Here is a 421,025-nt window from a genome sequence, read left to right as displayed (position 1 = left end):
TATCACATAAAATCCTAATAAAATACAATTAGGTTTTTGGTTGTAACATGACAAAATGTGGAAAATTTCAAGGGGTATAAATACTTTTTCAAGGCACTGTAAATGTAATGGCTATAATTACCCATAAAAAAAAATTCCAGGCCACTTTATATGTTGATGTACACGCATTGGTGCATCCTGCACTCATATTAAAGCAGAACTACTTTGCATCTGAGCACCACAAACCAAAACTGCTATTTGATGCATTTTTAAAATCCAAAGCAATTTCATCCATGTCTTCATGCTTTATTTTGCGGAGACATCACTTTGAAAAACACCCTCTATCTAGAATCTCTGGCCGTGTCCATCTTGAGTAAATGCAGATTCATGTAGAATTTACTTCCTGAAATCCATCTGCCCTTAGCCATACCTCCCAACTTTTTGAGATAGGTGTTCTTCATTCCCATTAGCTAAAATATGTAGGCATAGGGCACACCCCCCCCCCCCCTTTAACCAGTCAGTTCACAACCACCCACCACACATGTACTGGGGCAGGGTGGCCGCTCTGCGCCGGACAACGTACTTAGTACATAATCCGACATATTCGGGTCTGGGGTGCACATGCATGCCGCTGGCGACCAACTCGCGCTGTAATTAGAGACATCAGGAGCTGATCTGTGGGTACCACAGACTCATCAATGTCGATCATTAGGCAAAGAGCCAGAACGGCGATTGCCCTAGATGTTAACACCTTCCCAGCCACCCAGTGTCATTAGTGCAGTGACAGCACATATTTTTAGCACTGATCGCTGTTAGTGTCACTGGTCCCAAAAAGTGTCAGTTATTGTCCCAACTGTCCGCCACAATATCAAAGTCCCGCTATTTGTCACTGATCGCCACAATCACTAGTAAAATTTAAAAAAATCCAATAGCTGGTAGACACTATAACTTTTGTGCAAACCAATCAATATACAGTTATTGGGATTTTTTTTACCAAAAATATGTAGCAGAATACATATTGGCCTAAATTGATGAAGACATTTATTTTTTTTATTGTATATGTTTTATAGCAGACAGTAAAAAAAATATATATTTTTTTTTTCAAAATTGTCTTTTTATTAATAGCGCAAAAAAATTTAATCTGCAGTGGTGATCAAATACCACCAAAAGACAGCTCTATTTGTGGGGGGGGGGGGGACGACATACATTTTATTTGGGTACAGCGTTGCACGCCCACGCAATTGTTAGTTAAAAATAACGCAGTGCCGTATCGCAAAAAAAAATGGCCTGGTAATGAAGGGGTTAAAGAAGAATTACCGTGTACACTCGAGTATAAGCTGAGTTTTTTAGCACATTTTTTTGTCCTGAAAAAGCCCCCCCCCGGCTTATACTCAGGTCTCCCTGCCTCACTGTGCCCATCTGCAGCCTCATGCACCTGATCTCCCAGCGCTGTGACATGCAGTCTAGTCAGCGGCCATCCAGTGTAGCAAAGTCCTGCCTTCTCCTCGTCCATGATAGGTGGAACACTGACTCAGTGTTCTGTCATGGATGAGGAGAAGGCAGGACTTTATTACACTGGATGGCCGCCGACTAGACTGCATGTCACAGCGCCGGGAGATCAGGTACATGAGGCTGCAGATGGACAGTTAGGCATGCAGATGGGCACAGTGAGGCTGCAGATGGACACAGTGAGGCTGCAGATGGACACAGTGAGGCCTGCAGATGGACACAGTGATGCTGCAGATGGACACAGTGAGGCTGCAGATGGACACAGTTAGGCATGAAGATGGACACAGTGAGGCTGCAGATGGACACAGTTAGGCATGAAGATGGGCACAGTGAGGCTGCAGATGGACACAGTTAGGCATGAAGATGGGCACAGTAAGGCATGCAGATGGACACAGTTAGGCATGAAGATGGGCACAGTAAGGCATGCAGATGGGCACAGTGAGGCTGCAGATGGGCACAGTGAGGCTGCAGATGGACACAGTGAGGCTGCAGATGGGCACAGTGAGGCTGCAGATGGGCACTTTCAGTAGCTGCTGCATTTCTCACCCTAGGCTTATATATGAGTCAATAAGTTTTCCCAATTTTTTTGGGGGGGGGGCAAAATTAAGTGCCTCGGCTTATATTCGGATCGGCTTATACTCGCGTATACACAGTATACAAAAAAAAATATTAAAGTAAACCCACTAGTAATTATCACTACTATTCCTTTATTTTGGCTTTTGAAATTTACAAATGCAGCAATTTAGAATTTGGATGAAAAAAGTTTAGCACTGTGAAACACAATTTCAAAGATAAATAGTGCATTTTACATACAACTATATAGATCAGATCAAAACAGGGGACTAATGAGGTGGAAAGAGGAACAGATAAACTTTGTTCCAAATCAGGGACAGGCCCTCAAAATCAGGGACAGTTGGGAGCTGTGCCTTAGCTCAGGCATGCAGGAGAGTGTGCTTGAGGCTCGGTTCACACTGGGGCGACTTGTCAGGCGACCTAGTCGCCTGACAAGTCGCCTCCCGTTCTGTGCTATGGAACCGTTCTAATCGGAGCGACGCAAGTCGCTCCGACTTAGAAAAAGGTTCCTGTATTACTTTGGGGGCGACTTGGGGCGACTTGCATAGACTTCTATGCAGAAGTCGTCTCGCAAGTCGCCCCGGCAGTCGTTTGCAGGTCGCCTCGCTGAGGCGACCTGCAAGTCGTGCCGCCGATGTGTGAACCGAGCCTAACTGAGAAAGCCCCTCCCCCCTCCTGGGCTGTATGACATTTGCCAAGGGCTGACAATGTAGAAAAAAAAAAAAGTTTAAAACAAATAAATATGGTATACTTTCCTATCTACTAATGCTAGCATCATAGGGATTAAAAATAGTCAATGTTGGTTGAAAGAGTGAGGTTCCGCTTTAAAATTACAGTGTTTGGCTCTGATTTTAAAATGGAAGAGCTATACCTTGGAATGTATAGCCATCTTTAGTATACAAAAACCTGATATTATTAAACTCCGGGTGCTTTTAGCTTTAAATATTTGAGAGCCCTTGCACACTGGGGCGGGGGGCGGCGTCGGCGGTAAAACGCCGCTATTATTAGCGGCGTTTTACCGTCGGTATGCGGCCGCTAGCGGGGCGGTTTTACCCCCCGCTAGCGGCCGAGAAAGGGTTAAATATCACCGCAAAGTGCCTCTGCAGAGGCGCTTTGCCGGCGGTATAGCCGCGCCGTCCCATTGATTTCAATGGGCAGGAGCGGTAAAGGAGCGGTATACACACCGCTTCTTCACCGCTCCGAAGATGCTGCTAGCAGGACTTTTTTTACCGTCCTGCCAGCGCATCACTCCAGTGTGCAAGCCCTCGGGGCTTGCACACTGGAATGAAAGTAGCGGCACTTTTGGGGCGGTTTGCAGGTGCTATTATTAGCGCAATAGCGCCTGCAAACTGCCCCAGTGTGCAAGGGCTCTTATGGTTGTCTTTATTTTCAAAGCTCCATCCTCAGCAGAAGAGTCTGTGCCTGCCTAGAAGCCACGGCTAAAGATTGCCTTTCTCTGTATGATAGCAGCTGTCTCTGTACAGAGGTCTGACACGGCCTGCTTTGCAGGGCCGGATTAACATAGGGGCTGGTGGAGCTGCAGCTCCAGGCCCCTCCCTCAATATAGGCCCATGGCAGTGGCTTATCGATATCTGTGTGCCTGAAGGAAGAAGAGCCCTCCGTGCACACATGGAGGAGACAAGTGTCAGTGCAGCCAAGTCCTGTCTCTGTCCATGCCTGTCTCCTATCACAGGATCTGTTCACTCACACAGATCCTCAGTGTCTGGGAGCTGTCTGGGGGAGGGGCGCTGATGTTCTCCTAACCAGCAGAAGCCCGGGAGGAAGGACATCTCCCATGCTGTTATGATAAGGTCAGTACATTTGTTAGGAAGATGTTGTGTAATTATTGTGCTAGGGGACAGACTGCTGCTCCCCCATGTAATGTGCTCTCTTGTGCCCACCATGTAATGTGCTGTCCCATGCAGTGCCCCCTATGTAATGTGCTGTGTCCAGTATGTCATGTGCTGTACATTGCAGTGCTCACTATGTAATGTGCAGTGCCCACCATGTGCATTGCATTGCCCTTCATGTGATGTGCAGTGCCCCCTATGTCGTACTGTGCCTTGCAGTGCCCACCATGTAATGTGCAGTGCCCACCATGTCATGTGATGTGCCGTGCAGTGCCCATCATGTCATGCACTGTGCCCGCCATGTAATGTGCAGTGCCCACCATGTCATGTGCAATGCCCACCATGTCATGGGCTGTGCCATTCAGTGCCCCCCATGTAATGTGCAGTGCCCACCATGTCATGTGCTGTGCCTTGCAGTGATCCCACCATGTAATGTGCAGTGCCCACCATGTAATGCGCTGTGCCATGCAGTGCCCACCATGTCATGTGCAGTTCCCACCATGTCATGTGCTGTGCCCACCCTGCCATGTGTTGTGCCCAGCATGCAGTGTGTTGTGCCCACTGTGTAATGTACTGTGCTGTTCAGCAGTGCCCACCATGTCATGTGCAGTTTCTAACATGTAATGTGCAGTTGCATTGCCCACCATGAAATCTGCTATGCCATGCAGTGCCCACCATGTAATGTGTTGTGCCCACCATGTAATGTGCTGTCCCATGCAGTGCCCCCCATGTAATGTGCTGTGTCCAGTATGTCATATTCTGTACATTGCAGTGCCCTCCATGTAATTTGAAGTGCCCACCATGTCATGTGATGTGCCATGCAGTGCCCACCATGTCATGCACTGTGCCCGCCATGTAATGTGCAGTGCCCACCATGTCATGTGATGTACCATCCAGTGCCCACCATGTCATGTGCAATGCCCACCATGTCATGGGCTGTGCCATTCAGTGCCCCCCCATGTAATGTGCAGTGCCCACCATGTCATGTGCTGTGCATTGCAATGCCCGCTATGTAATTTGCAGTGTCCACCATGTCATGTGCTGTGCCATGCAGTGATCCCACCATGTAATGTGCAGTGCCCACCATGTAATGCGCTGTGCCATGCAGTGCCCACCATGTCATGTGCAGTTCCCACCATGCCATGTGCTGTGCCCACCCTGCCATGTGTTGTGCCCAGCATGCAGTGTGTTGTGCCCACTGTGTAATGTACTGTGCTGTTCAGCAGTGCCCACCATGTCATGTGCAGTTCCTAACATGTAATGTGCAGTTGCATTGCCCACCATGAAATCTGCTATGCCATGCAGTGCCCACCATGTAATGTGCTGTCCCATGCAGTGCCCCCCATGTAATGTGCTGTGTCCAGTATGTCATATGCTGTACATTGCAGTGCCCTCCATGTAATGTGCAGTTCCCACCATGTCATGTGCTGTACATTGCAGTGCTCACTATGTAATGTGCAGTGCCCACCATGTCATGTGCTGTGCATTGCATTGCCCTTCATGTGATGTGCAGTGCCCCCTATGTCGTGCTGTGCCTTGCAGTGCCCACCATGTAATTTGAAGTGCCCACCATGTCATGTGATGTGCTATGCAGTGCCCACCATGTCATGCACTGTGCCCGCCATGTAATGTGCAGTGCCCACCATGTCATGTGATGTGCCATCCAGTGCCCACCATGTCATGTGCAATGCCCACCATGTCATGGGCTGTGCCATTCAGTGCCCCCTATGTAATGTGCAGTGCCCACCATGTCATGTGCTGTGCCTTGCAATGCCCGCTATGTAATTTGCAGTGTCCACAATGTCATGTGCTGTGCCATGCAGTGATCCCACCATGTAATGTGCAGTGCCCACCATGTAATGCGCTGTGCCATGCAGTGCCCACCATGTCATGTGCAGTTCCCACCATGTCATGTGCTGTGCCCACCCTGCCATGTGTTGTGCCCAGCATGTAGTGTGTTGTGTCCACTGTGTAATGTACTGTGCTGTTCAGCAGTGCCCACTATGTCATGTGCAGTTCCTAACATGTAATGTGCAGTTGCATTGCCCACCATGAAATCTGCTATGCCATGCAGTGCCCACCATGTAATGTGCTGTGCCCACCATGTAATGCGCTGTGCCCACCACGTCATGTGCTGTGCCATGCAGTGCCCACCATGTAATGCGCTGTACCCACCATGTAATGTACTGTGCCATGCAGTGCCCACCATGTAATGCGCTGTACCCACCATGTAATGTGCTGTGCCATGCAGTGCCCACCATGTCATGTGCAGTGCCCACCATGTAAATTGCTGTGCAGTGTCCACCATGTCATGTGCTGTGTTGTGCCCACTATGTCATGTGCTGTGTTATGCCCACCATGTCATGTGCTGCACCATGCAGTGCCTACCATCTAATGTGCTGTACTCACCATGTAATGTGCTGTACATTGTCCACCATGGCATGTGCCGTGCAGTACCCACAATGGAATGGGTTGTGTGGGGCTCACCATGTCATGTGCTGTGTCCACTATTTAATGGGCTGTGCTCACAATGTAATGTGCTGTGTCATGCAGTGCCCAATGGAATGTGGTGTGCAGGGCTCACCATGTCATGTGTGGTGTCCACCATTTAATGTGCTGTGCTCCCAATGTAATGTGCTGTGCTGTGTCGTGCAGTGCCCACCATGTCATGTGGTGTCATGCAGTACCCACCTTGTCATGTGCTGTGCAGTGCCCACCATGCCATGTGCAGTGCCCACCATATAATATGCTGTGTGCCCACCATATAATGTGCTGTTCAGTGCCCACTTGTAATGTGCAGTGCCCACCATGTAATGTGCTCAGCTGTGCCCGCGATGTCATGTGCTGTGCCCATCATATAAGGTCCTGTGCCCACCGTGTGCATGTGCTGTGTTGTGCCCACCATGCAATGTTCTGTGTTGTGCAGTACCAACCATGTCATGTGCTGTGCCCACCAATAATGAACTGTGCCTACCTTGTAATGTGCTGTATTAGGCAGTGCCAACTGTGTAATGTGCTGTGCCCACCATGTAATGTACTGTGCTTTGCTTACCATTAAATGTGCTGGATCCATGTATCCACCATGTAATGTGTTGTGCCAACCATGTAATGTACTGTGCTATTCCCCCCCCCCCGTGTTATGTACTATGCTGTGCCTTCCACAGACTCACCCCCTCACTCTCACCCCCCTCTCTCTTTCACCCCCCTCACCCCCTCTCTCTCTCATCCCCTCTCTTTCACCCTGTTCTCTCTCTCACCCCCTTCACCCCTTACCACCCTCTCTCTCTTTCACCCTCTCTCTATTCCCCTTTTTCTCACCCCCTCTCTCGTCCCCTCTCTCTCTCACCCCCTCTCTCTCGTCCCCTCTCTCTCTCACCCCCTCTCTCTTGTCCCCTCTCTCTCTCACCCCCTTTCTCTCTCTTTCCCCCTCCCTCTCATCCCCTCTCTTTCAACCCCCCATCTCGCTATCACCCCCCCTCTCTCTCTCTCTCTCTCTCTCTCTCTCTCTCAACCACTCTCTCACACCCCAATCTCTCTTTTTAATTTAAATTTAACAAAAATTGTTTGCGTTTTCATTTTATTTATTTCCATAAAAAGGCCCACCAAAATCCTTAGCACCAGGCCCATGTTGCACTTAATCTGGCCCTGCTGCTTTGTCATAACTACATCATTGCAATGAGCAAACAAACTGAACATTGCTTTTTCTTCCTATGTGAGAAGGCATTCAATCTTCCAAGGGTCATAGACTTATTACACAGTATATAATTGCAGTGGACTTTCACACAATATTTTTCAATAAGTGTGGTGGACTTAAACGTATATTGAGATTCTGTTTAGATGTTGCACTTAATTTCATTGAAATTGAATTATTCTTAAACTGATAGAACTACACATTTATTTATGTATACATGTTTGTAGCATCTGTTTGTAGATACTAGTGGAAGTAGCTATCTTTACCGTGATATTGGTTACACACTTTTTTTGGGTTTATACAACTTTTTTTTTTTTTGGGCTTATTCATACTTTTGATATTCCTTGTTGATTACATTTGTGAAGTCACTAGGGTTTATCGTAGATTTGGTTTTTAATTTTTTTTTGCATGCAGAAATTTGTACTTTGTGGATCTGATATTTCTGGTTATGAATACAATCTAGGGTAACTCAAAGTTGATCTACACCGACAGTTTTTTTTTTTTTTTTTTTTTTCTTTGGTAGAGAAGTTTTTTGTCCCACTAGGGAGGATTTCCCTTCACTTCCTGTCTCAGAGACAGGAGGGGAAATCCTCTTAGACAAGAAAAGTGTCCCCGATTTTTCCTCTTTTCCTAATCCTGTAACAATCCACATGGTAACCAGGACAAATGGAGAGGGTTATTTACTTCAAGGACACAGAAATAAAAACCTCATACTGTAAGGGTTCAAACCCCTCACTACGCCATCCAAAACTAAAAGGATAGTTTTGGTTTTATACACACTTTAACCTAATCCCTTTTCAGTAACTTTACCTTTGACAGAGAGATATTTTTTTCAATATGGATCATACCTAAGCAAGAATAACCATCAATTTTTAACAAGCATGTTTACCTACACACACTTCCTGCATAAAATTATAGCACACAGTTATCAAAAATCTTGTGTAGTTTTGCTTTTTATTTATTTATTTTATTATTCCTTGTATCATTCAAGTTTTTTTTTTTCAGAACTTAGTTACTTTGAAGCAGTCTTTGCGTAAAGTTTCTGCAAAAGGGACAATTATAATATTTTTTTTAAAACACAAAAATTACAAACTGTGATTCCAGATATTTACTTTATTACAAGAATTCTCCCAGCAAATTAGATTATTGTGGTCACATTACTCTGTTTAAACAGATTTACTTTACACCACAAACCATTCTTACTTGAACGGACATAATTATAGTTTGCTAGACTTTGCCCTTTCAGAAATAATGCAAAATAAAATGCTTTTAGAAAAAAACAAAAACAAAAAAAAAACAAAAAAAGCAAAAAAAACAAGAAAAAAACATTACAAAAATAAAATCAAGCAGCTTTTAGAAACGGCCTGCGTTCCTCAGTACAATATTCTTGCCTGGAACTACTTAACTGCTCAATGCCACATCTCTTTCACAAAGACACTTTCTTGCCAACATTCTCTTGGCTAATAACAAATTTGCAAAAAAATTATTCTGCCTTGATCTAATCCAAAATTGCCAGTTAACCTGGCTGAGCCACAGCATGGCCATTTTAAAAAAACACTGAAGAAAAAAAAAGTTGAAATGACACCAACTAAACTTAGAAGCTATGGGCAACACTTTCCCTTATTTTCAACAGTCTTTATAAACTTAGAACTGGTGTTCACCAGAAGGGAGCCTTGATGTGCTCTTTGGATCCTGTCTTCAGATTTCAGGCCTCGCCACGTTATTTGTCATAAAGCTAATATCATGGGAATTTTCGTTCATGGTGTACATATTTGTGCGCATGTATTTTAAGTGAATTAAAAAAGGTGCTATGAAGGCATGTTAAAAATCAAGGCCAGCAATATCATTCAATAAATAAAATGGAAAGTAAAATGGTAGAATTGATCCCTTAACATGTGAAATATTTTCTTTCATATTATGTGCATAATATTAAGACACTTTTCGCAGTCACTTTTCATCAGGTTCCGTGAATAAGTCATTTGGTCAAGTGTGCTCTACCACAACATGAAGGCTTAGACCTAAAATATGAACATTTATAGCAAAGCTGTTTAACCACGTGTTCAGTTCCTGCAGCCCCGCACACCAAACGGCTTGGAGTAGTCAAGAGATTTGTTCAGGACACTATTGCATTCTGGGAAAACATGGATTCTTCAGTGCAAACATGAATGTCATATTGTTTTAAGTTCAGTAATAAAAAAATCAAATGCAAGTCTTTGATGAAAATTCATGGACCATTTTCTTGCTTTTTCTGGATCTTCTCCTTTTGACCTTATGTAACAACATCTCCAGTAGCGCACAGCATCATTTATTTATTTAAAGGTCCACACTTCTACGTCCTGTACAACAAAGTCTTCCTTTTTGGATAAGATGTCATTGTTAAATGTGCCGCAAGAGTTACTCCGTCCATGATATAAATCCGAATCAAGCCATAATCCAAATCCACTGCTGTAAAGAATTACAATAAAATAAACAATTTAAGCTGCAATAAAAAACCTAAAACGTAAATGAAAAGGCATATGTTAAGTTTCAAAAATTAAAGTGATTGTAAGGGTTTTTTTTTTTAATTTTAATTTAAAATAACAAACATATCATACTTACCTCCACTGTGCAGCTCGTTTTGCACAGAGTGGCCCCAAACCTGCTCTTCTGGGGTCCCCCGACGGCTCCTCCCCACATCAGATAACCCCCTCGGGGAAGTGCTTCCCCAAGGGGGTTACCTTGCAGGCGTGCTCCCAAGTCCAGCATTCGGCATCCATAGCCGCCTAATGTATGACTCGGCCCCACCCCCGGCACCCACGTCATTGGATTTGATTGACAGCAGCGGGAGCCAATGGCTGCGCTACTATCAATATATCCAATCAGGACACTAGACCCCGGCCGGAGCTGGTGTGCTTGTTCCCATTGCGCAAATTTCGGGGCTCAGGTAAGTATAAGGGGGGCTCGGGGGCACTGCTGCATTGAAAAATGTTTTTCACCTTAATGCATAGAAAGCATTAAGGTGAAAAATGGCGAGGGTTTACAACCCCTTTAACTATGGTGGAAGTTGTTAAGATTTTGTTTAGCTTTTCCAACTAGGGCTAGTTGCCAGGGTCCCAAGTACTGTATGGAGGGCAATCTAAACTGTGCTTCCATATGTTTTCCCGTTGCCTACGGTTTACTTTAAAGCTTTCACTGCCAGAGCAGTTTTTCCATTTTTTTCAGATTTTGTTTTAGGTCTGAAGATTACTTAAAATTGCCAAACATTATATGTTTTCTGAAGGCATAGACCAGTAGTTCCAATTCCTTATGGCACAATATTTGCGCAATGGTTTACCGAAGGCAAATTTTCAGTAAAAAAATACTATGTACAAGATGGATCCTGGATGGTAAATATGTATCACCATTTATGGGTTGTGGTCCCTTTAAGGGGGAAGATTGAACCCACCTGCCAGAGAGGAGCATAAATTAGCCAGCAGGTCCATGAGGTGCAGTCTGGGACAAGGCACAGTGCAGTTGATTTCGCAAAACTGGAGTGTGCAAAATCTGGTGCAGCTCTGCATAGAAACCAAACCGCTTCCAGGTTTTTGTCAAAGCTTAATTGAACAAGCTGAAGTTAGACACTGATTAGCTACCACCAGGGCTGGCCCAAGACATTGTGCTGCCTGGGTCCAAAAAAAAAAAAATTAAAAAAATATCACGCCCACCAAAAGGCATGGGGAGAAGCCGAAGAACCTACCTGCCAGAAGCTCACTGCACATATGATCAGCGCTCCAGGGATCTCAGTGCTGCCTCTCCCACTCCGAAACCCCTGCAGCTTCCCCTTTCTCCTGACCATACATCAGAGCGGGGTCTGAGTCAGCGGCGCTCCCTGCCCCGTCACCTCCCCTGCTCCCTGTGGACTAATACAGCTGGCTGCCTCAGTACTAGTGGCATCATGGGCAGTGGCTTCACTAGGGTTGGTGTAACCCGGTGCGGAAAAACTTGGCATCACCCCCCCTCTCCACCAACTATAGTCCCCCCTCAGTACAGACCCCCCCCTCTCAGTATAGACCCTTCCTTAGAATAGCCCCCCCCTGCATTGGTATAGACCTCCCCCATCAGTATAGCCCTTCCCCCTCAGTACAGACCCCCCTCTTCCTCAGTACAGACACTCCATCAGTATACACCCCTCCATCAGTGCAGACTCCCCTCCCTCCAGACACCCCTATCCCTCAGTACAGACCCCCCTTCCTCAGTACAGACACTCCATTAGTATACACCCCCCTCAGTACAGACAACCCCTTCATCAGTATAGACCCTCCCTCAGCGCAAACATCCCCTCCCCCTCAGTGCAGACACCCCCTCCTTCAGTGCAGACACACCCCCTCCATCAGTATAGACCTCCTCCTCAGTACAGACCCCCCCTCCTCAGTACACACCTCCTCCATCAGTATAGACCCCCCTCGGTGCAGACCCCCTCCATCAGTATAGATCCCCCCTCAGTGCAGATCCCCCCCTCCCTCAGTGCAGACACCCCCCAGTGCAGACACCCCCTCTCCTCCCATAGCACCCCCCTTGCACATGTCCATCTATGTTACAATACAGTGTCCCTCCTCAGACTCCCTCCTCCTGTGCACATGTAAACAGAGAGGGGGAGGTGGCTTCGGTCCGCTGCGCTGAGGGACACAGCCAGCAAGACAGAGCAGAGTAGGGGTGCGGTGGTAGCGGTGCCCCGCTGCCCACAGGTGTCACCCATCTGGCGGGTGTCACCCTGGTGCGGCCCGCACCCCCCCACCGCCCCCCCTAGTGATGCCACTAATTGTGGGGCGGCCCCCAATGTGCAGGAGGCAGCGCAAGCAGCATGACACTGCACACTGCAGGGAGGGAGACTTGGGCAGTCTGCCCATATTGTCGCCCCTCTTAAACGGCTGCCTGGGTCCCATGGTCCCACCGGGACCCATGGTAGGGCTGGCCCTGGCTACCATGCACAGCTGTGCCAGATTTTGCACTCTCCAGATTTAGTAAATCAACCCAGTGTGAATGAGCTGTAGGCTGTTTGGCTGCTAAGCAATTTGTGACCTTGTCTGGACCTCTGGAGCAAGCAGGGACTTTAAAACTTGTTGTGGGACAAGTTCATATTGCAGTGAGCTGAAAGTTTGTTTTATATCAGAGTGTATGGACTGTTTTGTTAGCAAAATGCTAAAGATAAGCTGATTTGTTTACTGTTTTTTTTGAGAAATAAAAGGTTTGTTTTAGCACTGCAGAATATCACAACACTAAATTTCATTTTAGGGTACACGAGCACAATATTATCCATTTTTTTGATAAAATATAAATGATGGGGTTGCATAGAGTAAATAGATCCCCAATATACCTTTTAACTTCAATATCCCATAGATTACACTTTAAAAGCCCCTACAGGTCATCACTTTGGAGTTAAAGCAGAACTAAACCAGATTCAACAGTTTCAATAAACCGTTAGCTTTCCTGGCATGCTGGGAATGTAACTATCACATTTGTTTGGGCCCTCAACCAAACTGTCAAACCACCAAAGGGCTGGTGTCAAAACTGATCACATGTACAGCACCATGGCAGTTGCAGATCGAACAGGCTAAGATGGTTCCTTGGCTGAAAAGGATGGGAGGGTTTAGTTCCTCTTGTGAATTCTATGTAGCGCAAGCAAGATGTATAAACATAGGTGCCCCTACATATTTATGTACAAATATGTTGGGGGGGGGGGTAGGGCGGGCTCAACATTTTTTTGGGGGGAGGAGTTTAAGTGCTTGGGTGTAAACTTTTTGACTTTTCACTAAAGCTGTATTTATATAACCCAGGAGACAAAGTCCCCTAGGTGATATAATTTCTTTGTGACAAGTTCTCCGTATTGAGACAATTTTTGTTTGTTTTGGAAAGAGTGGGGGGGGGGGGGAACCTTTGTTTTTGGGAGATTTCCTTCTACTTCCTGTCTTAGGGATACAACAGGAAGTGGGAAGAATTCTAGATTTTTAGATCTCATGACAAACCTATATTTAAATCTGGAGACTGGGCATATAAATGAATGTGTTTCAGTGTAGCTACACGAATAACATACTGCATCTTAATCTGGAGTTGTTTCTTACTGTATATGTTGTTTATGCTGGTAATAAGAGGAAAAAGCAGGGCTGAAAATAGCAGTAAGGCACTACCTGTTATGGTGACCAGTCACCCCAGTAGGCGGCCTGTGTGTGGCCAAATGCATCACTGCCTCTAAAGCAGGGATATGCAATTAGCGGACCTCCAGCTGTTACAAAACTACAAGTCCCATCATGCCTCTGCGTGTCATGCCTGTGGCTGTCAGAGTCTTGCAATGCCTCATGGGACTTGTAGTTCTGCAACAGCTGCAGGTCCACTAATTGCATATCTCTGCTCTAAAGGTTCTGTGCAAGCAATGCAACATCATCATTGCCTAAACTAGGGGGTTTACAGTTTTTGTTACAATTTCAGTTGTGTGGTTAGTTGCTTTGCAAGAGGGCAATTCTGTTCAGCCAGTCTTGTGAATCAAACATCTAACACAACCAGGCAAATAACATTATTTCTCATTTCAGCTTCCTTTATCTGCTAACTGGAAAGTTTATCAGCAGAGGGCACTATACTATATCCTTATGATCACACATATCCACTACTTATGGCCATGTAATCAATTTTTTTAATTAATACTGTTTTTTTTTTTTTGCTTTCTTGTAATGTTTTCTGAGAGCTACTGAACCCCTTCATTCCCTGCTCACTTTCATCTGTTTGTAATGAGCAGTGCACATTAGTTGCAGTCATGTTCATTTGCTCTATGCACACTACAAATCCCATAGGCCATAATCCCTAGTTCATCTCAGAGTGCGCTTATGGAGATTTGGAGGAAACTGAGAATAGCAGAAGGTACTTTTTGAGTTAACACACACACACACACACACACACACACACACGTATATTTGTACATATTTTTTTTTAATACCAGACTTTTAATGCTATCCTAATGGCCAATAAATAGGTTGTAGGCATAATGGTGGCAATTAAAGCTGTCCACTTACATGTAATTTTAACTTTGCTGTTTACCTGAAGTTCCACTAAATTGGAAAGAATTTTAAGTGGCATTACCTCTTATTCTTAATTATAGAACGTACTTGAAATAAAATAGAAATAGATATGACTCAATTTATGTTTTTATGCTGAGAAATGTTTTGATGCAAAAACCAAAAGCTTAAGAAAGTATGTGAATACTAACCCTCCACCTCCCAGCGCCAAAGAAGCTGTGTCTCCATTAATAAAATACGAATTTCCTCCACTCCACTTGAATGCCTGCAATGCAATAGATGAGAAATACATGTAACATCATTCTGGAAAACTGGATGTCAGCTGAGCACAAGACTGCTGAAAAATAGTGCAGAAAAAGACATTATTTTCAATAAAGAGTTGTTAAGTAACTGAAGCAACAGCCAGAATCTATTCGGCTAAAGTAGAACCAGTACAAGATGGCTCCAAACAATAGGTTGTAAGGTCAGGTCATACATGCCTCTAACAACTCACTGGGTCATGTTGCTAATTCTCTAAAAGACAAGATGCATAAAGGAATACTAAAGTATATGTTTAATAAATTGCACCTGCAAAATTGGAGACTTACTCAACTTGTTGACGCTGCTTCTTCAGTCGATCCCCCCCAGTGCCGGCTAGATATTGGGATTCAGGGAGTCACCTTTCCCTGAAGGGCACTATAGAAACACCTTTGCATATGACAAGGACTAGTGCTGAATGGACATGCGTCTATTCAAACACACAGCCAGAGCAAGCCATTCCCCTTCCAAGCTGGTTAACTGCTGGTGCCTGGGCTGTTCCCTTTGACCCAAAAGGTTGCACTGAGGCACCCAGAGCCCACGGCAGTGAATAGGGATTATGTAAGTGTTTGTGCGCACGTTTATTGAGGGATGTTTACCACACTGCTTAGCTTGCATGGATAAAAAAAAAAAAAAAAAAAACATTTAGTGTGGCTTTACTGGAAAGGAACAAAATTTTTACATAAACCACTTATGGGTTTATGTATGGATGGGAATGAGGAACACACATTAGCAAAAGCATTTAGGCATCACACACACCCTGCCACACACCCTTACGGGAGAATTATACAAATTATTAGTTAAACCCAAAAGTGCTTTTTTTACCACTACTATTCTTTTATACTGGCTTTTGAAATTTAAAAATGAAGCAATTTAGAAATTGGGTGAAAGGTTTAGCACTGGGAAACGCTTTTTGATAGATAAATAGTGCATTTTATATACAACTATTATAGATCGGACCAAAATGAGGGACGAAAGAGGGACAGAGGGACTTTGTTCCGAATGAGGGATAGTCCCTCGAAATCAGGGACAGTTGGGAGCTATGCACTTACCTACTGCCATATAACAGTGAGGTGGTGGACATATTTCTGCCATGCAAAAGGAACTAGAGAAATCTATCCTGGTCACCTTGGTTCACACTGCGTACAGAGACAATCGGAGTGGCTCTGTACCATATTATCACAGCAATCCCCAATGCAAACAGTGCAGCGTTTACACTGGTAGGTCTGCCCCCTCCCCTTACAACAGAGGAAGAGGGAACTAAAGATTGAATCATTCATTAGTACCTGTTCAGGACAGCAGTTGTTGGTTTTTTTTTAAGCTCTTTCATGACCCTCCTTTTCTCCATATCTAATCTCTATTCTGTCTCTGCAGTAAGCTGTATATTAACCACTTCACCTCCCTTATCCTACACATGTACATTAACCCCCTCATCTCCATGCTCACTGTATGCGACCTGTACATTAATGCCTTCACCTCATCCTCCTGTGTATGACCTGGACATTTAATAACTCTAGTGCACAATTATCAAGCTCCATGTAATGACCCCTCAACACCAGCATGTTTATTCATTGCCAAGACATTTTGGCAAAAAGCGAGATCAACTTGGTGTGTCTACTTTCCAAAAAGGGGTTATTTAGAGGGTTTTTGTACTATAATTTTAATAGTATATGTGTTATGACAAAGTAAGGAAAACATTTTCTTCAGAAATATTGATTCTTTTTCTTTTTGTGTAATAAAAAAAACGGAAAACTCAGTTATTACATACCACCAAAAGAAAATCCAGTCTCGCTAAAAACTGAAAAAAAAAAATGGCCTGCTAATGAAGGGCTATTGCAACATACTAATAACAGTTGTAAGTATATCTCAATTTTGTAATGATAATAACATTCTATTTATTTCAAATAGATCTAAATCAGAACAAAGTTATTTCCAAAGCTATAGTCTGAAACTGATGAAAGCAAGAAATACAGCTGTCATTCAGCTGTATCAAAATGCGAACAGAAATCTTTAATCATTCTGCTTTAAAAAAAAGTGGTTTTCAAAAAGGCCACTAGGTGTCACCAAATGGGTATACATTTAGATTCAGCATCCATACAGGCAAAAGCAGCAGGATCACAAAGTGAAAGTCTAGTTATATCCCAACAATCCGTAAACCTGCTCCCACCCCGATTCTAAGCCTATTCTAACTACTCTGTAAAGGAAATATGTCTATACCTATTCTCAGGGCGCTCTGGTCCAGTCACATGATCAGCTCCCAGAGCCAGCTTTGGTGTAGAGAAGGGACAGCCAGCAACGGATGCCCCATAGTGAGCCTATGGGTGACATCACCCAGGCTCTGCAACCATCGTCAGTGGTCTCTCCTCTCCCCTGAAGCCAGCCACTGGAGAGATCTTGTGACCAGACCGGAGTGACCTAAGCATAGATAAGAATCGACATCATTCCTTTACAGGGCAATTCAGTGGTTGTAAAGGCTGAAGGTTTTTTACCGTAATGCATTCTATGCATTAAAGTGGAAGTTCAGCTACCACTAAACCTACTCTCAGCCACATTCTAAGCCTAATCCATCTAAACCTGTAAAGAAGAGATCGCTATACTTACCTGTTCTTCAGGTGCTCAGCTCCGGTCCCACGCTGAGCTTGTCAGCAGCTACTTCAGTGTGTGCAGGAGAGGCAGCCAACTGTAGCCCCATAGTAACCCTATGGGCGACGTAACTTCCCAGGCATTTCACAGCAGCCCTTGCTGGAGACTAAACTGGATCGGTCTCAGAAAATGTAGGTATAGTGTTTTTTTTTTTTTTTTACAAGGTTAGATAGATTAGGCGTAGAATGTAGCTGGGAGTAGGTTTAGCAATAGATAAGCATTGCCTGAGCTTGACCAGGCCATTTTTTGCAATACGGCACTGTGTCGCTTTAACTGACAATTGCGCGGTCGTGCGATGCTGTACATAAACAAAAATTGACATCCTTTTTCCCCACAAATAAAGCATTGTTTTGGTGGTCATTGATCATCTCTGAGGTTTTTATTTTTTGCGCTATAAACAAAAAAAAAAAAAAGAAGAGCAACAATTTTGAAAAAAAAAGCACAATATTTTGTACTTTTTGCTGTAATAAATAGCCCCAATTTTTTCCTCAGTTTAGGCCGATATGTAGTATTCTACATATTTTTGGTAATAAAAAAAAAAAAAAAATATTGCAAAAAGCGTATATTGATTGGTTTGCGCAAAAGTTATACAAAATAGGGGATAGATTTATGTCATTTTTATAAATTTTTTTTTAAATTAGAAATGGCGGCAATCTGCGATTTTTATCGTGACTGCAGCGAACAGATTGGACACTTTTGATACTATATTGGGACCATTGGCATTTATACAGCGATCACTGCCATAAAAATGCACGGATTACTGTGTAAATGTCACTGGCAGGGAGGGGGTTAAACACTAGAGGGCGATCAAGGCGTTAACTGTGTTCCCTCAGCATGTTCTAACTGTAGGGGGGATGGGCTCACTAGAACATGGCAGAGATCACTGCTTCTGATTACTGGGAGCAGTAGATCCCTGTCATGTTGCTAGGCAGAACAGGGAAATGCCTTGTTTACCATGATCGCTGACCACCAGCAGACATCAAGTCCAAGGGACCCACGGGCACGCTCCCGCATCGGGCATGCGTGCACCTGCCAGCCGCGGATGACGCAGCGACATACGGGTACGTTGTTTTGCGCACCCGAGCCACTTTGCCAACATATATCACCGTGAGCCAGTCGGCAAGTGGTTAAGGTCATTAGACAACTAAACAAAATATCCAGAATGTTTCTTGGCAACAGAATTATTTCTATAAAAATCTAATTTTCTATCAAATTCAAAGACGCATAACACGAGAATAAAATAGAAAAAAATAGGATTTTCCCTACAGCTTACCTGTAAAATCCTTTTCTTGGATTACATCACAGGACACAGAGCAGCGATAGTAATTACTACGTGGGTTATACGCCACCTATATGTAAATGGACACTGGCACACCCAAAAGACAGGAAATCCGCCCTCTATATAACCCCTCCTATACAGGAAGTACCTCCGTTTTGTAGCAAGCAATTCCCAAAAGAGGGGAGGGGCCTCTGTGTCCCGTGATGTACTCCAAGAAAAGGATTTTACAGGTAAGCTGTAGGAAAAATCCTATTTTCTTTATCGTACATCACCGGACACAGAGCAGCTATAGTAATTACTATCTGGGATGTCCCAAAGCAATGCCCCTGAGGGGAGGGAGACCTCATCATAGAAACTGCCACCAAAGAAGGACCTACTCTGCTATTTGTAATACGCTGAGGCCAAAGGCAGTATCTTCTACGTGATTGACATTGACCTGGTAAAAACCCCGTAGATGTATAAAAAAAAGACCAAATAGTGGTCTTGTACACCTGGGCCACTGACACCCGATGATGGATGGCCCAAGATACTCCCACACCTGGTAGAGAATCTCTCTCAAAAAAAAAATGTATTTTTTTGCCATTTAAACTATAGGCATCTTTGATAAACTGGAAGATCCACTGCTAAATATTCAACCTGGATGCCGCGCCTGCCCTTCCTGGGCTCTTCTAGCAGCACAAATCGGGAATCCTGACTTGTGCCGACAACTCAAGTAGACTCTGAGCGTCGGAAAAGTGGCCTCTGCAAGGACAGTCGAGATCAATTCAAGTCCCAAGGACACAAGAATGGCCTGACAGGCAGAGCTGTCCAAGTTACATGCTGTATGAGGTATGAAACAAGGAGTGAGAAACTGCCCCTGGATAGGATATATGGATAGGGACGAACTCTGACCCTTAATGGTACTTAAGGCCGAACTCCTTTCCTCTACCGATTGGAGAAAGAAAAAGAAAATCTCCCACCCACATATTTCTGTGGGTGCCATTTCCTGGCTTCACCCCAGGCAAAAAAATAATAATTTTTTTTTATAATTTATATATATACACATATATATATATATACACATACATACATATATATATATATATATATATATATATATACATATATATATATATATATATATATATATATATATATATACACACACACACACACACACACACACATATACACACATACACACACACACACATATACACAGTGGAGATCGAAAGTTTGGGCACCCCAGGTAAAAATGTGTATTACTGTGCATAACGAAGCCAAGGAAAAATGGAAAAATCTCCAAATGGCATCAAATTACAGATTAGACATTCTTATAATATGTCAAAAAAACAAAAAAAAATAGATTTTATTTCCATCATTTACACTTTCAAAATTACAGAAAACAAAAAAAATGGCGTCTGCAAAAGTTTGGGCACCCTGCAGAATTTATAGCATGCACTGCCCCCTTTGCAAAGCTGAGACCTGCCAGTGTCATGGATTGTTCTCAATCATCGTCTGGGAAGACCAGGTGATGTCAATCTCAAAGGTTTTAAATGGCCAGACTCATCTGACCTTGCCCCAACAATCAGCACCATGGGTTCTTCTAAGCAGTTGTCTAGAAAACTGAAACTGAAAATAGCTGACGCTCACAAAGCTGGAGAAGGCTATAAGAAGATAGCAAAGCGTTTTCAGATGTCAATATCCTGTGTTCGGAATGTAATTAAGAAATGACAGTCATCAGGAACAGTGGAAGTTAAAGCAAGATCTGGAAGACCAAGAAAAACATCAGACAGAACAGCTCGCAGGATTGTGAGAAAAGCAATTCAGAACCCACGTTTGACTGCATGATCCCTCCAGAAAGATCTGGCAGATACTGGAGTTGTGGTACACTATTCCACTATAAAGAGATACTTGTACAAATATGGTCTTCATGGAAGAGTCATCAGAAGAAAACCTCTTCTACGTCCTCACCACAAAAATCAGCATTTGAACTTTGCAAATGAACATATAGACAAGCCTGAGGCATTTTGGAAACAAGTTCTGTGGACCGATGAGGTTAAAATAGAACTTTTTGGCTGGAATGAGCAAAGGTACGTTTGGAGAAGAAAGGGCACAGAATTTAATGAAAAGAACCTCTGTCCAACTGTTAAGCAAGGGGGTGGATCAATCATGCTTTGGGGTTGTATTGCAGGCAGTGGCACAGGGAACATTTCACGAGTAGAAGGAAAAATGGATTCAATAAAATTTCAGCAAATTTTGGATGGTAACTTGATGCCATCTGTGAAAAAGCTGAAGTTAAAGAGAGGATGGCTTCTACAAATGGATAATGATCCTAAAAACACACCTCAAAATCCATGGGGGATTACATCAAGAGGCGTAAACTGAAGGTTTTGCCATGGCCTTCACAATCTCCTGACCTCAACATTATTGAAAATCTATGGATAGACCTTAAAAGAGCAGTGCGTGACAGACAGCCCAGAGATCTCAAAGAACTGGAAGACTTTTGTAAGGAAGAATGGGCAAAGATACCTCAAACAAGAATTGAAAGACTCTTGGCTGGCTACAAAAAGCGTTTACAAGCTGTGATACTTGCCAAAGGGGGCAGTGCAAGATATTAACTCTGCAGGGTGCCCAAACTTTTGCAGACGCCATTTTTTTGTTTTCTGTAATTTTGAAAGTGTAAATGATGGAAATAAAATCTAACTTTTTTTGACATATTATAAGAATGTCTAATCTGTAATTTGATGCCATTTGGAGATTTTTTCCATCTTTCCTTGGCTTCGTTATGCACATTAATACACATTTTTACCTGGGATGCCCAAACTTTCGATCCCCACTAATATATATATATATATATATGTAATGTATTTTTTTTTTTTTTTTTCATTCAGGTCCTGTAATTGAAGTTCCCCGAAGCTGGCTTCCAGAAGCTCAACAGTGCTGAGATACAGGACTCAAGACCATCAAGTCCCGCTGGACTGGGAGTGTCCAAAGGAGCAACCCCCGGTAAGACTATGCCTGTGTACCAAGCCCCCTTGGGCTAATTCGGCCAACACTAATATCAGTGTTACTACCTTACGGATTCTTAGCAAAAGATGTGGCAGAATCCGAAACGGGGGGGAAAAAAAAAAAAAAAAAAAAACGTCAAATAAGGGAGAACCAGACCATAAGCGGTTACCAGTACATGTACCCTTATTGGCAGTGGGACTCTTGTCCCGGACACACCTGCCCCAAACTGTTGTAGAACTTGGAATCTAGTAGATTCCATTCTGAGATTCTGCAGAGTTCCCCTTGCCACTATCCTATACCTGGAATATGTATTGGCGATAGAAACAGCACCTGTACTGTCCCAGACAGAATGTGGTACACCTCCCTGAGTCGCATGACGCCTGGTGCCGTATATATATATATATATATATATATATATATATATATATATATATACACACACACACACACATAATATATATATATATATATATATATATATATATATATATATATATATATATATATATATATATATATATATATATATATATATATATATATATAACTGCAGAGGCATTTCCAGATTGAACCTACATACTGGCCAAAAATTCCAAGCTGTTGGACAGTATTCTCTCCTGTGGAGACCAAGCCCACTGAACTGTAGCCAGCCCCAAGTCAACTTAGAGAGACTGGCATAAGTGGTTATTTTCCAAATGCCTGAAAAGGAAGAATATCAAGCACCAATTTTTGCTCTGCAACACCCCAGAAACAGAGCCTTTCAGCAATGCAATGCCTGGATCTTCAAGTTCCAGACAGAGAATGAACCTCTACCAAGACCTGGAGCAGGGCTGTATGTAGAGAATGTGCTTTGACCTAAACACAGCTTCCTCCTGTAGAAATATATAGAAGGAACCCCTAGAATTGACTGCTTCCTTAGCAAAGATTATTAAGTTAAAGAGTATTGAGGTGTCTTCAGCAAGCCCAGCACTGGGGCTAGATCAGGGGCGGATCCAGGGGGGGGGCAACAGGGCAATTGCCCCCCCCCGAAGCACACACTCACTGACACTCTGAATGTTATTGTATATATCCTGCCGCAGCGCCGCTCCGGCCGCTGTGCCGGGCCGAGTCTCTCTCTCTCTCTCATGAGAGAGACTCGCGTGTGGTACGGGCGGCGGCGGTCAATAACACTGAAGGAAGGAGGTGGGTGGAGCCTCTTCCCCCTGCACTCGTTGCTAGACGCCAGGCGGCCCTGGCGTTAGCAACGAGTGACGTCATCAGCGTCAGTCACACTCTCAGCCGAGCCGACCGGCGGCCGGTGTGAGTGTGACTGTGACACAGCCTGGAGCGGCGCCTCCAGGCTCCTACATTACATAAAGCAGACTGAGCAGAGTGAGTCTCAGAGAGAGCAGACAGCAGCCTAACTCAGTGAGTGTGGCTGAGTCTGTCTGTGACACAGGCAGCCTGGAGCAGCGCCTCCGAGGAGTCTCTAACAACAAGTCAAGTGCACTGCAGCAGCAGCACACAGCACACTGGCAGGCAACGTGGCAATCCGCAAGGTGTGGCAGGTGACGTGGCAAGTGCAATCTGCAAGGTGTGGCAGGTGAGGTGGCACGTGGCAATCTGCAAGGTGTGGCAGGTGACGTGGCAAGTGGCAATCCGCAAGGTGTGGCAGGTGAAGTGGCAATCCGCAACGTGTGGCAGGTGAAGTGGCAAGTGGCAATCCGCAAGGTGTGGCAGGTGACGTGGCAGGCAAGCGACAATCCGCAAGGTGTGGCAGGTGACGTGGCAAGTGGCAATCCGCAAGGTGTGGCAGGTGATGTGGCAAGTGGCAATCCGCAAGGTGTGGCAGGTGACGTGGCAAGTGGCAATCTGCATCTGGTGGCAGGCAAGTGACAATCCGCAACGTGTAGCAGGTAACGTGGCAAGAGACACACTCAGGTCTCCCACTGATTCTGCATTATGGTGAGTTGAACTATTTCATTTTATATTACAATGTAATTATAGAAAAAATGCGCTTCAATCATCCTGACACTGGTGCCGGGATGACTGAAGCGCAAACATCAGCCGTTTCCCCAATAAATTGCCCACAATGAAAACGCATTTTCTGGCAGTGCCCCTCCCGAGACTAGACTCTGGATCCGCCCCTGGGCTAGATGCTTTGAGAACCCTCCAGAGCTGGGGCTAACCCAAAGAGAAGATTCACAAAAAAAAACTGCTTTCCACTTCAATTACAGAAATCTTTGATTTGCCTGGAAACAAACCGCCACATGAAGATGTGCATTTACAGATGATTATGGACCCCGAAATCTACCTCTTGCAGAGAGGTCATCACTGAACAGTCTAGCCTATCTGAAACAGAAGGATGTTCAGCGGCTTGAGATCTTAAGTTAGACCTCATATCCCTATTTGGCTTAGGAACTGCTATCATTTAATTGTCTCAAAATAATGAGCCCATTACGTCTGCTCCAAGAGCAAATGCAAGGCAAAAGACTGACAACTCTGTGACAGACCCAGACAGTTCCAAGAGGTGCACTTAACCTACCGGTTTCTGCCGGCTAAAGATAGAACAAACCACCTCAGAGACTGCCCTAAGATTTTCTGGCTTGAGATACTCTCAAAATCCAGCAGCCTCAGATGCCTCCCCACCCAGGTGGGGAAAGCTTACAGGATCTGGTATTCTCAGGCAGTCTCCCATCTATATACTAACCAGACTTTATCCTGCTTAGGCTTCGATCAACCGAGATCAGGCATGATCAAGGTGATGCGGCCGCAGTCTGACGAAAAATGATTGTGCCAGGAAACACTGCAATGCCAAGCACCACAGTGGCTCAGATGCACCCGACACCACGGTCTATTGGGAGATGGACACCGCCAGATCCCTGAACCTGAGAGCGGTGCCCCTTCTTCCCCCGGCTGCCTCTCTTTTCTGGAACCATTTAACTGGTATAACAGGTAAATAATGCAGCAACTATATTATCCAACCAAATATACAGTCCCCCCAGGATGCAGGCCTAAAACAATGTTGGTTTACCTCTATGCAACCCCTTAGGTATGCAAGTACCTAGGTATGCAAATATGCAGGTATACAAGTATTCTTGCCATTCACGCATTTATGTATGCAGTACAAGGTCAATAAGCACACACGCATGTACCCCCAGGCAAACAAGCACACAGGCAAATAAATCCATATGCATGTAGTCCTATGCAAATAAGCACATATGTATGTAGTCCCATATGTAGTACATATGTATACAGCTTAATGTAAATAAACATATGTATGCAGTACAAATGAAAACAAGCCAGCGTGTGTTTAAGCAATATGCATTGATGGAAGCATGCGTTTATGGAAGCATGTGCTTATGCAACCATGCATTTAGGTAAAATATGAAAGCGTGCGCTATACACACCCATTCATGCAACATGTGCCCATGGAAACAAGCATTTTCGCAATAAGCAAGCATGCGTTTATGAAACGTGTTTATGCAACACGTATCTATGCAGACAAGTATAAACATGCATCTTTAAGCTACCATGTATCTTCATGCGACCATGTATCCTTATGCGATCTTGTATAACCATGTATATTTAAGCAAACATGTATAAACATGCATCTTTATGCAACCATGCATCCTTATGCGATCATGTATCTTTATGCGACCATGTATAACCATGTATATTTAATCAAACATGTATAAACATGCATCTTTATCCGATCAAGTATCTTTATGCGACCATGTAAAAGTCGCAAGCACATATGCACTATACTGGAGATACAACTCCTTAAAATGCACCAAGCTCATGTTTTTCCAAACATGTATATTTAAACATGCATTTAAGCAACAAGTTTGCAAGCATGTATACTACGCTCCACCTGCCTACAGAGCAGTCAACAACACTTTAAAGTGAACTGCTAACCATCCAGGGGTGTATCAACTTACAGTTGTACAGTCCCCCTGAATAAGCAGTAAATATGCAGCATATAATCAGGACTTGTCTGTCACACAGTTCTCCCATAGTAAGTACTCACACTATGTTAGTATCCATGGGCTGCTGCTATGTCTCCAGAGGCCTACTGAACCTGTTGCCACATGGCATGGCCACCCTTCCTGCCTATATAAAAATTGGCCATACTGAGCGAGCCTGTGCCCTATAGTGGCTGGAGGAGAAACAGCAGCCCACCTGAGTTAGAGTACACAGCATGATTAAACAGCACACTGCTCCCAGTGGCCACCGGGAGAACAGACAGTCAGAACTCGCTTTTTTTTTTAAAAAAGAGAAACTGCAAACAAATGCAGACTTACCATTCCTGCTGCAGGACTCTGAACACAAAAGGAGTCCAATCTTCACCCATCACAGCGAGCTTTGTCATAAAAGACCTTCAGAGACTGGGTCCCCCCTTAATCTGGGGTCCACTTCCCTGGACCTGTGTAACACCGTGCAGGAAAGCACCTTGGCCAGAACAAACACTGCACAGGGTTCCATTACGCAGGGTCCAGTGTCGTAAGGCTGCATTACAGGCAAACCTCGAGGAATCTTCTCTCCTTCCAATGAGGCTCGGGTACCATCCATTTTGGCGGACAGCTTTTTCGAATGGATCCGACTGAAGTCCATGATTCTTAATAGAACCGTCCAGACCTCCAAGTATGCTCCAAGAGCACATGTACCACATCAGCGACCACCACCTTACAGACACTGGCGAAAAAAACTGAGGTACTTCCTGTATAGGAGGGGTTATATAGAGGGGGGACTTCCTGTCTTTTGGGTGTGCCAGTGTCCATTCACCTATAGGTGGTGTATAACCCAGATAGTATTTACTATAGCTGCTCTGTGTCCTGTGTTTTACGATAAAGAAATTTTATATTTGAGTGCAGTAATTTCCTCATCTATAAGCTTGTTTACATCAGTATAAATGAGTATATTACAACACTGGCAATGAAGAAGAATTTTACTCATCTTTGCACTGTCACACATTTACACACCAAACCTCAACAATTCTCAGGTCTACACACAGTAAGTTTTTACGCAGGGACTTTCTCAACAAGTTCCTGAGTAAACATCAGTAAATTATGACACCTGTGTACAAGAGGTCTTAGATTTCTCTTGCTCAGCCTATGGGACAGATGGATCTCTTCCTTTGTCATTAACAAGAGAAAATCAATAGATTTCTCTGTCCACGTTAATCAGCCTGGATAGAGGAATCAGAACTTTGGACTATGGTATTTAAAGCGGAGTTCCACCTAAACACTATGGCAAGTGAATTCCTCCCCCCCTCCTCTCTCCCCTTCTGCTGGGTCAGTGGGAAAACACAGCGCGCTTCGCGCATGCGCAGTAGGGACCCGACCGTGACGCAGAAAGACTACACTGTTGGGTTCCCTTACCAGCAATGGCAGCGGCAGCACCCGACCAGCCGATGTAAACATTGGCTGCGGTGCCGACATCGCTAGACTCCAGGATAGGTAAGTGTCCTAATGTTAAAAGTCAGCAGCTACATTGTGTGTAGCTGATGACTCTTAATTTTTAAAGGGCGGGCTTTACTCCTCTTAAAGCAGCCCCAGTCCCGCAGCTATTTGAATACTTAAGAGGAGTCACTGTTCACCTACAATTTTCCACCAAGCTCAGTTGATTTTTAAGCCCTCATTCACATTGGAGTGACTTGTCATGCGATTTGACAGGTCAAATCGCATGACAAGTCGCACCCTACTGTGGGCAATCGGTGCAACGCCAACTTTGCGATTGAAAAAGTAGTTCCTGCACTACTTTTGGCGATTGCAGGTGCGACTTGCATAGTCATCTGTGCATGAAGCCGCACAGATGTCTTCAAAGTCGCACTGACACGCGACTTTGAAATTGTGCGATTTCAGATAAAGTCACATGATTTCAAAGCCGCATTCAATGTGAATGAGGGCTAGATCAACTTTTGTTGAGCCAGATGATGCCAACATGGTCATCCATGACTCAAATTCCTGGCAAACCAACCAAATTCAAGTCATTTATGGCTAGTTAAAGCCTCTATTATGCCTCTGACTGATAAGAGAGGCCCCAGTTTTATCCAGCACTAAGGCCCCCTGGCAGTTAGTTACATTTCTGACTACTGGAATGGTTGCCTGTACTTTAGATTTGCAGTTCAGTATTATGTCTACATTTCACAGACAGACACACGATACAATATTTATGTAAAAGATTTACCTTGAAATCAGGACTAAATGCGAAGAGGAATGTCTCGCCTGTGCCATAGTAATGGTCGCTGACTCTGAATGGATGTGTTGCATAAGCTCCAAATACCTGAAAAAAAAAAAAAAAAAAAAAAAAAAAAAAAAGAAGGACAGCAATCTTAAGGGCTGCTTCACTTGTTTGCAGTTTAGGTGTGGTGCAAGCAGGATCTTTTACCGCACTGCACCCAACACAACACAACACAGGTTGTCAACGAACACAAAGTGCCATTCTACAGTTTTTATCACACGGAAAGAAACTGTGCTAAACAAGGAATTACAGAAAATCTACTAGAAAGTCTAGGGGAAAAGTGAATTAAATATACCGTTTGCATGTTAAGTACACATATGGCAAAAAATGCATTTGCGGAACTCGTCTCTATTAAATGCTCTAATAGATACCAGCACTCCACCTGACAGTGCCTTCATCTTTCTCATAGTTACATAGTAGGTGAGGCTGAAAAAGGACACAAGTCCAACCTATGTCAGTATTATATTGTATATCCCTGTATGTTGTGGTCGTTCAGGTGCTTATATAATAGTTTCTTGAAACTATCGATGCCCCCTGCTGAAACCACCGCCTGTGGAAGGGAATTCCACATCCTTGCCACTCTTACAGTAAAGAGCCCTCTACGTAGTTTAAGGTTAAACCTCTTTTCTTCTAATTTTAACGAGTGGCCACGTGTCTTATTAAACTCCCTTCCGCGGAAAAGTTTTATCCGTATTGCGGGGTCACCAGTATGGTATTTGTATATTGAAATCATATCCCCTCTCAAGTGTCTCTTCTCCAGAAAGAATAAGTTCAGTGCTCGCAACCTTTCTTCATAACCAATATCCTCCAGACCCTTTATTAGCTTTGTTGCCCTCTTTGTACTCACTCCATTTCCAGTACATCCTTCCTGAGGACTGGTGCCCAGAACTGGACAGCATACTCTAGGTGCGGCCGGACCAGAGTCTTGTAGAGTGGGAGAATTATCGTTTTATCTCTGGAGTTGATCCCCTTTTTAAGGCATGCCAATATTCTGTTTGCTTTGTTAGCAGCAGCTTGGCATTGCATGCCATTGCTGAGCCTATCATCTACTAGGACCCCCAAATCCTTTTCCATCCTTCTCCCCCCAACCTCCATAGAGCAGAAACCTACGCTTTATCTAGGGCAGTGTTAATTTTGTTGACTAAACTAATACTATTTTAGTTGACTAAAATACAACTAAAACTGCACTACCACGTACGAATTAGTAGGGGGCATCTACTAAGCTGCTGAAAGAAAAATAAAATAAAAAAAAAAAAAAAAGGAAGGAAGAAAAAGAAGGCTCCTCTTATTTTTTTTCTTTATATTTATTGTTGTTAATACATTATTATTATTATACATGATTTATATAGCACCAACAGTTTACGCAGCGCTTTACAATGTAGAGGGGGGACAGCACTGTAGAGCTTACATTTTAAAGGGAGGGGGTGGTGGTACAAAAGGTAATAGTAGGCAGGGAATGATTTGATGGGGGGTAGCTCGGGGATAGTTGTTATGTGGGTGTGGGATAGGCTTCCCTGAATAAGTGAGTTTTCAGGGATCTCCTAAAGTTGGACAGGTTAGGGGCTCATTGGATATATTGGGGCAGGGAACTCCAGAGGATGGGAGAGGTTCTGGCGAAGTCCTGAAGGCGAGCATGAGAGGATGTGCAATGGCATTACAGTCATTAGGGTTTACAGTTTTTGTTTTTTTGTTTTTAATATTTTTAAGTTGTACTTCTGTTTGTCAAAAAGCAATATTTTTGTTTATGAAACTTGGTTTTATTTATAAAGATGTAATATAACAGCTAAATCTGTGTCTGTAGTGCATGTTCAAATCTTAATACCATAAATAATAAACAGGTTATTTGTTTTTACTTCAGGAGTATATAATGTTTGGCAATTCTAAAGAAATAATGCATTCAAATTTAATTAAATCCATTCGATTTTAGTAGACTAAAATATACTGTGAGAATTCAGTCGACTAAAACAAACACAATTCGGATGACGAAAATACGACTAAAACTAAAATGGCATTTTAGTCAAAAGACCATAACTAAAACGAAATTCGAAATATGATGTCAAAATTATATACTGATCTAGGGTCAGTTTCTATGCTCTGGACTAGGATACTGGTCCAGGAACGACATGTCATAATCCTCAATGCCTGTACAGTAGTCTGTATGTTTTTGTCTATATGTGCACATACCGTCATACAGCTCAATCCCCATGAGGTTTCTTTTACCTTGTGACCAGGCCAGGACCGATCCCAGGCGGGTGCATGGGGTGCAGTGCACCCAGGCGCCAGAGAGGTGGGGCCGCTGAAGAGCCAGAGTGCTCCCCTCCCTCCTCCTCCTCCCCTCCGTGTGCAGAAGTAGCTCTGTCCGCAGCAGGTCACCGCCGCGGTGCGGCCGCGCTGCTGTGCTTTACACTGCTAGAGCCCGTCCCCCCTCCCTCCTCCTCCTGTCAGAGGAGAGCAGCCGCCGGAGATCGGAGCGGCTGGTCTCTGTGTTGAGAGAGACCAGCCGCGCAGTGACTTTGCTGGGGAGGGGGGGGGGGCGGCCCGTGCCTGCAGCCTGACACAGGTTCTCTCCACTCTCCTCTGTCTGTCTAAGCTGCTGCCTGGCTGTCTCGATCTGCTCTTCACCCGGCGGCGCGGCTGCACACTGTCCTCTCTAGCTGCCGCCCGGGTGTTAATGTGTCTGTACTGATAGAGGGAGGTTTATCCCTGCGGGTCTGTACTAATGGGGGGGGGTTGTCCTGGGGGGGGTCTGTACTAATGGGGGGGGGTTGTCCTGGGGGGTCTGTACTGATAGAGGGAGGTTTGTCCCTGGGGGTCTGTACTAATGGGGGGGTTGTCCTGGGGGGTCTGTACTAATGGAGGGGGAGTTGTCCTAGGGGGTCTGTACTAATGGAGGGGAGGGGTTTGTCCTGGGGGGTCTGTACTAATGGAGGGATTTGTCCTGGGTGTCTGTACTAATGGAGGGGGGTTGTCCTGGGGGGGTCTGTACTAATGAAGGGGGGTTGTCCTGGGGGGTCTGTACTAATGAATGGGGGATTTATCCTGGGGGGTCTGTACTAATGGAGGGGGGTTTCTCCTGGGGGGGTCTGTACTAATGGAGAGGGGATTTGTCCTGGGGGGGTCTGTACTAATGGAGGGGGGGATTTGTCCTGGGGGGGTCTGTACTAATGGAGGGGGGGATTTGTCCTGGGGGGGGTCTGTACTAAAGGAGGGGGGGTGTTTGTCCGGGGGGGTCTGTACTAATGGAGGGGGGTTGTCCTGGGGGTCTGTACTAATGAAGGGGGGGTTTGTCCTGTGGGGGGTCTGTACTAATGGAGGGGGCTTTGTCCTGGGGGGATCTGTACTAATGGAGGGGAGGTTGTCCTGGTGGGGGTCTACTAATGGAGGGGGGGTGGTTTGTCCTGGGGGGTCTATACTGATGAAGGGGGGGTCTGGACTGAGAGAGGGGTTTATACTTAGTGGGGGGCCTGCACTGACGAAGGGGGGTCTATACTTAGTGGAGGGGGGTCTGTACTAAGGGGCGACTAAAGTTGGTGGAAGGGGGGTGACACCATGTTATACCACACCTGGTGACACCAACCCTAGTGACGTCACTGCAGCTGCGGGCTCTTCTTTCGCCCCTTCCCCTCCCTCTCCCTCTCCTCCGTGCACTGCTATATTAGTGAGCGGCGCTGGCCAGCACAGCCTCTTACTATGTTTCTTCCCCCGCCTTCATATCAGCCAGGGAAAAAAATAGAATAGAAAAAGGAGTAGAGAAGAAGATTGTGGGACATGAAGTCCCGAGGACTGGCAGCCCCACTGTAACATGGAAACTGCAGCCCACACAGCAGGCTCAGCTGAATGGGAGAGAGAGAGAGATACAGGAGCCTGGGAAAGCTTTCAGGGAAGTACCAGAGGGAGACGGCAGTGCTGAGGGAACACCATCAGAGAGGAAACCTCACTGGCCTGCGCCACCAGAGGGAAAGACACACAGCCTAGCGCCATCCCTGGCGGAGAAAGGAATGGAGTCACTGCCAGAATACAGATCTGGGTGCTACCCAGCGGAGTCGCCACGGGCAATTCAGAGTGAGCTGACTCCTGATCAGAGGAACCATCGCTGGGTCAGGTGAGAGGGCCGATCAGCCATTATCTACTAACGTCCATAGGAACTGCAGTCTCTGACCATCTCCTGTATTATATCTGCAGTCTCTGACCATCTCTTGTATCATATCTGCAGTCTCTGACTATCTCTTGTATCATATCTGCAGTCTCTGACCATCTCTTGTATCATGTCTGCAATCTCTGACCATCTCTTGTATCATGTCTGCAATCTCTGACCATCTCTTGTATCATGTCTGCAATCTCTGACCAGCTTCTGTATCATGTCTGCAGTGTCTGACTGTGTCTTGTATCATGTCTACAGTCTCTGACCATCTATTCTATCTTGTCTGTAGTCTCTGACCGTCTCCTGTACTATGTCTGCAGTCTCTGACTGTCTCTTGTATCGTGCCTACAGTCTCTGACCATCTCCTGTACCATGTCTGCAGTCTCTGATCATCTCCTGTACTATGTCTGCAGTCTCTGATCATCTCCTGTACCATGTCTGCAGTATCTGACCATCTCCTGTACTATGCAGTCTGACTGTCTCTTCTATCATGTCTACAGTCTCTGATCATCTCCTGTACTATCTCTGCAGTCTCTGATCATCTCCTGTACCATGTCTGCAGTATCTGACCATCTCCTGTACTATGCAGTCTGACTGTCTCTTGTATCATGTCTACAGTCTCTGATCATCTCCTGTACTACTATCTCTGCAGTCTCTGATCATCTCCTGTACTATCTCTGCAGTCTCTGATCATCTCCTGTACTATCTCTGCAGTCTCTGACCATCTCTTGTATTATGTCTGCAATCTCTGACCAGCTTCTGTACCATGTCTGCAGTGTCTGACTGTGTCTTGTATCATGTCTGCAGTCTCTGACCATCTATTCTATCTTGTCTGCAGTCTCTGACCATCTCTTGTATCATGTCTTCAGTCTTTGACCATCTCTTGTATCATGTCTGCAGTCTTTGACCATATCCTGTATTATGTCTGGGGACTCTTTCTAACAGAAGCCCTCTCTGTGTGCATCAGAGAGACTCCCCTCCAGGTCTCATTAGTGTTCTCTCTTCCGGTATTTTCTTTATTGTTAAGAGATCATGGGAGGATTTCAGGGTAACAAAGACTTCTTAGGGGAGCAGCTCTGTATTTGAGTCGTTGCCATAGAATCATTTGTAAAGGGGAGGAGTTGGTAAGATGACCACACCCATGTGGGGGCACCAGAAATATTTCTGCACCCAGGCGTCTATGACCCTAGGATCGGCCCTGGACCAGACAAAAAGCTGCAAGGTTACAACAGTCCCAGTGAGTTATCACAATGGGGGAGTAGAGAGAGAAAAAGGATTTTCCTTCCTGGAGCAGATTCATGACATTCTCCCAAGTTGTACCTGTCAGCCGAGGTACAGTCACTTGACTGGAGCTAAAGGATTACTTTTTAATCACACCAGATGCAGTTATTTTATTTAATTTTTTAACAGATTATATTGCTGTAATTTGAGACTTAAGAGGAAATAATCCTTGCAGTCTGTTAAATTACTGATAGGTCTCCCGTAGACCAAAATATATGCTTCAGGAATGACTAGAACAAGGCATAGGATGAAAATTATTTTTTCATTACCTATATTGAGCAGAGTTTTTTAAAAAAAATGACATGCCTGTATTTAGAAAAAAAATTATATGCCTCCTTTAATGCATGTTAAATGCATGTTTTACAAGACCTACCATACATTTCTATGAAACAAGCATTTCAATACACAATGCACTTCAAACAAAGGCTACCAACACAATTTTTCCACATGACACCACAATTAAATTATGAAAATTAGGTGGTTTCTATTTATAAGAATGGTACTGGTCATGCATTTTACATTAAGAAGCATGAAAAACCACATAAGTGTAAATGCACCCATGATGTTCTTTCCATATGCAGGTACTTCAGCATCTTTCATCAATTTAAATAAAATGTTTAGGCTGGGTTTACACTTATGCGAATTGGATGAGAGTTTCTCCGCATTCAATTCGCATGACAGGAGACTGTGACCGGCTCATAATGGAGTCGGTTTACACACCTCCAGGGCAGTCACGGACTGCATTTAAAAAGGGTCCAGTGCGTCTTTGGTTCCGGTTCAGGTGCAATTTCAGGCAAAAATTTGGAAGAGAATCACATTTGACTCAGTGAACAGGGATGCACTGGTCCCCAGCTGTGAGCTGCAGCATGTGTGACCCCAGCTTTACCGAATACAAAGTTATTAGGAGATATGGTTGTGGGTGCCTTTAGAAGCAGGGATTTGACAAAATTATTATGAAATATGTTGGCATTATATGTGTAATTAGAGTGGAATTCCAGCATAACCCGAACTACTCTCACAACTTTCCCCTCCTAACACCTATGCTTACTAAACAAAGAAAGATAGTCACTTCCAGCGCTAAGGGGTTTTCTAAAGTGAAGGGCAACAGGGACATTGGTATCTCAGGACTGGGTGGATGCTGCCTTCCTAAGATGGGGTAATCTGATTGATACTACAAAAAAAAAAAAAAAAAGACAAAAAATTGGAAGGCGCGCATACCTAGTGCATTACCAATGACATTTAATAAATAATACATTTAATAAAAGGTGGGTACTCAAACAATTGAATTGAGCAATAAAAACACACAGTATGGAACCATGTGCCATATACTATCACAAGGTATAACTAACGCGTTTCGGGGGGTGCAGCCCCCTCTGGGAGTAGCCCAGCTCTGAGGAAGGGGGTGCGCCCCCGAAACACATTAGCTTATACCTTGTGATGGTATATAGCACATCGTTCCATACTGTGTGTTTTTATGGCTCAATATGGTTGCTGTTTGTGAGTATCCACCTTTTATGAACGTTATTATTTATTAAATGTCATTGGTAATGCACTAGGTGTGCACGCCTTCCATTTTTTGTCTTTTTTTAATACCTATGCTTACTAACCTGTGTAAGACAGATGTATATACCTAACTATTTTCAGGTCGCTCCACTCTGGTCATGTGATCTTCCCTGTGTCAGCCAGCGCAGCTTCAGGGGAGAAGAGGAAGCACAGGCAAAGAATGGGCCATTGAAGCCCATGGATGATGTCACTTCTTCAGGCTTTACAAGCCATTGTCAGAGCGATCTGCAGCACCACTAGCTGACACAGGGCAGATTATGTGACCAGACCACAGTGCCCTGAAAATAGACAAGTGTATACATCTCTCACACAGGTTAGTAAGCATAGGTGTTAGGAGAGGGGAGGGAACTGTTTTAAGAGTAGTTAGGGCCAAGATGAAATTCTGCTTTCAGCTAAACTGTAATCTAGGCTAGATTTTAATTATGTGAAGCAGTTGTGTTGTCTGGCCTGCACATAATTATTATAGAAGGGTAGATGTTTGATATACAGGTAAACCTGGTGCAAGCCCTGCGTGGTCTGACCACACATTAAGCCTGGATCCGAGCGAAAACTTAGATCTATGTGACACTTCCATTAATCAGCCTAAAACAGAATTATGGCTTCCATTAAAAAAAAATGGATGTGCTGCGTTACTTAATTTTAAGTTTTCTATGCTTATAATTTTCTCTAAGTCCCACAAATACCTGTTGATCTTGCCAGTGAACTCCACCTAATGTATCCTCCTGTGATGGTGTGGCAACAATGCTGCACTGATCCGGCATTAAGAGAAAAGTTGCCACTCTTATGTAGGCTTGTCTGCTTGCCCCATATTGGGAATAAAAAATGTTGCAAGGCGGTGAGGTCATCAGCTTTGTAACTGCAGACACAAGCCTTTTGCTTATAATTCAGCTTCAAGTCACACTAACCCTACACACTTCTTTGTAGACTGCACTGCATCGGTCGCTGAAACTCTCCCACTGTGAGCTGCAGCGTCTGGGATAGAGAGCGTGCAGAGCACAAATGAATAAGGATTTAAACAGACGGGGCTTATGAAGCTTATGTATCACATAGAAACTGGATTTGGTACCTGTATAGACTGTCATATAGGAGCCTTTAGTTGTACTTTAAACACTTAAAAAAAAAAAAAACTACAAAAAGATGAATCCTGGGAATGGCATTTGAACTGGTGCATATACTCCATCTCAGGGGAGATGCTTCCAAAATACCAACATACCATTACACCACAAAAGGAAACTGCACCTTCCAAGGCTACCAATTAAAAACTTCACTTTAACCACTTGCCTACAGAACACTTTCACCCCCTTCCTGCCCAGGGCAATTTTCAGCTTTCAGTGCTGTCGCACTTTGAATGACAATTGCACGATCATGCAACCCTGTACCCAAACGACATTTTTATCATTTCTTTTGGTGGTATTTAAACACCACTGGGTTTTTTTTTTTAAGTTTTTGCTAAACAATCGAAAAAAGACCAAAAATTTAAAAAAGGAAAAAGGTTTTTCTTTGCTTCCGCTATAAAATTTTGTAAATAATTTTTCTCCTTCACTGATTTACGCTGATAAGGCTGCACTGAGGGACACTGATGAGGCCGCACTGATAGGGGGCACTGATGGACACTGATAGGCGGTACAGATAGGTGGCATTGATGGGCACCGATAGAGGGCACTGATGAGAAGGCACTGGTGGGCACCACTGGTTGGCACTGACAGGCATCATTGGTGGGCACTGACAGGCACCATTGGTGGGCACTGTTGGGGCTGCACTGATAATCAGGACATTGATAAGTGCCCCAATTGTCACTCAGTGCAGATGTCCCTGCTGAGGAATGCCGCTTACCTTCTCTCCTCACATGCAGTCAGCGTGAGGAGAGGAATGCCGATAATCGGCATTTCCTGCTTACAATGTGAGCAGCTGTGATTGGGCGCAGTTGATTACATGGTAAAGAGCCTACATCATAGGCTCTTTTCTGGGATTAGTAATGCGTTGTGTCCCAGGGCGAGCATGGGAGGACATCATATGACGTTCTCCCAGAATGAGAGTGCTCCCGCCTGTCCGTCATTTCACCATATGGCGAGCAGGAAGCAGTTAAAGCCAATGTTTAGGTAGGTCTCTTTTTACATAGTTCCATTGGTCTAGCTTGTACTAATCCAAGTATGTATGTGCCACACCTGTGGGATCCCTGTGGAAGCTGGAAATCACTGTAATAGACTCTACTACAGTAATTGCCACTGACTTCTGTGCCAAACGGCTGCCCTGTTGCTTACTGAACACACTAACTCGCTTGTTCTGCATGAGTGCCATTCAAGGAACAGCTTTTAAATGAATGCAATTAAAACTAGCCAAAAATGGTCACAAGAGGAGACTTTCAACAAGTCTATCAGTGCAAAATCCATTGCTTACTGTAAGCAGCAACCTGTTTTTCCACTTTTCTATTCATACAAGGGCATGTAATAACAGATATAGTAAACCCTGAGATATTCATGTTTTCTGCATTCCAGAATTCTGCACTGTACAACACAAACTTCATAAACTGTGCATATAAAATTTTATACTGTATAGTCTCTTTTTTTTAATTGTGGAGGTGCATGTGGCACACACCTAGATGGTTTTAACCTTTTTCTTTAGTAGGAGGAACAAAAAGATAGGCTCAAGCTAAGCAACTTTAGCTTCCTGTATTTCTGGATCTGCCAATCATTTGACATGCAATTTCCCTGAAAGTAACTTCTGTATATTTTTCATCATATGCTTATTCTAAAATAAAAAGAGGGTTCCTGTTAATGCGTTTTTAGAATAACTAATCCAAGCTCTACTAAGGAAACTTGCAGCCTAATTAAGCATGCTCATGAACATTTAAACAGAATAATATTTTAATTAAGGTAAATCTTCTTGTTGCATAGTGGGCAAGGTTTCTGAATAGCATCTAGATTTTAGAAAAAGATTGCCAACTTGTCTAGCTACTGTATTCCCCGAGACTGGTTTATGTGGGGCTAAAGATGTACTGTAGACTTTAGAATACCGGCTTAGCAGACTGTCACCAATTTGACTACCTATGCTTCCCCACATTCAACAACTAGATTTGCACCTGTTGTGAAAGTTTCATTCGGACTGGTATCTGCAGAGAAGTAACTCCAGTTCTTAGAATACTTTAGGGCTCCACGACAGCCAAAGAATACAAACTTCACAGACCTGGTACATAAAAGATATTTCATCCCTTACCTGGTTATCCATATCTTTAACTACCAAGAGAACTGGGCTGTCCAGAGAACCAAGGTTCCTGTACAAAGTCTTCAGGCTGGCTCCATGTGCCTGCATGCTGTACACCAGATGCCAAGGATATCCCTGAACCCGGGCAGGAAGACGTTGGCCCAGCTGCACAAAGATAAGCAGAGAAAGTCAGACCCTAATTTATGATCAGTTGCACTTTTAGGAAAACCACACTTATTCAAACTCCAAAAGCTCCTTACATTTCTTGCATAGTTTTTCACTGTTCACTGCCAGTGACAGAGGACATTTCTGCATTACTGATAATACACTAGATGAGGAAACCAGAAATATTTTGTGGTGTTTTTTTTTTTTTTTTCAAGTATATATTTAAGACAGGGAACATGTCAAATAAATAAAGAAGGGCAAACAGAGAAAGTTAATGTGGTTGTCTTCAGCAATGAATTTATTTGACCTTTCATAACCTGCCATAAGTCAGAGCTGATTTTTGTTAGTCTAGTTTTTAAAAATGAGCTTTGGTATTGCTTAGGCTGCAATTACAAGCAGCGGGATGGGAACTCTCTCGGCTCTCCTGTCCCACCAGCTGGTATGTTCGGCTGGCCGGAGACCCATACAAAGCCTGAATTGGCTTTGATCGGGTCTCCGCTATGGTTTACCTGGCTGCCATTGATGGCATTTTTTGGAAATCAAAACCCTCCATAAAGAGCATCTGTCATGTCCCTATTGCTGTTACATTCTTTGTGACAGCAATAAAAGTGATAAAAAAAAAAATATATATATACACCACATACCTCATCAACATGCTATTAAAACTTTTCAGCAGATTCCCTATTTTAGGCCAAGTGACATCACCACTGGGTCTCTGTCCTATGCAATACAGGCAGATCATAGCTCAACCCTAATGCAAGCAGTGGACTGGCTCTTGAAGGGAGTTAAAAATGCCTTGATGTGTGGATGTCAGTCTAGAGGAGTTGGCATTCTTAGGCAGAATGCATGTGCTTATAGACCTCCTTAGGCAATGCCTGTATGTAATGCCGGGTCTCCATGACTGAAAGAAAACATTCAAGTAATAAAAAGGGGCAGACCAGGGACAGTAAGGCTGGAAAAAAAGAAAAAAGTTATATGATGCTGGGCATCCTCTAGCAGAGAACCGAGGCAAGCTCTGACTTGCTGCAGCTTCTTATCCACAGTGGAGCCTCTACAACTGGGCAAGACTGAGGGCTCGTTCACACCAGGAGCTGTGCTGAAAGCTTTGTCGCTTGTGTGTCCTGAGAGCACAGCACCACAATGCAGTGGTGTAAACTTAACAGAAAACAAGTCATGGTCTTTGTGTCAGGATTGCACTGGGCAAGGCCACCCAGCACATCCTAATGTAAATGGTGTGACCCTACTGTAAAAAGGTAATGTCGGAGGTCAGCGTTAACCTATACATAGAACAAGGTTAAATATTTAAAAAAAAAATTTTCTACCACTGTATACCTACAAAGTGTTATAGCTAAATTTTTTTTTTTATTATTATCCAAATCAATATTAAAAAAGGGAAGAAGACTTAGGTAAATAATTTACATTAAGCACTTGAACTTCACCACTCTTCAAACAGCTATAGACCTAGTAATACCTTTGTTATTACTTGTTGATGCTAAAACAATTTTTTTTTCTTGGAAAAGATCCTCTTTTGGCAATACAGTCTTGCAAAACATTTTCCCATTTACTGTATTCTAAAGCCTTCACCTTTTTCTTATGCTTAAAAACAATGGCAAAGTTACACTTTGGACAGGCGTCACATCATATAGACAAATCAGAGATATATATATATATAAATCATATAGAAGGAAAATGCATGGGAACACCAGCTATGAACTAATTTTATTTCCAAACGTGTTGATGTATACTGGTGCCTACAAACCCAAACTACCACAATATTTGTTTAAATCCAGGGGCTTATCAAATCATGCAATACAGTCTTTGCATCTTAATGTCAAGGAGATGATGGTAAGCCTAGCAGGAGCATGTTTGCTAATCTTTGTAATGATGCCAAAAGATGCAAACTTAATAAACGAAACTAGAAAGAATGAATGACTGAAACTAGAAGATACTGAAGCATAACATGTAGCCTTTGCATTTGCTTAAATTTAGGAGGCAAAACACACGATGTAAAAATAAGCCTTTACTGATGTGGACTGTGATATCACACATGGTACATAGATTCAGAGCTGCCTCATCTTTTTTTTTTACTATTTTCCTACATTAAAAAATAATCTTATAGAAAAGATTGTTCTAAAATACATACACTTTGTGATATGTCTATCTCTCTCTCTATATATAATGTATATCTCTCTCTTTATATATAATGTATCTCTCTCTCTCTATAATATATATATATATATATATATATATATATATATATATATATATATATATATATATATCTCTCTATATATAATGTATATACATCTCTCTCTCTCTATATATATAATGTATATCTCTCTATATATAATGTATATCCATCTCTCTCTCTCTCTATATCTATATATATATATATATATATATATATATATATATATATATATATATATATATATATATATATATATATATATATATAAAATGTATATCCATCTCTCTCCATCCATCTATCTCTATATCAATCAATATATCTCTCATTATATACATATACATATATATATATATATATATATATATATATATATATATATATATATATATATATATATATATATATATATATATATATATATAGACCTCTCTCTCTCTATATATATATTATATAATATCTCCCTCATTTATATTTATATGCCACCAACTTTCTTACCCTACCCCCTGAAATTCAAATCCTTGACAAATTGTCAGTCAAGCATTGCCCTTCACCATGAAGAAGATTTACTAAATAAAATAACTAAGAACAGTAAAGTAAACTGCAAGGGGGTGACCGGACCATCTGTTTGCATATTTGAGTAAACGGGTGCAAACATTCACTCATGGGTATGGCAGCAATCAAAGAACCCCTCCTAGTTATCATACATTGATATTCAATGCATACAGTGCTCTCCTAGTTTGCCATGTGTCTTAAACATACAAATGATCTTGCTTCATAGCATACAGTTTCTAAAAGGCAAACCACAGAAGATGCACACCAAATATTTTTGATACGTCAGGTTTAAAAGGCATATGCAAAGAAAAAAAACCCCGTATGCTTTGCTGTCATATGCAAAAATCGGAGTATTTTCCACTGAAACCTGTATTTCATATATCAGTGAATAAAATCTTGTGCGCTGACTAGTGTTTGATTATTTGGCATAGACACAAAGATTTGCACATGCAGAATACAATACATTGTATGAATTGCTGAGGCTTTTAGAAAAAAAAAAAAAAACTTTTTTTTTTTTTAGTCTCCTTTAACAGATGCACCCTTGATTCGGTGTATGTTATGTGCATTTAAGAATACCAGCAGCATTTGTTTATGTTTTATACTATGCAGTCTGTGCATGAAAATTCACACACATTGTGGGTAAATTGTGCACTCATGTATCAGGCCAAGTGAACCCTGTCAATTTGCAAACTTTTAAAAGCTCTGGGTTGCTGACCTTTTACTAAAAAATCTGCTTGTAGTTTTACCAATTTTTGAGTAACTGACCTGGAAAAGAAATGTGGCATGCAAGTTAAAATATCATCAGAACTCTAGATCAATAATACCAAAAGGACAGCAAGGCTACATATTACTTTTAGTTCAGTCAAAGGAAAAAAGTACCCCCCCAATACTATGGGACTTTAAGGGGGAACTCTTGTTGACAATGTGTTTAAAACATAGAAAATGTATTGTTTAAAGGTTAAAAAATGTAATGGTGTGAAACAGCACCATACATAAGACAGTACATAATATACATATAGTATGAGAGAAACACTTCTCCTATAGACCAGCGCGTTTTGGGAATATCTCATCTTCAGGGTCATGAAGGAGATGAAGGTGGTTGAAGGTACTCTGGAAGAGAAAAACAGAGTCTACAGTTCGAGAACATAAACAGAGCAAACTTTGCATCAACATATGGAACATAACAGCCAAAAACGTGCACATACCAATACTGTGTCATAAGATCCAATATTTCTAAAAAAAAGTAAAGATGAACCTTAACAGGTAGAGAGACACATATCCAAGTGGAAAAATGACCACGTAGGTGGAAAATCCTCTAGGCTCAAAAAGTCCCTCACAAGGATCCCCAAAACAAGACTCCGCTGCAGACTTAAAAAGCCCAACGTAAAGCTGGACCTGTAGGAATGTTAGTCCTACAAGAGAAGAAAAATTTTCACATAGTAATAAACGCATATGGAAAGGAAACCTAGATGTTAGATAATATTGTTTAACATGAAACCCTTAGTATATCAAGTTAAAAATCATGTAGTGAAACTGAAGAGTATGTAACAAATTTTAATTTTATCTAGATTGTATAGGGTAAGGCCACATAAATGGGGATACTATATATGAAAGGTATAGAAACTGGTTAGTATGGCAATTATTCACTCTAAAAATGACCAGTGAAAGAAGGGATAGAGAGCCCTCTATCCTTCAAACAGTAATTTAACTAGGGGAATTAATACCCATAGCGAAATACATGAAGTACATGTCAAAGCATACAACTCTACCTTGATGACATGCGTCGGTGATAATCACCAAGGAGAAACCCAGAACAGCAGCATCCGCACGGAGCAGATGTGCCGTCCGGAGTTATAAGGAGACGCAGCCGCATACGCAATGCTCTCGTTAAGAGCACCGTGATGTCACGCACTGCTCTGAGAGCTTTGCGATGTTCCGTGTAAGCGGCATCATTCCGTTATAGAACACGATGTTGCTGGGCATGGTAACACCCCGCGGAACATCGCAACGCTCTCGGAGCAGCACGTGACGTCAAGGTGCTCCTAACGAGAGCATTGCGCATGCGCCGTCGTCTCCTTATAACTCCAGACGGCGCGTCTGCTCCATGCAGATGCTGCTGTTCTGAGGCCCTCCTTGGAGATTAACACCGACGCATATCATCAAGGTAGAGTTGTATGCTTTGACATGTACTTCATGTATTTCACTATGGGTATTAATTCCCCTAGTTAAATTACTATTTGAAGGATAGGATTTAGGGCTCTCTATCCCTTCCTTCACTGATTATTTTTAGAGTGAACAACTGCCATACTAACCAGTTAGTATACCTTTATATACAGTATCCATATGCATGTGGCCTCACCCTATACAAGCTAGATAAAATTTAGATTGGTAATGTACTCTTTAGTTTCACTACATGATTTTTAACTTTATATACTAAGGGTTTCATGTTGAACAATATTATCTAACATCTAGGGTTCCTTTCCATATGCGTTTATGTGAAAATTTTTGTTCTCTTGTAGGACTAACATTCCTACAGTTCCAGCTTTACGTTGGGCTTTTTAAGTCGGCAGCGGAGACTTGTTTTGGGGATCCTTGTGAGGGACTTTTTGAGCCTAGAGTGGTCATTTTTCCACCTGGATATGTGTCTCTCTACCTGTTCAGCTTCATCTTTACTTTTTTTTTTTTAGAAATATTGGATCTTATGACACAGTACTGGTATGTGTATGTTTTTGGCTGTTATGTTCCATATGTTGACGCAATGTTTGTTCTGTTTATGTTTTCGAACTGTAGACTCTGTTTTTTTTGTTCCAGAGTACCTTCACCACCTTCATCTCCTTCATGTCCCTGAAGGGGGGATATACTTCAGGATTCCAAAAACGCGTCAGACTATAGGAGAAGTGTTTTTCTCATACTATATATGTATATTATGTACTGTCTTATATATGCTGCTGTTTCACACCATTACATTTTTTAACCTTTAAACAATATATTTTCTATGTTTTAAACACATTGTTTACAAGAGTTCGCCCTTAAAGTCCCATAGTACCGGGGGTACTTTTTTCCTTTGACTATACAAAATATTGGGATGTTGGCAACAAAAAATTGAGTTCTCTCATTCTCCACAGTGGTTCTTCCTCCATAACTTCCTGTTGCATCCCTGAGACTAAGGGAAATTTCCACAGTGGTAAGCAAAACAGCAAAAAAAATAACCTGGCAGGGATTTTAACTTTTCCTCATGCTACCCAAATTGAAAGAAAAGTTTTGGCTATACATTCACTTTAAAGTGGTTGTAAACCTAGTTACACCACTTGTACCTGCAGGTAAGCCTATAATAAGGCTTACCTGTAGGTACTGTAAATATCTCCTAAACCTGCACGGTTTAGGAGATATTTACCATATACGCTTGCACTGGCGTCATCACAGCATGCGCACTGAAGAAACGGCTCGCTCGTCTCGTTTCTTCAGCAGCCGTGCTGTGACCAGCAGCTCCCGCGCCCATACGTGAGAGTAACGTCATCGCGGCTTCAGCCAATCACAGCGCTGGAGCCCGCGAACCCAGAAATAACTCCGGTACACATGTCGCCGGTCACACCGCCAGTGTGTGGGGACCTCTGCAACAGCTTAGATCTACGGTAAGTATTTCATATTGAGCTAGTATGCGATGCATACTAGCTCATTATGTCTTTGTCTTACAGGGTTTGTTTGTTTTCAGGTTTACAACCACTTTAATGACATATTACTGCCATTATACTCCTTTGTTCTTGAAGATAGATCTATCAAAAAAGTGGCAATTTACTATTTTCCATTACACTTTTTGCAATTTTCTGGATGAGAATAAGAAAAAAAAATTCTATTAATGTAGCAACATCCTATGAAAAAAAAAAAAAAAAAAAAAAAAAGAAGAATGAATACAATTTTTTTTCCCTTCTTAGAGATATGAATTGTTTGTTTAATAGTTGTATACCTTTGTCTTCAAAAGGTTTAATACCACAAAGAGAGGAATCATTTTCCAGTATGTACGGTTTATCATAACCAGCAATAACTGCCCCCATATTATTCTGGATTGCAAATACCAGCATGATTAGAATGTAATTTTTTTTTTTAGTTAGAGTTATAATTAACCACTACAGCCCCGGACCATTTGGCTGCCCAAAGACCAGAGGGTTTTTTGCGATTCGGCACTGCGTCGCTTTAGCTGACAATTGCATGGTCGTGCGACATGGCTCCCAAACAAAATTGACATCCTTTCTTCCCCACAAATAGAGCTTTCTTTTGGTGGTATTTGATCACCTCTGCGGTTTTTAGTTTTTGCGCTATAAACAAGAAAAAGAGCGGCAAAAAAAAAAAAAAAAAAAAAACGCAATATTTTTTACTTTCTGCTATATTAAATATCCCCCAAAAAATATATTAAAAAAAACATTTTCCTCAGTTTAGGCCAATACATATTCTTCTACATATTTTTGTTAAAAACAAAAAACGCAATAAGCGTTTATTGATTGGTTTGCGCAAAAGTTATAGCGTCTGCAAAATAGGGGATAGTTTTATGGCATTTTTATTAATTTTTTTTTTTTTTAATTGTAATAGCGGCGATCTGCAATTTTTATTGTGACTGCGACATTATGGCGGACAGATCGGACACTTTTGGCACTATTTTGGGACCTTTCACATTTATACAGCAATTAGTGCGATTAAAAATGCATTGATTACTGTGTGAATGTGACCGGCAGTGAAGGGGTTAACCACTAGGGGGTGCTGCAGGGATTAAGTGTGTCCTAGGGAGTGATTCCAACTGTGGGGGGCTGGGCTACATGTGACACGACACTGATCACCACTCCCGATTACAGGGAGCTGTGATCAGTGTCAGTGTCTCTAGGCAGAATGGGGAAATGCTTGTTTACGTCAGCGTTTCCCCATTCTTCCTCGCCGTGAGACGATCGCGGGTGTCCCCGCTGACATTGAGTCCACGGGATCCGTGATCACACTCACGGAGCTCACGGCGCACACACGCGCCCACAATGCCGCGTCTTAAAGGGCAACGTACAGGTACATTAATATGGCTGTACATGCCCTTCTGTCGACGTATATCGGCGTGAGCCGGACGGCAAGGGGTTAACATATCTATAATATGTGTAAAAATGTAGGACATTGGTCTCATAATAATTCATATTCAATAGAAATTTGATATACTACACACATAATTAAATGCCTGCATAGAGTAAAATATTGAATGATTCAATATTTTTCTCTATGCAGGTATTTAATTATGTGTGTAGTACATAAAATTTTCTATCGAATATGAATTATTATGAGACAAATGTCCTACTTTTTTACAACATTATAGATATGTTAATTATAACTCCACACAACATTTGACCCTCCACGTACTTCATTCAAAGTCCCGCTTCCTTGTTCTCCTTCGTACCTGTGCAAAATAATGGAAAGCCTGAAAACATGACCTGTTGGGGCGCCTTGAGGACTGGAGTTGAGAAAATACTGCTGTTGTAGACAAGCAGATTAACTCCCAATTCAGGTAAAAAAAAAAAAAAGGGTCAGCTTGGGAAATAATGATACCGATTTTAAACTACAAAACCTTCTCAGGTTTACCAGACTTGTAAAAGGAATGTGTAAAGGTTTTACCTTCTTAATATGCATGTCTTCCAGCAGAAGGCTTTTCTCTTTCAAATCAGGTAGAAACTCCTCGATAGCTGCCTCCTCCTCTTCCTCATCATCATCTTCATAACTGCCCGTACTTTTTCGACGGTTTGCCTCGTTTACATTGATGATCTGTGAAAACAAAGTATTCAAATTAGCATAAAAACACGCAAGAACGGCAGGCAGAACGAGCAAGTTGCAGCATAAATCTATTGAAATATACAATTCTTCAAAACCAAAATCACTAGTATTTTCCCTGAGACACAATCTGGATTTCTGGACATGACATTTTTACAGCTCTTTATATATTAAAATATAGCTTAGGATATTCCCAAAGTGAATTAGCAGCTAATCTGTACCCACACAAAGAATAAGCCCTCAAGCTATAGTACAACTATGTTGATAGTTGTACTGTTATGTAAGCTATGATGATAGAGATCAAATTCAAATGTAGGAACTAAAAACAGATTCACAACATAAATCAGCAATTAAAAATGACATTTTCCTTTGCTAAACTTCTGTAAAGATGTCTTTTTTTTTTTGTATTCCAAATTAAAAAAGCATTAAATTATATAAAACATATATGAATCTTCTAGGGTACGTGTATTGGTTAGAGGTAAAATAATCGTTACAGATAACCTCTGTTGCCAAATGAATAAAAAAAATAAAAATAGATTTGGGAAATTTGACCAGTTTACCATGGTCTATGCTGATTAAAACTGTAATTTACAATGTATCATTAAAACTGCATTAGGTAACAGTGATCTGAAGGTCAAAAGAATAAAAGATTTTTGGGTCTAATCTGCTCCGACTTGGCGATATTTGCTCAAGTAAATGAATCCAAATTATTTGGTTAAACAAAAAAAAAAAAAAAAATTTAAATCTAAATAGTAAAGGATCTACCTGGACATAAGGTTCCTGGGCACCGCTAGCAATATAGAGGATTTTGACATTCATTGGTTTTTGCTTATTCTTCATTGTAGCTGTTCAAAGCACCTCACTTCTGTAGACATGTGGTTTCTAAATCAGAATAACACAGCTCCTCCAACAGAAAGTTTCACTTTGCCTACTACAATTTCTACTTTCCATTTCCTGAATGGAAGGAGGAGTTTAGTGCGTGAAACAACTTGCCTGGCACTCTGTTCAATTCTGTTTCTACTGCTGCTCTGGCCAACCTCCAAATAAATATCTGATACAAGAGTGGAAGAAAAAAAGGAAAAAAAAAACACCAAACACACGCTTCCAGTAAGAAAATATAACCTTAATCTATTTTTTTCTGTACTCCTTGTCTATTTTTTTTGCCATGGTCTGCATTTTTATCCATATGCATTGAAATATTTATATTGATGAATTCATGATCATTTCTTTTCAGCGAGGCTGCAGTCATAATGCAGTCACTATTTGCCATGTATCATATAGATCTAGTGCCAACACATAAGGGCTGACAAAACAGGGTTGCCAGAGTATAAATGCCAGACTTTCATCTTAATAAAACTTTTCACCCACATATTAACCTCTCATATTTACCATCTTGAAAGAAGTTTACTCTGCCTTATAAATGTGTTTTTATTCCTGCATTGAAAAAGACCTAGACTTTTTTTTTTGTTCTCTATTATTATTATTATACAGGATTTATATCACGCCAACAGTTTGCACAGTGCTTAATATAAAACGGGGATAGTAGAAATTACAACACCGTTCAATACTTAAAGAATAGGAGGGCCCTGCTCATGGAGTGAGAATCCCCCCCCCCCCATTTTTCCATTTGAGTGAACACACAAAAAAAAAAAAACACAACTCATAGCAATCCACTATCAGAACATCTGTTTTAGACAGTTCATTCCTTTGTGTTTAGTCTGTTACAGAGCACTTGCAAATGTACATATAACCAAAGTTTCACCCAAATACACAGTGGAAAGAAAAATACCCCAACTAAGATGAAGGTATGTTATCTAAAAGCCGCATAAACAAGGCAATGAAATGTAAAAAAGGGGTGCATTAAATGTACATTTAAAGTGATTCTAGAGGCTCAGTGTTTTACCTTAAAGGGGTTGTAAATCCTAGGTTTGTTTTTTTTAACAACAAACACATCATACTTACCTCCACTGTGCAGTTCGTTTTGCACAGTGTAGCCCCAATTCTCGTCTTCTGGGGTCCCCTGGCGGTGCTGGCAGCTCCTCCTCACATTGGTAAATCCCCTGGGAGAAGCACTCTCTCTGGGGGCTACCTTGCAGGCGCGTTCCCGAGTACAGCATTTGTGTGCATAGACACAGAATGCCGGACTCGGGCCCCGCCCCCCATCGCCCGTGTCATTGGATTTGATTGACAGCAGCGGGAGCCAATGGCTGTGCTGCTATCAATCTATCCAATCAAGAGCCAAGAACCCCCGGGCAGAGAGGTAGAGCACATCTACAACGAGGGAACAGACAGGCTGAGGTGAGAAAAATGGAGGGGGCTAGGGGGCCGGTCAGTGTCAGACGTTTTTTCACCTTAATGCATAGGACGCATTAAGGTGAAAAAACATGAGGGTTTACAACCCCTTTAATATATTCTATGCATCAGGGTAAAAAAGCTTCTGGGTGCTCTCTCCCCCCAGCTCCCCTTTATACTTACCTGAGCCTCATCTTGATCCAGCGATGTGCATGAAAGCAGCGGCTCTCCAAGGTCTCTCTCTGCTCACTGGCTCACACGGCCTATTACTTTAACTTGGGAGGTGGAGGGGGGGGTGGCATTACTGGCTGGTGACCCTACTGACCACAAGCAATTCCTTCACTTTGGGGGAACTTCCTCTAACTCTTCTGTCTATGGGACAGGGAGAGAAGGGAAATCGTTCTAATAGGACACAAGAGGACAAAATAAAACTGGTCAGGGGTTAAACTTCCCTTACTATATCCAAAAAAAAATTGCCTTTAGTTTTACTTTAGTTCAGGGGTGCAAAGCTAGGCATAGTATTTTTTATTTATTTTATTCATTTCAGGTACTTATATAGCGCCGTCAATTTACGCAGCGCTTTACATATACATTGTACATTCACATCAGTCCCTACCCTCAAGGAGTTTACAATCTAAGGGTCCCTAACTCACATTCATACATACTAGGGACAATTTAGACAGGATCCAATTAACCTACCAGCATGTCTTTGGAGTGTGGGAGGAAACCAGAGTACCCGGAGGAAACCCACGCAGGCACAGGGAGAACATGCAAATTCCAGGCAGGTAGTGTCGTGGTTGGGATTCGAACCAGTGACCCTTCTTACTGCTAGGCGAGAGTGCTACCCACTACACCACTGTGCCGCCCGTATGGCAGACAGCTTCCTTAGCATCCAGTCAGAAGCTACAAAACACTGATCAGTGGATGGTGGTTCAGAGGGGCAGAGCAAGGTGGAGAGCTGCAAAGTAAAGCTGGCATAGGTGGCAAAGTTCTTTTTGCGCCCATCATCATGTCAGTACTTCCAAATTAGAACCGTGTACATAATCATCAAAAGCTAAATTTCATCCTATATGAATTCTTGGTGTACTTCTGGATAAATGTTACAGTTTTGCAAGTCATAAAAAACAAATTTAGGGATCATTTATACTTGTGTCGCCGTCTAAAGAGCGATCCGCAGTGAAATGCTTTTCAGAGGGAGTTTGACAGGCATCCTGTTTTAAGCCTGGAAAGCACACACCGTCGTGCTGCAATCGTGGGCATTATATGTGGTTGCAAGAAAGTGGTGGTGCTGCCCTACTCACTTTAATGGGTCATGTTCAACTGTGGTACTGCTTGTCAAAATAAGGGGTACAATTTTTAAAATGTGAGAAGAGGTCGGAGGTGTAAAACTGCTCCTCCACCAACCCTAGTGACCACAAGTGTAAACTAGGCCTATCGCCATTGTCTCAGTAGAAAACAAACAAACATTTACAATGCATCGACCTGTGCATCCAATGAGGAAAACAGTAGAAACCATTGTTAAATCAGTTTGTCCATTGCAGATAGTGTCACTGTAAAATGTACAAAACATGAATTACAAAAAAAAAAGATCCTTATAGTACATACAACTCAAGAACAACATTTAATATAGTGCAGTTCATCAGTGGCTGCATTAGTTTGCTTTTTTTACCACCTCAAGATCCTGCCAGCTATACATTTTCTATCCTAGAGTGACTACACTGGCTTGTGGTATTGCATCTACGGAGCAGCAGCATTGTCACATTAGGACTGGACTACAGAACACCACCTCCTCATCTCCATAACATAACACACAGAGAAAGGGAGACTTTTTGAGTTAACACTGCAGATTGTACATTAGCTTGCTGAATTTCTAGCAGGATCAATTGCTACTTTTTTTGCACTTATTGAACAGGTATACAAAAATGCTGGAAAGTATATTTAACACATGAAAAGGAAGCAAATACAAGAAGCTGTTTGTGATTTTATTTATCCTTATTACAGGTACTTAGTGTTTAGATACACTTTCATTTATGAAGAGCACACCACTGCCACTTCAAGGTTCGCAGGACAAATATATGAAGAGATAAAAACACGGGTGTGCACTAACTAGATTTAGGTTGAATCAGCTGATGAGGAAGTTGCTGTGAGAGGTCCCCCCAGGGACAGCTCGAATTCAAACATTGCCTGAAATGGGTGGAAAATGATGGGCTGAACAGTGATGGCATCCTTTCAGATGACGTCACTTTTCCGTGGTGCCACTGTAGTTTGGCAGTTGCATGAGATGTTTATTTCCACAATTCGTGTAAACAGACATAAAAAAAAATCAATCCCTCTTACTTTAGATTGGTTTCTACTGAAAACGGTGAATTATCATACTAAAGCCATTCATAACAACAAATATTGTCTAGAAATCACAAAAGAAATCTATACGGAGTAGGAAGGGGACTTAAGTCGGCCATAGATGGAGCGATTTTCGCTTGGTTCCCCACAGTCAGTGTTGATGGGGGAATCCCTCCCGTGGGGCTATTATGTTCAGTGTATATAATAGCCACTAGCAATAATCGCATGTAAAATCTGACAGGTTGGTTGTACCAAAGTTGATCCATCTATCAACTTGGGTACATTCAGCCTGGCCATACATGGTTCAAATCTTGGCCGGTCCCTGCTGAACGGGTCAGGATTCGAATCATCTATCACCGGCTTTATTGTGGCATTGGTCATACAACTGCAAATCACCTTACAACGACTCATGCAGCTTTAGGTTTGTGAACAAAAATATCAAAATTTATAATAAAGTCATGCTTCTAAATCCACCATCTAGTCCAGGGGTGTCCAACATTTTGAACTTCCTGGGCCACATTGGAAGAAGAGGAATTCTTCTGGGCTGCACGTAAAATTAACAATAAGGACTGCTGAAGAGCAGAAAAAGTCAGGCAGATCACTGATATAGATAATGTACCGGAGTAGTAAAATCTAATTTTTTGTAATATTTTTTATTATAAAAGTAAGAGGGCAAGATAAAACTAGTGCAATATTGGACACTGCTTTTGATAAACGAATGCATCGATATCTGGTTGGACGGATTTAGTAGCAATTCTCAATGAAGTCTCAAGGAGCTCATCAGATATTTTAGTTCTAATTTTGCCCTTCGTGTGCATCATCCTTGAAAATAGTTGCTTAAAAATATAGGTGCTGCTGAAAACTGGTGACATGAATAAGGCATGATTGTAGAGTGGGATATTTTTCTTTGGGAAGCTAAAACTTAAAAAATTCCAGTAGAGAGACACTGTCAAATTTTTCTTCAGCCACATGTGTTCTCTAAGTGTAAAAGCATTTTTACAAATCCACATTTTTAAGTAAGTTTATGACTTTGTGTTGGGCCACAGGTTGGACCTACCTGATCTGGTCGGTTTTTCTCATCTCCTGTCTAGAAGTTAAAAAAGAGGCCTTGGTTAAGAATTGTTACCTAAAACTCTTAATTCGTGCAGTGTGCAAAGTGACGTAGGCCATTTATACTAAGGCTACGTTTTTACTAGTGCAACTTGCCATGCAAGTTTGGACACATTGATTTCAATGGCATTACTTTGATGCGACTTTGATCCAGAGAGTGTAAAGTCGCATCAGAGTCGCACTCCACTCTAAATTGCGCAACTTTGGGGTTGCAATAGTGGAAACATAGCCTTACCTTTACTTGACCAGGTGAAGATCCCAAACTGATAAGCTGCGTTGGTGACTACTTCCTTTCTCCGCATCCAATTCGCATGTCAGGAGTTTGTGACCAGCTCTCAATAGAATCGGTTCACACATCTCCAGAGCGAATTGCACAGGAGTCCTGTGCATCTTCTGGTCCATTTAAGGTCCAAATTCAGCCAAACATTTGAATCAAAAATCTCATCTGAAACATTGAACAGGGATGCACCGCACCCCTGCTGTAAGCCGCTCTGTACGGCAGTGTGAACCCAGCCTGAAAAGAGAAATATGGGGTTACATTATTTTCCAGAATCATACTTACCTAGCTAGATGCAGCATCGGTCTGATGCTACATCTGTCCCCGTCACCTCCAAGAATGAGAACTGAGTGATCTAACACTGCAGATCGCTTGGGTCTCACAGCTCCCTAAGCAGAGAGCTGGTGAGCCCCCTGCACTCACTGAAGTGCTGGGCTGTGGAGGAGGCGGGAGCGGCCAGCTCAAGCTCTCAGCTGTAGGCTGAGCCGGGTGCCAGTCCAGACATGTGGGCGGATCCTGACTCCATTGTCGCGTTCTTGCCCGAGCCTAGATCCGCTCTGTGTCATCAGCAGACTTCAGGCTGCTGTACACGGGTCACAGGAGTGTAGAAGGAACTGCACTTCAGTGATCCACAGAAGAAGTACAGCCAAACAAACTTGGACTGTACAACTCTTTAAGGTAACACTGTGACTGTCAGTTTGGTAGGAGCCCACCAACCTCATTGGGGTATCCAATGACAGACAAGAATTACATCTTTGCTAGCAATGACAACTGTTTGTGGCTTTTAGGTTTGTGATAAATATATGTGGCCTAATTACACCAAGCCTTTCATTTTATTCAGCCTGCAACTCCCTAGTATACTTTCCCTGCTCTGCCCAATCATTGTATTATATGTCTATCAGCACTACATTGTACTATTTCTTTATACAGTATTTACCAGACTCAACAATGCAATTCACTGCCTCTGCACCAAGAGCATTACATTTGAAGGCACAAAAAAAAATGCACAGATTAATGCAGCTCTGTGGTAATGAATTAATCAATTAATGTATTTTTTTAAATATCAGCAGAGTAAGTGTCTGAATTTGACCTGATACCATACACTTGCAGGGTTGGAGCATGAAAGGAAGATTATGCAGTACAAAGAAAAAACAAATAGGGTGTTTTGGTACACGAAGATGGAGCCACCCAGGTATACAATGAATAAAAGCCACGTGTAATTAAAAAATCCTTAAAGTCCAATAAATATATTATATATATATATAAAATATGAATGGACGTGAAAAAGAGAGGGATTTTGACGGTGCAAGTAAACTGTGCATACGGAAAAGCTATGTATCTTTTCTCTTTTTAAAAAAAACAGTTTATTGTTTATACAATATATATGTTCCATTTTAATTGAATGTAAAGTAACAAACATATTTCTTTTTACAACAATATAAAAACAAGGTGGTCAAATAGGGAAATGAAAAAGAAAAAGTGTACACTACAAATTCACAGATGGTAATTATTGCATACTAGCCCGACATGTTTCGCATTGTCGCTTTTTCAAGGGATATACAACTGTATAATAAGTCATCCGAAACTTTTAGTAATTCTACGAAAATAGAGAAAAGAAGAAAAGTTTTTGTATACAAACATAGATAGTGTTCAGTGTTAATACAACATCGAATGCATGAAAAAACACGTGTTGTCACTCCGAAATGTCCGTAATGGCTTACCCCTGAAGTTGACCCTACATAACCTCGTCAGAACCGGCGTGTACAGACCCAACCAAGCGGGACAGCAGGGGGGGCTTTTATTGCAACCACAGGGAGCAGAAAAGATGAAGCTGTTATATGAATGGTAAATATTCAGTGTCAACAAGATTGTATACAAAGGGTTAATTGGGTTAAAAGGCCAATGAATTGACACTTACACCGATAGTTAATTCGGGCTCTAGCCAGGGATACAGATGGTCATCGGTATCAGTGAAATGGTGGTTACAAGGGATATTTGGATGGTAAGTATATAAAGCTAGAGAATTAAATAAAAACAAAGGATATTGTTACTACACAGAAAAATGCTGAGCTAAATAATTTAGATTGATAGAATGTCTATGGATGAGTAATGAGAGTTTACAAATGTATCATAGTGGTATAATTAAACTCCAATCACAAGGACACAATGTCTCAAAATCTTCTAGCTGTGACAGCAAAGGGTACACATACAGTTAAGAATCCATGGGGGTTCAATAGATAGGGAAGAAGATAGACATGTAAATGTAGAGCAGGCTGTGGTGTGCACACCAGTCACTCACACTGCTGCAGTCTTGGCTTGCATCTTCTGGCGCTGGCAGACATGGCTGTCAGATGTGCCGGTTTAAATACTACTCCCCATCGAGCCGGCTAGAAGATTTTGAGACATTGTGTCCTTGTGATTGGAGTTTAATTATACCACTATGATACATTTGTAAACTCTCATTACTCATCCATAGACATTCTATCAATCTAAATTATTTAGCTCAGCATTTTTCTGTGTAGTAACAATATCCTTTGTTTTTATTTAATTCTCTAGCTTTATATACTTACCATCCAAATATCCCTTGTAACCACCATTTCACCGATGACCATCTGTATCCCTGGCTAGAGCCCGAATTAACTATCGGTGTAAGTGTCAATTCATTGGCCTTTTAACCCAATTAACCCTTTGTATACAATCTTGTTGACACTGAATATTTATCATTCATATAACAGCTTCATCTTGTCTGCTCCCTGTGGTTGCAATAAAAGCCCCCCCTGCTGTCCCGCTTGGTTGGGTCTGTACACGCCGGTTCTGACGAGGTTATGTAGGGTCAACTTCAGGGGTAAGCCATTACGGACATTTCGGAGTGACAACACGTGTTTTTTCATGCATTCGATGTTGTATTAACACTGAACACTATCTATGTTTGTATACAAAAACTTTTCTTCTTTTTTCTATTTTCGTAGAATTACTAAAAGTGTCGGATGACTTATTATACAGTTGCATATCCCTTGAAAAAGCGACAATGCGAAACATGTTGGGCTAGTATGCAATAATTACCATCTGTGAATTTGTAGTGTACACTTTTTCTTTTTCATTTCCCTATTTGACCACCTTGTTTTTATATTGTTGTAAAAAGAAATATGTTTGTTACTTTATACAATATATATGTTCCATTTTAATTGAATGTAAACAATAAACTGTTTTTTTAAAAAGAGAAAAGATACATAGCTTTTCCGTATGCACAGTTTACTTGCACCGTCAAAATCCCTCTCTTTTTCACGTCCATTCAAATCCTTGCTCAGGGATGTGGTGCCTATCTATGAGGGTGTTTTCCCCATATTCGGAACCAAAACCATAAACAATATATAAAATATATTTATTGGACTTTAAGGATTTTTTAATTACACGTGGCTTTTATTCATTGTGTGTATATATATATATATATATATATATATATATATATATATATATATATATATATATATATATACACACATATATACACACACACACTTATATATACTCCATCCACAATTAAGCAACACACAAGAAACAGCAAGAAGAGTGCTCATCTAGCTACAAGCACCACTGTCTGGTTCCTGTACGATCACGCTGACTGTAGATTCCTGTAGGGCTGTTCCAGGTTGAGCTGGTGGCTCACAGCACTTCATGGTTGGCGTGGGTCCACTGGGTGGGTGGAGAGGACGTCACAACTTCCCACCACTTCCTGTTACATCATCTCCGCCCACCCAGTGGACCCAAGTTCACCAGGAAGTAATGGTTTGGTTTTTTTGTGCTACACTTGGATTGTGCAGTTTCCCTGTTTATATTTTGCATGCTGTACAAGGAAACAATTACGTCATGTTCTGGCAAGAAACATGCTGATATTAAAAGAAAGAGATAAAGAGATGAGTTCATTGTTCTGCTTCTGATTTCTCTGTCCACTCATAGGCTGGGGTGGGTGTATGATGATCTGGGCTCAAAGGAAGAAAGTTAAATGATGCTGGCCATTAGAGGACATCAAGTAGCAGAAAAAGTAGGCGTAGAAAGTTCAGGTTTCACTTGTGCCTATCCTGCCCACTCCAGTGTAGGAAAGCTTATACTTTTGACACCCCTACCTCCCTGTTTCTTGATGGCTAGCGTTGTGCACTAGCTTCTCCTAATGCAGTGAATAGGTCTACATCCTAAACTGCAATGTGTACTTTGCCTTCTTTCCAGTCCATGAAAGTGACTTAAAGTGATACTAAACACACTGTTTAATTTACATTGTCCCTTCTCTTTCTGTATGTGGATGATGGGACTGTAATTAATTTTAATTAGATAGAACATCTTTACCTTTTTCCTGATCATATACAGCTGTCATATGACTCAGCTCTTTCCCAGCCTGTCCGCAGGGAAACATAAGCAGGAGGAGCTTCTAGTCCCCTGCTACTGGTCACGTGTTCAAAACAAAACCAAAAACAAAAAAACAGCCTTTGAAATACAGAGTAAAAATAAATATCAATTATCTGTGTTAAATTGCCATACAAATATAGATTTGAAATGAATTTTTTTTTATTTTTTTGCAACATCATGATGTGGGCTGATTACTGCCAAACACAAACTGTCACGCCCCTCCAGTCTGGGTCTTAGAATAAGAGGGAAGTGAAGCCTCCATCAATCAAGATGTAATATCCCACCCTCATTGTGTTTAGCTGGTAAGTGGGCATGGAGAGGAGGAGGGAGTGGGCTGTCATTTACCAATGTGTATACACTCACATGTGTGACTCTATAGTCACATGGGCTGCTCAGATGTGATGGGGAGGAAATGCTCAGCATAGAAACTCACTGAAAACTGAGCATGTGCAAAGCTGCCAACACTGTTCTGCAAAATCCCTAGCTGAATTGGGGACATGGACAGAAGGGGGAGATAGAGTACAACAGGATCAACCAGGTTTTTTGTAGAATACAGAAAATGAATCTGACCGAGTAAGAACAGCATGTAATACAGCATTTGATAGTTTTTTATGATGCAGGTTTAGTGCAAAGAATACACTCAAAATAGACAAATCTCAAAGAATAAAACACCTTCCTAAGAGCAGATACCACAACATGTCTGCGGTTATATTTATTAGCTATAATAAAAAAAGCTGTTCAAAGCACCTCTTTGAATTTGCATCATATCCAAGTATACCCTGGAGAACCTATTCTTATTTTTTAAGATGAACTCACCTCCCAGCTTTTGGTAGAGGGATCACTAAAAAAGTTGTCAATCATATCCAGTTCCTCTTTGTCTACCACCACAAAGCCTTGGTCTTTTGCATCTTTCCCATACACCTCTGGAGAACATTGGAGAAAAAACACGTACAGGTCATCCACCCTGTGGAAGAGAAGCGTACTCTATAAGTATTACAAAATAAAATAAATGAGAGACAATTTAAAAACAAACAACCAAGCGATTGTTTTTCTTGTAAACATTAAATACTGCAGGAAGTGAGGGGAAATCTTTTGAAGATTTACAATTTGAATTTTTCACCCCACCAGGGCAGGCACAGATCGCAATAACCAAGATCAAAGAAACATTTCAACCCTTCCTCATTCTGCTAAAAAGGTTTATGGCCCCCTTGGAGAGATTTATTTTTCCTTTTTGGGCCTCATGCACATTGGACATTTTTACAGCTGCTATGTTTGGCTTCAGATTTTTTTCTGCAGCCAATAAACTCCCAGGCATGTTACCCTATTTATCCATGCACACATTGGCTGTTATCAGCGTTTTTGGGAGGGGTGTTTTCTAGCTGGAAAAAAAACAAAACTAGTGGTTTTAAGAGTAGTTTTTCAGCTGGAAAAATGCTCTAACTCTGAAAAAAGCTGAAAAAAAAAGCTTAAAACGCCCAAAAACGCTGAAAAACCTGGCTATTCTGCGTTTATCAGCATTTTTGATCCATAAGCTTTCATGAGAGTATAGTTTTACTTAAAAAAAGCTCAAATATGCTACAGCTAAAAAAAACGCTGAAAAACACTACTACAAAAACACAGAAACTCACTCTACAGCTTTCTACAGCGAACGTTACTGGCTTTTTAAAAAAAAACAAACAAAAAAAAAAAAAAAACAAATAAAAAGTCCAGTGTGCATGAGGTCTTAACCTCGGTTCACACCAGAGGCGGCACGACTTGCAAGTCGCCTCGCACGACTGCCGGGGCGACTTGCAAAACGACTTCTGTATAGAAGTCTATGCAAGTCGCCCCAAGTCGCCCCCAAAGTCGTACAGGAACCTTTTTCTAAGTCGGAGCGACTTGCGTCGCTCTGATTAGAATGGTTCCATTGTACTGAACGGGACGCTACTTGTCAGGCGACCTAGGTCGCCTGACAAGTCGTCCCAGTGTGAACCGAGGCTTAAGGTGTCTGTTTAGTTATTTTGCATACAGATACAAAGTACAAAAAGGACAGTAGAACTTGGGAGCTCAGGACAACACACAAAAAGGGGAATATAAAGCAATGGCAGAGGCACAAAGTACCCAAAATTATACATTTAAGTGTTGATCAAGTAAAATGAAAAGTTACATGCAAAAGAGAAAGAAGAAAGAAAAAGGGACAAATCTGTACACAACCATACACACGTGCTCCCCTTCCCCTCCAAACCAATGTTTTGAATAAAGAAGCACAGAGAGGAACTCTAGGAAATAACATTTAGGGAGGGCACATCTGAATAAGAGGCCATGGACAATTCCAGCCAAATTTTATGGAATATTTTAGGACATGCCCCTTTGGAGAGATTTCCCATCACTTCCTGTCATGGCTGGAAATAAAGGAATAGCTCCCTAATGGGTATACAGACTGCAAGTGAGAGGAAATTTTCTGAGTATGGACACAAAACAAAATAAAAAGTTGTGTCTGGAGTTGGGCTTCATCAAACTCAAAATCTGCAGCGTATTATCATAGCCTTATCTGAATATGCACAGCAAGCATTTAAAGTGAAATATACTTTCTACTGAGGCCTCACAAATCCACGTGAGTTAATCTCACGATTAGTGCCTTCTGCACCTGACAGATCTTTCAAACATTTCCGATGGTTGGAACTAACAAATTAATAGTTCTAATGTGTTTTGTTCAAATACAACAATTTACATAAACAAAACAAGAAAAAAAAAAACAAAAGACAAAACAAAAGAAAAAAAAGCAAAAACTAGTAGCAAATTTTTTTCTTTAGTTATATGTTGGCATACATCATGGACATGTATCTGTACATTACACTTGCAAACCTTTGTACATAAATATAATTTTGGATAATTAATGCAATCGCTGACCAAACAAGCATTACAGCTGCTGACACAATCCATTATAAATACCGACATGGGGGCAGAGCCGGCACGCAGGCAAGATGGCCACATAAAGCAGAAGTTCGGCACATGCTGAGATGGCTGGAGTGACCTATATCATTAGGCACCGTATTCTATCAGCCTCAGAAGCGCTATACCCCCTGACTCTATCCCGACATGTCCCGCAAGCGGAAAGACAGTGGGAGACCCAGGAGGATTGTGGATTTCCTCTCCACTCCGAGCAGACCAGATGGCCAAGATGGTGCCGGCCGCGGCTCCCCAAGCTTTTCACACAGTGCCACAACTAGAGCCAGGGGATCACAGTAGAATGGAACAGTGATCCGGTCCAGCTACAATCACCACTTGGGAACCTCTTCAAGAGCCTCTTCCATATACTCAACCCTGCTAAGACCAAGCAAAATATGTCACAGCATGCAGCCAATGGAGCAGAGGTCACTGATGCTAATCTATCCCTGAATGACACTAGAGAGCTGCAAGATTCCATATCAGAATTTCCCACTAACAATTCACAGGTGCTTGCTACCACCCTTAACCGGTTCCCGCCCGGCCTATGGCAGAATGACGCCGGGGCTGGCCCCTCGTCCCTCTGAATGGACATCATATGACGTCCTCCCGGTCATGCCGCTCGCGTGTGCCCATCGGTGATGAGCAGTGTCCCTCGGACATAGAGCATCACCGATCAGGGTTAAGAGCCAATAAAATGGTCTCTTTACCACGTGATCGGCTGTATCCAATCACAGCCAGTCACAAACTTAAACAAATAGCAGTAACTCGCTGTTACCGGTTTCTCATCCTCACATGGGAACAGTGCGTTACCACTTAACCCTTTACTGTACTGTACCCTAATTGCCCCAGAAATAAAAAGAGTACCTGTTGTGCAGCCCATCAGTGCCTGTGGGTTGTGGAGGCCATCAGTACCTGTTGGCTCCCATTCCCCACCCGGCCTATGGCAGAATGACACCATGGCCACCTCTCATCCCTCCAGGTAGATGTCATATGAAGTCCTACCAGGTCAATTCCACTCGTGCGTGGCCCCAGGGACGTGCAGCGTGGCGATGAGTCCATCGGACTGGTTTTGACTGTAAATATTTTACATTGTTCACAAGGTCAACAGGGTCATGTATATGCCTAACTGGCTAACTGATAGCATTTTTCAATGTGTAATTTATGCTCCTAGAACACCAGGAGGTGCTACTTGGATGTTGGGCCTCTGTATGTGGCCAGGCTGTGTAAAAGTCTCACACATGTGGTATCGCCATAATCAGGAGGAGTAGCAGAATGTAATTTGGGGTGTAATTTTTGGCATGTACATGCTATGTGTTAGAAATATCTTATAAATTGACAATTTTGTGTAAAAAAAAAAAAAAAATAATAATTTTCATTTTCTTTCTGTATTTTCACAAAATTTGTGGAAAAAAAAAAAATGACATGACTCATTATGCCTCATAGAATATATATTGGGGCATTTGCTTTGCAAAATGGGTAATTTCACTGTCCTGATGCTCCCAGGGCCTTCAAAAATGTGATAGGTAGCCAGGAAATTAGATGTGTAATTTATGTCCCTAGAATGCCTGGAGGTGTTACTTGGATGTTGGGCCTCTGTATGAGGACAGGCTGTGAAAAACACTCACACATGTGGTATCGCCAAACTTAGGAGGAGTAGAAAAATGTGTTTTGGGGGTGTATGCTGCGTGTGAAATAACTTAATATGACAATTTTGTGTAAAAAAAAAAAAAAAAAGATACATTTTCAATTATACAGTATGTAGCATAGCTTATAGAAAAATTACTCATGTGCAAAATTTTATAAAATAGAAATTAATAAGTGTTTCCCCCCCTCCCAAAAAAATGACACTTTTTTCACTTATATTGCAAAAAAAACAGTGGTGATTAAATACCACAAAAAGAAAGCTCTAGTTGTGCGAAAAAAAAAAAAAATGATAAAAATTTTATTTGGGTACAGTGTAGCATGCAAATATCATGCAAAGTGTGAAAGCGCTGAAAACTGAAAATTAGTCTGGTGGGCAGGAAGGGGATAAACGTGCCCTGTATTGAAGTGGTTAAAGACATGTTGGCGTTTCTGAGGAGTTCCATACATGCAGACATATCTTTAGTGCACCAGTTTAAGATTGACATTCAGGAAGTGGGTGACAGTGTTACTCATATTGAGAACAAGATGGGAGCGTGTGCAGCCATGTTTAATGAGCTAGTGGACGCACATAATGACAGGGAGGATGACATGACCTAGATTAAAACTAAACTAGCAGACCGCTCACGATGAAACAATATAAAAATAAGGGGCATTCCGGAGTCCTAAACTCTCTGAATTAAAGGAATTCCTTCTTAAAACGTTCTGTGAGGCCCTTCCTGACAAAACCGTCAAAGGAATAAACTTATTGACTGTATACATAGAATTCCTAAGCCCTCTCACCTTCCGCAATAACTCCCAGGACATACTATTGTTTGCATACATTTCTATCACATGAAGGAAAGGTTGATGGTGCTCACAAGAAACTCAGATAGGATTCCTCTTTGCCCTCTGGGACTTTCACTTTATTCTGACCTGTCTGCCTAGACCGTACAAAAGAGGAAGAATCTGGCAACAATCACCAAATCACCACACCAAATCACTTCTCAACCACCACATCCCGTACAAGTGGGGTTTTCCCAAGTTGCTAGTTACTCAGGGCAACAAAATTATTCGCCATCATGTCAGTTAAGGAAGGCCTCTGCTTACCGAAAGAATGGTGTATCCTGGAGATACCACTAATTCTCCCTATCACTCCCAAAAAACCTCTCCTCCTCATAGTGATGAGGAGGGTTAACGTGAACAAGCTCAGTAAAATATCTACAAATTTGGATTTCTGATGGATACCCTGGAACCTCCTTCTACAAATTTTAAGCGCTTATGGAGTTAGTGAAATCAATGTTATATTGCAAAATAAAATACGTATTAAAATAGTCAATTTAAGGACACAGAGAGCTCCTGCCATATAAAAATTACTCAAGGTAAGAAAACTAAAAATCATAAAAAAAAAAAACACAAGACAATAATCCGTGTAGGCAGCGCTACATAAATCAACACTATCAACCGATGTGCTGACATAAACCGTATTGAAATATACCATAATTAATTGCAACAATGAAATGACTTAGCCATCAAAAAAATGTTTCAAAGTTCACTTTCTATGTGCAATGTAATGTATTGTATTGTATTGTATTGTATTGTTTAGGCAGTGTATCTCAGATTCTGACTGGGTCTTCTGCCTGTCTTTGGATGTGCTACCCTGGCTCTCTTGCTATGCTGTGTACTTCTCCGGACACTAGGAGCCCCCTGGACCACCGGATAACAGATACTCTTATGTCCATTTTATGTCTTTTCATCTAGCCGAAGACCGAACCGCCTGTTAGCAGCTGTCCCTGTGTCGATTATCCTGAGGAGAGATCTGAAATCACAAACTAACCACCTTTACATGCCTGTTACCCAGCATTGTCTGGCAAGAATTGATTTTATAGGGTGATTTATTTCAGATTTTAAGGATTGTACGGGTGGAAGGAACAGAAAATATTTCAAATGTTACTTTTTTGCTCTCAGGAATATAACCACGGCTCAATTTGCATTGTGGACTGAATCCAATACAATACATTGCACATAGAAAGTGAACTTTGATGGTCAAGTCATTTAATTGTTGCAATTAATTAGGGGATATTTCAATACGGTTTATGTCAGCACAAAGTTTGTTAGTGTTGATTTATGTAGCGCTGTGTACACGGATTATTGTCTTGTGTTTTTTTCTGAGAAAAAAAAAAAATATATAATATAATATAATATAATATATATATATATATATATATATATATATATATATATATATATATATATATATATATATATATATATATACACACATACATACATACACACACACACATACATTTATACACACACACATACATCACAGGTACAATATGCTCAAATGTAATTGAACAAATGAATATAAAGTCATAAATAAATGTTCATTTTTAATATTTTGTTGAGAATCTTTTACTAGCATTTACCGCCTGAAGTCTGGAACCCATGGACATTACCAAAGACCGGGTTTCCTCCTTTCTGATGCTTTGTCAGGCTCGAACTGCAACAGTCTTCAGTTCTTTCTTTGTGGGTTTTTCTGCCTTTAGTTTTGCCTTCAGCAAGTGAAGTGCATGCTCAATTGGGTTGAGATCAGCTGATTGACTCGGCCATTGTAGAATATTCCACTTTTCCTTCAAAAGCTCCTGGGTTGCTTTTGCAGTATGTTTTGGATCATTGTCCATCTGTACTGTGAAGTGCCGTCCAATCAACTTTACTGCATTTAGCTGAATCTGGGCTGACAGTAGATCTTTAAACATTGCAGAATTCATCCAGCTGCTTCTGTCACATCATCAATAAACACCAATGATCCAGTGCCACTGGAAGCCATGCATGCCCATGCCATCACACTGCCTCCACCAAGTTTTACAGATGACGTTGTGTGCTTTGGATCATAAGCTGTTCCAAGCCTTCTCCACACTTTTTTTCTTCCTGTCATTCTGGTACAGATTAATCTTAAATTCATCTGTCCAAAGAATGCTTTTCCAATACTGGTTTGGCTTTCATAGATTTTTTTTGGCAAAGTCTAATCTAGCTTTTCTATTCTTCGGGCTTAGGAATGGTTTGCACCTTGTGGTGAACCCTCTGTATTTGCTCTTGTGAAGTCTTCTCTTGATTGTAGACTTTGACAATGATACGCCTACCTCCTGGAGTGTGTCCTTCACTTGTCTGGATGTTGTGAATGGGTTTTTCTTTACCATAGAGAGGATCGCGTGATCATCCACCACTGTTGTCTTCCATGGACGTCGAGGCTTTTTTATGTTGCTGAGCTCACCAGTACATTCTTCTTTCCTCAGAACGTACCAAACGAATGTTGCTGCTATCTCTCTGATGGATTTGTTTTGTTTTTGAAGCCTTACAATGGCCGGTTTCACTTGCATGGACAGCTCCTTTGAACGCATGATGTAGGTTCACAGCAATAGATTCCAATTGTAAATACCACACATAGAATCAACTCCAGACCTTTTACCTGATTAATGAAGAAATAACAAAGGAGTAGCCCACACCTGGTCATGAAACAGCTTTTAAATCAATTGTCCAATTACTTTTGGCCCCTTGAAAAGGGCATCCCCAGTCTTATGAGCTGTAATTCCTAAACCCTTCTTCCGATTTTGATGTACATACTCTCAAATTAAACCTGAGATTGTGCACTTTCAGCCCATATCCATTTTATAACTATAGCTTGAATATGCTTCTGTAAATGCCTGAAAAAAAATCTAAAATTGTGCCTGTGTCCAATATATGGACCCAACTCTATAAGGCAATTCTGGATTTTACATCTGTCTCTTAGTGCTCCATCATTAGACTGGGGCACATATTTATCTCATAACAAGGTGCAATTTGATATTTTATCATTCAGCATCAACGATCTGAACAGTCCGGCCAAGAGAAGCATGGATTGGAGGAAAGCGCGTAACTTTAAAGCTGATGTTCTATGCTTGCACTTTTGCATTAAGAATGCTCCTAAATTTTGCAAAGGGGAATTCCTATACATCTACCAATCTAACGGCCCAATGAAAAAATGTAATTTAAGCTCCTTTCTATAATGACTGACAACTTGGGCCTCTATATTGCCCTGATGTGCGAAATCAATAACAAAGGAGTAAACACTGATCAACATGCATCTTCCCAATTCCAAACCTCTATTTTTCTTTAATAAGCTTTGGAAAAAAAAAAGATTTGCCCAAGACATGTTAATCTCTGTGGAGACTTTAAAACTGTGACGGATGAATTCCTTGATACATCAGATCCTTCCCACAGCAAATCTTCTAGGTCAACCGTGACTTTGTTTCTTCCCAAGGCACAGCTTTATGATGTATGGAAAGGTCAACATTCCAAAAGAAAAGGACCTTACATTTTTCCCACATGTACACCGTATTTATTCTAGAATTCACTTTTTTTTTTAGTCAACAAATTTCTTTTGCAAAACATCTCTAATCAGAGATTTAAATGATCACCTGGTTGGACCATGCTCCCATCTCAATCCAAGTAGGAGGGGGGGGGTCACACTGAGACCAGGGCAAACAGGTGGCGAAATGATGTTTTTCTAATGTACACACCTGAAAACAAAACCAAGATATCCTCATATATAGAATTTTTTGCTCCCAATAAGGACTCGGTTAGTGACCCCTTAATACTTTGGAATTCACACAAGGCTTATGTCAGGGGTCTTCTTATTAAACTGAATGCAAATGAAAGGAAAAAATGGTTGCAGAAACTCGACATTCAATTGTTTACCATTAAGTCATTGGAAGAAAAAAAATAAAAAATATCCTTCCCATCTCCTTAGTTCTAAATTGGCCCAAGCGAGGCATGTACTTCACTCTCTGCCAATGTTTGAACACAATAGGAGGTTAAGAAAATTAAAAGCCAGACAGTACTATTGTGGCAATAAAGTGGGTGAACTTTTAGTCTCAGATTAAAGGAAAAAACATTTAAAAACAAAAAATCCCAATTCTAATACATCTGCCCACGGGGGAAAGAACTTATAATCCTTAAGATATAGCTTAGGTCTTTAGCCTAGATTACAGCAAACTATATAACCTCCATGATGATACCACTACTTCCCAGCCTACTCTGGAGATGATTGTAGACTTTTTAGATTCAATTTCCTGCCTACAATTCACAAAGACGACTTGATCCTATTGAATGCTTCGTTTTAGGTGACTGAAATTGGCAAGGTGAAATCCTCTTTGCCACATAATAAATCTCTGGGCCAGGACTGGCATTATTTGGAATACTACAAGCACTTTTCAGCTCATTTGATTCCTTACCTAGAGAGAGTGTATGATAGACTGCTGTGACCTCTGCTTCATTTCCTAGGAAAATGCTCCAAGCTACGGTGATCTACGCTACGCTTTCTGAACCAGCGAAACCAACTACAAAAGAATTCCTCTAATGGGACTTTGTGGGGGCAGTGACTCCTTAGTAATCAAACAGTATTTGAAAAAGTATTCATTTTTTTTTTGAAAAGTTAAAAACAAAATGGGTAGAACATAATGATATAATCACATGGATGCATATACAGATATAAGTGCAATTTCACATGACATACAAACGACCACTGGACTTTGATATGCAAATACGTCAGAGGGTGACCAACGCGTTTCAAATTTATGACGGTAATCCTCTTCTTCTAAACCAGGGAAAGTACCAGTGGCTCCTCAAAATTTTATAGACCAAAATCCCTACTAAATGTCGATCTAAAGATCTATGCAAAATGGATAGCAAATAGATTGGCCAACCTACTGCATTAATTTGGTCAGCCTACTGCATTTATTAATTAAACTAGATCGAGCGGGATTCATTCCAGGCAGACAAGCCCTGGATGCTACAAGGTGCTTTCTGAACCGGATATAAAGGGCTGAGTCATCAGGGGAACCTTCTCTGCTTCTCACGTTAGTTGCAGAGAAGGCCTGCGACAGGATTCACTAGGGCGATTTATCTCAGGTTTTGAACAAACTTGGTTTATACGTTAATATCCACCCAGCAATGTCTGCCCTGTATACTACACCATCTTCTCATATATCTGTTGAAGGGATGTTTTCTAACAGCTTGTGGGAAAGAGATCTTAAAACATCCTTTACAGATGTGACGTCATAAGGGGGCAGGGTCTCCAGATGACATCTCCAAATGGTCATGCCCCATGGCTATATATGTAATGGCACGCGCCGCAGGTAACATTTACAGTGGGAGCTAGCGTCGGGAGAAGATCGGAGGAAGAACCGGCAGAGGAAGAAGACAGCGGAGAAAAGAACAACCGAAGGAACGGAGAAAGAACTGGCAGAAGAAGAAGACATCAACACTGCGAGAAGAACCAGAGGAAGAAGACATCAGTGCAGCAAGAAGAACCGAAGGATGAAGACATCACTGGAGGGAAAAGAAATCAGAGGGAGAAGAGAACTGGAGCTGCTTTAAAAAAAAAAAAAAAAAAAGGACTTTATCAAAAACCTGAATGCTGGTTTTATTTCGTTGACACTTTTTTGGGTGAATGTGTAGGCATACACATTCACATAGGGTGGGGGGCCCCCTTGTTAAAGGGAGCTTTCAGATTTTGATAAGCCCCCTGCAACCACCACCCAGGGTTATCGGGAAGAGGCCCTTTTCTCCATGTGGCCTGATACGGTCCAGGAGGGGGGGTGTCGCTCGCTCATCCCCTCCCCCCGCCTTCCTGACCTGCTGGGTTTCATGCTCAGATAAGGGACTGGTATGGATTTTTGGGGGTACCCCACACCATTTTTTTTTTTTTGGTGTGGGGATTCCCCTTAAAATCCACACCAGACCGAAGGGTATTATCTCGGGGGGGGGGAACCCTACATAGTTTTTTTTATTTTTACAAAGGGTTCCACCTCAAAATTCATACCAGACTCAAAGAGCCTGGTATCATCAGGATCAAAGTTGGATCCCGTTGATTGAAGTCGGACATAAAGTTGCAGGGCAAAGTTGGATCCACAGTCATATATGACTGTCGTGTCGTACCAGCGTGAACCCGGCCTCATTGACAAAGCTTAATTTAGGCCGAGTTCACAGCATTGTGAATTGGATGCGACTTTCCCGCATCCAATTCGCAATAGCGGGTGATTTTGAAGGTTCACATATTTCCACTGCGGCTCCGGTGCGAATTTGCACAGCAGCCCTGTGCGTCTTTTGGTCCATTTTAGGTCTGAATTCAGCCAAAAATTTGGGCTGAAATCAGACCTGAAACGGTGAACCAGGACGCACAGGGCCGCTGCTGGGAGCTGCATGCAGCGGGGGTGTGAACCCAGCCAAAAAGTGATGTTAGAAGCTGACTGCTTATTATGCACAACTGCACCAGTTTGAGTAAATCTCCCCCCATATAATTCAATTTACTCTACAGCATAGCCAAATGCTCAAGGCGAATGGACTTACTGAAAAATCATAACATGAATTTATACATGTCTACAAATGTTCTGTAAGTGCATATAATGTAGATTTGCCAGTGTAAATGAAGCACAACAGTATGATGTAGACACAGCTCATCATCCACTGTCCTTTAAAGTATGCAGTCAACCCATTCATCTGCAGCGCAATAAATGCAGTGACGTGCATCCCTGTTATTAATGATGTTCACTGCAGCCTTGAACTGTGCTGTATGTTCATGATGACCCCATTCCTCAAAAAGTAGCTGGGTACAGGTGAATAAATCACCCATGCCCAGCTAGTGTTTTCGTAACGTTCAATAGTGATTTAAAAAAAGTGCAAGCATCTATGGTAGCCATCCAGACCCGGCACCTCTTTTTTGGGGTGAACTAATAAAGAAGTACATTTTTCATGTAGCTAGACAAAGCTATGTTCACATTAAACACCCGATCATCCGCAGCGCAAACAAAAGAGAGGATCAGAAGAGATGATTGAAGAGAAAAATACTTTCCTGTTCTATGTGAGGGAATGAATCCTATTTAGTGAGATCAAATCATGATGTGCAATGTACAGGAATGCACCGAGCTTGCTTTACTATAGTCAAATCATTATTTCTTTGAGGACAGGAATATTTTGCAGACATACAAGAGACAACGTAAAACCATTTGGTAGCGCCTGTGCACAGTACTCACTCGTACACTGTAGGATACACCCATACTAAAGGAGCATGAAAAATGATGGCACAGAGAAATCCAATAAAATGAAGCCATGGCAGCCTCTTATACAGGGATAGGTCTGCACACAAGGTAGTTAATGATTACAGCTTTTAGCCAGGAATAAAAGCTGCTGTTGTCTCTCTCCAAAATGTCTATGAACTACAAAACCGCAAAACAGATAAGTATAAATATAGGTCAATTGCAGTCGCCGCTGAATCGGCCTACGCCTAACTAAAAGGAAAATTAAATGTCAGCTTTCTGTGGGCTGAGGTTGTGCTCCTGTGGTAAATCATTGTGCTGTGCAGGGAGGTCATCTAACCCACAGGTGAGTAATTACAGGTGCTACACATTTCCCCAACAAATGTGGCCTTTGGCTTTGCACATATGGGCATTAATAAGTGAAACTGCAATTGAGAATTTAAGAATAAGTGAACTTAAAAATATATATCTCTCACTTTGCACTTTTTTTGCAGGTAAAAAAAAAATGTGCATTCACTAATTTTTTTTTTTTTTTTTTTTATGAGCTGGGAAAGCATTGCACCAGCAATCACCAGATCGCTGATGCCATGCAGGTTTCCTGCAAACTGTCAATGTGAGCTGTCTGCCCCAGTTTCACACCCACAGAAAGACTCAATGAACTACCACGGTGCTCAATAGGGGCATGGTAGTTCATGGAGAGCTACAAGCCAACAACCGCAAAGGATGTCGGGACTTGCATTTCAGCTTGTACTTCTCAATAATATACCAGGGTGCAGTTGAACTCTCTAGGTAGTTCATTCATGTATCCTGTAAGAGTTCGAGGTATAAGCAGACCACTTACACTGACAGTCTGCAGGAGACCTGCATTGCACCCATGACCTGCTAAAACGTGGGTGCAATGGGTTACAGACTCCCAATAAAAAAATAAATAAATGCACATTTTTTTACTTGAAAAAGGATGTGCATTTATTTTTTGATTTTTTATTGTGTTATTTTTTTTTTTCTTTTTTAAGAGGTGAACCTACCCTTTAACCACTTGCCGACCAGCCGCCGTCATTATACTGCGGCAGGTCGGCACGATCCCACGAACCGTCGTAGCTATACGTCGGCTTGTGGGATCGATATAGCAGGCGCACCTGCCCGCTGCACAGCGGGGGGTGCCGATGCTCAAGGCCGACGGTCGTCATGGCCGCCGGCCACGAGCGATCGCGAGCACGAGGGACAAAACATGGAAGTGTGTGTGTAAATACACAAATCCGTGTTTTGTTCTGAGAGGAATGACAGATCGTGTGTTCCTATTAGCTAGGAATCACGATCTATCACTTCCTCTAGTCAGTCCACTCCCTCTTCAGTTAGAATCACCTCCCAGGGAATACAGTTAACCCCTTCACTGCCCCCTAGTGTTAGCCCCTTCACTGCCAGTGACTTTTTTACAGTAATCAATGCATTTTTATAGTACTGATCGCTGTATTAATGCCAATGGTCCCAAAAATGTGTCAAAATTGTCTGATGTGTCCTCCATAATGTCGCAGTTACAATAAAAAAAATCGCAGACCGCTGCCATTACTAGTAAAAAAAATAATAAAAATGCTATAAATCTTTTTTTATTTATTTTAAACCAATCAATATACGCTTATTGAAATTATTTTTACCAAAAATATGTAGAAGAACACATATCGGCCTAAACTGAGGAAAAATTTGCTTTTTTAAAAAAATTTTTTTTAAAATGGGGATATTTATTACAGCAAAAAGTACTTGATTTGATTGTAGCCGTATTAGTGCAATTGTGACAGAGAAAATTGAGTACTGTCCGTGATACTTTTTTTATTTGCACTAACATACAATTTTTCAGGACAAGCTTTCGGGGTATGTCCCCTTCTTCAAGAGTACTGCTTGGACCTTGAAGAAGGGGACATACCCCGAAAGCTTGTCCTGAAAAATTGTATGTTAGTGCAAATAAAAAAAGTATCACGGACAGTACTCAATTTTCTCCAGCAAAAAGTACAAAATAGTGGTTTTTTTTTTCAAAATTTTCCCTCTTTTTTTTGTTTATAGAGCAAAAAATTTAAACCGCAGAGCTGATCAAATACCACCAAAAGAAAGCTCTATTTGTGGGAAAAAAAGGACGTCAATTTTGTTTGGGTGCAACGTCGCCCGACCGCGCAAATGTCAGTTAAAGAAACGCAGTGCCGAATCGCAAAAAGTGCTCTGGTCAGGATGGGGGTAAATTCTTCTGAGGCTGAAGTGGTTAATGAAACATAAGCACCACTTTTCTGGTGCTGTGGCCCTTTTAAAAGGTCCTGTGCCAGATTCAGAAAAAAACTTTTGGTGATTTTATAAAGCAATGTTATTACTGCACCAAATGCAAAAATATATGCCTGAAGAGAACTAAACTAAAGGAAATTAAGACCAACTCATGTTTGCTGCCACTACCCCCTACCCTCCCAACGGGTCACTGGTTGTTAAAGACACGGTCAGCTTCAGAGATTAAAGCCTCGTAGTGATGTGGACAGTGGTTGGAGCCTGACGGGAAAACTGATACAGCAGTTTTCCCATCAGGCTAGCCCTCCCTTTGTAATTGACAGCAGGCAGTGGGCATATTCTAAAGCCAATACCAGGCTGTCTATTGGCAAGGGATCTACACACTGCCTGCTGTCAATCGCAAGGAGAGAATGGACCTGATGGGAAAACGAATGTCTCTGAATCCCCATCAGGCTCCATTTACCCAGCTTTAAAAAACCTCGGCTGCTGCGCTGTCTGTGTGACAGCTGCAGAGGCGGGAGTAAGCACAGCTGAGCCAAGGATGGAATGTCCGTACTGGACTCAAATTCATGTACCTGTTTCCAACAGATCCCCGCGCAGACAGGCGGAAGCACGACAGAATGCTAAAGTATCAGAGTGTCATAGACACGGTTTATAAATTCTCATGAATGGGCAACAGCAAGTTTTAACCACTTCAATATCAGGCACTTAGACACCTTCCCGCCCAGACCAATTTTCAGCTTTCAGCGCTGTCGCAATTTGAATGACAATTGCGCGGTCATACAACACTGTACCCAAACAATTTTTTTTATAATTTTGTTCCCACAAATATAGCTTTCTTTTGGGGGTATTTGATCACCTCTGCGGTTTTTATTTTTTGCGCAACAAATAAAAAAAGACCGAAAATTTTGAAAAAAAAACAAGGTTTTTCTTTGTTTCTGTCAAAAATTTTTGGAAATAAGTACGTTTTCTTCTTCAATGATGGGCACTGATATGGCTGCACTGATGGGCACCGATGAGGTGGCACCAATGAGGTGGCACTGATGATGAGCACTGATAGGCAGCACTGGTATGCGGCACCGATGGGCACTCATAGGCAGCACTGATGGGCATTTGTAGGTGGCATTGATGGGTACTTATGGGTGGCACTGATGGGTACATATTGGTGGCACTGATTGGTGGCACCGATGGACACTGACTGATGGCACTGATGCCCCTAAGGGTGGCATTGCTGGGCATCAGTGCTGTATAATGGTGCCAGTGCCCATTTGTGAGCACAGATTGGGCATTGACTGGGCACATTGGGCACATGTGGATGGCCATGGGGTACATACCTGGCCATCCACATGTTGCCCCTCTCCCTGGTGGACCTAGTGGCGATCCCTGGTGGTCCAGTGTGCTGATCTGAGGGGGGGCTGAGCTGATAAACAATCAGCACAGACCCCCCCTGTCAGGAGAGCCGCCGATCAGCTCTCCTCTACTCGCGTCTGTCAGACGCGAGTGAGGAAAAGCCGATCAACGGCTCTTCCTATTGACATTGTGATCAGCCGTGATTGGACACGGCTGATCACGTGGTAAAGAGCCTCCACCGGAGGTTCTTTACCAAGATCGGTGTAGCGGTGTGTCAGACTGACACATCGATCCACCGATCGCCGCGACGCCCAGTCAGGATAACTGAACCACCGCCCGGCCGTCATCTGCTATGGGCCGAGTGGGAAGTGGTTAAAGCATACAGTAGCTAAAAAGGCAAAACTTTTTTTTTTTTGTAGTTTTGGATATAGTGCAGAGGGACTACAACCCCTGTCAGGTTTTAATCATTGTCTGTGCCACCGTTAAGGGGATTCACCCTTTCTCCCCCCTCTCCATTTGTCCTGTTTACTCTTATTATTAAATGTGAAAGAAAGTCCCACATTTTGGGTTGTTACCAGAACAGGAATAAAAGGGAAATAATAATAAAAATAAAAGTAATGGGGGGACAGGGGGCGGAGCCTAGCGGAGCAGACATGCATTGTTAGAGCTCCACACCGCTGAGGAGAGAAGAGAAGGACAAAGCGGAGCCTGCAGGCTCAAAAGGTATCCATTTGAACCTTTTTGCCCCAGGGAACAAACTGTGAAAGTTTGGGCAGGAAATATGGTACTGGGAGGAAGCCGTGGCAGAAATAAAAATCACCTCACAAAGAGCTCACAGGCACTCACTGCAACTAAAGCAGCTCCAGTCACCTCACAATATACAGCATCAGGGCGCTCTCACAGACAGAAAATGTCACAGCAAGACTCTCCATTTGAGTCAGATACAGAACAAATCCTCTCACAAACTTCTCCACAAGCCTCCTCAGCATCCCCAGTAATATTATTACAATTTGAAAAGATGCTTCATAAGGCTTTAAAACAAACCTCAGACCAAATAACAAACAGCCTAACCAAAGAAATAAGAGAGCTGGGAAACCGTACCGCAGCCTTAGAAATAAAAATTGATGAAATTGAAATTACAACCCAAGAAAATATAACAGAATTGGAACAATTAAAAGAAGAGAATTTAATACTTCAAACTAAGCTCGAAGATTACGAAAATAGAGCCAGACGTTCAAACTTGCGCATAAGGGGAATACCTGAAACTGTGACAGACCTGCAATCTACTATTACTGCTCTATTACAAGAACTAAAGCCAGATATCCCTATTGAACGTTTAGAACTGGACAGAGTACACAGAGCCCTCACAGCCAAAAAGAAAGACGGACCCCCACGTGATATAATCACAAAATTTAATTATTACAGAACGAAAGAACAAATACTAATTGCTGCAAGAAAAAAAAAGGAACTTAATTTTCAAGGACACAATTATCAAATTTTTGCTGACCTATCCCAACTTACTATTACTAAAAGACGATCCATGAAACCCCAACTAATGGAACTGCAACGCCACAACATTATGTATCAATGGGGCTTCCCCTTTTCAGTCAGATTTAACTACCAAGGTACAATTTACAGAAGCAGATCAGCAGATGAACTACAACAAACCCTTTTAAAATTAAATCTGACAGAACCCACAAGCAGCAACACCCCCACACGCAGAAGAATGGCATCATCTTCACCTTCAGGCAGCACTCAGAAAATTTCAGAACAAAATGGGAATCATCATTCTCACAAAAGAGGCCGTTATGCCACATCATCCATGGACCAAGAAGATTCAATGGACTGACATCCTAATTCCTGATATCTCTTCATTTATTATACTAAGAGATGGTTCTCTATAAAAAACCTATATTTATAACTGAATGTGACTGCATTCTGATAGTCACACACTGTGAGGGATCATGTTACATTCCAGTTATATTTCTTATTACTTCTGATTCATATAGCCTTAGAATATATAAGTGAAATAAGGAAATTCTTGTTCAGTTATATATTTTCAGGTAATAACAATAGATTTATTACTTTTTAGGACAAATATGTTCAATAATCCAGAAGTAATGGAAGCTTTTTCTTTCTTTTCTTAAAACAAATATATTAGTACCTAACTAGTTCCTAGAACTATGTTTTTGTTTATTCTAATCTGAAGCAATACAACCTCAATTTTATGAGTTAATATATCTAAACAGTTACATATGAATAAAATATGTAATTGTTTACTCTAAAAGGGTTAAAATCCCCAAATAATTCAAACTATCTTCATCAATACCAAAGTTATTAACAGTACCTTTCTAACTGAATTATTTAGCCTAGGGCAAGACTAACCATATACAACCACCCTGGAATAAATAATTTCAACAAAACCTATATTCTGCACTCCAATTAATGAAACATCATTTTGATGTCTTTTGACATAGCACTTCTCTCCTGTAAGCGGAAGATCCGTGTACCCCCATTAGCCCTCCTCATTCTCCCAACCATATTATGTGGGAGTGTGACGAAGGCACTTATTCCCCTGAGAGAGATATTTATTCTCTTTCACGGGTAAATTGTGATTACTTGCAAAAAATAATTTATACAATGTATCATCTAATCTCATATGTTTTTTGTTTACTCTTTACTCCAGAATTCACTGGTTTCTTTTCTATCTTTTCATCTCTTCAGTCCACACAGGTTGATCTGCGCAGTCAGCTCTGCATAACAAAAAGTCAAAACTATTTGATCTGTTGCCATGGCACCACTGAATATACTTTCCCTGAATGTTCAGGGAATAAATGTCCCTCAAAAAAGGACCAAAGCCTTCCGTACTTTCCATAACAAGAAGGCTCACATAGTATGCCTCCAAGAAACACACTTCACCAAAGATTCTACTCCAAAATATATTTCTCCTTTTTATCAACAAATTTACACGGCTTCTGCCTGTACCAAACAAAGGGGTACTCTAATTGCATTTCACCGATCCACACCATTCACCTTATCATCAGAAATTAAAGACCCAGAAGGTAGATACCTGATACTCATGGGTTATATAATGGATACAGCAATCATGGTGATTTCCTACTACGCTCCTAACAAACAACCTACACCATTCCTCTCACATATATTACAAGTGATTAATACACACAAAATAGGAACAGTGATAATGTGCGGGGATTCGAACCAGGTCCTCCTCCCATTTCTAGATAAATCACCTTTTACACCATCCAAAATAACCTCTAGATTACCTTTTTCTCAACTTCTTTCCAAATACAATCTGGTAGATTCGTGGAGAGAAAGTAATCCAATGAAAAAGAAATTCACTTATTTCTCGCACCCTCATCAAACCTTCACCAGAATAGATCATATTTTTCTAACAATAGGAATGATACCAGAAATTATTGCATCAGATATAATTCCGATTCTGTGGTCTGACCATAATGCAGTATACACTACTATAGGCTCAGCCATACCAAAAGCGCATGACCCAACGTGGTACTTACCGGACATAATGCTCAAACACCCACTACATCAGATGGCCATTGAACAAGCTTTAAAGGAATACATATCAATTAATAATACAACAGACATTTCCCCAATAACACTGTGGGAAGCTCATAAGCCTGTCTTGCGTGGTACAATACAAAGACAAATGGCACTATTTAAACGGGAACGCAAAAATCTAGCAAAAAAACTAGAACTCAATTTTAATGCAGCCTACATATCATTCCAAGATAATCCATCTCAGAGTACAAAATCTCATCTGGAAAAATCTAGATTGGAATACGATCTATTTCTCACTGAGTCAGTTGATAAATCCCTCAAACGCTCCAAACACAATTTCTACATGAATACAAACAAACCAGGTACATATTTGGCTCGGGCATTAAATTCAACTAACAAATCTTTCAAACCAATACGTTTGAAATTATCAAAAAATGTTTATACTTGTAATCCAGTTAAAATAGTCCATAAATTTCACTCACATCTCGCAACTTTATACAAGACAAACAATGAATTTAATCCTACAGAGGCTGAATCCTTCTTCTCAAAAATAACCTTACCTGAGTTGTCTCAGAATCAAAAAAGCAGTTTGGATGAGCCTATAACTATAGATGAAGTTGCTAACGCCATAAAAGACCTAAAACTTAACAAAAGACCAGGCCCAGACGGCTACTCGGCTTTATACTATAAAACATTCTCAGAAATACTCTCTCCCATTCTCACTGAAACTTTTAACAAACTTCTAGAAGGACATTCTTTTCGGCAAGAAACACTAATGGCAATTGTTTGTATGATCCCAAAACCCCTTTCTGATGATACTTCCTGTGTGAATTATTGGCCTATCTCTCTGTTAAACCTTGATATTAAATTATTAGCAAAAATAATAGCAAAACGCCTCAATAGCATTATAGGAAAATTAATACATAGAGATCAAGTAGGCTTCATGCCAAATAGACAGGCAGGCGATAATATACGCAGGGCAGTGTTATTGGCACATATTGCTAAAAAACGGAAAATCCCTTTATGTTTTCTATCTCTCGATATTAAGAGGGCATTTGACACAGTATCCTGGCAATATATGCAATATTCATTACAAAAATGGGGTTTTGGACCCCACTTTTTAACATGGATCAAAGCATTATATAATAAACCCAAAGCCTATATAAAATACGCTGGATACAAATCTGATGCCTTTAATATTGAAAGAGGTACCCGACAGGGTCGCCCATTATCTCCCTTATTATTTGCCCTTATACTCTAACCCATGGCCCAATACATCAGAACAAACCAAACTATAACTGGCATTGAAGTAGGAGGTATTACACACAAATGATGTATATTTGCAGACGATATATTACTTTTTCTATCATCACCACAGGTCTCTGGTCCTAACTTAATACCAGCTCTTGATGGATTTGCAGCCCTATCCGGCCTTATGATTAATCCTAAGAAATGCCTAGTGCTTAATATTTCACTCACAAACATGGAATTGATCCCGGCTAGGGCTGCACTCCCATTCACATGGGCAGAAAAATCAATCCCATATCTTGGAATTCATTTAACAGCATCTCATTCTGACTTATTCTCAACCAATTATCCTCCTGTATTAAGACAGATCACAAATCTAATAAAACAATGGTCGCAACTTCCTTTATCCTGGATAGGGAAGATTAATGCAATCAAAAATGACTATTCTACCCAAATTGCTTTATCTATTCAGAGTCCTCCCTATTACAATTCCTTCCCATTTTTTGAGAATAGTACAAAAAAGAGCAACTTCGTTTATATGGGGCTCTTCTAAACCACGTATACCTATACACACACTACATCTTCCCAAAAATAAAGGAGGCCTGGGATACCCTAATTTTACTAACTACTACAGAGCAGCACATTTGGCCAGTCTGTCCAAATACCATGCAAAACAGGAAATCCCATTATGGGTATTTATAGAGGCTTCAGAAAATGACCCTCTATTAATATCAAACTTGTTATGGCTTGATCCTAAAGACCGCTTTAAAATTCATAATCCCATAACTAAACACTTCTTATCTCTCTGGGATAAACTAAAAACCAAATATCAGTTACAATCTCCACACAATCCTCTCCTCTCTTTTATCAAAAATCCGGCCTTTTATCCGACATGGATCTACCCAAATTCTTTTAAAGCTTGGACAACATCAGGCATTCAGACACTAAATGACTTCATAGCATCTAAATCATTCCTTTCATTCCCATCGCTTAGAGAAAAATATGATCTACCAAACTCAGAGATATTTAGATATCTCCAAATCAAAAATTTCTATACACCATTCCTAAAGGGGGATACACCATTATCCCAATTATCCATTTTTGAATCAATCTGTACAAAAGATCCATTTGCTAAAGGTACAATTTCATCACTTTATAATCAATTATATGGAGTAGTAAATCTTAATAGACCCTCTTACGTTCAGAGGTGGGAGGAGGACCTGGGACGAACTTTAGAAGACACGGACTGGTCTAACATATGGCTCACATCTAAGTCATCTTCACCCAACATCTTAGCACTGGAGACAAATTATAAAGTCCTAACTCGCTGGTACCTTGTACCCGCTAGAGTGGCAAAATATTCACCTAATACCTCAGCTCTTTGTTTTCGAGGATGCCCAGAAATAGGCACACATTTACACATATGGTGGACGTGCCCAGTAATCCAAACCTTCTGGAAGGAAGTCTTCGTGATTGCATCTAAAATATTTAAAAAAATAATACAACCAGATCCATATATAACTTTACTTAATCTAAAACCGGAATGGTTAACACTCTCTCAATTCAAACTTATGATCCAACTAATAACGGCTGCAAAACAAACAGTGGCCAAGGCATGGAAATCTCCTACGTTGGTACTAGCAGAAACAATTCACAGAATGAATAATACAATGTCCCATGCTAAGATGGTAGCCATCGATCAAAATCAAATTCCAAAATTTGAAAAACTTTGGCATCCTTGGATAAAACAACAGTTCCTGTCAAATTTCAATGACTCTGTCCTGTTGCCATGGTAACAGATTAAATGACTTACAGAGACACCCATTCTAAGGCTTCAAAGAGAACTAAAAAGAATAATAAACTGACGAGCGGGACAACCTTGTGGACCATACCTCTGCCTTTCTACCCTTTTTCTTCTTTCTCTTTCCTTTTCTCCACCTTACGATTAAAGCTCATTATCAGAATTTATTTGACCTATATACACTCTACCTGTAAACAATATATATAGTAGGTATAAATCATTTAAATACCTACAAAAGTAACTAAGGAAATGATATACATCTTTAATTTAGGTTTACGTGAACCCAATGTTTAATATTTGAAATTTCATGATATTTACCTATATAATCCCTACTGTAAAACAATGAGCTTACTTTATAGATCCTTGTAAACTTACTTTATGTATCTTTATAATATTGTATACTCAATAAACTTCTTTTGACAAGGAAAAATAAAAGTAATAATAAAAGTTTTGCCTTTAGTTCAATTTTAACAAAGTATTTGCAAAGCTTTCAGTGAGCACCAAGGAGCATTGTTGAACCCTTAACAAACAAACATCAGATTCAGGCTCGATTCACACTGGTGCGATGCGGGAAACCCTGCGATTCCTGTGCAGATTCCCGCATCACACCTGAATTGCAGACGGTTCACACTGACATCTGCAAACCGATGCGGGTGTCAATGTAAAGTTAATGACTACCCCAGATTGGTTCGCAGAACGCAGTGCGAACTGTAAAAATTGGTACAGGGATCAAAATCGCATGGGTGTGAACCAAAAAAAGGGTCCTGCACCATTTTAATGCGAATGCGATTTCAACCAAACGGTTTGCATGGCTGAATTTGCATTGCACAGACATCGCATGTGATATGCACAGCAATGCTGTGCATATCACATGCAATGTCTGGCATCGCACTAGTGTGAACCCAGCCTCAAACTTAACAAGCTTCACAAAGTGCTGAAGGTTACTGAAGCCTGCTAGCAGCTTGTTTAAAGTGACAATTAGCACTTCCATTTAGGCCTCATGCCCAATGAGCATTAAGCCTCAGTGCACAAGACTCTGGCGTTTAATTGCAGGCAGAAGGCACTGGCGCACTGTCAAACCCACTGAAGGAAGCCTGTAAAACTCTTTATGAAAGGCTGACAAGTTGCTGCGGCTGGACAGTGCACCAAGCAATACTTACATTAAGACCCCTTTCACACCGAGGGTGTTTTGCAGGCGCTATAGCGTTAAAAATAGCGCCTGCAATCCGCCCTCAAACAGCTGCAGCATTGTCTCCAGTGTGAAAGCCCGAGGGCTTTCACACCAGAGCGCTGCGCTGGCAGGACGGGAAAAAAGAGTCCTGCCAGCAGCTTCTTTGGAGCGGTGAAGGAGTGGTGTGTTTACCGCTCCTCCACCGCTGCTCCCCATTGAAATCAATGGGGCAGCGCTGGGATACCGCCGGCAAAACGCCGCTATTGCGACGCATTGCGGGCAGCTTTAACCCTTTCTCGGCCGCTAGCGGGGGGGTAAAAGCGCAAATGCGCCGCAAATCCAACGGTAAAACGCCGCTATGGGCAGCCCGGTGTGAAAGGGCTCTTAGGGCGGTATGTGCCCAGGTGCGAATGCCTGTTACGCATACTGTTTGCATTCGCCCCTGGGCCCATACTGCCCTAACCATCAGTACCACTTGGTGCACCATCCAGCACCAGCAGCTTTCAGCACCTCAGAGTTTTACAGGCTGCCAGCCACTGCTCCTAAACAATGGAGTCCCATTAACCGCATGCTAAAAACCAGGTGTGCATGAGGCCTAAAGCTCGTCTCCAGGTAAATTGAACCTCTCACCTCTGTCTACTAGGCCTTGTTTACGCTGGTGGTTAGGGAGCAGTAAAAATGTGCAGTTCTTTTTGATCCATGTTTTTACCACTCTTCCAATCACTCCCCCTTAAGCTGCAAAGTGGTGGCACCGCTTATCAAACTCGGCCATTAAGATCAATGGGGCCGTAATTCAACGGTGAGCCAAAAAAACTTGGCTCCTAGCTGCAATGTGATCCTGCGATGGAAAAAAAAATGGCACTCGACAATTAAAAATAAAACCGGGAAAAAAACAGCTGTCAGGAGATGGCATAAGCGCCTGCTGAATGCCTGCGATTCATGGCAAATCACATTTCAGAGGGTGGTAATCATTGCTGCCAGTGTAAAAGAGCCCTTAAAAAGTTGAGATTTTACTTGCAGTTTATAAGACTATTCAGCTGATCTGAATTAATATTGTCAGAGGTAAAATGTGAAATTTATTTTCACTCAATTTTTTTTTATTTTCTATTTGAAATTAAGTGGTTTATATTTACGGTATATTCTTTTTTCTTCTAACTGGCAATATACAGGGGTCTTATGTTTACATAGATATATTTTTATTTTATTATTTATGCTACTGATATGTCTGATTATTACTTTTTAATTGTAATAACGGTTGTAACATTATTATGGCTAATGAACAGGTGATGGAGGTGGTGTAGTTATAGGCTCCTCCTTCCCCTTACGTTCTACACCCCTTATAACCCAGTGTCTAAGATTATGGTCACAAGACTTGAAAAAGAGCATATGCACGAAACGCGTTCTCACACCAACACTCCAGAATACCCGTGCGTTCCACTACATTCCATGGTCATGTGGCTCTTCCCCAGCTTCCCTGGCATCTGGTGCAGCTTGCATGACATCTTTGGCTTGCTAGTTCTGGCCAGAGTGGCTCAAGTCTGAGGATACTAGGAGCTTCCTGCTGTCAATCCCCCACATGGGTTAAAACTCTAGATTATCTCCTGTCGGCTGAAGGCATTTTACACCATCACGGCTGGTCTGAAGTAGATGTAAATGCTACCACCATGGCACTGATCCTAACAAGGGGCTTGCTTATTTTTTGTATGGAATGACTTACCCAATTGCATCTTTTAGTCCGTGGATGTTATTATAATTCTTCTACATCTATGTGCTTATGTTTTTTTATGCTTTTTTTGGCATTCAATAAATCTTGCTTTTGGTTATCACCAATATAAATCTTCAGTGAACTCATACAACTTCTATATGGTTCTGTATATAGTGGATAATTCAAGAGCCAGTCCTGTGACATATGAAAAGTCCTAAGCACTTGTACAGAGATAATATTTGGTTGTGTTTTCATCAGATTGTTTGTAGCTCAGTTGTGCCAATTTCTAGACTCGTAAGCTGGGAAGTGCTAGTTGATTAACAAGCCAACATTTCTGCTGGCCTCAAAATGTCAGACAAACGGTTCATTGCATTCACTGCTTAACTGTCATTTCACTGTGCACTCTAAAGCCCTGCTAAAAAGGAAAAAATTACAACTTGTATTTAATTATACACAAAAAGAAAAATATCTGAGATACATTACTAAAATGACAAAAATCTTCCAGAGCCTCCAGCTTTAAGTTGCTGCTATGCAGAAGAGTTGAATATGTGAATATTCTACACATAGGAATTGCCCCTCACAGTAAACATGCGAGTCAAAAGCTTTGTGCAATGCGGGCCCTCAGCATTTACCAAGAGATCGCACTTCGAGAATTACAAAGGCTGCCCACCTTCCGAGAATACTAGCTGCTGAGCAATCTTGCTGGTCTAATAGCATCAATCATTTCAGTTACTGGCCTGAAACAAGCATGCAGATCGGAAGAGCGAGAACTCCAAGGCCAAGTTCACACTGGCATTAAAAGCAGGAGGTTGTTTTTGTGGGAACACACTCACTTTCCTGGTTGATCTCAGTATAGCCGGTACCTATATGAGCTGGATTATCCTAACTCTTCGTGGTACGGCTCTTGAGTTCCCACCCCATAAGATTTTCACAGGTTTCACAGGTTCCCCCTAAGGGGGGAGTTTATTTACATAATTGTAACTTTTATTGTTCTCGGTTTTACCTGGATTTTGAATCGGTTATAGCTTAATGAAAATGTATTACCGCAAAGTGAAACTTCCTCCTTCCTCTTCTCGGCCGCCTAGGCAACTCCTCCTCTCGCCACTCCCTGCCAGCAAACTTCTGGGACATGTCACACTCCTGGCCAATAGAGCGCAGTGCAACTCGCAGATGCCCAGTGCCGGCTTACGGCCGTCAGTTGCTATGATGGGGCCGCAGGGAGGGGGGGGGGAGCAAGGCTCCGGGCGCCCGCATCGCTAGACCGTGGGACAGGCAAGTGTGTTTATTAAAAGTCAGCAGCTTCACTTTTTGCAATAAACTAAAAAACGGGTGGAACTACGCTTTAATGAGAAGGTTCTCCTTCTGTCTATGGCTCTACTCAGGAGGGATCTGGGAGAAGGGCACAGGGGCGGACCGACCATTCGGGCACTGCCCGAGGGCCCCATGCCACTAAGGGGCCACATCAGGGTTGCCAGCCTCAATAAAACCAGGGACAGTATGTAAAAATCTGTGTTTTTTTAAAAATCCCAAGATTAGAGCTTCCCCGCCTCTCCAGTACCTTTTCAGTGTGTGTATGTGTATTCTGTGTGTGTATACTGTGTGTGTATATTGTGTGTCTGTGTGTGTATACTGTGTGGCCCCATAATCTCCTACTGCCTGGGGGGGGCATATAATCTCCTATTGCCTGGGGGCCCCATAATCTTCTCCTTTTGCCCGGGGGCCCCATAATCTTCTCCTTTTGCCCGGGGGCCCCATAATCTTCTCCTTTTGCCCGGGGGCCCCATAATCTTTTCCTATTGCCCGGGGGCCCCATAGTCTTTTCCTATTGCCCGGGGGCCCCATAGTCTTTTCCTATTGCCCGGGGGCCCCATAATCTTTTCCTATTGCCCGGGGGCCCCATGAGTTGTCAGTCCGCCCCTGGAAGGGCATGAGGTAGTCGGATATTTGTAAGGCACACTCGAGATCCCCCAACAAAACACTGTGAATGGGCTCTCATGCCCACCTCTCAGATCTTCTATATGCCTTTTGTCTTAGTGGTTAGAGTAACCAATACTGGACTTGTATAGTCCCTGAGCAATATGAGAGATCTCTCATTGTCGGCTGCGCATGCTGATATAATATTTTATGATTCAATGCATGTATCCTGGTAAAAATAAAGATTTTTTTTGTTCAGTCTCTGTTGGTACAGGCTCTAGAAATGTTTCTACATTGTTACCTTGTTATTATGCATCTTTTGATAATTTTCAATACAAATCTATTGAAAGTAAAAGGAGGATTTTGAGAGGCATTAAAAACACCTATGCAAATGATACAATCAAAAGCACATAGTGCTGTTCACACTATCAGAACATGAAGTGCTAGCGTTGCATCAAAACTGAAGCCTCATGTCGAGTCAGGAGGCGTTTGAAGCCTTTCAACGCCTCCCATTCAAGTCTATGGTAATGTTTTCAAATGCTCTGGCAGGCAGTTGCGGTGCGTTAAGATTTGTTTATTAACTGTAATGGAATAGGCATTTGTGGAGTGGTTTTAACTTGCCTTAATGCTCATCAAAACGCTCCAAAACTGCCCATAGGGCTTTTGGAGAGCATTTTTAACTCATCATTAACGCTTGTAAAACGCCAGTCTAACGCCAATACTAAAGCTCATTAACACGAGTCTAACACCCATACTAACACTATAGGAGTGTTTGTTAAGCATTCAAAATTTTAGTCGATTGTGAACAAGCCCTTAAAGCGGCGTTCCACCTGCAAAAAAAAAAAAAAAAAAAATTAAAAGCCTGCAGCTACAAATACTGCAGCTGCTGACTTTCAAAATAAGGGCACTTATCTGTCCAGGGCGCCTGCGATGTCCTCACCCAAAGCCGACCCATCCCTCGGCTCGAGGGGGAGGCGCCGGCATCTTCAGTAGGAGAATCAGGAAGTGAAGCCTTGTCTTCTGAAACCTGTGTGTCTCCTAGAAGACAGCGGTGGTGATGGAGGAGGGGCCAGACATGGTGTAGTTCACTGCGGATTCTGCGGCGCTCTTTCGCCGGAAGAGGGAGCAAGTGCCTGGATTAGACAGATATTTGCTCCCCCCTCCCTCCCCTAAAGGTGTCAAATGTGACACCGAAGGGGGGGGGGCCGGATCAGCAGAAGTTCCATTTCTGGGTGGAACTCTGCTTTAAGCTATCTACACACAATACAACTTCCCCCAGATTTACCAAAACCATATAAGATGAGGTTAAGCCTAAAAACTTTCAAATTGTCAGGTGGGCCTTTGTACTACATAGTTGAAGGCAAATTCAAAAGAACATTGAACAACAAAAATTTCATAATAATAGCTATACAGCTTAAGAGCCCATTCACACCACTGCTGTGCGAGTTATGGTCTGTATAATTTGCGCTGGTCTGCATTGTGACGGGGCAGTGCAAAGATCTGTTACAATGCACCAGTGTTGATTTTTTAAACCGTATTGAAATATCACAAAATAAACTCATCAACTCTATGCACAATAGCATATTGATTTTGATGTGCGGTGGTGTTTTGATATGCGTATCTATGCATTGTACCCAATGCACAGCAATGAATATATATGTTGGGAACAGTGGACATAGCAAATTATTGTTTTCTATGTGTCCTTACGCTTAGCCTGCATTAATCAACACAGTTTAGCGCAGCTCAATGTACCCTGTGTGAATGAACACAAAAGATGCATGTTGTTCCAGATCAGGGACTCAGAAAACATTGTAATTAAAGGTAAACTTCAGGCAAATATAACATTCACAAATGATTGCAGCTCTGTAATTCTCAATACATACTTAAAGAAAAAAAAAAACATTTTAAAACGCAAGCAGTGTATGTACCTCAATTTGACCTGGTAACAGGCTGATCTTTTAACACCTACCTAATGAAAGCAAGCTCTCATCAGGTAGATTTCTGTTACATTATTAGTGAAAAGTCATATGGCGTTTTATCAGCACATCGTACATTTCATTTCAGTTAGAGATATTAGCGCTAAAAAGGGAAAGGCGTGATATTTTGTTGTTGCGCTCAGTGATAAGGAATCCCATTGGGGCAGCCACTCCTTAGCTAAAAGAAAAATAATAAGGTCAAATCCACTCAGCAGTTATGTTCCAGAACTTTATGATTATCTGTGGGTTGGGAAAAATAGATTGGATTTATAAATTCCATCAGTCCCTCCATCCCCCTTTCCACATTTACGCACAAATGCACCCCAAAACTATGGATGGTAATAAAAAAAAGAAGATTCTCTTAAAGCGGGGGTCCACCTATCTATCGTTTTTTTTTTTTTGAGTTCATTCACAAACTTTTCTTCTCAGCATTACATACTCACATATTGTGTGTAATATGTCCACCTGTGTCAGATTTCGTCGGAAAGAATAACTTATATTATTCACTGCAGGCGGTTTCCATCTTCATTGTGGGCATTTGAAGCCCACAAGCATTTATTTCTTGGATGTGGTGAATGCTGTGCTCCCAGCATTCACCGCTCGTTCCCGCACATGCTCAGTGGCATCCTGGGAAGCCTGAGACTAGCTCCCAGGAGTCTGGGAGAGGCTAGAAACACGCCTACTCCCACGGGAGGAGAACCAGGAAGTGCAAAGAAGAATAGAAAAATAAAAGGTAATTACGGCGATTTAAATTTTTTTAAACGGCATGTCAGCATCTAGGCAAGGAAGAGAATACATACAGATATTGTTCAAAATTTGGGTGGAACCCCGCTTTAAGTTCTGGACACAGATGCTCTGTCAGGCTTTGACTGCGATCCGTATGCACATTCAGAAGATTTTCCAACCAAGACAAGAAAAGGAATGGTACCATCTAGGACAGAAAAAAAAAAAAAACACCACAGGATTCTAACCCTACCCAGTCTGTCCAAATACTACTACTTAAACGTATTTTACACCACTTAAGATCCACCCTGTGAAGTACGACATTCTATTGTTTTTTTTTTTCCTGGTCTGAAAGGCAAGACCAGGACCTGTAACAGATCAACCCGCTGCTCAAAACTTAAAAGGTACCAAGTGAAAAAAAATTCCCATGGGAAATACAAATTTAGAAGTTTTAACTACCTTAAAAAGGAGAATTAGTCAGCCTTTTCAAACTTCAAGTGAAACTTTAGTCAAAATTAAGTCCTACTAGACAACTTCAGACTGGCCCCTTTTGCAGGTATAGCTATGTAAAACATTAAAAATAAGTGTCTATACTGTTTAAAATCCAGTAATCCACTGTCTCACCCTGTTCTGCACATGCTCAGTTGCTCTCCATTTTTAGGCACAGCTGAATTTGTAGAGGCCGATCTGCTGACAGTCTTAAAGTGCAAATAAACCCTCCTATCCTTTACAGCCAAGGAAGCTGCTTCTGTTTATTCTGCAACTGCCATGGTGCTGCGCATCTGATTAGATATGACACCAGCCATTGGATGGTATGACAGTTTGGTTGAGGTTTTTGAAACCGTATATGGATTTAGCTCCGCTTTAGGATTTACTGCTGTTCAGAGGTTCTGGGCTTCAGCAAAATGGCAGCCTCCAGCAAGAAGAAACGGGAGCAATGCTGGATGCAATTTAAAGCACACACTAATTTTAGTATCATAATTATGATTGTGGAATGTATGTTCCTTGCTAAAGAACATTATTTTTTATCGAGTTCTTATGGGTAAAAATTCGGCTTTAAACATGAGCTGACAGATTGTGGCCAGATCGGGAGATGGATCTCATGTATGTGAGAGGCACCTAAATTGGCCGGTTAATTTTGGAAGAACTGATGATAGCTCCTCTTCTGGTAAACTAGTGTTGGCTTCTACTTCAGCTCTCTTGCACATTTGAAAGTGCTTGTAAACTTAGATGAGCTGCAGCTCTCTTCTGATAGCACTCCTTGACAATGGTCAGACTGTGTCGGTACAATGGACACACTTATGAAGACTATGGCCAGTTTAGAAAAGAAATGACAAAACTTTTAAAGAAGAAACCTCTCCTGTACACACCTCTACTCATTGATGCACTCTTTTACAAGGGTCCCATTTTCCCTAAATTTAGGGTTAAGCACTTCCGCCTATCCAATGAGAGAACCTTAGTGGCCATTATTATCAAGGTATCTAAAAGTAAAGGTTGTGGCTGCTCTACAACAATCAGACTTTAGAACAGTGATTCTTAAACTGTGTGCTGCGTGAGATTTGCAGGTGTGCTGTGGGAATATTTAAAATTGCTAGCATTTTGAAACCTTGAACACATCGAAAAATTAAGTGGTAAATCAATGTCTCAAAAGTTAAAAATATATATAGGAGGGAATTGGGACTTTATATGAGGCACAATTAAGTGCCTCCATCCCGGTATTTGGTACAATAGAAAAGGGAAGTTGGGACTTTAAAATGAAGCATTTGGGTAGTGAAGGTAAAATAAACCGTATTTAAAATGCAATATAAAATGTTTATTGATTGTACAGAGTAACAGACAATAAAAGGAGTATTCATTTCATATGCAGTAAACCATTCATTGTATAAATGTATAGGAAAGGTACAAATAGCATAGGCATAGTAAAAATTATATACACATAGCAGCACATGATCTAGTATAAATAAGAAAGGTAGTAGAGCATAATAATGTTAGCAACAATATGCCTGATGGCGACACATGCACCCACATAGTAAATATGCATTTAGTAAGTAGGAAACAATGTATTAATTTACGATGTATAAAGGGGGAACAGATGGCGCAGATGACTGTGGTTCCATGTAAGATAGCTGAAGCATCAAAAAACAGAGCTCGACGCGTTTCGTGGGTATTCCCCACTCATCAGGAGCTGATGCAAATGTGTTTCCTACGGGATGTATATATAAAAAGTATAATGAACCACATAGTCCATATAGAGAAATAAAAAATAAAAAATAATAGTAGATGAACATAAAGTATATATAGTTGTTTTTGCCGAACACACTCACCAACTCAGGCAGCAAGTGCAAATGCGCAGAGATGGGCGTACGGTAGGCCACGGATGTAAACTCTCCACGGGAGCCGAGGCGGCATACATAATGATGCGACATCGGACAGGATGAAAGGGATGGAATGAGGCAGAGTGTGTTCATGAAAAAGAGTGTATTATCATGGGAACAAACGAATCTGGGAACAGAATGGTAGTATTATGTTAGATATATAGAGTATATAGTAAGTGTTTTATTCATTAAATAGTGAGCCCAGTGAGTTCCGAAGTTGGTGATGGTCTGAGTAAATAGATGTGTAAGAGAATCTATGCCTAAAGAAAGGCGACATAGGGGTAAATATAAGGATAAACCAAATGGGTGAATATAGGAATAGACCAAATGGGTGGGAGTGTGATAGTAACCAGTGCATGGAAAATTGCAAGGGTAAGATTGTAGGAGAGTATGAGGAAGAGAAGTTCACCAAAAAAGTATGCCTAAACCAAGGAGAAAGACAATAGGTGAAGAAAAGGAACGAAAAGGGGGGAAGAAGAGAACCTACCCGTATGAAGCATCAAAAGGCACTGGCAGCCGAACGAGGGTAGGGCTGGTGTGCAGAGACCCCAAAGAGAGACTGGTCGTGTGAACAGCCAGCTCTGAGTGGGGGATATAAGTATACCGCCAACGCCACGTGGGTGACGTAGATGCCATGAAACGCGTCGAGCTCTGTTTTTTGATGCTTCAGCTATCTTACATGGAACCACAGTCATCTGCACCATCTGTTCCCCCTTTATACATCGTAAATTAATACATTGTTTCCTACTTACTAAATGCATATTTACTATGTGGGTGCATGTGTCGCCATCAGGCATATTGTTGCTAACATTATTATGCTCTACTACCTTTCTTATTTATACTAGATCATGTGCTGCTATGTGTATATAATTTTTACTATGCCTATGCTATTTGTACCTTTCCTATACATTTATACAATGAATGGTTTACTGCATATGAAATGAATACTCCTTTTATTGTCTGTTACTCTGTACAATCAATAAACATTTTATATTGCATTTTAAATACGGTTTATTTTACCTCCACTACCCAAAAGTTAAAAAAGTAACATATATAAATACGCAATCTCTGTCAGTCATTGGTTCCTTTCGTAACGCGAGACTTGTGCGAGATCTCGGGAGAACTCGATCGCTCTAATTATATTACATTAGAATAATAAAGACAGTTCAATTCCAAAATTGATGCTTATAAATAAAGTTTGTTCATTGTTTAGCAATGGAGAAATACTTAATCAAGTGTGGAACTCTGAAAGAGAAACATTTTGTTTTGCAGCACACCAAAAAGATCTAAAAATTTTCACGGCACACCTGAAAAGATTTAAGAATTTTTGTGGTGAAGAACTTATTTATTTTTACATATATAAATAAATAAGTTCTTCACCACAAAAATTATTAAATTTTTTCAGGTGTGCCGTGAAAATTTTTAGATCTTTTTGGTGTGCTGCAAAACAAAAAATGTTTGAGAAACACTGCTCTAGAAGATATTATTTTTCCAGTCTTGATTTGAGTTTAAAAGAAAAAAAAAAAAAAAAAATAGATGTCTTTGTTACTCCACAGCAACCAAACACCTTGCTAAATAAAGCCCACATATACAACCACATTGTTTTCACTTTTATCATAACAATATCATATCAATGATATTAATAATAATAAAAGTTGTTAGAATCCCCCCCCAGCAGCACTAGGGTTGTCTGTTCAAATCTTAACCAGTTTTCATGTTCTCCCTGTGTAGGTTTCCTCCGGCTACTCCGGTTTCCTCCGACACTCCAAAGACATGCTGGTAGGTTAATTGGCTCCTGTCTGAATTGGTCCTAGTATATGTATGAATGCGAGTTAGGGACCTTAGATTGTAAGCTCTTTGAGGTCAGGGACTGATGTGAATGTAAATATATGTAAAAAGTCGTGGAAATTGTCTGCACTATATATACACCTGTAATAAATAAATAAGGAGAGAATAACCAAAAGTGAAATATAGAAATTGGTGCTCTTAATCCCCCCACTTGCAACTTTATTTAGCAGTTATTACTAGTATTATTAAATTTAGTTTCAAGCAATCAAACCAGCCCAACTTCTTGGGACTTCAAACAGCAACCTGTATAAAAGTTATCAAATGATAAACCAGAATAAAATTGCACGAATAAGCATTTATCTGCTGTTCAAAACTGCTTTTGCTGCATATATATGAGCTCCATTGCTGAGACTGCACTACTGACTTTTTCCAAGTCCAAAACACAAAATCATACAGGTCAGAGTCTCCCTACACAGGCGAGTCCTTATCTTTGCATGTGAAGTTCTGTGTTAACATTCGCCTGCTATCAGATGTCTGTGTATTTATTATAATGTCAGTGGTAAGTGGGGTTTGTGTAGAACACCTTAGAAAATCAGTGGACATCCATACATCACCAAACACAAAATGGGCAAAGCTGCCTTTTGTGTCCAACCTGCACTGACAGCTGATGTGTCCTGGACATCATTTTTTATGAAGACCTCAAATTTGCAACCTCACACCAATAATCAGTGAGCTATAGATGTAATAATTATTGGCAGGAGTTGATTGAAACCAGAAAGTTGTTTCAAGCATTCCTCAATGTTAAAAACGGAGAAAAACAAAAGACTTTGCATCAAACTGCGGCATACTAAAAAAAAAAAAAAAAAAAAAAAAAAAAATGTAAAAAGCATACTTACCCTCTGCATCTGCATTGGAAAGGGTGCAGCAAAGTTCAGAATCAGAAGAGATTGTGAATGTCCCATTTGCCTAGCCATTTTAGACGGAAGCAGGGGGGGAAGTAAGCGTCTAACTACTTAAGTGTTTAAACAATTTAAGGCTGAGTTCACACATGTCCGGCTGCGATTTGCAGTGCGGTGTATTTCTGTTCACTGGTTCAGGTACGATATAGGTGCAAATGTTTGCGTGAATTCGCACCTGAACCAGACCCAAAAACGCATTGGACCCTTTTCAAAACCACACCGTGGCCACCCTGGACATGTGTGAACTGGCTCTATTAAAAGCCGGTCACATTCACATGTTATGTGGTTAAAAATGCATCCAATTCGCATATAAATTTGAACCCTGCCTTATACATCGATTTAGTATGGAGCGGATGGCCCTTAGGCAATTAGTGCAATGCCTGCTTTATTGGAATTTTTTTTTTTTTTGGTATGCAGTAATTAAAATAACAAAAATAAATGCTGTCAGTTGAAATAGGTATATCCCTTACACACAAAGAAGTCAACTTCTACTAACCTCTCTTGCGGGACTGCAAACCAATATTCAAGTTGCTTTCTTTTCCAGTCATGTTGCACCGTAGCTGACGTTTGTGCGGCAAAAGATTTCCTCATTGGTTTGCCTACTTTAACGCACAGAAACATAGGTGGGTTTTTGCTCTTTTCTTCTTTGGAGGGCAGCATATCTAGGTCAGCAAGAAAACATGTATTTTTACAATAGAGAACCTTTCTTTTTTATTACTTATTTAAAAAAGTTCACAAAGCAGATTAAAAAAAAAAAAAAAATGAATTTTGCCCATGCAGAGCAAAGCAAAAGCCTCCCCAACGGTATATAATTGCCTTACGTTCTCTTTCCTGCTGCTGCTCCATTTAGCCAGCAGGAACAAGGAAGAGCGGTGCTCTATTCTGAGCTTACACAGGGCAAAGGGCTCTTCCCATGCCATATGTGACAGTGCGGGGTCAATCACCAAGTACAAAAACTATCACATGAAGAGGAACACCACATATTCCTTCTTATCCATATAGCTTTGCTGATATTGTGATCATGTGATTGCATAGGGATCACGTGATCACTGGGCCCTGAGCATTGGGATCTGCAATCAGCACAGGAGTTGCAGGGGGGGGGGGGGGGGCGACTACACACACTCTCCCAAAGACGGTGCAGGCACATGATGTACACGATTGTGTCTGCATGTGCCGCCCTGCTGCAGTACATGTACTGTGGCGGGACTGCAAATGGTTAAACCAGGGAAGCGAATGCCTGGGATCGGCAACCTGTTAGTTAATCATGCTCTGGGATTGCCGAACCACCATCCCAGAGCATCAGATCAGTAAGACAGCGCCAACAGCGGATGGCGCAGGAACTGCATAAACCACTGCTTTCTCTGTAGTACTGCCAAGTGATACAAAGTGCACTCTTCCTCTAATCCTTTCCAGCAGCATGAAGAGTGATGCCAGCAGCAGCTGCAAGAGGAAAAGAAGGTCATTGGGTTTAACACACTGGCTATAATAGCTTTTGCAATGGTTATATTAGCACTTATAGAATGGTTAACAACTATTAGGCTGCTTTTACATGAATCTGTGGGTGCAGGGCAGAGCGCCTGTGGCTTTCCTGCAAGATAGCCATAGAGTTATTTTATATCCTGCAGGTTTGTTGCGCTTTCTGAAAAAGTGCACCACACCCACAAGATGCAATAGTGGGTAAACATCCAACGGTGATTGGTCCCATGGAAAACGATGAGCCCGATTGTTTAATTTCAAATCTTCATTATGCTTTTCAAGATAGAAAATGTGAAATTCTCAACCATTTCATTTCACTGTGGCCCACGACAGGTTACCAAATCACTTAAGTGGCCCTCGCTCTTCAAAAGGTTGAGTACCCCTGATTTAGACCGTACAAGAAATATTAAGGTAATTTTAAAAAGGACAGAAAAATGTTGGTTTTTCCCGAGGTCGATACTGATGTCACCAACACCACTTTGGCAGAAACGGACACAGATTCATCTTTGTTATCTGGACAAGGGATAGTTATAAACATATCAGTGACCAGAACGACAAAAAAGAAGAATAATGCCCCGTACACACGGTCGGACATTGATCGGACATTCCGACAACAAAGTCCTAGGATTTTTTCTGACGGATGTTGGCTCAAACTTGTCTTGCATACACACGGTCACACAAAGTTGTCGGAAAATCCGATCATTCTGAACGTGGTGACGTAAAACACGTACGTCGGGACTATAAACGGTGCAGTAGCCAATAGCTTTCATCTCTTTATTTATTCTGAGCATGCGTGGCACTTCGGATCGGATTTGTGTACACACGATCGGAAATTCCAACAACGGATTTTGTTGTCGGAAAATTTTATAGCAAGCTCTCAAACTTTGTGTGTCGGGAAAATCCGATGGAGCCTACACACGGTCGGAATTTCCGACAACAAGGTCCTATCACACATTTTCCGTCGGAAAATCCGACCGTGTGCACGGGGCATAAAAAGTGGAAACAAAAATGGAGGAGGACAATAGGGAAGAAAATGTAGGAAGAGGCATGCGGACAGTATCGAAAACAAAATTTGAAGTCCTGAGCCTGCCCTCAAGGCAAGTTATTAGCAGATGAAATGTGCCTATTGTCCAGGGGTTTGAATTTTAATTCGGTCAGACACTTTGTTACCGTATTTTTCGGACCACAAGACGCACTTTTTTCCCCCAGAAATATGGGGAAAATGTCTCTGCGTCTTATGGTGCGAAAATATGACAGGCACCGCCCCCCATCCCCGCCCCCTCCGGAAGAGAGGCAGGAAAGCCCCCCGTCTCCCCCAACCCCTCGTGGGCAGGCGATCCCCCTGCTCTGCCAGACACAGTAAACATAGCATTCGGCTGCTCTGTCTGCGGATGGGATAACATCAGGTAAGGCTGTGTTTGTGGCAATGATCACTCTGCATTATTGGTCACTCTGCATTATTGGCAATGGTCAGTCTGCGTTTATGGCACTGGTCAGGCTGCATTTCTTTGGCACTGGAAAATATTTTAGTACACGATTTGGTTCAGAATATCTTTTCTCGTTTTCCTCCTGTAAAACCTAGGTGCCTCTTATGGTCCCAAAAATACGGTACTTTAGAAGTCAACACATTTGCAAGAAGTTTAACTTTATGGTACAGAGGACAATAATGAGAAAAGGAGGTGGCAATATATACTCTATGGATTAAAAGGATTCATGGTTTTTGATTTTCAAGATGTGTAAAGCAGTCTTTTTCAACCACGGTGCCTTCAGGTTTATTCAGGAGTGCCTTGGCAAAAATGCCTAAAAATTCCCCAAAAATTGTATACAATCCAGCGTGTGGATCAAGACTTAGTTACACAAAGCCATAAGTTTTCATTGTGCACCATTAAAACCTTCTAGCTGCCAGTGTCCTAACAACCAATGACATGATCGGTTAATAAGGAGGATGTTGGGCCCCTGCACAGTATCCGTGTTTGCCCCTCTACTGCCCTATCTCTGTCAGCACTGGGGTCAGATTAGCTGAGTGAGGGACAGAAACAGAGAGAAGAAAAAAGTTACAATTATTATTCAGTGCCAACGTGCAAAGGTTTATTTGCTTTGGAAGAATAAAAAAGTTTGTTTCATTTTTTACATTTTAGAATGGAGTGCCTTGACATTATGCAGAATTTTAAAGTGTGCATTGGCGAAGAAAACACTGGTGAAAAAGTACTTGATTTGGAAGAACTGGAACTGGAGATTGATCCATTACCTTAAGAATCAAGTGGACAAATTATAAGGAGATGTGGTATAACAATTAAATTAAGAAATGTAAATTGTCCTAACAAAATTAATGGGAAATTAGATAGGTGCGTTAAATTTCACAAAAAAAAAAAAAAAAAAAAAAAAAAAAAAAAGAAGAAGGAGAGAAATGTTAGTACCAGTTTATCCCCAGTGCCCATTTTCCACCATGAGGGGGTGAAATTCCATTGTATAAGGAATCAGACCCTTGAATAAATGAGTGGCTTGATCTTTAATTACAGCCTCTTGTTATACAGCTGCCTATTAATCTATGAGACATGAAGCTATTGAAAAATATGGGTTTCTGAAAAAAAAAAAAAATTATATATACTAACCTAGGTGGGTGCAGCATCTGTCCTGCACTGCTTCTAAGACTGAGAACCGAGCGATTAAAGACCGCTGATCACTCAGTTCTCAACCTTCACTGAGCAGAGAGCCAGTGATGGTCACTGGAGCGCCGGACTGTGGTGGGCATGAGAGCGGCTGGCTCAGCCTCTCAGTGTCTCACTGAGAGGCTGAGCCAGCTGCCGGTCCAGACATCTGGGTGGATCCCAACAATGAAGTCGGGATCTTTCCCAAGCCTGGACTGGCTGATTGACATCAGCCAATGAACTGCACTCCTGTGACCTACAGGAGGAGTATAGCCAAAATAGATTTGGGCAAACTTCTTGAAAAAAATTAAAGAATTTTTATAGGAATTAAGTTGAGTTGGATCACTTGTGGTGGTATGCGGGGCCACGATGGGAATAAAAGTTTTCTCCCTATCTAGCCAGTTTTTATATGGCAGCAATCTGTTTATATGACAGTTTTGTATATGCTACAATGATTTATTTGCATGGGATCAATAAATGATTTATCTGCTTTTATAGCTTCTTTGAATTCTAAAATAAATGTGATCTCTAATGGGCAGCTGGATAGGGAGGACATTTCATTTATGTATGTTAGTCACAATGGGGGGGTCACTGATCCTGAAAGATTAGGAGATTGAGACAATTCAATCTTTAAAAGGGGAGGTAGAGATATCTTTTTACAGCCATACAAAGATACAAAAGTAGAGGTTTCCTGGATTTGAACCGGTTTAAAAGATGGGATGTTACATAATGTTATAAATAGAATACCTAATGGAGTATTAAATGACTCTTTTTTGCATGTTTATACCCAACACTATTTTTCAATGTGTGTAGATATCAAGAGATATACTAATGAGTTCTAAAGCAGTTTTTACCTAAATGCATTCCCTGTATTAAAGGTAAAAAAAAGTAAAAAATAAAAAACCACACATTTTGCTACTCGCTGTGCCCCCCCCAGACACTTACCCAAGTCTTGTATTGATCCAACGTTGTGCCCGTCTGAAGCTCTTCTCCCCAGTCTCTCCCTTCACACAGGAGGACCAGGCATCATTTTGGTACTCATATGCTTTATTGTGTCCGGTGATTTCTCTCCTATTATCAGTATTTTATATGATGTTACATTATGTCGGTAATTGTTACCATACAAGATCCCCAATGGCTATTGTTTCTAGGTTTATAGATTACTTGAATTGAACAGTATAGGAGATTGCGGCTCCTTGATTACTAGCAAGTGACAGGTGTGTATATAGTTTGTGCTGCGGAGGTAGAATTGTTAGTAAGCAAAATAATGATTTCAAGGTAGCTTTCCCATAATGCACAGTTTTACAGGCTCTTCTCCTGTCATGAAATTGCTTACTCTGATTTTACTGCACACTGTGAGCCACTTTAGAAGCTGCAGCATGTCAGATACAGCCTGACTCATTTACTCACTGGAGAACACTCAGCATCATCTAGCTCTTTCCTTCCCTAGCAAACTGCCTCTGGCCCTCCCCTTTCATTCATTGGGTTTCAGTTTTTTTTTTAATGATGGAAGTTCAGCATCACATGTGGGCATTACCACCTCTTCCTATTTATCCTTGCCGGCTCCTCCCATCAATCATGACCTGTCTGTATAGAGAAGCACAGAGACCTAGTGATGATGTCACTAGGTCTAAAATAACGTATGTAATGAAGACAGAAAAAAAATTTAATAAGACCATTTAGCATGTTGATGGGGTGGGGCAAGGAAGACACGATAAAAGCAAAAGTAAATGTCAGCTTTAAAGCTAAAAATTTTAGATATGACAATTTTTATAGTGTTAGATGTAAGTATGCATGTGCCATACCTGTGTGGGCACCTCTACTATAGTGTTTGCCACTAGCTTCTAGATACCATGCTTGAAGTGGTTTTAAACCTTGAACTTGAAATATGAACAAAGCATATCCCTCTATAGTGTGTACTTGTCTTAATCAAGAGAACTAAGTGTAATTTCTGTCCGCTGCCTCATTCCTCTGCTATCAGTTTGAGTCACTTGTGACACGTTTTCCTGATACAAAGAGAACAATGGTAACAGGGGAGGGAACTCCAGCTGATTGACAGCCTCAGCTCTGTTCCGTTGTGCTGTGTGAAGACGGGTCTGTCCCTTCCCTCCAATAAGCTCTCAGACCTCTTCTCCTCACTGATATAACTTCAGCTCTCCACCCCATGCTTTTCTAAACAGAGATCCTGTGTAAATTCTGCACTTTGAATAGGGGAAAAACAGCTGTAGATAAACATGCACAACTTATGTAGGAGGATTTGGTTCATCTCGGTGTATCACCTGAGGCCAGTCACTTCACTGGGTATATGTAAGGCTTTACAACCACTTTAAGCTTTAATGTCTTTACCCAAATAAATGGTAAAATAAATCTCACCTTCTATTGGCCCTTGCATTCTCTTCTGTAACCACATCTTTAACTCAGATTCGCTGTCCATCTGGGTCGCTTTCTTGCTGTGGTCTTCAGGTGAACAAGGTGACAAGGAATCTGGAGATTCATCTGAGGCATGGCTTAACTTAGACTGGGCCTTCTCTATATTTAAACTAGCAGCAGTGGATTTGTCAGTCTTATCAGAGTTTGAGTTGGTACAGATAGATGCTTCACTTTGTGACACATTGATAATAGCTTCACAGGACTTTAAGTTTACGCAATCTGTCGGGTTCGAGTTTTTCTCTTTAGTAGGACTTAGACAAAGTTCTATATTTTTGGTATCTATTACGTTTTTGTGTTCAGGCAATGGCTCGTGTATGGCATCTTTGATAGTGATTCTATCTACAGAGTCTGTGGTCTCATTAAAGTTCAGATCTTCCTGGGTAAAAGCAGAGTTTGATATTCTGGAATCTGCAATCCCTGATGACACTACTGTTCCATCTGACTGGTCACAAATTTGATTGCCATTCTGCTGCACTAAAGTTTCAACCAATTCAATAAAATCATCTTCTGTGGGTGACTGGTCAGATTTTTTGGGGTTAGAGCTCAGAATTATTTCATTGGACCTTTCAGTATCTTTTATGTCAGCATCAGTTACATTTAGTTGGACAGTGGGTGTATTGTCAAGATGTTTATTTGTATCTGGTTCAGTGGCTGCATCTGCTTCCATCATCTTCCGGTCCTCCACACCAGTAACCCCATTCTTCCTTTTCCCTTTATTCATGGACTTAAACTTGCTGAATGGATTGATGTCCTTTTCTGAGGAGAGGTCCTCCCATTCCCCAGGCCTGTACAGAGGACAAAGATCCTTTGGTCTATCGCTGTTAAGGGGAAAAGTGATGGATGGGTGTGGAATGTTAAAAATGGAAAAAAAATAAAATAAAAAAGAACCAAAAAATTTAAATAAAAACAAAGAAAAAAAATTCTCAAATATAAATGGAAAAACAAAAAACAAAACAAACGGCATCAAAGAAAGAATAGAATACTGAAAAACGAAAGTTCAAAAAAACAACGGTATGGCAAAAAAACTCATAAGTAACACAAATAAGCGGATGTTTTGTGAATGACGTGATTGGTGGTTTTAATCAAAGTACAACTGATAATTGTAACAAAGGAACTGCAAAGGTCACCTCTCGTGTCCCAACTACCACAGGTACTGCAAAGGAAACTATGGTAACCTGAAATATGCCCACAAAATTACAGAAGTATTTCAGTTCACCTTTCACAGTGGTATGACCTACTTATAGAAATATAGCCAAATGGAAAATATAGTTTCACTATTACTGGGATCTCTGCATGCAAGTTCTAGATATGCATGCCTGCTGTGGTCAATATTAATGGGGCTCACTTTTTTCCAATTTTAAAAGAATAATGCAACAGTGGAGGCTAGAAAAGGAAAAGTTGGACAGAATTATGGAGGAAGATCTGGATGCTAAAAGTATCCAAAACATAGAAGAAGCCAGGAGATAACGCAATTCACCAGACTCTACCTGTAACTATAAATGTTCACTTTTTTATGGAATGACCCTTTATTATGTACAAATATATAAAATAATATTTTTATCTATATGCAGTTATGGGTTTTTTTTCTGCCAAATATTTCTACCATAGCAGCAAGTGTTTGGGAGATGGGATTTGCAAAAATCCTCACCTCTGCTTAGGTAGTTGGATCACTGCTTCCTTCAAATGTCTGTACAGAGCTTGGAGGTCAATTTAAAAAAAGTAGCAGGTTGCATTAATAGGACATCCCCAGCAAAGGACTCTAGGTTTAATCCAAGAGAAAAATGAAATATCTAAAGCGCCCAGCCATTCTCAACCAGGGTTCCGTGGAGCCATAGGGTTTCTTGAGCTGTGGCAACTTGACCTCCTATTTGATGGTGTCTGCATAGTGCCAAGGCCAATGCCACTTGGCAGAGCCAGCAGCATGACTCCAATGATCTTTTTTAGCTGTCTGTAAGGGTGGCATTCTAACCATCACCGTGAGGGGGGCATTTTTCCAACTAGCCACCAATATTTGGGGCATTTTCCCACCGATTCCAAATGAACTGGTTTTATCAGGGGTTTCCTGATAAATTAGGATTTCTTCAAAGGCTCCTCTGGGTCCAAAAGAGAAAGTGGTCTAAAAGAGATACCAAGTGAGCAATATTTACCATTACAACACTAGACCTGATTAATGAGATTATAACAAATGGTAGAATCTACCACACTGCCCCACTTTGAAGATCATAACTGAAAAAAGCCTTGTATGTATACATAATATCAGCCAACCTGCAAGGGGCTTCCATTTTTCATTCAAGCACAAGTGTACTGAACCATGCAACTATTCCCAACGCACACGTTCCTGTAGAAATGGCTTTGAATAAAGAGCAGCGACCACTGGCTGGAACTGTATATACTCAGAGTGAGAGAATGTTACCAGCACACAATGGATCGCCAGAGTTGGTCCAAAGCTTTATTCAGCGATTACAACGTTACAGAAAATAGCAATGTTTCAAGCTTCACAGGACCCCTTCATCAGGCATGTGTAATGATGTGCTCGCTGAATAAAGCTTTGGACCCGCTCTGGAGATCCATGGTGTGCTGGTAAAATTCTCTATGTGAAAAAGCAGGACACATATACCCAGCTGTACCTACTGTAAGATTCTTGCCATATCTCACAGAGATGGAAAAAGAAGGTGCACAAAACAAAACATTTGGGTACATATTCTGGCCTGCTAAATTATCATTTATTTAAAAATACTTTTGATGAAACCAAATTTTTAATTTTTAAATTTCCTGCTTTTCAACTTTTCTGGCTACTGTATAAGCAGACATAAAAATACTCCTTCTAGTGGTAGTGTGGGCAGTAAGGTGCACAATCGTTACAGACTTTCTAGTAGGAAAGTAAGAATCTTTTATTGCAGAAGAGGCAGACAGTAAAAGGTCTTTTTGCTTGTAATTAGTTAATAAAAAGTGTAGCACTGGAAATAAAATGAACAAAAAACAAGTGGGGGCAAGGAGGCCATCTAAAATATATAAAAAGCTAATCCCTCATGTTAGAAAATGTTAAAACGTCTATCTATACATAACGAGTAACATATAAAAGTGAAAAGAAGCGTCATGCGACATTAAGTCGCAAAATAAACGCATCTAAAATCAAGATAAAAATAAACACAGGTGGTGTAGGTGAAAAATACAGTGCACCTTGATGTGCAAAACAGTATATAAATACAATTAGATAGAGAGCCTCAACATATGATAGAGGTGACTCAAAGTGAACACACAGTAATATGCATACAAATAAAGGATCCCTGATGGATCTTGTGTAGGTCAAAGACACTGTAACAGCTGAAAACAAAAAATATAAAATAGTCGATAAATGAATGCAAGTCGCAAAAGTGGTATTGAAAAAGTACAACTAGTGCAATTATCTGACAGTCTCTGGAGCGAATATATTAAATGGTGGATGTACACCCGGGAGTGCCTTCACCATCGAGGGGGGGAGAAGAGAAAAGAGTACTCTTACCAAGGGTGGTGGACCCAACTCACCGTACGGTGGTGGGTCTATCAGGCATGGAAACGGAGACGTGAAGTCAGGCTCCCAAAGTGAGCTGCACGGTAACCACCTCTATAGGCAAATGGAAATCCAAGGCGCCAATTTTAATGGAGATGGGTGGAACACTCCAATACGATGCAGGTATCAGCTCACTAAAAACTTCTCCTCCGGATAAGGTGTATGGTATTTAAGGCATATAAGAGAGAAAAAAATCTGCACAGGTCAGTCAATCTGGAAATACAATCTGCCAGATTGTACTTCCAGATTGACTGACCTGTGCAGATTTTTTTCTCTCTAATATGCCTGAAATACCATACACCTTATCCGGAGGAGAAGTTTTTAGTGAGCTGATACCTGCATCGTATTGGAGTGTTCCACCCATCTCCATTAAAATTGGCGCCTTGGATTTCCATTTGCCTATAAAAGGAGGTTACCGTGCAGCTCACTTTGGGAGCTTGACTTCACGTCTCCGTTTCCATGCCTGATAGACCCACCACCGTACGGTGAATTGGGTCCACCACTCTTGCTAAGAGTAACCTTTTCTCTTCTCCCCACCTCGATGGTGAAGGCACTTCCGGGTGTACATCCGCCATTGAATATATTCGCTCCAGAGACTGTCAGATAATTGCACTTTTTCAATACCACTTTTGCGACTTGCATTCATTTATCGACTATTTTATATTTTTTGTTTTCAGCTGTTACAGCACTGTGTCTTTGACCTACACAAGATCCATCAGGGATCCTTTATTTGTATGCATATTACTGTGTCTTCACTTTATGAGTCACCTCCATCATATGTTGAGGCTAATTGTATTTATATACTGTTTTGCACATCAAGGTGCACTGTATTTTTCAGCTACACCACCTGTGTTTATTTTTATCTTGATTTTAGATGCGTTTTTTTGCAACTTAATGTCGTATGACGCTTCTTTTCACTTTTATATGTTGTTACTCATTATGTTTACGTTTTCTAACATGAGAGATTAGCTTTTTATATATTTTAGATAGCCTCTTTGCCCCCACTTGTTTTTTGTTCATTTATTTCCAGCGCTACACTTTTTATTTACATTCTGTTCACAATTGGTCTGATTGTTTTGTTGGCTGCTTACACTTCACAGGTTGGCACAGTATTTTACTTATCTTTTCACTTGTAATTAGTTATAAAAAAAAAAAAAAAAGAAGAGGTTCCACTTTATGCCCAACTGAACTTACAGTTTAAATCAGCTAAATAAAGTGCATGTGCGTCAAAACAAAAAAGTATTAAAAGTCTTACTGTTTGCTTTAAAAAAAAAACAGCCACATCATGAGTAGAAAACTCTATCCTCTGCCAGCAGCTGCTGAAAAGAACCTTTGAACTCAGTATGGAACCAGTGGTCTCTCTGCAGAGTTCCAATACACCTCCATTGCTGAGAGTTCATGCTCCCTGGTAACTGGAGAGCTGTAGCTCTGATTGCAGCTTTTGGTCTAACTCAGCAGCCAGTGTGTCAGACCTCTGCAGAGAAAATTTGAACTAAAAGGTTCAACTGAGTTGCAAACCAGGCACATTGGAATAAACCAATTCCAGTTGTTTTGCAGCCTGACTAATCAGCTGCTTTGTGGCAATAAAAAACAAAAAAACAAACACACACACACCCCCCTATTTAGGTGCGATGCAGCTATGGCCCCAAAAGCCACCATAGGCAAAGTTTGACATCAGAGCACCAAATGGAGGTGTTATTTTCTACTTTGATAGTTACTTACGATGGCAGTGCATCTTTTAGCTTCATGTGTGAGATGTCACTGTAAAGTGCAATGGACACTACTTCTGCCATTGGACAGATATGACCATACTCCTCGCAGCCATTCTCAATGACTAGTGGATCAGATTTATGGGGATCAAACATCACATTGTTTGGCGTGACTATCATTACTCCACCAACAACACCCTGGAGAAACATAAAAAGCAGATTATTTCCTTTACATTTGTAATCCGATTAAGAAATTAAATAAAAGCGATTTGATAAACTATTTTAAAAGTTCAGTAACTACATGCAAAGTAAAATAAGTGCAAGTGCAACAATCCCCTTCCCCCAATTTAGCTACTGTAAACTTACATCTGTTTAATTCTATGGCTTAATTTCTTATGCACAATTTTTTTGAACTTTACATTGCCTTACATTGTATGTTAAATTTTCAGTATATCTAAAGCAATGGGTCTTTAAAATAGTTGGGTGACACAGATTTGCATTATAGGAAGTAGCAGTAAAACACGTCCTATCTTTACAAAGAAACAACATTTAATCAACACACATTGATCAACTCTATACCAGGGGGTTCCAAACTGCGGACCCCATGCTGGATGTGGCTCTTTGCTTGCCTTTAACTTGCCCTTGGGGCACTATTCCCTTAACTGGTATCAGATGCTATTCCTACCACTGCCACCAACAATGTGGCACTATTCCTACCTCCGACACCAACAATGTGGCACTATTCCTACCACTGACACCAACAATGTGGCACTATCCCTACCACTGACACCAGAGATGGAGAAAGATTCCTCCCACTGACACCAATGATGCAATTTTTTTTTACCAATGACCACCAAGCCTATGGCATTGTTTACTCCCACAGGACATTTTCTCCTCCTATTTGCTACAATCGGGCCCCTCCAAAGCTTGAATGGCAGTAAACTGGCCCTTTGTTTTTTCAGAAGTTTGGAGACCCCTGCGCTATACCAAGCCAATAAGCACCCCATATTTGTGATCAGCATTAAGCATCTGGGGGCTTGTTTAATCCTCTTTTCTGTAGGGCAGCCTCTCCATGTCAGTAGTCGTCTCCCATGCATGCAGAGATGATGCTGGGAACACATCCCAACATCATCCTACCCTTGAGGCCTCAATCACATGAGTCAGATCCGTTTAACGAAGTCTGCTCACTGAGCGGGGAGGGGCCTGTCAGAGCCCCGCTGATCCCTATGGAGAGATCGGACGAAAAACAGACAGCATGTCCGTTTTCATCAGATCTCATCCGATCCAAACATATCGCCATACGTCTGTTTTTAGCAGATCGGATGGCAGACGGGTATCAGCGGACACATCTCTGCTGACATCTGTTTCCCCATTCGAGTTAATGGACGGCCCGCTCAGATCCACCTGAAAAACGGACAGGCGGATCCGAGCGGGCTTATCGTGTGAAAAGGGGCCCAAGTCATACTAAATGTTTGCCTAAGGCAGTCCATAAATGATTGAGATTTCTTCGTTCAACCAGCAGGTTAAGCGCAAAAAAAAAAAAAAAAAAAAAAGGAAGACTGTTCATTCATGGACTTGAATACAATAGCTCAGCAGGGAGGATTCACCCATCCACCTCAAATTTGTGGATGGGGGAATCCTCCCTGCTGAGCTATTGCGTTTTGACAGCATGGTGATTTTTCCGCTGTCAGACTACACTGATCAAGTGGAAGTTTTCCAACAGGGTGGTTGTACAGTCGATCTGTACAACCACCCTGCCCATACATGGACCAAAATTTGTCTGGTCCCTGCTAAACTGGTCAAATTTCAAACCATGTATGGACCGCATTACTCTCTCCTGCCCTGTGAAATATTCAGCTGGTGGCAGAGGCAGAAAAAGCAGTGCTGCCTGCTCAGCAGGAAAAAAATAAAGATAGGCCAAATCCTAGTGCGCTAGCTGTAAAATCTGCTTTCAACAAAACTTGAATTATATAAAAAAAAAAAAAAAAGTATATATATATAGATTTATAAGATTTTAGTTTGTATTGTCAAAATTTGCAGCAGAAACACTGAAATCTGCCTAAGACAGCTCAGCTTCTCCTGCCCCTTTTTTCAGCAGTGAATTAGCAGCTGAGCTCCCTCTGTTCACTCCTGTTATATATTATTTCAGAATACTTAGAATATACTGCTGTAAACAGACAGCTTTGTATGCCTTCTAACAGAAGTAAAGCCAAGCTATAGTTGCATAAAACTTTTAGATATGATCCACTTGAAACCTATAGGATATACATTATACATATAAATATAGGATAACATTTTGTATTGAATACATGTTAAAAGTGTACATAAACACAAACATTATCCTTCGTATTTGCTCCCTTTTTTAGGCCAATAAGTGTACAATAGCAGCTGTTGATCCTGCTAGAAATCATGTGTAAAGTCCTTGGCTGTTTTACCTTCTCCTATGGTATGGAGAAGAGGATAGGGGGAGATGTTCTGTAGTCCTAGCACTTCCTGCCCTAGGGTGGAAATGTTGCTCACCCATAAACAGTATGGTGAGCGAGTGTTATCACGCTGGGAGAGGAAGTGCAGAATTCCCAGATGGAAAAAAAAGAAAAAAAAAAGAAGAAGGAAATCTAAGGCGACCACCACCTCTAAGAAATGGGAGGCATTTCTACCTGTCCTATCTTACCTTTCCATCTGTGATGTATCTACAATTCATTTTCAGAAACCTTACTTCTGAGGCCTCCTCTTCTTCTGAGGTTGAAGAGAAGACTCTTTCTATAGGTTTTGAGGCTTTTCTTGCCATGTCCGCATCCTTGAAATAAAAATAAAGAGGTGTCATGAAAATTATAAAAAGGAAAAAAAAAAAAAAAAAAAAAAAAAAAAAAGGTATAGTGTACTTTCAGGGAGCACATTATTTGAGTTATTACTGCAGTTTCATGCACACGGACTATAACAGGTATTTTTATGCCTAGTGTAAAGCCAGCTAATACATGGCCAGTTCAGCAGGGACCTCCTGAATTTAGATCCACGTACAGGCAAGCCGATTGGTTCAACACCAGCCCGACGGATTTTTCTACATGTGATTACTGTCAGAGGCCATAGATTACTGTCAGAGGCCATAGCCGCTAGTGGTAATCATTGTATTATGCCTGCCAGAATGGCTCCCATCACTGGCAGAGTACAATAGCACTGTGGGAGGCACTGACTGTATTGATGGGGGAATTGAGCAACTTTCTTTCCTTCCACCCGTGGGGAAAAAAAAAAAAAGAAGATTAATCTATGGCTTGCTTTAATCTCCCAGCACTTTCCCACGCCTGGGAAGATGCACATGCCATGAACAGCCGGCCACACAAGCAAATGGCTGTACACGGCCATACTTGTGCAGAAAAAGCATCAGCGTTTACCCATGCATGCATGTCCAATATATTTTCCCCATAAGTAACTCCCACAGACATGCATCTGTGGGAAAATGCTGATGCAATGAAACATTGCGCAATACAGCCGTGTATAGCCATTCAATTGTAAAAGGTGGGCTAAACGCAGCAGAGCCCCAGATACAGAACACACTTCATTAATTAGGGTCGATTTATTTTTATAATATACGTCAAAATATTGTTTTAGGTCAGAGTACAGCTTTAAAGTGAACTTTTTTAACCATGTCAACTTTTAAATGTAAAAAAACATGAATCAAGTATGAAACCAATTTTATTTTCTTGTTAGGGGTTTGATGTCTCCATGTTCACCAAAGCTTTGATATTTGCCTTCTACTGCCTGATCATAATGCCGCAGTGGCCAGTAGCGGCACTATTTATTGGGCAAAGGAATGGCAGGAACTTAGTCGTCCTCAGGTGAGGAAAACCAGGCTCCAGTAACAGCATGAAACTACTTTGAGAGGCACACGCAAAAAAAAAAAAAAAAAAAAGGGCTTTGTGGATCAAATAAGGTATAAGAGACTTCTTGTGGGGTCTTCTTCATGGCAAGTGCATTTACTTCATTTATATGTTCCAAATAGCAGACAGGTTTTCTTTAAGTAACAATCTGTAGTTAGTCTGATAAACCATTCTAAATACTTGGGGCATTAACTAACCTTATCAAATCAACGTGCTTCTGATTACATCACATCGCAACTGAGTACTGTCCTTACTATGGTCGAAACCTTTTCATCATTTCAAAGTTTTCTGTTTTAAACCCTTAAGTGGAGCATTTCATGTGGAAATTCCATTACTCACCAGAAGTTTATCATACTCTGCATCTGAGGACACAGGAGAAACGAGAACACCAAAATTGTTTTCTTTTACACTGGAAGGAGGTTCATAGAATGGCACATACAGTACCTGGAAGAAAACAGAAGATTAGTACTTACTACTCCTATTACTAGTTTCAGACACAAAGAAGATTGAAAAGCTGCTCCTGGTATGAACGGAAAAGAAAAAAAAAAAAAAATTAAAAAATAAATAAATAAAAGACCCACCACAAACCACTACACTATAAAAAACACACTCAGAGGCACAATAGCATTATTATGGTACACCTAGGGGTTTATTTATAGGTTTCACACACCTTTTACCTAAGATTCAAATATTTTTCTAATTGGAGTCCACTGGAAAAAACATTTGTGGATCTTTAATACAGCCTTTGTTAACCATACTAAAACCAATAAATCAGGGATCAATGGGAAAAGAAAACAGAGTTAGGTACCTGGTAACTCCTTTTTCTAATAAGTCTTCCAGGGCAGGATCTGAGAGATAGGCTCCTCCTTCCAGCAACAGGAAACCTAATAGTCCGCCATTAAAAATGTGTTATGCCGCGTACACATGAGCAGACTGTCCGGCAAAAAAAGGGCCGATGAACGACTCCGTCGGACATTCCGTGTGTGGGTTTCATCGGACCTTTTCTGACGAAAATTCAGACGGACCTAGAAACAGAACACGTTTCAAATCTTTCCGACGGACTTGAGTCCGATCGAAAAATCCATTTGTCTGTATGCTAGCCCGACGGACAAAAAAGGACGCAAGGGCAGCTATTGGCTATGAACTTCCTTATTCTAGTCCGGTCATACGTCATCACGTTGGAAACGATTGGACTTTGGTGTGATCGTGTGTAGGCAAGTCCGTTTTGTCCGAACTCCGTCGAAAAGTCCTCCGGAGTTCAGGCGGACAAGAAGTCCGCTCGTGTGTACGCAGCATTAGTCTTACCTGTGTGCCTCAGTATTTATTAAAGCACCGAAGGAACTCTCATTAAGCCAATGTGTCCCAACAACACCTGGTATTATTGCTTAGGCTGGGAACTAGTGCTGCTTAGAGAGAAAAAAAAAAAAAAAAGTTACCGGATACCTAACTGTTTTCTCCAATTGTCTTCCAGGGCAGCATCGGAAAGGATTTATCAAGCAATACTTACTAGGGTGGGGAGAAGGTCTGGAGCACCTTGCAACCAAAATGTCTGGTCTTGACTGGACAGCTGGTCGATACGGTAGTGCCCTGCAAAAGGTACTAAAGCTCGACCATATCGCTGCCCTGCAGATCTCTCCAGTGTTGCCCCCGCTTTCTCTGCGCCGAGGTTGCCCAGGCTCTGGTCAATTGAGCTTTGGGGGGGGGGGGGGGGGGGGGCACAAGGTTTTGCACCTCATAGGCTGTCTGTATGGCAAGTTTTAACCATCTGCTTATCATGTTTTTCAATGCCTGCTTTCCCTTATTGACTCCTGCATAGAGGAATAATAAGGTGGTTCTTCGCCAGTCCTTTGTTCTCTCGAGATAAGCTATAAGTATTTTTCTTACAACTAGCTTGTTGTAGGTGTCTCTTTTCTTGCTATCCATTGATTTTGGAAGGGATGGGATAACCACATTCTGCGTCCTGTGGGAGGTTGAAGAGACTTGTTAGAAAAGCTGGGTCTAGCGAGAAGACTATTTTGTCTGTCTGGATTAGGCAGTATGGTTCCATCATGAAAAAAAGCTTGTATTTCACTCACCCTTCTGGCCGATACTAGGGCCACTAAGGAGCGTGGTTTTTAGAGTAAGATTCTTATCTAAACTCTCCTCCAGTGGTTCGAATGGGGGAGAGAGAAATCCTCCGAGCACCGTGGAGAGGTCCCATGTCGGAGTTGTCGACTTTCGTGGGTCTGGCTCTATTTAACGAGATCAGGAATCTCTCATGAGCGTGTCCTCTGCTAATCTCGTGTCCAGAGAGGAGGAGAGTGCTGCCACTTGTAACTTTGGCGTGCTCTGAGAGATGTTTTTGTCTGCTCTCTCCTGCAGAAAATCCAGAATCGCCGGGATGATTTCTCTTTTGGAATCCTGTTTGTTCCCGTACCAGAAGACAGACTTCCTTCTTACTTTCTCATAAATGGCTTCAGTTATGGGTTTTCTGCTTAGCTAGAACGGTGTCAATCACTCTGTCCGACAGTCTTTTCTTTTGCAGAGTCGGACCTTGAAGCCGCTCCCGTACAGTCCAATCAGCTGATTAATTTTGTGCTAGAGGTTGGATTACTGGCAAAGGACATTCCTGAGAACTGAGATATATATATAGATATATATAGATATATATATATATATATATATATATATATATATATATATATATATATATATATATATATATATATATATAGATATATAGAGAGAGAGAGATATATATATATATATATATATATATATATATATATATATATATATATATATACACACACACACACATACATACATACACACACATACATACATACATAACGAATATAACAAAATGAAATTATGTATTTTATGAATGAAAACTAAACAAAACTAAAACTAAATTTTCCGTTGTGCACAAGAACTTTGGCAGTTTCGGGTTTGCCTTTGGAGGCGAACAGATCTACCTCGGGCATCCCCCATGTTTGCATGATCCACAAGAAGGTTGCTTTTTTTTTTTTTTTAGTAACCACTATCCGTTTTATGGTCTATCGACTTAGAAAATCTGCCAGTGTATTGTCTGTCCCTTTCAGGTGGATGTCCGAGATCGATCTGATATTTATCTCAGCCCATGACAGAATCGTTTCCGTCAGGTTCATTTATCATTGTGATTTTGTCCCTCCTTGCCTGTTCGGGTATGCCACCATCGTGGGGTTGTCTGGACTGAATCCTGATATCTCTGCCCTGTATAGTATACTACTCTCTGGCTTGGTGTCAGCTGCAATTTTTATGTATTTACTATCCACCTCAGGTTTTGTTGATAGGACATGCTTGTGCCAAGATTGTCTTCTAGGATTTCCGATGAATCCGCAAACTGTAGATCGTCCAGGTATGGTATCACACCTATGCCTTGCTGTCTCGGGTCCTTTAGATCTTCTGCCATTAACTTCGAAAAGATCCTGGGTGCAGAAGAGATGCTGAAAGGCAAACATGTGTATTGCAGATGCAGGGTAGACGCCAGTCCCTGGATCGCAAACCTTAGGAATCTTTGATGACTTTTCTTAATGGGGCACATGTAGGTATGTGTCTTGCAAGTCTATTGTGGCCATGAATACCCCTGCTGGTTGGATATTCCTGACTGAATAGATGGACTCCATCCAGAATCTCTTGTATCTTATCCTTCTGTTGAGCAGCTTGAGGTTCAGTATGAGCCTTAGCTTGCCTGGTGGCTTCTTTCTTGCAAATATATACGAGTAGAACACCGTTTTCTCGTCTTCTTGTGGGACTTGACAAATCACTTTCTGGGTCAACAGGGTTTACAGGAACTCTAGAAAAGCCTTTGCCCGGTTCCTTGGAAGTGTGGTTTCTAGGTACTTGGTTTGGGGGCAGGCAGAAAACTATTGCGTAGCCCTCCGCTATGGTGCGGCAGACAAATTTGTTTCTAGTAGCTTTCCTCCACTGGTGGGCAAAGGCTGCCAGTCTGCGTTGGGGGGGGGGGGGGGATTGAGGATAAAGTCTCCCTTGCCTTTCTTGTTTTGCTGTCCCCTGCGCTTTCTTGCTCCTGCCTTATTGAATTTTCTGTATTGACGAAAGGGTGCTTTCCCCTGCTTCTTTTTAGCCTGGGGGAACCCTTTGTTCTGCGCTGCGGTCCTGTCCAGGACAGTTTCTGGATCAGACCTGTACAGCAAATCTCCTGTGAATGGGATTCTGCACAACCTGTTTTTGGAGGCGATGTCCCCTTCCCATGACTTCAGCCACAGGGCTCTTCTGGCTGAATTCACTAAGTCCGTGGCCCTTGAAGATATTCTTACTGTTTCGGCCAAGGCATCTGCTAGGAAAGCTGCCACTCTAGTTAGTGCGGGAAGGGTCCTCACTAACTCTTCCCTTGGCGTGTCTCCTTCCAGTAACTCTTGCAGTTGTGTCAGCCAGATTACTAGGGTGGGGCTGTACAGGTGGAAGCCATCGCTGGATTCAAATTTGCTGCCCCAGCTTCCCAGGCCCTTTTCAATAGCGCCTCTATTTTAACAATGGGATAGTTTAAGGTACCTGCATCGTCAAAGGCCAAGTCGGATTTGTTTGCGACTCTTGCGAGGGAGGCATCCACTTTGGGGCACTTCGCCAAAGTCTTGGTATCTTCCTCTGCAAATGGATACCTGCGTTTGACCACAGCTGGTATGAAGAGCATCTTTTCTGACTCTTCCCACTTCCTTTTAACTACGTTTTTAAGAGTTTAATGCACTGGAAACGTTCTGGCTTTCCTGGGCTGCAGCCCTTTGTACATTTTGTCGTGCTCTTTGATACCCAGTGTGTCGGCTATAGCAGTCAGAAGATTATCCGTATCTTCTGAGGGGAATAGGGTGCCCTCAAATGCTGGATCATCCTCCTCAGAGTCTGAGCATAAGCTGTCCTCTGACTTTTGTTCAGATTCATCTGAATCGATCTCCTGTTCTTGCTGATCCGCCTCTTCACCGCTACAGTAGGGGATACATTCCCTACTGGCAGAGAGGGTACTGGATTGGCTGTAGCTTACTAGCAGCTCTAGTTTTTCAATTACTGAGCGTAGTGGCTCTTTAAAAAAGAAATAAAGGAATTGAGCATGCCTTTGAGGAAGCCTTGCGACTCCTTAGCCCCCATTTGGTTTATGCATTTTTGGCATAGTGGACTTATCCAATCTGGGGGAAACCGGTGACCGCAAGAGGTGCATGCCTTGCTGCTGGTCTTATCCCTTCTTTCCTCTGGGGTCTTTGCAGATGCACCGAAGTGTAAAGTTTGTAGGGAGGTGATTCCAGAGTGCTCTGGCTTACCATGGAGCTGTCCTGGCATGCAGAATCTGCAGGGCAGGGTGGAGAAGCGTCTGACATGGTCAGCCACTGGGATCCCCTGCTTAGAGGGCCCTTTTTAACTGCTACCTGCATCAGTTCCAGCCATACACCCAGCTGACCCCGTACAGGTTGGTGGACATGCCACTTCACGCTGGCGTCCTCCTTCCTGGCATTCCATTAGGGAGGGAGACCTTTGAGTGATGTCCCCGGAAGTGAACCACTCCAGCGTTTGCCCAGAAAGCTTCCAGCCTTCACCAAGATGGCCACTGACTGGAACCGCGTGAACGTAAATGACGTTTCCAGCATCTTGGCGCCATTTTGGTACACCTCCCGGGGAGCCATACATGCACGACCGGGGGGGGATGCAGCGGGCGGAATACTGTGCACTGTGGGAAGCTCTCTGTGGAATATGGCCAGGTGGGCGGCCCTCCACTGGTGTAGCAGTGGCATCAGGGGGAAAGTGCCAGCAGCATGTGATGCAGCTTGGGGGGGGAAGTTGCATACCCCTCTGTAGTGGCGAAACTTCAGGCAGAGCCCCAGGCTCAGGTTGCTGCCCCTGGCCGCCCTCCCAAGGCCCGCTGGGTTGAATGGGATGCTGGTCAGGGAGTCCCCTGCAGAAAGCACAGAGACTGGGAAAAATAAAATGTTTGCAGCTCCTGTGGGTCTGGAGGAAACACAAAACAAGTGAGGCACACAGGTAAGACTAACAAATTTATAATGGTTGCAGGAAGGAGGAGCCTCTCTCTCGGATGCTGCCCTGGAAAATGATTGGAGAAAACCCCTCCAGTGGTCAGTAGGAAAGATGCTGCCTATACAGTGATGGTCAAAATGCCATTGTTACAGACATCTAAAAAGATGATTGGTGACAGTTTGTTGGCTATGCCAAGTGTCATTAACCATGGAACTACGTAGACACCATCAAATGGAAGGTCAATCAGCCACCACTTAAGGAACCCCCAGCAACCTCTGGAGAAACCCAAGTGTTCCATGGAACCCTGGTTGAGAATGACTGCTTTTGCAGCAGTGGTTTGGTGTGATTACTTGAGCCCGGGTTCACACCTATGCGAATTAGATGTGCGGAAAAGATGTGCGTTTCCGCACATCTAATTCGCATAGCAGGAGAATGTGACTGGCTCCCTATGGAGCCGGTTTACATATCTCCGGGGCGGCTGCGGTGCGCACTGCACAAAAACGCTGTGCGTCTTTGGCTGCGTTTTTCGTGATTCGTCCCTGAAACAGTGAACAGGGACGCACAGCGCTCCTGTGCGGTCCGCAGCGCATTATGGTGTGAACCCGGGCTGAATGTTCTAGAACAGTGCCCGCCAATCTTTTGAACCTCATGGACCACTAAACTCACAATTTTGAATCCCATGAACCACCAACATGAATTTGATGTGCTTTGTACACAAAATGCTCCAGCTCTATGCCCCCCTTCCCCTGGATCACATTGCTGCCCTACATACATATACACACACACAATGCTCTGGCTTTTTGCCCCCCTCCCCAGCACTCTGTATCACACTGCTGCCTTACCCAGACTGATCATTAGATCTCACCCCCTTTATAAGCCATATGTTCGAGCTCCATGCTCCCTCTCACAATCTGATCAGCGCTGCCATTGGAAGTCCCCTATTTCTTCATCTCCGGCTCTCTGTACTACTCCCTCTGAGTTCACAGGAGCCGGAACTACAGAGGAGGCATTGGGTATCAACAAAATTGACTTTATTTTTTCGATATTCTGTTCTTCCTTGGCCTAATTGATTATTAACCAATTTGGCCATTGTAAGACTGAATATGGCCTTGTGTAGGGGATTTTTGAAGACTGGAGCAGACAGAATTTAAGGCAGCTGTGCAGGGCATGACTTGGAACCAACATCTCACTGACTACTACTGCCTGGTAAAGTATATGGACTGAGAATGTAAAAAGTTTAAATCAGCTGGATTTGCTGGACATTCAAATGATACATAAAAACAGGAGAATTTACATTTACTAGATGGAGAAGTATTCTGCACATATGAATGCAAACAGTGCAACGTTAGCAAGAATCGAACGTTTTACCTGTCCTGGCAAAATCATGTGACTGAATAGCTTGTTAATTTCCACAAGCTTATTGGGAGTGATGTTAAATGCCAGTGCAATGCTGTTTAGGGTATCTTTACTTGTCGCCTAGAAGAAAATAAATACATTTTGATATGTAAAAAAAGAAAATTACACATACACATACAGTTGTGCTTATAAGTTTGCATACCCTGACAGAATTTATGATTTCTTTGCCATTTTTCAGAGAATATGAATGATGACACAAAAACCTCTCTTTCACTCATGGTTAGTGTTTGGCTGAAGCCATTTATTATCAATCAACTGTGTTTACTCTCTTTTTAAATCATAATGACAACAGAAACTACCCAAATGACCCTGAACAAAAGTTTACATACCCTGTTATGTTTGGCCTTGGTGCAGACACAGAAGGTGGCACACACAGGTTAAAATGGCAATAAAAAGGTTAATTTTCACATTTGTGGGTTTTTAAATCACAATTAGTATCTGTGTATAAATAGTCAATGAGTTTGTTAGCTCTCACATGAATGCACCAAGCAGAATAGACACTGTGCCATGAGGAGGTAGAAAAGAACAGTCAAAAGACCTGTCTAACAAGGTAATGAAACTTTACAAAGATGAAAAAGGATATTAAAAGATATCCAAAGCCTTGAATATGCCAGTCAGTACTGTTTAATCACTTATTAAGAAGTGGAAAATTAGGGGCTCTTTTGATACCAAGCCAAGGTCAGGTAGATCAAGAAAGATTTCAGCCAACTGCCACAGGAACTGTTTGGGATATAAAGACAAACCCACAGGTAACCTCAAGGGAAATGCAGGCTACTCTGGAAAAAGATGGTGTGGTTGTTTTTAAGGAGCACAATACGATACTTGAACAAAAAAGAGCTGCATGGTCAAGTTGCCAGAAAGAAGCCTTTACTGTACAAGTTCCACCAAAAAAAGCCTGGTTACAATATGCCCAACACCACCTTGACATGCCTCATTGACTTTTTTGTGGCATTGGCACAGTAAAGGCTACCTTCTGGCAGCTCAACCATGCAGCTGTTTTTTGTTCAAGTATTGTTGAATTGTGCTCCTTAAAAACAACCGTATCGTCTTTTTGGAGAGCAGCCTGTATTTCTCCTGCGGTTACCTGTGGGGTTTACCAATTCTTCTGCCAGTTGTGCCTGCAATCTGTCTTGGTCTACCTGACCTTGGCTTGGTATCAAAAGAGCCCCTAATTTTCCACTTCTTAATAAGTGATTAAACAGTACGGACTGGCATATTCAAGGCTTTGGATATCTTTTTATATCCTTTGCCATCTTTGTAAAGTTTCATTACCTTGTTACGCAGGTCTTTTGACTGTTCTTTTCTACCTCCTCATGGCTTAGTGTCTAACCTGCTTAGTGCATCCGTGTGAGAGCTAACAAACTCATTGACTATTTATACACAGACACTAATTGTGATTTAAAAACCCACAAATGTGAAAAATTAACCTTTAATTGAAATTTTAACCTGTGTGTGCCACCTTCTGTGTCTGTACCAAGGCCAAACATTCCAGGGTATGTAAACCTATGAACAGGGTCATTTGGGTAGTTTCTGTTGTCATTATGATTTAAAGAGAGAGTAAACACAGTTGACTGATAATAAATGGCTTCAGCCAAACACTAACCATGAGTGAAAGAAATGTTTTTGTGTCATCATTCATATTCTCTGAAAAATCGCCAAGAAATCATAAATTCTGCCAGGGTATAGAAACTTATGAGCATAACTGTATATATTTTACACACACACACACACACACACACACACACGTTGTCAACCGTCAGTATTTTTACTGGCAGCCAGTAAAAAAAATTGACACTTTTCTACTGCCAGTAGAAAAAGTTGCCAGTAAAAAGCATGGCTGTGATGCTTGGCTCAGAACTGGTTTGGAGCCCACCAAGATCATCCCAGTGCCTGCTACAGTGTGTTTGGGAGGTGTCAGTGGGGGGCGGGTCTGGCGGAGGTGGTGCCTGATTGTGTTGTGTGATGTCATGGTGCAAGGAAGCCGAGCAGAGCGGCCAAAGTCTCGTGTGCGGGTCTGTGGGACGGGAGCAAGGTAAGTCGGGAGCGGGACTGTCAGTGCCGTTTGGACTGGAGTGGACTGAAGGGATCTGGCGTGGAGGGAGACTGTCACTGACTCAGGAGGGGATGTGCAGTGTCGGTGAGGTGTCATCTGTGCTGCTGCACACTGTTTTCAGTGTCACTGAGAATTAATTTCATGTGTGCGCCTGCCCATTCTAATTTCTTGCCCTCCTGTGTCCTGTCCATGAGCCACTTACTATATCGAAAATAAATAGGAAATATGCTTTTTGCCTTAACCACTTAAGGACTGAGCCTCTTTCTGAGATTTGTTGTTTACACGTTAAAACTGTTTTTATTTTTTGCTAGAAAATTAGTTAGAAAAAAAATGTATAAAGTTTGGGAGTTCTAACACCCTAGAGAATAAAATGGCGGTCATTGCAATACTTTGTCACCAGTCACCACGTATTTGCACAGCGGTCTTACAAGCGAACTTTTTTTTAAAAAATACACTAATTAAAAAAATAAGACAACAGCAAAGTTAGCGCAATTTTTTTTATATTGTGAAAGATAATTTTACGCCGAATAAATTGATACCCAACGTGTCAGGCTTCAATATTGCGCCCGCTCGTGGAATGGCGACAAACTTTTACCCTTAAAAATCTCCATAGGCAACGTTTAAAAAAATTCTACAGGTTGCATGTTTTGAGTTACAGAGGAGGTCTAACGATCGTGGCGATACCTCACACGTGTGGTTTGAACACCGTTTTCATATGCGGGTGCTACTCACGTATGCGTTCGATTCTGCACGCAAGCTCAACGGGACGGGGCACTTTTTAAAATTTTTTTCATTTATTTTACCTTTTTATTTTACCTTTTAGCCGCTGCCATAACAAAGATATCCCTCTTCAAAGTTAGGACGTATATCAGCATGCGGCGGTCCGGAAGCGGTTAATCTACCTGCAATCATATTGTACTTGTTTGTAGCCCAAGTACTGAAATTTGCACTTCAAACTGTAATTTTGTAAGTTTTGTAAATGGCAGTAAAAACTTGGCTGTGTCAGTAAATTTCAATCTGGTAGGTTGGCAACACTGATACACACCTCCACACATATATAAAAAAAAAAAAAAAAAACACTCAGCCATGCTGTACAATACATAAAATATGGGTTTTTGACAAAATTCACATTTTCAAATGTATATCTTTCAAAAGATAGAGAAAAAAAAAAACGTAAGCATAACTAGAAGGCAAAACTTTTTTTTAGTTTTGGATGGAGTGGAGAGAGATTAGATCATCTCTATTTGTCCTGTTCACTATTATCATTGAAAGAGAAAGTAAAAGAAATTATCAACGGTTTGCCCTCCACTGGAAGGGATTCCTCTGTCAAAACTCTCAGTATCGATGTGGGAATTGAGCGAATTTCTTTCCTACAACCCATGTTTCGTTCAGCCAGTGGGCTGAATGAAAAAAAAAAAATAGATTCGTACATCCCCACAAGCGAGTTGGAGGAATCTCCCCTGCTGAGATATTTTATTCTGGACAGCGACATCTGCTGCTGTCAACAGGACCGGTGCTACCACTAGGTAAACCAGGCATCCACCTAGGGCACACTGCTGCCTAGGGCGCCCGTCCGCTGGTGTTCCTACTCTCTTCTCTGCAGCAAGCAACTAAGTCTCAGCATTAGCAGGCAGCCGCCGTTTCGTTCGCACATAGTGTCAGAGGTACAGCGGCGGCGGAGGACTGTGTCTGTGTCCCGAATGAATGGAAGCAAGCAAACATTCATTGACGGGGGCGCTGGTGAGGCTGCATTTGATGGGCACTGGTGAGGCTGCATTTGATGGGTGCTTCATTAAAAAGGTGGGGTATATAAGGGCAGGGCAGAGGGCGGAGCCAAGGGGGGGGGCAAAATGAGGTTTCGCCTAGGGTGTCAAAAATCCTTGCACTAGTCCTGGCTGTCAGAATACATGGATCAGCAGCTCCAGCCCAGAGCAATAACATTTTTCCAAAATGTTCCTTTGATAGTCGATCAAAAAAGATTTTTGTCAAGCAGTGATGGCCACACACTGATCGAAATTCAGCCAGTCCATACTGTGTATAGCCAGCTTTATATAAAAGCTGCACATTGTTTCCTGGATAGTTTGGTTCAGCCAAAAATTCTGACTAAATTTCGACCTGAAACGGTGAACAGGGACACACTGGACTCCTGCTGTGAGCCGCTCCGTATGGCAGTGTGAACCCAGCTATAGGGAGGTACAAAATGCCAATCCTAAGCCTTTTTTACATCAGGATACATTCAGAAGCAGCTTTGGCCTTATTTGAACACATTCTTTAATAAAGAGCTTAGAGAATGTTTTAGATTTTACTGATTAGAAAGCTGTTGCTGTTTTAAGATTTAGCACAGAAAGATTATATTAAACCCTTAGTTACCAGCCAAAAGGAAAATACGCTGCCAGGGAAACCAACTGCTAAAAAACTTTTCTTTTTTTGGGGGGGGGGGGGGGTAAAAGAGAGGTGGTATTTAGTTTCCTTTAATAAAATCATGAAAGCAGAATTAGGTGTATGCAGGTTGTAACCAAACTACCAAGTTAAAAAGACATGCATAGGGCACATACACCTTGAAAAAGTATTCATAAAACGTGTATATCCGTGAGAATTAGTGACTAATCAAACCACCACCATGAGTAGAGGAGGCTTACCAGAATGTTTGAACACTCCAGGGCATACGCTCTGCGTGTCAAACAGGCTTGTATTGCGGTGGATGGATCGAGGTGGTGCTGGTTTCTGTAGGCTGGAGATACCCTGTTCACACTCTAATGAGGACGCGTGGAGAATGATTTCTCAGACATCCATAGGGGCAAGAGTGGCAAAGGAGAAAGTAGAAAAGAACCACATAGCGTAATTCCGTGATATACAGTCTCCAAGGACCCCCAGACGATGTCCTTGGAGACGAAACGCGTCGGTAGGTCCCCACTGCTGCCTATTGACTTTGTACAAGCGCTTTTTTTATCCAGTATCATGTGAGTGTTTTTCTATTTTAATTCCGTGATATACAGTAAAATTTATTTAAAATAGAAAAACACTCACATGATACTGGATAAAAAAGCGCTTGTACAAAGTCAATAGGCAGCAGTGGGGACCTTCCGACGCGTTTCGTCTCCAAGGACATCGTCTGGGGGTCCTTGGAGACTGTATATCACGGAATTACGCTATGTGGTTCTTTTCTACTTTCTCCTTTGCCACTCTTTCCCCTATGGATGTCTGAGAAATCATTCTCCACACATCCTCAGAGTGTGAACAGGGTATCTCCAGCCTACAGAAACCAGCACCACCTCGATCCATCCACTGCAATACAAGCCTGTTTGACACGCAGAGTGTATGCCCTAGAGTGTTCAAACATTCTGGTAAGCCTCCTCTACTCATGGTGGTGGTTTGATTACAGTCACTAATTCTCACGGATATACACGTTTTCCGTTTGGAACTTTCTGGTGCTAGATTCCACTATCTTATTTCCACAGACTTGGATTTCATTCAACTGGAGTTTTTTGTTACGTGATTTCACATTTATCACTTATATATGGACACTACTTTTTAGATCCATTCACTGTGTTAGTTTGCAATAATTTCATTCATACGCGATATCATCTTTAATTACTTCACTTGTATCTTTTATACATGGACACTACTTTTTATATTTACTCACTGTGTTAGTTCGCAATAATTTTATTTTTCATTGATGTTTTTGGGTTTTTGAACCCACCTTTATATAGCGCTACACTTTTATTTGTATGTTTTTTTGCCATTTATCCAATTTGGTGTGTTAGCTGCTGAGTATTTAGAGTAGCGCAAAATTACTTTCTTTAATTTTTGGATTTTGTGTGATAGACCAGTGATGGCGAACCTTGGCACCCCAGATGTTTTGGAACTACATTTCCCATAATGCTCACACACTCTGCAGTGTAGTTGAGCATCATGGGAAATGTAGTTCCAAAACATCTGGGGTGCCAAGGTTTGCCATCATTGTAATAGACCAACACAAAGTGGCACGTACTTGTAAAGTGGATCAAAAATGATAAATGGTTTTCAATTTTTTTTACCAATATCTGACAAGTGTGGCATGCATTTGTATTCAACTCCCTCTGATACCCCTAACTAAAATCTAGTGGAACCAATTGCCTTCAGAAGTCACCTAATTAGTAAATATAGTCCACCTGTATGTAATTTAATCTCAGTATAAATACAGCTGTTCTGTGACGCCCTCAGAGGTTTGTTAGAGAACCTTAGTGAACAAAACAGCATCATGTAGGCCAATGAACCCAACAGACAGGTCAGGGATTAAGTTGTGGAGAAGCTTAAAGCAGGTAATAAAAATATATCCCAAGCTTTGAATATCTCATGGAGCACTGTGCAATTTATCATCCGAAATTGGAAAGAGTATGGCACAACTGCAAACCTACCAAGACATGGCCATCCACCTAAACTGACAGGCCGGGCAAGGAAAGCATTAATCAGAGAAGCAGCCAAGAGGCCCATGGTAACTCTGGAGGAGCTGCAGAGATCCACAGCTCAGGTGGGAGAATCTGTCCACAGGACAACTATTAGCCGTGCACTTTACGAATCTGGCCTTTATGGAAGAGTGGCAAGAAGAAAGCCATAAGAAGTCCCATTTGCAGTTTGTAAGAAGCCATGTGGGGGACACAGCAAACATGTGGAAGAAGGTACTCTAGTCAGATGAGACCCAAATTTAACTTTTTGGCCTAAAAGCAAATGCAAAATGCTATGTGTGGTGGAAAACTAACACTGCACATTAGCCTGAACACACCATCCCCACCGTGAAACACCGTGAACACACCATCCCCACCGTGAAACATTATGGGCGGATGATTTTCTTCAGCAGGGACAGGGAAGCTGGTTAGAGTTGATGGGAAGATAAATGGAGCCAGACAAAATATTTTTTCCCATATAAGCCCTACGTCATGGAAAACAAAAGGTCTAGAGATGCCGTTGGCAGATCATTCATTTCAACAACCGAATTCTCTTTATATATGCATTAAACGCCTTCCTTGTATAGACATCCAAAGGCCCCAAGACATCTGCTGGGTGTTGCCATCTTGGGTGTGATGTCAGCAGCTCCAATAGACCTAAAGCTGTCACTATAGTAATTCCCTTTGCTCCTCCTTTTGCTGCTATATCAAAGGTTAAGTAGGCATTCAAGGGGAGGGGTGGAGGGGCTAGGCCAGCACAGACAAAAATTGAACTCACAGAAGAGAAGAGGGCTATAACATGCAAGAAGGGAGAGGGTGATGCTAAGAAATTGACATTCCTGAAGGAGTCAATTTGCAAGCAAGTTCAAAGACGCATGGCAAGTGAATATTATAATGCTTATGGAAAGAAAAAACGCTGCAAGTAGGCATTTACAAAAATACTTCATCTTTTTTTGCTTTTAACTGCATTTTTAAGTTGGTGGAAGGGTCTTTAAAAAAAAAATGTATATTTTTTATATATGAGAGACCTGTAGGAAAGGGCAATTTTCACATTCACCCTAATTTTTTTTTGTGTTTCTAGTTTGGTTTTAAAACGTAGACATTTAAGCCAGGTTCACACTGCAGCGACTTTGAAGCTGGCATCCCAACTCGACTTTGGCAGGACGTGCATACAGCTTCTAATAAAACGGAAGTCAATGCAAGTCGTGCCAAAGTCGCACCAAAAGTAGTGCAGGTTCTGCACTACGGTTCTAGTGCACTTAATGGGGCGCAACTTGTCATGCGACTTGTGCCCCCAAAGTCAGAGCGCATGTCGCACCAGCGTGAACCGGCCTTACCAGTAAACATTAAAAACCGTTTCCCTGCTTTCCACAATATGAAGCCTGTTGCTCATTATCTTTCACTATGATCTGAAAGATACCTGGATGTTAAATACATTGGCTTACATAATAAATTACAGAACAATGTACAAGGTGGAATAAGACATAGATAGCAATCAGCAAACAGACATTTTCGTTCTGACTGCACCAACCTGATGAAAGTGGTGCCTATCTTAGCTTTCATCACTGCCTTATTAAATAGTCCTGCTAGGTTGATATAGGTCTATGGTAAAATTCTGGGACACATCTCACACCATCTCAGTTGTCCATTCTATATTATGAGCCACAGGCTGCATGGAGTAAATAGAACCATTTTAGGGTCCTTTCATGCCATACTGCACACAAGAATACACTACAACATACTGAATATGCAGCATGTGCAGTAACACACATCTCAGGCTTGTTGTTTTGAATTTATATATGCTGACGAGCATTTCATACATTTACAGTCTTTTTTTCCTATTTTCATAATTCCCAGTTTCCTGGAACGCTCAAAATAGAAAAAAAACCCTTTTTAATTTCACTTCTGTACCTCAGTTGCATGGCATTGACATGTGTAAATGTGTATCACATTAAAATGCATACATGTTAAATCCGAACGTAAAAAACTGCACACATACACAACATTATATTGTGAAGAAGGCACATAGAAAGTCATTGCTTTCTACGTGCCATTGTAGTGACGTGTGTTTATTAGATGCGGAAAAACGCAGGTCACTGGACAAAGTTTCAATGAGTCCTTAAACTAGCCACATACATTACAATGTTTTCCTTTATTTTCACCTGTTGATTATGCCAAGAAGTCTGTATTTTTCAACTTAGATCCAATTCAAACTATATGCAGTGACAGACGTTTTACCGCATGGTAAAAACGTCTATCACCGCAAGGACACACAGAAAGCAATGGTTTCCTATGTGTCCCATTCACACTGCAACACAGCCTAGCGCTGCATTTTATCGCAGCGCACTGGCCCGAAACACACTGCAGTGTCAGGCGGCGCAATACGCCGCGCAACATTGCAGTGAAAGAAGTGTACTTTTGCTACACTTCAAATAAAGATTGTACAAAACAAAAGAAAAAGGGGACAGTGCGGTGCACTGCATCATGCACCCCTAGCCAGTCGCCAACGCAGAGTGGCCAGAGCGCTGAATCGCTCCAGATGCTCTGCGATTTGGCTGAGGGCCCTTACTTTTAACAGACCTGGCTGTCCAGAAAAACTGGCAGTTAGAGGGATGAGATAAACCATTAAACACTGACAGAGGTTCTATACTGGTCAGCTTTTATTTATGTAAAACCTGTATTCTGAAATAAAACATACAATAAAAATGTTAATGTAATTGCTTAAAAAGTGTTAATCCAGCAATACATTGATTTCAATTTGGTTGGTTCAGCTGTGACCAGCCAAAATTTGATCCATGTGTGGCTGCCTTGTTTGAAGAGAAGTCTACCGCTCAAATTCTGTTCAATCGTTCTTTCAGTATTTTTTTTCTGCTTGATCAGCGACCCGTGCAATAGCCAACAGTGCTGATCACTGTATTCTGGCAGCAGGGAAGTCTCCCCCGCCATCAAAATATAAAGACGAGGCAGGACTCAGTGGCAGGATTCAACACTAAGCATTTAGTTGTGACACAGGACACCAGTCTTTCAAGGGTTACAACAGGCGATGAGGTGGTGACATATTGCCCTCAAGACACTCGTCAACTCCCCTCTAAAAAGTGACCCACCGTGGATCGCTTTCCAAGCAGGGTTGTAAACACTATTGCAAGTGTGGGAGATAGGTACCTAGTTATTTTTTAGGGTCTGGCATTTAGCCGCAGACAGAGGGCATAGGTGTGCCGTCCAACCTTGCTGCCCGCAGCTTGTCAAACTATAGAAGAGCCGGACAGCTGCTACAGCTGGGTGCCCAGGAATGAATGCCCAGAAGGTAGGTAGTCTGTGTACATACTGCACTGCCCAGCCCCATCCAGCTGCAGCAGCTGTCTGCCTCTCATACAGTTTGATGGGCTGACGGCAGTGGGGCTAGACAGGGACCTGTAGCTAAACGACCCGTGTGTAATGGGCCTTACCAAATAGACAACATTTTCTTAATGAGATATTTTGTATGTTTTTTTCTTTTTCTCTTATTTTATAATATAAAACCCACAACATTAGTATATCGTTAACAATAAACAGCATAACTCACTATGTACTCAACAGTCCCCAAGGGTTTTTTGGTCACCATTTTTTTCTCTTTCTTCTCATTTTTGTTATTTTGAAGTTCACCTGGAATAAAAAATAAAACAGACATGTCACAAGAAGAAGGAAATCTCCCCAATAAGACACAGATTAAAAAAGTAAATAAATAAATAAAAACACACACACACACAAGATGACAGCTGATTTAGACCCCTTTCACACTGGGGTGTTTTTTCAGGCACTTTAGCGCTGGAAATAGCCTCTGCTTAGCGCCTGAAAACCGCCTCCCATTCACTGTGGCGGTGCGTTTGCGGGACGTTCCGAAAAGTCCTGCAAGTAGCATCTTTGGGGCAGTTTAGTAGCGCTGTATTTAGTGCTCCAAAAACACCCTGCCTGTTGGAATGAATGGGCAGTGCATCTAAAGCAATTCGGAAACGCAGCAACAGGGGAGTTTTTAACCCCTTTTTGGGGTTAAAAGCACCCCGCTAGCGGCTGAAAAGCGCCGCTAAAATGAGCAGCGATTTAGCGCTAACGCGGCCCCAGTGTGAAAGAGGGCTTAAAGTGTAACTAAAGGCAAAAAACTTTTCTTAGTTTTGGATAGAGTGGAGATGAATTAGAACACCTATCAGGTTTTTATTACGGTCTGTGTGCCCTTTATGGAGATTCCCCTTCTCCTGTTTACCATTATCATTGAAATTGAAAGTAAAAGAAAATCCCAAATTTAGGGTTGTCCCCAGAAAAGTAATGGAGTGAACGTCTTCCAATGGGGACACTAGTTCTAGTGACCTGGGGGTCCCCAAGGAATTCCCTTAATTTGCAAGGAATTCCTCTCACTTCCTGTTTGGCTACAGGACAGGAAGTGAAGGGAAATCTCCACAATGGGACACAGATGGCGAAAAAAAGAGATCTGACAGGAGTGATGACCCTCCATGGATAATTTATTGCCACAGGGGAAATATATAAGTGGACACTAACCCTTTCTGAAAATGCTAGTTGTCTGCCATCAATACAAATAGCCCTACAAACATGCAGCAGAAGTCAGAATTCCTTGACTGATAGCAACTCAAAATACTAAAGTAATGGCAGCCAGCATCAGCATAACAGCCAGGAAACTAGCATTTCAGAAAAGACAGCTGCCGAAGAAGGGGTTAAAAAGCGCCCGTGTTGCGGCGCTTCTGAAGCGCTCATCATTCCATTGGGTATACAGCGCTCCTACATTGATCCAAAGATGCTGCTTACAGGACTTTTTTTTTCCCCCTCCCGCAAGCGCACCGCCCCAGTGTGAAAGCACTTGGGCTTTCACACTGAGAAAGCATGAAAGACAGTTTTCAGGTGCTATTTTAAGCGCTAAAATGCATGAAAACTGCCTCAGTATGAAAGGGGTCTAACTAATTACTCCTTTTGAAATTTACATGAACAGCTGTGGAATCTGTCAGCCTGCCATTGATTTGTGCCAGCTGAGCAAAAAGCAAAAAGCAAAAAAAAAAAAAAAAAAAAAAAAAAAAAAACACCCTGCCAATACACGCTGCAGAAATACACTAAGCCCTCGTTCACATTGAGCCTGGGTTCACACTAGTGCGATGCAGGAACCAGCGTGATTTCAGTGTCGATTCCTGCATCGCTCCTCTCCCACAGGCAATTCACACTGCCTTGTGCGAACCGCTGTGGGTGTCATTAACAATGTTAATGACACCCCCAGTTTAGTTCACAGATCACAGTGCGAACTGTGAACTCGCACAGGAATTGGAGCCGATAGTACCCATGCAATCGCATTCTAGTGCGGGGGGAAAAAAAGTCCCTGGACTATTTTCTGTGCGAATCCAATGCGAGTTCAGCCATACAACTGTATGGCTGAACTTGCATTGCTCAGAGATCGCATGTGAGCGGCACCTGCAGTGCGGGTGCGAATCACATGCGATCTCTGAGATCGTGCTAGTGTGAACCCAGGCTGAATTGCGGCTTTGAAATTGTGCGACTTCATCTGAAATCACACGCTTTCAAAGCTGCCCATCAGTGCGACTTAAGGTCCGACTTTGAAGACATCTGTGTGGCTTCATGCACAGATGTCTTTTCAAGTCGCACCCAAAATCTGCAAAAGTAGTGCAGGAACTAGATTTTCCATTTGAGGCAGCATCAAAGTTGTCATCACACCGATTTGAACATGGCCATTGACGACAATAGGGTGTGACGTGTCATGCGATTTGGCCTGTCAATCCAATGTAAACGAGGGCTAACCTGAGCTATGCGAATGAAGCCTTATGGTGGTCATACAACCTTTGATAAATGATCAATTTCTTTTCTAATCAATCTCTTTTGATAGGAAAAATTGATCTATAGTCAACAACCCATGTGATCAATATGCCACTGTTTAAATACGATTGTAACTTACGATCATCAGTTATCAATCTCTGTTTCTACCATGTAATCTCACAAACTGATCCATTGAAATACAATTTCTACTTAAGTTTGCTCGAATCCGATCTCAACTGAGTTTAAATCATTTGGAAGGAAAAAGTTATGGCTATTATATTTCAGGTACTTATATAGCGCCGTCAATTTACGCAGAGCTTTACATATACATTGTACATTCACATCAGTCCCTACCCTCAAGGAGCTTACAATCTAAAAAGATCCCTAACTCACATTCATACATACACATACTAGGGGCCAATTTAGGCAGGACACAATTAACCTACCAGCATGTGTTTGGAGTGTGGGAGGAAACCCACGCAGGCACAGGGAGAACATGCAAAGTCAAGGCAGGTAGTGTCATGGTTCGGCTATTCAATTGTACGTGGATTCAATAGTTTTCGATAAAAAATAAAAAGTGTGCGGCGTTCAAAATTCTTAGAATCATTTAAATAAATAAAATAAATTATTATAAAATAATAAATAAATAAAATAATAATAAAAATAGAAAAAATAATAATAAAGAATGCGGGTAGAGGTTAGCAAAAAATGATTCCGACACCCCCACCCTCATTCCCTTGCGTGGATGTAAAACTCTGGGGATTTGTCCTAAGAATTGTAGCAATAGCATAAAATATTACAGGAAGAGTGCAACTAAAAAAAAAAAAAAAAAAACACAATACAACAATGTGAGCGTAGAGGTGCTCATGACGACACATACCATGAGCACAGCAGGGGGGTGCTTGGTTGCAGTCACAATGGGGCTCATTAGAGAAGGGGGGATCCCCAGGTCTCCTGTACTTGGGCTTAGTGGATGGAGGGAGCTCACTTGCCTCTGCTGCTCTCTGCTCCTCCTTAGATTCCTCATCCCTTCCAGGACACACGGTGCAGTATTCAGTGTCATGCATGCATTCCGCAGCAAACATTCTGATCTCTGACTCTCATAGAGAGATACTAAAATTTCAAGCAGTAAAATAAGTGCTCTGGTATGCAACCTGTGCAAATTAATATCGCTCCATAAAGCTCTCGAAAGTGCAAACTGCATGGGATCCCTAATGTGATCCCCCAACCAGGAGATCTGTGGAAAAGGCTACTTTATTGTTCTGCAGACCAGCTGGATCCAGACACAGCAGAGGAGGAGTTATGGAAGGGTCCTGAGAAGTCTCACCCAACCCCCACCCATAAAAAATGAGCTTCTCTACCTGGATGGGTGACAGCACACAGCTAGCAACACATCCAATGCAACCTAACTATACCATCCAGAGATCTATTTTCCTTCTTCCCTGTGAACCTTGCCATATGTCCGGCTTCATTCACATCAGCCTCCTGCGTTTAGCTTATATAAATACAGGAGAAAAGATCTGCGCAGTAGGAACCAACTTTCTACTTCCCACCTCAACTTCTGCTCTATTTAAATGTTTGCAAATGACTTTACAGACATTAATCGTACACACTATAAGAAAATCGCAGAATTTTCCTCCAAAGAACTTCTATACGATTTTCGGATAGTGCGTACGCCGCTTTCTACAGCCGATTCCGATCTGAACGAAAGTTTCTAAAGTGGGGTACACGCTATAAGAAAATCGGGCAAACGATCCTCCGATTTTCCTCCAAAAAAAGGGCGAATGGTAATATTATGCTAGTATAGTGCCACATCCAGTATTATAGAAAGAGAGAGAGATTTCCCCTAGATGGGCTTTAAAAGCACATAGTAGTATCTATCATCAGCAAATCTGAAACCGATGACCGGAAATTCGTACGAAAATTCTCGTACAACAAAGGCTTTTTTTTTTTGGTAATGGTTTCTGATCATGCGCAGCCTTTCTTTTCTGATTTTTCTTGTGCGAAAATCATATGAAAACGATACACATAAGTGGAGTTCCACCCCCCCAAAAAAAAATATTAATGTGCTTAAAAAAAAAAAAATAAAAAAAAAACATTTGGAGAAAAAAATTTTTTTACTCACCTCTAAATGCCTGTTGCTAGGGGGTCCCTCATAGTCTGCCTCCTTCGGTGCCTGGGCTCCTGACATCTCTTCCCTCGGCGCAGGAAGGGAGATCGCCCCTCCCTCCTGTCAATCATCTAGGACACGTGACCAGTCCCAGATCATTGCGTGGCCAGTGACGGCGTGCGTCATGTCTTGCGCATGCACAGTGGGTGCCCGGGTGTGAAGCCACAGCTGGGGACCCACAGTTAAAATGCTGGCACCACCGAGTGGAGGAGAGGACGAGCAGGGCTTCGATCCCCCGCATCGCTGGACCCTGGGACAGATAAGTGTCCGATTATTAAAAGTCAGCAGCTGCAGTATTTGTAGCTGCGGACTTTTAATTTTTTTTTTTAAGTGGGAACCCCGCTTTAAACGAAAATCGTTCATTCTGTTCCCATATGAGAACATGATGAGTTTGTCCCTGTGGGAATTTCCGTACGGAAGTTCGGAATCGGCTGTCGAAAGTTGTGTACACGCTATCAGAAAATTCTTTGGACAAAAATGTTCGCCCAATTATCTTATAGTGTGTACGAGCCTTAACCACTTCCCACCCGCGCTATAACCGAATGATGGCTATAGCGTGGGAGCATGGGCCTTAATTGCCGAGATTGCATCAATAGACATCCTCCCGTGCATGAGCTGCCTGCGTGCCGCCTGCAGGGCGTGCTCTGCGATCAGAGGGGCAATGAGACTCGGCTGATCACTAATCCAATCCTGGCCCCTTAACATGTGATCATCAGCTGTCAGCCATTGACCACTCATCAAGTGATGTAAACAAAAGATTGGTATTCATCTTTTTTTCTGCTCATGCTCATAGTGTGAGCAGGAAAAAAAAGTCGATCACCGCATTCTGTCAAACGGACAGCGGTACTGAACAGTGAAAGCCACTGCCGCCTCATCTGTGCCCACCAGTGCCACCTGCCAGTGCCCACCATTGACACCTGCCAGTGCCCACCATTGACACCTGCCTTGCTTATCAGTGCTGCCAATCAGTGCCACCTATCAATGCCCATCAGTGCTGCCAATCAAGGCCCATCAGTGCTTCATCATCAGTGCCATCTATCAGTCCTGCCTATCAGTGTCTATCAGTGCCCTTCAGTGCCACCTTATCAGTGTCCATCAGTGCCACCTTATCAGTGCCCATCAGTGCCACCTTATTAGTGCCCATCAGTGCAGCCTCAGCGCACATCAGTGAAGGAGAAAAATTACCAGTTTGCTAAATTTCTAACTATAAAACTGTTTTGTTTTTTATTTTTCAAAACTTTCAGTCTTTTTTCATTTTTTTTAGCAAAAAATAAAAAACGCAGCAATGATTAAGACCCCTTTCACACGGGGGCAGTGCGGGAGTTAGCAGTAAAGTGCCGCTGGATTTAGAGGAGCTATAGCGGCGCTTTTCTGCCGCTAGCGGGACGCTTTTAACCACCGCTAACGGCCGAAGAAAGGGTTAATAGCACAGTGTTGCGGCACTGCCGAAGTGCTTTGCGGATGCTTCGGCAGCGCTGCCCATTCATTTCAATGGGCAGGGCATTTTGGGAGCAGTGTATACACCGCCCCAAAGATGCTGCTTGCAGGACTTTTTTTTCCTGTCCTGCAAGCATACCGCCCCAGTGTGTAAGCACTCAGGCTTTCACACAGGGGTGGCTTGAGAGGCTAAAATGCCTGCAAAGCACCCCCAGTGTGAAATGGGTCTAAATACCACCAAAAGAAAGCTCTATTAGTGGGAAACAAATGGTAAAAATGAATTTGGGTACAGTGTAGTATGAACACGCAATTGTCATTCAAAGAGTGACAGCGCTGAAAGCTGAACATTGGCCTGGGCAGGAAGGGGGTTTAAGTGCCCAGTAAACAAGTGGTTAAAGGGGCAAGCTCCAATATTTTTTTTCGTACGGGAACAGAACGAACAATTTTAGCTTAATGTGTACTGTTTTCGTACGATTTTCATACGAGAAGAATCAGAAACAAAATGATTAGTGCATGATCAGAACAACATGAAAAAAAAGTCTTTGACGTACGAGAATTTTCGTACAAATTTTCTTTCAGTTCACACCATAGAAACGCAGTCCAGATGCGTTCCAGATGCTTTTTTGCATGCGCGTTTTTGATGCGCTTTTGATGCATTCCAGTGCGGTTTTTTAATGCGTTTTTGATGCAGTCCAGTCCATTCTCCTCCCTCTTTTTTCTTAACCTTAAATAAAAACATGTGCGTTCCAGTGCGTTTAGGTGCATTCTGATGAGTTTTACAGCATTCCAGTACAGTCCAGTGCAGGAAAAATGCAGTATGTTCTACTTTTTTCTGGAACTGGAATGCACTGGAACTGCAAGCACTGTGTGAACAATGCCATTGAAAACCATATAACCTACTTTCCATGCGTTTTGATGCAGAAAAAAAAAAAAAAGCACTGGCTTGCATGTGGTGTGAACTGGCCCTGAAAACAACTAAAGTGAACGCACCTAAATGCAGGTAAATGTACAATCCCTGGAATTCAGAAGTTGCAATGTGTCTGGTACAAGGGCTGGTTCACATCACAAAAACGCACTCCAGATTCGTTCTGGATGCGTTTCTGCATGCACATTTATAACATGTTTTTGATGCATTCTGGTGTGTTTTTGGTGTGTTTCCAGATGTATTCCAGGTGCTTTTTCTCCCCACTATACTAGGGTCCAGTGCATTTTTGATGCGTTCAAGTGCATTCCAGTGCATTTTTGATGCTTTTTACTGCGTTCCATTACTGTCCAGTGCAAGAAAAATGCAGCATGTTTTACTTTTTTTCTGGAACTGGAATGCACTGGAACTGCAAGCACTGGTGTGAACTATGCCATTGGAAACCATATAACCTACTTTCTATGCGTTTTGATGCAGAAAAAAAAACGCACTGGCTTGCATGTGGTGTGAACTGGCTCTGAAAGCGACTAAAGCGAACGCACCTAAATGCAGGTAAATGTACAATCCCTGGAATGCATAAATTGCGAGGTGTCTGGTATAAGGGCTGGTTCACACCACAAAAACGCACCCCAGATCCAGCGTTTCTGCATGCACATTTATAATGTGTATTTGGTGCTTTTCCGGATGCATTCCAGGTGCTTTTTTTCTTCTTTTTTTTTTTCATTTTTGTCCCCCACTATACTGGGGTCCAGTGCGTTTTTGATGCGTTTCAGTGCATTTTTATGCTTTTTACTGCGTTCCAGTATGGTCCAGTGCAAGAAAAATGCAGCATGTTCTACTGTTTTTTTTTTGGAAAAGCCCTGGAACTGACCACACTGGTGTGAACTTTGCCATTGGAAACCATATAACCTGCTTTCCATGCGTTTTTGATGCAGAACCAGGTGTGAACTGGCCCTAAAAGTGGCGCAGTGCACCCCAAATTTATGTATCTGTCTAGAACTTGTACCTGAATTTGGCAATTACCATGCAACTTTTAGAATGCATGTGAGACACTTTCGCAAACTCTGCCTCTGTACCCCAAGAGAAAGTTGGTCTTAATTAGTTCCTCTTTTAGAAGATACAAATTGCCAATATTTTATTTTGAATTTGGCGCAGGTGTTGTGCCACAGTGTAGATGTGGAGCAAGAAAATGTGCTAGAAAATTACTTAAAACCCTCAAATATTAAATATATGTTTGAAAGCAGAGACCCTGGAGATTTAAATCCTAATTGTTGCAATTTTTTTATGTCACATGATCTTTGCACAGCCATTTTAAATACACTTTAACCACTTCACGACCGCCCTATAGCAGTTTTAGGGCTTGTTCACACTTGACTAAATTTTGAATGCTTAACAAATGCTCCTATAGTGTTAGTATGGGTGTTAGACTCGTGTTAATGAGCTTTGGTATGGCCGTTATACTGGCGTTTTACAAGCATTAATGATGAGTTAAAAATGCTCCCCAAAAGCCCTATGGGCAGTTTTGAAGCGTTTGATGAGCATTAAGGCGTGTTAAAACTGCTCCATATATATGCCTATTCCATTACAGTTAATAAACTAATCTTAATGCCCCGAGATCACCTGTCAGAACGTTTGAGAAGTGTTACCATAGACTTGAATGGATGGCGTTGAAAGGCTTCAAACGTCTCCTGACTCAACATGAGGCTCCAATTTTGAAGTCACAAGATGCTAAGGCTGTTCTGATAGTGTGAACAGCACTGTGTGCTGTCCATTGTATCATTTGCACAGGCGTTTGAGGGGCGTTTTTAACGCCTCTCAAATGCCTGCTTTTAAAGCCAGTGTGAACTTGGCCTTACTGCTACAGGGCGTCCACTGTGCGCTGGATTATGTATATATATATATATATATATATATATATATATATATATATATATATATATACGTGATCCCGCACTTCCGGGTAGTGCGCGCGACCGGTGGCTCGCTCCCACTGTGATTTTGCACAGCGGGAGCCAATCAGCGGGCACCTGCTGATCATTCGTTACAGAGGCAGAACAGCAGTCTGCCTATATAAACAAGGCAGATTGCTGTTCTGTCAGTAGGGAATGCATCGATCATGTGTTCTTGCAAAGCAGGGACAAGGACCCATGTCTTCCCTTAGTAAAAACACCTCCCACACAGTATACAAACACAGTACACAAACACTGGCTAGGCACACAGTTAAACCTTTGATTGCCCCTGATGCTAACCCCTTCCCAGCCAGTGTCATTAGTATAGAGACAGTGCATATTTTTAGCACTGATCACTGTAGTAGTGTCACTGGTTCCCAAAAAAGTGTGAAAAGTGTCAGTTAGTGTCCGATTTATCTGCCGCAATATCGCAGTCCCGCTATAAAAAAAAAAAATTTTCATAAAGAAAATCCCATATTTTGTAGATGCAATAACTTTTGTGCAAACCAATAAATATACACTTATTGGGATTTTTTTAACCAAAAATATGTAGCAAAATACATATTGGCCTAAACTGATGAAAAAAATACAATTTTGTACTTTTTTTTAATATGTTTTATAGCAGAAAGTAAAAAATATTGTCTTTTTTTTTTCAAAATTGTCAGCATTTGTTTATAGCGTAAAAAAAATCAAAACCGCAGAGATGATCAAATACAATCAAAGGAAAGCTCTCTTTGTGTGTGTGTGGGGGGGGGATAACTTTATTTGGGTACAAATACCGTGCAATTGTCAGTTAAAGTAACGCTGCTCCTTATTGCAAAAAATGGCTTGGTCATGAAGGGGGGTAAATCTGGAGCTGAAGTGGTTAATACATTTTGGTGCCCACAAAAACAATTATAATATCCATTTTTCTGGTAAAATATAAAAGATGATGTTATGCTGAGTAAATAGATACCTAACATGTCATGCTTTAAAGTTGTGCACACCTATGGAATAGCAACAAACTATGGTACCTAAAAAATCTCCATAGACAACACATTAACCGGTTCCCGACCGGCTCCTGTAGATACACGTCGGCAGAATGGCATGGCTGCCCAAAGTAACGTACCTGTACGTTACTTTGAATTTGCCGCCGTGTGCGCCCCCCTGCGCGTGCCTGCCGCGATCTCCATGAGTCGGGTCGCGGGTCCCGCGGACTCGATCGCCGCGGGCATACCCGCGATCGCCTCACTGCCTAGTGACAGTGTCACTCGATCTCTGCTCCCTGTCATCGGAGCAGAGATCAGTGTAGTGACACACACACAGCCCATCCCCCTACAGTTAGTAATCACTCCCCTAGGACATACTTAACCCCTCCCCGCCCCCTAGTGGTTAACCCCTTCACTGCCAGTGTCATTTACACAGGAATCAGTGCATTTTTAATCGCACTGATTGTTGTATAAATGACAATGGTCCCAAAAATGTGTCAAAAATGTCCGACATGTCCGCCATAACGTCGCAGTCACAATAAAAATCGCTGATCGCCGCCATTACTAGTAAAAAAAAAAATTAATAATAAAAATGCCATAAAACTATCCCCTATTTTGTAAACGCTATAACTTTTGCGCAAACCAATCAATAAACGCTTTTTGCGATTTTTTTTTTACCAAAAATATGTAGAAGAATACGTATCGGCCTAAACTGAGGAAAAAAAAAGTTTTTTTATATATTTTTTGGGATATTTATTATAGCAAAAAGTAAAAAAAAAATGCGTTTTTTTCAAAATTGCCGCTCTTATTTTGTTTATAGCGCAAAAAATAAAAATCGCAGAGGTGATCAAATACCACCAAAAGAAAGCTCTATGACGCAGTGCCGAATCGCAAAAAGTGCTCTGGTCAGGAAGGGGGTAAATTCTCCCGGGGCTGAAGTGGTTAAAAGACTTTACAGGTTATCAGTTCAGAGTTACACAGAAGATCTGCCACTAGAATTATTGCTCTCACTCTGAAGGTGATAGCTCACGTGTGGTGCGATCACCATTTACATATGCATGCAGAACATTCGCATTTGCATGTATAAATTTGAGTTTGACACCCCTGCTTTAAGCTGGACATACTGTACATTAGCAGATTTTGAAACAAATGTCCATATGAATGTAGCACCCTCTAGTTAAGTAGGTGCTAGAGTGAGGATTTTTCTGGAGAGTAGGAAAATTTAGGCAGGCCTAGCTGGTGGCTAGGCCTGTTTGATTTCATTCTGGGCTGGAAGTGGCCTAGGGTAGGGCTGGGTGACTCACAGGTTGCATCACTGTCGCCTCCCTCTTCTTTCTAGAATATGCTTGAAGGAAGAGAGAGGAGGAGAGGTGGGACTGCCTGGGGTACCTTGAGAAGCCTTGACCAATCCCCAATTTGGATTGGCAGGGGGCAGGCCTCCTCAAATACCTGGGGTCAGCTCAGCTCAGGAGGAGTTGTCGGGTGAAAGAGTTGGAGTGAGAGAGTCTGAAGGCTGTCAGGGCCTAAGGGGAGCTCCCCAGTCTGGGGGGGGGTGACCCTGGGCCGGGGCTTGGATGCATCCAGGAGGAGTGAAGAGATGCTGGAAGGAGAAGCACATGGGAGAGCAAGGAGAGGGCAGCGAAAACACTGCTAGGAGTCTCCACGGAGGACAATCGGTCGCAGCCAGGAGGGCTGGTGAGTGAGCACAGTTGGGAGGACTGGGGAGGCACACCTGAGGGAACTGGGAGATTGCAGTTTGTGATGGGTGCAGAACCGGAAGAGAGGACTGTGGGAAGGGCAGTGGAAACAGGTCTTTGTGGTCAGGCTGGCTGGCAGGGCCTGAAGAGAGCTATCTGGGATTGGTAGCTGAATAGAGGACAGTTAGCACCTGAACTATTTCTATACCACAGGGGCCTGAGGTCCCTGCCTGCAAAAGGCAGTTCAGTGAGGCCTGGCTGAAGTAGTGTCAGGCCTAAGCATGCGCTACTAGCTAGTCTGGTGGAGTAACAGTGTGCAGAAAGTGAAGTGCTGGAGAGAAGACTGGAGTATATATATACTGGAGTTTATATAGAAGTCCCAAGCAATTTCATTGAATGTTCCTGGGCATCCCATAACTTCCCATCCAAGTTCAATCCCCTCAATAAAAAAAAAAAAAAAAAAAAAAAAAACAAAGCTTAAGGACTGTTCTATGTATCTGAGTGACTGAGAGATAGATGTCTGGCTGGGCACGTGACAGGTAAACCACTACATTCAGCAACCCCTACAGGGGGGCATGGCTACAAGAACATTATACAAAAATTCTCATGACCTGACAAATGCCGTTCAAAAGTACTTCAAAATGTTTAGGAGTTTGGCTGAGCAACCCTTGGTGTAATACGACACCTCATCCCAGTAGTTTGAAAATCAGATTGGAGGGGGAGGAAGTATAGGGATTATGGCGGTGCCAAGAGAAACAAAATACAATACTTGAGAATAAAAAATTTCTATTAATTTAACAAGATTCAATAAAATTTAGACATAACAATCACAGAGACAAGGTGTGCGGAAAAATTCTAAAATCAATTCTGTAGCAAGAAATATTTCACATCACTTGGCCTGATGATTGTGACGGCCAGTTCTGTGAGTGGGTATTCAGATGTCCGACATGTTTCGCCAGTTTTGGCTTCTTCAAGGACAGTTGTTTGATACCTAAAAAGCTACAGAGTTTTCTATAAAGAAAGATATAGCAGTCAATGAATGTTTTGAAGCAGTTGATACATTAAGATACAAAATAATATATATATACACATATCACCATATGTTTGCGAGCCGTCAGGGCGGACTATGCCCCACCACCCAAAATGGCCTCTAGAAGCCCTCCCACACCCCAAGGTGCCAGAAATGCCCCTAAACAGGCTATCTAAAAAGGTGGATTACTTCAAAATGTTGTTCGCTTTTACCATTCAATTTTGGAATGAATTGACTTTTCCAAATGAAAACCACATACACCGCTAGAAATTTGTTTATCCAAGAACATTTTTATCCTCCTCCTCTGAATTTTCTCATCACTGTGGTTGAAAACGAACGTGGATTTGACCCCACCAATGATCAGAAAATCAAACAAATGTTCTTGGATTTCAAACAAAATTCTACAAGTGTATGGCCAGCTTGATTTCTGGATCAGGAGCAACATGACAGCCAGGTAAACAGTATATTTCAGAGCAGGTAAGCAATGGCGGCCTACTTATATCTCTAAGTTCAGGGTTCCTTTACAGCAAAGAATATAAGATCACAGCATCCTGGACAAAGCTTCAACACTACAGAAATCGACTTGAGTTATTTATTTACATACAAGAAATACTTTCACTAGGGCTCCTGGTTCACCAAATAACTTCATTTCTGTTTTGTAAGAATACACAGAGGATTTATGTTTCCTAACTGCAATATCTCTTGTTAAAAATGACATTTATATTAAAGGGGTTGTAAACCTTTATGTTTTTTCACCTTAATGCATCCTATGCATTAAAGTGGAAAAACACCTGGCAGTGACCTCCCCCCCGTTTTACTTACCTGAGCCCTAGAACTTGACCCGGCGGGGTTCTCGGCTCTTGATTGGATAGATTGATAGTAGCGCAGCCATTGGCTCACGCTGCTGTCAATCAAATCCAATGACGCGGGCGCGGGGGGGCGGGGCTGAGTCATACATTCGGTGGCTATGGATGCCAAATGCTGGACTTGGGAGTGTGCCCGCAAGGTGACCCCCCCCCCCCCCCGGGAGAGCGCTTCTCCTAGGGGGTTATCTGATGTGGGGAGGAGCCGCGAGAGCCGCCGGGGACCCCAGAAGATGGTGTTTGGGGCCACTCTGTGCAAAACCAGCTGCACAGTGGAGGTAAGTATGACATGTTTGTTATTTAAAAAAAAAAAACGAACCCGCCAGGGAAAATATTTCTATCCCCCTAATTGTATGATATATTTTACAATATTTACAAAGCATTACACATGCACTTTGTACTTTATCAAATTACCAGCATAGATATAGAGCTCAAATATGATGATATATTTCCATTATTTGCATAGATGATAACAATGTCACAAAAGGTCAGTTCCTGGCACAGTTGTCTATTAAAAACATTAGTCGGATTATTTAGTAAACAATGCAAGGAGCAAAGTGCAAAACGCAGGAGCTGACTTAGATCAGGATTCACTTTAAAAGCCTGAGTAATATCATATGGATAATACCGGTAACTGCTTTTTTTATAGGTAATGTACTTAGAGGTCCATTTATAAAAAATTTTTAAAAAGTCAGTGCAAATATAACAGCATTCATTCAAAGGTCACAGATAAAAAACGTAATGTTTGTAATATGTGTAAAATGTCCCTTTCTATTTGTTGACTTTCACATGGTAATACTACCTAATATTTGATCCTAGGAGAAAATAGCCTTAAAGCGTTATTCAACCCAAAAGCAAACATTTATTATTTTGCAGCTCACCAAAACTTGGACGTGGTGGCTGTATTAGTTCCCTTTTTTTATGCTTTCTTACTTCTATATTCATCCAGCCAGTATGTCTATTGTTTTTCCAGACAGTATGTCTGTTGTTTTTCAACAGAACACGCTCTCTTGCAATTACAGGGATGAGACAAACAATTTAACACTAGCAGGGGTGCTTACATTGATCAGCTTTTATTTATTTATGTGAAACCTTCATCCCTGTAACTGATTATAAAAGTATTAGCTGGAGTTCAACTTCAATTTGTTATTGTATCTAAACCTACTAGTAATTCTAAAACTTCCCTGCCCCCAGACTGACAATGCTGCTGTTCAAAGGTGCCCCCTGTGCTCATTCATCCAGAGTGGGGGCACGCTAATATTAACAAGAGGTGTGTTACTGGCCAGATCACCAGGTGAAAACAGAGGGAAAAAGCTTAAAAAGAAAACAAATGCAGCCATCACATCTAATTGTTAACCTGCAATATATTACACTGGTTTTGGGTTTCAAGTGATTGTAATGTCTCGTTTTTTCATTCTATAAAAATAACAAACAGGTTATACTTACCTGCTCTGTTGCAATGGATTTACACAGAGCAGCCCAGATCGTCCTCTTCTCGGGTGCCTCTTCAGCTCTCCTGGCCCCTCCCTCCTGTCGGATGCCCCCACAGCAAGCAGCTTACTATGGGGGCACCTGTGCCGAGTCACAGCTACCTGTGCCCATTCAGACACGGAGCTGTGGCACGACCCTGCCCCTCTCTCTCCTGATTGTCTAGCCAACTTTGATTGACAGCAGTGGGAGCCAATGGTGCCGCTGCTGTGTCTCAGCCAATCAGGAGGGAGAGTCTCAGATGGCCGAGACACTCGTGGGCATTGCTGGATAGAGAGGGACCTCAAGTAAGTATTAGGGGGGCTGCTGCACACAAAAGACATTTTTTATCATAATGCATAGAATGCATTAAGATAAAAAAACCTTCTGCCTTTACAATCACCTTAATAACGTGTTATGTTTGGGTAGACTTGTAAAAAATAAATATTTATGTAAACAGTTTTTTCTATCAATTACTTCTTTTAGATGACTGTACCTAATTTCCTGTCCCTCTTACATGAGTCTGTTTTTTTTTTCATTCAACCAGTGAGTAGAGCTAAAAAACTGACCCAATCCCCCATCCCATGGTGTGGATGGGGGGGAGTCCTCTCCACTGTGTCACTGTATTCTTACAGCAGATAGACTTCCTCGTCATCAGAATATACTGATCAGTATTGCAGCCTATTGCTGATTGAGCAGAAAAATACCAACAGGGCGGTTGAACAGAAGTCAATCAGTGGATCGACTTCTGTTCCACCACAGTGGCCACACATGGATCAAAATTCAGCTGGTCCCTGCTGAACCAGCTAAATTTCAATACATGTATGGCTAATCTAAGACAAGAAATGGGTGGGGTGATCATCACTAGAGTTATAGACAGTGATAATAGTCTGACAGTGGTTCTAACCTTTCACTGAAGAAAAATGAGTGCAGTTTATGTCCCCTATGCACAGATTTCCTACTACTTCCTGTGCTGGGACAGAGACTGCAATACAAATCTGATAGGTGCTTTATTCTGTCAAAGTGACAGCTGGGGTTTGCTGTGTGAATACAGCAGATATTACAGCTGCTGCTGTCAAAAAAACAGACCTTCTGACACAGTGTTTATAAACACTGTTCAGACATTGAATAGAGAGATACAAAGTAACATTATTACTTTTGTATCTACTTTGTTTTATTCATCTGCACAGCAAGCAGGCTAGTTTCAATTAGCATATACTGTAATGTAAGTTAAAGATGCTTGACAAGTAAAACAGTCCCACCTTAGAAATGTTAAAAAGTGTTTTTGAAAAGTTAAATTTTTTTAAAAGCTTAAAGCAAGGCTCCACCCAAAAGGGGAAGCTACCTCCTTCACCCCCTCCCCCCTCCACTGCCACATTTGGCACGTTTTGGGGGGGGGGGTGGGTACCTGGTTTTGACAGATATTTGCCCCCACATCCAGATAAGATCGCCACCGGCGAGCTACGACATTTCTGGCCTCCCCTCTACCCCCACCCTCGTTGCCTTCTGGGACACACACTGGTCCCAGAAGACAGTGGGACCATTCAGAAAGCACAGCAACTCGTGCATGTGCAGTAGGAAACCAGCTGTAAAGCCTGAAGGCTTCCCTGCTGGTTTCCTTTACTTGCATTGCTGGCGCCTGCACCCGAAGCCGATTGACAAATTGGCTTGGGGTGTCAACATCGTGGAATCCCTGGACAGGTAAGTGTCCTTATTTTTAAAAGTCAGCAACTACAGTATTAGTAGCTGCTGACTTTTATTTATTTTTTTTTATTTTTTTTTACAGACTGGAGCTCCTTTTTAAGTTAATATTAATTGGGAAAAAATGGGTAGAGGGAATTAGTGGGACTTTATATGAGGTATAGGGGTGCCGTTCAGGTCCCCCCCTCCATCCCGGTTGAATGAAGAATAATAAGAAAATAAAAAAGGTAGCGGGACTTTATATATAGACACTCGGGAGCGGGAATAAAATTAATAATTTTTAATGGAATCAAATGATTATAGAGTTTCTGTATTCGAATAATTCAATGCATGATGCTATATATAAAATCATTCGTACAACTATTACAATTCATTGAAACCAGAAAAGATATACATACATACATGTTCCAACAAGGAATCAATACATAATACATAATGTAAAAACATTTAGAGCATGATTACATGATTAATTGGAAAAATTGGAGACCAAAAAGAAAAGGGAGGGTTACAGATCATAGGGGGCAAAAAACAAATTATTATGGAACGGCCTGGTAGAATGCATCAATATGTACACTAGGTTGATATTGGCTCTACGCGTTTCAAGGTATTTGACCTATCATCAGGAGCAAGGAACCATAGTGATAATCTAAAAATTAAAAGGAAAAATGTTTAATTGAAAGTATAAAGGGGGAAAAGAAAAAAAAAAAAAAAAGGAAAAAACTCAGAACAGGCAGGAAGGGTCCTCCCTGATGGACCCGAACCGCCTGTGCACTTACATGTGTGGTCCACACAGTGGCGGTGCGGCCACGAAACGCACAGGCCAAGCCAATCATGCCATGCACGGGAGCTGAGGGGACATGTAGCAACGGGCAAGACACAGGAATGGACGACGTCCCGCAGGAGTGTCATTGTAGATGATGGTGAAACAAAGGGACCAAATCTGTAGGGGAAAGAAAATGAAGTGGCTGTGAAGTGGATGTGGGGCAAGGTGAAGGAAATGGGTGGAGAGGGAGGAGATGTGGAACAAAGGGAGGAATGAAGGGGGTTAAAAAAGGGTTAGTGTGATTAGAAAAAAGGTTAAGAACATGAGAGAGGTAGATGGAATAGGAATAGGAAAATGAAAATGAAAAAGGGGAAAAAAAGAGAGGGTAGGATAGGCGGGGTGATACAAGAGGGGCAAGATAAGGAACAGAATAGAGAAGGAAGGGCAAGAAAAAAAGGAAAGGGCAGGAGTGAGAAGGAGGAAAGGGAAAATTGCAAGGATGTGAAAGTGATGAAGGGAAAGTGGAACTCGGTTTGAAAGTCAAGAATAATGAAGGAGAAAATGTGTACCTGATAAACAAAGTGTCCAGACAAAATTGCATTGATGCATGGGTGATAGATAGGAAGGTGGAAACAAGTGTGTACCAAACGAGGTGCGGAATCCAAGCGGGAATGGGGTCCATAGCCGTCAAGCCCCCGCAGTCATGCCCCCAACGTCAGACGCTGGCCCACAGATGGGGAGAGAAGGGGAGGACGCCGACAGCCCAGGAACCAAGCCAGTGATGGCTCCACCGGCGGCGGCGGCAGCCAAACCACCCCCCAATGGGCCAGGAGATGATGATCACTCGGACGGCACGCCGCGCTAATAAGGCGCCAGCGTGTCCGGCCGGGATGTGTGACGTCGACGCGCAGTGAGCACAACCCCGCCCACCCTCCGTCACAACAGGGCGGAGGGGGGGTCCGCAGTGCGCGTCGCAGCTCCCGAACAAGACCGAGAGGCAGGCCCGGCAGATCAGCAGACGCACGCACCACTGCGTGCATGTAAGAAGAAACGAGATAAAAAATAAATACAAAAAATTGGAAATAAAGCTAGAATTGGAGATCAAAAAAGGGAAATGAGAAAGGACAATAACTAAGATTATCAAAGCAAATAAAATTAGTATTGGGTTGAAAAGTGATATTAATGATTATAGAAGCAATTAAACCTCTGGCAGGTAGAGGTGGGAGTCAAAATAATATTTTAATGTAAATTTTTGGTTAACGCCGCCGTGTGCCTATCATCCCTAATTGGTTAATATTAATTGGGAAAAAATGGGTAGAGGGAATTAGTGGGACTTTATATGAGGTATAGGGGTGCCGTTCAGGTCCCCCCCTCCATCCCGGTTGAATGAAGAATAATAAGAAAATAAAAAAGGTAGCGGGACTTTATATATAGACACTCGGGAGCGGGAATAAAATTAATAATTTTTAATGGAATCAAATGATTATAGAGTTTCTGTATTCGAATAATTCAATGCATGATGCTATATATAAAATCATTCGTACAACTATTACAATTCATTGAAACCAGAAAAGATATACATACATACATGTTCCAACAAGGAATCAATACATAATACATAATGTAAAAACATTTAGAGCATGATTACATGATTAATTGGAAAAATTGGAGACCAAAAAGAAAAGGGAGGGTTACAGATCATAGGGGGCAAAAAACAAATTATTATGGAACGGCCTGGTAGAATGCATCAATATGTACACTAGGTTGATATTGGCTCTACGCGTTTCAAGGTATTTGACCTATCATCAGGAGCAAGGAACCATAGTGATAATCTAAAAATTAAAAGGAAAAATGTTTAATTGAAAGTATGTTTTTTGCCCCCTATGATCTGTAACCCTCCCTTTTCTTTTTGGTCTCCAATTTTTCCAATTAGGGATGATAGGCACACGGCGGCGTTAACCAAAAATTTACATTAAAATATTATTTTGACTCCCACCTCTACCTGCCAGAGGTTTAATTGCTTCTATAATCATTAATATCACTTTTCAACCCAATACTAATTTTATTTGCTTTGATAATCTTAGTTATTGTCCTTTCTCATTTCCCTTTTTTGATCTCCAATTCTAGCTTTATTTCCAATTTTTTGTATTTATTTTTTATCTCGTTTCTTCTTACATGCACGCAGTGGTGCGTGCGTCTGCTGATCTGCCGGGCCTGCCTCTCGGTCTTGTTCGGGAGCTGCGACGCGCACTGCGGACCCCCCCTCCGCCCTGTTGTGACGGAGGGTGGGCGGGGTTGTGCTCACTGCGCGTCGACGTCACACATCCCGGCCGGACACGCTGGCGCCTTATTAGCGCGGCGTGCCGTCCGAGTGATCATCATCTCCTGGCCCATTGGGGGGTGGTTTGGCTGCCGCCGCCGCCGGTGGAGCCATCACTGGCTTGGTTCCTGGGCTGTCGGCGTCCTCCCCTTCTCTCCCCATCTGTGGGCCAGCGTCTGACGTTGGGGGCATGACTGCGGGGGCTTGACGGCTATGGACCCCATTCCCGCTTGGATTCCGCACCTCGTTTGGTACACACTTGTTTCCACCTTCCTATCTATCACCCATGCATCAATGCAATTTTGTCTGGACACTTTGTTTATCAGGTACACATTTTCTCCTTCATTATTCTTGACTTTCAAACCGAGTTCCACTTTCCCTTCATCACTTTCACATCCTTGCAATTTTCCCTTTCCTCCTACTCACTCCTGCCCTTTCCTTTTTTTCTTGCCCTTCCTTCTCTATTCTGTTCCTTATCTTGCCCCTCTTGTATCACCCCGCCTATCCTACCCTCTCTTTTTTTCCCCTTTTTCATTTTCATTTTCCTATTCCTATTCCATCTACCTCTCTCATGTTCTTAACCTTTTTTCTAATCACACTAACCCTTTTTTAACCCCCTTCATTCCTCCCTTTGTTCCACATCTCCTCCCTCTCCACCCATTTCCTTCACCTTGCCCCACATCCACTTCACAGCCACTTCATTTTCTTTCCCCTACAGATTTGGTCCCTTTGTTTCACCATCATCTACAATGACACTCCTGCGGGACGTCGTCCATTCCTGTGTCTTGCCCGTTGCTACATGTCCCCTCAGCTCCCGTGCATGGCATGATTGGCTTGGCCTGTGCGTTTCGTGGCCGCACCGCCACTGTGTCGACCACACATGTAAGTGCACAGGCGGTTCGGGTCCATCAGGGAGGACCCTTCCTGCCTGTTCTGAGTTTTTTCCTTTTTTTTTTTTTTTTTTTTTCTTTTCCCCCTTTATACTTTCAATTAAACATTTTTCCTTTTAATTTTTAGATTATCACTATGGTTCCTTGCTCCTGATGATAGGTCAAATACCTTGAAACGCGTAGAGCCAATATCAACCTAGTGTACATATTGATGCATTCTACCAGGCCGTTCCATAATAATTTGTTTTTTGCCCCCTATGATCTGTAACCCTCCCTTTTCTTTTTGGTCTCCAATTTTTCCAATTAATCATGTAATCATGCTCTAAATGTTTTTACATTATGTATTATGTATTGATTCCTTGTTGGAACATGTATGTATGTATATCTTTTCTGGTTTCAATGAATTGTAATAGTTGTACGAATGATTTTATATATAGCATCATGCATTGAATTATTCGAATACAGAAACTCTATAATCATTTGATTCCATTAAAAATTATTAATCTTATTCCCGCTCCCGAGTGTCTATATATAAAGTCCCGCTACCTTTTTTATTTTCTTATTATTCCTTTTTAAGTTGGTTATTTTTATGAAGTGGTTCTAAAAACTGAAATATTTTTACCTTCATGCATTCCATGCATGAATGCATGAAGGCAAAAAAACCTTCTGTGTGCTGCTCCCCTACAGCACCCCCTAATACTCTCCTGAGTTTCCTCTCAATCCAGCGATGTGCACGGGAGCCTCGGCTGTCCCAGGACTCTCTTTCCTTATTGGCTGAGCCACAGCAGCAGGAGCCATCGGCTTCCACTGCTGTCAATCACAGCCAATAAGGAGAGAGCGGGGGGCGGGGCCGAGCCACAGCTCTATGTGTCTTATGGATGAATAGAGTGGGGCTCAGGAGTGTGCATGCACCAGTGACCCCATAGCATGCAGCTTGCTAGAGGTGGCACTGGTCAAGGGGGAGGAGCCAGTAGCACTGGCAGGAGAAGAAGAAGAGCGGGGCTGCTGGTAAGTATAGCAGGTAAGCAGGTAAGTATAAAATGTTTGTTATTAAAAAAAAACAAAAAAACTTTAATATTTAATGTGAAGTGTCCCTTTCAGTGCTGGCTGCTATATTATGTAAAATCTGAAGTCCTGTCCCCGTTTGGCTGCCTGTGAAGCTTGAGGGGGGCAGTTGGGGTGATGGTAAAATTGTGGCTCAACCGCCTTTTACTCGAATGGCAGCTGTACCTGCTGGATACGCAGGAAAAGGTCCCTGTACCTTTTTAAAATTGCAGCTGTGCTTAAACCACATGGTGCTTTTGCACCATGCAGTTTTCCTGCACCTGAAAATGCACTGCATTTTCAGATATGTTGGGCTGCTATTAAGAATTAATGACACCCCTGCATGTCTTCTAAAAAGGAGCACATTTTGCCTGCTTTACACACATTCCTGTACCCACATATATGTGAATCTAGCCCTAAAGCAGATTTTCATCCCCCCCCTATTTTTTATTTAACTTTTGCTTATTGAGTTGTGGGTTCTGCAAGGTTTAGCTACCCACCCACCTAGTAGATCTAGTGTTGTCCTGCTGAGATCCTCTTCTCTTCTTCCACTGCCTGGGTCCCGGGCCGCCATGTGACGTCATCGGGAGGCTGCCAGCTCTTGAGGCTAAGCCAGTGGGCTAGGCACAGCCCCTTATCCTTTTCTGAAAATAACCCTATGCCTCCTGGGATATATGACATATGCAGGGAGCACACTCGCCTAGGCAAGTGACATGCATGAGGGACAGGACCAAAATTTTTTTTTTTAAAGGTAAAAAAAACGGTAGTAAAAAAAAAAAAAAAAAGAAACATTTGTGTAGCGGAGGGGAAATAGCTGGAAAGGGTGAAGATCCACTTTACCTACTTGCGTACCGGATGCCTGCAATGTACTGCGGACAGGAGGGCCACACAGGCAAAGCGGCGTACCCATACTGCCTGTTTCTGGGTTTAGCGCACGCACATGCACACCCTCCCCCTGCCAGTACTCACTGTGATTGTATACAGTGGGAGCCTGTCAGCAAGTCCTGGCCGATGATTCGACCTGCTCATTAGCTGTGTGCAATCACAGTCCAGAGCTCTGTGTTGACAATCAACACAGGGCTCTGTACAGAGGGAACATCTCTGTGTTTGTTATCTCTGCAACACAGAGATAAGAACCAAAGAGATCTGTAGTAAAAAACAGCACACATTACACATTGTTAGGCTCGCCTTTAACCCCTTGAACACCCTAGATGTGACATTAGTACAGTGTATAGTATTAGCGCTGATTACCGTGTCACTGGTGATGTCAGTGGCAGTTAGTCAGTTCCCCTCCAGTGTCAGTCAGTGTCAGATTGTCCGCCGCACTATCGCAGTCCCATTATAAGTTGCTGATCACCCTCATTAGTGGTATAAAAAACAAAAAAATCCAGTACATATACCATAGTTTGTAAGCACTATAACTGCAAACCAATTAATATATACTGGTAAACTGCAATAGATGACACTTTTGTTTTTAGGCATAGGTATACACTTTAAATTTGACTGATTGCTAAGGGTTACTATGCGTTTCATATCTCTATTACTTACCCTATTGCTCTGCGACAGAATGCCTGAAAATCTATGCATCAATAACTATAGTATTCTTCAATCAAGGATAATTAAACGTACTCAATTTTACTCACCAAGCATAAACTCAGAGGTCCTGTCCCGGATGGTTGTATTGACGCTCCCCATGATCATGTACACCTTACAATGTAGCTGATACCAAAATAGTGCACAAGACCTCAGTGCTTTTGCTCTTTATGAAAATTTTTTTTAATTCTGTGAGTCAATGGGCATTTATGATGACATCATCCTCAACTAACATACGTAAGTTTGAACACACTAGACCCATTTGTACTAAAAGAGGTAAGATTGAGGAACACAAACAGAAAAATACGTGGAAAAGGATGGCTGAATGGAAAGTACCATTAGGAGAAGGAGAACTGTCTTCATGAGTAGACAAATCAGCATTTTCTGTTACCTATAGGGATCATCATCATTTAAAAAAAAAAAAACTTTTACATTTGGGAAATGAAAAATGAATCCCAGTACTACAGCTAGTCCCCTCTACAACTGTTTACGTGGATTTAGTCTGGATGGTAAAACCAATGCCTAAATGGACATGTTGCAATAATAGATATCTATACTTATTGCATTGATGCGCTTTCAATTTAAAATGGAAAACCCCGTTTAAAAAAAAACAACAATATGAACATATATTCCAGGTAAACACAATAGTTTCCAAACAGTAGCTCATGGCATCACAAGTTTCCAATCTGTTTGAATAGCTAATGTATTACACAGCTAATACTAAGCATGAACTTCATCCTACATAGTTACATAGTAACATAGTTAGTCAGGCTGAAAAAAAGATACAAGTCCATCTAGTTCAGGGATCGCCAAACTACGGCCCTCCAGCTGTTGTGGAACTACACATCCCAGGAGGCATTGTACAACTCTGACATTCATAGACATGACTAGGCATGATGGGAATTGTAATTCCTGAACAACTGCAGGGCCATTGTTTGGAGACCCCTCATCTAGTTTAACCAATTAAAAAAAACACAAAATAGTGATCCAGAGCAGAAGTCTCTCGTGGCCCATAGGCCAAATGTGGCCCTTTGCTTGCCTAAATGTGGCCTTTGGAGCACTGTTCCTCATACCGATACAAGGCACTATTCCTACTACGGATAATAAAAATGGGGCTCTTTCCTTCCACGTACACTAATAAGAAAGCCTTATTCCTTCCACCGACACCAATGATGGGGCACTATTCCCTCCACTGACACCAATGATGGGGCACTATTCCTTCCACTGACACCAATGATGGGGCACTATTCCCTCCACTGACACCAATGATGGGGCACTATTCCCTCCACTGACACCAATGATGGGGCACTATTCCCTCCACTGACACCAATGATGGGGCACTATTCCCTCCATTGACACCAATGATGGGGCACTATTCCTTCCACTGACACCAATGATGGGGATCTATTCCTCTCACCGGAAAAAAGATGGGGCACCATTCCTCCCACTGACACCAACAATGGGGCACTATTCCTCCCACAGACACCAACAATGGGGCACTATCCCTTCCACTGACACCAACGATAGGAAACTATTCCTCCCACAGACACCAACAATGGGGCACTATTCCTTCCACTGATACCAACGATAGGAAACTATTCCTCCCACAGACACTAACAATGGGGCACTATTCCTCTTCCTACTGACCACAGGCGCTATATAACATTTTTTTACTCCCACTGACCACCAAGCCTAAGACTTTGGGATTTACTAAAACTGCAGAGTGCAAAATCTTGTCAGAAAGAATGAGGGAAAACCGCGCAGTGGATAAAGGTACAATGTAATTTAGAGCTGCTGCCTCTATAAGTACAATTCCGCTTAAGTGATGTATACTAAAATGTGAATAAAAGCAGGAGTAGATGTGGTGCTGCTCTGATGGAGTAAATTATAATGTATAAAAAACCTTATTTAATGTCCTGGGTTAATACTGAAGATTTAGGTGGTCTTAATAATGCATTCGATTTGACAGGACATATACCATGTGAATATGTGTCACCTGTGTGGGTTTTATGGTCATTAGGATGATTTAAACCCGAAAAAGCTACAACTTACATTCCTACAGGGTCCAAAATAAAATAATGAAAATAAAAAATGAAAATAGAAATATATAAAGTGCGTGCCACCAATGCTGTGCCCTTAAATAACCCGAGATATTTTTAGGATTGTGCTACAACCTCTGTCGGTTGTCTCCTATTGTGACTTTATCTGTGATTGAACTGAGAGTGATGTGATTAGGTTCAACAGACCTTAATTATAATCGTATGAGGAAGGAATATTATGTTACATACCCCTATGTGCATAATTAGTAACAAATTGAAAAGGAACAATTTAAAAAGAAAAAATAAGGAAAAAATGCAATGGTGCTAACACTAAAATTGCCAGTATTAAATGCAAACCATTATCATACTAAATAACAAAGTGCAGTAAGTGCTTGTGCTCATACCATATATCATAATGTGGCATAAAGTGACTAATGTTGTTAAGATTGATCTTAATTTCAAGGTGCCTTGTGCTCAAAAACCCAGCACTTGCTGGAATAGAAAATTTCAGGGATAACAAATATAAATAAACATGAAATCTTCTTATGTGAATTAAAGGAAAAGTCCTCTTAGGGAGACAAATTGGAATTTTGAGGAAAGTTTCTTATCCAGGTGGTGGCTTGGTGATGGTGCTTCTTAGCTTGCTCTAATAGTGCTTGCACTCACCGGATGCTATCACCCCTGCTGGGGTATGCGCAGTCACAGTATCTGCTACTGTGCGGCAGCCCTGGATATCTCCGTACTGTGTTTTCTTGTCTAAATCCACATTTCCAGACGTTTGCATTAGTAATGGTTTACTAATGGATTACTAATGCAAACGTCTCTCCCATTCCACCATGGTCAGGTCAGCTGCCCACAAAGAAGATGGATAGAAATCTGACCCCCCATCTTCTCTGTGATGAATAAAGCTGGAAGTGACAAAGATTTTGGCACTGGTCGTTACAGCTAGGGAAGCAGCCAATCAAACAGATCTCTTTTTAAACAGCTGCCTCGAAGACCAGAGGAGGTCTTGTTCACCTCTTGAGAGAGCAATAAAGTTAAATGGAAAAAAAAAAGTAAAAAGATTAAATACAAAACAGGAATGTAGGTCCGACATGCATATGTAAATGGTGCTTTTACTATACATGTGAGGTATCACTCAGCGATGTAGCTCATGTTTAACTCTAAACTGGTAATCTAAAGGCTTTTAAAGTGTCACTTATGGACAATTTTAGGTACCATAGTTTGCCGCCATTTCACAGGCATGTGTCATTTTAAACCTTGACATGTTTAGCATCCATTTACTCAAAACAATATCGTCTTTTATATTACCAAAAAAAAATGCATTACTATGTGTTCGTGTTCACTAAAGTTCATTTAGGTGTATTTTTTTTTTTTAAGATTTGCATTTGATAAAATGGCTGCGCAAATATCGTGCAACATAAAACATTGCAACAGCTGCCATTTTATTCTCCACAGCCTCTGCTTTCTGAAATATATAATTTTTGAGACTAAGTCATTTTCTAGCAAAAAAATGCTGATTTTAACACGATCATGAAGAGTGTCAAAATTGCCCTGGACAACAAGCGGTTAAAACAATGTACTGAATTGGCCAGAACCAGTTCTTCAGGGAGTCTATTCCACATTTTCACAGCTCCTACTGTGAACAGTGGCGTCTCCAGCTTTCAAATTTAGGGGGGGCACATGGGGGGACAGGGACAAAAGTAGGGGGGCAACTATAAAATGTATATATATATATATATATATATATATATATATATATATATATCCTGGGGCCCTTTACTACGACCCCACAACGGGCCCTTTCACATGTTCTGCAGTGAGCTCCCTTCCTACTGTATTGGGGTCCCCCAGGGTGGCAGAAAACAAGATATATATGTCACCAGCATATCAAGAAAATATAAGGATCCAAAGCAGTGGGAGAACTATCAGGGTTGCAAAGGTTGTCTTGCCTCCGGGCCCTGGTGTTCTGCCACTGTGGGGTTCCCCAGCCTCCTCTTGCTGTCCTGCCCCTGCTATTGACAGCTCTGGTCTGGCATCTCTTGGAATTTACAGGCTGGTCCTCCTGTCCTAAGGACGGGAGAAATCAGTCTGTTTTTTCAGTAACTGAAAGTCCTGGTGGAGTCCTTCCTGCAACTCGCTCTTCTCCCTGCCAATGAGGATGCAGGTGAAGGAGCAGATCAGGCGGCCGTGGTTGTGTGAACGCTCGCATTATGCAGTGTCAGCGAGCAGGGGAGGGGGGAGGAATCACCCGCAGGAGCTGACTGGGGACTCTCTCCCTCTTAGACATTGATTTTTTGTAAAAAAAAAAAAAATTTTTTTTTTTTTTGGGGGGGGGGGGCACATGGTGGGGCACAGCATAATGTCTGCCCCCCCCTAGGGTCGCCATTGACTGTGAAGAAGATTTTCCATATGTGAAGGTCTTTTCCTCCAGACAAAGAGGAGTAGGAGTGCCCCCTACTCCTCTACACTAAGTACACAATGTTGTATACATGTTGATCATATCCCCCTTGATGACCTCTTCTCTAAATTCAGTTTAGCCTATCCTGCCTCATAGCTGAGCTCCTCCATGCCTTCTATCAGTTTGGTTGCCCTTCTCTGCACTTTCTCTAGCTCTCTGATATTCTTTTTGAGAACTGGTGCCCAAAACTGAACTGCATATTCCAGATGAGGTCTTACTAATGATTTGTACAGGGGCAAAATTATGTCTATCTACTTATGCCCTAAAAAAGCTTCTGATTCTGCTGCTTTCTTGGTAAAAACATGAACACAAAATCCATTCAAAGTAGACATTGTGTGATAATGTGCATTGTGTTATGGCAGCCTATTAAAATGGACTGCCAACACACCTTAAAGTGGTTGTAAAGTCAAAAGGTCTTTTATCTTAATGCATTCTATGCATTGAAGCGAAGTTCCACCCAAAAATGGCACATTTGGCATGTAATTTTTTTGTTGGGGGGGGGGGAGCGGATACCCTTTTTTTTTTAGAGGGACCCAGCTCCCACTTCCTCCCGGCGCACCGCGGCACCGGAAGGGAGATCACCTCTCACCCCTCCCTCTCGCCAATCATCTGGGACACGTCACAAGTCCCGGCTCACGCATGCGCAGTGGGTGCCTGGCTGTGAAGCCACAGCCGGGCGCCCACAGTTATAATGCCAGCAGAGAGGAGGGGGAGACGAGCGGGGCTTTGTTCCCCCCCATCGCTGGACCCTGGGACAGGTAAGTGTCCGATTATTAAAAGTCAGTGGATGCAGTATTTGTAGCTGCTGACTTTTAATTTTTTTTTTTTTTAAGCGGAACTCCACTTTAAGATAAAAAGCCTTCTGTGTGCAGAAGCCCCCCTAATACTTACCCGAGCCCCAACTCTGTCCAGTGATGTTCACGAGTCCTTCGGCCCTCCGGGGCTCTACCTCCTGATTGGCTGAGACACAGCAGCCAAAGTCAGTTAGCTAATCAGGAGAGAGCGGGGGCGAGGCCAAACCGCAGCTCTGTGTCTGAATGGACACACGGAGCTACAGCTCGGCTCAGGTGCCCCATAGCAAGCTGCTTGCTGTAGGGGCACTCAACAGGAGAGAAGGGCTAAGAGCACAGAAGAGGGACTCTGAGAAGAGCAGGATCCAGGCTGCTCTGTGCAAATCCTCTGCACAGAGCAGGTAAGTATAACTTGTTTGTTATTTAAAAAAAAAAAGGCAAAACTTTTTTTTACATTTTGGATAGAACAAGGGCGGGTTTATAAACCCTGTCAGATTTTATTTCGCCTTCTGTGTCCCATTGCGGGGATATCCCTTAACTTCCTGTCCCATAGCCAAACAGGAGGTGAGAGAAAATCTCTGCAAATTAATGGAATTCCCTGGGGAACCCTAGGTCACCATAACTAGTGTCCCCATTGGAAGATGTCCCTTCTATTACTTTTCTGGGGACAACCCAAAATTTGGGATTTTTTTTTACTTTTACTTTCAATGATAATGGTAAACTGGACAAATAGAGAGGGGGAATCTCCTTAATGAGGGCACAGACAGCAAAAAACTGAAAGGTGTTCTAATCCCACTGCACTCCATCCAAAACAAAAAAAAATAAAAGTTTTTCCTTTAGTTAAACTCTCCCCCTCCTATTTTTCCCCCTACCCTCTTACGCATATAACTAGGTTGTTCCTTAAAAGCATACTTGCAAAGCTTGGGGACCCATGTTTTTGTTTTTTATTTTTTAACTATTTTGTCTGAGTATTGATCTATGTTTGTCCCAAGAATGTTTAAAGCCAATTACTGTTGACTGACTCACTACCTCCACTGGAAGTTTATTCCAAGCATCAACTACTCTTTCACTAAAATAATACTTTCTAAGATTAGTTTTGAACTTTCCTGCTGCTAGTTTGAGGTCATGTCCCCATGTTCTTGATTTTGGTTTCATATCGAAAAACTGCCCTCCTGAACCTTATTCATCCCCTTTGATGTATTTAAAGGTTTCAATCATGTCTCCCCTTTCCCTTCTTTCCTCCAGAATGTACATATTAAGTTCCTGAAGTCGCTCTTGATATGTTTAATTCCCCAGACCTTTCACCATTTTTGTTACCCGTCTCTGGACTCGTTCTGTCTTATCGATACCTTTTTGTAAGTGAGGTCTTCAGAACTAGACACAATATTCTAAATGACAAAATATTCTAAATGAGGTCTCACGAAAGATCTATATGGGGGAATCAGGACCTCCTTCCTCCTGCTGGTCATCCCTCTAGTGATGCATCCTAGAATTCTATTCGCTTTTCCCACTGACTGGCCACACTGTTTGCTTGTTCTGAAATTATCCGAAATGTGTCCTCCCAAAAATGTTTCCCCTGTGGTGCTGTCCAACAATGTACCCCCAATAGTGTAGTCTTTTTACCTAGGTGCATTCTTTTTACATTAATGCCGCATACACATGAGCGGACTTTCCAGCAGACTTGGTACGGAGGACCGGACTCCATCGGACAATTCAATTGTGTGTGGGCTCCAGCGGACTTTTTTTCCCCAAAAGTCCGACAGACCTAGAAATAAAACATGTTTCAAATCTTTCCGATGGACTCGAGTCCTGTCAAAAAATCTGCTCGTCTGTATGCTAGTCCGACAGACTAAAACCGACGCTAGGGCAGCTATTGGCTACTGGCTATCAACTTCCTTATTTTAGTCCGGTCGTACGTCATCACGTACAAATCCGTCTGACTTTGGTGTGATCGTGTGTAGGCAAGTCAGTTCGTTAAGAAAGTCCGTCGGAAGTCCGCCGAAAGTCTGTCAGATAGACCGTCGGACCAGTCCGGTCGAAAAAGTCCGCTCGTGTGTACGCGTCATTAGAAACACTGAACTTCAGTTTCCACTGACAGATCTTCCAGCATTTAAAATAAAGTGTTTTACCACGCAGAAATTTCACTGAATATAGTATATATTTATATGTTTGTAAGAATGACACATTATTTGTATTATATTTTGATGTTTGCATAGTGGAATACGATTTCACATTGTGCACACACCAGTATGCATTTACGTTGCATATAATCACTTTATTGGTTTACGGTAGAATGCACATATATTGATTTTGGGCTGATCTTATTTATGGTTTGTGGATGGGAGAGCTGCATTATTGTTTTTGAAATCTTCCAGAAGTACCAAATCATGTTCCATGTTACCGACACCTCCAGGGATATCAATTCTATTACACACCTTTGTGTCATCAGAAAAAAGATATACCTTGCCCAATAAACCTTTAGTTTACATATTAATAAATAGAACAGGACCCAGTACAGAGCCTCGTGGTACACCACTAGTGACTGGTCTTTGTTCTGAGTGAACCCCATTTACAACCACACTCTGGGAGCTATCCTTTAGCTAACTGCATAACCACTGAACCACCCAAGGGTTAAGTCCTAGCTTGTACAACTTTTGTATTAGATCATTATGTGGAATTAAATACCTTGCTGAAATCAAGATATGCTATATCCACAGCACCATCCTAGTCCAAAACATTAGTCATATAGTCAAAAAATTCAATCAGATTAGTCTGACATGATCTGCCCTCAGTGAAGCCATGCTGCTTTGGGTCCAGTAAGTTGTGTATTTTTAGGTGATTAACGATCCTTTTTTTTTTTTTTTTTTTTAGGAGTGATTCCATTAACTTGACTACAATTGACATTAAACTCACTGGCCTGTAACTGCCAGCTTGTACCTTGCTGCCCTTCTTGTGGATAGGTACAATATTAGCTGTCTGCCAGTCATTGGGAACTTCTCCTGTCAGAAGAGATTAATTAAAAAGATCCATTATTGGTCCAACAACTATAGCTTGAAGGTCTCTTAGAACTTAGTGATGAACACCATCAGAGCCCATTGCTTTATTAAAGTGGTTTAAAGGCTGTTTTTAATTTCTTAAAATAACAAAAATGAAAGCGACCCTGAATCTCCTTTTCTGGGGTCCCCCCGCTGGCACTCTCCACTCTTCATCTTCTCCATCAGCCCTCCATACGAAACCGCTTGCAAACTCACTCCTGAACAAGGCTGTGTGCGCCCATAGACACACACTGTGCAGCTCGGCCCTGCCTCCCGCTCCATTCTCATCTGATTTGACTGACAGCAGCAGGAGCCAATGGCCTCCAGTTGCTCTGGGTGAAGCTTGTGAGAGAAGGAAGAGAGAAAAAATAAAAGCTGTAGTCAGGCACAGCGTTGGATCGATTCAAGGCTCAGGTAAGTGTTAAGGAGGAGGGCTGGGGCGTACTGTTATTATAAGGTTTTTATCTTAATGCAGAGAATTTGTTAAGATAAAAATCTTTTTGCCTTTACAGTCACTTTAAGCTTTAACAGAGCCAGTTCCTCTGCTACCTCTGTCTCTAGAAATCCTAAAAAAAAACCGTCATTACTAGAACCAATATGATCTCGCAACTTATTATTGTTAGTACAATTTATTTCTGAGAAGACTGAACAGAAGTAAATGTTTAAATAGTTTGCTACATCTAGATCTCCCTCAATATAAGTGTTGTGTCCAGTTTTCGTTCTGTCGATCAAATTGTACTTTTTCCTTTTATCACTGATGTACCTAGAAAAGGTTTGCAGTTTGTAGATTAACCACCAGAGGGAGCAATTACTCAATCTGAATTCCTTCTGCCCCATTTTTTTTTAAAGTGACACTAAACTCTGGTTTAATATATATATATATATATATATATATATATATATATATATATATATATATATATATATATATATATATATATATATATTTATTTATTTATTTATTTATTTACGTATATATTCTTAACTCAAAAAAATATCATTAAATTACTCTCAGCGGCCTCCAAATCTCCAAATGTATTTTTTGTTGCTGTGATCTAATTTCCTGTGAGAAGGTGGCTATGTTTGTTCTCACTCCGGAGAAGGATTAGGTACTATGGACTATGGGATGTGTACATAGACAGTGCACATGGCCCCAACTAACACGCACTGCTTGTTCCAAACAAATGGGAGAGAAGGAGAAAAGAAGAGTTTCAGGAGCTCACAGAGAACATTACAAGGAGGCAGAAAAACACAATAAGAAAAAGATTTCACGAAATATAATTACAATCTGAACCATTTCTTTTAAGACATTAACATACACTGACACCATTGTAAAGGTCAATCTGTTCTATTTTCCATGTATGTCTAAATAATAACAGAAGCGACTATGGGATCTATTAATAAAAACAATGCTATGCAGATGTCTCAAGCATTCACACAACTGTCCCAAATAATACTGGTATTTTGTGTAATATGTTTATTTTCTGTTATTGTTATTACTAGTGGCTATAATGCAGCATTTTCCTGATTGGGCTGATTGGGTATTTCAGGAAAATACTGCATTATGGCCATTAGACGTAGATGGAAATCTCGAAAAATAAATATATTACACATACTACGGGATTATTTGTGACAGCTGTGTAATTTCTCGGGACAATCACACAGCACTAAAAAAAAAAGAACAAACCCTTAAGGCTCAGTTCATACTGGGGCAACCTGTCAGGCGACTTAGTCCCTTGAGAAGTCGTTCCCCCATTCAGTGCAATGGAACTGTTCTAATCGGAGCAACTCAAGTCCCTCCGATTTAGAAAAAGGATCTCGTACTACTTGGGGGCGACTTCAGAGTGACTTGCATTGACTTCTATTACAGGAGTCATTTTCAAGCTGCGATGAAGTAGTGCTGTGCGGCACGGCTTCAAAGTCGGGTGACTTTGAAGTCGCACTAGTGTGAGGCGAGCCTAAAAGTTACTTTTAAATTGGTATTAGTTGCTTTTAACCAGGCTGTCTGTGGGCACCTTGATGCATCAGCAAATATCCTTGTCCATTTGATCTTGTACACAATGTATAAAGGTAGAGTTGATTTATTTTGGCTGGTGTGAATACTGGCTCCCCGAAATAACCCTTTCATGACCAGGGATTACTGAAAAATTGATGCCCAGATCAAAATAAGGAGTTTATATGCATCAGTTAACTTGGCTATAGCTCTACAGTGCATCCAAAGTGGATTAAATTCATTATTTTCCTCAAAATCTACAAACAATACCCCATAATGACAACGTGAAAGAAGTTTGTTTGAAATATTTGCAAATTTATTTAAAAAAAAAAAAATGAAAAAAAATCACATCTACATAAGTATTCACAGCCTTTGCTCAATACTTTGTTGAAGCACCTTTGGCACCAATTACAGCCTCAAGTCTTTTTGAGTATGATGCTACAGGCTTGGCACACATATTTTTGGGAAGTTTCTCCCATTCTTCTTTGTAGGACATCTCAAGTTCCATCAGGTTGGATGGGGAGCGTCGGTGCACAGCCATTTTCAGATCTCCAGAGATGTTCAATCGGGTTCAAGTCTGGGCTCTAGCTGGGCCACTCAAGGACATTCATAGAGTTGTCCCATAGCCACTCCTTTGTTATCTTTGCTGTGAGCTTAGGGTTGTTGTCTTGTTGGAAGATGAACCTTTACCCCAATTTTAAGTCCAGAGCGCTCTGGAGCAGGTTTTCATCAAGAACGTCTTGCTGCATTCATCTTTCCCTTGATCAGAACTAGTCTCCCAGTTCCTGCTGCTGACATCACCTGCTGACATCAAAACATCACCAAAGCATGACACTGCCAGAGATGCAGAGATGGTTGTTCTTCTAAAAGGTTCTCCTCTCTCCACAGAGAAATGCTGGAGCTCTGTCAGAGTGACCATCGGGTTCTTGGTCACCTTCCTGACTAAGGCCCTTCTCCCTGCTCGCTCAGTTTGGCCGGGCTGCCCTCTCCAGGAAGAGTCCTGGTGGTTCCAAACTTCTTCCATTTATGGATGATGAAGGCCACTGTGCTCATTGAGGCCTTCAATGCTGCAAAAAAAAATTCTGTACCCTTCCTCAGATCTGTGCCTCAATACAATCCAGTCTCGGAGGTCTACAGACAAATCCCTGGACTTCATGGCTTGATTTGTGCTCTGACATGCATTGTTAACTGTTGGACCTTATATAGACAGGTGTGTGCCTTTCCAAATCATGTCCAATCAACTGAATTTACCACAGGTGGACTCCAATCAAGTTGTAGAAATATCTCAAGGATGATCAGTGGAAACAAGATGCACTAATTTTGAGTGTTATGGCAAAAGCTGTGAATACTTATGTGTATGTTTTTTATTTTTAATAAGTTTGCAAAGATTTCAAACTTCTTTCACGTTGTCATTATGGGATATTGTTTGTAGAATTTTGAGGAAAATAATTAATGTATCCTTTTTGGAATAAGGCTGTAACATAAAATGTGGAAAAAGTGAAGCGCTGTGAATACTTCAGTGCATATTTGTCTGCCTAAATATTTTGTACATTGATTTACATTTGCTATACTAATTTAATAAATAGTTTATTTTTTTATATTATTATTGGCTAATAAATGTAGAGAACTATTTTTTAAAACTACATTGTTCAATATTTTATACAAAACAAAGATAAATCCATTTTTTAAATTACTTTATCACTATAACTTTAATCACTGTATTTCACTAGGGTATATGCAGTCTGCCAGCTGTATCTGCCAATGTGCCTCTCTCTGTGCGAGACACAATGAAAGCTCAGCCAGCAAGTCTGCCTATAAACAAACCCACGTGATAACCATGATTGTCTACGATAATGATCGCTTGACCAGGAGCCAATCAGGGGAACCACTATTAGTGCGTACAGCCAGCCATAGAAGTGAATGGCTGTACCCAGTTGTACCCAGATAAGCACCAATACTTTTGTGCACTTGTGTTTATACACACGTGCACGTACAATATGTTTCCCAAATGCAGAACTTTCCCATTGTCACATATGAATATGTCATATCTGCAAGCGCAGATATAAGAAAAAATCTGTGTTCACCTGTAGCAAAGTACAGCCATTTACTCCTAGAACCAACTGTATATTCCACTTCTGGTACCCTGGGCAAGAAAAAGCCGGGAATTTAATGTTTAGGCATATCTGCGTCTCAAACTCTCTATGTGAGGCTTTGGACAGAAAGTCAAAGTGCAGTTGCACTCTGCAAGGGCAGTTGCTCCAGAGCTTAGTGAATGAGGTAAAGCTTCACTTTGCAAAGAATATTCAACCACATGCAAGGAAAATAAAAAACAACATTTTTGCTTGCACTCGATTGAATGATGGAAGTCAGCAGAGCTTCTTCTCACTCTGGAGCAACTGCTCTTGCAGAGTGCAACTGCACTTTGCAAAGTGCACAGTCTATTTTCCTTTAGTAAATCAACCTCATTGTGCTCAAGTGGCTGTATACCCATAAGAATAGTAATAATAATAATAATAATTATTATTATATGTCTGTTCTGCATCTTAGTTTTATGACCAGCTTTAGAATCACCTCTCAGTGCTGCTGCCATTATTTTTCTACAGGTTGGCATTTGCTTGGCTACTACTGGCAACTTTTTTATACATGAGACTCAAAAGTTTTATACAGTAAAACCTCTGATTGCGAGCAACGCGGTTTACGAGCGTTTCGCAATACGAGCTGTTTTTAAAAAAAATCCTGACTCAATTTGTGAGCGTTTTCTCGCAAGATGAGCAGGATTCAAGCCTCCGGGGTGTGCAGTACTGCATGTGGCCAGAGGTGCGGGGGCACCGGTGATGCTCGGAGACACCTGGAGCCGTTCTGAGACACTGAGAGACACTCGGAAACACTCCATTCCTGAGTGTCTCTAAGCGGTCTCCAAGCGTCTCCGAGTGTCCCACCACCCCACCCACCTCTGGCCACATGCGGTACTGCATACACTAGCAGTGACACTGGAACAAATTATCTGAGTTTCCATTGATTCCTATGGGGAAACTCGCTTTGATATACGAGTGCTTTGGATTACAAGCATGCTTCTGGAACGGATTATGCTCGTAATCCAAGGTACTACTGTAAGTTATTTATAGATTTCTTAAACTGGGTACACACTATACAATTTTCTGGATTTTTTCCTTCAGATTTACCAAAACCATATAATATGAGGTCAAACCTTAAGAGTTTCAATTTGTATGCAATCAGGCAGGCCCTTGCACTACATGTTTTTTTTTTAAATCTAAAGGAAATCAGACAACAAAAGTTGTATAGTGTGTATGGGTTCTTACAGTGATTTTCATGCTTCTTTGATCACTGAATGCTTTACACAACAACCCTGAATACATGTTTGCTTTTCGATTTTTACTCATAGTATAACAAAGCAGATTTTCATAAAGCAGTGCAAAGTTTAGTGACCAAAGGAATCAATCAGATTTCAGTTTACTGTGATCAGATAAATGGCTGCTGTAGGTTTCTACATAGGCCTGCTACTGTAAAAAATAAAATAACAAATACAGTAGATCACCATACTGGAAAAATTATGAGAGCTGGACATAAGAAAAACAAAGCAAAAAAGGGAAATGCAACCAGATTTTAAATTTAGACATGCTGTGATAACTAAAAAAGAAAAATGTAAAAGCGTACAGCAGGAAGCACAGCCTACCTACTCATTTTTTGACCCAAAAAACAGTCATACTCATCTAGATGGCTGGATCTGATGTTGCAGCTGTCCTCCGCTGGCTTTACTCCGAGAACTGAGTGATCAAAGACCTCTGACTGCTCAGTTCTCGGGTCCGCTCTGAGCACACAGCGGTGACTGTCAGCCACTGCTCTGTGCTCTGCCCCTCCAGCACTCAATGGATCATTAGACTGTGGAGGAGTGGGAGCGGCTGGCTCAGGCTCTCATCTGATCTCGGAGCGGCTGAGCCAGCTGCCGGTGAGGAAGCTGAGCAGATTACGACATTATTGTATGGATCCCTGCAGAGAATGGACCGACTCTGTGACATCAGCTGACAGCAGGCTTTAGCCCACTGTCGATTGAATCTGGTTCACAGGAGAGCAGAACTAAGCCCTCCTGTGATCCCCAGGAGAAGTGTGGCCAAAAGAGCTTTGGACCTATGTCTCCTTATAAGCCGAGTAGGTCACAGATTAGGGTAAATTCAGTAGCTTTGTTATTTTATGAGAGTTTCAGTGTTTGCTGGATATCATTAAACTGGCCAAACACATTACTATCTGGCTGTTGAATTACCGACAGATTTACCAACAGTTCTGTAGTGATGGTTGTTATATTAAATAGTTGTACAGATTAAGCTGGCCATACACTGTACAAATTTCAGCCAGTTCCTCAGAAATTTGCTCAGTTATTGGCTCTGTCAGCTGCTTTCGGCCCAATGACTCTCCACTGCAAAATCAAAGGAGGAAGGTGAAAAATTGTCGAATCGAACAGGAGCTGCATCTAATCAGTGGCACCAGCTGTCAAATTAGCTACAGAGAGAGATTTGGTTATCTGCACTGTTAGCATGGATGGAGGAATCTGTTAGGCACCTTTCACATGGGCTTTCTGATTCGGTCCAACTGTCAGTTTTTCAGGTAGACCTGATTAGTAGCTCCATGCAGGTCAATGGGCAGGAGCATGTAATCGGACTTGCGTCTGTTCACATCTGCCTACCTCAAAGTCTATCCAGGTCCAGATTAAAAAACAGAAAAGGACTGCATTCTTTTTCTTTTATAGACCTACACATGATAGATTAGAGGTAGCCTGGTGTAAACTGACACAAATCCATGGATCCAACATGGGTTCACCACTGTTCGCTGTCCAAATGTGGAAAAAAAACTTAAATGGGCACAGATGCTGCAAGTATTTTATCTGTCCTATTCTGCTCTGCTTTGGCAAAGGATCTGCTCACAGATCTCCAGTTGAACGGAAATAAACACACCGGTGTTCTGGGATCTTTTAGTGCAGGAGTGTCAAACTCAATTTTATCAAGGGCCACATCAACATTATGGTTGCCCTCAAAGGGCTGGTTGTATCTGTAAGACAGGAGCAGAGATGAATCTCTCTGTGGATTCATAGAGAAGCACAGGATCTTGAGGAAGAGTTCTGTCCTCCTTTCTGCTGCCAACTGCTAGGACAAGGTGGGGGTGAAGACAAGGGGGGTGCCACAGCTGGAGGGCCAGATTCGGCCCATAGGCCTTGTGTTTGACACATGTGCTTTAGTGTATGGCCAGCTTTAGAAGTTCACTTTTGGTTTCACATGTTGACTGCCACTACTATTTAATGCTAAAGTCCTTACACTTGGTAAATTACTAAAGAAAATAGTTGCTGGAGATAACTAGAGGTAACTGACTACCTTGACCTCATGTCAATATGTCCCACCAAAAATCCTGAAGAAATAAACATCGGAATGGTCAACTTCAGCTGCCCATTTCAGGACAGTGTAGAAGATGGAAGCAATGATCCTATCAGTAGCTTTAAGCAAGGCAGCCTCTTTTATTTCTTATAGTTATTAATCAATTTACCCAACTACAAAAATGTAGAGGACAAGGATTACTCACCTGCACTATGTCTTTTGATTTCATTGCGTCTGAGCTGCTTTCCTTGGCCTCTTTTCTTTTTCTTTTCTTCATCAGAAGCTTTTTCAGGGGTTTGTCCCAGAATGACTTTCAAAGGATCATCCTTTTTAGAAGCAGCAGCAGAAGTGAGCTCTGCATTCTGTTTTCCTGTTTTCTTCCTCTTCAGTCTACAAAAGGTCAGAAAGGAAGCTAATTATTCTATGAGGTTTATAACATAGCAGGGTAGGAGAACCTTAGTATCTGAACTGCTAAGGAAGCAAATGCCTCAAAAAGGAACCTCGCCAACAGAGAAGACAACAATTAAATAACAAATATACAGCTCATCTCCATAGGAGATTTGAGATTAATTGTGTAACAATTAAAAATGCATGTTTACATTAATCATTAAATTGCATTTTGTTTGTTAGTTTTGTTTGTTAGATTTGCACAGGCAATCATTAAAGCCTGTTTCCAGGGAGAACAAAAATCTCCCCCATGCAGTGAGGTAGCCCCCAAACTACAAGGGTTAAATGCTTGTTTAGGTCTAGGGCCATAATGAGTAGTTTTACTTCTCCTAAGAGGTGGTGATTTCCTCTTCTCCCCTATGTTTTTGTAGTGGACTGTCACTCGAGGTCCTTGCATCCAATGCAGGGCTTTAGGCTATAGACTCTGCACTGGACTTAATAACATCAGAGGGCATCCAACTGTCGGAGCATCGCGGAGGAGAGGCTGCATGGTGTGAAGGAGTTAGCGAAAGTGCTTGTTGTGCTCCCCTGGACCTAAACACACATTTAAACTATAAAAGAGCCCAAGACGTGATAACTGTCAACCGATTTGGCAAATATTAGCTAGATACGGTGATGATTCTCATTCAGATCTACAATGACATCCCTACAGATTGCTGAAACCTTCTCACCCAATAGCTCTAGTTTTCCTATGATCAAATGTTGAGGGGGACTGGACGTACGCATGTCTTCCACTTCCTCTTCCAAAGCCATAAATAGGCACGCTCAGCTGATCCTATTTTTTTGTTGGTAGGAAAGTTGTCAGATTATACAATTGCCCTTAAGGAACACAACGCCTTTTGTTCTTGTTCCCAGAAAAGGACTACTGGTATAGGTGACTCACCTTTATGATATTGTGCCCTGTCTGCTGGCTGGCATTGAATACAATGCAGGTATTGAACAGAATATCTAGCTAATATAATCAAATATCACATCCCATAATATTTATAAATCACATGCAAGCATCTGTCAGCAATTAATGATTCACTTTGTAATCTATTTTCCTTTTCAGTCATACATTAAAACAGCTTGCTACAAATAATTCCACATCCGGCCTGGTAATCATGTTGATAAGATGAATTATTTTTCATACAATGTGTGTATCAACCACACTGTAGGTCTTCACAAAACTTTTTTTCATTATTTTTGAATTTAATATATTTATGTGAAAAGTCTAATTTGTATTAACAAAGTACATATGTTCAGACATCAGGACAACCAATGCCCCCCCCCCCCCCCCCCGCGGTAGAAGGCCACGAAGGTAGTGATCCCCCCCGCGAGAGACAGGTGGGAAGGCGGCGGCAGCCGTCTGTGGGAGACAGAAGATTAGAGGCCTCCTTATCTTAGGAGGCAGATGACAAGGATCCATCCGGTGTAGGGCTGCTGCTCCTCGCTGCTACTCCTCACTCCAGGGCCGTTGCTTCTCCTCTCGGCCGAACAGGAAGTGGGTCCTGAGACCTCGATAGGCAGGGAATCCTAAGACTCCCTGGCCACCGCTTCCAGATTGGCTGAGAGGAGAATCAGGAAGACAACAGTGAATGGTATTACGCTATTGTCACACGCCCCGAGCCCACCGCTTTTTGAAGCCAGTTAGAGCCTCAGGCTCTATTCATGTGCTTCAAAAATAAAAAAAAAAACATTGAAATCCATGTGTCTGGCACCCTGCATGTAGGTTATGGGCCGGGTACATGGATTAGGGGGTGCTGCGCCTCTGCACCCCCTATGGACGGGCCGCCACTGAATTTTACACATGTACATTACATGAGTGAGCATGTCCCGGTGATGCTGATATTTGTAGTAATAGGAAATGCCAGGTGTGTTGTGCTGGTGTATCAAAACCGTAGTAATTTCAGTTTTCCATTTTATTTTTGGTTCCTTTATTTTCAGCTGCCGATCCATTTAGTAACGCACTTCCTGTCTAATGCCCCATACATACGATCAGAAATTCGGTCAGAAAAAACTTGGATGGTTTTTCGGACAGAATTCCACTCAAGCTTGCCTTGCCTACACACGGTCACACAAAAGTTCTCTGAACTTTCGACCGTCAAGAACACGGTGACGTACAACACTATGACGTTCAGTGCTTCCGAGCATGCATTGAATTGTTTCTGAGCATGCGTTATTTTTTGTGCGTCCATATTGCATACAGACTAATGCATTTTCGGATAAGAACTTTTTCCGACCGAAAAATAGAGAACCTGCTCTCAATCTTTTGCTGGCTGGAATTCTGCCAGCAAAAATCCGATGGAGCATACACACGGTCGGAATTTCTGACCAAAAGCCTCCATCCGACTTTTGCTGGCAGAATTTTTGATCGTGTGTATGGGGCATTAGGGTATGGGGCATTTAACCACATAACTCCACCAACAAACATCATACAGTATACAAAACGGAAGGTTTAGATGAAGTACACAAGTTATTTAAAAAGAAAAAGTCATAGGAAAGCTTATGCAGGAATATGACTATTATAATCGGTATGACTGCAGGCTTTCTTATGAAAGATTTATGTCTCTTTATTTTTTTAGCTTAACTTCCTTTGAGTCTTCATCAAAACATTGGAGATGAGAGGCCGTCTGAAACCTGATGTTTCCTGAGCTGGCTAGGCCATGAGTGCTCTCCCGATAGGGGGGCCAGGAGACCCACTACAGTGGCAATGCCTATTAGACACAGAAGGAATTGTTCCTCTAAGTAGGGATGGGCTTTATGTTCGGGTCGAACATGAGTTCGACTCGAACATTAGCTGTTCACCGTTCGCCAAATAGCGAACAATTTGGGGTGTTCGCGGCAAAATAGAAAGCCACGGAACACCCTTTAAAAGTCTATGGGAGAAATCAAAAGTGCTAATTTTAAAGGTTAATATGCAAGTTATTGTCATAAAAAGTGTTTGGGGACCTTTTTTCGGGAGCAGTGATTTTAATAATACTTAAAGTGAAACAATAAAAGTGTAATATTCCTTTAAATTTCGTACCTGGGGGGTGTCTATAGTATGCCTGTAAAGTGGTGCATGTTTCCCGTGTTTAGAACAGTCTGAGAGCAAAATGACACTTCTAAAGGAAAAAAAGTAATTTAAAACTACTCGTGGCTATAATGAATTGTCGGTCCCGACAATACACATAAAAGTCATTGAAAAAAACGGCATGGGATTCCCCCACAGGGGAACCTCAAATCAATATTTAAAAAAAAAAAAAAATGTGTGAGAGTCCCACCAAATTCCATACCAGGCCCTTCAGGTCTGATATGGATATTAAGGGGAACCCCGTGCCAAAAAAAAAAAAAAATGCCGTGGGGTTCCCTGAAGGGTCTGTTATGGATTTTGAGGGGGACCCCCACGCCATTTTTTTTTAAATTTTGGCACGGGACCAACAATTCATATAGCCGCGTGTACTTTGCTATTAATGAATTGTCGGGTCTCTGCAATACACATAAAAGTCATTGAAAAAAACGGCATGGGATTCCCCCACAGTCCATTACCAGGCCCTTTGGGTCTGGTATGAATATTAAGGGGAACCCCGAATCAAAATTAAAAAGAAAAAAAATGCGTGCCCCCCCCCAAATTCCATACCAGGCCCTTCAGGTCTGGTATGGATTTTAAGGGGAACCCCGTGCCAAAATTTTTTTACAAAATGGTGTGGGGGTCTCCTCTAAAAACCATACCAGACCCTTATCCGAGCATGCAACCTGGCAGGCCGCAGGAAAAGAGGGGGGACGAGACAGCGCCCCCCCTCCTGAACCCTACTAGGCCACATGCCCTCAACATGGGGAGGGTGCTTTGGGGTAGCCCCCAAAGCACCTTGTCCCCATGTTGATGGGGACAAGGGCCTCATCCCCACAACCCTTGCCCTGTGGTTGTGGGTGTCTGCGGGCGGGGGGCTTATCGAAATCTGGAAGCCCCCTTTAACAAGGGGACCCCAGATCCCGGCCCCCCCTGTGTGAATTGGTAATGGGGTACAAATGCACCCCTACCATTTCACAAAAAAAGTGTCAAAAATGTAAAAAAGACAATAGCCGGTTTTTGACAATTCTTTTATTAACGTCTTCTTCTTTCCCCGCTTCTTCTTCAATCTTCTTCTGGTCTTCCTTCGGTTTTCTTCTTCTTCCTCCATCTTGTTCTTCTCGCGCTTCTTCCTCCATCTTCCTCTGCTTCTTCCTCCGGTCTTCTCTTACGGCATTTTCCTCCGGCTTCTTCTTCCCCACTTCGTCCTCCGGACGATCCACCTCAATGGGAGTCTCCAGCTGTGTGACGCTTCTGTTCTTGTGACAGTTCTTTTATAACTGAGGGGGAAGTGGGGAAGAAGAAGCCGGAGGAAGATGCCGGACGGGAAGGAATATTACACTTTTATTGTTTCACTTTAAGCATTATTAAAATTTAATAATCATAACTTGCATATAAGCCTTTAAGATTAGCACTTTTGATTATTCATGTTCGTGTCCCATAGACTTTAACGGTGTTCGCGTGTTCGAACAAATTTTTTGCCTGTTCGCATGTTCTGGATGCGAACCAAACCGGGGGGGTGTTCGGCTCATCCCTACCTCTAAGCATGCAGCAAAGCAAATTTTACGTTGGGCATTCATGTACATTGAGCAATTTTGCTCAATGCACCCTTTAGGTCCAGGTTTACATTATAGTGTATTTCAAGACAAAAACAAAATAGAATATTTCTGCAACACATGCACTTTTCCCATGTTTTATCCCTTTAAAGACCTTACAAGTACAAAACAAATCCTGTTCATCTGCCAGAAATGCATTCTGCTCCCAAATCCTGTTGCTGATAATCATTCTGTATTCCAAGATAAGAACTAGGAGAGCTAACTACTATTTAATACAACACAGGAAATGTGCAGAGGACACAGGACAGCTCTGAATTTCTGACAACATCGATAGTTTTTTTTGCACTCTCATGTACATTCACATCATGCCCTGCACTCAAGGAGCTTACAATCTAACGTCCCTCACATTCATACATACACATACTAGGACCAATTTAGACAGGAGCCAATTAATCTACCAGCATGTCTTTGGGGCATAGGAGGAAACCGGAAGCCTATCCAGGCACAGGGAGAACATGCAAGCTCAACGCAGGTCGTGCTGTGGTTGAGAATCGAAGTGACATCCCTAGAAAATGCTTTCAATCGTAAACTTTAGGCTACATACACATGGCAGTTTAGTAGCACATAGTTTTCTGCATTCAGAGGTGGATAAATGGCTGTATGAAGACTGGCTAATTAGGTGCAGCCAGTTTCTACGCAACAAAAACTCCACAGAGATGCAGACATTGGCTGTGTCCAGGGTCAGTCAGGGCCTCTATACACATGTAGGTGCTCAGATAATTGGGTACATGTAAACAGCAGTGCATCGGTCATTGATTTGCTGCTGATGCTGCTGCTGCCCCTGGCCGCTGCTAAACTGCCATGTGAATGTAGCCTTACAGACCAAAAAAGAGTACATACAAGAAGTCCATTGTTCGGGTTTACATTCCCTTTAAGGCCCCTTTCACATGGGTCAGACCCCGTTTTGATCAGCAGGGGATCTGTCCACTGATAACCTGCTGATCTGAGCAGAGTGGGCAGATGACAAATCCGTGTCTGCTCAGTTAGTGCAGAGTGGACACAGACAGAGCCTGCTCTGTTCTATGGGCAACCGGGTGTAAACTGACTCCGCTGTTCTTTTACACCTGACTACCTCAGATCCGATCCGCCTACACAAAGAAGGACGGACCCCCTTCTGTTTGTTTTTAGCGGACCAGATCGGATTGGAAGCAGTCGGACACAAGTTCGTTTACACCCACCATTCTATCAGGCTGAATGGACCGTCAGATCAGGTCCGCCTGAAAAACTGAGATGTGGACCTGATTGAAATGGTCACGTGAAAGGGGCCTTAAGGGTTAGTTTACCTTTTCAGGAAAAAAATGAATAGGTGAACACCCTGCCTGTCAGTGCCTACACACACTGTAGTGGTCTGGGGATTTAAAAGCTCCGCTCTTGCTTCCCTTTTTCTGTAGGGCTTCCGGGATAGATTAGAGCGATGATTCTAATTGGTCAGCAGCACGTGAAAACTCTGACCAATCTTAATTGCTCTGATCCATCCCGGAAGCCCTATAGAAAGAATGGAAAGTCCGGAATCTCTGCAGGGTGTAGGGTGTTGAGTGACGTTTTAATTTTTTCTGAGTATTGTAAGGTTAACCCAAATTGTTTCTATAGTGTAATTTTACAATACAGAAAAAATTCAGATATTGTACAAACTATGTTCAAATCCACAGAAAACACAAGATTTCACTTATTATCTGCTGTTTCCTGATGGGCTGCTACTGCACGTTGCATGTTACTCTGCTGTAATAACCTTATATATTCTAGAACAGCCATTCTCAACCAGAGTTCCATGGAACCCAAAGGTTCCTCCAGAGGTTACTAGGGCTTCCTTGAGCTGGGGCCTTTTTCACCTCATATTGGATGGTGCTTGCTTACTCCTGGGTCCAATGCCACTTGACAGAGCCAGCTGCATAACACCAGTGATATTTTTAGCTGTCTTTAAGCGTGCCATTGTGGCCACAACCATTAGCGGAGCATACTTTCCACTGGCCAATAAAGTAAGGCTCTTTTCACAGGGATTGGAGTCCAGTCTGTACAACAGAGGATCTGCTCATAGATCGCCTGCTGAATTGGAGCTGAATGGGGCAGATGTCAGTATTTTGACATTTGTGTCCATTCAGTTTCTGCCTGGTGGACATGAACAGACCTGTGCTAGCTCTATGGGCGGCCGGGTGCTACCTCCGATCCGGTCTACAAAAACAGAAAAGGAAGCTCTTTTTCCCAGACCTAAAAGGTAGGCAGGTGTAAACAGACACAAGACCATTTACATCCGCCTGTCCATAGGGCTGCATGGACCTTCCGATCAGGTCTGCCTAAAAAACTGTCAGAAGGACCTAATCAAAATGTCCGTGTGAAATAGGCATTTTTCCCATTGATCCCCACTGAGTTGGTTTAGCAGGGATTCCCCAAGACCTGAAAATTATTTGAAGGTTTCCCCTGGTGTAAAAGTATTGATAAAGACTGGTTTAGAATTTCTCTAAGTTTTTTAAACTGTCTCCAGGGCCGCTGATAGGCCAGTACAACTGGTCCTGTTGTATCGAATAAAAAAATAAAAAAAGCCTTTCTTCAACCAGTTTGTGGCCCCCCACCCCCACCCCACCCACTCCTACTAACTTATCTGGGTATCCTGGTTATGTTTTTCCATTTTCTGGGCCCCTCTGTAATGATATGCTGGTGGGTGCGTGGGAGGGTCTATTTCTTCTGTTTCGGGCGCATATCAATTCCACGCCCGCTCTGCATGTTGTTCTTGGCTCAAGTCCCGGCCTGCATATTGCCTTCCCCGGAGGAGTGATTTATCTTCCTCCACTCACAGCGCTCAGCTCTGCTCCCCTCTCGGCCTGAGACTGAAGAAGAAGCAGTGAGGCGAACAGCGGTGGCAGAGGAAGCAGCTCATCTGACATTTGTCCAGGCAGCAGCAGGAACAGAGAGGAAGCAGTTTGTGGGGCTGCCAGTGCTTAACACAGATGTGTGCTTGCTTGGGGGTGATTCAGGCCAGATCTAATAAATGGCTGATTTCACTGTATCTGTCTGCAGCACATACACCTTGAGGCATTGGCATGCATGGATGGAACTGCAGCACATACATTATTATGGTATTGGCATGGATGGCACTGTCTCTGCAGCACATGCATTATGGCATTGGCATGGGTGGCACTGTCTCTGCAGCACATTATGGCATTGGCATGGATGGCACTGTCTCTACAGAATATACATTATGGCATTGGCATGGATGACACTGTTTCTGCAGTACATGCATTATAGCATTGGCATGGATGGCACTGTCTCTGTCTGAAACACATCACGGCATTGGCATGGATGGCACTGTCTCTGTCTGCAGCACATTATGGCATTAGCATGTCCTGCTATAAGTCACTGATCGCCACCATTACTAGTAAAAATAAATTAAAAATTTATAAATATATCCTACAGTTTGTAGATGCTATAACATTTGTGCAAACCAATCAATATATGCTTTTTGGGATTTTTTTTACCAAAAATATGTAGCAGAATACATATTGTCCTAAATTGATGAAAAAAAATGTATTTTTTACATTTTTGTTTGGATGTTTTATAGCAGAAAGAAAAACTATTGTTGTTTTTCAAAATAGTTGTTCTTTTTTTTTTGTTTAAAGCGCAAAAAGTAAAAACCACAGAGGTGACCAAATACCACCAAAAAAAACCCCCTCTATTTGTGGGAAAAAAGGACAAAAAATGTATTTGGGTACATAGTCGCACGACCGCGCAATTGTTAGTTAAAGTAACGCAGTGTCGTATTGCAAAAAATGACCTGGCCATGAAGGAGGATAAATCTTCCATAGGGCAAGTGGCCTGCCTGTGTTGCTGTTTGTTATCCAGGCTTCTTTCACCCCCCCCCACTGAGTGAAGCAGGCAGATGACAGGTCCGTGTCTACTTAGCTTATGCAGAGCGAACATGGACACAGCCCGCTCTGCTCTAAGGGCGACTGGTGTAAACAAACTGGCTATCCGTTTACACCCGACTGCCCTCTAATCCGATCCACTAGACAGAGGGGAACAGATCCCTTTCCGTTTTGTTTAGCAGATCGCATTGAAGGCAGGTGGGTGTAAATGGACACAAGTCTGTTTAGATCCATTACTCTATAGTAGTATTCCTTTTGGATAATCAAACTTATAACTGGCTGGAAAAAGATAAATATCACTTGAAGACAAACCTGCACTTGGTTTCAAGGCGGGGTCTGGGGAGGGGCCAGGGGTGGGACTGAAGAAGGGGCCGGGGGGGGGGGGGGGGGCTGAAGGGGGCCCCCTCAGGAAGGCTCTACTGGGCCTCATGATTTCTATCAGCGGCTCTGACTGTCTTCCTATTATGAAGATTTTCCATTACTTGCTGGTGGTGGCACAACAGAAAGTATTGAAATTTTAGCCATAGAGAAACAAACAGCAACAAAATCTAACAGAGGTTCTGATTCTCCATTATGCCACTAATAAAAGAACATATATATTTGTGTCTGTGTCCCTATTGGAGAGATTGTCCTGGCATGATGAGACATTAGTGAGGGGAACTTTCTACAGCAGGGACATGCATAGCAGGAAAAACCTGACAGACTCTAACCCAGGGGTCAGCAACCTGTAGATCGTGGACAGGTGACTGGTAGATCATGAAATGGGCTTGCTGACCTGCCATCCCAGAGCATCAAACAGAGTGCAATGCAGAGGGACTACTTGTAAAGTTGGAGCTGTAGTAGGAAGCAGGAGCGGCATAAGCCGATGTCTCCTCTGTAGTGCTGGCTCCTGTCCTATGTGGAGTGATACCAACTACACTCCATCTTTTATCCCGGCTATCTGTCTCCAGAGTGGTGCCAGCAGCAGGAAAAGAGATCTTCAGATCAGTGTGAAGCAATACACTGGGCATAATGGTATAAGGCCAGTGGCGGAACTACCGCCATAGCCACCCACGCGGGCGCTATAGGGCCCGCAGCCGAGTGGGTCCCGCTGCTGAGTGGGGGGCTGGCGCCTACATTATCTTTAAAACGGCCGCTGACTATTTGTTCATTTTTACAGCCTGGGTTGTACACGGTGCTGAAGTTGGCCACGGCGGCTGCCGATTGGCTAGCTGAGCTCGATGCTGCAGCACTGCCTGCGCTGCATTGCGGGAGTTGTAGTCCGGCCGCGCTAGTTCCTGGTGATGTAAGGAACTCGTCATCAGTGCGTAGCAAAATACAACCTCCCAGGAGTCTCAGAGGCAGGTCGCGTGGCACGTTAGGGGAGGGGACGCCTGGCGTCACGCCACACGTGACTTGCTGAGCTTGCAGGCGCTGATTTGAATAGTGGCTGCAGAGAAGAGAAGACTGACTGGTTGATTCAGAATCATCATCCTCCCCCTGAAGAGTGTCAAGGACCTGGCTCGGTGTCTCCTCACTGAAACACACAGCTCTCCCCAGCCTGAAGTAAGGTAGTAAGGTGTGATAACTGGTGATGATGATGATCCCTGTTGTTTCTTTTTTTTTTTTTTTTCACAGCTCAACTTTAATTTCATTACGAATGTAACCATATAAAAACCATAACTTATGAGAACAGTCACAATGAGCAACCTTTGAGAATTTGTAAAACAAAAACCCTTTCATGTAAAGGACATAAAAAAAAAAAAAAAAAAAAGTTACAAAATGGCAGCGCCTAAGAAACAGTTCTTTCACCTATATTGTGTAGAGCACATCTGTTGTGGCCAAGTGGGACAGACTTTCCTTATAAGCAGAAAAAATTACCAATGTAAAGTCTACACTGCCAAGAAACATTCATCACCCTTGTTAGTGGGTTACTAAACAAGCTCCATATTGGCAGCAATGCTATTTTAGTGCCACATGATGGCTCTCAAAGTCCGGAAAGCACCACATGCTAGCAATTACTGTAAAGACAGTCATGATTATGAGTGGAGCAAAAAAGGTGATTCTAGGACCACTAAATTAATGGAATGGAGTAATACTTTAGTACACAGATGGCGCACAGGATCACAGGATACTTGCCAAGGCTAGTAAAACTCTGAACCTGTGGTAATGCCTTATAACAGCAGTCTTAGAAAATCCACTCTGGATCTTTATTCACAAACTGACTTAAATTTAAGAAATGATGCCTAGCATAGTCATCATGACAATTTAAAATTTTGGCAACGGCGGCTCGTGTTTTTTTGTTTTTTTTGGGAGGGGGTTGTTTGCAGGGGGGCCCCCCTTTACTGCTGATTTGCTGCACTTACAGACAACCCAACCTGCAAAGACTAATTTCAGGGAGGTGGCAAGCTCATTTCAGGGAGGTCACGCTCTGTGCCAACAACCCCCCCCATTCATAACAAAATTCTATAATAAAATAATACTTTAAAGATAATTAATAATATAATGCCAATAATAAAATAATACTTTAAAAGATAATGTGTGTCACACTCACCAACAATGCACCCTCACTGTGCCCATCTGCAGCCTCATCAGTGCCAACAATGCACCCTCACTGTGCCCATCTGCAGCTTCATCAGTGCCAACAATGCAGCCTCACTGTGCCCATTTGCAGCCTCATCAGTGCCAACACTACAGCCTCACTGTGCCAACAATGCAGCCTCGTCAGTGCCCATCAATGCAGCCTCACTGAGCCAACAATGCAGCCTCACTGTGCCCATCTGCAGCCTCACTGTGCCAACAATGCAGCCTCGTCAGTGCCCATCAATGCAGCCTCACTGAGCCATCAATGCAGCCTCACTGTGCCCTTCTGCAGCCTCATTAGTGTCAACAATGCAGCCTCACTGATACAAATAAATAAAAAACACAAAGCGCTGTGATGGTTAATAGCTAATAAATATACACATCAAAAAAGTGAGGCTGCTATCAAAAAAAGTGTTCAGAATCACTATAAAGATATATGGATAAAATGTGTTTGAAGCGCTTCACAATGTGATAAAATTCATGAAAGATTGGCTCTTAAACACTGGTAGCCATATCTGGATTATTTTGAGTATATGGCTACCAGTGTTTAAGAGCCAATCTTTCATGATTTTTATCACATTGTGAAGCGCTTCAAACACATTTTATCCAATGCAGCCTCACTGTGCCAACAATGCAGCCTCTCTGTGTCCATCTGTATCCTCATCAGTTCCCATCTGCAGCCTCACTGTGCCCATCTGTATCCTCATCAGTGTCCATCTGCAGCCTCACTGTGCCAACAATGCAGCCTCACTGTGCCCATCTATATCCTCGTCAGTGACCATCTGCAGCCTCGCCAGTACCTTGATTACGCACAGTGGGTGTCTCCCGCTGTGTTATGCAGCTGCAGTCTTAACTGTTTGGCGGCCGTCCACTGTAACAAAGCCCCGCCTCCTCATCCATGATAGGCGGTCAACTGAACACTGATACAATGCTGGGAAATTGAATCAGTGTTCCGTCTATCATGGATGAGGAGGCGGGGCTTTGTTACAATGGACGGCCGCCAAACAGTTAAGACTGCAGCAGCATGACACAATGGAAGACACCCGCTGTTTGTGATTACTCCAGGCTGAGTGGCAGTGCAGGCTCAGCCGAGAGATTATGCCGCACTCGCAGGTGTCCGTGAGCCTGCCGTCAAATGCGGCAGTATCCCACGAGTCGCGGGAGACTTGAGATGTCTGCGCTTAGCCATAGATTTCTATTATATCCTGGGTATATCCTGGGGGTTTGGTGCACTTTCTGAAAGTGGCTCATTCACAAGGGCAGCAGGCACTGCTGCTCCTCTGAAAAGCAATCCCAGTGTGTTTGACAGGTGGTGAGGAGGTGATATGTTGCCTCCTTACCACCTTAAACCCATGATTGCCACGCCATGCACGTGATTGTGACACGGTAGTACAGCAATTAAGGGTTTTAAAGCAGGTGTGAGGAGGCAATACTGTGCCCGGTGATCTTTGACTTCTCCCGTGTTGTTCAGGTAGATCTCCACCTCTTTAAGGTTGCCTACCCCTGCTCTAACCCTTTCTCTATTTAAAAACATCAAGAATAAAAATGCAAGGAAATTTCCTTTAAACAAGGAATATTTTGCACACTGTAGTCACATGTTACTTGAAACTGGCATTATCTCCAAATAGAGACACCTTTGTAATGAGCTATAAACCTGCAGGGTTTTTTTATTCACATATTCAGGTACTGTTCTGAAAAATAAAACTTTAAGGAGGACCACGGAGTGTCAAAGTAGTTTAACCATAGCACAACTTTAGACATTATTTGTTCCTGTGGCACCATACACAAGATTTAAAGTGGCTTAAAACTAAAGCACTGATTTAAAGGTATAACAATATACTGACAAAGTAACCAAACTAAACATACACAGTTGCTAATTTTTGTTAAGATAAACTAGTCTTTAGCTTTTTTTTTTTTTTTTTTTTTAGTTCTTACATCTTTTTTACTTGTATAAAATCTTATTTTACAAATAGTCATTCATTAAGGAACCATTCATTGCATTCTTTAAAAAAAAAAGTATACTGGACTTTTTGTTTCCTGGCATGCTGCATTAGTCCACTGTTAAAATGTATCTAAATCCAAAACCAAAAATTTCATATATTGCAGTTTATCAATTGCAATTGCCTCACGCACACTGGTTTCTTGTAAATGTTGTGTAGCGGGCACCTACTTTTAAGTATGTGACCTTTTTGCTAGTTTAGAGTTTCAGGTAAATTTAGGCAGGCTTGTACCATTATAGCAGGCCTGTTTGTTCATTTGGGATTTGAGTGGCAGGTAGTTTGTATGCGAATCCCGGCCAATCATTAATTTGTTTCACAATGCCCCTGGATTCTCATATAAAAGCCGGGTCACATGGTCAGAGTGAGTTAGTTTCCTGTTCGAGTTTGGAGAGAAGTCAGCCTGGTTCCTGGAGGGGAGAGGTCCCCCGTTCGGGAGCCAACGGAGCCCCCCCTGCGTGGAGGGTGGGGAACTGGCACCCGTAGAGGAGTAGATGACACTGTACAGCATGTAGTCACTGGTGTCATTGGCCGCCCCTGCGGGGAAGGGAGCATGCCATAAGGGGGAAAGGGATCAAGGAATCATTGCTGAAGAATAGCAAGTAAGTGGTGGACAACTGGGCGATCGATCGTTTATGAGTGGCACATGGACTATTGATCAAGTGAGTGAAAGCCCAAGGGAAGGGTACTACCAGAGGCTGAGGGATGTTGGTACGCAAGTCAGTGAAACAGGTGGTCATGGCCTGTGACTTTGGGTTCAACAATGCCCCGGGATTCCAATCAGTCAAGCGGGAGGAGTTATTCAAAGTGACTTTTCTTTAGCTCAACTTGGAAGTACCATGCAGATGGGAAATAGTGGTAAAAAGGTAGCGGTAAAGCTGCAAGCACACATATAGAGATACAGACTGTCCTTAAAAAGTTCTGCAGATGAAGAAGTTATTCAGAGTGACTCTTTATCAATTGTTCTCTATCAAATCTACTTCCATCTTCCCTGATGAAGAAATCGCATAGAGTGATTTCTTATTATCCGCAATGATTCTAGGTCCTTGTATGAGAGGCAGAGAAAAGATGATAAAGCAACAAAAGAGCATCTCAAAAGAAACCTTCTCCTATTCCAGTTCAAGTTACTTAAAGTGGAGTTCCACCCACTTTTACAACTCTTCAGCATCCCTCACTAAACTGTGCACTGTAAACGAATTGGATATTTTTAATTTTTTTTCTCTCAGCACCTATTGTATATCTGCTGTATTCATTTTTCACTTCCTCCTCCCTGGCCGTGGCCCATTGCATCATTTCTTGTTTGCAATGCCTTCTGGGAAGGGGCGGCAACTTCCTCTGACACTGCCGTTGCTATGGAAACCTGACCTGAAACCTATTACACTGCTTGTGCTGCACTAAGCATGTGCGAGATCTGCAAGGATGAGAGCCAGGAAGAAATACAGTCTGGCTTCAGATACCCACACTTAAGATGGCCACGGCCTGCTGTAAGTTTATAAAATAACAAACTACTGCTATAAACTAACAAAACAGACCTTAGTTTACAGACTAACTTTACTAGAATACATTAAGCTTGTGTATTATAGGGGTATTTTTATTGTAAAAGTATAATTTCGGCCGGAACACAACAATATATAACAATTAATCAGCCGCTCCTTCGGTGGTAAGTGCTACAGTTGTTTATTCTGACAGGAGATAATCAGCGTTTTAAACTCACCTAAGCTGCATTTTTTTCAAAACAGTCTAGGCGAGTTTATCAGAGTTTAACAGAGTTTGGAGTCTAGGAGTTTATTTTATTGGCCAAAATTTTAATTGATAAAATAAAGTGCTAAATGTGCCTTGAGTTTATGCGCATCTATGAGCTTTTTTCAGCGTTTTGAGCAGTTTTTGTGGTCAGAAGAACTGTTCTTGAATGCAATTTTAGGGCGTTCTGACAACAGCCCATAAACTCCTCTGCTGATGAACTGCTAAAAACGTCCATGTGTGCATGGACACATAGGATAGCATAGAGGGGAGTTTAAGGGCTCTTAAAAAACTCACAAAAATGTGAGTTTAACAGCAGAAGTGTGCATGCGGTCTTACATGTGGCGGCTGTATTCATTTTGCTTTTTTTTTTTTCCCCCTTTATTCTCACCTGGTGGTTCAGCCAGGCGCGTCGCGACAGGACAGGCAAAACAAGCAATTGCTTAGGGTCCCAGAGGCGCCGCCGGCCGCAGGACAGTGAAGGACACTGAAGTGCTGCCCTGTGGACTGTGGAGAGGTGAAAGGGAAGCAGCACAGGAGCAGCACACACTGGTGTGGAGACCGTAATATGATGGTGGACAGAGGAGGAGGCTACTGTGAAGGGGTGAGGAGGACACTATCATGTCTGCAGCCTTTGTCCCCCTCCTGTAGTATGTCCGCAGCCTCTGTCCCCCTCCTGTAGTATGTCCGCAGCCTTTGTCCCCCTCCTGTAGTATGTCCGCAGCCTCTGTCCCCCTCCTGTAGTATGTCCGCAGCCTCTGTCCCCCTCCTGTAGTATGTCCGCAGCCTCTGTCCCCCTCCTGTAGTATGTCCGCAGCCTCTGTCCCCCTCCTGTAGTATGTCCGCAGCCTCTGTCCCCCTCCTGTAGTATGTCCGCAGCCTCTGTCCCCCTCCTGTAGTATGTCCGCAGCCTCTGTCCCCCTCCTGTAGTATGTCTGCAGCCTCTGTCCCCCTCCTGTAGTATGTCTGCAGCCTCTGTCCCCCTCCTTTAGTATGTCCACAGCCTCTGTCCACCTTCCGTAGTATGTCCGCAGCCTCTGTCCCCCCTCCTGTGGTATGTCTGCAGCCTCTGTCCACCGCCTCTGTCCTCCTCCTGTAGTATGTTCGCAGCCTCTGCCCCCCTCCTGTAGTATGTCCGCAGCCTCTGTCCCCCTTCCTCCCCTTCAATTGTTGAAAATGTTCAAATTTTATGCACATTATATGCAACAGCAGTATTTGCACTGTAAACCTTTTTTATCTATATAACGTGTTGGTGAACTTAAACTGTATCGCTATGCTGTGATTCTGGTGGCCCTCCAGCTGTTGTAGAACTACATGTCCCATCATACCTCTGCCTGAGGGAGTCATGCTTCTAACTATCAGCCTTTCAATGCCTCATGGGACTTGTAGTTTTGCAACAGCTGGAGGGTAACACTTTTCCAACAGTTACAGCAAGTGTTTTTTTTTTCCTTTGAGATAACGGTTTTATATAAATAAATAAAAGCTGACTATTGTAAGCACCCCTGCCAATATTAAAAGGTTTGTTTTATCCCTCTGACTGCCATTTTTGCTTTGCTTTGCATTCAAGCTGTCCATGGACTGTTTAAAGAAGGTGAACAATAACAAACGTAGGCTGGTCATGCATTATACAATTTTCTTGAATTTTCCTTCATATTTACCAAAACCATATACTATGAGGTCAAACCTAAACACTTTCAATTTGTATGCAATCAGGCAGGCCCTTGCACTACATAGTTGAAGGGAACTAAACATGAAAATTGTATAATGTATGGCCAGCTTTACTGGAAGAATTCCCAGGTAAAAATAAAGGTAAAAAAGACTAAAAAAGAAGGTAGCCACCACATCAAAAAATTGGTAAGCTGCAATATAATATTTTTTCTTTTTAGGGTTAGATATGCTTTAAAGTGATTGTAAAGGCTCGTGTTTTTTTTTTTTTTTTTTTAAATAACAAACATGTTACACTTACCTCCTCTGTGCAGTTGGTTTTGCACAGAGCAGCCTGGATCCCCCTCTTCTCGGGTCCCTCTTTGCTGCTCCTAGTCTCTCCCTCTTTTGAGTGCCCCTCAGCCAGCAGCTTGTTACAAGGGGGCACCCAAGCCGAGTCAGAGCTCCGTATATCTATTCAGACACAGAGCCCTGACCTGGCCCCACACCCTCTCTCCCCTGATTGGCTGACTGACTTTGACTAAGGTTGCATTCACACCTGAGCGTTTTCAGTTTGTAAAACGATTGTAAAACACAGGAAAAATGCCCAAAAACTGCCCAACAAGCAAAATCCCATTCATTTAAATTGGCCTCTGTTCACATCTGAGCATTTTGTAGCCCGAAGCAAAACGCCTGAAGCTCAAAAAAAGTACATGAGTTTTTTTTTGGACAGATTACAGGTGTTTTTCTGCTTTTTACACTGGTGACTTTTTGACCCGTGCAAAATCGTGGCAAAAAAAGTGGCAAAAACACAGTAAAAACGCGCAACTTTCTGCCTGAAAACAAAATGCTCAGGTGTAAATGCAGCCTGACAGCCGCGGGAGCCAATGGTACCGCTGCTCTGTCTCAGCCAATCAGGAGGAGTGTCCTGGATGGCTGAGGTGATCGTGGACATCGCTGGAGAGAGAAGGGGCTCAGGTAGGTAATTAGGGGGTGCTGAGGGGGGCTGCTACACACAGAAGGTTTTTTATCTTTGATAAAAAACCTTCTGCCTTTACAACTCCTTTAACCGCTTCCCGACCGCCTCAAGCAGATATACTGCGGCAGAAGGGCATGTACAGGCAGATTAACGTATCTGTACGCTGCACATTAAGAGGTGGCTTGCGGGGGCGCGCACACCGCCGGTGGCGCACTTGTGCCCGCCAGGAGGTCCGTGAGCATGATCGTGAGTCCGCGGGGATACCCGCGATCATCTCACGGTGAGGAAGAACGGGGAAATGCTGATGTAAACAAGCATTTCCCCGTTCTGCTTAGTGATGCTGACACTGATCACTGCTCCCAGTAATCTGGCGCGGTGATCAGTGTCGTGTCCCCCGCACTGTCCCCCCCCACAGTTTGAATCACTCCCTAGGACACACTTAACCCCTACAGTACCACTAGTGGTTAACCCCTTCACTGCCAGTCACATTTACACAGTAATCAATGCATTTTTAATCGCACTGATCGCTGTATAATTGTGAATGGTCCCAACACAGCTCAAAAGTGTCCGATCTGTTCGCCATAATGTCGCAGTCACAATAAAAATCTCTGATCGCCGCCATTACTAGTAAAAAAAAAATGATTAATAAAAATGCCATAAAACTATCCCCCATTTTATATACGCTATAACTTTTTGCGCAAACCAATCAATAAACGCTTATTACGATTTTTTTTTACCAAAAATATGTAGAAGAATACGTATCGGCCTAAACTGAGGAAAAAAAATGTTTTTTTAAATATTTTTGGGGGATATTTATTATAGCAAAAAGTAAAAAATAATGCGTTTTTTTCAAAATTGTAGCTATTTTTTTGTTTATAGCGCAAAAAATAAAAACCGCAGAGGTGATCAAATACCACCAAGAGAAAGCTCTATTTGTGGGGAAAAAAAGGACGTCAATTTTGTTTGGGAACCATGTCGCAGGACTGCGCAATTGTCAGTTAAAGCGACGCAGTGCCAAATCGCAAAAAGTTCTCTGGTCTTTGGACAGCCAAATGGTCCAGGGCTTAATGGTTAAGACCTGATTCCCAGCTATGCATTTTTAGTACTTTTTGCATTTTGCAGATTTGCACTACAGAATGTGTTCCAAAGGAAACCATGTTAAATGGACTAGTGCAAATCTGCAAAATTCAAAAAGCACTAAAAATGCATAGGTGTAAATCAGGCCTAAGACATCACTGTCTTTGCAGTGGTGGAAGGTATGTCCCTCCAGATCGTTCAGGTATATTTCTAGCCCAGCAGCTACTGAGAAAGGAGATAGAGCTTGCATGGTGCTCCACCTTCTGGATGCAAATAGTAAACACGATACATTCATATGCAATAGTTCAGATTTATCTGATAAAAAGAAAAAGAAATAGCATTTAATAAAATACAAATAAAATAAAAATAAAATAACTAAAGAAAGCATGTTAAAAACACGATAAATTACTGTGGCATGAAACAAGAACAAGTACATAATATAAAGGAAATAAAACTTACAGTAACTTGCCAACAATTGTACATTTGAGTAGATGAAAGGAAAAGGACACAAATAATGACCAAAGCAAATCACTGCATAAACTCTAATTATGTTACATCTTCATGTTTCTAATTACTTTTATTAAATTTGTTATGGTCCAGCATTATCTTTGAAAAAAAAGAAAATCAATATACAGTGCAATGCAGAGCAGACTACAGACATTTGATTTTACTTCAACTTTTTTATGAAACTGCTATTGCTGTAGTATGTATGGACGGATGTGTGTTTGTGTATATATATATAATATACATACTGTATATACAGTATATAGTAAAATGTATGTATTTGAGGAGGGATTCAAATTCACAGAACCTATTTGTAAACCTAATGATTTGCTGTTATGCATCTAATTACAGTTTTCGATTAGCTTTGTGTTCTTCTCAATGCATCTCATTAATATTTTTATAGTACATCATAGACTACAGCCAGCTTAATGTGGAGTAAGTCATTAAGGTCAGTTTTGTTTGTGGCATTAATATTTTATTGACTGGCAAGCTTCCTTAATTGCTCTAATGAACAGATATTGTACAGCTTAATGTATTATACAAAAAAAAAATACCAAGGTAAAGTTCATGGAACTGTAGGATGTTTCTAGGATTCTGAATGTGTGCTTCTAAAACAACAATTGAACAAGTGGATTAAACAATCAAAACCACACATGGAAAAGAAGTATGTGAACAGCGACATAAAAAACATGGTAATTGTTTTGGTTACTTTTTTTTCATTACAGAACTCTGTTAAAGTGCAAAATGAGCCAATCAAAAGAGATGTCAGAGAACCTCGGACGCTTGAGGTGATTGTGGTCGTATTAGTGCACTTGCAACAAAACTGAAAATCAACAATAACATCCACCTGACCTGACTGTGAACAACAGCTGCCAAAGACTAGACTTAAAAGCTTCAACAGCTTTTCTTCTGGGGTCCTCTGAAACGAAAACAATTGAGTACTGTCCATGATACTTTCTTTATTTGTACTAGCATCCAAATTTCCAGGACCGACTTTCGTGGTGTACCCCCTTCTTCAGGGTCCTAGCAGTACTGCTTGGACCTTGAAGAGGGAATACCACCCAAAAGCTTGTCCTAAAAATTTAGATTTGTGCAAATAAAAAAAGTATTATGGACAGTACTCAATTGTTTTGGTTTTAGAGGACCCCAGAAGAAAAGCTGTTGAAGCTTTTAAGTCTAGCCTTTGGCAGCTGTTGTTCACAGTTAGGTCAGGTGGTTGTAACTGTTATTTTTCAGGTTTTGTATAATGCCAACAATTTGCACAACACTTTACAAGATAAAGGGAAGCAATACAGTTACAATATAAATCAAGGTGACGGTTAGGAGGGACGTCTTATGACAGCTTACAAATCCAAAAGGGAGGGGCGAGTGAGTCAAACAGTAATAACCGTGTGGGGATGAGTTGTTGGAGAATCACAGTTGTTAGGTAGAAGTTAGATAGGCTTCCTTGAAGAGATCAGTTTTCAGGAATTGCCTAAAGACAGAAAGAGTAGGAGATAACCAGACAGGTCGAGGTTGGGGGTTCCAAAGGAAATCCTAGGTGCAAACATGGAAGGCGGAAACGAGGAAGCTAGAAAGCAGGAGGACTTGGGAAAAGTGAAGAGGACAGTTGGGGTAATATTTTGAGATTAGGTTGGTGATTTAGCCGGGAGCAGAGTTGTGGATAGCTTTTTGTGTTGTTGTTAGTTGATAAGTAAATGTTAAAAGTTGTTAATTTACAAATGGTACACTACTGATATTCTTACTAGTAGCTGGTGCACTACAAAGGTTTATTTAAAACCAATGTACATTTCCTTTAAAGTGGTTGTAAACCTCAGACATGAAATATGAACAAAGCCGATCCCTCTACACCAGTGGTTCTCAACCTGGGGGTCCGGACCCCTCGGGGGTCAAATGATGATTTGCCAGGGGTCACTGAATCCTGGGCTGTTCCTGAAGCCAGCACCGCTCTCTCAGCCTTCTTGCGGCCACCCAGCAGGGCTGTTCCTGGAGCTTGCAGCCTCTTTGCAGCCGCCCATTCAGCTCATGGCATGGCTGGGGGGCAGAAACTAGAGGTCAGCTGACTGGTGAGCAATGTGAAGTGGGAGGGGCTGGAGGAGACCCTATCTCCTGATTTCGGCATAGGTGTCACTGCTACGAGACACCACAAAGTCGGGGACACAGTGAATAACACTACCTGTGATTAGAGTTGTCATTAAAAGTCCCCACTACAGTTCTCAGATCAGCAGATGACCTTGATCAAGAGCACCTAAATTGGCTGATCAGAACTCCACCCAGCACTGCCACTGATCCCAACTCCCCGCCAGCACTGCCACTGATCCCAACTCCCGGCCAGTACTTCCACTAATCCCAACTCCCCACCAACACTGCCATGCATCCCACCACCAAGGAGTAAGAGAAGGAATAAAAATAGAGAATACATGGAAGGGAGAGGAAAAGAAGGGGAGGAACAAAGAAAAAGGTAGAGAAAGACAACTAGAGAGGGATGGGGATAAAAAACAAGAAATTAGGATAGAGAGAGAGATAAAAGGGAAAGAAAGGAGAAGAAAGAGAGAGCGGTACATCCTAAAATGTACCATAAGGGGTTTTAATACTGTACGAGTGGAAGGGACTCGTGGAGCACTAAATGTCAGTGGGTTTGGGGGCGCAAATTACTTGTCTTGCCTTGGGTGCTGACAACCCACGCTACAAAAATAATTTTACCGTTAGGGGTCCCCACAACTTGGGAAATTTTATCAAGGGGTCACGGCACTAGAAAGGTTGAGAACCACTGCTCTACACAGTGTACTTGTCTCAATTGGGAGCACTAAGTGCCATTTCTGTCTGCTGCTTAGTTGCTCTGCTATCAGCATGAGTCACTTCTGACAAGTTTTCCTGATACCAAGAGGAAAAAGGTGTCATCGAAGGGACCTCCAGCTGATTGACAGTCTCAGCTCTGTTCATGTGTGCTGTGTAAAGCGGGTCGTTTCCCTACATTCAGCTCTCATTGAGCTCTGCAGTGTGTAATTTCAGCTCTCCTACCCCTTTTTCTAAAAGCTCAGACAAGCTGTATGAATTCTGGATTTTGAACGACTGTAGAGAAGAGAAGACTGCAGAACAACAGGTACACTTTATGTAAGACGATTTGTTTGATATCTGTGTACCTGACGCCAGTCACTTTACTGGGTATATGTAAGGGTTTACAGCCACTTGTAAACTGGATAGAATGTTTGACTTAGGAAAGCATGCAATTTGTTGTATAATAGTAATGTATATCTAAATCTAAGATGGTTTCTTTTTTTCTGGACAAAGTAATAGTTGGAACCCCTTTTATTTATTTATTTATTTGCAGTCTTTTTTCCCATAATGGAGATTTTTCACTTCCTTTCCTGGAAACACATCAGAGGGCGGCAATTTCTCCACTGTGAAGGGAAATCCCTCTTCCACAGTGACTAACCTAACAGAAGTCTCCATTGAAAACATTCCCACCAATAGTAAAAATCTGGATTGCGTAATGTTTTGATGATGATGGTCATTAGGACAGGTAAAGAGAATAGGGTGGATTTACTAAGGCAAATAGTCTGATCACTATTGTGTAGAGCTTAGTGAATGTGGTGAAATTTCACTTTGAAAAGAATACCCAATCACATGCAAGAAAAAGAAAAAAAAAAAAACAAAAAAACAGTATTTTGGTTTGTACATAATTGAATGGCGAAAGCCAGCAGAACTTCACCTCATTATCTTTACAAATTGAACAGTCTATTTGCCTTTAGTAAATCAACTTCAATGAATCTCCCCAGTGGTCACACAGACAGAATTTTAACTTCCAGAGGCTCTAACTCCTTCTACATTACAACATTTTTGATATGCTTCACCAACTGATTTTACTTGTTCATCCACTTATGACGCACTTAAGTATAAGACCCATTACTCTTGCAATGTCACAGTAAGAAGCTGGTGGAATAGTCAGAAGATGGACCTTGATTTTCAATAAAATCTACACCAGAAGCACCATATGCTTGAGAAATAAAACACAGGAATTCAACCCATAATCACTTTTTAGGTTTTAACATCTCATATTTACTCAAAAAGGTCAATTTATTTTGTTTGATTTATTCAGACAGACCAAAATGCTTTTTAATGAGGTCATATTTACTGCACACATCCACCATGTTGACATAACAGAACACCGGGCTGGGATGGTGAATTGTGCCAAAAGGAACAGAACAATGGATAGATGGGAATGTACAATTTTTTTCTCAAAATTGACAAGCAATGTGAATAAGGGCAAAACACACATTTAAGAAGTGTAATCATTTGCTGGCAGCCAGTTGTATTTTGGCTTATAGTTACAATATGGTAAATACATTATGTTAACAAAATAAGGGCAATAATGAACACCTTATTATCATAGCACGACAATAATGATGGCCACATTAGAACAGAGCGACACCATACAGCGATCATACAAAAATAACTACTCATTTATAAAAGAGAGGCCTGCTGCAGGCTCTTACTTAAAGTAAAGCTGGCCATAGGTGGATCCAATCTTGGCTGGTTAGGCAGGGACTGGTGGATATTCAATCCATCCACACAGGGCTGACTTAATGAGAGGGCACACCTGGGCACTGCCCAGGGGCCCCAGCTGCATGGGGGCCCCTGCACTTCCCCAAAGCTGGTCCTTGAGCCCACTCTGCCCCGACTTTGGAGGCCCCATGATGGCACTAAGAGTGATGGATACACAGGGGAGGCAGGCTTTCAGTGGTGCGCCATGCTGTGCAGAACGATACCTATCATTTCACAGCCAGCTGGGAGGATGCTCTGACCCCGCCCCATTCAGCTTGAATGCTCGGGACTCGAAGGCCATGGGGTAGGAGCTGGAGTATGAGCTGCTGAGTCGGCAGCACCGAGAGCCCACCTGCGGAAGTAGCATTGTGGATGGTGTCATGGTGAGCCCAGCTGTCCAGCACTGTTTGCACCGAAAGGCTTGGAATGCCCGGAGGGATGCTTCCTCCTCCACCCCTCCTTCTGCCTGGTTGATTGGTATAGGTGAGTGCAGTGCTGGAGGTGGGCACAGAGCCAATAGTTTACATGCACTGTATCTCCACTGGAAAAGGGGGCACTACATGGATGGAATAATGGTGCTGGTGGATATCAAGGGTGTATGGGGGAAAACAATGCTGAGGGGGGATCTGGGGTGTAAAGGGGGTAGCAATGCTTGGGGTAGCTTGGGTGGCTATAGTGCTAGAGGTATCAGGGATGTAGAGGGGCCAAAGTGTAGGGGGTATCAGGGATGTAGTGGGGTCACAATACAAGGGGTATCTTATGGTATATGGTTACAGTGCTGGGGGAATATCTAGGGTGTAGAGGGGTCAGAGTGCTGGAGGGATATCTAGGGTGTAGAGGGGTCAGAGTGCTGGGGGGATATCTGGGGTGTAGAGGGGTCAGAGTGCTGGGGAGATATCTGGGGTGTAGAGGGGTCAGAGTGGTGGGGGGATATCTGGGGTGTGGTGGAGTAAGAGTGCTGGGGGGATATCTGGGGTGTAGAGGGGTCAGAGTGCTGGGGGATAACTGGGGTGTAGAGGGGTCAGAGTGCTGGGAGGATATCTGGGGTGTAGAGGGGTCAGAGTGTTGGGGGATAGCTGAGATGTAGAGGGGTCAGAGTGCTGGGGGGATATCTGGAGTGTAGAAGGGTCGGAGTGATGGGGGGATATCTGGGGTGTAGAGTGGTCAGTGTGTTGGGGGATATCTGGGGTGTAGAGGGGTCAGAGTGCTGGGGGGATAACTGGAGTGTAGAAGGGTCAGAGTGATGGGGGGATATCTGGGGTGTAGAGGGGTCAGAGTGTTGGGGGATATCTGGGGTGTAGAGGGATCAGACTGCTGGGGGGGATATCTGGGTTGTAGAGGGGTCAGAGTGCTGGGAGGATATCTGGGGTGTAGAGGGGTCAGAGTGCTGGGGGGATATCTGGGGTGTAGAGGGGTCAGAGTGCTGGGGGGGATATCTGGGGTGTAGAGGGGTCCGAGTGCTGGGGGGATATCTGGGGTGTAGAGGGGTCCGAGTGCTGGTGGGATATCTGGGGTGTAGAGGGGTCCGAGTGCTGGGGGGATATCTGGGGTGTAGAGGGGTCCGAGTGCTGGGGGGGATATCTGGGGTGTAGAGGGGTCCAAGTGCTGGGCGGATATCTGGGGTGTAGAGGGGCCATAGTGCTGGGGAGGCATCAATCTAGCAGATATATTATATGCACAGGACAGCTTTGTTACTTTATGTATGTAGTTTTTTCTCACTGTTTCTTTGCTGTACAGAATGATTGTTCATGTAGTTAATGCAGGGCTCCACCCAAAAGGGGAAGCTCCGCTTGTCTGCCTCCTATCTACTTGATGTCTGTTTACATGCACTGTCTCCATTGTAGGGGTCCCAGAGCATTACTTTGCCCAGGGGCCCATGATGCTATTAAGACGACCCTGCATCCACAACATTTCCTTCAGAGGTTTAGTGAAATCCATGCCTTGACAATACAGGGCTGTTTTGGTGGCAAAAGGGAGAACTACTCAATATTAGGTGGGTGGTCATAATGTTATGGCTGATGAGTGTGTTTTGTGCTATGGAGAGTGGGCTCCAGCAGCGGATGTACGCCAGCTTGGTCATGTCATGCCTTAAATAAAAATGTGGTCTTCTTTAGACTGGATTTGCAGTGTTCCGTGTACATGCTCATGGTAACACACATGTGTAGGTATGAATGGGCCCATAGAGTTTCCCTTTGTCTTTCGCCCTAAATGCAGTACATAGATGTGAGCCAGCTGCATAAAGAATGGGGTTGAAACTTTCTGCTTGACATGCCTTTTTTTAATGCAGCAAAATGCAAGAGTTCTGCTGCATTAAAATAGACAAGTGTGAATAGGCCTTCAATGTTTTTGAGTCTTTTTGACAGCTGTTGGAAATTTTACATGCACATCTCCTTTAGAAAAAATGCATGAAATGTTAACTAATATATTTAAAGGTGGCTGTAAAAAGCACTAAATATGCCAGGGAACATTTAGAAAGCAGCACGGCTGGGTTGCGTCATAAATGAGGCGGACTTACTAAAGGAATGGAGAATGTGCAAATCACAAACTGTGTAAAGATTCACTTCAGTTGTCCAATCATGTGAAAAGAAAATCTCTTTTGCAGTGGCGGCTGGTGCTCAAAAATTTGGGTGGGAGATGGAGGGCACAAACAAACTGAAAAATTAAACTGTTAGTAATGCAGGTCTGTAAATAGCCATTTATCAGGTGATTATGTAACATTACTGCTAGATAAAACTGTGCCCATCAACTGCAGCCTCACTGTGCCCATCAACTGCAGCCTCACTGTGCCCGTCACAGTAGACCAATCACATCCACATTTCAAGTGAAATAAAACCACTTAGCATAAGGTGTCCTCATCAGAGTCCACTTTTACATCAGATGTCCCAATCAGAGTCCACCTTTACAACAGGTGTCCCCATCAGCATCCCCTATACATCAGGTGTCCTCGTAAGAGTCCCCCTATACATCAGGTGTCCCAATCAGAGTCCCCCTTTACAGCAGGTGCCCCTCTATACAACAGGTGTCCCCATCAGCATCCCCCTATAAATCAGATGTCCTCATCAGATTCCCTCTTTACACCAGGTGTCCCCATCAGAGTCCTCCTTTACATTAGATGTCCCCATCAGAGTCCCCCTTTAGATCAGATGCCCCCATCAGAGTCCTCCTTTACATCAGATGTCCCCATCAGAGGTCCCCATCAGAGTCCTCCTTTACATCAGGTGTCCCCATCAGAGTTCTCCTTTACATCAGGTGTCCCCATCAGAGTCCTCTTTTACATCAGATGTCTCAATCAGAGTCCTCCTTTACATCAGATGCCCCCATCAGAGTCCTCCTTTACAACAGGTGTCCCCATCAGAGTTCTCCTTTACATCAGGTGTCCCCATCAGAGTCCTCCTTTACATCAGATGCCCCCATCAGAGTCCTCCTTTACATCAGATGTCCCCATCAGAGTCCTCCTTTACATCAGGTGTCCCCATCAGAGTCCTCTTTTACATCAGGTGTCCCCATCAGAGTTCTCCTTTACATCAGGTGTCCCCATCAGAGTTCTCCTTTACATCAGGTGTCCCCATCAGAGTCCTCCTTTATATCAGATGTCTCCATCAGAGTCCCCCTTTACATCCGATGCCCCCATCAGAGTCCTCCTTTACATCCGATGTCCCCAGAGTGTCCCCATCAGAGTCCTCCTTTACATCAGATGTCCCCATCAGAGTCCTCCTTTACATCAGGTGTCCCCATCAGAGTCCTCATTTACATTAGATGTCCCCATCAGAGTCCCCTTTTACATTAGATGTCACCATCAGAGTCCTCCTTTACATTAGATGTTCCCATCAGAGCCCCCCTTTACATTAGATGTCCCCATCAGAGCCCCATTTTACATTACATGTCACCATCAGAGCCCCCTTAATATTAGATGCCACTATCAGAGCCCCCCCCCGTTACATTAGATGTCCCCATCAGAGTCCCCCTTTACATTACAAGTCGCCATCAGAGCTCCCCTTTACATCAGATGTCCCCATCAGAGTCCCCCTTTACATCGGAAGTCCCCATCAGAGTCCCCCTTTACATCAGATGTCCCCATCAGAGCCCCCCTTTACATTAGATGTCACCAGAGTCCCCCTTTACATTAGATGTCACCATCAGAGTCCTCCTTTACATTACATGTCCCCATCAGAGCCCCCCTTTACATGTCACCATCAGAGCTCCCCTTTACATCAGATGTCCCTATCAGAGTCCCCCTTTACATCAGCTGTCCTCATCAGAGTCCCCCTTTACATCAGATGTCCCCATCAGAGTCCTCCTTTACATCACATGTCCCTATCAGAGCCCCCTTTACATTAGATGTCACCACCAGAGTCCCCCTTTACATTGGAAGTCCCCATCAGAGTCCCCCTTTACATCAGATGTCCTCATCAGAGTCCTCCTTTACATCAGATGTCCCCATCAGAGCCCCCTTTACATTAGATGTCACCATCAGAGTCCCCCTTTACATTAGATGTCACCATCAGAGTCCTCCTTTACATTACATGTCCCCATCAGAGCCCCCTTAACATTAGATGTCACTATCAGAGCCCCCCTTTACATTAGATGTCCCCACCAGAGTCTCCCTTTACATTACATGTCACCATTAGAGCTCCCCTTTACATGAGATATCCCCATCAGAGCCCCCCTTTACATCAGATGTCACCATCAGGGCCCCCCTTTACATTAGAAGTCCCCATCAGAGTCCCCCTTTACATCAGATGTCCCCATCAGAGCCCCCTTTACATCAGATATCCCCATCAGAGCCCCCCTTTACATTACATGCCCCCCTCAGTACTAACTGCTCTCACACAAGCCGCCTGTCATCCACCTTCATATTGGCCGAGATGAGTCAGAGAAACAGGAAGTGAAGGCATGGGACCCGCCAATCACTAACCACAGCAGGTAACAATGCTAGAGGAAGTGGTCAGGGCGCAGAGCTCAGTGCCCTGAGGACTTTCTAAAGGAAGCCAATAGAGCTTCTTGTTTGCAATCGTGATTGCAAACACGTCATGCTTCCCATAGCAGCTGTGGGTCCAGCGCCCAGCACACACTTAAAGGGCCTTTTTTTTTTTTTTCAGTGATTGCAGCACATCATGCATCCCCTATACCTGTGTGTCCAGCATCCCGCACACACTTAAAGGGATTGTAAACCATTGTTTTCTTTTAAATTAAAATAACAAACATGTCATACTTACCTCCACTGTGCAGTTCGTTTTGCACAGAGTGGCCCCGGTCCTCCTCTTCTGGGGTCCCTCAGCGGTGCTTGTGGCTCCTCCCTGCATCGAGTGACCACGTTGGAGAAGCGCTCTCCTTGGTGGACACCCATGTGGGCGCACTCCTGAGTCCCGCATCTGTGTCCATTCACACAGAATGCAGGACTCAGCCCCGCCTCCCAGCACCGCGTCATTGGATTTGATTGACAGCAGGGGGAGCCAATGGCTGTGCTGCTATCAATCTATCCAATCAGGACACGAGACACCAGCTAGAGATGGTGTGCTCATTCCTGGACGGAGGAAGACAGTGTTCAGGTAAGTAAAACAGGGGGGCTGGGGGGCTGCAGCACTACAGAAGGTTTTTTACTTTAATGCATAGAATGCATTAAGGTGAAAAAACATGAGGGTTTACAACCCCTTTAAGGGCCAGTACAGTATTTTTTTATTTGATTTTTTTTTATGATGAGCAGCTTTGGGGGGGGGGGGGGGGGGGCGGCACCCCTGCGCCCCCTACGGGCGGGCCCCCTTGCTCTTTTGTATCTTTTAAATCTGCTCATACTGTAATTTGATAATTGTAGTGAATCTTCATCAATTCATTGTGTGAACATTCTCAGCTTCTAAAAGCGGACCTCCAGTTTCCCCACATCCAATTCGCATAGCAGGAGATTGTGACTGTCTCTCTATGGAGCCGGTTCACACATCCCCGGAGTTCTGTGTGTCTTTTGGTCCGTTTCAGATCCGAATTCAGCCCAAAATTCGGGCTGAATTCGGACCTGAACTAGTGAATGGAGACACACTGGACCCCCTGCTGTTAGCCGCTCCATGCTCTAGTGTGAACCCAGCCTTACCCTCCTCACCCACTTTTCATTAAAAAAAAAAAAACTCCTTCCCCTGCCTTTCACACAATCACAAATTTTTTATTTATTTTTTGTAAATACCTTTTTTATTCTAAATTGCCCCCCACTTACAGGGGGAGATTTACTAAAACTGGTGCTTGCAGAATCTGGTGCAGCTGTGCATAGTAACCAATCAGCTTGTTCAATTAAGGTACGTTCACATTGGAGGCAAGTTTGAAATTGTGCGAGTTCAGCTGAACTCCCACGATTCCAAACCCGCATTTCATTGCGAGTTCGGGGGTGATTTGAAAGACATCTGTGCGGGTTCATGCACAGATGTCTATTGAAATCGCCCCCCCGAAGTCAGGAACTACTTTTGGAATTTGGTGCGGCGCCACAAAGTTGCCGTCGCACCGATTCGGACGGCAATAGGCTGCGATCTGGCACGCGATTTGACATGTCAAATCGCCCCGATGTGAATGGTGCTAAAAACTAGAAGCTGATTGGTTGCTATGCAGTGTTACACCAGATTCAGTTGCTTATCAGTATAGGGAATAGGGAAGAGCATTATTTCCATTTTGAAAATTTACAATTGATTTTGTATCTTCTTTGTGGTACAAGTAGCTACTACAGTACCACTAAACCACCAGCTGAGGATCTCAGCAATTAGGTGCCTGTGAATCACCAGACTGAATCAACTAACTAACTGCTGCAGCTTGCGATTTCATTATAAGTTCCAGTCTTACAGAAATCTGTGGGTGGAGGGAAGAGTAATCATAATCTTCATCAAAAGAGCCAATTTATTCAGTCAGCAGTACAAGTACACAGTCAACAGTACAATTGAGTTTTCTAATTCTTAGGTATCCTATTCCAAGTAAAATAAGCTGAATATTGTGTTAAAATGTCTTTTTGGTACAATCATTTTTAATGTTGCATGTAAAAGTTACATGACAGCTGATCACCCACGCAGGGGGTACACAACAGAAAACATGGCATAAAGGCATGAGTAATATCTTGTGCAACTTAACATTTTTAGTAATACAAAGCGTCAGCTGGACGACCTTACGGTAGGAGCCGTAGGTCCGCATAAGTTGTCTGAGGGCCTAGGCGCATACCACGAGGAAACAGAAGAGGTGAACCGGTAAATCGATTGTGCTAAAATGTCTTTCAATTTGATACATTTACTGTAGGTAACTTAACACTTTAAGACCCCTTTCACACTGAGGCAGTTTTCAGGCGTTTTAGCTCTAGAAATAGCATCTGAAAAGCGCCTGAAAACTGCCTCCCATTCATTGCAATGTGTGCTTTCACACTCGGGTGGTGCTCTTGCGGGACGTTAGAAAAAATCCTGCAAGCAGCATCTTTGGGGCGGCTTAGGAGCACTAAAAATAGCACTCCCAAAATGCCCCTGCTCATTGAAATGAATGGCAGCACTTCCAAAGCACCTTAAAAGCGCTTTGAAAGCGCCGCAAAACAGGTCTTCTTTCATTTTTTTAAGGTCCCATTTTCACGGGACCTTAAAAATTTGGCCCCCTAGCACCCGAAAAGTGGCGCTAAAACGCCACTAAAGCCCTGTAAAAACAACCAGCACTTTAGCGCTGTTTTAGCGGTGATTCAGTGTGAAAGTAGCCTTAGGAACTTTCTTTGAATTGGCAGAGCAGCTGCTAGTAGCCTCAAGCCTGTCAGTGATGTTCTCCACACCCAATCTATTATATTTTGCTTACATGGAAAAAGGGTACTAAAAATATCTGCCACATCACAAACATAGAGATTTTCTACTTTGCTATGACTTAGTCCTATGTAGGTAAAACTTAAATAGTTCCATTCATATTCACATAGCACATATTACTTTTATTATATAGGTGGTAAAGGTGATGCATTAGATACAAACATTGCTCAACCTAGACCTAAGATCCCCCACGTCTTGCTGCTATCTGTATAGGTAATAAGGTTTAGACAAGTTCTTTAAAGAAGCATCTAGCACACGTTCCATATCCTACTATATGCCCCCTGATCACCAATTCTACCAACCTGACTTGCATACAAAGTTCCACAATTGTTGGTCATTGAACAACATTGCTTCCCTTGGGTTCCAGCACTCTTTTTCAGCCTATGTAAACATATAGCTTTTGGGACCATTCCCCTAGGAGCCCAGTGACAGGTGGAAATGTATGTTAAGTCAGCCAAATGTACCCAAGGTGTTATATCTATTTTCCTTGTCAAAAGAAGTTTATTGAGTATACAATGTTATAAAGATACATAAAGTAAGTTTACAAGGATCTATAAAGTAAGCTCATTGTTTTACAGTAGGGTTTATATAGGTAAATATCATGAAATTTCAAATATTAAACATTGGGTTCACGTAAACCTAAATTAAAGATATATATCATTTCCTTAGTTACTTTTGTAGGTATTTAAATGATTTATACCCACTATACATATTGTTTACAAGTAGAGTGTATATAGGTCAAATAAATTCTGATAATGAGCTTTAATCATAAGGTGGAGAAAAGGAAAGAGAAAGAAGAAAAAGGGTTGAAAGGTAGAGGTATGGTCCACAAGGTTGTCCCGCTCGTCAGTTTATTATTCTTTTTAGTTCTCTTTGAAGCCTTAGAATGGGTGTCTCTGTAAGTCATTTAATCTGTTACCATGGCAACAGGACAGAGTCATTGAAGTTTGACAGGAACTGTTGTTTTATCCAAGGATGCCAAAGTTTTTCAAATTTTGGAATTTGATTTTGATCGATGGCTACCATCTTAGCATGGGACATTGTATTATTCATTCTGTGAATTGTTTCTGCTAGTACTAATGTAGGAGATTTCCATGCCTTGGCCACTGTTTGTTTTGCAGCCGTTATTAGTTGGATCATAAGTTTGAATTGAGAGAGTGTTAACCATTCCGGTTTTAGATTAAGTAAAGTTAAATATGGATCTGGTTGTATTATTTTTTTTAAATATTTTAGATGCAATCACGAAGACTTCCTTCCAGAAGGTTTGGATTACTGGGCACGTCCACCATATGTGTAAATATGTGCCTATTTCTGGGCATCCTCGAAAACAAAGAGCTGAGGTATTAGGTGAATATTTTGCCACTCTAGCGGGTACAAGGTACCAGCGAGTTAGGACTTTATAATTTGTCTCCAGTGCTAAGATGTTGGGTGAAGATGACTTAGATGTGAGCCATATGTTAGACCAGTCCGTGTCTTCTAAAGTTCGTCCCAGGTCCTCCTCCCACCTCTGAACGTAAGAGGGTCTATTAAGATTTGCTACTCCATATAATTGATTATAAAGTGATGAAATTGTACCTTTAGCAAATGCATCTTTTGTACAGATTGATTCAAAAATGGATAATTGGGATAATGGTGTATCCCCCTTTAGGAATGGTGTATAGAAATTTTTGATTTGGAGATATCTAAATATCTCAGAGTTTGGTAGATCATATTTTTCTCTAAGTGATGGGAATGAAAGGAATGATTTAGATGCTATGAAGTCATTTAGTGTCTGAATGCCTGATGTTGTCCAAGCTTTAAAAGAATTTGGGTAGATCCATGCTGGATAAAAGGCCGGATTTCTGATAAAAGAAAGGAGAGGATTGTGTGGAGATTGTAACTGATATTTGGTTTTTAGTTTATCCCAGAGAGATAAGAAGTGTTTAGTTATGGGATTATGAATTTTAAAGCGGTCTTTAGGATCAAGCCATAATAAATTTGATATTAATAGAGGGTCATTTTCTGAAGCCTCTATAGATACCCATAATGGCATTTCCTGTTTTGCATGGTATTTGGACAGACTGGCCAAATGTGCTGCTCTGTAGTAGTTAGTAAAATTAGGGTATCCCAGGCCTCCTTTATTTTTGGGAAGATGTAGTGTGTGTATAGGTATACGTGGTTTAGAAGAGCCCCATATAAACGAAGTTGCTCTTTTTTGTACTATTCTCAAAAAATAGGAAGGAATTGGAATAGGGAGGACTCTGAATAGATAAAGCAATTTGGGTAGAATAGTCATTTTGATTGCATTAATCTTCCCTATCCAGGATAAAGGAAGTTGCGACCATTGTTTTATTAGATTTGTGATCTGTCTTAATACAGGAGGATAATTGGTTGAGAATAAGTCAGAATGAGATGCTGTTAAATGAATTCCAAGATATGGGATTGATTTTTCTGCCCATGTGAATGGGAGTGCAGCCCTAGCCGGGATCAATTCCATGTTTGTGAGTGAAATATTAAGCACTAGGCATTTCTTAGGATTAATCATAAGGCCGGATAGGGCTGCAAATCCATCAAGAGCTGGTATTAAGTTAGGACCAGAGACCTGTGGTGATGATAGAAAAAGTAATATATCGTCTGCAAATATACATAATTTGTGTGTAATACCTCCTACTTCAATGCCAGTTATAGTTTGGTTTGTTCTGATGTATTGGGCCATGGGTTCGAGTATAAGGGCAAATAATAAGGGAGATAATGGGCAACCCTGTCGGGTACCTCTTTCGATATTAAAGGCTTCAGATTTGTATCCAGCATATTTTATATAGGCTTTGGGTTTATTATATAATGCTTTGATCCATGTTAAAAAGTGGGGTCCAAAACCCCATTTTTGTAATGAATATTGCATATATTGCCAGGATACTGTGTCAAATGCCCTCTTAATATCGAGAGATAGAAAACATAAAGGGATTTTCCGTTTTTTAGCAATATGTGCCAATAACACTGCCCTGCGTATATTATCGCCTGCCTGTCTATTTGGCATGAAGCCTACTTGATCTCTATGTATTAATTTTCCTATAATGCTATTGAGGCGTTTTGCTATTATTTTTGCTAATAATTTAATATCGAGGTTTAACAGAGAGATAGGCCGATAATTCACACAGGAAGTATCATCAGAAAGAGGTTTTGGGATCATACAAACAATTGCCATTAGTGTTTCTTGCCGAAAAGAATGTCCATCTAGAAGTTTGTTAAAAGTTTCAGTGAGAATGGGAGAGAGTATTTCTGAGAATGTTTTATAGTATAAAGCCGAGTAGCCGTCTGGGCCTGGTCTCTTGTTAAGTTTTAGGTCTTTTATGGCGTTAGCAACTTCATCTATAGTTATAGGCTCATCCAAACTGCTTTTTTGATTCTGAGATAACTCGGGTAAGGTTATTTTTGAGAAGAAGGATTCAGCCTCTGTAGGATTAAATTCATTGTTTGTCTTGTATAAAGTTGCGAGATGTGAGTGAAATTTATGGACTATTTTAACTGGATTACAAGTGTAAACATTTTTTGATAATTTCAAACGTATTGGTTTGAAAGATTTGTTAGTTGAATTTAATGCCCGAGCCAAATATGTACCTGGTTTGTTTGTATTCATGTAGAAATTGTGTTTGGAGCGTTTGAGGGATTTATCAACTGACTCAGTGAGAAATAGATCGTATTCCAATCTAGATTTTTCCAGATGAGATTTTGTACTCTGAGATGGATTATCTTGAAATGATATGTAGGCTGCATTAAAATTGAGTTCTAGTTTTTTTGCTAGATTTTTGCGTTCCCGTTTAAATAGTGCCATTTGTCTTTGTATTGTACCACGCAAGACAGGCTTATGAGCTTCCCACAGTGTTATTGGGGAGATGTCTGTTGTATTATTAATTGATATGTATTCCTTTAAAGCTTGTTCAATGGCCATCTGATGTAGTGGGTGTTTGAGCATTATATCCGGTAAGTACCACGTTGGGTCATGCGCTTTTGGTATGGCTGAGGCTATAGTAGTGTATACTGCATTATGGTCAGACCACGGAATAGGAATTATATCTGATGCAATCATTTCTGGTATCATTCCTATTGTTAGAAAAATATGATCTATTCTGGTGAAGGTTTGATGAGGGTGCGAGAAATAAGTGAATTTCTTTTTCATTGGGTTACTTTCTCTCCATGAATCTACCAGATTGTATTTGGAAAGAAGTTGAGAAAAAGGTAATCTAGAGGTTATTTTGGATGGTGTAAAAGGTGATTTATCTAGAAATGGGAGGAGGACCTGGTTCGAATCCCCACACATTATCACTGTTCCTATTTTGTGTGTATTAATCACTTGTAATATATGTGAGAGGAATGGTGTAGGTTGTTTGTTAGGAGCGTAGTAGGAAATCACTGTGATTGCTGTATCCATTATATAACCCATGAGTATCAGGTATCTACCTTCTGGGTCTTTAATTTCTGATGATAAGGTGAATGGTGTGGATCGGTGAAATGCAATTAGAGTTCCCCTTTGCTTGGTACAGGCAGAAGCCGTGTAAATTTGTTGATAAAAAGGAGAAATATATTTTGGAGTAGAATCTTTGGTGAAGTGTGTTTCTTGGAGGCATACTATGTGAGCCTTCTTGTTATGGAAAGTACGGAAGGCTTTGGTCCTTTTCTGAGGGACATTTATTCCCTGAACATTCAGGGAAAGTATATTCAGTGGTGCCATGGCAATAGATCAAATAGTTTTGACTTACTTTTTGTTATGCAGAGCTGACTGCGCAGATCAACCTGTGTGGACTGAAGAGATGAATAGATAGAAAAGAAACCAGTGAATTCTGGAGTAAAGAGTAAACAAAAAACATATGAGATTAGATGATACATTGTATAAATTATTTTTTGCAAGTAATCACAATTTACCCGTGAAAGAGAATAAATATCTCTCTCAGGGGAATAAGTGCCTTCGTCACACTCCCACATAATATGGTTGGGAGAATGAGGAGGGCTAATGGGGGAACACGGATCTTCCGCTTACAGGAGAGAAGTGCTATGTCAAAAGACATCAAAATGATGTTTCATTAATTGGAGTGCAGAATATAGTTTTTGTTGAAATTATTTATTCCAGGGTGGTTGTATATGGTTAGTCTTGCTCTAGGCTAAATAATTCAGTTAGAAAGGTACTGTTAATAACTTTGGTATTGATGAAGATAGTTAGAATTATTTTGGGATTTTAACCCTTTTAGAGTAAACAATTACATATTTTATTCATATGCAACTGTTTAGATATGTTAACTCATAAAATTGAGGTTGTATTGCTTCAGATTAAAATAAACAAAAACATAATTCTAGGAACTATTACAAGGTAATAATATATTTGTTTTAAGAAAAGAAAGAAAAAGCTTCCATTACTTCTGGATTATTGAACATATTTGTCCTAAAAAGTAATAAATCTATTGTTATTACCTGATAATATATAACTGAACATGAATTTCCTTATTTCACTTATATATTCTAAGGCTATATGAATCAGAAGTAATAAGAAATATAACTGGAATGTAATGATCCCACACAGTGTGTGACTATCAGAATGCAGTTACATTCAGTTATAAATATAGGTTTTTTATAGAGAACCATCTCTTAGTATAATAAATGAAGAGATATCAGGAATTAGGATGTCAGTCCATTGAATCTTCTTGGTCCATGGATGATGTGGCATAACGGCCTCTTTTGTGAGAATGATGATTCCCATTTTGTTCTGAAATTTTCTGGGTGCTGCCTGAAGGTGAAGATGATGTAATTCTTCTGCGTGTGGGAGTGTTGCTGCTTGTGGGTTCTGTCAGATTTAATTTTAAAAGGGTTTGTTGTAGTTCATCTGCTGATCTGCTTCTGTAAATTGTACCTTGGTAGTTAAATCTGACTGAAAAGGGGAAGCCCCATTGATACATAATGTTGTGGCTTTGCAGTTCCATTAGTTGGGGTTTCATGGATCGTCTTTTAGTAATAGTAAGTTGGGATAGGTCAGCAAAAATTTGATAATTGTGTCCTTGAAAATTAAGTTCCTTTTTTTCTCTTGCAGCAATTGGTATTTGTTCTTTCGTTCTGTAATAATGAAATTTTGTGATTATATCACGTGGGGGTCCATCTTTCTTTTTGGCTGTGAGGGCTCTGTGTACTCTGTCCAGTTCTAAACGTTCAATAGGGATATCTGGCTTTAGTTCTTGTAATAGAGCAGTAATAGTAGATTGCAGGTCTGTCACAGTTTCAGGTATTCCCCTTATGCGCAAGTTTGAACGTCTGGCTCTATTTTCGTAATCTTCGAGCTTAGTTTGAAGTATTAAATTCTCTTTTTTTAATTGTTCCAATTCTGTTATATTTTCTTGGGTTGTAATTTCAATTTCATCCATTTTTATTTCTAAGGCTGCGGTGCGGTTTCCCAGCTCTCTTATTTCTTTGGTTAGGCTTTTTGTTATTTGGTCTGAGGTTTGTTTTAAAGCCTTATGAAGCATCTTTTCAAATTGTAATAATATTACTGGGGATACTGAGGAGGCTTGTGGAGAAGTTTGTGAGAGGATTTGTTCTGTATCTGACTCAAATGGAGAGTCTTGCTGTGACATTTTCTGTCTGTGAGAGCGCCCTGATGCTGTATATTGTGAGGTGACTGGAGCTGCTTCAGCTGCAGTGAGTGCCTGTGAGCTCTTTGTGAGGTGATTTTTATTTCTGCCACGGTTTCCTCCCAGTGCCATATTTCCTGCCCAAACTTTCACAGTTTGTTCCCTGGGGCAAAAAGGTTCAAATGGATACCTTTTGAGCCTGCAGGCTCCGCTTTGTCCTTCTCTTCTCTCCTCAGCGGTGTGGAGCTCTAACAATGCATGTCTGCTCTGCTAGGCTCCGCCTCCTGCCTCCGTTATATCTATTTTCTGACTTGATAGAGAAGACTTTATGGTCTTAGGGAACCCCTGCCAAAAATGACTTTATCTACAACTCATGATACATTAGTGTGATGGTCAGTGGGAAGAATGCACCTTACATTTGTGGTCATTGGGAAGAATTACCTCGTTACAGATAGCTAAAAAGATCAATAGTGTTTGTGGGAACTTATCTGAGAGGCAGCAATTGCTCATTGCTCAAAGAACTCCTAGCAACCTCTGGAGGAACCCTAGGGTTCCATGGTACCCTGGTTGAGAAACCAAGAGTCAGGATTTTGCTTTAATATCTGTGTCCCATTTGCCCAGTAAAAACATTCACTATGACAGGAAGTAAGAGAAATCGACAATATATACACAGACAGGTCATTTTTATTGCCTAATGATTTCTCCTCACTTCCTGTCCTGTTTACAGCATTGGGAGAATCTCCCAGATGGAGCCATAGACCTGTCTCAATTGTGTAAGCATGTGTCAGGTGGTAAAGACACATATTATATAGTATTCAAGTCAAGGCTTCTTATTCAGAGAAGTCATTCAATCAAAATATATAGGTCCCATGACTGAAAACATTTAGCATTATCTTCCAGGCAGCATGCCCGGAAGATAAGTGTCTGCAATAGATAGCAGCAAACACAAACAACAAGAAGAGCAAATATTATCTTTAAAATATATAAGCAGGGAAATATGCAACAGGGCTGGGGGGGGGGGGGGGGAGTATTATAAAAGAAATGGAAAGAAACCCAACTGACAGCCGAAATCAGATTCCTAAGTGATATTGTAGGATATATGCTAAAGAGAGACATCAAGGCAAGATCCCATACCCATTTGAAGATAGTGAGAGTGTTATTTAATCTAGCAATAAGAGCTACTTTAAGTTTCACCTCTCTAATCAGGGGTTTGCTGGTCTGAGTGTCCACCTCCTATGTGATGCAATTAAACATCTGGCTGCAGCAAGAACATGGAGAAGTAACCTTCTGACCTGTGTAGATACTGTCCGTGGGGGAAGACCCAACAAGCATATGGAAGGATCCAGTGGAATTTTACTTTGAAGTAGAGTGTAGACTGGGCTTCCACTGTTTGCCAAAATGGCTGTATGGCAAGTCCAAAATATATGATAAAGTGTTCCTGATTGTTGGTGGCACCTTAGTAGTTTTCAGATATGCTGGGATTGAGAGTGTGTAGAAAGACAGGGGTGTGAAACCAATAATATAGGTTCTTGAATTGATTTCCCTTAAAAAAAGTGCAGATAGTTGGCTTGTGGGCTGTCTTCCAATTATACACCTTTCCTCTGGAAAGAACTGTTTACTCAAGATCTGTTCCCATTTACTCATGTAGTAATATTTCAAGGGTGTGTCGGTCTGTGGGGTGATCAAGAGTTTAGTTCACTTTTTTAGGAAAATAAGACTATGCAGTGTCATCCTCCCAATAACACCAATGATAGGGTACAATTCCTCCCACCAAAGATGGGTCATTTTTTCCCACTGACATCGGGACCTTTTCTACTTCCAATGACCACAGTCCAGCTCCCCCTAGAGTCTGAAGGACAGGAAACTGGTCCCGTGTTTAGAAAGTTTGGAGCCCCCTGCACTAGACCATAGAGGACATCCCTTAAGCCTGCCAGAAAAACTCCCACTGAGGTGATCAGCCTGCTCTGCCCAAGTTCTGTTAGGAGCCCACTCCCAGCATCCCAGGAGTGAGCATGCTTCCACGTTCCAAACCTGCTCATGCACAATTCACTCTCCTTTAGCCTGTGCTGATACAAGGCTAAATTAACTCAGCTGACAAAGCAGAGCTTGCACTAAAACAGCAAGGTTTATTCAGTCACTGTGCTCTCTTCCCCTTTACAAACAGCTGTAAAAATAATTTTAAAAAATTGCATTGAATGAATAGACTACTCTGTACTCCTGGGATACTGTTGGAAGGAGCAAGAGGTCACTCTCTGCAGTATGGAAGCCAAGGGGAAGGGGGACCTTGGCTACAGTGCAGGAGCACACTACAATGCACAGTAAAGCACTGGCAAGTGTTATGGTCCACTGTTACAAAAAATAGTGCATGCATGAGCAACACAGTGCATGTTAACATACTGCATAAAGTGTGTTACCACACCCAGCCTAGGCAGTAGCAGCTGAACAAAAGCATTACATTTAAATAGCACTTAAAAGCATTTACCAAAAATTTACTTCAGCTCTAATTGCAGTGTTGGAAAACCATTGTTTATCAGCTGCGAACACCACTCTAATGCTTTGCCATCTTCTTTCAAATTAAAATTGGAATTTTTTTTTGCAGAACAAGCTTGCATTCACTAGCCAGAGAGCAACATATCCCTCTAAGCGCTGGTTCACACAGGGGCAACACGACTTACAGCGCGACTTAGCAAGGCGACTTCAGCGCGACTTCAGCGCGACTTCAGCGCGACTTGGGGCGACTTACAAGGCGACTTCAAGTCGCCTCCAAGACAGGCGACTTTCCAGTGGCCAATCAAACTACAATCTGCTCTGGGGGAGGGAGGGGTTTGCTTGAAAAAAACATCTTCTCTTCCTGTGAAGTCGCTTCACTATAGACCACGATCCGACTTGTAGGCGACTTCCATTGAAATCAATGGGTACAAGTCGCCTACAAGTCGCCTTGAAGTAGTACAGGGACCTTTTCTGAAGTCGGAGCGACTTCAGTAGCGTACATATAGACGGCTCTCATTCACTTACATGGACTTTCAGATGTCAAGCGACTTGGGGCGACTTGAGGTCTGACAAGTCGGATCCCAAGTCGCGGTAGTGTGAACCGGCACTAAAGCAGCCCTTCTCAGCCATGGTTGAGGAACTCCAGGGTTCCCCCAGACGTTGCTAGGGAATTCTTGACCTGATTCTTGATTCTTGAGGCCATTGACCTTCCCAACTGATGTTGCCTACATAATTCTGGGGCCAACTCAACTTGGCAGAACCAACTGCATGACACACCAATTCTCTTTAGCTGTTCGTAAGGGCTGCATTCTTCCCACTGGCCACCACTGTAAGAAGCATTTTTCCCACTGACTTCCATGAACTGGTTTTAGCAGGGATTCCCCAAGACCTGAGAATTATTTCAAGGGTTCCTCTGGGGTAAAAGGGCTGGGAAAGGCTGTTCTAAAGCATTTTACAATGTCTGCAATATTGTATACAATGCTTTCTGATAAGACATTCATACATGTAGTTTGCAATTTTAGCAGTATAACTTCATCTAAACAATAGAAAATGCACAACTCTTTATAGTTCTTAGTAGAAACAAGCAGTGTAATTACAACAGCAGCTGCTCCCTCATCTATCTGTCAGCAAGACCTTGCAAGTACAGCTGTGTTAATATGTGTGTATACCCAGCTGCCAGCTGACAAGGGAGTATGGTCATGGATATCAGTGGAACATGTCAAACAGACAATTAGTGGATTTTAGGTATCTTTTTGAAAAATGTGAACATGTATTGTCTTGGTTAAGGATGAGCCCGATGTTCGAGTCGAATGTAAGTTCGACTCGAACATCGGGTGTTCGTCTATTCGCCGTATAGCGAACAATTTGGGGTGTTTGCAGCAAATTCGAAAGCCACGGAACACCCTTTAGAAGCCTATGGGTGAAATCAAAAGTGCTAATTTAAAAGGCTTATATGCATGGTCTTCTCATAAAACGTTTTTGGGGACCTGGGTCCTGCCCCAGGGGACATGTATCAATGCAAGAAAAAGTTTTAAAAAGGGACGTTTTTTCGGGAGCAATGATTTTATTGCTTAAAGTGAAACAATAAAAGTGAAACATTCCTATAAATTTCATACCTGGGGGGGTGTCTATAGCCTGTAAAGTGGCGCATGTATGGATTTTTGGGGGGCCACGCCATTTTTTTTTTTTAATTTGAAGGGTCTGGTATGGATTTTGAGGGTGACCCCCGTGCCATTTTTTTTATTTTGGCATGGGGTTCCCCTTAATATCCATACCAGACCTGAAGGGCATGGTATGGAATTTGGGGGAACCCCCACGCAATTTTTTTTTTAAATTTTGGTTTGGGGTTCCCCTTAATATTCATACCAGACCCAAAGGGCCTGGTAATGGACTGTGGGGGAAGAATCCCATGCCGTTTTTTTCAATGACTTTTATGTGTATTGCCGGGGCCGACAATTCATTATAGCCGCGAGTACTTTTAAATGACTTTTTTCCTTTAGAAATGTCATTTTGTGCAGTGTTGTAAACACGGAAATATGCGCCACTTTACAGGCATACTATAGACACCCCCCAGGTACAAAATTTAAAGGAATATTTCACTTTTATTGTTTCACTTTAAGCATTATTAAAATCACTGCTCCCGAAAAAAATGGCCATTTTTAAAACTTTTTTTTGCATTGATACATGTCCCCTGGGGCAGGGCCCAGGTCCCCAAACACTTTTTATGACAATAACTTGCATATAAGCCTTTAAAATTAGCACTTTTGATTTTTCATGTTCATGTCCCATAGACTTTAATGCCCCGTACACACGGTCAGACTTTGTTCGGACATTCCGACAACAAAATCCATGGATTTTTTCCGACGGATGTTGGCTCAAACTTGTCTTGCATACACACGGTCGCACAAAGTTGTCGGGAAATCCGATCGTTCTGAACGCGGTGACGTAAAACATGTACGTCGGGACTATAAATGGGGCAGTGGCCAATAGCTTTCATCTCTTTATTTATTCTGAGCATGCGTGGCACTTTGTCCGTCGGATTTGTGTACACACGATCGGAATTTCCGACAACGGATTTTGTAGTCGGAAAATTTTATCTCCTGCTCTCCAACTTTGTGTGTCGGAAAATCCGATGGAAAATGTCCGATGGAGCCCACACACGGTCGGAATTTCCGACAACACGCTCTGATCGGACATTTTCTATCGGAAAATCCGACCGTGTGTACGGGGCATAACAGTGTTTGCGTGTTCGAACCAATTTTTTGCCTGTTCGTATGTTCTGCTGTGAACCCAACCAGGGGGTGTTCGGCTCATCCCTAGTCTTGGTGCTCCTTTATTTCAGAACTGTGGGGGAGATTTACTAAAACTGGAGCACTCAGAATCTGGTGCAGCTGTGCTTGGTAGCCAATCAGCTTCTAACTTCAGTTTGTTCAATTAAGCTTTGACAATAAAACCTGGTAGCTGATTGATTTCTTTGCAGAGCTGCACCAGATTTTGCACTCTCCAGTTTTGGTAAATCTCCCTGTCTTCTTTATTGTGTAATGAAAAAAAGTTGGAGTTGTCACCATAAACAATCAGCAGATATCCATGGTGAATACAGCTGTCCAAACCCTTTGGATTACTGTATATGCTAGCTATATGCTAGCAGGTATGTGCTAGCAGTGCCTGGCATGGTCATCCTAATAGGCTCCTGGTATTAATTTTAATGTTTTAACAATTATGCATACATGCAATCCAGACTGCCAAAATGATATGAGTCCTTACTTTTCTAGTGTATAGTGTTCTGGGCGTCTAGTTTGATATTGACAATCCTATAGTAACAACAGATTTATATAAAATAGTGCCACGCTAAAATGCTATGTGTCAACACAAAGCTATTAACGTTTTCTTTAAAGAAATGTATGTGTTGACAAAACGTCACATAATTTTAGCTCATGAAAATGTTATATGAACCAGAATTTGATTACAATACTCGAACTATAGGCAAAACTTTTATTTTTATTTTGGATAGAGTGAGGGAGGGTTTATGTATGCCCTCTGTGTCCCAATGGGGAGATTTACCTTCACTTCCTAAGCCAAAACAGGAAGTGAGAGTAAATCCCTTCAAATTAAGGGATTTGGAACCCCCAGGTCACCAGAACTTGTGTCCCAGTTGGAAGATTTCCCCTCTAATACTTTTCTGATGACAGCCCAGATATGGGATTTTCTTTTACTTTCACTTTCATTTATAATGGTAAACAACACAAATAGAGAGAGTGGGGTTTATCTACTAAAGCTGGAGAGTGTAAAATCAGGCTCACTTCTGCATAGAAACCAATCAGCTTTGAGGTTTTATTGCCAAACCTTAAAGCGGAGCGGCACCGAAAAAAAAAATTTTAAAAGTCAGCAGCTACAAATACTGCAGCTGCTGACTTTTAAAACATGGACACTTACCTGTCCAGGGCGCCCGCGATGTCGGCACCCGAGGCCGAAGCGTCTCTCCGTCCTCGGGTGCTGCCGCCTCCATCTTCGGTAAGGGAATCAGGAAGTGAAGCCGTGCGGCTTCACTTCCCGGTTCCCTACTGCGCATGCGCGAGTCGCGCAGCGCAATACGAATGGTCCCTGCTGCCTCTGGGACCCGTGTGTTTCCCAGCAGGCAGCGGGGGGGGGAACAGGATGTGGCGTAAATACCCGCAGATTCTGCGGCTATCTACGCCGGAAGTGGGTACAGATACCTGTAATATACAGGTATCTGTACCCCCCTCCCCCCTGAAAGGTGCCAACTGTGTCACCGGAGGGGGGGAGGAATCTAATGAGTGGAAGTTCCACTTTTGGGTGGAACTCCACTTTAATTGAACAAGCTGAGGTTAGAAGCTGACCTAGTGTCCCCTATTGGAAGATTTCCCCTCAATTACTTTTTTGCGGACAACCCAAAATTTGGTATTTTCTTTCTACTTTCACTTTTAACGATAATGGTAAACAGGACAAATAGAGAGGGTGAATCTCCCTAATGGGGACACAGACAACAATAAAAGCTGACAAGGCTTCTAATGCCTCTCCACGCGATCCAAAACGAAAGAAAATAAAAAAGCTTTGACTTTAGATATACTTTAAGGTCTTTTTGAGTGCTAGCTGCTGACAAGTGTCACGTGACTATTGCAGGTGTGGAAAATCATCTAATATTCTATGGTAATATCTGTGACCAATCAGAAGTAGAGCAACCAGCAGCAAGATGCTTAGAAAGGTAATAAGAGGATTTACTGGCTTTGTATAATGTAGTTAGAACAGCTTTGTGTTTACAAAATGTTCCAGTTAATTACTAAGCAGAGAAAACGGATTCCTCCACCATTACATGAGAGACCTATTTTCTCTATTAAACTCCCAAGGTTAAAGAGGCTGTCAAAACAATATACAGTATAAGCAATACTTAGTATACTAGATGTTCTTCTGAAAGAAACAAGAGTAGTCTCCTACAGCAAAAAATATATACACAGATATCATTATGTTTCCTGAGGGAAACATTTGTAATGCTGGTAGGCTATTTGTAGCCGATACAGCCAATACTTGTGTTCTGCCGATGTAGGCACCACCACCACCACCATACCTATTACTTCAGACCAGGGGGGGGCATCTGACCCAGAGTAAGAGTAAATCCATTTAAAACCATTATATTAGTCATGGGTTAGCCTTGGTGTGCTGGAACACACTCTGATGTCCTGGAGGAACTCCAAGGTTTTCATAGGTTAACATAAACCTAAAGTCCAACATAGATAATCAGACTGCCCCTTTAAATGGTCCACAGTATGTAGGAGAACCTCAGAAAGTTAATAGAAAGATGTAAGGTACCAGAGACCCATGAAGATGTAAGGACAGTGCAGAATTCAGTTTGCTGGCACCCGCTGAAAATGTACACTATCAGTTTTTGACAAGATTGCCCTTATTAGTCTACATCCACCACCCGTTTGAAATTTTAGGTGGATCATCTGTGTTATATCACACACTGCATCCTCACCTTTCGATCGCAATTGGTAGAATCTATCAGTGAAAATGTATCACTTGAGCACACAACCCATTTATTGACCTTATCTTGGACTGATCATGATCAGCTAGAAACATCCATCAAACACTTGGCTACATTTTTTTTATGATTTATGCTTGTTTCTGTTAAACATTAAAACTCTTAGGACACTTTCACACGAAGGGTCCAATCAGGTCCACCTGTCAGTTTTTCACGCAGACCTAATTGGACCCTACATTCACCTCTATGGACCGACGGGTGTAAATGGACTTGTGTCTGTTTACACCCACCTACCTCCAATCCAATCTGGTCCGTTAAAAAATTAAAAGGAAGGGAATCCATCTGCCTCTGTCTAGGCAGATCAGATGGGAAGGCAGTTGGGTGTAAATGAACAGCGGAATCCGTTTACCCCTGCAGGTCCGCAGAGCAGACTTGGCCTATGTCTGCTCTGCAGAAAATGAGCAAATACGCAGCTGTCATCAGCCCATTCTGCTCTCATCAGCAGGGATCAGTGGACAGATCTCCTGCTGATCTAATCAGAGTCCACATCGTGTGAAAAGGATCTAAAGCAGCTGTTTAAGATAAAATGAGGAATATGTACAGGAATATGTTCCTGACTACTCAATGAAGTTGATTTACTAAAGGCAAATAAGCTGCTCACTCTTCAAGAGACGTTACGCTTTGAAAAGGAATCTGCCCCAGAGCTTAGTAAATGCGGTGAAGTTTCACTTTGTAAAGCATAACCAATCACAAAACAGCATTTTTGCTTGCACATGATTGGATGATGGAAGTCAGCAGAGCATCACCTCATTCACTAAGCCCTTGGGCAAAATCCGTTACAAAGTGCAACTACCCTTCCAAAGAGTGCAGCCGATTTGCCTTTTGTAAATCAACATTTATGTCTCCAAATATATCTATATTGTATATCTCTCAAAGACTCTAATGCCAAGATCTTTCCCTGGCAGTTTCTGCCTCTGTCCCACAATTCTATTACCAACATGACATGCTCTCACAGGTAGATCCATTAGTTATGTAGTATACAGTAAAGTGTACAGCAGGTAGCCAGTGACACTATGGCTTGGCTTGTCAATTGTACAATCATGTCACAGGCTTTTAGTGCAGATATCTCAACCCCAAAATTCCCCAAATAAGCCAGTGAGGGATCAAACTCAGCGGAAATTTCAGCTTTAGGTGGGACTGACCTATGGGGGTCAAGCAAAGCATTCCAAACACATTATTTTCCCCTTGATTTATTGATGAAGGGACACTCTACAAGCCATCAGCTGTTTGAGTACAATAAAACTACAGTATAATGACCCTTTCATCTGTCTGACTTAAAAAAGAAAACCGTTTAGCAGTATTTACTAAAGGAAAGCCCTGTTATTTTATCTGCTTGACTTGCCGCAGGATACACCCATGTTTTGGGCATTTTGCCAGACGAAGTACATGGTCTAAATACTGAGTCAGCTCTGTACATAAATTGTAAAAGCGCCTTGATCAATTTAAAATAACTGACCTTGCAAAGTAGCCTTGTCTTCTCTCTTTCTTTTCTTCTTTGCTGTCCATTATAAAAACCGTGAGAAGCTCCGACAAGTTCCTGAGCCAGGAGAGCGACTCGTTGTTAATGCATCATGTCCACTAGGGTTCCTCCTGCCGTAACAATACAAATATCAATTAAAGTCAGGGAGCAGACAACCTGTTTCCAGTACAATCAGACATGAACTGTATCCCTTGACAGAAGGAGTTATAAACTTTACCCTGATCACATGGCACAGGAAATGTGCCAACAGAAAAATAAACCTGTGTCGTGAAAAACAAACACGTGGAAAACAGACATTGTTTTATTATTGTAGGTAAGGGGGGATATGATCACCATGTATAAATACATAAGTGCTCCATATAGTGAACTTGGTGTTGAGTTATTCACTTTATGGTCAACACAGAGGACAAGGGGGCACTCTTTACGTCTAGAGGAAAAGAGATTTCATCTCCAAATACGGAAAGGTTTCTTCACAGTAAGAGCTGTGAAAATGTGGAATAGACTCCCTCCAGAAGTGGTTCTGGCCAGCTCAGTAGATTGCTTTAAGAAAGGCCTGGATTCCTTCCTAAATGTACATAATATAACTGGGTACTAACATTTATACGTAAAGTTTATCCAGGGAAAATCCGATTGCCTCTCTGGGATCAGGAAGGAATGTTTTCCCTTGCTGTAGCAAATTGCATCCTGCTTTTTTTTTTTGGGGGGGGGGGGTTCACCTTCCTCTGGATCAACTGTGGGTATAGGATAGGATTGTGTATATGGGATTGTATGATATTGTTTATTTGTTTTATGGTTGAACTAGATGGACTTGTGTCTTTTTTCAACCTGACTAACTATGTAACTATGTAACTATGTATTTGAATAAGAATGGCTTAATCAACTTACCACCACCAGGTCTAGGCGACATTTATTTTGTTTTGACCTAAAAACATGCAACTGAAATTTGTATTGTTTGACATGTGAAACAGACTGTCAGTTCATATTTCAGATTCACTAATAATTTATAATATTTTGATACAAGGCCTTAAAGCGGCAGTAAAGTAAAATACATTATTTTTTTAAATAAAAAAAATCCAAATAATACTCTTACTGTCCCAAGGTGACAACGCTCACTTACTGTACTGTATCCGGCTGCTGTTAGAAATCATGGGTCCACATACAGTCTACTTAAAAGAGCCTCCCCCTTTTATTTTTCTTGCAGCCATGTTGGGGGGCCTTTCATAAAATATCAAGGGACTAAACAGATAGCCTCTGCTGCAATGAACAGTGAATATTCAGTGCTCTCAGGCTTCCAGTTCATTCACAAACTGAAGCACAGTCTACTATGCTTCAGTGTTGCATAGACACAGTGAGTGATCGGTGCCAATCGCTCACTGTATTCATTCAAAAAGGAAAAGGTTGGTAAATAGGACATATTTACCGCACACTCCCCGCTCTCCATCCTTGAAAATTTCCCTGTGTGCCCTCAGCAGCTACCAATCCCCCTGTAGCGCAGCCGGAGGAAAAAAAAGGGGGGGGGAGAAGCCGGAAGAGTTGCAGTGGGAGCCACAAGAATTAGCAATAAGACAGTACAGACATCGCTCCTGCTCAGCAAGTGCCTGGGCCCCTCTTTTGAACTAATGGGCCCTGGGCACCTGCTGAGCAGGAGCAATGTCTGTACTGTCTTATTGCTAATTCTTGTGGCTCCCACTGCAACTCTTCCGGCTTCTCCCAGGAGGACTGGCTGTACTGCCTTATCAGAGGCCCTGACTGTATCTATAGAGGAGCAGTGTTGTTTTCCTAGGGCAGGACTACAGAACACATACCCTTCTTCTCATCTCAAAACCATAGGGGGTGATGTTCTGTAGACATTAAAGATGGTTGGGAATAATAGCAACCAATAACAGTCAGCAGAAAGCACTTAAGACTATTCAGATTGAGAATGATCGCTCTGTTGCTCCTTCTGTACTGTTGCCAGCATTGATGCCGAATGGTAAGGCAACTCTGATGACAACTGATAATGCATACATATGGAGCAGAACATAGCCGACAATCAGGATTATGTTTGTGAAATTTAGTTCTGTGCCATTTTTATCCAGGCTAAATGAGATGGGAATCTATGATAGAGTTCCATTTGTTTTTTTTACTATGTTTGGAACACATTTACTAAAACTGGTGCACACACCATATCTGATGCAGCTATGCATAGTAACCAATCAACTTCCAGGTTTTATTGGCAATGCTTAATTGAACAAACTGAAGTTAAAAGCAGATTGGCTACTATGCACAGCTGCACCAGATTCTGTGTGCTCCAGTGTTAGTAAATCCCCCTCACCAAGTAAAGGAAATGTGATGCCCAAGGAGGGGCAAACTTGACACATATACATTATATGACATTTCTGTACACACCTTGTCTTTCTGAAATAACTATAATATTGTATATATATTTTAAATATCAAAGCTTGGATGGGTGTATTTGGACCACATTAATGCCAATCCATATTTACCATTGCACTATAAGGGCTCATTTACTTCCGCCATTGGATCGCTTTTTCAAAGGAGGGCATTTTTTAGGTAGGGGGAAGACATTATGTTGCATCTTCACTGCCTGTTTTAACCCCTAAACCAGGGGTCTCAAACTGGTGGCCCTCCAGCTATTGTGGAACTACAAGTCCCATATCATGCCTCTGCCTGTGGGAGTCATGCTTGTAACTGTCAGCCTTGCAATGCCTCATGGGACTTGTAGTTTCGCAACAGCTGGAGGGCCACCAGTTTTGCAGCCTAAACACTCACACAACTGTTCTGTGACCATGTGCATTGCATGTGGTTGCGGCTTGGCCACATTTAGTTGAACCACTTCAGCTCCAGAAGATTTTACCCCCTTCATGACCAGGTCATTTATTGCTATTCAGCACTGTGCTACTTCAACTGACAATTGTGCGGTCATGCAACACTGTACCCAAACAAAATGTATATAATTTTTTTTTCACACAAATAGAGCTTTCTTTTGGTCATATTTCTTCACCACTGTGTTTTTTATTTTGTATTATATAAACGAAAAAAGGCCACAAATTTTGAAGAAACACCAATATGTTTTACTTTCTGCTATAAAACTTATCCAATTAACATCGTTTAAAAATCTAATTTCATCAAATATTTACATTAAAATGTATTCTGTTACATATTTTTGGTAAAAAAAATCCCAATAAGGCCCCTTTCACACGAGCTTTCCAATCAGGTCCGCCTGTCAGTTTTTCAGGCGGACCTGATTGGACGCTCCATTTACCTCTATGGAGTGGCAGATGTCAGCGGTGACATGTCCGATCCGATCCTGTTCGTGAAATCCAGATGGATGGTGACCCTGTTTTCAATACGGCTGGTGGATGGGATTGTATAGGATCGGATGAAAACAAACAGGCGGTCCGTTTTCATCAGATCTCCCCATAGAGAGTGGGACTCTGACAGGTCTGTCCCTGCACAGTGAGCAGAGTTGGACCCGTCATCCTCCTGCTCAGCGGGGATCAGCAGATCGATCCCTCGCTGAGCAAAGCAGAGTCCGCTGGGCGGGACGCCCGTGTGAAAGGACCCTAAGCATTTATTGATTGGTTTGGGTGAAAGTTATAGCGTCTACAAACCTTCATATATTTGAATTGAATACTTGAATTTTTTTTAATATACTAGTAATGGTGGCGATCAGCGACTTATAGCGGGACTGTGATAGTGTCAGATTTCACATCGTACTAACTGACACTTTGTGGGAACTGACACTGACAACACCAGTGACACTAATACAGTGATTAGTGCTAATAATATACACTAACACTGTATTTATGACACTGGCTGGGAAGGGGTTAACATCTAGGGGAAATCAAAGAGTTAACTGTGTGCCTAACAAGTGTAAAGTGTTTACTGTGCGGTGATTTTACTAAGGGATGCGCCAATTTTTAATCCCTGCTTTGCACTGTCATGGCCGGAGCTCTGTGTTGTTTCCGCTCTGCCGATCAGCAGGTCCCTGCCATAACTCATTGGCCAGCATGTGCGCGCCCCCTACTGTAAAAGCCGGATCATGTATCAGATACGTGATCCAGAGCAGAGCGGCTGCCCTGCAGCAGTATTTCTGCGTGGGGTAGTCCGCAACTGGTTAATAGGTCCTATTCTGTGGAAAATACTGCCTGCCAAACGTGATGACGGATCATTTTTGCTGTGCCAAAGCATTGCAGCCATGGCATGTACACCACGTCTGCTGCCTTTGCAGCTTAAGGGGGAACAGTTGAGGGGTGGTAAAAACATGACTCAACCACATGTTTTTACTGCATCTCAAAAGCAAGTGTTAACTATAGTGTTTGTTCTCTGGTACAAACATTGGCTATACATGTTGCTGCATGTTTCCACTGGGGTGCATACATCTTTCCCAGTGTCTTTATTACGTGAGATTTTGCATGGTTAAAGTGGGGTCAATCTGGCAGCATACTTCATGCACTTTGGGATTAATAGGAGTTTACACCAATTTCAATGTAAAATCCCTGGAAGAGTCGTAATGATAAAACGCGTTGGGACATGGTTGTAAGGCAACCGGAGGTGACCCGGAAACCGGAAGCGACGTTGCGGCGGGGTTACAACGGTCGGGTGAAATACTAGGAATATGACGTTGTGTCCACCAGGATTGCGATGTGCCAGTTTCCAATTTGTACATGTGTTTTTATACTGGCAAAAATGTGAGTATGAAGGATTTGTTTTTAATAAATTAACCGGTGTTAATACATATCGCACTCGGAGCTCTTCTTTTTCTCCTACATATGAGTGACCTGTGATTCACAGCTGTTTACTGAGGCTTCTTTCTACAACCCAGAGGAGTATAATGCTCATTTTGCCAAACATGAAAATGTGTGGCAAATGTTTCCGGTGAGTCTGAACCCAATGGTGGCACGTTTATCACATGGTGTGGTGTGGAGATTTTCAGGGTCATTACTTGATCATCACAGACCAATTATTGGAAGACAATACATCTTGTTTTTTATGATACACAAGGACTTTATATACTAATTTGGACTTTATTTTATTATTAATATTATTTTTCAGATGGTGTTAAGTCACTTTGTTACTTTTTTGATTGGTGTTTTATATTGTTTATGCACTTGACATGTTGAATAATTGACTGCTTTCTTTCTTTAGCACTGCTGTTTATCATACAGTACCTTGCAAAAGTATTCACCCCCCTTGGCCTGTTACCTATTTTGTTACATTACAGCCTTTAGTTCAATGTTTTTTTAATCTGAATTATATGTGATGGATCAGAACACAATAGTCTAAGTAGGTGAAGTAAAATTAGAAAAATATATACATAAAACTATTTTTCAGAAATAAAAAACTGATAATTGACATGTGCGTATGTATTCACCCCCTTTGTTATGAAGCCCATAAAAAGCTCTGGTGCAACCAATTACCTATAGAAGTCACATAATTAGTGAAATTATGTGCACCTGTGTGTAATCTAAGTGTCACATGATCTGTCATTACATACACACCTTTTTGAAAGGCCCCAGAGGCTGTAACACCTAAGCAAGAGGCACCACTAACCAAACACTGCCATGAAGACCAAGGAACTCTCCAAACAAGTAAGGGACAATGTTGTTGAGAAGTACAAGTCAGGGTTAGGTTATAAAAAATATCCAGATCTTTGATGATCCCTAGGAGCACCATCAAATCTATCATAACCAAATGGAAAGAACATGGTACAACAGCAAACCTGCCAAGAGACGGCCGCACACAAAAACTCACGGACCGGGCAAGGAGGGCATTAATCAGAGAGGCAGCACAGAGACCTAAGGTAACCCTGGAGGAGCTGCAGAATTCCGCAGCAGAGACTGGAGTATCTGTACATAGGATGACAATAAGCCGTACGCTCCATAGAGTTGGGTTTTATGGCAGAGTGGCCAGAAGAAAGCCATTACTTTCAGCAAAAAAACAAAATGGCACGTTTTGAGTTTGCGAAAAGGCATGTGGGAGACTCCCAAAATGTATGGAGGAAGGTGCTCTGGTCTGATGAGACTAAAATTGAACTTTTTGGTCATCAAAGAAAACGCTATGTCTGGCTCAAACCCAACACATCACATCACCCAAAGAACACCATCCCCACAGTGAAACATGGTGGTGGCAGCATCATGCTGTGGGGATGTTTTTCAGCAGTCTGGACTGGGAAACTGGTCAGAGATGAGGGAAAGATGGATGGTGCTAAATACAGGGATATTCTTGGGCAAAACCTACTCTGTGTGCAATTTGAGGCTAGGACGGAGGTTCACCTTCCAACAAGACAATGACCCCAAACACACTGCTAAAGCAACACTTGAGTGGTTTAAGGGGAAACATGTACATGTGTTGAAATGGCCTAGTCAAAGCCCATACCTCCAATAGAAAATCTGTGGTCAGACTTAAAAATTGCTGTTCAGAAGCGCAAACCATCCAACTTGAAGGAGCTGGAGCAGTTTTGCAAGGAGGAATGGGCAGAAATCCCAGTGGTAAGATGTGGCAAGCTCATAGAGACTTATCCAAAGTGACTTGGAGCTGTGATAGCCGCAAAAGGTGGCTCTACAAAGTATTGACTTTAGGGGGGTGAATAGTTATGCACATTGACATTTTCTGTTATTTTGTCCTATTTGTTGTTTGCTTCGCAATAAAAAAAAAATCTTCAAAGTTGTGGGCATGTTCTGTAGGCTTGCCATATTTGTAGGGTAGATATATAAGCAAACAACGTATGATATACTGTATATGGAAGCTGTGAACTCATAAAAAAAACACATGAATGCTACCTAACAACACAACTGAACCAAGTGTACTGTTTTTTTTATTTAAGTCATATGAGGTTTACTGAGCTGTGTGTGTTTAGTGAGTTGAACTGTAAACATTATAATAAGCCCAAGGACAAACGGTTTATGGTGAGTCCCCTCTGATCCGCAGTTTTTAGTTACTTTAAAACATAGAAGATCTTGATAAAAGTTTGATATTGGGGTGAATACGGGTAAAATGCATTTTCATTGGCAGAATAATATTATTTTTGGGTTATGTATAGGAAGTTGAATGTTATTAGCTTACAAGATTTCTGGCAGGAGCAACAAGTATTTTTACATGAACACATATAACAAAATGCTTTCAATGGTATATTTAACAGACCAAAGGCAAGCAAATAAGAGAAGGTCACTGTTAGAGATTACATATGTTTCAAGTTTGATCCAAAAGGCTTAAGTCACTGATGTTTCCATTGGGTCACAGCCCACCTTTATCACTTATTTATATATATATATATATATATATATATATATATATATATATATATATATATATATACACACACATAGTGACAGTGTGAGGCCCTGCCACTACTTTGCTGGAATGCCTTCTCATGCAGCGTACACACGGTCGGACTTTTCCACCGGACTGGTCCGACGGACGCCGACGGACCAAATCCGGCGGACAATCCAATCGTGTGTGGGCTTCATCGGACCTTCAGCAGACTTTTCCAGTCGCAAATCTGACGGACTTTAGATTTGGAACATGCTTCAAATCTTTACGTCGTAACTCCGTCGGACCCAGAAATCCGCTCGTCTGTATGCTAGTCCGACTGACAAAAAACCGACGCTAGGGCAGCTATTGGCTACTGGCTATAAACTTATTTTTTATTTTCTTATTTATTTCAGGTACTTATATATCGTCGTCAATTTACGCAGTGCTTTACATATACATTGTATATTCACATCAGTCCCTACACCCTCAAGAAGCTTACAATCTAAGGTCCCTAACTCACATTCATACATACTAGGGACAATTTAGACAGGATCCAATTAACCTACCAGCATGTCTTTGGAGTGTGGGAGGAAACCGGAGTACCCAGAGGAAACCCACGCAGACACAGGGAGAACATGCAAACTCCAGGCAGGTAGTGTCGTGGTTGGGATTCGAACCAGCAACCCTTCTTACTGCTAGGCGAGAGTGCTACCCACTACACCACTGTGCCGCACTTCCTTATTTTAGTCCGGTGAACGTCATCACGTACGATTTTGGTGTGATTATGTGTAGGCAAGTCCGTTCGTTAAAAAGTCCGTGGGAAGTCCGTCAAAAGTCCGTGGGAAGTCCATCGGACTAGTCCGGTCGAAAAGTCCGCCCGTGTGTACACGGCATAAAACGCTGGTTGCCCGGTTGTTTTGCTGACCCACTGTGTTCAATTCTCTTAAAAGTGACACTGCCAGCTTACCCATTTGTGGCACTGAAAAAAACAAAAACCCACTTGCTGATACTCACGTTGGCCATGCTCCCCTACCTCTGCCCTACTTTAAAGTCAATATCCACTGGAAGAGCATAAAGATTGGTGTGGTGATAGCTAAGTCAATAAGATTGACACAAACTTCTGACACGTAGAAGCAAAAGAAGCAGCAAAAGGAAAAATCACTGAACTGCATCCTCACAATTGTATGCATACATTTACACACAGACTCTCCTAATAAGTTTTCTCAAAACTAATATCAAACATACTAAGTGCAAGTGACCTTTATAAAAAGGATTTGTCTGAGGACTTCTTTTGTCCAATGTTTATTTTTGGAAGCCTTGTCAAAGCTGAACCTTGTTTATCAAACTCCGGTCAACATTAGCCCTTTTACCTTTTTATTATGATATCCCTTGGTTGTGCGCAATGGTTTTTAACATTATCAGACCTCTAGATTTTAGCTGATTTATACAGTCAGGCTGGTTCGACTTATCTTACTTACTCAGCAAGGCTTGCATATTAGATTTTCTTCTCCCCATTGAATGTTTTTATTTTACAGATATTGACCATGGATTAAATTCTGCTAAAATTAACTTTGTAGTTAACGCAATTATATTGAACTAATTTGAGTATTCTGCTCAAGATTGCCTTCAAAACATTGTTGCTGATGCACATTTACCATCATTCCTGCACTCTAACTGACTTTGTAGAGAACATCATGAAGACTTACCATACATAGTAATGCGCCGTACACACGGTCGGATTTTCCGATGGAAAATGTCCGATCGGAGCGTGTTGTCGGAAATTCCGACTGTGTGTGGGCTCCATCGGACATTTTCCATCGGATTTTCTGACACACAAAGTTGGAGAGCAGGAGATAAAATTTTCCGACAACAAAATCCGTTGTCGGAAATTCCGATCGTGTGTACACAAATCCGACGGACAAAGTGCCACGCATGCTCAGAATAAATAAAGAGATGAAAGCTATTGGCCACTGCCCCGTTTATAGTCCCGACGTACGTGTTTTACGTCACCGCGTTCAGAACGACCGGATTTTCCGACAACTTTGTGTAACCATGTGTATGCAAGACGAGTTTGAGCAAACATCCGTCGGAAAAAATCCTAGGATTTTGTTGTCGGAATGTCCGAACAAAGTCCGACCGTGTGTACGGAGCATTACACTGGGATAATGGAATTAAATTGACACTAAACTGAGATTTAACCACTTGACCTCCGGAAGATTTACTCCCCTTCATGACCAGGCCATTTTTTGAGATACAGCACTGCGTTACTCAACTGATGTTAACTGAAAATTGCATAGTCATGCAACGCTGTACCCAAATAAAATGTAAGTTATTTTTTTTGCCATAAATAGAGCTTTCTTTTGGTGGTTTTTGACCACCACTGCAATTTTTATTTTTTTGCGTTATAAACCAAAAAAATTTTGAAAAAAAAAAAAAGACAATATTTTTTAATTTCTGATATAAAACATATCTAATAAAAAGAATTACAAAAATCTAATTTCTTCATAAATTTAGACCAATATATATTCTGCTACATATTTTTGGTGTAAAAATCTCAATAAGTGTATATATTGATTGGTTTGCGCAAAGGTTATAGTGTCTACAAACTATGGAATATATACTGGAATTATATATATATATATATTAGTAATGGTGAAGATCAGCGACTTAAAGCAGGACTGCGATATTGTGGTGGACAATCTGACACCAACTGACACTTTGTGGGAACCAGAGACACTAAAACAGTGCTAAAAATATACAATGTCACTGTACTAATGACATTGGCTGGGAAGGGGTTAAACATCTAGGGTGATCAAAGGGTTAAATGTGTGGCTAGTCAGTGTTTTTGTGTACTTTGTGTGGTGCTTTTACTAAGGACAGAGTCCTGCAATGTCTACATCGGCAGAGCTCAGTCCAGCCTCTCTCCTCGACCATCAGCGGGTGCCAGTGGACATCCATTGGCCAGTACCCGCTGATCAGTTTCTGCTGTGACTATTTACAGCAGAAGCGACATCCCCCCTGCCCGGAAGTGCAGAATCACGTATATATGCGTGATTCTGCATAGACTGGCCACCCTGTAGCAGCAAATTTGCATAAGTGGTTAAAAAAAGTATGTTTTCTTAACTCAAAAAGTACCTTCTAGTTCTCTCAGCCACCTCTAAATATCCACATTCTTTATTTTTTTATTTTTTGCTGCTGTCATCCAATTAGGAATGTAACCACCTTCTCTTGCTTGCTTCCAAGATGAACAAGAGCAGTGTACTTAGGGTTGCCACCTCATCCCTTTAAAACCGAACACATATTAATTACACAGGTTCTGTGGCTGATTACTTAACTAACTAATTATTTAATTAAATAACTATTTAGTTAGCCAATAAGTAGTGTTGTAGTAAAGTGCAGGGTATATTACGTTACACCCTCATATTCCCTTTGAACTGGGAAAAGGATTTTCTTAATTGGAGCTTTCCAGAATCAGGGTGTAAACAGGAACTGTTTTCCATGGGCTTCCACTTGGGGGAAACGTGTGAGGACTTCTCTCAATATAGGAAGCAAGGCAGATTGTGTTCCTCATTTGGAGGAACGCTGGGACAATTAGTAACCCACTGCCATGGCACAGGTTTCTCTCTTTACACCTCTCTCAAAGGGGGTGATTTACTAAAGCTGGAGAATGCAAAATCTGGTGCCCCATCGTTGGTATCAAAGGGAGGAATAGTGCCCCTTAGACATCAAAGAAATTCTGGACAGCCGCATTCCAAAAATATTTGCCTTTATTCAATAAGGTGTCATCCAAAATACAGGTCACAGCAAAATGGAACAAAGCTCTGTTAGCTTTGTTCCATTTTGCTGTGACCTGTATTTTGGATGACACCTGATTGAATAAAGGCAAATATTTTTGGAGTGCGGCTGTCCAGAATTTCTTTGATGTCTAACTGCCATAGCATTGCCAGCACCTGGACTTCTAGACTGAAGGAGATACCTTTTACCTTGATCTGACCCACCTGGAGCGGTGATACACTCTCTCTACTAGGAATAGTGCCCCATCGTTGGTATTCGTGGGAGGAAAAGCGCAACATCATTGGTATTAGTGGGAGGGATAGTGCCCACTGTTGGCATCAGTGCAAGGAATAGTGCTCCATTGTTAATATCAGTGGGAGGAATAGTACCCTATTATCAGAATTAGTGGGAGAAATAATGTCCATTATTGGTATCAATGGGAGGAATAGTACCCCATTATTGGTGTCAGTGGCAGGAATAGAGCCTCATCATTGGTATTAATGGGAGGAATAGTGCCCCACTGTTGGTGTCAATGGGAAGAATAGTGCTTTGTAACAGTGGGAGGAATAGTACCCCATTGTTGATATCAGTGGGAGGAATAGTGCCCCATTGTTTGTATAAGTGGGAGGAATAGTGCCCCATTGTTGGTATCAGTGGGAGGAACAGTGCCCCATTGTTGGTATCAGTGGGAGGAATAGTGCCCTACTGTTGGTGTCAGTGGGAAGAATAGTGCTTCATATCAGTGGGAGGAATAGTGCCCCAAGGGCCAGATAAAGGTTAGCAAAGAGCCACATCTAGCCCATGGGCCGCAGTTTGGAGACCGCTGCTTTAAAGCATCACCCTAAACACCCAAGTTCTATTGTTTCAGTGCTGAAAAAGAACCTATTTAGTTGCTATGGATATCATTTCCATTGTTCCTTTCTTTGAGTTGTTTAATATATATCCCCATAATTTTTACTTTTCTCATACAATGAAAGCCACTGTTCATAAAATATATAAACAATACAAAATTCTAAGTTAATATGGTTAATGTTTCTATAAGCAACACATGAGAAAGCTCAAAATATTACATGTGATGTACGATTCATTGTATTTCCTAAAACATTTGAAAACCTCAAACATCTAATAATGAACCACTGGCACACAGAGTATTGTGTTCTATGCAAATGAAGTGAGAACTAACGTTTAGTCTGTTTATGCCAAAAGAAGGCTATTTTTATCCATTTCTTCTACACAGGGAAATACACTGAACACGTATTTACCATTTCACAGCAAGTAAAACAATATTCTGTTGTACCAAGTACTAGTGTATATACAAAAACAGTGTGCCTCACATCAAAACTGAAGGAAAGCATAAATAAGGCGCTGCCCTTATTACCCAAAATCAGGTTTCAGGCAAAACCCAACTGGCTGCCATAGGCAAAACTGACCAATTACTTCTCCACCTACCTGAACACTCAGGCCAGTGCAACTGTAAACCCTTGGCTCACAGATAAGGTCCACAGCGCGTGGTCGGTCAAGCTCCATCCAGCTCAGATGCTTACTCAAAGTCTATAGCATGCTGAACGCTGTACCAAGTGATCTCCTAGATTGTAAGCTTTAACGAGCAAGGCCCTCTCATTCCTCCTGTACTGAATTGTACTGTAACTGTACTGTCTGCCCTCATGTTGTACAGTGCTGTGCAAACTGTTGGTGCTATATAAATCCTGAATAATCATGTTTAGGGCCCTATATGTTCAGGGACGAATGCATGGAATGCAGGTATGCCACAGATGTTGAAAGCCTCCAGACAACGTGGCTGGACAAAGCACCTGTGCCTCCAGGACACATTAAAACACAAGGACTGCATGCACAGGCGCTAGATTACTTGTGTGCAAGGGGCCAAAAGGTAAATAATTTATTTCAGTGTTAATGATTGTTAGCTGGTCATTCTAAATGAGTACAACAAACATAGAATTTCCCTATTAAATGGGAGTTCAACATTTTTTACTTATTTTCCTTATAATAGGAGGAAAGCTAATGTTTCTCACTACCTGATACTTTCACAACACATAAATCTGATTTAATAATGCAGACTTGTGCTACCTAAGAATTGTGATTTAAAAATGTGTATGAAAAATTAAAGAGTTCCCCTAGACACAAATGGTTAATGCCCCTTGGTTCTATAGTCTGCTGTACTTTCAGGCCAAATGACATTGGTGGCTTCTAATGAATCTTCTTGAAAATCTGAAATGGAAGTACAGCAGACCATAGAACCAGGGGGCATTAACAAGCTTTGGCTAAATGACATTGGTTAAATGACATTGGTGGCTTCAAATGAATCTTCTTGAAAATCTGAAAAGGAAGTACAGCAGACCATAGAACAAGGGGGCAATAACCACTTTGGCCAAATGACATTGGTGGCTTCTAATTAATCTTCCTGAAAATCTGAAAAGGAAGTACAGCAGACCATAGAACCAGGGGGCAATAACCACTTTGGCCAAATGACATTGGTGGCTTCTAATTAATCTTCCTGAAAATCTGAAATGGAAGTACAGAAGACCATAGAATCAGGGGGCATTAACCACTTTGGCCAAATGACATTGGTGGCTTCTAATGAATCTACTTGAAAATCTGAAATGGAAGTACAGCAGACCATAAATCAAGGGGGCATTAACCACTTTGTGTCCAGGGGAACTCTTTAATTTTCCCATACACATGTTAAAATCGCAATTTTTTTGCTACAAAAATACTTAGAACCCCAAACAATTATATATTTTCTGAAAGCAGAAACCATGTAACATAAAACGGTAGCCATTGCAATTTCTAATCATTTGTTATATGCACAACTGTTTTTCAAGCACATATTTTTAAGAAAAAAATACACCAAAATTAATTTTAATACACACAAACATGATATAGTACCCATTTTTTTGGTAAAATAAAAAAGATGAGGTTGCATTAAGTATATATTACCAAACATGTCAAGACTCAAAATTGTGCATGCTGGTGAAATGGCAAAAAACTGTGGTAACTAACATTTTTCATAGGTGCTGCTTTATACGCCTTTACATGTTATCAATTTAGAGTTAACATGATTTAAAGACCTAGAATTTTTTCTCTCACTTCAGTGTTCACTGTGATACTTCAAATGTGTGGCACAATCTCTGTTTACATACATGTGCAAGCCTTATGGGGAAACAGGGGTGCTTTGATTTTTTTTATTATTTGTATCTATTTTATCACATTTTTTTTTATTTATTTTTTATTTTTTTAAGCTTTTTATTATTTTAAGTTATTGCTATATGATAGCTTGGGCAGGTGACAGGTCCTCTTTATGGGGATGTCAGGGGTCTATTAGACATCCATTGTTTCCCTTCCCTCCACTGCAGCTAATCAAGCAGGAGATTGTGCTTGTTTAGCTGCTTCCCTGGCTACAGTAGCCAAAAAATGAATGAACTGAAACCAGAAGTCACTAAATGCTCTTTGCTTCCGGTTTTATTACTCACAGAGGAGATCACGGAACAGCTCTTTCATGATCTCCTCCTGCACTCACAGCTGGGGCAGGTTACTGTGGTCCTGGTCTCCTTGGGCTGCTGCACCCACTTCTTTGAGGACAACAAATGTGATAATCCCTTTAGCTGTCCTCAAAGAAGGCGCCTTGGTGGCCATTTTGTTGTAGCCCGTGTCCCCAAAATAAGCCAGGGTATAGGGATGTAAACATTGAATATTTGAACCAGATTTCATAGGTACAGAAAAAAACCTATGTTTTTACAAATGACACAGTGGGATTGATTTAAAGTGTTACTAAACCCACAACAGTAAAATCAGTCTTTATATGAGTTAGGTATACTTGTTATACTCACTGTGGAATCTAAGGGGTTATTCCTCCGCATTGTGTATAAAGGCTGTTTGATCTTGTCTTCTCTTATCCTCCCCTTCTTCCACTGTCCCTAATCCATCTCCTGACATTACAGAGCACTGGGGCATTTTTTTGGGGGGGTGGGGGTGCATGTGATCAGCAGAGGACCAATCAGTATTGTCCAAACTGAGGGTCAGGATCCTGCGGCCTCATAGGACAGTCAGAGTAGAATGAAAACTCATCCTACAAGCTTTAACCCGACACTGATAGAAGTCCTAAGACTGCTATATACTGCTGATGAGAAAAGGTATTTTTCTGTTTATATTTAATAAAATAATTGCATTTCCATGTTCTGTGTACCGTGGGAGACCAGATATAGTGAATATAGGGTTCTGGGTTTAATAACACTTTAATAAAACTGGAGAATGCAAAATCTGGTGGAACTCTGCATAGAAACCAGCTAGCTTCCAGTTTTTGTTTATCAAAGCTTAACTGAACAAACTGAAGTTAGAAGCCGATTGACTACCATGCACAACTGCACCAGATCTTGTACATTCCAGTTTTAGTAAAAGGAAACCTACTGCAGCTCCTTATCTGCATTGGTCAGTTTATGTAAAAGGTGAACTTTGACTTAATTTTCTAAAACAAGCCATGGCTGACCTTTGTGACTGACAGAGAAAAAAAAGGGATGGGAGATTCAAATTTAGTGTCTCTGTTGTAAATTTTGATGACAAATTTCCCCACAATGCCTATAACTATGGAGGGCAGTGATGGTTTAGTTTAAAGTGATTTTATTGCATGTCCAGAATAGGCACATGATTGAATGTTCATAGTCATTTTAAATCCTGCAGCCCAATTTATTTTATCTATTTTTATATAGAGTACAAGGAGGAAAGATTAGAATTTCTGCTGTTTTTATATAGGATTCAAACATTTTTTAATTGAATCTTATTAGTAAAATGTGTGAATCCTGTTTTTTTTTTTTTTTTTTTATTGTGGAATAATACATTTATAAATAGACCCCTAACAAGTTACTGTCTTTGACCCAATTAGGAAACAGACAGTAATAAAAACAAACAAACAAAGGCTTTATCTCCTTTTCCCTACTATCCAAAACTAAACAAAAAAAGATTTGGCAGGTGTTGGACTTTAGTAGAGCTACAGAAATAATGTAACATTTCCTTATTTACTTTATAACAATGACACACAAGAGGAAATGAAGCAATATAAATGTTTTTTTGGGCATTTATATAACAACACAATGTGACATCCCTGAGCACATTAATCACTGAAACACGTTATTACATTTGTAACTTTTCTTGATAAAAACACAAATACTTTATTAAGTCTTATTTACTTTAACTTTTCTTGTTGCTATTACAGATAGGGCAGTGTTTCCTTATGAATTTGTCACAACAGGACTGAGTCAGTAAAAGTGGCACATTAACAATAAAAAGGATGCCCGTGTCAGAACATCATACTCTCAATTACCAGCTCTCTGCTCCAGTGCTGGGACAAGGCCATCTGGTGCCCAGGGCGAAGATGGCAAACTGCGCCCCAGCCCCCCCAATCCCCCCCCCCCCCCCCGGATGAAGAAAGAGTCAGTGTCCTTTCAAAACCAGAAAACACTTAAAACAATACAACAATACAATAGTGTAGCTGCAGCCCTGTCGCAGTATATGTACTGCGGCGGGTTGGCAAATGGATAAATTGTAAGTTCACTTTACAGAAAATCTGTAAGGTGAACTTACATTGAACCCCCTCCCCATCCCTCCCAGTCCTGCTAACCTGGAGTCCAGCGATCCCCCGCACTGACCCCTTTGCATTACACAGCCCCCTGCACTACTTTACATTACACAGCCCCCTGCACCTCTGGGCCCCTTTACATTACACAGCACCCTGCACCTCTGGGCCCCTTTACATTACACATCCCCCTGCACCCCTGGGCCCCTTTACATTACACAGCACCTTGCATCTCTGGACCCCTTTACATTACACATCACCCTGCAGCTCTGGACCCCCTGCATGTTACACAGACCCCCCTTCAGTGCAGACGCCCCCTTCAGTATAGCCCCCCTGTTCAGTGCAGACCCCCCTTCAGTGTAGCCCCCCATTCAGTGTAGCCCCCCGTTCAGTGCAGATGCCCCCATTCAGTGTAGCCCCCTGTTCAGTGTAGCCCCCCATTCAGTATAGCCCCCCGTTCAGTGCAGACCCCCCTTCAGTGTAGCCCCCTGTTTAGTGCAGCCACCCCCATTCAGTGTAGCCCCCTGTTCAGCGTACCCCTGTTCAGTGCAGACCCCCCTTCAGTGTAGCCCCTGTTAGGTGTAGCCCCCCCATTCAGTGTAGCCCCCCGTTCAGTGCAGACGCCCCCTTCAGTGTAGCCCCCCGTTCAGTGCAGACACCCTCTTTCAGTGTAGCCCCCCATTCAGTGTAGTCCCCCATTCAGTGTAGCCTCCCCATTCAGTGTAGCCCCCCATTCTGTATAGCCCCCCCATTCAGTATAGCCCCCCCATTCAGTATAGCCCCCCCATTCAGTGCAGATGCCCCCATTCAGTGTAGCCCCCTGTTCAGTGTAGCCCCCCCGTTCAGTGCAGACCCCCCTTCAGTGTAGCCCCCATTCAGTGTAGCCCCCCATTCAGTGTAGCCCCCCATTCAGTGCAGACGCCCCCTTCAGTGTAGCCCCCCGTTCAGTGCAGACACCCCTTTTAGAGTAGCCCCCCATTCAGTGTAGCCCCTCCCATTCAGTGTAGCCCCCCCATTCAGTGTAGCCCCCCATTCAGTACAGTGTGCAGACTCCCCCCATTCGGTACCTCAGCGGATCCCCTCCCCCTGTTTACACATAAACAGAGAGGAGGGGGAGGCGGCTTCACTCTGGTTGGCTGTGCCTGTGTGACATCTGGGATCGCACGGACAGACAGCCTGCGGCCGTGAGAGGAGGGGATGGTAGGTGCAGCGGTGTCACCCTGCGCCCCCCCCCACACCCCTCCCCCTCACATCACAATATAGATCGCCTCTCTCTGCCTGTGCCTGTCACTGCGCCACTGCCTAAACCCGCGGCGCTGCCACCACTTCAATCGCGGGGGCGGGCCACCCTGACACCCCCCCAGTGTGTTGTGTGGTACTCGGGGCGGCCCGCCCCCAACTTAGTACGCCTCTGCACATCTCTGCAAGCAGGCGCAGCTCTGCAATGTTGTAGAGGCAGTCGGTGATAGTCACTTGCCCAAAAAGTTTAACATCACACTGCCTGCCAGCGCTGTGCCCCCCTTCCTACAATAAATTGCTTCTGCCCACCCCTTGTACTGGCCCTGCTCTGCTCTGCCCAATTCCCCCCACGCTCACTGGAGCGCTGAGCTATGGAGGGGGGCGGAGCAGCCGGCTCAGCCTCTCAGGGGCTGGCATGGTCCAGGGATCAGCGGTCTTGCCCAAGCGTGGACCGGCTCTGTGACATCTGCGGAGAGCAGACTTCAGCCCGCTGTCTGCTGAAAACAGGTCACAGAAGTACAAAATGCACTCCTGTGATCCACTGCTTTGGCTGTACTTCTCCTTTAACCATTTCCCGCCCGGTATGAATGACGGTCGGGAAGTGGTTCAGTTATCCTGACTGGGTGTCATATGACGTCCAGCAGGATAACAAGGCAGCGCGTGCACGCAGGGGCATGCAGCACGGTGATCGTTGGTGTGGTGTGTCTGACACAACGCATCTCTGATCTTGGTAAAAAGCCTCTGACGTAGGCTTTTTACCAAGATCAGACGTAGGCTCTTTACCACGTGATCAGCTGTGTCCAAAGACAGCTGATCACAGTGTAAATAGGAAGAGCCGTTTATCGGCTTTTCCTCCACTCACACTGACAGACGCGAGTAGAGGAGAGACAATCGGCTGCTCTCCCGACAGGAGGGTCTGTGCTGATTGTCAGTGCGCCCCCCCCCAGGATGCCCACCCAGGACCACCAGGGATACCAACCAATGCCCAATAGGGATGGCACTCAGTGCCCATCAGTGATGCCTGCCAGTGCCTCCTGATCAGTGCTACCTTACAGTGCCCACCAGTGTCACCCATCAGTACCCACCAGTGCCACTTATCAGTGCCCATCAGTGCTGCCTATGAGTGCCCATCAGTGCCACCTATCAGTGCCCATCAGTGCTGCATATCAGTTCCACCTATCAGTGCTGCATATAAGTGTCCCATCATCAGTGCCACCTCATCAGTGCCAATCAGTACTGCCTCATCAGTGCCCGTCAGTGCAGCCTCATCAGTGAAGGAGAAAACTTATGTATTTACAACGTTTTATAACAGAAACAAAAAAAGGGTTCTTTTTTCAAAATGTTCTTTTTTTTTTTTTATTTGTAGCGCAAAAAATAAAAACCCCAATGGTGATCAAATGGCACCAAAAGAAAGCTCTATTTGTGGGGAAAAAAATGACAAAAACCTTATTTCTTTGGGTACAGTGTTGAATGACCGTGCAATTGTCATTCAAAATGCAATAGCGCAGATAGCTGAAAATTTGTCTGGGCAGAAAGGGGGGAAGTGCCCGGTATTGAAGTGGTTAAGCTGGCCCGATTCACACACTTGAGGTGGATCAAGACAATCATTCCCACTGAGCTATTGTGTTCTGATGGCGGGGGGGGGGGGGGGGGGGGGGCGGCGGCTTACCCACCATCAGAACACACTGATCAGTGAAGCTGGCTATAGCTGGCGGTGCTGATTGAGCAGCATTTATCCAACTGGGTGGCTGTCCAGAAGTTGATTGGTAGGTGCCTATACATGGATAGAAAGAAGAGAGGTCATGAAGAAAGGTAACAGAACAGTTCATGAAACACTGTTTCTAGGTTGTGGTGTAAAATAAGATACTGCAATACACCGTATGCATTAAAGCCATTCCTTCAGTGGCTTCTGACCCAGCTTTGTAGAAATATAAAGAGGGTTCCTCCCCATATCCCTCTTGTATGCAATAGTAAAAAGTCTACTGGACAGTACAAAATGTGGACCAGTCATTAAAGAAGAACTTAATTTTGCCCCCCCCCCCCCCCCTTTAGCTTTTTTGCTGGGTAATCCACAAAAAACATACTCACTCACCCAGCAATCAAGTGGTGTACTACAGGAATCTGCCTCACTGGGTTTGCACATCAAGTCCCATACCATCATGTTCATCTGTGATGTTATTGGGAGCTGGCTTTTTCTTCTGGGCTCTTACAGCCAGCCCTCTGACAACACGCGTGCATCATCAGTGGGGCAGCTGCAAATACCAGGAAAAGGCAGGTGGTGGCTCACTGAAGATGCAGCATGACGTATACACAGTAACACACCTTGCAGCTAGGGCTGCAACCAATGATTATTTTCATAATCTATTAGTTGGCCGATTATTGTTTCGATTAATCAATTAATAACCTTAAAATAAGTGTGGTGTATAATTTAGTTAATATGTAAAGTTTAAAAAAAGGCAATTTATTCTTAAACATCTATATGCAGTGGTAAATATAAATGACCAACTATATGGTTAGAGAGTAAAATCTCTAATCCACTCTGAGAATAACAGACAGAAGAGATATACTGTATATACTATTAGAGGAGATATACTGTATATACTATTAGAGGAGATATACTATTAGAAGAGATATACTGTATATACTATTAGAGAAGATATACTGTATATACTATTATTAGGAGATATACTATATATACTATTAGAGGAGATATACTGTATAAACTATTAGAGGAGATATACTGTATATACTATTAGAGGGGATATACTGTATATACTATTAGAGGGGATATACTGTATATTCTATTAGAGGAGATATACTGTATATACTATTAGAAGAGATATACTGTATATACTATTAGAGGGGATATACTGTATATACTATTAGAGGGGATATACTGTATATTCTATTAGAGGAGATATACTGTATATACTATTAGAAGAGATATACTGTATATACTATTAGAGAATATATTCTATTGTGGAGCCGATCCCTCCCTCAGTAAATGTCGGTGCTGCAGCCTGAGGGAGAGACTGATCACTGAAGTGGATGAGAGCGCAGCAGGAGTACTTCTGACGGTGGTACACAGGCGAGCCGTCCTATGCACATACAGTGACACTTTACACAGGCTACTCTGGAAGGTGCAATCCCCAGACTTCCTGCTGTGTGCTTTCGATCATCATCATCAATATGTTGATCACAGCAGGTGCTCTATGACTCTCTCTGTGTCACATGGCTGTTGGATGCTGACACTGTTATGGCTGTGCTGTTATAGTCTGTAACACACAGTACAGCCATGAGTTAACAAAGTCAGCACCCAACAGCAATGTGACACTGTGACAGAGCGATAGTGCACCTGCTGTGCTGTGATCAACATAATGATGATAATCACAAGCACACAGCGAGATGCTACTTTACACTTGTGTTTGGGTGTTCATATAAACACACAGCTGAGCTGCATTTTTACCACCCCCAAACCACTCCCCTTTAAGAAGCTTTCACCCATGCATTCCATTTAGCTCCGTTTGAGTTTTCCATGCAGACCCGTTTGAAAGCTCCATGTTACATAGTTACATAGTAGATGAGGTTGAAAAAGACATAAGTCCATCAAGTACAACCTATCTGTGTGATTATATTACAGTAGGTCTAGGGAGTCCGGATGTAAATAGATTTGTGTGCGTTTATACCTGCCTACCTCTGTGTCCATTCAGGTTCAAAAGAAAAATTGAAAAGGACTGTGTGTTTCTCGTTGTAATAGATTGCGTTTATTTTTCCAGGGTTAAATGTGACAGATCAGAGGTAACCTAGGCTATAAGAAGATTGCCAAGACCCTGAAACTGAGCTGCAGCAGGCTGGCCAAGACCATACAGCGGTTTAACAGGATAGGTTCCACTCAGAACAGGCCTCAGCGTCATATTCAGAGGTTGTCTTTTGAAAATATACGTATGAGTGCTGCCAGCATTGCTGCAGAGGTTGAAGGGGTGGGGGATCAGCCTGTCAGTGCTCAGACCATACGCCACACGCTGCATCAAATTGGTCTGCAGGGCTGTCGTGCCAGAAGGAAGCCTCTTCTAAAGGTGATGCACAAGAAAGCCCACAAACAGTTTGCTGAAGACAAGCAGATTAAGGACATGGATTACTAGAACCATGTCCTGTGGTCTGATGAGATCAAGATAAGCTTATTTGGTTCAAATGGTGTCAAGCGTGTGTGGTGGCAACCAGGTGAGGAGTACAAAGACAAGTGTGTCTTGCCTACAGTCAAGCATGGTGGTGGGAGTGTCATGGTCTGGGGCTGCATGAGTGCTGCCGGCACTGGGGAGCTACAGTTCATTGAGGGAACCATGAATGCCAACATGTACTGTGACATACTGAAGCAGAGCATGATCCCATCCCTTCGGAGACTGGGCCGCAAGGCAGTATTCCAACATAACGACCCCAAACACACCTCCAAAACGACCACTGCCTTGCTAAAGAAGCTGAGGGTAAAGGTAATGGACTGGCCAAGCATGTCTCCAGACCAAAAACTTATTGAGCATCTGTGGGGCATCCTCAAACGGAAGGTGATGTCGTCATGGAGGAGTGGAAGAGGACTCCAGTGACAAACTGTGAAGCTCGTGGTGAACTCCGTGCCCAAGTGGGTTAAGGCAGTGCTTTGGGCCCAATTTGGACATTTTCACTTAGGGGTGTACTCTCTTTTGTTGCCAGCAGTTTAGACATTATTGGCTGTGTGTTGAGTTATTTTGAGGGGACAGCAAATTTACACTGTTATACAAGCTGTACATTCACTACTTTATATTGTAGCAAAGTGTCATTTCTTCAGTGCTGTCACATGACAAGATAGAAGAAAAGATAGAAGAAAAGATTTACAAAAATGTGAGGGGTGTACTCACTTTTGTGAAATACTGTAGATAGATAGATAGATAGATAGATAGATAGATAGATAGATAGATAGATAGATATACTATTAGTAGGAACACATTTAAAGTGAAACTTCACTCTCTCAGGCAACACTGTCTATTTTCAATCCATATGCTGCTAGCATTAGTAAATAGATAGGCAAGTATATCATGTTTACTTGTTTTAAACTGTTTTGTTTTACATTTCTTCAGTTACTTCCTCGTTTTCCATGTCTAGGCAAATGATGTCATACATCTCAGGAGTCTTCAGGAGGGGAGAAGGGGTTTTCTCACCTATGCCCACCCTCCTGCGTACATGCCTGAGCTAAGAGCAGATGGATCCCAGGGAAGTAAATACTACATGAATCATCTGCCCCTACTCAAGATGGCCATGGCAGAAATGTTAGGGGTGTTTTTCAACATGATTTCTGAGCAAAATAAAGCATGGGGACATGGGTGGGTGGGTGGCTGAGTTTGCTTTGGAGATTAAAAATGAAATAATGTTTTTGGTTTGTGGTGCTCAGATGCAGTGAAGTTCCTCTTTAACAAATCATGGGACATTTGGAGGAACTCAGATTTAACTCTTGTGGAAATGGTTACCTCTCAGCGTGTGTAAATAAGACTTCAATGGGTGAAAGACAACGAAGAAAACACTGGTTGTTTAATTGTTCCACTACCAAACAGATGATGTCTAGGTATACAATGAGATCATTTCTGTACATATGGATTTTCCCCTATGCAGTTACCTTCTTTTCAATAAACAAAGATTAGGGGGAAAAAAAAGGTAAATTTCAATAAAGGAGGCTAGGAATGAGATAGCAGGAGGTGGCTGGGGCGGGTGAAGGTCTGATCAACCAACCATATATCTTTTGCCCCTCTTTTCCCACTGTGGAGCACCATCGGATCTTTGTTATAATTGACCACTATACAACCATAAATAACAAAAAGAAACCAAACCACAATTTGCTAAAGAAAACTTTTTGTGCAACAATTTGCATAAAAAAAGTAGGGGTGAATGAAATAATCAAAGACAAACTCAACAGATACAATGCAACAATATGATTCAAAAAGACATGAACACCTTGCACGCTTAGGCCTACCGAGTTAAAGTATTGAAAACAACTATTTCTGGAACAGATGGTTACTGGGCATAGAATATGCAATGTATTATTTTGTTATGCACAAGCAAACGCTGATTCATTGTGACAAACTGACACTAATAGCTCCATTTTCCTTTGAAGAATAATGGAACAAGCCCATTAGTTTTTCAGATGGAGGGTTCAGTTGCTGCTGCTGTTCTTACAGAAGACAGACTCTGGCATGGGATAGTTCAAGAAGAACTCCAGGCAAATATAAGACAAACATTAATGAAGCTCTGTAATCATGAATGCATCCTTAATAAAGATCTTCACCCTTCTGAGACCAGCTTACCTTGTGTTCATAAGTCTGTGCGTTCGATTACAAGTGGGTTGCGGCGTCTTTGTCGGCGGTTCTCGCTTGCTGTTGCAGGTAGGGTTCAAACCTTTTTGTTCATATGCAATGTTACCATTGGATATGTTTCCTATACCTGCAAACTTAGATTTGCAGGCTCGCTCTGCCTTGCTTGTCATCCTATCCACAAACATACGATTCGTTCGTAGATCCAAGCCTCTGAGCCATTGTCGGTCATTGTCTCTGATATCACTCAATACAGGCTTCATTTTCTCATAGGATTCACTGTCTATGGGGTTGCCGTCTCATCCATTTGGAGATCAGCATGTATTATTTGCATGGGTTCTGTGTCTGATTGAGGTGGTAATTAGACCCACATGGGGCCTTGTCTGCACTTTGATTAGCCTGGGGGGCTGGGTGGTTGGTATGTGTTCAGTTTTAGAAGTAAGGTGTGGTATACATGCTGCAACCGATTTGTATTGGATACACTTCATACATCTTACAACCGATTTGTATCAGTGCCATCTCTTTACAACCGATTCATATTGCATACCTGCTACAATCCGATTCAAACCTAGTCGCATCGGCAGCACAACGGTTCGCATCGGATGCATCCCGCTCACTGATTCTTATTAGTCCCTGTTGTACCCCACAAATGGTTCATTTTTTTTTTATGTAATTTTCTACTGACTGTTTCATATTGCTTTCAATATATTAAGGAAGGATATTGCTTTTCAACTCCAAACCTAGTCGCACAAGCGGCACAACGGTTCACGTCACGAGTATCCCACACACCACTACGTAACAGTCCCTATAACAAATCTACGATTCGTTACGTATGCCACTTCGTAGTTCCTTCCTACATATACAATTTCTGCTATCCTTTTCTTTTTCACCTATCAGTAGGTGACCTTTCTTGCAATCGCTGCAAGATACGCATCTCATGATAACTCCTTGCAATCGCTGCAAAAAACATGCATCTCAGTACAAACTCCTTGCAATTGCTGCAAATACACGCATCTCAGCATATACCCATTTTGCAATCACCGCAAGAACACGCATCTCATCATAGCTCCTTGCAATCGCTGCAAGACACGCATCTCATCATAACTCCTTGCATTTGCTGCAAAAAACACGCATCTCGGCATATACCCATTTTGCAATCTCTGTAAAATATGCATATCAGTACAAACTCCTTGCAATTGCTACAAATACATGCATCTTACCATTTACTCGTATACAATCACTGCAAAACATGCATCTCAGTATAAACTCCTTGCAATCGCTGCAAAACATGCATCTCAGCATTTACCCATTTTTGCAATCACTGCAAAACACGCATCTCAGTATATACTCCTTGCAATCGCTGCAAAAATACGCATCTCAGCATATACCCATTTGCAATCGCTGCAAACATGCATCTCAACATATACTCCTTGCAATCGCTGCAAGCACACTCAGTGGTGCTCATACAGCCCGCTTCATTTTTTAGTGGCACTTAATCGGTCACTCTTCTCCAGTGGCATTCATACGAGCCACTCATCGTTTTCGTCTATCTTTTCTCCCTCAGGTCAGTCGAGTTCAGGTTCCATCCAGTACCAGGTTGGACGTTATTTCCCAGGCAAAAAAAGGGAGAAAAAAAAAAAAAGCTATGTTTGCATCTTCACCAGGGCCAGTCGCATACAAGGGGGACACATAAAAAAGAAAAAAAAAAAAAGTAAAGAAATCTTGTTGCACTCATGTCACCCCTACTGCAGGTGTTCCCGGTCGACCGAGTTTCGATCATAACCAGGACCTCGCTACTAGAGCATCAGTCAGTGCCTAGTTCATGGGCTTTTCTATCACATCATTCTGCAGCACCCTTTCACTATACCGTTACTTCACATACATCATTGGACGTGATCTCCAGGCGTTAGTTCTGTCACATATGTCTATACATGACACTCTGTTTTCGAAGGGCGACCCTTCACCTCGCAGACAAGGTCGCTTAACAGTAGACTTGCTGGCAGTGCAAGTGTTAGCAGGCCGAGCACACGTCACCCCCTACAGACCGCAACATTCCTACGTTGGCCGTATCAGACTTCTACTTCTCGCCCCAGTACGCCCTGGGGTTCTGGTCTTCAGGTTTGTGCTTGCCACAGACAGGCACCCGAGCTATCGGTTATCTGGCCAGTCACCTCCTGGCCCACCTCGGTCGCCACGCACTCTTCTGAGTTTTCTAAATTTCCACTCAACATAAGTTCTGCACAACAGAACTCTGTCAGCTCCTGTCTATGCCTATCATTCCTTTTTCTGTACTTCTTCCTTTTTCCTCTCTGAGTTTTCTCTTTACCACTCCGCTCTCTATCCTATGGCTATGACTCCTCTTAAATATGAGCACCCAGCCCCCTTTTTGTCTTCTGGCAGCGAGGACTTCACACCCGCTCCTCTGTTACCCCCCCCCCCCCCCCAAGCGGCTCAGAGCGCGGCTGCCTCTTTGGTCTCCCCCTTAGCCGCAACAGTTCGGACATCCAGACCAGAGTCACACCTTTGAAAGTTTGCCCATCCATGGCCCTCCTGAACCTGGTCATGGTCCTGATGACAGCTTCTCGTTCTGCAGGTACACCAGGCTCTGCACCTATCGCCCTCCCCGTTCATCTTGTCCCAACCAGCATCAGGGAGGATATATTGGAGGGCAAAGACGTCAATTGGCATCCCTGCTCATCTCAGTCCATGACTTGGCTGACAACAAATCATACGCCTGGGGGGGATGTCTCAGTGGTTGTCAAGTCAAGAGACCCCAGCCTCAGTCGTAAGCTGTCAGCCACTGAGTTCGCCCTGGCCTTCGGGATGTTCAGAGATGTACTTTGTTCAGCCACCCTCAGCAGGAGGGAGGAGCGGGACTCATACCTTCATGCAGTGACAGATCTTGCTTACAAATATGGAGGTTTTGCCTTCTACGACCATCAGTCATTTTCAGCCAAAGCAGCAGCGAGACTTGCCCAGTTCCAGATAAGCTCTGACTGGAGCCTCACAGACACGGAACTCTTTTGTCGCCACTTCGCCCACAAAGCTAACGGTTTCGCCCAATCCCTCACTTGAACCTGTCACACCAGGCCCAGTGTCACAGGGTTATCCTGCTTATCGAACACCTAGACATACCCACCCCCCCCCTCCCCGGTAGATCTAGACAAGCTAAGAGAGGTCTTCCACAATTTCAATGAACACATAGTGGAAGGCCCAACACATTTCATAAGTTTCTCAGGCATCGTCCTGGATACGCACGCCATGCAGCCTAGCCTGCCTTCTGACAAATTGGCTTGTGTTAGGTTGGTCATTCAGGAGTTTACCCGGTCACAGGAATGTACTAAAAAACAGCTGCAGTCCTTGATGGGCATGCTCAATTTCGCTATGAGAACAATTCCTCAGGGGCGGTCGTTCATCTTAAGGCTCTTAGTCTTTCTTGCCCGAGTGCAGGACCCGACCAAGTCCTCAGACAAGACCCAGCAGGAATAGCAGACTTGGCTATGTGGGACGAGTTCCTCTTCAACTAGAATGACATATCAATGTTTTTCCCTCAGTATCAGCTCAGTTGCCCCAGGTAGTCAGATGCTGCAGCCTCCACTGGCTTTGCTGCAATTTTTGGCCATCACTGGTTTGCCAGACCTTGGCCCCCGGAAATCTGCCAGAGTCCTGGTTTCCCTCGATCTTCGTCATTGTTCGAGCTGGGCCACACGTGGACAGATCAGACAGAGCTCTTCACCACAGACAACCAGGTTACAGCTGACATCATTAATAAGGGTAGATCCAAGTCGCTCCCCGTCATGTCCTTCCTGCGCAGTCTGCTGCAATTGTCACTACATCACCAAATTTAACAGTTACTGTAAGCATATCCCTGGCAAGTGCAATACCGCACTTGATGCACTGTCCCGCTCCAATTTTGTCTCATTCTTCCAGCAGGAACCCGGAGCCGACCCATCATCCACTCCTATCCCACCTTGGTCTCAACTAACAATGGATTGAAGCCACACCTTGCCAATGCAACCCGGCTCATCAACCACTCACTGTCTAGCAACACACTAAAGGCTTATCCCACAGCCTGGAACACCTACCATAGGTTCCTTGCCACTTGTCCCGGAACCACAGTAGATGACGTCACTCATGTCCTAGCCTTTTATATCTTATTGCCACACACAGCTGGTTCTCCCTCATACCCCTATCAGGCTGTACCTGGCCGGTATCCAAGCCACTATGTCCTTTATTTTACGGTCTCCAAAACGCAACAAACCGGACCCGGAGTGGATATAAACTTCTTTCGAACCAGCAACGCCTGGTGCCCAGCAACGATCTTTTGACCGTCTGCTCTTTCAACTACCCAGCCAGCCAGTCTCCAGCCCGTTACTGCCTTTTTCAGGTCAACCCCCTGAGTGAAAATTAGTTTATTAAACATGTTTGGGTCCTACTGGTCAACTTAGGCCTAGACCACGGGCGGTATTCTGGATATTCCTTTGGATCGGCGCAGCCTCAGCCACATCTCAGCATGGAGTACCAGACCATGTGACCAAGAAGCTAGGCAGGTGAAAGTCTGCCTGCTTTACCAGATATATATTCCCTCAAGATGGCCCTTTCTCCAAGCTCACTCAATGAGGTTAGAGGCAATAAAGATACTTCCCTACCTGGTTATTTTTGGCCCCTTTTCTTGCCATACCTACCAGACGACCAAAAGCCACACCTCAGGTCTACTTATGTTGTGAGTCTTGTCGCGTGTTTATGTGATCCACATTTGTCTCGGTCTTAGGGCCACGACCATAAATATATATTACCTTGCATTGCACCACATGCATTTTAGCATAAATAGCAATAATAAAATGCATGTTGTGCGATGCAGAGCGACAGTACGTTTATTGTTTAGCCTTTCTTACTACTTTAAATTATTTTTTTTTTTAAATGCAAGTAGTGCAAGTACAGTACCTTAGGCCAGCCATACACGGTTTAAAATGTTAATAGGTAGGCTGAATGTGCCAAGTTGATGGAACGTTCAAATTTGGGTACGACCAGCCTGCTGGATTCACTTCCGATTATCACAAGGGCCTGCTATAGCCCCCAGCGATAATCACTGTCTTCTCCAGGTGAAGACAGCTCTCCCCGCTACGAGAAGACAATTGCCCGGCCGGAGGGATTCCCCTGTTTGCACGGTCTGTGTTGATGGGGGAATTGTACAACCCGCGGTTGCAGGAAATAAATTCAGACGGTCTATGGGCTGCCTTAATTTGACCTGGTATCATTCTGTTGCTGTTTCTGTACTGCAGAGGTCAGAGAGGAAGAGGGAGAAGTAGCACAATGAGCCTATCAGTTGTGTTGCAGTGCAGGGAGCATATCCATAGAAGGATACAGCTGCTTGTCTTTTCACTATCAAGGGAAGTGTGGGTAGGAGAAAACTTGTAAGTGAAAGTGAAAAGTGTAACATGGAAAGAGCACACAGGGCAGAGCTGTGCCAATCTCAGGACATGATGGACAGAAGGTGGAACAGCCCTTCTACATGTAGTTCATGTATTTAGCTTTTTGCCTGGAGTACAGCCCCCCCCCCCATCAGCAACAATGGGGCATAGTTCCTGCCACTGACAATGCAATGCTATTCCTCTCACTGACACCAATGATTGGGCACTATTCCTCCCACTGACACCAATGAGAGGGCACTATTCCTCCCACTGACACCAATGAGGGGGCACTATTCCTCCCACTGACATCAATGATGCAGCACTATTCCTCCCACTGACATCAATGATGCGGCACTATTCCTCCCACTGACATCAATGATGCGGCACTATTCCTCCCACTGACATCAATGATGCGGCACTATTCCTCCCACTGACATCAATGATGCGGCACTATTCCTCCCACTGACATCAATGATGCGGCACTATTCCTCCCACTGACATCAATGATGCGGCACTATTCCTCCCACTGACATCAATGATGCGGCACTATTCCTCCCACTGACACCAATGATGGGGCACTATTCCTCTCACTGACACTACTGATGGGGCACTATTCCTCTCACTGACACTACTGATGGGGCACTATTCCTATCACTGACACTACTGATGGGGCACTATTCCTCTCACTGACACTACTGATGGGGCACTATTCCTCTCACTGACATCAATGATGGGGCACTATTCCTCCCACTGACATCAATGATGGGGGAACTATTCCTCCCACTGACATCAATGATGGGGCACTATTCCTCCCACTGACACCGATGACGGGGCACTATTCCTCTCACTGACACAGATAATAAAATAAACATGGTAATAAACTGAGTGTATCTAAGGCCTACTTACACTAACTCAGCGCTCTGTTACTATTGAGTTAAAACAGCCAAGTAACCAACAAACAATCAAAATGATAGTTAGCATAAGAAAGCACCCGCTAAAATAACATAAAACTTAATAAACTAATAGTATCTAGTCCAGAAGCATTGAAAAATGCACCCTCCAATACTACAGCAGCTCTCCTATCAATCTGTATCTTGATCGGCATTTAGTGTTAAAAACATATGAGAAACATTTGAATGACACAGGTGGTTAAAAGTTCAGAGAATATATAGTGATCCTAGTTGGTAATAAACAAGATTTTCACCACAATGGGTCATGCTCCCCTAGCGGTTCAAACTCACCAGCAATAGAAAAATCACAAGCCTTAATATAATCAGAGGGATTCAACCAAATGGCAGGAAGGTTAGAGATGCAGATCACTCCACGGATAGTCAGACATAAAAGAAAAACTCCACATAGCGTGATCCTATTTACTTTTTATTGTCACCCCAACCTCCTTAAAATTACACTTACAATTGAAAAAACTTCATTAAGCATGTATATCATATAAGCGTTATCACCCAACCATTAAAGTGAAGATCAGCCAAAGTCTGATGAATCAGCGCCGCTAATCGTTCTAGGTTGTCTCTCTCTGGTGGTAAAACACAAACGTCACTTACGGTCGCCGTGAGGTCACGCACTGACACGTTTCGTCATTACCACTTCGTCTGAGGGAGCGGCGTCCTGACATTTATCGGCCGCCTACCCAGCTGATTATCCCTCCATATGCAAAACCGCTCCACTTTTCAATGGTGCACGCTAGCAGTGGAATTCACATACTCAGAGGACAGCATAACAAAGCTGAAAGGGTGATGGCCCCATATGTTTACAAATGAACTGTGCTAGCAATACATGAATTTAGGTATATGTGAACACGTTAAAGCATAAACATTTCATATTATCTACATTCATGTTAAACAATCGATGAATACATAATCATAAAATTGATGTGATTTTTTTATTTTTCTATTGCTGGCAAGTTTGAACCCCTAGGGGATAGTGGTGAAGATCTTAGTGTACGGTGCATGCTTGATTATTACCAGCTAGGATCACCATATACACCATATAAACTTTTAACGTCCTTGTGTCATTTAAATGTTTCTCATATGTTTTTAACATTTGAATGCCAGTCAAGATACGGACTGACAGGAGCGCTGCTGTAGTATCGGAGGGTGCATTTTTCAATGGTTCTGGACTAGATAATATTTGTTTATTAAATAAATTAAACATACCCCAATAAACTAGTTGTTAAAATTCTTACACTTGCAATTGTAGTTTACAACTTTCAATGCTGCTGCATCCTGCTTTCTCATTGCTGCTTCCCTGAACTTCCAGTCTTCACAGGAAATGGTTAAAAGGGGTTGTAAAGGGGTGTGTGTGTGTGTGTGTGTGTGTGTGTGTGTGTTATTTAAAAAAAACAAAAAAAAAACATGTCATTCTTACCTTCTCTGTGCAAAGGTTTCGCAAAGAGTGGCCCCGATCCTCCTCTTCTGGGGTCCCTTTAGCAGTGTTCTTGACTTCTCCTCTTCTCGAGTGCCCCCATGGAGACCCATTTTCCATGAGGGCACTTATGCAGGCACACTTCCGAGTCCTGCTGCTGCATCCATTGACACAAAACAGCAGGACTCTGCCCCGCCCATCATGTCATTGGATTTGATTGACAGCAGCGGGAGCCAATGGCTCCCACTGCTATCAATATATCCAATGAGGATCCGAGACAGCAGCTGGAGCTGTTGTGCTCGTCCCCATCCTTGGAACAATTGTGTTCAGGTAAGTACAAGGGGGGGGCTCTGGGGGGCTGCTGCACTACAGAAGTTTTTTCACCTTCATGCATAGAGATCCTTTAATAGTGGACAGTGCAGTCTGGAGCTAGTCTATTAGCTTGAAGAGGGTAGGGGGGAGGAGGATGATGCACACAGTGTAGGGAGACCCAATTCTAGCCCTTGCTGCAAGGGTGGCTCCACAGGATGCTGAGAAAGGAGCCACTCTGAAACAGGAAACCTGGGGCAACAGTGATGGCACCAACTTAAAATGGAACATAGGCAAGGATTAACAGATGAAGAAACTGCCTACTCAGCAAGTGATTCATTCAGCTGCTTAAAAAAACTATCAAAAAAATCACTTTCTTGTGAAAGTTTATCAGCAGGACATGAAGTGAATGGAAATCTCACAAAAGGAACCCCTGTTAACAGTAAAAACCTGACAGGGTCTATAACCCTTCTGAACGCTATAAGAAAAAAAAAAAGTTTTCAACTTATTATAAACGAAGGAGTAACAATAATAACTAAAATGTATTTTTACTAGAGAACCCTTGTATAAGACTGGGTTCACACTATTGTGAATCGGATGTGGAGAATCGCAATAGCAGGAGATTTTGACCGGCTATCTATGGAGCCGGTTTACATATCTCCACTGCAGCCCAGCTGTAAATTTGCACAGAAGTCCTTTGCATCTTTTGGTCCATTTCAGATCCAAATTCAGCCAAAAATTTGGGCTGAAATCAGACCTGAAACAGTGAACGGGGACGCATCGGACCTCTTCTGTGAGCCGCATGCGAAGATAGTGTGAACCCACCCTAAAGGCATGGTTAATATGAATGTTTCCTTAGGGGTCAGGCATAGACCATTTTCAAAATATGTATAGAACTTTAAACAGATGGGCCCCATCTAGTTTCTCCAGCTAAGCAGACTGCATAACAAAATGAACTATTTGGACAGAAGTGCTAGTTGAGCTTTAGTGCTGCTTTCCCTCTACAACATTCCACTGCCCATAAAAGACTATAATGAATTTGCTTTGCACACGTTAAAAAAAAAAAAAAATAGTGTAGTTACTTGTCCGTTTACTGAATACGTTGTGTATAGGGACTTGTTTCTACATTCGGAACTGGTCTGCATAAAGGGACATTTGTACTCCATAAAGTCAATAAAATGAACTTTACACTAATAAAAAAAAAAAGACAAATAACATATTAAATGTCACGCATTTTTATTAAGGGTTGCAGCAGAAAGTACTGGCATATATATGCATGCATAAAAATGTCTAATAATTTATTATTAATAATAATAAAACTATAAATGTTGTACAAGCGTCTAATTTTGATGGCAATCGGTAAATAATATAGGCAACCTGCCAGCAACAGAATAATGAGACCAAAGAAATCACTGACCTGTTTTTTAGGCCGCTCTCTCATTGGCTGGACACGCAGACCATCGCTCCGCTGCGGCTTCCTCATTAGGGAATGGGCCAGCAAGAATGCAATGCCATAGAATCAGGTACGTGTTTTATTTAGTGATCCTGTTGTTGATTACAGGAGCACTAGACTGGCATTGGACTTAACTGCTGTAGCAGGATATATACTGTTCCTTATCAAAGGGAGCTTGGCAGGCAGTGAGGGGGTATTATGTAGCCTTGTCCCTGCCTGTTTTAAACCCTTAAAACCCGAACCATAGTGCTGACACCCACCCAAACACAAGTGTACAGTATATGAGGTCTAATGCTTCGTACACACGATCGGACATTCCGACAACAAAATCCATTAATTTTTTTCCGACGGATGTTGGCTCAAACTTGTCTTGCATACACATGGTCACACAAAGTTGGTCGGAAATTCCCATACAACACGTACGACGAGCCAAGAAAAATGATGTTCAATAGACAGTGCTGCTCTTCTGCTTGATTCCGAGCATGAGTGGACCTTTGTGCGTCGGAATTGTGTACACACGATCAGAATTTACGCAAACCGATTTTGTGGTCGGAAAATTTGAGAACCAGATCTCAAATTTTGTGCGAAGGAAATTCCGATGGAAACTGTCCGATGGAGCCTACACACGGTCGGAATTTCCGACAAAAGGCTCCCATCGAACATTCTCCATCAGAAAATCCGTGTGTAGACTACTCTGGGTGCCTTCACTTTATACCTATCATACAACTGTAGCATTTGACTGTATTCCACCACATAGCTTTCTACCATCTCCAAACATATAAATGGAAGTTTTATTCTCAAATTCTTCATTATTTATCAAGAAGTTAAAAAATAATGGCCCAAAAACTAACCCTAGGGGACACCACTGACAACCTTAGACCATTCAAAATATGAATGATTAATCACTATACTTTGAACACGGTCTTTAAACTAGTGTTTAACCCTTTATAGACTGAATTTGTCAAGCCTATACTGTAGACCATATCCTACACATTAACTGTCTATGGGAACCGTGTCAAACCCTTTGGCAAAGTAAAAAAAAATACTACATCCACACTAAGTGTTGGGTTATTCCTTGATAAAAACAAAAGTAGCTTTGTTTAATAGCTTTGGGCTTTAACAAATGCATGCTGGTTATCACAAATAAAATTGTTTTCTAGCATGCACAAACTGATTGCCTGGATCTAGAAGAAGAAGGGGAAAACCCCAGAACACTTGTCATTAAAAGTTAACTGTTAGTGGAAAAAAGTATCAAGGACAGCACTCAGTTACGTTGTTTTTAGCCAAATCCCACACATCGTGCCTAAAACAGAAGTTAAACTTCCAGGTCTGTAGTTACTTTGTGAAATCACTGATTCTTTTTTAAATATACTGTATGCACCACGTTTGCATTGCACCAGTCCAATAGTACAAATCCAGTCATTAAAGTGTCTCTAAATATTTATAAAAAACTGAGCTCAACTCTTTGAGGACGCGTGGATGTAAACCATTTCTTGTCATTTAAATTATTTGACTCCTTACAAGTTCATCTTTGGCATACCAGGGTAATTAAGCAGGATCGTGGGAGCTTGCCATCGTTCATCTCCCATGTTTTTTTTTTTTCAGATTGACCTACATTGACTGCGTAAAGAGAAAACAAGTCAAACTAAGCCTAGCGTGCTCCATAAGGTCTCTGCCACATGCACCATCCTACTGGTTGGTGAGGTAGCCCGTCACAGTGATGGGCCAAAGATAGTACACTCAAGAGATCCAGTGACCACAGAAACTATTACAGAGTAGCCAGCATTTCAGGTCCCTAGACACTCTAGGGCAGGGGCTGGCAACTGGTCTATGGCGATCTACCATACGATTATGTGACAGATATATCACGACCTTGCGGTACTGCTAGCTTCAGACCCCTGTACACTGACTCTCAGATCTCAGATCAGAGCAGCAATGTGAATGCAAAGCCAAGTAAAGTCCTAGGCTCCTTCTCGACTCATATGACACAGCCAAGGGGAGACCTGGGAGGACTTCCCTCACTCTACCAGCTGACAGTGCATCTGAGGTCTGGTGGATTAAGTTTTACAGTGGGGAGGGGGGACATGTGCTGTTGTACTGACCCTTGCACTGTGGATTACTTACTACTGACTTCTGCATTCTGTGGTACTTACTTCTGACCCCTGCATTCCATGTTCATACTGACCTCTTAGTAGTAAAAACAATCTCCTGCACTCTGCTTTATTTACTATTGCCTTTTGAACTCTGCTTTACTCACCCCTGCACTTTACATTACGTATTACTGATGTTTGAACTCTACTGACCTCTGTGTTATTCACTCCTGTCCCATGCACTCTACATTACATACTACTGACCTCTGTGTTATTCACTCCTGTCCCATGCACTCTACATTACATACTACTGACCTCTGTGTTACTCCTGTCCCAGGCACTCTACATTACATACTACTGACCTCTGTGTTACTCCTGTCCCAGGCACTCTACATTACATACAACTGATCTCTGTGTTATTCACTCCTGTCCCATGCACTCTACATTACATACTACTGACCTCTGTGTTATTCACTCCTATCCCATGCACTCTACATTACATACTACTGACCTCTGTGTTACTTACTCCTGTCCAGACACTATACATTACATACTACTGACCTCTGTGTTACTTACTCCTGTCCAGACACTATACATTACATACTACTGACCTCTGTGTTACTTACTCCTGTCCCAGGCACTCTACATTACATACTACTGACCTCTGTGTTACTCCTGTCCCAGGCACTCTACATTACATACTGTACTACTGACCTCTGTGTTATTCACTCCTATCCCATGCACTCTACATTACATACTACTGACCTCTTAACTCTTTTGGGGACCAGTGACACCAATACAGTGATCAGTGCTAAAAAAAATATGCACTGTTACTGTACTAATGACACTGACAGTGAAGGGGTTAACATCAAAGGGTTAAATGTATTCCTAGGGAGTGCTTTCTAACTGTGTGGGGAGAGTGCTTTAACTGGGGAAGACAGAGATCTGTGTTCCTTCTTGGCAGAAACACAGGATCTCTGTATTCCCTACCTTGTTTACATTAACAGACCGCTGTTCGGCCTCTGTCGAGAACAATCAGCAGGTCTCGCCGGACCCGCTGATTGGCAGTCACAATGTGAGAGACTTCCTCTCACCTTTTGCTCCCATGTCAATTCTAAAATTTAGGATTTCCACCTACTTGCTGTCTGAATGACAATGGTCACCAGGAATAATAGAGGGGTGAATTTCCAGAGACAGTGCTAAAGACTTGGCAGAGGATATCTTCAGGCCAAGTATATTTTCTGTATATATAGAAACATGTTGATCCTGCCAGAAATCCAGTGTGCTACCTGTTCACCGAACTGAAATCCCAAACAGTTATCTCTTTGGACGATATACAGATCCCCCTATGCTATGAAGATGGGACAAGGGAGAGGTGTTTATAGTCCAAATCCGATGATCAGTTGGGGTGACACCACTGTTCCTCCCTAGCTACAATACAGTAAGTGAGTGTTGTCACCCTAGGACAGGAAGTTTGATACTGTCAGCCTAGTCAGATGAAAATATAGAAAAAAAGAGAAGGAAAAGAAAAAAAACAAATGCAGTTGCCACATCTAAAGGCTGGTAAGCTGATATAAATATTAGATATAGATATGAGAGAGAGAGAGAGAGAGAGAGATCTATAGAGATATATATATATATATATATATATATATATATATATATATATAAATAGTTATTGGTTTTAGAGATGCTTTAAATGATGTAAATTAAATATGTATTATTTTTTTCCCCAAAGAATTTATCATTTTAATTTTCATCTTTGTTTCATTGTGTACTCTGTGTGCACTGAATGAAATGTTCATAAATAAAGACAGTAGCGAATTTTTTTTAGAAACTGTACATTGTCCCCAAAAGACACCGAAAACACTCCAGGGAAGCATTATTCCAATGGAAGTGATGCAGTGCGCACAGTCAGAGCCAACCACTCAGCGCCACATAAAATACATTAGCAAAGATAATTTAGTTTATGTATGCATCTTCCATTTGTACTCATCGAATGAGATCATGCATGCTAAAACAATATCTATCTTTTGTCTATTTGTTTAATTTTTTTAAAATAAAAGTTTCTTTGTAAATTTCATATAAAAACCACATAGATTGGTCATAAAAGTGACTTGTTTGTTGCATCACACACTTTATAGGGAAAAGGACAAACTCTATTTCGTAGTACTGTAAATATCTGGCAGATATGGCACATCCACTATACTATCCCATCCCATACCTAAAACAGATACAGAAGAAGCATAGAGTTCTCAACAATAAAGTTTTTTCTGAATTTCTGCGGACCTGTCTCTGCCCCCGTTTCCAGCTTATCTGTTCCCCCAATCTAACCATAACCACTAAAACCCACTTCTACTTTACCTTAAAGCGGGACTCCAGGCAAACAGCTAAATACACTGGATGAAATACATACATTACAGCTGATTTATCTACCATAGAATTTGTATTTCTGTCCATCCGGGCCTGAGATTTACACAGCTTCGCCTGCCTCTAAGAGAACAGAAGACCTGATCCTCTGTGACTTGACATTAAAAGGGGAAAGCGCACTGAAGAGCTCACCTGTCTTCCACTCTGCTCTATCCTTCTATCAGCATGCTCCTTTTACTGCAGAAAACCAGATTAGCGGTCTCTCCTTCCCCATATCCAAGCTTTGCTGTATGGATTACACAGCAGAATGCAAGAGGCTGATACCAGGCCAAATCCAGGTACTTACACTGCTTGCATTTAAAGGGGTTGCATTCTATGCATTAAGGTGAAAAACCTCCTGTCATGCAGCAGCCCCCCTTTTACTTACCTGAGCCCCGTAATTCCTGCGATGGGAACGAGCACACCAGCCAGATCTTGTGTCCTGATTGGATAGAGTGATAGCAGCGCAGCCATTGGCTCCCGCTGCTGTCAACCAAATCCAATGACGCGGGTGCTGGGGGGCGGGGCCGAGTCCTACTGTCTGTGTCCATGGACGCAGCAGCAGGACTCGGGAGTGCACCCGCATGGGTGTCCCGAAGGAGAGTGCTTCTCCGAAGGGGCACTTGGGGAGAGGAGGAGCTACCAGCGCCGCTGAGGGACTCCAGAAGAGGAGGATCGGGGCCACTCTGAGCAAAACCAACTGCACAGAGGAGGTAAGTATTATATGTTTGTTATTTAAAAAACAAAACAAAAAAAAAACGAGGGTTTAGTAACCCTTTAAAATACATGTAATGGAATAGGGTTTATGTAATATACTGCAACTGCCATTTGCTGATGACTTGTGGATACAATTTATAAACCCCCTTTGATCTTTGCCTTTCTTGCAAATTGAACAGCTGTTGACATTATATGTTATATTGACGTTCTTTGTAATGCCTACACTCTTTTTGTTTTATAAAAGAAAACATGTAATTACAATTGCCAATTCCAAAAAAAAAAAAAATACAGGTAATAATGAAGGAATATAATGTGGGCCTTTTTATATCTTCCTGGAGTTCAGCTTTAAAAATTAGCCTAACACCTAACATTTGAAGTTTATTACTAAATTATATTGACTCTTTGAATGTGCAGCCAAAAACACATTTCACATTGCTTAGTGTTGTTATTGCTGTAATGAATTCCCACCACAAGTACAAATTCTCTACCCCAGCAGGGGACTGCAGAAAAGCACCGCTGATCTCTGTGTGGCAACAGCAGGCTCTCTGCTGAGGTCTGGGCAGCATAGTGGCTATGTGGTTATCATTTTCACCTAGCAGCACTAGGGTTGTCACTTCTAACTACCTGTCTGTAGTTTGCATGTTCTCCCTATGCCTGCGTGGGTTTCCTCCCACCTTCCACAGACATGCTTGTAGGTAAATTGGCTCTAATATATGTATGAATGTGAGCTAGGGACCGTAGATTGTAAGCTCCTTGAGGGCAGGGCCTGATGTGAATGTACATTATATATGTGTATATAAAGTGTTGTGTAAATTGTCAGAACTATATAAAATGCCAATAATAAATATAATATCCCTTGCTTAGTCACAGCTACACTTCAACCTATGCTGACAGTCAGTCTCCTGGAGTGCTGCAGTATGATGCCTCTGATGTAGATGCAATATGAGTGGCTTATAATCGTAACAAATAGGTCATATACTTGTAGGTGTCGACCATCGAATCAGACCCAAAAAGACAAGGAAAAGCAATATAGTGAAGTATTGCGGAGAAAAAAAATCACTTCATCAAAGACGCCCTGGGGAGGGGCGAAACGCGTCAACGAAACATCCAGCTAACGCTTAACCAGTGACGCTTCTTTCTGTTCCCGTGGAACGCACGCTTACAGCGGCGATCGCGGAAGTTTTTCTGACATGCCTGATTGCAACCATGTATCTTGTGAGTAGCGCTATGATGCACAAGTGATTTTTTTTCTCCGCAATACTTCACTATATTGCTTTTCCTTGTCTTTTTGGGTCTGATTCGATGGTCGACACCTACAAGTATATGACCTATTTGTTACGATTATAAGCCACTCATATTGCATCTACATCAGAGGCATCATACTGCAGCACTCCAGGAGACTGACTGTCAGCATAGGTTGAAGAGATGCTGTTTTTTCTCCAGTGAGGCTGCCACCAAGAGCTCTGTGTAGCAGTCTAGCTAATGGCATTTATCTGAGACTATTCACCGTCATTATATTATTAATTTCACTTATTCTTTTAGCACATAATTATTATTGTTTTTCACTATTTCAATAGTAATTGGTTTGTGTTTAGCACCAATTTTATATCTATTTACATCCTACTTATTTAGCACTTTATTCATGATATTTATGGATTCATGATTATAGGATTATTGCACAGAGCACTTTCTATATAGTATCATATTTACGGTGTGGTTATATCTTTTTGCCAGCGCTGTATGTGTTTGTTTTTTATCATCCAAGTATTAGTACTTTTCTTACAGCAGCGGTAATACACTCATGTATTTGTTTTAATTTGTCACGAGCGCTGCATCATTTATATATTTTTTTCTAGTCACAGCTACAGTTTTACAATTGGCAGCGTATCTGAGCTTTACAGATTTCAGAACTGCTGTAGCATTGACTGCGCAGGGAGCATGGTGGACTGCAGCAAAGAGACCACTGCTTCCACACCAACAGCAGCAGTCTTTATGCAACCTCCTGTTAGCGTCTGGGGCGAGTGGACAATGAACGCAGCAGCGAGGTCCACATGGGTGCCCCCATGGGAATCGGTTTCCTATTGGGGGCACCAGCAAGAGAGGAGGAGCCAGGAGCGCCAGTGGGGGACCCAATAAGAGGAGGTTCGGGCTGCTCTGTGCAAATCTATTGCCCCTTGCAGGTAAGTAAAACATGTTTGTTATTTAAAAGAAAAAAATTGCGTTTACAACCACTTTAAGTCTAATGAATATGGTATAATATTTAACTTATACACTGCTCTACCAGGGTCCCACCCACGGTGTGACCAGTCCTGCAAAGCTGCCTCTCTAAGATGCTCCCAGTTGTTGTAGATTGATCTATCCATCCAAATATGTATCTATCTATTTCTTATTGATCTGTGTTTGTGTATTTGTGTACATTTTTTGAAGAGGTTTTAGGTTGAAATTCGGATAAAAAAAACAGAAGTGAAATAGGGGGAATAAACTAATAGTTATTCCCTTACCTGCGCAAATGTGTAAATAAATATTAGAGGCTGCTCTTTGTAACGTTAAAAAACCATAAATGTGAAAAAGACGTAATAAATGTGAAAAATTGTTTATTACATCTTTTTCATAAAAAAACCCACAGATGACTGGTCATAAAAGTGACGTGTGTTGCATCACACGCTTTCTAGGGAAAAGTGACAAATCTATTTCATATATAAACACAAAGGAGATTGCGCAAAAACTTTTACAACACAATATGTGAACCATATGTGAAAAATGTGCAAAACATTAATAACATAATATTATTAAGGTGAGTAAAATAATCACTAATATAGTGATAAAGTGTAAAACGTCCCAAGTGAAAACTTAAAGCGGAGTTCCACCCAAAAATCGAACTTCCGCTTTAAGGGAAGGTGACCCCCTGACATGCCAGATTTGAAATGTCATTTTTTGGGGGGGGGGGGGGTGGGGAGCAGAAACCCTCTTTTTAGAGGGTTCCAGCTCCCATTTCCTCCTGGCGCCAGAAGGAAGATCATCTCTCCCGATCCCTCGGCAATCATCTGGGACACATTACAGGTCCCAGATGATTGCCCGGCCAGTCACAGTGCGCAGCGTGGCTTGCGCTGGCGCCGCAGAGAGGAGGGGGAGACGAGCGGGGCTTTGTTCCCCCACATCACTGGACCCTGGGACAGGTAAGTGTCCGATTATTAAAAGTCAGCAGCTGCAGTATTTGTAGCTGCTGACTTTTTTTTTTTAATTGGAACGCCGCTTTAAGAGTTAAAAATCCACAAAATTATTAATATTTGATGTATCAAAAGAAAGTCCAAACTGAAACAAAATAGCAAGGTGGTGAGACAAAAACTTTTGATGCCGCCCCTCACACTTTGCAAGGTTGATCAAATGCTTCAACTCTGGAAGGAAGCTACTGGCTGATTCTCTGGAGCGGATCAGGTGAAAATTTATCATATGCCTCGTTTCCACTGAGCGGATCGGTTCGGGTCGGTACAGTTTGAATGGCCTAGAATGGTCCGGTCTATTCTGGTGAGCGTTTCCACTGCAAGTGGGACCACAAGGGGCCATAAAAGGTTTAGAAAACATGCCTCAGCATAGCACAGCAGAGGGTTTTCTGTCAGCCAATCAGTGGAATGTATCGTAGCTCCACCCTAACCGAACCGTTCCACTTTCTATGGCCCCACATCTGAAGCAGGACCCTGAATGGAGCGGTACGGTTTGGTTGTATGGGCCGCTTTCATAATGGAAACACCCAAAATAGCGTACCGTACCGAACCGATCCACTCAGTGGAAACGAGGCAATATAGTGTACTGCTGGTACCAGGCAGGTTTGACCCTTATAATCTGGGGTCCATCAGATTCAGTAAGAGGTCATCTCATCTGGCTCCATTTAAGTGTATGTCTTCCATCCAGATTTGAAGCATTTGATCAATCTTGCAGAGTGTGAGGGGCAGCATCAAATGTTTTTGTCTCACCACCTCGCTATTTTGTTTCAGTTTGGACTTTTTTTTGATACATCAGGTATATAATATACACTTTCAGGGATCATTTCTGTAGGGTTCAAAGGGAGAAATGTGCTCGAAAGTGTCCAAACTCATCTTCCACGGTGATGAATTTTAGGGTTCTTGTATCATTAGGACTCCTGTTGGCAGCGCTGCTCTATGAAGGTGCTTTCACCATTTGATGACTTGGTCATCTTTCTAGTTGGGAAGATGGCAGGAGGGAGCTCATTCATAGTGCAAAAAACAAAATAAAATAAAAATAAATAAATATTAATATTTGTGTGGATTTTCAACTCTTAAGTTTTCACTTGGGACATTTCACACTTTATCACTATATGAACTCATTTATTAGTGCTTATTTTACTCACCTTAATAATATTATTTTATTAATGTGTTGTGCATTTTTCACATATGCTTCACATATTGTGCTGTAATATTATATATATGATGTTTAAATTGAGTATTTAATTTTGTCAGATAGCAGCGTTCATACCTTTTCTAAATAGTTTATCACAATTTTTTCACTCAATTAATTCAGGTATCACTTATTTTGTTGGTTGGGCAAGCACAGAATAATTAAAATATATATAAATCTATTTCATACTATATCCTTGGCAGATATGGCATATTCAGTAAGGCTTGTAAAACCCAGGGATATATGAATAAGATATAATAATCTATTAGATTGTAAGCTCTTGTGAGGGCCCTCTTAATCCTCTTGTATCTTATTGTATTATAACTGTATTGTCTCCCTTTTATATTGTAAAGCGCTGCGCAAACTGTTGGCGCTATATAAATCCTGTATAATAATAATCACCGTATTCCATGCCCTACCAGGTTAGCTGCAGCAATGTGACCAGTCCTGCAAAGCCGCCCCTCTAAGATGCTCCCAGTCGCAGTGGATAGATAGATTAATGCAGGGTTAATAGTCCTGCGTCGTATATATGAAGATACCAAGGGATTGCTCAAAGTCCGAAGCTTCAAGTAGAAGAGGACATTGCTGGAGCCTGCTGGCATGGGGAATTGTGGTCAATAATAGAACGTGTTCCTGTTCCCCCTACACATAACAAGCATTTGGCCCTTGCAGTGTTGTGGTGGTGGTGGTGGTGGTGGGGGGGTGGGTTCTCACTGCAAAGGGGGATTTTGTCTCATTCCAGAGTTGGGCTTTAAATACCCCATAAAACTGCACTCTATACATTCCACTTTTTGTTCTATATGTGACATTGCTCAGGTGTATAAAATCTGCTATGATCTGTACACCTTATTACTTTCTGAAGTCCCCCCTTGGAGTTGCTGTACACAGGTCTGTATTCATCATCAAAATCCCTCTTTTATCACTTTTACTAGTAGTTTTCAAAATAAAATAACTTGCAGCGCAGCAATTTCCAGTGCAACGTCACTGTCGCTAGTCTAAGTTGATTATATGTTGTGTCTCTTTTATTCAACGCCCTCGTCACATCCACAGCCGGACTGAGTGCCATCTGGCAATATGCTGTCAACAGCAGCAGAAGCAAGCAGTTGTTTAAATGTTGATATTGCCTTCTGTCTAGCATGCTAATTCATTGTGAGATGCCCATGAATGGTAGACCACCTGTTTAAAAAGAAAGGGAAAGAGATGCAAAGACTAATGACATATGACATATGTTGGTATATGCTTTCTTTGACCAAATTCTGGCCAGCTTAAGAAACATTTGATATGAGAGCTGTACAAGCAATTTAAATAAGGGGTATCAAGGTTGGCAGAAGTATTAACTACAAAAAGCGCAATTCAACACATACATTTTGGAAAGAAAATGACAATAGCTCAAAGATAAGGCTCAATCATAGTGCTCACTGTTGTCATATAAAAAAATTCTAAATACATTTATTACAGTCACAAAAATACCATGCTTCACGCAATAAAAAAGTTTAATAATCTAAGACATTCATCAAAAATGTAGTATGTTCACACCCAAGTGCATCAAATCAGCTCACCGTTAGCAAATGACCCCTTAAAATACAGGAGGTCCAAGGGAGCTTCTGAAGTGTAAAAAGAGGCATATCTTCCAATAAGCCCAATCCTCCCTACACCAGGCAGCTCAAGGGTTCATCACTCCTCTCCTTCCTTGCAAGCTACTGTGATTCTTAAATAGACCTCTTACACCAGAAAAGATCTCTAAGCGCATTTGTCATCAAGGAAGGAAAGGAGGTGCCACCACCACTTCTCATCAACTGCAGCATTCAATTTTGAAAGGATTCTCATCCACCTTTTTCCTCCCAAAATAGCAACAGCTCATAAAAAGGATAAATCATAGTGCCCACTGCTGTTATATAGAAATACTACTACATAAAATCATTCCACTCACAAAAATGTCTGTGCTTCATGCAACAAATAAGTGCAACAATCCAAAGTGTTCATCTGAGTGCTCTCCACACCGTCCAGCATTCCAGTGTGTTCACTCCACACCCAAGTGCATTAAAACAATCGATTTTGTGTTTTGGAACTATTAAATGCCTATACATTATGACAAGGTTTTTATGTATCTTTATGTTTTGGTAAGTTTAAGGTATAGGTATTTATTTTGTTAGCGTTATTACTCTTACACAGTTATTTTGTTGTAACTCCAATAATGCATATTTTCTCTGGCTTAGCAAATCAAAACGGAACGCTAGAAAAAGCAAAGGTTTTCTGCTTATTTATGTCTAGGGGGACTGGATATAACACTTTTACTTACCTGACCTCCACTCCCTGCTGGTAGACTGGTCCTTACAGCCTCTTCTCTCCCCTACACTCTGCCCCTCTGATACTGTGAAGTCATCAGGACTGATGCAGGAATTATAGCCCTGCACTGGGTGTGAGGACCAGGGTTGCCAACAGTATATTTACTGACAGTTTGTAAAAATCAGTAATTTTTTTTTTATAACTGTCTGTAAACATCAGGGGCTGATAATTTGTCACGCTGTGTTGATTTTTTAGGTATAAACCAGGCAAATTACTTGTTAGGGGTATCATCAGTGTTTCCATATTGTGTTTTGATATCAGTTATATCGTCTTGTCAGTTTTAATAGGATAGCAGAAATTTTTTCAGGTTGTCAGTAAAAAAATGTGCTCCACCAGTAAATTTTACATGTTTTGTCAATAAAAAATGCTGCAGAAGGTTGGCAACACTAGTGAGGACTAATGATGAACCCAATGTAGGATCCAAACCCACTTGTACAAGTCCACCAGGAAGCTATGACCTGTATGAGCCAATCATCTTCAGCCATGGCATATCTAGACACCCCCCCCCCGCAGCTGCATATATGCATGCGTTTGCTTAGCACAGGAATTTCCTGGCCACAGATCAGTAGCCTTTATAAGTGCCAGCTTCTTGGCGGGTTTGTACACATGGGTTTGGATCCTACTCTCAGTTCACCTGTGCTCATCACTAGTGATGAAGGGCTTGTTCACTCATGTGGCGGGGGGTGCAGTACAAAGTAAGCAGTTCAGCTGCGATTTTACCACGCCCTGACTGCTCCGGCCAGAAGGGGATGTACACATGTCGTTTGCCCTAGAAAAGTTACGTCATGCCATGTTCATATGAATGCGGATGCACTGCAACTGCCTTGCAATGTAGTGCGGGCATTTCAGGGTTAAGACCATCGCTGAGGAGGCGACATATTGCTTCCCAGCTGCCTGTCAACCACCCTCTGGCAAAGGCTACCACCTGTTGGGTACACACTGCCAGTTTTTTGGGAGTTTTTTTTCAACCAGCAGGCTGAACGAAAAAAGCGGATAGATTAATACATCCACACAAGTGATGCAGATGCAGGAATATCCCCTACTGGGGCTGCATGCTGCTGATCAAACAAGGTTTTCCAACAGTCTCGTCCAACAGAAGCTGATCTAATGATTGGCTTCTGTCGAATCGGGTGGGTATACACAGATCGGAATTTGGCCAGTGGAATTTCGATCCATGTGTACCCAGCTTAAAGAGTAACTCCACTTTTGTTGAGAAAAAAACATTCCCCTCTGGGCGATCTACCTTTTGTTATTCTGAAGAAATTGCTGATGTAAATCTCTATGAGAGTGGTTTTATATCAATCAGCTGCTGCACCTGCAGGGCTCTAATGAGGAAAGTGGCAAGGTCTGTATCCCTTTAAACGATTTCCCTTTGGGAGTATCTCACCAAAAATGTCATTTTAGTTGCAGGAGATGCTCAAAATCTGGTTTGTTTCTCAGTGCAGATTTCTGGGAAAATCAGTCAGCCAATCACACAAGCTGGAAATGGCATTTGGGGGGCGTTCTGTATACCATCTGTGTACAGAACGCCTCCAGGTCGCCATGTTGCATTTTTACAGAAGATTACAGAGCTGCAGATTGAAAATGAAAGGCATTTTAATAACATTCAATTACAATATTACTTGTCTTGCAATTCGCTATATTATTTTTTTTATTTGCTAATTATTTTTCCCATGAAAATGGAGTTACCCTTTAAGCGAACCACAAAACTGCATTCCCTATCCCTTTCCCTAGACATAAACAAGCAGTTAACCCTTGCAGTGTGGTGGTGCAGCCAAAGTTTTTCCAGAGTTGGACTTTAAGCTCTTCGGGCCGAGCGCACGCAAATATGCAGCCTCTCGGCGGCCGGTCCTTGGTGCTGCGAGGCTGCATATTTGCGTGCAATAGTGCCGATAGAGCTGTGCTAAGAGTGTACACCCTGCGTGCTTCCGCCAGTTACCGGCGGCTATCGGAAAGCTCCCTTTCATTGCTTGCGATCGGGAGCTTTCCAATCATGTGACAGCCATTCATGGTGGCTACATGACCATAAGCCCTGACTCTCCTTCTAAATCCCTTAAAGGGCCAGCAGGCGCCGGCTCTAAGGGGTTAAAGGAGAAGTTTGGGAATAATAATTAAAAAAAAAAAAAATACATATACATACACCTCTATGGCTGCAGTATTGCTGCAGCTGCCCCCCCCCCAGCTCCAAGACCGAGAACTGAGCGATCACGACTGCTGATCGCTCAGTTCATGGTCCTCTCAGAACAGTGAGAAGTGACTGCCAGTCACTGCTCTTTGCCCCTCCAGTGCTCACTGAAGTCCTGGGATGTGGAGAAGGTGGGAGCGGCATGTTCATTCGGCAAGTCTCATTTGCACACTGAGAGGCAGAGCCAGCTGCTGGTCAGACATCTGGGTGAATCCCAACATTATTGACAAGATACTTCCAGAGCCTTGAGCAGTACTGTGGTGTCAACCAACTGTTGGCTGAATCTGGGTCACAGGAAAGCACTCCTGTGATAAAGAAAAAGTATGACGCACAAAAAAAAAAAAAATTTTGGCCACACTTCTTTTTTTTTTTAATGCGGTTGTAAACCGCTGGGTGCCTTTTTTTTTTTACCTGCAAGGTAAAGGCATAATGTGCTAGTATGCAGCACATTATGTGAAACTTACCTGAAAACGAAGCCTCGCATTGCTGGAGGACGCTTCCATCTTCACACCTCTTCCTTCCAGGTCCACGGCTGTGTGACTGGGCAGAGCTGTGATGACGTCACTCACGTGCATGCGCGGTAGAGACGCTGTTATCAGCACAGGATTCTGAAGGAACAGGCCCAGGTGGCCGTTCCATCAGAGCGCATGCACCGGTGATGTCATCAGCTGCATATACAGTAAATATCTTCTGAACAGTGCAAGTTTACAGTGCCTATAGGTAAGCCTTATTCTAGTCTTACCTAGAGGTACAAGACTGAAGTTTACAAACACTAAAGCTCCTGGATCAGCATGACAGAAAGGGCTCATTTACACTTGCTTCCGCCTCAACACACATTAAGGGCTAGTTTACACTTGCTTCAAAACATGGCTTCGGACACACTTTGTTAAACTCTCTGAACGCTAGTCAAAGCCCCTGTCACTAAATAAAAAGGTTAGATAACAGTCCTGTTTACACTTTACTTTGCTTAAAAATGTATACCCCATGTCGCTTTAGTGGTGCTTCAAAGCATCTTAAAAGCCTCCATAGAAGTCTATGGCAAAGCTTGCTTGAAGCCCTACCAAAGGCTCATCGAAGCTCCACCAAAGGCTCATCGAAGCCCCACCAAAGGCTCATCGAAGCCCCACCAAAGGCTCATCGAAGCCCCACCAAAGGCTCATCGAAGCCTCACCAAAGGCTCATCGAAGCCCCACCAAAGGCTCATCGAAGCTCCACCAAAGGCTCATCGAAGCCCCACCAAAGGCTCATCGAAGCCCCAAAGGCTCATCGAAGCCCCACCAAAGGCTCATCGAAGCCCCACCAAAGGCTCATCGAAGCCCCACCAAAGGCTCATCAAAGCTCCACCAAAGGCTCATCGAAGCCCCACCAAAGGCTCATCGAAGCCCCACCAAAGGCTCATCAAAGTTCCACCAAAGGCTCATCGAAGCCCCACCAAAGGCTCATCGAAGCCCCACCAAAGGCTCATCGAAGCTCCACCAAAGGCTCATCGAAGCTCCACCAAAGGCTCATCGAAGCCCCACCAAAGGCTCATCGAAGCCCCACCAAAGGCTCATCGAAGCTCCACCAAAGGCTCATCGAAGCCCCAAAGGCTCATCGAAGCCCCACCAAAGGCTCATCGAAGCCCCACCAAAGGCTCATCGAAGCCCCAAAGGCTCATCGAAGCCCCACCAAAGGCTCATCGAAGCTCCACCAAAGGCTCATCGAAGCCCCACCAAAGGCTCATCGAAGCCCCAAAGGCTCATCGAAGCCCCACCAAAGGCTCATCGAAGCTCCACCAAAGGCTCATCGAAGCTCCACCAAAAGGCTCATCGAAGCTCCACCAAAGGCTCATCGAAGCCCCACCAAAGGCTCATCGAAGCCCCACCAAAGGCTCATCGAAGCTCCACCAAAGGCTCATCGAAGCTCCACCAAAAGGCTCATCGAAGCTCCACCAAAGGCTCATCGAAGCTCCACCAAAGGCGCATCGAAGCCCCACCAAAGGCTCATGATGCCCCACCGAAGCACCATGCAAAAGCAAGATGTATACAGGACTGTAAGCTAACCATTTTATTTAGTGACAGGGGCTTTCACTGGCGTTCCGAGAGTTTAACAAAGCCTGTCCGAAGCCATCTTTTGAAGCAAGTGTAAACTAGCCCTAAGAACACCAGCAATGGCAGCCTTCATGCCTCCTATAACTCAGCCCACACAGATCAGAGCATATGATCTCACACATATAATCATAGAGATACCTTTGGACGATGCCAGGCAGTTACTCAGCTAATAACCATGCTGGACATTAGAGCTCAGCCACCTAGATGGGTAGTAATCGGTATGCAGCGTAAGCCCCGCCCACCTGTCAATCTCCTCCCATCCCTCTTCAGGGACCAGCAGTGATAAGCGGCCGGGCACACACAGGGCGTGGCTACATCCACAATAACACATTTTTCCCTAAATCCCTTCTCACAAGGAAGACATCCGATGTCCACTAATCCTTGTCAGCCCACGGATCAGGGGCGATCCTATGGAAAACATACATACAGCACCCACCTCCAGCTCTCTGCCCTCCTGTGCCAGGCTGTTGCTGCAGAAGAGATGTCAGTCAGTGGAGGTGACAAGTCTCATTGGGTAGGATGGGTGCTGATCGGGTGCCTGGCACATTGTATCCAGTCCTGGTTACATGGAAGGTCCCTAGGAGAGCAGGCACATAGCTCAGCACTACATCAACAATACAGGGCAGCATCTGGCAGGCTAGAAAATCCCACCTCCTCCTCCCCCTCTGCTCTTCCTTCCTTCTCCCCTCCTCCTCCTCCTCCTCCTCCTCCTCCCTAGTGTGCAATGCAGATCTCCGCCCTCATCTACATGCCATGCAACAAGGGGTCCTGTCTGTCTGCCACTGACAGATCACACACACAGCTGTCTATGGTGGGATTGGAGGATCCATGGCAGCTCATCCATCCACCACTTATACCTCTCATATACTATATACACGTATATCACATATATACTCTCTCTCTAAATAGATAGATAGATAGATAGATAGATAGATAGATAGATAGATAGATAGATAGATAGATAGATAGATAGATAGATAAATAAATATCTATCTATATAGATATATAGATATACAGGGCTTTTTTCTCGGAGAATAGGTGCAGGAACTCCCCCCGTCTGAGTCACCCCTTGTCTCTGCCCTGTACCCACCTCTGACCACTGTCCTTTGATTCCACCCCCTACCCATCTACTAGTACTGCCCCGTTTTGAGACTACAGAACCAAGTACCATTTTGTGGTGCTAAATCATTTGTATGGAACATGTTAATGATAAAAAGAAAAGCAGTAAAATAGATCCCCTGCAGCCAGCAACAATAGAATCCCAGCAATAGATCCCCACACAACAATAGACTCCCCCAGCAACAATGGACTCCACCCCAACAACAATAGATTCCCCGCAGCAACAGCGAACCACCCACAACAAAATATCACACCCAGTAACAAAATATCCACCCAAGCATCATTAGACCCCCCCCCCCAGCAGCAACAACAGATCTCCCAGCAGCCAGCATCAATAGATCCTCCAGCAGCCAGTAAAAATAGTCCTCTCCCTCAACAGTAGATCCCTTCCAACAACATAAGACCCCCTCAGTAAAAATAGATTCCCCATCAGCAACAATAGACCCTCACACAAAATCAGATCCCCACCAGTGACAATAGATCCTCCAGCAGCCAATATTAATAGACCCTCCAGCACACCCCACACCCCATGCTATTACATACATTCAGTGCTGGAGGTGCCGGAACTGCGTTCTCCCGCGTTCCCGCTGAAAAAAAGCCCTGTAGATATATATCTATATAGATATAGATATATCTATATATCTATATAGATATCTATCTATATAGATATCTATATAGATATATAGATATATCTATCTATATATCTATATAGATATATATATATATATCTATCTATATAGATATATATATATATCTATATAGATAGATATATATATATATATCTATATATATATATATATACACATACATACATACATACACAGGGTGGGATAAAAGTACAGATCATGACATTTTATCATTTTATATACTGAACTCCAGGTATAGATTTAATTGCATTTTTGCATTGGTCAGTCCTGGTTCACACCAGTGTGGCTTTGAAATCACTCGACTTCAGCGCCATTTCAAAGCCACCGATCAGTGCGATTTCATGTGCGGACATCTGTGCAACTTCATTTATACAGATTTCAATGCCATTCCCACATGAAATTGTGCAGGAACCTTTTTCGAAGTCGCAGCGATTTGAGCGGTTCCATTGCCGGCAATGGGGGTGAGACTTGTCATGCAATTTAGAACTGTCAAATCACATGACAAATTGCTCTGGTGTGAACTAGACATGTGCACTGCCAAAAAATGTGTTTGTGTTCGTTTAATTCGTTTTTTGTTTTTTTGTTTTTTCATTTTCCTGGTCATTCGTTATGATTGCAATTCGAAAATTCGTAAATTCTTAAAATCCGAAAATTCAAAAGAATACCTAACTAACTACTAATAACTAACTATTAACCACTTCAGCCCCGGAAGAATTTACCCCCTTCCTGACCAGAGCACTTTTTGCACTGCGTCGCTTTAACTGACAATTGCACGGTCGTGCAACATAGCACCCAAACAAAATTAACATCCTTTTTTCCCCACAAATAGAGCTTTCTTTTGGTGGTATTTGATCGCCTCTGCGGTTTTTATTTTTTGCGGTATAAACAAAAATAGAGCGACAATTTTGAAAAAAACGCATTATTATTTACTTTTTGCTGTAATAAATATCCCCCAAAAATATATAAAAAACAAATTTTTTCCTTAGTTTAGGCCGGTATGTATTCTTCTACATATTTTTGGTAAAAAAAATCGCAATAAGCGATTATTGATCGGTTTGCGCAAAAGTTATAGCGTTTACAAAATAGGGGGTAGTTTTATGGCATTTTTATTAATATTTTTTTTTTTTTAAATGGCGCGATTTTTATCATGACTGCGACATTATGGCGGACACATCGGACATTTTTTACACATTTTTGGGACCATTGTCATTTATACAGCAATCAGTGCTATAAAAATGCACTGATTCCTGTGTAAATGACACTGGCAGTGAAGGGGTTAACCGCTGGCCGCCTCTTAGAGGGCAATGTACAGGTATACAGGTGTGTGTGTGTGTGTGTGTGTGGGGGGGGGGGGGGTTAGGGGGTCGTGGTTGAGTTCCTGCAGCTATTTTCTGAGAAAAATAGCCCTGAGGAAGCCAATTCTAAACAATGATGTGCAGTTGACTCTGGAGCAAGTGCATGTCACTGAAAGAGGTTGGAGGAGATCAGCAGTGTTGAAATGCAAGGAGGATGAAACAGTATTTATTTAAAAAAAAGTTGTTTGCAATACACAGTGCTTTAGTGTAATAAATATTGTCTGCTTAGGGTTTGAATCAACTTTAACGTACTATGGAGAAACAACAAGAAATGCTATTTGTAGGGCATAGTTCAGTGTGATCTTGTTATATATAAAATATGCTAATTTCCCAAAAGGGTCGTTCTGACTGGTCTGACGGCAAAGCAGCATCACATAAGAGTGGCAAAGTTTGGTGGCAAAACCTAAAATAATTTGCCACTATTGAATTTAGTGGGCACAGATTGGATCTGCTTTTTTAACACAGCTTTGTGCTCATAGATGCTAAAAACGGGGAGTAAAGAAGATGGGGTGTTTCATGAGCCTAATAGGTTGACTATTAGTTTGTGAAACATACATTATCTTACCTAAATTAACGACCCTGCCCTCATTACAAAGAACTCCAAAAATTTCCATCCTTCAGCTTATGTTAACATATGAACACGGCACATCTTGCAACTGAGCAATAGGAAACCCTACGTCACAGGGGTAGGGTCCTTCTGTGCCACCCTACAAGGGAAGATGGATTTTGCTGTGGATTTCTCCCAGGTTGCAGCCCAAAATCAGGTAGAAACAAATCACCATAAACAATCGGCAGGCAAAGTTGAAGTCAAACAGGCAAAAGGTCAGGGCAGTCAGACAACAAACCTCATTGAGAAACAGGCAGCGGTTGCAACTGGGTATCGGAACTGGACAAGAACCTCCAAAGTATACTGAGTTGGTTTAACTAGCTTTCCTAGACATGACCTCAGAGGAAGTGTCCAGCTCCCCTTCTTGCTATGAACCAGGAGGGGAAGTGTGAGAATGTCTAAACCAGCCTTTTTAATATGAAGAACCCTTGAAATAATGTTCCAATGTCAGAGGACACCTGCTAAATATGACTTCTTTTACAGCTCACTGTACATTTATGTGATTGTCATGGAGATATTCGTCCCTTATATTTGTCATTATCAGTGTGGATAATCCCCTACTTATAGATAGTTTAATAGTTCATTAGTTTCAGTGGCACCTTATTGAGTGACAGAAATTGCTCCTAGCTCATGGAACCCCTAGCAACCTCTGGAGAAACCCTAGGGTATCAAAGAACCCTGGTTAAGAAAGGCTGGTCTAAACACATTAAAGTTGTTGTAAAACCTTACATATACCCGATGAACTGACTGGCCTCAGGTGATACACAGAGATGAAATAAATCCTCCTACATAAGATGTACCTGTTTATCTATAACCACATTTTCCCTACATCCATTCAAAGTGCCAAATTTAAACAGGATCTCTCGGAAAAGAAGGTAGTAAAGAGCTGAAGTTACATCAGTGAGGAGCTCTCTGAAAGATGATTGGAGGAAAGGGACACACCCCTTCACGCAGCACACAGGAAAATAACTGAGGCTGTCAATCTGCTGGAGATCCCTCCTCTGTCACCATTTTTCTCTTGGTGTCAGGAAAATTTGTTAGAAGTGACTCTTGCATAGGAACAAGACAGCAGACAGCAATGACACTTAGTGCTCTGGACTGAGACAAGCACACTATACAGTGATATGCTATGTTCATATTATATGTCTGAGGTTTACAACCACGTTAACTGGAAAAGACCTAGTATGGTTTTCTGGAGAGTATGAAAGCAGTTGCACAGTTGAGTAGGAAGCAACATGGGACCCAGGTGCAAAGCAGCAGACTGATCCTGCAGAGACTTCGCTGCAATATGAACAGATTTGTTTTGGAAACATTAAACTGTGACATCCTACAAGACTCTATGATGAGAAAGTGAACCAATATAGTAACCTAGTGATAGCTTGCTCTGCCATAGAGCCCAAATATACATATTTTGCATACTGTATATAAGACACCAGTTGAAACACAGCATAACTGGATACTAACTTAGCAACACAAGTTTGTTTTTATAAAAAAAATGTATTCTATATTTATAATACATCAACCAATCATCAATGCTCTTTGCCCATAATAAAAGCCAGAAGACCAAAGTAAAATGCAAAATAGTAATTACCACAGCATAATAAATCATATTTAACATCAATAAATAGGATTAGCAAGGTCAAAACATGAATCCCTAGTTTGTCTTTTGGTGTCATTGACTGTAATTGAAGATTGAATTGTATCTAAGCGATCCTAACATTGTCAAATTAAAGCATTTGCCTGTTTGACTTTGACTTTGCCTGCCGATTTTGTACCATGATTTGTTTCTGCCTGCTGTCAGCTGTTGCCAATGTGAGTGTAACAGAGGGCTGCAACCTGGGAGTCAACCTATTACGTTCATGAAACACCCCATCTTCTTTACCCACCCCCTTTTAGCACATATTGCACAAAGCTGTGTTAAAAAAATAGATCCACCTATTAAACAGGATATTGGATTCAGGGTGTATATAAAGTATCGAGATCCACTTATCAAAAATGTCGGGCCCATACCATATTGGTATATGAGGCATGCTGGTAAGGTTGGCCATTCTATTGAATCAAAAACTTTGACCATGTCTAAGGAGTTCATGGAACTTGTATCTGGAATAAAAGTGTCAAATTGGGCTATAATTTAGGTCCCGCATATGTCAATGGTTGTTGACCTACCAGACATAAAGCCCATCTAGCTGTCATGAACAAGATACAATATTACAGACTTAAAGTAGAATTCCCGCCCAGCACTTAAGCCGCCAAACATGGATCAAAATACGGCCGGTTCAGCAGGGGCCTGGCGAATTTCGGGTCAATGTATGGGCTAATTGGTTTTACACAAGACAATCTGTTGATTGACATGTGTGCAACCAGCCTGTTGGGTTTTTCGTGAATGATCAGTGCTACTGGCTATACCTGGCAACACTAATCCTTGTATTGTATTGAATACAGTAGCTCAGCAGGGGGAGGGAAGATTTTTAAACATAGGCAAGGTTATACATGATTCATTGTTTTATTTTTTTTTTTTTGCAGAACGATGAAAAATGAACTGATTCCCCCATCCACACATTGAATGTGGATGGGGGAATCAGTTCATTTTTCATCGTTCGGCAAAAAAATAAAAATAAAAAAATGAATCATGTATAACCTTGCCTGGCTATGTTTAAAAATGTCCCCTCCCGCTACTAATGCGCCTAACATATGTAAAAACATCAGTGATTGCTGCAGGAGAGAGGAAGGACTTGGGAGCCTATGGGTAACCTCATGGCTCCTGGAATTTCCAGCCCTTTTTGAGCACTCCCTCTTCTCCCCTGCAGCAATCACTGACTGACACAGGGAATCAAGCGACCGGATCAGAGCAGGCTGAAAATAGTATACATATTTTTTTACACAAGTTATGCAGCAAAGGTAGCAGAGGGGGGGTCGGGAACATTTTTAAACATAGTGTTAGGCAGGATTTCCACTTTAAGCCTGGCAGCAAAATTTTGGTTTGTTTGGGAACGAAATGGGTCTGTATGAGGCTCAATCAGCCAGATCCTTCTCAGGTTTAATTAAAAGTAAGACAGTAGCATCATACTTAACCTCTATGTAAGCATTCTCTAACATAAGGACTATGACATCCAAATATTGTGTATATACTTCCAGGAGTAAATCATCCAGGATGGAGCCCACGAACCCGGAAGGAAGATCGGGAAAGGAAGGAAGCTCTGTCAACAGTGACAGCGCCGCACTGAAGGGCTTCGTTTTTAAGGTAAGTCTGTCATAATGTGCTAGTATGCAGTGCATAATAGCACAATATGCCCTTTACTTGTAGGGGGAAGGTTTTCTTTTTATCTGTAGAAGAGTTTATTACCACGTTAAGTAGTGGATGTGTATGGATTATTTTTGGAGAATAAAAATATCATTTAGTGCCACTTTAAATAAATGCTTTTTTTGTAAACAAGTGTTCAAAACCCTTGACTGCTGGGTTTGTGTAAATACCACGATTCACTTCAATGGTGGGCCCATACCCCTAACATTCTACGAGAAAACCCCAGAAGTATTACAAGTCATCGAACATCAGATAAATGTAAATGAGAGAATTGGCCATTAACCTTGTTTGAAAGTATACAGAGTTGAGAGCTGTCATTAAAGCGAAGTTCCAGCCGTTTCTGTGTTTATTAAAAGTCAGCAGCTACAAAAAGTGTGGCTGCTGGTTTTTAATAAACACACTCACCTGTCCCATAATCCAGCGATTTGGCCGCCTGAATCCTCCGTTCTCTCCCCCACCTCTCCCTGTCACCGGCATCACTAGTGTGGGCACCCGGCTGTGACAGCTTGTGGCTTCCCAGCCGGGTGCGCACTGCGCATGCCCGAGTCCCGCTTCGTGTCCTGGATGGCCGAGTAATCTTCTGGGACCTGTGATGTTCCAGAAGATTGCAGGGAGGGAGGGGGAGAGAACTTCCGCTCGGGGCACTGTGGTGCTCCAAGCAGAATTGGGAGCTGGGTACCTGTCAAAACTAGGTACCCGCTCCCGCCCCAAAGAAATGACATGCCAAATGTGGCATGCTACGGGGTCAGGAGTCCTTAAAGCGGAAGTTCCACTTTTGGGTGGAACACCGCTTTAATACTAGCTAACATGGTAGAAAACAAAAACAACAGAAACACCCTGAACCACAAAATAAATAGAAACATAGAAACGTGGCGGCAGAAAAGGTCCACTGAGTCTCCCCTTTTTTTTTTTTTTTTAAACATGTTTTGTATTTTTTTGCTTTGTTTTTGTTTTTTTTTAATCAACTGCCTTGCTTAAATCAAGATATGCTATGTCCACAGCACCACCCTGGTCCAAAATATTGGTCATATAGTCAAAAAATTAAATCAGATTAGTCTGACATGATCTGCCCTCAGTAAATAAAACAAATTATGTATCATCACAGAGTGGTACTGTGGATACTCCATATAGTAGAAAGTGCCACGTCCTAATGGGATTGACAGAAAAAAATTACTCAAAGAGCTTGGACTTTTTAGGCACGACAAAACAGAATGTAGAAAAATAATAACTTTAATGTAGGAAAAACAGGGGAAACATATATTAAAATCCACACTAATAGGACAAACAGTGGTAAAAATATTGCAACTATGGAAGATTCAGATGGAATGTTTTATATATATGTTGTATACATTTTATGTGTAAGTTGTATACATATTCATGTTTTTTCTTTTTCACACTTAATAGTTACTAAATGCTCCTGAAGAAGTGCTTGGCGCGTAACATGTAGAGCAAGATCAAGTTTACATTGTAACCGCACTCTGGGATCTACTGTATTATGAAATGTTATTTTCTATTCCATGTAGTGCATGAGGTTTATGTCATAGTTACAATATTTTTATCACTGTTTGTCCTATTAGTGTGGATTTTAATATATGTTTCCCCTGTTTTTTCTACATTAAAGTTATTATTACTTTATCGTACATCACAGGATCACAGAGCCATAGTAGTTACTATGTGGGTTATATAGGCCATCTTTAGGTGATGGATACTGGCACACCCTAAGACAGGAAGTCCACTCCCTATATAACCCCTCCCATTACTGGGAGTACCTCAGTTTTTTCGCCAGTGTCTTAGGTGTTGGTCACGAGTAAAGATGTGCTAAGCTGAGCTCCACTGGATTAATCCTTTGCTGGGGCAAGCTATGCAGCTGGATCCATTCAAAGTGTCTTTTCAGGCCGAATTGAATGGTACCCAGGCCTCGTGGCAGAAGAAACGAGGTTTAGCCCGTAATGCTTCTCTTTTTTGAGAGCTGGACCCCGGGATCCAGTGCTTTGGTTTTTTCAGCCATAAAGCTTCCTGGTGGGGTGCTATATGGGTCCAAAGGAGTGGAAACCCAGATAAAAAGGGGCCCGTGTCCTTTAAGGTTTTTTAACGGAGCCCGCCGTGAGGGGTGAGGGGTGGGTCTGTTTGGTTTTACCACAGAATCCTGCAGCGGGATAAGGTAAGTTGAGATTCCTAAGGAATTTTACATTTTCTTATGGATTTTCTCCTTGTAGTAAATGTTGCCATGCCTAAAGTCGCCACTGGGGGCTGTAAAGAGCACGCACCTTGTTCATGCTTCCTATATCTCGCTCTGTGTAAGCAGAAGCTGCAGGCTTCCTCCGGATAAGCAGTCCTAAGCTGTAAGCGGTAAGATGTTCGAGGGTTTTTTTTACTAAAACACCCCCCACCTAGTAGGAGTTTTCTCTCCCCTCTCCCGGAATAGGCAGGGGGAGCCCAAAATGATCGGCGGCAGGGGCGTTGCTAGGTCTACATAAGATCTGGGGCTAGAGCCCATACCAGTGGGGCGGGCATACACATGTATATAACTGTATATACACATGTATATACAGTAATATACGTGTGTGTGTGTATATATCCCCAGAGAGCCCCCCACTGGCATCAGGGTCCCCAGAAAGCCCCCCTTACATCAGGGTCCCCAGAAAGCCCCCCTTACATCAGGGTCCCCAGAGAACCTCCTCCTTACATCAGGGTCACCAGAGAACCTCCTCCTTACATCAGGGTCCCCAGAGAGCCTCCCCCTTGCATCAGGGTCCCCAGAGAGCCCCCCACTTACATCAGGGTTCCCAGAGAGCCCCCCTTACATTAGGGTCCACAGAGAGCCTCCCCCTTAAATCAGGGTCCCCAGATAGCCTCCCCCTTAAAATCAGGGTCCCCAGAGAGCCTCCCTCTTGCATCAGGGTCCCCAGAGAGCCCCCCACTTACATCAGGGTTCCCAGAGAGCCCCCCACTTACATCAGGGTTCCCAGAGAGCCTCCCCTCCCCTTGGGAGACTCGGGGCTATGGGCCCCAGATTCGGGGCTATAGCCCCAAAAGCCACCCCCTAGCGACGCCACTGATCGGCGGTATACCGCTCTGCTCCCTCTTCCACCACCTCAGAAGGGCGGTTCTCCATCTGCTTTCCTCCACTCCACACCCCCCCCCCCACATGCCGATCCTGTCGAATTGGAGGCCCGCTCATGCGGCAAATGGGGGGGCGTGGTGGGAAGATGGAGGGGGCGTGGCTTAGCACGGCATTGGTGTGCCTCAACGATCACAGCGCGGGACTGCATAATAAAAAGCTCCATTTGCAGACTGCAGGCTGACAGAGGGACACAAGAGCAGATGGGGTTATGTAAGTGGTGACACAGGCATTCCCATGGCACGTTTACTAAGCATCAGGCTGAGCATTAAATAGCAGTGGCAAATGCTGGACTATTTTCTCAGCAGTGGGTGCATTTTTTTCTGGCATCTCTGCATTTGTGCATTGGACTATGGTCAGAAGGGGAGGTGGAAACACCCCAAAAAAAAGGGCCCAAAGGTGTCTCCCTCAGGCTCTGAGGATCCTAGTCTCACCTCTACAATGCCATCCTCCCCTGAGAAATCTGGAGTGGCTGGTCACGGTGAGCCATCGGGGCCATCAAGTGTTGCAACTGTTTCCAACATTGCAGCCCCTGTCTATATTACTGAGGAGGTTTTTTCCTCAGCCTTGGTGGGATTGGAAGAAAGGTTAGCAGCTTTAATCGTATATTCCCAGAGTGGAAGAAAACGCGACAGGTCCCCTTCTACTACCCAGAACCTCCAAACAGAGGAACTGGGGGCGGGAGAAGATGAACTCCCCTCAGGGGACCGTGAAGAGGCTGATGACTCCTCTTCTGAGGGGTCAGTTGCGGAAAGGACCTCCTTCAGCTTCACAATCTGAAAGATTGATGGTGAAATCTTACTGAAATGGTCCGCTCCACATTTATGCTACCCTTAAAGGGGTTGTAAAGGTAATTTAAAAAAAAATAAAAAATAACAAACATGTTATACTTACCTTCACTGTGCAGCTGGTTCTGCACAGAGTGGCCCCGAACCTGCTCTTCTGGGGTCCCTCGGCGGCTGTTTCAGCTCCTCCCCGCAAGAACTAACCACCTTAATGCGAGCTCCCTCCCATGGTGGTTAGTTATTGCGGGCGCGCTCCCGTGATACAGCCGGCGGCTATAGCCGCTCGCTGTATCATTCGGACCCGCCCCCCGGCGCGCCGCGTCATTGGATGTGATTGACAGCAGCGCGAGCCAATACCTGCGCTGCTTTCAATCCATCCACTATAGCCAATCAGCGACCAGGCTGAGTGGCGAAATGGAGGTCGGGAGTGAGCGGCTGAGATTCGAGGTGTCAGGTAAGTAAAACGGGGGGGCTGGGGGCGACGGTATTGTCAAAAGTTTTTTCACCTTAATGCATAAAATGCATTAAGGTGAAAAAATGTATACCTTTACAACCCCTTTAACTGAGTCGGTTGGTAAGCCCACTTCTTGTTTGGGTTCACTAAAGCCTCCTAAAGCTGTGCATGCCTTTCCTGTCCATTCATTACTAGAACAGCTTATGTATTCCGAGTGGGATCACCCAGATAAGCATTTTTCCCTCCTAAAAAATTCTCAGCACTTTATCCCATGGAGGAAAAGTTCACAAAAAAGTGGGAGATACCAGAACTTGACTCTGCTATATCCTCGGTGAATGAAAGTTTGACTTGTCCGGTTGACAACGCTCAAATGCTTAGGGATCCAACTGATAAGAAATTGGAATTCCTGTTAAAAAACGCATTTTCTTTGGCAGGTTCAGTGACTCAACCTGCAGTGGCAGCAACTGGTGTATGTCAATCCTTAAAAGACCAGTTGAGACAGGTGCTCAAAGTTATCCCTGATCAGCACGCCCAGGATTTAGCCGAGTTGCCAGGGGCTTTATGTTATGCAATTGAAACTATGAGAGATTCTATTCTTCAGGCCTCATGCCTTACGCTTGGGCTGGTGCATATGCGTAGAATCCTATGGTTGAAAAATTGGTCAGCAGAAGCGCCATGCAAAAAACTGGCTAGTTTTCCTTTCTGGGGGAAACGGCTGTTTGGGGATGATTTGAATGAATACATCCAAAAAATTTTAAGTGAAAAAAGCACCCTTTTGCCAGTTAAGAAAAGGAGAAAACATCTTTCATTTAAACAAGCTCCTTCTCCAGTACCAGGGGCATCAGCCTCCAGGCAGTTACAATGACCTCCGCCGTCAGGTTCAAGAGGTAAAACTCAGGGTCAACCCCAGGGACATAGGAAGTGCTTCGGAAGGAAACCTACAAAACAAAATACTAAAGCCTCTTTATGAAGGGGCGCACCCGCTCGCTTGAGTGGGGGGAAGACTTCTGCAGTTCTCAAGGATCTGGCAGGAGCAGTTTCGAGACGGGATGGGTGATCTCCACAATAGTTACAAACTAGAGTTCCGAGAGTTCCCGTCTCCTCGTTTTCTCAGATCAAACGTTCCCAAAAATCCAGAGAAACAGAAGTCTCTCTTTCAAGCATTAGACCGGCTTTTGTCTCAAAAAGTGATCATGGAGGTTCCCATAGAAGAGCAGGGATTGGGGTTTTATTCAAACCTCTTCACGTTGCCAAAACCAAATGGAGATGTCAGACCCATTCTAGATCTCAAGGATCTGAACCGATTCCTAAATATCTGCTCATTTCACATGGAATCAATCAGATCAATCAGATGCAAGGAGGAGAACTTCTGGCGTCAATCGACATCAAGGATGCATACCTGCATGTACCTATTTTCCCCGCTCACCAGAAATATCTACGTTTCAAGGTAGAAAAGCTCCATTTTCAGTTGTGGCTCTGCCTTTCGGTCTAGCTATCACACCTCGGGTGTTTACAAAGGTCCTGGCCCCTCCTCTGGCCAGATTAAGGGCTCAAGGTATAACGATTATAGCTTACCTAGATGACCTGCTCTTGATAGACCAGTCGGTAGCCCACATAAATCAAAGTATGGTCACGACTACCTGGAATACCTAGGTTGGATTCTCAACCTAGAGAAATCTTTTTAAGTCCATCAAGGAGATTAGAATACTTGGGTCTGATCATAGATACAGACCAGAAAAGGTTTTTTTTTGCCCCAGGTAAAGATCAGCGATAAAGGAGCTGATTCAGGTGGTCAGAGCAAAAAAGAATCATTCTATTCGGCTTTGCATGTAGTTATTGGGAAAGATGGTGGCTTCATTTGAAGCCATTCCATGCGCTCAGTTTCATTCGAGACTGCTGCAAAACAGTATTCTATCAGCTTTGAACAAGAAGGTCCAAGCTCTAGATTTCCCAATGTGTCTGTCTCCAAAGGTGCGCCAGAGCCTCAGTTGGTGGTGGATAACTAAGAAATCTGCAGAAGGGAAAATCCTTCATACCAGTTACCTGGAAGGTGGTAACAACAGATGCCAGCCTTTCGGGTTGGGGAGCAGTCCTGGAAGAGGCGACTGTCCAAGGGAAATGGTCCAGAACCGAAAGGACCTTGCCCATCAACATTCTAGAGATTCAGGCAGCGCACTTGGCCCTCAGGGCTTGGACATTCAGGTTGCGGAATTGTCCTGTCAGGATCCAATCCGACAATGTCCTGTAGGCAGTGGCCTATATCAATCACCAGGGGGGCACAAGAAGTCATGCGGCCCAGAGAGAGGTGAATCATATCTTAACTTGGGCAGAAAACAATGTACCTTGCCTATCGGCAGTCTTCATTCCAGGAGTAGAAAATTTGCAGGCGGACTACTTGATGGCCAGCAGTTGTTCCCGGAAGAATGGTCCCTTCACCCCGATATCTTCCTGGGAATATGCCGGTGATGGGGGATCCCGGACGTAGACCTATTTGCATCCAAGTTCAACAAAAAGATAGACAACTTTGTGTCAAGAACAAGGGATCCACTAGCATGCAGAACAGATGCCTTGGTGGCCCCGTGGGATCAGTTTTCACTGATTTATGCACTTCCTCTTATTCTGCTGCTTCCACGACTTCTTCACAGGATCAAACAGGAAGGGAAGTCAGTAATTCTTATGGCCCTGGCATGGCCCAGAAGATCTTGGTATGTAGAGATCATAAAGATGGCGGTATGGGGACCCATGGACCCTACCACCACATCCAGACCTACTCTTGCAAGGTCCAGTATTCCATCCTACCTTACAAACGCTAAATTTAACGGTTTGGCTATTGAGAGCCACATTCTGAAGAAGCATGGGCTGTCAGGTTCAGTGGTATCTAGCTTGATTAATGCAAGGAGGCCGGTCTCTAGAGTCATATATTATAGAGTCTGGAAGGCATATGTTTCCTGGTGTGAATCCAGGGGTTGGTATCCCAGAAAGTTTGTCATAGGTAGAATCCTTGCCTTTCTGCAAATGGGGTTAGAGATGAAGCTGGCCTTGAGTACTATCAAAAGCCAGGTCTTGGCCTTATTGGTATTGTTTCAACGACCACTTGCTTTGCATTCTTTGGTCCGTAGCTTTATACAAGGGGTAACACGGATTAATCCACTGGTTAGGTAACCCTGAACCCTTGGGACTTGAATTTAGTTCTGTTGGCATTATAGAAACAGCCTTTTGAGCCGATACGACATATTCCCTTTTGCAAGGAAGCTAGTTTTTCTGGTAGCCATATCTTCTGAAAGAAGGGTATCAGAGTTGGCTGCTCTTTCTTGTAAAGAGCCATATTTAATTATTCACAAGAATAGGGTAGTATTGCGTCCTCATCCTAACTTCTACCGAAGGTAGTGTCAGGTTTTCATCTAAACCAGGATATTGTTCTACCTTCGTTTTTTCCAGAACCCTGTTCTACGGAAGAAAAGTCGCTACATTCTCTTGATGTGGTGAGAGCAGTCAAAGTCTACTTGAAGGCGACTGCTCAGATTCAAAAAATTGATGTTTTGTTTGTGTTGCCTGAAGGTCCCAAAAGAGGACAGGCAGCATTGAAATATACTATTTCTAAGTGGATTTGGTGAATAATTGTTCAAGCTTATGGTTTGAGGAGGAAGATTCCACCTTTTCAAATCAAAGCGCACTCCCTCAGGGCTGTTAGTGCTTCATGGGCAGTGCATCACCAAGCCTCCATGGCTCAAATCTGCAAGGCCGCAACTTGGTCTTCAGTTCATAAATTTACCAGATTCTATCAGGTGTATGTAAAAAGACATGAGGATATCACCTTTGGGCGCAGTGTACTGCAGGCAGCAGTATAGGTCTTCAGGTCTGATGGCGCCCTACTTTTGTTTGTGTCTGCCCCCCCTAAGATAGCATTGCTCTGGGACAACCCACATAGTAACTACTATGGCTCTGTGCCCCAAGATGTACGATAAAGAAAATAGGATTTTTATAACAGCTTACCTATAAAATCCTTTTCTTGGAGTACATCACGGGACACATCCCCTCTTTTGATACACGTATATTGCTTTGCTACAAAAACTGAGGTACTCCCAGTAATGGGAGGGGTTATATAGGGAGTGAACTTCCTGTCTTAAGGTGTGCCAGTGTCCATCACCTAAAGGTTGCCATTATAACCCACATAGTAACTACTATGGCTCTGTGTCCCGTGATGTACTCCAAGAAAAGGATTTTACACGTAAGCTGTTATAAAAACCCTATTTTTTCTACGTTCTGTTGTAGTGCCAAAAAAGTCCAAGCTCTGTAATTTTTTTTCTGCCCTCAGTAAAGCCATGCTGCTTTGAGTCCAGCAAGTTGTGTGTTTTTATGTAATCAATGATCCTTTTTTCAAATCAAGTCTTTAAACCTGCAGAATTTAATGGGGCTTTACTTGCATAGACCCAGTGCATACAGGTAGATTATGTAGCATAAGAAAAGTCAGCCACACTGTACAAAATTGCTAGTATTGATATATATAAGAATTGGGTAGCCTGTGATTGCCAGAAGTTCATGTTGAAACAGAAACCCAGGTCTATGTTATAGAAGTAACACACTGTTTCCATTTACTAGTGTTGAGCTCCATCTAGCAGCTACAGTGTGTACAACATACATCCCAAACAAAAACTGAAACTTGAAGAGTGGAGATATAGCATCCACTTTAAAAATGAGCTGGGTGAGGAATAGGAAGAGCTTGGATGCCATATGTGAAGTAAGCAGAGATAATACCAAACTTGCAGGAGAATATTTATATATTACTGAACTGGACTGTATATTACAGACTGGACTGTACTCAGAAGAAAAAGAAATAACCGCGCTAAAATATATATGAATAAGATATGTGAAATATTCTTATATCGATGTCCCAAAAACTTCTGTTAGAAAATTCATGTATGTATGTGAAACATTGCGATAATCAGAAAAATATATATAAGTCCATACATATAACTGTGAATCAAAAGGTGATGTCCATATGTGGTAGATGGAAATCTTTATATATGATAATTGACCAGAATCAGTCACAGAGAGAAGCCCATGAATGGACACAACCAGACTTGGTGGTAAAGATGAAAGAGACACCACACTCAGTGATCCGCCACCGCACAAATATTGCGCTTACCACAAGGCAAGCAAAAACCAGCCTATGTTCCGTCCTGGTATGGGAAAATCCAGCTGGTGTGACTTGACTGCATACAGCGTGGCTAAGAGGATGTAGCAGGGACCCCAAACTCTCGTCTCACAGGCATGTGAATGAAAAGAAACTGACCATAGTGTAATACTGGCGGGACAGTTTAATAAAAAAAGGTAGAAAACTTACATAAGTAGATTAAAAACAGCAAATAGCTGGCCGGCATAGCGAGCACCCGTCCACACTAGGATGGCGATGACGTCAGAGCGTCAACCTCCCGACGTACGTTTCACCACAAATGGCGTCGTCTGGTTCCTGACCGGCCGGGTTGCGTGCTCGGATAAGGGTCTGGTATGGATTTTGGGGGGGACCCCACGCCGATTTTTCGGCGTAGGGGGTTCCCCTTTGATCCATACCAGACCTAAGGGCCTGGTATGCCCCTGGGGGGGAACCCACGCCGGTTTTTTCATTTAAAACTTGGTGCGGCATTCCCCCTCAGGATTCATACCAGACAGCTGTCAGCACTGCCTGTCGGTCATCGCGAAAGGAAAAAAAGTTTTCCTTTCCCGATCAGCGAGCCAGGCTTGTGCTTACAAAGTCGTACTGAAATCGTGTCTATATTATTCAGGCACGATTTGCTACTTGAGGGTTTAACATTGAGGTTTATGGAGTACAACTCACATAGAAGTTGGACCAAAGTAGTGCAGGGACTACTTTCAAGTCGGCACGACCAAAAGTTGTGCCAATATGAATGGTAGTCATTGAAAATCATGGAGAATGACTTGTCATACAATTTTGCAGTACAAAATCGTGGGACAAGTTGTATAAGTGTGAAAGGGGCCTTAGGTTGACTTCTGTCAAACAGGAATGTTGGAAAACTTTTGCTGATCAGCAACTGCAGTAGCTAATCAGTGTATTCTGACAGCAGACAGTCCTGCAGTCAGAATACAACGTCCGGGCAGGGGGGATTCCTCCATCGACCTTATTTGTGTGGATGGAGGAAGCTGTTCGATTTTCTTCATTGAGTCGAAAAAAAAATTATCTGTTGCCAGATTTAGTAGTACTTACTTGCCTACTTCTTATACTCTTTCTCCAGTCTCAATGCTCTGTTCCCAACCCATTGATTGGAAACCTGGGTTGCCTTCTCTGATAGCCCACCAATGATGTTTACACCTCATCTTGTGCATGCACCATACAACATTACACTAATTTGTTTAAAGCAGCCTTCCCAGAGGGCAACCAAGGTTTTTAGCTTAAGATCAACTTCTGTCAAAGAGGAACGGTTACAAATGGGTCAAATTTGTCTGCTCCCTACTGAATGGGTTGAATTTTGATCCATCTATGGCCAGCTTAATTGTATTAATTGTACTGATCAGTTAGCATTAAAAAGCAGAACTTCACAGCATATGAGCACAACAAAAACAAGCAAAAACACAATTTAACCACTTCGCCTATCACACCTGTTCACCCCCAACTGACCAGAGCAATTTTCACAATTCTGCTATGGACCTGTTTTTTCAGCAATATCTTTGTCTGGACTAAAGATACAATAAAACATATGATTTTATGATTTTTATTTTTAAAACAAATGATAATTAAGGAAATGATAATCAAAACATAGTAAATACAGACATCAAAGTGCATATTAGCAATAATGTGAACAATACCTCAGAAAAGTAATCACAAACTGTGGTATAATTAACAGCATTATATACAGATATACTGGATGTATATGCCAAAAAGTATTCTCCATGTATACATGGACAAAGGAATGTGATAGAATACAACAGAAGAAAAGGGAGACAAATGGAAACAAATGGCTCCTCTCATAGGTGTGCGCAGCCTATTGTATTAGGGTGTGCACCTCAAAGCTCCAACACATATACCTTTGTGACATATTAACCGGCCTCTTCCCCACTCGTCATCCTAAAACAATGGGGGGGGGGGGGGTAGGTGAGCTCACAGGGGGACCTGGGCAGCAGAAAGAAAAGGAACTGGGACAAGAGGGGTGGCATACATTGGTACCAATCCCCTGTATTTTCCTCCCTAGGAAGCTGAATATCGGTGAAAGGAAGAGGAGGAGAAGCCTACTTTCAGCTGCTGCAGAAGAAAATACAGATTGGTCCCTTAATTTCCACTCCAGCCGCCTATCCTGTCCAGGTTCTGGGGCTCGGCAAGTAAGGATCGCGGCTTACCTGTCACCTGCCCACAATTGATGGGTTGCCAACTCCAGGATTAGCGTGTGCCCAGGCACACCTGGCACACCCCTTGCGCATGCCTATGGCTCCTCTACAATCAAGTTCACATTTACATGATTTAAAGCCATCTAGGTATGGTTTAAAACTGAACACTTCATTAAGGCCTGGAGTTACAGTTGTGTTAAGGCGAAATATCCACCTCAATTCGCTCTGTAATAGTTGCTTATTTAGATCACCCCCCCCTCGGATTACTTGGAATATGGTCAAGGGCCAGGAATCGCACTCTATGGGTACCGTCAGGATGTACTATACGGCTATGTCTGCCTAGAGGGAGGCTGGGATCTTTCTTTTTAATGCTAACAATGTGTCTGTAAATTCTTCGCCAGAATTCTAATGTTGTTTTACCCACATAGTAACAATTACACTCGCACTCCCCAGTGGACTGAATGAAGAAAATCTAACAGCTTCCTCCATCCACGCAAATAAGGTCGATGGAGGAATTCCCCCTGCCCGGACGTTGTATTCTGACTGCAGGACTGTCTGCTGTCAGAATACACTGATTAACTACTGCAGTTGCGATCGGCAAAAGTTTTCCAACATTCCTGTTTGACAGAAGTCAACCTAAAGATCAACTTCTGTCAAAGAGGAACGGTTACAAATGGGTCGAATTTGGCTGCTCCCTACTGAACGGGTTGAATTTTGATCCATCTATGGCCAGCTTAATTGTATTAGTTGTACTGATCAGTTAGCATTAAAAAGCAGAACTATACAGCATATGAGCACAACAAAAATAAACAGAAACACTATTTAACCACTTCGCCTATCACACCTGTTCACCCCCAATTGACCAGAGCAATTTTTACAATTCTGCTATGGATCTGTTTTTTCAGCAATATCTTTGTCTGGACTAAAGATACAGTGCCTTGAAGAAGTATTCATACCCCTTGAAATTTTCCACATTTTGTCATGTTACAACGAAAAAACATAAATGTATTTGCTCTAAACCATTCCATTGTAGCTCTGGCTGTATGTTTAGGGTCGTTGTCCTGCTGGAAGTTGAACCTATGTCCCAGTCTCAAGTCTTTTGCAGACTCTAACAGGTTTTCTTCTAAGATTGCCCTGTATTTGGCTACATCCATCTTCCCTCAACTCTGACTCTAATTCATCCCAAAGGTGTTCTGTTGGGTTGAGGTCAGGACTCTGCGCAGGCCAGTCAAGTTCCTCCACCCCAAACTCGCTCATCCATGTCTTTATGGAACTTGCTTTGTGCACTGGTCCAAATCATTTGACGGAGGGGGGATTAGGATTTGGGGTTGTTTTTCAGGGGTTGGACCTGACCCCTTAGTTCCAATGAATGGAATTCTTAGGGCGGCGGCATACCAAGACATTTTTCATACTCCCAACTTTGTAGGAACAGTTTGAGAATGGCCCCTTCCTGTTCCAACACGACTGTGTACCAGTGCACAAAGAAAGGTCCATAAAGACATGGATGAGCAAGTTTTGTGTGAAGTGACTTGACTTACCTGCACAGAGTCCTGGCCTTAACCCGATAGAACACCTTTGGGATGAATTAGAGTGGAGACTGCAAGCTAGGTCTTCTTGTCCAACATCAGTGCCTGACCTCACAAATGCGCTTCTGAAAGAATGGTCAAACATTCCCATAGACACACTCCTAAACCTTGTGGGCTGGGAAGAGATGAAGCTGTTATAGCTGCAAAGGGTGGGCCAATTCGATATTGATCCCTACGGACTAAGACTGGGATGCCATTAAAATTCATTTGCGTGTAAAGGCAGGTGTACCAATACTTCTGACAATATAGTTTACATAGCTATATGCTTTGCTCTCTCTCCTACTTTTAAGATCCATGACTGTATTATGGAATTGAGGGTTGTTTCCTATTTCATATGTATATGGACTGTTTGTTCTTGATATTTTTTACTATGCTTCACCCACATATGTGGGCAATGCTATGATTAGGCCTTTCTGACCTGTTTGTACTTTACTGACATTATGGCATTTGTCGATATGTCTTACTGTGCCTGCAAATTCAATAAAAAAGATTAAACATAAATTAAGAAAAATATATACATAAATCATAGCCTAAAGCTACTTCTGGTTAGCCACCTAGTGAACACCCCATCTTGATTCCTGGTTGTAATGCCGCAAACACACGGTCGAACTTTTCGACAACAAAGGTCCGACGGTCTTTCCAACTGACTTTCGACGGACTTTCTTACGACCGGACTTGCCTACACACGATCACACCAAAGTCCGATGGATTCGTACGTGATGACGTACACCAGACTAAAATAAGGAAGATGATAGCCAGTAGCCAATAGCTGCCCTAGCGTCGGTTTTTGTCCGTCGGATTAGCATACAGACGAACTGATTTTTTGACGGGACTTGAGTCTGTCGGAAAGATTTGAAGCATGTTCCAAATCTAAAGTCCGTCAGATTTTCGACTGAAAAAGTCCGCTGCAGGTCCGATGAAGCCCACACGCGGTCGAATTGTCTGCCGGACTTGGTCCATCGGACCAGTCTGGTCGAAAAGTCCGCCCGTGTGTGTGCGGCATAAGGCATCAGTAAATTGATTACAAGCCTGACCTAAAAAGAAGCATTTTCTTTACTATGAATGAACATCCAGGTATAGGTTAAGAGTTTCCCCTATAAAAGTGGACCTTTAACCAAAATGTAAATGAACTTTCTACTATATATCCCTAGCCTGACTATCAGAAGAGCTGCATATATCTAATGTAATGTAAACCACAGCCAGATGTCACACAAACATGAGTGTAAAAAAGGCAAATATGGCACAGTTAAAGATAGCACTGCAAAAAATAGAAGGCGCATCACAGATAGGTACAGCAGACAGCACAATTGCCAAGAGAGTGAGGCTGCTAAGTACTTTTTATAGCTAGGCTAATTACCATCTAGCCATAATACTTAGTAGGGTTTAACTGTTCTAGCTAGTGCAAGGTCTTCTTTAGAAGACAGTGTAACACCTACCAATATATTTCTCCTAAATCTTTGTGTAAGGGCTTTAATCCCTGTACAGTGCTGTGGGCTTGCACTGTAACTACTACTGCTTATAGCAGAGCCCAGCAGTGGAACTGTGGATCTTTTGGCTGGTGGTGCTGTGGGGTTTAAAAAAATGTCAGTAAAAACACTGCCCTACAGAAGCTTACATCTAAAATCAACTTAATTCTTAGTCTGACTCAAACATTTAAGTTTTACCCCACATCCTCCTAAACCTATAAAACCTAACCCATGAAATGAATCCATAGCGCCTAACCTTTCCCTAACAACAAACTCTAACCTCCCCCAAAATCTGACCCTAGCCTTAAAGTGTATTTCCACTTTTGCAGCCAAAATAGTAAGGTTTTTCTCATATTTGAGTGAAAAAAAATGTATCAGTGCTGAAAGAATGAGGAAGCTTTACATTGTCCATCCAGGACAAAGTGACAGTGTCTGAGCAAATACCCAGACATTGCATGCCTACACTTGCGTTCATTTACATCAGAATACCTGTGATGCATCATGTTTAATTTAGGTCCAGAAAAACATAAAAGAATGCAGTAATTTTAGGGTTTTTTTCCCAGTCCTGGGCAGACTTGGAGGTAGGCGAATGTAAATGGACACACACCAGTTTATATCCGCTTGCCCGTATACTTGAAAGGAGCTTCTGTTATTTTTTTTTTTTTTGCGATTTCAAATCTTTTTATTCATTATAGAAAAAAGATGTACAAAAACAATACACCACAGTGCTGAGCAATTTTCCCGCCTGACTGGATTGGGTTGTTTCCCCCGATATCAGAATACCGGCCTGAAGAAATTTTGTCTTTAATGTAGTCGGGATACCCTGTAATGGGCCAGAAGTTGAAGGAGCAAAGTGTGGTTTTATTTTCTTAATATTTTACATTTTATCAGGCACCTGCTTTCTGTTGGAATTTGATGGACTAATCTTTGCCTCCACCTGCCCCCCGTTGACTGAGAATCCCCTAATGTCATCTAGCTTCGGAGCAACATTCTGACATTTCACAGTAACATGTTTGCCGCACCACATATGTTTTGGAAGTTCGACCTGCATTCTTCATCTCACATAGACACCCTCTTAGAGAGAGATGAAGTGACACTAAAGGAGCTAATGGATGAAGAGGATATATTGGAAGAATGCAAGGCGCAGAATCGTAAACTTGTGGAGTTTTTTATTAAAATCCGAGTGCTTGGAAGACTTGGTGACCTATATTACAGAGGAGCCACCCCTAGACATGGATGAGAAAATTCGTTACAAGTACCCCAATTTGTCTTGTGAGTTATTAACCTCAGATGTATCACAGATAAATGACAGACTAGGAGAGGATGAATCTTTACTCAAGAGGCTCTACAGCTTCCTTTTAAATGACTCCCCGTTGAATCCGCTCCTTGCTAGTTTCTTCAGCAAAGTGTTAAACATTTTAATCAGCAGGAAGCCAGAACAGATTGTAGCTTTTTTAAAGAAAAAAGTTGACTTTGTCGACTTGATAATAAAACATATAGGTACCTCTGCAATTATGGATTTGCTGCTAAGACTTCTCACATGTATTGAGCCACCACAGCTAAGGCAAGATGTCTTGAACTGGCTAAATAAAGAGAAGATTATCCAGAGACTTGTAGAGTTAGTGCACCCTTCTCAGGATGAAGATAGACATTCTAATGCATCACAGTCCCTTTGTGAGATTATACGTCTGAGCAGGGATCAGTTGTTACAAGTGCAGAACAGCCCGGAACCAGGCCCTCTGCTGGCCACGTTAGAAAAGCAAGAAATTTTTGAGCAACTATTATCAAATATATTTTTAAAAGAGAAGAATGAATCTGCAATTGTCAGTGCTATCCAAATATTGCTGACACTGCTAGAAACCAGACGGCCAGCTTTTGAGGGTCATATTGACCTGTGTCCACCTGGTCTCAATCACTCCGCATTTTCAGTTAACAAAACGGTGTTGACTGCTATTCAGGAAAAACTTCCATCCTGTCACCAGCTACTCCTGGACCCTCCAAAAACTGATGTCATGAAGACAACTTGGGGAGTCCTAGATCCTCCTGTAGGAAATACTCGGTTACATGTTATCAGATTGATAGCAAGTTTACTGCAGACAAATACGCACAGCATTAATATAGAGTTAATTGAGCTAAACACTATAGGAGTCATTCTGGATAAGTTTTTCAAATACACCTGGAATAAGTTCCTTCACACGCAAGTTGAAATCTGCATTGCCTTGATTCTTGCTAGTCCTGGTGACAGTACAGACAGCTTGTTCAGCGAACAGAACTCTGTAGGAGAGCATATCTTATTAAGACATCTCTTTTTGAAATGCCACTTAATAGACAGAATACTTGAAGCATGGGCCTTGAATGAAAAAAGACAGTCTGAAGGCGGTCAACGATGTGGATACATGGGACACTTAACAAGAATAGAAAATTGCATAGTTCACAGCATTGAAAAGGGGCCAAACAGTACACTAGCACATCAGCTTATTAAAGAATTGCCAACTGAAGCTCAGGAAAAATGAGAGACTTTCTGCACAAGTTCCTTAAGTGAAACAAACAAGAGGAACACTGTAGACCTAGTAGGTTTCTGCTCTACGTGTCTGATTGTTCATAGTGTTTAAGCCTCCAAACGCAAGTCTGCAGGGAGCCTTGCACCAGGGACACAATAATACTGCCTGAAAGATGGAGCTCTGAAGTTGTCCTTTCAGCTGAATTATGTCATGTCTAAGGATGTTTACTTTATTTTTTTTCCTTTTTCATTTATTTTTTTTATTTGGATCAATATACGATTAAAATTCTTCCTGGTTCATGCAATAATATAATACAATAATACTGTTTTAACAAACCTTGTAACATTATAGTTTTATAAACTTTCAAAACTGGGATGAGGATGAATGTAACAGTATTTTAGAAACCCCCCTCTACTTGGGCTTTTCTTTTACTGAAATACACTGCGTCGCTTGGCACGTACAATAATTTCAATCCGCTTTTGAATGTAAACCACCAAAACTGATCAAGGTGACCTGCAACCAGATCATTTTACAATATCCAAACCCTTGTTAAGTTCATCAATTTTGATCAATTCTGCAGTTGAATGTAGTATGAGATTGTCACTATTGTCATGTTTGGTCCTAGCATTATTAATCTACTGCCAAATAAAAAGGAAACAAAAAATAAATGTGCAGCAGTAGAAACACTGATCCATAATTTCTAATGTATCCTAAACACTGCCTCAAGGTACTTAGCATTTCTAAAGTGCTAATACGGTTAATATACAATCCAATTACAGAGGTCACCTCTGATTTCCAAAGTTTAATTTTAGTTACGATTCTGAACCATTATAATGGACACCCTTTTTGACCTAGTAAAATGTTAGCTGGGATAACTTGAGTACTTTTGTACAATTACTCTTTTTAAATTACTTTCACCCTATAAGATCTTACACTCATCTGTCGTCAATTTTAGCAAATCTACTCTGTGGCACATTGGAAACCACAAATCCACCACTGAAAACATTTTGGACACTTCTCAAGTCTTCTGCACATGCATGCACAAAATCCTATTTTCCTTTTGGAGAATCAGTCCACCTGGGACTTATTTACTCCCTCACAAAACATGTTTTTTTTTTTTTTATATGTGCATTAGGATCTCAAGACCTAATCTGAGAGGAGCTGCATCCACTTTACCTGGTGTTCCCTACCACTCTCGTGGCCCTCTTATGTGCCCTGTTAAATGATGGTTGGGTTGCAGTCAGCACAATAGCTTTTTCATTTTCTCCTGTGGAATAAATGGGATATGTCTATGCACTCACAAAGGCTATGAGTGATCAGGAGTGTTTTCTGCAGAAACTGTGTAGTTCTGTGGGCCAGGCTGCCTGCAGCATTGTATAGCATGTACAAGACATTGGACAGGAATCCATTTAAAAAATGCTTTTTTTGAAAATATTAAACTGGTCTGGTGCCAACAAATAACTTGGTGTTAATTGCACCACAGCTTGGCAAGAAAATGTTCCATCCTAGCTTATCATTGTTGGCCTGTTTTTTAAACCAGGGATCCTTTGCATTAGGTACAAATTATTAAGAGAGATTCCACTGCAGCACGGAGCTTCACTTTGATAGCTCTCCATCTATGATGAATGGATGCACCAGTGCTAATGGCCTGTGAAAGTAGGAAAGAATAAGTGTCTTTTCACACATTTCAAGGAGTTCCAATGTCATTGGAACATACAAGTAGAGCTAAAATGCTGACCAGATCATAGAAATGTAGTTCTTCAGGAAAGAAGTTTCTTGAGATGTTTGTACATGAATGGGAACAGCACTGCGTTCCTGCAGCAGAGATCCGTATTGAGTTCAAGTAGCTGGAATCTAGTATCTCAATTGAATTTGCGGTTTCATTTGTCTGTCTGTAGAGGCCTCATTCAGTCGGCTTTAATTGTTAATGGTCAGTCATGTGATTTTGTCCCTGACCTGGTCTTGTTTGTTAGGAGATATGTTGAATGACATGACGCCACAACTATAGTAACCAAGTGGTTGTCTGACAGGCTCTTCTGAGGGCGCTTATGACATTTCCAGTTTCTATGGAATCAATATCCCCCTTTAATTTTCTTACACATGTGGGTTTAGTAAAATGTTGAAAGAGAATGGAGGTTAATTTGTGAAGGAGAGAACTGATGGAGGAAACTACCCTGAGGTAAGGTGACCACTGTAAATGCAGGCATAATGGAGATGAGATGTAATTACAAATATAGAGTAGTAAATTATTACCCATAATATTTAGGACCACTCCAGTGCCACATCCTAATAATATTCACTATCAAAAGCACACACACTTTGCTAAAAAAAAAAAAATCACACATAATGAAGTCGGACTTTACTGGCACAGAAAGAAGTACAAATGGTATCCTTTAAAATGTCACAAATTTATTATCAAAAATGACACCACTTTAGACCGAAAAAAGGTCATAAAAACATCTCTGTACATATTCGTGTTTCTGCACTGCACTCACCTACTACAACATACAAAATTATTCTCAATTACCACAGTAATTATCTCATGTAGAGTTCTCATCGATCAACGCAATTTCCTATTGCTTCCTCAGTCCTCAGGACATACAGAGGAGCAGTGATGACTAAATAGAAAAATATAAATGATATCATGTTACCACATACAATGGAACCTAACCTTAATAGAATGTTGTTAACTTATTTGTATAGAAATTAATTTTTCATGTGTCCAAATTATTGTTATTATTTCACTGTATAATGGATAGCTGCCAATTTTTTTAATATTATCTAAAGATATTATCCAATATACCTTTTTGGATATGTATAAATATTTAAATAAAAAATAAAAAATAAAAAAACCACAATAAAAACCAGGACAATATTCATAAAATAATTAGGCAAAAGCTTAAATTGCATACACAACATTACAGACAAACTAATACAAACATATAAAAAGGTGTATATCCTATGAACTTATAATTTCAAAAATATTTATCCAATTTACTCCTCAAAGAGAAGGAAAGAGGCATTTTAAGAGGTGAAGGCTCCCCAAATCTAAATACTAAAAATCTGATCTTTCTCAGCCAGAGCTCTAATGCCCCGTACACATGATCGGATTTTCCGACAACAAAACCGTGGATTTTTTTCTGAAGAATGTTGGCTCAAACTTGTCTTGCACGGTCACACAAATGTTGGCCCAAAATTCCAAACGTGAGAACGCGGTGACGTACAACACGTATAACGGGCCTATAAAAAGGAAGTTCAATAGCCAGTGTGCCAGCCTTTGGGCTTCTTCTGCTAGTCTTGTGTTTATTTCGTGTTAGTATAAGTTTGGTGAGAGATTCGCGCTTTTCAGCTTCATGCTTTTCAGTTTGTTTCTGCTTTTCAGTTTGTGCTTGTCGGTTCGTATCTGTTCTTCAGTGCATGTTTTCAGTTCATTCCTGTCTTTCAGTGCATTCTATTTATAGTTCACTTCTGTTTTTCAGTGCGTTCTTGTCTGCTCGTTTCTGATTTTCAGATCTTTCTTCTCAGGTCCTTTCTGATTTTTTAGTGCGTTCTGTTAGTTCATTCTGACAAGCCGACCGTTTTCTAGCCATGTAGCGGTTATGTTCTCATCGGAGAGCTTGTGCCGTTGTTGGGCTTGGTGTTGGAGTTCTTGCTTTGACCCAAGTCCAGTACATGAACAGGGCGAGGAGGAGTTCATGGACGAAGAATTGGTTGCTCCTGCGTGACCAATTCTGTCACATGCCGTTGTTGCGGGAGATCCGGGAGAATAATCCTGATGATTTCAGGAATTATCGCCGGATGACGGCCCCCGTTTTTCACTGTCTGTTGGCTTTGCTGTCCCCTTGTATTACGAAGCAGGACACCTACATGTGGCAAGCCATCACTCCCGAGCAGAGGCTCGTCACCACCTTGCGGTACTTGGCGATGGGGAGAAGTCTCCAAGGTATTACGTTTGCAATGGGGATCTCCCCCCAGGCTCTGGGAATCACTATTCAGAAGGACTATATTAAGGTAAGTTTTATCCTTTAACATCACATTCTATGTATTTATTGTTTGCTAATCTATTGTATTGTATTTCTTTCATCATTCCATAATTACCATGATTGTAATATGCTGTGAATGTCCTCTTTGTCCTCATGCATGCTGTAAGCTTTTAATGCTCCTTTTTTGTCCTTCATGCATATTTGCCTTCACTAACCTCCCCAGCATGCTATCCTGGGCCCATACACACCTAGCCTAGTCACTTAACAATTTATTTTGTCTGCTCCATTGTAGTGCTTACCCTAAACACCCCCTAAAATGTGTACAAATATTATTGTCATCCTTAAATTCATGCAGAGTGCAAGAGGCTTTTTTTGGGGGGGACAAAACTCATTTTTAACCCTCCCTCCCCCCCAACCGCTAAGTCAGCTGATACCAATACTCTATCAGCTGACTTTACCAAACCCATACACACTATACCTACCTCTTTTGTGTTCATATTTATGGATGAATTCACCAAAGCATGTAGTGCAAGGGCCTGCCTGAATACTTTCAAATGGTACTGTTTAAAGTTTTGTTCTCCTATTATCTTAATAGGTAATTGCAGAATGTAAAAATGTGCTTCAGTTTGTACAGTGTGTTTTCATATTTTTGGATTATGAAACTTTTTACCTGTCCATTGGGCTGCCAATAGTGTAAGTAAGGAGGGGCTGGCCAAAGTAACACACATTATATATGCATTCAGCTCTCAATGAAGTGGAGAGGGTTACCTGTCCAAAACATCTCCTTTCCCCCCTAAAATTTTTACAATGGGCCATCGGGGGGGGGGGGGGGGGTGATGAATCTGATAAGTGGACCTTATACTTTTGACTTGAAATACTAATTTATAATATAAAATGTTATACTAATGTTGACCAAGAATGTTTGTGTCTAATCTGCTTGAAATGTTATGTGCAAAACTATTTTCTTTGACTCCACAGTTTACTTCAAACCCACAGGAATGGCAAACTGTGGCTTCCCAGTTTGACCAGCAGTGGGACTTTCCCAGCTGCGGTGGGGCAATAGATGGGAAACACGCCCAGCTGTGGGTCTGCTACATACACACATTGTTTTTGTTGGTAATGTATTTAATGCATTAATGATAAAAATAATCATCCTTTTTAACTCCATGAATTAATTGCTTGCAGTCCCTAAAATGGCCTGATTGGGGCAAATTTTAGAGCACTGTGGGGGTTATTTACTAAAGGCAAATCCACTTTGCACTACAAGTGCACTGCAAGTGCACTGAAACTGCACGGAAAGTGCACTTGGAGTGCAAAGTGGATTTGCCTTTAGTAAATAACCCCCATTGTCACTGTAACTACACCAAGGGTAACAGTAACTGTCAGCGCAAATTAAGGTGGATATGAATAAGAAAAATCGCAGTTCATAAATCATAAGTCCATGATGAAGACAGGGATTCAGGGGTAAAAAGTTTCCAGATAAGAGGATTAAAAGAATTACAAAATAATAATGGCAGGGCATCGGCAACTGCTATCCTCAGAAAGCTGATTCTGTATAGAGGAGGACAAAGGGGAGAAACCAGGAAGCGCCACCTGAGTGTAGTCTTAAAAGCTGCTTGAATGGCAAGGTAACAGAAACTCACTTACAAGAAGTAAGAACATAGAAGGCTCATCTGTACAAATGTGTGGAGCCCATCTGGAGGTCCCTGTATCCGGGTCTGGTCACTGTGTGTGGCTGTGTGTTAATCCCAGTCGATCTGCGCATCCTGTGGATTAGAAGGCTACGCGCTCGGAGCTTCAGCTCCTTCTATTGGCCTGGCTGGGGAATAGGCCAATAGAAGAAGCTGAGGCTCCGAGCAAGTAGCCTGCTAGTCTTCTTCTCTGTGGGCGTTCCCCCGGAGGTACTCCTGTGACCCGTAACGTCATCCAAGAGTGTCTGATGCTGGATCCGGCTCCCTCCTGGTGGCCACAGGACGCGCAGAGCGACTGTAATTAACACACAGCCACACACAGTAATCAGACCCGGATCCAGGGACCTCCAGATGGACTCCACACATTTGTACAGATGAGCCTTCTATGTTCTTACCTCTTATAAGTGAGTTTCTGTTACCTTGCCATTAAAGCAGATTTTAATACTACACTCAGGTGGCGCTTCCTCGTTTCTCCCCTTTGTCTTCCACTGTAACTACACCAACTTACTCCAAAAACTGGTATTGATCATTGAAAGAAGAAGCCACACATTGTTGAGTATAAAACACTTTACTCCAAGCACATTCACATGTGCGTTATAAAAGGGTTTTTTAACAAACCAACATCTTTGGTGTATAACATGTATGTGTAACAGTATATAGCCTTTTTCGTGGCTAAACAGGCATGTTTAAAACCATAAAACATCCACAACTCAGGAACTTACAAAGTTCAACTTTGATAAAGTGAAGGCCATATGAGACATTAGTATGTCAAAACTGTGTTAATTTTGTCTTCATCAGATGGAGCGATCTCACCCCTGTAAAAGCCAAATTTTGAAGATGCACACAAATTGGGACTCAAAAATGTGGATTTCCATCATGATCCTAAAATGTGTGTCTTTTCCCTACATCTATTTTGATAGATGTTGGAAAAAGAAACACAGTGTGTCAACATGTGCTATCTGCCATCATGGGATATCAATGTACGTGTTTTGTGGGTGCAACCCCTTCCTCGCAACTAAAGTATACGAGAGGAAGGGGTTGCACCCACAAAACGCACACATTGATATCTCATGATGGCTGATGGCACATGTTGACACATTGTGTGCATCTTCAAAATTTTGCTTTCAAATTACTTTAAAATTTATATAAAATATTAAAAAATAAAGACGACATTGAATATTTATTTTTGGTCAGATTTTGGCTAAAACATCAATGATGTTGGTGAGTCTTTTTTCAACATCATTGATGTTTTCCTTGACCTTCTCTAATTCATGATTGCACACCATTATTTCGCTGATCAGGATCTGTGCACTTGCACTGTTGAAGTGAGTTTCTTCTTCCACAACATCCACATCACCTAAAAAGAAAAATACACACCATGTATTATAAATATGCAGGCATACATCTATTACCTGAAGCTGTGGTCTCAGACACTGACCTGTTGTGGTGACTATTTCGTCCACTTCCTGAACCTCAGAAACCACATCTTCAGGGTGTGTGGGGATTTCCCCTTCTTCAGGAGTGTGGGGTTCGTGGTGTCCTCAGATGTCCCGATTCTTTTCTCCCCTATGTGAATACAAAAAAGGTATACTTAGCACAAAGATATTTGAGGCAAGAAATAGTAATATGAAACATTACTTGGAAGTGTTGTCCAATTGTCTGTTTTTTTAGAGTTCCAAGCTGAAGACATGACTTTTTCCCATTCTAAAGCTGGAATACTTACCTGTTTTATTAAAGTTTCACACATGGAGAGACCCCTAGTATCCACTGGAGCACCTGCGTGGGACACCATAAAAAGGGTGTTCTGGTGTCCCACACTAGTGCTCCTGCGTCCAAAATGTGTAAACAGCTGCTGGGTGCCCTCTCCTTACACTGAATCAAGTTTGCATTTCATTCTAGTTACAAACACATCTAGATAACAATGTACTAAACATCTTTTCATACAAATAGGCATTAACAAATGTAGTTAACCTGCGTCTGCCAAAAACGTCGTATTAGTGGTCGAACGAATGATGTTTAATGCAAACGATTACTGTGCCCACGAACCTCAAACTTGCCATATTAAATTGTACAACAGTAAAGAAAAGCACATGGAACAGCACTAAAGTACTAATAATAATAGGAACACATGACAAATACTTACTTTTTAGAAGCAGTTTCCTGGTCCTTCTGTACTGATCGTGCATCCTCAATTTCAGGTCTGACCAGTGTTTCCTCAATTTCTCCTTGGATCATCGTACCCCAAAATTCCTGTGCAGACTTCTCACAACTTTAGTCATGATCTTGGCCTTTCTCACATTTGGGTTTGGGTAAGGTCCATACTTCCCATCATAGTCGGCCCTCTTGAAGATGTCCACCATCTCCACTGGCACCATCTCTACAAAGGACATATTTGAGGCCTTATATCTCGTCCTGGATGTGGAACTGCCTTGCTCCGGGCCTTCCTCGTCCTCCTCGTTGCTGTTCTCTGCATGCACCTGCTGTCTCTCTGCCATGTGCTCTCCCACTGCGCCGAAAGAGAAGGGGCGGGGAATACACTAAAAAGAAGGTCAGGGGCGGAGTTTCACACATGCGCAGTGTATATAAAGCATAACACACGTGCGTCGTACGTACGATCTGTGAGCAGAGGACGGAGTACCATAAGCGCCGATCGTGCAAACGAAGGTACAGTTTTGACTTGGGGCATCAGTGGTTAGTGGCCCATACTGCTTAAAGATTGAGGCCTATATTGGGACAAGATTAGGAGAGTTTAGCCTGACATCAGGGTTTGTCTTGTGTTGTGTCTTGCAGAGAAAATGGATAAATTTACAGACCCAGACTTCCTGCCAAACTTTATAGACAGGTACAGGGAGCTGGCATGTCTCTGGCAAGTCAAAAACAGTGACTACTCCAACAAGCTAAAGAGAAAGGCAGCGCTGGAGAAACTGTTGGAATTGGTGAAGCCTGTGTATCCCACGGCAGACATCAACTATTTGAAGGCCAAAATTGGTTGCCTGAGGAGCACATATATAGGGAGCGCAAAAAGGTCCAGGTTTCCATGAGATCCGGAGCAGCAGCAGATGACGTTTATGTCCCCAGGCTCTGGTACTACGACAGACTGCGTTTTTTGGTCAGACCAGAGTGAACCCAGGCCATCGCTATCTACACTTCCTTCCACACTTCCTTTCACACACCTGAAGTCCAACCTGGGTCTTCCACCCAGGAAGATGTAGAGGAGCCCAGCTTGAGCCAGGTATAGCATTGTTCAACATATTTCTTGTCAAAAATTGAATGATGTTAACTAGATGCTATTATTAAACACTAATTTCTGATTTAACAAAGTGGTTTCTATATCAATAGACAATAGTAGCCAAAAATGATTGGGACAAGAATGAAAAATGCTGTGGTCAGAATGATAGTCTTTTCTATTTGGTAACATTCAATTTGCAACAGTCATAAGCTCTAAATTGTGTGTGATTGATGACCAAAAAACTAAAACTATGTACCATTTTCATACACGGGAAAGTCTCAGCCAGGAGGAGGCCGTGGAAAATCTCAGCCAGGAGGTGGCCGTGGAAAGCAGCCTGACGGAATCCCAGGTTCCTCCGATCCGCATTCCAACAAAGAGGACCAGGAAGGCGAGGAACCTGGAGGAGTCAGCGACTACTCTAATTCGCCAGGCTACTGTGGTACTAACAACGACCCCTGATGGCCCAGAGTCGTATGGCTGTCTGACAGCCAGTAAACTGGAACAAATGGAGGAGGGCCAACGCCTCATCTGTGAGGAGATAATACTTCAGGCCTTAAACAAGGGGATGAAGGGCGAACGCACAACTAAAAGTCACGTGTGTGAGTTGGACGATACTCCTCCACCACCTCCAGCAACACCACCACCACCTCCAGCAACATCACCACCACCACAGCCACTCAACACACCACAGCAGTCTGGAAGGAAGCGTGGAAGGAAGTGTTGAGAGCGATGACCTGGGTTTGGTGTGATCTGGCAAAAGACGTAGGCTGTTGTAAGACCACAGCCTCGGGACATATATGTCATCTGCTGCTGATCCCGATCTCTCAGAGTCCTGGGCCGCATTGTGCTCCCTATTAAATGGACTTCTCAGGTTACCAATTTGGCCTGTCAAATAATTGATGTCTGCCCTGGGGTACAAAGACTTCACCAATTCCAACTGTTTCTCCAGCATTGCCTTCCTCCTTATTTTTTTAGGACCCCTAATAAATTTTTAATTTTTGTTTTGACAAATGCTTGGCTATGTGTTTTACTTCCAAAGGACAGTTTGTTTGTGAGTAGGCAGGCATATTTCAAAAATACAATGTCAAATTAACAAGGGACACCAACACCAACCAACCTATTTGAGGTAAAAAAATACAAGATAATAATGGTGTTGTGATAACTTGACACACAAAACGAAAAAAAATATTATGTAGATCACTATAAAAAAAAAAGATTATTCTGGAGATCCGGAGAAATAAAAATAAAAAAAAAGGAGACCACTGTAAAAAATAAAAAAAAAAGATTTTTCTGGAGACTGTGATAAAAAACAAAACAAAAAAACAAAAATAAAACAAAGATTATTCATGAGATCACAAGAAATAATAAAAAATCCATTTGTCAGCACTCTATGTGAATATCAGCAACAAAGCAACTTCCTTATTCTAGCATTATAAAGAAGAAGAGAATGTGATGCATTGAAAGATTTTCAAATTTGCAGCTTGACGAATGTGCTATCTCCATTACGAACGGTAGTTGTACAAGACCGAGCACTTCCGTCTCGTACTTGATTCTGAGCATGCGTGGACTTTTGTGCGCGGACTTGTGTACACACGATCGGACTTTCTTTGTTGTCGGAAAATTTGAGAACCTGCTCTCAAACATTTGTGTGCGGAAATCCTGACAACAAATGTTCGATAAAGCATACACACAGTCGATCGTGTGTACGCGGCATAACAACCTAAGGGTTACCAAATCTCTCTACCAAATCTTACCACTTGCATCTCCATTCCCCCACCTTCTTTTCTCTCCCCCTACATCACTCCAGACCGCCCCTTATTACATGTGTTTCTGACAAAATCCAAAATCATACCAAAAACAATCTATTTGTGATATTAAGGGGAAGAAGTAGGGGAAGATGCTCTGCTCACAACTTCCTCCATAATTCTTCCCTTACCTTCACACCCCTTACATAAGGGTAAGGGTTTGTCCCTCCCACCCCTTCCTACATGTGTTTGTGACATGACCAAAAACCAAAAATCATGCCAAAGAAATCTGTTTGTGATATAAGGGGAACAAATAGGGGAAGATGGCCACAACTTCCTCCATAATTCTTCCCTTACCTTCACACACCATACTCCCTTACCCTTCCCTTTTATCCTTCCCTCCCTCATTTGTATCCATTTGGTTCCAAACTACCGTGTGTGTATATATATATATATATATATATATATATATATAGGCAGTCCCTGGGTTACAAACAAGATAGGGACTGTAGGTTTGTTCTTAAGTTGAATCTGTTTGTAAGTCGGAACGGGTACATTTTTTAAGTGTAGCTCCAGCCAAAAAATAAATTTTTAAGTTTTTTAGATAGCATAGGGAAGGGTTATCACCCCTGTAACATTTGTTTTGCTGTCTGTGCCCCTGTTCAGAAGATTTCACCTCACTCTCTGTCCCAATGACAATTGGATTTTGAAAATTTTGGGTTGTTAGAGAAACTAAGATTGGTGATAAAGCATCAGTGGAGACACCTTTTTCCCATATTAACTCTTACAGGAGTGAATTTCCCTTCCTAGGGGTAGATTTCCTCTCACTTCCTGTTGTCTCCCTCCATTTGTAAGTACGAGTCGTCCGCCTGTATACATATATATATATATATATATATATATATATATATATATATATATATATATATCTTGGGTTAGAAAAAAAAGGGGGGGGGGGGGGATTATGTATGCCTAGACATGCCTTGTTCATTTCCCATCCGCTATTGCTTTTACATATTATGGGGATTCCTCCACCACTCTCTCTCTCTTTCATTACCTACATATCCCATGTAAACCAGAGACTGTTTATTCTCAAAGCAACTCCTCCAAGTTTCATAGAATTTTAAATAGGAATCATTTTGTAAATGAAACAACTTTTCCATTAATCTAGTTCTAATTACCTCTCTAAACCACTCTGTCGTAGTTGGTATTTTCTTTGATTTCCAGTATTTTGGGATTAATACCTTTGCTGCGTTTAACAAAAATGGGATTATAGACTTTTGATATTTTTCCCTTGACTCACAAGTAGCATGAAATAAACATTGCCATGGGTCTTGCCCAATTTCACGATTGCTAATCATCTTGATTGTATTTAAGACTTTCTCCCAGTATAACTGAATTATTTGGCAATGCCACCAAATATGGGCATGTGTTCCTTCACCTCCATTCTCTCTCCAACACACCGATGATTGCCCTGGATTGATCTTATGTAGTTTTGAAGGAACATAATACCACCTAGTCATGAGTTTATAATTAATTATTTTATCCTCACACCTATTGCAGTAGAGTGTACGTGATCTATATATTTATGCTTTAGGGCTTCTGGGATAGATTGGTTTGATTCATGCTTCCATCCATTCAAAAGACCTAGAGTTCGTTTTAAGGTCCCATCGAAATAGAAAAGAATGCAGTTATTTTAGGTTTTTTTTCCCAGTATTTGGCATACTTGGAGGTAAGCGAATGTAAATGGGCACACACCTGTTTACTTCCGCTTGCCCATATACTTGCAAGGAGCTTCTGATCAGATCCAGCTGAAAAATGAAAGACTGATCTGATTGGAAAACCCATGTGAAAGGATTTATTGATTCCCAGAGCACTGTAGTTTAACAAAAGAGAAAACACAGCAGTATTTATCTCTTTTCAGGCAGGCTGTCTCTCACTGAAGCTACAGAGATAGGGGGACAAGTCACTCATTGTTATGCAGAAACGTCAGCTTGAATTAATGAGCTCTTTAAAAAATGGGATCTTTACTACAGGTAGTAAGGAAAACTGGAATACATGTAAAAATGGGGCAAAGCCTAACTCCACACGCAAATTGATACACTTCATGTTGCTGGGTGCGAAGCTGACAATAGCTAAAGCGTGGATACAACCCAGGGTCTTCCTCTTGGCCACCAAACGCTAAATCTCGTGGATTATGTCCCAGGAAAAACTCACAAGCATACTCTCGGACAAGACCAGTGAGTTTGAAGCCACTTGGGAACCCTGGGCAAAATATATGGGTATGGCTCTCATCCCTGGGGTACAAGCTTAACAAACTTGTCCCCCCACCCCCTTCCTGTTGCTTGGCTTCTCTTTCTACCTCTCTCTCTCCTCTTTTCCTACTTCTCTCCCTTCCCCCTTACACTATACACTTTATACCTTCTCTTCTCACTAAGGGTACCTATGGTACAACCACCTCAGAGAAAACGCTACAAAAGGTCCCCACCAAAAGGGCATGATGCCTCGGCTCCAATGTTTCCTTCCCGGCAGCTTCGGTTGTCATGAATCCCCAGCCAGTATCTCTCACAGGGGAGTAAAGGGGGTGTTCCCTGGGCACAGCATGATCCCCAAAAGTGGTGCCCGGAATATTCTCCTGATCTCCACAATCAGATCCATAAAACTGGGGCAATACGAGGAATACAATTTATTGACTAATCAGTTTGTCTTACCCTTGTCCTTTTACATCCTCTACGTGTATTCTCAACCCGAACCCGATATTGTTACACAGGAATAAGTGTATGTATTTTACTTTTGTTGTTATTTTATCGGAAAATTAAAAACTTTTGAAAGAAAAATGGGACAAAGCTCTACCCGCTAGCTTACAAGAAGAATACAAAATCTTAACAAGCAATTCCTGACAGCTCCTTCATCACCTCCACGGTGCAGGTTTTCCCCCGCAGTATGCTTTGATAGCAGAACTTACCACTTACTTCAAATAAATAGGGAGGCAGCAACAGAGTGTTGATTGGAAATATACAATATATCTCGCTTAAAGTGGGCTTTTAGGAGGTACTTTGTCTCTTTTTAAAAAAAAAAAGTAACAAAACAGAAAAGCGGTTTTAAAGTCTAAATGTTTTTTTTTTTTTTTTTACCTTAATGCATTCCCTACATTAAGGTAAAAAACATCCCACTGCTTGTTGTGCTTCCCTCCTAAACACTTACCTGACTCCTTCACTGAGCCAGCGCTGTTCCTCTTCCTAGTCTCACAGAAGACTCAGAGAGCAGCTGGAGCCATAGGCTCCTGCTGCTGTAAGTCAAATCCTGTGAGGAGGGATGGTAAGGTGTAAATAATATAAATATGCCTCCTGATGACATCTGGATGAAGAAACGCGTAGGGTTGGACATCTCAGTCACGTATCTCATCACTTCCACCAAGTGGAATGCATGCTGGCTCAGCAGGAGCGGTTTACAACATTTCCTGGCAGATCATTCCTAGTGCTGGGGCATGGCACTTTTACATGTGGGTGGACATCTGTATTTCTGGTTTTAATAAATGATATTACGCTGTGTCGATCCCTGCCATTTTATTCTTCCTATGAATTGGACACACTGAGGGGGATCTCTAATCTCTGGATGAACAATAGCATACCAAAGCTTAGCAGATCCACCTCAGTATGAGCCCAGGGGGCCCATACCTGTGGGGGTATAACCACGGTGTGGTCTTTGGTGTGGAATATTGCATGCACACAGAGCACTTTATTTATAGCTTTTTGGATGATACTCTGTTCACTACTTTCACTGGGAGCATACTTGTTTCAAGCTTATGAACTGTTCACTAATTTAAAGTCTCAGATTGATTGAAAGTATTTATATGTATTTATGATGTAGTGTGATTTGAGATTTACCTCCCAGCACTACTGCACTTGCACTTATTATTGCATACACAGATGGTATAATGCTTTAAGGGTAGCGCAGCATTGTTTTAAAAGAATGGTAATGTGTGGCTGAGCCACACTGTGTGTGTCTATCGATGCAAACAGCCCAGCGCGCAAACTGCTTGCTAAGGGAGCACTCGTAGGAAGAAGGAACGAAGAGCACCGGCAGGGGAAGATGAGGTAAGCCACCACTCTATGCAGAATTGTTGAACAGAGCAGGTAAGTATAACCTGTTTTAAATTTTAATTTAAAAAATTGCTTTTACAATCAGTTTAATTGCCAAAATCTTGATGCAAGGAAAACTTCCCCATCCAAGACTACTGTAGTTAGTATATTTTGCTGTGCAACAGTGGAAAACAATTGCCTGCTTTGCTTATGACTGATTACACTGTCATTTAGCACTTACTCAATATTTATCCTCAAAGTTGTGCATTTGCTATGTATTTAGTAAGAGATAAACATGCCATACCAAATCTATCCAGTTGATGGCAGCAAAATCAATAAAATAGACAACTAATATGAATCTAAATTCTAGAGTTGGTGGTTTAAGGGTAACTGCATAGCTTCCAATTGTTCCTGATTTGGGACTATCCCTCTTTTGGAACAAAATTTCCTCCTCAATTATCCCTTATTTTGATCTGAGATGTATACTGATATAAAAAAATTATTATTTATCTTTACCGTGCTAACCCATTCATTCTAATTCTAAATTGTTGCATTTGTAAATTTCAAAAGCCAATATAAAGGAATAGTAGTGAAAAAAAACACTAGTGGGTTAACCAATTATTTTTTATGTTTTACCGGGGAGTGTGGCAGGAGTGTGTCCTTTGTCTAGTTTTTGCTAAAAGGAGTCCCTCTTTCCCATCTCAAAAAGTTGAAAAGTATGATAACTTGATAACTGTACTTTGATAACTGTACTAAATGAATGAATTCCAGGAAAGCCCACCCTTCAAAAGAGTAAATACATTTACTAACCCCAAATTCCCCTGTTTCCCTCTTTGTGCTGTCCGGGTGCTCTGCCAATAGTTAGGTAAAAGGTTCTTTCATTCATTTTAATGAACCAAGTGCTGATTATTCATTCTACACAGAGGCATTTTAGATGAAAATACCACCCAGTGTAGTACAGGATAATTCAATGTAACTTCAAAATTAAGCCATCTGATTTCAGAGCATGCACTTTAACAACTAGGAATACCTGGAAATCCAAAGGTTTACAGTTGTCACCTGAAGTGAAGGGAAATTCTACAACAGTTCTGGTGACAACTCTGGGGATCTGCTGCCCTCTACTCTCTGTATTTGTAAAAAAAAAAAAAAAATCTGCTTTTAATATAACAAAGTTGTTTATGTACACCATTTCCTGTCTCTGCGTAACTGGGTTATAATAGAAACCCCAGAAGGAGGAGAGAGAGAGAGAGAGAGAGAGAGAGAGAGAGAGAGAGAGAGAGAAAACATGTCTCATGCTGGGACTGTGAGGTCATAAGGGGGTGTGGTCATGTCATCCTATGGCCACGCCCCCTTATAACCTCACAGTATGCCCTGGGACTGTGATGTCATAGGGGGCGGGTCACCGCCTATATAAGTCAGCAGAGCGCACAGACAGCATTACAGCCGAAGAGAGCTTTGTGTCAACATCTCTGGAAGAGAAGAGTGAAGAAGACGATCCAGATGTCCGGGCTCCTCCGCCAGACAAAAGAGCAGAACATAGCGGAGGAGCCCGGCAGAAGGAAAAAGGCACCGGAGAAGAACCAGAGAGCGCGGAGACGACACCGGAGAGAGGGAGAAGACGGCGGAGAGACCCCCGGAGTCGGAAGAAGACCCCTGAAGTCGGAAGAAGACCCCCGGAGTCGGAAGAAGACCCCCGGAGCGGCCTAATAAATTACTTTAAAAACCTGAGTACTGTGTTTTTTTCTTGACACTTTTTTCCCTAGGTGAATGGGTAGGAGTACCATGTACTCCATACTCATTCACAAAGGGTGGTGGGCCGGGATCTGGGGGCCCCTTATTAAAGGGGGCTCCCGGATTCCGATAAGCCCCCCGCCCGCAGACCCCGACAACCAAAGGCCAGGGTTGCCGGGAAGAGGCCCTTGTCCTCATCAACATGGGGAAAAGGTGCTTTGGGGAGGGGGGGGGCCGCAGGGCCCCCCCCTCCCCAAAGCACCCACCCCCCATGTTGAGGGCATGCGGCCTGGTACGGCTCAGGAGGGGGGGCTCTCGCTCATCCCCACCCCCTTTCCTGACCGGCTGGGCTACGTGCTTGGATAAGGGTCTGGTATGGATTTTGGCGGTACCCCCATGCCGTTTTTTCGGGATAGGGGGTTCCCTTTAAAATCCATACCAGACCTAAGGGCCTGGTATGCCCCCAGAGGGGAATTCCCTCTCGCGCTCGCTGCAATAGGAAAATGTGTTTTTCCTATTGCAGCCAGCGCGAGATGTACAGTACCCTGTTGCTGAGAACCAGCGCGATGGGTTTGCGCTGGAAACATTCTCGCGGCCGCGTACTGTAGTTTGTACTAAAGTCCGATGCTGTTGTGTACACGCGATTGGACTTTGCTCCATCGGACTTTTGTTGCCAGAAAGTCTGTCTGTTCGCACAGCCAACAAAAGTCTGATGGAAACAGAAAAAGTTTGTCCGATGGAGCGTACACACGGTCGGATGTTGCACCAAAACAGCTAATTTGCATGTTTGGTGTCAAAAAGTCTGATCGTGTGTACGGGCCTTTGGTTCACCTTTTTTCCCCCTAAATTCCGACTTCCCTATGTAATGGTACCCCGTAGAATCTGCTGAGTATTGTGGTTTGTCCCTCACCCTGGCCAGCCAGGCACACAGTTCTCATTTACTCTCAGGCAGAAAACCAGTCCTTGAACTTCGTTTTTGTAATTTTATTGAGGGCATATAACTTAGATAGGGATGGGATATTCATGAGATGCCCAACTGATTGCAGAAAGGGTATATGGGACCAACTATATACACTTCCGGTATATACAACTTCTTTACTTCCAGCTCCAGCACAACTTGATCTCACTCTTCAGGACTTTACTTGCTTCTGCAGAACTCAATCTCCAAGACCAGCTAGCGTTGATATGCAGGCCTGACACTGACTCAGTCAGACCTAAAGCGAATGCCCTTAGCAGGCAGGGACCATGGGCCCCTATGGTGTAGAAAAAAGAGTGCTAGCTGTCCATGTGGCTACTGAGCCCAGTATCACATCTTCAAGCCCTGCCAGCCCTCCTGGCTGCAGCTGCCTCTCTCTCCACTGCCCGTGCCACCACAGTCCACTCCACTGGCTCTGCACTAGAGCTTAACGATTCTGTCTAAAATGATAATCACAATTATTTTGCTTACAATAAAGATCACGATTCTCACGGCATAACATCATCTTTCACATTATACAAAAAAATTGGGTTAACTTTACTGTTTTCTTTTTTTAATTCATTAAAGTGTATATTTTCCCCAAAAAAGACCGTTGCGCAAATACAGTATGACATAAAATATTGGAACAACCACCATTTTATTCTCTAGGGTCTCTGTTAAAAAATATCCAAGGAAAAAAAGAGTAAAAAACTGCGCTAAGAAATAAGTGATAAATGAAAATAATAAATGTGAGCAAATACTCATAAAGCAGCAATTCAAAAATATATGACACACATATAACAAATCAAATAGAAAACACCTGAATCGTGCTACTAAATAACCATAAAGGTTATTAAATAATATATTAATAATATGATATATCCCTACCTGATTTGGTGAGATGAATAATTAAAAATACAGTATAAATCTCTATGATCACTAATAATGGTACCTAAAACCAAATTATATTACATTGGAAGGACAAATAATTATTTGTCCTTCCAATGTAATATAATTTGGTTTTAGGTACCATTATTAGTGATCATAGAGATTTATACTGTATTTTTAATTATTCATCTCACCAAATCGGGTAGAGATATATCATATTATTAATATATTATTTAATAACCTTTATGGTTATTTAGTAGCTCTCTTAAAAAATATATATAATGTTTGGGGGTTCCGAGTAATTCTAGCAAAAAATACTGATTTTAACTTGTAAGCAACAAGTGTCAGAAAAAGGTTTAGTCTTTAAGTGGTTAAACTGCCCTCATTTACAGACAGAAGTTCATCCCTTTGATCTAAAAACAAATGAGCCTAGTATGAACTGGGGGGGACCCCACATTGTTTTATTTTTTTCATAATTTTTAACTGTTCTGCTCTTTTTTTACAATCAGCTGTGAGCGGGGAAGCCTGCTCACAGCTGATGAGTCATCGGTTATTAAAGACATGGCGGTCGGCTTCCGGACAACTCTCTGTTATAGAATCTTATAAAGACTATTATATGCAGTCAAATGAGTCACAAAGACATTGTTGTAAAGAGTTCATGTTTGTGCCACCTTCATACGTCTGTGCATCTTTCATTATTCTGCATTGTATGCATATTTTTGCCATTGTGAACCTGTTTTATATTATTGCTTCTAACTCTGCAACTGTTTAGTAGAAGGGGTTTTGGGACTTTAAATGAGGTGCATGATAACATACACCTCCATCCCTAATTCAGAAAAAAGAAAGGGGAAGGCGCATGCACGCAGTTGTACATGGCGGACGTGGCCTGAATCAGCTCTGCTGCGGTCCAATCTAATCCAGCTGCGTCCTGCTGAGCCGAGGACTCTGGAACACCAGAACCCACCCAGGGCCCTTCATTAACTACCTGGCCACACTCTGCTGCCTAAAGTGGAGCAGATACTACACCTGGGGCCACCGTAGGACTCTGCTTCTCAGCTATCCACATCCATTAAGATGGTGGCTTGAAACAGCTCTGACACCATCCGTAGCCATCCTCCCTCCCTGAGGACATCAGCATCCCACAAATGCCTAGAGCCCTTCATCCACAACTAGGCTACACTCCGCTGCCTAAAGTGGAATAGATACTACACCTGGGGCCGCCGCAGGACTTTGTCTCTCGGCCGTCCGGGCCCGGCAAGATGGCGGCTTGATTCGGATCCGTCATCATCCGGCAGCATCCTCCTGCTCTGAGGACACCAGCATCCCATATGGTGCCTCATTCTCCACCCGGCCACACTTTAATGGGCAAGAAGAAGCCGAAAATCAAGACAGGACAGCCGCGGGTCTCACAAAGTCAGCAGGCCTGTTCCAGCAAGATGGCGGCACCGCCCGCACATGGAGCCATCACTCAGGCAGGCAATCCAGAAAGGAACTAGTCATCCCAGCAACCCGCCGATATGCAGGACTTCATTGTCTCCCCAGACGTCCCCTCCACTCTGCAGGACTGCGACTTTTCAGGCGGTGAGTCCCCATTCTCCTCAGGATCCTCTTTAGACTGGGCCATGGGAGACATTATCTTTAGTCAGAATAGTCTGCAGGCCTTCCTTGATCTGCCAAATTCCCAGCCCATAGCCCACCAGCCTGCCTACTCGGGTGACCCCATTATCTTGGCTAGATTTTCAACTTTATTAGAACAGGGTCTGGAAAAAGCCAGCAAGAGAATTACAGGCAATTTAAAGCAGGAATTCCAAGATCTGGGCAATTAACGCTATTGAAAACAAGCTTGATGTGACAGTAGATAGATCAAATCAAAATACGGATCGCATCTGCGACCTGGAAGCAAGGCTGGAAGAGGCATTGATGAAAATTGATGACTTAGAAAATAGGTCTAGCAGATACAACTTCCGCATTTGCAGACTACCAGAGTCAATAACTGACACCCAGGAGGCCACCACTGCGCTGCTGTCCTCACTGCTCCCTGATATACCTGCCCATAAATTAGAATTGGACTGAGCTCATAGAACCCTCACAGCTCAATGCCTCGAAGGTCCCTTTAGGGACATCATCGTGAAACTCCACTTTTACACGGTAAAAGAGCAGGGCATGCAAAAGGCTCGCGAATCGCCATCTATCAAATTACTCGGCCATGAAGTGCAAATATTTGCAGACACCTCCTCTTCTACTGTGCAAAAACGCAGATCTTTCAAACCTTTGCTCCATCCATTACAGCAAAAAGGCATCAGCTACCGCTGGTTGTTTCCCTTTCGCCTTACATTTGCATACAAGGGCAAGTCATACTCATTTTCCACCTTCTCGGATGAAGAAGCATTGCTTAAACGCCTGGGCTTCATATCCACCTCACCACCAACTTCACCAGGCACCCACACCTCCTCTGCCCCTGGAAGGGGTGGCGGAAATGGAGACTGTCCGGTTTCATGATTGTGGCAATCCACCAGGTCCACCAGAAGCCAAACATGTCATCAGTCCAGACCACCCTGAAAATCTATTGAAAATTATACCTTTATTCACCTCTACTGAAAGGCCATAGTCACCCTTGTTCCTGGGTTCCTTGAACAGACTTGTTGAATGCAGTTATAGTTACTATAGGAGTGTACGTTATGGTAATGGTTCAGGGATTGTTGTTTGCCTGTTGTTTCAATTTAATGGAAGCTGCGATTCGGTGTGCCTGCCACTAGATGGCTCTAGACTATCACTGCAGCTCCCACAGTCTTTATTTTCTACGGTCACAACCATGAACTGTTTCACATCTCAAGTATTTGTTAAACAAAATAATATGATCAATGCGCAGCTCAGATCCGGTCGGTGAGCCATGCACCTCACCCCCACTCTGACCCCCTTCCTCCCGTATATTAATTTGGGAGGCAGTGGTTTTGGAAATCCTAGGCGCCAACCCGAGGCCTGCAATCATTTGTTTCCTACTTGATATTTTAGACAAGTCAATCGTCCTTTTATGCGTAATATATTTTCTAATGTTACCTATGAGACGCACTAAAGATTTCTTCTCTTGGTCCTTCTCTCAGGTCCTTGCCCTCCTCCGGATATCTAATCTCTTTTTTCTCTCCTGCTTTCTTACCCTACTGTCTGTGCTCCGTCCGGGCATTCTCAAAGGTCGGCCTCTACGAGATCGAACATTTGTAAGAGTTCTTCACCCCAACATGAATCATGGTTACCTCACAAATGCAGAGACCCATCAAACTCCTATCTCACAATGTCCAAGGCCTTAATTCCCTAGTTAAAAGGCGTAAAACCTACTTTCACTCGGTGGGCGCTGAGATAATGTTTTTCAGGAAACCCACTTTTCATCCTCTTATAAACCCAATTACATTCTTAAGCACTACCCAAACTTTTTCCTCACGAATGCACTAGACAAAAAAAGGGGAGTGGCTATCGGTGTCGCAAGAAGCTTAGCTTTCGCTCCCTCACAGATAATCAGTGACCCGATTGGCCATTTTCTCCTGGTTAAAGGGGATCTGGAAGGCTCCCTAGTAACATTCCTTGCTTACTATACTCCAAACAAGGATCAGTTGCCCTTTTTTCAAAACCTTTTCCAACAACTGTCTCACCTCTTTGAAGGCACACTTTTGATGGGGGGGGGGGGACTCTAATATCCCCTTAGACTCCTACCTAGATAGGACTCGCCCCCCAGGATCCCAAATTTCGAAGCCCTTGTGGATAAGTACCAAATTTGTGAAACTACTTCACGAAAATGACTTAGTGGACATTTGGAGGGAATTTAACGCTACAACACATGACTACACTTTTTATTCCCACGTACATTTGACGTATTTGCGGATAGACCACATTTTCGTGTGAGCCACATCACTGCCCTCCTGCATGTCTTCTAAGTTCCTAGAGACCTCCTGGATCACTCCCCAGTAATGGTCCTCCTCTCCTCACTGCGAAGCTCTATGACCTCCCGTACCCGGCGTCTAAATGAATCGCACCTTAGCAATCCGGCTACTTGTCTCGATATTGAAATGGCTCTGAAGGAGTCTTTCTCCCTAAATGACCCAGCACATACCTCCCTATTGTGCACCTGGGCCGCTCACAAGGCCACGATCAGGGGTATTCTGATTCAGACTGCCGCTAGATACAAGAGACAGTATGGTGCTTTGTTGAAGCAAAAAGAGGACAACCTAGCAGCCATACTTAAAGAACATAAATGACTTACAAAGTTGGATTGAGGCCGCTCGATTAGAATTAAACGTTTGTCTTACGACTAAAGCAGAGAAACAATTACGTTGGACACACTCCAGGTTCTACTCCCAAGTGGATAAACTGAGAAAACTCTTGGTGACAAAACTAGCCCCTAGACGCCCCCCTCACGTCCCCAAGATTAGGAAACCTGATGGCACCTTTACCCAAAACCCCAATTTGGTCTTACAGGAATTCCAAGCCTTCTACAAGACATTATACGACGGCGGGAACGATACTGGCCAACCAGATTTTGAAGACTTAGTCGACCGACTCTCTGTCCTAACCCTAACAGACGAACATAAAGACCTTTTAGATAAGGAAATTACAGTGGAGGGGGTATTGGCAGCCATTAAACAAGCCCCATTAGGCAAAGTGCTGGGACCAGATGGGTTCACAACCTTATACTATAAAAAATGTGCTCCCCTTTTGGCCCTGTCCTTAGCATTATTCTTTAAAGCCATCCAAAAGGGCAACCCAATAGACATGGACTCTAATAGAGCATTCATTACCCTCATTCCTAAGCCCCACAAAGACCACAGCAAGGTGGATAACTACCGCCCAATATCCTTAATTAATACTGACTTGAAACTATTTACAAAAATGTTGGCGAATAGGCTGTCGTCATTTTTAGCTAGCTATATACACTCTGACCAGGTAGGTTTTCTGCAGCACAGACAGGCTGCTGATCAGGTCTGCAGAGCAATTGACCTTATTTCCATACTACACTCCTTTTGGAATGGCGGAGTGAATAGGTTCGGGATGCTGCTGTCCCTTGACATCCATAAAGCCTTCGACTCCCTCTCGTTGCCTTTCCTTTTCCGGGTGCTGTCGAGGTGGAAGTTCGGTCCCAAGTTCTTGGCCTCGCTGCACTCATTATATAGCTCACCAACAGCTCAGATAGTTCTTAGGGGCCATAGATTGGATCCGATACCCATCTCGTCGGGCACTCGGCAGGGATGCCCGCTATCTCCTATATTGTTCGTCATAGCCATCGAAACTCTCGCAATAGTGATATGGCAGAGCCCAGACATTTTGGGGATAGAGAGTGGGGGAGGAGCCATAAGTGTGCTCTATTTGCTGATGATTTGTTGTTGTTCATCACCTCACCCCACACTACTCCACCAAACTTACTTTCTATGCTGGGCCGCTTTGGGAGAGTTTCTAGGCTCATAGTTAACTATGACAAATCAGAAGATCATCTACCAATCCCGATACTACAGAGTATTCAGTCTCAACACCCATTTCAGTGGCAACCTACGTCCCTCATATTTAGGAATCCGATTGACCCCCAGTGTTTCCTACCTTTACAAGGCTAACTACCCTACTCTATTTGCTGGGCTGTTAGAAGACATGCAGGTGTGGTTGGATGTAAGTATATCATAGATAGGTAGGATTGCCTCGGTAAAAATGGCAATCCCGCCTAGGTTACTATATTTTTTTCATACTTTACCGATCCAGGTCCCTGTTAGCGCCACTCAAAGGTTCCAATCCAAGGTACTTCAATTTATCTGGGGTACCAAAGGACCCAGAATAGCAAGTGCCACAATGTACGCTCTTAAAGATACTGGCTTACTAGGAGTACCAGACATTTGGAAATACTACATGGCAGCACAGCTCGCTCAACTAGGCCAACTCCAGAGCAAATACAAGACTGGGTTGTGATAGAGGCCCAGGCAAGTTTCCCACTTGCAATGTTTTGGTCCCCCCAAAACATTGCAGGGCTATACTGTGCCCAACGCTCTCCCATTTGCTACAGGTATGGGATACAAGCTGCAGGAGATGGCCCTTGTACTCTTCACATATCCCAGCAGCCCCTCTTTTTGGCAACCCCCTTTTTCCACCGGGCTTGCAACCTGACAGGTACGGCTGGTGGCTGAACAAGAGAATGTACCGTATAGGTGACTATTTTGACCATAGAGGCATACGTCCCTCCTCATATTTCACGGGAAGCCTGGAGATGCCCCCGCTGAGAGCTTCCGCTTGCAATAAATAAGCCTGTTGAAAATATCCTTCGACATACCCAGACCCTGATTTATTTCATGTTCCTGGCAGCTAAAATCACTATAGCCACAGCATGGAAAAGCCCTGTCATAGATATGGCCCTGATGAAATGAAAACTTACGTGGATCATGCTAAACGAAAAGGTAGTGAGCATCTTACAAGATAAGCAACCAACCTTTGAAAAAGTTTGGTATCCTTGGCTGAACTATTTTCAGGTCCCAGGAGACTGATGCTGATAATGACTGGAGGATCCCTGGATGGACTCACTTTTTCCCTTCTTTCTTTCTTTACCATTTCTATTGTTCCTCTTATCCTAACCAATCTAGGAATCATGTTCTATCTGCGTTTCCCCTTCCTTCACCCCACCCTCTTTTTTTATCTCCTCCTTTCCCACTCAAACAAATTTTATTGCTATAATTGAGGGTTTGGAGTGGAGACAGAGGGAAGCTATTTGGAGAAAAGTGGTCACTGGACTAGAACCCTCTATATTGTTTTTGAGGGCCTACTCACAGTGACTATATTTCAGCAAGGTCTCAATCTCAGGATCTTCCTACATGATCTTTACATTGATTTACAGGGCAATAATCCTGACGACCACCTCTCAGGAATAATAATGTTTCTGTAATGCACTATGTTCATAACCCAAAGATTACTTTTCTTGTCTACTTCTGTTATACCCACATGTTCCACTGAGGCCTTACTAAAGACCTAACCGGTTTACCAAGCTCTTCCCCAGACGATTCCATACTCTCCTCTCCTCATTTGTTTTATACCAGTTCTTGTTGTATGATTCAGAGCATGCAAGGATTGTTTGCTGCTCTGCATAGTGTTCAATTAATCTGCAATTTCATAAAAATACCAATAAAAACGATTGAAACAGAAAAAAGAAAGGGTTTTTTGGGACATGGGTTCAACCATGTATCATAAACATACGATACATGGTTGAACATGAGTATTATTATCTATGTAGAGAGCATACAAAAAAGAAGAATTCATATTTATACACACATGCACGCATCTGAAATCGCATAGTATCCCATGGAAGTACTTAGTATAAAAAGCCAATGCTTATAGAATAATGGATACAAATGGGTTATAAGATACAAATGAATCACAGTTGAGGTCAAGCTATAATACTCATGTTCAACCATGTATTGTATGTTTATGAGGTATGCTTTGTATATATGCCAATTAAACAATTTTACAATTTATCCTACCATGTGTCTTGTGCCTCACTTAAAGTCCCAAAAACCCCTTTCTCTTTTTTCTGATTTAGGGATGGAGATGTCATGTGTTATCATGCACCTCAGTCCCAAAACCCCTTTTGCTTTCTATATTAATAGGGATGGAAGCACAATTGACTGGTTGGTCTGGATTAATTTGTTACTTTTTGATCAATTCATACTGATGTATGATTTGCATGTTACTATACATTTTATCCGCATATGCTGTCTGTTTTTTATTATTACTGAGTCTAGCTTTTGGAATACACACATCCTTCATTCCATATTTAGTGATAGTTTCTATTTTAGGTGTTTTTTGCCAGTCGGGCTGTGTATCTGTCTGTACACCTGGGAGCTGCGATGCACATCGGGTGCCCACCCCCTCTGCTGGGTCCCACACGGGGGGCTGGTGGGTTTCCCGACGTGCATCTGCGCCACGCCCTGCGTTATGCGTCCTGGCGAACATCATGACACCGACACGTTAATCATCTAGCTGGTACACGAGGGGAGTGGTTGGGCGCCATCAGCGGACGGTGTTGCCGCTGGGGCGAGGCCATCTCTCATCGATCTTCCATGCTTAGTGTGATGATGGGAGGGACCCGGGGAGTGTCAAGCATTAATTACGCCCCCTTGGGAGTCTTGTTCACTCTGGCTTTTTCCTCACATATGCACATCATGCGTCAGAGCACATCTCCGTGCAATGTCACCAGGTAACTATCCCTGAAATTTTCTCTATCGTCATTATGTCACACTTTTTTGTTTTTCCTCACCCTTCCCCTCTTTTGGGAAACTGCATGATCATCATGCGATTTTTCACCTTTTTATTTTCTTTTCTCTTAAGTGGTATGTTTTCTTTCACTTTGTATCTGCTACACTTTTCACTTTTCCAGGCAACAATGGGTGTTGGTTTCCTACCCATGATTAGGTATGGGAGGAGCCCAAGGAGTGTCGGGTGTTACTTATACCCCCTCTGGGAGTCTTGTTCACACTCTGGCCTTTCTCCTCACACATGCACATCATGTCTCAGAGCTTGTCTCTGTGCGATGTCACCAGGCAACTATCCCTGTGATTTCCTCTCAATCACCAAGACTGCATACCTCCTTGTTCTTCTTCACCTTTTCCCCTTTGGGGTATTGCATGATTTTCATGCAATTTTTCACTTTTTATTTTCTTTTCTCTTTATGTAACATACTATTCCCTTCACTTTGTATCTACTACACTTTTCACTTTTTTAGGCAAAAGGGTGTTGGTATATAGTTCATGAATACTGATCCAATATCATTTACTCTACAGACATATTTGGAATTTTTTCAGCCTTGCCTATTATGTTTGGAGGGTGCACCTGGGGTGTGCCGGTGCCCTCGCTTCCTCCTTGGGTTCATTCCCTCAGCTCCCGGGACAGACTTGCTTCGCAGATCCTGACTTGCGACACTGCTTATCTAGAACAATTTATACGCAAGTATTCCAGAGAGATACACCTCTTGTTTCCCCTTGCCCCTACCTTGTTTCTTACTACCTGGGAAAAACCTTAGATCTTATTTGGTACCCTTTTTCATTTTTTCAGATATGCTATGCGTTTGCTCCTGATGAGTGTCGACTGGCCACGAAACGCGCCGAACCTATCAATGTCATCATGTTTCCAACACATAGCTTGACCTCAACTGTGATTCATTTGTATCTTATAACCAATTTGTATCCATTATTCTATAAGCATTGGCTTTTTATACTAATTACTTCCATGGGATACTATTCAATTTCTGATGCGTGCATGTGTGTGTGTGTATATATATGAATTTTTCTTTTTTGTATGCCATCACTTTGTACATACAATAATAATACTCATGCTCAACCATGTCATATGTTTATAAGGTATGCCTGGTATATATGCCAATTAAACAATTTTACAATTTCTCCTACCACGTGTCTTCTGCCTCACTCAAAGTCCCAAAAAAGCCTTTCTTTTTTCTGCAACTGTTTAGTAAACTGCAATTTACAGTTACCCCAGTCTGATCATGCAGCTTATTTTGTCAAAAGTGTGTTGGAAGGAGTTAATGCAAAGCGTATCTATGAGAAAATGAGATGATGTCTTTTAAGACAAAACACGTCGGATTGCACTGCTGAAGTCACTGTTTTATTCCTAAGTACTTTCCTAATGTGAGTGTATTTCCTCTTTTTTTTATTGAATAAATTACTTTAGATTTAAATGGGATTACACTATTTGCCTACTTCTTCCTTTTCATAAATTTGTCCTATTGGAGCAACTATCCATGTGGCTGTCTGTCTATTACCTATCCCATTGAGGTCCATTGTTGGAGTTGGTCTTCTGGTTGGAAGTCGTGTCCTCTGTGACAGTTTCCCCTGGGTGTGTGGCCCTACAAGCCTAATTGCCCCATTGGGTGTACACTCATTTGGGTTCAATTGCTCTGGTAAGCCTTTTGACTCTCTGGTGGTGGATCACTTATCATCAAGTTTGGGCACGTTTCCTTTGTCACATCGTCATCCAGTTCAAATGTCAGTTATTTTGAACCACGTTTTGGATATCTACAATTTATTGTTTGGTTCACCTGTCCAAACACTAAGGACTATATTTTATTTTTAAAATATTTTTTTCCTTCACATTATTGGATATCATTTATTCATATTTTGATTGTCACATAGTACATTCATTTTTTGGTCTATCATACACGTATATTTTAGTGTTTATACACATTGTCCGCATATATATGTTGTTTGATTTTTTTCATAGATCATTTATTTGCACTTTATGTATATATATAGATATTATTTTTCAGTTTATTCTGAGATTTATTCTGAGCGCTGCACTTACTGTTCACAAAGTGTATCTATGGTCAAAATTTAAAATCATATATTCTTTCCACATTGTTTTTCAATTATTTCTACCCAACTCCTTATAATCTGAACGATCTTGAAGTTTGTTAGCTTACTTTGTGATGACACATATTCACTAAGCCCTGTAGAGTAGACACTGCTGTGTTGTTATTCTGCTAACTATTGGTGGATCCCTTTAAGAATAGGTGGTGCACATAGCAACAGTTTTAGTAAACTAACATGTAGTAAAGATACTATATAGGTGTGGTACAGGTGCACTGTAGATGTTTCTGTATTACATGGCTGCTGTTTTGGACTACATTTCCCAGGATTTCAAGTGTCCTGCATTGAAGTCTGTAAGGTTGCTTGGCTTAAGTTCTCCCCCTGCTGGTCAGAAAATCTTTGTCTTGGCATCATATTGTATTTCTCTGAGGAAGAAGACCTTGTTTTCTAGCTGAACTCCAGGGAAAGTAAAAATGCGGCCTTGCAATTTGGCTGACCCCACGCAGTAACTGTTAAATGCTTGTTTGGGTCTAGTGGAGCAGGAAAAGCAGTTTTACTTACCTGATCCTCTTCTCCCATAAGCTCCTTCTTGCTGTAAGACCAGTCCCTGAAGCATCTTCTCTCCTGTGACCCAGTGGTTGCAGGTTCTCTGACATCATCAAGACCGATATAGGGTCCTTTACCCTGAATGTGATGTAAGGAAACCAAAGAGTAGTCCACTACTGGAGTGTAGGAGAACGCCAGCTGCCAGGGAAAGGGAGGAACAGGTAAGTAAAACTGCTTTCCCCATCCCCTATGTCTAAATAAGCATTTAACCAGTTCGACCGGCTGCCGCAGTTATACTGCAGCAGAATGGCTCCCCTGGGCAATCCGCCGTAGCTGTACGTCGGCCCTTTAGGAGCTGTAGGAGGCGTGTGCCCGGAACCAATGCGAGTGCCTGGCGGGCGCGATGACCACGGGGCACCCGCGATTGCTCGTGACAGAGTGAGAACCGGGATCTGTGTGTGGAAACATACAAATCCCGGTTCTCTCAGGGGAGAGGAGACAGATAGTGTGTTCATACTAAGTATGCCAGTGACATTTATACAGTAATCAGTGCATTTTTATAGCATTGATCGCTGTATAATTGTCAATAGTCTCAAAAATGTGTAAAAAGTGTTCAATTTGTCCGCCGCAATATCGCAGTCCCAATAAAAATCGCAGATCACCGCCATTACTAGTAAAAAAAAAAATAATAATAAAAATTTCATAAATCTATCCCCTATTTTGTTGACACTATAACTTTTGCGCAAACCAATCAATATACGTTTATTGCGATTTTTTTTTTTTTTTACCAAAAATATGTAGAAGAATACACATCGACCTAAAGTGAGGAAAAAATTCATTTTTTTTTTTTTTTTTAAATTTGGGTATTTATTATAGCAAAAAGTAAAAGATATTGGAGGTTATTTACGAAAAGCAAATCCACTTTGCACTGCAAGTGCACTTGGAAGTGCAGTCGCTCTAAATCTATGCTATCTAATGCAGATTTTAGCATCGAATCGTGTGCAAGTTAAAATGCTGTTTTTTATTTTCCTTGCATTTCCCCCTCGGTTCTACAGTGACTTTACTTCCAAGTGCACTTGCAGTGCAAAGTGGATTTTCCTTTAGTAAATAACCCCCATTGTGTTTTTTTCAAAATTGTCGCTCTTCTTTTGTTTATAGCGCAAAAAATAAAAAACGCAGAGGTGATCAAAATACCACCAAAAGAAAGCTCTATTTGTGGGAAAAAAAGGACTTCAATTTTGTTTGGGTACAGCGTCGCACGACCCCGCAATTGTCAGTTAAAGCGACGCCGTGCCGTATCGCAAAAAAATGGCCTGGTCATTGAGCAGCCAAATCTTCCGGGGCTGAAGTGGTTAACCTTTGCTGTGTGGGGGCAGACCCACTGTAATAGAAGAATTTAATTTTCCCTGCACTTCGGTTTTAATTAAAAGTGTCAGGAAATTTGTGCTGAAATTGTAACAGTCATTTATCCACTTTATAATGGTGGAAGACTATGACTCACAGGGGATTTTTAGATATATTCTTAGATGATAATATGTAATATTAAAATAACTACTCTTTTTGAGCAACGTAGTTCGATTTTTTAAAAATGTTTTTGCAATTGTGTTTAATGTAATCAAATGGTTGTTGGATTTGTTGGATTTTTTTATATTTAATTCATCCCAGTAAACAAATAAAGACCCAGTTCTAATGTTATGAGAAAAATAAATCTTTAACATGGTAAATTCTAGTGACATGTTCACGTGTTAAAAAAAAAAAAAAAAAAAAAAAAGCATTGGATGAGTTTTACAGCTGTGTAAGTTTGGGTCAAAAGGTTGTCAAACTTTTAAAATGTAATATTTTGGACGTTTTTTTTTCATAAGCTTTACAGGTATTGTGTGTTCTGTGTTGCAATGTGTTCCCTAGTACTTCTAAATATTTTATTTCCACTGACTTTATATGAAATATGTGAAATAATTGGAGTTGCATGCTACACAGTATCATGCAGAGTGAGGGTAGTCCGTGCATGTGGTTATATTAATGATGAAAATGGATTACAAATGTAAAAACAGGCGTAAGCAGAATGCTCGGAATTCATTGTGGCTTTTCTCTTAACAGGAAGATAGCCTCCAGACAAAAAGCTTTACATTCACATCAAACGTCTCAAAACCAGCATTGAACTAACCCTAAGAAGCTGGAAGACTGCCTTCATATCATTTTATGAAATTTACTCACACGATATAGAGAAATGCACAGTTTTTGGTTAAAATAGCTTTCTTTGTTTCAGGAGAAAGGTCCTTATAGGTCTTGCAGAGGAGAACATTTCAATACTATCATAAAGGTAGCTGAAATATAGACAGTTATCGTCTCTGGTAGTTCTGACTGTAACATAACCTATGCAGATAATAAACTATGTTTTTTGGGGGGTTTTTTAAGATCTTTTTTTTTTTTTTTTTTTTTTAAATAACAAACAAAACAAGACAAAATAAAACAACATACACATTGGATCAAAATAATAAAGCAACTTCAAAAATCCAATAACATTGCATAGTAGCCATCAATTCAAAAATAGCAAGTTAAAGCAAGAAATTTAATAACGGAAAGGAAAAATATTTTGACTCAAATGAGATCTAAACCATATCGTTTACCAAATTGTAATAAACTGTATGTTTAGAGTGTGAAGCCACTATTACCCAAAAGACATGTGCTTGGATATTTAACAATACAAATGATATGGCGCAAGATAACTAAAGTCTGGGTTGGGAAATGTTTTATGGTAAAGAGTATGATAAAAAGTCTATCGTGAAAAGGCCTTAAGCGGAGTTCCACCCACATTTTTCACTCCTCACCATGCAGCACTAATGTGCATCCTTAACCACTTAAGGACCGGGCCTATTTTTCGGACTCGATGTTTGCAAGTTAAAATAATTTTTTCTTGCTAGAAATTACTTAGAACCCCCAAACACATTATATATTTTTTTCTAACACCCTAGAGAATAAAATGGCGGTTGTTGCAATACTTTCTGTCACATCGTATTTGCGCAGTGGACTTTTTGAGAAAAAGTACACTTTTTTGAATTAAAAAATAAGACAACAGTAAAGTTAGCCCAGTTTTTTTATATTGTGAAAGATAATGTTACGCCGAGTAAATTGATACCGAACATGTCACTCTTCAAAATTGCGCCCGTTCGTGGAATAGTGATAAACTATTACCCTTAAAAGTCTCCATAGGCAATGTTTAAAAGTTTCTATGGGTTACCAGTTCTGAGTTACAGAGGAGGTCTAGGGTTAGAATTATTGCTCTCACTCTAACAGATGTAAACATCCCTTGTAATAGAAAAAAAGCATGACAGGACCTTAAATATGAGATCTGGTCTTTAAAAAAACCTCAGATCTCATATTTAGACTAAAATGCAATAAAAACAAAAAAAAAATTCTCCTTTAAGAGCATTGGGCGGATGTGACGTTTGACGTCGCTTCTGCCCTCCAATGCTATGGAGCCGAGCAGGGGCCACCTTCCCCTCACTCGGTATCCAGACAATGAGGTGAGCGCCGCTACTGATGTCTCCGGTAAGTGGCGGAGACGACCGGAGCATGGCGAGAGGGGAGGCCCTCTCCCACCACCGATAACAGTGATTTTGTGGCAAATCCGCCGCAGAGACCACTTTTATCTTAAAGAGAATCACACGCCATTCCCGAAAATAGCGGGGTTATGGCAGCTAGCTGTTGCCATAACAACGGTATTTAGCATAAACGTACCGATGTGCGATTTGCGTGAAGTGGTTAAAATGAATTCCCTTTTTTTTTTTTTTTTTTTTTATGTTCACTTACCTGATTTAAGCCTATATCTAATTTCACTTCCTCCTTTAGCAGCCGCGGCCGTGGACGTCATTTCCGGTTTTGAATTGGTTCCTTGGAGATCTTGGTCATCTTGGCATGGCACTGCTCCCATAATATTTAACAGTGGCTTCTATGGAAATTCTTGGTCAGCTTGGCATGGCAAGCTGACAAAGATTGCACCGCACTGCACATGCGCGAGATCAGCAGGTGCATGCTGGGTAGCCAGCATGCACGGAATCCAGGAAGGAGGACACTGTGGCTTCAGATGCCCATGCTGAAGATGGCCGCGCTGTGCAGGAACTTCACAAAGTATGAAAACAGTGCTGCACAAATAGAAAACTGGGCATAGTTTACAGCATACCTGTGTTACATTGCATGAGGCATGAGTATTCTAGGGGTATTGTTATCTTAAAGTCATATTTTGGCTGGAACTCTGCTTTAACCACTTCAGCCCCGGAAGAATTTATTCCCTTCCTGGCCAGAGCATTTTTTGCGATTCGGAACTGCATCGATTTAACTGACAATTGCGCGGTCGTGCGACGTGGCTCCCAAGCAAAATTGATGTCCTTTTTTTCCCACAAATAGAGCTTTCTTTTGGTGTTATTTGATCACCTCCTATTTTTTGCTCTATAAACAAAAAAATAGCGACAATTTTGAAAAAAATGCATTATTTTTTACTTTTTGCTATAATAAATATCCCCAAAAAATATTTTAAAAAACATTTTTTTTCCTCAGTTTAGGCTGATATATATTCTTCTACATATTTTTGGCAAAAAAAATTGTAATAAGTGTTTATTGATTGGTTTGCACAAAATTTATAGCGTCTACAAAATAAGGGATAGTTTTATGGCATTTTTATTGATAATTTTTTTTTTTACTAGTAATGGCGGTGATCAGCGATTTTTATCGTAACTTCGACATTATGGCATTTTGACACATTTCTGGGACCATTGGCATTAATACAGCTATGTAAAATAGGAAGAACCGCGCTAACACAAAAACATATAAGCAGCAGCATATAGTGCCATCACACCAAAATCTAGAGTCCTGTAAAAAGCTGCGCTAAAATTATTAAAAGTTCATATAAATGACATCAAGGGGATTTCTCCAAGTCCTTATTTCAAAGTGAAAACACCACAACCGTGCACTTCTAAGCAGTAGTGACAATCCACCCTAGTAGTAGAGCCTGCTTACCAGATGGCAAGCATAAAAGGGCAAGTGGCTTTAGCCTAGCCAAGGCCTTTTAGCTTGCTGACGCTCCCGGTGTTCCTATGGGGGGTAAATCTCCAGGCTCCCTTAGGTTATCCTCATGTCGCCATTCAACACGAAAAACTGGTGGGATGTCTGTGTTCCAGATCAAAGATCCAGCTAAAAAATTGCATTGATTACTGTAAAAATGTCACTGACAGTGAAGGGGTTAACAAATAGGTGGCGCTGTAGGGGTTAAGTGTGTCCTAGGGAGTGTTTCTAACTGTGGGGGGGAGAAGCTGTGTGTTACACTACACTGATCGCCGCTCCCGATCACAGGGAGCAGAGATCAGTGACAGTGTCACTAGGCAGAACGGGCAGATGCTTGTTTACATTAGCATCTCCCCGTTCTTCCTCACCGCGAGACGATCGCGAGTATTCCTGCGGACCACGGGTACGCGGGACCCGCGATCGTGGTCACGGAGCTCCCGGCGGGCGTGCACGCACCCGCGAGCCCCCTCTTAAAGGGCAATGTACAGGTACGTTAATCTGCCTGTAGGTGCCCTTCTGCCGCAGTATATCTGAGGCGATCGGTAAGCAGTTAAAGGGTTTAACCACTTCAGCCCCAGAAGGATTTGCCCCCTTCCTGACTGAGCCCTTTTTTGCGATACGGCACTGCGTCGCTTTAACTAACAATTGCGCGGTTTGCGGTGACAATTGAGGTCCTTCTTTTCCCACAAATAGAGCTTTCTTTTGGTGGTATTTGATCATTGCTGCGGTTTTTATTTTTTGTGCTACAAACAAAAAAAAGAGCGTCAATTTTGAAAAAAAAAGCAATATTTTTTTAATTTTTGCTATAATAAATATCCCAAAAAATATAAATAAAAAACAAATTTATTCCTCAGTTTAGGCCAATATGTATTCTTCTACATATTTTTGGTATAAAAAAAATTGCAATAAGCGTATATTGATTGGTTTGCAAAAAGTTATCGCTTCTATGAAATAGGGAATAGATTTATGGCATTTTTATTATTAATTTTTTTTTTTTAGCAATGGCGATCTGCAATTTTTATTGTGATTGTGGCGGACAGATTGGACACTATTGACACTATTTTAGGACCATTGACATTTAAAGAGCGATCAATGCTATAAAAATGCACTGATTACTGTGTAAATGTCACTGGCAAGGAAGGGGTTAAACACTAGGGAGCGATCAAGGGGTTAAGTGTGTTCCCTCAGTGTGTTCTAACTGTAGGGGGGATTGGCTCACTAAAACATGACAGAGATCACTGCTCCCGATCACAGGGAGCAGTGATCTCTGTCATGTTGCTAGGCAGAACAGGGAAATGCCTTGTTTACATAGGCATCTCCCCGTTCTGCCTCTCCATGCCACAATTGGAGGCCTCCGGCGGACATCGAGTCTGCGGGACCCCCGGGCACGCTCCTGCGGCGTGCTCTGCGCTAGCCGCCGATGGCGGAGTGACGTATGGGTACCTGGTTTTGCGAACTCGTGCCATTCTGCTGACGTATATCGGCGTGAGCCGATCGGCAAGTGGTCAAAGTGTTACTAAACCCAGAACCTGCAGTCACTATATCTGGTCTCCCACAGAACATGAAAATGCAATTATTTTAGTAAATACTTTATAAACTGATAAATACCTTTTCTAATCAGCAGTATATAGCAGTCTTGTGACTTCTATCAGTTACTAGTAAAGCTTGTAGGAGGAGTTTTCATTCTCCCCTAATCCTCTGTCTTGATATGTCTGGACAGCGCTGATTGGCCCTGTGCTGATCCCAAGAAAAAGAAACTCTGTAGCAATACACACCAAACTGAGCATGTGCAGCCTGTCCCCTGGCTCTGTAAATATCAGGTTATTTTTTTGGAGACAGTGGAAGAAGAGGAGAATCAGAGAAGATAGGATCAAACAGCTTTTATACACAATGCAAAGGTTCCACAGTGAGTATAAAAAGCATGCTTTACTGCATATGCAGACTGATTTTACTGTTGTGGGTTTAGTAACACTTTAAGATAAATCCATAGGCTTTGTTATTCCATTGTAAACTCCAATCCAGCACACTTTACCCAGCCAGGGTTGCCAACCGTCAGTAATTTTACTGGCAGTTTGTAAAAATCTGTGATTTTTTACAACTGTCTGTAAATATCAAGGGCTGATAATTTGTCATGCTGTGTTGAATTTGTAAGTGTAAACCAGGCAAATTATTGTTGGGGGTATTGTCAGTGTTTCCATATTGTGTTTATACTGATTAAGGCCGGGTTCACACATGTGCAGTGAGAAGCTCCGGTTTCACTGCGAAGAGAAAAATCAGCAGAAATTGTTCAGCGGTTCCTCTTCGTTTTAGCTGCAGATCAGCTGCGAATTTGGAAGTTACCCGTGAGTGTCTAATTAGAGCTGCGAATTTTGAGCAGGCCTATCTATTTGTGAGGATGCTAATAAAAAGATTGATTTTTCTGGACACTTCCTGGTTGTCCAGGAGTTTGTATTGTGTGGGTTTTGTTTGTTTGCAAAAGGTGTGCTGCTCTGCCCATGATAATGCCAATAGTTGTTGCTGCAACAGCAGCAATCTTGCTGGAAGTAGAGAAGAGGAGAAGGAGGAGGAGAAGAAGAAGATACTGGGTACATCCCATAATTGCAAATCGGGAGGAGAGAGGCCAGTTCATGATCCTGTATGAAGACCTCCGTGGGCACGATGAAAACATTTTTAATTACACGCTCGTTGTCAATAACTAGGTGAGTAATTTATCTGCCAAACAATACATTTTTTTCCATGCATATTTCCATAGTAGGGGAGGTTTTAAAAAGACACAAGTCCATCAAGTCTAACCTATGTGTGTGATTATATGTCAGTCTTATATTTTTAAAAATAAGCGTGGTGTCCCCCCCCCAAATCCATACCAGAACATTATCTGAGCATGGAGCCTAAAAGGCCATGAAAATGGGGTAGTGTGATTTGTGCCTCCCCCAAAACACCTTGTCCCCAAGTTGATGGGGACAAGGTGCTTTGTGGGGGGGGGGGAACCTACGCTGTTTTGTTGGCCAGTTTGGGACCATACAATTGTTATTGTTAAATTCAGCTGCCATTGGCTAAATCTATGTCCAAATGATGACACAACTGCAAATGACGTTGGATCTTCTTTTTGATGCCACTTCTTTAACATACATTATTATTTTGGTTAAGGATGCAGGCCTTCTTAGAAATAATAATGTTCTTAACCACTTACCTTACTATTTTTAAGACTGTATGCCAAAATGTGTTTGAGACATGTATCCAATGAAAGACTCATTTTTTTAATTAGTTTTGATGAATTGCTTGGATTAATCTCCCCTCGCTTGGAGTGTCAGAGCACGTGATACAGAACAAGTATCCAGCCTGCTGAAAGATTACTGATCACATTAAGGTACTTTTCACCACTGATGCCCTTTGTAATGTGAATTTTGAAGCATGCAATCTAATTGTTTTTGAACTATTCAAATAAGTGTAATTCTAAATATATAACCCGACAAAAGTTGGCATAATAATGATTTTTTCAAGTATCCTAAAATTGTAAAAAAATAAAACATTTGCTCATGTAGCCAACATAAATTAACATTGAACAAAACCAAAAAATAACATGTCTCTCAAGTAGGCTTCTTGAATATAGTTAACAAAAAAGGTGTGATGTTGGGGAGCAACACACGTTAAGACAGTTATGGCTATTCAATAGGAGCCGTGTCTGAAGAAGGCTGGTATGCGCCCTTTAGGCGCAAAGCGGCATATGTTGGAATTCAACATGAATATCGTATTTGTACATATATTTCATTACTATGCCTAAGAGTAGCCAGACTCCCATGGTTTTTGAAAAGACTGAAAGTCTCACACTTCCGGGAGGACAGGATGCTGCCTCCCAGGTTGGAATGTAGCCTGGTTAGCTCCCATTGCGCATGACAATGCTGGCTCCGATCTGTCTATGGGAATTTCTTGATTAACTGCTATCCGCACAGGCTTCAAAAGCAGCTAAACTGACAGGGATGATGGATGAGGTGAGATACAGGAAATCAAGGGCCCAGGTGTTTGTAGAATTTGACATCGGTCGGATGATGGCAATTCATTGACCAACACTGCCCCCCAGTGGACCGCTATGGCAAGACGGTCCATATGATAGCCTGTTGAGGGAACACCCCAGAGACACTGTGATTCGTCCAAAGGCAAAGTTGGGCAGGCAAAAGGGGGGGGGGTCTGGATGAGGTATGTTTGTTGAAAAGAAATGTTTGCCAGAGAAACAGTCTCTTTAAGACCTGAGGACCAGCCGAGGAGGATGTGCTAAGTATCAATCTTGTATTGTGTTATGATTGTAGGCCTTGTAATATTGCAATTTCTTGTAGTATCTTTATGTTAGTTTTCCTAGTTACGCTGTTTTAATACATTCCTATTTTTATTGGGAAATAAATGTAACTTGTTTACTAAGCAGAGGTGTTCGTTATATCATTGTGCTTATCAGACTCTTACAGATTAGCTACTATAGGGATTAGACAAATTAATACATGGGTGCAATAGTTATATAGGATATATTAGATTGTATAATATTGCACAGAGTACTTCACTCAAGTAGGCCTCTTGAATATAATTAACAAAAAAGGTGTCCTTTTGGTCCTCAACCTTGGACAGACCTCATAAATCACAGATTGTCATAGGTTTTTTGAAAGGGGCCTCATTGTAGTGACTGGCAGAAGCTGGGCCATCACTGGCAGTGCTGGGAGCAGGCCTAGCCTCGCCATGTTGGCTTGTCACATACATACCAGGATTTTGGGGGGGGGGCCTGATTGAAGGAATTGGGGATGGGATGAGATAGGGAATGTTACTGTGTGGCACTCACTTCATATCTGGACGTTGCCTTTTCAAAGCTTGAAGGATAGGATGCGGGATTATAGGGGTAAGGTTGGTGTTGTTGTTCAGGGTAGTGGACATATCTGGGGTAGTTAAGGGGAGGTGGTGGCACATATGGCACTTTAAATAAAGCTTCCTCACGTGGCTGTGAGAAGGAGTGCAGCACTTGTTCGATAGTGCTTCGCATTTCAAAGTAGCGCTCAGGTTTTACATTTTTTATTAGAGGGACAAAACTGAGCGCCAGTATAGTATCTAGACATAAAAAAGCATCCACCTTTTCAGACATGGTTTTCAACATTTTATGTACGCGCTCACTTATGTCAGGTTGCGATAGAGGTGCTCGCCTCCGTGGCACTTTGGCTGGCAGATAAATGTCTGCAGGAGCAGAGGAGGGCCCAGGGATAGCCTCTGCCACTGCAGATTGCTCATCTGGGTTTGTTTCCCACAGATTCGAGGAGCTTTGGATTTGTGAGAAATCCTCTGTGCCTTCTTGAAAAGCAATCTGGGCTTGGGCCTCCGCTTGTGCCTCCGGTTGGTCATCCATAACATCTTGTTCCTCCCAACTAGCTTCTGTCCTGTAAAAAAAAAGCGTAACTTAACTAGGCATAGTCAAAGTTAAGAGGTTTGCAGATACATAGATGATATAGATGAAAATATCTCCACAATGGGTTGCAGAAATTCTAAGTCCCCAGCAAACCCTAGGCGCTGCCCCCAAGCCACTCCTTGCTTCTTTGAGGCGGTGTATATATTTTCGCATCACGCATGCTACGCCACCTTGTCTGTAAATAGTGCACTGAAAAACAGAAAAATTAAAATTAATTTTATTTATGTTTGCTTTTAGGTACCTAGCAACAGGTAATTCTTTTGGAAGTTTGCACTTTGAATTTAAGGTTGGGAAATCAACTATTAGTGGCATCATTAATGAAACCTGCCTAGTCATATGGGAAGAACTGAAGGATTTGGTTATGAAGAAGCCAAACAAACACGAATGGTTGAAGGTAGTGGAGCTATTCTGGCAGCGTTGCAACTTCCCCAACTGCCTGGGAGCCATTGATGGGAAGCACATCCGCATCCTCAAGCCTCCAGCTAGTGGGAGCCAATATTTTACTTATAAGAAATATTTTTCGTTGGTATTAATGGCAGTGGCAGACGCCAATTTATTTATATTGATGTAGGTTCTTATGGCAACAGCTCGGACTCTAGTGTATTTTCACATTCCTCATTTGGCCGCATGCTGTGTGAGAATACACTAGACTTGCCCAATCGTTCTCCCCCGCCCGGAACAACAGAACCTTCCCTCCCACATGTATTTGTAGGAGATGAAGCGTTTGCACTTGCAGAGCACAAAATTATAGGCTCACTAGGGCACGAGGAGTAGTTGAATGTGCATTTGATATACTATGCAATAAGTGGAGATTCATGCATACTTCAATAAATCTCAGTATTGACAATGCTATCAGTGCTGTTAAAGCAGCTTGTGCACTGCACAACTATGTGCGTGAACGTGACAGATATCTATTTAGGATTCCCTGAGCCATAACATGAAGGCGGCACAGTTGATAGTTACTCGGGGCACCACTAGTGGTACACATATTCGTGGTGAATTGCAAAACTTCTTTATGGTGGCACAGTGGAATGTAACTAGGGGCACCACTAGTGGTACACATATTCGTGGTGAATTCCAAAACTTCTTTATGTCACCAGTTGGGGAGGTGCCTTGGCAGATGAATTCTATATAATCACTAAAAGTGTGTATTGGTTTGCATTATATTATCAGGGCCTTTACAAAGTGAAAAGTGTGCTGTAACAAATAATGTTTTTTTGGTCATTTTGGTTTATTTAAATAAAAATAATGTTGTTCACATTTGTGTTGTATATTATTTTGCTAACCTAAGCGAATCTTAGCTTATTAATTAATTTAGGGACTCCTCCGTCGCTGTCTGACGCCATTATGTGCCCAATGTTGAGGGCATGTGGCCTGGTATGGATTTGTGGGAGAACGCATGCTGTTGTTTTTTCTAATACTTGTAATAAGAAAAATGGACAACATAAAGAAACAATAGGACAGCATCTACAGGTAGTGAAAGGGAATAAAAAACTTACATTTGGCAGCCTGAACTTGGGATGAGCACATGCTCCACTCTGGCAAGATGATTCTGGCAATTTCCAGCCATGCACATTTTTTTAACAACAGTGTCCCTATATTTAAGATGCCGGGTGTCATAAATCATCAGTTTGTCCCTCACAAGTCTGATCAGCTCCTCACAATCCACGGATTCCTTGACCTTTGATGCCACTTTTCTACCTGTTTTTGCCATGCTTGCTCCGGTCAGCAGCACAAAACAGACAGGGGAGGAACTGGAAGAGGGGGAGACGTAGGAGGAGGGGAGATCATTTCTGTTCACAACGCAACACAGCTGCGAATCAGATGCGCGTCCATAGAAGATAATGGCCTTGTAATTCGCACCGCAATGATCAGAAAACGCACATGTTTTTGTGCAATGCGCAGTGCAAATGCAACGCACATATGTGAACCAGCCTCATTCAAATTAACTTAGTTTAAAATGTCCTGCGAATTGGATGCGTTGTAAGCCGCATCTTATTCGCATAGGTGTGAACGGGGCCTTAATATCAGTTGTCTTAGTTTTTAATAGGAATTCAGTAATTTGTTCAGGTTGTCAGTAAAAAATGTGCTCCGCCAGTAAATTTGACATGTTTTGTCAGTAAAAAATGCAGAGGGAGGTTGGCAAAACTGTACGCAGTACTTCAGGAGACCAAAGAGATCTTCATATAACAGACAGGAAACAGCAGAGTGTGCAGGCTAAGTGTAGTGGATAATAAGTTATTTATTAAAAAATGGTTTAATATCCACTACACTTAGCCTGTACAACAAACGCCACTAGCTCAAACCTATAGCTGGCTATCGTAGTAAGAAGCATTGGAAGGCTGACAACAGATACAAACAAGGCCATGGATAAATCCATGGAAAAAAACAAGCTTAACTTACGTTAAGTTAGTAAGTAAGTTAACTTAAAGTGGATGTAAGCCCAATGTCATCCTTTCTAAACTACTGCCATAGGGGTTCTCTATAAGGATATACATGCCTCCTGCATGTATCTTTACCTGTCAAATGTCTCCCCTCTGTCTGTTATTAGACCCGAAAAACTGCAGATTCTGTGGGTGGGTCTGTTGTCTGGAGCTCGGTGGGTGGAGTTGTGATGTCAGTAGACTCCCCGCCCACCTCTACACTCCCCTTGTCAATATGCATTTTCTCCTGTGTATTTCTTACACTGAACTTCTGCTATGATCTCTAACATCCAGTGAAAAGACAGGAAAGTAACCACATGACTTCAGCATGCCAAATCATGCTGAGGTGTGGAACAGCCAATCCTTGCAGAGCTGCTAAAGAAAGGAGTGGGGGAGGGAATTAAAAAATCATGCCTGTGTCTTAGGCTGTCACTCACAGCAAGGGGGAGTATTTGACAAAGTTTTTGTCAGTTTGTCAAGATTTATCTCACTGAACAATAAAAGAGGATTGCTCAGAGATGGATTAACTCTGTGTGGCAAGACTGGGCTCAAATGATAGGAAATCTTATACTCTACAGTATGATAAAAAAAAAAAAAAATTCGGGTTTACATCCACTTTAACCACTTGCCGCCCGCCCTATTACAAAATCACGGCGGCAAAGTGGTTTGATATTCCTGACCGGACGTCATATGACGTGATCAGGAATATCGAGCCGCTGCGCGCCCTCGGGGGAGTGCATCGTGGCGATCGTTGTTGCGGTGTGTCAGTCTGACACCCCGCAACACCAATCTAGGTAAAGAGTCTCTGACGGAGACTCTTTACCACGTGATCAGCCGTGTCCAATCACAGCTGATCACAATGTAAATAGGAAGAGCCGGTAATCGGCTTTTCCTCACTCGCGTCTGACAGATGCGAGTAGAGGAGAGCCAATCGGCTGCTCTCCTGACAGGGGGGGTCTGTGCTGATTGTTTATCAGCACAGCCCCCCCTCGGATCCTGCCCAGGACCACCAGGGAAGCCGCCCAGGACCACCAGGGAACCCATCCACACTGGACCACCAGGTATGCCCCTAGACCCCCCCCCGGGGAAATACCACTATGTACCCAGGCAGCTGCCAATCTGTGCCCAGGCAGCTGCCAATCAGTGCCCACTCCAATGCCTACCACTGCCAGTGCCACCAGGGATGCCTATAAGTGCCTCATTTCAGTGCTGCGTATCAGTGCCCATCAGTGCCACGTATCAGTGCCTATCAGTGCCCAGCAGTGCCGCCTATCAGTGCCCATCAGTGCCCAGCAGTGCCGCCTATCAGTGCCCATCAGTGCCCAGCAGTGCTGCCTATCAGTGCCACCCTATCAGTGCCCAGCAGTGCCGCCTTTCAGTGCCCATCAGTGTTGCCTATCAGTGCCCATCAGTGCCACCCAGTGCCATCCATGAGTGCCCATCAGTGCCGCCTATCAATGCCCATCAGTGCTGCATATCAGTGCCACCCATCAGTGCCGCCTACCAGTGCCCATCAGTGCCGCATATCAGTGCCCATCGTCAGTGCCCATCATCAGTGCCCGCTCATTGGTGCCACCTCATCGGTGCCGCCGTATCAGTGCCTGTCAGTGCCGCCTTATCAGTGCCCATCAGTGAATGGGAAAACTCACTTATTTACACATTTTTTTAACAGAAACAAAAGCAAAGCTTTTATTTTTTTTCAAAATTTTCGGTATTTTTTTATTTGTTTAGCAAAAAATAAAAACCCCAGAGGTGATCAAATACCACCAAAAGAAGGCTCTATTTGTGGGAACAAAATGATAAAAATTTAGTTTGGGTACAGTGTAGCATGACCGCGCAATTGTCATTCAAACTGCAACAGCACTGAAAGCTGAAAATTGGTCTGGGCAAGAAGGTGTATAAGTGCCCTGTATTGAAGTGGTTAAGCTTGCTTTTTTCCATGGATTTATCCATGGCCTTGTTTGTATCTGTCGTAAGCCTTCCAATGCTTCTTACTGCGATAGCCAGCTATCAGTGTGAGCTAGTGGCATTTTTTGTATCACTGGTGTGTTTTTTGGTCAGGCAACGCACTGACACCTTTGCTGCCATTATGCTACATGCTGGGTGATCAGTGTGCCCCTGCACCTTTAAGAAGGGATGGCTCCCCTTCAGTCCACCTGCTCTCACCTGTCCATCAGAATGCATGTGCCTCCACTGTGGGGACACTTATATGTTATTGTTAGGTACCACAGATACCGAGGTGCTTACACATGCATATGCAAATGTGTGCAGACTAAACCCCTGCTTTTAACGCATACTGTTAGACAGGTTATTTGGTTGTCTGTGGGCTGGTGGTAAGTTAAGCTTGTTTTTTTCCATGGATTTATCCATGGCCTTGTTTGTAACTTAGCCTGTGCACTCTGCTATTTCCTGTTTGCTTGGATATTTATTACTGTATACCAAACACAAATCCAAATAAACCATGTGTATACTAGCATTGCACAACTGCTTCTGTAATATATTTATTTTAGGAGGAGAATATGTAGCGTTTTTGTCATATTTTCTTTTTTATCTTGTTCCCATTTTTGAGTAAATATGAAATATTAAATGAACATTTAATATGAATTATTTTTAGTAATTTGGGGGTCAGTTCACTAAAGGTTACCACACGCAATAACGCGGTCACTTAACTCTTTTGCATAAATTATGCATTTGTGGCAAAAAAAAGTCTAATTCACAAAAAAAAAAAAAAAAAAATGGTATTTAGTGCAAAATGAAAAATATGCCCCCCCCCAATAGCTGGTTGTTAAGGAGTGGGTCGAGAAGCCTGCCACCGAGTCATCAGCTGTCAGCGGGGTTCCCTACTGACAGCTGAATGTAAACAAAAGATGCCGGCAATTAAAAATTCTGAAAAAAAAACAGCGTGCCCCCCCCCATACAAATTCATGCCAGACCCTTTTCTGAGCATGCAGCCTAGCAGGTCAGGAAAGGGAGGGAACGAGCAAGTGCCCACCCCCCAAACCATACCAGGCCACATGCTCTCAACATGGGGGGTGCTTTTGGGGCAGGGGGGCTCTGCCCCCCAAAGCACTTGTCCCATGTTGATGGAGACAAGGGTCTCTTCCCCACAACACTGGCCAGTGGTCTTGGGGGTCTGCGGGTGGGGGGCTTATCGGAATCTGGAAATAACAAGGGGACTCTCAGATTGTGACCCCTGGGGTAAATAGTACCCCTACTCATTTACCAAAAAAATGTGTAGTGTAAAAAATGACAGTAGGCAGTGTCATTTATTTAAAAAAATAAAAATAAAAAAATGTCCTCCCAGTGTAGAGCCATTATCAGTCATGACACCCTCTGCCACCTGCCTGTTACAGGGGGCTTCCAGATTCTGATAAGCCCCCCCCCTGTAGCTTCCCACAACCACCAGCCCCAGCCATGGTTGTGGGAAAGAGGTCCTTGTCCTCACTTTAATTGTTTATTTGTAAAATACATTTTACATAGAATTTTACATAAAAAAATAGTTAAAAAATTATAAATAGCATGTAAAGTTAAAAAAAAAAAAAAAGAAAAAAATCTCCAAATCAGTATAGCTTTCTTTTAGGTTCTATATTATTCATTTTATAGTTATATTTTTCCAATGAACAGCTGGCAGACAATGATGGTTTAAGGACATGAATTGAGAAAAAATACCATAATGCGAGAAATAAAATGTTTTATTTTTCCCCAATTAAATAAAAATGACAAAAGAAATTGCTGTAGCTGGGCTTAAATGTGGTTGTTAACAATCCCCTCTGCTGTGTTAATGTACCCAGCTTATTTTTTTTTTTAAATGCCACTGCGTACCTGATTTCAGAGCGCCGGTTGGCGCTCATGTGAATGGCCACCTCTCTCCTCTCTTAAGCTGACAGCAAAGTGGGCGGTTCTGAGAAACCCCCGCTGACATCAGCCAGGAGGAGGAGAGGAGGAGAGAGGCATGGTTGCAAGGTTGTTGTATTATGAGAGCAGCAGGATGTGAGGATCGTGGAGTGGACAGAGCTGACAGGCAGGGAGGGGAGGGGGGAGAGGATGGGGAGAGAGGACAGTGCAGGGCTGTGGATGATGGAGGGACGTAAGGGCTCAGCAGCCATGATATAACATGGTCAGTTTATGGGGGGGGGGGGGCAGAACCAGGCAGGAGCATCCAGGTATTTCAGGTGATACAAGGGGCCAAATTACACAGCACAAGCACTCTGCTGTATAACATGCTTTAAGGGAACAGGATCCAATTTTTTTTTTAAGGTAACAAACACTTTAAGTTATTACATATACTTTTTTTTCTAATCTGTGTAGCACCCTGAGGTTTAGTCAGGAAGCTCCTCACAAATTTACTTGCCAAGAGAAATTATCTTGGTTGATTGATAGAGATCTATTGATTTCTCCCTAAGTTTGGCCTTGTTGCATTTTTCTCTTCTACCACTAGGTGGCTGGATACTTGGTGGTACTAGATATGAGAAGGGCAAGCCAAGGTCAGGTTTTGAGTATAAGGGGTATCTCAGCCAATGGGCATGGTTTTTCTTAAATCCTTTGGCCTGCTTGGAGAACCTATGTATTTGGGTGAAGTCTGGTGATTTATGTTCTGTGCCACCTGGACAGCTGTCTGGGTAGACACGTGTCGTATGCCCCGGGCTGCTAGGCCGGAGATTGGGCCTATCCCGGGTGCTTCTGACTGCCAGGCTGTGTGAGAGCCTATCCAGAAGTAAGAGGGCAGCGCAGGATTGGGACTGCAGCTTGCAGTACAACCATAAGTGAAGGTTCTGCCGGCTGGAGAACCTGTCAGTGGTCGGAGGTAGAAGGGAAGCTGTCGCCACAAAGGGACCGACCCCCTTTACCAGGGACTACAGTGAGTAACTGAAGAAAGTACCGGAACCAAATTCTCACAGAATGGGCACCGTGGAGAATCGGGAAACATCAGGCCGTGATCAAGTCAGGGACCCTACCCGCGGGGGAGACGCTTGCAGAGCAGCCTTGTGAGTCAAGCCAGGGACCTCACTGGTTAGTAGGGGTGAAGCTTGAGAAGTATCTGGAGTGCCAAGCTAGGGACCCAGCAGAGAAGCAGGGGTGACACTTGAGGGAGATACCACCGCAACCTTGGAGGAGCTCAAGGAATTCAGAGTCAGTGAATCAGAGGGTCTAGTGAGGGACCAGGAGCTCAGTGTTGAAGAACTACAAGATGCAGTTGTAGCGGAGCTGAAAGAACTGTCACGTTTGAGTTAGGAACTGTTAAAGGACTGTTACCATAGGAGACAGCATTCCTGCATGTGCAGATGTGGCACCTTGCTGGGGCCTTTCCCTGCACAGCTCTGATAGAAGGCACTGATGAGCACTGATAGAAGGCACTGATAGAAGGCACTGATGGGCACTGATGAGCACTGATAGAAGGCACTGATGAGCACTGATAGAAGGCACTGATGGGCACTGATGAGCACTGATAGAAGGCACTGATGGGCACTGATAGAAGGCACTGATGGGCACTGATAGACGGCACTGATGAGCACTGATAGAAGGCACTGATGGGCACTGATGAGCACTGATAGAAGGCACTGATGGGCACTGATATTTTTACATCCAGATAAGGTCATGTGTTAGGATTACTGTCATGCATTGCCCCACATTTTATCTCAATCTTGTAAGAATTTGCTGAAAATTAAAAGGTGGTTACAGTAGTAGTTAAGTAGTTACAGAGTCAATTGGCAGACTTCAATAGGAAGACAACTGTGCAGGGAAAGGCCCCAGCAAGGTGCCACATCTGCACATGCAGGAATGCTGTCTCCAATGGTAACAGTCCTTTAACAGTTCCTAACTCAAACATGACAGTTCTTTCAGCTCCGCTACAACTGCATCTTGTAGTTCTTCAACACTGAGCTCCTGGTCTCTCACTAGACCCTCTGATTCACTGACAGTGTCACCTATCAGTGCCCACAGTGCCACCTATCAGTGTCCACAAGTGCCACCTATCAATTCCCACAAGTGCCACCTATCAGTGCCCACAAGTGCCAGCTATCAATGCCCACCAGTAGTGCCAATCAGTGCCACCTAGCAGTGCTGCCTATCAGTGTAACTGATACTGCCCATTATTGCCACCCATCAGTGCCCATCACTGCCACCCATCAGTGCCCATCACTGCCGCCTATCGGTGCCCATCAGTGCCGCCTCATCAGCGCACATCAATGAAGGAGAACAATTACCTGTTTTAAATTTTTTATAACAAAATATAAAAAAATTTATTTATTTATTTTTTTATAAGTTCAGTTTTTTTACATTTTTTTAACAAAAAATAAAAACCACAGAGGTGATCAAATACCATCAAAAGAAAGCTCTATTTGTGGGGAAAAAATGATAAAAATTTCATTTGGGTACAGTGTAGCATGACCGCGCAATTGTCATTCAAAGTGCACCAGCGCTGAAAGCAGAAAATTTGTCTGGATAGGAGGGGGGTTTAAGTGCCCAGTAAGCAAGTGGTTAATGGCAGGAGCATGCATCAACTATGTACCTGGAGTCTTTTTTTTTTTTTTTTTTTACCTTTTAGACCTACTTTAAGTCAATTATAGGTAAAATTACAAATTTTTGAAGCCAGTTCCTTTAGCTGTCACTTTGTTTCATGTTTGTTGAATTAATAAAAAAGTATATGTAAATCTAATCACTAAAAACTCATATAAGGTATAACATTTTATGTAAAAAGTTTTTAAATATTTCTAAATCTGCATTTTTAAAAATAATATGAGGGGGTGCTGATAAGTATTGAGAATTACCCAGAAAAAATGAGCTAGGAAGCTGTAAATTGCAAGGTGCACTGGCCAATTTGTCTATATTCAATGATGCAAAAATCAACTACCTATGATTTTAACTTAGCTTTCTTTTTCAGGTCCAAAGTGAACATGGCAGCACCTCCAGCAAAAAAATTAATGTGGAAGAGCATAGGACCATAATTAAGTTCCTGTTTCTCCAAGGGAACGGTGCGAAGCAGATCCATGATAAAATGTCACAAACTTTGGGTGTCAGTGGCCCTTCATATGCAACAGTTAAATGTTGGGTTGTCAATTTTAAAACTGCCCATTTCGGTGTTGAAAGTGAGAAACCCAATGGAAGGCCTGTTTCTGTCTCTGTGCCTGCAAATGTGAAAGCCATCCATGACATGATCATGGGGGACCGCCGAATATCAGCCAAAAGTATTGCTACATATCTAGGAATATCACATGAGAGAGTTGGTGCCATTATCCACAACGACTTGGATATGAGAAAGCTTGTAGCAAAGTGGATCCCAAAACTTTTGACAACTGAACAAAAGAGGAAAAGTGTGGAGACATCCCTGGCAGTTTTGGAACATTTTGCAAGAAATGAGTCAGATTTCCTGGACAAACTGGAACTGGTGATGAGACACAGATCTACTGTTATGATCCTGAGACAAAGGAACAGTCTAAGGAATGGAGGCACACTGGTTCCCCCAGGCCAAAGGAGTTCCGTGTGCAAAGGTCAGTGCAGAAGCAAATGGCAACAGTTTTTTGGGATAAGAAGGGAATTCTGCTGGTGGACTACCTCCAAAAGGGTTCAACCACCAATGCAACATATTACTGTGCTTTATTGACAAAGTTGATCCAAAATATCAAGGAAAAACATTGAGGAAAGCTCTTCAAACGTTGCATGGCAACGCCTCGTCACATACTGCAGGTAAAACAATGGCAAAACTGACCTCCTTAGGCTTTCAAGTAATGCCCCATCCACCCTATTCGCCCAACCTGGCTACTTCTGACTATCATTTGTTCCCCAATTTCAAAAAACACCTAAAGGGACAATGATTTGGGAGTGTTCTGGAGGCAACTAATGCTGCAAATGAGTGGTTACACCAGCAGTCAGAAGAATTTTATTTGCAGGGACCTAAGAAGCTGCAGGACAGATGTCGCAAGGGCATTGACTTCCTGGGGGAATATGTAGAATAGTGGGCAGTTACAGCTTCCTATCTCAATTTTTTCTAGGTAAGGCTCAATACTTATCAGCACCCCCTTGTATTTAATGATCCCACCAAGATGTTTTTTGTTCAGACACAGCGCTATGTACCTGTTATCCAACTGTGCTGCATTGTCACCCTGTCACAGAGACTTCAGATGGAGAGTACAAATGGCCATTTAAATACAGATTAAACATGGTCCACTGTTGTCACCATCAGAAAACACACCCTAAGATGTAATGTATGTGTATATAGATAGGATATGTCTGACAAAAGGACTGCAGAAGATCAACAGCACTGAGATGCAACTAAAGATGAAAAAAGGTAAAATAAATAATAACTTTTACCTAATAGCAGTTGTTTATGATATACAGTACTTTAGAAAGCTACATGTCATTTAGCTAGTGTTGACTCAATATATTTCTAGCATCCAATTTTCTCCGTAGTTGGAAGCATATACTGTACATTGTCAAATGGCTGAGCTGGTCTAGAAGACAGGCTCATGATGGAACAAATTGTTTGGTTTAATGGATTAACCGCACAGGTTCCTTTTTGCAGTGTTTCCTAGAAATGCAATTTCAGGTTGATATTAGTGTATCAAGGCTTCTTATTTTATGGTTCATTTTTTCAGTCAGAAAACTGAAAGCCCCAAGACAAAGAAAGCCAATTGCATTTTGTTTTAGTGTTCTTCATGCAGTCAGACCTCAATATAACTAACCGACTTAAAAACATTATCTTATTAGAAAAAAAGCAGACAAGGAGTCTTAATAGTGGCACTAAAGTATACCTGCTTTCATCCCAGTTTTAGGGTGGTCATATCTGAACAATATCACTGACTTGCAGCTAACATAATGCCATACTTCTCAGCCTTACCATATGTTTGCCTGTACACATTCTTCTCTGAAGATTTCATGAATGTGAAAGTAAAAGAGAGGAGGCCCATTGCAGTCAATAACCCCAAATAAGTGTCCAAAAATGATAAACTCCTGTCCCTTCTGATGTCTCCAAAGTTGGCACTGCTGGGTATACAGGATGATGAACAAAGGTCTCGATGCACTAAACTATTGATATCCTACCTTTTCTACTAAGCCAAAAAGGCAGTACTTTGTAAGTGGAATGCACCCTCCCCCCAATGGGTGGATTCATGGGAAAACTCATTTAATACTGTGTTACTTATGTATAAATTGACATACACTCACCAGCCACTTTATTAGGTACACCTTGCTAGTACCAGGTTGGACTCCCTTTTGCCTATAGAACTGCCTTAATTCTTTGTGGCATTTAACAAGGTGTTGGAAGCATTCATCAGAGATTTTGGTCAATTGGAGTACAGTGAACTCAATATTATGTTCAATAAACCAGTGGTGAGATGATTTGAGCTTTGTGACATGGTGCATCATCCTGCTGGAAGTAGCCATCAGAAGACGGGTGCACTTTAGTCATAAAGGGATGGACATGGTCAGTAACAATACTCAGGTAGGCTGTGGCGTTTAAAGTGATTGTAAAGTCTAATTTTTTAAATTAAAAATAACAAACATTTTATACTTACCTGCTTTGTGTCAGTGGATTTACACAGAGCAGCCCAGATCCTCCTCTTCTCGGGTCCCTCTTTGTCTCTCCTGGCCCCTCCCTCCTGTTGGGTGCCCCCACTGCAAGCAGCTTGCTATGGAGGCACCCAAGCCGAGTCACAGCTCCCAGTGTCCATTCAGACACAGAGCTGTGGCCCAGTCCTGCCCCCTTTCTTTTCTCATTGGCTGACTGACTATGATTGACAGCAGCGGCAGCCAATGGCACCACGCTGCTGTCTCAGCCAATGAGGACAGGAGTCCCAGATGGCCGAGACATTCCTACAACATCATTGGAGCTAGAGGGACCTCAGGTAAGTATTAGGGGGCTGAGGGGGGCTGCTGCAAACAGAAAGTTTTTTATCTGAATGTATTAAGATAAAAAACCTTCTGACTTTACAAATACTTTAATTGATGCTTAAGGTGCCCAAAGTGTGCCAAGAAAATATCCCCCACACCATTACACCACCACCACCAGCCTGAACTGTTGATACAAGGCAGGATGGATCCATGCTTTTATGTTGTTTACACCAAATTATGACCCTTCCATCTAAATATCACAGCTGAAATTGAGACTCATCAGACAAGGCAACGTTTTTCCAATCTTCTATTGTCCAATTTTGGTGAGCCTGCTTGAATTGTACCCTCTGTTTTCTGTTCTTAGCTGACAGGAGCGGCACACGGTGTGGTCTTCTGCTGCTGCAGCCCATCTGCTTCAAGGTTGGATGTGTTGTGCATTCAGAGATGGTATTCTGCATACTTTGGTTGTAACAAGTGGTTATTTGAGTTACTATTGCCTTTCTATCATCTTGAACCAGTCTGCCCATTCTCATCTGACCTCTGACATCAACAAGGCATTATCGTCCACACAACTGCAACTAGCTGGATATTTTCTCTTTTTCAGACTATTCTCTGTAAACCCCAGAGATGGTTGTGCATGAAAATCCCAGTAGATCAGCAGTTTTTGAAATACTTAGACCAGCCTGCCTGGCATCGTTCAACCATGTCACGTTCAAAGTCACTTAAATCCCCTTTCTTGCCCATTCTGATGCTCAGTTTGAACTTCAGCAAGTTGTGTTCACCATGTCTAGATACGTAAATGCACTGAGTTGCTGCCAATGTGATTGGCTGATTAGCAATTTGTGTTACCAAGCAATTGACCAGGTATACCTAATAAAGTGGCCAGTGAGTGTATATTAATAGGAATTGCCCTAAGAAATTTGGTAGGGTTTGGCAAACGTGCATGGCATAATAGAGACATTCTTCCTTCTGGTCTGATGCCTCTATATAGTTGCCATCTACTGGTGGGGGTTAAGCCCAGAGTTCACCAATAATTTAAGAATGGAGCAGGTGCTCTGGTAGGTGGTATCAGGTAGAGTCTGCTGACAGTGGCGTCTCCAGCTTTCAAATTTAGGGGGGGCACATGGGGGGACAGGGACAAAAGTAGGGGGGCAACTATAAAATGTGTATATATATATATATATATATATATATATCCTGGGGCCCTTTACTACGACCCCACAACGGGCCCTTTCACATGTTCTGCAGTGAGCTCCCTTCCTACTGTATTGGGGTCCCCCAGGGTGGCAGAAAACAAGAGATATATGTCACCAGCATATCAAGAAAATATAAGGATCCAAAGCAGTGGGAGAACTATCAGGGTTGCAAAGGTTGTCTTGCCTCCGGGCCTTAGTGTTCTGCCACTGTGGGGTTCCCCAGCCTCCTCTTGCTGTCCTGCCCCTGCTATTGACAGCTCTGGTCTGGCATCTCTTGGAATTTACAGGCTGGTCCTCCTGTCCTAAGGACGGGAGAAATCAATCTGTTTTTTCAGTAACTGAAAGTCCTGGTGGAGTCCTTCCTACAACTCGCTCTTCTCCCTGCCAATGAGGATGCAGGTGAAGGAGCAGATCAGGCGGCCGTGGTTGTGTGAACGCTCGCATTATGCAGTGTCAGCGAGCAGGGGAGGGGGGAGGAATCACCCGCAGGAGCTGACTGGGGACTCTCTCCTTCTTAGACATTGATTTTTTGTAAAAAAAAAAAAAAATTTTTTTTTTTTGGGGGGGCACATGGTGGGGCACAGCATAATGTTGGGGGGGTCAGGGCCCCCTCTGCCCCCCCCCTAGGGTCGCCATTGTCTGCTGAGGTAAACTTTTGTATTTTTGCTGAGAACTTTGAGGATGAATTGCTCCACAAAGTCTGCAACTTTAGAGGTCAATATGAGGCTTGTATTAAAGCTTTTTAACTGTTTGGTCAAAATTATGTAACTATTGAATATCCAGTTATCAGGCTGGGAGAGCAGAGAGGACACCACTGTATTCCTTAACCTTAACAGAGCAAGTGTAGTCATCCGTCAGGTTGTGCTTTATGGCAGGTCTATGTTTCCCAGTACAGGATGGACTGAAATACAGATATTTTGGCAGGTAAAAAAAAAAGCTACTACATATGTATTTAAATTATGTTTAGCTATTTGCCTAGAGTTCAGCTGTCCTGATTTGTAAGAGGGTAATGATTTTAAAAATACAATCACCGTTCTGACTGGCCACCATCAGTTTTTCAGATATTATGTACAATCATGTTCAAATGTCATTGGTCACATGAAGCATTTATCATACAACAATCATTTATGGATGCTGTTCGAAGATTGATTGTGATTTGCAGTGTTTTTAACCTAAACCCAACATGTGAACATGAATATGCAAAGTACAGTAACTAATACTACTCAATTGCATTTTATGGTTTAAAGTAAACTGTAATCTGATCAGTTGCAAGGAGTTGACTTATTAATCATTATAAAATGTAAAAAAATAATTTTAACCTTGCTCAGAGGATCCAGTGCATGAAGCACTTGGCCCCATATAGATCTGTGCTGTTGCTGCTGACAGCTTGCCCCCCTCCCCTCACTGCTATCTGACAATGCTGCTAGCAAAGAGATAGAGGTGTGAGTGACAGGGTTTGTCTCTGCGAGCTGGTGCTGCTGCAGAGGAGTGCTGTCATTGATTACATCAAGGGAAAGGGAGCCTGTCAGTGCAAGGCAGTCTGTGTACACCGAATTCCCCATGCCTGTAGTGAAAAAGAAAAAAAAAGTGGTGTAGTGGATAGCTAAAAGGGTCGCTGGTTTGAATCCCAACCACGACACTACCTGCCTGGAGTTTGCATGTTCTCCCTGTGCCTGCGTGGGTTTCCTCCGGGTACTCCGGTTTCCTCCCACACTCTAAAGACTAGACATGTGCACAGCCAAAAATTTCGTTCATTTTCGTTTTCGTTTCATTAGTTTATTATTTTTTTCATTTTTCGGGTCATTCGTTATGATCGCGATTCGTAAATTAGTTCATTCGTAAATTCGTAAATGCGTTCATTCGTACATTCGTACATTCGTAAATTCGAACATTCGTTCATTCGTACATTCGTTCATTCGTACATTCGTACATTTTTACATTTTTACATTTTTACATTTGTACATTCGTAAATTCGTAAAATCGTACATTTGTAAATTAGAAAATTCGGAAATTTGTAAATTCGAAGTTTGAAAATCCAAAAACCCGAAAATTCAAAAATCTGAAATAGTAACTAAATATTAAATTATAGGTATTGTAATTTCCTTTCAAATTTGACTGTCAGTGAACGTAACAAATACGAATTTAACCAAAGTTACGAATTATCCAAAACGAATGCTGCATCTAAACGAATGGAACGGAACAAATTAATAATAAATAATAATAATAAAACGTTGTTATTATTATTGTTATTCATCATTATTAATTCATTACGTTCCATTCCGTTTTTTCGGATCATTCATAACTTCAGATAAATTTGTATGTGTTACATTCACTAACAGCCAAATTTGAATGGAAATTACAATACCTATAATTTAAAAGTTACTAGTAATTACTAACAGTTAAGTTATTATTAGTTAACTATTATTTCAGATTTCCGAATTTTCGAATTTACAAATTTACGAATTCACTAATTTACGAATGTACGCATGCCCGAATTTACGAATGTCCAATTTTATCGAATTTACGAATATTCGGAAAAAATTCGTTAAACGGGTTTTCGTTAATTCGGATATTCCCGAATGAATGAATCTGTCGAAATTTGTTAAAAAACGAATTCGGAACGAAACGAATTGCACATGCCTACCAAAGACATGCTGGTAGGTTAATTGGCTCATGTCCCTAGTATGTGTATGTATGAATGTGCGTTAGGGACCTTAGGATTGTAAGCTCCTTGAGGGTAGAGACTGATGTGAATGTACAATGTATATGTAAAGAGCTGTGTAAATTGACAGCGCTATATAAGTACCTGAAATAATAAATAAATAATAATTATATATGTATATATATATATATATATATATATATATATATATATATATATATATATATACATATATATTTATGATCTGAGTTTTCTGGACTGAGACATACACACAACCACATAAAAGACGCCACGGGACTCACAACATAACACAGACCTGAGGTGTGCCCTGGTCAGCTGGTCAGTACGCCATAAAAGGGGGCATACTCAATGATAATAAGTAGTGGATGACTGTAGAAGAGTTATGTGCGAGGAAAGTGCCCTGAGAAAGAGGAATGGGTGGGAGGGTATCACGCACCGCAACTGACAAGGAGACAGGGGAGTGAGCTGAACATATATACCCCAAACTCCTCCCATAAATTCAGGCCACCATACTGCCCTTCTTATTTATGATCTGAGTTCTCTGGACCGAGACATACACAGAACCATATAAAAGACACCACAGGGCTAACAACATAACACAGACCTGAGGTGTGCCCTGGTCAGTAAGCCAGAAAAGGGGGCAAATAGACCAGAATATGGAATGAATGTTTTATTGCACAAATTTTGTTACTGAGTGAGCTTGGTAAATGCCTGTGACATTTTAACCTGCGGGTTTGAAATATGCCCGGAAAAGCAAGCGGATCTCCACCTGCCCAACCTCCTGATGACATGAGCCAGGACTCCACGCCTGGAGTCAGCCAAAGCTGCCCCGATACGGAAGAGTAACCTGAATACAGAGTGGGGATGAGCCCTACTTTGACCAGGAGAACCTGTACATGCTTGATGACCTGATTAATGTGTAGCCCCCATATCCGTAAGCAAATCTGTCACCGCGTGCAGATACGAGTCCACATCTTGCCTCCTGCTGGGACTAACTGAGCACCAGGGGTAGACTGACCCATCGGCCACTGCCCGAGGGTCCGGGGCCCCTACTGGCCCCAGTCATGTAGAGTCCAGGTGCGGTGGAGGGGAGCAGGCAGCGGGCAGCGAAGGCCTCGGAGCACGGGCAGGATGACAGCGCCCGGCACCAAGTACCAGCTCCACAAGGCCGGGGGGAAGGTGAGCAGTAAGGGTGGATAGGCTCACAGGGGGCCCAAAGGAAGACAAGGACATGCGGGAGGCACAGGGGGACCGCTCCTTGGGCAGTCCGGCTATCACACTAAATGGATCCGCTGGAAGGAGCGCAGCACCCCCATCATCACCAGAATGAGAACTGGACCTGCCGGCTGATGGTCATTATGAATGTCCTCCTACTGCTGGCAGCCGCAGGAAGGTACTGGGCATTACACACACCTACACACAGACACGGACTGGTACAGAGGGACACAGGAGGGAAGGACTGCAGATACCATCACCCCTCTCTCTCACCCCCTCTCTCACCCCCTCTCTCTCTCAACCCCCTTTCTCACACCCCCTCCCCTTCTCTCTCTCCCCCCTCTCACCCCCTCTCTCTTTCACTCACTGCAGACACCCCCACCCCTCTCTCTCACCCCCTCTCACCCTCCCTCCCTCTTCCACCCCCTCTCACCCTCCCTCACCCCCCTTTCACCCCTCTATCACCCACTCCTCTCTCTCACCCCCCTCTCCCTCACCCCCTCTCTCTCTCTTTCTAACCCCCTCCCACACTCCCTCTCTCTCTCTTTCACCCCTCCCCCCTCTCTCATCCCCGCTTTATTTTTCACCCCCCTCTTTCCCCCTCTCTCTCATCCTCTCTCTCACCCCTTCTCCCTCTCTCACCCACCCCCTCTCTTTCTCACCCCCCTCTCTCTCTCCCTCCTCTCTCTCACCCCCTCTCTCTCACACCCCTTTTCCCCCTCTCTCTTTCTCCCCCTTCTGTCTCCCCCCACCCTCTCTCACCCCCCTCTCTCACCTCCCCTCTCTCACCCCACTCCTCTCTCACTCCTTCTCTTTCTAACCCCCCTCTCTCTCCCACCCCCTTTTCTCTCTCACCCTCTATTTTTCTCACCCCCTCTCTCCCCCACCCCCTCTCAAACCTCCCCTCTCTCTCCCCTCTCTCTCTCTCACCCCTTTCTCTCCCCTTTCTCTCCCTCCCCCAATCCCCTTCTCTCACCCTCTCTCTCTCTTACACCCCTTCTCCCACCTCTCTCTCCTCCCGTTCTCTCTCTCTTGCCCCCTCTCCCCCTCTCTCTCCTCCTTTGTCTCTCTCTCGCTCACCCCCCTCTCTCTCCCCCGCTCTCTGTCCCCCCTCTCTCTCTCACCCCCTCCCTCTCACCCACCTCTCTCTCACCCCCCTTTCTCTTTCACCCCGTCCCTCTCTCTCATCCTCCTTTCACTCTCACCCCCTTTCCCACCTCTCTCTCATCCTCCTTTCACTCTCACCCCTCCTTCTAACCCACCTCTCTCTCACCTCCCTTTCTCTCTCATCCCCTCACTCCTTCTCTCTCTCACCCATCTCTCTTTCACACCCACTTCTCTCTCTCTTGCCCCTCTTCTCTCTCCCTCCCCCCATTCTGTGACAAACGCATGTAATGTGGGTAGTGCAATATGTAGATTGGGCTTGAGTGTGGGCGGGAAAACAGGGGGCCCCATAATCTTCTTTTACTGGGGGGCCCCATGAGATGCCAGTCCGCCCCTGTTGAGCACGACACATCTTGGTAGATGCCAAATGCCAGAATGCTGAATACTGGACCTGTCATTACTTCCGTAGTGGCAGCTACTGGCTGAATCTCTAAAACACCCACTCCTGCCTGGACATCAGGATAGATGTGGATAAGGTATTGACCATAGCATACAACCGGGTAAGTGCTGTGGATATGGAGTGCAAAGAAACCCGCTCTGCGCTGTGTTCCGCTGCTGGTGTTTAGTGGAAACAGCATTTTAAACACCTCTGCTTCTCTAGCTGAGGCGGAGTAGGGAATGTCTCTACGTTGTAGTTCTGTGGTAAGTTTTAGGAATGGTCTTTTTCCTCAGCGATTGAGCACTGTCATGCTCTGAACCCCTGGAAGGTGTAGGAGGGCAGAGACTAAATCATCACTGTCGGCCCATAACAAGGCTCCAGCTATGAAAAATGGGGGGACGTGTTTAGACAATGTTGGAGTATGGGAGAACAGATGAGAGAAACAGCAAGGGACAGAGAGACATGTGAGAAATGCATATTGATGCGTTATTGATGAACGCATGATGTTGTGGCAATTTTGAAAAAGACTCTAAGGTGCGGGGCAACCGAGATTTGCCAGGGGTGACTGGCAATGATAACTGGTAACTCAGGTTGCCCGGTCTGTGACATGCACAGACTAGTAAAGAACCAGAGCCCCGGGGCTTTCTGGGCCGAGAACCTGATGTCTGGTTGAGGCCTAAGTATGTCATGGATTTGTAACGTATGACATATGGTAAGGATGCTAAAGCTTGTACTGTCCACAAGCAAACCATTAGCAAACGTGTCTGCGTGTTAGAAAGGTGGTGACCTTCCATAGAATTGTAGAAAGAATGTGACAGTAGCTAATCCCCAGCAGAAAATGTGTGAGATAAAGGTGACACGAAGGCCCGAGGCTGAGCCTGGTGAGAAGGAAAATGTGTCCCCTAGCCCAAGAGTAATATATATATATATATATATATATATATATATATATATATATATATATATATATATATATATATATATATATATATATATATATATATATATATATATACTGTATATATATTTTATTTTATTTTTATTTCATTTTTTTCTATGGCGAAAGTCTGAGACTTTGTGCTGAGAGAAACAAAACTGATATCTGCTGATCTGTAAAAGAGAATAAGGGCATTTGAACGAAGGATCGTGAAGTGTGTGAATGACTGATGTGAGTTGCGACTTGAGTGCTGCGTGGGCCAGAGCCTCGAGAGGAAGGCTGTTGGACCTGCAGCTGGCGAACTGTAGTGCATATGTGAGGCAAACCTAATATCTGCCGATCTGTGAAAGAGAACCAGAACATTTGCACAAACGATCGTGACTGTGTGCAATGACTGATGTGAGTTCTCGATTTGATTGCTGCGTGGGCCTGGAGTCTCAAAAAAAGGCCTTTGGACCAATGACTGAAGAAACTTGTATGTGCATTTGTAAGGAGGTGTCACGAACAGTCATGCTGGATGTGATAAAAAATTTGAAGTTTAGACCGAGAACAAGAGTGAACGAGAATGAATGTAGAAGAGAACCGTGGTCGTGCCAGCGAGAGGCAGGGGACCATATGCTGAAAAATGAACAACGGAATGTACCAAATCGAACCGAAGATTTGAACCAAAGCCTCGCATGTGGGAACGAATGACTGTGAATGTGTGCTAATGAATGAAGCAAGTTGCGACTCAAGCGCTGTGTAACACAGAGCCTTATGAAGGAGGCTGTAGAAAACAACATAGCTGAAGAAATTGCACTGCATGTGTAAGGAAGTGTCACAACCAACCATGCTGGATGTGAAAAATGCGAAGTTTATACAGAGAACAAAAACGAACAAGAACGATTGTAGATGAGCACCGTGGTCATGCCAGTGAGAGGCAGGGGACCAAATGCTGAAAAATGAACAACGGAACGTACTGAATCGTAACAAAGATTCGAACCGAAGCATGAGATAAGGAATTACCGTGGGTGTGTGAACGACTGATGCGGATTGCGACTTGGGTGCAGCGTGACAGGGAGCCTCATAAGGGAGGCTGAGTAACTTAAAAGTAGCCAGAATTTGTAGTGCGTATGTACGAGTGACGGAACGAGCCGAACCGAGCCGAGGACTTGAACCGCCGCCTCGCATGATGCGACCAGGATTTCGACTCGTTAGCTGCCGCGAAGCGTGCGGAACTTGAACCTGCAGACTGCTACGAGAACTGTGAACTGGAGCCGAACTGCGGTGAGGTGACCCAGACGTGTCGGCTTGAACATCGATTTTGTGCAAGATTTCAAAAGCCCCCTGCAGCAATGAGCGGGCTCGAAAAGTACGTGAACGGCACCTTGAGGGGAGTATGAATGGAGCTACGACCCAACAACGAATGAGGCCGCAACATCGACTGACTACGAATCGACCTGTAGCGAGCAAATGCTGGATGATGTTTACGACGAATAGGGTCGATTTACAAAAGCGGTGAAAAACGACAAATCGTAACGCAACGTATGGTACAGGAAAAATATTCAAAGCTTACCTGCGACGGCGAGCGAGTACCACTGACGATGACCCCGAACAAAAGAGTCGCAGCACTCGTAAGGTTCGAATGCTCACTGGTCACGCATAAATCTCTCAATAGACGACCTGAGCGGGGAAGTGTTGGCCTGGTGACATCAACGTATCGTGCACCGGAACGACAAGGAGACAGGGGCGTGAGCTGAACAACAAATTGCTAATCAGCCAATCACATGGCAGCAACAATGCATTTAGGCATATAGACGTGGTGAAGACAATTTGCTGAAGTTCAAACTGAGCATTAGAATGGGGAAGAAAGGGCATTTAAGTGACTTTGAACTTGCCATGGTTGTTGGTGCCAGATGGGCTGGTCTGAGTATTTCAAAAACTGCTGATCTACTGGGATTTTCATGCACAACCATCTCTAGGGTTAACAGAGAATGGTCTGAAAAAGAGAAAATATCTAGTGAGCAGTTGTGTGGATGAAAATGCATTGTTGATGTCAGAGGTCAGAGGAGAATGGGCAGACTGGTTTGAAAAAGACAACAGTAACTCAAATAGCCACTCGTTACAACCAAGATATGCAGAATTCCATCTCTTTATGCACAACACATTGAACCTTAAAGCAGATGGGCTACAGCAGCAGAAGATTACAATGGGTACTACTCCTGTCAGCTAGGAACAGGAAAGTGAGGCTGGATTTCGAACAGGCTCACCAAAATTGGACAATAGGAGATTGGAAAAACGTTGCCTGGTCTGATGAGTCTCAATTTCGGCTGCGACATTCAGATGGTAGGGACAGAATTTGGTGTAAACAACATAAAAGCATGGATCCATCCTGTCTTGTATCAATGGTTCAGGCTGGTGGTGGTGGTGTAATGGTGGGGGGGGATACTTTCTTGGCACACTTTGAGCCTCTTAGTACCAATTGAGCATCATTTAAACTCCACGTTCTACCTGAGTATTGTTACTGACCATGTCCATCCCTTTATGACTACATTGTACCCATCTTCTGATGGCTCCTTCCAGCAGGATAATGCACCGTCACAAAGCTCAAATCATCTCATCACTGGTTTATTGAACATGACAATGGGTTCACTGTACTCCAATGGCCTCCACATTCACCAGATAGAGCCCCTGTGGGATGTAGTGGAATGGGAGATTCGCATCATGGATGTGCAGCCAACAAATGTGCAGTAAATGCGTGATGCTATCATGATCGATTCTTCGTTAGAACATAAGTCCATGGAGAAAAGATAGGAGACTCGACAAGTGTAAAACCGTACATAAAATGTATTTCTTTAAAAAAGCTAAATCACTCACATTTCAGTAAAACATCAAAAGCATATAAAGTCCAGTTGTAGCGGCATAGACAGGACAGTAGATACAACGCGTTTCGTCTCAGTCAGACATCACCAAAGCCCGTTTGACCCATTTGGTATATGATAAATAGGGTCCCACTGTTCTGGTATGCCTCCTTACACTATATTTGGTGGCAGAAGGTTTTCGCAGCGATAATTTCTTTTCACTTGGGTGATTGAACACTAATATTTGAATCACGAATATATGGACTCTCTTTTGAAACATGAACTGTTTATGAGCTTATGAGTTTTTCTATATATTTATTTGTACAATTTTTTTCATTTTATGATTCATATCAATTCATATTGGTATGATTTATGTTTTAGCGCTACCCTTTTCTATATCCTCTTACCTAATAAAGTGGCAGGCGAATGTGTATATATATATATATATATATATATATATATATATATATATATATACAGTCAGGTCCATAAATATTGGGACATGGACACAATTCTAATCTTTTTGGCTCTATACACCACCACAATGAATTTGAAATGAAACGAACAAGATGTGCTTTAACTGCAGACTTTCAGCTTTAATTTGAGGGTATTTACATCCAAATCAGGTGAACAGTGTAGGAATTACAACAGTTTGTATATGTGCCTCCTACTTTTTAAGGGACCAAAAGTAATGGGACAGATTAACAATCATCCATCAAACTTTCACTTTTTAATACTTGGCTGCAAATCCTTTGCAGTCAATTACAGCCTGAAGTCTGCAACGCATAGACATCACCAGACGCTGGGTTTCATCCCTGGTGATGCTCTGCCAGGCTTCTACAGCAACTGTCTTCAGTTCCTGCTTGTTCTTGGGGCATTTTCCCTTCAGTTTTGTCTTTAGCAAGTGAAATGCATGCTCAATCAGATTCAGGTCAGGTGATTGACTTGGCCATTGCATAACATTCCACTTCTTCCCCTTAAAAAAATCTTTGGTTGCTTTTGCAGTATGCTTCGGGTCATTGTCCATCAGCACTGTGAAGCGTCGTCCAATGAGTTCTGAAGCATTTTGCTGAATATGAGCAGATAATATTGCCCGAAACACTTCAGAATTCATCCTGCTGCTTTTGTCAGCAGTCACATCATCAATAAATACAAGAGAACCAGTTCCATTGGCAGCCATACATGCCCACGCCATGACACTACCACCACCATGCTTCACTGATGAGGTGGCATGCTTTGGATCATGAGCAGTTCCTTTCCTTCTCCATACGCTTCTCTTCCCATCACTCTGGTACAAGTTAATCTTGGTCTCATCTGTCCATAGGATGTTGTTCCAGACCTGTGAAGACTTTTTTAGATGTTGTTTGGTAAACTCTAATCTGTTCTTCCTGTTTTTGAGGCTTACCAATGGTTTTTATCTTGTGGTGAACCCTCTGTATTCACTCTGGTGAAGTCTTCTCTTGATTGTTGACTTTGACACACATACACCTACCTCCTGGAGAGTGTTCTTGATCTGGCCAACAATTGTGAAGGGTGTTTTCTTCACCAGGGAAAGAATTCTTCGGTCATCTACCACAATTGTTTTCCGTGGTCTTCCTGGTCTTTTGGTGTTGCTGAGCTCACCGGGGCGTTCTTTCTTTTTAAGGATGTTCCAAACAGTTGATTTGGCCACACCTAATGTTTTTGCTATCTCTCTGATGGGTTGATTTTGTTTTTTCAGCCTAATGATGGCTTGCTTCACTGATAGTGACAGCTCTTTGGATCTCATACTGAGAGTTGACAGCAACAGATTCCAAATGCAAATAGCACACCTTTTATGTGCTCCTTGGAAATGGGATAATGAGGGAATAACACACACCTGCCCATGGAACAGCTGAGCAGCCAATTGTCCCATTACTTTTGGTCCCTTAAAAAGTGGAAGGCACATATACAAACTGTTGTAATTCCTACACAGTTCACCTGATTTGGATGTAAATACCCTCAAATTAAAGCTGAAAGTCTGCAGTTAAAGCACATCTTGTTTGTTTCATTTCATTTCCATTGTGGTGGTGTATAGAGCCAAAAAGATTAGAATTGTGTAAATGTCCCAATATTTATGGACCTGACTGTATATATATATATATATATATATATATATATATATATATACACAGTATCTCACAAAAGTGAGTACACTCCTCACATTTTTGTAAATATTTTAATATATCTTTTCATGTGACAACACTGAAGAAATTGCACTTCGCTACAATGTAAAGTAGTGAGTGTACAGCTTGTATAGCAGTGTACATTTGCTGTCCCTTCAAAATAACTCAATACACAGCCATTAATGTCTAAACTGCTGGCAACAAAAATGAGTACACCCCTGTCAGGGATCTGCTGTGACAGGACGGAGGTGTGTGTATGCGCACACGGGTACCACTCATACAGTGGCGTGTGCATGCGTGTGCGAGAGCACGCGACGGATGCGTGCACACGCGCATTAGATGCTGTTTGGCGCCAATGGTCCTTTAAAAGGACAGCAGCTGCACAAGTGCAGTGCAGTTTGATCTGCAGCTAGTGACTCCTGTATACCTGAACCTGCCTTCTGATTACCTGTATTTGACCCGGTGTCCTGTCGAGAAATGTCCCCCATCGGATAGTGTCTGCCGTGTACTGCGCAGGCGCAGAGCTTGCGCTGTACGAAGGACAAAGGAGACACCAAAAGTCTCCGAACATAAACAGCTGTTCATGAGCTCTACACGGCGCCTGCGCAATTAATACTGCATTCTGTCACACGCTCCCGATGCTCATACAACTCTGCAAGGGGCAGTGTGCCTACAGAATGGGCAGAGCTGATTAAACAACTGAAGGAGTTTTACAATGATGGCCAGAGCTCATAAGGGCGGGTAGTTCAATGTTACATACATAACACAAGCAATTTCAATACTTTACTGATTTAATTTTTATTAATAGGTCCACCAAACCCACCGATCAACATTGCTAAACCCGCCCTTCACTTGTCTAAACACGTCCCGCAAAGATCCGCCCATTTGAGAAATCCATCCCCATGAGCATCGGGAGCGTGTGACAGAATGTACTATTAATTGCGCAGGCGCCCTGTAGAGCTCATGAACAGAGACTTTCGGCATCTCCTTTGTCCTCCGTACTGCACAAGAGATGCACCTGCGCAGTACAGGGCGGATACTATCCGATGGGGGGACCTTTCTCTCAGAACACCGGCTCTGCTTGACTTACCTGATCTTTCCAACGCTGACCTTGGCTTGCCTTGGCCCTGCTATAAGGACTTCCTTGCTGATACTCTTTTGCTGACCTCTGCCTGTTCTTCTGACTCCGCTTCAGCCTCAGCCCTACCTGCCTGACTATCTGTGTTTTGACCCGGCTTGTCTCACCTTGCTCCTGCCTACTGATCCAGACTATTGATTACCTGTGTTTGTCTCACTCTGCTCCAGTCTGTACCTGCCAGCTTCCAGGTCGCTGACCTGCACCTGCCTCCGCTGACATCAGCATCCGGATCTATCTGGTGGCTCATCATCCATCCATCCATGTCTATACCACAACAGGCACTCCTACCTCACTGCACTCTCGAGTCTACTGTTCCCACTCCAGTGGCTCCTGAGCCAGGGCTGTAAGAGAAGTCTCCCTTCTACAAAGTCAGACTCTAATACACGGTACGTAACAACCCCTAAGTGAAAATGTCCAAATTGGGTCCAAAGTGTCAATATTTTGTGTGGCCACCATTATTTTCCAGCACTGCCTTAACCCTCTTGGGCATGGAGTTCACCAGAGCTTCACAGGTTGCCAATGGAGTTCTCTTCCACTCCTCAATGACGACATCATGGAGCTGGTGGATGTTAGAGACCTTGCATTCCTCCACCTTCCATTTGAGGATGCCCCACAGATGCTCAATAGGGTTTAGGTCTGGAGACATGCTTGGCCAGTCCATCACCTTTACCCTGAGCTTCTTTAGCAATGCAGTGGTAATCTTGGAGGTGTGTTTGGGGTTGTTCTCATGTTGGAATACTGCCCTGCGGCCTTGTCTCCGAAAGGAGGGGATCATGCTCGGCTTCAGTATGTCACAGTACATGTTGGCATTCATGGTTCCCTCAATGAACTGTAGCTCCCCAGTGCCGGCAGCATTTATGCAGCCCCAGACCAAGACACCTCCACATGCTTGACTGTAGGCAAGACACACTTGTCTTTGTACTCCTCACCTGGTTGCCACCACACACGCTTGACACCATCTGAACCAAATAAGTTTATCTTGGTCTCATCAGACCACAGGACATGGTTCCAGTAATCCATGTCCTTAGTCTGCTTGTCTTCAGGAAACTGTTTGCGGGCTTTCTAGTGCATCATCTTTAGAAGAGGCTTCCTTTTGGGATGACAGCCATGCAGACCAATTAGATGCAGTGTGTGGAGTATGGTCTGAGCACCAACAGGCTGACCCCCCCCCCCCACCCCTTCGACCTCTGCAGCAATGCTGGCATATGTCTATTTCCCAAAGACAACCTCTGGATATGACGCTGAGCACGTGCACTCAACCTCTTTGGTCGACCATGGGGAGGCCTGTTCTGAGTGGAACCTGCCCTGTTAAACCGCTGTATGGTCTTGGCCACCGTTCTGCAGCTCAGTTTCAGGGTCTTGGCAATCTTCTTATAGCCTAGGTCATCTTTATGTAGAGCAACAATTCTTTTTTTTCGGATTCTCAAAGAGTTCTTTGCCATGAGGTGCCATATTGAACTTCCAGTGACCAGTATGAGAGAGTGAAAGCTATAACACCAAATTTAACACACCTGCTCCCCATTCACACCTCAGGCCTTATAACACCAAAGAGTCACATGATAATGGGGAGGGGAAATGGCTAAATGGGCCCAATTTGGAGATTTTCACTAAGGGGTGTACTCACTTTTGTTGCCAGCGATTTAGACATTTATGGCTGGGTGTTGAGTTATTTTGAGAGGACCGCAAATTTACACTGTTATACAAGCTGTACACTCACTACTTTACATTGTAGCAAAGTGTCATTTCTTTAGTATTGTCACACGAAAAGATATAATAAAATAATTACAAAAATGTGAGGGTGTACTCTTGTGATATACTGTATATGCAATATATATATATATATATATATATATATATATATATATATATATATATATATATATATATATATATATATATATATAACAACAGAGCAGCAGGCACTCAGGTCATGCTGTAAACATGCGCATGGAATTTACACTGATTTTGTTTCTGTGTACAAGAACAATTGTGATGTCTGTACAGAACACAACACAGTACAATACACAAGTACAGTGCACTGATCTGCGCTATACTTTTTGTCAACTATACTCCTTGTATGTCAATTACTTGATGACAGGCATGTACTTGTAATAAAATAATCCATAACAATCCTATTATTCTGGATTACCTGATTATATACACATAATTCAGAAAAGAAAACACAGCACAGAGGAGAGGGAAGAGGGGCTCAGTGTAACTCGCCACTGGAACACCCATATTTTGGGCTTTAGCCTGGGGTAAAGCTACAGCCAGCACTGACAAAAAGTTCAAATTGATTTTAATTTCCTAACAACAGCACAGATCTAAATTGGAACGAATGCTATATGCATTGGGTCCCCAGGTAATCATAAAATTTGTAGTGATAATTTTTTTAAACCTTGCACTGCCCTTTTAAATAAGACCACAACACTTAAAGCTAGCTTCAGCCAAATATAAAAGACACAAATTATTGCAGCCCTGTTATCATTAATACATATTAAATGTATGTTTTAAATAAAAGCAGTGTAAGTACTTGAGTTTTACCTGGCATTAGCCTATTGCATTCCATGCACAGCAGCACTGGAGCATGGGAGGAAGAAGCAGTGCAAGAAGCCAGCCAGTTCATGTGCGGACAAAAAGCATGCTGATAGGAGGAGAAAACAGTAAAAAGAGGGATGAACTAATCACTGTGCTGCTTCTCCTTTCACTGTCCAGTCACAAGCTGGTCAAAGACGAAGTGGGATGATGAATGATGCTAACCATCAGACTGAGGAAATCTAGTGGCAGAACAAAAGTGCTGTGGGGGGAGTCTCTGGATTTAAGGGGAATATTGCAGGACAAGTTCTTTCTTTTTCCATTTATCTTTTAATGTGCTAATCATTTTATCTTTTTTTGGGTGGAGTTCCTCTATAAAGATGGATATTAATGTACATAAACAGGTTCATATACAGATTTGTGTAAATACTTTCTGCAAAAGCATATTAATTTGAAATTATTATTACATTTGCCTTTAATTTAGGCAAATTTAAAGAACACATATTTCATTTTAACAATTTACTAGTTTCTTCATATTTTTTCGTTCTTACAGGATTCTCATTTACACATAACTGCACCCCAAAAAAAAAACCAGACTGAAATTAAATGGTAATATGTAAATACTTTTTTTTGCCATAGAAAAAAGCTTACAAAGTAATGCACAAAATAAACAGCTAAGTAATAGTATATAGTATTTATAAAACAAATATTTTAAATTTAGCTTGAATAATGTTTAACATTTATTGCATTCTCCACACAGCAGAGAAATGAAGTGCATAATGATACATATTGTGTTTTTCTTTTCAAATTTAGGAATATTGTTTCGGCCTTGTTTCTTTATTGATCAGGCAAGAAGCAATGTTAACTGAGGTCTAAATGGTAAAGGTCTTTTGTCATTAACGTGGTACAAAGGAAATTCTCATTCAGATGTAAGCAAATCTGCCATATGCACTGTAAAACAATACAGGAATCAATTTTATTTTTAAAAGATAACTGCAGCAAGAGAAATATAAGGTCTGCATGTGCTGATCTCATGAAAAAGCTAGTTGACTGGCTGTCCCTGGCTTCAATACTTTCTGATACACCCACTAGAAAAAGCATATAGCAAAAGAAGCCAAAACTCTTGATCACTAAACTTATTCTGGGCTTGGCGACTCCAATAGCACTGAAGCTATTTAATCAGATTGCCTACCAGGCAATTAGCATCTTCAGAGGGATAGGTCAGGGGCTGCAATCTACATGTTGCTCTGAGTTCAGGTTTTCTTTAAAATCGTATTGCCATTGCTCAGAGATGGAAAATCAGCAGCCCTGGCTGTTTTGATATAAAGTGAACTAAAATGAACTTTCAAAAGAACACGTATTTTAAATGATTAGTTTAATCATTAGCTTAAAGTAATTTCTGATTTGCCTTTTTATGTTTGTGCATGCTTGCTGTTTCATATTTCCACTATTGTACTAAATATATAGATTTGTAGATTAGTCACTAGAGGAGATTCTGTGTGTCACTGAAGTCCCTCAGCCCTCCTAAATATGAACTGTTGAGATAAGATCATAGCCATGGAGAGAATACACTGTTTTCAGTAGGCCAGGCTTAAAAAACACTTGTACTGAGAGAGGTAAGTATACTTAACACAGAGATTCTCCAAATTGTTATAAAGCGGAGAATAAAAGATCAAATTAATGCGTATGTACCATCGTCACTGTCGGCCAAATATTATACTGGTCCCCAGGCATCCACTGAAGCTGGACATTCATCTCCCCCCCAACCCCGTGTTAGAGAGATATCTGTCTACCTATGGGCTGTCTAAGGCACATCTATTCTGCAGCACTATAAAAACGAAGTATATCCTGCGTATGTAATGAACAAATCTGCTTTCCCCCATAAAGAGGAATTTAGCTTTCCTTAAGCCCAGGTTCACCTTGTAGCGAACACAGGCATTGCATGTGATTCGCACCCGCACTGCTGTGCCAATCACATGCAATGTCTGTGCAATGCGAGTTCAGCCATACAGTTGTATGGCTGAACTCGCATTGGATTAGCACAAAAATAGTGCAGGGACTTTTTTTTCCCTGTACTGGAATTGGATCACATAGGTGTTCTCACCCATGCGATTTGATTTTTGTCCGAATCCACAGTTCGCACTGCGATCTGTGAACTGATCTGGGGGTGTCATTAACATTGTATTGACACCCCCAGCGATCTGCAGAGGGCAGGGTGGACTGCCTGTGGGAGAGATATGATGCCGGAACCGGCGCTGGAATCGTGCTGGTTCCTGCATCGCTAAAGTGTGAACCCAGGCTTAGAGTACCTAAATGCAAAACTTTTTTTTTACATTTTGGCTAGTGGATAGCGATTACAACAGCAGTCCGGTTTTAGTGCTGCCTGTGCCCCCATTAGGGAGATTCACCCCCACTATTTGTCCTGTTTACTATTATCATTAAAAGTGAAAGTAAAAGAAAATCCCACATTTTGGGTTGACTCTGGGACATTAATAGAGGGGAAAACTTCCAGTGGTGACTCTGGTGACACACTGGGAATCCATACCTTTGGAGGGATTTTTCCTGGTTATGGAACAGGAAGTGAAGGGAAATCTCTCCTATAGGACACAGATGGCAGTATAGCAAAAAAAAAGCAGTTCACTCTGTTACTGAACAGTATATATTCATTCAAAATAGATGCTCCCAAAGTCATTTAAAGTGAATATAAAGCTAAAACGTTTTTTTCAAGTAGAACTATAGACAAAATTGTATTTTTCATTTTGGATAGAGTATCGCCATTTATTTTGCCATCTGTGTCCCATTGCGGAGATTTGCCTTCACTTTCTGTCCCATGGCCAAACAGGAAGTGAGAAGAAATGAAGGGAATTCCCTGGAAACCCCCAGGTCCCCAGAACTAGTGTCCCTATTGGGAGATTTCCCCTCTATTACTTTTCTGGAGGCAACCCAACATTTGGGGTTTTCTTTTACTTTTACTTTCAATGATAATGATAAGCAGGACAAATAGAGAGGGTGAATCTCCCTAACGGGGGCACAGACAGCAGTAAAAGTTGACAGGTGCTCTAATCCCTCTCCACTCTATGCAAAACTAAAAAAAAAAGTTTTGCATTTACTTTTACTGTACTTTAAAGCTCTGATTGGGCTTTTACTACTGGTGTTTCTGATTCGAACATCATCTTTCTTTTGGGCCCTTTCACACTGGGGCGGTTTGCAGGCGCTATTGCGCTAATAATAGCGCCTGCAAACCGACCCGAAAGTGCCGCTGCTTTCATTCCAGTTTGAAAGCCCCGAGGGCTTTCACACTGGAGCGGTGCGCTGGCAGGACAGGAGAAAAAGTCCTGCTAGCAGCATCTTCGGAGCGGTGAAGGAGCGTATACCGCTCCTGCCCATTGAAATCAATGGGACGGCGCGGCTATACCGCTGGCAAAGCGCCTCTGCAGAGGCGCTTTGCAGTGGTTTTTAACCATTTCTCGGCCGCTAGCGGGGGGTAAAACCGCCCCGCTAGCGGCCGCATACCGACGGTGCAGCGCTTTACCGCTGGCGCCGCCCCCCGCCCCAGTGTGAAAGGGCCCTTACTGTTGATTGTCACCAGGGCAGAAAATACTGGGATATCCAAACATTTGCAGTTGTCATTGAAACAAAAGGTGGGATCAAATCTTCCTGTGGGGTATATGGCATAGTTACAACTACCTTTGAAATTATTTCCTCCCATTCTAGAGAGATTTTGATTTCACTTCCTGTTGTGTCTTTTTGGAAGAGGAAGAGGAAGTGAAGGGAAATCAATCCAATTGAACAAAGACCCCCCACACACACACACACCCTAACCTAAACAAACCTTAGAAATTAGTATATGTACTTTAAGTACTCATTTACATGTGCAGGTGGTTACCACCCCTCTGAAAAGCAATCTGTGGTGGAATGGCTGTTTTAACGAGTGAAAGTCCACAGCGCCATTTCGCAGTGGCATGCATTACACAATGGTACAAAGTTGAGTGGTGCAGCCCCATGCACTTAAAAGGGTTGTATTTTTACAAACACCACAGGCTGTAAAATTTTCACTTGTGTTGTGCCCCAACCACAGCGATGTGTGTTAACAAGACTGCAGGCTCAAAGGGTGGTAAAAGCAAGGCTCACTGATTGTTTTTTATCTCCCCTGGGCGACCTGTGTAAACGAGGCCTAAGGATTTATAATCTATTTCCATTAATAGGAAATGTGGCTGCTGTCAGTGTTGTATAAACTGTATGGGGCATCAGCTACATATTGTATACAGCTCTATTGTATACAGCTCTGTGTTCTGGCAGCGGTATGGGGACTTCCTGACCTGTTCCCGGTGTTTCGTCAGATTATGCGAACCATCAGAATTTGTAACGGAAGTGGCGTTCCATCTTGCTACACCCCGCACTCGTCCACAGTAAGGATACAGTGAGAAGGCGGCAAGCGGACATCTTGTTACACCCACCGGAGTCTGGCATTTTTCACTTATTTTTAACAGTAAACTCAGCTTATATAGTGAAATTCAGTATTTTAAAATCCCTCAGACTGTTTTGATGTTGATTTTTCACATCACCCGTGTTCTGTCAGATTAGCAACCCTGTGAGATCAACAGGCTTGCCGCTGCTTTTAAAATTTAACATCTAAACTGTCAGACAGCTTTTTAAATAATGCATTTCACTATATAAGCTCAGTTTACTGTTAAAAATAAGTGTGAAATACAAAACTCTGGTGGGTGTAACAAGATGTCCGCTTGCTGCCTTCTCACCGTATTCTTACTGTGGACGAGTGTGGGGTGTAGCAAGATGGCAGCAACAGAACGTCACTTCCGTTACAATTTCTGACTGGTCGCCTAATCTGACGAAACACCGGAACAAAATCAAGTCTGCTGCTCAGCCATTCATAGGAAGCCTTGTATTTTTATGAATGAATACAAGGCTTCTTCTGATTGGCTGAGGAGAGACGAGCAGATGACATTACAATCTCCACCTCGGCCAATCAGTGGAAGCCTTCTATTCATTTATAAAAATATAAGGCATCCTATGAATGGCTAAACAGTACTCGGCCCACCTTGACTTTGTCCCAGGAGTGGGATGGGAAGCCCCCATACTGCTGCCAGAGCACGGTGCTGTATATTGTATGTAGCCAATGCTACAATTCATACAATGCTGACAGCGGCTGCAACAGTTAGTAAAGGAAAACATTTGTTTGGGTCATCTTGGGGCCGGTAACACAAAATCTGGATGTGGGCTTTAACATTACATTGTATTATAAATCCAAATACAAAAAGACTATGCCATGCTATATTTCCTATTAGTGGATTGCTGCATGTTAAAGATTTTTTCTTGATTTTAGATTCTCTTTAAAGTGACCCTGTCACCACTAGGCCATTTATATATAAAAAAAATATATAAGCAGCACTATAGTCATGTTTATATTGGCCCGTGTCGCTAAACACTGCTTTAGCTGCTCTCAAGCTGCTAAATGTATTTCACACAACATGTTTGAATACCTGCTGCTCCTGCCGCACACAGTGGTTTGTTGCATTGCATGCAGCGGGGGGGGGGGGGGGGGGGGGGGTCAGCCAACCAGTCAAAAAACTACAGCGGCTGCATTCGGCAGCATTTCACAACACAGGAACATGGGCAGCCTTTTCTTTTACAGAATTTGATTTTTTTTTGTAAGTTACCCTGTGGTGAAAAGGTCATTTTAATCAGGTTAAAAAGATTGTGGTTGTAATCACATAACCCCTTGCGCATTTTCCATATTTGTTCAGTTTATAAAGTATAACATCGCCTAAGGTGTCGGGAATTATATCAATGTTAACTGATTATACAAATTATTATTGCTCTGGCAAATCAGAATATTCCATTACAGTTCTTTCAGTTAAACTCCACTTTTGAACATGTACCTACACAGGTAAGCCTATAATAAGACTTACCTGTAGGAACAGTGAATCTCCTAAACCTGCACTGTTTAGGAGATATTCACAAGGGATGCTGTCGGTGATGTCACCAGTGTAAGTGCTCTGAAGGGACTGCATCCTGTACTGTACCTTTAGAGCTCAGTGCCGGAGCTGAGGATGTGACGTCACCGCAGCCCCAGCCTTTCATACATCCGGAGCCTGTGAACCTGGAAGGAAGACCGGGTGAATCTGTGACAGCACTGCGTGGGAGGGATCTGCTTTACAGATAAGTCTGTCACAATGTGCTAGTATGCGGTGCACACGTATGCTGTACATATTTATCTTTCATGGAGTTACAATAAATTTGGAGCATGTATGGAGTTGCCGATTGTCTTTTATCCATTTACATTATGATTTAATCCTGCAGGGGCGCCAACTTTATTTTTATCTTAGTTTACTGCCGGTGAAGAAAGATGGCTAAATGTAATATGATCTAGGCTTTACCTTATTATTTCTCTTGACATCTTCCACTGCACCTTACTACTAAAGCTGGTCATAGATGGATAGAATTTCTAATGAAAATTCTCAGGAAAAGCCTTAGGAGATTTTGTACACAAATTTTCAGAACGTTTGCATGGCTTGAAAAGATTTTGTTTGCTTTTAAAATTTGATTCTGGAATGAATACAAAAACACTTTTACAAATTCGTTCAGGAAAAATATTCCATTTTGCTCTCTTAAATTTTTTTTTTTGTCACTGCAGTAGAAAACAAACGTTAATTTGACCTGCTAATGATTAGAAAAATGAACAAACTTTGTTAGGACATTCTTTTGCTATGAATTTTTTTTCCAAATTGTACCCATCTATGGCCAGCTAATGGGTCGGTCTATTAAAAAAAATATATTTGAGCTTTTGGTGGACTTTAGTGGTATGTTCTCCTTTCTGAGGTTTCTAACTACACACTCTTGACTACCTTATTACATTCAAGTGGAGTGAGTTAAACCTTGTTTTGGCTCTGCTAGGTTGGTGGGCCTAGGAAGAAGGAAATTTTGCCTTCAGTTTTCAGCAATCTTGTTTTACATGCTAATAGGGCAAAGGGAATACAGAGGACTCCATTTGCAATCTCCTGAATTCCTCACATATAGAATTGTAAGTAAATGTATCTAGAATGTAAACACAGTCTTTAGCTGGTTTCTTGCTTTTAACAATTGTTTTTTTTTTAAAATATTGGAAGGAAGACAGTTAAAATTGTCACCATTAGATAGAGCAAACTTTAGTTTAAAGTATTTGTTATGTAGAACTTGTGCAAAAGCATACCAAACCTTCAAAGCTGAACTCTATGCTCAATATAAAAAAAAACAAAAAAAAAAAAAAAAAACATATTTTAGAGCTGTTTCACCTAACAAAGGATTTGTATTTCTATCCATCCCCTACTGAGATCTACACAGCTCTGCCACGCAGCGCAGCCCTGCTCTCTGCTGCAGTTCAAGTGTATGTCAAGGCAAATTTAAAAAAAATGTATATTTTGTACATCCCTGCAACAAAAGCACATTTCCCCATGTTTTATCCCTTTGAACAAGCAACAAATACAGAAAAAATAACTGTTGATATGCTTAAAATAGAATACCCTCCTCTTTGACATGACAACACAGTATACTTTGAGTTTCTTAGCACATGTGTCAGCCCTGCCTACTTCATACCTGATGGATTTCAAAGAACACAGACCTCTCCATAATCTCACCTTGTATACAAGCAAAGAGCATAGGAAGTTATCAGCTAACAAGATTTCTGACAAAATCAATGGGTATATTTTGTACTTTAACAAACAGATATCACAAAATGGTTTCAATGGTATGTTTTTAAGACCAAATGGGTGCAAATAAGAGAAGATCATTGTGAGGGCTTACAAACTCTTTTAATAACACTTACAGGTCCTGCCTCAGCCTCTGACTGGACAGTGAAAGGAGAAGCAGCACACCGATGAGCTAATTTCTTTGTCACCCTGCTCTCTCCTCCTATTATCCTTGCTTCTTCCGGCCCCTCTCTGAGCTCTGCTGTACAGGGTCTGAAATGGGCTGATACCAGGTGAAATTCAGACACTTACAGCACTTTCATTACCCGAAATCAATTTAGTATGTATAAATGAATACAGAGTTGCGTTAAGCTGTCTTATTTATATCTTCCCAGAGTTCAGCTTTAATACCCACTGCTCATCTATCTCTTTCACATGGGTCCAGCCCCTTAATAAACTTTTTAAACAATGATAATACAACAGGTTTCAGTGCATAAAAAATAAAATGTAAGCTTTAAAAGTAAAAGTCCTGTTGTGCGACTTTTCCCTTTATCTCTGATTTAGTGCTAAAAAAGACTACACTGCAAATCTGTGATGATAATATTAATCCTTGTGCCATTGTTTTAAGCAATCCCCATGTACATGCAAGTATATAAAACATCATAGGCTGTTTAGCACTATGGCGTTCCAATGTCAAAAGACTCATTCTGGACTGACATTGGTTTACATATGCCATCCTAATCCCTACCTACTTAGTGAGTCAGTGACCAGGAACAAGCATGTTAGGTTGACCATTGATATACTGAACTACCATGTGATCACGGAAAACAGCCCATGAGCAGCTTCCAGAACAAATCAGCAATTTTAACTGCTATAATTTTATCCTGATGTCTGACTGGTTTGATTTGGCACAGACAATACTGTATTTGTAATACACCATTAATGAATCGCTTTAGCTGACTTTTAACTCTGTCCCTAAATCTAGTTTTCATTGTTCCCAGTGGTGACCTAACACTCATTGTTCTCAATTTGTATGGCGCAGGCATGCAAAATACATTTGCTTGTGACTTTTTACATGAAGTTTCTATGTTAGCATTCAACGCTATGGGTAACACATGATTTACAGTATCTGAAACAAAACATACCTACTTAATCAGTTCTCCTTTTTTATCTATTAACTAACAGATGCAGTCTGTGACCACAGCATACACAGGGAAAAAGCAGGTTATATGGATAAAAGTCTAAATGATCTAGTTTCGGAACTGTTGAACCGCCTTTATTGCCACTGGTACCATCCCTGGTCTGGAACTTCATGTCATAAAGTGAAGGACAGCATGGCCTTAATGGGTTATAGTGTTAACTTTTCTCTGCTTAATCCTTTTCCACCAAGCCTCGGCGTTCCTTTAATAGGATCTATACACCCAGGGGATTGGAAGGATTGGGTGTCACAGTGGTCACATGATCGGAAGCCAGTCCTGCTGGCTATTGATTGTTGGGGGGGATTGGCGAGAGTGGTCTTTGACAGCTTGGTCTCTGCACTTGGAACCTGTAGAGAGAGTGCTCTGAGCACAGAAACAACGGCCACCCACTGACGCATATGTGTGGTGTTTGGGCGTTAAACCCCATCCTCTTGCCACTGCACATATGTGTTATATGGGCAGGTTAAAGGAAATTTAAAGCCTATTTGAACTCTCAGTAAAAATCATCTGTCTTATGCCCCGTACACACGATCGGATTTTCTGACAACAAATGTTGGATATGAGCTTGTTGGCGGAAAGTCCGACCGTGTGTATGCTCCATAGAACATTTGTTGGCGGACTTTCCGCCAACAAATGTTGGCTAGCGGGTTCTCAAATTTTCCGCCAACAAATGTTTGTTGTCGGACTTTCTGATCTTGTGTACACAAGTCCATTGGACAAAAGTCCACGCATGCTCGGAATCAAGTACGAGCCGGAGATATAACTAGCGTTCGTAATGGAGATATCACGTACGTCTTGTACGTCACTACGTTCGTAATTGTTGGCCAACATTTGTGTGACTGTGTGTATGCAAGACAACTTGGAGCCAACAACCTTCAAATAAAATTCCACGGTTTTGTTGTCCATTTTGTTGAAAGTCCGATCATGTGTACGAGGCATAACAGTTTGCAGAGGCTCCAACAAGCCCCTTACTGAATCAGATCAGATGCTTTCTGCTGATAGGTGAGCTCTGGCACTGACTCAGCAAGGGGTCTTGTCAGACCTCTGCAGAGAGACTCTGCAGCATGCAGCAGGGGATAGACTTTTCTACTCAGGCTGTGACTGCTTTAGAAAGAAAACAAACTGTATAAAACTAAGCACATTGTAATTTGATGCACCTGGATTGTTTTTTGCTGGTTTAAAGTGAGAGGTCAGTTGGACTTTAAGGCATTCAAAGAGGATAACAGCCAGTCAACCAGCAAATCCAAAAACAGGTCAATAATGGCAGACTCTGTATTTCACGCGAGGCAAATTAACTTTCAATGTGCTGAAGTGTAGGAGACCTCTATTTAATTGTGACACACTCTATATCAGGGATATGCAATTAGCGGACCTCCAGCTTTTGTAAAACTACAAGTCCTATCATGCCTCTGCCTCTGGGTGTCATGCCTGTGGCTGTCAGAGTATTGCTATGCCTCATGGGACTTGTAGTTCTGCAACAGCTGGAGGTCCGCTAATTGCATATCCCTGCTCTATATGGTACACAAGTTTGGTTTCAGTATAATCAGCCTTCTGAAGGCTGGAATAAGAAGCCTTATTAGAACCAAGTGACAGCCAATGAATGATCACTTGGCTTTTTTAATTCCGCCCTTCGATAGATCGCTTAAATATAACAGATCAGCAAACGATTGGGCTGTAAATATATTGTCATAGACTGAAGTGCTTGCTTTCAATAAAACAGAAGTGATTAAATAGTGACTGAATAATTATCTGGAACTCAGTGCCACTTAATTTGCTGTCAATGGCAAAGAGCCAAATGGCCAGTTATATCCCCTTGACACTTCTACTGGGCTAATTTTTGAAAATAGCATCAAAAACAGATGGTAACAACAGCAACTATTCAGGTTTCTTCTTTTGCTCTCAATCCTGCACTAATAAATTGAAAAAAGAAATATGATTTGTTACTTTAACATTATTTTTGCTGTATTTTTTTCCCTGTTTTTGGCAAATACTCGATGGTGGGTAACATTGATCAGCTAATCCCATGTTATGCAAGTGGAAAATGAAACAGAGATCAGACTTGGGCTAAGAATTCCATAAATTCACCTTAGATGTTATGATACATTTGGTATTTACCTTCTAGAAGCAACATATAAAATTAGATTATGCATTTTTCTAAGTCCACAGGTCATCTGTATACTTCAGACATAATATTTTATTGTAACCAAGGACATTGTTCCTGCACATGATAGTTCATCATTTAAACCAGTCTTTTGAATAGCAGCTTGTTAAAACGCCCCTACTTCAGTCCCCCATGGTCGATATGGCTTATTATTTGTGCTGGCACTAGCTTGTCGCGGGCTAGAAACGGAAGACAAGGGTGAAGAAATGGCCGTTGCAGAAGCTGCCATAGCTGCCGCTGCCCCCGGTGGAAGTATTGGGAAGGCTCCGGCAAATGACAGAGGGAAGCCCTGTGCCGCAGCTGCAGCTGCAGCATGTACTGTAGCTGAAAGTGACAGCAAGGAGGTAGAGAGAGGCGGAACACTGGAAGCAACACTACCAATTGAAGGCACTCTAAGAGCAGCATCTGCATGAGCAAATGTGGCTGTGAGAAGAGCAGAGCCATGTTGTGGTGGCATCTCTGTAGCTGTGGAAAGTCTGCAAGGAATACTGTCAGATGAAGAGAGTCCATTTTGTTGCAACAAAGCTGCAGGAAGTTGATGGAAAGCTGTCGCCCAATGGTGAGGATGCAGAGAGTGCTGGTGTTGGGTCATTGATGATGTCATAGCTACGGCTTCCCTTTGTGAGGCACAGGTACTAAGATGGGAAACAAGTCTCACTCGAAGGGGGTCAGATGTGTCCATGCCTTCAACAGAGCTGAGATATCTTGCAACTTCTGTTAAACACTCTCGAAAACCAATGCTCATGAAGTCCATAGCCAGGGCATGGGCATCAAAGTAACCTTCAAACAAAAAGCAGATACAATTATTATTTATAACAGTTGCAACTTAATGTTCATTCAATTCACAATCGTTTCCTTTAAAATAAACAAAACATACAGATATATAAAATAAAGACTAAAAATGTTCAAATCAATTTCATGGTAAAAAAACAAAACAAACATATTAAGTATTTGAGTCTTTCAGCCACATATGTATTGCCCAAATATGGGCTTTTAGCCCCTCACTCTTTTACCAGGTGCATATCAGGGTGGATTTGATTTAAATCAAGTTGATTTAAATCATGATTTAAATCACTAGTAAAAAGGCTTGATTTAAATATTTAAATCAACTCGATTTAAATCATAATTTTTAAAGAGCAACTGTCATCTCTGTCCTGCAGCGGCTCCATCTCTGACTCGCTTTTAACTCACCGACAGTCTCATTCACTTTAATGGGACGGCTGGTGATGCGGCAGTGACACAACAGCAGCAGCAGGTGAGTGGATGCCCGCTAACAGGCGCTGCCATGATGGATCTGAAATGACAGGTGCTCTTTAAATGTAAGGACTTATTCTTGCTGGTAGTTAGAATCTTTAATATTTGCAAACAAAATGAAGGTTTCCTATTTAGAATAATGAGCTGTCAGGTTAGTAAAACAGCGATATCAGAACCAATTCAATCATACAGTTTGTAGTGTACATAGATTTGCAGAACAATGGAATAAAGGAGAGACTGTGGCTCACAGTCTCTTTATGGACCTTGCACTGGTGCGCAGGCATGTGGGAACAGGAAGGGGCCATCCCCAAACTGTTCCCACAAAGTTGGATGCGTGTCTTGGTATGCTGACACCTTAAGAGTTCCCTTCACTGGAACTAAGGGGCCAAGCCCAACTCCTAAAAAACAACCCCACACCATAATCCCCCCTCCACCAAATGATTTGGACCAGTGCACAAAGCAAGGTCCACAAAGACATGGATGAGCGAGTTTGGGGTTGAGGAACTTGACTGGCCTGCGCAGAGTCCTGACCTCAACCCGATAGAACAACTTTTGGGTGAACTGGGGTGAGCGGAGACCCTTGAGCCAGGCCTTCTCGTCCACATCAGTGCCTGACCCCACAAATGCACTTCTGGAAGAATGGTTAAATATTCCCATAGAGACCCTCCTAAACCTTGTGGACAGCCTTCCCAGAAGAGTTGAAGCTGTTATAGCTACAAAGGGCAGGCCAACTCAATATTGAACCCTACAGATTAAGAATGGGATGCCATTAAAGTTCATGTGCGTGTAAAGGCAGGCGTCACAATACTTTTGGTAATATAGTATATATATATATATATATATATATATATATATATATATATATATATATATATGTATATACAACAATTAATCTAGCAAAATAAATAGTTTTTTAATCACTTTCCTACCCCCTACCGAGCCATAGTAAAACGACATCCTTGAGTTTGTGAGGGGATATCTGAATGATGCCTGTAGCTACAGGCATCATTCAAATATCATCCTTTCCAGCTGGCGATTCTGTGCATGATAAGAATGATCATAGCGTCAGTTCCACCGCTTGATCGATTTTATAGGCGATGGGAGGGGGGGACTCCCCCCCTCCCGCCGCCATCCAGTGAATTGGCCGGTGCTGGATGACGACGATAAAGATTTCCAGTGACCAAATGGTCACCAGTCATCTCTATGACCGTCCGAGGCCTGGGCGCGACATTATGACGTCACACCTGGGTTCCCGGTTGTAAACAAAGCCGCAATCGCGGCTGTCAGCAAGAGATTAGTGAATTTTTTTTCTCGATCTCATGCTTTCCAGCCTGGAGGAGAGATGTGGGGTCTTATTGACCCCGCATCTCTCCATAAAGAGGACCTGTCACATAGATTCCTATTACAAGAGATTTTTACATTCCTTGTAATAGGAATAAAAGTGATCAAAAAATTAAAATGTAAAAAAAAGTGTAAGAATAAAAAAAAATTAAGTAAAAAAAAAAAAAAAATTTAAAACGCCCCTGTCCCCGATAGCTTGCGCTCAGAAGCGAATGCACACGCACGCCCAAATATGTAAACGCCGTTCAAACCACACATGTGAGGTATCGACGTGTGCATTAGAGCATGTGCAACAATTCTAGCCCTGGACCTCCTCTGTAACTCTGAATTGGTAACCTGTAAAAATGTTCAAAGTGTCACCTATGGAGATTTTTAAGTACCGAAGTTTGGCGCCATGACTGTGCACAATTTTAAAGCGTGACATGTTAGGTATCTATTTACTCGGCGTAACATCATCTTTCACATTATCCAAAAAAATTGGGCTAACTTTACTGTTTTGTAATCTTTTAATTCATGAAACCGTTTTTTTTTTCCCAAAAAAAAGGATAAAAAGTTGCAATGACCGCCATTTTATTCCCTAGGGTGTCTGCTAAAAAAAATATATAATGTTTGGGGGTTCTGAGTAATTTTCTAGCAAAAAAATGATGATTTTTACATGTAGGAGAGAAGTGCCAGAATAGGCCCGGTATGGAAGTAGTTTTAAACGCCGTGGTATAAATACTTGAAGTTGAAAAAGCTTTTCTTAAAAATGTTCCCTCCCCCCTCTTCCTGCCTAATATACATAAAATAGGTCCGTATACTTATCTATTTTTAATCTGTTCCAGTCATGTGATCCTGCAGCTACAGTTCAGGGAGCGCTTGACAACGACTGTGAACTCCGGGAGTTGCAACATCACCCATAGGCTACCATGACCCAGCTGTTGTCAGCGCTTTCTCCTTTTCTCTGCAGCATCCGCTCACTGACACAGGGAAGCTGAAGCTTGCAGATCATGTGACGCAACCGGACCAGAATAAAAATTGGTAAATACACATATATATTTTTTAGGCAGGTCAGGGAGGAGGAGAGGGGAGGGGGCATTTTTAAGAAAATATAATATTAGGCTTTTCTTTCATTTTAAATGTGTCTTGGTATCGACGTCTGGTAACCCACTGTACCGTCCAGGAGAGGGTTAGCCAGCACTGAGAGCCAATCAGGCTCTTCTGCAGTGCACATGTGTTTTAACTGTAAACCCGTTGAAAAGGAAGGCGAGCGGTGGACACAGTCACCAAGAGATTTCTGTGCAAGAACAATTTTTGGCCTCCCCATTCAACTACTGGCCAAGTAAAATGACTTATTCACTGTTTATTGATTGACAGCCAAGCAGAACTGAGCAGTGTCCCTTTAAGTCCCTTTAACAATGGGAGAGTTCCCAGCACCCGTCTGACCCATATCTAGTATGAATGGGCCCTAAATCCCACAGGGCCAATGTGCAAATGCAGAGTCTGCTCAGATGACATGTCCACTCCTGTTGGGTACATAATAGTCAGGTGCTGGAAACCTTACATAATAAAAGACCTCTTACCAGTGGCAGTGCATCCATAATGGCTCACGGGCACTGCCCCCTCTCTCCTGCTACCCCCTCTAGCACCATTAGATAGATTCATGCATTGCATGAATCTATCTATGGCCACAACTGAAATGCCCTATTTAGGCGCACGGACCCTTTTCGGGCACCAGGCGCCTTAATTACAGAGGCGGGGGGGGGGGGGTTGGGGGTTTGAAGCACCTGATTAGAGCCATAGGCTCTAATAGGCGTCAAAAAAGGTGACCTACGAGTGCCATGCTGGGCGCTCGCAGGTCACTCAGCTGTGTTAGAAAAGCAAATAAATATTCGCTTTCCTAACACTAAACCGCCTCTCTGCCAATCAGGTGCTCGGATCTGTTACCCATCACCTGACTGAAACGACAGGCACTGTGATTGGATGCCAAGGCATCCAATCATAGCAGAGGACGTGAAGAGAGGATGGGAGAAGACATTGAGGAGCATCAAGCTGTCCCACTGAAACAGGGTAAGTGCAGACGGCGGGCGGGGGGCACACTGGCAGCATTTGATATGGCACAGTGGGAGCGTTTGATGGGGCACAGTGGGAGCATTTGATATGGCACAGTGGGAGCATTTGATGGGCACAGTGGGAGTATTTGATATGGCACAGTGGGAGCATTTGATATGGCACAGTGGGAGCATTTGATATGGCACAATGGGAGCATTTGATGGGGCACAGTGGGAGCATTTGATGGGGCACAGTGGCAGCATTTTATGGGGCACAGTGGGAGCATTTGATATGGCACAGTGGCTGCCTTTGATGGGCACAGTGGCTGTGTTTGATGGGCACATTGGCAAAAATTGATGGGCACAGTGGCAGCAATTGATGGGCACAGTGGCTGCATTTGATGGCACAGTGGCGGCAATTGATGAGCACAGTGGCTGGGTTTGATGGGCACAGTGGCTGCGTTTGATGACACAGTGGCGGAAATTGATGGGCACAGTGGCTGCGTTTGATGGTACAGTGGTGGCAATTGATGGGCACAGTGGCTACGTTTGATGATGGGCACAGTGGCTGTGTTTGATGGCACAGTGGTGGCAATTGATGGGCACAGTGGCTGCGTTTGATGGCTCAGTGGCTGCGTTTGATGGTACAGTGGCGGCAATTGATGGGCACAGTGGCTGCGTTTGATGGCACAGTGGCTGTGTTTGATGGCACAGTGGTGGCAATTGATGGGCACAGTGGCTGCGTTTGATGGCACAGTGGCTGCGTTTGATGGTACAGTGGCGGCAATTGATGAGCACAGTGGCTGGGTTTGATGGACACAGTGGCTGCATTTGATGACACAGTGGCGGCAATTGATGGGCACAGTGGCTGCGTTTGATGGTACAGTGGTGGCAATTGATGGGCACAGTGGCTGTGTTTGATGGGCACAGTGGCTGCGTTTGATGGCACAGTGGTGGCAATTGATGGGCACAGTGGCTGCGTTTGATGGCACAGTGGCTGCGTTTGATGGTACAGTGGCGGCAATTGATGGGCACAGTGGCTGCGTTTGATGGCACAGTGGCGGCAATTGATGGGCACAGTAGCTGCGTTCAATGGCACAGTGGCTCTTACATGGTTAAATAGTAACATACACTTTTGTATTTCTTACAACTTAATTAGTAATGTACCGAACACAGCAAAGTATGAGCAGAAAATGCAATTATCAACTCAGTCTACTTGTAAAGCGTGTCCACTGTTATGATGTAAGGGAAAGAGAGGAGACACACTGAGCTACGGGACAGTGTTGTGGTATTTCAGCGTCTGTCAGGGAGTCTGGTAATGTAATACGCCACAGCGCTTGAAATTAAATAATATAGTCGAGAAAAATTAAGAACATCAGTTTCCCAAACATGAAAAATGTATGGTGGTGCCTCTCATCTTGTATTGTGGGGTAGGGACATTCCAGAGACACTTTCCCATGGTAATGCTGATCCGCAGTGTCCCTCCCTGCCTTGCACACAAACATACGCACACACAGAAAGATTAAAGGCTCCTCTGAAGTGATCCCCTCTCTTCTTTCTCTGCTAGACTGACATTTACTCCATTTCTAAGCCCTGACGGTTTGAGAGACTTTTATGTATGATCTGTTCGGTGCTACAGACATGTACGACATGTTTTGTCACTTAGCTGTAAACGAAGAACATATTTCTCTGGCATTCCTTCATCAGCAAAGTTTAATGGAAAAAATGCCCGTGCAATAGACATGTACACACACGTGCACTTTTTTCCTGCTTGTGCTACCCACCTTCATGTTTAGAATCTGGTGGCTGTGAATTACAAGAAAATCAACTTTAGTTTATTTTAATGAAGCAGTTGTGGAAGAAAGTAACGTGTTTCTATTTCTTCCACTATACATTACATATGAACCTTCAGTAACAATTTTCATGCGCAGAGTTGGTATGGTTGGTTGATGTAAGACAATATTATATTTCAGAAATCTGAGACATTTATTCTTGAAGAGCAATTTTACAGACATATCTTTTTTAACCTTTGAGTACCAGATGGTTACCCAACATTCTGCAGGGTTTACAATGTAGGAATAAAGTTAAATATGGATACACAAATTGTGCTATATAATATACCTGCAAAATATACAGTCCTGTTATCTATAATAAGAGGTGTAATATGCTTATAGCAGCCTTTCTCAAACTTTTTAACACAAAAGAACCCTTGCAATAACTTTCTGGTCCCAGGGAACATCTGATAATAATTAATATATCTACAGTTCATGGTACATTATTGTGATGGTCAGCGGGAAGAATGCCCATCACATTTGTGGTCAAGAATTCCCCCCTTAGGCCCCTTTCACACATGCTTCATTTCATTAGTTCAGTTCATTATTCATCAGTTTTTCATCCGTTTTTCATCCTTTTTTTTACATTAAAGCGCTGCGTAAACTGTTGGCGCTATATAAATCCTGTATAATAATAATAATAACATACACTATCAATGAAAAAGCGGATGAAAAACAGGCCGTTCGTCCATTTACATCCGATTTTCGTCTGATCCGTTATTTTAACGGATGAGAAATAGGGCTTTCGTCCGTTCAAAAAAATGGATGTTGACGGAAGAGGATGAAAATAGATGATCAATCATTCATTGCCATCCATTTTTCCATAGGAATGCATTGATGTCCGTTTTTCATCCGTCAACGGATGGATGAAAAACAAACGAATGGTCTGCATGTGTGAAAGGGGCCTTATAGATAGGTAAAAGGATCATTGGTGTTAGCGATTAGATATGTGAGAGGTAGAAACTAGCCATTGCTTAAATAACCTCTGGCAACCTCTGGAGGAACCTTAGGGTTCTAAAGAACCCTGGTTTAGAAAGACTGGCTCAACGTACATCTAAATACAAAACTTTTTCACTTTTTTGTTTTGGATAGAGCAGGGAATGGTTAAAACCTCTGTCAAGTATTCTTTCATTTCATCTGTTCCACTGGTAAGATTTTTCTTTATCTTCTGTCTCAGACATGCAAGATGAAGTGAGAGGAAATCTCTACAACATAAGGAAAAACCTTTAAGACAGTTGTCACTAGAACAAGTGTCACCATTGTATGATTTCTTCTCTATTCTGGTTCCGCTGACATCTTAAAACTTTAGATTTTCTCCCACACCTAAAGCTGGCCATGGAAGGATCTAATCTTGGGCAGTTCAGCAGGTAATGAGATTTTATCCATCTAAGAGCATTCTGGTTGTACCCAAGTGAATTAAGTGGATTAATCGATCAACATGAGTGCCACCAGCCTGCCGGATTTTTTACACGCAATTACTGCCAGTGGCTATAGCCTCTAGCGGTAAAATAATTGTGTTCTGCCGGTCGGGAGGGCTCCCAGTTGGCAGAAGACAATATTGCTGCAGGAGGGATACACACATCAACTCATCATTAAGGGTTTTTCTTTCCTTCCACCTGTGCAAGGGTTGAAAAGAAAGAAGATTTGATAATCTCTGCTTAGTTAAGACAAAAATACAAACCTAACAGAGGTCCTAACCTTTCCAAATCTACCCAAAACAAATGTGGCAAAATTATTTTAAGTGTGAAAACAATTTGGGTCTATACCCCGGTGTAATGTAAAAAATGTTAAATGTTATCTTGGAGATGATGTTCCGGCATTGTGTGTGAATGTTGTCTGTTAAACTGAATAAAGTTTATTGTAAAAAAAAATGTGAAAACAATTAAGTTTAATTACTCCAACATTCACTGGAATGGGTAACAGTGTGAAAAGCCCATCTTATGCTACTGGAATGTTCTGTGAGCAATCTAAACTGTAAAGATTTAGGCCCCTATATTTCATGCTTTTACTCATCCTCAGTCTGGATGATGTTGCCTTTATGACAGAAAGGACTCTCTTTACTACGATAAACTACATTTAAAATAACTAGGCAAAGGATGCCGAAAGACCACTTTTAGAAAAGACGTTAACAGCATGGTCAAAATATAATTTAATACAATTAAAAGGTTTAGCTACGTTATGTCTGATTACTCCTATTTGAAGGAAATACACAATCTTCACTTTCTGCTGTAATTAACCAAATTGCTTAGTTGTAGGATCACCGTACACTTTGGACACACACATAAGCAAACAAATTGAACCGGATCTGGCCATTTAACATTAATAAAGTTAGGTGATTTGTGGTATCACAGGAACCTGTTAATGTGGTTGCCAGATCAGTGCACAAACAAATCATTAATCATAAATGTTTATTCCCACTGACGGTTCCTAACTGATAAAAAAAAAAATCATTGGATTTGTTGTAGTGCGATGCTGTATGTTATACGTTGTCTCTTTTTCTTTCATGCCTTTTTACAAGGACTCTATCAGTAATTTTAACAATCCATTGGCTATTAGTGCTGATAAAATCCTGCTGGTCTATAGACCTCCAAGGTGGCTGTTCATGGATGCATGATCTGACTGCCCTCAGGACAAGATATCCGCAGAATGCTGTAGAGTGTTCCGTAAATTTGTAAAGTCGTGTCTTTCAACCTTACAAATGTATGTCAATGGAAAGGGGAAAAGTGGTGGGGAACCAGAAGTAAATGACCTGCCGATCAGGGCAACAATAGATACCAGGACATACAATGCTGTATAAAAGTATTTGCCCCCTTTCTGATTTTAAATTTTTTTGCATATTTGTCACACTTAAATGACTCAGGTCATCAAAAACATTTTATTATTACACAAAGATAACCCAATGCAGTTTTTAAATGATGGTTTCATTTGTTAAGGCAAAAAAGCTGTCCAAACCTGCCTGGCTTTATGTGAAAAATTAATTGCCCCCTAAACCTAATAACTGGTTGTGCCACCCTTGGCGGCAACAACTGCAATCAAGCATTTGCGATAGCTGTGGAGCAATTTTGGCCCACTCTTTGCAGAATTGTTTTAATTCAGCCACATTGGAGGGTTTTCCAGTATGAACAGCCTGTGTAAGGTCATGATACAGCATCTTAATTGGATTTAAGCCTGGGCTTTGATTAGGCCACTCCAAACCTAAATTTTGCTTTGTTTGAACCATTTGGAGGTGGACTTGCTGTTGTGTTTCGGATCATTGTCCTGCTGCATAACCCAAGTGCACCTGAGCTTGAGGTCCCGAACTGATGGCCGGACATTCTCCTTTAGGATTTTCTGGTAGAGCTCAGAATTCATGGTTCCATCAATTATGGAAAGTCGTCCAGGTCCTGAAGATGCAAAGTAGCCCCAGACCATCACGCTACCACCACCATATCTGACTGTTGGTATGATGTTCTTGTTATGAAATGTTGTGTTCGTTTTATGCCAGATGTAACGGGACGCACACCTTCCAAAAAGTTACATTTTTGTCTCATAAGTCCACAGAATATTTGCCTAAAAGTCTTGGGGACAATCAACTTGTTTTTTGGTAAATGTGAGATAAGCCTTTATGTTCTTTTTGGTCAGCAGTGGCTTTGGCCTTGGAACTCTCCTGTGGATGCCATTTTTGCCCAGTCTCTTTCTTATTGTTGAATCATGAACACTGATCTTACCTGAGGCAAGTGAGGCCTGCAGTTCTTTAGATGTTGTTTTGAGTTCTTTTATGACCTTCTGGATGAGTCGTTGTCATGCTCTTGGAGTAATCTTTGTAGGCAGGCCACTCCTGGGAAGGTTCACCACTGTTCCAAGTTATCTCCATTTGTGGATACTGGCTCTCCCCGTGGTTTGCTGGAGTTCCAAAGCCTTAGAAATGGCTTTGAAACCCTTCCTAGACTGATACATGTACATTATTTAGTTTCTAATCTGTTCTTGATTTTTTTTAGATTGTGGCATGATGTGTAGCTTTTTGTGATCTGTTAGCGTGCTTCACTTTGTCAGACAGCTTCTATTTATGTGATTTCTTGATTCAACAGGTCTGGCAGTAATCAGGCCTGGGTGTGGCAAGTGGAATTTAACTCAGCTTTCCAAAAAATTGTGGTTAATCACAGTTCATTCATGATTCAGCATGGGAGGGGGCAATTACTTTTTCACATAGGGCCGGGCAGGTTTGAACAGCTTTTTTCCCCTTAATAAGTGAAATAATAATTTAAAAACTGCATCTTGGATTTACTTGGGTAATCTTTCTGTAATATTAAAATTAGTTTGATGATCTGAATAATTTAAGTGTGAGAAATATGCAAAAAAAAATAAAAAATCAGGACGGGACAAATACTTTTTCACAGCACTGTATGTTCTAACCTGCCCAACTGACTGTCCCCTATGTAAATGGTTGTACAATACTGTCATCAATCGACCAGGCTAAAAATCTTTTGTTCAGAAGTTTTTCATTCAAGATTGCTTCCTCTAATTACAGTCTTTAAAAATGAAAAGAAGAAGGGAGCTGGGCACGATTTACATATTATATAATTCTGGCATGTTTCACATTGGAATGCAGCCTATCCATTTACTGGAGCCTGGAAAGCAAGCAGTCGCTTCACTAGAGACCCATGACATCACTAAGAAAACGAATTTACTTGTGAATGCTGACATCACTGAGAATGCAGCCGATCTATTCACTAGGGACCAGAAATAGCACAGAGAATGTAGTCTATCCATTCTTTATAGACTAATGACATCCCTGAGAAAGTAGCCTATCCAGCTACTTATGACAGCAGACATCCCTGGGAATGTAGCACATTCATTTATTATTGACCAGAGATTCCTCTGACAATGCAGTCTACTTATTCAGTCAAGACCAGCCAATGAAAATGCATTTCGCTTATTTGCTAGAAACCAAAGATTTTGCTTAGATTCCAGTCAATCCATTCACTAGAGAGCAGATATGTTACTAAGTATGCAGTCTACACATTCACTAGAGACCAGAAATTTCACAGAGATTGCAGTCTATATATTCACTATAGACCAGACATGTCACAGACTGCAGTCTACTCATTCCCTAGGGTCCAAAGATGTCACTGAGATGGCAGTCTAGCCATCCAATAGAGAACAGGCATGTCACCGGGAATACAGTCCACCTATATAGAGACCGAAGAGGTCATTGAGATTGCAGTCCATTCATTCAATAGAGACCAGAAATGTCACTGAGACTGCTGTCTATACATTCATTAGAGACCAGACAGGTCACTGAGATTGTAGTCTACTTATTCTCTAGAGCAGGGTTTCTCAATTCCAGTCCTCAAGGCCCCCCAGGTCATGTTTTCAGGATTTCCCTCAGATGAAAAGGCTGTGGTAATTAAGGCAGTGAAACTGATCAAATCACCTGTGCAAAATAAAGGTAAGCCTGAAAACATGACCTGTTGGGGCGCCTTGAGGACTGGAGTTGAGAAAGAGACCAGTCATGTCACTGAGAGACCAGACATGTCACTGAGAATGCATCCTACCCAGTGGCAGAATTACCAGGGTCGCCACAGTCGCACTTGCGACGGGGCCCTGGCATTCTGTCACTGTGGGGGGGCCTAGCGGGGTTGCTATTCATGGCTCTGAGCGGAGAGCTTGTCTCTCAGGTAACAGCAGCACAGAGACACCGGCATTGACATTTTTATATCTCTCGCCCTCTCCGACGGAGACCGTCCGATCTGTCCTCTCTCACACGGGATGACAGAGGACACACAGCTGATCTCTCCCTTCTCCCCCTCCCCTCTCCTGTGTGCTCCGCGGGCAGTCAAGTGTGAAGCTAACAGGCTCACATTTCCTGCGAAGCACACAGGGGAGGGGGGAGGAGGGAGAGATCAGCTGTGTGTCCTCTGTCATCCCGTGTGAGAGAGGACAGACTGGACGGTCAACATCGGAGAGGGCGAGGGATATAAAAATGTCAATGCCGGTGTCTCTGTGCTGCTGTTACCTGAGAGACAAGCTCTCCGCTCAGAGCCGTGCTGTCCTGAGAAGACAGAGGACTCTAATGGGCACTGATATAAGGCACTGATAGGGACACTGATAGAGGACACTGATGGGCACTGATAGGGGGCACTGATGGGGGCACTGATAGAGGACACTTATGGGCACTGATAGGGGGCACTGATAGAGGACACTTATGGGCACTGATAGGGGGCACTGATAGAGGACACTTATGGGCACTGATAGGGGGCATGGATAGAGGACACTTATGGGCACTGATAGGGGGCACTGATAGAGGACACTTATGGGCACTGATAGGGGCACTGCTAGGGGACGCTGATAGAGGAAATTGATAGGGGGCACTTATAGGGGACACTGATAGAAGACACTGATGGGCACTGATAGGGGGCGCTGATAGAAGGCACTGATGGGGGGCGCTGATAGGGGACACTGATAGAAGGTGCTGATAGGGGACTCTGATAGGGGGCACCGATGGGAGGCACTAATAGGATTTACTGATGAGCACTGAAGGGAGGCACTGATAGGGGGCAATGAGAAGGCACTAGGGGGCACTGATAGGGGACACTGAGAAGGCACTAGGGGGCACTGATAGGGGGCATTGAGAAGGCACGGGGGGCACTTATAGGGGGCACTGATAAGGCACTAGGGGGCACTGATAGGGGGCACTGAGAAGGCACTAGGGGGCACTGATGGAGGCATTGAGAAGGCACTAGGGGGCACTGATAGGGGGCACTGATAAGGCACTAGGGGGCACTGATAGGGGGCACTGAGAAGGCACTAGGGGGCACTGAGACAGGCACCGATGGGAGGCATTGATGGGCACTTATAGGTGGCACTGATGGGCATTGATGAGCACTAATAGGCAGAACTCATAGGCTGCACTGATGGGCACTGAAGAACACTGATAGGCAGAACTCAGGCAGTATTGATGGGCAGCATTGAAGAGTACTGATAGGTGGCACGGATGGATGCTGTTAGGCAGCATTAACGAGCACTGATAGGTGGTGCTGATAGGCAGATTTGATGGGCACTAATAGGCAGCATTAATGAGCACTGATAGGTAACACTTGTAGGTGGCATTGATGGGCATCAATAGGCGGCATTGATGGGAACTGATAGGCGGCATTGATGGGCACTGATGATTGGGGCACTGATTATGAGTGTAAACACTTTTCTGACATTCTTGACAGTTAATGGCAGTCCTTTCCTAACACAGACACAGCATGGGAGGAATGGGCTGCGGATAACTGGCAAGTCTGTTTACATGTGATCAGCTGACATCACATGGTAAAGAGCCACTGTGATTGCGCTGGATGCACATCCCAGAGGGCATGCGGGAAGCACGGTTTTGGGACAATGTACATGGACACCCTCCCAAAATTGGAAGCCCGGGGCTCAGATGGAAGGGGGGCCCATCATGGTTTCTTGCACCGGGGCCCTGAAGGTTCTAGTTACGCCACTGATCCTACCTATGCACTAGACAGCGAACACATCAACGAAAATGTAGTCTACTAATTTGTTAGAGACCAGATATGTCGCTAAGAATGCAGTCCACATTTTCAACTAAGTCATAAAGCAAGGAAGTATTGATGCTCTCACAAGACTTTTAATTAAAAAATGATTGATGATTTTTATTTATTTATATTGCATCCAGCCTAAAGCTTTGGTAGAGACCAGACTTGTAGCTGAGAATGCATTCTACCTATTCACTGGTGACCGGCCACATCACCAAAAAATGCAGTCCACCTAGAACAGATATATCACTAAGGATGCAGTTTAGTCGTTTACTAGAGACCAGACTTATCAAACAAAATGCTGTTGAGTCAATAATGGTATAGCTGTGCAGCAAGCTGGTGTAGAATAAATATGCATTCAGTTTTAAACTTGGTTAGCATTATGTAGCTAAAAGAACAAAAGCTTGGTGTACAGGTGTTGTTTCATATCTGTGTCTATTTATGTAACACATTATTATTAAAGTAATTGTAAAGTTTAATTTTTTCTTTTAAATAACAAACTTGTTATATTTACCTGCTCTGTGCACCCCTATTGCACAGAGCAGCCCCTATCCTCCTCTTTTGGGGGCCCCCAACTGTGCTCCTGGCTCCTCCTCATCTTCTCGGTGTGCTACCATAGGAAGCCTCTTCCTATGGTGGCACACCTGCAGGCTTGATCTTGAGCCATGCTGCCTGCATCCAAAGAAACAGAAAATGTGCCTTTGCCCCACCCCCACTCCTTCATCACAGGATTTGACTGACAGCAGCAGGAGCCAATGGCTCTCGCTGCCTAATGCCCAAGTAAAGCCAGTGAGTACAGGGAGAGCTGCTACAGATGAGCACAGCGCTGGATTAAGTGAGGGCTCAGGTAAGTATAAGAAGGGGGGGTGTTATATTATTACCCAAATGTGTTTAATCTTAATGCCAGGATGAACCATTTTAAAAATGTAACACATTTATGTGAATGGGCAAAGAGGATGATGAAAGCTTCTAAGGAGGGACAATAGTGATTGAGGTGGAATTTTCTCATACTGGTGCTGTCACCCATAGAGACACGTTTGTGACCTGATCCACACACCTAGATATAGATAATATAGATAAGAAGAATAAAGCTGGTCATATACAGACAGTTTCTGAGGAACCGGATGAGCTTCACTCAGTGGGTGGCTCTGTCAATTGCCTCTCGCCCAACATCCCTCAATTGAAAGATCGAAGGAGCCAGGTGGAAAATTATTGGTTGAACAGCGGCTTCCAATCATGTGACTGCTCTGACAGCCAATCACAGTGGTCACATGATTGGAATGCCCGCTTCCCGGCAATTAGATTCTCTTAAAGAGCTGGGGGGCGATGGTAGAAAGGGGTTAGAGAGGAGTCCACTTGGCTCTTAACCACTTCCCTACCCGCGTATATACATATGACGTCCACAGATGGGATCTCCCATCCTGGGTGGACGTCATATGATGGCCTCGGGTTCCTGGCCGCCTAGGGGGCACGCGCCCGCCGCGTTGCTCGGGACCCGGTGTGTGTGCCCGGCGGCCGTGATATCCGCCGGGCACCCGCGATTGCCCGTTAACTGGGCCGGACTGTGGATCTGTGTGTGTAAACACACAGATCCATGTCCTGTCAGGTGAGAGGAGAGTGATCTGTGTTCCTAGTACAGCGGAAGACTGATCGGTCTCCTCCCCTTGTACGTCCCCGCCCCCTACAGTTAGAAGCATTCCCTAGGAAACACATTTAACCCCTTGTGTCCCCCTAGTGGTTAACCCCTTCACTGCCTGTCACATTTACACAGTAATCAATGCAATTTTATAGCATTGATCGCTGTATAAATGTGAATGGTCCCAAAAATGTGTCAAAAGTGTCCGATGTGTCCACCATAATGTCGCAGTCACGAAAAAAAATCGTGATCGCCGCTATTACTAGTAAAAAAAATAAATAAATATTTTTTTTTTAAAAATGCCATAAATCTATCCCGTATTTTGTAGACGCTATAACTTTTGCGCAAACCAATCAATATACACTTATTGCGATTTTTTTTTACCAAAAATATGTAGAAGAATACGTATCGTCCGAAACTGAGGAAAAAATTTGTTTTTTTAAAAAAAAATTGGGATATTTATTATAGCAAAAAAGTAAAAAATATTGTGTTTTTTTCAAAATTGTCGCTCTTCTTTTGTTTATAGCGCAAGAAATAAAAACCGCGGAGGTGATCAAATACCACCAAAAAAAAGCTCTATTTGTAGGGAAAAAAAGAACATCAATTTTGTTTGGGTACAACGTCGCACGTCCGCGCAATTGTCGTTTAAAGTGCGACAGCGCTGAAAACTAAAAATTGGTCTGGGAAGGAAGGGGGTGAAAATGCCCGGTATTAAACCGGTTAAGCTCCCTTGTGCTTCTGTCTTCTAGTTCAGAAGAAGTCTTTCATCCTCCCATGGCCCCCACTAATCCCCGCCACCACAATATTCTGATTTTATCAGGACTAAGGAAACTGGCTGACTATGACCACCTTTCCGCCCAGCTCCTCCATTCATAACAACCACTACTTCAGCTTCTATGCATGAAAATTGATCTAGGAATATAGGATGGGTAGATTATTGCTACATCTGCCCCCTTCATCCACAGATCCTGCTTTAGTCATAGAAGCTGTAGTACCAGGTTCTATGAATGGAGGAGCAGGGTGGAAAGGGTGGGGCATAGTCGAGCAGTCTTGATGATAGCATGTGATAGCCCTCTTAGTTCTACCAACACATGCTGCACTGTAATGCCACATACACACGGTCGGAATTTCCGACAACAAATGTTCAATGGGAGCTTGTTGTCGAAAATTCCGACCGTGTGTAGGCTCCATCATTTTCCGTCGGAATTTCCGACAAACAAAATTTGAGATCTGGATCTCAAATTTTCCGACAAAAAAATCCGTTGTTGGAAATTCCGATCGTGTGTACACAATTCCGACGCACAAAATTCCACACATGCTCGGAATCAAGCAGAAGAGCCGCACTGGCTATTGAACTTCATTTTTCTCGGCTTGTTGTGTTGTACATCACCTCGTTCTTAACATTTGGAATTTCTGACAACATTTGTGTGACCGTGTGTATGCAAGACAAGTTTGAGGCAACATCCGTCGGAAAAAAAACATGGATTTTGTTGTCAGAATGTGCAATCGTGTTTACGCTGCATGGGATTACGGCGGAGCGGTTGGTGGGTCATCAGAGGATGGAAACTTTCTACTGAACTAAAAGATAGTAGCACAAGGAACACGTCACACTCCAGGTCAGTAATGTCCGTTGTGCTTATTTATTTAATTTTTTTTGTCTGTAAATACACTTAGGCTGCATTTCGTTTTCAGGCAGAAAGTTGTGCGTTTTTGCTGCAATTTTTTTTTTTTTGCTTACAGAAAAACAACTGTAATCTCCCCAAGAAGAAGCTCATGTACTTTTTTGAGCTTCAGGCGTTTTGCTTCAGGCTACAAGATGTGAACAGGGGCAATTTAAATGAATGGGATTTTGCTTGTTGGGCATTTTTCGGGCGTTTGTTCGAGCGTTTTACGAGCTGAAAACGCTCAGGTGTGAATGCAGCACTTTAACCAATCGGAATTCCTGTAAAAGTATTCCATGAAATGAAAGTGGAATTTTGATTGGTTGCTATAGGCAAAAATTTCAGTTATGTGCTTATTTTCTCCCAATTTAATTAATCAGCTCCTTAAACATGCACAAGTGTAGAATATGAATGTGTATGTTTATGTTCGTGTTGAGTGAATGAAACAGTTTTTCCAATGTTTCGCTGTTATTTTTTATGTACGGTTCGGTTTGCACCCACACCAACTGAATGGCACTCTGCTGGTTTTTGCAGGGGTTAACCTCCATGTGAAATTTTTAACAATGACTATAGAATCAACGTTTTGAAATTTGACTGAGAAATTCCTTGCTCATAGAAAGTCACCAGGAAGTGAATTTCCGTGCTGCGATAAGCACAGGAACAATTACTCTCTCCATTTCCTTTATGGTCATTGTGCGTGTGTACATACATCAGCCTGTTCTTTTTTGTGGCCCACAAATCTGTGTGGGCAATAAATGGAGCTATCCTCCTGCACTTCCTCCCTTCCAAGCAGACACCGCGGCATACAATTGTAGGCCTCCCCGTCCTCCTGTTTATTTTCTCTGATGTTTGCGTGTTTGTTTTGTCTCTGCGCACAGATTTTTCACTGTCTTTTGCAAACCCCAAACAAATCTGTGGCTGGACTGTCTGTGAAAGGAGCTTTTACTCCCACAGTGTTATGAAAGCAAACACAAGCCCAGGGTCAAGTGCTTCTTTTGTGCCTGCCGTTGGTTCCCACGAGTTCAGTCCTACCATTAGCATTGATTTTCGAAGGAGACTCTTTTATCTGGATCCGCCTACAAGCGCTTGTCAAAGAGATGTTTGCTTAGATTGCCATGCTCTTTTACAGTGTAAAAAAGTACAGACAGCGCAAAAGCCGTACCTTTACCTCCTGTAGCCTGCAGCATCTTTAAATGGTCCACTGTCATCTGGAGAATCTCAGCTTTCTCCAACTTGGCCGATCCCTGAAAAAACACACAGGCATCAAAACCTTCTATCTCACATTAACACTTCACACGGTTCTACAAAGTATTGACTAATGGGGTGCTGAATACAAATGCACGCCACACTTTTCACATATTTATTCGTAAAAAATTTGGAAAATCATTTATCATTTTTCTTCCACTTCACAATTATGTGCCACTTTGTGTTGGTCTATCACATAAAATCCCAATAAAATACATTTACGTTTTTGGTTGTAACATGACAAGGGGTGTGAATACTTTTTCAAGGCACTGTACTTAAACCCAAGAACCAAATTTTCATATTTTGCCACATAGCAGTCCTTAGATGTAGTGGCATCATTAGTCTTCTTTTTTTCAGCCCCACTTTTTTTTTTTTACCTGGTGCCAATAACACATTTTCTGTCCTGGGGTGACAACGCTTACTCACTGTACTTTATGTATGTAGAAGCAGTGTTGTCACCCTATGGCAGCAAGTGTGTTAGGTCTACAGAACATCTCCATAACAAAGGGGAGGTCTCTAATCCATAGAGAGAACTGGAAACCATTCTAACCAACAACAGAGGCAGAGTACTCAGGAAGTAAGGGGTTCACTCGATTTCTCTCAGGATCGATAGGTCTAAACTCCAGGAAAAACTATTTTTGGTCATTTTCTGTGTAAAACATAATTAATAGCCATTAATGTCCCATTTGTGGCTGCTATTCCGTTTGGTAAAACTGTTAGGTTCCTTTTACACTTGTGCGACGTGTCCTGCGACTGCAAAGTTGCATGATAAGTGGTACAACATGATTTCCAATGAGTACCATTCATATCGGTGCGAATTCAAGTCGCAGCGACTTCAAAGTAATGCCTGCACTACTTTGGTCCGACTTTGATGTGACTTGAGGTCCATAGACTTCAGGATTACACAGGCATTGCTTCAAAGTTACTTCAAATTCGCGCGACTTTCATGTCGTACAAGTGTGAAAGGGGCCTTAATTGCATTCAACCCCCCACAGTACCATAAGCACCAAACTTGTAGTTCCAGATGCAGTACATTGATCATCACTGATCGTTCGTTGTAGACATTTTCCATTCAGGAAAAGTCATGTATTCTTCTAACTTAATTAAATGCTATCTATGATTTAGGGCAGGTTCACACCACAAAAACACACTTCAGATCTGTTCCGGATGCGTTTCTGGATGTGCGTTTTTGGCGCGTTCCGGTGCATTTCTGATGTATTCCAGATGCTTATTTTCTTCATTTTTCCTGTTTTTTTAATTTTTTTATTGTACTGGGGTCCGGTGCATTTCTGATGTGTTTTTGATGCATTCCAGTGTGTTTTTGATGCGTTTTACTGCGTTCCAGTACAGTCCAGTGCAGGAAAAATGCAGTATGTTCTACTTTTTTTCTGGAACTGGAAAGCCCTGGAACTGATTTTAAATGTAAAGTACTAATGCGCCGCTAGACTTGTAAATAATAGTTATAGTAAAGTGCTGAAGTGCAAAAGATGAATATAAAGCAGCTGACTGAAGTGTTACTTCAGTGATAAAGTGATAAGTGATGAAGCAGCGCTAAATACCTCTTCAAAATGAATCATAATAAAGTGCTAGTACTGTTCATGAGTATCTCTGAACAAATCTCAACAATATAAAGTGCTAATAATAAAGTGCTAGTAACAATATGCTGGCCATACAAAGATTTTTTTTTTTGTTCAGCCTATCAATAGTTTAGCCTGCAGGATGAAAGAAAAAAAACCCAGATTCCTCCATTTACGTTGTATAGCGATGGAGGGAATTGCCCATGGAGTCTATTGTATTCTGACAGCCGACACCAGCAGCTTTCAGAATACTCAGCTGATGATTTTCTGTCCAGCTCCTTCAATTTGTCAATCGATGGATGGGTGGCATCAGGGCCACCCATGTAGCAATATTTTGGATGCTACATCAGGAACCAGCCAAAATTTGCAAAGTGTATAGCCAGCTCCCTTTGCCGGGATCTGTTTTGATCAATCTCTAAGAATATATAAAAATGTCTCCTGTTCATCTTCTGTTCCTGTGTGTTTCTTTGTGTTTCTGCTACTATTGCTACTTCTCCTGTCTGTTCCATAGTTCCTGCACTCTTTCTGTCTGAAGCATGACTTACCTTTCGGCCTGTATTTTGCATTTGCCTGAACTTCTCCTACTCCCACTGTTTATGGAACACTTGTGTTTTATCACCGTGCCACCAGAGCGGCAAACCCAGGGGTCACCAATCTGGTAGTACCCAACTTCAAAACCTTAACTTCCTTTTGTAGCTTTCTGGGAAAACACCATGCCTTGGAGGAGCCCATGCCTACTGCTAAACATGCAGAGGATGTACACAATTATGTCATCAAGGCTCAGGTTCTAGGATTCTCCAACCTTGGAGGTCCTGGTGATAGGTTTTCTAAAGGTAGACGGGTTATTTCTGATAGAGGTCTTGTCTATTCCTTATAAATTAACCAACAGCTTACATTTATGAGTGGCCCTATCAGCTACCTAAATATAACTTATCACCCACCTTTTAGCAAGCGGGAATGAAGAGAGGAACCCCTGTTTAAATGCTATGTCACAACATGAAGCGGACATAGAACTTAAAACTCTGTGCCTGAACGGCCAATTATCAGATAGCTACCAGTGTTACTTCATAGGAGAAATGGGAGTGAGTCACATGATCCCTATACCCAGAGGTACAGGGTATTTCTCTTCATCTCTGGGGGTCAGGCAGAATGGCAGGTCAGCAATGGAAAGATAAGTATAAGTGGTTCGTGGTGTTGCCATTAACGTGAATTTGCTTCTGTACCCTGAATGCTTTTAGTACAGGTGTGATTATTTTTTACAAGAAAAAATAGTTCTGCACACACACCACTAGATAATGTTCTGTCACTTCCTGCTAAAACCTGCTAAAGTTTAAACTGTCTCTGGACCAGCTTGTGCTACAATACAAATCAGTACAGGCTGATCCACTTATAAATAAACTACACTACTTGGGTGTTCAATGGGACAGTACACTACTTTTTTGAGGTTTTGCATATAGTGTGGAGGGATTGACATTTCTATTTTTCTCTTTGGGGTGATCATGTTTTCTTTTCCCAATCCCAACAACGACACTACCTGCCTGGAGTTTGCATGTTCTCCCTGTGCCTGCGTGGGGTACTTCGGTTTCCTCCCACACTCCAAAGACATGCTGGTAGGTTAATTGGCTTCTGTCTAAATTGGCCCTGGTATATGAATGTGAGTTAGGGGCCTGTGTGAATGCAGCCTGTCTGACAGAAGCTGCCCAAACGTCTGGCTTCTGTCAAAGGGGCATGTCAGAAAAAACATTTGCTGATCGGCCAATGGCTGTGAGCGCTGACTGGTGTGTGGCAGGGGGGTAGTCCCCCTGTTAGAACACAATAACTCAGCGGGGAGATGAGATAGCTGTACGAAAAGAAAAGAAAAAAAGAGGAGCTTGTCGTACTAACTATCTGATGTTAGTGCATGGATCTCATCTCCCCTCTGAGCTATTGTGTTGTGACAGGGGGACTTCCCCCCTGCCAGAACACACCAGTCAGCAGTGAAAAAATGAAAACATTTTGCTGGATTAGTCTTTAAAGTGTATTTCAATTAAAGTGTTGCTAAACCCAGTAATATGAAAATAGTTCACCCCCCCCGCAGTGCCCTTCTTTTTACATTAAAATACTGCCACTATACTGTATACCTTTTTGGCTAATCTATATAGCATGGTCATGTGATAAATTGCAGGGTCTACCTGAGTGCTGAGTGTTCAGGTAGGAGGAGATTTCCACTACAGCCTGTGTCCTTGTGCTGTTATGGGAGTCAGATCACCCATCAATCAAGATGTGACATCCCACCCAATGTGTTCTTTTTTAATTACTGGGCATGGAGGAAGAGGTAGGGACTGGGCTGTCATTTAGAATCTGTATGCAGGCCCAAATGTGTGATGTGAATACCATGTGACCTGAAAAGCTCAGCTCAACAAGGAAATATTCTCTTCAGCAGGGGTCTTCAAACTATGACCCTCCAGAAACTACAATTCCCATCATGCCTAGTCATGTCTGTAAATGTCTGAGTTCTACAATGCCTCATGGGATGTGTAGTTCCACAACAGCTGGAGGGCCGTAGTTTGAGGATCCCTGCTCTACAGCAATAGAGACCAAACTGAGCATGTGCAGGGGACCACTGTGACTGTGTCTTATCTGGCCTTGCGGGCGGGGGGGGGGGGGGAATTAACCCCTTAAGTTCCACAGTGAGTATAACAAGTATGCTATTCTGCATATACAGACTGATTTTACTGTTGTGGGTTTAGTAACACTTTAAGTCTAGCCTGCTCCTTTTATTCTGATCAATTTGGTTGATAAGTTTGTAAAACGTATTTTGCGAAGATCCTTACAGAGTTCAGTTTTGAAGTAGAATCCCTATACTAAAATAATGAAATACTTTTGATTTATATCATTAATTAAATGTACCTAAAGCCAAAACTTTGTCTTAGTTTTGGAACTCCTTCAGGTTCACTGGGGTGATTCACCCTCTCCATCTGTCCTAGGGACTCTTTTCATTGGAACTGAAAAATAAGGAAAATCCCCAAGAAACAGGGTCATGTTTTAGATTCTGGTAAAGCTCCTTTGCATTGATTGTATGACTATGGATTTCTCTGGTGCTCTCAGGGAGTACGTCAGGGGATAAGTGTCTGGCCTCGTGGGAATCAGTGGCCTTTTCAATTGTATAATGTAGTCATATTAGTGATGACAGGTTTGCCTAGGACCGTGGTCGTGGAATGAGGAGGTAATGGAAGGAAATGGAAGAAAACACAAAACCACAAGGCCTGCGATTATCACAAAGGAAAAATAATGGGGTTCTGCCAAACTAGTACAGACAGACTACGCTACAAGTTGTTGCTCTGTGTAATAAAATTATTTCTGTCTGATTCAAAAGCTGAATGACTACTATGATAAATGGGGTTGATTAACTCATTTGCGTTTACATGATGCCGGCAGCACTATATCCATAAATTAGTATCACTTATACTGCTGTGTAGATCAAATATTGGCTTATGTGGCTACACATACATCTGGTTTTCTATGACATTCACTTCCAGCATTGGGTTTTATCCAGCAGTGGGATTTGTATATAATAGATGCGATGCATGCATTTACACTGTTTAACCACTTGTCTACTGGGCACTTTTACCCCCTACTTCCCCAGGCCAATTTTCAGCTTTCAGCGCTGTCACACTTTAAATGACAATTGCACGATCAAGCAACACTGTACCCATAAAAATTGTATCATTTTTTTCACACAAATAGAGCTTTCTTTTGGTGGTATTTAGACACCTCTGGGTTTTTTATTTTTTGCGAAACAAATGAAAAAAGACCGAAAATATTGAAAAAAAAAAAAAAAACATTTTTCAAAGTTTGTTATAAAATTTTGCAAACGGGTAATTCTTTTCCTTCACTGATATGTGCTGATGAAGCTGCACTCATGGGCACTGATGAGGCTGCACTGATAGGCGGCACTGACTGGCAGCATTAATGGGCACAGATTTGCAGCACTGGTGGGCCCTTATAGGCAGCACTAGTGGGCACTGTTGGGACTGCGCTGATAATCAGGACACTGAAAATCAGTGTCCTGATTATCAGTGTATATGTCCCTTTCACTTAAGCCGGTTATCAGCTCTCCTCTCTTCTCCTCACGCTTTCAGCGTGAGGAAAGGAATGCCAATAACCAGCTTGTGTTTACATCATGATCATCAGTCATTGGACACAGCTGATCATGCTGTAAATGGCCGCTGTGATTGGCCCTTTACCCTGACCTGTGATCGGCTGTTCTTTTAAGCAGGGGGCACGCAGGCAGCGCGATCACGGGAGGACGTACACGGAAACCCTCCTGGCAATGTAAGCCTGCGCTGCTTCTTTCGGCTACAGCGCAGGCGGGAAGAGGTTAACGTGCAGTTTTTGACCTATTCTAGGGCCTAGTCAAGTACTTTGAACTAAATATAGAAAAACAGCAAAAATTATTCACACAGTTTTTTTTTTTTTAAGCGGTATTAAAGGAGAAGCATGGCCAAAGCTTTAATGGCTATACTTCTCCTGGAGATCACAGGGTCCAGTTAGTTCTGCAATTCCATGTCCCAGATTCAGCTGACGTCACAGAGCTGCTCCAGGCTCTGCAGAAATCTCGACATTAATGTCAGGATCTGCCTAGATGCCTGATTGGTTAGTTGGCGTAGCCTCTCAGCATGCTGCTGAGAGTGTCAAACAAGCCTCTCTCGTCTCCTCCACAGCCCGGCGTTCCAGAGAGTGCTGGAGGGGCATAGCAGAGAAAGACTGATAGTCACCGTTCTTTGATCACTGAAGAAGGAGAACTGAGCAATCAGTGGTCTCAGTGCAGAGGCAGCGGAGGGCAGTTGCAGCATCGCATTGATTCTGCAACCGTCTAGGTGAGTATGTATGTTTATTTGTAAATCCACACTTCTCTTTAATCCCAAATCCAAAAATTTAATGCAGCTTGCCAATCAATTGATGCAATGGCTGGATCAGTCTTTGTTTCTTAAAGCGGAGCGTCACCCGAAAGTGGAAGCTCCGCTTATCTGCATCCTCCCCCCCCTCCGCTGCCACATTTGACACCTTTCAGGGGAGGGGGGAACGGGTACCTGGTTTTGACAGGTGCCCGTCCCCACTTCTAGGAGACCTTGCCGTGGGAAGATCCCTTGGAAGTTTGGCCCCCTCCTCCATCCCACCGGGGCATTCAGAAAGCACAGCGCCCATGCGTAGTAGGGAACCGACTGTGAAGCCGCAAGGCTTCAATGCCAGCTTCCCTTACAGGCAATGGCGGCGGCAGCACCCGAGAGCCAATGGAAACATTGGCTGGGGTGTCGGCATCACTGGATTCCAGGACAGGTGAATATCCTAATAGTAAAATTCAGCAGCTACAGTATTTTTTCGTGGGTGGCTGGACCTCCTCTTTAAGCTTTTAGTGCCTCTTTAAGGGAAACCTCTATTTTTACCTGGTGATCGGCCCAGGAACACAATGAAGCTAAGCTACAGCTAACACTTTATAAGCAGTTATAGCAAACAGCGTTGTCCCTTCTGGGATAAAGGTTTTTAAATAAATAAATAAAATCTGATCATTGTAAGCACCCCTGTCAGTGGTAAATGGTGTGTTTCATCCCTCTAACTGCTACATCTGCAGGGGTGCTTGTTCTTTTGAAAAACAACAGACTTACTGGCTGGATCACCAGATGAAAATAAAAGAAAGAAAGCCTAAAAAGAAAATGAATGCAGCCATCACATCTAAGTATTGGTAAGCTTCAAAATAATAAATGTGTGTTTAATACCACTTTAGGTTACTGTAGTTGATATGATGTGTTAACCATTTTTAATTTTCTCTAAAATGTATAGTAACATAGCACGTACATGCCGTGTACAGTAATAATACATGGTTACAAATAGGCCAATTTATATTAGACTAATACTACAATTATATTTCTATTTAAAAGCTGTGTTCAACCCAAAAAAAACCAAAAAATATTATATTGCAGCTTACCAATTCTTAGATATGGTGGCTGCATTTGTTTTCTTTTTTTAGACTTCATTCCTTTATTTTCACCTGTTGATCACCAGAGTTGAGACAAACCATTTGAAAGTGACAGAGGACCTTACAATGTTCAGCTTCTTTTTTTTTCTTTTTTTAATAAGGCCTCTTTCACACTAATGGGAGTCTGCCAGTGGATCGGCCCGCTCAGCAGGGGGTCTCTCCGCTGATCCCCACTGATCAGGTGGATGACAGGTCCATGTCCACTCCGCTGTCATGGACACAGCCCGCTGTTTGGGGCTGTTGGATGGAGACGGACTGCCTGTTCTTTCCATCCGACTGTCATCCGATCGGATGTCGGTGGGTGTCCACTGACATCTGCTGCTCCATAGAGAGCAATGCATGGTCAGATCGGACCCCCCTGAAAAACTGACAGGGGACCCGATCGGTCCATCAGTGTGAAAGGGGCCTTTATGTAACACCTTCACCCCAAAAGGAAAAAAAAAAACAGTTTGCTGTAACTGCTTAAAAAATGATAGCTGGAGTTAGTCAAATCTATCTAAATCTGCTAATCTTACACTACCTTCTTCCCAGACTGACAATGCCGCTGTCCAAGTGTAGCTCCATTGCTCCTTCATCCAAAGTAGAGACACCCTAAGACAGGAAGTGTGTTACTGGCAGTGGCAGCTGGTGGGGTCCTCTTTTGGGGAACAAACAACACCCTCCGGCAGTGTGGCACGGCATTGAAACAGCAACCCCCGTGGGCGGTCCGGCACTTACCCGCTCGTGTGGTGGGGATGTGGTGTCCTCTTCTGAAGTGCAGGCAGCTCCGGTGTCCACTCCTCCAGCTTCCTCTGCCATGTGTCTCCTCTTCCTCCAAAGCGCTAAGCATCCAATAGGATCGCCTGACGCTTTGGCCAATCGGGTAACAGGTCTCACAGACCTGCCTCCTGATTGGCGGGGAGGAACTTTAGTGTGATAATAGCGAAAATTAATTTGCTATGGTCACACAACTGGGTGGGCTCTGAGCGCAATGCTCTGCGCTCCAAGGCCACCCTTTTTTGAAGCCCGTTAGTCTCTGGCTCAAATCAGGTGCTTCAAAAAACACCCACCCTGTATTGAAATCCATCGTCTGGTGCCACTGATATGTAGCACTCGTGCTCCCTCTAGGGATGGGCCACCACTGGTAACTGGCCAGATGACCAGGTGAAAATAAAGGGGAAAAAAAGCCTAAAAAAGTAAACTAATGCGACCACTACAGGTATGCAACAATTTAGTAATGTTTCCTTTTGGGATTAACACCACTTTAACCACAATTTACCGATACATCTCCTGACTTTGAATGGTTATACCCAGGTGATGCCTGCTGCTGCAGGCATCATCCTGGTATTTTTTTTAACATCAGGCAGAGCACTTTCTTATAAAAGCAATGCTAGCGGCTAAATAGGACCCCCTCTCGTTACCTTCTGGTGCCTTGCTGGGCTCTCCCGTCCCACCGTGGAACCCAGGATTGCATCCGGCATTTTTGCCGGCTGACCATAGAGCTGATTGGGGACCGGAATGGCCCTGATCATCTCTATGGTCTAAGATGCCAGAAGAGGTATCACTGCAAACATCAGATCAAGGGCAATAATTTCAGTACCAGACCCCCTGTTTAAATCAAAAGTGGAAACCTGTAAAGGCTTTTAAAGCATTGCCTATGGATAATATGATGTACATAGTTTGTCGCTGCTCCACGGGCGTGTACAATTTTAAAACATGACATATTGGTATCATTTTACTCAGCATAACATGATCTTTTATTTTTTATCTAACAATTGGGTATTGCTTTTGCACAATAAAAATAAATGTTTATTTTTCCCAAAAAATTGCATTTGAAAAACAAATGCACAAAGACTGTGTGACATAAAAAAAAAAAAACACCCACATTTTTATTCCATAGGGCCTCTGTTTAAAAAAAAAAAAAAAAAATATATATATATATATATATATATATATATATAAAATGTTTGGGTGTTCTAACTAATTTTCTAGCAAAAAATACAAATCTTTACATTTACGTGAGAAGTATCAGAAAAAAGCCTGGTCTTCAAGTGGACATGCTAGATCCTTGATCAGTTCAAAAGTATATGGTATATATTTATGACGGTGCTACTTCTTCTACTTTATGTATTTACAAAATGGTTTGTCTATTTTATTTCGTGAACTTTATTTTAACACATTCTGTAAAGCATTAAGTGACACGCTGACTCTAAATACAGTTGATTAAAAAACAAATACCAAATTTTTCTGGCTGCGCATGATCTGTTTGAACCCAATAAGGGATGATTTACTAAAGGGGTTGAGAACATTCATTCAATAAATCAAGTGAATATTCACTTAAATTATCCAATCACATAAAAAGAAAATTCCTATTCATTTTGAATGGTCAATCATGTGCAGATGAAATAAGTAAAAAGAAATTTGCTTTTCACACAATTGGATAATCAAAGCAAATGTTCACTTGATTTGATGAGTAAATTGATCAATGCCGTAAAATAAATCAATCTCAATGATTCTAGTGTTTTGATGTCAAATCTGGCACGTGAAAGACCCACCTCCTGTTGCATCAGAAGTAGACCCCTGACCCACCATGACATACATAATTAGCAAATGTGGGATCAGACAGAAGGTACAGTACCAGCTCATCAACAAATGCCCTAATGGGTTTTTTTCCTGTTGCTGCAGACAACAGATTCTATGCTTTTATTGAACTGCTATGTCTGTTTTAAAATGAGCCTGGTTGTTTTGTGTTACTTGTCCCAGAGGAGATCCATAAAGCAGAAGTTAGTGCACTCTGACTACACTGGTGCCTTTGGTATCTAGAGTTAATTAGGCCATTATCAGTTTACAAGACCCATAATTAATCCATTATCACTTTACAAATGTAAATCATCTCGTAAAATGTGTGTTTAATGTGGAGCTTCCGCTTCTTTTTTTTCAACTTGTACACAGAGTGTGGAAGGGTTGGAATCCTTTTTTATTGCTGATTGTCTAGATTTTTTTGCGCTTCTGGTATGGTCACAGTGACTACTACAATTGGGACATAGCCAACAAAAATCACTTTTTAGTAGAAAAGGGACAAAGTGATGACCTCTAGAAGGAGTGCCAGACCAAATGATAGAAGAGTCTCCTTTACTCTACTGGTTTTTACTAAAAGCGTATTTCACAGAAAGACAGAAAGACCCCAAATCAGCCAAAAAGCCCTCTCTGATTAAACAACTACGGCAAATAAACTTTCAGAATATGCTTGTAGCAACCAATAATGCCGCGTACACACGAGCGGACTTTGCGGCAGACTTTGTCTCGACGGACTTCACGACGGACTTTCCGAATGAACGGACTTGCCTACAAACAATCAACCAAAGTCCGACGGATTTGTACGTGATGACGTACAACCAGAGTAAAACAAGGAAGTTCATAGCCAGTAGCCAATAGCTGCCCTAGCATCGTTTTTTGTCCGTCAGACTAGCATACAGACGAGCGGACTTTTCGACAGGACTCGAGTCCATCGAAAAGATTTGAAACATGTTTCATTTCTAGGTCCATTGAACTTTTGGGGAAAAAAAGTCCGCTGGAGCCCACACACGACCGAATTGTCCGACGGACTCCAGTCCGCCGAACCAAGTATGCCGTAAAGTCCGGTCGTGTGTACGCGGCATAAGATGCATTCATTTATTTCCTACCTAACATTGAAAACATGACAGCTGGAATCTGATTATCCATTTTTAAAAATCAGGTAAGGTTTGTTAAAGGTTTTCAGAGCAAGTGTACAAAATGGGTGAATATGTAGTCATCACATTACATACAATTTACATACAAAGAGCCTTTATCAAAGCACATCTTGGCTTACACTATAGATAGAGTGGGAAAAGAATCAAAACACTGGAAAAAAGACAAAAGATCCAGCATACAACACAATTAAAGTACCACATTTATTATACAATCCTGCCTATTACAAGGGCCAGATGACAGGCCAGATGTGTCCAACCAGTTACCCAAATTTGCCAGGACACCCCTACGTTGGAAAATAACCCACAGGCATAGTGTATGGTCCATGTGGATGTTCCGTGGAATCTCATTATCTAAAATGAGAAACACGTACTTATCGCCAACTTTTGAAAACCACCAGCCTCCTTGGCTGTCCCGGGACTCTCTCTCCACATTGGCATTGGCTCATGCTGCAGCGGGAGCCATTGGCATGAAAGGGGGGGGGGATTTGGGGCGGAGCTGTGCTCTGTGTGTGAATGGGCCATGTCCATTTACAGGAGCATGGTTCGGGAGCAAGCCTGCTCAAGTGCCCCCATAGCAAGAGGCTTGACCAAAAGCAAGAGGAAGAGCCAGGACCACCGGCGGGGAAACCAAAAAGAGGAGGATCAGAGCTGCTCTGTGCAAAACCATTATAACACGTCTGTGTTTTTTTTTTTATTTAACCTTTAGATTAACTTTTGTGTACCTTTTGTCCTGGATTCTGGAAAACCAGAAGTGTATTTTCTTATATATGAATGAGTGCTGACACTTCTGTTGGGGAAGGGTCATTGCTGATTTTCTCCCCATTAAAGAGATTTTTCCGCACTTCTAGCATATTCACTGGGATAGGACGTGTGAAGAATTACTACTAAAAGTGCGAACCAAGAAATGAATTTGGAAAAACAAAAAGTGTTAGACACCCACGCCTTGGTGAATTTGTTACCTGTGTGGTTGAGCTGCTGCTATCAATGCTATCCCCTTAGGTGAGCCAATGTAAACGAATGAAATGGAGACAACGCTTGCTCCACCTTAGACTGATATAAAGTACCAATGTTATGATGGTGTATACTGTGAATCTATTACTATACCGATATTGTTACATAATAGCAAAAACATGAACCGATATTGTATTGTTGGCTAGAAAATATTAGTTATAATCAATTAATGGTTTAAAGTGACAAATATAGTACATAGAGTGATGACTTGCGCAAAACAAAGGCTCTTTTCTGTACAATAAAGTGCTGTTGTGCTCTTTTTTCCAAGTTGATGTCTGTGCATCCACCTCGTGAAAAACTGTAAACACTCCGCACTCACCAGATATAATGGACTCCTTTATCGTATAGTAAGGAGAGTCTGCTGATCTTGTAGGTCTTTATTGGGAGACCTATCCCACTGCGATATCCTCTGGTGACTCCCATGGATGGAGATTACCTCCAATGATGGCTCCAGAATCAAAAAGCTCCAAAATCAGGTTGTACAGGTATGCAATGAATGTAGAGAAAAACTCCTCATGGTATAAAATCCTTTTGTGATTTATTCAATATAAGGCTTTTTTCATGGTAAAAAAAACTCTTTAGGAATGATTGCATAAAAACTAAAAGTAAAAAAAGACTGAGCGTCACAAGTAAAAATGCCCTCTTGAAATGTGAGAGTAATGGTCGCTGACGGTTACCTGGTGTGCAACGTTGTAAAAAAAAAGCTGCTTTTGAGAACATCGCACATAGACGAGGAAACGCGCCAAGTTGAATCTCCCGTGCATCATTCCCCCGGCAGCGACCATTACTCTCCCATTTATAAAAGGCGTTTTTACTTGTGACGCTCAGTCCTTTTTTACTTTAAATTTTTATGCAGTCATAAAGAGTCTTAAAAAGTTTTTTACCATGTAAAATGCCTTATACTGAATAAATCACAAAAGGATTTTATACTATGAGGAGTTTTTCTCTCCAATCATTGCATACCTGCACAACCTGATTTTGGAGCTCTGGAGCCATCATTGGAGGTAATCTCCATCCATGGGAGTCACCAAAGGATATCGCAGTGGGATAGGTCTCCCAATAAAGACCTACAAGCTCAGAAGACTCTCCTTACTATATGGTAAAGGAGTCCATCATATCTGGTGAGTGCGGAGTGTTTACAGTTCTTCACGAGGTGGATGCACAGACATCAGCTTTGAAATGGAGCACAACAGCACTTTAGTGTACAGAAAAAAGATGTTGTTTTGCACAGTCATCACTCTATGCACTATATTTGTCACTTTAAACCATTAATTGATTATTCCTAATATTTTTCTAGCACACGATACAATATGGGCTCATGTTTTTGCTTTTATGTAACAATATAGGTATAGTAATAGATTCACAGTATATACCATCATAGCATTGGTACTTTATATCAGTCTAAGGTGGAGCAAGTGCTGTCTGTATTTCATTCAAGAAATTCATTTGTAATCTTCTATAGTCTGGTGCTCCTTCTATTGGTAAATATTTTTTTCTGTATCTTGCTGGGTATACACTGGAGGGTAGCCCTGTCTGTTCTGAGCAGCCTAACCTTTAGCCGGTGAGCCAACCAATTGTTCTCACCACCTTATGTAATGACTGAACCACAAGTAATGCAAAAGCATAACTTTTAACTTTTTTTTTTAACTTGTATAGGTTGTTCAAATTCCACATGTTGGTAGAGTAACACTTCCTCTATAGTAACTCTTCTTCTCTTTCTTTTTTATTGCAGGTAAATAATGGAATCCAAGCAGAAACATCATTGAGTTTTTGACAAAGGAGAGGTGCAGGCTATCACAGAAGGCTACAGAATATTTACAGAGTTGACACCTTTGACAAAAGCACAGATGGTTGAAGAAGTTTAAAGAAAAAGAAACTACTGCGACCACTGACACAGACTGACAGTCAGAACCCAATGATGGCTTCTGCTTGGAATCCATTATTGACCTGCAATGAGAACGAAGAAGAAGAAGGAAGATTTACTCCACCAACATGGGAGTTTGAATGACCTTTGTAAGTTAATAAAAAAGTTATGCCCACTTTTGCCTTACTTTCAGTACAGCCTTCATATAAACAAAGATTAAAATCCCATCACCTCCCAGATACTTTTTCCTCAGATGGTGTGTGAAAACCTCAGTCAGGTTTTACTGCTGTATGTTTCTGATGGATAGAATACTTTAACTCCCTTGGCGAGCTTTGAAAAAGGAAGTGTGGGTACATTTTCCCAGCAGCGACATGGACAGCAGTAAAACTTTGACAGAGGTTCTAACCCTCCCCACTACATCGAAAATAAAATAAATGTTCATCGTTTTTTTTTGTTTTTTTTTTATTGATTTAACTTTTATGAGTATTCACAGGTTCATCATTGATTATTTCTCTCTTGGTGCACCAAGCTGGTAATTTTACTACAGGCAAAGCACAATGACTAAGTACATCCCCACTGGCCAGCAATAAATGCGAAATGTGCTTGTACATTTAGTTTAGTAAAGCATTCCTGAAAAAATACCACCCATTAAAGTCTACTCTTAAAGGTATTTAATGGTCGCTCTGTAGCTGTAACAGGGGAATATATTACATGTTGTTTTCTCACATCTCTTACTTAATTATTAATCAAATTGTAATTAAATGTAAGTTTCCTTTACTTAACTGGCTCTTTTTTTTATTTGAAGACATATGCAATGAAAGAAGTAATCCCTTTGCTAACGAGGATCGATACTTTCACTGCTTTAGAGTACTCGCTAATTCTGGCTAATTCTGCACAAAAATTGTTAGTGGTCATTAAAACTAGTGGACACTGGATATTGAGAATAAGGTGCATTAGGTGCATTTTCATATTGAGCTGGATTTACTAAAACAGTACATCTGTCTCTTAGCCAAGTCAACCTGTTTCCACTTCGAACACACATATATATATATATATATATATATATATATATATATATATATATACACACACACACACACACACAAATCAACAGTGATTTCCTTAATAAAGTGAAGTGAAAAACGTGCTGTTTTAGTAAATCAACCCTATTGCATTGCAGGATACTCCAGACCATGACAATATTTCCACATCGTATGTCTGTCAATACAGGTAAGTAGACATCGGTATTTATCTCACTCCAGAGATTGCGGTTTTGATTAACTAGAGGAGAAGTGAATAATCACATAGCATGGTGAATGCTTTACCTAAACTAAATTCTAAGTTAGTTTATGGGAAAAAATAAAGCTGTGATTTCTTGAACAATTTGAAAGGCATAATCCTTTGTTTCCCCTATATATGACTAGTTAATCAAGGTTATGAGAGCTTCACCTTATTCACTTAGCTAAAAGAAGGTTCAGTTTATAAGTGTCTACCATCTATTCCTTTAATCAGTCACCCCATAGAGGTGCCTCTGTTCTATTCTGCAAGTTGTATTGCTAACTTCTGATTTCCTGTCCATTCCACTGAGAAGCTCATTATGGTCACTCAATAGAATAGATTAATTAAAGAAGTAGGGGCTGTTCACTTTGCAAAATCATGATTTTTTTTGTAAATCCACCAAGTTTATCCCAGCTCGAAATAGCCACTAGCATATAATGATAAACTGCATGCAAAGTAACACATTTTAAGTAGAGGTCGACCGATATGGGTTTTTCTCTGGCCGATGCCGATGCCGATATTTAGAAATCGCGGTGGCCGATGGCCGATATGTGATGCCGATTTTTTTGGGCCGATATATTTGGCCGATTTTTTTTTTTTTTTTTTTCCCTTCATCTCATAAAATCTAACAGTTAGACCCCTTTCACACTGGGGCGTTTTTCAGGCGCTTTTGGGCTAAAAATAGTGCCTGTAAAGTGCCTGTAAAACGGCTCCCCTGCAGTCTCAGTGTGATATCCCGAGTGCTTTCACACTGAGGCGATGCGCTGGCAGGATGTAAAAAAAAGTCCTGCAAACGGCATCTTTGGAGCGGTGTATACCGCTCCTCCACCACTCCTGCCCATTGAAATGAATGCGCACCGCTGCCGAAGTGCCTGCAAAGCGTTTTGGCAGCGGCGCTTCAGGGGCGCAATTAACCCCTTCCTCGGCCGCTAGCTGGGTTATAAGCGCCCCGCTAGCAGCCGAATAGCGCCTCTAAAATGACGGTGAAGCGCCGCTAAAACTAGCAGCGTTTTACCATCAACGCATGCCCGCTCCAGTGTGAAAGCAGCTTTAAGTAATACAGAATTTTTTTTCATTTAAACATTAAACAAAACAAACCTCCAATCAGTTCACTTGTATGTATAATTTAGAAAACAAAAAAAAAAAAAAACTATCTTAAATATTAAATACACAAAAACAGGTAATCAAAACTTTTGGACGAAAAAAAATGGGCTAACTTTACTGCTTAGGTTTTTTTTTAATTCATTACTGTATTTTTTTTTTTTTAAATTGCGTTTGAAAGACCGCTGCGCAAATACCGTGTGACATAAAATATTGCAACAACCACCATTTTATTCCCTAGGGTCTCTGCTAAAAAATATATATATAATGTTTGGGGGTTCTAAGTGATTTTCTAGCAGAAAATACAGGATTTTTACTTGTAAGCAACAAGTGTCAGAAAAGGTTTAGTCTTTAAATGGTTAAACTGAGAAAATCTACACACGGAGTTCAGTCTATTGATAAAAGAACCTGAAAGATACAATGTATCTTCTTATCAGACTTGGCAGGCTGCCCAGAGGAGGAGAGCATCCTCTCCACAGATAACCTCAGGAAACTTGCATTAACTTCTATTACAGAAGTAATTTGCCAGTCACGGCTGAAGTTACAATCGGCCTTTTTTATCAGCACAATCCGCCGATGCCGATTAAGTAAAAAACGCCAAATATCGGCCGATTTATATCGGTCGACCTCTAATTTTAAGTGTGATGAGTCCACTTCTATAAAGATATGTTAACTTGTGTATATATATAAATATATATATATATATATATATATATATATATATATATATATATATATATATATATATATATATATATATATATATATATATATATATATATACTATATTGCCAGAAGTATAGGGACACCTGCCTTTACACGCAAATGAACTTTAATGGCATCCAAGTCTTAAGCCTCTTACACACGTTTTGATTGTCGTATGACCGAGCTTCTGATTTTTGTCAAATGCGCATGTGCAGGATTTTGTCTAGCATACTAACTATCCACAAATTGTCGTTCAACAAACACAAATGTAGTGACGTACTATGAGAGTATAAAGAAGAAGTTAATTTCTCGAGCGCCACCCTTTGGGCCCCTTCTGCAAATTTTATGCTAGTAGAAGTTTGGTGAGTGTTGACTCGTGATTATCAGATTGTTCCTGATCTTCAAATGACAGTTTGGGAGTAGGAAGTTACATTAAAAACAACACAATGGAAAATTAACAAGGGACACCAACATAGTATAGTATAGTATAGCATAGTATCTTTGATCTTAAAAACTCAGGGATAATAGTTTTGTGGTAACTTCCCCAAAAAATCAAACAACAACCATAATATTAATATTTTTTATATCACTACAAAACAAAAGCCTTTTAAAATACGTTTGGCATAACTACATCAGTATCACCAGCAAAGCAGCTTCATAATTATCCCATTAAAGAAGATGAAAATGTGCGCTGCATTTCGACATTTCATCAATTTCCGCATCATAAATGTTAATTCTAGATTACGAACAGTGGTTTACAAGACCAAACTCTTCTAGCTCGTTCCTTGATTCTGAGCATGCGTGTTTGTACGTTCAACTTTTGTGTGACGATTTCTGTACTGACCATCCGAAAATCGGATGTTGAGCTGTCGTTCGTCAAAAATGTACTAGTCTGCTCATCCAGCTTTTGTCTTACAAAAAATGAAAATCGGATGTCGAAAGAAGCATACTAACAGTAAGAATTTCGGACAACAGGCTGTCGAACGTCAATTCCCTTCTGAAATTAGCATTGTGTGTACGGGCCTTAACTCTGTAGGGTTCAATATTGAGTTGGCCCACCCTTTGCAGCTATAACAGCTTTAACTCCTCTGGGTAGGCTGTCCACAAGGTTTAGGAGTGTGTCTATGGGAATGTTTGACCAGGTCCGGCACTGTTGTGGACAAGAAGGCCTGTCTCGCAGACTCCACTCTAATTCATCTCAAAGGTGTTCAAAGGTGTTCTGTTGGGTTGAGGTCAACTCTGGAACTTTAGCCTGACAAGTGGATTCTCAAACACGACAATGCTCCTGCACAAGAATTTTTTTTACCGTCCATCCTGGGAGTTGTTAATATATATATATATATATATATATATATATATATATATATATATATATATATATATATATACAATTTTAGTTTCATCAGACCAAAGAATTTTGTTTCTCATGGTCTGAGAGTCCTTCAAGTGCCTTTTGGCAAACTCCAGGCAGGCTGTCATGTGCCTTTTACTGAGGAGTGGTTTCTGTCTGGCCACTCTACCATACAGGCCTGATTGGTGGAGTGCTGCAGAGATGGTTGTTCTTCTGGAAGGTTCTCATCTCTCCACAGAGAAACACTGGAGCTGTGTCAGAGTGAACATCAGGTTCTTGGTCACCTCCCTAACTAAGGCCCTTCTCCACCGATTATTCAGTTTGGCCAGGCAGCCCGCTCTAGGAAGAGTCCTGGTGGTTCTAAACTTCTTCCATTTATGGATGATGGAGGCCACTGTGCTCATTGGGACATTCAATGCTGCAGAAATTTTTCTGTACCCTTCCCCAAATCTGCGCTGAACTTGCACAATTTTATTCCCGCATGTCAGTCCCAACTTCAGGGGCAATTTCAGAGACATCTGTGCGGGTTTCTGCACAGATGTCAATGGAAATGGCATCCCGAAATCACCAAGAGTAGTACTACTTTTGGGAATTGGTGTGACGCCGCTAATGTGGTGTCGCACCGATTTGGACACTTCCATTGCCGGAAATTGCCACCGATTTGGCATGCGATTTGACAAGTCAAATTGCATGCCAAATCACATCAATGTGAACCAGGACTTAGGTTCAATGATTCTGGAACTAACAGAAACATAAGTTTGGTTTTAAACCAACTTCCAAGTGTAAGCCGCCACCAGTGTACGGCCGCAGCAACTAAAAAAAAAATCTTTTTTTTGGAATACAACATTGATTTATCACATAGGGAACACAATAGGTTCTATTCTGTGTCTAAACAACCACAATACTTTCTTGAGTGCAACTGAGGCATCATGAGCGATGTTATCCCTAAGGGAAAAGAACAACTGTACTGGAAATATTTCTTCCCCACTTTCATGACTGGATTATGTTTTAACAGTTTTACCACAACAAAGGATTTAATTGAAAAGCAAGCTCTGTGCCAGATAAGGCCACATGCAATATTATTTTAATGAGCCTTGAAGAGAACCAACAATTTTAGATCAGAGGTACAGTAGAACGGATGAAAAAAAAAAAAACTTTTGAAGAAATGACTTACTTGTTTCTCAAAAGCAGTCGGCACAAGCCGCCGTAATTCAGACAGGCTGTTATTGATACGATCTCGCCTGCGTTTTTCTATAATCTGTTAGAAAAAAACAAAACAAAAAAACAATGTGTGACAAACCAACAAGGGAGCAACCTTAACTCATTACATGTTTATAGCAGGAAGGTTCTTGAAGTTTCCATGAAAATTTCAAACATGCAATAATTTGGAGTCCTAATTAAGAGGCTTCAAGAAAAAATGGTTTAATAAAGAATCCTTGAAGCACATTTAAAATTGTATTTCGCAAGAAGACTAAAAATAAGTCAAAAAGCCTCTCTGATTTAACAAAACTAAAGCAAATAAACTTTCAGAATATGCTTGTAGCATAAGATGTGTTCATTTATGTCCTTCCTAGCCTTGAAAACATGATAGCTGGAATCTGATTATCTATAATGAGAAACACAGATACTTATCTAACTTAACTTTTGGAAATCATTAATCAAGCCTTCCCTTTATTGTACACGCATTAGTATATTTTACAATGTTATATATGTTCCACAGTTTTTCCCAGAAAACTTTTTACATTGATGAGGGGAATGCATTAAGTCAGTGGTCATCAACCCTGTCCTCAGGGCCCACTAACAGGCCAGGTTTTATGTATTACCTTGGGGAGATGCAGACTAGAATACTGCAATCACTGAGCAGCAAATGATATCACAGGACAGGGTTGATAACCATTGCATTAAAATAAAAAATGTATTAAGCTTAGAATCACTTTGAAGTAGGCCTCATCTCAAAAAAGGGAATATTTCATAATATCAGGGAACATCTAGAAATTTTATTTGTGCCTAAGCAATAATATGAAAAATGTACCATTTGTCTTGGATTACCCCTAAAAGATAAAAGTGTACTTTCTTATATGTACAGTGTCCTGACACCCCTGTTCTGTAGACATCAATCTGCAGTGTAAGATCATCTAAGGCACTGCTGCCTCTGACTGCTAGTCTCAAGTTTAGAAGTGAAATTTTGGTAATGTCACTACTGTGCTGCTCATTTTTCTTTTGAGGATGTTCTGGAGAGAAACCTGTACCTGAATGCCTAATTTCCAAGGGTTTCCCTGCTTCTAATTCATTCTTTGGATCTGATCTTCCTCTGTCTTTTGTGCTGCGTCTTGTATTTTTCTTAATCAGCCATCAGATAACCAGTCATCCGGAGCAGCTCTGACATTGTGGGCACCATGGCCGTAGCATAGGGTGTCTCAGGGGTCACAATCGCAACCCCACCCCTAGCTCCAGGGGGCCCCCTGCAGCCTCCCTGTCATATTATCATATCCTCCACAAAATCCAGCTCTGACCTGCCCTAGGGCCCCACAGCCATGGTCCAGTACTGGGCTTTCACTTTGCCTTCCACAGTCCACACCCCTTCGTTCTCATTGGCTGGGGGGAAGCCGTGAGCCATTTCCTGAATGGAGAGGAGCATGGGGTGACAACAGCCCAGGATGGGGAAGTGTCTGTGCTGTGTGCTGGCAACATGGAATAGTAACTGAGCTCAGCGAGGCAAGAGGAGAAGAGTGCCGTCCTGTAGCCATGATGGGACCGATGTCACTGGTGAGGTAAGACACAGCTCAGTGTCTCCTAGTCACCAGCTAGGATTCTCTGTACCCCCCCACCCGGGGAAGTCTGCTTACCCCACTTCCCTGACCTTCCCCCAACACCTGCCAACACTGACAGACCACCCCCTCCGCCCTGGATACTATGTCCAGCTGCTGAGCTCCTTGCCCATTACAGCACTCTAGACTGCTCCTCCTCCACAGGGCTGAAATCACATTCCTTTAAAACACAGCCAGTTAGCCACAATCTACACAGGGTGTATGTGCCTACTGCAGCTACACTGCCGTTCTGACCAGAGAATTTCACAGGTCAGAAGGGCAACATAACAGCCAGATACACCCAGTGAAGACTGACAGACTGTGTGTAAAGGAATGTGTTTTCAGCCCTGTGTAGTGTGTGTGTGTGTGTGTGTGGGGAGCTGTATACAATGCTGGGATGGGAAAGGAGCTCTGCCAAGTCACCTGCAAGGGGTGATCCCTGTCCTCTGATGAAAGGAGGAACTCTGGGGACTCAAAACTCTTAAGCCACTTTGAGTATCTTGGCGTGAGGTGGGTGTATATGCATGCGCAGTGTAAGCAGCAGGTGGTATTGGCGGGGGGGGGGGCCTCAAGCTACGCCTCTGGTGGGCACGTTTTGCTTTTCAGCTCAGTGTTCACTTAAGACACTACTTACATGGAGTCTTTGGAGTTTATTTACTAAAGGCAATTGAGCTGTTACATGTTACATAGTTGGTAAGGTTGAATAAAGACACCAGTCCATCCAGTTCAACCTGTGGTGTTTATGTGAGTTAATGTCAATATTAAATCCCATATCCCTGTATGTTGCAATTGTTTAAGATGCCCATCTATACGTTTTTGAAGCTAGCGACCAGTGGCGGCTAGTGCTATATTTTTTTGGTGGGGGAGGCAGCAAACAATCCTTCCGCCACCTCCCCCCAGCCCCGGTTGGTCCGATCAGCCGCACCCCCCTCCCCCGGTTGGATGCCCCCCATTTACCACATCTAGGTCACGGGGCAGTGCTTCCTCCGGGCGGCGTCTCCTCCTTCTCGCCTTAATGGCGGCTTCCCCTGCATCTCCTCTACCTCTTCTCCTCCAATACAAATGCTTCTCCTCTCGGCCAATTTGCTTTCAGGACCCGCTTCCTAATCTTCCTGATTGGCCGGAGGAGAATCAGGAAGACAATAGCGAATATTAATTTGCTATTGTCACGCGACTGGGAGGGCTCAGGGCGCAGGAGCAAATTAGAGCCTCAGGCTTTATTCATATGCTTCTAAAAAAAAAAAAATCCATGTTTCTGATGCCCTGCAAGTAGATTAGGGGCCGGGCACATGGATTAGGGGGGCGGTGCCCCTGCACCCTGTATGGCCGGGCCGCCACTGCTAGTGACACTCCCTGCTGATACCACTGCTTGTGGAAAGGAGTTGCACATCCTCACCGCTCTGACAGTACCACTCTCAAGAACCCTCTATGCAGTTCAAGGTTAAACCACTTCTCTTCCAGTTTCAATGAATGGCGGCTTGTCTTTTTTGACTCCCTCACACTGAACATTTTTTTTCCTATGCTAGGGTCAGCAGTACGGTATTTGTATATCACTATCATATCTCCTCTCAAGCTTCTCTTCTCCAGAGAGAATAAGTTTAATGCTTGTAGTGTTTCCCTACAACTAATATCCTCCAGTCCCTTTAATGGCTTTGTTGCCCTTCTCTGGACTCTCTCCAGTTCCAGCACATCCCTCCTGAGGACTGGTGATCAGAACTGGAGGGCATACTCAAGATGCGGCTGGACCAGAGTCTTGTAGAGTGACAGAATTATAGTTTTATCTCTGGAGTAAATCCCCTTTTTAAGGCATGCTATTTTTTTGCTAGCTTTGCTTGCTGTTCACTTTGCAAGGGAAGTTTCCCCAGAGCTTAGTGAATATGGTGAACAAAAAATACCCAATCATGCACAAGAAAAAAGCAGAGCTTCACCTCATTCTCTAAGGTCTGGGGCAAATTCCCTTGCAAAGTGAACAGCCTATTTGCCTTTAATAAATCAACCTTGCTGTGTTTGCATGGGCACAGCAGCCTGTACCTGCGGAAACACGGAAACACAAGTAAAAGGTCCCTGCACCTTTTCTAAAGTCGCAGCCAATTTGCATAGCGCTATAGTTTTCCAGCATGGGAAAATGCACTGTGATTTCCAGTGCGGCGGGAGCTGGGGTGCCATTAAGAATTAATGGTAACCCTGTGCATTTACTAACAGCAGAGCGTTTTTCCTGTGGGTACGGAAAAGCGTACAACTTACATGCAGTCCCGCTCACGCACAGATGTGAACCCAGATTTAGTTAAAGACATCAGATTGTGAGCTTCCTAATGGGGCAAGGATTGAGTAGCTCTATCTACTTTGTAATGCATTATATAATATTTTGATATATATTATAAGTTCCACTACCATAAACCCAAACAGATCATTTTCAAAGAAAATCCAGCACCTCAAATAATACATGTAGTACAAAAATAAGTATTAACTTGATTCAATATAAAAGGTGAATCGGGTATAAGAACTTATATTTTATTTGAGCTAAATGGTTCAGATTATAAAACATAATATAAACATAAATATATGCATATCTACTGTACAAACCAACTTTTGAGCCAATGTAAGTATTTAGGTTCAATGCACATGAACCATTGTTAATACTAAATACTTTAGTACTGATACTTTAATAATGATACATTTTATTTTTTATTTTATTACTTTATTGTTCGTTTGTGTATACCTTTTCTTTTCTGTTTTTGTAGCTAAAACTTTTTAAAGATATGTTAATGTATTTAAAAAAAGGGGATATAAATGGTGCCATTTTAGTAGCAATAACGCAAATTATTTATTATAATGTAAAGTATTACTATATATTAAAATATTCCTGTCTTTTTTTACTCTGTCCAGTTCTTTCAAGTTATTGATGATTATTTCTTATGTGTAACATAATTATACAGTATATATATGGAAAAAATAACAACGCAGTAAATGATTTCTTTTCAAATGATGTCTTATTCTACTAGGTAGGTATAGACTTGTCCATGACAGAATAAAAAAAAAAAAAAAAAAACTTAAAAATTACTACTTTTATTTAATGTATAGACATATAAGAAAACATTTCTGGTGCACTTAGCTATAGTAACATGTACTAATATAACACTTTTATATTAGTATTATATCACATTCTGTACTACCTTAACACACAACACCTACCAATGGATGATTTAGGTTTGTCTTCTTGTTACATAGTTTTGGTAAATCTAAATGAGGCTGTACAAAGGTTGTACAATCTAATTGTATAATGTATGGCCATCTTAAGTAAAGCCTTCAAACCCTTCAAACCACAATCAAAAAAATATTTTAGGGCCTCCTTTAGGCCTTGACTGTTGATTTTAGATAACATATTTAAAATATTAAAATGTGATGGGGGGGGGGGGGGGTTGCTTTGTTGTAAACGGAAATGTTAATAAATAAGGAGAAGTTGAAAATATACTTGGGCCCTATGATGTCATGGTCCCCTGTCACAGATTACTTTCTGCACACATGGTAGGTTTGTGCAAGGTTGCAGGTCACAATTATTATTCAACATGACCTGACTGATGGTCATTGACATTGTCATAATTTCATTGTGACTTATAGGGGGAGATTTACTAAAACTGGAGCACTCAAAATCTGTTGCAGCTGTGCATGGTAACCAATCAGCTTCTAACTTCAGCTTGTTCAATTCACTTCCCTAGCGGTAATCTGGAGTGTGGCTTGGAGTTAATTTTCAGTACCAATAGCGGTAACCCTGAGCCACACTCGGGATCGCATCGCAGTATCCAGGTACAGTTACTTACCTTGTCCCCAGGATCCTGCGATGTCCCCCCCCCCCCCGCTGTATCCTCCTCCAGACCCCCCCCCCGAATCATCAATGTTCCAGGCTCCGTTCCCTGCGATGCATGGGGGCGGAGCCCGGCGGCAAATTCAAAAAAGTGCAAAATACATAACACATACAATACACTGTAATCTGTAAGATTACATTACTGTAGCAAATCATTTCACATCAGTTTTGTCCCTAATGCTTTGTCCAGTGTCCTGCATGTAGTTTTATATTATATATACTGTTCTTTCTGCCTGGAAACTTGAGAATGTCCATGGCAGCCAAAAATTGTCCCTTTACATCAAAAGCGGTTTTAGACCAGCTAGAAAACAGTGATAATAAATTAGAATCACTCGCAGAATTGAGCGATAGTGATTTGTGGGGAAATTCATCATCAAACACTGAACGTAATGACACCGACAATTTTGCAACTGAGCAAATTTCAGTGTTTCGATTTGATTACATTATTGAATAAAATGTATTAGCATTATTTGTTATAATTATTTATAGTTATTTATTATATTATAATTTATGATTTCGTGTTTCAAACTTTATCATACCCGGGATGTCTACTAGACTCTTGTTTGGACAGATTTAAGTGTGTTATTCCTAAGAATTACAGGCCTACAATATAAAACGCCAAATTTCCATGCAAAACATTGTACCGCCTTGAGATTCAAAAATCAGACATAATCATATCGCCAGGGAGGTTAAGCTTTGATAATAAAACCTGGAAGCTGACTGTTTTCTAGATCTAGCACCAGATTTTGCACACACCGGTTTTAGTAAATAACCCCCATAGCATGCACAGACATAGATTGACGCTTGCCTTTCCTTTATGACATAACCACTGAACATGCTTCCAAATTCTAAGATTTTTCCAGGAGCAAAAAAACAAGCAATCAAAACCTGTAATTATCTGATCTACGCCATGAAGGTGATTAACTAAAACTGGAGAGTGCAAAATTTGGTGCAGCTTTGCATAGACACCAATCAGCTTCCAAGTTTTTTTGTGTCAAAGCTTAACCTTCCTACCTCCCTGGCGGTATGATTATGTCAGATTTTTAATGCTGAAAGCGGTACAATGTTTTGTATAGAAATGTGGCATTTTATATTGTAGGCCTGTAATTCTTAGGAATAACTCAATTAAATCTGCCCAAACAAGAGTCTAGAAGACATCCCGGGTATGATAAAGTTTGAAACACAAAATCATAAATTATAATATAATAAATAACTATAAATAATTATATTATAATTATAACAAATAATAATATAATAATAATAAAATGTATTCAATAATGTAATCAAAAACACTGAAATTTGCTCAGTTGCAGAATTGTCGCTGTCATTACTTGGTGTTTGGTGACGGATTTCCCCACAAATCGCTCAATTCTGCAAGTGATTCTAATTTATAATCGCTGTTTTCTAGCTGGTCTAAAGCCACACTCTGGATTACCGCCAGGGAGGTTAATTGAACAAGCTGAAGTTAGAAGCTGATTGGCTACCATGCAGAGCTGCACCAGATTTTGCACTCTCCAGTTTTAGTAAATCAACCCCTGTATAGGCAGAGGGCAGCATAAAGAATGATTTGCAGCACAGATCCTGGATCTTGAATATCCATTTCAACTGATGTTGTGCATCCCAGAGAAGTTTTTTAAAAGTTGGGGAAACTTTGTTAAGGATAATGTGCCCTTTTTAGGTTGGAAGTCCTTGTTAGGGGTACCCATAAATGGCATGATTCTCATCAGAGTGGACTATTAGATTGGGATGGGATTTGGCTGTTTACGGCCACCCCTTCTTTTGTCACTTACAATGATAAATTGTAATAACACATAAAAATTAGAGCACTAGATAAATGACAGTATTAAACTAAATAAATAAAGCAGTGCATAGAACAAAGCTAAAGTGTAAAGTACACTAACCCACAGCAACCAACATTATTTATTATGACTGGAGTCAGATCATTGAAAGAGTCATTCTGATTAATAGCGATAGGTTGTTACACTTTGACTCAGTGCGGCTGATTTAGGTTGGCCAAATATCATTACATTTTCTAGTTCAATTTTCTTTAGATTTACCTTCAAATATGTAGTGCACGGGACTGCCTGATTGCATACCAATTGAAAGTGTTCAGGTTTGACCTCATATTATATATTTTTTTGGTAAATCTAAAGGAAAATTGTACAAGAAAATTGTATAATGTATGGCCAGCCTTACTGAAGAAAAGATTTTACTTTGCATAGAGAATGTTTATTCACCACAGCGAATAAGGTGTGTTCAAGTTAAGCCAGCCATGAGTTAGCAGAATTCCCTTTTTATCCAGTTTGCCTTGTACTTGCTTGGTTATAAAATGAATGTTCCTTCACATTATTCTCTAAGAAAAGTGAATATTCTCCATTCCCTTAGTAAATCAGCTCCATTAGTCCAGACAACAAATGACATGAGGAGTTGAATTAGGGATTTCTATCTACGATCTTTATTGACTTTGCAGACTTACACACAAATGCACACACAATTACATGCGCATTCTGTAAAACAAAACTACAATAACAAAAGCATCAGAAACCAGTAAACCCATAGAAAACAACTCATTCATGGATGCTGTACAAATCAATAGTTATAGTTTTTACAATTTTCTGCATTCAAAAACAATATTTAAAAACATGCAGGGTCTTACCCCTCTCCGTTTCTTCCTGGCCATTATCTGTGATGTTGTTGTCGGCGAGTTTGATCGAATTAATGAGCCGCTGCTATGCCTGTGAAAAAAAAAGAAAAAGAAAGAAAAGTAAAACAGAGTCAAGAGTATCAGTGAGATTGTACACTTACTGGATGGAGAAGACCCAGCTTTGTGGTCCTCTGCAAGAAGATTCCTGGCCAGGGCTGAACTATGCAATGCCCTAAGTACAAACCTAACTAAATTATACGTAATTATAATCATAATCCGCGTTCCCGTTTATAAGTACAACTATAAAAATTATGTCATAAAAAAACATAATAAATGCTTTTTATAAGAGTTAATAGTGGCTGAAAAACCTCTAGTACAGGAGGTGCCCATCTGAGTCGTCAGGGATATGTTTTTTTTAAACTATTTTTACTGCATTGGTAATATATACAATTTTTATAAAAGGGTTTAGGTGGGCTCTGGGGAAACATATGTAAAAAAAAAGAAAAGACTTAAGTTTGCTAATCTTGTACTCGGAATTCTTTTATATGTCATCTAGAGCTTTAACGCCATATACAATATATAGGGGAAGAGTATAGTTATTTTTATATATATATATAGCTAAGAACTAGGTGCCATATACAGTATACATGGGAAGATAAAACTTCAAAAAGTTTCAGCACTTTTATACATATAATAGAGTTAAAAAAAAGTGCTGAAACCTCTTGAAGAACATGTATATATATATATGGGTTCTTTAAGAAGTTTCCGCACTTTTTTTAACACTATTATATGTATAAACGTGCTGAAACTTTTGAGACGTGTCCAAAAAGTTTCAGCACTGTTATACATATATATATATATATATATATATATATATATATGGGTTCTTTAAGAAGTTTCCACAATTTTTTTTAACTCTCTATTATATGTATAAAAGTGCTGAAACTTTTTGGTCACGTCTCGTGTATAAATATATATATATAAACAGGAACTCAGAACGCCATTACCAAGCAGATTCATCACTTTGAAAGTCAACACATAACGGCTATGAGCAACAGCTTCAGGTTTTGGGTACCAGTTGGACCAATCATTGATACCTGTTGCAGAGGAGGTACCTGTTGAATTATTGTAGCTGATTGGTTGATGCACATATTCACTCCCTAACACACTTTCTTCTAGTTCCTTTACCTAATTGCAGTGGATAGCAGTACAGTAGTGCATGTATAAAATTCACATTTGAATGATAATGTTATTTTTCTTACTGGTCACCATTCATAGTGACACCCGCAGGCATTCTACGCACAAGACCAATGGCTAATCTCAGGAATAGCATCTTTTCGATGAATAGCCTTTGACAAGTACATATCACAGTCTGGATGATATAGATCACAGCAGACTCTGGAAATCCGCCTTGAAATGATTCACAGTTCCTGCCATATGTGACGAGGTGACAGACTGAGATTCATTAACTGTCATTAACACTATATGACAAGGTATCACAAAAAAAAAATAGGAACAATCTATTTTTATAATATAGCAATGAAATCCAGTGAAATGACAGTTTGACGTATATGACTTTTTTGCGTACTTTCCTATTTTGCCTTGTGAGAAAGTACCCTGTATTTTTTTTTATACTTGTGATATGTATTATAACATAATATATTCCAAAGTACACACACCCCAAAAATCAATTGGGTGAACTGGGCCAATAGATGAACACTATTTTTTATCTTTAATACAATTGCTACACTTCACTAAAATTGCATCTATAGGGTATAAAGAAGGTGAGAAAAATCCTAAACCAAAAATGCAACTTCAAAGCACACCCATTGAATCATATTGCAGCCAGGACTTTTATACACTGAGACTAGCATGCAAAAAGAAAACGGACGATCGTTCCTCTGATATTCTCATCGTGTGTATGAGGCTTTAGGGAATCAGTAAACTTTCTTGGCAGGATCCGTGCCCGCTCTGCTGTGGTTTATTCCTTATATTTACTGGGGAAAGGATGACACTCTTGTTCCTGCCTGCCCGTAAACTGAAAAGGGAGAATACGAGATAAGCGGGTCTATGGATGCACAGACACGTCCAACTTCAGGACACAAGTAGTGAATGCACAGCATGGAAAACTTGTAGATAGTGAACGATCGCCTGATTTTATACACTTTTAGTCATTTAAACAGTTCTGTTTATTCAACTTGTAGTCTAGAAAAAAAATATTTCATGTGTGTCTTTTTTTTGGTAACATAGAATTTAAAAATAAATCATATTTTATCAGCTGTTGCCTCTGTATATATGTAAGTGAAACTTTTGAAATACTGTATTAAAATAAGCCATTTTTTAACTAAAGTGTGCAGCGTGGATATTGATCCATGCAATGGAACACACAGCTAGACTGAAATCTTTGTCTATTTGTTTGGAGTAACGCTGCTCTGTTTCCATGTAAATATTACCTAATTATCTGACACAGGAGCTGTCCTCAATACATCTCCGAATCTAAGCAGACACCTAAGTAAAATATATATAGGATCTCATTCATCTACTAGATCAAAAAGTCAAATAGATGAAACTCAATAAAAAATGTTTTTTAGGCTGGGTTCACACTGCTGCGGTGCGGGAAAGCAGCGAATTTACTGCGGGTTCCCGCATCGCACCAACTCGCACGGCAGTTCACACTGCCATATGCGAACTGCTGGGGAGTGTCATACAATGTTAATGACACCCCCAGTTCAGCCCGCATATCGCAATGCGAACTGACAATTCGGACATTTTCGGATCGCATAGGTGTGAACACCCATGCGATCCGATTTTGGTCCGAACAAAAAAAAGGGTCCTGTGCAAGTTTGGACCGAATGCGGTGCGATATCAGCCATACTATCTGTATGGCTGATATCGCACAGCACAGACATCGCATGTGATGTGAACAGCAGTGCGCTGCGAATCACATGCGATGTCTGCCACCGCAGCAGTGTGAACCCAGCCTTAAAGGTAAACAAAAGTCAAATAGAATTCCTAGATCAACATAGAGTGGCGGTTCACACCAGCGCGCCCTGCGAGATCCCATGTGATTCGCACCGCACTGCAGTGCAAATCACATGCGATGCGATTTCAGCCATACAGATAGTATGGCTGATATTGCATCACATTTGGACCAAACTCGCACAGAACCCTTTTTTTGGTCCGCACCTGAATCGGATCGCACGGGAGTTCACACCCATGTGATCCGATTCATGTCCGAACTGTCAGTTCACACTGCGATATGTGAACTGAAATGGGGGTGTCATTAACAATGTGTTGACACTCCCGGCAGTTCGCATAGTGCAGTGTGAACTGCTGTGCGAGTCGGGTGCGATGTGGGAATCCGCAGTGGATTCGCAGGGTTCCTGCATTGCACAAATGTGAACTGGGACAGAGACAGGCTGCAGTAAAAGTATTTACAAACATACAGATATTATTTATAAATACTGAGCCATGAAAACTATTTTATTGCGAGAGCAAGGAAATCCACTTGATGAACCTCATGGGGGCCATACACGTTTCAATAAATGATCGATTTGTTTACCAATCAATCACTCCCGATAGGAATACTTGATCTATAAAGTACAACCCAATCAATATGCCACACAAGAGGAATTGGCTTTTGATGGAGAGTTTAAAAATACCGATCACATGTTATTGATCACATCTCTGTTCTTAGTCTCATAATCTGATCAATTGAAATACGATCAAAATCATGACCAAAGCATCTCAGTGCTGCCGATCAATCATTTTCTGCTCTGGCTGATAGACTCAATAGATCGAAGCCAATCTAAATCAAGTCCAAATTGATTGGAAGTGAAGCTATGCCTATTCAACTGGTTGTGGATTCGATTATTTTGATTGCATCACACATCAATCAGATATTAAAAATCAAAGGGCACCATGAGGATCACCATACACTTTATAATTTGACAATACAATCTTTGCAACTTTAGGTTTACCAAACCTATGGGGCTGATTTACTAAAACCAGAGTGTGCAAAATCTGGTGCAGCTGTGCATGGCAACCAATCAGCTTCTAACTTCAGCTTGGCTTTTAAACTAAAGCCTTGACAAAAAACTAGAAGCTGATTGGTTTTTATACAGAGCTACACCAGATTTTACACTCTCCAGTTTTAGTAAATCAACCCCAAATGTAATATGAGGACAGACAGACCTAACCTGTCGGATCAATCTGTATCCAATCAGGCAGGCTCCTCCGCTACATAGTTGTTGGTAGATCTAAAGGAGATTGCACAGACCTGTAATGTGTATGGGGAGCAGGGTTGCCAACTGTCAGTAAATGTAGGAACAGTTTGTAAAATCCATCATTTTTGCATCTGTCTGTGAATGCCCGTCAGTAAATTTACAGTTTGTAAAATCCATAATTTTTGCATCGGTGCATGAATGTCCATAATGGACATTCACAGACAATTGCAAAAATGACGGATTTTACAAACTGGAAATTTACTGACGGGCATTCACAGACAGATGCAAAAATTACAGATTTTACAAACTGTTTGTAAATTTACTGACAGTTATTCACAGACAGATGCAAAAATGATGGATTTTACAAACTGTTTGTAAATTTACTGACAGTTGGCAACCCTGATGGGGCACTTTAGCATTCTTTCTCATACACTAACCCATGCAATAACAGTCAATCTGGAATTTTTTTGGTGTGAAAATAAAGTGGAATATCTCTAAAGCAGATCCTTGAATGAATATTTCCACAAATAATGGTTGTATAATAAATGATCGAGTCACAAACTTCAGATGTATAAAGATTTCTTTTCCATGTCGCCCAATACACCATAGTGAAGGTAGGTACTCCTCTTGTCACCCTATCCCGGGGGTCCTGATGACAAACACTTCATGACGTGTCCATGGTAAGTTGTAATACTCACCCAGAGTAATTATTCTCACTGCCCACATCAATGGTCTCATCCAGATCACTGTCAGAGCTGGTGTCATCGCACGGTCTCTTCATTCTCTCTCGGGGCTCCAAGGATTAAACCTGGGCTGATTGGTCCAATGTGCGGCTGTACAGTCCAGAGGGGTCACAGTCCAGGCTGGAGGATGGGGTGATGGAGATCAGTGGGATGGAGATCACTAGGATGGAGATCACTAGGATGGAGATCAGTAGGCGCTCACTCTCATCTATTCCCCGATCTACAAGGCTTTCCCACGCTGCTGCTTGCTGCAGATGTCACTGTGAGCCCGCCCCCTCCCTCCCGTCTGCCCCGCCCCCTCCCTCCCCGTCTGCCCCGCCCACCTTCCCCACTCAGCGCTGCACTGTGGATCGTCCTGTGCTGGGGGGAGATGTGTGATCACTGACCGCTGTCACCTCCAGGAACAGGAAACCACAGCGACACATCCCATCACTAAGTATAGTGGGAGATCACAGCCCATCCTACCATTCCCAGGGAGAGCAGCCAGACGCTTTAACCACTTCAATACGGGGCACTTTTACCCCCCTCCTGCCCAGGCCAGCTCCCAGCGCTGTCACACTCTGAATGACAATTGCACGCCATGCAATGCTGTACTCATATGACATTCTTATCATTTTTTTGAGACAAAACTTTCTTTTGGTGGTATTTATGCATCACTGAGTTTTTTATTCTTTGCAAAACAAATAAAAAAAGACCAAACATATTGGAAAAAAAACGTTTTTTTTTAGTTTCTGTTACAAAATTTTGCAAATACGTAATCCTTCGCTGATGATGAGGCTGCACTTATGGGCACTGATGGGCACTGACAGGCAGCACTGATAGGTGACACCGATGGGCACTGATGGGCAGCACTGATAGATGGCACTGATAGGCGGCACTGATGGGTGGCACTGATAGATGGCACTGATGGGCACTGATAGGCGGCACTGATGGGTGGCACTGATAGATGGCACTGATGGGCACTGATAGGCGGCACTGATGGGTGGCACTAATAGATGGCACTGATGGGCACTGATAGGTGGCACTGATGGGTGGCACTGATAGATGGCACTGATAGGCAGCACTGATGGGTGACACTGATAGATGGCACTGATGGGCACTGATAGGTGGCACTGATGGGTGGCACTGATAGATGGCACTGATAGGCAGCACTGATAGATGGCACTGATGGGCACTGATAGGTGGCACTGATGGGTGGCACTGATAGGCGGCACTGATGGGTGGCACTGATAGATGGCACTGATGGGCACCCTTTATGGGCACTGACAGGTGGCACTGATGGGCAGCACTGATAGATGGCAATGATGAGGAGGCACTGATAGGCTTTACCGATGGGCACTGAAAGGCAGCACTGATGGGCAATAATTGGCATCACTGATTGGCACCACTGGTGGGCACTGATTGGCATCACTGATGGGCACAGGTGGGCATCACTGGTAGTCTGTGACAGGCATCACTGATGGGGCTGCACTGATAATCAATGCACGATTATCAGTGCAGACCCCCCCGTCAGGAGAGCTGCCCTCCTCTACTCACACTCTGTCACCCGATAACCTTCACTTCCTATTTACGCTGTGATTGGACAAAGCTGATCAGGAGGTAAAGAGCCTACGTCATAGGCTCTTTACCGTGATCAGAGATGCAGTGTATTCAGGCCCCACACCGACATCACCAATCGCAGCACTGTGCACCCCCCGGGGGCTCGCATGAGCGGCTTGTTCTGAAGGACATCATATGATGTCCATTCAGAACAATAGAACCCAGAAGCTCTAAAAGGCATCAATACTGAGTGGGCTCGGGTCACAGAGAGTGCGCTCCAAGCCCACCCAGGTGTGTTACAACAGCAAATTAATATTCGCTGTTGTAACACTGATCCTCCTCCCGGCCAATCAGGAAGCGAGTTTTGACACTGGTTATGTCATCCGATTGGCTGAAAGGACAGGCGATCCTATTGGACACCTAGGAGGAGGAGGGAGGAGCCGCATGGCGGAAGCCGCTGTGATGCTATACACCGGGTGGGAAGGTGTTAATTTAAATCTTATGGTACAACCGTTTTATGGTGGCCTTTGTAATAACATAGAAATCATAACACTAGATAAAACATCAGAGCCTAAAAAAAGCCAATAAAGCAGTGCAGAGAGTGAAGCTGGAGTGTGAGGTGTAATATCCCACAGAAACCAAACGTTTTATTTTTACTGAAACATTAAAGCAGAGCTCCATCCAACAGGGGACCCTTCACTTTAAGGCCACCCCCCTTTCTCTAAATGGCACTTTTTTGGGGGGGTACCTGTTTTTTCCAAAAGTTCTCCTCTTCCCCTTCCTCCCCGCAGTCATCTGGGACAAGTTACGGTTTGGAGAAGACTGTGGGACCCGGAGGTGTAACCAAAACCTTCAGGGCCCCGCGGCAAGGAACCATGATGGGCCCCCCTGCCCCCCTGTACCATGTGATCAGCTGATCACATGTAAACAGACTTTTCGGTTATGCGCAGCCCTTTCCTCCCACGCTGTGTCTGTGTGAGGAAAGGAAAGGCGTTAACAGGCAAGAATGTCAGTAAATTGTTTACACTGATAATCAGTGCCCCAATCATCAGTGCCATCTATCAGTGCTCATCAATGCCACATATTAGTGCCCATCAATGCTGCCTACAAGTGTTACCTATCAGTGCTCATTAATGCCACATATTAGTACTCATCAATTCTGCCTTTCAGCACCAGGTATCAGTGCTCATTAATGCCGTCTAACAGCATCCATCAGTGCCACATATCAGTACTCTTCAATGCTGCCCATCAGTGCCCATCAATACTGCCTGATTTCTGCCTATCAGTGTTCCCTGGTGCCTATCAGTGCTCACCAACGCCCATCAATGCAACATATCAGTACTCTTCAATGCTGCCCATCAGTGCCCATCAATACTGCCTGAGTTCTGCCTATCAGTGTTCCTCAGTGCCTATCAGTGCTCATTAATGCCCATCAGTGCCACCTATCAGTGCCCATCAATGCCACCTATCAGTGCAGCCTATCAGTGCCCATCAATGCCTCTTATCAGTGCCTCCTATCAGTGCTCATCAGTGCGTCCTATCAGTGCTCATCAATGCCTCCTATCAGTGCCCATAAATGCCTCCTATCAGTGCCCATAAATGCCTCCTATCAGTGCCCATAAATGCCTCCTATCAGTGCCCATCAGTGCCTTCTATCAATGCCCATCAGTGACTTCTATCAGTGCTCACCAGTGCCTTCTATCAGTGCTCATTAGTGCCTTCTATCAGTGCTCATCAGTGAATCCTATCAGTGCTCATCAGTGCCTTCTATCAGTGCTGCCTATCAGTGCTCATCAATGCGGCCTGTGCCCATTAGTGCCTCCTATCAGTGCCCATCAATGCCTCTTATCAGTGCCTCCTATCAATGCCCATCAGTGCCTCCTATCAGTGCCCATCGGTGCCTTCTATCAGTGCCCATCAGTGCCCTCTATCAGTGCTCACCAGTGCCCTCTATCAGTGCTCATCAGTGCCTCCTATCAGTG

The 421,025-nt window shown here is 42.2% G+C and overlaps 3 protein-coding genes, 1 long non-coding RNA gene and 1 other non-coding gene across 12 annotated transcripts; 3 read left to right on the top strand and 2 right to left on the bottom strand.

Moving 5' to 3' along the window:
- Positions 1-8,700: 8,700 nt before the first annotated feature.
- Positions 8,701-263,303, bottom strand: NCOA7 (nuclear receptor coactivator 7). Of its 7 annotated transcripts, none has more exons than XM_073627200.1 (16): positions 263,041-263,303; positions 212,593-212,726; positions 164,907-165,091; positions 125,945-126,024; positions 115,858-115,965; positions 108,826-108,930; positions 107,283-107,408; positions 104,625-104,809; positions 99,296-100,170; positions 93,295-93,460; positions 58,177-58,324; positions 46,788-46,934; positions 38,255-38,407; positions 28,003-28,098; positions 14,816-14,889; positions 8,701-10,047 (listed from the first exon to the last, which is right to left on the bottom strand). In XM_073627200.1, the coding sequence occupies exons 2-16, from the start codon at positions 212,640-212,642 to the stop codon at positions 9,912-9,914; spliced, it is 2,634 nt and encodes an 877-aa protein (XP_073483301.1). In that variant the 5' UTR covers positions 212,643-212,726; positions 263,041-263,303; the 3' UTR covers positions 8,701-9,911. The 7 variants fall into 7 exon arrangements, with proteins under 7 accessions (XP_073483301.1, XP_073483305.1, XP_073483304.1 ...); XM_073627204.1 differs by having other exon boundaries at positions 99,296-100,137; XM_073627203.1 differs by lacking the exon at positions 263,041-263,303 and adding an exon at positions 262,743-262,855.
- On the top strand, positions 255,593-255,807 carry LOC141142015 (small nucleolar RNA U3). The gene has a single exon (XR_012244280.1). It is a non-coding gene; the product is annotated as a small nucleolar RNA U3 (small nucleolar RNA).
- Positions 262,775-282,835, top strand: LOC141140257 (uncharacterized). The gene is made up of 3 exons (XR_012243911.1): positions 262,775-263,118; positions 269,468-269,573; positions 281,199-282,835. It is a non-coding gene; the product is annotated as an uncharacterized lncRNA (long non-coding RNA).
- Positions 282,836-285,140: 2,305 nt separating this feature from the next.
- LOC141141528 (serine/threonine-protein phosphatase 6 regulatory subunit 3-A-like) lies at positions 285,141-286,974 on the top strand. The gene is given in 2 exon segments (XM_073629131.1): positions 285,141-285,548; positions 285,550-286,974. Coding segments are annotated over 2 exon segments (1,503 nt in total). The 5' UTR covers positions 285,141-285,392; the 3' UTR covers positions 286,897-286,974.
- A 76,906-nt stretch (positions 286,975-363,880) lies between these two features.
- Positions 363,881-417,780, bottom strand: HEY2 (hes related family bHLH transcription factor with YRPW motif 2). Of its 2 annotated transcripts, none has more exons than XM_073627198.1 (5): positions 417,460-417,780; positions 412,548-412,626; positions 404,397-404,480; positions 384,527-384,608; positions 363,881-366,867 (listed from the first exon to the last, which is right to left on the bottom strand). In XM_073627198.1, the coding sequence occupies exons 1-5, from the start codon at positions 417,540-417,542 to the stop codon at positions 366,194-366,196; spliced, it is 1,002 nt and encodes a 333-aa protein (XP_073483299.1). In that variant the 5' UTR covers positions 417,543-417,780; the 3' UTR covers positions 363,881-366,193. The 2 variants fall into 2 exon arrangements, with proteins under 2 accessions (XP_073483299.1, XP_073483300.1); XM_073627199.1 differs by having other exon boundaries at positions 384,533-384,608.
- Between the last annotated feature and the right edge of the window lie 3,245 nt (positions 417,781-421,025).

This window comes from Aquarana catesbeiana, linkage group LG04 (genome assembly GCF_042186555.1).
Source record: "Aquarana catesbeiana isolate 2022-GZ linkage group LG04, ASM4218655v1, whole genome shotgun sequence".
Classification (NCBI taxonomy): Eukaryota; Metazoa; Chordata; class Amphibia; order Anura; family Ranidae; genus Aquarana; species Aquarana catesbeiana.
Note: the sequence above shows the minus strand (reverse complement) of the source record. Positions and strands in the feature narration are given on the sequence as shown.

Excerpts from the sequence above, each read along its gene's own strand:
- NCOA7 (XM_073627200.1), bottom strand. The coding sequence starts at position 212,642 with ATGGACAGCAAAGAAGAAAAGAAAGAGAGAAGACAAGGCTACTTTGCA. Across the intron at positions 108,931-115,857 it reads ACATGATTTTGCCAGGACAG|GTACTGTATGTGCCATTCTA; the intron begins GTAAAACGTTCG and ends GTTTTCTTCCAG. Across the intron at positions 28,099-38,254 it reads TTAAAGATATGGATAACCAG|GTATTTGGAGCTTATGCAAC; the intron begins GTAAGGGATGAA and ends TTTTTTTTTCAG.
- HEY2 (XM_073627198.1), bottom strand. The coding sequence starts at position 417,542 with ATGAAGAGACCGTGCGATGACACCAGCTCTGACAGTGATCTGGATGAG. Across the intron at positions 412,627-417,459 it reads AGTGAGAATAATTACTCTGG|GCATAGCAGCGGCTCATTAA; the intron begins GTGAGTATTACA and ends TTTTTTTCACAG. Across the intron at positions 404,481-412,547 it reads CCAGGAAGAAACGGAGAGGG|ATTATAGAAAAACGCAGGCG; the intron begins GTAAGACCCTGC and ends TTTTTCTAACAG.